Below are 458,047 nucleotides of genomic sequence, written 5' to 3'. Positions count from 1 at the left end.
TATCTTGTAGTCTGGTGAGAATGAAGTGTATCCCTTTATTTTATATTGTTAAAGAGATGTTGTATCCCTGTTTTTTCTCCATAATGGATAAAATTAGTGTTCTAAAGTTTTTATTCTAATACTGTAGAATTGGCTCCCCCACCCCATCTCTAAGTCACAGAACTTGAATTACAAGAAACTTCAGCAGGATCCTAGCCTTTTTTAGTGGCCTAAATTCCCAATTCTTTGAGAATTTCTGGTAAAAAAAAAAAAAAAAAGTTTTTAAAGGATAAATCGTTGTATTTTGTTAGTGCTTATTCTTGAATTTTCCTTACCATTTATCATTAACTTGGATTGTTGGATTTGCAACTCAAATTCTGCATGCCAAAATATCCATATTCACCTTTCAGTCCAAGAGGTATTTGGTATATTCCACCGTGAAGTGTCTCAACTTTGTCCAGGAAGTAGGAGGGTGGGTATCCTATATTTTCCTAATACTTGGTGGCCTTAAACAGATTATTGGGTTTCTTTTATCGAGACTGTATGAACCAAGGAATCTCTATACCTCCATGGAGCTCTCAGTCTTAACCGATAAAGGTCATCCCTAGAAAGACTTCCTTATAACAGGAAGGAGGGACTGGGCCTGGAAGGGAGAGCCAGAGATGATCAGGCTGTGGAGATGGGCTATGACCAGATGGTCGGTTCTCCTGAAGAATAACTTCCAACTCAATGTTCCTGGTTCTTCAAACTCAAAAGAGGCTAAAGGGAAATAAAAAACACTGATTTCCATCTTGACTGCAAAACCCAGAGAATGCCTAGGGAAGAAGAAAGGTAAACCCAAGATTGGATTTAAAAATAGGTTTAAGTAAACTTTCAGTTATTCTTAACTTACTCTTTTACGAAAAATTTTTTAAGGTTTTGGGTTCATATAATGTTAAATTGCCATGATTAGAACATGGAATTTGATTTGAGATATTTTATGGGCTAAGTGATGGTTTTCTATTGAATTATCTAGTGGCAGCTTTTGCTGCTGATCAGAATTTAGGGTTGTGCACCTGTGTCTGTTAAATAATGTCAATGTTGCTCATAAACACTATTAAGCCAACTTGAGTCAACACTTAATTTTATTAACTTTAATCATGGATCCTCTTCTTAAATACTTAAAATTTAGATTAACCCAATAAGAAAGCAATGCATTAAATGTTATCAAAATATTTGAAGATATTTTAGAACTATTATTTTACACACAGCCTATTTCCTTTCTATGGAAAGTGTGGTACAAAAAAGTTTTACTTTTTTACTTTCTTTCCAAAAGCCCATGTCTGATGTTTTCAGATACCTAGAGCTTAGAAATGATAGAGTTGGACTTTGGCCCTAAGTCAGCAATTCCTCATTTTAGGTTTTCAGGCAATAGCAACTTGAAGACATGGGTCGTGACCCCAACTGAACTTATATGTAATCAATTAACACAAACTTTAAATTAATGAAACTCTTGCAGAGTCTCATATTTGGTTTCCCCTTTGTTGCATAAGGAGATAGATCTGGGCTGGGAAGGACCTGAAAATTTGTTCTTTGATAATAAACTACTGGTTGAAGGACAAGTTCTTATTAATTCATAAAATTCATAGAATCCGTGAAAGATCTCAAGTACATGACTAGTGAAACTCTAGAAATTAAAAACCTTTCTCTTAGCCATAAGTGCTATGACCTGTTTTTTTAAAGCCCATCTTAATCCTGTGACTCATTGCATCACACCTTAAAACTTGCACCAGCACCAGGAGAAATCAGAATGGAAGAAATGACCTTGTGCTGGTCTTGTTCACTCTAAAATCTTTGTGCACATAGGCCTTAGCACTTTGACAGATGAAACTCTGCCTTTTAGCTCCCTCTCACTATCGTCTTTATTCCTCTCACTTTTAGACTGTTCCTTGTACTGGTTGTATAAAACTACCTTCCTCAGAATTGAATGTATAATGTTTCTGCACATGGGCAAATTGTATTTTAATGACTCATTTAAGTTGAATAAAGGCATACAGTTTTACTCTAGCGACTGTGCCTTCTCTTTTCCAAAGAAACCAGATACCATGTTGAATGACTTACCTGTTTGTTGCTCCTTTTCTTGCACCTGATTACACAATTATCCCTGGGTCCTGGCTAAATTTGGGCACTACAGAAAGTGCCAGTCTCTAAGCAACACTCGAAGGGGCTTAAAGAATTGAACAAGAGCCAAAAAGCATGTGTTGTGCATTTCAAGAATAACAAGGAAACCTATACTACAAAGCCGCAGTAATCAAAGCAGTGTGGTAATGGCATGAGGACAGACCTACAGACCAAGAAAGTAGAACAGAGAGCCCAGAAATAAACCTTCACATATATGATCAAATGATTCTTGACAAGGGTTCCAAGACTAGTCAATGAAAAAAGGGCAGTCTTCAATAAATGTTGTTGGCAAAACTTGATATCCACATGCAAGAGAATGAAATTGGACCCTTACCCTACACCATACACAAAAATTAACTCAAAATTGATCTAAGACCTAAACATTGACAGCTAAAAATATAAAACCCTTCTTAGAAGAAAATTAGGAAAGCTTCATAATTTGATTTGACAGTGATTTCTGGGATTTGCCAAAAGCACAGGCAACAAAAGAAAAAAATAGATAAATTGGATTTCATTAAGAACTAAAAACTTGGTAAAAACAAACAAACCTAAAACTGAAAACTTCTACATCAGAGGACATTATTCATAGTGAGAAGGCAGCCCACAGAATGGAGAAAATATTTGCAAATCATGTATCTACAAGAAATATTGAGAATATATAAGGAACTACAGCTCGACAACAAAAGAACAACCAATTAAAAAAATGAGTGAAGGACTAGAATAGATATTTCTATAGAGTAGATATACACAGACGGACAATAAGCATGTGAAAAGCTGCTAAAGATCCCTAACCACCGGGAAAATGCAAACCAAACCACAATGAGACAACTTCATACCCATTAGGATAGCTATCAAAACAAAATAAAACAAAACATGGGGCACCTGGCTGGCTCAGTCAGTAGAGCATGCGACTCTTGATCTCAGGGTCGTGAGTTCAAGCCCCATGTTGGGAGTGGAGTTTACTTTAAAAAAAAAATATATATATATATATATGATCGAGTGATTTTTTTTTTTTAAGATTTTATTTATTTATCTGACAGAGAGACAGCGAGAGAGGGAACACAAGCAGGGGGAGTGGGAGAGGGAGAAGCAGGCTTCCCGCTGAGCGGGGAGCCGGATGTGGGGCTCGAACCCAGGACCCTGGGATCATGACCTGAGCTGAAGGCAGATGCTTAATGACTGAGCCACCCAGGTGCCCCTGATCAAGTGATTTTTGACAAGGGTTTCAAGACTAGTCAAGTCCAAGTAAACTAGAGTTTATTTTTAAAAAATTTATATATATATGATATATATATAGTTTATATAATATATATATAAATGTGTTTATTTTAAAAAATTTATATATATATATGATCAAGTGATTCTTGACAAGGGTTCCAAGACTAGTCAATATATATATGTGTGTATATATATATATATACACATACACACACACACACAAGAAAATAACAGTGTTGGCAAGGATGTAGAGAAATTAGAACCCGTGTGCATCGCTGGTGGAAATGTGAAATGGCTCTACTGCTGTGGAAAACAGTAGGGCAATTTCTCAAAACAGAAGTACCATATGATCCAGCAATCTCACCTCTGGCTATATACCCCAAAGAAATGAAAACAGGGACTTGAACAGATATTTGTTCCTCAATGGTCATAGCAACATTATTTATAATAGCTAAAAGGTGAAACCACCCAAATGTCCATCAACGAATGGCTAAACAAAATGTGATATACTTGGAATATTATTCAGCCTTAAAAAGAAATGAAATTCTGACACACACTACAACATGCATGAACCTTGAAGGCATTGTGCTAAGTAAAATAGCCAGACACAAAAGGATAAATATCGTATGATTCCACTATACAGTATACCTAAAGTAGTCAAATTCATAGAGAAATTAGAATGGTGGTTGACAGTGACTTGGGAGTAGAGAAGATTGGGAGTTTGTGTTTCAAGTTCAGGAGATGGATGGTAGTGTGGTTGCAACATTTGGAATGTACTTAATGCTACAGCACTGCACACTTAAAAATGTTTAAAATGGTAAATGTTATGTATATTTTACCACAAATTTTAAAAAAATATTTCAGGGCACCTGGGTGGCTCAGTTGCTTAAGTGACTGCCTTCAACTCAGGTCATGATCCTGGAGTCCCAGGACCGAGTCCTGTGTCGGTCTCCCTGCTCAGCAGGGAGCCTGCTTCTCCCTCTGACTCTCCCCCGTCTCGTGCTCTCTCTCTCTTTCTCTCTCTCAAATAAATAAATGAAATCTTAAATATATATATATTTATTTCAGAGAGAGAGAGAGGCGTGTGTGCCCATGTGCGTGAGCAGAGAGGGGCAGAGGGAGAGGGAGAAAGAATCCTTGAGCAGGCTCCCCACTGAGCATGGAGCCTGAATCGGGCCCCATCCCAGGACCCTGAGATCATGACCTGAGCCAAATCAAGAACCTGTTGCTTAACTGATTGAGCCACCCAGGTGCCCTGTTTTACCACAATTTTTTTTTTAAAGATTTTATTTATTTGAGAGAGAGCACGAACAGGGGGCGGGGGGTGGGGAAGGGCAGAGGCAGAGGGAGAAGCAAACTCCCTGCTGAGCAGGGGGCCAGACTTCGGGGCTGGATCCCAGGACCCCGGGATCATGACCTGAGCCAAAGGCAGACACTCAACTGACTGAGCCACCCAGGCGCCCCTTACCACAAATTTTTAAAAAGGAGCCTCAAAAGTGGATTAAAAAAATAAGACTTGCCTAACATTTTCTTTTCTGAGCAACCTGAGAAGATTAATTTAAAAGTAGTGGTTTTTTTGCAGGGGTGGGGGTGGGCACCAGGGTGGCTTAGTGGGTTAAGCCACTGACTCTTGATCTTGGCTCAGGTCATGATCTCAGGGTCACAGGATCAAGCCCCACCTTGGGCTCCACTCTCAGCACAGCATATGCTTGAGATTCTCCTCTCTCTCTCCTCTGCCCCCCCCCCCTTACCCCTTCTCCCTGCTCCTGCTTGCACTCTCTCTCTAAAATAAATAAATAAAAATCTTTAAAAAGTAGTTTTTGGGGTGCCTGGTCGGTGAAGCATGCAACTCTTGTCCTTGGGGTTGTGAGTTCAAGCCCCATTTTGAATGTAGAGCCCACTTATAAAAATTAATTTAAATAAATAAAGTTTTGTTTAAGAAAATGCAGAACCTAAAGTCCACCAGTGGAATTAAGAAAAACCCCGTAGCACTAAAGAAACTGGTAATGTTGGATGGTTAGAAGAAGCCATGTGTCTTTGAGGGAAGCAGAGCTCTTATTAGAGTCCTCGCCGTGCAATGACTCAGCAAATTGTCCTTGATCTAAGAAATTACAGCTGAGAGTGGAACCAAATTCAACATTTTAGTATAGCCAGGAACCCAGGCCGTAGCATCAGAGTTGAAGATTACCAGAACGTTCCAGGAACCGATGGCAACGAGGAGTGAGTACCTTTTGAAAGTAGCAAACCATTAACCATCCTTCTCCCTCATATTAAGCAATTCTAGTGAAGAGTAGAGTTCTTGGAGTGGATATCTTTGCTGATCTGCGAGGTAAAAACGTATTTCATTTTAAAGTTTGCCTTTAAAAAAATTTTAGTCCAACATCTCTTTATATGAGCTATTTGTTTCTTGTGAATTTTCTGATCAGGACTTTTGTCAGGTTTTCTACTGGCATGTTCCTTTTTTTTTTTTTTTTTTTTTTAATGACTTCTAAATGTTCTTCCTACAGTAAAGATATTAGTCTTTTGCAATGTGTGTTGCATGTATTTTTCCTAATTTTTCCATGTCTCCCATTCTTGTTTATAATCTGTTTTGCCACACAGAAACTCTTAAATTGAAATTCAATTGTTTTCCTCTAAGATTTTTGTTTTCGAGATGCCTGGGAGGCTCAGTCCTTAAGCCTCTGCCTTTGGCTCAGGTCATGAGCCCAGGGTCCTGGGATCAAGCCCCCCGTCGGGCTCCCTGCTCAGTGGGAAGCCTGCTTCTCCCTCTCCCACTCCCCCTGCTTGTGTTCCCTCTCTCGCTGTGTCTCTCTCTGTCAAATAAATAAATAAAGTCTTTAAAAAAATAATAAAAAATTAAAAATCGTTAAAAAAAAAGATTTTTGTTTTCATGATATACTTAAGAAGCCCTTATACATTGATTATAAAAACATTTAACAACCCCCCTTTTTTAATTCTTCTATAGTTAAAATTTTTTAAATTATATATATATCCTCTCTCTCTTAAGTAAGGTCTATGCGCAACGTGGGGCTTGAACTCATGTCCCCAAGATCAAGAGTCCCATGCTCTATTGACTGAGCCACCCAGGCACCCCCAACATGGGGCTTGAACTCAAGACCCTAAGATCAAGCGTCGCACATTGCGCTGACTGAGCCAGTCAGGTGCCCGATTTTGTATTAATTTTTGTATATAGTGAGAGGAACAAATCAAAGTTCTTTTCTTTCCTTGTTGATATCCAATTGTTCTCACATTAAAAGACACACTGAATGACTTTCATATCTCTGTTGAAAATCAATTGTCCATATATGTGTGAGTCTATTTTTAGACTATTCTGTTCCATTAATATGTTTGTATTATCTTTGCATCAATATCACATTGTCTTAATTACTGTAGCTTTATAAATGGTTTAAAGTCAGGTAATGTTAATCCTCCAACTTTGTTTTTTACCTTCAAATTCAGTTAGGCTATTTGTTTGTCCTTTGATTTCCATATGAATTATAGAACCAGTTGTCAGTTTCTGTAAAAACAGGATTTGAGCTGGGATTGTGTTTAAGGTATACATCAATCTGGAAGGAATTGAGATCTTAGTATTTTGCCATTGATCCATCTTTTCATTTATTTACATATTATTTAATTTCTCTTAGCAATGTTGTATAGGTTCCAGTGAATAGAGCTTTCATATATCTTTTGTCAGATTTAACCCTACGTTTCAATTTTTTTACATTAACAATTTTTTAAATGATACTGTGACAATTTTTAAAAAGTTCACTTTTAAAATTCAACATTCAATTTCTGAGTGTTAATTGGTGGATATGAACATTCACATTATAATTTTATACAGATTTTGCTAAAATCAATTGCTAACCTCACTTACTAGTTTTAGCAGCTTCTTTGTACATTCTGTTGGATTTTCTATATAGATGGACAGTGTTATCTCCAAAGACAGAAAGCTTTATTCTAGATAACTTTTCTTTTTCTCACCTACACCGGTTAGAACCTGTAATACAATGTTGAATACAAGTGGTGAGAGTAGACTTCCTTGTTCCTGATCTTACAAAGCAAGCATTTAATATTTCATATTAAGTATGATGTTAGCTAAAGATTTCTCCTAGATAGCCCTTCATCAGGGTGAGGAAGCTCCCTTCCATCATCTATTTGTTTTTGTTTTTTTAAATCAGGAATGGATGTTGAATTTCGTCAAATGCTTTTTCTGCGTCTATTGATTTGATATGGGTTTCTTTTTCAGTTTGTTAATATGATGAAGTTTGTTGATTGACTTCAGAATATTAATCCAGCTTTGGATTCATTGGTTTTCTCTATTGGTTTTTTGCTTTCTAATTTCATTGATTTAGTGTCTCTCTCTCTCTCTCTTAAGTAAGGTCTACGTGCAACGTGGGGCTTGAACTCATGTCCCCAAGATCAAGAGTCCCATGCTCTACTGACTGAGTCACCCCCATTGATTTCTGCTCTTACTATGTTTTGTGTCTTTTGCTAATTTCAGGTTTAATATGTTATTCTTTGTCTAATGTCTTAATACGGAGGCTGTTGTCAATAATTTGAGAACTTCATTATTTCTTAATATAAATGTTCAGTACTATGAATTTCCCCTAAGTACTGCTTTAGTAGCATCCCAACAATTCTGATATGTTGCTTCATTTCTCTTCAGTTCAAACTACTTTCTAATTTTGACTTTGATTTCTTCTTCAACCCATGTATAATTGAGAGATGTGCTACCTGGTTTCAAATATTTGAAGACTTTTCAGACATCTTTCTCTTATACATTTCTATTTTAATTCCATTGTAGTCAAAGAACATACTTTGTGTGACTTGAATCATTCTACCTGTACTGAGGCTTTTTTTTTTTTTTTTTTAAGATTTATTTATTTATTTCAGAGACAGGCTGGAAGCAGTTGGGATTGGGTAGGGGCAGAGGGAGAGGGGAAGCAGACTCCCAGCTGAGGGTGGAGTCTGATGTGAGGCTCCCCATCTGGAGATCATGACATGAGCCAAAACCAAGAGTCGGATGCTTAACCGACTGAGCCACCCAGACGCACCCCCCCTTTTTAAGATTTTATTTATTTATTTATTTATTTATTTAGAGAACAAGAGAGCCCATAAGCACAGGGAGGGGCAGAAGGAGAAGGAGAAAGAGAATCCCAAGCAGATTCCTCACTGAGCACAGAGCCTGATGCGGGGCTCAATCCCACAACCCCGAAATCATGACCTGAGCCGAAGTCAAGACTCAGACACTTAACCAACTGAGCCACCCAGGCACCCATAAATATAGCCCATATTCTCTGTGCTTTTGAAAAGAAAGATGTGTATTCTGCTGCTGTTGAGGTAGTATACCATAAATGTCAATTAGGTCAAATTGGTTGATGAAGCTGTTTGTGTCTTCCATATTTTTACTGACCTTTCTGTATACTTGCTCTATCAATTATTGAGAGAGGAATATTGAAATCTTTAACTACAATGGTAGATTTCTCTCTCTCTTTGTAGTTCTATTAGTTTTCATTTCATATATTTTTATTTATTTATTTATTAAAAGATTTTATTTATTTATTTGACAGAGAGAGACACAGAGAGAGGGAACACAAGCAGGGGGAGTGGGAGAGGGAGAAGCAGGCTTCCCGCGGAGCAGGGAGCCCGATGCGGGGCTCGATCCCAGGACCCTGGGACCATGACCTGACCTGAAGGCAGATGCTCAATGACTGAGCCACCCAGGAGCCCCTCATATATTTTTAAATAGACTTTTAAGAGCAGTTTTAGGTTCACAGCAAAACTGAAGGGAAAGGACAGAGAGTTAACATACACCCTCTGCCCCCACACATCCCGCATTATTAACATCCTATACCAGAGTGGTATATTTTTTAAAATCAGTGAATCTACACTGACACACAGTCCAGAGTGTACATTAGTGTTGTAACTTCTATGGGTTTTGACAAATGTGTAAGGATGTGTATCTACCATTATAATATCATACAGAATGGCTTCAGTGTGGTAAAATCCTCTGTGCTCCACCTATTCATCCCTCTCTCTCCTCAACCACCAATCTTTTTACTGTCTCCATTGTTTTGACTTTTCCAGAGTGTTCTGTAGTTGGAATCATACAGTATGTAACCTTTTCAGACTGGCTTCTTTCAGCTATATACATTGAAGTTTCCTCATGTATTTTCATGGCTTCATAGCTCCTTTCTTTATAGCTCTGAGTAATATTCCACAGTCTGGATATATTGCAGTTTATTTTGTCCATTCACCTACTGAAGGACATCTTGGTTGCTCCTAAGTTTTGGCAATTATGAATAAAGCTGCTATAAACATCAGTGTGCAGGTTTTTGTGTGGACATTAGCTTTCAACTCATTTGGGTAAACAGCAAGAAGCATGACTGCTGGATTGTATGGTAACAGTATGTTTAGTTTTGTAGAAACTGTCAAACTGTCTTCCAAAGTGGCTATACGATTCTGCATTATCATCAGCAGTAAATGAGAGTTCCTGTTGCTTTGCATCTTTGCCAGGATTTAGTGTTGTTAGTGTTTTGGGATTTTAACTATTCTAATAAATGTGTAGTAGTGTCTCGTTGTTGTTTTAATTTGCAAGTCCTTTATGACATTTGATGTTGAACATCTTTTCATATGTTTATTTTACATTTGCATATCTTCTTTGTTGAGGTGTCTGTAAAGTTCTTTGCCCGTTTTTTAATCAGGTTATCCATTTTCTAATTGTTAAGAGTTCCTTGTATATTTTAGGTAACAATCCTTTATCAAATATGTCTTTTGCAAATATTTTCTCCCAGTTTGTGGCTTGTCTCATCATTCTCTTGACAGTCTTTCAAAGCTTTTAATTTTAAAGAAGTCTGTCTAACCAATTATTTCTTTCATGGATTGTGTCTTTGGTGTTGTATCGAAAAAGTCATTGTTGTATCCAAAGTCACCTAGATTTTCTCCTATGTCATTGTCAGTTTTATATTTGTGTTTTACATTTAAGCCTTTATTTCATTTTAAATCTTGATCCCTGAGTACCTGTCATTTCAGTATGTGTGACAAAATGGGGAGTTTACACATAAAACACATCTGCATACTGAAGTATAGTAATTTTGAGAAAATGCATTGGTGTAGTTATTTGGGTGATGAGCAGATCTAGCTGCTTTTTTCATGTTTAAAAAATGGGTGAAAAAAAATTAAAAAAATTAAAAAAAATAAAAAATGGGTGAAGGAGCGCCTGGGTGGCTGAGCAACCAATGCTTGATTTTAGCTCAGGTCATGATCTCAGGGTTGTGAGATGAGCCCTGCCTCAGGCTCCGTGTTCAGCGGGGAGTCTGCTTGAGATTCTCTCCTTCTCCCTCTGCCCCTCCCCCTGCTCCTTCTCTCGCTCTTTAAAATAAATAAATAAATAAAATCTTAAAAAAAAAAAGAGGGGCACCTGCATGGCTCAGTCAGTTAAGTGTCTGCCTTCGGCTCAGGTCATGATCCCAGGATCCTGGGATCGAGCCCCACCTCAGGCTCCCTGCTCAGCATGGAGCCTGCTTCTCCCTCTGCCTGACGCTCCCCCTGCTTGTGCTCTTTCTCTCTGACAAATAAATAAATAAAAGCTTAAAAAAAAAATGGGTGAAGTTTGTCAAAGGAAAAAATGAAAGAAAGGAAGAAAATCCATATATGAGTATGACTGACAGACAAACTATGGTTATTCAGATTCAGGAATTTTCTTGAAGATGAACAAAGTGAGCCTGTCACTTAAGAAACATAATTGAGGGGCGCCTGAGTGGTCAGTCGTTAAGCGTCTGCCTTCAGCTCAGGTCATGATCCCAGGGTCCTGGGATGGAGCCCCGTCGGGCTCCCTGCTCCGCGGGAAGCCTGCTTCTCCCACTCCCACTCCCCCTGCTTGTGTTCCCTCTTTCGCTGTGTCTCTCTCTGTCAAATAAATAAATAAAATCTTAAAAAAAAAAAAGAAACATAATTGATAGTGGGGCACCTCGGTGGCTCAGCCGGTTAAGTGTCTGACTCTTGATTTCAGCTCAGGTCATGATCTCAGGGTCCTGGGATCGAGCCTCTTCTTGGGCTCCCTGCTCATCAGGGAGTCTGCTTGTCTCCCTCTCCCTCTGCCCCTCCCCCTGCTCACACTCTGTCTCTTTCTCTCTCTCAAATAAATAAATAAAATCTTAAAAAAAACCAATAACAAGACACCCTAGAGAAACACTCAGTATATATTTGATCTGCCAAGAGATCAAAAAGTTTGAGAACCCTGTTCTATAACACTCTCCATTACAGCTGATCCGTGAACAACATGGATTTGAACTGCACAAGTACATTTATATGCTGATTTTTACAGTAATGTAATGGTATTTTCTGTCCTTTATAATTTTCATTACATTTTTTTCTCTAGCTTACTTTAAGAATACGGTGTCTAATACATATAGTATACAAAATATGTGTTAATTGACTGTGATATTGGTAAGGCTTTCGGTCAACTGTAGGCTATTAATTTTGGGGGGAGTAAAAAGTTATGTGTGGATTTTCGATGGGCGGGGGTGGTCAGCGCCCCTAACACTTCCCACTCCCCCCTTCAACGGTCAACTATATATGGTTGGTATCTTAGGAGATGGTGGGCGGTCACCAGGCCCACCTAGCTTAGGCACCTCTCTCAGCCATTGCTACTCCTCCAATCCAAAGCCAAAGTCTGTCTGAGAGACATGATCAGTATCCTCACACTCCCTGGGGAACCAGAACACCAGTCTTGATATTCTTAACGTTACCCATACTTACCTAGTGTTTAGCTACTGCACAGTTCTGACACTCAGGTGAGGCAAGAGACCTGCATTTAAACCCCGCATTTTGGGGCGCTTGAGGGGCGTGGTCGGTGGAGCCTCTCGGTAAGGTCATGGCTGTGGGATCGAGCCCTTGGTTGGGCTCTGTGCTCAGCGCAGAGTCGGCTTGAGATTCTCTCTCCCTGTCCCTCTGCCCTCCAGCATGTGTTCTCTCTCTCTCTGAAATAAATAAGTAAATACATATTTTTTAAAAATAATAAAAAATAGGGGCGCCTGGGTGGCTCAGTTGGTTAAGCGACTGCCTTCGGCTCAGGTCATGATCCTGGAGTCCCGGGATCGAGTCCCACATCAGGCTCCCTGCTCAGCGGGGAGTCTGCTTCTCCCTCTCCCGCTCCCCCCTCTTGTGCTCTCTCTCTCTCTCACTCTCTCTCTCAAATAAATAAAAAAATCTTAAAAAAAAAAAAATAATAATAAAAAATAAACCCTGCCTTTCTCCTTCTCATCCTGAGCTCATTCCCACTCTGGTGGAAGGGCTTTCTCCCCCATGTATGGCAGGAATCTATGCTTCCTACTCTCTATGGCTTATTCTATCGTCCGTCTCTAAAAGGCATTGTAGAGGGGCGCCTGGGTGGCTCAGATGGTTAAGCCTCTGCCTTCGGCTCAGGTCACGATCCCAGAGTCCTGGGATCGAGTCCCGCATCGGGCTCCCTGCTAGGCGGGGAGCCTGCTTCTCCCTCTGCCGCTGCCTCTCTCTATCTCTCTCTCTGACTCTCATGAATAAATAAAACATTTAAAAAATAAATAACTAAATAAAAGGCATTGTAGAAACCCAACGTTAGCATTTCTGAGAAATCCCTCTTTATTTCTTAAAAGAACCCTGGCTCTCAAGACTATTTCTCACGGTGAACTTTTAAAAAAGTCTCATTCGAAGCGCAAAGCTGAGCCACAACTTCTTTGTTTTAGCCCGTGTTCATCTTTCTCTTCCCTCAGGCAATAAACTCTAGTCGGAGGGAAAGGGTGACGGGGAGGATGGGGGGCGAGTGGGGAGGAGCTACCGGGAAGGGAAAGTACATTATTGCCCAATAATTATGGATTGCAGGTGCTAATTAGGTTGAAGAAAAAGTTCAAAACACTGAGATCCAGGGTATTGAGTGGCAAGTCCACATGTAGATGGGAACAGCAGGTTTACAGCGGGGTGATTTGGAGAAAAAAACCCCACAGATTTCAGAAGTCTTTCTCAGTTCTTTCTCATATATGTAAATGTATGTTGAATCAAGTAGAACTCTTCATTTGCAATTTTAAAATTCTTTCCTTTTACTTTCCAGAATTGGGGGACTAGGACAAAGGGAAAGCAAGGGGAAGGAAGTTGGTTTTTTTTGTTTTTTTTTTTGACGCACCGTCAGAAAGAGGGAAGAGTTCATTAGACTCTCTAATTTCAAATTACATTTAATTGGATGTCAAATGATATGAAAATTATTAAGTTAAGGCGCCTGGGTGGCTCAGTTGGTTAAGCGACTGCCTTCGGCTCAGGTCATGATCCTGGAGTCCTGGGATCGAGTCCCACATCGGGCTTCCGGCTCAGGGGGAAGTCTGCTTCTCCCTCTGACCCTCTCCCCTCTCATGCTGTTTCTCTCTCTCTCTCTCATTCTCAAATAAATAAATAAATAAAATCTTAAAAAAAAAGAAAATTATTAAGTTAAAAAATGTACAGCTGACAGGATAAACAAAGGCATATCGATGTTATGTACCGCTTTAAGTGTACTTGGGAATGAAAAAATGCTCACCTCTCCTCAATTTATTTGTAAAATGTATATTTAGACAAATATACGGTTATCTCTTCTGTTTGCTGAGTCGGTATTTCTCTAGTTTAATACTTTAATTGCAAATAGTAATATTAGCCATCAAATATTTATTGAGCACTAACCATGCGCATGAGGATTGGGACACTGTGGTCCCAGAGAGGAGGAAGGGCGAGAAGATGATGACACACTTCACAAGTAGGCGAGAGCCTCACACATCAATGTTCAGTGGCCACTGGCCTTTGGTGAACGGGGAAATCTGGGCACCTCTATTATTTATGGCCACGTGCCTACATTTGTATCACACATCTACAATTTATATAAAGTGCTTTACAAAATGTATCCCATTTCATCCTCTCATCACTCTCCTGTTAGGTCGAGATTATCATGCTTATTTAACATGCAAACCTCTGAGGCTTCGAGGGGATAAAGGGTCCCCCGTTGCACAGCTAGTCAGTGGCAGAATTAGGAGTGGAACCCAATGTCCTGAATCCTGGGCCCAAGCACACGTCTGCCTCCCTTCTGGGAATGGGAGAGCATGCCCTGCTGTGGTGAAGGCCGGCCTGCTTGATTGTATTCCTCTTCTGGCCTTACCATTTACTGGGGAGGAATCCCAGGCTCCTCCAGGGGAAAGAAGCTCTGCAATTAGACTAAATATAGTCTGCGAGAGGCTGCATCTCATTTGGACTAATTATACTGTCACCCATCAGAAGAACAAAGAGTGAAGAATTTTCAGGCCTCATCATTTCCATTCCTCTTGCTAGCTTGGGCTTCCATGGGATCAGCCTGGAGACAAATGTTAACAGAAGAGACCTGCCCGTGGACTGAGGAAGGTCTGGGCTTCCCCGGCCAGCACAATGACTGCATTTAGAACTGGAAGGAGGCTGGCCTGGGGAGAGATCCCTCCGTCCTGGAGACTTCTGGATGAGAGACCGTGGACAGTGCAGCCTACCGGGCAGTCGCATGACACATCGACCACCCGTTTCGCAAAGCCCACTGTGTCCTTCCCTCTAGCAAACCCTTGGCGAGCACAGGTGCGAGCCACGTGGGGAGTTTATGAAATATCGCCCTGTAAGGAAAGCAGAAGAAACCCGCCCTGAATCCCTAAGTGTTGAATTCAAAACCAAAGTTAGAAAAATTCAAGAGGAGAAAGATACTTTGGTCAAGACATGTGCTTGTGGGGCGCCTGGGTGGCTCAGTCGTTAAGGGTCTGCCTTCGGCTCGGGTCATGATCCCAGGGTCCTGGGATCGAGCCCCACATCAGGCTCCCTGCTCTGCGGGAAGCCTGCTTCTCCCTCTCCCACTCCCCCTGCTTGTGTTCTCTCTCTCGCTATGTCTCTCTCTGTCAAATAAATAAATAAAATCTTTAAAAAAAAAAAAAAAAAGACATGTGCTTGTACCAGTAAGTCTGGGGGTTGAGTTTCATTACTGAAGGCTAATATGTCAGGGGCAAGTTTAAGCAAGGAAATATTGTCTTAGGAAGTTTTTACTAAGTTCTGTTTATATTAAGGAAGTGCCATCGAACACCTGGCATCAGCCAGTAACAAAAAAGTTTTTTAAAGATTTTATTTATTTGAGAGCGCGCGTGGGAGTGAGCGCACAAGCAGGGGGAGGGGCAGAGGGAGAGGGGGAAGCAGACTCCCCACTGAGCAGGGAGCCCAACATGGGGCTCAATCCCAGGACCCCGGGATCACGACCCAAGCCGAAGGCAGACAGTCAACCGACTGAGCCACCCAGATGCCCCAGATAAATTGTTTTATCAAAGAATCAGTAAGCACATCTCTGACAGGTTCCAGGTAAAATGCTGCATTGGAAAAGACGGATGGCACATTTCAGATCACATGTTTGCACATTTTTTTTTAAAAAGATTTTATTTATTTATTTGAGAGAGAGAGAGAGAATGAGAGACAGAGAGCACGAGAGGGAAGAGGGTCAGAGGGAGAAGCAGACTCCCCGCTGAGCAGGGAGCCTGATGTGGGACTCGATCCCGGGACTCCAGGATCATGACCCGAGCCGAAGGCAGTCGCCCAACCAACTGAGCCACCCAGATGCCCCAGATAAATTGTTTTATCAAAGAATCAGTAAGCACATCTCTGACAGGTTCCAAGTAAAATGCTGCATTGGAAAAGACGGATGGCACATTTCAGATCACGTGTTTGCACATTTTAAAATCAAATCTCATTTCTTAGAAAAGGTATGTAGCTTGTTCAGCCGATGGGATGTGAAATACAGAGTTCAAAGCATTCACACCCTAGTTTGAATCATCATCTAACCCAGATGAGTAGGGACATGACTCACACATCCTGTGTCTGGTACTCATTTGTGGCTATTCAGGCTTCGTCAATAAAGTACCGATAATCCACTAGGATAAAATGAATGGAAATGGTGAGTAGTCTTGCATTTCAGGTGCACATCCTAGCTTCCCTTCGGATCCATATGCTGCTTCAACACAGGATTCTGCTGCAGATCCACTATGAGACAGGAGCTCCCACCTCTACCCAGAAGCTAGAGGAGAGGGAAGGAAGCCAGAGCACAACACTGCTTCTGGAAAGCACTACAGAAGGCAAAGGAGTAAGCTGATGAGAGGATCCAGGGCTCTTCATGCCGAGAAGGTTAAGACTGGCCATTTCCATTCTTTCTGGGCGTGGTAGCCCCTCCGTCCCCCCAGTCCTTTGGTTCTCTCCTCTCTCTCTCTTTCTCTCTCTCTCTCACTGTCCTGAGCTCTTGCTCTCTCTCCCTCCTTCTTCCCTCCCTCTCCTTCTGGCTTCATGTTATTTTGCCTCACTATTCCTCATCCTCTGCTTTGTCCAAAATTTCTATTGCCTTGCTGCACAGATGTGAGAAAACTATCAGATCAAAAGCCAGCCACTCTGGAAGTCTGGGCTGCCCTAAAAACCAAACCGGATTAATTACGCCCAGACAAGCTTTTAAAACACTTGAAAAAGAAAAAAAATCAAATGAACTGAAAACTTGGATTCAGTGGCCTTGAGATAATTTGGATCATTTGCATATCTTGGTAGGGTTTTCAAAGGGTAAAAAAGATAAGGCCTTTTCCAAGAACTTTTTTTTTTTTAAAGTAGGCTTCATGCCCAGCATGGAGCCCAACATGGGGCTTGAACTCACGACCCTGAGATCAGCACCTGAGCTGAGATCAAGAGTCAGACACTTAACCGACTGAGCCACCCAGACGCCCAGGAACTTCTTGTCTGAAAACTTATTTCTGTAAGAGAATCAGTCAAATATAACACTCCAGGAATGCAGTTGTCGTGCTGAGTTACTCTGAAGACAGACTCCCAGGTCCATTCTCTCTGTCCCCGAGAGGAATACGTTTCTGGTTCGAGAAACTGGAAGAGCCTCCGCTAACATGGGCAAGTGTCATAGAGCCTAGAACAGAAGGGCTGGCTTTTCTAAGACTCGTAAGGGTGGAATGTGTTTCTCCCCCTTTGTGGCCCAAAATAACCGATTGTGGGATAAGCAGGCCCCCTCTAGACCATGGTTTCTCAGCCTCGGCGTATTGAAATTTGGGGCCAGGGGAGTCTGTGCCAGGGGGGCTGTCCTGTGCCCTGTAGTGTGTTTAGCAGAAGCCCTGACCGCCACCATCACATGCCAGGAGCACGCCCCCCCCCCCCCAGGTTATGACAACAATATCAAAAAATGTCTTCAGGGCAGCAAAACTGACCCCTGTTGAGAACCACTGCTTTAGAGAAGAGGATGGAATATTCTGTTCCAAAATATACATATAAGATATTAAGTTTTTGAAAGTATTTGGGAAAAGAGGATGTTTTAGAAGAAATATGATGATAATCCCTTCATCGCTTGCAAGGCATTGCTCCAAGCCGTTATTTCTGCTAAATTATAAGCTTTCAAGGGTGGGAACAACATGCATCTTTCTTATTTACTGCCGTAGTCCTAGGATCCAGTATAGTGCTGGTGACGTACTAGGTGTTTAATAAACAGTTGTGGGATGAAGGCATGATTTATTGAGCAAATACTACATGCCAAGCACTATGCCATGTTCATGTACTAACCCTAATCGTCATGATGACACTAATAAAATAGGCATTAAAGTAAAACTCTTCAACAAAGCAAATTCAGATATTGCATAATTGTTATTTGCCTCCCGGTTCCTGTCCTTCCCCCAGGCTCTGCTCTCAAATGGATGAGCTAAAGTTCTTACCCTTACCGACCAGAGTGGGGAGGGCTGCAACTCCCTCTGGGGAAGTGGGGGGGCAAGAGAGCGAGTCCCTGTGTCCTCAGCGTTCTTCCAGCCAAATTTCCCTGGGTCCAAAAGACACTGTGGGTGCCAGGTGACTCGGAGATTCCTGGAATTATTGCTCCTGTCCTGGGAACTATAGCCAGCCGCGGGACCCATCCTTGTCCCCATCAATATTTAAACCAGAGTAAACGTACTCAGGTGCCACCAAACCACAGCTGAGACTGGAAAGGGCTTAGCTCACATCGTCAGAACCTTGGGAATCCAATCTTTTCATTAACTTCTTGAAATGGTGCCCTTGCGTTTTACACAGTTGACCTCTCTTCGGTCTACCCATCACCTGATGGTGGGGTTTTACTGTATCATCCCTATGGTACGAATGGGGAAACGGAGGCCCTAAGAGATCGCCTGACTTGTTCACCTCACAAAGCGGCTCATGGTAACCCAAGATCCGAACCACGCAAGGCTGGGCTGACTCCTTACTCTGCCAGACGCTGCGAAGCCGGACACACGAGCTCTCCCAGCGCTGAGCTGCGGACTGCCACTCCTGCGTTCCCTGTGCTACAATTCCCTGAACGGTGCGGGGTGGGGGGTCACAGTCTCTATTGCGTGGGCTGGGGAAGGGCAGATGAACAAGACCTGGCTTCGGGCCAATAGCCCCTAAGCTACGCCAAGCCGGGGTGCAGCAGACATACCGGGATGCGCAGCAGGCAGGACCGGACTGGCCCGGTAAGAACAGGCAGAGGCAAAAATGCAGCATCGATGGAGGAGGGGATCAGGGTGAGGCTGCACCCCGATGGGGAGCTTGCTCAGCACTTCTGCCGTAGAGCGGACCGCGGGCTGGGTGGTGGCCTCCGAGAATGCCGCCGACGGGAGGCCGGCCATCAGAGAAGCAGGACTCTCGCAGCTGCCACGGTGTTGAATGACATGCATCTACAGTTGCTTGCGGGGAAGAAAGCGAGCTGGGTGCAGGAGGAAGCCCATGGTCTTTACACGTACCCTTTTTAATTTTTTCGAGCTCTCTCATTCGTTAAAAAGTGTTCTGCTTTGGGCAGTTGTGTGGTCACCAGTGTGGTTGTGGATCTGCATCAGTGAGTGGCGCAGACAGGACAGACCAGGGGACCAGCTGGTCAGAGAAGTCAAGCACACAACCGTGTCTAGCACAGCCGGTGGAAGCCAACATGCTTTCATTTAGGGAGGAGCCGCGGGACACCTGACCCCATCTTCCTGATCTGGGAATCCCATTGCAGGAAGGCAGCCAGGTGTGCTCTGGGAGCTGGAAACGGAAAAGGAAATAGACCCCGAACACAGTCCGCGTGAGCAGGTGGTCCCAGAGGTGAGCCGAGGGGGAGGTGCTTCCAGGAAAGGAGAGCAGGCCTGCTCGGTGTGACGAGCCCAGGGTGGCAGAGGGGGCTCTGGGGCATGGGACAGGACGGAGCTCGCTGCCTCTCCCCCGCCCCCCGGGGGCTCGCTCTGTCTACTCCCGGCCCTCACCTCCCAGGGTACTCTCTTCCCTCTGCAAGGAAGACGATCTGTGAGCAATTGTACTTACGACATCCCTCTCCTTCATAGTGTGAGCCCATGTCATATATTACCATGAAAATGATTTCCTGTTATTTCATTAATCAAATTCCGTCCACGCAGGGCAACTCAAGTGCTAGGTCTTTCATTCTCATTTATTTTTTCGTGTGTGGAAAGTTAGTAGTATATATTTTTAAAAAATGTATCCAGACGTTTATTGATATTTACTAGGTTCTAAATTTTGTTGCAGATCCTAGGAACATAAGACACAGAAGATTCCTGCTCTCTCATGGCAGTGGTAATGCTAGGGAAGCAAGGTGGGAAAGAAACGTGTGTAAACAGATAATATAATCCAGATAGCGATCATCATATCTCTGAAGTTAACGCCATGCATTACAGTTTCCTGAATCACTACGTTTATTGTTCTAGATAATATTCTGATGCTCATCACACGTGATAGTTTCCCTGCTCCTCAGTGTCCCGGAGAAAGCATGAACCCTAAATGCAGGTAGGCTTCTTTTCGGCAGAGCCACTTAGCTCTGAAGCTGTTATGTTTCCAGGGGGCTAGTTTGGGTCATCCCATTTCTTCCCAGCAATGTTAAGTTCCATCTGCGATCAGTGAGTCAGCCATGTCATTGATTTGCTGCCATGGTTAAGGAGGTGAGAAGTATCAGGGAAGAGCTTTTCGGGTAGGCAGGATTTTGGAATGGTGAAGAGTTTCACCTTTTTTGGCAGGTTGGAACAGGCTGAATAATGAGCCCCTGAGATGTCCACACCCTAATTCATAGAAGTGGCGTTGCTTTATACAACAGACAAAAAAGGGCAACCGTTTGCAGGTGTGATGAAGTTCAAGACCTTGAGTTGGGGAAATGCTCCTGGATCTTCTGGGTGGGCCCAATGTAATCCCAAGAGTTCTTACAAAAGGGAGGCAGGGGATCTGAATGGGCAGAAGTCGATGGGATGATGGAAACAGAGGGGGGAAGGCAATGTGATGTGGGCCAAGGAATGAGGAGCGCCTCTAAGAGCTGGAGAGGCAGTGAATTCTCTCCCAGAGCCTCCAGAAGGAAAGAGCCCTGCAGACCTTGATCTTAGTCCTGTAAAACTAATTTTGGACATCTAACCCCTTGAACTATTAAAAAAATCATTTTGGTGTTGTTTTAAGCCACTAAGTTGTTATAATTACAACAAGAGCCAGAAATCAGTGCATGTGTGATTTTCATCCAGACCCCACAAGAGGAAAATGTATGACTCCTTCTCCTTCTGGCTCCATCTCTTCCATCTGGTTGCAGAGCAGGACTCAGTTTGGGAAGCCAGAAGGAATGATAGAGTTGTCTAGGGAAGGAAGGTCACGCAAGGGCAGGCATCTGATCTCCTTTTTCTCTAGCTGCTAACATTACATCCCCTGCCTCCTGCCTTCTTTTGTAGTCTCTCTTCCCGAAACATAAAAGGGAGGCTTCCATGCCTCTCTGCCTCTCTCTCTGCTCCCAGTGGAGAGGGGCCGCATCGATCTGGGAAGACCAGACTGATGGGGAAAGACCAATCTGAACTAGTTGTGATGTTGATTCCCTGGCAGCCAGTTGAGGAATCTGTAAGGAATAAACGAGCGAAGGAATACATGAGGAATTCAGTTCGTTACCAAGCATCTTTTGAGAGCCTCCAGTTTGCCAAGAACTGCATTGATATTGGAGAGCCAAAGATAATGAAGCAGAGTCCCCGACCTTGAGGAAAGGCAGATGTGCACACAATGGATTATAAAACCATACGTCACATTCCGTAACAGACGGATCGAATGTGCCTTAGGAACACAAGACACAGGCAGTAATTCTGGCCAGAGATTAGCCGTAGCTCCGTTCAGGAAATATCATCCGATCTGGGCTTTGAAGGATGCACAGGAATTTCACAGAGAAGAAGAAATCCGTGTTCCAGGCAGAGGAGAAGAGACATGAAAATGCATGATTTAGCAGCCCGCAGACCTGCATCGCCCATCCCTCTTCTTTACCTTAACGGGCCCCTTGTGTGGCTTCATTACCAAGCTGACGCTAAGTTTCATGCAGAAGAGTGTGGGTAGGAGTCACGCACCAAGGACCATGGAGACCAGAAACTAGCAATGTGTGGGGGGACAGTTTCCTTCCAAACGCAGAACTACTGGCCTCGTATTAGCTGCCACCCAGCCTTCTCTTCACTCTTTGGCTGTTCCAAATCCGCCATCATGTCTTACTGCCTATTCATATACAACCCACGGGCCGTGGAACATTTCTCCCTTTCACCTATGTGGAGACCACTACATAACTGTTCAGAAATGCATTTTTAAAACTATGAGCACAAGACATTATAGAAAAAAAAGAGGGCAACCCTCTCGGGACTCCTCCTTCTTTGGGGGCTTTGTACTGTCACTCACTGAACTTTGCTTTACTACATAACTCAATAAACTTTGCTTTGCTGCCCGCCACTCTGTCTGGTCTACCTCTTCGTTCGTTGAAGAAGAGGCGTGACCAAGAACCGTGGGCACTAAAGGAGAAGAAATCTGTAACAATTCCTCCGTAACTATTAACCATAGCAACGAGTCAACTCTAAGGCAAAACTTCCAGATCAGCCCCAGAAAAGTAGGGAGGCTGGCCACCTGTGGCTTTTCTTTCCCTCACCCCATCCAGTCCCTCCCCTTTCCAATTCTTTTTTTTTTAAGATTTTTTAAAAAAATTTATTTATTTGACAGTGAGAGAGGGAACACAAGCAGGGGGAGTGGGAGAGGGAGAAGCAGGCTTCCCGCCGAGCTTCCCGATGTGGGGGCTCGATGCGGGGGCTCGATGCGGGGGCTCGATCCCAGGACCCTGGGATCATGACCTGAGCCGAAGGCAGATGCTTAACGACTGAGCCACCCAGGCGCCCCCTCCTTTCCAATTCTTATCCACCCCCCAGTTAACCATTCTCCCAGAGCCCCTTCTTAAGGCCAGCCCACTGGCCCTGGAACCTGCTCCACCCCCCTGCTGTGTCCCCGGTGCCTTGGGGCCTGTGCTCTGTCACTTCCAGGGACAGCGGAGACGTCCTCCCCAACCAGCCCTTTCCCTCCCTCTCCCCGCAAGTAGAATGTGTGCGTCTTCCTCTTCACAGTGACCTTGGTGACATCAGCCTTCCCATTTGCTTCCCAATGGAAAGGAGGGAGGGCGCGGCGAATCCCCTCCCTGCCTTGAAGCCTGGGGTCCAGTCTCGCTCCTGCTTGCCTCTCCTCGGCCCAGCTCAACACTAGGAATCCGCTCCTTTGCCTTCTCTGCCTCAGACCCCGCTCCGGAAAGGAGACCTGCGCAAAAGTCGCAGCGCGGGCGGTGGGGGCAGCGAAGCCGGGAGCCCTCCCAGGGGACAGGCTGGGCGCAGTGCATGGGGTGGTGGCATTTCCAGGGCCGGTGGGGCGCAGGGCCAATGCCACAGCGGCCTGACTCCCCGCGGCCCTGCGCGGTCACCCGTGGAGCGGCCCTGCTGGCAAGCATCTTATCAGACCTGCCCCTGGGCCAGAAACGCAGGTGGCAAAAATAAATAAAAAACGAAGGACAACCCCACCACCACCAGAGAGAGAGAGAGAGAATGCAAACTAAGACTCTTAGCTAGAGACAACGCACGGAGGGCGACCAGAGTGGGGAGATGGGGGGGGGAATGGGTGAAACAGGTGCCGGGGATTAAGGAGTGCACCTGTCGTGAGCGCCAGCTGATGTACGCGAGTGACTCGCTATATGGCACACCTGAAACTAATATTGCACCATGCGTTACCTGGAATTGAAAAAAACCTTTTAAAAAAAGGAATTTGATAAATGTTCATCTTGCATGTACCATTTCAGCTTTCGTCAGGAAACTTAAGTTAAAACTCACGAAGTTATCAAGCTCACTTGTCAAAGTCAGGTCCCTATCCTCGCACAAACACTAAGAGACAGGGGCTCTGTCTTCAGGTGTGGGCTGGGACAAACAGGGCATGCCTTTGGCAGCCTTGAGTTTTCTCAGGCAGGTACTTCAAGTGGGGCCTACGGTCATCCCAAGGATGTGGCCTTGAGCTGTTGGCAACTATGTTAGTGTTCATTCACGTGTTTCTAGGCTGGGCACCCGGGTGGCTCAGTCGGTTAAGCGTCTGCCTTCGGCTCAGGTCATGATCCCAGGGTCTTGGGATCGAGCCCCGCATCGGGCTCCCTGCTCGGCAGGAAGCCTGCTTCTCCCTCTCCCTCTGCCCCTCCCTGCTGCTTGTGTGTGCTCTCTCTCTCTCTCTCTCAAATAAATAGATAAAATCTTAAAAAAAAAAAGTCTTTCTAGGAGGTCAAGGAGAGAATGGTCATCACCACTCAGATGGCTGGCCTTGTCCCTGATGACTTTCCAGGACATGTTCCTGTCTTTGAGATACCTTGTTCTATTTGTTGCTCTTGGGACCCCAAAGATATCTCTCAATAAGTTCTCCTAGTCTCCCAATAAATGTTTCTTTCTTTTTTTTTTTTTTAAGATTTTATTTATTTATTTGACAGAGAGCGAGAGAGGGAACACAAGCAGGGGGAGTGGGAGAGGGAAAAGCAGGCTTCCCGCAGAGCAGGGAGCCCGATGTGGGGCTCGATGCAGGGGCTTGATCCCAGGATCCCGGGATCATGACCCGAGCCAAAGGCAGACGCTTAACGACTGAGCCACCCAGGCGCCCCATAAATGTTCCTTTCTTTAAGCTACTTGGCTGGAGTCTGGGCTCAATAGGAAGCAATCCCTAACCAAGACAGATCATATTGTCAACACAGCCCACATACTTGTCATTTTTAAAGGTTAAATGGCCGTTCCTTCTTGTTAATGCATCTTAGCTTGTTTTACAATGACTGAGGTCATTTCTAGTTTCTTTAATTCTATTGCTAGAGCTCCGGAGAACATATGTAAGAGTTACTCGTTCCTCCCTCCTGTAAGGTCAACAGGTGCCCTGACTTCAGAGCTCCTCTCCAGCTGGAGAGCAGGGGCGTCTCTACTCCCACAGCCCCATCTCAACAGGGTTTCATTTTTATGTATTTTGGTTTGTGTAATGGTACCTTGGAATTGTTTCACTGATATTTTTAATTTGCTAATGAGGTTCTGTGAGGATTAAATTAGATACTATGCGGATAGAACAGAGCACAGAGCCGGGTATATAGGAAGCTATCGTCATTAGTATTGACAGTTGCTGAGTAAAAAAAAATTAAATATTGACCTTATATATTTGTATTTTTTCTTTTTTTTTTTTTAAGATTTATTTATTTCAGAGAGAAAGAGCTCGCCTGCATGCAAGCGGTGGGGAGGGGCAGAGGGAGAGGGAAAGGGGGAAGCAGGCTCCCTCTGAGCTCAAAGCCCGATCACCTGGGGCTTGATCCCACCCCCCACCCCCCACCCCTCCCACACCCTCGACTCCCCCCCCCACCCCGTGACCTGAGCCTAAACCAAGAGTCGGAAGTCCAACTGACTGAGCCACCCAGGTGCTCCTGTTTGTGTTTTTTCTTATGTATTTGTGTTGAGGGTTGTTTCTCTCTCTTTTTTTAAAAGATTTTATTTATTTGGCAGAGAGAGAGAGAACGCAAGCAGGGAGAGGGAGAAGGAGGCTCCCCCCCGAGCAAGGAGCCCGATGCAGGCGCCCCGGCTGTTTCTTTTTATCTCCCTGGTAGCACCTTCTCAGTCTGTGTGCTGCCTCCTGGCTCAGGCCTCAGGCCGCTTCACTTTACTCACCAGTTAGTGGTTTCATTCCATCCCGTGTCCTTACTACTCTCCGTATGCCGGCAAAGCGCACTCCTGCCTCTAGCCTGGATCTCTCTCCTGTTCTCCAAGCACATCTAAGTGCCTCCTCAACATCTCTGCTGGGATGTGGCATCTCACACTTAATAGCCTCCAAAGCGGAGCCCTGCTCCCCACTAAAGCTGCTCCTCCCGCGGCCCTTCTCCATCTCAGCCAATGCCAACCATCCTTCCAGGTGCTCAAGTTAAAGACTCTTGAGTCTTCCTTGACTCATTTTTTCCCTCTCCCTCTTTATATCCCTGGCCTCCCAAATCCTTTGGGCACTATCTTCAAAATATATCCAGAATCCAGTCACTTGTCACCACCCTGGCCAAGACACCACCATCTCTCACCTGGCTCTCTCACCTGCAGAAACCAGTCTTCCCACTTGTACACTCGAGCACCCTCAGCATTTCAGCTCTTACCTTGGCCCTCCTCATGCTCATGTCCCACGTCTGGCAATGGGCCTGCCTTCATGGTGAAGGTGCAGTGGGAGAAGAGGACACCTCTTATTTACGGCGAGAGACCATTTGCAGAAGCTCGCCAGCAGAGCTCCCTTCACCTGCCCATCCCTAAACCAGTCACCCACAAGAGGGACGGATCACCGGACTGACCTGGACCGATCGGGATCACCCCTGAGCAGTGCTGGGGACAGGGTTATCTTTTCTGACGAGTAGACCTCCGAGCAGCAGTGAGGTTTTGTTTGTTGAGGAAGAAATGGGGGACAGATGTTGGGTGAATACCCAAACAGAGTCTATCACAACGTGGGAGGTCAGAGAGTCAGTAACAGAGTTTCTGAGCTGCTCCCAGTGTGGGTGGCCCCGGATGCACAGGCCTTGGCAATATACCAGGGACAGGGATGTGGCAGGGAACTTGGGTGTATTTCTGCCAAGGGGAGGTTCCCACCTTTCTTGGGGGGCCCTTTATTTCAGGTTAATGGAAGAAGGCACTTAACAGTGTTAGTATCCTCGGGCTAGGTAACAGATGACCACAAACTGGGGCTTAAAATAATAGAAATTTATCCTCTCTGAGTTCTAGAGCCTACCAGTCAGAAATCAAGTTGTTGGCACGGCCACGCTCTCCCAAGGCGCTAGGGGAAAATGGATTCCATGTCTTTTTCTTACCTTCTGGTGCCACCAGTGAGCCTTGGCGTTCCATGGCTCATGACTGCATCACTCCTGTCCTGACCTCTGTTGTCACTTGGTCTTCTCCCTGTGTGTCCCTGCATTCTCTTTGTGTAAGGACATAGCCATATTGAGTTTAGGACCCACCCTATTCCAGTATGACCTTATCTTAACTGATTACATCTACAACTACCCTATTTCCAAATAAGGTCACCTTTTAAGGCCTGGGAGTTAGGACTTCAACAAATTTTGGGTGGGGGGGGGCATGAAGGAACCCGTAACACATATTTACAGTATTAAAGAGAACCTAATTTTTCTTCACTTCTTCCTTTCTGATCTGAACGCCTTTTTTCATTTTTCTTGCCTAACTGACTGATTTAGAACCTCCAGGCATTTATAAGTTTCCCTCTATGTACTGCACTCACTAGCTGCATCCCATACATTTTGGTATGTTGTACTAAATTTTCTTTAGAAACTATTGTGTGTTGAGGCTTGACTTGAGTTTGCTATGTCAGTATTAGTAACTGAAATTTTGAAGATGAATATGTATAAAATATGTTTCTTTCTTTCTTTCTTTTCTTTCTTTCTCTTTCTTTCTTTCTTTCTTCTTTTCCTCACTTTTAAAGAGTAAGGGTCATTTACTGGAATAGTAGCCACGGATTGAGAATTATAGTGCTTAAAGAGAGAGCATAAAGACATTGTGCATTAACGTCCTCTGTTTTCTCATAGTTGTTCACACCTGGGTTATGTCTTTCCCATTGGTGCTAATGGGGCCAAAGCTTGATCCCACTGCACACATCCCGGTCAGTCCACAAATTACAGACGCCGTGCTTAGGAGGAAGCTGCCGTGACAGACTGTATAATCTTAAGACTATATATGAAATTCGCATTTTTCATTTCAGTGCACTACTGCTTTAAGTTTTATCTGTAAGCCAGCAACTTTTTGTCTAGTTAATCACCTTCATTTTACAGAACCATTTTTAAGACCCGTGGATGGAATTAACTCAATGATGAAGTGTTTGTATCCTTCAGCTTCCTAGGGATTGGAAGAGCCAAAGGCCCAAAAGGGAAGCATCACAATGGGACCGGATCTTCTATTGTCTCCCTCTGAAAAAGATGCTTTTCTTCCTCTCCCCCCTGCTGCTCCCCCACAGCTCCCAGCATCGCTGTGGCACCTAAATGCTCTTCCAGTTCACCAGCGTTCCCCTGTGAACCCCGCCTTGGCCCCCTCTCTCCAGCAAAGTCCTCCCAGTCTCTAATTACATCTCAGGAACTGGCATTCTCCTCCTGCCCTCTGTCCCCAGGGAAAGAAGCGTCTGCCTCTCATTGCGTTCACAGAAGGCAAACCTGACACCGAGGCGAGGATTTCTCCGGCTGCCTCTCCTTGCGCGGCAACCCCGCTTCGCGCACACTCGCCCGGGGTGAGCAGCCCCAGGCGTTTCCCCTGCAGCCCGTACACGGCACTGCCGCGGCCCCGGCGGTGAAGGCAGGTGGGCCCTTTCGAGCTCGCCCCTCCTTCTAGACCCGGCCCCTGCGGAGGCTCGAAATCTGCCACTGGGCGGGGGGTGGAGAGCGTGGCTCGGGCATGAATCTACTCAGCGTAGAGATCGAGCAGAATTAGGCGAGATAAAAAGTCAGACTGTCAGCTCTTCCCGCCGCCTTGCCCAGACCTCATCCTCCGGCCGTCGGCAGAGCACCCCCCCCCCCCCCGTCCCCGCAGCCTGCGGCTTGAGCACCTGCTAAGGGGCTGCCCCCCCCTCACCTGCCTCTGCAGGGGACCATTAGCTGCCGGGAGCGGAGGCTCCGGTTGCCGAGAACACGCTGGGCTCAGAGCTGCCAGCCGGAGCAGCGACCGTGGAATTCACCGGGATGCTTTTTGACCTTGGAGTTCACCGGGATGCTTTTTGACCTTGGAGTTCACCGGGATGCTTTTTGACCTTTCAAGGTTGGTGAAGCTCCGCAGTTGCATACAGTTCTGTTATTAAACGTTTCCGTCCTGAGTATGGTTTCTCATCTTGTAATTCGGAGGAGAAAAGGGACAGTAGCAAGGTCGTTTTTTTAGTGACTGTAACACTGTGACAGTTTTAAAAGTTTTAGAAAAACAAAGATGGTTACAACTCTCACGTTTTGTTTTTTGCATATTGTTTTGTTTTTTATTTTTGTGTAGCTATAATGATATTTTCTGCACTTAAAAATGCATATTTTTTATTGAAATATAGTTGAAGTATAGGGTTACATTCGTTTCGGGTATAAACACAGTGATTTGACATCTCTATACGTTCCGCAGGCTCATACAGGGTGGCTGTCTTCTGTCACCATGCAACCCCATTACAGTATGGTTGGCTGTATTCCCTACGCTCTAGTTTTCATCCTCGTGACCTCCTCATTACATGACTGGAAGCCTGTTCCTCCCACTCCCCTTCACCCATTTTGCCCATCCTCCACCCCCACCCCCTTGGCAATCACCAGTTTGTTCTATTTATGGGTCTGTTTCTGCTCCACCCCCCCCACTGCCATTTGTTTGTTTAGTTGTTTCATTTTTTAGAGTACACATAGAAGTGAAATCATGTGGCATTTGTCTTTCTCTGACTTATTTCACTTAGCATAATACCCTTTAGGCCCATCTATGTTGGCAAGATCTCATTCTTTTTTATGGCTGAGTAGTACTCCATTGTATGTGTATACCGCATCTTCTTTGTTCATCTATCGATAGACACTTAAGTTGCTACCATATTTTGGCTAATGTAAGTAATGCTGCAAATAGGGTGCATATATCTTTTCAAATTAGTGTTTTTCTTTCCTTTTGGCATTATTGGATCATATGATATTTCTATTTTTAACTTTTTGAGGAACCTCTGCACTGTTTTCCACAGTGGCTGCACCACTTTATATTCCCACCGACAGTGCACGAGGGTTCCTTTTAAAAATCAGATTTTTTTTTTAGTGTTGAGCTGTGTAAATTCTTTATATATTTTGGATATTAATCCCTTATTGGACATATCATTGCAAATATCTTCTCCCATTCAGTAGGTTGTCATTTTGTTTTGTTGATGGTTTCCTTTGCTGTGCAAAAGCATTTTACTTTGGTGTAGTCCCAATAGTTTGTTTTTGCTTTTGTTTCCCTTGCCCGAGGAGACATATCTAGAAAAATGTTGCTAAGGCAGCTATCAGAGAGATTAGTGCCTATGTTTTATTAATAACGTATATTATTTAATAAGTATTACCCTAAGTTTCTTTTTTTTAAGATTTTATTTATTTATTTGACAGAAAGAGCGAGAGCACCAGCAGGGGGAGGGGCAGAGGGAGAAGGAGAAGCAGACTTCCCAATGAGCAGGGAGCCCAATGTGGGGCTCAATCCGAGGACCCTGAGATCATGACCTGGGCTGAAGGCAGATGCTTAACTGACTGAGCCACCCAGGCACTCCTTGCCCTAAGTTTCTATACAATCCTTATGGTAGGTTTTTTTTTTTTTAAGATTTTATTTGTTTATTTATCTATTTGAGAGAGAGCATGTATGTGTGTGTAGGGGGGGGAGTGAGGAGCAGAGGGGGAGAGAGAGGAAGAGGGAAAGAACCCCAAGTGGACTCTGAGCTGAGCACGGAGCCCCATGTGGGGCTTGATTTAAGGACTCTGAGATCATGACCTGAACCAAAACCGAGAGTCAAAGGTTTAACTGGCTGAACCACCCAGGGACCCCTCTTTATAGTAGCTTGAAAGGCTGCCTAATCCACTGAGTTGATGTGTATCACAGATGACATATCACTTCCTTACTTGTTGCATATCTAGGTTTTTGCAGAAGTCATTTAGTTGAAGAAGGTGCCAGAGAATGCAGTACTCGCCAGGGGGTTGGTAAGGGGGGCCACAGTGAAGGTTCTGGTATCCACTGCCATGTGAAGCCATTGGGTACCATGGGATGGGGTTGTAATAGGACAGAAACAAACCACTCACCTACTTTGTCAGAGACTAGCCCTGGTTCTGTGTACGTCAACTCATGCTTCATCTTAAAAAGAAAAAGAAAAAAACCCAAACCCAAAAAACTCATGTTAGAAAAAAATGTTGAGGTCTGTGTCATTTTTAGTACTGCAGGAACCCCATGGTGTCCTATCAGGGTCCAAAAGCCAGAGCCCACTGGTCAGCACACGGTAGAACTTCTATTAGGTTCCAGGACTAGCATGGCTGCAGCTGGGGTTTGTGAAGTGGGTAGTATACACACTTAGGAATAGAAACAGGACTCACCTTGGGGAGGGGAACCACAAGTAGAGATTCTTAGCACACACACACACACCCCCATACCATGAAGAACCGGAGGTCTGGGCTGAGGCCCAGGAATTAGCATTTCGACAAGTATGCTGATTATCCTGATACGATGATCAACGGGATGGGAGACATACAACCTCTGGACATAGCTTAGGACTTGTGGTCAACACTGCTTTCCTGACGCAGTAGCTGGGCCCTACCACGTACTCTGCCCACTTCTCAGGGAACGGGGCGTCTGCTTGGCTCCTCCACCCTCCCAGGTTCTGGCTGGGCCCAACTCCTGGCTCATGGGCTTCCACGACACCGGCCGCTTGAATGTGGGGCGCAACCGTCCTCATCCTGCCTGGCTGTCGGACACTCCCGGGTGACTCCTTGAAGAGACACTCACCAGTCCTCATGCTCTCCTATCCCCTCCACACCTCCTGCCCGGTACCGACAGGCCTTCTCCTCCCGTCTGCTGCCAGGCCCGCGCCACCTCCTCCCCACCCTGGTCCTCCTCCCCTCAGCCGGCACATCCACCTGCCTCGGAAAGAATCACCCTCCGGTCAGAAAGCCAGACTTCCCAGGAGCTACTATGAATGCTGTGCTTGGCAGCCGCCGAGGCTCCAGCTCCCGTTTCTCAGCTTTTCTGAAAAAACAGCAGGGTGTCTCACCCTTCAACCTGTGGGTCTTTCATGATCACCTCCAAAATGACGCCTTCTCACGCCTCCTGGCGCCCTGGTCAGTGCTCTGATCTGGGACCTTATGATGTCTACCCGGTGGCCTCCTGCTCGCCGCAGCCATCAGCTCGTTACCATTTACAAGCAGATGAACATGAGGCCAAATAGGTACAGTTAGTGTTGGAGTCAGTCAGTCAAACCAAATAAATGTGATATATTTAATGGCGCCTTCTAATTATTCTGCTATATGGTACTTCATCATGAGTAACAGCCGTAAACGGGAGTCACACTGCTGTATGGCTGATGACTCAGACATGGGTTTGTAAATTCGCCCTGACCTCTGCTCATAAACCAACCAAGTAGGAACGGCCATGCAACTGCAATGGGCCGGCCTCACCACCAGAAGGCAAAGGTGCGGGGTTTCTGCCTCTCTTTCTGGTAGCTTGAAGCTTCTGGGCGAAGGTGCTAGAGAACAGTGGGTTTCTAGGCTCCTGGAGTCCCAAAGTGGGTGGGGGCGGTGAAGGAAGCTACCAAGGTGGGAAAAGAAGGAAGGCGACATTAACTGATAGTTTCGGGCGCGCTGGGTTCTGTGTTAGTCACTTCCACACACCTATCTTACTTAATCCTTTTAGCCGCCGATTGACAGAGGAGCAAACAGAATCAGGGGGACAGAACACCCTGCCCCAGACAACGGAGCTAACTCCAGTGGAGCGCAGATCGAAGCAGAGGCTGTCTTGACGCCCAAGCCTGGGCTTTAGGGCACAAATCAGACCAGCAAGGGAAGGCTAGCGTGCCTCATCACAACCGGGCTTCGTTTGTAGGAATGACCAGCTCTGTTCTTACCACCTGGGCTCCGACCACAGCCGTCTGTGAGCTTCAGGCTTCTGCCTCCAGAAACGGTGCTTCGGAAGCCTGGCAGGCTCCTTCCTTCCCGAAATTCAAATACTCAAGTGTCCTTCTAGGGTCAGGCCTCGAATCCTAAAAGATGGACCAGACACCCTAGTCTAGGGCTCTAGAAATGGGGGTGTGAGCAACTGCCAAACCAGCGACTCTGCCCAGGCCAGGCTGGTCGGCTTGTACCGAGCTCGCACATGTCCAGCACCACCCATTTTGTCAAAGTTGCACTGGTCTATTTTTATGCAGTTATGTATCTCGTTTTGAAGAACACACCGTGGACAATTCCACTTCTGGGTACATGCACAGAAGAACTGAAAACAGGGACTGAAGAGGTATTTGTCCACCAAAGTTCCCAGCAGCATTATTCACAGTAGCCCATTGTTGGAATCGACCCACGTGTCCACTCACTGAGGAATGAATAAACAAAACGCGTATCCATACAATGCAATATTTTTTTAAAGGTTTTATTTATTTACTTAGAGAGCACAGAGGCAGAGCGAGAAGCAGACTCCCCGCTGAGCAGGGAGCCCGATGCAGAGCTCGATCCCAGGACCCTGGGATCATGACCTGAGCCGAAGGCAGACGCCTAACCGACTGAGCCACCCAGGTGCCCCCATACAATATAATATTATTCAGCCTTAAAAAGGACAGAAGTCCTGGCACATGCTATAACGTAGATGAACCTTGAAAACATTATGCTAAGTGAAATAGGCCAGTCACAAAAAGACAAATACTGTATGGTTTCCCCAATAGGAGATACCTAGAGTAATCAAATTCCTAGAGACAGAAAGTAGAACAGTGGTTACCAGGCACGGGGGTGGAGGGAAAAATGGAAAATTGGTGTCTAATGGGGACAGTTTCAGTTGGGGATGTTGGAAAGGTTCTGGAAATGGATGGTGACGATGACTGCACAACAATGTAAATTATTGAATGCCACAGAACTGTACTCTTTACAATGGCTAAAATGGCAAATTTAATGTTATGTACAATTTACCATAATTTTAAAAATTGTGTTAAACACCTCCCTGAAAATCTCAGCCCTAATTTGCCGGTGACCTGTCCCTGAAAGGAGCCTCGTCTCCCACCGATCACAGCCAACGGAGCGCCGCTCTGGGCACCCGGGAAATCTCTGCTGTCTGGCATGGCAGCAAGGGGACCCCAGGAAAGGCTGGCTCTCTCGACCATGTCCTTGAAAGCTCCTGAGATCCCCTCACGCCCCAGCCTCCCATCAGACTGTGTCAGCCCTGAGCCTGGATAATCAGCGTGAGGGGCTGCTTCTGCCGAGGCAGCCAGCCTTGTGGGAGGAAAGCAAGTGCCAGCTAGCTGCACTTCTCATTCAAGCTCCAACTCAGCAGGGACCTTCGTGTTGCTTGGAAATCCCATGCTTTCCAGCTCAAGTGCCGTCAGCAGCTCGTTTTTTTCCACCATGACTCTTCCAAATTCTTTTTTTTGTTAAGCTTTCCATTTTTCAACATCCCCATCACGCTGGCAGCAAAATCTCTCCGTTTCTCCTTCACTCACTTCATTATGTTCTCCTCCCTTTCTGTTTTGCTTGGAGCTGATGCCCCAGGAGAACGAGGGCCTTCCACGGCCCCCCTGGTTCCCTATTTCAACTCAACAGCAATGATTTTAGATATTGCGGTTCTGAATAAGGTTTGCCTGAAAGAAGTTGCTGTCATTTAAAAAAAGTTTCTTCTTCTTCATCATCTTCGTCTTCTCTTTCTCCTTTTTTTTTTTTTTAAAGATTTTATTTATTTATTTGAGAGAGAGAGAGTGAGAGAGAGCATGAGAGGGGAGAGGGTCAGAGGGAAAAGCAGACTCCCCGCTCAGTGGGGAGCCCGATGTGGGACTCGATCCTGGGACTCGATCCTGGGACTCCAGGATCACGACCTGAGCTGAAGGCAGTTGCTTAACCAACTGAGCCACCCAGGTGCCCATTCTCTTTCTCCTTCTTTTTTAAGTTTCTTTCGACAGCATTGCCTTGGAGGCTCAGGTATCTCTCTTCTGCTGCAGCTGACTCCACTACGGCCCCATCCATCCTCTCTTCTCCAGGGCAGTGATGCTCATGGTCCTTTTATCACCATCTTCTTACCTACAAGCATGCTCAAAGGTGTACACCCCCAAAAAACACATTCCCTTGACCCTGCACCCTATTCAGGGGGTCACCTAACCCTCTTCTCCTTACCACCAAACTTAATGAAAAAGTTGTCAGAGTCTGTCCCCACTTTGTGATGGTGCTTTCAGCTTCTTACAGCCTGGCTTCCGGCGCCCCCCCCAATGCTTACCTGGGACCCTCCCCCCCGCCCCCGCCCCCGGGCTGGCCTTGCCTGCTCATCACAGTCGCCACTTTCCATCCCAGCCCGGGGACCCTGCTCTCCTCTGCGCCCTCTGTCCCACCACTTTCTCCGTCATTTGCCTCTTCTCCTCTGCCGCCTACAGATGGGGTCATGAGGTCCTGCCATCAGCCCTGACATCTCGCCCTCCCCCGCTGCAGCCTTTGAAGGGCTAGCTCTCAAATGCAGCCCTGACTTGCTCTAGCAAGCCTCTTGTTGGACTCACTGCATCCTGAGCGAAGCCCCTCCCTTTCACCTCCTGCTCCAGCCCATTCTTCCCAGTTTCCTGTCCCCATTGTCAGCATCCCCAGCGCTCTGTCTCCTGGGCTTGAAGCCCTGGACTTATCTAGGGCTCCTTCCTCCTGCCGGACACCAGTCAGTCACCAAGCCCCATCGGTTCTGCCTCTGCAGCCCTCCTCACGTCTTCTCCTTTCTGTTCGGCTGCTGACACCCCATCCCCATCCAGCTCTCTTTGCCCCTCCCTGGTACGGCTGCTCCTTCCTGTCTTCCCAGCTCTGACTGTCCCCAAGGTCCTGTTGCTGTGCACTCTGCGTTATTCTAAAGCATGACCCCCCCTCCTGGCTCCAATCCCCCTTCGCACCAAATCTCTGGCTGCCCTCACTCCGTGGGCTCGGGCCCAGCCTCACTGGACCGCTCACAGCTGCCCAGGTGCCCCAGGGCCTTCCCCCACCTCTGCCTTTTCGGCTTCCACCGGCTCCTCAGCCTGAACACCTCCCCAGGGGTCATCTCCACCAAAACCCATCCTTTAAGGCCCGGAGCAAGGGACCCTTCTGGCTGGACATGATCTCTTCCTCCTCCTGACTTTGGTAGCAGTGGTTTGCCCCACTGTTAAATATTCTGCCTTGCAGCCCACACCTCCCTGTCTCTCTGTCTCTCCATCTCTGTGTCTCTCTCCCTTCTCCCCCCCCCCCCCCCGCCACACCCCAGGCTGGGACGCAAGCTCCTTGCAGTAACAACCCTGTCTTAGTCATCTTTGTATCCTCTTGGGTGTCTTATGCAAAGTAGATGCTCAAAAATGGGGTTACTTTAACAAGAAGATGATCTTAACTTCAGATGGGGGGCTGGTGAGGTGATGTCACTTCCGTCAGTGTCTCTCTGGTTTCCAGCAGCAAAACGCCTTGGTCAGGTCACCCCTCGGGCCATGTGGTTCCCTTTTCAGGGCTCCTGCCAGAACCCTCTTGGCAAAAAGTGGGGCACCTCAGGGTCTCTCACGATTGCCTTGTTATACTTCCTTCCTGAGTCACCCTCTTGGATGGAGCTACAGAGGGCCTGAATAACCCTCTCCTAGCTTAGGGACTCAGGGTCGGCCCCTCTGGGTCACCGGCGGGTCTTCTGGATGCTTCCAGGACAGGCCTGGGCCTGTGTCAGGGCTCCTACAGCTTGGAGGGCCTCAGGGCACCCCCAGAGCGTGTGTGGTGGGCTTTCCTGTTCTCTTGCTCCCATAGGAACACCCGAGTAGTCACCAGAGTGAAGAGCAGAGATAATTTCTTTTTTTTAAGATTTTATTTATTTGGGGCACCTGGGTGGCTCAGCCCTTAAACGTCTGCCTTCGGCTCAGGTCATGATCTCAGGGCCCTGGGATCGAGCCCCGCATCGGGCTCCCTGCTCCTCGGGAAGCCTGCTTCTCCCTCTCCCACTCCCCCTGCTTGTGTTCCCTCTCTCGCTGTGTCTCTCTCTGTCAAATAAATAAATAAAATCTTTAAAAAAAAAGATTTGATTTATTTATTTGAGAGAGAGGGGGAGGGTCAGAGGGAGAAGCAGACTCCCTGCTGAGCAGGGAGCCTGATGCAGGACTTCATCCTGGGACTCCAGGATCATGACCTGAGTGGAAGGCAGTTGCTTAACCAACTGAGCCACCCAAGCTCCAATAACGGCGTTTTTTTTTTTTTTTTTATAGATTTTTTAAAAGATTTTATTTATTTATTTGACAGAGACACAGTGAGAGAGGGAACACAAGCAGGGGGAGTGGGAGAGGGAGAAGCAGGCTTCCCGCTGAGCAGGGAGCCTGATGCGGGGCTCCATCCCAGGACCCTGGGATCATGACCTGAGCTGAAGGCAGACGCTTAACGACTGAGCCACCCAGACGCCCGATAACAGCATTTTAAAACACTTTACTATAAAGGCAACCTATAAGAAATAAGAAAAACTTTCACCATGATCTCAGCTCTTTTATACAACTATTTTCATATTTGCATGTTTCTTTCTAGCTGTGTCCATGTGCAGTCTATTTTTATACAGTTGCTGTAATACGTTATATATATATATGTAGCCTTTTCCACTAATTGTGAAATCACAAACACTCTCCTGTGATTTTACACCTTTCATAATAGTTCTTGTAATGGCTATAGAATATTGCCCACCCAATAATTTATTTATCCTTTTTATTAGATATTTAGATTGTTTTTTATTTTTTTTCCATTGGAGTTGATGCATATAGCTTTTATAGTATGTTTAATTATTTCCTTGGGATAAATTCCCAAGAATGGGATGACAAAAGTCAAAGTCAAACATTTTTATGACTCTCGATTCTTATTCCTGTATTGGATTCCAAAAGCACTGTACCGACCTACAGATCATAGTATTTTAGTGCTACCACAGTCCATGTTACTGCTAATTCAGATTCAACAATATTTGACTGCTTATTTTTTTTAAAAATGTACTTATTAGACAGAGAGATCGTGTGCCTGTGAGCCGGGGGAGGGGCAGAGGGAGACAGAGAGGATCCCAAGCGGACTCCCAACTGAGTGCAGAGCCCGACGCAGGGGCTCGATCCCAGGACCCTGAGATCACTACCTGAGCGGAAATCAAGAGTCGGTTGCTCAACTGACTGAGCCACCCAGGTGCCCCTTGACTGCTTATTATATGGGAGTACTTACATATTTATATATACATTAAAATATCTTCCTAGGGGCTCCTGGGTGGCTCAGTTGTTAAGCGTCTGCCTTCTGCTCAGGTCATGATCCCAGGGTCCTGGGATCGAGTCCCACATCGGGCTCCCTGCTCAGCGGGAAGCCTGCTTCTCCCTCTCCCACTTCCTCTGCTTGTGTTCCTGCTCTCGCTATCTCTCTCTCTGTCAAATAAATAAATAAAATCTTAAAAAAAAAGAAAAAAGAAAATATCTTCCTAGAACCTTGGGCTTTCAGAGTTGGAGGACACCTGCTCATTTTACAAAGGAAGCACGAAACCCAGAGAAATTACGTTCAGCGTTCAGCGTTGCATGGTTGGAAAACAATAGCACATGTATGGTAACCCTTGATTCTCTGATCCTGGAGCCCTCCGCACTCTCTGCCACGCCCAACTGGTACAGTCTGGGTGTTTGTTTCTTTCCTGTTAATGCACAGCAGAGAAGTGACAGTACGTGTTTGCCCTCTGGCCATGGCCACCCACAGAATCTCTTGCACCGCGTATGTTTGGATAGTAAAAGCGGGAAAGCTCCAGACCTTTAAGGCCCCACAGCCAAGCCAAGACCTCTGATGCATAATGAAAGACTAACTGGGGCTGCTTCTAAAAGAGGGCTTCTTTGGGGCGCCTGGGTGGCTCAGTTGGTTAAGCGACTGCCTTCGGCTCAGGTCGTGATCTCAGGGTCCTGGGATCGAGCCCCGCATCGGGTTCCCTGCTCGGCGGGAAGCCTGTTTCTCTCTTTCCCACTCCCCCTGCTTGTGTTCCCTCTCTTGCCGTCTCTCTCTGTCAAATAAATAAATAAAATCTTTAAAAAAAATAAAAAATAAAAAATAAAAGAGGGCTTCTTTACTCCTTCTGGGGGTGGTTCTGGCCGACTGGCGTATTAAGCAAGAAGTAGCCTGTAACTCCCTGTCCTTCCCCTTCCCCTTTGCCCCCGCTTATACTCCTACCTTGCCTTGCCAGGAATAACCTTTTTCCAGCCTTCTATGTGCTCACCCTCTCTGATCTTTAAGTACTAGCTCCTCCAAGAAGGCTTTTAAAAATCTTCCTGTGTATCAGTTATCTATTACTGCCTAAAAAAAACCATCCTGAAACTTTTTACTCAAACTATTTTTTTTTAAAGATTTTATTTATTTGACAGAGAGAGGCACAGCGAGAGAGGGAATACAAGCAGGGGGAGTGGGTGAGGGAGAAGCAGGCTGCCTGCTGAGCGGGGAGCCCGATGCGGGGCTCGATCCCAGGACCCTGGGATCATGACCTGAGCCGAAGGCAGACGCTTAACTGACTGAGCCACCCGGGTGCCCCACAAACTAACAAGTATTTATAATTTCCCATCATTCTGTGGATTGACTGAGTGGTTTCAATGGTGGTTTCGCCTGAAAACACTCATTCAACAAGGGTGGGAGGGCTGATGGTCAAGATCTCTGGCAGTTGTTGGCTCACCCGCGGGGCACCTCAATTCCCCTTCCTGTGGCCTCTCCTCCACCAGTGGGCCCAATAGGCTTACATGGCAGGTGCGGGCGATGTTCTAAGGTGCACGTGCTTGTCAAGCCTCTGGTCTGGCATTGTCCCATTGGCCAAAGCAAGTCACAAGGACCACACTCAGAGTCTATGGGAGAGGGAGACACACACGGTGGGTATACTGGGACGGTTCCTCGAACAAATGGCTCACATCCCTCCCATGTGCAACATCTCCTCATTGCTCCTGGTGCCCTCACGCCTCATCTAATCACACCCCAGGCTCACAGTGCAGGGCCTCCTGATCAGATCAGACCCTGGTGCACGCAAGCCTCCTCAGGGGCAGTGCCTCTGTCCTTCCTCTTGGTCCAAGGACTGTGAGTTTAAAAGAAACCATCTCCTCTTCTCCAAACACCCAACACACAATGGTGAGAGGGGGCAGGATGACTTCCGTAAATACTCACATTCAAAGCGGGAGCAGCGGGAGCCGCGGGAGACACACAGCCACTGGGCAATTCTAAAAAGAGCAGGATCTGGGTTGTCAGGGCTCTCTACTTTGGAGGTAAGCGTGCTTCTGCCCTAGGGCCCTGCGAGCTCCCTGGGACTGACTCCTCTGTCCATTGTTCTCTGTGCCTCTTAGCTTTGCCCTCTGGGCTTTTGTTCCACCTTCTGAGATACTCTTCCCGGTCAGGAAGAATTGTGTCTGCTCCTGAGGACCTCTCAGCCTGCTTTCTGCACTTAGAACTCTCCCTGTCCAACGACCCCCCCTGAAAGAGTGTCAGAAAAGAGTCTACTTGGTTAGACAAAAGCCATTCCTGCAATTAATTTAGAGATGGTTCTCCCTTCGTTTTGGGCAGCATGTTGGAGAGCTACGGGGCTATGACCTTATGATTCTTGGGAGCTCCTTTTCTGGAGAGGGCTAATGGCCACCACCTTGTATCTTTCTGAGGTCTTTTTTTTTTTTTAAAGATTTTATTTATTTGACAGAGAGAGACAGTGAGAGAGGGAACACAAGCAGGGGGAGTGGGAGAGGGAGAAGCAGGCTTCCCTCGGAGCAGGGAGCCCAATGAGGGGCTCGATCCCAGGACCCTGGGATCATGACCTGAGCCGAAGGCAGACGCTTAATGACTGAGCCACCCAGGCGCCCCGTCTTTCTGAGGTCTTAACAAAGAGTCACAGCCTCAAACTTAAATTTGATCTTTACCCTGAAGCCATGTCTTACTTGGAGACTCTTGTGGGTTAGAGAGACCAGAAATACAAAACACTTTATTTTGTTTTGTTTTTTATTTATTATTATTATTGTTATTATTTGAGAGAGAGAGAGCATGCAAGTGCGAGCAGGGGGAGTGGCAGAGGGAGAAGGAAGAGAGTGAATCTCAAGCTGACTCCCCGCTGAGCGGGGAGCTCTTGATCCAGGACTCGATCTCACAACTCTGAGATCATGACCTGAGCTGAAATCAGGAGTCAGACGCTTAACCGACTGAGGCACCCAGGCGCCCCTGAACTTCTGGTTTCTTGCTGCCAGTGGCCTTGGTGATCTTCTGCACACTGAAGAGCACGGTCTCGCTCGAGGGCTGGCACTCGCCCACGGTGACAATGTTGTCAATATGGATGTCCCTGAAACAGGGGGGCAGGTGCATGGATATGTTCTTGTGGTGTTTCTCGAAGTAGCTGTACTTTAGGATGTGGTGGAGGTAGTCTCGGCAGGTGAAAAAGGTCCTTTGCATCTTCATCTTGGTCAACACACCAGATGGGATCTGCCTTCAGATGGAGACACTACCAGTAAAAGGGCATTTCTTGTCAGTACAGGTGTCCTCAGTGGCCTCCGTGGACATCTCAAAGCCCAGACTGACGTTTCTTTAGTGTCACAGAGGCTTCTCATTGCCACTGTCTCCAAACAGGCCCCTCTTCTTATTTTGAAAGCTGGTCAGCTGCTTTTGGTAGGCATGCTCACTCTGAATGTCCGCCATCTTCCTGCCCCGCTGAGGAAAGGTCTGTAAGCTTCTCTAAGCAGAAATTTCCAGGTCTGTTTTTTATCCCACCTTTTATTTCATAGCCTAGTACGCAGTAAGTATTCATTAAATAGTAGCTGTTAGTGAGAAAGTCCTAGAAACACAGCGCAGGGCATGGTAGTTTGTGTGGGGTTGGCATGGAGTTCCTCCTTGCTGTTTCTCACCAAACACCCAAGTACTGCACAGGTTCTCAATCTCCTCAGGTCCATGACTTTTTCAGAGTTCTGAAGAGCCATGAAAGAATGCTGACTGGTGGGAATGTGGTTTAAGCTGTTAGTCTACGTATAGCATAGTCTCCTCCTTCATAATCACACTTAACACCTGCATCCCAGCCAGGTGCAGACCCTCTGAGGCCCAACCCAAGCCCAAGGTCTCCCTCTCATCTCTTAAGGACACAGCTCTCATCACGTGTTCTGACCATGAGTCCTGGGTTTTGAGGAACTTGAAATCTAGTTGAGGAAGCAGAATGGGCACATACGAAAAAAACCCCAAACTACTTACTAATCAACATGTCAACAAAGGCAAAAATCAGTACACTACCACTGGGCCTGGCAGTGTAGGGGATACAACACCGAAGTGGTCAGGATACAGTGAGGCTAGTTCTAATACACCGTCTCCTGGAGAAGGCGAAGTTTGTGTTGGATCTAGAAACGGTATGGTGCAGACAATAGAGGGTGATCTAGTATGAGTGTCTGTGAAGGTCTGGGGTCAAATGAATGAGGTAGGAAATTAGCACTCGATGTGTGGCCGAGAGTAAGCAGATCCGGAGGCAGGAAACAAAAAAGGTTGGGAAGATAAGTGGAGTGACAGATACGCGTTTAAAAGCCTCAGCAAAGCAAACTGTACCCAGCGGGTGTCGTCTGAGTAGCTGAGGTTGCCTCTGTGGGTGCAGTTTGTTTCTGGAATTTTCCTCACCCTCCAGTGGTTTTGCATTCGGGGCCATTAAAGAAGGGAGAAATAGCGGAGGTGGGAGGCTGCTTGGCTCTCCCTGTGTTCCCCAGTTCCAACGGGTAACTTCTTTCCTCTCTGCAATTTGGGCTCTTTGCTCCTGCATCTTTGCAAGAAGTGGAAACATCCCAATGACAGAAAAAGGAGGAACTTTTCTGGGCACCCATGGTTCTAACCCATACTGGAAGCACCCTTAATAGGACATGAAATTAAGGCCCAGGGGCCCCTGGTGAGGCCCAGAGAGGCGCTCAGCAGCGGTGGACCCAGGCCCTAGAAGAATTCATGGTGGGGAACGAGAAGAGGCCGCCATGGGCTGAGATCTGAAATGCTGAGATGAGGAACATAAATGTGCGGAGGCACGGAGCAGGAGAGGTTAACCGCTAAACAAGGAGACCCGAGACCGGTGAGGGCGAGAAAAGACAGCACAGCTCAGTACAGGTGACGAGGAAGCGCGTTCTTGTCCTGGGGCTCGCTGGGCTCACGCGTCCTTCTTTCTAGTTCTAGAGAGTTCTAGAGAGGGGCCCAGAAGTGGGGCGCAGAAGAGGAATGGGCATGCGTAGCTCTCTTCTCTTCCTTCCCTCCCATGGTCACAGGGACCCGAAAAACGTTCCAATGTCCAAGGCGACATTCTGGCATAGAAAGCAGCTCAGCACACCTGCCCCAGTCACCCACGCGGGAACAGCCGGGGGCGCACTCGGGCCCGTGTGGGCACTGGAGACCTGGTGGAGTTGTCTTCCTCCTTCCGCTGAGCTGGTCCACAGAGGCCTTTTGCCCTCTTCCTATAATCAGAACCTCTTCAGATAATTAACTTTAACAAATGGAGAAGCTCGGTGCTTCTCCATTTTGGCTACACATGGTATCACTTGCAGGCACTTTAAAAAAATTCAGTTCATCTAGGGTGGGCCTGAGACGGAGGGATTTCCTTTTTAATAATTAACTAATTAATTAATTTTAATTTAAATTCAATTAACATATAAGGTATTATTTGTTTCAGGGGTATAGGTCTGTGATTCATCAGTCTTATATAATACCCAGTGCTCATTACAACACATACAATACCCAGTGCTCATTATAACACATAGACGGAGGGATTTTTTTAAAAGCATACCAGGTGATTGGTATGCAGCCAGATTGAAAACAGCTGGATTTACTAATCTTGAGCCACTTTAGAAAGTTTAGTCAACACAGAATTTGTTGATCTTTTGAGGTGTCTGAAAATACCACATAAATAATTAGCCTTTGGGGATGTCTGGGTGGCTCAGTTGGTTGAGCGTCTGCCTTCGGCTCAGGTCATGATTCCGGGGTCTGGGATCGAGCCCCACATCAGGCTCCTTGCTTGGCAAGGAACCTGCTTCTCCCTCTGCCTGCCGCTCACTCCTGCTTGTGTTCTCTCTCTCTCTCTGGCAAATAAATAAATAAAATCTTAAAAAAAAATTAGCCTTTGGTATACCAGCAAAACCTAGGAGATACCTTCCCTTGGATTCTGTGGCCTCTGGGTTGCCTTCCTGGGGGAATTCTTTTTTTTCCCTATAGATTTTATTTATTTATGAGAGAGAGGGAGGGAGAGAGCAGGGGGAGGAGTGGAGGGAGAGAGACAAGCAGACTCCATGCTGAGTGTGGAGCCCGATGTGGGGCTCGATCTCAGGACCCTGAGACCATGACCTGAGCTGAAACCAAGAGTCGGATGCTTAACCGACTGAGCCACCCAGGCGCCCCTCCTGGGGGAATTCTCGAGGATCTTTAGTGTATCTTTTAGGCTCTGGCCTCCTGAGCTTTCCACAGTATGGCAGAATAGGAGATCCTCCTGTGACCATGAGCACGCAGAAAATACCCTAGTGGCTCAGTGTAGCTGTCTGTTTGGTCCAGTACAATCTTGAGCTTGACACCCAAGGACAGTTTTGTTGAGGAGCACAACTGCTGTCCATAATGTAAATCTCAGAAAGTTTCATTCGTAAGGTTTTCCACGCAATTTGTCACAGACTCTCAGACCTCACAAGACATTACGGAGGGTGAGACTACCCCTGTCTCAGTACTGTCTCTCTTCCTGGCAGTCCTGTCCCCATCCAGCCTCCCAGTCGGTCTCCTGGGCCATCTTCATTTCATGTTTGGACAAGACTGAGAACCAATGATTTTTGGGCAAGACTGAGAACCAATGATTCAGCCTCTGGGTGTGTGTGTGGGGGAAGGATTTCCACATTGCTACCCACAGGGCAAAATAGCAGTTCCTATTTATCTCTTCCAAATTTGCCTCTTTCAACCACCATCAGCCCCCTCCGACTGCTGGTATAGAAGATTCGGTGACCGCATCCTTCCGACTCTGTACGCCTTTGGCATATCACCTTTAAGCCCTGGTCTTCCTCTGAAGGCCAGTGTTTGGTTTTTGTCATCATGTAAAGAACGCTCTTTCTGCTTGTCATTTTAATTACCCTCTATCAAACCCTTTCCAGTCCTGTTATATCCTCTGTAAGTGCCAGAGAATAGAATGACACACAGTATAGTGTCCATTTACTATAATTCCATACAAGGATGGGATTGTGATATTTTGTGTCCAGGATTCTTATTTGCATGTCATCGGGGACTTTTGGTGGGAGGGGTGAAGGGCAGGGCAGTGGATTCATAACTTTAAGAAATGGTTTTCAGGTTCATTAAATTATTTCCCTTGAGCTGCTATTACCTTCTTGTTGCCCACAGATGCTCAGCAGGCAGGTGTCTGCCCTCCCACGCAGCTCGCTAACGTCCTTCTGCCGCTTTATTTCTACCACTGTAAGCTCACTACCTGGCCAGACTTGGTGTCACAGACGACCTTGGTGACTCCACTGTGTACCTCTTCCTCGGATCATTTATAACCATGGAAATTAAGACTTGGATGTTCAGACTGCAGAATGCAAATGGGACAGGTTCTAATAACAGATTTTGAAAAATATTCTTTCTTGTTTTCAAAAAAGTGCATATTCATTTAAGACTGTTGGAAAATATAAACAACTACAAAGAAAATTAAAAGCACTCCTAATCCTACCTCCCAGAGATAATCTCTGCTAATATTTTGGTTTCCATTCTTCCAGTCTTTTCTTCAGGAAGCACAACACACACACACACACACACACCCCTATAAAACTCTTTCCCTCTATCTTTTTTAACACAAACACCAAGAAGCAAAACGGTATGAATAATTGGCAATAATTGTCATTTGCCTAAGTGCTCTCCCAGCTTTCCTCCCACGGGGTAACTATTTTCTCAGAGTCTGTGTTTATTATTCCCTTGCTTTATAAAAGTGATTTTATAAATTGTTTGGGTTTACTTGATTTTAAGCTTTATAAAAATGGTATCATGCTTTAATCATACGTCTCTTGCTTTTCTTCACTCAAAAAACACATTGGTTCACTTTATCCATGCTGTGTTGTGTAGATAGAGTTCATTCGTTGTGACAGCTATTCAGTATTTCCGTTGTAGAGATGCACACGGTTTGTGTTCATTCGTCTCTTGCTGGTCACGTGGATTGTTCTTAGTATTTTGTCATTGTAAACATTGCTTGTACATGCGTCGAGAGTGTCTTTGGGGTGAAATCTTTGGCTATAAGTATGTTTCCAACTGATCAGCCTCCTGTCCGCCATTTGGAATTGTCAGACTTTAAAACTTTTGCCTTTCTAGTAGGTTTATAATATTGTAGTATTAATTTGCATTTTCCTGAATACTAATGAACTTGAGGATCTTTTCGTGCATTTACTTGCCATATGTGTTTACCCTCCTATAAAATGTCTGCTTATATTTTTGAAACTTTTCCGCTAGTGGTTGTTTGTCTCTCACAAATACTTTTTTTTTAAAGATTTTATTTATTTATTTGACAGAGAGAGACACAGTGAGAGAGGGAACACAAGGGGGGGAGTGGGAGAGGGAGAAGCAGGCTTCCCGTGGAGCCGGACCTTGGAATCATGACCCGAGCCGAAGGCAGACACTTAACCAACTGAGCCACCCAGGCGCCTATCTCAGAAATATTTTTAAGCAAAATTTGAATTGTACTCACATATCATTTTATACTCTTCTATGACATAAAACATTCTTTTAGGGGTGCGTGGGTGGCTCAGTCGTTAAGCGTCTGCCTTCGGCTCAGGTCATGATCCCGGGGCCCTGGGATCGAGCCCCGCATCGGGCTCCCTGCTCCGCGGGAAGCCTGCTTCTCCCTCTCCCACTCCCCCTGCTTGTGTTCCCTAACTGTGTCTCTCTCTGTCAAATAAATAAAATCTTAAAAAAAAATTCTTTTATACTATCATTTTCATGGCAGTGACATCTTCTATCTCATGGATATCTTGTAATTTAATCGAAGATTTATACCTGTTTTTTTTTTTCAATTTTAGTTTTCAGAAGTAATTCTGGTAAGATATCCTAATGCATAAATATAATTACACATCACTAAATGTTTTTGTCAAAGAAGCTTCAAGAATTTGGATTTCTGGGTCAAAGGATATCAACATTAAAAAATATTGATATATATTTCCAAATCATTTTAAAGGTTCTATAATTTATATTTCTTCAAAAAACTCTTTAACACTGGATATTAAATATCAAATATTTTGCTAATTTGTAAATATTAGCAATAAAGATAATATTTTAAATTGTTTATTGGCCACTATGTTTCATCTTTTCCTGGTATTCTTTTTTTTCCAGCTTATAGTTTGCATTCAGCTGAAGGTATATCTAAGTACTATACATAAAATTTCTTGGTTTACTTCTTTCTCCCTCTTCATGTGGTTATGTCATTCATTTGACACACAATTGGGTTTATTTGTTTCTGTTTGCATCTAGTTACAGGTTTTTAATTTTTTCTTATGCTTGTTGGTTTAATTTTATTATGATTTTTAGTAGTTTTATTTATTTAAATAATCTCTACACTCCACATGGGGCTCAAACTCATGACCCCGAGATCAAGAGTTGCATGCTCCTCCGACTGAGCCAGCCAGGTGCCCCTTAATTTTATTTTTGAATGTATATAACATTAACATGTTTCCAAAGCCAAAACTACCCCAAAAGATATCCTCAAAATTGTCTCTCCCTCTCTTATCCTTTCTGCCTGTTCCCTCACCCAACATCTTATAGGCAACCAATTTCATTGTTTTCCGGTTTATTTTTCTTGTGATGATCTTTTACTAAAAGAAGCAAATCCATTTTATTTTCTTATTTCTTATCTTTATTATACAAAAGGTAACATACTATACATTTGCTTTTGTACTTTGCTTTTCAAACTTAATAATATACTCGGGAAATTACTATGAATCAGTTCATAAAGATATTCCTCATTCCTTTTTATTGCTTCCTAGGAGTCAATTATAAGTTTATTCAACCAGTCTTCTCCGTTTGGACATTTAGGTAGCTTCCAATATTCTGCAAATACAAGTAATGGTACAAAGAAGAAGCGTACATATGTAGGTGTACATGTTATTTCTGGAGATATCTTTAGGACAAGTTCCTAGAAGTTGGAGAGCTAGGTTGAAAGGTAAATACACAGAGGCACCTGGGTGGCGCAGTCAGTTAAGATCTGACTCTTGGTTTTGGCTCAGGTTGTGATCTCAGAGTTGTGGTCTCAGGGTCATGATCTCAAGGTCATGAGATTGAGCCCTGCATCTGGCCCCGCACTCAGCATGGAGTCTGCTTAAAACTCTCTTTCCCTCTCCCTCTGCCCCTCCCTCCTCTCCCTGCCATTTCTCTCTCTCTCTCTCTCTCTCATAAATAATCTCAGAGGGGCGCCTGGGTGGCTCAGTCATTAAGCGTCTGCCTTCGGCTCAGGTCATGATCCCAGTGTCCTGGGATCAAGCCCCGCATCGGGCTCCCTGCTCCGCGGGAAGCCTGCTTCTCCATCTCCCACTCCCCCTGCTTGTGTTCCCTCTCTCGCTGTGTCTCTCTCTGTCAAATAAATAAATAAAATCTTTAAAAAAAAAATCTTATAAAAAAAAAAGAAAGGTAAATGCAAATTGTTCATTAGATATTGGTAAGTGCCACTCCAAAGGGGTTGTACTATTTCCCATTCTCTCTAGTAATATTTGTCTCCCCATAACCTCAGCAACAGAGTGAGGCTGTGTATGGCTGGACAGTCGTCCCAACACCATAATAAAAAGTCCTTCTTTGTCTCAGCTGTTTGACTGCTTCTCATATACTAGAATTCATATGCAGTTGGACTGATTTCTGTACCTTCTACTTGGTTACCTTGGCTGCCTATTCATGTGCCAGAATCACACTGTTTTCAGTCAAGAGGCTCTATAGTGAGTTTTGATATTTATTAGAGCTAGCCTTCTCTCATATCTCTTTTCAGTGTTCCATTAGCTGTTCCTGAGTGTTTATTTTTCCACAAGAACTTTGGTATCAATTTGTCTAGTTCCAGAAAACAAGAAAAAAACTTGTTTCTATTTTGGGAGAATCATATTAAATTTATAAATTAACATAAGGAAAACCGTCATCTTAATGATGTTGAGCTCTTTTAACCAAAACCAAAGGATGTCTCCTTCAAGTATACTTTTGTGTCTTTCAGGATCGTCTTATAGTTTTCTTTTTTCAAAGAACCAGATTTATTGAGACATAATTCATATACCTTTCAATTCATCCATTTAAAGCATACCATTCAGTGGTTTTAGTATAATCACAGACTTGTGAACTCATCACCACAATCATTTTAGAACATTTTCATCAACTCAAAAAGTAATCCCATACCTGTCAGGAGTTCTTTCCTAATCCCTCCAACCCCTCCAGCCAACTACCAACCACCAACCTACTTTCCGTCTCTGTCGATTTGTCTATTCTGTATATCCCATATAAATAGAATCACATAATATTTGGTCTTATGTGGCTGGCTTCTTTCACTTGGCATGTTTTCAAGTTTCTTCCATGTTATAGCATGTGCTGCATTCTGTCTTGTTTTTGTTTTTTAAGAGAAAGAGAGTGTGCATGTATGCGCCGGGTTGGGTGGGTGGGAGAGGGAGTGGGAGAGGGAGAGGAAGAGAGAATCCTAAGCAGGCTCCACGCCCAGCACAGAGCCCAAGGTGGGGCTCAATTTCACGAGCCTGAGATCACGACCTGAGCAGAAATCAAGAGCTGGCCGCTTAGCTGACTGAGCCACCCAGGTGCCCCTGCTCTGTTCTTTTTTATTGCTAAATACTATTCCATCATATGGGTGGGTGTACCACATTTTGTTTATCCATTCATCAGGTGATGGAGTTTGGGGTCTTTTTCACTTTTTGGCTGTTATGAATAAGACTGTGAACATTTGTGTATAGGTTGTTGTGTGGGCATATATTTTCAAGTTTCTTGGGGTATATACCTAGAAATAGAATTGTTAGGGCATATGATAATGTTATTTTAATATTCCAAGGACTGCCAAGCTGTTTTCTGAAACAGTTGCACATTTTTACATTCCCACCAGCTATGTATCAAGGTTCCAGTTTTTTCACATCCTCACCAACACTTGCTATTGTCTGTGATTTTGTTGGGAGCCATCCTAGTGGGAGTGAAGTGGTATCTCATGTTTTTGATCTACATTCCACTAAGAGCTCATTATGTTGAACATCTTTACACGTGCTTATTGGCCAGATATATATATCTTCTTGGAAGAAAAGTCTGTTCAAATCCTTTTCTTATTTTTCAGCTGAGTTATCTGTATTATAATTGTGTTGTTCATATATTCCCAATATAAGTCCCTTAGCATATATATTATTTGGAAATATTTAATCCCATCCTGTAGGCTGTCTTTGCATTGTTTATGGTGTCATTTGATGCACAAAGGTATTTAATTTTGATAAAGTCAAATTTATCTACTTTTTCTTTTGTCATTTGTGCTTATGTGTGTATCTAAAGAGGCTTTGCCAAGGTAACAAAGATTTACACTATGTTTTCTTCTAAGAGTTGTACAGTTTTAGCCTTTATACTTAGGTTGTTGAAGTTCTACTCAGTACTGAATGTGACTATATTTGAAGATAGGGTCTTGAAAGAGATAATTATATTAAAATGAGGTCATTAGGGGGCACCTGGCTGGCTCAGTTGGAGGAGCATGCGACTCTTGATCTTGGGTTCATGAGTTCGAGTCCCACATTGGGTGTAGAGATTACTAATAAATACATAAGTAAGTAAATAAATAATAAAAAAAATAAAATGAGGTCATTACGGTGGGCCCTACCTCACTATGACTAGTATCCCTAGGACAGACACTCACAGTATACAGTGAAGACCATGTGAAGACACAGGGAGGAGAAGGCTATCTAAAAGCCAAGGAGAGAGGCCTCAGAAGAAACCAATCCTTCTGGCACTTTCATATTGGACTTTTAGCCTCCAGAACTGTGAGGAAATAAATTTCTATTCTTTATTTTTTTTTTAAAGATTTTATTTATTTATTTGTCAGAGAGAGAGAGAGAGCAAGTACACAAGCAGGGGGAGCAGCAGGGCAGAGGGAGAAGCAGGCTTCCTGCTGAGCAGGGAGCCCTATGCGGGGCTTGATCCAAGGACCCTGGGATCATGACCTGAGTCAAAGGCAGATGCTTAACCGACTAAGCCACCCAGGTGTCCCATAAATTTCTATTCTTTAGGTCAGTCTGCGGTACTTTGTTATGGTAGGTCTAGCAGACTAATATAAAACCCTACTTGGTAACTGAATGTTATTTTCTTCTTTTATTTTATTTTATTTTAATTTAATTTTATTTATTTGACAGAAAGAGACACAGCGAGAGAGGGAACACAAGCAGGGGGAATGGGAGAGGGAGAAGCAGGCTTCCCGCGGAGCCGGGAGCCCGATGCGGGGCTTGATCCAGGACCCTGGGATCATAATCTGAGCCGAAGGCAGACGCCCAATGACTGAGCCACCCGGGTGCCCCAGTATGTTATTTTCTTAAATCATATGGGTCTTGTGCTTTTTTGGGAGAAATAACTTTCTCTATTTCTTTTCCTCTAGTATTGGAGTGACAAACTGCAACTCATGGGTCAAATCAATTTGGCTGCCTATTTTTTTTTTTTTGAAGATTTTATTTATTTGTTTTAGAGAGAGAAGGGGCAGAGGGTGAGGGAGAAAAGCAGACTCCCTGCTGTGCAGGGAGCCCAATGTGGGGCTTGATCTCTCCACCCTGAAATCAGAACCTGAGCCAAAACCAAGAGTCAGACGCTTAACCAACTGAGCCACCCCGGCGACCCTGGCTGCCTGTTTTTGTAAATGCAGTTTATTTGGGACAAAGCCACACTCACTTCTTTGTATATATCTATGGAGGCTTTTTGCTTCAATGGCAGAGTTGAATATTAGATCTGCAAACCCCAAACATTCGCTATCTGGTGCTTTAGAAAAAAATGTGCTGACCCCTGCTTTAGTAAATACTTAGGATGGGCTTATATGCATTTTATTCTTTGAGTTCTTGCATTTTAAAAAGAGGGTTTGTTTTTATTTTTCTTCTATAGAGTTCAATGCTTGAAAAACAGTGTGGATGGGTGGATACAAAATCCCTTAGCTTGCATTTTCTTTGCTTGAGTTTTTAGAAAATGCTGCATCACTATTGCCTTGCTTTGCTCTTGAGAAGTCTGATGCCAGATATTTTGGTTACCAGATTCCATAACAATCTACCTTGAAAAGTAACGGTTTAAGGTGAGAACTATTTTGATTATAATTTCACAATTTTGGGGGTCAGGAATTTGGGTGGGGTTTGGCTGGATTATTCTTCTGTTCCACATAGCTTCAACTGGGGTCACTCAGTGGTACCCAGCTGATGGATGAACTGATATAGAGCATTCATGATGACTTCACTCACATTGGCTAAGGCCAGCTAGCCTCTCTTCCTCTCTATGCCATCTCAGAGCCTCTCCACAGGGAGTTAGATTTTTTTAAAAAGATTTACTTATTTTATTTTAGAGAGACAGAGAGACACTGCATGAGTGGGAGGGGTGAAGGGAGGGGGAGAGAGAATCACAAGCAGACTCCACGCTGAGCGCAGAACCAGATGCGGGGCTCCATCCCAGGACCCTGAGATCAAGACCTGAGCCGAAACAAAGAGTCGGACGCTTAACCAACTGTATCACCCAGGTGCCCATGGGAGTTAGATATTTCATATTGTGGCTCAGGGCTTCAAGAGCAAGTGTTCTCAAAGACCCAGGTGGATTCTTAAGACTTTTATGACCCAGGCTTGGACGTCCCGTATACATCACACATTCTGTTGGTCAAGCAATTCACTTGGGCCAGCCTGGATCAAAGGGAGGGACAAAGAATTTGCAGACATCTTTAATGTACTGCAGCCCCATGTCCTTACCTTTTTAAGTAATTTGAACTTTTTGCACTGAGGCTTTGAAAAATTCTTATTTTTGTCTAATAGTTTTAAGAGGTTGGCTCTTAGAATTGATCATTTTGTGATGATTTCCCCAAGTACACTGGGGCTCTTTCATTATATAGGTTTACATTTTCTTATTTCCAGAAAGTTTCATTATATGTGGAACTTCAGCTGCACCTATGTTGGACGTTCTTTGCTTGTACTCAAATGACATTCCAAACTGAGACAGAAATAAGCACAAAGGTATTGAAGCAAGGGAAAGTAGGAATATTGCAGGAGTTTGGTTGGGATGTGTGTGGGAAGTGACAAAAGAGGGAGTGGGGAGATGGACAAGGGCTAGATAAATGGAAGGTCTTGTGTGCTATGCTGAGCAGTGACATACACAGGCAGCATATTCTGGAAAGTTTTTTCTGACATGCAGTATGGAATATGGAATGGAAGGAATGAGACCATCAACAGGATTGTTAAGTGAGGTGGGGATGGGAAGGAAGGAGTCAAGGATGACTCCCAGGTTTCTGAACTGGGCAACTGAGTGGACAGTGGTGCTAAAGACTTTTAGACACGTAGAGCTTTGTAGTGTCTGTAGGGCATCCAGGTGGAGAAGTCCAGCAGGCTTTGTGTCTGTGGAGCTCAGATGAGTGGTCTGAGCCAGATAACACACTTGGGAGATGCTGGTATATGTGGCAGACGAAAACAGGGAGTGGATGGAATGGCTTCGGGAGATGGTGTGGGGTGAAATGAAAGCTGAGAACAGAACCCGGGAGACTCAGGAGAGGTCAAGAGGGGTGAGGAGGTGAAGGCCAAGGGAGTTTCAAAAAGAGTAGGGTGCTTTGTGTCCTCAAATGCCACCAGGAGCTCAGTAATACAAGGACTCAAAAACAGCCTGTGGCATTTAGCATTAAGCAAGCCCTTAATGACTGAGCGGTGCAGTGACGTGGTGGGGACAGAAGTTACAGAACCATGGGTTGATGAGGGAGAAGCTGCTGAGTTGGCAGAGAGGAGTGCAAACTACTTTCAGGATGTTTGTGAAGGAAAATACAGACAGGGACCAAGCAGTACCTAGAACACAATGCAGAGGGACAGAGGTGTTTCTTTTTCTTGAGGACAAGAAAAGCTCAAACATGGCAGATGGTGAAGGAAAAGGTACAAGTGGTTGATAATTTTGGGAGTGAAAGCTGGGGCATGATCGAAATATGTTTGAAAGGAGTTTTCTGAGGGTGTGGGAAGTGATGAGGTACAGAATGGCGCAGGAGAGATGCTAATACAAGTGTACTTAATTTCCAGAATAGTTTATTCTAGTCTAGCTCACGTACTGAAATTACCTCGGTTTCAATCGATAGGGCAAATATAGCAAACAATATCGACATATTTATTTTATCTCATTTACACATCTTTTCTCCAAAGGGTAGGATCAATGTTTTACCCTTTCAAAGCCTCCCACATAGTTGGTGCTCAGTAAGTGGTAAATGAATAAACAAGATGTCTCTTGCCTGTATTCTGAGTATCTCAGCATATTCAGAACACAGTCAAGACCCTGCATACACGTGAAAAATTCTTCTAAGCATGCAAAAGAGTCCCAAAATTCATGTGTGAAAGGTGATGTCCTTTTTTTGAGGAACCTGTTTACCCTCACTGAACAAAGTTGGTTACCAGCATTTTCTTCACCATAGGAGTTTAAAAATAGGAAAATGAGAGGAGGAGGAAGAGGATGTTCTAAAGGCAGGCAGGCCGACAGACAGCAGGAGGAGGCGCGATCTGCCTTACCATAAGGTGCCAGAAAGCAGTGAAAACCAGACGCAAAGCATACAGGCTTGGGGGCTCTTCGCTTAGGGACTTCCATCCCGCACTCACACAGCAGTTGTCCTTAAAGGACTGCTGATCTGGGCCTTAAGAAATGGCGAGAAAAACGATCCTTTGAACCATCACCAAAAAAAAAAAAAAGCATAGCTGTTCCTAATTTCGAATCATCTCCTATGTTTCACACAGTTTGGAAAGGATTCTATCAGAAATGGATAATATTAAAACAAAAGAGCTGATGCTGAGATGGTGAACCTGGGTCCCCTCAGTTCCCTTGTCCAGGCTGTTTACCTAGCCTGGATGCACTCCTTTTTTTCTCCTAGAACGTCTTTCTTTTTCTTCCTTCCAGGCGCAACACAAATGCCACCTCTTCCAGGAACCCCTCCACACGGTCCAGGCGGAAGTAATCTCTTCCTCCTCTGCCCTCCCATAGCATCTCCTTGTGGCTTGGCTTTGCATGGGTCACCAGGCCGGGTTGTTTACATGGCTGCTTTTGCACTAAATTATGCGCACCTCGAGACCAGGGGCCGTGACCGTGACGGAGTACCTACCCAGCACCTGGTACAGCGCTAGGCGCGGAGTCGGTGCTCCGTAAGCGCTCGCTGAGTTGAATCAATTTGGAAAAATCCCTCAGGGCAAGATCTCTTGCTCGAGGCGCGGATGAATGATTCAAGGGTGGTTTTTTGCATTCTTTACCTTATAGTCACGGCGCGCCGAGTATCCAGCTGCCCGGCACATACCTGTGGAATTGAAACGCACCTCCGGCGCCCGCCGCCAGCGTGCGGGACCAGCCCGAAGGGGGCAGGTTTCCCCCGCGCGTCCGCACGCCGGCCGGGGAGCTGGTGTGGGGGGGGGCCCGGGTCCTGCTCGGCCGCAGGGGGCGGGGTTCAGAGGGAACTCGGCCCGCTTGCCCGCCCCTCCTCCGCGCGGCGGAAGCCCCGCCCCCGGCCGCGCGCTCGCGCAGGCGGCGCGTGCCCGCCCCCCGCCCAGCGCCCTCGCGCCCTCGCGCCCTCGCGCCCTCGCGCCGGGGGCGGGCTTGCTGCGCGTGCCGGGCGGGGAAACTGCGCGAGCCGGGCGCCTGAGAACGTTCCCCGCGGGGGCGGCTCCGGGGCCTGAGCGGGTGCCGCCGCCACCTCAGCCGCCGGGGCCGGGCGGGAGGAGGCGGAGGAGGCTGCGGCCGCCCGAGACCTTCTCGACGTCCCCAGCTCCGGCCGGGAAGTGAGTGAGGTGGGGGTTCGCGGCGGCGGCCGCGGGCTGCAGGAGAGGAGCAGGGTGCTGGAGCCTCGCGCCCGCGAGGAGCGGGAAGGAGCCCGCGCAGCGCCGGGACCTCGGGAGCCTGCGGGGGTGCAGGGTCGGGAGCGGCGGGGACGGGGCTCCGGGAGCCGGGGCCGCTGCACCGCGCGCGCTGCGAGGGGAGACGGTGCCGCGCGCCCGGCCCTGGAGGGGCGAGAGGAGGGGATGGAGCGGAGCCCCGGGCCGGCGCTGCCGGGCTCTGAGTGCCGGGCCGGGGAGGGGGGGGTCTCCGGGGTCCCGAGCGCACCGTGGCCGCAGGGCGCGGGGCCGGGGTGCGGGCGCCGGGCTGATGCTGCTGAAGCCCGGCTCTCTGGGAGGAGGCTGTGCGTTAGGTGCTGTAAGGGGCGAAGGAGGCAGGTCCTGGCAGAGGGCAGGTGAGGCAGTTAGGCCCTGGCAGAGGGAAGGGAATGTATTTCAGATCACCCCCAAACACTGCTTGCCGAGGCTCCTAACAGTGAACCTGTGCACCGAGGTCACCTTTGAAAGGAAGGTGTCCTGCGAGGAGGGAGGATGGAGCTAACAAATGCTTGCTGTTAAATTCCTGTGCCAGGCCTTGGGATTAGGAAGACCTTCCAGCATTTCTAGCAGACGTTTATTGATTAGCTACCTTGGGTTAGAGAACCGCGGTCAGCACTGGGGCCACAAAATAGTGTAAAACACAACCGTAATTTGCTATTTAGGTGCTGACAATTTGGTAGTGAAGGTATGCGTGTAGAATACAAAGTGGCATTGGATTTCGCCTTATACTTCATTCACTTTAGGTCTTTTCCCAGTGTTGGGAAATTGGAGCCATAAATTGCTTGGTTTGGGGATAAAGCAGAAGAGTCAGAGGAGCTTGTGGGGGAGATTTGGGAGAGTTTTGAAGGCAGTTCTGCCTAACATTTAAAGGGGAAGAAGGGAAGAAGAAATTTGGAAAGAGAAAGGAAGTTCCCTTCCTTCCCTCCTCGAATTAAGCTCCGTGACTATCACTGCTAAATCCTCAATGACAAGAACAGTGCCTGGCCCACAGAAGTCAGGCAAAAAATAGTTACTGCATGAATGAATGAACCAAGCAAGGTTTTGCTGTATTTTACACACAGCAGTATTAATTATTTTGGTATTAGGGATGGGTGATGGACTTCCTCTGTTCCTGAAATATTCTTTCTTTTCTTCTCCTTTTTCTTCTTCTTCTTTTTTATTTTCTTGTCTTGTAAGGTAACCCAGGTTTCTAGGTCTGGGAATTTAAAGCAATGGCCAGGGTGATGGAGTGGTGATGTTTTGGGGCCACCCTGCCACTTCTTTATTGCATATTGGCCATCAGGAGCTTACTTCTTGGGACATTGCTTCAAATCATCCAATTCTGGACCTTCTCTTTTCTATCACTCGAGGAAGAAGAGTACTTTTGTCTAGGCAACATTTTTTTTCTCTTTTATCCTGGTTCTTGGATCTTCCATCTGCAGTAAGAGACTATCTGCTCTTTTGTAAGGGCTGCAGTTCTACCTGTTGTCTGCCATGGTTGGATTTCTGGGCTCTCCAGCTCCCAGCTGCTGTTTCAGTGCCCGGGGTTGCAGTGCCTGTTGGATTACTTTGTCTGCCAAATTAAAACTTGACCTTTTACGAGTTCTGTGAGGATTTTTATCATACATAAGTGGAATTACCTTTGGAGAGGGTTACGTAGGTGAAGTTGTGCTAGCAAGGTTTTGAGTGTTCCCTACCCATGAGACAGATTTTCTACTAAAATCAATAGAATGCCAAGTTACCTTTTATTTTATGACTTTTTTTCTTTTTTGTTTTTATTTTATGACTTTAATAGAAATCTTTTAAGGGCCCTTGTGCCCACGTATAAAAAACAAGGGTAATACATTTTTTAAAAAAGATTTTATTTATTTATTTGAGAGAGAGAGTGAGAGAGAGAGAGCACAAGAGGGGGTAAGGTCAGAGGGAGAAGCAGACTCCCCGACAAGCAGGGAGCCCGATGCGGGACTCGATCCCGGAACTCCGGGATCGTGACCTGAGCCGAAGGCAGTCGCTTAACCAACTGAGCCACCCAGGCGCCCAAAAAAACAAGGGTAATATTAATCCAGATTTGGTCTCGTGCTGTAAGCCTTGAAGAACTAAGTTCATTTCTCTTTCGTTTCAGAGTACAACCAGCAGGAGTCCATCAGTTCTTGTTTTGGGGTACCCTAGTCCTGTTATTTTGGGTGCCTTATTCCAGGTTCTCCCAGTGATATTATAATATATCCGTATGTTTATATTTCTTTTAAAATCAACTTTATGGATGTGCAGTTGACATACAATAAAATACCCAAATGCCTGTGTACAGTTGGATGAGTTTTGAAAAATATATATACTTTGTAACCACTATCCCAATCAGGATGTAGAAATTTTGGGGTGCCTGGGTGGCTCAGTTGTTAAGCGTCTGCCTTCGGCTCAGGTCATGGTCCCAGGGTCCTGGGATCGAGCCCCACATTGGGCTACCTGCTCAGCGGGAAGCCTAATTCTCCCTCTCCCACTCCCCCTGCTTGTGTACCCTCTCTCGCTGTGTTTCTCTCTGTCAAATAAATAAATAAAATCTTAAAAAAAAAAAAAAAGAAATTTACATCATCCCCGAAAATTCCCTCATGCTGATTTATACTCCATCCCTTCTCATTTACTTCTAGTTAGACAAGCATCAGGGCTGTGGTGTCTAGTTGTGCAGGATGTATATCGCCCACCTTTAGGGGGTGCCATTCCTAGCAGAATCCCTGCAGATGTACCTCCTGGGGTTGTCTCATGCACAGTCTGTGGGGTTGTGTACTGCAGCTCTGCAAATGGCTCATGAACACACACTTATAAAATACTCAAATAGTACAGACTGAATAAATGCCCCCTTGGTCCACTCCCTTTTCTACTGAAATTGCAGTTATCAGTTTGTTGTTATCCTTCCAGACCTTTGCATTTTCATCTACGTATAGGTAATCCCGAAAAAAAGCAGAATTTCCCTCCACCCCTAAGTTATTGACATGATACTGTACATTGTTCTGCAACATTTTTTTCCCCCCTACCAAAATGTCTGAGATCTTTCCATGTTGGAACATAGGTATCTACCTGATTTTTCTTGACTACTACATGATCTCTTCTGTGGTGTGTGTATTGTACTATAGTTTATTTAACCGTTTCCTCATTAAGGGCCATTTAAGCTCTTTGCTGTTTCAGACATTGCTGCAGTGAATGAAAGAAGTAGAATTGCAAAGGGGGTGCACATTTTAAATTTTAATTCAGGGAGATTAACCATGGAACTTGATCTGGTTCATTTTTTTTTTTTTTAATACTAGGTAATGTTCAATTGTGTAGACTTAAATCACCTTTTTCATTCTTCATTCACTGAGGGACAGACAGTTGTGTTACTTTGGATGCTAATTCTTTGATGGATATATGTGTTGCAGATGCATCCTGCTAGTTGAGGCTTGCCTTTCCCCTTGGTTAGCAGTGTCTTTGTACGCAGGTTTAAAATTTTAATGTGTATTTATGAAAAAATTTCCCTTAAATTAAAAAAAAAGGTTGTGTTGAGTCTAGTTTTTTGCTTTTGTTTCTCTTTTTAAAGATTTATTTGTTTGAGAGAGAGAGAGCAAGCACGAGCTGGGGCAGAGGGAGAGGGAGATGGACAAGGACAAGCCGACTCCCCGCTGAGCAGGTAGCCCGACATGGGACTCAGTGTCAGGATCCCAAGATCATGTCTTGAGCCGAAGTCAGATGCTTAACCAACTGAGCCAACCAGGTGCCCCTGTGTGTGTCTGGTTCAAGTAAATTTTCTCTACCCCAGCGTATGAATGATATATTTCTGTATTTTCTTCCAAAATGAAAAAAGGGGTGCTTGGCTGGCTCAGTTGGAAGAGTGTGCCACTCTTGATCTGGGGTTGTGAGTTTGAGTACCACATTGGGTGTAGAGATGGCTTAAATAAATAAAACTTAAAAAATTTTAAATTAAAAAAAGTTTTGCTTTCTTTTTTTTTTTTTAAAGATTTTATTTATTTGACAGTGAGAGATACAGCGAGAGAGGGAACACAAGCAGGGGGAGTGGGAGAGGAAGAAGCAGGCTTCCCAAGGAGCAGGGAGCCCAGTGTGGGGCTCGATCCCAGGACCCCGGGATCATGACCTGAGCCGAAGGCAGACGCTTAACGACTGAGCCACCCAGGCGCCCCCAAAAAAGTTTTGCTTTCCATGTGGAATTTCTATGTGGTGTAATGAAGAGAGACTTTTTTTTTTCCCCAATTCGATAATGAAGACTTTTTTTTCCACTTCGGATAACCAGTTTTTCAGCACCTTTTCTCATTTTTTTCAATTGTAAAATATACATGAAATATAGTTGACCATTTTAGCCATTTGTAAGTGTACATTTGTGGTATTAAGTACCTTCATATTGTTGTGTAACCATCACCACTGTCTATCTCCAGAACTTTTTCATCTTCCCCCACCTGAAATTCTGTACCCACTAAACACCGATTCCTTATTTTCACCTCCCTTCAGCCCCTGGCAACCACCATTCTGCTTTCTGTCTCTATGAATGTGACTACTCCAGGTACCTCATATAAGTGGAATCATACAATATTTGTCCGTTTGTCTGGCTATTTCACTTAGCATGTCTTTGGAGTTCATTTATATTGTAGCATGTGTCGGGATTTCCTTCCTTTTTTAAGGCTAAATACTCTTCCATTTTATGTATATACACATTTGTTTATTTATTCATCTATCAGTGGACACAGATTATTTCTACCTTTTGCCTATTGTGAATAATGCTGTTATGAACATGGTGTTCAAGTCCCTGTTTTCAGTTCTTTTGTGTATATACACAGAAGTGGAACTATCCATGATATTTTTTTTTTTTAAAGGTTTTTGTTTATTTATTTCAGAGAGAGAGAGAGAGCACAAGCAGGGGGAGCAGGAGAGGGAGAAGCAGACTCCCCACCGAGCAGGGAGCCCGGGATCATGACCCAAGCCGAAGGCAGATGCCCAACCCACTGAACCACCCAGGCGCCCCGTCCATGATATTTAAAAAAAAATTATGTACATGACTGAATATGACCAAAATGGGTAGATAGTAGAGAGTATATACCCCTTCTTCTCCACCTGCAGTTTCTCCTGTTACTAACATCTTGTTTTAGTGTAGTACCTTTGTTATAACTGATGAATCAATGTTGATACATTATTATTAATTTAAGTTCATAGTTAGGCTTCTCTTTGTGTCCTTTGTGTTTTGTGGATTTTGACAAATGCAAAGTGTCATGCATCATTAATGTCAGCACATGACATTTCATGTAATGTTATTGCACTATTGTCAGAATAATTTCATTGCCCTAAAAATCCCGTGTTCCATCTACGCATTCCTTCCTCCCTCCTCCTGAGCTCCTGATAACTACTGATTATTTTACTGTGTCTATAGTTTTGCCTTTTCCAGAATGACATATGGTTGGAAATCATACAGTATTGTAGTCTTTCAGACTGTTCTCTTTCACTTAGCAATATGCATTTAAAGTTCCTCTATGTCTTTTCTTGGCTTGATTGTTTGTTTGTTTGTTTGTTTCTTCTTTTAAATTCTAGTTAACATACAGTTCAATATTGGGTTCAGGAGTAGAGTTCAGTGGTTCATCACTTACATAGAGCACCCAGTGCTCATCATGGCAAGTGCCCTCCCTAATACCCATGCCCCCTCTTTCCCATCCCCCACACACCTCCCTCCATCAACCCTCAGTTTGTTCTCTGTAGTTAAGAGTATCTCATGATTTGTTTCCCTCTCTCTCTTTTCCCTGCCCCCCGTATGTTCATCCATTTTGTTTCTTAAATTCCACATGAGTGAAATCATATGGTACTCGTCTTTCTCTGATTTATTTTGCTTAGCATAATACACTCTTAACTCCATCCATGTCATTGCAAATGGCAAGATTTCATTCTTTTTGATGGCTGAGTGGTATTCCAATATATATACCACATCTTTATCCATTCATCAGTCGATGGACATTTGGGCTCTTTCCATAGTTTGGCTATTATTGATAATGCTGCTGTAAACATCGGGGTAACTTATTTGTTTTTATTGTTAAATAATATTCCAGTACCAGTTTGTTTATCCATTCACCTATTGAAGGACATCTTGGTTACTTCCAGTTTTGGGCAATTATGAGTGAAATGTCTAAATATTCATGTTCAGGTTTTTGTTTGGATACAGGTTTTCAACTCTTTTCAGTAAATACATAGGAGCATTTTTGCTGGATTGCATGTTAAGAGTTTAGCTTTATAAGAAACTGCCTAACTGCCTTCCGAAGTGGCTGTGCAATTTTGCATTCCCATTAATTAAAGAAATGTATATCCTCGCACCCTAAATGTACTTAAAAAATAAGTCTTTGTCAGACTGTTCTCTAAAATTAAACTTCATCTGGAATGAATTCTTATTCTAATTGTTGCTCTTGTTGGCCATCTTTCTTAGCATTATATTTCTTTATGTCTTTTGAAGTTTTGTTTACAGACTCATTCGAGTGTGAGTGCTTTTGATTTTGTTTTCCTTATTTCTGTGCTCACCCTTCTCTGTGAGATATTTCAGGTGTTCCCATTGACTTTTTGGACAATAGTCAAGAAGTCAGGTATAATAATGGTGGGTCAGGGGGTCCTACTCTTTGAGATAATTGGGTCTATTTTAGATCGATTCACAGAGTATGTGAATGTCTTGGTTCAGTTCCTGGTCATGAGGCTGTGTTTTTATCTTCCCACTTTTCTAGGCCTAAAGCATTACATAAACCGTAGCTCTAGGCAGAGACTGGCAGCAGTATTTTGTAGCTTCCTTTCAGCTCCAGCTTCATCCTTGGCTTTAAGCGGTGAGTCTGGTTCGGATGTCTCCTGTTTCTCCACCTCCTTTATTTTGTCGCTGTCACCCTGCAGAAGGTGCGCACCTGCTTCTGGGCTCAGCGTCCAGCAAGCCTGTAGCTTCAGTCCTGCTTACGTTTTTGTGTATCTGTTTTGTTTCTGATCCAAATGGGGTTTTATCTTGTTTTGGAGCCTGCTTAAGTCATTAAAAAGAAAAAAAATATATATATATTTATTTTTAAGATTTTATTTTTAAGTCATCTCTATACCCAACGTGGAGCTTGAACCTAACAACCCTGAGATCAAGAGTCACATGCTCTACCGACTGAGCCAGCCAGGCACCCCAAGTTATTTAAAAATATATTTAAAAAATATTTTATCTATTGCTGTGTATTTGGAGTGGAGGGGATGCATCGAAGTGTTTACTTACTGGGCTACTTTGATTAGAAGACTTCATTGACCAGGCTTCTTTCTAATCTCCACACCACTTATTTTGTTGTTTGTGTTATTGCAATGCCTAGACCCTCCAGTACAAAAGTTGAATAGCAGTGATGATAATGGGCATTTTTATCTTTTTCCTGAATGAGAATGCTTCCGGTGTTTCACTATTAGATATGAATCTTACTGAAGGTTTCTGGTAGATTTCTTTTGTCAGTTTATGGAAGTTTTCATCTGTTCTTGGTTTGTATTATTTTTTTAAGTTTTATTTATTTAAGTAATCTCTGCACCCCCGTGGGGCTTGAACTCACAACCCCAAGATCAAGAGTTGTATGCTCCTCGACCGAGCCAGCCAGGCGTCCTGGCTTGTGTGTGCGTGTTTTTTTTTTTTTAAAGCTTTCATTTATTTATTTGAGAGAGAGAGTGAGCAAGAGAGAGAGAGCACATGAGCAGGGGCAGAAGCAGACTCCCCACTGAGCAGGGAGCCTGATGCGGGGCTCAATCCCAGGACCCTGGGATCATGACCTGAGCCGAAGGCAGACGCTTAACCAACTGAGCCACCCAGGCGCCCCTGGTTTATATTTTTATTGGGTGTTGAATTTTTTTTTTTTTTTGGCATTTGTTGAAATTATCATTGTTTTCTCTTTAATATGTTAAGAGTAGGACAGACAACTTTTTGAGTTGCAGATAACTGAGAAACATATATTGTATATGATTTACTTGATAATGCATTTTTTAACAAAAAATGAATCTTTAGAAAACTCAACTTTGATCTTGAATTTTTGTGTATTAACAACATTATAAATAAGCTAATACAGAACTAAAATGCTATAATAATCAGGTCTGGGCTAAATATTCTTGTAACTAAGCTTCACTATAATGAAATAGTCCTCAGTTAAAACAGCTTTTGAGGGGCACCTGGGTGGCTCAGTTGTTAAGTGTCTGCCTTCGGCTCGGGTCATGATCCCAGGGTCCTGGGATCGAGCCCCATGTCGGGCTCCCTGCCCTGTGGGAAGCCTGCTTCTCCCTCTCCCACTCCCCCCGCTTGTGTTCTCTCTCTCGCTGCGTCTCTCTCTGTCAAATAAATAAATAAAATCTTTTAAAAAATAACAACAACAATTTTTTGGGTAACTTCTGGGACTCTACAAGGATTTGTTCAGCCCCTAACCATTCCCACTTTTTCCTGGCTTCTTTTTGTAGACTCTTTGCTCCCTCCTTTTAACTTTTCTCTCTGCTCTGTCTCCTCTTGCCAGAGAGAGACTTTCTTCTGCAAGTAATAATATTATTTATTGTGAGGCTATAGTGTATCAGGTGCTTTTCATAGATAAGGACTATTCTTTAATCTTTATAAGTTTGGAAGCTAGATATGATATCTCGAGTATATGGGTGAGGAAACTGAGCTCAGAGAAGTTAAAACTTCTTTAGGGCCATACAGGTAATCAGTGACCCTGCTAGTATTTGAACCCCGGGGCAGACTTCAGCGTCCTTTCTACATGCTGTCTTTAAAGAAGACTGTTGTTCCAGTTCAACTTGAGTTTTGTGTTTTGGCTTACCGACGTGATTCCTGAGCATGGTGATAGGACCACTTTGTGTCTCCAGTATGTTTTCCTTAAGAGACTTTTTCTTGTTTTTTTTTCAAGATTTTATTTATTTATTTATTTGACAGAGAGAGAGACACAGCAAGAGAGGGATCACAAGCAGAGGGAGTGGGAGAGGGAGAAGCAGACTCCCCGCTGAGCAGGGAGCCGGACGTGGGGCTCGATCCTAGGACCCTGGGATCATGACCTGAGCTGAAGGCAGACGCTTAACGACTGAGCCACCCAGGTACCCCGAGACTTTTTCTTTTTTTCTTTCTTTTTTTTTTTTTTTTAAAGATTTATTTATTTATTTATTAGAGAGAGAGAGAGAGAGAGAAACAGCATGAGAGGGGGAGGGTCAGAAGGAGAAGCAGGCTACCCGCTGAGCCGGGATTCCCGATGTGGGACTCGATCCCAGGACCCTGGGATCATGACCTGAGCCGAAGGCAGTCGCTTAACCAACTGAGCCACCCAGGCGCCCCCGAGACTTTTTCTTTAGTTAGGTACTGCATTGCTTTTTCCCAGTCTGATGTTTTACATCTTCTTGAGAGATTTCTTATAATGACTAAATCTTTCTTAAAGAAACAGAATGAAAAGTGTCATGGTTAAGCACGTGGGCTCTGGAGTAAACTATTTTGGTTGGACCTTGAGTTTATTTTATTTTAATTTTGTGGACATTATGAAACATTGACTTTCAAAAAGATATGGAGGATAAAAATAGTGATACCTCTGTGCATACTGCTCACGAAACCAGGCTCCTTTTAGGGTTGAACCCTGATGTAACTCCTACCCAATTGTATTCTCTTCCCCTTTCGAGGGAACTACGGTTCTGAATTCAATGCTTTCCATTCCTATACATATTTTCATATTTTTATGACATACGTAAATAGCCCTGAAACGTACATTATTTTGCATTTAAAAAACTTTATATTAACAGTATTAATTATTTTTTTTGTAACTTGTTTTTTTTTTCCCTCTCAGTATCGTGAGACTCATCCATATGGGTATACGTCCTGTACTGCTTTCATCTTGGCAGAGTAGGATTCTGTTTTTTGACTGTGTCACAGTTTACTTTTATATTTTTCTGTGGATTGGCAGTTCGTTTGTTCTGGATTTCTTTCTTTTTTTTTTTTTTTTTGCTATTACAAATAATGCTGCAATGAATAGTCTTGTCGCATATCCTTGTGCACACGTGTGTCTTTTAGAGCATGTACCTGGGACTGAAACACTGGCTTGTGTGCCATGCACATCTTCAACTTCAGCAGGTATTACTCAGTTCTGTTCTGAAGTGGTTTTTACCAGTTAACATTTGCACCAGTGGTCCATTGCTTTCCTGCTTTCTAATTTTTGCCAATCTGCTGGATGAACAATATAATCTTATTTTGGTTTTTAATATAGGTTTTTCTGATTACTAGTGAGATTGAACATTGCTCGATGATTTTATTGGCTCTTTAGATTTCCTCTTCTGTGATTTGCTTGTTTTCATCATTTACCTTTTTTTTTTTTCTGTTGCATTGTCTTTTTCATATTGGTTTATAATTTTTACTACATTTTATACTAATATAGAATGATGGTATAATGGACCAAGAGTTAGGCGTTCTGGGTTTCTATTTCCAGTTCTTTCTTGTGAAGTATAACTGTCACCTGGGACAAGACATTTATTTGGATGCTCAAAATTTGGGGTCTGCGTTAGGTCATTTGTAAGCCCTCCCATTCTGATTCTCCATTGCTTAGTTTTGGCTTTTGTAGCTCATAAGCATTACTACAAATGTGTTAACTGAAATTAAAGGTATGAGAACACAGAGAAGGAATTGTTAACATCTTTCTATGTGAAGGCTGCGCACTGCTATTAATTAATTACTTTAAGATTTTATTTTTAAGTAATCTCCACACCCAGTGTGGGGCTTGAACTCACAACCCCTGAGATCAGGAGTCCCGCATGCTTTACCAACTGAGCCAGGCGGGCACCGTTGCACACTGCTGTTTAATTGGTTTTCTTTTCTTTTCATTAATTCCAAAGTCATTTGAAAAAGTCATTCTTAATATCTGTCTAAAAAAAAGTCTTCAGGGGGGCGCCTGGGTGGCTCAGCCAGTTAAGCATCTGCCTTCGGCTCAGGTCATGATCCCAGGGTCCTGTGATCGAGTCCCGCATCGGGCTCCTTGCTCGGCCGGGCGCCTACTTCTCCCTCTGCCTGTCGCTCTTCCTGCTTTGTGCTCTCTCTGACAAATAAATAAAATCTAAAAAAAAAAAAAAATCTCTAGGAACAAGGTTAACTATAGAAATAACTAGCAAGGATATGTTTTTAGTATTTCCTTATTAGGAAAGTAGTTTAGAATCTTTGTTTAGAGCTAAAATTTCCTCTTATTAACTAAGCAACCCATAGCAGGTTTTAGGAAGAACTAGGAGGTTTGTCTTTAGCACACTAGAGGTACCTGTTTCTTCTTTCAGTGGCTTACTTTCTACTACATTCTTTTTCTGATTCTTTGGGCACATTGCATTTCTACCTCTTTACCTCCTTTCACTTTTGTTAGAACCTTTTCTCTATTCCAAATTTAAAGTATTGCAAGTAATTGATAACAAAGTATTTATTCTTCTTCCAAGTCTATATCTGTATACCATATTTTTTTTTTAAGTCTATTTTATTTTTTAGTAATCTCTACACCCAACATGGGGCTCAAACTCATGACCCCAAAATCAAGAATTGCATGTTCTTCCAGCTGAGCCAGCCAGGCGCCCTGATATTTCTTTTTTTTTTTTTTTTAAAGATTTTATTTATTTATTTGACAGAGAGAGACACAGCGAGAGAGGGAACACAAGCAGGGGGAGGGGGAGAGGGAGAAGCAGGCTTCCCGTGGAGCAGGGAGCCCGATGCGGGGCTTGATCCCAGGACCCTGGGATCATGACCTGAACCGAAGGCAATGCTTAACAACTGAGCCACCCAGGTGCCCCTGGTGCCCTAATATTTCTATACCTTTAAATAAATCAGAAGAATTGTAAGTTAGGAAAGAGTCTTGCCTATAGGATTCTAGTCTATGCATCATCCAAGAGGGTAGTTACACAATAACATCAATAATAATGATAATAATAATAGGAGTTAATATTTATTAGGCTTTTATTTTGTGCCAGGCATTGTGCTAAATGCTTTACATAATTTATTAATAGTTACCACAGCCCTATGAGGTTATTATATTAGCTATTCAGAGCTCTTTGTAGTAGTGGAGTGAAGTTTTGAATATTTTTTTATTGGAACCTAGAGAACTTTTTCAGATTTGTAAAAAAGAAAATCTTAGGGTTTAACAAACATTTACTTTCCCTGGCTTTTTTTTTTTTTTTTTTTTTTTAATCTAAAGGAGAAGAGAAAAGAAGAAGTGGTAGAGGAAGGATAGTTGAGAATTTTCCTGAAATAAGCAAGGAAGTTAGTTCTCTTTCAGGGAAGTTTGACTAGTTACACTAAATACTGATTAGTGACAATCTCTCTTATCTCTGACTTCTTTTTTTTTAATTTTTAAAAAGATTTTATTTATTTATTTGACAGAGAAAGAGACAGGGAGACAGGGAACACAAGCAGGGGAGTGGGAGAGGGAGAAGCAGGCTCCCCACCGAGCAGGGAGCCTGATGCGGGGCTCGATCCCAGGACCCTGGGATCATGACCTGAGTGGAAGGCAAGACGCTTATCGACTGAGCCACCCAGGCACCCCTCTCTTTTTTTTTTTTTAAGATTTTATTTATTTGTTTGACACAGAGAGAGAGACAGCAAGAGAGGGAACACAAGCAGTGGGAGACGGAGAAGCAGGCTTCCTGAGGGGCAGGGAGCCCGACGTGGGGCTCGATCCCAGGACCCTGGGATCATGACCTGGGCCGAAGGCAGACACTCAGTGACTGAGCCACTCAGGCGCCCCTTATCTCTGACTTCTTAAATAAATGGGCATCCAGAGAAAAACTCATAGGAGTTTTGCTGGGAGACAGTGAATTTGCTCAAGAAGTTTTATTACATGGTTGTTTTGAAGTAACTGAGAGCTGGAAGGGTTAAGACATTAATAAAAAGATTCAAGGGAAATGATATTTAACACATAGGTGTAATACAGAGATATTCCGGAAACATTTCTAGAGCCTGCTCTCTTTCCAGTAGTCTTTTCCTTTAGTCTTTCCTGCTTGCAGACTTAGTCCAACTCTGGAGCATTGAAGGCAATGCTCTGAGCCGAAGGCAATGCTTAACAACTGAGCCACCCAGGTGCCCCTGGTGCCCTAATATTGCTATACCTTTAAATAAATCAGAAGAATTGTAAGTTAGGAAAGAGTCTTGCCTATAGGATTCTAGTCTATGCATCATCCAAGAGGGTAGTTACACAATAACTTTTGTTGCACTAGTCTCCAGACTTCATTTAACTGCAACATGAAGTCTAAACCAGCACCACGTCTTGTGGACCTGTATTTTCCTCACTCCTCATGTTTGCCCTGGAGGGGGCGATGTGGTGCAGCAGAAGGAGAGTAGGCTTTAGAGTCAAAGGGGTTGGTTGCCTAACTCCACGAATTACCAACTTTGTAACCTTAGGCCAAGTTAACTAACCACATAGGCTCTAAATTTCCTCATCTAATTCTGCCACCCATGTTACTCATTTGTTCCTCACACCTAGCACAGTCCCATTTTCTCATTCTAGGGTTGTTTTTTTTTTTAATTTTTAATTAAAAACAATTTTTTTTTAAAAAAGCAGTGTTTTCTAGAGTGGGAGATGCATGCAAAATGATCCTGCAGGTAGGGTATAACAAAATATGGGCAATTAACTTTTACTAATATTTTGTCCATAGGTTGACACTTTAGTCCATCTCTATGTCTGGTGATACACGTCGGGTTTGGTAAGCTAAGTAACCTGAGGGGGGGTACTGGGGACACCACAGCCTGGAGGGGCCCGTCATGTGAGCCTCCTTACTTGTTGGCTTACATTCTGGTTGGACTAAAGTTCATCTCTGCCTGGCTTAGTGGTCTTTCAGATCATATTATCTGATTTCAGTTAGATGAACCTTGTTAAATAGACAAAGGCCTTAAAGGATTCCTGCAAAGAAATTGCAGGTTGAAGTTTCAGATTCAGCTGAAGATTGAAGTAATAATGCAAGGACACAGGAACAACAAGAAAAACACAGAGATGATACTTTTATTTATATTATAAGCTTGTCAGTCTAATGCAAAGTATAAAATAATGATCTAAGTGGATTGAAGAGGAATCTGTAAAAAATTGTTAAATATTATTTGATATATGGGTTTATATGCACTGTTGAGTATATTGTATCTTAAGATATTCACTAATGATAGTATGAGGCTACTGTTATCAGTTGAGATATTTTAAAACTAAGCATTTGGTATATGAAGACAAACTTACTGAAAATTTTCAGTGATGATTATAGTCATGAGCTAATTAATCTAGTACATTAAAAATTATTAAGTTAGTGATACATTTTTAGAAGATTCTTTGGAGATTTTTTACTTTAGGGGTAAAAGATAAAAAGCCATAAACCTTTGCTCTCCCTGTTTTGGTAAAAGTGGCTGAAATACCATATAGACAAATTAATAACTTTAGTTTGGTGACTAAAATGTATTCTTTGTTGGGATACTCATAGAAGACATTGCTAAAGATTGAAGTAATAAATATTATATCAAATTTGGAGTTTGCGAGAGTTTGTGTACATTTGGATAAAAGTACAGAGCTTATGGTATTTGATATACTCCATTTCAATAATAAAACATATGGAGTCCTGCCTCCCCAACCCCCCACCCTCTAAGGAAAAGATTTATCAGAGAATATACTCCAAGTAAATGACTTAACATTTTATTATGAGATAGGACCTATAAAGTGTAAAGAATAATCCAGGGTGCCCAGAACCCAGTCTAATAAATAAAACATAGCTAAATAGAGTCGGTGTCCGTCTGCAGCCACAGCATTCTGCTGAACTTGGTGATGCATGCTTCATGTGCACTTGGAAAGAATTTGTATTTTGCCATTATCGGGTGGGACGTTCGATAAGTATCAATTAGATCTAGTTGGCTGATGGTGTTTTTCAGTCCTTCATATTCATCTTGACTTTCTACTTGTATTGATCATAGAGGAGAATTGAAGTCTCCAAGTGGAAGTGTGGATTTGTCCATTTCTTCTTTCAGTTCTATCAATTTTTGCTTAGTGTATTTTGAGGCACTGTGGTTAGGTATGTAGACATTTAGGATTGTTTTGTCTTCTCAGGGAATTCTGTATGTTATAGGCCAACAATACAATGTTACCGATATTGTTTTATGCAGTTGCTTTTTATTTTGAAGATTTTATTAATTTAATTAATTAATTTAATAAATTAGTTTATTTATTAGAGAGAGAGTGCCATGTGAGTGCAAGCCAAGCGAGGGGGTGGGGAGGGTCAAAGAGGGTTGGAGAGGGATAAGCAGACTCCACGGTGAGGGTGGAGCCACATTGGGGGGGGGCCACTCTGTCCTACAACCCTGAGATCATGACCTGACTAAAATCAAGAGTTGGATGCTCGTCGACTGAGCCACCCAGCCTCCCCTAAAGATTTTATTTTTAAGTAATCTCTGTGCCCATCGTGGGGCTTAAACTCACAACCCCGAGATCAAGAGTCGCATGCTCCACTGACTGAGCCAGCCAGCCAGACACCCCTATGCAATTGCTTTTCATTTTTTTTTTTTTTTTTAAGATTTTGTTTATTTATTTGACAGAGAGAGACAGGGAGAGAGGGAACACAAGCAGGGGGAGTGGGAGAGGGAGAAGCAGGCTTCCCACGGAGCAGGGAGCCCGATGCGGGGCTCGATCCCAGGACTCTGGGATCATGACCTGAGCCGAAGGCAGATGCCTAACGACTGAGCCACCCAGGTGCCCCTGCAATTGCTTTTTAAATCAGTTAAGAGAATAGAGGAAAAGAAATATGTAATTGTTCTGTCTTTAAAAAAAAAAACTTTTTAAGAACAGTTTTAGATTTACTGACAAATTAAACAGTAATAGCGAGTACCTGTATGTACCTCTTGCCTGTTCCTTCTCTTATTAACATCTTACATTAGTGTGGTTCATTTGTTACAATTAATGAACCAGTGATGATGTGTTATTATTAACTAAAGTCCATGTTTTATTCAGATTTCTGTAGTGTTTCCTCATGACATTTTTCTGTTCCAGAATCCCGTCCAGGATACCACATTATAATTAGTTGCCACGTCTCCTTAGACTTCTCTCGGCTTTGTCAGTTTCTTAGGCTTTTCTCATCAAGTTTTTGATAAAACTTGACAGATTTGAAGAGTGCTGGTTAGGTATTTTGTATATTTTCCCTCAATTGAGATTTGCCTACTGTTTTTCTCATGGTTAGACTGGGTTTATGGGTTTTGGGGCAGAAGACCCCAGAAGTAAAATGCCATTTTCATCACATCATGTCAGGGGTACATCCTGTCTACATAATTAGTCACTGTTGACCTCAGTCACCTGGCTGGGTTCATGTTTGTCAGATTTCTCCACTGCCAGGGTATTTGTCCCTCTCCCTTTTCCTCTTTGGAAGGAAGCCACTGTGTGCAGCTCACACTTAAGGAGTGGGGAGTTATGCTCCACTTTCTTTAGGGCAAAGTATCTACATAAATAATCTGGAATTCTGCTGCCTAGGATATTTGTCAATTCTTCATTTGTTAATTTATTCACTCATTTATATTAGTACCAACTTAAGGATATTTAATACTATTTAATGTTGTTGCTGAAATTGTTCCAACTTTGGCCATTGAGAGCTTTCAGTTGGCTTCTGTATTCTTTTGATACACTCCTGTCATATGTTTTTTTTCCCCTCCCAGAATTTATTTATTTTCTTTTTTTTAAAGATTTTATTTATTTATTTGACAGAGAGATATAGAGAGAGTGCAAGTAGGCAGAGCGGCAGGCAGAGGGAGAGGGAGAAGCAGGCTCCCCACCAAGCAGGGAGCCCGATGCGGGGCCCGATCCCAGGACCCTGGGATCATGAACTGAGCCGAAGGCAGACGCTTAATGACTGAGCCACCCAGGCGCCCCTAAATTTTCAACTCAACTAGCATCTAGTGGTGCTATTGCTGTATCACATGGTAATAAGACTACGATTAGCTTTGTAGAGACTGCCAACCTGTCTTCCAACGTGACTGTGCATTATCACGCAATGGATGAGAGTTCCTGTTGCTCTACATTCTTGTCAGCATTTGGTATTGTCATTTTTTTTTTTTTAATTTTAGCCATTGTAGCAGGCATATAGTAGTATCTCATCGTGTTTTAATTTGTAATATCCTAATGACAATGATATTGAACATTTTTTCATGTACTTATTTGTCATTTATATGTCTTCTTCGGTGAGGTATCCAGATCTTTTGATCATTTTTTTTTTTTTTTTTTTTATTAAAGATTTTATTTATTTATTTGAGAGAGAGAGAATGAGAGAGAGCACATGAGAGGGGGGAGGGTCAGAGGGAGAAGCAGACTCCCTGCCGAGCAGGGAGCCCGATGTGGGACTCGATCCAGGGACTCCAGGATCATGACCTGAGCTGAAGGCAGTCGCTTAACCAACTGAGCCATCCAGGCGCCCTCTTTTGATCATTTTTTAATTGGGCTCTTTTTTTTTTTTAAAAGGTTTATTTATTTATTTGGATGGGGTTAAGGGCAGAGGGAGAGGAAGAGAGACTCTGCACTGAACATGGAGCCTGATGCAAGGCTTGATCTCACTACACTGAGATCAGGACCTGAGCTGAAACCAAGAGTCAGATGCTTAATGGACTGTGCCACCCAGGCACCCCCTTTTTTTAAAAAAAGATTTATTTATTTATTTTAGGGGGTAGGGGCAGAGAGAGAGGGAGAGGGAGGGAGCTCTTTTCTTATTGTTGAGTTTTAAGAGTTCTTTCATACTTTGAATACAAGTCCTTTATCAGATGTGTTTTGAAAACATTTCTTTCATATTAGGGCTTGTCTTTTCATTATCTTAGCAGGTGTTTTTGTTTTTTGTTTTCCTTTTTCCTTTTTTTAAATCTTAGTTTCTTTTGCACTGTGGTTAATTTTGATAAGATCCAGCTTATAAGTTTTTTCTTTCATGGATTGTGCTTTTGGGGTGTTGTATCTAAAAACTCATTTATTCCATTTGACTTTGGGCTTAAGACATTAAACAGCCTCTTTTAGGGGCTTATGGTTCTAACTCTATTTGATTGAAGAAACTGCTTACATTCTTATAGCTAGGATGCTGTTTTTTTTTTCATATTTTATAGACTAAGGCTGTGCTCTTTTTTTTTAATTTAAATTATTAGGTTTTCTTTAAAGACATTTATTGTTGCATTGTTCAAAGTAGTAGATAATTGGAAATAATTGCCAACAATCAAGGCTTGGATAAGGAATTGTGATAAAATTCTGTTTTGCCATTCAAAATTATGTTTTTGAAGAGTGCTCAATGGCATGGAAAGATGCTCAGATATATTGTTAAATTCCTCCCCCCCAGCTTTATTGAGGTGTAATTGACAAATAAAATTGTATATATATATAAAGTGTACAATGTGATGATTATATATATATATCAAATGTCATAGCTTGGTCCCCAAGCTTTTTTTTTTTAAGAGAGATATATATATATATATATACCTTATGAGATGATTACCACAACTGAGTTAATTAACACATCTATCACTTCATGGTTACCTTTTTTTGTGGTGGTTTAAATTCTCTCTTATCAAATTTCAAGTATACAATACAGTACAGTATTATCAACTGTACTTACCATGGTGTATATTTGATCCCCAGAACTCATTCATCTAATAACTGAAAGTTTGTATCCTTTGATCACTGTCTTCTCATTTCCCCCACCCCCCAGCCCCTGGAAACTACCATTCTACTCCGCTTTTGTAGTGAACTTGCCTTTTTTTTGTATTACTAGATTCCACATATGAATGAGTTCATGGCATTTGGGTATTTTTCTTTCTCTGACTTAGTTGGGTGGAATGAAGCTCCTGAGTAGGGTGATTAGGATCTGTGAAGATGGAATGTGTTGGCATAAACACACCTAGTGGATTTCTTTGTATGTCTACAGGATGAACTACAGGAAGATGTGGGTGCAGAGTCTGAGATCACGGTGTCATAGAATTGTATTTGTGGGGGTGCCTGGGTGGCTCAGCTCAGGTCATGATCCCAGGGTCCTGGGATGGAGTCCTGCATTGGGCTCCCTGCTCAGTGGGGAGCCTGCTTCTCCCTCTGCCTGCTGCTTCCCCTGCTTGTGCTCTCTGTCAAATAAATAAATAAAATCTTTAAAAAAAAAGAATTGTATTTATGCATTCATGTGGACAAAGATTTTGGCAGTCGAAATGGGAAAAAAGGGTGGATACAAGTGATCATGAGGAAGGAAATGGCAGTGTTTGGAATCAGAGTTAGTATGTGAAGGGAATGATGCAGAGGTGTTGGTTACCTCTTGATCATGAGGCTAAGAAAAGGCAAAGTGCCAGGAGTGCGAGTGGAAGGAAGTAAAGAAATGTACTTGGGTTCATGTAAGTGTTGATTTTCAAGGTTATATCAGAAGGACAAGGACATACAATCAGGTATGGCAGTAGGATTAGATATTTGTTGAGTGTGGAACTATTAAAATCATAACTATAAAGCTTTAGTTATTAGGATCCATAGAGCACTGGATGGATTCACCTATCATTAAGGTCTAGGGAAGTCATTTATAGTAATCTTAGTTTATATGTAACCTGTAAATTTGGATTTTATGTAATCTGAATCGTAGACTTGGTTGAAGTGAAAAGACTTAATGTTTTAGTTTGAGTTCCCCCAGAAGCTGACTCAGACATGGATTTGAGTGCAAGTATTTTGTTTTGAAGATTATCCCAGGAAATCCTAGTAGGGGACCATGAAGTGAGATAGGGAAGGGAAGTTTAGCAAATAAAGGATTTGTTTCAAGCAATTTACCACTGTGAGTAACTGGAGCTTATTCCTGCTGGGGAACTCTAGGAGCCAGTATAAAGCATGTCCTCAGAGTTCAACCTCTTGAAGGGGCAAGGTAGGTGGAGTATCTACCAATCATTGGTTAGGACTGTTTCCAGAGGATGGTAAATCTATAGTATTTCAGGCTTGGCATGCAGGGAACAAAATGGACTTCAGAAGTCAGAGAAAGCCATCAGTTTTTGTTTGTGTTTTGTTTCTTTTTTTTTTTAAGATTTTATTTTATTTTATTATTTTCTAAGTTGGCTCCATGCCCAGTGTGAAGTCCAACATGGAGCCTGAACTCATGACCCTGAGATCAAGACCAGAGCTGAGATCAAGAGTCCGACACTCAACCGACTGAGCCACCCAGGTGCCCCTTGAAGATTTTAAGTAATCTCTACACCCAGTGTGGGGCTCAAACCCACAACCCCGAGTTAAAGAGTCATGTGCTCTACTTACTGAGCCAGGCAGGTGCTCCCTGTTTTGTTTTGTTTTTAAAGCAGATGCTGTCTTTCCAGTGGAGACAGAATTGCCGAAGATTAGGAGATATGGGCAGGGGAGCCCTCTTTTGCCTCTTTTCTTTATACTCTGCCATGCGGTTCCAGTATCTTCAATTCATTTTCTATAGGTCATCAATCCTCCTCACCCCGAGGCTTAAATGAGCCAATCCAGCTGCACATTAGCACTGGCTCTAGGTGTCCTCTCTGGAAGATTAAATCCTGGGTCATGGGGGAGTGCCCCTACATCAACAATTCTCCTCACCAACCTTACGCTTGGTCCCCAAGTTCATTCCCAGGTATGTCCTCCCAGGTCCCACCAGTGCATTTCATCAGGTCCAATAGCTGTTTTGGGAATCACCCCTTTCCATCCCAAGTAAGGACAGTACCTCCCTATTTCCATGATGCCGAGACTTGACCTTAGTTATTAGCCTGGAATTAGTGAAAGAGGTAGGGACAGATCCTGAGAAGGGTCAGCATCTTTTGAGGCATGCATCTCAGATGAGGCCTTTTCATGGTCTTTAGGCAGAGGAGATTGCCATCTTGTAGCAAGAGCAAGAGAGCCACTTCTTCTGGCCCAGAGGGTTCAGGAGAATCTTGACTGAACTGTGAATTCAGTCTTTTAAATAATTTACCTACTTTCATAATCAGAATTTGGGCCTGATTTTTAGCACAATCTGCCTTCTAGTTGTAGGGACTCAGAATTCCTTAAAATGCTGCTATGAGGTCTTCCGGCTGTCATACCATGCTTTGCGTTGATACTTAGATGATTTAGGCTTTGACATTTTCTTTCTTCTGTGTATCAATGCTACGTAACAAAAACTCAACCAATTTAATTGTCTTTAAAATTCTTGATGCCCCTCTATCTCTCAAACGCTAAAGCTATCACATAACCCAGTCATCTTTACCTGTATCCCATCCTAGCTCCACCACATCAAGTGTCTTATTAGTAATATTGAAGCAACAGCCCACCAGGGGTTCTCATCAAGCCACTTATTACCACTTATTAGCAGCACTGGGAACCTTGTCATTTGGTTGGTGAGTGATCCACTTAACAGAATCCATCTGGAAGACCTGTTATACCAGGATCAAATCTGTCTTATTCTGGGTTACCCTAGAAGCAAATGCTGGTGTAAAGACAAGTGCAAGTTTGTTTTTGTTTTGTTTTGTGGGGTTTTTTTTTGTTTGTTTGTTTTTAAAGGTGATCCTAGGAGATACCAGTAGAGTGGAGAAGTGAGACAGAGAAGAGAAAGTAGCTAGTAAAGGCTTTCCTATCAGGCACTGTGGGTAAGCAAACTTAATTCCAATGAGGAACTCTGGAAGCCAGTGGAAAACATTGCCTTTTGTTGGGTAAAGGAGCTGCAGTATTTATATATTAACTTCCATCAGTGGGAGGGTTCCTCCAGGGATGTTAATCCCCTGGTGCTTCTAGACTGCCCTGCAAATGTCAAGGCTGCCTTCAGTGGCCAGAAAAAGCCCTCAGGCAAAGAAATGCAGATGCTGGCCACTAGAAGCTGATCAGGGTGATGGAATAAAGGCAGGATATCAACTGGGTCTTCTATACTCTTAAGTCAACAAATAATGTAGGGGCGCCTGGGTGGCTCAGTCGTTGAATGCGTCTGCCGTCGGCTCAGGTCATGATCTCAGGGTCCTGGGATCGAGTCCCGCATCGGGCTCCCTGCTCTGCGGGAAGCATGCTTCTCCCTCTCCCACCCCCTCTGCTTGTATTCCCTCTCTCGCTGTGTCTCTCTCTGTCAAATAAATAAATAAAATCTAAAAAAAAAAGAAAAAAACAATGTCAGTGTTGTAGCTACTGTTGAGTAACAAGCTTTTCTTCCACCTTAGTTTGGTTTTGAGAGTTTTTTTTAAGTATATATGTATTTTAATTATAATCCTGTGTTTAACATGTGATTTGCAAATATTTTTCGTCCGGTGGTTAACTTGTCTTTTCATTTCTTACCAGTTTCTTATATAGAACAAATTGTTTAATTTTGGTGATGTTCAATTTGTCTTTTTTTTTTTTATGGCTTGTACTGTGATGTACCAGACCATGAAGACTTTCTCCTGTGTTTTCTTCTAAAAGTTTTATACTTTTTGTACTTTACATTTATCTTCCATTTCAAATTATTTTTTGTATGTGGTGTGAAGTATAGGTCAAGGTTCATCTTTTTGTCATATAGATAACCAGTTTTTCCAGCACCAAGTCTGTCCTTTTTTCACTGAATTTCTTTTGCACTTAAAAAAAAAAAAAAATCAAATGGCCTCTTCCAGTACTGTGCTGTCTTTATTACTGTGGCTTTATAGTAATTCTTAAAGTTTTCTATAATCCTGCATCTTGATTTTCCCTTATCAAAATTGTCTTGTCTATTCCCTTTGCCTATTTATATGGAATTTAGAATTGTCTATATTTACAAAAATTTCTGCTGGAATTTTGATTAGACTGTCTGATTAGATGGTATGTCTTTCTGTTTGTTTAGGTCTTTTAAAAATTTCATCACTGTTTTGTGATTCTAGTATACAAATCCTATACATATTTTGTTAGTATATACCTAAGCATCTTATTTTTGTTAGAGATATTATAAATGCTATTTTTCAAAGTATTCAATTTCTGGTTGTGCAGTGCTAGTAAACAGAACTGTGGTTGACTTTTGTGTTTTGACCTTGTGTCCTGCAACAGTGTCAGACTCACTTTTTAGTTCTAGGAGCTTTTTTTGGCTCCTAGAATTTGGAATTTCTACAAAGATCATCACGATGTCTGCAAAATAAGGATACTTTTATTTTTTCCTTTCCAGTCTGTTTGCCTTTTATCTTTCATCTTATTTCACTGGCTAAGACATCCCATATAATGTTTAATAGAAGTAGTAAGAATAGACATCCTTGTCTTGGTCCCAGTCTCAGGGGAAAAGCATATAGTTTTCTACCATTAAGTGTGATCTTATATGTAAGTTTTCTGTAGGTGCCCTTTATCATGTGTAGAAAGGTTTTATTTCTAGTTTGCAGAGAGTTTATCATCAGGAATGAACCTTGTATTTTGTCAAATGCTCTTTTTTTTTTTTTTTTTTTAAGATTGTATTTATTTGCGAGAGAGAGAATGAGAAACAGAGAGCATGAGAGGGAGGAGCGGACTCCCTGCTGAGCAGGGAGCCTGATGTGGGACTCGATCCCAGGACTCCAGGATCATGACCTGAGCCGAAGGCAGTCGCTTAACCAACTGAGCCACCCAGGCGCCCTCAAATGCTCTTTTTGCATCTGATATAAACATTTTTTTTTATTAGATTATTAATATGTTGGATTATATTGATTAATTTTCAAATGTTGAATTGGCCTTGCATTCCTGGGATAAACTCCCACTGCTTCCAAGGTTTTTATATATGGCTTGATTCAATTTATAATATTTTGTTGAGGATTTTGCTCATTGTTGAGGGTTTTCATGTCTGTGTTCATGAGAGACATTTGTTTTTGTACTGTCTTTGTCTGTTTTGGGTATCAGGATATTACTGGCTTTTTAAAATGAATTGTAAGATGTTCTTTTGTGTTTTCTGGTAGCAATTGTATGAAATTGGTGTTATTTCTTCTAACATCTTTTCTATTACTGTTCTTCATTTGTAACATTTTGTAATTATTTTCCTTTCTGAAGAACTTTCCCTAGCAATTATTTTAGAGGGTGTCTGCTGACTACAAATTCTCTCAGTTTTCTTTAATTTCTGAAGGTTAGTATTCTCTCAATGTAAAATTAAAAGCATTGCTCCACCGTCTTCTGACTTCCATAGTTTCTTATGAGAAATCTGCAGTAATTCAGGTCACCATGCCTCTCGAACAGGAGCTGGTAGGCTATGTTCTGTGGGTTGACTGACTGTTTTCAAAATAAAATTTCAACAAAGCCATACCCATTTGTCTACATATTGTCTGTCGCTGCTTTCACGCTGCAGTGGCAATGGTGAGTAGTTGTGACAGAAACCACATGGCCTGCAAACCTAAAATATTTACTGTTTGGCCCTTTAAGAAAAAAATTGGCTGATCCCTATCATTTACCTATGGGTAAAATGTTCTTTTACGCTGACTCCTTTCAAGAATTTTTCTTTGTCTTTCAGCAATTTGATTATGATGTGACCATTATAACAAGTTTCTTTGGCTTTAACTTGTTTGCTCAATTTCTTGAATTTGTGGTATGTCTTTCACTGAACTTGGTAAGTCTTCAGCTAGTATGTCTTCACGTGTTGTGTAGCACCACATTGCCACGCTCCTTTTCTCCTTCTGGGATTCTGAGTACATGATGAATGTTGGATCTTTTGTTTTTGTCTACCCAGTCCCTGAGGCTTTATTCCTTTAAAAAAAAAAAAAATCTCTCTCTTGCCTTTTTTTCTCCCCCTGCTGTTCAGATTGGATAATTTCTACTTGATATATCTTAAAGTTGGCTTTCCTCTGTCATCTCCATTCTTCTGTTGAGTCCATCCAGTGAGTCCCTCTTCCCCCCAATGAGTGTATATTTCAGTTCTAACATTTCCATTTGGTTTCTTTCATATCTTTTCTTTCTCTGCTGACACTTAAGATTTTATTTCATTTTATTTTATTTTAAAGATTTTATTTCACAGAGAGAGAGCACAAGCAGGGGGAGTGGCAGAGGGAGAGGGAGAAGGAGGCTTCCCGCTGAGCAGGGAGCCCGATGCAGGGCTCGATCCCAGGACCCTGGGATCATGACCTGAGCCGAAGGCAGATGCTTAACGACTAAGCCACCCAGGCTCCCTGACACTTAAGATTTTAACTCTTGTTTCAAGAGTGTTTGTGATTGCTAATTTGAGCATTTTTATAATCGCTACTTAAAGTCTCTGTCAGGTTACAACAACATCTGTGTCATCTTGTCAGTGGCATCTGATGATTGTCATTTCCCTTGTGAGTTAAGATTTTCTTGGTTGGTTGTTTGCCAAATAATTTTGTATTGTGTCTGGACATACTGAACATGATAAAACTTTGGGTCTTCCTTAAATTTTTAGAGAGTGTTGGTATTTTTGTTTTAGCATTGTAGTTTGGTAGACCTCCCAATGATCCAGAATATAGTTATATTAATTTTTTCAAGATTAATTTGGAAATAAAGGCAAAAGTTAGAAAATTGTCATGAAGAAATTAGAGCTCTCCAGGAATTCTTTTTCTTTGAGAAAAAGTGGTGTAGAGAAATAGCAAAAGTAGAAAAAAGATATAACAAATGAGATATGTTATAAAGGATATTATGATACTATCTTTTAATCTATGGTTAGCATTTAAAATTTGTATTACCTAGCGGTGCCTGGGTGGCTCAGTCGTTAAGCATCTGCCTTCAGCTCAGGTCATGATCCCAGGGTCCTGGGATTGAGCCCCGCATCAGGCTCCCTGCTCAGCGGGGAGCCTGCTTCTCCATCTCATACTCCCCCTCCTGGTGTTCCCTCTCTGACTGTGTCTCTCTCTGTCAAATAAATAAAATCCTTAAAAAAATAAAATAAAATAAAATTTGTATTACCTAGTGAGAGACCAAGATTGGGGAGGAGGCAGTAAACTTTTAAATATCTTCCTTTCTTTGTAATTATAGGCTACTGGTACCAACTCTTGTTTTTTGTTTTTGTTTTTAAAGATTTTATTTTATTTATTTGAGAGAGAGAGGGCAGAAGCAGGGGGGAGGAGCAGAGGGAGAAGAAGAAGCAGACTCCCTGGTGAGCAGGGAGCCCAATGTGGGGCTTGATCCCAGGACCCTGAGATCATGACCTGAGCTGGAGGCAGACGCTTAACCAACTGAGCCACCCAGGCGCCCTGCAAGTCTTGTTTTTTTCTCTAGGACCTAGATTTCATTATATTTTTGCTGTTTCTAGTTGCTTTGTCTTTTGGCTTTCTTCCTGTTTAAAATTTTTTTCTCTTGGGGGTGAATTGTTAAGTAACCATCATGTGTGTTAAGCCTACTTGGTAATACATCAATGATTTAGGAAAGGATTGGTCTTAATTATCAAAATATTAGGTGTAGAATGTTAAGGAATGCATTTACATTTTAAATTTTCTTTAGGATATATTTAAAACTAAACTTTGCCAGGCACCTAGTTTTAATGGATATGTAATTTGTGTAGTTATCATTTAATTTGTGATTCTAATACATTTGAGACTGTGCTATATAAATCACTCCATGATTTACAACAGTTTAATCTCCTTAGGGAAATTGTTTGGCTTATGCTCTTTGTCTAGATATTTTTTCTTCACAGAATAAGGCAAAATTCAGCTGCAATTATCACAGATTTTGCATCAGTAGGGTCTGTGCAATGGGCTTATTTGTTTTTTAGCTTTTTGGGTGTGGAGATTTGGCAGTACGCATCTAAAAGCAATGATTATGTAAGATGTTTAGTGAAAGGGTGGGATTTGACTCTACCACTTCTGAGTTGTGCCCTCACGCAAGTTAGTGTTCTTTTCTAGGCTGTTTCCTAATCTATAGAATGGGGATAATAATAATGATACCAGTATCTAGGGTTGTTGGAAGGATTAAATGAGGTAGCACATGGAAAGAATTTTAACAGAGTGACTGTCAAAGCCTATGTCTGTCAACCTAAACTATTACTGTGTGGTAAAAAATTCATCTCTAGGAGTTCTTTGAGTTTGGGGATGAATACTTGCTTTGTTCAATATTGTTTAATATGAAAATAGAAGATTTTATTTATGTCTTTTATGTATAAGCTAATAACTATTATGTTCTTTAGCCTTTCATTATAATTATTTTCTAAATTATATTTAGTACCATGTTTATCTGGATAAAACAGTAGGGATATGGGAAGCTGTGTCCCAACTAATCCAGGACTCCGCAGAGAAAATAATCATAGTTAGAAATAAGACATAGCCCCATATTTTCAGCACAGGAAGCAAGTGTATGAGCTCATTTAATTATTGACTTTGTAATATTATAGAAGCTATCAAGTAAATAAAGGGACAGTGGTTTGTCTTTTTCTATATCGGGCTTCCACTTTATTTTTACTGATTGTCTCTTAAATGTGCATCAACAGCTTGGTTTCCTGTACCTCTTTCATAACAGAATGATAAGCACTTGGTTGAATTGTCAAATTGCAGTGGTTTATTGTATCTTTCTTTGTTTCTAGGATGATTGAGGAAAGTGGGAACAAGCGGAAGACCATGGCGGAGAAGAGGCAGCTGTTCATAGAAATGCGTGAGTCCTGAGTGCTTCTGGATTCCTTGTCTGTATGTGTGGGGATGCCTTTTTTTTTTCCCTGATGAAGTCACAGCTTTAAGCATTAGCACGTTCCTTTTTTTTTTTTTTTAAGATTTGTTTATTTTAGAAAGAGGCAGAAAGAGAGAGTGTGAGTGGGCCGAGGGGCAGAGAGAGAGGGGCAGGGAGAGAATCTCAAGCAGACTCCCTGCTGAGCACAAAGCCTAACCCGGGGCTCCATCTCATGACCCTGAGATCATGACCGAGGCTGAAGACAAGAGTTGGATGCTTAATCGACTGAGCCACCCAGGTGCCTCACGAATTAGCATGTCCGAATCTTAGGCGGGGAAGAAAGGGAGTTAAAGAATCATGGAGTTGAAGGACCTCAAGCCAGAGCATATATTATAATTGATTTGACTTGAATTGCTTTCTTCAGCAAGATCATTAATACTAAGGCAGAAATGTTACCTAGGATATCTGTGAGTTTAATATTTATTTTTAAGTAGTCTCTACAACCAATGTGGGGCTCAAATTCACAGTCCCGAGATCAAGAGTCGCCTGCTCTGCCGACTCAGCCAGTCAGGTGCCCCAAGGCGCACCAGTCAGTTTAGATCTCTTGCTGTAACTCCCTTGTTACCATGAGCTTGCAGGTGGTGAGAAATAATTAATACATTGTATAAGTTACTTTTTACTAGATACAGATTCTAAGGTGTAGAGGGCCACGTGTTAGGACAACACTTAGAGATATAGGAATAATTAAAAGCACAAATGTAGGGTCACCTGAGTGGCTCAGTCATTAAGCGTCTGCCTTCGGCTCAGGTCATGATCCCAAGGTCCTGGGATCAAGCCCCGCATCGGGCTCCCTGCTCAGCGGGAAGCCTGCTTCTCCCTCTCCCACTCCCCCTGCTTGTGTTCCCTCTCTCGCTGTATCTCTCTCTGTCAAATAAATAAATAAAAAATCTTAAAAAAATAAAAGCACAAATGTATATAGCCTTGGTATATTACTTTATGATACAGTTTTAAATCTTCTGTTAAAAAATTATAGTCTTCTGTGAAACTCGAACAAAGAGAAAGATGGCTGAGAGGAGTGGAGTAGTTCCCAGTATTTGTGTGATTATTTTGGTCTGTGATTTTTTATCTATGTGACTTTGACCAGTGCACTCACACTTGGTGGACCACAAATTCCTTTGCCATGAAATAGGGTTATTGGTCTGTATCAGTCATTATGATATCTTTTAAAAAAGCATTATACTCTTTTTAAAAAGTCGGATCTTACAAGAACCTTCAACATGAGAGTGTCATAAAATTGGTACTGCTTGGTTGAAGAGGGGAGGCAGGAGCCCTGCCTGAGATAGCCCCTGAGGTACTTGTAGGGTGCTAGAATTCTTCATATCAGAGTAAAAATCAGCAGATAAAGTCTCAAAAAATCAGTAGATAGAGATCAAGGTATTTTAAATCTTTAGAGTCTTAGTAATGGGAGGCAGAGTTTGACTCAACTCAGATCTATGCTGTCCTGTCAAGCATAACCTAGATAAGTATTTGTTGAAGATGTCAGAGGAAATTTTTGGCATTGGGTGTGTAGTCAGTCTGGATGATCTTTCAGGAGTTTTGTAGTTCTGAGTCTCTGATTGCTAGTCATCCAAGCCAGAAACCTTGCAGTCCCTTCCCTCTACCTCACCTTCCACCTCCAAAGAAATCACAAAATGCAGCTGAGTTTTACCTCATAAGGGAGTCTTGGATGGTCTGTTCCTCGTACCACAGTGGCTTTGAATCCAAGCTCTACCGTCAGACTGCCTGTGTTTGGATCTTGGCTGTATAACCTTAGGTGACTTGACTTAATCTCTGTGCCACAGTTTCCTTGTCCATAAAATGGGAATAGTATCTACTTCATAGAATGATTGTGAAGATTAAATGGGATAATGTCACTTAGGCACTTAGCACAGTGCTGGACCCCTACCTACCCAGTAGGTATTTAATGTGGTTAGTTTTGTTTAATATTTTATCATTGTTACTTTTCTGAACTAAAGCAATCTGTTTTTGGATCCCTCCTTCCACGGTCAACCCTTTCAAATCTGTGATCGGTGATGCTGTATGCAGTGAACTGTATAAATCGGTTACTTCCTTCTTAAATCCCTTCAGTTGCTCTTCGTCACTCTCCCAGGAAAGCCTGAGCTCCTAGGCATGCCAGGCAAGCCCTCCTGCAGGCAAGCCCTCCTGGTCTCTTTTATCCTCAGTTCTCAGGTTGCCAGTTCCCATCACCCGCCATGTGTGTCATTTCCCAGCAGTACTGAATGGGCTTTGCTCCTGCAGTTGGGCCCACCTTCATCTGCCTTGTGCCCGCTCACCGTTAAGGCTCAGCATAGGGGTCATCTTTTCATTAATTTTTTAACACATTTATTGAAGATCTATTATGTTCCAGGCACTGTTCTAGGTGCTAGGGTTAAGGGGAGAACAGAACATAGTCCCTAACTTCTCGCATATTGCTTACATTTTGGTGAGGAAACAGACAAAATAAGGAAACCAAGTAGATAAACAATAAATCCTGATACTAAGAAGTGCGTGGGGTGCCTTCAGTAAGTAAACATGAGCATGCAAGGGAGCACAACTGGGGTGGATCTTTGGAGTAGAAACTGGGTTTTCTGTGAAGATTTGGGTTTGCTGCTTAGTGAATGTCATCATTCTGACACAGAGAGCTCAAACAAATGGCCTTTCTCTGTAACAGACTCAAGGATATGGACTGTCTTGGAGATGTTTGGTGAGTATGGCTTCTTGTCTCCCCTCTTTCTTCATGGGAAGAATTGCATTGCTGATAGTGGTGTCTGCTGCTAAAAGCCATGCTCTCTCCTTTCCAACATCCCCCCAGATCTCCAGCATTATTACCTTCAATGGATGTAAAAATCATCTTTTGTCAGCCTTATCATAGGGTTCTACCATCTAGGTTTTGGGTTGATTTTATGGCAATTTTGAATCCACTGATGTTTCGGTTTGGATCTTGGCTGTATAACCTTAGGTGACTTGACTTAATTTCTGTGCCACAGTGGGTAATTGATAGATTTTTACTTATTGTAGGTCTATCCATCATTTTTTTTTTTTTAAAGACTTCACTTTTTTAGAGCAGTTTTAGGTTCACAGTAAAACTAAGAGGCAGGTACAGCAAGTTCCCATAGCACACATGCACAACTTCCCCCACTAACAACACCCCCCACCAGAGGGTACATTTGCCACAGCTGATGGGCCTGTGTTGATAAATCGTAACACCCAAAGTTTGTAGTTTACATGAGGGTTCATTCTTGATGTTGTACATTCTTTGGGACTGTTTTTTTTTTTTTAATATTCTTTTTTTTTTTTTTAAAGATCTTACCTATTTATTTGAGAGAGAGAGAATGAGAGAGAGGAGGGTCAGAGGGAGAGGCAGACTCCCTGCCGAGCAGGGAGCCCGATGCGGGACTCGATCCCGGCACTCCAGGATCATGACCTGAGCCGAAGGCAGTCGCTCAACCAACTGAGCCACCCAGGCGCCCTCTTTGGGACTGTTTTTTTTAGGAAGTGGAAACAAAAGTTTATTGAAGATATAGAGAGAGATACAGACAGACCACCCAGGAGACTCAGAAAGGAAAGGAGAATGAGTCTCATCTTTGTTCAGGGCCTGGGGGTTTTTACTAATGGTTGTGCTCGGGTGCACATGTCCTCTCAGGCATCCAGGAACTGGTCAGAATGAGGTCAAGGTCCAGGTGTTGATCTTAGGTCAATTATTCCTTGAAGCCAGGGGTCTTGGTGTTGAAATGTCTAGTGTTGGTGGTCTAGAACACACATATGATAGCTTCATCCAGTCATCCTTCCAGAAAGTGGTCGCTTTTCTGTTCAGAGTTGCTGCTCTTCTTTTCTTTGATTTCCTGTTGAGTTTGTAGGTGTTCAGAATGGTTTGATCATTATCTAGCTGAATTCCTGGGACCAGAGGAAATTTAGGTCTCCTACTCCTCTGCCATCTTGCTCCTCCCCTGGGACTGTATTATTTTTAAAGAAAAATGGTTTTGACTACTATTTTTGCAACTTTTTTTTTTTTTTTAGGATTTTATTTATTTATTTGAGAGAGAGAGAATGAGCCAGAGGGAGGGGCAGAGGGAGAGGGACAAGCAGACTCCCTGCTGAGCACGGAGCCTGATGCAGGGCTCGATCCCAGAACCCTGAGATCATGACCGGAGCCAAAATCAAGAGTTGGACGCTCAACTGACTGAGCCATCCAGGCGCCCTCTCAGATATATTGAAGAATAGGGAGGATAGCAGTCATCCTTGCCTTGTTTTTGACTTGATAGAAGTAATATTTCACTATTAAAATGACATTTGTTGTAGGTTTTGTGTTGTTTATCAAGTTAGGGAACTACTTCTGGGTTCTAATTTACCAAGAGTTATTACTCTTATTTTCTTTAAATCATGAATGAGTATTGAATTTTATCAGATGTTTTCTGTTTCTCTTGAGATGAATATATTTCTCCTTTACTCTGTAAATATAGTGCTAGGGCTGACAATCTTTTCCTTAAGGGTCAGACAGTAAATATTTTAGGATTTGCAGGCTATATGATGAGTTCTCTGTCACAGTGACTCAACTTTGCTGTATAACATGAAAACAGTCATAATAATTTAATAATTTAGTTAGGTTGTATTTTTTCATGTTGTGTGACCTTTACTATTATTCCTTTCTATAATATTCTTTTTTTTTAAAGATTTTTTATTTATTTATTTGAGAGAGAATGAGAGAGAGCACATGAGAGGGGGGAGGGTCAGAGGGAGAAGCAGACTCCCTGCCGAGCAGAGAGCCCGATGCGGGACTCGATCCAGGGACTCCAGGATCATGACCTGAGCCGAAGGCAGTCGCTTAACCAACTGAGCCACCCAGGCGCCCTCCTTTCTATAATATTCTTAAGCCTTTCTGTTTTTAGACAGTATCTTTAAATGCCCTACTATTCTTTCTATGCTTAGTATTTTCTCTTATAGACTCTAAGTGCCATGAGAATAAGGATCACATCTATTTATGTTGGTAGCCCCAGTAGCTTGATAAATGTTTATTGAAAGAAGAGTGGAATAAATTACATACAAGTAATTTGGTAGCTTATGATTCTTACATGGTATAAAATTACTAAGAAAAATGAAAGGTGGTAGTTAGAACAGTAGTTCTTAACTCTGGTGCTAAAGTATAGGTGAATCTACAAAATGCTCGATGCCAGGCCTCCCGGCTCAGAGATTCTGATTTTATTTGTCCTTTTCCAAAATTTTGTCAGTTTTATCGGTCTTTTGAAGGAACTTTGGCTTTGTTGATCCTCTCCAAGTGTCTTTGTTTCTGCCTCATTATTTTGTGCTATTGTGTTTATTACTTTCTTCTTTTCACTTCAGGCGATTCTCTTGTTCTTTTTCCAACTTCTTATGTTGGGTAACTCGAGCCATTTATTTTCAGACTTTTTTCCTCTCTTATGTAAGCACTTAAGAACTTCTTTCCTGTGATTTTCTATTTTTGCATTCCATGTGTTCCGATAGATGCCATTTTCATGATCACTTCTCTGTGGTTTCTAACTTCTCTTAGGAATAATTAGAAGTACCCTTTTAAATTTGCAAATAAATGACTTTTAATTAAAAAAATATTTAGCTTAATTGGGATGTGGGTCAGGGAATGAAGGCTGTTGTAGAATCTTTGAATTTGGTTATATTTTTTGTTATATGTTTTTGTAAATATTCCATGTGTGCTTGAAAATAATGTGTATGATTTCTTCATTATTTAGATTTAACTTGTTACATGTTTTATTCAGACCTTTTTTGTCCTTACTGATTTGACCACTTAATTACTGAAAGTTGTAAAAAATCTCTGCTTTGATCATGGACTTTAATTTTTTACCCCTTAGTTCTGACAGTGATTTGAAGCTTTTGTTCTTAGATGCACATGTATTAAAATATTACATCTACCTAGGAAATTGAATATTTTGTCATTATGTAGGTATACTCTTTTTCTAGTGATGCTTTTTGCTGTAAAGTTTATTTTGTTGTTATTAATATAGCTGTACCAGTTTTCTTTTGGTTAGTATGCCTTGTACAGTATCTTTTCATTCTTTTAAAAAACTTTCCGTATCCTTATGTTTTTTTTTTAAGATTCATTTATTTATTTTGGTGTGGGGGGGTGGAGGGGGAGAGGGAGAGAGAGAATCCTAAGCAGACTTCACACTGGGCATGGAGCCCAACATGGGGCTTGATCCCATGACCCTGAGATCATGACCTGAGCCAAAATCAAGAGTCAGATGCTTAAGTGACTGAGCCACCCAGGTGCCCCTGTATCTTTATGTTTTTTTTTTTTTTTTAAAGATTTTATTTATTTAAAAAAAAATTTTTTTTTTAAGATTTTATTATTTATTTGAGAGAGAGAGAGGGATAGATCACAAGCAGGGGGAGCAGCAGAGAGAGAGGGAGAAGCAGGCTCCCCGCCGAGCAGGGAGCCCGATGCGGGGCTCGATCCCAGGACCCTGGGATCATGACCCGAGCCGAAGGCAGACGCTTAACCAACTGAGCCACCCAGGCGCCCCAAGATTTTATTTATTTATTTGACAGAGAGAGACACAGTGAGAGAGGGAACACAAGCAGGGAGAGTGGGAGAGGGAGAAGCAGGCTTCCCGCTGGGCAGGGAGCCCGATGCAGGGCTCGATCCCAGGACCCTGGGATCATGACCTGAGCCGAAGGCAGACGCCTAACGACTGAGCCCCCCAGGCGCCCCTGTATCTTTATGTTTTATGTGTATGTCCTGTAAGCAGTGTAAGCTAGATTATTTAACAACAACTATTGTGACCGACAGTCTTTGCTTTTTCACTGAAGAATTTATCCTGTTTAATATTTTTTTTTATGAATACAGATATATTTCACTTTTTCTTCCATCTTGTTTTGTGCTTAAACTGTGTCCTTTCTCTGTTGTTTTTTCTTCCTTTCTTGCCTTCCTTAGATGAATTGAGCTTCTTCCTTCCATTCCACTTTTCTGTCTTCTTGGTGGTGGGTTGTATATTCTTTTTCTATTCTTTTTATGGCTACCCTAAAAGTTCTAACATCAATTAAAATGAAGTCCAGAGCTTATCAATATTTATAACTTTATTTGAAGCAATACGGGATTATTAGACAGTTTTAGAGCACCTCCTTCATGAAATATATGCTATTTTTAGTATTACCTTTTTTAACATGACAAATTAGACTTTATAATTCTTTTGTATGGTCAGTTTTTCTTTTGTCTAATTTACTTGATTACCACTTTCTTTGTTTGCTTTAAAAATTTAAGTCTAAATCTAGGTGGAGCCAGTCATGTGTCCCTAACATTTCCTTTTGTGGGATTTTTTTTTCTTCTGTTTCTAGTTCACCCACTGACAGAGTCACCATTCTGTGGTCTGTACCTTCCTCTCTGTTGGGACCTCTGGCTTCATCTCTGATCCCCAGGGTTTCTAATCATACTGCCAAGAAAAAACAAGGAAGTCATTTATGTTTATTTTTGTTACTTATTCAGACTCTTACTCTCTTGAAAAGTTTAGCTTATTAAAAATTGTTGTAGGGGCGCCTGGATGGCTCAGTCGTTAAGCGCCTGCCTTCGGCTCAGGTCGTGATCCCAGTGTCCTGGGATCGAGCCCCGCATCAGGCTCCCTGCTCTGCGGGAAGCCTGCTTCTCCCTCTCCCACTCCCCCTGCTTGTGCTCCCTCTCTCGCTGTATCTCTCTCTGTCAAATAAATAAATAAAAATCTTTATTAAAAAAAATGGTTGTAAGGGTTTCAGACAATTCAGAAATGTTACTATCCTTACATTTACTCGGTTTATTATCTCTTCTCCTCTTTCTCTTTCTCTTCTCTTCATCTCTTTAGTTAAATGCCTTTTTAACAAAATATACTTACTTCCTTACACCTTCTGTGGGTGTGCCGAGCACCTCTACCAAATCCCATGGCTCCCTAGAATGCAGTTTGGAATCCTGTGTTCTATCTGAAGAAGGCTACATGCATCAACATGTTTATACAGGGAAAGGAGTTGCTTTCCCCACTACTTTTATCATCTCCTTTTATTAGCTTTTCCAAAATTGTATAGTTTGTGTAATATTTTGACTTTACTTGGTATATTTTTGGGGGAAAGCAGGTCAGTCTTTTATACCAACAACACAGAACTTTGTAACTTTCAGTTATTTATTCATTCAATAAATACTTCAGGTGCTAGTTTTATTATGTCCTATTGAGCATATAGTAGCAAACAACACAACAATAAAATGGTCTCTGCCTTCATGGAACTTATTTTCCTGAAAATGGAAATAAGGAATGATAGGGCAGTTGGGGCCATGATTGGGGAAGCATGGGGGGCCCAGGAAGGGGTCTGGGAGGAACAATGTCTAGGCTGAGTCAGTTCAGTGATGTGATGAAGAAAGGGCTGGAGTAGTAAGTAGCACTTACGAAGGCTCAGATGAGAGAGCTTGGCATGTTTGGGTAATTATATGTAGCCCGTACTCATTGGAGTTGGGTGTGAGGTAAATTTGAGAGTTGCATGAGCCAGACCTTGTAGCTGAGTGGGGTAGTGATGTGTTTTCCAAACCTAGCTTGATTATAGGACTCCCTGGAACGAAGATTCCAGGTTCCTGTCCAGGAGACTCTGATACAAGCTTCTGATAGAGGCAGATACAATAAAACCCTTCCATTTGGCTCTTTGCTTTTCTTGGGATCTGGTTATACTATAGAAGTTGATATCCTATTCTCATGAATGAGGAGAGTCATAATATGGAAAGAAGGGTTAATCCTTTCTCATCCTTTCGCTGTACCTCTTGGATACTCAGTATTTTTAGATTGTCTCCTGTCCGTCCAGGAGCTTCACTGGGCTCTTCACCTGTGGCTAGAGTTCTGCCTATGTGTTTAGTTAGGACCCTTTGTACCATTTCTTGATAAGCTTGAAATATACTGTATGACATTAGTATTAAAGTGACATTTCAGTGTATTTCTTATAAGGAAATATTCTCAAAATGAATGATAATAGAGTGAAGGGTCATCTTTTCTAGTTCACAGTATCCGAAGGGATAACATAATCATTTTAGTTTCTTCACTGGGGGCTTTCTGTTCTATTTTTTATGTGCCAAACTACCATATTTTCTGATCAGGAAATCAACACGACACTTACATAAGGGAAATTTTTTAAAAGTGAAGGCTATTCTTAGAGAAGTGTATGAGGATTTTCCTTATAGAAACCAGGAAAGATGACTGCTTCAGAAGAAGGTAAATGTATGAGAAAAATGACAAAGAGTAATACTTGATTCTTGAATAGCACCTAGAACTTCAGGGGCTGGAGCTTGTGGGGTTTCCCATTTTCCTCAACTAGTTCCCTTTGGGCTTGTGTGATATTTGCCCTATTTCATTCTTCATCTGAAGAGAGTGAGTTCTATACCATATGCACTGACGTTTTCCTGTCGTTACTTCTCCACTAGCAGACATGGCCCAATATATGTCCTGCAGTCTGACTAATCAGATTACTACTCTTTCTGTTTGGTTAGTTGGGGATGGGACTTCCCTTTCCCAGCTGCTTACCATTGATTTCCTAGTATTTCCCGTAGAAGTGGTATAGAAGGAAAGATTCACTGCGGTTATGAGTGTTCTCCATCAGGGTTTTTGTCAGGCTGGCAGACAGGATAAGGTCGGCAAAACTGCTGACATGGAGTGGTCACGTAGAAAGTGCGCCTAACCCTTCCTGAGCCCTTTTGTTTTCTCAGAAGAAGGCCTGGTTGACATGTGATATATGGCCCGTGCACACGCTGTGGAATAGTCACTTCCCAGCATCGAGAAATTCAGTGGTAAATCCCGTTGAACATCTGTTGTTTGTACTTTTTTCAGGTGCTCAGAATTTTGATGTCATACGACTATCAACTTATAGAACAGCTTGCAAATTACGATTTGTACAAAAACGATGCAACCGTAAGTCATTTCAGCTAATTTCTGTGATATCTGGATAGTGCACTCAGTAATAGAAAATAAAAGGTTTTAGTATCTTTTAGTCATATTGTAATGTTAATTGAATTGTTTTTGTCTTAAGTGTTTATTAAAATGTAAGCTTTGTCATGGAAAGAACTTGTCATTTACTCTGTGTGTCCCTCAAAATGTTTACAAAATTCAATAATGTAACTTGGTTTTGCGGCTGGCATAGTATTAATGTACTTTAAATGAGAGAATTGATTTCTTCTTCTCACCTGTTTTAAATAACTTTTATACAAAATTAATATGATAATCAGCTTCTGGAAGAAAAAAACAGTAATATGCTGATAGAGGTGTAATAAGTTAATTTTCTTGATTAAAATGAATACAACATGAATCAGCCTTTTCTATAAGTAATCACTGTGAGAATTGCTACTTATAAGTAAATAAAATATGTGTGTATGTGTGTGTGTATATATATATAGGTCTATATATATATACACAGACACATAAAATCTTTTTTCTCTTAATTTCCATGAAGATAAACTTATGTCAGAATTATTGTACTTTTCTCGTGTGTGTGTGTGTGTGTGTGTGTGTGTGTGTGTGTATTAATGAAGAACGGTTTTGTACAATGGAAAGAACATTGGCTTTAGAATTGGAAAAACCTGAGTTTTAGTCCTGGTTTTTGGCATTTACTATAAACATGTGATGTTGGGTAAGTCACTTTACATCTGAATACTTCTACCCTACTTTAAGTGTTATTTTCAGAAATCTTAGCATAAAATTCTCTCTAGAGAGTTTACCATGCCATCCTGACTGAAGTCTCTGGTTTCCTAAAGCATTGTTTTTCAAATTATGGGTTGTGACCCAATAATGGTTCATGAAATCATTTTGATGAGCTGTAGCCAGAATTTAAAACATGTAATAAAGAAAAAAAGAGAAAAAAAAATCAGAACACAAATTATGTGGTAAGTCTAAAAGTATTTTGTGAAACTTTTGTTTTTTATATATCTAGGAGTGTGTGTGTGTGTGTGTGTGTGTGTGTGTGTTGGTGTTGATTTAAATATATTTCTGTGGGTTGTAAAAAAGTTTAAAAACCACTGTCAGAGCAACAACCATTTTAATAATTCTTCCTGTAATTATTCTTGGGAAACAGTAGTCTATATGTGGAGGGTTCAGAGTCTGAAACCTGGCTACTGGCATTAGTAATGTACAGTAAAAGATGCATTGTTCTAGAACTTTTATTTTGTCACCTAGGATTCTTTAATCAGACTGAATTTTTTTTTTTTTTTGTGGATGTACAGTTTAGGCAGGAGTAAAATTTCAGTTTTGTCCACATGTATGTTCTATTGTCTCTATACTGTTTATTGAAAAATAACCACCCTTTTTTCTTCACTGCCCCAAAATCTTTCGTCATACTCATTAGGAGAAATATATAAGAATGTTCATAGCAGTTTCTATATATGAGAGGACCTGCTTTTGGACTCTTGTTGCCCACTGGTCTGTTTGTCTATCCTACCAATAACCACTACTGTAACTTTATAATAAGTCTTTTTTTTTTTTTTTTTAAGATTTATTCATTTATTTGAGACAGAGCAAGAGTGTGAGGGGGCTTGGGGCAGAGAGAGAGGGAGAGAGAGATAATCTCAGGCAGACTCTGTGCTAAGCAAGGAGCCCAACTCAGGGCTCAATTCCGACCCTGAGATCATGACCTGAGCCAATATCAAGAGTCAGACGCTTAACCAACTGAGCCACTCAGGTACCCTGCTTTATAATAAGTCTTAATATCAGATAGAGCAAGTCTTCCTACTTTGTTCTGTTTTTCTTTTTAAGATTGGGACATTTTTGGCCTTTTACATTTATTTTCATATACATTTTAGAATCTGATTATCAATTTCTACTAAAAGCAAATAAAATAAAACAAAGAACTCTGCTGGGATTTTTTCCATTTTTATTTCTTTTTTTTAAAGTATAATTTACATATAGTAAAATTTATCCTTTTAATGGAGAGCCCTGTGGCATTTTGTTGGGACTGCACTGAATCTATAGGTTAAGCTGGGGAGAATCACCATATTTCCAATTTCAGATTACCTCCTGTGAACATGGTATATCCCTCCATTTATTTAGGTCTTTAATTTCTGCCAATTATATTTATAGATTTTTTTTTTTTTGTAGAGATGTTGCACTTCCTTCATTGGATTTATTCCTAAATCTTTGATGATTTATGCTACTATTATAAATAGTATTTTAAAATTTCATTTTTGTTAGTAATAGAAATACAGTGACTTTTATATCTTGTATCTAGCAATCATTCTAGACTCAAATATCAATTTTAGTAATTTATCTGGAGAATCTGATTTTCTACGTGTAGAATTTTGTCATTTCTAAATAATGACAGTTAAATTTCGTCATTTCTGAAACTCACATGGTTTATTACTGCTTATTTATATTGGCTAGGACCCAAAGTACAATAGAAATGATGATAGTGGGCATTGCCTTTTTTTTGGTAAAGATTTATTTATTTATTTTAGAGAGAAAGAGCACGATTGTGTGAGCGTGCAGAAGGGCAGAGGGAGGGGGACAGGGAGAGAATCTGAAGCAGACTCCCCGCTGAGCACGGAGCCTGACATGGGTCTTGATCTCACAACCCTGAGATCTTGACCTGAGCTGAAATCAAGAATGGGATGCCTAACTGACTGAGCCACGCAGGCACCCCATTTCTTTTTTTTTTTTATTGTAGTTGATACACAATGTTACATTTGTTTCATGTATACAACATAGTGATTCTGTAACTCTTTGTTATGCCATGCTCACTGCAAGTGTATCTACCATCTGTCACCATACAATGCTGTATTGACTGTATTCCCTATGCTTTTCTTTTTATTCCCATGACTTATTCATTCCCTAACTAGAAGCCTGTATCTCTCATTCCCCTTCACCCATTTTGTCCATCTCCCTCCCTCGGGCAACCATCAGTTTGTTTTCTGTATTTATGGGCCTGTTTCAGGTTTTTTGTTCTTTTGTTTTTTTATATTCCACATATAAGTGAAATCATATGGTGTTTGTCTTTCTCTGACTTACTTCACTTAGTATAATGCCCTCTACATCCATCCATGTTGAAAATGGTAAAAATCTCATTATTTTTTATGCCTGAATAATATTCCATTCTGTATGTATACCACATCCTCTTTATTTATTCATCTATCGATGGACACTTACTTGGATGCTACCATATATTGGCTGATGTAAATAAATGTTGCAGTAAACAGAGGGGTGCATGTATCTTTTCGAATTAGCGTCTACGTTTTCTTTGGGCAAATACCCAATAGTGGAATTACTGGTTCATATGGTAGTTTTATTTTTAATTTTTTGAGGAACCTCCATACTGTTTTCCACAGTTACTGTACCAATTTACATTCGACAGTGGGCATTTCTTACCTCGTTCACAATATCAGAGGAAAGGCTTTCAACATTTTACTATTAAGTAATATGTTTGCTGCAGTTTTCTGTAAATACCCTTAATCAGATTAAGGACATTGCCTAGTACTGTGTTTCTTAATTTCTGAAGTGGTCTTTTTGACAATTTGTAACTTAATCTCATTTTGATCAGAGAGCATGGTTGATATGACTTGAATCCTCTGATATTTGCCAAGATTAGCTTTATGGCTCAGGATAAGGTCAATTTTCATACACATTGTTTGTGTTCTTGAAAACAGAGCATATTCTCTAATCACTGGGGGCGATATTTCATATAGTGCCCATTATGCCTCCTTTGCCAGTTGTAATGTTTGTCTACCTCTGCACTTAGGCTTTGTACCTTTGCTCTATCACTTACTAAGAGAAACGTGTTAATAGCTCCCACTAAGCTTGTGAATTTGTCTCTTTGATGTTTTGTTCAATTTGACAATATATATTTTTGAGGCTATTATAGGGGAGGCAAAACCTTACCTCTACCCTCTTAGGGTCTCTGGTTAGGCCTGAGAGTTAAATTGACATAAGACAGATTAGGAGAAGAGCACACAGATTTTTACATGTACCTGGAGCCCCCATAGGAAAATGAAGACCCGAAGGAAGGATGAGGCCTAAGTGCTGATATACTGGGGAAGAAGGAGTAGCACTTGTGGAAAAATAACTAAAATATATGGGGAGTCTCAAGGAAGATAAGGGTTATTTTAATAAAATCTGTGCAGATTTCTCTTGGCCTCAATTCACTGTCTCTGGGGATAAAAATCTTTCTTTCCCCTTGGAATAGGGAGGGCATCTTTCACTTGGGAGTTTATTTCCTGCTTTCCAGAAGAAAAAAGTTTAGCGTGACCTTCTTGGCACCTGCTGTTTTTCAAGTGTCACAATAGCTCAAAATAATCCTTACGCCAAAGTGGCGTATTTTGGGATCTTACTCTGCCACCCTGCACCATTCTGCTGGATGTAAATAAAAGTTTTTATACCTTTCTGATGAATTAAAACTTTTAAATTGTTGACAGTTCATTTTCTTTGTGTTTTAGTCCATCTTGTTGATATCTGGAACATGATTGAAGCCTTCCGAGACAATGGCCTTAATACACTGGACCATACCACTGAGATCAGTGTGTCCCGCCTCGAAACTGTCATCTCCTCTGTCTACTACCAGCTGAACAAGCGCCTTCCTTCTACTCACCAAATCAGCGTGGAGCAGTCCATCAGCCTCCTCCTCAACTTTATGATTGCTGCATATGACAGGCTAGTACCTTGCATGCTTACTTCATTTTAAGAATGTTTGTCCCTTAGTCATCCTTCTTCCAGATTGCCTTGCTGAGGGTTGTCAACTTAGAATCACAGTGAAAAGGGAAATTATTCCATCTAATTTCCTTCTAAAGACTGGTTAAATGCCAGAGTGACTCACCGTCCTAGGGCACGTCACATAGTAAGTGCTATAAAATTATGGAGAATCACAACACTGAGACATATTGTTTGATCAAATTATAGGTACCTGGAGAATCACAACACTGAGACATATTGTTTGATCAAATTATAGGTACCTTAGTGTAGCTGTTCTCTATCCAGAGAAGTATAGCTAAGTTGTGAATTTGATTATGGACTTTCTATTTGACCTTAAAGCTAACCTTTCTTTACTCTGTGTAATAGTAAATGCCCCTTGACTCTAGTCTTATTTTCTTCTCATTATGTTTAGGATACTATTTTAATTTTTTTCAGTGCAGAACATTGTCTTTACACCTTACAGCACTAGAAGAAAACTATTTAAGTGTACTTCAAATTAAAACAGAAGTGATTTGCTATATTTGTATTCATGGAGAATAAAGTTGGTGTTATAAAAAACAAAAAGAAATCATAAATGATGGAACCACAAAAGTTAATGTTTATATTCCAGGAACCAAGAGTTTAGATTTTTGATTTCTGATATATTGTTGATCATCTGGTTTGGATGCATTAATTCTTTCTGCTTCATTTTTTCTCTCCATAGACCTACTTTGAGTTCATACATTTGTAAAATGTTATTCATTATACTTTATAATATTGAAGACTCTGTGAATTAATGGTAAAAGTCTGCAGGTGTCAAAGCCAAGTCACAATGTAGGCTCTCACTAAATTCACATTTTTATAAGATGTTATCAAATTAGATATTCCATCTTTTAATAAAAAATGATTTTAGGAAATTTTTATTTTTATTTTTATTTTGTTTATTCTTTTAAAGATTTTATTTACTTATTTGAGAGAGAGAGATAGAAAGCATGAGCATCGGGAGAGAGGCAGAGGGAGAGGGAGAGGCAGACTCTCCATTGAGCAAGGAGCCTGATAATGGGGCTCGATCCCAGGACCCTGAGATCATGACCTGAGCTGAAGGCAGATGCTTAACCGACTGAGCCACCCAGGTGCCCCAGGAAATTTGAATTTTTAAAACAAAAGTACACATGAGACATAAGTCCCAGAATTTGAATGCCATTTTTTTTTTTTTAGTAATTTAGATTAGTGAATCCCTAAGGTTCATTTTATACTGTTCAGGGAATGACTCTTTTGATCCAAAGACCTTAGTAAAAATGGTTATTTCTGTGGTGAATAAGCAGCACATGACACCAATTCACTGAGTAAATCAATTCAGGGTTGCACAACACAAGTTAATTCAATAAACAATTTTTTTACAAAATCAGAAATAAAAGTCATCTTACTGTTTAAAAATGATAAGACAGAGATTATAAACTTTGCTTCCATAATCATGTCAAGTAAGTTAAATACTATGACTAAGGAAGGAAGGAGAAGGAAGAGCAAAAAGATAGCAAGAGACAACAGGAAGACCAAACTTAGGAGCAGAGGAGTCCTGGGACATAGTCACAGATAGCTGGACACATCCAGACAGAGACAAAGGAAAAGAATAAGCAAACAGTAAATCAAATGAAGACAGATCAGAAGAACAGCACACTAAAGAACTAGGAAAAACAAAAAAAGTTGAGTGAGTTAAGAAGAGGAAGGACAGTAGTATGTCAGTGGTGAATTTGGTAATTCTCACGTCATATCCTATTGAAAACCTTGGCCATGGGCATCAGAATCAATCCTCACATCATTGCTAACCTTGAACTCTTACATATCTGATATATATGATAACATCTTATTTTGCTCTTCAGTAATTTGAAATTGGCTTTCATGTACTGGTAAAATGAAAGGATGTGGTTATTGGAATTTTATTTTTGAAAATTATAGTATTTTGTTGTGAAATATTTCAAATATTAGTCTCTCTATTGATTGGCCTCTTTATTTACTTAGGCTCGAGAGTCCCTTTGATATGTAGAGTATCTAGTTATTGATTTTAATTAGTCTTTTCAGGATTTTGTTATTTCATAATTCTTGAGTTAAAATTTGAATGCAACAATTATTTAATTATTCTTAAGTCCCCTAACCTCTAAATTCACAGTCAAATTTTTAACCAGGTTGTTTTTTGGTTATAATGGATTATAAGACTATAAAACTACAGCGAGAAACAAATAGGATCTAGACTTTCTCCATCAAGTGTGTATTTTATTAGGAATTAATTTATTTTAATGCCGAGGATTTAAAGTATTTTACATTTGACAACTAAAAACACAAACAACAATACTGTAAGCACCTCTGTAGGACATTAGTAAAAGCTATGAGGAATAGTCAAAACATTTGGATAGCCTCATTTTTTTCCTTGTTGGGTCCTCAGTATGACAGTATCTGTAGTCACGTGGTCTGGTCCGAAGGTGCAACAGGCGATGCTCTGATCAACTATTTCTTCTTTTTTAAAGAACAAGAATATTGAAACTCCCAGCATGAGGAACAGGAAATCTTCCTTACTCTTCTTCATTTGAGCCAATTTCATTATTTAGGGCTTGTGATTTACAAACTCCCTTTCCACCTCTGATGTCTGTATTAGGTCAGTGTCTTTAGTTGCAAGCAGTAGAGAACCTACTCACATGGGCTTTTGCAGTAAAAGGAAGATAGGCGCACATCACTGAGGAGCCCAGAGGCAGGCCAGCCCTCGATCTTGCTCGTGTCAGGGCCCTGGCTTCAGTTCTCTTCGTAGTGGTTGTGGTTTTGCCCTCCTCTTGTATCAGCTTCATCCTTTTGCTACTTCAAAAAATGCCTGCTGTCAGCTACTACGTGCTTCCCCTTTCAAGTCTAGGAAGCAGAGAGAGCTGGTTTCTTTCAACACCAAACTAAGGTGTCTGAGCGTCCCTGCAGAAATGTGCATTTGGGCCACGCATGTGTCGGTGTTATGCTCTTTAGCTCAAACAGATCAGGATTTGTGTCTCTGGAGCAGAGGGTGATTAAATTCTCACCCTCACTGCTTGTTGCCTCACAGTGGGGGGTGGTTGGACTGGCTATGAGGGAGACGGCCACGTGTCCACCACGAAACTCTGCAGCACGTCATAAACGTCTGGCTCCCTTTCCTGTTAAATGGCCCCCGCTCTCCACCCAGCTCCTAAAATCTGAAACCTGTAAGAATCACTTCCACCCTTCCTTCTCCCTCAGCTTCACATCCATGCCGTTACCAGGGTCTGTCATTTCTACACCTTGAATCTCGATTCTGTGTGCGTCTCTCCAGCCCCACTGCTACCACCCAGCCCGCTGCCATCCTCTTCTGCCTGAACTGGTGGCGTGGTCTCTAAGCGCTCTTTTTGCTTGAGCTTTCTTCCCAATCCATTCTTAGAAGTAATAAACATCGCGAGCCCCGCTATCTAACCTGGGAACTTGAACATTAGCAGTAACTTACATTTGTCTCTCTTGTCCCATCCCACCGACCTGCACGTAAATAAGGTGAACCTGATTCTGATTTTGTGTTATCGTGTTTTTGCTTCTTAAAGAACAGTTTTTTCCACATAGAGAGGCATAAGCACAGTGTTGTTTAATTGTAATTATTTTTACTAATTGTAAAAAGAAAGTCATGCTGTCTGTACTATTATCTGACTTACTTCCTTCATGCATAATAGCTTTTCAAGATTCGTTCATGTTGCATGTAGCTGTAGTTCAGTTATTTTCACTGTTGCATAACGTTCTGTTGTGTTACTGTCCATTTTGTTTTCCCTGGGTTCTGGTTCTGAGAAACAACACTGCCTGGAATGTTCTTATATGTGTGTCCTGGTACATGCGTACAAGTGTTCTACACTGCTCTCTTGGTCCTAACCTGAGGAATGGAGTTGCTGATTGGGTGGGGGAGGTACATGAAATTCAGCCTTAGAAGATAGTATCAAATTATTTGAATAAATTGTACCAATGCATGAGAGATCCTCTCGATCCACATTGTTTCTGAAAGCCTTACAGTTGTCAGACTTCACTTTTTGCTAAATAACATCTCAATTGTTGTTTGATTTGCATTTTCTTGATTCTCAAGCATGTCTTTGTGTGTTTCTTGGCCAAATATATTACTTCTGGGAAGTGCCTGTTCATGTCTTTTGCCCACTCTAGTGTGTTGTTTCTTCTTTTTGTGCTGATTATAGGGGCTCTTCAGAGACTCCAGGTAGCAGTCCTTTCTTGCTTATCTGTGTTGCACATATCTTCTATTTGTAGCTTGACTTTTTACTTTCCTTAGGGTATTTTTTTCTTAAAATTTTTTTTTAGTTATTTTAATTTTTAATTTTTATTTTTGGGGGGAGGTGGGGTGGGGCAGAGGGAGAGAGAGAATTGTAAGCAGGCTCCACACTCAGTGCAGAGCCTGATATGGGGCTTGATCTCATGACCGTGAGATTTTGACCTGAGATGAAATCAGGACTCAGAAGCTTAACTGACTGTGCCACCCAGGTACCCCCTCTTAAAGTGTTTTCTTTTTTTTTTTTTTTAAAGATTTTATTTATTTGACAGATAGAGACACAGTGAGAGAGGGAACACAAGCACGGGGAGTGGGAGAGGGAGAAGCAGGCTTCCCGCGGAGCAGGGAGCCCGATGTGGGGCTCGATCCCAGGAGTCTGGGATCATGACCTGAGCCGAAGGCACATGCTTAACGACTGAGCCACCCAGGCGCCCCTTAAAGTGTTTTCTAATGAAAAATTTCAAATATATACAAACATAGAAAGAATATTGTAATAAAACTCAAGGTATCTATCACTCAGCTTCAGTAATTACATCATCGATCTTATTTCATCTGTGTCCCCAGGCTCTTCCCCCCCCACCTTCCTTGGCTTCTTTTGAAGCAAACTCGTGTCATTATTTCATGTGCAAAGATTCCAGTGCACACATTCTGTTGTGTTATAATACTATTTTCCCCCCAGATTTTTGCTCTAAGAAATACTACTGCTTGGAATGTAATGAAATTACATCTTAAATGGAACAAACCTATAAAAAATCATATATCTAATGAAACTAGGTTTGGATAAAATCTTCAAAATACATCAGTGTTGAACCTATCAGTGGAAGGCTCAAGGTTATTGTTTATCATCTAAAATAACAGTATAAAACACTGTTGCTACTTTGAACAATCCAAAGATTTCTTTAGTGTAAAGAGTTTTAGGTGTATAATTTTTGATGGGTAAATATGGAAAAAGTTGCTGTGTAGTTTGGAAATATGGCTAAGAACTATTTTTAAACCTTGCTTTAGCAACTTAATTTGGATATATTTAAAAGTTCCATAGGTTTCTCTTAATACTGAATGCTAAAAACAAAACAATATAAAAAAAGCAAAAACAATTTCATTTTAAGTAAGTAATTGTATTCCTTATATTCAGAATATGCCCAGCTAGCATATTATGGAATGGACGTTGCTAAAGAAAGATAATATTAGGTTACAGTCTTCCTCATTAGTGATTTTTAAACAAAACTATAATATCCTGGGAGGCACAAATACTTCGTGTATTTATGTGTAGTATTTACTCTTATCTCCGCTTGTTCTCGGATGGATTCAGGATGGCAGGAAAAAATACAGCCAAATACAAGTAGGAGAGAAGTAGGGCTGAGTGGGAAGAGTGGGATGCTCACAGTAGCAGCACATTTAGCTCTTACAAGGGTGTAAACATAGCTCTTCTAGGAAATTTCCAGGGGTTGGTGGGGAATGAGGTAGGGGTTTTGGATGTTTTAAAAAGGTGAAGTCCTAAGGGGAAAACTAGTGTAAAATGAAGAGGAACAGCGGCCCTGGTGGAACAGGAGGAGGGCAGCCCACGTGCCTATGCCGCTCCCCTGTGCAGCCACGTGGGTGTCGAGATGTGATGTCACCACAGCCCGTTCACTGAGCCACAGTCTCAGCACTTGGTGGCAGGATTATTCCCGGAGCAAAAATGAGTGAACTTGAAGTTCACTTACCACTCTTCCCATAACTTGCTCTTTATTTTGTAGCTTTTCTTTTCTTTCAAGAGAAGTCATGCATTCATGCTAATTTTCGAAGAATCTTCTTGATTTCAGGATTGCAGACCTGCAAAGGGTTTCACCATTAGTTACTATTTCAGAAAAAAAAATTTTTTTTTTTCTTATTATTTAGGCCTTATCTTACTGTTTCCTTTTTATACTTTTTTTTTTTTTTTTAAAGATTTTATTTATTTATTTGGGCGCCTGGGTGGCTCAGTTGGTTAAGCGACTGCCTTCGGCTCAGGTCATGATCCTGGAGTCCCGGGATCGAGTCCCGCATCGGGCTCCCTGCTCAGCAGGGAGTCTGCTTCTCCCTCTCCCGCTCCCCCCTCTTGTGCTCTCTCTCTCTCTCTCAAATAAATAAATAAAAATAAAAAAAAAAAAAAAAAAAAAAAAAAAAAAAAGATTTTATTTATTTATTTGACAGAGAGAGACACAGCGAGAGAGGGAACACAGCAAGGGGAGTGGGAGAGGGAGAAGCAGGCTTCCCGCTGAGCAGGGAGCCCGATGTGGGGCTCGATCCCAGGACCCTGAGATCATGACCTGAGCCGAAGGCAGACGCCCAACGACTGAGCCACCCAGGCGCCCCTATACTTTTTTTTTAAAGAAAAGGCAGGAAAACACACACTTTTTCTCAGTGTTACTTTTTCCTTGCCTTTGTTTCTCTCTGAAAGTGAGGAGAGAGGTAGTAACAGAGGCTTCTCTAGTCCATTCAGTTCCTCCAAATTAATCTGATTAAGACATTGTTTTCATCGTGTAACTTCCCACCTCAAGAACCTTCCAAAACTCCCTGTGATTTTTGAATGAGATTCCTACTCCTCAGTTCTAATGGCATCAGTCCTTAATTCCCTGCTCATACCAAGCTCTAAGTAAGCTACTTGAGGCACTTTTCTTTTCTTTTTTTAAAATTTTATTATGTTATGTTAGTCACCATACAATACATCATTAGTTTTTGATGTGGTGATCCACGATCCATTGTTTGCATATAACACCCAGTGCTCCATGCAGTACGTGCCCTCCTTAATACCCATCACCGGGCTAACCAATCCCCCCTCCCTGAGGCACTTTTCAGTTTTTCCAACATGACATACTCATTTCTTCCTCCAAGCACACACACACACACACACACACACACACTCCAACCCCCACCCCACTCAAGTTTTTACCTGCTGTGTAACCTTATAATCACCAACCCCATTTTCATTCCTTTGATGACATATAGCATTCGTCTATATCATTATTTTGACCTTAAATTATATAATGCTCAGAGCTGCTTCATGAGTGTACAAATAAGATTGAAGGCCCTTGAGAGCAGAGATTTTACCTTATGTTTCTTTGATTCCTCAATAAACACAGCACTAAATTCTTAATAAATATTTGTAAGGTTGAAATGAAAATTATCAGGCATTCTTATTGTGATAAAATTGAATAATATTCTAAGTTGATTTTACTTGATTAAGCTGTTTGACATTTGCCAAATGGATTCTTGATTTGCAGTTGATTATTGCATAATCCATTCACTGTGAAGCTTTGTAAATTAAGATTAATTGGAAAAATATGAGTTTCTGAAAATCAAAGAGAAATGCTCTTATTACTCTTAGCTACATGTGATAATTGGACTGGTAATAGTGTTTCTAAAGTAGAAGTCTATTTTTGTGTAAGAAGTACTAATTTATGGTTGGCAGCATCCACAATTGTTTGTTGAAGATGTAGAAACAGCTTGTTTTCTTAAGTAACAAATGCTTCCTGTGGTCTTGTTTTCAAAAGTATTAATTTGAATAGCAAGTTCTTACTAGATAGTGCCAAGCTGTAAACACCATCCAGACCAGGTTAATTTAAATATTTTTTAAAAATAGGTAGAATTTGAGACTTTGCTAAACTGAAATGAGCAAACTCTCATCCAAAGGGCGCAGGTGAGGATTGTAGAGGCTTCTGAAGGTACCTGCCTGTTAAAACATAGCCATGTTTATTCAGGGTGACTCACTGTCTGCTTAGCTTGGCACAGAGCTAATCATGGTGTTTTTTCAGTATTGGATAATAAGAACTCTTTTTAGAAGTCATGTGTATGGTTTATTGTCAGACTATAAAATGATAGGTCTATATAAGTGAATCATGCAGGGAAGTCTGAGAAAGAGAAGCATGATGTTTCTTTTTGAGGGAGGGTGCTCCCTGGAGAGACCGTTTGGGTGGGGTTAAAATAACAAGTTTCCTCTCTCCCATCATCCTCAACAAATATTACCTGTTTGTCCTTTCATTTTAGTATCTTTATGTAGGGGTTAATAGTCACTGTTGTGTTACTTATTAAATATTGACCTACTAATCAACTCTGCAGTTATCATAGGCCAGATTTTAAGTTGAGCCACATTTTTTTGGTGATAAAACCTGGTTAGGGGCGCCTGGGTGGCTCAGTCGTTGGGCGTCTGCCTTCAGCTCAGGTCATGATCCCAGGGTCCTGGGATCGAGTCCAGCATCGGGCTCCCTGCTCGGCAGGAAGCCTGCTTCTCCCTCTCCCACTCCCCCTGCTTGTGTACCCTCTGTCCCTGTCTCTCTCTGTCAAATAAATAAATAAAATCTTAAAAAAAAAACAAAACCCGGTTAAGTATCTTTTCTGAATCCTTTTTGCAGAGAACTGATTGTGGGATGAACTTGGACTTTACATTGAAAGGACTGAAAACACAGTTGGTGAGGTTATATATGCCACGGCCAGGGCAGCTAACTCTTTAGTTTTAAATGTAACTTGACTAGTGTATACAGATTAAATTCAGATGTCTGGTGGGAAGGATCAAGAATGAGTTTTTCCAAGAAGAAAGAATCAATTAGATAGAGGACATAATCACAGGGTATTAGGCGGCTAAGCGGCTGCAGTTCTGTATGACCTCTAATTGCAGAGCAAGAATGCAGGAGTGCTAATCCAACACTAGAAAACACAGTAAAAGCGACACTTTCCCTTTGCTTTGTTTGGGGGCAGCTATAGGAAGTTTTAGTTAGGCTTAAAGTTGATGGAGGAGCCTTAGTGCCAAGAAAAGCATTCAGAGCAAAGGAAAAAACGCTGACATGTGGCCTACAAAACAAACAGTTGAAAGGAAGGAGCTAAGGTTCTTTCTATTTGAAGAGAAAAATATAAGTAACGTGATTTCAGGAAGAATTCTGAGAATATCCCTTCACCAATTTTATTAGTTGATTAGATTTTATGTAAGTATCTTTAATAAGTACTTAAGGTTTCTTTAAATATACCATTTATTAATTTGCTTATATCAGTATTTCCTTTTGAAAGGTGAAGAAACCTTTTGATGGTTGAAACTGTGAACCTAAAGTTGTAAATGATGGTCAGCATTTATAAGTGGAGAACGTTAGTTTATCATTTGGACCTGAACCCACTGCCTTATTTGAGGATGCACAGTTATATACTTATAAACAGATTCTTGAACACAAGGGCTCAGTAAACATCATTCCCAGATCTCTCTGTCTACAGGTCCTCATGATCCTTAATCTCAGATGCCTCTCCTTTCTCCTTACTTAAAACACTCTCAACCTTGCCTGTAATATTCTCTTTATCCTGTTGAATTACCCACTGACATGTACATGCATAGCCCCTCACCCTCCATAAGATATGCATTGCGAAGCACACAGATGTTTGCACACCTCAAAAGAGCATGCAGGCAGAGAGAAGATTCATGGTGCAGTGGGTGGGAGATTATGTGTGGAGATCGCCATGTGGCTGTTGTGATTGGAAAAATGGTTGGAAAGTAGATCTGAGAGGTGATGAGTTGAGGAACCACACATTACGGATAAGAATTAGTTGAGGGGTGATGCACTCTTCTTTTAATACATCTGTGGGCTGCTTGATCTGAGACCAGCCATAGAGACTATTAATAATCCTAATGAGTGGAAAAGGATACAAGTGCTGATTCAGGTCAATTGAGAAGGATATTGTTATCCCATATTTGAATATAAGACTTTCTGAATCTAGAACGAATATTTGCATTTGAGCTGAGTTAAAGAATATTTGAATAAGGGATGGGAAGTGTTGTAAATATTAATGTTTCTAAAGCATTTTGAAGATTAGGAAAAAAGTGTTACTATAATAATTTTCAGAAGTAAAGGTGTCATAGTACCCATTGCGCCCTGCCATGTGGCATTTATCGATGGGCATTTATCAATAACAGAGTTGGCTTTGACCTGACTCTCTTGCCAGTATGCTGGGCTGTGCTACACTCTCCCGTTTGCACAAATGGCCTCAGTTTCTCAGTTTCTTCTTTGCAGCAGGAATAGATCTCATTTTTTGTCTTTGAAGGAAGAACGTGAGATTCGGAGATAGAGTTATACAATCACAATATGATTTATTCTCTTTCATCTTTTATTATGTCCTTTGATTTATCATTACCTGCAAAATAAAAGCTAAAGTCTTAGTCCTGCCTTCAAAGTTCTGTGTTGGTAGTTCTCAGCTCTGGGTGCATATCAAAATAACCCGAGAAACTGTTTAAAAATACCAAGCACGGGGTGGGATTTAGGCATCTGGATTTTTGTATCCACATTCATGAGGGATACCAACTTGTTTTCTTTTGTTGTAATGGATTATTGTGTTTTTGGTATCAAAATAATGCAGGTCTCATAAAAGATTTGGGAAGTGTTTCTCCTTTTTTTATGCCCTCAAAGAGTTAGCATAGAAATGCAATTATTTCTTCTTTAAATGTTTAGAATTCACCAGCATCGCTTTCTGCATGAGGAGCTTTCTTTTTTGGAAGGCTTAAAAATACAGATTTAGTTTCTGTGATGGATATGGGCCTATTGAGGAGACCTGTTTGTTCTTGCATGAACTGTAATGGTTGGTGTTTTTCAAGGAGTGGTTTGTGTCTGTGCTGTTCTAATTTAAGTTGTTGAATTTATGGGCTTTATAATATTTCCTTATTTCTGTCATGTTTGTAGAATGCGTGGTTGATAACTGTTCTTTCATTCTTGATATTGGTAATTTGTGTCTTCTTTCTCTTTTTCTTAGTCAGTCTGGCTAGAGATTTATCAATATTATTGATTTATTCAGAGAACCAGCTTTTGGTTTCATTAATTTTTCTCAGTTGTTTTTCTGTTTTTAATTTCACTGGTTTCTGCTCTTAAGCATATTATTTTTTCCCTTTTGCTTGTTTTGGGTTTAATTTGTTGTTCTTTTTCTAGTGTCTTAAGATTATTGAATTGAGAACCATCTTTTCTAGCATAAGCATGTTTAATACTTAAAGTGAAAAGTGTCCACCTTGCCATGCTTTCCTTTGGCTGCCTTCTTTCCACCCTGGATGCAACCAGTGTTCTATTTTTCAACATCCTTTCCCAGAATGCTAGATAGCATTACAGCAGTTATTTTATTCCATGCTTTGCCTTTTTTTTTTAAACTTGGTAATCTATCTTGTATATAATTCTTTATCTTTCATATATTATTTTTCATTCTTTTTTATGATAGCATAAATAGCCAGTCTTCTATTAATGGGCATTTAAGGATAGGGCCTGGGTCTTGGTATTTTTAATATTTTTATTCTTTTTATGCATTTTATTATTAATTTTATGCATGCAGTTTATGTATCTTAAATGTCTTTTAACCTGTGGGTTTCCCTTCATTTTCCACCTTAAACCATTAGCTGGGTCCAGTAATGGTAACCTTCACTTTCCCAGGATTTATTTTTTAAACAGTTTTTATTGAGAATTAGAAAATGCCTACAGAAAGATAGTAAATGAAGTCCAGTGTAATGTGGCACTGGGAAGCAGATGCCCCACGTAGGTTCTCTGGTGGCTGAGGGACAGAGTACTGTCAGCATCTGGGGGCCCCTGGTGTGGTCCTTTCTGTGTCACCCCTTTCCATTCTCCCAGAGGTAATCGATATCCTGATTTTTATGGAAACCTCTTCTAAGATTAATTTTTTACTTTCTTCTGGATATTCTCACATCATGAAATCGGTGTCTGCAAAAAAACGTTTGGGCAAGTTTACCTTAAAAAATGTTGTTTGCTGTGCATCAGGGCTTCATCTATACTGTTGGTGAGCACTTCCTCTTTGTTCTCACTCTGCTGGTCACCAGGCACGACTCCTCGCACTCTGGACTTCAGGAATGTTCTCTCTCGTTGCTTCATCTTTCTGGGCCGCTTTACTTCAGGATAGAAACCGCATCCCTCATGGTTCTTAGCTGTAAGCAATAGAAACCATCTCTGGCTAATCTGTTAAAAGGATATGCGTGACCCACAGACTCTCTGAGAAGGTTGGGAAAGTGGGCTTGATGACCACACTGCCCAGAAAAATATCTCAAAATTTTGTCACAAAACGGGTCTCGTGAAGACACCTCTGCACCTCTCTGGGGCACAGATATTGTTGCCTGTGCTCCGAATGCCACTGCCGCTGGGCTGGGGACCTGCCGGAGGAATCCGTCTCTGCTGCCTCAGGAAGCTGCATGTAACCCCTCTGGGTGCGGCCACCCTTGCAGGTGGACTCTTTGGAGTTCCTGCTTCTAAAAGCTAATCATTTTCTATGTGGGCTCGAGTGGGTGCATCTTATTGGTGGAACTTGGGGCATGTGCCCATGTCTTAGTGTTGAAGAAAAATGGGAAAGCAAACAAGTGAGGTTTTCTTTTTTTCTTTCTTCACACTTTGGTGGTGGGACATGTATTGGTCTCAGAAGATAGGGCATGCTTAAATATACACGTGGCATTTGGATGGTTGGTGACCAAAAAGAAATGTCCACTGTAAAAGTTCTGTATCAGTCTTAGAAATCCATTCCTTTTAATAGTTGATGTTCTTTATAGCTACTCATGTTGCTTATACAGTACGGTAGGTATTTGACATGGGCATGTTGCTTATATTGGCAGGTGCCATAAAAGATATGGAGCAGTGTCTGCATTTCTAAAGAACTACATATTTAAAAACCCGGTCCTGGGGTGCCTGGCTGGCTCAGTCAGTAGGCCATGCAACTCTTGATCTCCGGGTTGTAAGTTTGAGCCCCATGTTGGGTGTAGAGATCACTTACAAATAAAATCTTTAAAAGATAAAATAAAATAAAAACCCCATCCTAATTTTAGCTAATTGCAGGGATTCCTGTTTTATCTTATGAATAAACTTAATGAGTTTAATAGTTGAAAATCAGACTGTAACAAACATTAGTATTTCCTGGAGATCTTTTCACTGTGAACCTTCAGGTTTATAGACCATTTGCCTTTTCCAGGTGTCATCTTACTGTATAAAAGTTTTGGAAAATGGAAGACACTCTATTAGGACCATCAGTAAAGATAAATAGAATGACACTTGCTTTTCAAAACCAAGATGATGTAGTTCTCATTATTGTAAAGCTATTTTACTCTTACTGTGACACTTTGTACGCACAGGCTTTATAAAATGAACACAAAAGCCCATTGTTCATTTGCATGTGATGACTTTAAAAGCTGGCTAATGATGTTTTCACCTGCTGTGAGCAAGGGCGTGGCTGGCTGGCTGGAGCAGTGGACATGTCGGGTCAGGGGGGCTTGCTGACATTGCTTTGGCTCTGCAGATGATGTACAGCACTGTTTTGGATAATTCATGTATGTTCTATATTTCATCTTTCCAGTCACTGAAAAAGAATTCATATTCCTATTCTTTCCCCTTCACTTTTCTCACAGTGGTAGTATGGGAAGATCTGAGACAGATCAAGCTTCTTAGGATAAACACATGGTAACATAAGGTTGTCACAGTAAAAACAAAGATGAATGTAAAATAAAATCTTTAGAGCAGTGTGCACCCTGTGGATTGAGTACATAACAATAAACTGTTGTTATCATGGTGGGAGGACACATTTCTGAATTATTCAGGCCAGGTGGTGCCTCAGTTTTGAATACTAAAAACAACTCAGCTGTGAATTTCATAGGCTAAATTGATAGGAAATTTACTTCTGGTTCATCCATTTGGCCTCTGTGTACAGAGCCAGTAGAAATTTCTTTGCAGAATGTTTGTAAAACTCCTTTCCAAATAACTCAGGTAGTTTTAACCCTGTTTACCTAACATACACGAGGCCTTAATTCTGCAAAGGAAAAAAATCCAAGGTTTCTAAAAATCCAAGGTAATATTGTAGCATATAAAGGTAAGGGCCAGCTTACTAATTGCTTGATATTTAGTGATACCTTTGATTACTTTTGTGGTTCCAGATAGCAATTGTTTCTAATATAATTTATTTTGCAGTGAGGGCCGAGGCAAGCTGACCGTATTTTCAGTTAAAGCTATGTTAGCAACCATGTGTGGTGGAAAAATGCTGGACAAACTGAGATGTAAGTACTTCCATATTATTTGAAAGATTGTATTTTCAAATCAGGACGTTTGAACAGTTTTAAATTAATGTTTTCAGAATTTTGGATGTTGCTGTATTGAACTTTTTTGTTTTTACTACATCCTTCACTTTGTAGCAACTGGCTCGGAGTATTTAAGTTATGCTGCCTACTGTTGAGATGGAAAAATTGGTTCAACTAATTTGTTTAGGTTTTTTTTTGTTTTTTGTTTTTTTTGAAATAAAGCAACGAAACTAAAGAGATTCAGAACAGTAATGTTGACCTTGAAAAAAGTCTTTTAAAAATGTTTTCCATATTATCAAAAATTTTGCTTGGAGATGATTGTTGAGTGCTTTTAGTTAGAAAATAAATGTGACTATTTTTACCAGGTTTGGTCAAGATTAGCCCTCTTTAAAATAAATTTATTCTTCAACAGGTGATATTTGCTGTGATTAAACTTTTCCTTAGTAGCTTAGAGTTAAGCACAGTTATTTAGAAATTTAGAGCCTGTTTTTTTGTTCATTTTTCCTAAATTTTTTTCCTACTATTGGCCATTTTGTCATTTTACTGTTCCTTAGATACTATAAAATTAAATGAAATCAAATGAGGTGAAATTCACAGTTATGAATTTTTTTGCATGTGGTTTTCATTTATTCATTAGTTACTAACTGCCTAAGATATGCCAAGCATTGTTCTAACTGCTTTACATATATTTTCTCACTGAATGCTTAAAATTTCTTTGAGCAGCAGGTGGTATATTCTCCATTTTATAGATGAGTTAACTGAGGGGGTGAAGCTGGGATTTCAACTCAGGCTGTCTAGCTTCATAGCCCTGTCCTGAGCTACTTTGTTGTACTCCGTATACTAATCCTGTAATGGGAGGCACACTCGTGATACAGCACAGTGATCAAAGTGCCATGTTGTAAGGAAGAAACTCTGGCAGGTTTCAGGGAGGTGAGATTGAACCTCTGGGTTTTAATGAAGTGTTGAGATACCCTATGAATTGCTCTGTTGAAGAAACTGGGTCATCTGTCCTATAGCATTTCTCATGGACTAGATTTTGATGATTGCATCCCCATGATGTTCTTCTGTGTCCTACATTTTTTGTGTTAATTGAAAGATATAGAGGCTTGGTCGGATTTAAGCACAGGCTTTTGGGCAAGATGACTTGATAGGTGTATTTATTTTCTGTGCATTTTCTTACATGTTACCATGACATTGGAAGCTGGAAAGCTGGATGGTTCACCGGACATAGATATAAATATTCTAAAGGAAGGTCTTAGATAATCTATGTTTGGTCAGCTGTTATCTGGTTTATCTTCATTTCAAAATCAGCTGCAATGTAAAACAAATTTTTAGTAATAAAACTTCCAGTTTTATTAAATACTCTTCTGAGTATTTTTCACATGGTATCTCAAAATATTACTCTTTTAGGCTAAAATTTTTTAGTATTTTCTTAATTCTAGCATGGTGTTTTTCTGAGGAAGATAATATAATATGGATGAAATTATATTTCATTCAAACACAAAGAAAAAGAAACCTGGAATTTTATCTGTTTTTAATGATGATGACACCAGGTAAAGAATATACATTGCTATCTTTGTTAGTACTGGAGAAGGTGGCTGAAAAATGGAAAACTGATGATATAACCGCATTGTAGGAAACTCTGGAGTCTGTAAGTTTCTATGATTAAATCTGCTACATTTACATCGAGCTGGGACCTGGCACATAGTAAGTGTCAAAATTTTGCCAAATATCAATAGTTGATTGAGTACTAAAATTATTGCAATTCTCTTTTGTAACTGTTGGAGAAAAAGTGCAAATTTTAGTATTGTGTGAAATGTGGAAGGGATCCAGGTGATGGCAGGGTTTTTTGTTTTGTTTTGTTTTGTTTTTTTAACGTGGATTTTTAACTTCTTGGAGGAACACAAGTGACCAGTATTCAAGTGACACAAAGGACACGTGCCCAGGCCAATGTGACATGTCAGTGTGCTCAGAATGCCAGATCATTGCACATCAGATATGGATTGATGAGATACCAGCCATGCTAGCTCACTAATTACCATGTTTATATCATGCAGATAGATTTAAAATCGTCTTTATGTTCAAAATTACAGTTTCTTTACCATCTGTAGCTCTGTTTCATTATTTTTGTTGTACTAATTATCTTGGCTCGAGAATGAGATGTTTAACGTAAGTAAAATTTTCAGGTATTGAAGCCTATCACCACTTCTTAATTTTAGTCATCCAGAGTGGAAACCAGTTTACATGTGGTCTGTCCGTCTTGTTTTATACAGAGCTCACGAGTTATAATTTACATATTTTTCATAGCTCAGGGATGTCATCCTCTGGTGCATTTGGGGCTAATTGTGAGGCTCTGGGTTTCTTGTCCCTTCTGATGTTTTCAGACGACTGCTTTCTCGGTTCTTGAGCTTTTTGTTGGTGGTGGCAGCAGGGGTGATGGTGTGTGTGTCCCCTTTATCACTGGTAAATGTGACAGGATTATCAGAGTATCAGTCTCTAGAAATCTCTCTTTGCTTCTGATTTACATTTAATATGGAGAAAACATAAGCAAACTTCTGCGCATTTTATTTAAGGTATGAGTGTAAGTGACGACTGGAGCTTTTGTAGTGGGATTGGCAGTTTGGCTGTTGTAGGAATCCTTTTCTCCCTGGCTTTCAGGTCACAGCTGTGTCCTGCTTAGTTGAGATGGCTGAATAATAGCGTAGACAGAAGTGAGCCAGAACACTGTACTGTAATATCCAGTACATTTGCTCACTTTCTTCTCTCAGCTTGTTCCACTGACTTTGGTCTCACTTTGTCCATCTTCCTGCCCCTGACCGCACTTTCTGCTGTTACCTCTGTTAACGTTCCTTTTAAATGAGGTTTTCATGTTTATGGAATACAACTTAGTGTTTCTACTTTTCTTCCCTTTATTTTGATCTTTCTGAATTTTACCTCTTATTTTAGATTTCTTTTTCCTGTAATTTTCTCCCCTCCCCCTTTTTTATTTGGTATATTTTTTGTTTGCTTGTTTTGGGGTCAAGATAGCATTTAGAACAACTTAACCACTATTTGTACTGTAAGCTTGAAACATTTCTTGATTAGATTTTTCAGGTCTCTCTTAAGACAATTTCTGTCCCCAGCTAGCACTCATTTATAGAAATAATTCACTTTTGTGGCCATTAGGGACTATATCCTAGATTCACAGTTAACTTAGGGTCAGATTCTAAATACCAATGATTTAAAATCAGAATACAGACTTTAATTATAAGCATGATCAAAGCAGTAATGTCAGAAACCCTAAAAAATAACTCAGAGAACAAAATTTACAGACTGTAAAGCCCATTATTTATGATTTGTCATTTAATTGTCATTTAATTTATGTGATTTATTTATTTTGTCCATTTCTGCTATTCGTTTTCTAGGAAACTTAGTCTCTTATTCAGACCTCATCTATCTTGCATTAAAAGATAGGAGCAGATGATTCATGTAGTTTATTTTTAAATTTTTTAAAAACCTGGTGTAACCATTTTGAAGGACAGTCTAACAGTATGTATCAGGAAGGCTATAAAAATATCCATATCCATTGACTCAGTCTATTTGTTGAGTTTACCCGGGGGAATTAATCAGAGTGCACCCTAAATTTTATGTATATTTGCTATGACATTTTTTATAATACACGAAAACTTGAAAGAGCTTCAGTGTCCAAAACTCAGAGCTCGGTTATAGCTCGGGATACCCCTCATGACTGAATATAATGTCCTCAAAAACGTGTTTCAGATCAAAATGCATAAATGTAATATAGTTTTAGACAAAAATTTGTTATGCATATAGAAAAAGAAATAGTATACCAAAATGATAACAGGTATTTTTTTCTGGATTGTAGCATAAGAATGTTTTTGTAATAATATTTTGCATGTTTTTGATAGACCACACTTTGAATAGCTGGAGAAGAGATGATCTGAGGTGCTGTTTGTGCCCAGAACTGGCAGTTCTCACCGACATTTCGATTGCTTGCTTCCTTGCAGACTGTAGAGGGGCCATCCTTTGCAGCTATAATTAACAGATTCACCTGTTCAAAATTTAGCCTCCTCTGCAATAATAGTCTTTTCACTGGCTGTCACTGCAGAGTTACCCTGGCTGGTTTCTGCTAACCATCCCTTCTCGTCATTAGACAGAAATGACTCTTTCATCTGAATGAGTGATGTCCACATTTGCATTTCTCATATAACCAAAATGTTCTAGAACTGGAAGCAAGTAAGAGATAAGTCCCAAATCAGTATTTTATCAATAAGAAGAAAAAGAAAAACAAAACCAAGGGAGGCCTTGAGACTTGTCTGAAGTAGTTGCTGACTGAGTCAGCTCTACGGAGAGGCCCAAGGCATGCTGACTCCCAGCCTTCAGCCTCACTCTGACTCACTGAAGGATGTAGGAATATTCATGAGTTTGGGAATAAAATATTCACTTGGATTTGGTTACGTATAGGTACTTATAAACATGCAGATTTATATACATGTTTTTGTGGGTTAGATTACTTACTTGGCAGAAAGATGATAGGCGGGAAGAGTCAGTTGCCAGAGAAAGCTAACATATAAAAGGAAATGGTATTCTGTTTATTGACTTGACTCTATTGTAAACAAGCCTATCATCTTGCAAAAACATGTGATTGGTTACGTGGGGAGAAAAAAAGAGTGGATAGATGCAGTGAGTAAAACCAGGATCATTATCACCAGAAAAAGAAAACAAAATTGAAACATATGTGATGATGGTAGAATACTAGCATTGTTTTGCCATTATACAAAGGACAGAATATATTTTAAAGTGTGTATACATAAGCCTTTAGGGACTTGATTGTGGGTATTTCACAAGGGAGAAAGCCTACATTTTTATCTGGAAACAACTAATGGGGAATTAGCATACCTTCTTTCAGAAGTGTATAAATAGAAAGAGAATTACTGGGGAAATTAACCAGCGTTCTGGGGAGTAATTTAGTCCCTTAATGCCAGAGGGGTTGAGGGCTTTAATTAGAGGATTAGTTTAATTTTTTATTAAATTTATTGTCTTTTATTTATTTCTTTGGTAAGATCTTTTTATTTGTGTATAGTAAATCACACTAACTTTCATTGTTATACTTCATTTAAGATAAAAAAAATTAGCAGTAATTTTATACCATTTTTCTTACAGATAAAAGAAGCCTAATCTTTAAAAAAAAATATATATGTACTGTTGTAAACCAGTAACTCAGGAAATAATCAGTTACTTCACTATGCTTTCAATCTGGGGTCTAGCAGTATTTCTCTTATTAAATCAAACAAAGAAACATGTTTCTGCTTGTCTCTTGTAAATGTAATATGGCCATATTATGTTATAGTTTCTTTTTAATGAATTTTTAAAAAATTGATTACTCTAAATATATTTTATGACATGGTAACCAAGTGTAACAGAAAATAATACTTTTTTGAAGGGAGATGTTAGTCATTTTATTATCCAGTCACTCCCTTTTATTACTCTGAATGAGTCAGGTGTAGATTTGTCAGTGCAGTGGATACACAGATGTTTTGTGATTGTGGAACTGTAGATAGCTGTATTTATGTACTTGGTAGCATTAGTTTTCCGTCTTGAATATTTCCACCTTTTAGTTAGTGAGCACAACCTAATCACATGCTAGTTTATCAGTTATTAATACACTGAGTGGCAACAAAAAACTTAACTAACAGTGGCTGAAACACATTGGGATTTATTTTTCTCCTGTAAAAATAAGTCCAAAGGCTGGTAAGTCAGAGTTGGTACCATGACTGAAGGATGTTGTCAGAGACTCAGGTTCCATCCTCTTGTCCTGCTCTGCCATGTAGCTTTCCTCCTTACGATCTTAAGTGATTGCTGGATGGGCCTCACATTCTCTTTCCAGGCAGAAAGAAGAAAGAAATGCCTCTCTCAGGAAAGCAGAAGCATTCCCAGAAATCCACTTTAGGGTTACATTGTGCAAAAGAGACACAGGGTTCACCTGGGAAGCAAGCAGGGGAAAATAGGTATTGAGTAGTTACACACCTCACCACATCCCATACTGACCCTTTGTTTTCATTCAGGTTATTTTCCTCATTATAAGAATAGAACCCAGCTATTTCAAAATGAAGTCACTATGCGCTCCCCTCCTTAAGGGCATCAATTTTTCATATAATTGGCAATATCTTCAAAGCTCTGTATCTTGAGCTGTGGCCCAGTACTCTGGTTCTAACTGCCTGCAGGGTGGTTCTACCTGGACATTTGCTGGTTGGTTCAAATATACTTATGTACAAAGCTAAGTATCTTTGTTTTCATTTTCTTTTTTTCAGTCAGGATTTTCAGCATTTTCCCATACTAGAAACTTAGAATAATCCTAACTTCTTTTTTTTTTTTTTTTTAAGATTTTATTTATTTATTCATGAGAGACAGAGAGAGAGAGAGAGAGACAGAGGCAGAGGGAGAAGCAGGCTCCCCGCGGAGCAGGGAGCCCGATGTGGGACTCGATCCCAGGACCCTGGGATCACGACCTGAGCCGAAGGCAGACGCTTAACCGACTGAGCCACCCAGGCGTCCCTAATCCTAACTTCTTAAATTCCTTTATTCCCTAATCCAATTTGCCATCAGCCGTAGTTTCCTGCATTGAAATATCTTGGAGGTGACCCTGACCCCCCCCCCACACTGTCACTGCTGAAGTTCACACACTCCCTACCTCATTTGTGCATCATTCACAGGGTTTACTAGCTGATTTCTCCAATCCTGTTCTTCCTCTTTTATCCATTCTGCTGGTCACTAATAGTCTAATTTTATTAAAACTTAGTTTTCTTAAATATTTCTCCCCTATGTAAGAGTTTTTAAGCCAAATTCAAAGTGCTTTCTCTTTCAAAGCTTTCTTTCATACCAGATACTTTTCTTATTCTGTCTTTATTTCCCTTTATTTCTCAAACTAAATTATCTTTCTTGTTGAAGAATGCACTCAGTGCACTGTTTCCTGCTTACCTCCCCTAACAAATACTAGTGGCCATAGAAAGTTTCCCCCTCTTCTCTGGTTGTGTCCCCCAGTCCCCACTTCCAACCTGTTTTGATCTCGTCGTTCCAAGCTCTACCTTTCAAGGCCTAGCTTCTAAATTCCTTTCTTTTCGATCTTTCTTGACAGTTGCTGCCTCTGTGTTTTCATAGTTGTTCTAAACTATATTTTGAAGAAGCTGTGTGGTACGATGGGATTGCTTTGAAGTCAGAGAAGTATAACTTTAGATCTTGACTTAGCTACTTACCAACTTTTTAGTCATAAGCAAGTTAACCTTTCTAAGCTAGTTTCTTTATCTGTACAGTTTAAATAATTACATGTACACACATACGCCTTACCTTCTTGTGAGTGTAAAATGAGGTAATGTTTAGTAATGTATAGTAGCACTTAGTATTAGGGATCATAGCTTGAAAACAAAAACCCAGGATAATAGTGTCTTAAACAAAGTTGAAGTTTATTTTTCTTTTATATAAAAGAAGTCTAGGGTTAGGTAGTCCAGGGCTGATATGGTAGTTCATCTGGGACCTAGGCTTTCTCTACCTTAGTTTTCTATCCTTCAAGAGTATCAAAATTGTAATTACCACATAGTCCAAGGCGGCTGCTGGAGCTCCAGCCATCATAACTACATTTCAGATAACAAAAGGAGGAAGAGCATGAGGGGGGAAAAAGGGCCTGCCTTCCAGCTTAGTCAGCTTTCTTTAACCAGCTTTCCTGGAAGTCCTTCACAACCATTCTAATGATAGTCTCATTGGCTAGTACTTAGTCACATGACCACCACTTGCTAAAAGGAGGCTGTACATTTTAGTCTCTTAGTTATTGGGTACATTGTTGCACAAAGCAAAATTAATGTTCTATTACTAAGAAAGAAGGAGATAATATTGGGTGGCTATAGGCAGCCTCAGCCATGGTTACTTGTGGTAACTTTGTGGTGCTTGACAAATAGTGAGGCTTAACAAGTATCTTTATGCCTCTATTCTTTCTGTTCCACTTAGTGTCAATTTAGTGCTTTATTCCTCTTTACTTCAGATGTATCATATTTTCAGCTACATTGAAAGTTTCTTGGGGGATAAAGACTGTATATCATAATTCTTTGTCATGTTTCACAACACCTAACAGAGTGCTTGGCATTTGGACTACACAGGAGGAACTTAGTATGTATTTGTTAAGTGATTGATTTTATTTTTCACTAGGACCACATAGTTCTTTTAGCCTCTCATTGAATCTCCCCACCCGCCATGAGTATTTAGTACTTTTTCTTCAACATCAAAGTAGCAGCTATCTAGAGAGGATGTACTGCAGGTTTTCATTCCTTTGATAATTTCCTGTTTTCTGATGCCTAAGAAGTTACTCTGTGGAGCTGATATTCTAACATTTTATCTTTCTTTGGTTAATGTATTTAAAATGTATTTGTTTTACACCTAGTGCTTCAGGATAAATACTTCAGATTAAACCTAAGGAATAATGCATATTTGTATGTAACATATATCAATTACATATATATTTCTAATACACTTATTCATTATGAATATATAGAATAAGACTTTTCAAAATGCCACTTTTGGCAAAGCCTCAGGAAATGATTTTTCTGTGCATATTTGATTCACTTATTTGTAAGGAAGCTCAATGGTTTGAAAAAAAAGCTTAGGTCACATTTCTTTGTCACATTGATTTTGAGCTGCTAGTGATTTTTCTTTTTCTCCCTGACCATGGATGAGAAGAGAGGAAGAGCTAACTGGAGAGAGGAGACTCTCTCCAAGAAGATAAAGAAGTAGTAAATACTGGTAATTTCTTTCCCATCTGCTTGAGTCAGACTTTATGGTAAAAATAAGATCTTACAGTATCAAAGTATCTTGGGATAGAAGAGTTTATAGGAGTTCTTTTTATTCTACTTTGGAACTCACTGAATGGAATATTTTAAACATGCTTTATGCTTGCTTCAAATTTATTCCTTCACAGGTATTCATTACATTATTAGCATATGAATATATAAATATAATACAATCTCATACCCCATAACCTATGTGCTAATATATTCATACACCCAAATGTGTATGTCTTATATAAACACATATATAAATTTTAAGAGATAAAGGCATGCTGCTACAAATTCTTCTTGGAACAAAGTTAGTTATAAATAAAATAAAAACCTTATCATCCAATTATGCACAGTTAAAAAGAGTAGGTAGGTAGACCTACAGGAATGGTTATTTGGTTTGATGTTTAGGTATATATTAAGTATGTGGGAGAGAGGGGCCTGGTCAGTAAGTAACTATACAGTGTTAATAAGAAGGAGAATACATATTAACTAAAAATCATATTAGCTTTATGGTAATTTTTAATGATACTTTTTGACTTACACAAATGACATAGAGTCATTTATTTATAAAAAGTTGATGTTTCTTTCTAGTTTGACTTTATTTGGTTTTGTTCTCATAGATGTTTTCTCCCAGATGTCAGATTCCAATGGCTTAATGATATTTAGCAAGTTTGACCAGTTTCTGAAGGAAGTTCTGAAGCTCCCAACAGCTGTCTTTGAAGGGCCATCTTTTGGTTACACAGAGCACTCAGTCCGCACCTGTTTTCCACAGCAGGTAAGGACAGTTTTGTAAAATCTAGGACTAGAAGAGCGCTCATTCATCCCTCTACCTTGTGTCAGATTTGACTAGATTGCTTCTGGTCTAGGGACATAAAGTTGGGAGGGGCGTGAAAAAGAGGACATATAAAAAAATTCACCTGAGAATTCTGGTTTGGGGGAAAGGGGAGTCTTTCCTGAAAAATGATAACATATGAAATATTTTAAATTACTAAAATTTTAAAGAAAAGTGTTTAAGATGAAGTGTTTATATTATTGCTACTGGACATATATTACTCTCCTGAATGAGTTCTTTAAACTGTGAAATACAGGAATTTTGGTATAAAACTCTATACAATACCGGACCTTTTTTTCCTGAGCACTGAAGACAAGGAATGCTACACAGCTCCCAGCTGCCAGTTCAGAATCCCTCAACGGTACACTGCCGTTTTCATGTGAAGAAAAGATAGATTGGGTTTCTTCTTTATTTGTGTGTCCTTGTGCGATCCTACCCTTGAGGTTGTATGTGTGAATTCCTGAGATCTTAAAACTGTGCCTCAAATAACTCCAAGCAGGGTGGATGCTGATTGTAACTTCATTTATTCAGGTAGACATGAGATAAAAGGAGCTTCATGCTAAACTCAGAAATTATGGAAAGTGGGGAATTAAGAAAAAGTCTGTGTTAAAACTAATGAGTAAAAGATTAATGGAAGTAGGATATTGGCATAGTCTGAAAGTATCTCCCATAAGATGTTTTTTAATTATAAAAGGAAACATAGTAACCTTAGAAAGTTACGATATTGTAATAGAGAAACCTGTCAGATCCACATTAACCAAGTGATCAAAGTCCCTGTCCCCAGTAAAGGGGACAGACTGGTATCCCTGCCTCCCGATAGGATGCACTGAGAAGTACCCAGTATCCCTGCTGTGGTACTTGGGCCAGAAAAGCACAACCTGAGTCTCATATTCCTTTTTTTTTTCCTTTCCTTTTTTATGTTTGATTTTATTTTTTACAGTTTTATTGAGATGTAATTGACATAACATTGTAAAAGTTTAAGGTGTACAACATAATGATTGGATATTTGTATATATTGCAAAACAGTTATCCACCATAAATTTAATTAACATCTGGTGTGAGTCTCATTTTGAGGAAACATCTGACAAACCCAAATGAAGGGATTTCTACAAAATAACTGGCCTGTGCACTTTATTTTTTTTTTTTAAAGATTTTATTTATTTATCTGACAGAGAGAAAGAACAAGTAGGCAGAGAGACAGGCAGAGGGAGAGGGAGAAGCAGGCTCCCCGCTGAGCAGGGAGCCCGATGTGGGGCTCGATCCCAGGACCCTGGGATCATGACCTGAGCCGAAGGCAGCCGCTTAACCGGCTGAGCCACCCAGGCGCCCCAGGCCTGTGCACTTTAAAAATGTCAATGTCATGAAAGACAAAAAAAGACTGAACTGTTCTATGTTACAGGAGTCTAAAGAGAGAAAAAAATGCAGTTTATGATCCAGGATTTTCTTTTGTTATAAAGGACATTATTGGGACATTTGAAAAAAATCTGAATAAATTTTATAGACTAGATAATAGTATTTTGTCAATAAATGTTAATTTACTGATTTTGATATTTGTATTAAATTAAGAGAATATCCTTGTTTTTAAAAAATGTGATCTGAGGTATTTAAGGGCAAAGGGTCATCCCTTCTGGAGTGTTAACATTTGAGGAATCTGGGTAAATGGGAAGTTTTTGGGTAACCTTCTTACAATCTTACAGTCTAAAATTATTTAAAAATAAGAAGTTAACATATAAAAAGAACAAATCTAAAGGTTTGAGAACTGAAAGTACATTGTAAACTAGATCCTCCTGACCTGTGATACTTTGATTCACAAGAGCCAAAACCAAGCACACACATACTTTTTTTTACATCTGAAGTTAAGAATTCCTATTTATCTGAATTCAGACTTTCAAACAATATTTTACAGTTTGTTTGGAGATTACTTATTAGCTTTAGCACCAAAAGTGGTACCCATAATACTGGTGAGTTATTTTTACCAAGCTCTGAGGAGATGTTCTTCCCAAATTTGTATGCACTTGGGCTGATTGTTTTTGTGGAAATTTGTCTCTATACGTTATTTTTTTTCCTCCGTGTAAATGACAATATCAGCCTTTAGCATATTAAAAATAGCTGTATGCTTCAGTTTATTCTAATAAAGTGTAGTTTGCACTTTCCCTCCCCACCCTGAACATGCATTTTTAAATGATGTGAGGCTGTCCATGCGTACCCTGGTACAGGAGTGTACTGCAGGTATTAAAACGCCTGGAAGCAATGTGAGTGGGGGTGGGTGTGATAAAGAAACTGCAAACACTTTTCATTTAGCACTCATCTCAACTGCTGCTACTTTCGTAGTACCGTTTCATCAAATGGTTGCCCCCACGATACTCGGGTAATCTTGTATAAGACGTACTTGTGGCTTTTCACACAAGATGCTTCCTGGAGGTCAGGCTAAAACTTGATCAAGTTCCGGAATGCTACTATTAAGTGTCAGAATGGGGAAGGCAATTTATATAAAGGCGTGTCCATGAAGAACAACATCTGACCAGTGGATGACAGTTATGTGGGGTGCTAAACCCAAAGTAACCTTTGATCTACTTGTCATCTGAGTACCATGATGAGACTCTAGTGTTGGAGCAGAAGTTTGAAATGTCGAAGAATATACAAAAATTTCCAACTGTTAATCCTAAGAATGCTATCTAGAATTCTCCGGATTACCTTATGACTTTATTATGAAGCTTTTGAACTCACAGCTGACTGTTGCTTCTTATCTGCTTCAGATTCTTAGAAAAAACTCAGTCTTTGTTTTTTGTTTTTTTTTTTAAGATTTAGTTGTGCTGGTAGTAGTGTTGCCGCTGTTTGTTAGTCCTCTGTCACAAGGCTACCTAGGTTCTTAGGTTTGTGCCAACCCTGTTTTTCTCATATACCTTATTATTATTTTTTTTTATTTATTTTTTAAAAGATTTTATTTATTTATTTGACAGAGAGAGACACAGCGAGAGAGGGAACACAAGCAGGGGGAGTGGGAGAGGGAGAAGCAGGCTTCCCGTGGAGCAGGGAGCCCGATGCAGGACTTGATCCCAGGACCCTGGGATCATGGCAGATGCTTCACGACTGAGCCACCCACGTGCCCCATACCTTATTATTTTTAAAATCCACAGTTTTGCAGCATGTGCAATTTCCCAGTAATGTGTGCATTGCATTACAGGAGAAATACTTGAATTTTTTTTAATGATATGAAGAAAATTTACATATTTGTTTATTTTTATATAGCTTGAATTACTTTTTAAAAAAACAATTTTGCAAACTAACCCAAAATAAGAGATGTTGGTCTTACATAGTTTTAAAAACACATCAAAAATTAAAAGCATTTATAAATTAATTCAGCAGAACACATCAACTAGAATAGCTAAAATTCAGACTGACACCAAATGCTGGTGAAGATTTGGAGCAACTAGAACTGTCACACAAACCACTTTGGAAGAGGCTCTGGTGGTTTCCTACAAACCTCAACAGATACCTACCCATGATCTGGCAGTTCTACTCTTAAATTTTTCCCACATGAAATAAAAACTTAGGTCCACAGAAAGATTTACAAGGATGCTTTTATCAGTCTCAGAAGCATATGAGGTGTCCATAATAAACCATTGGAGTAAAGTTAATTCAAGAAATAAGATGTCTGGAATTTGCTTCAAATTAATCCAGAGTGAAGGAAGAGTGAAGGCATAAATTAAAATTAGTCATATGGGGATGCCTGGGGTGGCTCAGTCAGTTAAGCGGCTGCCTTCAGCTCAGGTCATGATCCCAGGATCCTGGGATCGATTCCCACATCGGGCTTCTTGCTCAGCGGGGAGCCTGCTTCCCTCTCTGCCTGCCACTCCCCTCCGCTTGTGCTCTCTTTCTCTCTGACAAATAAATAAAATCTTAAAAAAAAATTAGTCATACGTTGAGAATTGTTGAAGCTGGGTGACAAGCATATTATACTATTGTCTCTATTGTGGTAAATTTAAAAAAATTAATAGAAAAATTAATTCTCATTGTAAATTTGTGATCATGATTATTGTCTGAATAAAGCACAGTGTTAACATAGCACCTCAAGTCTAATATTTTGGTGGGTAGACCAAATATATTGATTCTTCACTGGTTATTTATTGTTAAAGATTTTATTTATTTGAGAGAGAGAGTTTGTGTGGTGGGGGGAGAAACAGAGGGGGAGGGATAGGGAGAGAAGCTCAAGCAGACTCCACTGAGAGTGGAGCCTGATGTGGGGCTCGATCCCACAACCCTGAGATCATGACCTGACCTGAAACCAAGAGTCGGATGCCTAGTGAACTGAGCCACCCAGGCGCTCCTGATTCTTCAATGGTTATCAACTAACAAACTGACTTTAGACACTTAAAAGTTATTAAAAGCAAGCAGTGACTAGCAGTATTTTAAATTTCTCCCCAATTTTTCTAAACTTCAGAGTTTGGCGATGAATTCTGTTTCTCCTTAAAAAGGTGATTGCTATTTGTTGTATTATTTCTTAGGTTTGTATTGACTTTAGTTTGAAGTGTTCAGTCCACCCTGCAGAAGATTTTATTTTATTTTTATTGTTTTTTAAATGTGTGATTTTTTTTTTAAAGGAGGGGGTGGGGCAGAGGGAGAGGGAGAGAGAGAATCTTAAGCAGGCTCTATGCCCAGCATGGAGCTCATCGCGGGGCTTGATCTCGCCAACCTTGAGATCATGACCTGAGCCGAAATCAAGAGTCAGATGCTTAGCCGACTGAGCCACCCAGGCACCCCTCACCCTGCAAAGGATTTTAAATTTGATGTCTGTCTTTATGGAAGACTTAAATAAGTAGAGTAGGGGAGAGAGGGAGGAGAGAGGGAGATGGGGAAGTAGAGGCAATTTTTCACTCAGTGTTGCAGGGCTCTCCTTGATTCAGAGGGCGGTGGGAAATGGGTAGTGATGGGATTACATTATTGCCGGTGGATTTTTCAGAATAGTAACAGTATTTCTCATGCCTGGAGATGTCCTCTGCTTGTACTTCGACCAGCATATCCTCTTCTGCTATATGCCAAAATGACTTTTCTTCCCACTGTATCTTTGAAGTGAGATATTTTCTGGATGTTCCGACCTCGTTTTCCTGGACGTTGAATAAAGTTTGCTAAGAATTACCTGGCACATGCATATGTGTCTTTCACAGGAATTCTAATTAGGCAGGTTTTACTGTCTCCATCAGCAGTCCCTCGTTACCATGATAATCTAGTTGGGTTATTGCCACGTTTCATTGATTTGAAGACATTCTTTCACACCTTAATGTCTCTGATACCGAGATACCGCCTACGGCCAGTGGCATCTTACAGTTGCAGCTGGCCGGGCAGTGGTTAGGATCGGTTGTCTTTTCTTGCACACGTGTGAACTTGGTCAGAGCTGTTCCTGTTGTTACTTCAGATGAATTATGCCCACGTTTGATACTGCATGTGTTGTCATTTCAAATGATACTGGTTCACACTGACATGCCAGTAACCCCTGACCTACCCTCTCTTCAACAGAGGCCCTCATATTTCATATCCCAGCTAAAATGGCCCTTCCTCTTTGATGCTCTGAATCTCTCAATGTAGGATTAATTAATTGTTCCTCTTCTGCATTCCCATGACATGTTTTATCTAGCTCACTTAGGCCCTTCAACTTTATATCCCCATGACTAACAATGTCTGGAAAATGATTGATGCTTACTAGAAATTTGTTGGATTAAATGATTTAAATTAAATATGGCATGAGAAAGTATCTTTGGCTTGAATTCTAATTCAAAGCTTAAACCTCATGGCTGTACCTGCAACGTTGTTGTTTTCATTGATATATATTTTTTTTTTCAAAGGTTTTATTTATTTGACAGAGAGAAAGACAGCCAGAGAGGGAACACAAGCAGGGGGAGTGGGAGAGGGAGAAGCAGGCTTCCCGCGGAGCAAGGAGCCCGATGCGGGGCTCGATCCCAGGATACCCTGGGATCATGACCTGAGCCGAAGGCAGACGCTTAACGACTGAGCCACCCAGGCGCCCCTTCATTGATATTTTTATTCCATGATTTTCTCAAATGAAACGGTCTTTGCAATGAGGAAAATAGAGTATTTCAGGAGTTCTGATGTTTTCGCCATCTTTTAGCTATATTAAATAAAAATATCTCTAATAAATAGCGTAGCAACATTATATTGTTGTGTCATTACAAAGTACTTTAATTTTCTTTTTTTTTTTAAGATTTTTTTTTATTTATTTGACAGAGAGAGACGCAGTGAGAGAGGGAACACAAGCAGGGGGCGTGGGAGAGGGAGAAGCAGGCTTCCCGCCGAGCAGGGAGCCCGATGCCGGGCTTGATCCCAGGACCCTGGGATTGTGACCTGAGCCGAAGGCGGACGCTTAACGACTGAGCCACCCAGGCGCCCCAGTACTTTAATTTTCAAAATAAATCTGTGATATGAACAAATTCGGTGTCTAATAATATCAAAAGTTTGGCCCATAGCACTGGTCCTATAACCAGTTAATGTATATTTGCCTTGGTCAGACAGAAAATTTCTAACTCTGCACAAAAGTTTGTATAAAAATGTTTTTAATCCAGAAGATTTAAAAAAATGTTTTTAAGTTTATTAACTATATGTCATACGTGGTTTAATTGATTATCAAGTAAGTTAAGGCAATGGATAAGAAATACCTGTTGCCCATAAGGAAATAAGATGTTTTAACGGAAATGACGAGTTTGGGAATTGCACCTGTGATGATCCAATGCTAAACTAACTTGTTTTCTCATGTTATTTTAGTGATACTGGATTTCTCATTTTTAAGCGATGGTCCCTGTCCCCCTTTAAAACAGGGAAAATGTAGTCATGGGAGGAGGGAAGGAGGTGAGAATGGCTCTAGGGTAATAATTGTCAGTATTGAGGCTTAGAATAACAAAGGGCCGGGAGGTAGGTGACCAAAAAAACGCTCACTTCCAAGAAAAAAATGAGTACACACAAGGATAGAAACAGCCTGTTTTATAGAGAAAGGCAGAGATAAATCATGGTGTCTCTGCTCAGTGGATCAGGCAGCTGTTAAAATGATTAGAAATGAAGACCTGGTTGCAAAACAATATTTAATAAAAAGTCAAGTGAAAAAACATTATATATTTTTGTCTGCCCTGTGTACATAATTACATAGAAGCATATATACATTTGGAGAGAAATATAGCAAAATGAGAATTGTGGGAAAATGTATTTTTGCAATTTTATTATAGTTTTTGTTATAAATATCATTGTGCTATAAAAATAAGGAGAAATGCAAAGAATGTGTTCAACTCAAGAAAAAAAACCAAAATAAAACAAAAAAGGAGAAAAAAGAGCCAACCTGTCTTCCACATAGTTATTTACCGAGTCATGGAATTTTGAGCTGGGAATTTTATCTCCGCTATTCTCAAACTTTCTGGTCTTAGGACCTCTTTACAATAAAAATTATTGAGGACCCCAGAGAGCTTTTGTTTATGTGGGTTATACCTATTAGTATTTCTATACTAGAAATTAAATTTGAGAAATTAAAGATATTGATTGTCATTTAAAAATAGCAATGATAGGATGCTTGGGGGCTCAGTTGGTTGGGCGTCCAACTCTTGATCTTAACTCAGGTCTTGATTTCAGGGTCGTGAGTTGAAGCCCCGTGTTGGACTCCACGCTGTGTGTGGAGCCTACAGGAAAAAAAAATAATCATAAACCTGTTACATCTTAAATAATATACTTTTATGAAAAATAACTATATATTCCAAAACAAAAATATTTAACAAGTGTGCTATGGTTTTACATTTTTGCAAATTGCTTTAATATTTGGCTCAATTGAAGACAGCTGGATTCTCCTATCTGCCTCTCCATTGATTCTGTTGTGATATTTTGTTTTGGTTAAAATATGGAAAGAAATCTGACCTCACACAGGGAGGAGTTGGAAAAGGGAGGAATGCTTTAGTAGTTTTTTCAGATGATTGTGGATATGCCACCTTGCTTCTCGCACACCCCACTGGACACCTATGAGAGACTGAAATTGAAAAGGGCAAATAATGTCTGGGAATTGTTATGAAAATAGTTCTCGCCTCATGGGCTCCTTGAAAATGTTTTAGGGACCTACAGGGCAGCTTCTGACCACACTTTGAGAATCACTGCTCTACCCTTTCAGAGGTGAGAAAACTGAAACCAGAATGTCAAATGATTTTCCCCAAATTACATGGTTTATGGAAGACAGGTTGCTTGGACAGAGTTCTTCTGGTTGCATTCCTGATGCTTTTGGAGGACTTCAAATTACAAACAGACCTTAGGACAACTTTTGTAAACTGACCCTGAGTGTTTTTTAGTCAGGGTCTTCTGAGCTGTCAAATATAATTGTTCCTTTTCATCTTGAAGATTAAAAAAGAAACCTCCATGATAGGTGAATCAAAAGTAGCACTAGGATTATAGGTAGACTTGTAGAAATGCAATTTTAATATAGAAATATTAATTTAAACGTACATTTAGTTTTTGGTTACTACCTTTTACTAGCTTCCTAGCATCTTCTTTCTCAGTAATTTTATGTAGACACTTTCCATTTATTTGCTTTGTTGCAATTATCCGCATATCCATAATTAGAGGCATTTTCCATATCTGGACCTCCATTTAAATTCTTCGGTGACTTTCTGGTTTTATTTTTAATGTTGTTCACTCATTCCTCTGAGGTTCCACTGAGGTCTCAGAAACATCAGTGACTTGGATACCCGAGATGGAAAACACTTTGGAAAACTTTATTTAGCCTGATTGAGTAGGTAGTTTTCAAACCTCACCACCAGAGCACAGCTTTCTTTAGAGGGCCTTTGTATGGTAACTTCCTTCTTTATCACCCTCAGTCAGCCCTCTTGCTCACCCCTTCCCTCACCCTATTCAGTGTTGGCCTCCAATCTCTGTCCTCGATCAGAGGCTTTCCTTCATATTTCTTCATCTTTTTCAAGTTTTTATTGCAAAAGCCTCTTTCTTGTTCTGCCATATACTTTATCTTCCTTTTTCTGTTCCCTATTTACCAGTTTCTTTTTAAAAAAGATTATTCTTTTTTTTTTAAAGATTTTATTTATTTATTTGAGTGAGAGAGAGTGCACGAGAGGGGGTAGGGTCAGAGGGAGAAGCAGACTCCCCACTGAGCAGGGAGTCCGATGCGGGACTCGATCCCGGGACTCTAGGATCATGACCTGAGCCGAAGGCAGTCGCTTAACCAACTGAGCCACCCAGGCGCCCTTAAAAAGATTATTCTTAATAAGAATTATCTCCTTACATACAATGGAATCAAGATTCTCATAGTTGCCAAAAAGATACACAAAAGTGAGTCTGTAGTCTCCTGTTTGTATGATGGTAACCATCATTGGAAAAGTGTCATGATGGACACTCAAATGCTGGAGGCCACCATCCTCCTGACTTATCACCACAGTGCCTTCACTCCTTGCTTCCAGTTTATGGTGAATAGATCAGTGGTAAAAATCACTTATTTTGTAATACACTGGCAAAATCTTTGGGTCAGCTCTAACTAATTTTATCATTTCTACCCCCACCAAAATAAAGTATTTTAAAGTTTTATGGGGAAACACCCCATTTTGTAGATCCTGTTATCACTTCAGGAAAAGTGGTGGGACTGAGAACACAGTTCTTGGGAGAGACTGAGATGAAATTCTGGGTGCCTTTTGGTGTCCGCTTGTCCCTAGTCCTCAGTCCCTCCCCGTGCCTTGGAATGGTGGGACGAGGACTTGGAAAAGTCCTACTTACTACTGGTCCTGCATCTCCTACCCTCCTGTGTCTGCCCTTTTGTTTCTACCCTTGTTTTGGAATCAAGTCTGAAGTGGGGGCCGAGGTGTCTAAGTTGCAATTACAGAACTCTCACATCTAGTTGTAAGGCACTCCCTTTTCCTCCTTTTTCCTTTCCTTTTGGAGCTGCAAAGGTGTTTTGTGGGTTAGAGGAAATAAAAAGACAATTCATTAATTTGAAAATTGTTGAGAATCTGTTCTATCTACATCACATGACTCTTTTTTCTAGACTGTTTTCTTATTTTCTATGTCCAGTGGGATGTAATTATGCCAGTGTTCCACATGCAGTGGAAGCTTCATATGTATTTGTTTAAAAGAGAGAAATAAAGACAGAACACAAAAATGCAGTCTAGCTGGGGAGATGGTGTAATGGGGGAGTGATGGACATTGGATGTTCAGGCTCTATTTTCATCCCTATTGTTTTTTTTTTTTTTTTTTAAAGATTTATTTATTTATTTATTTGAGACAGAGAGAATGAGAGAGAGAGAGAGAGCACATGAGAGGGGGGAGTGTCAGAGGGAGAAGCAGGCTCCCTGCCGAGCAGGGAGCCCGATGCGGGACTCGATCCAGGGACTCCAGGATCATGACCTGAGCCGAAGGCAGTCGCTTAACCAACTGAGCCACCCAGGCGCCCTATTTTCATCCCTATTGTAACTGTCTTTGTGATTGGGTCAAATTACTTCACTACTCTGTGCTTTAGTTTTCTTTCTGTAAATGAGAAAGTTGTTAAGTGATGTTTAACAATGTTTGCTCCTCACTTTAGTATTTATTCAGTGATTACTTATCAAGTGCCTGTTGTGTGCCTGGCACTGTTATGAAATGCTGGAAATACAGTAAACAACAAGTGGAGTAGTTCCTGCTCTCGCTGATGTTCTGTAATAAGGTGTGGGGTGTCTGTCTTCCCTGTGGGTAATAGAAATAGTAATTTGAAGGGCAGCTGAGTTCCAGTCCTCGCTCTGTGTCTGATTTGGGTAGGGCCTTTACAGGTTATTTATTTATTTATTTCCCCCCTAAAGATTTATTTATTTATTTGAGAGAGAGAGAGAAAGAGAGAGAACAAGTGGGAGAGGGACAGAAGCAGAGGGAGAGGGGGAGAGAGAATCCCAAGCAGACTCCCTGCTGAGTGTGGAGCCTGATGCGGGGCTGGATCCCACAACTTGGAGATCATGATCTGAGCTGAAATGAAGAGTCAGACGCTCAACCCACTGAGCCACCCAGGTGCCCCAGGACCTTTATAAGTCATTTAAATGCTTTGTTCCTTTATTTCTCATCTGTAAGATGAAGATAGTGATACCTCAACTATTTACCTTACACAATTGTTTTAAGACTCAGAATGATGTATGTGGAAATGCATTTGAATATAGCAGTAATGTATAGTGTGTTTCAGTGTCTATAGTAATGTAAAATATTATTGTATTTTGCTATAGAATTTCACATGGAATTCATTACAACTTGGTTGAGAGAATTCTAGATTAACTTAAATTTGGAATTCAGAGATACTTGAATAATATAAAGTATGTTTGTTTTTCTTCTCTTCACAGAAAAAGATAATGCTAAATATGTTTTTAGACACAATGATGGCCGATCCTCCTCCCCAGTGCCTTGTCTGGCTACCTCTCATGCATAGGCTCGCCCATGTTGAGAATGGTAAGCAGAACTTTGATCATTCAGTCCCTTGTGCTACAGGAAATACATGAACTGATGGTATTTGTAGTGTCCTTAGCTATTACCATTGAAAATTATAATTGACATTTGCTGTCACTGTGTCATTTGAATTTGTGATTTTTAGCTTTCGGAAGAGGGATATTTATTTCTCAAAGAAAAGTAGGGGAAGGGGGCTTATTACTTAGGGTACCAAGAAACAGAAATATCAGGTCATAAAACTTTGTGGTTAAAACTCCAGGCTTTCCCCCACTGAGAATCACTTGAACCCACCTGATTTAGCCATGACTTCCTTTTTTCCCCCCCTTTAATTTATAAAAGTCACAGTTCTAAAAAATTGGATATATGCAGTATCAAGCACTAAAACTGTAATGATTTTGGAACAGTTTAAAGGAAAATAGCTACGATAGAATTTGGTACTTCACACATCTTCACTTTCTGCCTTTACTATTTTATCTTGACTTACTCCTGGTATCCTTTCCAGGAATTTGACTTAAATCTTTGTCTTGCTTGGAATTGAAATGGTAGTTATCTCCTGTAACTTCTTAATTCTTTCTTCTATCGCTATCGGTTTATCTCCTTGTTTAGGTTGTGTGAGTTTGTTAAAGGAAAGGCTATAGTTTCTTATGTAACCTCCTCTCAAGGCTCTTGCCTGTTTCTTATTCTGCCAAAGAGAACCAGTAACAGCTGAGAGGCCCGAAAAAGTAGAGCTCTCTTTTTCCCCTTTGTGAGAATGAAATGCACATCCATACTCTGTCTTTTCCCTCTCTCATCCGTACCTTTTGTTTTTAAACCTCTCAGCTTTTTGCCCCACTGTGGCTTTAGTTCACAGGTACCTTAGATTCAGGATTATTTTCTTCAAGGTGTAGAATCTCTTGACTAAACTAAAACGGCTAAATTTTTTAACAGGATTTTTGGATAGAGATTTATACTGTTAAATTATTATATTATTATTGAAGGATTATTGGCTCTTTTGGAGGCAATACTTTTAAAGCCTGAAGTGTTTTAGGACTTTCATATTCAGTTTGTTTTCATAAAGTCATTTCGTATCTGCCATACCATATAGAAAGAATCTCATTTGTCCTGATTTTTGTTATCTATATGAACATTTTACTGTGACTTTGTATATAGTGTATTATTTGTTGATTACATTCTTATGAGGTTAGTGATAGTTTTCTTAGGGACAGAGAAATAGTATGAACTCATTGACATATCTTGAAAATAAAACGTTATCTATCACAATAACATTTATCTACATATCTTAATTTTTATGGTGGGGAAATAAATTCTAAAATTATGGTATTTCTATATTTCTGTATGGTATTTTTATTGTTGTTTGGGCCCTTTCTATGAAATTCATCACTTGAATTATATTGAAGTTACTACTTATAAGGACAGATATCTATTTAGTTACACAAAAGTTGTACTTTTTATATTGTTTTACTAATCCAAGTGTATCGTGTATAAGATTACTAACATGCGTTCTTCCAAAAAGAATGCTTTTACCAAAACCTGATCTTATTTATAATTGACTGAGTACACTTGATGATCCTCTGCACATTCTGGTTCTTTCCATTTCCACCTGGTCAACCCATGATACTGTCTAATGTGTGGCTCTTGACTGGTGTAGAAGAGGAGAGAAATCACACAGTATACATGTTCAACCAAGATAATCAATACACTTGATAATTTAATATTAATGTACATGTATTATTTAATATTAACCAAAAATAATTGTAGAGAATTATAAATGCTGGTATGCTGATATTGCCTATGTTGATGTGAGCTCCAGATTGATTTGGGAGTAGTGTTCTTTGGCGGAACTTTACTAGATTGTAGTTTTATTGTTTTTAATTAAAAAAAATTTTTTTAAGATTTTATTTATTAGAGAAAGAGAGAGAACGAGTGAGCACAAGGTGGGGAGGGTCAGAGGGAGAAGCAGACTCTCCAATGAACAGGGAGCCTGATGTGGGGCTCGATCCCAGGACTCCCAGATCATGACCTGAGCCGAAGACAAACGCTTAACCAACTGAGCCACTCAGGCGCCCCTAGATTGTATAGTTTTAATTTGGAGCACAGATTCTTATTAGCACTTTCATTATTCCTTAGAAATATCTTGATGACAAAAAGCTTGAATTTTTTAGAGGAAGTATGTCCTTTGGAATTCTCATTCCTGATTTTACTTTTCTTACAGTCTTTAATGATTCTGTTATATTGTTTTCCTCACCTAGTGCTCATTTTTGTTTTTTGAGCCTTGATGCCCTAGTTAATGTACATTTTTGGAAACAGGACCAAAAATCCTTATTATTGAGATAAGATTGGATTTGTGTACATAGTATTTGAAAGAGTTATTCAGATGAAGATTTGAATACTATATGCCCCTTTCCCATCGACTTCCATTTCTTGTGTTCAGAATTGAATTGCCAGTGGGAACAACCATGCTACCAACTCTGAAAAGTATAAACAACCACCTGTAATACAGAGTTGTGCATTGCCCACTTACCACTCAGTGAACTTACGTTCAGGCTGTTAAGAGAATCCCAGCAATCTCTCTGAATCCTGACCGCTACCTGGCAGTTTTTCATTAGGCAAGCTGCTGTATGAGTGGAGGAAGGAGGGACAGGTCTGAGTTTCCCTTCCTCCCAGTCACCGCCCCTTCGTTGGCCTAGAGTATTTTATTTTACTGTTCTGCTACTTAGAACTCTTACCTACAGCTAACATGGTAATATGTCTAGCCTTACTTTTTTTTTTTTAAACCAGTTAACCACTTACGCCCAGGTGTGTGATAGCTTTTAATTCAGCCAACATTTGAAGGCTTTCAGTTGAAAGGTACTGTGTAAAATACCATTTTCAGGTAACAGAGACACTTAGTACATCATCTGAGCTCTCACGGATCTCATGTTAGGGAACGAAACAAATGTCTCTACAACTAACAATGATACATCTCTCTAAAAAGCAACAGGTTTGGGAAATAAATTTTAGACTGAGAAGGCTTCTCTCTCTTCTTTCCTTATATATTTATCTGAATTTTGACAAACACGAGTTTCATTAAAAAAAAAAAAAAGAAATTGGTTATTTTCTCAGGTGGATTGGAATATAATGTAATAACTTGAGAAACTCTTCTCATCTTTAGGGTTAGGGTTATTGTCTTTCCCTCTTATTCTAGTAAATGGCAGGTTCCGTTAACTAGGAGACAATTTAGAATTTTCGCTTCTAATTCTGTTTCCACCTTTGCTTGTGTACGTGAGGTTTGGTTTTCCCCTGTATTGACTTGATTTCTCCAAATGAAAATGCCTTCTCTCCCTCCCCGCCCCGCCCGCTGTGTGCTTCCGCAGTCTTCCACCCCGTGGAGTGCTCCTACTGCCGCTGCGAGAGCATGATGGGCTTCCGGTACCGGTGCCAGCAGTGCCACAGCTACCAGCTCTGCCAAAACTGCTTTTGGCGCGGCCATGCCAGTGGCCCTCACAGCAACCAGCACCAGATGAAGGAGCACTCGTCCTGGGTAATTGCTTTATGTCCCCGCCCGGGTCCTCCGCCGTTACTCTGTCTCCGCGGCGGCCCCGGGCCGGCTTCCGGGTAGATGCCTCGCGAGCGAGGACGCCGGGTAATGGTCTTCGCGTGACGGCCGTGACAGCCATGGCGGCCATGGCGGCGCAAACACCTTGTGCCTCATCACCTGGTTTTATTTGTTTGTTTGTTTGTTTGTTTCTTTGTTTATTTATTTATTTTCATCACTTGATTTTAAAAGGAGAATTTTTAAAGTTCCAGGAGATGGGGATATTATTACAGTTGAAGTGGAAAAGTGAGAAGAGTCTTCTTATTTTAGAATTGTGCGGCGGGGTATCCCCCCAGAGCTTGGCTTTAAGTAAGATTTAAAGTTCTTTTTCTCAAGCATATTTGTTTCATGTCTCTAGGGTTTAAATGTTGCACAGAAAGCTGCATGAAATAAAGGAGTTAAATTTTCATCTCTCTGAGGTGGGGGAAATAGTGTATCTTACAGTTGCCACATTGATGTCCTTACGTTCAAAAGTAGTCCTTTAAATAACAATATTTGGGTGCAGGACGTGTGATTTTCCTGCGGTGTTTATAAATCACGTAACAAGCTTAGCATCAGTCATTTTTCTTCCCTTTTCTCAGTTTATTTTCAGAGTTTTTAAAATGCCATCCGTTTATTTCCCAAAAGTCGTTTTAAAAACTTTTCCCTTTAGTTTTCGTTGGTTGGTCGGTTGGTTTGCTAAAGGGTAGAACAATATATAGGGTCATACGTATAATTCAGGATTTAGGTTCTTACCCTTGGTTATCCTACTGGACTTTAAGTATTAGAAAGCTTCAATTACCAGGGGTTTTTTTCTTTCTTTTTTTTTCTAGTTAGCCTTCTTAAAACTCAATCAAGAAAAAAGGCAAGTAAGTTCATATCAGGGATTGGTTTAAAAAAAAAAAACCAAATTTCAACCCACATGTGCACTTTACTTCCTACATCTCTGACATGTTAGAGATAATTTTTTTTTTTTTAAATCAGATAGGTTTTCAGTTACACTTAACCATAAAATTTCGTTAAACTGAACATCCTATCCTAGGTTTTGTTGTGTCGTAAATTCCAGTACTTTTTTGGTTGAGGAGTGATTATTTAAAATTTTTAAACAAGCAATGGGGAAAAAATGCAATGTAGTAGTTTCTTTTCTTTTTCATTGAATAGAGATAATCTGTAGATTTTCAAGTTGTTACTTTTCCCTTTCTTAAAGTGCAAGTGTCCCACTTAATTGATTTGTTAATGTTTTTCCCATTGTTTTTTAGAGTCTAACTCTCAACACTGAGATAACTCTTTGCTCTGTTACCACTTAAAATGATTAGATTCATTGGGATGTTTCTTCTGACAATTCTCATTCTAGATGTTGAGAGGAAGTGAGGAACTTGTTCGTTATAGTTTGAACTTGCTCATTTAGCTAATTTGTAGCCCTTTTAAGAAATGGGAATTTTACATTTTTTTTTAAAGATAAGTGGCTAAATACTGCTTTATGATTTACAAAGCAGCGTTTCATATACTCTTGAATTTTGGCATTGAGTTAAAACACATAAATGAAGGTACAGAAATCACAAATGAATTCTTGTATTTTTGCTTGATCCTCACAACATTCTTGTGAAGTAAGCCATATTCCCATTTGTTATTTTTATTTTAGCTTTGTTGTTGTTGTTTTTTAATTTTATTCATTGTTGTTATAGTGACTGGAGATTTCAAGAAAAATCAAGTATAGGCATGAAGCTGGTATCAGTTCTGAATTTTGATGAGTATATGCATTATGTGTGACTGATGCATACTGGTAAGGTTTTTTAGCAGTGTGTGTGTGTGTGTGTGTGTGTATAACTTGTTTTCAAGATTAGAACTGTATGTGCAGTGCCCTTGTTCTTTGAGGAAGATGTGAGTGAATTTTGGGACTGATGTGGGTAAAGAAGTTTCCACTAACAAAAAGATGTGTAAATCACTTTAATAGTAATTTCTTTGAAGATTGCCCACTGTGTTTATACTAGTATTTGAATGAATATTTTTCTGTGTTCACAAGAGATAAATTTAGTGTGCATTTAACAAGTTTGTATATGAATTTGTATTGTAGATTTGATAGGTGTTATATTGGTGCTTGGAAGTTTACTTTGATTTTTCCAGAAGTTTCTGTTTAATGTTTTACCTAAGTATGCAGTGTAATTCATTTATTCTTTTAGTCATCATTCATTTGACTTTAAAATATTTTAGGAAAAAAATGCCATGTGGTATCATATCTGTGATTCATTCTGTGCATTCATTATTCATTCATATTATTTGAGCTCCTACTGTGTGGTTCCAGGCACTGTTACAGGCATGTAGGGTACATCTATGAACAAATCAGATTCCTGCCCTGTGGGGCTTAAATTTTAAGGGGTATGAAAGAGGTCATTAGGGCTCACTGACATCGCTGTTTTCCTATTTTTGCCGAACATACATCTAGACTACATTTCTCAGCCTTCCCGTATCTAAGAAGGACCATGTAAATAGCACTTATCAGTGGAATGTGATTGGAGTGATAAGTGTCTTCCTAGAATAAGACCGTTAATAGCTGAGTGCCTCTTCTGTTCTCTCTGCCAGCTTAGTGGGGAGAATTTCATTAGGACCCATAGGAGGATAAAACCACAAATGAAAGGAAACTAGGTCCTTGAATGATGGGTAGAGAAGAGTATTCTGCCAACCTACTTGACTTTGATGGGAGCAAGAGAGAAACTTTGTGTTAAGCTACTGAGGTTTTAGTTTTTGCTATAGTAGTTGGTACTGGAAGTAGAGTCCTGTTAAAAAAAAAAACCTTAAAATCTGTGTCATTGACTTAGCAGTCAAATAGCTCTGATGAGGACACTCATATTGGAGTTGGGAAGGACAGAAACTCGTGTTATGCAGTGGTGACCAATTGGGTTAATTTGTCATCCATGATAACTTAGAAGGCACACTTCGTGCCACCTGAGCTCCAGGTCAAAAGTTGGAAAGGATTGGAGTGTGAGTGTGTGTTGTCTGTTTTTTTAGGTATGATGAGAAAGAGATGAGCTTAGGAAAGAATTAGCAAGTTTTCAAGCAAAAAATGAAAGGGACTAGAGAAAGTTCTGACAGTTGGAGCAGTGACAGGAAAAACAGATTGCTTATAGACCCTGGAGCACAATAGGTAAGAGTTGAGAAAGGCTTTGAGCAATAAAGGCCTAGGGAACTTTCTCAGTTGAAGAAAGGTAGCTTAGTCCTATGGCGAAGATCAGATAAGGGCATGAGTTCTCGTTCTTGGCTGTTCCTCAGAATCACCTTGTTCTCACCTATGTAGCTTCTGATTTAATGGGTCAAAGGTATATGAAACCTAGATAAGGCAGTTTTTAAAAGTTCCCCCAAGTGATTCTCTCATGCAGCCCAAGTTGGAAACTGCTGACCTTTTGTTTCATATGGCCTCCAGGTGGCCTCTGTTAGTTCAAAGCAAGAGGAATGGAGGCAAAGACATAAATCAGGCTTGAGAATTATGTCTAGGAAAGGACTTTGTGTGTGGTTACTGGCACTTGGAACTGACTGGAAACAAATAGATCAAAGGCCTACTAAGTTTTTGAGGGAATTGTATATTGGCAAAGGAACCATGAGCCTGCATGTAACAAGCACTTGACTATTTGAGCTGTAAACCTACTTTTTAAGGATCCAGACCTTGCTCTGGGAAGAGATGGGTTATGAAGGTTATACAGCCCCTAGGGAGGGCATGCCAGAGCCCACTTTGCCAAGGAGGAGATTGGATAAGGAAGAACCTCCTGCTTGTGTTCCTTCATTGTGTAGTGGAACTGGGGAGGGTGGGTGCAGATAATTTGCCCTGTTTGTTCCTAGTTTGCATCATAAAGAGCTACACATGGTCTTGTTAAAGAAGACTTCGATGTACCCAGAGGCCCTGGACTTGTCTTTAGATGCACTGACTAAATGGGACCTCGGGTTTTCTCTTGGGAGAGGTTTAAGTGTGTTTTATGTGTAGAAAGAGGAGGAAAAAGGTATTTCATGATTAGAATTACTTACCAATATCCATGTTTTCCTTCTCTTCCTGGACCTACACCTAGATGATATAGCCCATCCTCCTTGCAGCCCGATGGGGCCATATGACTAGTTCTCACCAGCGGAATTTATTTGCAAGTGATCTGTGTTACTTCTGGGTCAAGGCTGTTTTAAGCAGATGTGTCCCTCTCATCTTCTCTTTACCCTTCTCATTCCCAGTAGACACTGGCCACATGGAAGGATCTCCAAAGAAACAAGTAGAGGCAGATGTCCTTAGATGGGTATCTGGTAGATGGATCAGAGCCCCTCAGCCAATTTACACTGGACTCGCACATGAGCAGGAAATCAGAAAGCAGAATCCAGAGTATCGGGTCATAGAGGCTGTGTTGAGAAAGTGAGATTTGAGCGTGTCTTGGGTGTCTGCTAGCAGACATCTGGGGAGGAGGAGGCGTTTTCAGCATGGAGCCTGAGGGCAGGAGTGTGCTTCTGAGTTCAGGGAACAGCAGAGAAGCCTATGTGCCCAGAGTGGAGTCAATAGGAGGAGGAGGACTACAGGAGAGGAGGTCAGATCGCTCACAAGGGCCGTGCTGGCCATTGTAAGGATGTTGGCCTTTGCTCTAGGGAAATGAGGAGTCTTTAGAGAGTTTTGAGTAGAAGAATGGTATGGCTTGATTTATCTTTTAAAATGATCAGGCTGGATAACATGTAAAGGGTAAAGTGGGAGGAAAAGATAGAAGCAGAGAGACCATTTCAGGAGAAATGATTGCAGTCATCAAAACCAGATGCGGTAGGATGGTGGTAGTCAGGTGGTGACAAGGGTGGAACGAGAATGTACTTTAAAAATTGCCTGATGGGTTGGATGTGGCTTGGGAGAGGACAGGAGTTAAGATTTTGTCCTAAACAACTAGAAGGATGGAATTGTCATCAGCTGAGATGGGACAGCTGTGGATAGAGCACACATAGAGGTGAGGATTGAGAGTTCACTGTGGAAATTCAGTTTGAATTTAAGGTGCTTACTAGATATCCATATGGACTTGTTGAATAGGCCCTGGCACATGAGTCTAGACATCAAGAAGGAAGTCTGAGATAGAAATCAGCTTGGGCGTCCTTGGCAAGTGGATGATACTGAAAGCCATGAGACTGGATGGTCCCCCCGAGTGAGTGAGTAGAGAGAGAGCAGAGAAGAAAAAAGAGAAGAGGAATGAGAACTGACGTCAGGGGTCATCATTAAGAGATCTGGGAGAAGAGAAGAACCTGCAAACAGTGACGCAGGGGAAGAAGCTCTCCTGGAAGCGTGTGAAGAGTGTTTGGAGGAGGAGGGAGCGATCATCTGTGTCCAGGGCTGTGACAGACAGTCCAGTGAGAAGATTGAGAAGTGGCCCCTCATCTAACAACGTGGGGTTCGTCTTGCAAGAGCAGTGGGGACAAAACCTGTCCGAAGTGATCCATTCTAACACTGTTTTCTGATAGTTGTTCTTAGTGGGATTTTAGGAGACCCGATTAATCCCGCTTTGCTTTTCCCACTCACCACTGCAGCCTCCCGGGAGTTAGGCAGATGGCAATCTGTTCAGGAAGGTGGTTTTAACTGTGAGGAAGTAATGGCCTTGCCAGTGGCCCCTGAACTGAATACAGCCCAGCCCAGTGCAGGCCCTTCCAGCAGGGAGCAGAGCTGGAAGCTCAAGGCTGAGGGTGCAGAGGAGAACGTGTGCTTTGTGTGGGGCCTGCAGATACCAGGAAACAAGGGAGGGGAAGTGGCTGAGCTGGCATGTTCATGCCTTCCCTCGGACCAGCCAGGCTGGTCAGAAGAATGAGGGGCAGAGAGGGACCCGGGGGGTCCTCCACATGGAAGCAAGGCAGTGGGCCATGTAATCGGTATTGATTTGTACATTCTAGTTTGCAAGGATATATTCAGCATCTTCTCTGAGGTTCCCGGGTCGTATTCCTGGTAACCTTGCCACCGGGAGGCCTGCGGTGTACAGTGTTTTAGTTATTGTTGCTGCAAAATAAGCGTCTACAAAACTAGGGACTGAAAACAACCATTTTGTTAGGCCCACGGCTTTGGTGTCAGGAGTTTGGACAGGGCAGAGGGGCTGGGTTGTTCCTGCTCCATGACTTCTGGAGCCTCTGCTGGATTTCTGAAATACCAGGCGGGGTGGGTGGCTTGAATGACTGGAGGCTTCTTCACTCGTGTGTCTGGCATCTGCCTGGGGAGGGCTAGAAGGCTGGGCTCCACCAGGCGGTGTGCTGGAGCCACCTGGTTTGGCCTGTGGCCTGAATGTGGCCTGTGCATTCCACAGCATGGCGGCTGTGTTTTCAGAGAGAGCGTCCCTGGAGGAAGCATCTGGAAAACCAGTGTTCCAGGAGCGTTAGGGGAAGGCTGCAAGGCCTTTCCTGCCTGAGCTGTGGAAGTCATGCAGTCACGTTCTGCCAAATTGTGCTGGTTACAGCATCGAGGCACTAGGGCCAGTCCAGCTGGCGGAGGGAGAGGATGCTGGGGGTGGTGGTGGCCGTAAAGGCCCATCCGAAGGAGCATGTGTGGTGTGGTGAGTGGTATGGTGCAGTTATGTTTGGGAATAATTCCTGGCATATAGTTAATCTTCAGTAAATATTTGTTAAATAGATGAATGAAAGAACATACAAATGAGTATATCCAACCATGCATCCAGTCTGCCACACTGAGGAGAAAGCCTTATGATCTGCACAAGGCTTTCTGTTTAAATGGTTAATTCACCCAGAGAAACTATCTATCATGTTTTTCTACTAAGTTATACTTTTTAAAAGAGCACTTTGTTAAAACAACTATGCATAATATTTACTGGGATTTTTTTTCTCATATTCCAGTATTCAGATTTGGAGGATGATTCTTTTAAAGTATTTCAAATATAGTGTTGTTGTTTTTAATCACTGTTAAATGATCTTAACCCTGGCCTTCATTTTCCTTGGTCAGGGCATACATGCTTTTCTGATTTATTTTATGCATTTTTCCCTTCTTCCTTCCCTCCCTGTCCTCCTCCTCCTTTTTTTTCCTCCTCCTCCTCCTCTCTCTCTCCCTGTCTCTCATATCCCTCACTTTCTTTCAATTAGCGTGAAATATATATAACATAAAATTTACATTTTACCTCTTTTTAGGTGTCCAGTTCACTGGCATTAAGCACATTCATATTGTTGTGCAATCATCGCCACCATCCATCTGGAGCTTTTCTATTTTCCCAAACAGAAGCTCTTAACCCTTTCTGGCTATGCAAGGCTAGAAAGAAGCCATTTCCTGCCCTCCCCTCTGCCTTACCTTCAGATCTCTGCTTACCCTGGTCTTTGCTTTACCAAGAAAAATTTGGTCTCCACTTGGCAGGAAGGCTGTTTGTGTGTTTATACAAAATGCACTTGTAACACAGCTACTATTTGTTAGTTGAGTGGCTTAGTAGAGCCAGTTATGTAATATGGAATATATGGAAATTTCACCTTTCTTCCCAGCAGAGGGCAGGCTCCATCTCTGAACAAAGTTACTTACCTTGTTCTTCAAAATCTATAAATGAGGAAGTATTTGGATTTGTTTAGCAATCTCTGTTAATATTATTGCTCCTTTTTAAAAAATAAATATTAACAGGCAACACACATATGTCTAGTATACTTATTTGGGCATTAGTGATATTAAATAATTTACCTTAAGGGTTCAGAGCAAATTTTGTTGTCATAGACCTGGACCAATTAAGATTTGTTGTTGACCTGTCCTTGTCAGAAGCAGTATTTAATTCTCATGTGACTAGCACACCTCTCCTCACATCTCTAGAATTTTGAGAGGATATGTATTCAATGAGAAAAAAGTATGCTTCTTGGTCATGCTTCTGCCAGGTTCAAATAGTCACGTCATAATTTAACTACTTTGTACATATAGTGTAAAACTAGGCAGGAGGATTTAAAAATTTTTTTAATTTTTAAAATTCAAGTATAATTAACGTACAGTGTTATATTAGTTTCAGGTGTACAATATAGTGATTCAACAACTTTATACCCTACTCAGTGTTCTTCATTAAGTGTGCTCTTAATCCCCTTCACCTATTTCACCGTTCCCCCACCCACCTCCCCTCTGGTAATCATCAGTTTGTTCTCTATAGTTAAGAGTCTGTATTTGGTTTGTCTCATTTTTTCCCTTTGTTCATTTGTTTCGTTTCTTAAATTCCAAATATGAATGAAATCATATAGTATTTGTCTTTCTCTGATTGACACGTTTTACTTAGCATAATACTCTCTAGGTCCATCCACATTGTTGCAAATGGCAAGATTTCATTCTTTTTTTATGGTTGAGTAACATTCCATCATATGTATACCACACCCTCTTTATCCATTCATCTATTGATGGACACTTGGGTTGCTCCCAAAATTTGACTATTGCAAATAATGTTACAATAAACATAGGGGTGCATATATCTTTTTGAATTAGTGTTTTTGTTTTCTGTGGGTAAATACCTGGTAGTGGAATTATTGGATCATGTGGGAATTTTATTTTTAATTTGTTGTGGAACCTCCATACCATTTTCCACAGTGGCCACACCAGCTCACCTCTCATCAACAGTGCATGAGGGTTCCTTTTTAGGAGGACGTTTTTTAAAGGCATAAGGCAGTATCCACACTTGTGGCAAGTTATAGCACAAGGTAAGACAAATACATGAAGACATTCCACACGGAATCTACAAACTGGACATGTAGCCCAATGCCCCACACTCCTCAGAGAAGCTGCTGAGACTGTGTCCGCTGTGGTTCCCACCTCTGTTTTCATTAATCACGATCCGCTCTCACCATCTTACTGACACCACCATTCCCATCTCCATCTGTCGGTGACTCATTGCTCCCCCCCACCCCCCCATCCTTCTTGCCGTCCTCAGTCCTCCGCATCTCGAGTGCTTTTACAACTGCTGCTCCTTAGGCAGCAAGCTGCCCTCACTTGTCCTGCTTCTTAAGCATTTCTTTTACCCCCGTCTTAATTGAAGTTTGGCTGTCTGTTAGGAGCTCCCCTTCTCCTGTACCCTTTCAGTTGGTAGCTATTTATTCTCCCACATCTATGTGTTTTTGGGGATTGGGAGGTGAAATTATTGTGAGGGTGGCTATATAATTTATCATATACAACAGACTTACTTGAAGTAAAAGAGGCCCTATTCTTTATGCAGGGAGGGACAGCATGCATAAACTGGGATTTCCTGGGTAAACTGTTTATGGACACTGTTTTAGTGTTCTGTTACTGCGTAATAAATTATCACAACGTTAGCAGCTTAAAACAACAGAGATTTGTTATTTCCGTTTCTGTGTGTCAGAGGCCTAGGCAATGGCTTGACTGGATTCTATGCTCTAGGTCTTACTGGGCTGACTTCAGGGTGTCAGTCGAGATTGTAGTTATCATCTGGGTTGGGGGGGTCCTCTTGCCAGCTCACTGGTTGGCTGAATTCATTTTATTGCAGGTATGGTATCGAGGTCCCCATTTTCCTGCTAGCTTCCAGCCAGGGAGGACTCTCAGTTCCCAGAGGTCACCTGCAGTTCCCTACCATGTGGCCCCCAGAGGCAGTTTACAAAATGGACATTTGCTTTCTTCCAAGCCAGGTGGAGCACATTTCTCTGACTTCCTCTTCTGCAACTCGCCAGAAAAAATGCTCCTTTTAAAGGGCTCACCTGATGAGACCAAGCCCATCAGGGTAGTCTCCCTTTTGCCATATAACATAATCAGAGGGGTGATAGAGTTCATCATCTTCACAGGTTCCATCTACATTCAAAGGGGAAAGGATTGTCTGAGGACAAGTGTTACTGAGAGTCAACTTAGAATTCTGCATGTACTACTCATCCTCGTCATTTTCTTCCTTGTTTTCTACCTTGCCGCTTCTAGACCATTACAACCTGAATCTCCTGGATTAAACAACCAACAACAACAACAACAATAAGCAAGACACTTTCTTGAGGCTCATGCCATTTTAGCTCTACCCTCCTTCTTCTTTTCTGATTGCAGTTCTCTTGTCGTTTCCCTTCACTCCAGGATGGATTGGTACCAGAATTGTGGTCACTTCTTGGGTGATTTCAGTATCTAGAGAGTCAATCCTTTCAAGACCCTGGCCACACAGTTTCTTGACTTCCTGGACTCTGACAGTCTTCTCCGCTGAGCCTCAGACATCCACTCCCCCACGTACACCCTGGACCCTCTCAGCACCTCTGACTGCTCTACTTCAGAACCACTGATTTAGACGCCCCATTCTGTGTTGTCATTCCAGCTGACTTGTTCAACTACTCTCTCATTAAGACCATCCCTTATCTTCCTCCAGCCTCTACTCCATTGACTTGTCTGCATTCTCAGTCCTCTCTTTGTCTTTCTTTTCTCTTTATCGTTTTAGATATGGTGCTTCTTTCCTGTACCATAAACTCCATTGTCCTGTGACTTTTTTTTTTTTAATCCATCTCTCTGTCAACTAAATTCATGGATGAATTAATCTGTCTGCTTTCTCTTAAGTATTTCTGGAGAAAGCCATACAAAAGGGCAGACTAGTATTACCATAAACTCATGATCACGAACTTCATAGTGACTCTCAGCACTGCAATCCTGTTCTCTGATCACCTTGCTTTTCCATTTTTTGCAATGGTCAGTTAAAGTTGTATAGGAATAAAATCTCCATTTAAAAATAACCATCTACCCCCACTCTTCCCTCTCTTTCAAAGGCTGACCTCCTTTCTTACTACACAGAGAAAACAAAAGCCATTAGAACGGAACTCCCTTAACTTTCTGCTGCTGAGTTCACTCACTCATTTATATTTATTCAACAAATTCTTATTAGGTACCTGCTACATAGCAGGTGTACAGTGAAAACTATAAAACATCATTGAAAGTAATTAAAGAAAACCTAAGTAAATAGAAAAACCTACACATTTGTAGATTGAAAGACTTAATATTGTTAACATGACAGTACTCCCTAAATTTATCTACAGATTCAATGCAATTTCCCTGAGAATCTCAGCTGCTTTTTTTCATAATCCTATAAGCTGATACTAAAATTCATATGGATATGCAAGGGACTCAGAATAGCCAAAACAATCTTGAAAAAGAAGAACACAGTTGGATAATTCACACTTCCTGACTTTAAAGCTTATCTCAGTAATAAAACACTAATCAAGACAGTGTAGTACTTGCATGAGGTTAAATGTATAGATAGATTAATGGAACAGAATTGAGAGTCCAAAAATAAGCCCTTACATTTGTTGTCGACAGATTTTCAACAAGGGTGACAGGACTGTTCAGGAGGGGAAGAATAGTCTTTTCAAAATATGGTGCTGGGACAATTGGATATTTACATGCAAAAGACTGAAACTGGACTCCTACCTTATACAGTATAAAAAATTAACTCAAAGTGGGTTATAGACCTAAATGTAAGAGCTAAAACTAAGAAACTCTTAGAACAAAACATAGGCATAGATTTTTGTGACCTTGGGGTATGCTGCACCTTCCTAGATGTGATACTAAAAGCACAAGCAACAGACAAATAATAGATAATTGAACTTCATCGAAATTAAAAAGTTGATGCTTCAAAGAACACCATCAAGACAGTAAAAAGGCAATTTACTGAAAAGGAGGAAATACTTGCAAATCATATATCTGATAAGGGACTTGTATCCAGAATTATAAAGAACTCTTATAACTCAACAAAAACCACCAAATAACCCAATTTAAACATGAGCAAAGGGAAAGTAGAGTGGTGGTTACCAGGAGCTGGGGGTGGGGGAAAGAATGAGAGTTGTGTAATCAGTACAGAGTTTCAGATTTGCAAGACGAACAAGTTTGGGAGATCTGTTTCACAACAGTGTGAATATACTTAACACCACTGGAGTTAAGTAATGGTTGAGATGGTCAATTTTCCGTCACGGGGTTTTACAGTGAAAAAAAAAAGTAAGTTGACTTTAGGGGGAAGATGGGTAAAGGATCTGAATAGACATTTCTCCAAAGAAGATATACAAATGGCCAATAAGCATGTTGAAAAGATGCTCAATGCCATTAGTCATTAGGGAAATGTCTAATCAAAGCCACCATGAGATGCCACTTCATACCCACTCCTCTCCTTATTTCTTAAAATAAGAAAAGATTGACAATAACTAGTGGTAACGAGAATGTGAAGAAACAGGAACCCCGGTACACTGCTGGTCGGAATATAAAATTTTTCCACTGTGGAAAAACAGTCTAGTAGTTCCTCAAAATGTTAAACAGAGTTACGATGTGGTCCGGCACTCCCAGGTGAGAATGGAGAATTCTCCTTTGGGAATTGAAAATACATGTGCACACAAAAACTTGTATATGAGTGTTCATAGCAACATTATTCGAAATAGCTAAAAAGTGTAAATAACCCAAGTATTGGTCAACTGACGAATAGATAAGCACAATGTATGTCAATATAGTGGAATATTACTAGACAAGAAAAGGAAATGAAGTTACTGATATATGCTAAAACATGGATGAACCTTGAAACTATGCCAAGTAAAAGAAGCCAGACACAAAATGTCACCTCTTGTATGACTCCATTTATATGAAATGTCCAGAATAGGCAAATGCAAAGAGACAGAGAGCAGATTTGTGGTTGCCAAGGGCTGAGGAGAGGGGAGGAATGGGGTGTGACTGCCAATGAGTATTGGATTTCTTTTCGGGGTGAAAAAAATGTTCTGAAATGAGATAATAGTTATGGTCGTACAACTCTTTCAGTATACTAAAAACCACTGAATTGTAATGTTAAAAGGGTGAATTTAATGGTATGTAAATTATATCTCAATAAAGCTGTTTTTTTTTTTTTAATTTGGTCAGGAAGAGCCTTTTTGAAGAAGCGACATTTAAACTGAGATTGGAATGACTAACTTGAGGTTGGTGGTTCTAAATTCAAAGTCCGACCAGTCAGCATAGTTGGGTATTTACTTCCCCAGTGTGTAGAGGGTAGAGGAGCAGAGCAGATGAAGTTGGGGTTTAGACAGAGAGTATGACAAAGGAAGAGAGCTGGCAGGGTGGTGGGGTTGGAGAGTATGCAAAGAAATGAATACAATAATGGGCCATGGAGTGTAGGTTGATTAAAGGAGAAATGAGGCCTTGAGGGATACAGGGGACCGGGGGAAGGTGGTAGGCTCAGTGGAGAATAGGACCTGCTGGCATTGAAGTATTGCTGGAGGTAGGTCCTTAAAGGAGTGAGCTAGACGAACAGAAGTTTGTATGAGAGTGGGGTGCTTGCAATCGAGATTTTCGGTGATGTACAGTCATTGGCAGTAAAATGTTCCAGGATATGACTGTGAGGCTGGTGGCGGATATCGAGGAGGGGAAAGGTGGTTGAAGGTGAGTTCAAGGAAGACCAGTGTATAAGTAAGTTTCCTAGAGCTGCCAGAACAAATTATTGCAGACTTGGTGACTTAAAGCAGAAGTTTTGGACACCACAGATTTGAAGTCAAGATGTCAGCAGGACCACACTCCCTGTGGAGACTCTAGGGAAAAATCCGTTTGTATTAGAGGTCTCCAGAGAAACAGAACCTCTCTACGTATTATGTGTATTGATACATATATATTTATATATAAGCAGATTTATTATAAGGAATTGGTTCACGCAGTTATGGAGGCTGACAGGTCTCGAGGTGTGCAGGATGAGTCAGTAAGCTGGAGCCCCAGGAGAGCTGATGGTGGAGTGCCAGTTTTGGTCTGACAGCTTGGGAACCTGGAGAACCAACGGTGACATTCTGGTCTGGGCCTCCAGACCCAGGAAGAGCAGATGTTTCCATTCACATCTGAAGGCAGGAACAAGCCAGCATCCTAGTTCAGAGGCAGTCAGGCCAGAGGAATTCTTTCTTATCTGGGCGAGGGTCAGCCTTTGTGTTCTGCTCAGGTCTTCAACTAATTGGATGAAGCCCACTCGCATTAGGGAGGGGAGTGTGCTTTACTTGGTCTACCAATTTATATGTTAATCTCCTCTAACTAAAAACACCCTCACAGGAACACTGAAAATAATGTCTGACCAAATATCTGGGCATCCAGTAGCCCAGCAAGTTGATGTGAAATTAACCGTCACACCATTCTTTGCCTCCTCTCACTTCTGGTGGCTCTTGGCATTTCTTGACTTGTGGCTGCATCCCTACAGGTACCGCCTCCGTGGTCACACCGCCTCTTCCTCTTCTTTCTCTTCTCCTTTGTGTGTCTATTTTATGAGGAGACAGGTAATTGCATCTGGGCCCACCCAGATAATTCAGGATAAACTCTTTGTCTCAAGGTCCTTAACTTAATTGTGTTTTGCCATAGAAGGTAATATTCACCCTTTTTGCCATATAGGCAATATTCTCAGGTTCCAGAGATTAGGATGTGGATATATCTTTGGGGGCCACCATTCAACCCACTATAACTAGTATATGGGAAAGGTCAGCTATGTGGATGTTGGAATCAACAGGAATTATGGCCGGTGTAATGTTGCACTCCACTACGGACAGATACGTAGCATTTTGGTCTGATGATGTGAAATTCAGAACTGGGGTTTTAAGGAAAAGGCAGAATGATGTGAGAGTGGCAGTGAGATTCTAGGAGAAGATCAGTTTGAGAGTATGAGAGAGAAAGCAGCTGCCTCTTGAATGGCTGCAGGGGCAGCTGAGCCGTCGGGGAAAGCCAGGTTTCCTCCGGGGCAAGAAGGTGAGGTAACACTCAGAGAAGAGGCTTCTCTGCCAGAGAAGGGGGATGGGGGTGCAGACTGTGAAGACAAGTAGAATGAGAGTTGAGGATCAGTGAGAGATGGGGCCGTGGGAGGGTATTACAAGGCCTGATGGGAGTGAGCATCCAAGTGGGAGTCTTGGATTTCTGATGAAACAAGCATGGTGTGATAACCTTATGACAGAGGTTGTGCTGGAATGAGTCCCAGGTAGTGTCCAGTGCAGACCATGGTGCTGCTGCTAGCAGTGTGAGTTGGGACAGGTCTTCCCAGGCACGCGCAGAGCCCTGTGCCCGTCTTGCCTCCTGTCCCTGTGGTATGAAGGCCTGGGAGGGAAGGGCCCTGAAGTTCTCCTGACCGACAGACTGGCCGCTTCACTGGCCAAGGTGCTCCGTCTGAAACTGTGGACCTTGTGGTGCCATCTGAGAGAGAGAAGGAACAGGCTGGAGATACCTGATAGCAGTTATCAGCATTTTCAGTAGGTTGATCGGGAGTTTTAAATATTGCTTTTTTCAGCATCTGAACGTTGCCCCCACTCTACTATGGTATTTGGATGTACTATTTATTCTTAAATCCATTTACAGCTGCAAAAGTGCTGAGTTTGAAAGCAGAACATTTGAAATGGACCCAGCTGTTTAAAAAGATGGATGCTTATCAAAGAAAGTATTGGTGTATAGTTTATGAACAATAAGTCATTTTTTCCATCCAGCTTGATTATTCTTAGAGCAAAGAGATGACAGGGAGGTTTTCCATTGCAGAGAAATGTATGACTTAACCCAAACAACGCTTCAGATGAGCAGTTTCCTCCCACAGTCCTGACTCCCCCGCAGCGCTTTCTCCCACTTTAGATCTTTTCTGATTCTTACAGGTGGCCGCCAGAGCTGAGCTGGAGAACGCGTACCCTACTTCCATGTGTGGAGAGGGTTATAGGGATCCATATGACCCTGCGATGTGAATTGCTTGTTTCTATATTAACTCACATATATCAGGAATTGCCTGTATAAACTGGTGCTTTCTGAGGTCTAGTGGTGCAGATTTAGGGTAGAACTGTTTCTCTAAAGAAGTTTAATACATGTGGATTGTATATTCATTACGTTTTCTCTCCATTTAGTGACTACAACATGTGCAGTGATGGAATGTTCATGTGTTAGTGATGAAACCTTTTATTACCTCTGATAAACTGATACTGTGTTCCCTGGCATCTCTCCTGAGCTGTGTTTTCTTCTCTTTCGGTGCCCTCCCACTGAATGTTTTCACACAATTCCAGGTTTTTAAATGATCCCCTGGACATAGATGGATTTCTGCAATTCTTACTTCCAGCCCAGGCTTCTTATCCTGGTTAAGACTCCTCTATTCAGTGGTCTAATGGGCATTTCCATCAGGAAGTCTCACTGGCCTTTCTGTCAATACATAATTCTAATGATTTTTCAGTCAGTTTTCTTGGACGTCTAAGTAGATACCTGTATCACCTATAGGAAACAGTAACTTAGTAATTTCCCGACAGTTACAACTTTTTTTTTTTTTTTAACCTCTTTGTGTTGGTAGGAACTTCTAGAGTAGCATTTCCTAAATTTACCTGAAAAGAATCAACTGGGCAGTTTATTACTATACAAAATACCAAGTCTCTACCCCTGGGAATTTTATCTTTGTAGGTCTGGGTTGAGGCAGATGAATCTGCTTTGTTTTGTTTCATTTTTAAAACAGATACCCCAGGAGTTTTGTTTTTTTTTAATCTTCAGGCAAGTTTAGGAAACTCTGTTTCAGAGCAGTGCTAAGTAATAGTGGTGGTAGTCTTTGTTCCCTGACTTTGTTGTGTTTGTATCATGGGTGGTGTTCATTGACTCCTGGCTCTCCTCCTGCCTTGACCTGTGGCCGTATTTGTGACAACCTTTGCAGATATTGGTTACCCAGGTGTAGTCACACAGTTGGTGATCTAAGCCAGACAAAGAGCTCTCTGCCCTGGTAATCCTCCCCAAAACATTTCTAGTGCCTGTTCCATTCCAGGTGCTGGAAAGTGGGGCTATGCACAGACGCACACAGCAGGTCTTCTTGGTTTTCCCACCCGCAGCCTCTCTTTCTTGGGACTCTGTCTGTCATTCTCTGTCTACAGGACTCCGTGCTCTGCTCCTTTTTGTTTTAGCTGACTAGACCCTTTGTTTGCCAAAACCTGAAGTATTGGTCACACCTCCTTGTTCTGTCCTGCCACACAACCTGTCCTTGCTTTTGAGCCAGAGCTCTGTCTGCTCAATGTAGACTTGTAAACCAGATGATTTATTACACACCGAAGTTCTCTTTTATGGAGTAATGTTTTGAAAGCCTTTACAGTTATGTCTTTGGTCTGGGACTTTTATTTATACCCTTGACTCACAGACAGCCCTCCACATAACCGAACTATTTGTAGGTGCATGTTCCCACCGTGTTTTCTTATCTTTCTGTCGTTGAGCCTGTTGTTCAGGCTGCCTTTTGCTCCCCTACTGCCCATCCTCCCAGCTTTGCCTTGCCACCTCCTGTAGAGCCTCTACAATTCTGCTTAGCTGTTGCCTCTCTCCCTGGTCCCTCAGGCTGATGGAAATGTCTGCCATGCTCTGCGGTGGCACACGGAACGCCCCCTTCAGCTTACCCTGCCATTGTGAGTCTGCTCATTTGTCTGTATATTCCATTACATCCGCAGTCCTCAGTATGTTATTAGCCTTTATACCTCAGTGTTTATTAAAGAACTTTCTAAAAGTTGACATTTCCCACTTGTTCCAGTTTTTAAACCATTTTTAATCACAGACATGTTCATTTTGTGCCCACCCAACACTTAAGAGATTGATAAGATCAAGTTCTGGAAGGAATGTGGAGAAGAGTATTCTAGAAGATTCTTGGCAGGAGTGTGAATGGATACGTTTGAAAAATAAAATTTTAAATGAATATAACCTTTGACCCAACAATTCCCCATCTAGGAATTCTTTCATAAAAACATTTGTACTGAGTGTATTAGGATTTCGGTATGAGGCTATCATATCAGCATTATTTGTCATAGCCTACCCCCCCTAAAAAAGGAAATGGCTAAAATATCCAATAGTAGCAAAATGGTTTTAATTTGTTATGGTATGTACATAACTTTACCTATGGAATTCTGTATATGTATCAGTCAAAATAAGTGAAATCAATTTTTGTGTACAGATACGGAAAGAAGTCTGTAATAGATCCCATTCTCCTTTCTCCTCAGTGAGAACCTCTATTTTGATTTTGGTGTTTAGTATTTCCACTCATATTTTTTGTATTTTTTGTTATACACATGAATGTAACTATTGAAATATATAGCATCGTTTCTTATATTTTTAAACGTTATCAAAATAGCATCATAGTGCATATGTATTTTTTTCTGCAGCTTTCTTTTTACCTGCATTGTTTTTTAAATGATCTCTGTGTTGATGTGGTTATTTTCAATGCCATTTAGAATTCAGTTCTGTTAATATACGACATTTGATTTATTCTCCTATTGATTGACATTCAACTTGTTTCTGATTTTCTACATTTCCAAACAAATTTTTAATGGATTTTCTGTACAGGTCATCTTGTGCAGTGTGAAGCTTTTCTAGGGTATGTTTTTAGGAGTGGAATCCCTGGTTCAAGGGCATTGTGCATCTTCAGTTTTACTAGATATTTCAAATTACTTTCCAAGGTGGCTTTACCTCTGTATACTTCCACCAGCAGTGTATGAGCTTTGCTATTTATCTCTATCTTAGTTTATAAGGAATATATTACTTTTAATTCTCTCATGGAGCAGCAAAACTCTTAACATATTGTTTGAAGAAGATGGGACTATGAACTGCCAGTTAAAGCTACAGAGAAGGAAAGTTCTATCCGTGGGATCAGACTGTTGTCTTACAGGCAATCCACTACTCAGTGCAGCATTTTTCACTGTTGTGTGTACTGTGAAGGGTGCCAACTCCCCAACAAAATTGAAGGCTTCCTTTGCTTAGGCCAGCTCAATAGGACAACTCAGTTAGGAGCAAAGTTTGGCCTTGAACTGTGTTTTTGTCTATATGCATTCACAACTTTTTCAGTTTTTTCTTTTAATTTAAATTCAATTAGCCAACATGTAGTACATTCTTACTTTCAGATGTAGCGTTCAGTAATTCATCAATTGCATATAATACCCAGTGCTCATCACATCATGCACCCTCCTTAATGTCCATCACCCAGTTACCCCATCCCTCCACCCACCTCCCCTCCAGCAACCCTCAGTTTGTTTCCTAGAGTTAAGAGTCTCTCATGGTTTTTCTCCGTCTCTGATGACTTCCCGTTCAGTTCTCCCTCCCTTCCCTTATGATCATCTGCGCTGTTTCTTATGTTCCACATATGAGTGAATCCATAGGATAATTGTCTTTCTCTGATTGACTTATTTCACTCAGCATAATACCCTCCAGTTCCATCCACAGCGATGTAAATGGTAAGATTTCATCCTTTCTGATGGTTGAGTAATATTCCATTGTATATATACACATTTTTATCCATTCATCTGTCGATGGGCATATCGGCTCTTCCCAGTTTGGCTATTGTGGAGACAACTTTTTCAGTTTTAATTTACTTGCATTAATGTAGCAATTGTTTGTGCTTCAAGAATGCCACTGTCACCCCCAGGGTTGGTATGTGGGGAACCATAAATACTCCGTTGACGATCATGGCATACCTAGGAATGTCAGTCTGTCGATGTTGAATTCCTGCAAATCTGTTTTCTTTTTCACCTGAAAGAGGAGCTGAAACTATTTGCTGCTCAGTCCAAGATACTGCTGTTCTTTATGAAGCTCTTACTTCATCTATTGTTGGACCAGTTGGAATAACAATGGTTCCTTTTTTGTGGGTTAAGAGGTTGTTGTAACTTATAAGCATATTTCAGAAGCCATATGTGAACTAATTACATTTTATCCTACCTAACCACATTTTCATAACTGTTAGAGACCTAATACTCTTAAATCTTGGAAGAGTAACAAAAATTACATGGATTACATTTCTCTCGTACATTAATCAATCAAAATTATAGTTTTACAAATTAAGTTAAACTGGAGCTTAGCAATTTGAATTTTTTACTTTATAAAGCAGTTATTCTGAAGGCCAAAAGTAATATATCATAAGAGATACTACAAAATTTTCAAAATAAATTTTTATTAACTTTAATTTAAAAAAAGAAGTGGGAATTCCATTTCAAGGTGGTGGACTGAGGACCTGCTATAGCTTTTCCTTCTTGTCCCAAATATTTAGAAATGATACATTAGAATTTTATTTTTTTTATTTCTTTTAAGATTTTATTTATTTATTTATTTATTTATTTGACACAGAGAGAGAGACAGCTAGAGAGGGAATACAAGCAGGGAGAGCGGGAGAGGGAGAAGCAGGCTCCTGGCTGAGCAGAGGGCCTGATGCGGGGCTCGATCCCAGGACCCTGGGATCATGACCTGAGCCGAAGGCAGATGCTTAACGACTGAGCCACCCAGGTGCCCCGATATATTAGAATTTTAAAAATAATCTGCAAGTATACTAGAGGGGGGAAGAAAGGAAAACCGATGGTAGGCCTTAGATCATGAAGAATCCCCATGAAAAGCACATGGGATCTGTTTGCAAAAGAAAACCTTGGTCCAAAACAAGGTTAAGAAAGTATTGCTGCTCAGGATAAGAATAGCATCTAGAACAGTGTCTACTTCCATTTGGAAGTTGTTGTTATAGGGAGCTGTGAAGGGCTCAGAGCAAGTGAAAGAGTGACTTCGGTACCGTTGCATGGTGATGGAGGTGTCTCGGCAGGTGAAGTGTCCGTAGGAACTGGGTTTGGAGAGACAGGGCTGAGTTCCAGATGCTTAATGAATTCTAGGAGAACAAGAATCTCCCATGCTCAGAAGACTAGGTACTAATCTTTTCCATGAGGTGGTACCTCCTGTCCCTCCTTCACTCTCACTGAAACACTCCTCCCCTCTGAGTAGGCAGTGCACATGGATAGACTGTGTGAACAGTCTTGATGACAAAGATGAGCACTTTTCTTCCCTCCTTCCTTCCTTCCTTCCTTCCTTCCTTCCTTCCTTCCTTCCTTCCTCCCTCCCTCCCTCCCTCCCTCCCTCCCTCCCTCCCTCCCTTCCTCCCTCCCTCCCTCCCTCCCTCCCTTCCTTCCTTCCTTCCTTCCTTCCTTCCTTCCTCACACCCAGTGTGGGGCTTGAACTCACAAACCTGAGATCAAGAGTTGCATGCTCTACTGACTGAGCCAGCCAGATGCCCCAAAGATGAGCACTTCCCTAAACATCACCAAAAGCTAGAGGAACACAAACATGCAGAGGAGATAACAGAATAATTTATTTCAGACATAGAATTAATAGAATAAATAGAACTAGATTTTACAGTATGCATAGTTGAAACCTTGGAGAGAGATTTCAATTATTTTATCTACCAAAAATAATCAAGTGTTGATCCGGGAAATTAAAATTTTGATTATCAAAGTGAGATTCATTAGGTGGGCTAATTGACAGTGTTTCCAGCTGAACAAATTTGTGAGCTGGAAACTAGAGCAGAGAAGTGTCCCTAAGCCCATCATGAAAGGATAAATTAATAGAAAAGAAAATTAAGACATGGAGGATAAATGGAGGATTGCCATCTAATAAGAGTTCCAGAAAGAACCTGAAGAGAATGCGGAGAGATGATAGTTAAAGAAATAAAAGATCCAGTTTTGAGATGGTTGACCAGACACATGCTACCTCTTTCTCCTTCTGCACCAGACCCATAGAAATGATAAAACTTTAAGTTAGATGAATAAATTCCCTTTCAAGATGGAAAAGAAAAGGAATGTTCCAGACCAGAAGCCATAAGACATCTTTAAGCAAAGGAGGTATATATTAAATGAGAAGTTGCAGAAAGAAGCTGCTCACACTGCCTGTGTGAGGTCATCACTACTGCTGCGACCCAGGATCTGCTCTGCCTTCTTCGTCAGAACAGATTCAACATGAGGTGCCCTGGCTAGAAGGCCACTGCTGGCTAAGATGACGACTGAACTGTCCTGTGGGAGATGTTTGCATGGCCAAGAACCATGAAAACCCAGAGGACACCTAGCACAGTGAAATATAAATAGGAGAACTACACTTTAGCAAGTAGAGCAATGAGAAAGACACTTTAAAAATTGGTCAATTTAATTTCCTTAGAGGACCAGGGATAGACTTTCATGCCTTTTTGTTTTTTTGTTTTTTGTTTTTTAAAGATTTTATTTATTTATTTGACAGAGAGAGACACAGCGAGAGAGGGAACACAAGCAGGGGGAGTGGGAGAGGGAGAAGCAGGCTTCCCGTGGAGCAGGGAGCCCAATGTGGGGCTCGATCCCAGGACCCTGGGATCATGACCTGAGCCGAAGGCAGAAGCTTAACGACTGAGCCACCCAGGCGCCCAACTTTCATGCTTAATACAAGAAGCAGAAATTATGAAATGGCCAACAATAATGAAAATGAAGAATGTGGTTGTTGAACAAGCTTATTGGATAGGCTATAGCAAACTGGATATAGCTAAAGAACAAATTAGTGAACTAAAACAAGGTGAGAAATTCTCTTCAAAGCTCAGCATCAAGGGCGCCTGGGTGGCTCAGTTGGTTAAGCGACTGCCTTCGGCTCAGGTCATGATCCTGGAGTCCCGGGATCGAGTTCTGCATCGGGTTCCCTGCTCGGCAGGGAGTCTCCTTCTCCCTCTGACCCTTCCCCCCCCTCATGCTCTCTCTCTCATTTTCTCTCTCAAATAAATAAATAAAATCTTTAAAAAAAAAAAAAGCTCAGCATCAAGAGTCATAAGAGTTTGAAACAAAGGTTGAGGCATTTGGGACCATGTGGAAGTTACAATATTTATTCAATAGGAGTTGCAAGTGAGGAAAATGAGTTGAGAAGTGTGAGCCCTTAGGTAGAAAGAGCCTACTAACTGTCAAGAAGATTAATTTTAAAAAGAAACAATACAAAAACAGCACCTATATATATCACAGTGATAATGATGAAGAGAAATTCCTAGGAGACACCAGATGGAAAAGACTGAGAGTCCAAATGATATTAGACTTAACTGCCAGTGTTAAGAAAACAGTAACACAATGTCTTCAAGATGCTGAGAGAAAATAAATTGGAACCGAAAATTCTCTCCCCCACCAAACTGTCTTTCAACAGTGAGGGCACTATAATAACATTTTCAGACTTGAAGAACTTTGACAGCCTTTTGCTGAAAGAACTAATTCAAAGATACACTGCAGTAGGAAAAAAAAAATGAACCAAGAAGGTAAGAATAGGATACAAGAGAAAAGAGGAAGCAGAGAAAGCAGGAAAACAATGTTATACCTAAATAAATACTGGTTGTAAAATAGAAGATGACTTTTATTAAGTTGTAACTTGAATCAGCCAAGAGAGCAACATGGAATTATCAGACTGGATACTGGATTTAGGCTAGTGGTTGGGGTTTAGTCCCCCCATAGCATAGGAAATCTAACTTGGATCCATTAAGAATGAATAGAACTGATATTTTTGTAAAGGCTGGGACTTTAGAATGGCAGCCTCCTTGAAAAAGAGGAACTAGAAATACTCCACTGGCCCGGAGAGGGTACAAATGGGACTCCCATACAAAAACCAATCCCTGCTGTATATATGGACTACATCTTCTTTATCCATTCATCTGCTGAAGGGCATCTCGGCTCTTTCCATAGTTTGGCTATTGCGGACATATCTGCTATGAACATTGGGGTGCATATGGCCCTTCTTTTCACTACATCTGTGTCTTTGGGGTAAATACCCAGGAGTGCAATTGCTGGGTCATAGCGTAGCTCTATATTTAATTTTCTGAGGCACCTCCACACTGTTTTCCAAAGTGGCTGTACCAACTTGCATTCCCACCAACAGTGTAAGAGGGTTCCCCTTTCTCTACAACCTCTCCAACATTTGTTGTTTCTTGCTGTGTCAATTTTTGCCATTCTAACTGGTTTAAGGTGGTATCTCAGTGTGGTTTTGATTTGAATTTCCCTGATGGCTAATGATGATGAACATTTTTTCATGTGTCTGTTAGCCATTTGTGTGTCTTCTTCAGAGAAGTGTCTGTTCATGTCTTCTGCCCATTTTTTGACTTGATTATTTGTTTTTTGGGTGTTGAGTTTGAGAAGTTCTTTATAGATCTTGGATACCAGCCCTTTATCTGTAGTGTCATTTGCAAATATCTTCTCCCATTCTTTGGGTTGCCTCTTTGTTTTGTTGACTGTTTCCTTTGCTGTGCAGAAGCTTTTTATCTTGATGAAGTCCCAAAAGTTCATATTTGCTTTTGTTTCATTAGCTTTTGGAGATGTATCTTGAAAGAAGTTGCTGTGGCCGATGTCAAAGAGGTTATTGCCTATGTTCTCCTCCAGGATTTTGATGGATTCCTGTCTCACATTGAGGTCTTTCATCCACTTTGAGTTTATCTTTGTGTATGGTGTTAGAGAATGGTTGAGTTTCATTCTTCTGCATGTAGCTGCATATATACAATGGAATATTACTCAGCCATCGGAAAGGATGAATACCCAACTTTTACATCAACATGGATGGGACTGGAGGAGATTATGCTAAGTCAAATAAGTCAAGCAGAGAAAGTTAATTATCATATGGTTTCACTTATTTGTGGAACATAAGGAATAGCATGGAGGACATTAGGAGAAGGAAGGGAAAAATGAAGGGAGGGAAATCGGAGGGAGAGATGAACCATGAGAGAGTACGGACTCTGAGAAACAAACTGAGGGTTTTAGAGGGGAGGGGGGTGGGGGGATGGGTTAGCTGGGTGATGGGTATTAAGGAGGGCACATACTGCATGGAGCACTGGGTGTTATACGAAAACAATGAATCATGGATCACCACATCAAAAACTAATGATGTATTGTATGGTGATTAACATAACATAATAAAATAAAATTTAAAAAAAAAGCACTCCCTGCTAAAAGTGAACTCATTATCAAAAATTGCAAGCTCAGTTATGAAATGATCAGCAAGGGAATCAACAAATAGCAGCTTTAGGGCACCTGGGTGGCTCAGTCAGTTAAGTGACTGCCTTCGGCTCGGGTCATGATCCCGGGGTCCTGGGATCGAGCCCCGCGTCGGGCTCCCTGCTCTGCGGGAAGCCTGCTTCTCCCTTTCCCTCTGCCTGCCGCTCTGCCTACTTGTGCTCTCTATCTCTCTGTCAAATAAATAAATTAAAAAAAAAAAAATCTTAAAAAACCCCAAAAAAACCAAATAGCAGCTTTAGTGTGCCAATAACTTTGGAAAATTCTACATTTAATAAGTTAAAGGGGCGACTGGGTGGTTCAGTTGGTAAAGTGTTGGACTCTTGATTTCGGCTCAGGTCATGATCTCATGGTTATGAGCTCTATGCTCAGAGCGGAGTCTGCTTGTCCCTCTCCCTCTGCACTCCCCCCACCCCCCACGTTCACACACACTCTCTCTCTCAAATAAATAAATTTTTAAAAAGTTAAAGTACATTTAGAGATAGTGACATTTTAGAAGGGAACAAGTCAATATGAAAAAGGACCAAATTGAACTTCTAGAAATAAAAAAACATTAGGTTAAAGAGGGGTAAAGTAGCAAATTAGAGACAGCTACAGCAAAAATTAGGGAAAGGAAAACATCTGAAGAAATTAACCAGGATATAGAATATTGAACACAGATATAGGGAAATGGAAAATGTGAAAGGCAATTAAAGGATAGAACCAAAAGATCAACCTAGAATTCTGTACTTAGCTAATCTATTCAAGAGCAAAGAAGAAAAAAGATCTGTTTTTGGAAAAAGTCTTAGTGGTTTTACCACCCATAGACCATTGCTGAAGGAATAATAAAATACATACTTTGGGGAAAAAAATGAATTGAAGCAACAAGGAAGAAATGGGATACCAAGAAGAAATGGTGCACAGTGGAATTGGTAAACATGGGTGAATGTAAATAAGCATCATGTATAAAATAATAATAATTGACTAATTTCAGTGGGTTTAAAATAACATGCAGCTAGAGAACTAGTCAACTATGACATGAATGTAGTTGAGGCATGAGTAGAGGTAAAGGATTTTAACTTAGAGAATGAGAATACAGATGCTAATTAAGATTGCAGTAAGTATTCATCTTAAAATAGTTAGTGGAGGTTTCTGGCTTGTCTGAGGATTTAGTAGGCTTATGTTTCTGCTTGGATCCCCTCAATGGTGGCTTGGAGCTCAGGATGATGGACTCAGAGAGAGTAATTTGAAGTGAACATGAGAGGAATGGCCTCTGAGGCACCAATCCTGAGCTTTTTCCATTAGGTTGTTGTGCTCCCGAGTGTCAGGGCCTGTCAGCATGTGCCCTGAGCTGAATCCTGTGCTGTGCAGCAGTTAGCTTGAGGCTGATTGAAAATGCCATCATCTGAGCTCAACAAAACATTTTTTCAGAGTATCTTAGTGCCTGGTCCACGGCTGTCTGAGCAAAGCGAGTTTTAGCCCTGGCGGAGGAGCACACAGTGCAGCCATAAAGGCACAAGGCACGTCTTGCTCCCTACCTTGGAGTCTGCCCCTCATTTGGAAACTCTGTGTCCCCATCTCTGACTCAGCCAGGTTTCCCCTCCGTGACCTCCACTGTGGTACTTGGTGTCCCCAGTCTGTCGCTGACTCCGTGCAAGAACGTCTCACCATCCTGCGCTGTCTCTCTTAATCCCTATGTGTTCTTTCTCTGAGTAATTTCACCTGTGGAGGGGCTTGTTGTACTGTGAAGAGTAAGACACACGTAGTTGAAACGAGCTTTAGTTTCTGCACCTATTCAAATTGAGACTAATAGTCTAGTTCATTAGACTACTGCGGGGGCTAAATGAGCCTTTGTGTGCAAAGCCCCTGTCAGGTATGTGACACCACATTCTTAATAACCGTTGCTCCCAGTTCAGGAAAAAAACAACAGAAAGCAACCACTAGAAGAGTAGACTCAAAGAGTATGATTGCCAAAAAAGGGAAACAAAATGAGAAAAATAAAACCTAAAGAAGTATGAAAAGATAAAGATATAGGGAAAGTAATGAAATAAATAATAAAACAATGATACAATAAGCTATAGAAATAAATAAAAGTTTATTAGTAGTCAGTAAATTAAATTTTTTAGATAAAAAGCAGCAGTTGTCAAATGGGTATTTTAAAAAATTGGACTTATGCTGTGTTTATAAGAGACAGAGGGAAAAAAAAGATAGAAAAAGGTTGAACATTAAGGATAAAAAAGGACATACCAGGCAAAGTACCAACCAAAAGAAATTTAGTAAAACTATATTAATCTCAGAAAATAGGTATCAGGGCAAAAATCTTTACCAGAGAGGCTAAAATGATACATTTTACACTATGTATATTTGGTCACAATAAAAATTTTTTTAACAGAGATAGTTTGCCAGAGATAAAAAGATGCAGTTAACAATTCCACAGAAATACACATTTACTAATGTAGCTATAAAATACATAAATAATATTAATAGGGGCACAATAAGTTGAAAAATACATTATTAAAATGATAACTTTAACACACTTCTCTCAACAATTGTTAGAATCATTAGACAAAAACAACCAGACTATATAAAATTTGAATGTACCCAATAATTAATGATTACACATTCTTTTCAAACACACACAAGAAATTGACCACATTAAGGAAGCCTTAATGGAGAATTAGTATCATATAGACTATATTCTGTGACTATAGTGCATCTGGCTTAGGAATCAATTAACAGAAAGATGACAAGAAAAAAACCAGTAGATTGGTTATTGAAAGCTTAGTTGATAATGAACAAATTCCTGGAACAACCTTACTTACCAAAACTGGTTCAAGGTGGAATAGAAAACCCAAATAGTATAATCATTAAAGAATTTGAATTAGTAGCATAAAAGCTTTACAAAGTAATCAGGCCTGAATGACTTGATATGAATTTCAACAAGCATTCAAAGAAAAGATGAATTCCAGTCTTATGTAAAACTTCCCAGATTCCAGAAAAAATAATGAGCAATCCAATTTCGTTTTTGAGGCTAGCTAGCATAACCTTCGTACCAAACCCTTATGAGGACAGCAAGAAAGGAAAATTACAAGCTGTTCTCATGAACAGAAATGAAAACCTAAAGAAAATACTGTGAAACTGAATCTAGCAGTATACACAAAAGATAATACATCAGGGCCACACTCGTTTTATTCCAGCAATTAAAAATAAATTATTATAACTTAACCAAATTCATAGATTGATGGATTAAGTTCATATAATCACCTCAAAAGACTTACATAAAACATTTACTAAAACCCAATATCTGTTGATAAGTACACACACACACCACACACGTAAAAAAAAAACAAAACACCTTCAAAACAAAAACCTTAGCAACCTAATATAAAATATTTATAAAAGCTGATAGTATCCATTATATTTACTGGTGAAATGTTGAAATTATTTAAGATTATAAACTAAACAAAGAAGCTTGATGTCACCACTTCCATTTAACATTTCATTGGTAGTCCTAAGCAGCATAATATGGGAAAGAAAAGGTGCTTGAATTGAAAGGAAATAAAATTGTCATTATTTGAAGATGAGTGTCAGTGTAGGAAGTCTGAAAGAATCTATAGATAAATCAGTAGAGTTAAAAACTTCTCTGCATCAAAGGACACAAACGGAACATAGTGGAAAGGCAGATGATGGAATGGGAGAAAATATTTGCATATTCTGTATCTGATTAAGGGTTCATATCCAGAATATAGAAAGAACTGTAACTCAACAACAAAAAACAAGTAACTCAGTTGAAAAATGGGTTAAGGACTTGAATGGACATTTCTCCAAAGATAATATAAAAATTGCTAACAAGCATATGAAAAGATAAGTGACATCGCTAATCATTAGGGAAATGCAAATAAAAGTTCAGTGAGATATTCTTTACACCTATTAGGATGGTTACTATTTAAAAAAGGAAAAAGTGTTGGCGAGTATGTAGAGAAATTGGAACCCATCTTTGGTAGACTGTAAAATGGTCCAGCTACTATGGGAGACAATATGGAGATTTCTTAAAAAATTAAAGATAGAATTACCAACAATTCTACTTTTGGGCATATACCAAAAGAATTGAAAATATTGTCTTGAGATATTTATACACCCATGTTCATAATATTATTTACAGTAGCTGAAACTTGGAAGCAACTCAAGTGTCCATTGATGGATGAAATGGATAAACGAAATGTGGTATACATATACAACGGAATATTATTCAACCTTAACAAAGGAAAGAAATTCTGACACATGCTCCAACATGGATGAACCTTGAGGACATTATTCTAAGTAATAGAAGCCAGTCACAAAAAGGCAAATACTGTATGATTCTACTTAATGAGGTTATCTAAAGTAGTAAAATTCATAGAACCAAAAGGTGGATCGGTGGTAGCAGGGGCCCAGAGGAAGGGGAAATGAGGAGTTGTTTAATGAATATAGAGTTTCAGATTGGCAAGATGAAAAAATTTTGGAGGTTGGTTGCACAATGTAAATATATTTTACTGAACTGTGTATGTATTTTATGTATGTCTTACTACAATTCTTTTCTTTTTTAAAGATTTTATTTATTAGAATGAGCAGGGGAGGGGCAGAGGGAGAGGGAGAAGCAGACTCCCCTGCTGAGTGGGGAGCCCGACACAGGGCTGATCCCAGGACCCTGAGACCATGGCCTGAGCAGAAGTCAGATGCTTAACCGACTGAGCCACCCAGGCCCCTTACTATAATTCTTAAAAATAAAGTAAAATGAGAGCAGGGTTGCTGGTTACAAAATTTATGTATACAATAACTAGACGTATAGATCCTTTATAGACAAGGGTTTAACTTTATTGAAAAACATTAAAGAAGGCTTAAATATATGAAAAGAACACATTGATGAAAGGAATGTTCAGTATATACAGATGTCATTTCTCTCGAAAATTGATGAGTTCCATTGAAATCGCACAGGATGTTTTGTGGTAAATGATAAACTCATTTTAAAACTTACGAGGAAATTCAGAGGGTCAGAAATAATGAAGATAGTCCTAAAGAAGAATATAAGGTATTACCTGAGAAGATACGAGGAAGCTACAATTAAATCCCTGTTACACTGTACAGAGATAGAAATGAAATATTGAGTAGAAAACAAATGAACTTATTTGTTAAATGATCCTGTGGCAATTGATTATCTATAAAGAATAAAATTGGATTCTTTCCTCATACCTCTAAAAAAAAATCAGTTCTAAGTAGATTCAAATTAAATATAAAAGAGAAAAACTATAAAACTTTAGAAGACAATGTGGGAGACTATCTTTATGACCTCAGGGAAGGAATATTTCTTAAGATATAAAAAACACAATATAAAGGAGAAGATTAATAAATTGGGACTACTGTTATGGTAAAGATTTCTGTTCTTCAAAAACAAGCCGTAAAGTAGGAGTTAATTGTGAGACATAACCTCCGTAGGGTTAAAATACAAAAAATATAAAGAACTCTTACAGGGCGCCTGGGTGGCTCAGTCAGTTAAGTGTCTGCCTTCAGCTCAGGTCATGATCCAGGTCATGATCCGGAGTCCCTGCTCAGTCGGAAGTCTGCTTCTCCCTCTCCCTCTGCCCCACCCCCAGCTCGTGCTCTCTCCTTCTCTCAAATGAATAAATAAAATCTTTAAGGAAAAAAAAAAAAGAACTCTTACAAATCAGTAAGAGAAAGGCAACCCGGTGAAACATTACACCAAAGACAGGAATAGACAGGAATAGGCATTTCACAGAGGAGGAAGAAACCCAAATGGCTCATAAACATTGGAAAAGATGCTCAGTCTTTTTGGCGATCAGGGAATCGCAAATTAAAACCACATTACCATTTATCACCCACTAGATTGGCAAATGTTAAAATATCTGACAATAATAAGGGTTAGCCAGAATGTGGAGATTTAGGAAGTCTCTCACACAGCTGATGGAGTGGAAATTAGTGTAACCACGTAAAAACAAGTTGACAGTGCGTAGTAAGATTGAATGTGCATTTGCACTCTGATGTAACTCCTACACATGGCCACCAGGAGACATGGACAAGAAAGTTTATAGCAACATTGTGAATGAGGGAAAAATGGAAACAACCCAAATGTTCATCAGCAGTGGAATGGATATATAAATTATGATGTAATTAAGCAATGAAATACAATCAGTTGGTGAAAAAATGTATGACTTACAGTTACATATATCAATATGGATGATTTGTAACATAATTTTAAGTGAAAGCAAGTTGCAGAAAAATATATCCGTCTATATAGATTTTAAACATGTATTAAATCATGTATTATTTATACATAATTGCTAAAATATAAAATCAAAGACATGATTAATACAAAATCCAGGATCTAGGTTACCAGGAGAGGAGCAGGTGCAGTGGGGGAGGGGGCTGTTAGCATAAGCTCCCACAGCAAGCTTCAAGCTTCTGAGCGACTGCCATATTTCTGTTTCTCAGGCAGAAGAGTGGGTAGGTGGGTATTTGTTTTATAACTTTTTAAACTGCATATACACATTTTATACCCTCTGACATAGTTTTTAAAAACTGTAACCTGTAGTATTTTTAAGAGATGGTAGGACATGTTTTGAAATTAGGTGATGTGGATTATTAAAAACGCACAAAGTTTGAAAATCATCACCTAAGAGTGTGTTGGGAGGAGATGTCCTTTTTCAGGTTAAGGCCTCTCCGTATGTTTATTAGTTTGAGGGTCCAGGTGACAGGAAAGGTACAGAGACATAAAGTGGTATCTCTGGCAGAGTGACTTAAACGGGGTGTAGAAGGCACCGGTCCCTGCACCTGGGCTGCCTTTCTTACTTCCTCACTTCTGTAAACATTAGTGACTGACTGCCAAGTCCTGGGCATTGTCCTAGGGGCCCAGGAGCCAGAGAGGTAATATCCCTATCTTGGAGCTTCTAGCTGTTTTCGGATTCATGCTTACAGGTTTTGTTAATCTTAGCCTCCTAAAATAACTAGATAGCAAAATTCACTTCAGGTCCATATCCTAATTTACTCTTTGATATCTTTTTAAGGAAGTCATTTATTTACAGATTTAGACAACCTAGTTGAATGCATTATCTTTACAGTTTTCAGAGTAATATATCCTTTTTGGTCTGGTCCTAGCCCAGTTAATATTCTAATTCCTATATATATTTATTCTCAGTGTTTTCCCTTTCTGTGCATATCAGAACTCTTGATAGGTTCTAATTCTTTGGAATTGATTTTAATGTATTAATTTTACCTTTCTATCTTTATTTTTGAGACTCAAAGTTGGATCTGATCTTAAACCTTGACTTTAAAGCAGTATTTTCAAAAGCATTACAAGCATACTGCTAGAGATTATAAGGTGATACAAAAGGAAACATTATTTTAATAGTCATGTAATTATTTTAATTTAATTTATAATTTTATTATAAAATATACACATGAATTCATGGCTGTTTGTGCCCAGGATGTGGCTATAATCCATCTCACATAGACTGCATGAATTAATGGCCCAGCTGGTTCTCAGACACAGCAAAATGTCATGAAATTAATACATGGGTTACAGATGTAGCATTTAGTTGTAAAGGTGAATCAAGGTATTCTCTGATGTCCTTGTCTCCTACTTGTGTTGTAACTCAAAAAATAAGCTTATGTGGTTTGGTCAGGAAAAAGCAATCTAGAAAATTCATCTAGGCAAATTGTACAAATAACATATTCTGTTATAGGACAGATTCTGGGGCTATAAAGATGAGTAAGATGTAGATTCTACCTTTCAGGAACGCCAGTTTCACAGATATAGGCACGTAAATTGAAAAGTGCACCATAACGTAAACGCAACAGTGGAAACATGTCCACTGTAAATGGGTAGCTGGGAAAGGTGGTCTCTGACTCATGGAGCCAGGAGGAAAGTCTGCCCAGGGCAACGCTTGCAAGTAGTCTTGAGAGCTGAGCAGGAAACTTACAGAAAAATAGACTGGCAAAGGGCAACCTCAGAAAGGCCCATGCCAAGGTACAGAGACCTATGAGAACATGGCGTTTGGGCTAATTGAAGCTCGTCATTGATGCTAGTGTGAGGAGAGGTGGGAGCCAGATATGAAGGCTTTTGTATGGACTGTGATGGTGTGCATTTAGATCTTATTCTATAAGCGATTATCAGCCTTTGAAAGGTGTCAGGCAGAAAAGTGTGACATGAGGTCTGGGGGCAGTGTAGAAAACAGAGGGGAGGATCAAGTCACATTTCAGCACATCGTCCTGCAAAAGGAGGATATGGAGAGCACTTAGAGGGAATGTTTAGAGTTTCTGCTTTGTTTAGCTTTATATGATTTTTAGGAAATTAGATTACATTTAGATTTTGCCCAGAATTTAATGTGTTGAAGGTGTTAGTGGTAGGTGATTTGGAGCCAATATATGAAGTTTCTGGAGAAATTGATATTATTCAGGGTGCCTGGGTGGCTCAGTTGGTTAAGCGACTGCCTTTGGCTCAGGTCATGATCCTGGAGTCCAGGATCGAGTCCCGCATTGGGCTCCCTGCTCAGCGGGGAGCCTGCTTTTCCCTTTCACCCCCCACCCCATGTTCTCTCTCTTTTTCTCATTCTCTCTCTCAAATAAATAAATAAAATCTTTAAAAAAAAAAAGAAATTGGTATTATTTAGTCTGTATTATAAACAAGGTATTAACTTTCCCTACGTAGTCTTTTTTTTTTTTTTTTTAAAGATTAATTTTAGGGAGAGCGAGCCAGAGAGAGCAGGGGGAGGAGAGGGAGAAGGAGAGTGTCTTACGCAGGCTCCTTGCTGAGCACAGAGCCCGACATGGGGCCTGATCCCATGACCCTGAGATCATGACCTGAGCCAAAATCAAGAGTCGGATACTTAACTGACTGAGCCACCCAGGTGCCCTGTCTTTCCCTACATAGTCTTTTTTTTTTTTTAAAGATTTTATTTATTTATTTATTTGACAGAAAGAGAGAGACAGCGAGAGAGGGAACACAAGCAGGGGGAGTGGGAGAGGGAGAAGCAGGCTTCCTGCAGAGCAGGGATCCCGATGCAGGGCTTGCTCCTAGGACCCTGGGATCATGACCTGAGCCAAAGACAGACACTTAACGGCTGAGCCACCCAGGCGCCCATCCCTACATAGTCTTAAAGGCAAAGAGAGTTTTGCTTATTTTGTGTTAAATACATGGAAGCATATAAAAGTTAAGTGGAGATGTGGTATTGATAAGGCACACAGCTGCAAACAAGTTCTATTTTTCAGTGGTACGTATGGTAATACACTGCAGAGTGAGTAGAATGAAATATTTACACCTTTTTGCAGTTAATATCCTTCTAAGGAAATCTCAACAACTGTGTTATTTAAAGGAAATTGGGTGGGCAATAATATCAGTATATGAAGAGCCTCCTTTATGTATGGGTTTCCGATGTGAATGTTCTGAATAACTTAATTGTGGCATATTGTTTACTTTTGTGCATATTTACTATTAAATCTTAGACTCACTGGTCTTTGGATTTGGTGTATATTGTTCTACCTTACAGAGAAATGTATTAGTATGCCAACTTATTCTTGTACCTTCAGCATATCTGAATTTATAGTCACGGGTCTGATGCTGCCTATGAATATGAGGGCACTCTTCTGTGTCTGAATACATAGCCAGACCCTTAGCATCAAATGTTCTGCCTCATGTTTATTTTGGGAATATTCTCTTAATGGGCATGTTTTGGGATGTGACTTAGTCAGCTAATTTGCTAACATTCAAAAGCCACGAGCTCTCAGCATTATCTTAGCCTTTTAGTATTTTAGTCCAGCAAAAATTTCTGACTCTGATTGGGAAATTAACTATAACATCTTACCAAAAATGATCCAGAAGCATCAAAAGAGAGAGTTCATGCAAAGGGTACAGAGAGATGTTCAAAAGGAAAGTTAACATTAACTTAAGAGTGCACAGTAGAAATGAGGGAGTAAGCATAGAAATGAAGGACCACAAGTGACCTTGGAATAACTGTAGGTTCCTTTCTATAAGGCTAAATAATGTTGATTATAATGCATCTTAGCTTTTATTTTGAAAGATATTTTCTGCAGTTCTTGTCACCAAGTTTTTTTGAAATTCTTTTTCGTTCTTTTAAGATTGAATTTATTTCCTTATTTTCTACTTTGACACAGAAATCCCCTGCAAAGAAGCTGAGCCATGCAATTAGTAAATCTCTGGGGTGCGTACCCACCAGAGAACCCCCGCATCCTGTTTTTCCTGAGCAACCAGAGAAACCACTTGACCTTGCAAATATAGTGTAAGTATACACCTGAATTTGGATGTGGATTATACTGAATTGGAGACCTTGCTGAGTTCTTTTGGATCAAAGCCAACTTCACCTAACATGAACATTTAACCTTCTGGTTTTTACTTTACTTTTGGGGAACTTAGGACTTCAAGATTTCATTTCTTTAAGTCACCATAAATATTTATATGGAAGCCTAGGTCCTGAGCCCTGAAGTAATATAATGTAATATATTATAATAATACTGTAATAAAAGTAATATAAAGCCTTAGTAATATAATGATCTCAAACAGAAACATTAATTAATATATTGAAGAGTAATTATGAACTGGTTTTAGCAAGGTTGCCTTTTTTTGTTTGTTTGTTCTTCCGTAAATCAGTGGTAGAGATCATTTTTTCTCTGCAGCAGTAATGTCTATAATTATTTTTTTTAAATTAGTTCAGGCAACATAGAAATGAAAATCAACTTCATTTGCTTCTTTGAATTGAGAGAAAATTAGGAAAGATAAGATTGTATTCTATAAATAAAACTAGTGTTTTATTTTTACTTTCTTTGAATATTCATGCTAAATGAGAGAAAGCCAGACAGGAACAAAAAAGAGAAGTAGAGAAAGAGGAAGAGTAAGGAGGAGGAGAAACAACGAAGCGTTAAGATTCAGCCTCTAAACTGGATTCTTAACTCTGAATTAAATGGTGGTGTTACATGTCCTCCTGGATAAAGTAGTAGGATTTTTTGTTTTGTTTTGTTTTGTTTTGGGGAGAGGGGCAAGGGCAGAGGGAGAGAGAGAAAGAGAATCTTAAGCAGGCTTCATGTCCAGCAAGGAGCCTAACACAGGACTCAGTCTCACAACCCTGAGATCATGACCTGAGCTGAAATCAAGAGTCAGATGCTTAACCAACTGAGCCACGCAGGCACCCCAAAGTCAGTAGGTTTTTGATCATTAGTCTTTATTGGGTGTTGACAAGTTTTTCTGTTGGAGCAGACATCTATTTTCTTTTACCTCCGTCTAAAACACTTAGGGTTCTTGATCTTTTATTTTCTTTCTCATTCAATAATTTGAAAGACTTTTATTAAAATAATGCATACACATAAATTAGAAATTTAATAATACAGAAAAATATAATAAAATACAGCACATCCTCCCACATTTCCTTGCCTTGTGCTTTGTCTAGGTTTTCGATCTGTGAGATGTCTTTGCATTTGAGTAGTAACTTGTTTCAGAGCCATTTATTGGATGATCCGTCATTCCCCCACTGACCTACAGTGCCACGGTCGTCATAAATGAAGTGTCCAGATATGCGTGGTCTGGTTCTGGGCTCTCCTGTTCCTGTGGTCAAATTGTCTATCCTTATGCCAACATCATACTATTTTAGTTACTGTAAGGGATTAAGTAATGTTTTTAGTAGGAGTGTCTTGTCTATTCTTTGCCTTTTTGCTCTTTCATATAAATTTTAGAATCAGCTTATTGAGTCTCTCATAAAGTTTTGTTTGGATTTTGATCAGAGATTCATTGGATCTAAAAATCAAATTGGGGAGAATTGACATCTTTACAGTATTAAGTCTTCCATGTCATGAATGAGCTGTGTCTTTCTATTTATTTAAATATCACTTTGTGCCTTTCAGTAAAGCTTTATAATTTTCCCTAGAAAGATATTATATATGTTAGATTAATTCTTCCATACTTTTAAAGATTCTTCTGTACAATTTGTTGTTGCTCTTGCAAATGGTGCCTTTTTTTCCCTACAGTTTTTTTGAGATAAAATTTACATGCGATAAAATGCACCCACTTCAAATGTACAATTTAGTGAGTTTTGGCAAATGTATACTGTCATGCAAATGGTATTTTCATTGAGTTATGTTTTTCAACAGTGTATTGCTGGTATGTGGAAATGCAAATTGTTTCTGTATTTTAATCCACTATCTAGTCATCTTGCCTGATGTGCTCATTAATTCTAGTAATTTGTACTGAGATGTTTTTGGATTTCCTATAAATAATTGTATCACTTGCAAATAATGATAGTTTTGTTTTTTCCCTCCCAGTCCTGTACTTTTAGATATTAATCATACCTTTTTTTTTTTTTTTTGGTCTTCGTACGCTGGCTGAACCTCCAGTGCAATATTGAATAGAAATAGTTTGGTAGGCATTCTTCTGTTATTGCTAATCCCAGAGAGACAGCTTTCAGCGTTCATTTAGTGTGTTATTTGATGTAGGTTTTATAGAAACTGTTGATCAGGTAAAAGAGCTTCCTTTGTATGCCTTGTTTGCTAAGAGTGCTTTTTTTGGGTCATGAATGGATGTGGAATTTTATCAGACTTTTCTCCCTTGACATGATCATGGGAGTTTCTTTATTCTATTAATGTAGTGAATTATATGAATTTTTTTTAAACAGCCATACATTCCTGGAATAAACATAAGTTGACTCTCTTTTTAATACACTGCTAGTTTTCATTTGCTAATGTTTTGCCTAGATTTTGCCTATGTTTAAAAGTTAAATGGTCCTGTAATTTCCCTTGTTTTTTTTTTATTTTGTTTTTAGGACAAAGTCTGCCCAGTTTGCTATCTTCAAAAAGTTGAGGAGAATTCTCTCTTTTTATATTTTTTGGAAAGAATTTATTTAAAATTGGAATTATTTGCTCCTTCAGTTTTTGGTGAAATTCACCAATGACGTTATCTCTGCCAAAAGCCTTCTTTGTGGGAAAATTTTGAACTGTGAATTCTATTTTTAAAAACAATTATAAGACTTCGTTTTTATTTCTTTTTGAGTCACTTTAGAACATTTTATATTTGTCAGAATTTGTCAATTTCATTTGAATTTTCAAAGTTATTGGCACAAAGTTCGTAATGTTTGTCTATGGTATGTGTGCTAATGTCCCTTTTAAATTCCCACTCTCGTGTATTTATCATTTTTCTCTCTCTTTGGTTTTTCCTTGAACACATCTTGCCATAGGTTTGTCCAGTCTATTGGACTTTAAGAGGACCAACTTTTGGTTTTGATGATTCTCCTACTGTATGCATTGTATTTTTGAATATTATTTGTTTCCAACCTTATCTTTATTATTTCTTTTGTTACAGTTTCTTTGGGTTTATCTTGCTACTCTCTTTCTAACTTCTTTAAGGATATGATTAGCTTACTCATTTCAGGTCTTTTCCCCCTAATTAATGCTATGAATTTCTCTAAGTTCTCTCTGAGTAGTGTCCAAGTTTTCTTATGTAATTTTTTTGTTTTTCTAAATATTTTCAAAGTTGTGATATGAATTCTTCTTTACGAATACTATACTTTCTTTTTTCTTCTTGTTTTTTTAATTTTCTTTTCTTTTCTTTTTAAGCAATCTCTACATCAGCATGGAGCTTGAACTCACAACCCTAAGATCAAGAGTTGCATACTCTATCAGCTAAGCCAGCCAGGCACCAAGCAGCATACTTTCTTAATATCCAAACATATGAGGATTGTTTAGTTGCCTTTTTGTTATTAATTTTTAGTTTAATTTCATTTTGGTCTAATAAGTGGTCTATACTATTCAATTCTTTCAAATTTGTTTTGACATGCTTATTATATGTAGTATATGATCCAGTTTTTATTATGTTCCTAGTAAGCATGAAAATAATGTTTATTCTATGATTGTTTGGTTTAGAGTTCATCGTGAATGAATGTATGTCAGCTAGGTCAAGTTTGTTAATCCTGTTGCTCTTATCTTCAAAACTATACATATTTCACTAGGAAATTGAAAATTTGTTCTTATCTAGTGAGTCTCTTTATTCCTAATAATTCTGTTTGTTCTCAAGTCTATTTTATTCGCTAAACATCTTTTAGTGTCTTTTGTTTGTATGTGCCTAGTGGAACTTTCCCCATCCTTATACTTTTAACTTTTCTGTATCCTTAAGTGTTCAGTATGCTTCTTGTAAATTGTAAGCTGGGTTTTAAAAATCTAGTCTGACAGCTTGTCTTAACTGGCGAGTTTTGTCCATTTAAATGTATTATTATAATGTTATTATAATTAGTCATAAGTAAAATTGGCTTTCATTATTACAGTTATAAAAGTATTACTACTGTAATAATTGGACTTTTTTCTACTATCTTATTTTGTGCTATTTATAATATTTTTAAAATTCCCCTTTATTTGCATACCCCACTCTGGTCACCCTTTCCTCAGGGGTAATCATTCTGATATGCTCATTGTATATCTTTTTACCAGTATATATTCCTGAAAACTAGGTTGTGTTTTGTACATTCTTTTAAAAAATTTATGTCAGGTGGCACTATGCAGATTTTACCTGTCCGTTCTCCCTGTGTAGCTGCCTTCAGATCTCTGCCTCCACATAAAATGCTGCAGTAAACACCTCAGATGTTTCCCCGATGGACTGGGTAAGAATTTCTTTAAACTGAGGGTACAGTTGTTGGTCGAAAGTTATGTATATCCCAACCAGAGGAAGTGTGTTGGGGAGTCCAGTATTTTAGTACAGACCTGCAGTTAATCTCTCCCGTCTGAATTCAGGCCTCATTCAGCCGCGTCTCCCTGCTGTGGCTGAATTCAGAGACTTTCTGGTCAGTTTCACTAGCGAGTAACCTCTGGTTTTTCACCAGGCCTAGAAAAGAGGAGCCTTTGGCTGTGTGGTTTTGGGTAGTGGACTGAAAGAGATAGGAGGTGTTCTGCTTTTTTAGGTGGACTTTCAACCAATCCTCTTATTTTTAATGCAGCCCCTCTCCCCTCTTTCCGAGGCACCAGGCAGCTCTAATTACTGAGCATTCTTGATCTTGTGGCTTCATTTCCCTTGTTGCAGGAGGACTTAGACCTCAGGTTTCTTCTTCTCTCTATATTGAACCCTACCCATCTCCAGTTTCTGTTAGAAGTTTGGTATGAATTCAGTCTAGGACTGAGAGCTAAGAATTGGAACCTTGAATTTTTCTTATTGATTCTTATCGTTTTATTATATTTGCCTCGGGTCTTTTTTTTTTTTTTTTTTAATAAGACATTGTAGATAAAGTTGTGGTTTCCTGTGTCTTTCCTAATCCCATTACCCTTTCTCTCCCCATAGAGTAGCCCCTAACATTTATTTGGTATTTATTACTCTATACATGTTCTTTTTTTTTTTTTTTTAAGATTTTTTATTTATTTATTTGACAGAGAGAGACACAGCGAGAGGGGGAACACAAGCAGGGGGAGTGGGAGAGGGAGAAGCACTCCCCGCCAAGCAGGGAGCCCGATGTGGGGCTCAATCCCAGGACCCTGGGACCATGACCTGAGCAGAAGGCAGATGCCCAACGACTGAGCCACCCAGGCGCCCCTCTATACATGTTCTTATACTTTTACCAGATGTTCATGCATCCATAAAATAACATATTTTAAAACTTTATATAAATGGTTATGCTCTACATATACTTCTGTAAGTTTATTACTTTATTAAATAGTATGTTTTTGAGATTTATCCAAATCTCAAATGGCATTCCACTGAATGACTATACAATAAATAATCCATTCTCCTATCGATAGACATTGAGGTTGTTTTTAGTTTTTCACTACAACCTACAATGCAGCTATGAGCATTCATATACAGAGAATTTCTCTAAGGTATGAGTGTAGCTGCTGGGTCCTAAGATATGAATATCACATAATCAAGATAGATTAGGTGATAATGCAGTAGAAAATTAACCCCCAAATCTCATGGTTCAACATACGGATGTTTATTTGTCACTCTTGCAAAGTCCCTTGTGGATGGGAAGGACTCTGGAGCAGCTGAACTATAGACAGTGGCTCAGTGGTTTAGGCTGCTTCAAATTTTGGCTCACCATCTTAATGTGAGGCCTCTTTGATCCCTGCAGCAGGGGAAGAGAGCATGTGGGGAGCTCATACCCATCTTCCTGTATTCAAAAGTGACACATGTCATTTCCTTTACAATTCTACCTAACTTCAAGTGTATATAGTCTTCCATATACCTAGGAAGGAGAGGAGAACTAGATACTGGTCAGCTCTAGTAACATATACTACAAGTGTCTTCATCTTCACTAGGTGTTACCAGACTAGGTATTACCTAGAATTCAGATTTTATATTTCAAGTATTTATTAATCTAAATTATTCCCAAGGCAAGAATATAGTCAGGAGGCCACTCAGAAAACAGAATATAGCTTCCTTTTCAGATTCTGATGAAATTTTGAGCAATTAATCCTATTTGGGTTGACTACACAACTTTTTTTTTTTTTTTTAAAGATATTTATTTATTTATTTGACAGAGAGGGACACAGTGAGAGAGGGAACACAAGCAGTGGGAGTGGGAGAGGGAGAAGCAGGCTTCCCGCTGAGCAGGGAGCCCAACGCGGGGCTCGATCCCAGGACCCTGGGACCATGACCTGAGCCGAGGACAGACACTTAACGACTGAGCCACCCAGGCACCCCGACTAGACAACTTTTAAGGTCCCTTTCAACTTTGAGTTTCTCTGTTTTGTAGATTTTTCTTCTATATTCACAGGTCACTGGGTCCCAGATTTGGCTGATGTCAGGGTCACTCAGCTTTAAAAAGTATAGATTACCAAGTCACTTTCATTCTGGGTTAGGTCAGCTAATCATTATTTTGGGGGTGGCCTGGAAATCTATCTTTTGAAAAAGTTTCCTGGTGAATCTGATCAAATTATGGAACCACTTCATTAGAATATAAATGGTTTTAGCTGTATGAACAACAAGCTAATAATTCAGTATTAAGCATCCAAAATACATATAGAATATAACTAAAATATAAATATATGACTAGCAGTTCTTAATTCTTGCTGAGATTTTTTCTTTTTTTAAGATTTTTTTAATTTATTTGACAGAGAGAGAGAGAGCACAAGCAGGGGGGAGCAACAGGCAGAGGGAAAGGCAGGCTCCCCACTGAGCAGAGAGCCCAATGCGGGACTCGATCCCAGGACCTCGGGATCATGACCCAAGCTGAAGGCAGCCGATTAACCAACTGAGCCACCCAGCCGCCCCTGAGATTCTTAATTATCTATTCATTCAGCAGATATTTATTGAGAACCTTCCAGGTACTATGCAAGGTGCAAATGGTATTCACACAGTGCTTGGCTTCTATGCAAATAGGTTTGAGTGAGTGAGGTAGCCAGTTTTATAAAGGGCAGCGTCTGCTGGCTTCCGTAGGGAAGAGTTATAGGGGGCGCTCTAAAGATGAGAAATTTGTGAGGAGTGGGCTGCTGTGCATTTCTAATCTTGATCAAGAAAAGAAGGTCTCTGTTTTGTAGAGATGAAGATGGGTCCTGCTTAAAGTCAGCAAAATATTTCATTTGAATAGGATCATGATTATTTTAATCAGTTTTATTGTATTAATATTAATTATATTTATTTAAAAGGGTTCTTTTTTAGACAAAGAATAGACAGTCGTCTTGCACTTAGTGAGTCTTTACACATTGTAGGTATTACTTTCAGACACCTAAGTTGTTTATATTTGTTTTACTAAATATCAGTAATCCTGGTTCAGATGAACCCTATTTACTGAAGGGGTTAGGATTGGGGATAAAATCCAAGGGACTGGATGACCAACATAGTTAACCTTCCCCTAGGCCACTAATTAAAATTTTTTCAAGTTGTTGCATGCTTATTTGCTCACAACTTTTAAAAGATGGGACATGCTAGAAAGTCTAACCTTTTCAAGCTGAATCTTTCTCAGAGTAGGGAATAAGGTTTCTTACTAAAGTTTTTAATTTAAAGATCAAATTTGTTAATTTTTTCTTTTTTTCTGGCTTCCATTTCATGTTTAACATTAATGTTCTCATCTCAAAATTATAAGAATACGTCTGTCTATAAAAAATTTCTTATTTCTGGATTTTTTTCTTGTTTTGTTGTTGTCAGATATGAGATAGGAATTTAAGGGTTTTTCTTTCTCAAAATGGATAACCATTTGTCCCAACTCCATTATTTTCCTGCTGATTTGTTGCAGTTTTAATTTTGCTTTCCTTTTAGCAATTGATACTCACCTTGATAGTCTGAGAAATAATATAAATCACATATGTGTCTGTATCTGTAAAATAATTCTATATGTCTTTTTTTTTTAAAAGATTTTATTCATTTGACAGAGAGCACAAAGCAGGGGGAGCGGCAGGCAGAGGGAGAGGGAAAAGCAGGCTTCCTGCTGAGCAGGGAGCCCGACGCGGGGCTCGATCCCAGGACCCTGGGACCATGACCTGAGCTGAAGGCAGACGCTTAGCCGACTGAGCCACCCAGGCGCCCCTGTACAAGATGTCTTTACCTTATGGTTTGTCTTTATCTTATTGGCAGGCTAGAAAGGCTTTTGTGAAGAATAACATTTATAGTGAAGCCTAAAAGATGAATAGGGATTAGCCATGTTGGAGGTCAGTGGAGGAACATTCCCAGCAGAGGGGGAGCAGTAGGACAGAGAGCAGAGGCCACCTGAGATTTTGGACATGATACTGAATTTTGAAGGGTTTTATTTTTATTTTTATTTATTTATTTATTTTTTAAAAGATTTTATTTATTTATTTGAGAGAGAGAGAGAGAGAAACAGCATGAGAGGGGAGAGGGTCAGAGGGAGAAGCAGGCTCCCCGCTGAGCCGGGAGCCCGATGCGGAACTCGATCCCAGGACTCCGGGATCATGACCTGAGCCGAAGGCAGTCGCTCAACCAACTGAGCCACCCAGGCGCCCCTTGAAGGGTTTTAGACGGGAGAGAGAGATGTTGAATTTTGCATTTTAACAAATCACTGCCTGCTGTGTAGAAATAGGGAGTGGGGACAAGAGTGAAAAGAGGCCAGCTAAAAGGTTTTTTTTTCAGAGGCCAAGTGAGAGATGATGGTAGTTTGGATTGTCATGGTGGTAATGAGAAGAGTTTGTGAACACAGAAGGAATTTTAGGTTTTACCATTATTGCACTCCTAGAAATAAAATTAAAACCCCAATGGAAATGTGGGACAGGAATTGAAATTAAGTATGAGATAAAGTATATTTTAATGTTAATTGCTTACGTTTCATGTTGACATAGAGATTTTTCCAGATCGTCATAAATTCAAAATTCAAGTGTTGTTATTTATTAGGCCCCCACAGTGTTCCAAGCCCTTTGCTCACCTCTTCTGTATACATCATTTCATTTAACTCTTATGGCAACCTTTGCAGTATAAATATCATTCACCTAAAATGGGTCAGGAAACGGCATTGGTGAGTTTCAGTGACCTGCCCAAGATCACACAGCTCACAATGATGGAGTTGGGACTGGACTCCACACCCAGCCTCTTTCATTGCACCTCACTTTCCTAACAGGCAGACCCAGTAAGAAATTGTTACCATGGAAACATACAGTAATTGAACCATTGTTTGAGCCCTGTGGTTCGTTTTAGAATCAAGAGAGGACATTGAGTATAGCTGTATGTTGGTTGATTGAAATATAGAAGGGAGACAGTGTGGTATGATAGAAGAGAAACTAGACTAAAAATAGAGACATCTGTTTGCTTTACTGTGAAGTGGTGATTAAAACTTAATTATCTCAGGATATTGTTTAAGGTTAATGTATTTGAAAATATTTTTTTTTAAAAAGATTTTATTTATTTGAGAGAGAGAGCATGCACATAGGGAGGGGCAGAAGGAGAGGGGGAGAATCTCAAGCAGACTCCATGCTGAGTGGGGAGCCCGACACAGGGCTCAATCTCACGACCCCAAGATCACGACCTGAGCTGAAACCAAGAGTCGGATGCTTAACCAGACTGAGCCCCCCAGGCGCCCCTGAAAGTACTTAAGAGGTTAGGACGCTATCATACTGTATTCTAAACTTTTAAAGTCTTTTCCTCAGAATTAAGTAAATCATATCACAAAAATGTAACCTCCACAAAGGCTGGGACTCTGTCTTATTCTTCACTGAGTTCCCAGTGCCCAGAATAGTGCCTGGTGCTTGGTGGGCGTTCAGAATGCTTTGAATGAATGAATGACACTAAACCTGATTTATACAAACAGACATCTACCGCATCGCCTCCTCTGACTTTTTATGTTTGTTCCTTTCAGAAAATAGTACAGGTCACGTACCTACATTAAGTCTCCACTAGGTGTCAGGCATATTTCCTTGATTGGTTCATTGTGTTTTGTTTTGTTTTTCTTTTCTGGTGAGTTGAGAATATTAAGTAAACAGGTTTTTCAAATAAACCTCACACAAAACCAATTCACTTATCTTCAACACTAGGAACTTTTCTTACTTATGAGTCTCTGAGAGAAATTAGTTATTTCTTTTGGTCAAAACATTTTTATAAAACTTTCTGGCTGTAGATGTCTGATAGACTTTCTGCTAGTCTAATTCAAGCAATTTGCTGTTGCTTAAGATCTAATTATCTAACCACACAGTCCTTATACCTAATTTCTTTAATTAGTGGTTAATCACCATTACATTTCAGTTTATGGTTATTTATTTCTGAGAGAGGGCAAAACTTCCTGGTGTTGGCTTAGTGTATTTATTCCTCTGAATTTCGTCAGGGGAGAGAATGACCAGTGTCCCGCTGGACACACCTATGATTGATACGTTCTCCTAAACAGGGCTTGGCAAACTACAGCCTGCAGGTAAAGTCTCGCCTGTTGCCTGTCTTTTATGGCCCATGATGACATTTTTAAATGGTCGAAGAGAAAAAAATATTTCATGAAATAGAAAGAGTAATAATATTTTGTGAAAATTACATGAAATTCAAATTTCAGTGTCCATAAATAAATTTTTGTTTGGACAAGCCACACTTAACTCCTTTATGTATTATCTTTGTTTCAGGCTACAGTGGCAAACTTGAATCTTTGTAACTAAGATTGAATGACCCTAAAAACCTAAAATATTTTACAGCATAGGAAATCTAGTCAGTGGTAATGTAATAGCAATGTCTAGTGGCAGATGGGAGCTAACCTTGTGGTGAGCACAGCATAATGTATAGACTTGTCAGATCACTATGTTGTACACCTGAAGCTAACGTGTATCAACTATACTTCAATTTTAAAAAAACAAATGTAGAATATTTACTATCTGGCTCTTTAGAGAAAACGTTTTGCCGAACCCGACTCTTAAGGAAGGTTGATTGATAAAAACTACAAATTTAGGGAACTTTGTGCTTCTTGATATTTTGTTTTTCTGAATGTTCATCATCATCTTTGATGGTTCAGGTGGTTTTTCAACCCAAGGGTGAAGGTTAATTGGTAACTTCTTCTGTTGAAGCACTTGGATAAAGTTTGTTACCTAGAAACCAGACTGCCTTATTGTTTCTTGCCGCTTATGCATATATAAATATATAGCCTGTTTGAACAGCTGAGCCAACCAGTTTTTTCCACACTTTGTGTCAAAACAGAATTAACCTATATAATAAAAAATTCATTATTTAAATTATAGTTATAATTAAATACTTTAATATGGCTCTTATTTGTTCTCTTTTAACTGCTCTTCTATTGAATGCTTAGACCGTCTATGCATTATTTTGATTTGATCAAAACATATCTGTTCTTTTTTTATTTTATTTATTTGAGAGAGCAAGAGAGTGAGCACGAGTGGGGTGAGGGTCGGAGGAAGAAGCAGACTCCCCGCTGAGCAGGGAGCCCAACGTGGGGCTCGATCCTGGGACTCTGGGATCATGACTTGAGCCGAAGGCAGCCACTTAACCATATCTGTCCTTTTTTTTTTTTTCCTTTTCAGCTTTTATTACAAAAAGAAGAGCATGATCCCAGCCCAGTTTTCCAACAAAAGTCACCAACTCAAAGTCTGACTTGGTCAGGGCCTCTCTGGATGGGGAGTGGGCTGGTAGACGTGCAAGGCCCCACTCAGACCACCCACACTTCACCCTCCCCTGCCCTGGGCTGGACCTGACATATGTAGAAGCAGCTCTTGCAGCTGCTCACTGGGCCTCGTTGAAGCGGGTCACCATTGTCTTGTGCAGTGTCTCCTTGTAGGACTTGGTTGAAGTGACCCCATAGGAGCTGCCTCAGGTACCCAAGCCAGAACCCCACACCCGTGTCTGGGCCTCAGTGGGCGTCACAATGCCCTGCTTCTTGCGGCCCAGGCCACTACCCTCCATATCTGTCCTTTTTTAAATTTCAACTTCATAGATTTTTTTTAACTTTAGACAACCATGCTTGAAACATCTCGTGCTTACAATATTTGTGAACCTTTTTGGGTAAAATATGAAAACTCTGCTTGTTTTATTCTTATTCATAATGATTTTAAGTAAATTGGTAGAAATTTGTGAGACGGGGAATAATGTAAGACCATTTGTAAAAACCCTATGAAATTTGTAAGACTCTGTGAAAAAAACAACTACTTGTTGAACAACTACTCTATGAAAAAATAACTATTTGTTTATGTTGTTTAGATATTAAAGCACATTTTTATGATGCTTCTTTTAAAATGATGGATGAGTCTGGATTTAGAGATGGCTTTTGTGACAAGGATGCTTCTGGCTAATTGTCCTGTGCCAAACTGAATGCCTCATTGTTAGCAACTTTTTTTATAAGCCAAATTTGGGTGTTTTCAAAAAGAGTTATTAACTGACTTGAACTGTATTCCCGAGCAAATTGTGGGTGTTACAGAATTTATAATATTGATATGTTGGTCTGGATGAAATCACTGTCTTCCACAACTGTTTACTGAATATGTATTGTGACTGGGGCTCTGTGCTTGGTGCTGAGGATAGAATCTTATTTGAGAAGACTGACAAGATGATACTTTTCTCTTTGATGACTAGATGAATCTGATATTCTAGTCACTTGAAAGGAGTATCAGATTCGTTTTGGGTATCTTGGTCTTTTGAGATTGAACCTATTTGGAAGGTTATAATTTTGAGCTATTTCCAACAGGTAAGTATTATACTTTGACTCTTAGATCATAGCTCATCTGATACTAATTCTGTCGTGCACTTTGCTGTAGTGATTTTGAAAAACCTAGGCAATGGTGACGTAATCTGCTCACCAGTGGGCCAACAGACACCTTTTATTTCAGGTTTATCTAATTTAATCTTTGGAGAAAAGAAAAGCTGCTTTTTGTTCTCCTATTCATATAGCCTGGAATGTGAAGGTTCTTATGGCTCTTAAGGGTCACGACTCATCTGATACTAATTCTGTCTTAACATTTTGCTGGGATGATTTTGAAAACCTAGCACCTGAGGAATACAAGAGATTCTCTTAGATCTTTGAGCTTCTCTTCATCCTGGTTTGGGTGTCATCTCTTTGGCTCTATTTCAGGCTGAAGGTCCCAGATAATTATTCTCTTCCGGGGTTAGGGCGCTTGCTGGCCCTGGAAGTATATCTCTCCAAAAAAGAAAGATGGAGGACAGAGAGCGCTGATACTAAGGGTCATGTGTCGTGTAAGGTAGTCCTAGAAATAGGATAAGGTTTTTGCCCGAACCTCAGTGTGTGTGGTGGAGGGGGGGGGGGGCGCATGCATTCACGAACCACACATGTGAGTATATATGTACCTGTGTATGTGTGTGTGAGAGAGTGATGGTCAGGTGAACAGCACATGTGGTGATTGATTATGATGCAGTAAGGAGAAACAGTATTATTTAATACAATAAAACTCAGGGTTTAATCCTAGGAGGGTAATTATTTACAAGTGACTGTGACTTTGGTCTGCTGAGTTTCACCTCCCCCCTTGAGATTTTTCTCACTCTGTTTACCACTGTCATCAAGCACTATGTTTCTAAACTCTAAATTTAACATGGTCTAAATACCATCCCTTGGTTTTTTTCTCTCTTCATTGTGGTAAAAATACATAACATAAAATTTACCATCTTAACCATTTTTCAAGTATATAGTTCAGTAGTATTAAGTATATTTATATTGTTGTGAAACAGATCTCCAGAACCTTTTCAGCTTGCAAATCTGAGACAACCTATCTATTAAACATCAACTTTCCTTTTACTACAAGCCCATAGTAACCACCATTCTACTTTCATTTTCTATGAATTTGAGTACTTTAGATACCTCATCTAAGTGGAATCATGTATTTTCTTTTTCTTTTTGTGACTGTCTTATTTCATGTAGCATAATGCCCTTAAGTTTCATCCATGTTGTAGCCTGTTTCAGGACTTATTTCGTTGTATGTATATGCCACGTTTTGTTTGTGCATTCCTTGTTGCTTTCACCTTTTGGGCCAATCTGAATAATCTGCTATGAAGATGGATGTACAGACAACTCTTTGAGACCCCGCTTTCAATTCATTGAGATCTGTGCCCAGAGATGGGATCGCTGGATGTTAATGGTAGTTCCACTTTTAGTATCTGAGGAACTTCTGTAGTGTTTTCCATCCCAGCTATACCAGTTTACATTCCTACTAATGATGTCCAAAGGCTCCAATTTCTCTACATTCCCACTAACACTTGTTATTTTCTCTTTTTTCTTATTACTGTTTTATTTAAAATAGTCACCCTAATGAGTGTGAGGTAATATCTCATTGTGGTTTTGATTTGTCTTTTCTTTTTTAAGTAGTTTTATTGAGATATGATTTACCTACCATAAAATTCACCCACTGTGACAGTTAAATAACTCTTAGTAAATTTATATAATTTTGCATCCATCACCATCATCCAGTTTTAAAACATTTCTACCATCCAAAAGAGTTTCCTGCTACCTATTTTTGGTCAATTCCAGCTCCTACTGGTAGCCCCAAGGCAACCACTGATACACTTCCTATTTCTATGACTTTGCCTTTTCTAGCAATTTCATATAAATAGAATAATATAATATGTAGTCTTTTGTTCTCTTTCGTTTGGCATAATATTTTCAAGGCTTATCCATATGGTATCAAGTATCAATAGTTCATTCCTTCTAAATGCTGAAAATATCCCATTATATGAATATACCACATTTTATTTATCCCTCAGCAGTTGATGGACATATGGTTCATTTCCAGTTTTTACCTATTATGAATAATGCTGCTATGAACATTTGTGTCTCTGTGCAGACATTTTTTTTTTTAAACGAGTTTGTTGTTTTAAAGATTTTATTTATTTGAGAGAGAGAAAGAGCATGAGCAGGGGGAGGGGCAGAAGGAGAGAGAGAATCTTAAGCAGACTCCATCCTTAGGGCAGAGCCTGATGTGGGGCTCAATCTCAGGACCCCGAAATCGAGACCTGAGCCAAAACCAAGAGTCAAACCTGAACCAGCTGAGCCACCAGGCGTCCCATGAGGATGTTTTTATTTCTCTAGGATGGATACTTAGGAGTAGAATTGCTGGGGCATGCAGAAAGTCTATGTTTAACTTTTTAAGAAACCGCCAAACTGTTTTTGAAAGTGACTATACCCTGTTACATTCCTGCCAACAACACGTGAGAGTTCCAATTTCTTCACATTCCCACCAGCACTTCATTTATTGTCATTTTTTGGATTTTTGACATCCTAGTTTGTGAGTAGTGGTATCTAATTGTGGTTTTAGTTTGCATTTCCCCAGTGACTGATGATGTTGAGCACCTTTTCATGTATTTATAAACTGTTCATGTATCTTCTTTGATACAATTTTCTGTTTAAGATCTTCTGCCTGTTTAAGTAGTCTTTTTGTTTTTTAATAGTTTTATATTTACAGAAACGCTGTAAAGATTGGGCAGGGAGTTCCCATATTCCCTGCACTCAGTTTCCCCTGTTGTTAACATCTTACAAATGAACCAGTATTGATATTAGTATTAACTGAACTCCATAGTTTATTGAGGTTTCATTAATTTTTTTCCTGATGTCTTTTTTCAGTTGCAGTTCCCATCCAAGATACCCCATTACATTTATTCCTCATGCCTCCTTGGGCTCCTCTGGACCCTGACAGTTTTTTTGGCCCACTTTATAATTGAGTTATCTTACTGAGTTTTAAGAGTTCTTCATATATTTTGGTCATAAGTTCTTTATCAAATACATGATTTGAAAATAATTTTTACAGTCTGTGTCTTTTCATTTTCTTAATGATCTTTTGAAGAAAAAGTTTTTAATTTTGAGGAAGCCCAATTTGGCAGGTTTTTTTTCTTTTAAGGATTATGCTTTTGATGTCATATATAAGAAATCTTTAACAATGGATCGTGGATCACTGCATCAAAAACCAATTGATGTATTGTATGGTGACTAACATAACATAATAAAATTAAAAAAATAAAAATAAAAAAAAGAAGAAATCTTTGCCTGGGGCGCCTGGGTGGCGCAGTGGGTGAAGCGTCTGCCTTTGGCTCAGGTCATGATTCCAGGGTCCTGGGATTGAGCCCCGCATCGGGCTCCCTGCTTCTCCCTCTCCCTCTGCCTCTCTCCCTGCTCGTGCGCTCTCTTTCTCTTGTCAAATAAATAAGTAAAATCTTTGAACAAAAAAAATCTTTGCCTGACCCAGGGTCACAAAAATTTTCTCCTATGTGTTCCTCAGAAATTTTAGTTTTAACCCTTGCATTTTAGTCTATAATCCATTTTTGTGTTACTTTTGAACTAATTATGATTGCTTTAAAAATCCTTGAAAAGTAATCATTCTTAATAGTGAGAAATCAAGCTCTTCTTTGAGCTTTATTTCTTCCCAAGCCAAACCTAGGTTATACCTATAATGGAATTTCATGCAGACATTGAGCCTCAGAATTATATTTCATTGAGTGGAATTTCTTTTTTTTTTTTTTAAGTTTAATTTTTTTTAGTAATTTCTATACTCAATGTGGGGCTTGAAATCACGACCCTGAGATCAAGAGTCATATGCTCTTCCGACTGAGCCAGCCAGGGTCTCCTTGAGTGGAATTTCTTAATAGATAGAATGTGTATACTGTGATCTGGTTGCAATTTAGAATAATCTGAATATTTCTTAGCATCTTTATAGGTCTTTATATTGCCCACTTTTGATTAGTACCTGAGTTTAGCACCTACTAAATTAGCCCTTTTCATTTTTCTTAAACCTCAAATCTATCTACATATTTCTGACAAATTAATCTTCTTGAATCACTGCCTTTATCATATTACTTCCCTGTTTAAAAGTCTGCAAAACTCCATTGCCTGTGGAATTAAGGAGGCACTCCTCATGTTGGAATTCAAGACCCTGTGTAATCAGGACCCACCCCACTCTTTGAATCTTATCTTCTTCTGCTAAATTTATGTAGTATAAAGCCTGTGCTTCAGCCAAACCTACCTCCTTCCCACCCTTTAAAACTTTGTATCTCTTCCTGCCCCTCTGAGCTGACTCATGAACTTCCCAAGCCAACTACTCCCTTTCCTGAATGCCCTTTTTTGCCTCTTTCAGGTTTTTCCTCTTTTGTATATCCATGAGCCAAGCTTAATTCTATTGTATCCACAAAATCTTTGAACCCTGAAGCAGCTAACTCATATGGATCTCTTCTTTCCTTCCCTAAATTCCTTTAACTCTTGGTTTATCAGTCATCCGGACACCCAAAGTGCTGTTCTCTTCTTTAAGGATTTTTTGAGTACGTATTAGACCTGGATTTCTTTAAGATTGTAAGCACCTCCTTTGCACCTTCAACTTCTTAAGGGATGTCCTTTGTGTATGTCATTTGTGCCTGGTACATTCCAGGTGTTTGTGGGACTAAACTTCACTGACTTGTTACGCTTCTAGAGTATGGAGCACAGTTGTAAATTCTCAGTGAATTAGGTTAAATTTGGTAAGTTACTTGTAGCCCCTCTCTTCAGGGTCGCATCTTGGGAGCTTGCTTATTGATTGTATATGACTTTGCTGATCTTACTGAAGCTTTGGAAGGCAATCAAGGAAAGGCTACTCAGATTATAAAAATCTGTATTTTTTTGTGAGCTTTTGGAGAGAAGATCTTGTTTTAATATTCAAAATAATCCTAGAGGTCAAGATAAGGACAAAATAAGGCATCTTCTCCTTTGGTAAAGTAACCTTTCTCTTTTGTCTTACTTTTTCCCTTTTGGATAATGTTAATGGATCATCTTGAGGTTAAAGCTGGGTACCTTGCCTCCCAAGTGTGAATTTAAGGAAATATTCTATTAAATTGTATTGAATGATTTTCCTCCTTGGTTTTTCACTTTTTTAATGGAATTCTTTTTGGAACTTAAGTGACTTCTTTTTTCTCTTTAGTCATTTCTTTCCAGCTGTCACCACCTCATGTTTAATTCTGTGTAAGTCCAGCTGTTATTTTTCACTTGTTTCCTGTGTCCAGTTTATTACAAGAAAAACATTCTTGTTATGAGCTGCTCCATAGAGTTTCTTGAGATGAATATTTAACATCTTCATTTTAAGAAATTAATTAAACTGCCATTGATATTATCTGTGTGAATTTAGACCTTTGGAGAGCTTAAAAGTCGAGAAGTGGTATAATATAGTGGGATAAAAATCTTGCTGCCAGATTGGACATGGAGTATGAGAGAAAGAGAGGTCAATTTGGCCTAAATAACTGAAAAAATAGAGTTGGAGATACCTACAGGTGAGACACGTTTGGGTAGAATTAGATCTCCATTTTGGACAGGTTCAATTTATTTTGACAGCCAAATAGAGATGTCAGATGGCACCCCAGCTAGCTGATTTTTAAAAATTCTTTTTTTCTAATATGCTGAGTTAAGGCAATTATTTATTTATTTATATATATTTTTAAGTTTATTTATTTATAATCTCTACATCCAATGTGGGGCTCAAACTCATCACCCAGAAATCAAGAGTCGCAAGCTCTTCCGACTAAGCCAGCCAGGCGCCCCTAAGGCAATTTTTAAAATTTCCACACACATGAGACTTTTTGGGAGTATTCCTTGATGCTTTCTGATATTATTGAGTTTTGGTCACAGGTGGTATTCTGTATGATATTGATTCTTTGGTAGAGTTGAGATATCTTTTAGGGTTAAGTATCTGAACAATTTTTCTAAACATCCTGTGTTTGTTTTAAAAGATTCTCAGATTACTGAGTGTAGTGTTCCCAGTATTCCCATTAGATCAAGTTTGTTAATTATATGTGTAAAAAAGATTAAATTTAATTTTAAAAATAAAAATGCATTAAGTGACTATAGATGGAAATGCCAGCTGGCTGAATATTATGGGAGAAGCTTGTGGTAAATTTTCCATTAAGATCATTAGGTACAGAGGAATTCTTTCTTAGCAATTTGGACAGAAATGACCATGATGTAGTCTGGAGAACTGTGTGATGACTCAGAGAACCTTTAGTGATGACAAAGACACTGATGTCAAAGATGCATTCAAAGAGTTTGAATAGGGGCACCTGGGTGGCTCAGTCGGTTAAGCGTCCAACTCTTAATCTCAGCTCAGGTCTTGACCTCAGGGTCATGAGTTTGAGCCCCATGTTGGGCTCCATGCTGGACATGGAACCTACTTAAAAACAAAAACCAAAAAAACCCCAAAGAGTTTGGATGAAATTGATTCATGAAAGTGAAATAAAGTTATATTTCTAAATTAGTGTGATCTTAAATGTTAAGTAGCAATGGAAGGAAGGAGAGAAATAGGATTAAGTCGAAGTACAAGTAGCAACAAACTTTTGATATATTTTTTCTTTTTAAAAAATAGGGGAAATGGGGTGCCTGGGTGGCTCAGTGGGTTAAGCATCTGCCTTCGGCTCCGGTCATGGTCCCAGGGTCCTGGGATCTGGTCCCACATTAGGCTCCCTGCTGAGCAGGGAGCCTCTTTCTCCCTCTCCCTCTGCTGCTGCGTGCTCTCTCTCTCTTTCTCTCTCTCTCTCTCCCTCTGTCAAATAAATAAAATCTTAAAAAAAAAAAAATAGGGGAAGTGACCCCAAATATAAGATGATCTTTCCTAAGAAAGAATCTCCAAAAACTAATTTGAACATGTAAACCTTAAATGAATCAAGTCAAATGCCTTGTTGGTGTGGATACAGTGGAATAAGTTACAAATGAAACAATACTGGTGGATCTAAAAATTTAACATCTTCAAAATGAAAAATGCCCTAGACTCCTTCTAACACACACTCCTGCCTACGGGAGCATTCTTCAACTTCTTGTGATTGTGTCCATTTGTCATTTTCCCCAACCTTTGTAATGGGGGCAGAGGAGAAATTGGGACAGTGAAGACCTTGAGAGAAGAATCTGTAAGAGTATGGTTGTCAGCCGTACTTCTCCTCTAGGCATTTCGACAGACAAAACAGGGGCACCAGGGGTGGTGCTCTTAGCAGTCAGAGAGATCAGATAGATAGTAATTCAAAAGCCTTCATGATCTGTTGCTCAGTCCTTGCAGTAGAAACCTGGCTTAGAAACTTTTTCTCAAAGCCAAATAATTTCATATATGAATTAGGGATTTCTGTGTAATTAGAATAATGGATAATTGATGAATATCTGTGAGCCTTTGAACATACTCATACAGGTTGAAATTGGGAAATACATATCCTGCAACTTGGTTCTTTTGGAAGATTGTTTTGGCAATTTTATTTTTCTCCTATTTCCATATGAACTTAGGATCAGTGTGTTTTATAAAAAAGGCATCTATGATTTTGATAGGGATTGAAATGAATCTGTAGATCCATTTGGGGATTTTTGCCATCTTCACACTATTATGTCTTCCAGTCCATGAACATGAAATGTTTTCCCATTTTTTTTTAGATCTTCTTTAATTTCCTTCAATGATACTTTATAGTTTTCAGTGTACAAGTCTTCCATTTCTTTGATTAAATTTTTTCCTGAGAATTTTATTCTTTTTGATGCTGTTGTAAATGTAATTGTTTTCTTAATTTCATTTTTAGGTTGTCCGTTGCTAGTAGATAGAAATGCAAGTGATTTTTTGTATTGGCCTTTTGCCATGTGACTTTATTGAACTTATTAGCTTTAATAGTTTTGGGGGGATTTGCTTGTGTGTTGGTGGATTTTTTTTTTTTAAGGCTGACCCCTGTTTTTTGGTGGATTCTTTAGGGTTTTCTGTATATGAGATCATGTCATCTACAAATAGAGGTAGTTTTACTTCTTCCTTTATAATTTGGATATATTTTCTTTTTCTTGCCTAATTGTTGTGATATACCTTCACTATGGAATGATAATTTGGCTGGATTTAGAATCTAGCCAAAAGATGTTTTCCCTTCATTCTTTGAAGATATCATTCCTCTTTGATTTTGTAACCTCTATTATCTTGTAATCTGATAACAATCTGATTCTCCTTCCTTTCTATTGACTTTCTCATGTTTTACTAGTAACTTTTAGGGTTTTCTTTGTAACATTGGTAATATAAAGTTTTACTATAATCCATCTGGCTATGAGCTCTTTTCTTTTTAGTTTATTTCTATTTAATTTAATTTGTTTTAATACTCAGAGGATTCTTATTCTCTAAAGGCTCGTATCTTTCATCAGTTCTAAAAAATCGTTCATTCTCTTTGGTCTCTGGAACTCTGAGATACAGACCTTAAGACTGGAATTAGCTCTTACATTTGTTTAAAAAAAAAAAAAAAGTACCATCACTCTTTTGCTGGATTCAGTCTGGTATTCAGCCTGTCTTTGGAGTTGTTTTTTTTTAATCTCAATAATGACGATTTTCATTTTTAAAATCTCATATTTCTTATTTTTGAGGGTGTTATGGATACTATTCTATCCCTTAGGTGGCTAAGGATATTATATATACTGATTTTAAAGACTTTTATAGATGCTCTGTTTTCTCTGATTTTACGGGCAGGGTTGGGGGAGGTTTGGTGTTGATTAAGTTCTTCTAGCTTCCTCAGAGGTGGGCAGCCGTCCTTGGGTGGGGGTCATGGCAGCTTAGCACAGCCCCTGTTCACCACAATGCCACCTTGTTTATTTTCTTCCTTGGGGGGGGGTTCTTCATTTTTCTTTTTTTAGGTTTAAAGAGAGTTTTCCTTTTTTCGTTTTGTTTCTAGCTATGCATGCATCTATTTATTTTTATATCTTTAAATCGTTTTTCTTTGGTGCAGGAGGGTAAGCTCTCAGCATGTGCTCAGTCTGCCACCTTGAACCAGAGGTCTCCCCACTACTTTTTAGCAGATTTATAATTCACTGTCGTAGCACTGTCTTCAAAGGGCTCTGTGTGGCCTTTCCAGCAGAGACTTTGATACACATTTAATGAATGGTGTGTGGTTCTTTATTCCCCTTGCAAACTCCCTAATGTATTAGGACATTTCAAATTACTTTTAGATTCTTTTGGCCCAGAAATTAAATACCAAGACTGCTCTAGCAGGCATCACTGGCCGGATGCATTTAGCCGTTTCTTCATATGAGAAGTGTTGCTGTTTTCGCATGCTCAGGTGAGCTCCTGAGCCCGCTGTTTCATCATCATTACACCTCCCTGTTAGCTACCCTTGGAATTCCTTGTCTGGATATATTTCTCTAGTTAAAATTCATGTGAGCTCTTCATGAATTTGCACTTTTAGGCTTAGTGAACGCATTGTTTCAAGTAGGTTAGAACTGTAAGTAGAATCATAAAATTTCATTCTTGAACTGGTATTTGTTGAGCACCCACTCTGTGCCAGTCATGGTGTTAGGTTGTTAGGTATGCAGTGTGAACTCAGGGGTGCAACAGACGCGGTGGGCCCTGCTCTCCGGAAGTTGACAGCCTCTTAAGTGAGACCAATCAAGAAGTCAATGCTAATTACATGTAACTGCAAACTGGTAAGTCCTATAAAGGAAAAGAACAGGATACTCTGCATGAGTAGAGCAGACACTTCTAATTTAAATTTTGTAATAAGGAAAGGGATTTTCAAACTTTTTGAAAAGCAGCAGCGGAATATTTTGTTTATGACATTTTATATGGAGTGGACGTGGAGCTGCTTTACTGACATGAAGTTCAGGTCTAATCCTCCTCTTGCTCTCCTCCATGGTTACTGAGGCATCTCGTGGAATCCTTTGATGCTCAGGGAGTGCATGTGGAGGCCACTGTTCTAGAACCAACCCCTTCATTTCACAGACCAGTTAGCTGAGGCACAGAGGGCTTCATTGTCCAGCATCATGTAGATCACTCAGTCTGCTGAGTACCAGAATCAGAACAAGAACCCACCTCTCCCAAATGTGTGTTCATTTCACTGCCCACTGCTCTGGTGCCCCTTTGATGTGTTTTATTATAAAATTAAGGTATTTCAGTCTCTGCTATGCTGTAGTTCTTTTTTACCCCTTAAATTATTTTTACCCATTGTTGTTCACATTGCACTTCACATTCTGTGCTCTGCTCCCCTTTGTATATCCTCAGAGTTTGTAGCCTTGGAAGATATCCCACTGCTATTTTGTTTTTATTTTATTTCTGACATGTCATAGAAATCAACTCTTTCATTTTCTGCCAAGAATTCAAACACACACATCCGTTTTATTCTTTAGGCTTTTAAAATTTATTTCAAAGTGTTTATATTAACCCGGTAGCATTCTGATTTGTTGGGTTGTTTTTTCTTGCCTCTTCGTTTATCTTGGCAAACGGAAGAATTCTCTGCCAGGCACTTCAGTTGTTAGTCTAGGTTTCATTTTGACTTCCTCCTGTTTTTAGTGTAATACTTCTGTATCTTGTACTGTTTTTGTTTTGGTTTTGTTTTACTGTGGCAAAAAAGTTCAGGGCCTTGGTAACATTTTTGCCTGGACACTTAGGAAGCATAAGGAAGTGGTGAAAATTAAGACGGCCTAGGACCTGAGGCTTAGAGTCTGGGCAGTGAGTGCAGAAAGGAAGGTGTTTGTCCTGATTTGGGAGCCTGGTAGGGAATCAATGGTTTGGAGCAGAATGGCACGTGAGAGCTGTACTTAGGAAAGTAATTTTAGCTGTGCGAAATCTGATGAGTAACCATCAAAAGTTGTCTGGACCCTGGCGGACTAACAGAAAGCCGTTCCGATGTTATTTACGTTCTGCCTGCCAAGGGCTGCCGTGTGGTGATGCCAGTGGACTTGCAGACCAGGCGCAGGTAGATGGAACGGCTCTGGAGGAAAGGAAAGAGATTAGAGGGCACAGGATGACTCAGAGCGTCCGGGACATTCTCATCCTGTGGATGCCCCGCTGGAGGTGTCCCTGGAAGCCCATTTGGCAGCTCACACTGTACCCCTTCTGTCACAGCTGCCCTCTGACGAGCTGCCCTTAGGAAGCAGGGAGCTCTTGACATCCAAGGAGGAGGTAGACACCGTTGTCTGTTTTTTTCACTCTGTGTTCCCATTAACTCCTTTGACAAAACAAATAACCAAGCCTTTACTAGTTCTCCCTTCCTCCCAATCCTACCTACCTGGACTGCTTGGCAGATACAGTCCAGCAAGCTGCTTTCCTCTCAAGCCTTAGGCAGTTAGGGGAGGAGGTAGGGGGATGCTCCGTAACGGCCCCCTCAGAATGGAATTGCTGACTGCATGAATTGGGTCAGTGATTCGCAGCAGAACTTGGATTCCCCTGCAAGACGTGTGTTTCATGTTTATGCGTCCAAGGAGTGGTACCTCCTCTGTGTGTTACATCTGCCTTTCTGTCATTGGCTGCACTCGACTGCTTGACGGGCTTGCTGCAGAGTGAGGACGCGTGTTTGCCTTCTAGGGAATTGTTCTCTCGTACCTGCTCTCCCCAAAATGCTCCGTGGGATAAACTACCTTGTGGAGAAGATTCTTCGCCATGTGATTATTCTGTTTCCTTAGAGACAACAGCAGTGTAACGCACTAGGTGCCAAGTCCATAGAGAAAGAAGAGGTATTTGCTACAGAACGTAAAGGTTTGATAGCTTTTCCTTGCCTTTATGTTTTTGCTGTTTGAGCTGCTGGGCTGATGATGATGATCATGTTTATTTTTGGCAGGATGCAAGAGCCTCTGGAACTTCCCAGGCATTTATTATAAAAAGGGGAAGCCCACTGCATCTTGTCCTGTCTAGTTCATGGTAAAAATACCTGAGAATCAGCTGTCTTCTCTAAGAATGTATCTGTTTCCATTTTTGAACACAGATTTCATAATGACCATACAAGCAAATCAGGAAATGACATTGTTGCATCATGCAGTGACCTCTCTATGAACAGAAACTTGTTGAAGTATTTAAGTTGCTCTCTTTTCTCATCTTTCTAGAAATACAGGAGTTGACGTCTACATAAAGTATTGACAAGTTCCTCTCTAAGCTTAATGAATAAAGAGAACAAAAAAAGGAGGGATTCGGCATGGAAAGGTTTTTTAAGATAAAATAGTACATTTCTGTCGATTTAGTTATCTGTCTTATAGACCCTTTCCCTGCTTTTTCAATAGAATAATATTAAACTGAGCAATAGTACTAAATAATTTGCTAACTCAGTCATTCATTTTGCACTTCTGCCCTTTTCCAGAGTTAGAGCAAGATATCTGGGTTCCTCAGGGTGTCTCTAGCTGCTGTCTGGTGGTGAAAGTTCTGTATAAGAATGTGTTTGTGGTAAACCTTTCCTTCCTGAGAAATATTTCATTATAAGTATTATACCACAAATGGCTATGGTGAACTGCTAGAAATTGAATTTGAAGCATGTGTGTCTATTGGTAGGTCTTTTTTACGTTGATGAATTAGTTGCAGTGTGTTTAGATTAGTAGTTGGTTTGGAAATTTAAATCTCTCTGTTGGTTCAATAATAGTAAATGACCAATATCATAAATGTACTAAGCTAGAAGTCAGAGAATCTTCATTGTAAATATGTAACATTATATTTATACTACATTTATCATACCATATGTTTGGTTTTTTTTTTCCCTAACCTTATGGTTTTCCAAAAGGCAGTTTTGTTTGTTTGTTTAACTTCTTTGCTTTGGCAGATAACCATAGAACATAGTGGAGTAACGGGGAATGGTTTGTCTGGTATATAGAAATAAAGAGCAAAACATCGTATTCCTCAAGGAGCATAAAAATGATCTGCACTTGTCATAACTGTTGTCAGGCAGGGTGCTTGAGAGAGTAATAGAATCATAGAGATAAAGGGGATCTTAGAATGTGCCCTCCTTCATATTTCACCAGAGTTATAGTCAGTATGCCAGTGTTATAAATCATTGTCACTCCCATAGATTCTCTTCATCATAATGGAATAATTAGATAAACTGTCTTATTAGATCATATATTGTTTTCACGTGGGGGTCCGTGACTAGTATTATAGACTACTAAATTTTGGAGGGTAGTGACAAAGAAGAGAGAAACACATCCTACCTTCATCCTATGCTCAGTGTTCATCTAGGCTGATGACCCCAGCAGAGATCCCAAAGTGCCTGGATCCTGGACACTGCCACTTAACACTTTACTTTTGAAGAAAGTTAATCTTTAAGTAAGTGAATATTTTTCATTGATTTGCTCTGCAGCCTTTTTTCCAGGAACAATAACCTCTTTAGAGAATTGGTCCTCTCAGCCCTGTGTATGCTGTTCTGAGAGTATTACCAATCAAAGTATTGGGCGCTTGTGTACCAGAAGGGGTTTTCTGGGAATTTCCAGTTGGAATGAGAGGAAGAGGTTTTGTTCTCCAGTGTAGAGGCTACAGTTTTAGGCAGAAACTATTTCTTGTTAAGCGGAAAAAGCCACGAGATATGTATAGACTCACACCTAAAGTGAGATCTCAGCAAGGATAAGAGTCAGTGTCCTGATGACGTTCCAGTGTCCTGGAAGCCAGCTGCACCACCGCCCTTCATGAAGTTTACTTATGAATTTAGTGATCATTTAGTGATGACACACAGCAAATTCCTCTTTTTTTTTCCTAAGCTACTTCAAGTTAGATTTGAAGCCAGTGGTCCTAGTCTTCCCTGAGAGTTCTAATCTGAAATTTTCATTTGGATAATACAGGGATGCCTGGTGTAGGATGGTAAGTCTGTGGATTTGAATTATTCGGTGGTTTTAGAACCAGAAAAAAGTGGGTTCTGATACTGGTTCTGCCACTTACTAATTTGTGACTTGGAGCATGTTAATTTGCTTCTTTGATCTTTATTTCCTTATTAGTGAAATAGGAATACCATGATGAGTAGTAACAAGAATTCAAATAATGTATCTGAGGACCTAGCTCAATGCTAATGCAATGGTCATACTCAACAAATGATAGTTCACTGCCCCTTCCCTCCCCAACCCTCTCCAGTGTTCTAAAAGTAAAGAAATAAATGTAGAATATACAGCTAATCTTCTAACTTCCATAGGATTTTTCTAGCTCTTTTGTGGTACTGATCTTTAGTTAATTGTTGGAAATAATTAAGTTGTCGTCTTTCTTTGTTATAAATGATTTTACACATTTTTGGTTGTAAATGATAATTGTCAAGTCACATTTGACCTAAGAATTATAATATGTTAAGCTGGGGGCGCCTGGGTGGCTCAGTGCGTTAAGCGTCTGCCTTCGGCTCAGGTCATGATCCCAGGGTCCTGGGATCGAGCCCCACATCGTGCTCCCTGCTCCGCGGGGAGCCTGCTTCTCCCTCTCCCACTCCCCCTGCTTGTGTTCCCTCTCTCACTGTGTCTCTCTCTGTCAAATAAATAAATAAAATCTTTAAAAAAAAAAAAGTTTATAAACCAGTCAGTCCTCATAATCATCAGTCATCACAACAACAGGCACTTAAGCTTCAGCTTAACTTTTTTTTTTTTTTTTAAAGATTTTATTTGACAGAGAGACACAGTGAGAGAGGGAACACAAGCAGGGGGAGTGGGAGAGGGAGAAGCAGGCTCCCCGCGGAGCAGGGAGCCCGATGTGGGGCTCGATCCCAGGACCCTGGGATCATGACCCGAGCCAAAGGCAGACGCTTAACGCACTGAGCCACCCAGGCGCCCCTGGTTTATAAACTTCTTGTGGGCAGACACAACCTTCCACTTTGTTTTGTTTTTTGCCTTTTCTCAAAGCCCCAGACAGTGCCTGGCATGAATACGGCATGGATTTTACTTCTTTTGTATGCTGATAAGGTCCTTGTTTCTTTAAATGGAGTTCGTAGTAATCAGAAGGGCTTGGTGGAGATACTGAAATTTCAGGAGCCATTTCTCTGATAAGAGAAGTGAGAAAGAATGTAATGGGGCCAAGGATAGGTATCTAGGGGAAGACTTGAGAGCAGGGGCGAAGAACAACTTGCTTGAAGGATATGGAAAACCTAAGTAGTTTGATAGATGAAAGAATAATGTGGTCGACAGGTGAGTTTTGAATTTGTGTTAAAGTATGGTGAAATCTGCTACATGATCTTAAAGATGAGAATGGATGATCAGAGTGAGTAGGGAAGATCACTTCAGAAGCCACGCAGGTGTCTAGAATTGAAGGCAAATAGCTGGCTACAAAAATAATTAACGGAAATGATTAAATACCTCATATGTAAAGCACTGTTTGGGCAATGATCAAGTAAATGAAAGCATAAGGCATGATAAAATCTTTTTCCCTTTCACACTAACAGTAATAAACAGACCCAAAAATCAAGTAAAAAGTCCCCAGGGGCGTGATTCGCAGGTCGCTGTCAAGGTTAAAGGGAATTGCAGGACTGCAGCCTTAACCTCTATAAACAGAAGAATATTCTGGGAGGAAGAGCAAGATAATGAGCAAATACTTTAAGAAGTCTAGGGTAGGGTAAGCATCCACCTATCTGGATGACTTCCCACAGAAGGAGTTCTGTCAAAGGGCCTACAGAAAAGTGACAGCCCTCACAGGTGCCCAGGATCTCACTTGTTCTCTCAGGCTGCGGCTGGCTTTGTTCATGTACTCCTTTATTCATGCACAATTTTTAAGTAGCAATTTTACTTAAATAACGACATCATATTTTCACATCCTTGGTTAGAGAGTTCTACCCAAAAAGTGTTTACCTCTGGAGCTGAGTCAACTTAGAAAACCAGAACAAGTAATTACACTCAATGTTGGTCCTGAGCCCAGTGTTAAACTCCTTTTTTTTTTTTAAATCAGCAGTCTGGCTGATAGATAATTTGCTCATTAAATATATGTAGTTTGTTAGGCTGAGATGAGGAATCCATAAGACCTTTGAAATTAAGATTAGATTTTAAATTCATCTTAATAAATTAGAGATCTGTTTTTGAAGGAAACAATTTATACCAGCTTATCTAGTTTTCCTTGAGGCAGCCTAGAAGTGGCGAAGGATGGGAGCTCTGCAGCCAGGTGGTCTGAGTTCAGATAGGCATTCATAATACAGAGCTCTAATAATGTGATAGGGGAGAGAATAAATCACCCCAAAACTATACTCCAGGGGTATGTAGTTTTACTTTCCTATAAAAACAATTTTTAATTGATCTATAGAAATAGATTATTTCCTATAGAAATAATTTTTAAGAACTATGATCTAACACCATGCCTTTGTTTTTATTTTTTTTTTTTATTTTTTATTTTTTTTTAAGATTTTATTTATTTATTTGACAGAGAGAGACACAGCGAGAGAGGGAACACAAGCAGGGGGAGTGGGAGAGGGAGAAGCAGGCTCCCCGCAGAGCAGGGAGCCCAATGCGGGACTCGATCCCAGGACCCTGGGATCATGACCTGAGCTGAAGGCAGTCGCTTAACCAACTGAGCCACCCAGGCACCCTTGCCTTTGTTTTTAATTTATAGACTAAACAGTCTCAAGTAAGCTTTTCTAAAAGTGTAGTAATCAAAGGTAGTAGAGACACTATACCATAATGATTGATTAAGAACAGAGACACAAGAGCCATACTGCCTTGGTTCAGATCCTACTTCTGCCACAATTTAGCTGTGACCTCCGGTCAATTACTTCTCTCTGTGCCTTGGTGTCTCCCTCTGTAAAATAAAGTTAATAATAGTATCTGTCTCATTGGTGGTTGTGAGGTTTAAATAAGTGAATCCTTGGGAAACGTTTGAGTGTGATACATATTAAGCACACAACAAGTATTGCTGCTTCTGTTATTATTAAAGACACTCCATTCTGGTGATTCCATGATGAAGTCACATATGCGAACTTGCTGTGGATGCGAACAATACAAATATATTTACCAAATACAACCACTAATTATGTTGTTACTCCATGCTCCGAGACTAGTCTTAACAAAGCTGAAGTTAACAGAAAGACAACTTCTCATCCACTCTTCACTCCTCTGTATTCCGCAGCATGGTGCTAACTCATGACCAGCAAATACTCCGTAGAAGCCTGAGCCATGTCTCATACCCTGCCGGGTAGTTGAAATACAATGGTTAAAACACACACACACACACAAATTTCTTACAGTCTGGTAGAGGAAATAAGGTAGCCTGATCTAAGATTTTATTTATTTATTTGAGAGAGAGAGAGAGAATGAGGGAGAGAGAGCACATGAGAGGGGGGAAGGTCAGAGGGAGAAGCAGACTCCCTGCTGAGCAGGGAGCCTGATGCGGGACTCGATCCCGGGACTCCAGGATCATGACCTGAGCCTAAGGCAGTTGCTTAACCAACTGAGCCACCCAGGCGCCCCTAAGGTAGCCTGATCTAATACGTTTTCTTGACTTTCTTTTGGGGGATTGTGGGGTAAAGATGTTGGGGGGTTGTGCAGTTATGTATCTACTTAAATCATTTGAAGGTCTTTTGTCTACTAACAGACTTCAGTTGGTTAAACACTTTCCTACAGTTTGCTTTCTTAAGGATAACAGTACACTTTAGAGAATTTGACTCAGTGGTATTATAGCTTCTATTTTTCCTTTTTGTCTTTTTTTGTGCCCCCTCCCCCGCCCCCGTGGAGGGAAGGGGAGGGACAGAGGGAGAGGAAGGGAGAGAATCTCAAGCAGGCTCCATGCCCAGCAAGAAGCCCGATGTGGAGCTCCATCCTACAACCCCAAGATCTTGACCTGAGCCAAAATCAGGAGTTGGATCCTTAAGTAACTGAGCCACCCAGGCACCCCTTTTGTTTTTGTCTTTTTTTTTTACATTAAGCATCTTTTTCTCTGAAAATCAGGAAAAATTTAACTGGAGAATTTGGGGAAATACAGGAAAGTATAAATAGACAGGAAAAAGTTACCTATAATTACACTTCTCTTAACATTTTGACATATTTCCTTCAGATACTTTGTTTTACACTTATTATACTATAATATATGATTGTTATAATATTATATTATTTAGCTGAGACCATGGTGTGTGTATGTATAATTTTATTTTATTTTACAGGGTTACTGTGAGGATAAAATAAATAATATATTTAAGGCTTTAAACACGGTGTCTGATAGGTATGCATAAAACATTCAGTAATTGTTAGCTATTATTATAGCTATCTTGCCCTTTTTTACTTCTTATGTGCTAAGCATTTGGAAAGTCTTAATAAGCATTATATTTTAATGACAGCATAATATCCTATAATTATGAATGTACTAGGGCTTACTTTTCCTTTCCCTCATATTTGAACAGCTAAGTTTCTTCCAGATATCTTATTGTAAATAATATTTCCATAAATATTTTAAAATACAAACCTATCTTTGCATTTCTGATTAATTCCTTGGAATATAGATTCTTAGGGAATTGCTGAGTCAAAATGAACATTTTTATTTTTTTATTTTATTTATTTATTTTTTAAAGATTTTATTTATTTATTTGACAGAGAGAGAGAGAGACAGTGAGAGAGGGAAAATAAGCAGGGGGAGTGGGAGAGGGAGAAGCAGGCTTCCCGGCAGAGCAGGGAGCCCAATGCGGGGCTCGATCCCAGGACCCTGGGATCATGACCTGAGCCGAAGGCAGACGCTTAATGACTGAGCCACCCAGGTGCCCCCAAATGAACATTTTTAAAGATCTTTGATGGATGTGTTGCCAAATTGCCCTCTAGAAATTTTGCTTAACTTTATACTTTCACTCTTACTTAGTAAAGTAACGAGCTATGTCAGAAAATCCTCTCCAGCACTAAGGATTGCTTTTTTAAAAAACATGATCATTATTTTTATTTATTTATTTATTTATTTATTTATTTATTTATTTATTTTTAAGAATTTTTTTTTTTTAAAGATTTTATTTATTTGACAGAGAGACAGCGAGAGAGGGAACACAAGCAGGGGGAGTGGGAGAGGGAGAAGCAGGCTTCCCGCTGAGCAGGGAGCCCGATTCGGGGCTTGGTCCCAGGACCCTGGGATCCTGACATGAGCCGAAGGCAGCTGCTTAACGACTGAGCCACCCAGGTGCCCCCATGATCATTATTTTTAGAAGGGAAAATGGTCTATAATTTTAATAATTTTTTTCATAATTAAAATGTTTTTGTTATTTATATTTCTTCTTTTTAAAGGTGTATTTTCACTTTGCCCTTTTATTAAATTGAAACCTTAATAATTTTGTTATAAATTTGTGTGACTCCCTTTTATATTAAGGCTATTAATTTTCTTGCTCTGTCACATTTGTTGAAATAGTGTCCTAAATTTACATTTTTCTTTCTTTTCTGATTTTTTAAATTCAAATTAATTGTTCTTTTCCTTCCTAATTTTTCCATTGCTTTTGAGCTTAGGAACTCCTCTCTATCCATAGACCCATATGTTTTTTTCTAATTTATATGATTTAACATTTACATTTAGCTCTTTAACACCCTGGAAATACATTTTTCTTTATGTGGTAAGGTGATCTCAATATTTTCCCATGGCATGTTGCAGTTTTTCTTACTTCTATTAAATACTTATTGCATTATATTGTAATTATTTTTTCTATAAATTATTTTTATTATAAATAATTTTTCTTCCTCATGGGACTTAAGTTTTTATCTTTTTCATTTTTATCCCCAGCAGCTAGCACCATACCACCCACTTTGTAGAGAACAAATAGTTGATAAATGAAAAAAGAAATATACAGTTATATATAATTTGTCCTGTAAGATTTTAAATGCATGATGAATTATTCATCATCTATTCCTAGCTTTCAAAACCTTCAGAGAGATTCTGTAGCAATTTTAATTTCAAGTTAGTGCACATTCCAGAGCATCTGCCAGAATGGAGTGGTCTGGTCATAAGAGAAGTAATGTGAAAATGACTTGTACCCGTAAATGAAATTTTTACTTTATAGTACGAGGTGTATCTGACCAGTAACTGGAAGCTCTTTACCTGTTATCTAAGCCACCCTCTTACTGGATATTTCTGCAAACCTATCCTGCTCTATTTGAAAACAGTAAATAAAAATATACCTTTATAGTGATCGGAATACTCAAATGAATAGCTACAATTTAAATGATGATGCTCAATTATTTTCAAACTTGATATCTCACCTGGGTTCCTATTCTCCTTCTTCCAACTGCTTTCTAGATATCACGTACCTGACTCAGTTCTTCTACCTTATCTTTTTTAAGATTTTATTTATTTATTTATTTGACAGAGAGAGAGTGCGATAGAGACAGCAGGAACACAAGCAGGGGGAGTGGGAGAGGGAGAAGCAGGCTTCCTGCGGAGCAGGGAGCCCGATGCAGGGCTCGATCCCAGGACCCTGGGATCATGACCTGAGCCAAAGGCAGACGCTTAACGACTGAGCCACCCAGGCGCCTCTACCTTATCTTTTTTACCTGAGCAGTATTTTTTCTTTTCTCTCCTTCCCACTTGTAATCCACCCTTGTAATCCCTGACCTGGACAATTGTCATAACCTCTTAATTGGTCTCCCAGCTTCCATTCCATCCTTCTTCCCAATCCATTGTACATAAATGATTTTTAAATGGGGTAAGCATTAGAAAAAGTCCTCTTTCCCCTCAAGATTCAGGTTCACTAAATTGAGGGTAGACCTTGGGTACTTGTTTTACAAAAAGCTTCCGAGATGATTCCTATGCACACCTTTGATTAAAACCAATGATTTACAAGCTTCTCAGGTGATCTTTTCAAAGCCCAACCATAGGTACATCATCCTTTGACTTGAAAGTGTTCTGTGCTTCCCCCACTGCCTCTAGATAAAGTCCAAACTTCTTAGCTTGTGGTAGAACAGGCTTCATTCACATCCTGGCCCTAATCTACTTTTCCAGAGGCATTTTCAGCTACTCCCCTTCAAGTGCCTCTGAGTCCCGCCAACTAAGTAAGTCCCAAATATGCCATGTACTTTTGGGTTTCAGTCCCTTTTTCCATATCACTTTGTCCATCTGGGGTGCCCTTAACTTTTTTTCTGTAGCTGGGAATCTCTCTCCCTCAATGTTAGCTCGCCCTGACTACTCTTGCCCCTCCTTTCTCCAGGCAGGAGTCACTGCTCTTCACTGGACTCAACACTTTGTACTTGTGTTGCTGCTCTCACTACTTTGCATAGTGATAATTTGTTTATATATCTGTCTTCATCAATATATGATTAGGTTATTGAGGTAAAAATAGTCTTACTTATCTTTTATGAGTAGGCACCCAGTAAGAATGCTTCTTTCCTTTTGATTAAGATTTTAAAAATTCTCTCCAAGTCTGCTTTTTATACCTACCTCTTCTGCCTAGCAGATTACTTCTATTTGTATCATCCATTTGCTTCTATCTTCTCATCAAAAAATTGGCATGTCTTATGAACAAAGAAGGAACCTTCCGAATTTGTACCAAGTGATGGTTGGTGGTCATTTGGGTATCACAGAACTCATTAGTGTCTAAAGATACCTTGCTGAGATCTTCAACAAAGGAAGATGTAGAACATCTGGTGACCTGTTCAATGTATTCAACAGGTTTTGAATGTTAAGGAAGACTACCAAAACTGATCTGATAACTTGGATCAATTCTGCTTTGTAAGTTTCTGTAACTGGTACCATTAATGTCTACTTCACACCTGGAAGCATTCTTTCAGCTGTCTTATAGGAACTATGAAACAGAAGTCATTTAAGCCAGAAGTCATTTATGGTATATTACATCTTCTAAGACCACGTCTGAATTGTTGGCTTTCACAGTGAATTGTGGGTCTTTGGTAGATCCTACAGTAAAGACCCCCTTTATGTTTTCAAATACCTCTTTCATTTTGGACCTCAAACACATAGTACCTATTTTTCTAGCAAAACGTGCTAGAAGTTCACAAAGGCTATGAAGTTTGGGGGGAGTTATGATTAGCTTCCAACTTACAGTGTAATCATTACTGTCTGGTTCTGAATATTAGAGAAGAGGCTTTGATATGTGTGCTCTAAGATAATAATTGTGCATGATATCTGCCAAGAGATAGAGATGATTATTAATGACTTTTGTGGCATCAGACCAAACAAAATACTACAAATCATGAAATTTTATTGCATGGATCCATGTGTAAGAAATTTTTAAGAAGTTTTTTTTTTTTCTATTGTCATTTTTCCTCTGAGAATATCAGACAGGAAATTGAATGTAGTAGTATCTTCAATATTGAAAAATACTAGGTAACTGCATTAGTTCTGAAAGCAACATGAGCATGTCCTTATCTTATTTGGGAAATGGGTTACGAATAACAATATATTAAAGAGGGAAAGCCCATTCTATTTTCAGGAGCAGAATGTTTCTGGTGCCCTCAAGCATGAAAAGCTATGGTGTTGGATTTGTCTCTCTCATAGGAATTGTCTCCTTGTTCCATTTGGACAATTGATTTAAAAGGACTAGAGGCAAAAATATAAATTTAGGATGAAAATTAAGTTAATCTCTGTATTCAGTTTAATTAGTCAGCCTAAAACAATTGATTGATTATAACGCAGCACAGCCATGGGCATTAATAGGCTTGAAAGTTTGGGGGCAATATTGGATACCTGCCTGGAAGATGGGTAGGGAGATGAATAGTGGGGAATTAAATTCTCGTCTAGAAAGGCATATTTCAATTCTGAATGTCTTACTTTGTGACTTGTCACATAAAGGGAGGAATGTGTAACAGTAAACATAGTGCTGTGGCTTAAAAATCAGGAGACCTAAATCTGTTCCCTGCAAATTACATTCCATCTTTGATCCTCTCCATTAAATGGAAAATCATTTAAAATATTTCCTTACCCAGAAATGAAATTGAGTTAAAAGAAAGGGAGGAGTGTATATAGACAGATACAGAGATAGGTAGGTAGGTAGGTAGGTACACAGGTAGGTTGATAGATTGATCCATCCCTCTTAACCTTTCCTTTAGATTCCTTGGCTTTACCTGAAAATTTTCCCTTGAGTCTCTGTTTGAGTGTACTATAAAACCTGCAAAATAGCAAAGACTCTGGTCCCTTAATATTCACCAAGACTTGCTAAGTGTAACCTCTACAAAAACACTTTATATAATTAACTCAGCACTTAAATATAAGGAGAAACCAGGAGCTAGTTCCCAGCATCTAAATATGAGAGAAGGACTTTTCTACTTCACTTTTTGGCTTTGATGGACAAATTTCTCTGAAAAGTACTTCTTTCAATTTAGAAGAGGAAGTGAGAGATTTCCCAGGAGTAATATTTAGCAATAGTCATGTGGCTCCAAATGCAAGGCAGAAACCCTATGTAGCTGAACTTGGTCAGGAGGGAGAGGAGCTGAAGATGGCTGAAAGGCAAAATCATAGATCCCTTTTGGTAAGTTTGGATTCATTCATTTAAGACTCTCCAAGAGGAAGCAATAGACCTTGACTCCAGAAAACCAGTGCTAAAGACAAGTTGTTAAAAATACTTACCTTCAAATTTAAATTTGGATTAGGTTATAAAAGGAAGCATTCTAATTAGAGGATCAGTATAAAATTGTTAAGGTTCTAGTAAAGGACTAATAAAAGAATTTAGTATTTAACAGTCTGTTTTGGAAAAAATATGGAAACTAAGTCCGAGGGAAGACAGTGATCTCTAACCAAATCAGGAAAAACATGCATGTTGCCATTGTGACCTGTATACCACAAACATCAAAGGTCTCAGAACCCTGGAAAGCACCTACAATGCAGAGAAATTAAGTAGCAGCTCAGACTTGTGTCCTAAACTACAAAACAAAAGCCAGCGGAGTTACTCCGTGTTGCGGTGTGTGTGTAATTGGTCACTCCTCCTGGTACAGCACAGCTCTGTGGCCCGTTGGCTTTGAGCTCGAGAACCCTTCCTGTGGAGTTTGCTTGGGCTGCACGTATCGATTCCCACCTGGCTCCCACTGTGCTTATCAGGAGGAATGATAGTTGGTTCCTTTGCTCTTATCACTCTTTCATTTGTTTCCCCTGGTCATGTTGGTAATTATTAATATAATGTAAATGTCTTTGCTTTCAGTCCACCTCGGCCGCTGGCTAATATGAACGACACCATGGTGAGCCACACGTCCTCCGGAGCGCCCACACCCACCAAGAGGTATGTAGGGTTCATGCCTCAGTCACTGCTCAGAGTTGGCCTGGCCTGGGAAGCAGAGCATTCCACGGGACGTAAAGGACTGGCTTTCTTTTTCCTCCTTTAACTGTCTTTTAATATTATTTTCTAATTTTTTTCTTCCTTTTTTTCCTACTAACTCGTAAACATAGCAACCGAAGGAGTCCGCTTGTGAGTGGTGCCTGGGGTGGAAGCTCTTCATTTGTGATAAGCAGTGAATAGAGAGAGTGTCAAAGCAGATTAGGCACTTTTGAGATCTTTTTTTTTTTTTTTTTTTAACATTAAACAGTATTTTGATGATCATGAATTGCAACAATTTTGCATTTGTGTTCTTTAAATGTCAAAGATCGTTTCTGCTTCCTGATTAGACTGTGTGAATTGAATTAATCTCTGATACTCTCCTAAATCATTCTGTATATGATTCATGAACATTTAAGTTGAAAGCCTGAGTCTCTCTCTTAGTTATACAAGGAGTTTCCTGTAGGGTCCTACAAGGAGCTAGAACTGTGTACTCCTTTCTCTTCTTTATTTAATTTACTCTTCTCCAAAATTCTCTTAGGCAGGACTTAAAAGAACTCTATAAAATGGCTTACTTTCTGTTTGATTTGAGCTGTTCCATAATCAGAGCATTGCAGGAACTCCCTCAAGGGCACAGCCATTAAAGAATTCTTTCTAACAGTCATCACCCAAAGAGAAGAAAAAAAAACAACAAAGACATTCCAGCTGACTCCCCAAGTTCTTCCTGAAGAAAACTACTTTGTGCCATATGTACTGATTGCTTTGGATAATTCAGCTGTAGAAATGTCATCTTCTTAATGATACTTTGACTTAACATATAATATATAATACTTAAGATCAACTGTATTTGTTCCCATTGGCTAAAACTCCTGGAGCACTGTTTCCCAAACTTGACTGATGAGAAGAATCGGAAGAATCATCTAGGTCAGTTGTTAAAAATATAGTCTTCTGGGACCACATCAAACCCAGTGGATCCTGAGATCCTGAGAAGCTACACCTTCAACAATAAGTATTCCAGGTGATTCTTACCATCAAGCAAGTTTGGGAAAGAGCCTTGGAAGGAAGCTAAGGAGTGCACTGTAAGGCTACCCTGGAATAGAGGAGTTAGGGACTTAATAAATTAGAGTGATCTGATAATGCAGTGTTATCCACTAGGAGACTCGACCAACCAGGTAAGAGCGCTCGCCCTCCACCTTCCTGAGACACTACCAGCAGGTAACAGCCACACCGCTTCCTTTGGGCAGAGCTGAGGGGTATCGATGCCTAGAGCATAGGCTTGAGCCAGACTATCGGCATTTGGATCCTGACCCTCCCCTGACCTTGAACAAGATTCGTATCTTCATTTTTTAAATTTATAGAATGGGGACAATAAGAGTATCTACCTTGTGGGGTTATGTGAGAATTTAAGATACTGTTTTCATTATTTAAGAAGTAAACTAATGAGAGAACAAGTGGGTGGGTATGAAGAGGTAACTTACAAATAATACCCTTTCAAGGAAGAACAGAGAACTTCTGGAAGGATACAGAACAATTAAACTTCTCCCACCAACTGAGATATTGCAACAACCCTCGCTGGCCTTAGTCCTTAATTTTTTATGTTAAAACACCCTTAGCGTTCAAATCCAGACCCAGAATCTAAATATCAACTCCAGGGATGTTTCCATTTCAAAACCAAGAAGCCAAGGTGGATTATTGAAACAAGTCAGCTTGCACGTGGTAGATTAGTCTTAGCAAGGCCAGCTATTAGGGTTTTACTTCATCTGAGTTGTTCTCTTCATTTACTAGTTTTGTCACTCTGAGTCACTTGAGTCCCTGAGGGCCCTAAGTGCCCGGTGACCAAGGCCCCAGACATTCAGGGACCGCAGCTAAACGTAGCTGCCAGAGGCTATTAGAGGGGGGGCCTCTTTCTGAACAATGTTTTTTGCTTGAGAAGACTGACAGAGGGGGCTCAGGAACAGTGATAATCACTGCTGCTTCTGTGAAAGGACCAGCCTTTATGCTGGGTGTTGCAGTATTGAGCCCCAGGTTTAGGATTAAGTGGCCTGCGGCAGTTGTCAGTCACTTTTGAAAGTTGTTTCAGGTGGTATACTATAGCCTGGATTAAGATTTTATTTTAAAGTCAACAGTTTAGCTAGTACCTCTTTCTAGCTGAGCTAAGTCTAGTAGAGTTGGTCAATCCTCAAGGTGGTTGTCACACTGTATAGGGGTTGAGCAGCAAAAAAAGGCAGCCGAGCCCTTAGCGGGCCAGAACGGAAGACGGGGCGCTTTCATTTATCAAGAAGAGTAGCTGCTGGAGTAGAGGCCATATGGGAACAAGACGGTCCCACCCTAACAGTTTAGTCCTTAGAATTTTGGAGATTTTATTTATATTTGGGATGAGATTGTGATGTAACATGTGGACATTAATTGCATAATTCATAGATTTGGCTTTTCATGGCCCAAGTTACCAAACCTGGTAAATTTCCAGCTAGTATTCTATATACTTCCTTAAGGACTCATCAGTTTTTCTTTCCTCCTCTGAATGTCGTCAGACCTGTGTCTCCAGAGTCTGATGAAAGCTAGGAACCCAGCACATCAGCGCAATCACAGAACTTCCTCTGCTGGGGCAGAGAATCCTCAAGGGGATTAAAGTTCCTTTAGAGCTCAGTGTAAGACATAAATCACTGAATCAGACAAAACATGCACAGTAATAAAAATGCAGGAAAAATTTAAGAGCTACAGTTTCTACCTTTTCAGTAGGCAGTGGGTATAAAAATAGTGACAGCCACAAGGGTCAAAAATACTGTATTAGTCCAAATAGAAGATTGTCACAAATGTAAGAGTTAACTTTTTATTTTTATTTATTTACTTTTTAAAGATTTATTTATTTTAGAAAGAGAGTGGGTGCATGTGCATGAGCGGGCCTCGGGGCAGCAGAAGAGGGAGAGAGAGAATCCTTAAGCCCACTCCCTGATGAATGCAGAGACTGACACAGGGCTTGATCCCAGGACTCTGAGATCATGATCTGAGCCACAATCAAGAGTCAGACACGTAACCAACTGAGCCATCCAGGCACCCCAAGAGTTACTTTTTTTTTTTTTTACGATTTTATTTATTTATTTGACAGAGAGAGACACAGCGAGAGAGGGAACCCAAGCAGGGGGAGTGGGAGAGGGAGAAGCAGGCTTCCCGCAAAGCAGGGAGCCCGATGTGGGGCTCGATCCCAGAACCCCGGGATCATCACCCGAGCTGAAGGCAGATGCTTAAGGACTGAGCCACCTAGGCGCCCCAAGAGTTACTTTTTAAAGAAGAAAACCTTATCAATTGCAGAGATGCTGGCTGTCATGTGAGATACAATGAATTATGTTCCTGCGAGGGTCCACTGTGGGGGTTTGCTCTGTATAATATTCTTTTAGTATGCCTGTATTGAAATTGCTATAATTGAGTAGAAATTTCATTTTTTGCTTCAGTATAATTAGTTTCTGGAAATTTGCTTTCTTTCAAAAGAACCAAAACAATACACTTAAAAACAAACAAAAAACTTTCAAAACTTTAAAACAGAGACTTAAAATCCCCCCCTTCTACCTCATTCCTCCAAGGCTTGCTTCGGTCCGTCTCCTTCCACAGGGTTCAGAATGTGGATGGTGATATTATTCTTTGGACTATTGTACTGTTTCTAATCATAATGTACTTTCAGACCAGTATGGTAAATGATGCCAATATTTTTAATTTTTTTAATATCTCCTAAAGCCTTAGCTTTATGAATTTTTATGAATATTTAAACTTTCACAATTCTCTGGGCATTTCATAGAACTATGGCAGTAACAAAGACTTCCAATATCAAACTTCCGCTTTGTGCATTTGGTTGGTATATTAGTATCAACTCTTTTTAACTTCAGGTATTAAAATTTAACGTCAAAAAGCACAAACCCCGTTAAGCAAGATGAAAAAGTTTAAGTTTTAATGATCTCTATAACATTGTGTTCATAATGGATACTACACTGTACACTTAAAAATGTGTTAAGTGGGTAGATCTCATGTTACCTGTTCTTAGTTAAAAAAAGCAAGAAAGAAAAAAAGGGACAACCCCACAAAGACAAAGGCAAAAGCAGGAAGCAAAGGGCAGAAGCGTTCATGGATCACAAAAGCAATGGAAAAGCTGCTGGGATGCCCACCTGTACCTTCTCCATCTCTTGGTTACTCTCAGAATGCCATCTCCATTCCCTGCTGCTGTGAACCACCCTCTCCTCATACTGCTGACGGCCTCAGGTGCACAGCCACGGAGTCGCCACTCAAGAGGTTGTGTTTTCCTACCTTGGATTAGAAAACTCCAAGGAAGGATTCCTGCTGTCCTGGGCTGTATTACTGCCGGTCCGTGTGTCTGTGATGGGCCACACCCATTAGACCTGCATCATCAAGACGGAGGGAGGAGCATTTCCCCAAAAGAAGGTTATACTGTCAGGAACAGAAGAGAGAGGCCATGGGAAAGACATATAACAAGGTTGTTGGCAGACCACTGTTTTGCTACCCAGTACACCAGTGTGTGCAAAAGTGTGTACATACACACATCCATACACACCTTCTCATACCGTTTCCACTAACAGGGCTTTCCTTCACATAATGCACATAATGAATTCCATGTAAAACTGCAAACGCGTGCATGTCTCTCCCAGGAGTCTGTCCGCCTCCTGTAACAGCCCTGGGCGCTGGATACCTAGGCTATGTCCACTCATCCAGATCAGGTCTCTGTATGTCTTTTTGTGACTCATCAACCCATCCTACCCTGAAGCAGATAATAAGTTGTGAGCACTATGCACCCAGTATAGAAGGTATAGATCGGGAAGGAGGAGACTTGTAATTTGGATGGTGGGGAAAGGGAAGTGACAGACAGCATGGCATATTGAGCCACATTTGCCTATGTTTCCTTTTGAAACACTACCAAAATGACAGCCAAGAGATCATCTTGAGTAAAAACTCACAAGAAGAAAGAAAAACGGAAGAGGAGACAATAGCAATGAGAATTTGGAAGCAGCAGAGCAGATGGGTGACTGGAAACTGATTTATGGATTGGAGAAGACCAGAGCCTCAGCTGACAGCAAGAGGGGCCCAGAAGAAAGCCCGCCCCAGGAATGAGAAGGCTCTGAAAAGGAGGATGCAGGACAGTTGGCTGGTAGTCTGTACAGGAAGCACTTAGAGCCACAGATTGTCTACATACTGGGTAACTGCCCCTACCCCACTCTGCCAAAGAGTTGAGGTTTATGTTTGGGTTTTCTGGAACAATACAACCCCCATAAGACCTTAGTTGTCTTAATTATCTCACCTTCAGTGGGCTGAGACAACTGCTTTCAGACAACCTATCTCCCAGTTTAACCAGTTGCTTTTCTCAGTAGCCATGTAGCAAAGATTGATGTATTCCCTCCTTGGGATGGAGTGTTGCTACCATCCACACCTCAACTTGACTCAGCTAGTTCTTCTCAGTATTACTCTCCACTTCTAGTATCAGTTTCTCTTTTAGTGGGAACCCTTGGCTGTAAGTGACAGAAGCTCAGTTTGAATTAGCTTAGGGAAAACAAGAAGGTTTTGGGGTTTTTTTAAAATTTATTTTAGAGAGAGTGTGCGTGCAAGCAGGGGGAGGGGCAGAGGGAGACGGAGAGGGAGAGAAGCAGACTCTGCCCTGAGAGTGGAGCCCGACAAGGTGCTCAGTCTCAGGACCCTGAGATCATGACCTGAGCCAGAACCAAGAGGCGGACGCTCAACGCATGAGCCACCCAGGTGCCCCTGAAGGTTTTTGTTTTTGTAGCCGAACTGTGGGAAGAGCAGAGTGGTATGTGGCTGGTCCTCAGGGATGACCAGAGCCAGGGGAGCTCTAACTCACTTAGGTGTTTCCCTACCTCCCTCAGCTATGCTCATGCTCATTGTTCCTCCCTGTTGTATGTCAGCTGCTTCTTCCCTAACATAGCTACCTTTCACATGACAGGGAATATATCCATGACACCTGTGTGTTCATATTTCATAACCTCACTACCCTGTGGTGATTGACCTTCTCTTTGTTCCAACTTGAAAACTCCCAATGAAAGTTCTTTTTGGTCCATTGTGGATTGTGTTACTCACCCACTGGTTTTCTGTTTGCTGGCCCCACCTAAAATAACATGGTTGAATGGGTAGGGGTCGATCTCCAAAGAAGGTGTTCTGCTGTCTGTGGAGAAGGTAGGAAGCTGAAGAGATGCATAGCTATAGGCTTCTTTTTTGGGTGGTTTCTGAAAAATATTGCATGTGTAAGTATATTATATCACCCTTCCATTAGCATAGATTTGTTTCAGGAGACCCTTTTTTCCCCTACCACCTCATTTTTATTTCTCTCAAGGGTTAAATAGTGCTTTCTATTCTGTTCAGATTATTAAGATGTATTGTGTTGGGACATAACACTGTCTTTGGGAGATAACAGGTAAATATTAGAGCCACTAATTCTAAGTAGTCACCAATTGCTAGGAATCTTAAGTAAAGTCAAGATTTTATCAGTCAGAAGTTTTTAACTTTAACACGTTACTTCGGAAGAAGGAGAAGCGTTTTGGGGTAGGGGCAGAGGGAGAGCGAGAATCCCAAGCAGGCTCCATGCCCGACACAGGGCTCTATCTCACCACCCTGAGATCATGATCTGAGACAAAATCAAGAGTCAGACATTTAACTGACTGAGCCATCCAGGCGCCCCGGAAAAGCATTTTTTAAAGACCAGAGGAGGCCATAGTATAAATATTATTTCTGAGCTGAAGACACAGAGATGAGTTGCACTATAATAGTATTAAAATGGCTTTATGAATGGGTGCCAACGTAAAGGTTTTATCTTGTTACCTACAGAATACTGCAGAATGACAAAAGCCACAGTCTGCTGTGTTATAGACTGAAAATAACAGAGATATTGGCGCAACTAAGAAAGGAGGCAGACTGAAATTGGTCAAGCCAGAAAACTATCCATTTGGGAACTCAGGCTACTGATGCTCTTCCCTCCTGTGAAATGAGAATACGAAGAGTTTGGTTGAGGGGCGCCTCGGTGGCTCACTTGGTTTCATGTTTTACTCTTTATCTTAGTTCAGGTCTTAATCTCAGGGTCATGAGTTCCATGCCCAGCATGGAGCCTACTTAAAAATTTTTAAAAAGAAATAAAGAAGAGTTTGGTTGAAAAGCAAGAATTAATGAGGATTTAAGCATGATCATGAAACAAGTAGCTTGCATGAATTCTTCATGAAGATCTCTGCAAGACAACACAAGAATTACTTTTTTCTCCAATCTATTTTTGAAAGACAGAAAAGCAGAGTAATTGAAAATTAACACATAATCTTATGGGCTTGCAGGGTCCTCAGTGTTGGCAGATTTCCAAAGTCCATCTGATGGCCCAGGCAGACAGCCAGGTTTCAACTGTTTCTGGGTTGGGATTAAATTCCATTTCCATTCAAGCATTTAAGGTAAACGCTTCAGCAATTCTAACTCAGGTTAGTACAAACAAAAAGGTTGAGTATTTCCAAGTCCATACTTTAAAGCTTAAGTTTGAGAAATTGAAGCCTGCAGAAGCATAGTAACTAATAGTTTCCACCTTTCATTGGACTAAGGCTAGAGGGTCTCAACATGAGCAAGAATTATATCCATTATGGACTGTCAGCTGAACAGAGGGGAAGAAGGAACAGGTCTGGGGAGGAAAACTGAGTTCAGTGTTGCCATGTTCAGACTGAGATGCCTGAGAGATCCTGAGATGAAGACAGGTTCTGTGGATTTTGGATGTGGGGGGCCAAGGAAGGGGATGGATGATTCTCCTCCAGGTTCCTTTCTGGCTTAAGTTAAGGTACTTGTGGTTGAAACACAGGAGGAAAATTTGGGCAAAAAGATAACAAGATTATGTTGAGTTAGAAGTACCTATGGGACACAGAGGAGCCAGACCTTAGCATGAGTTCTTGTCATCCAGATTCTTCCAGCTACCTCAGATTCACACTAGCAAAGGACAGACAGGTAGTCAGATCCAACAAATGACCAGTAGAACCTACATACACCCACACACTCACACCCACCCACCCCCCCGCCCCACACACACAATTTTACCCATTTTTCACATCTGCCTTGGAGACTATTAACTTGAATACCTCTTGACCATATGTCCAGTTAAGAAGCTGACTCAGGGGCATCTGGGTGGCTAAGTCGGTTAAGTGTTTGCCTTCAGCTCAGGTCATGGTCCCAGGGTCCTGGATTGAGTCTCGCATCGGGCTCCCTGCTCATCGGGGAACCTGCTTCTCCCTCTGCCCCCCCCCAACTCGTGGATTCTCTCGCTCATAAATAAATAAATAAAATCTAAAAAAAAAAGGGGGGGGGCGCCTGGGTGGCTCAGATGGTTAAGCGTCTGCCTTTGGCTCAGGTCATGATCCCAGGGTCCTGGGATCAAGCCCCGCATCAGGTTCCCTGCTCGGCGGGAAGCCTGCTTCTCCCTCTCCCTCTCCCACTCCCCCTGCTTGTGTTCCCTCTCTTGCTGTGTCTCTCTCTGTCAAATAAATAAAATCTTTAAAAAAAAAAAAAAGCTGTCTACAAAGCAGGGCACTGCTTTGTAGTGACATGCCAAGGGTTTGCACATTTAATGGAAATCCCTATAGCAATGCTGAAACTCCTATGGTGATTCAATTTAACCATGGTTTTTCATTCCTTTTAACATCAAACTATTAAAATATTTCAACTTACTATAGTAAAGCAGATATTTGAAACAAATCAGTGCTGTGGTTAAAAAAAAAATCTTACTTTTTTTCGTGGATCTTATTAGGAAATCTCTAGTCTCCTCCCTACCTCACCCCCAAAACATTCTTTCCTTTTTCACCAGATGGCTTTTTCTGAAATACAAATCTAATGACGTTACTCTCCTGGTCAGAACTTTCCAATGACTCTTTCGTTCTACAGCACTGTCCAATAGCATGGAAACCAGCATGGTAGCCACCAGCCATGTGAGGCTGTTGAGCACCTGAACTGTGACAGAGGAAGTGAATTTTTAATTTTATTTAATTTGAATTAGTTTGAATTGAAACAGGTACATGTGACTAATGGCAGCACAGTTCTACAGGATTAGGCCGCCGTGTCTGGGTCCTGCTTACTGTGGTGTCCTCGTCTTCTGACTCAGTGCCTGACACCTCGTAGGTGCTCCAGACATACTCAGATGCCCAATTTCCACCAGAAGTGCTACCAGAACTGTCGTATATTTGACAATGAAAATCACCTACTTTTATGGATGGAATTGACATTTGTCAGCTTGGCATCTGTAGCTTATGAAGCTATTCCAAGGGGACTGTTGCCAGCCTCCCCAGCCCTGCCTTATTTTACTCTTTCTACTCAGCTTCTACACACAGAATTACTCAAATCACTTACAGTTTCCCAAGCACGTTTCTGCACATGCTGCTTCTGCCTTTAATGCCTTCCCACCCTTTTTCCCCTTTATTCCCCTTTGTCATCTAATTCTTCCTTCTTAACTTCAACTGCTCCCGGAAGCCTTCCCTGATACCCTAAGCTAGATTAAGTGTTCTTCCTCTGTGATCTGTAGCCTCTTGTTTATATCAGTGTATTGTAATTACCTGTTTGTTCGATGCCTTTCTAGATAGACTATAAGCTCATTGAAGGTGGGGACTCACCAGCCTTTATCCAGAAACTTACTTCTTTTCTCCAAATCTTGCTGTTGCTTGCCTCTTAATCAGTACTTCCTCTGTTAAGAAAAGGATTTTCTTCTTCAGTTACTTCAAGCACATGGCATCTTATAACATTGCCTGCTTAGTCCATTCAGAGCAGAGAAATAAAAAACATGAGTTATAATGACATATCTGGTTCTACTCCAGTACTGCATCGTTCACTCTAGCTACGCCCGCCCCTGGTTATCTGTCCCTTTCCTCTGCAAGAGTGAGAAACTGGCTCCTGTTGCCCACCAGCCATGTACCTGGTAGCATGGATAGCGGTTTCAATATTGCTGATTTATTTCTTCAATAGATTATTTTTTTTTTTAATTTTATTTATTTATTTATTTATTTATTTATTAGAGAGTGAGCAGGAGAGAAACAGCATGAGAGGGGAGAGGGTCAGAGGGAGAAGCAGGCTCCCCGCTGAGCCGGGAGCCCGATGTGGGACTCGATCCCAGGACCCTGGGATCATGACCTGAGCTGAAGGCAGTTGCTTAACCAACTGAGCCACCCAGGCGCCCTCTTCAATAGATTATTGAGATATAATTCATTCACCATACCATCCATCCACTTAAAGTGTATGATTCAGTGGTTTTTGGTGTATTCACAGAGTTGTGCGGCCATCACCACAATCAATTTTAGAACATTTTCATCACCCCCCAGATTGATTTACTACTATAAGATCACTCCCTGCAGTGTGGAGAATTGACTATAGTGGGCAAGAGTGGAAGAGGAAAGCAAGCAAGGGCTGTTGGGTAGTCTGAGTGGCACTTGGTGAGACTTTCCAGATGAGAAAGGGTGGGGACAGGGGGAGCAGTGAAAGGGGCTGGTTTGAGGGTCTTGTTTCAGAGAAGAGCCAGCAGGACTGATTAATAGTTTGGATGTGAGGCATCAGGAAATGAGAGAAAACCAGAGGCCTTCCACTTTGAGCTTGATGGTTGGGTGAGTGGTGATGCTATCCATTTAAACTGGTCAGTTTTGGGGTGCAGCAGGTGAGGAAGTGGGTGGAGAGAGTCAGGGGTTTTAGTTTGAACATGTTAGGTTTGGGATGCCTTTTAGGCAGCCATGGGGAGATGCTGAATAGGCCCTCAAATACACAATCCTGGAGCTCCAGGGAGAGGTCAGGGCTGGAGATGCAAAGTTGTGAGGATTACAGTAATACCTTTTTGGTAAGATTATCCTGAGAATAAGCAAAAGAGCATATGTGAAATTCTCTGATAAGGTCACAGGTACTTTCTTGGTAATGACTACTACATTATCTTCTTTAATCCTTCCTGTACTCTCTAAAGTACATAATACATGAAGTAGATTTTATATTATTATTATTATTATTTTACAGATGAGGGGACTAAAGCAGAGAGATTAATGTCCAGGCTCACACAGCAAGCAGGTGTGTGTGGATTAAACCCAAGACAGCCTCACTCCAAAGCCCAGGCTCTGGTTGCTATGCTCTCCTGCCTCCTGCTGAGTAATGAGTCCTGCTCCTGGGGCTGCAGACTGCCACTCTGGACGGATGCAGCCTTTGCTTCGGACCTTGTCCCCGCCACAACTTACCCATCGTCCCCTCCCTCATCGCTCACATCCCTTTCCCACAGGGGGGGCCTCTTCACTTCTGTCAAAGGCACCCTCTCGTGCTGCCTATAGAGCTTCTGCTGAAGCCATGAGACTTAAACACCCCCATCCTCTTGGAGAGCAGGTCTCACACTGGAGTGTGCCTCAGAAGCACCTGGAAGCTTGTTTCAAATGCATGGAGTGGGGAGGGTGCCTCGTGAGGGAAAGAATGCTGCTCTGGATTACCCCCCCTCACGCTTCCCCCTCCCCGGGAGAAATGTGCTCATATCATCATCACTCCTCTTTTAACTCTGGTTTATTCTCCTCACCCTTGCTTTTACTGATCTCCCTAATTGGATAAAATTCTATTATGTCTTTTTTTTTCTTCTTAAGTAATCTCTACAGATAATGTGGGGCTTGAACTCATGATCCCAAGATCAAGAGTCGCATGCTCTACTGGCTGAGCCAGTCAGGCGCCTCCTGTTATGTCTTCTTAGAGGAGGACAGTGTCCCTCCCATCATAACACATACTACATTTGCCATTTTACATTTATTTGTTTGATCATCTCTTTTTCTACTAAACCGTTAGCACCAAGAGAGCAGCCGCCATGTCTGGGTCCCGCTTACTGTGGTGTCCTCGTCTCCTGACTCAGTGCCCGACACCTTGTAGGTGCTCCAGACATGGACTCAGATGCCCAACTTCCACCAGAAGTGCTACTAGAACTATCGTATATTCGGCCATGAAAATCACCTACTTTTATGGTTTGAATTGACATTTGTCAGCTTAGAATAGAACAATTATTATTATTATTATTTTATATATTTATTACTTGTATGGGATTCTAAACTATTCCAAATTACTGACTTTGCTTTAGAAAAACAGATTTCTAAAGCAAAACCTATTTGTAAGTTGGGGATTGTATAGAGATATTTTATCAAAAGGAAAGTGTTTAAATTCAAAAAAGTAAATCTGGAAAAACAGGTACACCTTTGAACGAGTGTATGTATCACTTATATATCTAACATAATACCCACACCCCAACACAGGATTGTCAGAAAATTTGTGGGCCTTTAAGTTCCTTATTTACTATAGACAGCAACTGATAACGCTTTTCATTTTGGTTTAGATCCCTAGTTATCTGGCAAATGACACTAGTTCTGAATAGCAGTCTTTGTAGAAAATTAAAATGGAGTTTAATAAACTGTTGCTTCTATAGTAAATGCTTCCAATTTCGTTGCTGCCATTCCCTTTTGAATGCGCCCTGGTCAGATTTCCACTTCCTGTTCACTGCCAAAACCAGTTCTGTCGAGGAGACCAGTGCCGTCCTCAGTGTTAAATCCAGTGATGAATTCTCAGGACTTACCCAGGTTGATCTGTCAGTGTCCGTTGACATAGATGATTGCTCCCTTCTACTTGAAACACTTTCCGTACTTGCCTCCAGGTGTCCTGCTCTTCCAGTTTTCCTCCTCTTCCTCCGTGGCCCCCTTCGCTAGTTTTCCATACCTCCTTGAACTCTAAATGTTAGTATGCCAGAGGGACCACCTCTTTTTTCTGTATGTCCTCCCTGTAGGTGATCCCATCCAGACTGTGAGCTTTTAATACTGTCTACATACCAGTGACTTCCAAACTTCTTTTTCTGGCCCAGACCTTTTCTCTGAGCTCTGACCTCGTAGATCTTCCTCTGAATCAGTACCTTCACCTGGATATCTAATACACATCTCACAATTAGCATGTTCCAAACTGAGTTCCGTGCCTCGCCCTACCAAACTTGCCTCTCTTTCAGTCTTCCCCATCTCAGTTAGTGGCAATCTCGTTCAGAGTTTGCCTAGTCATTAGTTGCTTAGTCAGAACTCCTGATGCTTCTCCATCTAAGGTGTCAGATTATTAGATCAGCTTTATCCAAAAACACTGTCAAAATAGGCCCAGGATCTTGCCATTTCTTATCACTTCGACAGCTACTACTATTCTCCTAGCCACTCTTGTCTCTCATCTGGAATGTTGCAGGAGGCTTCTAATTAGCTGCTTCTTCCCAACTCTCTGACACTTCATCTTCCATAGTGCAGATGATCTTATTAAAATATAAGTTAGAGAATACCTGCCTGTGCTCAAAACCCACCAGCAACTTCTCATATCAGAGTAAAAGCTGAAGCCCTTATGCTGGCCTCTATAACATTGCTACTTGTCAGTCTGCTAAAGAAGCAATTTTGTTTTCTTTTAATTTCTAGTTTGAAGTAGATCAATACTTTACAAAAGTATAAAAATGAGTTACTACCGAGGCGCCTGAGTGGCTCAGTTGGTTAAGCGACCAACTCTTGATTTCGGCTCAGGTCATGATCTCAGCGTCATGAGATTGAACCCTTCCACCCCCACCATCCCACGTGGGCTCCACGCTCAGCACCAGCTCTGCTGTCCCTCTCCCTCCGCCTCTCCCACACCCTGCTTGCACTAACACGCACTCGCGCACACTCTCTCTCTCTCAAATAAATAAATAAAATCTTTTTTAAAGTGAGTTACTACAGAGAGAAATTCCTCTGGTCATGATGAAGTAACTGATGTCAGATTAGTTCTCCCGCTATAAACTTCTAGAAAACTATTCTAACTAAAGCAACTGTTTTCAGAAATTAGTAAGTAGGGCAGGACTGTTTTCTGAGGGAAAGGAAATAGATGAGGAGAGCCCTGTGATTGCCCAGGCTTTCTACTGGGAGGCATTTACTAAAGTCTAGTGCTGGAGACAAAGCAGGGTAAGCCCTATTTGCTGAGAATAAGGAGAGAGAGATTGGAGTTTGGGGAGGCTGGAATTTGCCAAGAGGAATACCAGAGGGGAGGAAGCATGCAGAGAAAGAGCTCCCTAAACCTGCATACAGGTCCCTTGCATCTTTGGCTGAAAACTAAGCTGCGTTTGCATAGAATGAGATTTCACAAGACCACCAAAGAACAACTACCTGGGAAAGAACAAGTCCCGGGGATTTGAAAGTGGAACAGCTACTCAAGCCCAGCCTGTTTTGGGGTTCCAACCAACCAGAGTAGAGACATCATCCAACACTGGGGGCATTCAATAAAGACCCCAGGAAGGCCATACTTTAGGAGCAGGGTGAAAATAGCCCTAGATAAAAGTTACCCTAGATCTGCACTAATGAAACTTTAACACAGGCCACAAAAGGACCAGCCTGTCCAAAAGTAAGTTAACTACCAGATTCTTTAGAAGAAGACAACAAAATCCAGACACTCAACAACATAATCCTCACAATTTCCATCATCCAGTGAAAATTTAGAGGACATAGGAAGCAACTGGAAAGTATGTTCTGTGACCAGAATAAAATTAGTCAGTATAAACAGATCCAGAAATAACAGGCATGATGCAATGAACAGAGATGGACTTTAAAACAGCCACAATAGGGGCACCGGGGTGCTCAGTCAGTTAAGTGTCTGCTTTTGGCTCAGGTCATGATCTCCAGGTCCTAGAATTGACTCAGCAGGGAGTCTGCTTCTCTCTCTCTCCCTATGCCTGCCCTCCCTGCTCATTCTCTCTCTCTCTTTCAAATAAATAAAAATCTTTTTGTTTTGTTTTGTTTTTTATTTTATTATGTCACGTTAGTCACCATATAATACATCATTAGCTTTTGATGTAGTGATCCATGATTCATCGTTCTTGTATAACACCCAGTGCTCCATGCAGTACGTGCCCTCCTTAATGCCCATCACCTGGCTAACCCATCCCCCCACCCCCCTCCCCTCTAAAACCCTCAATTTGTTTCCTGGAGTCCATAGTCTCTCATGGTTCATCTTCCCCTCTGATTCCCCCCTTCATTTTCCCCTTCCTTCTAATGTCCTCCATGCTATTCCTTATGTTCCACAAATAAGTGAAACCATATGATAATTGACTTTCTCTGCTTGACTTATTTCACATAGCATAATCTCCAGTCCCCCCCGTGTTGATGTAAAAGTTGGGTATTCATCTTTTCTGATGGCTGAGTAATATTCCATTGTATATATGGACCACATCTTCTTTATCCATTCATCTGTTGAAGGGCATCTCGGTTCTTTCCACAGTTTGGCTACCGCAATAACCAAACTGCGCAATAGTCAAATAAATAAAAATCTTAAAAAAAAAAAACAAAACCAGCCACACCAAATACCAAAAATGTAAAGGAAAATATTAGCATAATGAGGAAAAAAATGGAAATAAAAAAGAACCAACTATAAACATAACTGGAGGTTTCTGCATATATATTCTACTTCAATGACAAAAAGTTTTAAATTAAAAAATAGAACTTCTAGAGTTGAAAGAGATAATACCCAAAATGAAAGTCAGTGGATGGACTTAACAGTATATCAGAAATTATAGAAGAAAAAGTCCACTGAACTTAAAGACAGCAATACAAACTATCCAAAATGCAATACTGAAAAATGAACAGAGCCTCCAAGACTTATGGGACAATGGCAAACAGCCTAACAGAGGGAGGAGAGAAAAATTATTTCAGGAAATATTTTTTCTCAAATTTCCAAATAAATTTTTACAAATTTGATGAAAACTATAAACCCATAGCTACAAGAAGCTCAACAAACTATAATCAGGATAAACAGAAAACCATACCAAGGCACATCACAATCAAATTGCTGAAAGCCAGTGATGAAGAAAAAGTATTAAAAGCAGCTAGAGGAAAAAATATGTTATATACAGGGGGAAAAAGATAAGATTTTTGAAGTGATTTCTCATTAAAAACAATGCACTTGGGGTGCCTGGGTGGCTCAGTCTGGTAAGCATCTGCCTTCACTGAGGTCATGATCCCAGGGTCCCTGCTCAGTGGGGAGTCTGCTTCTCCCTCTGCCTGCCGCTCCCCCTGCTTGTGCTTGTGCTCTCTCTCTCTCAAATAAATAATAAAATCTTTTTAAAAAAATGCACGCTAGCAGAAAATTGAATGGCATTTGAAAGGAGTACTGTTTTTACTCCTTCTAAAATATATAGATATCCTAGCTTTATCCACTGAAAAGTTCTAGAAGCAGTGATCATCCAGGAACAAGGAGCACCCTAGAACCCTAACTGTGGTCTCTAAACACTCTTTCCTAGTAAAGGGAACCTGCAATCCTTGAAGGAATTAGTTGATTCCAAGTGTGGGGCAGGACATACACAAGATAGGACTGGGGCATCTTACCAACCAAGTGGGTCATCTGTGCCAACCAAGGAAGCTAATGATATCTAATGGATATATTAGATTAACACAGGAGCCTACTTATAGGAGCTCCCACTGGCCAAAGATAGGACAATTTGAACATCAAAATGATGATTGTAATGGATTGAAGTAATCAGATACATAAAAATCTATGAGTTCCTAATGATACTAAAAAAGAAAACTCCTTGGTAACCATTGGAGGTTGCTAGGGCACTAATTCATTGTTCTGAAATTTGTTAAATAGTAAGAAATGCCAAACATTTGTTTTACCTTTTCTGAATGATCAATATTTCAAGATAAACAAATAGAGAAAACTAATAAATGCAGAAAAGATGATAAAATTGGAAACTGGATCTTGAATCTAGGCAAATCATTAGTAAATGCTAAAGCCATTAGGTGAAAAGTTGATGGGGGACTTTATAATGGAGAGATGTAACCAATAACATCTGAATCCACTGATTAATATTTATATTCCATTATGTGCCCCCTATTTGATTTTTAAGTGCACCATATTACCTACAACAGATTCTAGCCCCTTCTCAAAAAATGAAACGAAAGCAAAAACTTTAATCAAATCTCTAGCTCTAGCCACAGGGGATAGAGAAACAAATTAAATGGCACCAAGGAAATAATCAGTCAAATCCAGAATCTAGGGTATGCCACTAGATAACTTGCTTTCTTCACAAATAAATGACATGACAGAAACAAGGAAAAGGAAGAACTGTTACAGATTAAAAACAGAAACATATCAACCAAATGCAGTGTGTATGGACCTTGTTGGAATCTTGATTCTAAATGTAGATGGATATTTTTGAAGATCTGAGGAATTTTTTTGGATGGACTGAGTTAAAATTTTCTTTATTTTTTTTTTTAGGTGTGATGATGGCATTGTGGTTATGTAAATTAAGTATTCTCAAATGAAATAATAAATTGTCTGGGATTTGCTCCAGCCACCTCATTCTAGACAAAAAGTTGAGCGAAGGAAGAATAGATTCAATAAGTTGGCAAATTTTGGTTTTTGTTGAAGTTTGGTGATGGGTACATGAAAAGTAGTCATTAGTTCACTCCCCATTTTGTGCATGTTTTAACATTTTTGGAATAAAACACTTTTAGAAACTCTTGCTTAAGGACCGTCTGAATGTCTATAAAAGAGTCTCATTCAGAATGTATACAGTGTTGTCTTACAATAAGGAACAATTCTAACAAGTTTGGTTTAAGTATCAGTTTTATGGGAGAAAATAGAATGATGCTAAAGGCAGTACGTATCCTTATAGAAATAAAAGGGTTTAACTGGTGTCATGAGGTAACACTGAAAATTCTTTACATGTAGACAAAAGCTATAAAAGCAGTAGGGGGCATTTGGTGATGTTAAATAGACCCACTCTGCCTGTTTTCCTGCCATTGGGCATTCCCTAAAAGGTGCATCCATCTCAGAGCCCAGAACGTGGATAAGACTGATGGGCAAGGCTTCTTGGTGACCCCTCCTTGGTTTCCCCTGCTCAGATGCTGAAGTGTCAGTCACCCAAGGCTGTTTCCTAAGAGACTGCTTTTGTTTAAAGGATTGGTGAAATGTATTTTCTAAGGTCTAACACCATATTCCATTATGTATTGTGGTTTTTTATTGTTTTCCTTATCATGATTTATTATTTTTTTCTATTTTTCTTTGAAGTTTGCCCATTTTAATCCATGTTCATTTTTCGCTCTGTATGTGTTTGTGTTGTGCTTGGTGTCTTTGCGTCCGTTGTTCCTAGGTTACAGTATAGCCAGGATATACGCAGTCACTTGGCCGATGAGCATGCGCTGATAGCCTCCTATGTGGCCCGTCTGCAACACTGTGCACGGTCAGTGGTAGAGCAGCGGCAGCAGGCCGGTCGCCAAGGGCTGATCAGAGGGAGGGAGAGCTGTGTTACCTGGGCTTGCCAGCTGGAAAAAGCTCTGCATGTGGGGTTTTTCTTGAGAAGCTACCAGCTATGTTTGGCAGAGTTTAAATAATTGCTAAAGCATTAACTTCTAAAAGAGAAGGAGCCTTGCCAAGCCTGGGCACTTACCTAAACATATAGTCAGAAATGCTGTTTTAAAGTGGAATTCACTTCCTTCAGCTTACACTTAAAGGCTCTGTAAATCTCAAACATATGCAGTCCCAAAGATGTACATTCACAGAGCTCTTTGATGCAACCTCTTACTGCTCATTCTTGTCTAAACAATGAAACCTTTCTACCGGCATTCAGAGCATAGGGTTAATCAACCCACAGATATCTCACTTTGTCTAATCTTTGATACCATCACCCTGTAACATCTTTGCATGTTACAACTTCATCTCTTCCCCCAAATCTGTCATTGTTGATTATTTAAACCAGTGGTTTGCAATAGTGGTATTGGATCATTGTCACCTGAGGGAGACTTTACCCAAACAATATGTACGTCCACATGTGATAATTATACGTAATATAATAACTCCATATTCCCCTTTCTCTGAAAACTACTGGTAGTGACTCACTGTTAATATGGGAATATGCCTGGTTCCTCAGTGGGTTAGGATAGAAAAACGTTTGATAACCACTAACTACAGCAAAGTTAACCCTTTAAAACAAAGTGCCATTGCATTCAGGTAGACCCAGAGCTACCTGTCCACTCTGTGTCCATACCCATTCTGCAAGGAGAATAGCAGGTAAAGTTTAAATAATCTAAAGCCATCCCTCCACTCTACGTAGCAGCAGATAGATTCTTACTCTTAGAGAGGAAGCGTAATTTATTAACTAAGCACATAAGAGAGTCTGGAGCCTTACATTTTGATCTTAGTTTTGCCCAGAACATGCCGTGGCTCCGTGAGAAGGTGTTGACCTTGGTTTTATTTCCTGTGATAACAAGAATAAATAATGTGAAAAAATATATATTTGGAAAGGACTGTTTTCTATATTATACTTCATACCATTTCCCATAGTTTTGCCAGTGTGACTAAATAGCTTTGATATTTTTTGGCATTTATTTAATTCTAAAGTCTACTTTCCTACTTTCCAAGTATGTTTAATAGGCTTTTCCTATGGGAGGGAAGGAAAGGCCTGATAATTGTGCATCATATCAACCAAGAGTGCCTCTTCAGCCAACAGATGATTTCTGTGCAGTCTGTCCCAGCTCCTTGGGTCTCTAGGAATAGAGTTGTCTCATCCCTGGCAGGACAGCTTACTTATTATCAGTAAGGGCAGTTGTCCAGGTGATTAAAAGTTTCCATGGTGAAAATAGAAGCAGAGTGTTGGCAGAGGCTGCAACCTGATATTTCAGCCCCAGAAGATTTATGGGAGGTTTAGCTAAGGTCCTCAAGCGTCCTGGCTTAGGGATTAGGCTTCCTGAGCAAGAACTGGTGGCTGGGAGCCCTGGGAGAACATGAGGATTGGGTGAGTACTGCATTTCTTCTTGATTTATAGTCTAAGGAACTGAGCTTCATGCTCCTCAAAGAAGTCAGAAATTTCCTGGCTAATTCTGAAAATGAAAGTCAGCTCAAGCAGAAAAATAAGGAACCTTTCTAATTTTCCTCTTAATTTTCATTGACCTTAAAACCTCTCATCAACATAAAGTTCTAGTTTCTGGTTGGAAAGCATAGCCAATTAAAGCAACCATGTCGTCCACACTTGGGTGTAAATGACAAGTAGAATTAACCTTCCTAGGGAGATGGAACACGATGGAGGAGAGGGAGCTTTTTTGCACAGAGGAAAAAATTAAGTTTTTGTTATATCCCTTGCCAAAACAAAGGGCAGTAACTTTAAGTCCCATTTCTTAGGTTGCCAGTCCCTCTATAATATTATCCACTTGTATAATGTTCATTTTTGTTGTTTTTTTAAAAGATAGAGGTAGTTCTCTTATTTCCAACAAACAACTTTAAGGCACAAATATTACAGTTCAGCCTTGACCTTGGGGCCTTGACCCTAATGTATTAAAGCCAATTGATGGTAGCATGTTGTTATTACAAAATCATCTCATGAGAGGATGATGATACAGACTGACATTTGCATACCTAAAATTATAAAGTATTCAGAAGTGGCACAGGCAGAAGAAGTACATTAAAAAGAAAATCCATCCTAGAGGAAAGACCAAGTTAAGCTTAAAGAATTAGCCACAATGATAGAAATACAGAAAGGTGAAAAAAATCTAGGAAAAATACAGTTGATTCTATACATGAAAAGGTCAGATACATTTCTATCAATTTAACTTCACCCTTCCCAGATCCCCCCCCCAATCAGTAATTATTACAAGATTTGACCAGTATTGAACTCATGTCTTTAAATTTTTCCTTATTACTCATCGTGTTGCTAAATTCCATTCAGAGGTTTTTGGAACACCAAGAACCAAGGGCCAACATAGAAGCAGGCCACGACAGCCATCTTGGGTCAGTTGTCATCACCACTGTTACCTTAAAGCATCTGCCAGACTTAAACAAACAGAATTCTATAGCCACAGTCCTTATTAATCTAGGAGTGCCCTGCTATGGATAAATGACAGTTGATGTAACATGCTAAACTAAAGGAGTCCATTATTTCATAATCCAGTCAAAAGGTCATTGCATCACATATACACAGAGCTAGCCTACTACTCAAGAATGCTTCCTTCATCCAGGTGCAGCAGTATCTGATATCCCACGTAGGTCTTAAAGACCTTAAAGTTAAGGTGCTGGTACTTTTGTGAAAGAGTAATGGACTAAATTAATTCACTCTAAGATGGGGCTCTAATTGTGGAACAAACATGGTGAAAGAAGAGAAAGACACATCGAAAGGGAATGTTTGATACCATGGATTCTTCTCCAGCTTTACCATATGTTGGACCTGCCCTTGCCTGGGCTCCTCAGTTTTCCTCAGTTGTTCAGCCAGTGTTAAGTGTACTTTTCTTTAGCCCTCTGTTTTTCATGATGCTTTAGTTTTCTCTTGATCTTTTTAAATTCAAGACCTATGTCTAAAAGTTATGAGTTTTTCTAAAACATTTGATTAGAAATCCCCCCTCAGACTTTGCAGATGCTCTGTCTTTTCTCGGACCTTGCATTCAAAAAGAAGTGCCCCTTCTTACGGCGTAGGAGCCGGGGGGATGCTGCTGAAAAGAAAGGGCATGTGTGGTCTCATCATTTCTCTATAAACCACTTTTCAGAAGACCATTATTATCTATGACCCAGGCCTCTTGTTTCTTTTGCTACCATACTTTTTTATAAGCTTTCTCCCATCTGTTCTTTCTAAGAGAAAAGCAAGGGTAGGGAATGTTTAATAGACACCTGTTGAATTTTTTGTCTCTTTGGCAGTGTCCTGGATAGTCCAAGCCGACTGGATGAGGAACACCGACTTATAGCTCGCTATGCTGCCCGGCTGGCTGCAGAAGCAGGAAACATGGTGAGTAAATGAAAGGTCCTAGTAGAGTAGCAGAAATTAGCATTATTTTAATATACAAATGGTAGGTGATAGTAAACATGAAACTTAGAAGAATAGGTACCTCAGGAACAGAAGGAGAGGAGTGGGCTGTTTAGGGAAGGGATTATAGTGGCCTTTAATTTTATCTACAGTATCCTCTATAAAAAATGAATCAAGAAAATCAAAGAGGGGGCGCCTGGGTGGCTCAGTCATTAAGCGTCTGCCTTCGGCTCAGGTCATGATCCCAAGGTCCTGGGATCAAGCCCTGCATCGGGCTCCCTGCTCAGCGGGAAGCCTGCTTCTCCCTCTCCTACTCCACCTGCTTGTGTTCCCTCTCTCGCTGTGTCTGTCTATAAAATTAATTAATTAATTAATTAAAATCTTAAAAAAAAGAAAATCAAAGAGCTAGAATTTGGTTCTTTAAAAAGCAATAAAATTAATTACCCCCTAGAAATCCTGATCAAGAAAAAAGGAAAGAAAATACAAATTACTAATATCACAAATGAAAGAAGGGACATTGCTACAGACCCTATAGTTATTATAAGGATGATAAGGGAATATTGTGAGCAACTTTTTGCCAATAAATTTGGCAACCTAGATGAAATAAGCAAATTCCTTGGAAGATACAAATTAGGGTTGTCTGGCTGGTTCAGTCAGTAGAGTATACAACTCTTGATCTTGAAGTTGTGGGTTCAAGCCACATGTGGGGTATAGAATCTTTTTTAAAAAACGACACAAATTAACAAAACTGACTTAAGAATAAATAGAAAATCTAAATAGTCCTAAATCTGTTAAGGAAATTGAATTTGTAATTAACTTCCCACAAAGAAAACTCTAAGCTCAGAGGGCTGAACTGTTGAATACTATCATATATTTAAGGAAGAAATAATAACAATCTGACATAAATTCTCAATAAACAGGGGAAGAAGGTACACTTTCCAAGTCATTTTATCAGGCTACTCTAAACCTGAAAAAAGAGCCATTACAAGAAAATAAAATCCATAATCAAATTCTCTCATGAACATGGATGAAAAAATCTTTAACAAAATATTACCAAATTGAATGTGGCAATATGTAAAAAGGATAATACTCCATGATCAAGTGAGATTTATCCTAGGAGTACAGATTCATTTAATACATAAAAATCAGCCAACGTATTTCACCATATTAGCAGTTTAAAAAAGAAAATTATAAGATCATTTCAATAGGTGCAGAAAAAATATTTGACAATAATGCCCATTTATGATAACATTTCTCAATATACCAGGAGTCAAAGAAGCTTCTTCAATCTGATAAAGAACACCTACAAAAAAACCTACAGCTAATATTATACCAAAAGGTTAAATTTTGGAGTATTTCCTACCTAATATTGAGAACAAGCAAAGGTGTCCACTTTTTACCACCTCTATTCAAAATTGTACTGGAGGTCTTAGCCAGTGAAGAAAAGGGCATAAATGTTGGAAAGGAAGAAGTAAAGCTGTCCTATTTGCAGACGACATGATTATGTAGAGACAGTCCTAAGGAATCTACAAAAACATTCCTAGAACAGATACATGACTTTAGAGCAGTGTTGCAGGATACAAAGTCAGTGTACAAAAATTGATTATATTTCCATCTATAGCAGTGAATAATTAGAAAACTAAATTTAGGAAAAACACCATTTACTATAAGATTAAAAAAACATCAAATACTTATGGATAAATTTAATGAAAGATGTTAAGACTGAAAACTAAAATATTGCTGAGAAGAATTAAAGAAAACCTAAATAAGTGGAGAGGTTTGCCATGGAATATTCACATTCAATATAGTTAGGATGGCAAATTTTTCCAAATTTATCTGTAGATTCAATACCAATCCAAATCCCAATAAACTTTGAAGAAACTGGCCAACTGATTTTAAAATATATTTGGAAACCAGAGGACTTAGAAAAACCAAGTCTTTAAAAAGAGCAAAGTTGAAGGACTTAACAACTCTACTTGACATCAAAACTTACAAAAAGCCACAGTAATCAAGAAAGTGTGATATTGGCAAAAGAATACACAAGTGGGACGCCTGGGTGGCTCAGTCGGTTAAGCGTCTGCCTTCGGCTCAGGTCATGATCCCAGGGTTCTGGGATCGAGTGCCACATCAGGCTCCTTGCTTCTCCCTCTGCCTACCTCTGTCTCTCTCTCTCTCTGATAAATAAATAAAATCTTAAAAAAAAAAAAAAGAATACACAAGTCATCCATACAGTAAACTCACATGTATAAGGTCAGATGACTTTTTTTTTTTTAACAAGGCACAAAAGAAATTCAGTTGGGAAAGGAAAATGTTTTTAACAAGTGCTTCTGAAACAACTATATATTTATATGAAATAAAGAACCTCAACCTCTTCCTCATACTTTACATAGAAACCAGTTTGAAATGTATCATAAATTTAAACATAAAAGCTAAAACCATAAAGCTACTAAAAGAAGGCTTAGAAAAATATCTTCATGTCTTTGGAGCAGGCAAAGAATTCTTAGAGGAATCATGAACTGATAAGTTGGACCTTATTGAAAATAAATTCTTTCCTCATTAAAGGATACTATTAAAAAGACAAAGCACAACCTGAAAGAAAATATTTGCAACACGTGTCTGACAAAGGACAAACTATGTAACGAATTCCTGCACCTCAAATTCCTGCCCAAATTTTAAATGGTCTAAAGACTTGGACAGACACTTCACAGAAGAAGATATACAAATGGGCAATAAGCACATAAAAAGGTGCTTGATGGGCGCCTGGGTGGCTCAGTCGTTAAGCGTCTGCCTTCGGCTCAGGTCATGATCTCAAGGTCCTGGGATCGAGCCTCACATCGGGCTCCCTGCTCGGCAGGAAGCCTGCTTCTCCCTCTCCCACTCCCCCTGCTTGTGTTCCCTCTCTCGCTGTGTCTCTCTCTGTCAAGGAAATAAATAAAATCTTTAAAAAAAAAAAAAAAAAAAAGGTGCTTGATATCATTAATCATCAGGAAAATGCCAATTAAAACCATAATGACCCACTAGAATGACTACAGTGAAAAATATTGACAACATCAATTGTTGGAGATGAGGTGGAGCACATGGAATTCTCATACACTGCATACCAAAAGTACATACAATTTGATTACGTGTACATGAAATTCTAGAATGGGTAAAATTGATTTATAGTGATGGAAATCGCACCAGGGACTGTTTCTGGGAATGGGGATATTGAATAAAGGTAAGGAAACCTTCTGGATTGATGGAAACGTTCTGCATTTTTATAGAGGTGTGTGTTACGAGAGTTGTATGTATTTGTCAAGACCGATTGGATGGCATACTTAGGATATGAGCATTATATCTCAATTAAAAGAAAAAGGAACCAAGAATGGTGAATATGTAAGTTTGATTGCATTGAGAAATGGCTACCCCAGGATTTGCCATGGGTTTACTGCAATTTTGAAATAATTTATAATAAAATGTTCTCTTTTTTCTTTCATTTCAGCCCTTTACTTTCCTTGAAGAGTTATGTGCATATTAATATCCATTTCTCCTTCCCTCCCTCATGTATGTATTCATTTGGCAAATATTTATTTTGTTCCTATGATGTGCCAGATTGGATACTATGATGAACAAATGATTCCTGCTCTCATGGAACTAACAGTCTAGTGAGAGAGACAAACAGTAAACAAATACGCTATTAAACTTAACTATAGGGGCGCCTGGTGGCTCAGTCGGTTAAGCATCTGACTCTTGGTTTCAGCTCAGGTCGTGATCTCGGGGTCCTGGGACCGAGCCCCGCATCAGGCTCCCCACTCAGCGGGGGAGTCTCTTTCTCTCTCTCTCCTTCTGTCCCTCCTCCCACTAGTGCTCTCTCTCTCTTTCTGAAATAAATAAAATCTTAAAAAAAATAAACAATTACAAATAATTAGGTGCACTGGAGGAAAAATGGAAGGAACTATGAAAATGGATAGCAGGTCCCTGACATACACTGTATGGCCTCTGTGAGGAAGTGTTACTTGTGTTGAGATCTGAAGATAAGAGAATTCATTTTCCTGAGAACTAAAAAGGACTGAAACCCAAAACAGCCCCTGGGCCACTGTTGCTGCCACTCCTGCCCTATGCTTAGGTTTTAATTGTCTTGAGGTGCAGTGGGCAAAACCTTGTATGTATGCAAAGTGGAGAGTTGGAAATGAGGCTTTCACATTAAGCTAGGCCCCTGAAAGCATTATAACCCGGTGAAGGTACAGTGTAGAAGACCATCCGCCAACACAAAGGTAGGACAAGAAAGCTTTAGGTTCTCCTCCTGTTGGAGTGGAAGAGGTCTCCCCTGGGGATTCACAACCTTAGTCCTGTGTGTACTTGTGTTGGGTGCATTTACATTACTTCATAGATTGAGAAACACCAAAGTAAAATTTTAATATAAAATTAATCCTACGGCATTGAGGAGAAGCAAAATATAAATCCTCTCCCGAGGTTAACATTCTCAATTGAGGCCAAGCAGTGATTCCCACAGAAAGAGTCCAACTAAACACGAACTCCTGAGCATCTCTGTCAGTGACTTTAGATACTAGAATCATTGGCTATAGAATAACTATGTTTAAAATTTCTTCAGACCTGAGGGGCGCCTGGGTGGCTCAGTCATTAAGCGTCTGCCTTCGGCTCAGGTAATGATCCCAGGGTCCTGGAATCGAGCCCCACGGGGGGCTCTCTGCTCAGCGGGGAGCCTGCTTCTCCCTCTCTCACTGTGTCTCTCTCTGTCAAATAAATAAAATCTTTTAAAAAAAAAAAAAATTTCTTCAGACCTGAAAGAAGGAATTAAAAACATGATAAAAGAAAAGACTATCTAAAGAGACTGGTGATGAAAACAAACCAAATAGAACATAAACATTTTAAAAACAAAAGTTGCTGAAATTTAAAGCTCAGTGGATGGGTTAAATGTTAGGTCAGACACAGCTGCACAGAGAATTAGTCTGCTGGAAAATACATGTAAGAAGGTTCCCCAAATGGGGGGCGCCTGGGTGGCTCAGATGGTTAAGCATCTGCCTTCAGCTCAGGTCATGATCCCAGGGCCCTGGGATTGAGCCCCACGTTGGGCTCCCTGCTCAGTGGAGAGCCTGCTTCTCCCTCTCCCTCTGCTGCTCTCCCTGCTTGTGTTTGCTCTCTCTTCCTCTCTCTCTGTCAAATAAATAAAAATAAAATCTTTTTAAAAAAGAGGAAGTTTCCCAAATACAACACAAAAAGGTGAAAAATTTGAAACAAGGTTTTCAGACATGGAAGATGGAGAACCAACAGTCAACTCATTGGAATCCCCCCACCTCCCCCCCCCAAAAAAGGAAAGTAAATTTATTTTCTATTAGGTGAGAAAGTATTTGAGGGATTAATGGCTGAAAAAATTTACAAAATTGATTCATGACATGAATCCTCAGACTGAAATATCACAATGAGTCCCAAACTGGATAAATAAAAGTTCACACCTACGTGTATCCTAGTGAAACTGCAGAATACAAAGACAAGATACTCAAAAAGCAACCAGAGAGGATAGATACCTACAAAGAATTGATAATTAGATTTCTCAACACCAAGAACAATATAACAATTGTTTCATTAACAAAAAAAAACCCTTTATTTAAAAATAAATAACACATCCAATTATATCCAGTCCCACTAATGTTTATGTTGAAACTTTAAGAATTTTCTTTATGAAAAAAGATAGTCGAATATCATTAATATACTGAAAGTAACTAAACCTGTCAAAGGAAAAGGAAAAAGACTTTTTCTGGCCAGGATTGAGAAGGGTCCCGGTGAGACTCATGCTAAAAGAATAATACTGATGGCTAACTTTTATTGACTGTTTACTATGTGCCAGTCATTATTCTAAGTGCATATTTTAGCTCATTTATTCATAAAAACAATCTCATGAGAAAACTAATCTTCCAAAAGGTAAGGAAACTAATCAAGGTGACAGTTTGTAAGTGGTCCAGCTGGGACTGGGGTACTAGTCTGCCAACTACTGAGATTTAGCTACAGAAGGTTGTAGTTCAGGAAGAGCATTAAATCTGGAAGAAAAGAGGAAGACAAAAGGAGGAAGGATCTGAGGCTGAAACAACAGACTATGTGAGCATGAAGGGAACACCCAGTGTGGGACAGGGGGCTGTTTCAACTTCTGTGAAGGCCCTGAGCTCGGAGGTTGCAGCGCCTATAAGATGCTTGTGTGGCTAGAGCCCCGAGAACAATATTTGGAGTGAAATTGGACTAGACAGGCAGCCAGGTGTCTCAGGACCGTCTTCCATAAACATAGTATATTACTTTTAGGAATTGTACCAATTTATCGTTACTTCTTCATAGAGAAATAGAGTAACGAAAGCTTCCAATGGAGAGTTCTTGCTTTGTTTCTCCTCAAAAAAGTAATTTATTCCTTTGGGTTTGTTTAGACTTCAAACTTTTCCTTGAGAATCTAGTATTAGGTCACACATCTGACTCCTAACATTACAACTCTAAAGGTTAGTGGAAAAGAACAAAATGGAGGGGGCGGGGGAAGTCAGGGAAAAAGAAAAGTTCCATTTAATCAGTTACACCTTACATGTGTCCTCAGTCAGTCACAACTGTTTAGGTCATTGTAGAAATTAGAATTTATAAAATTAAATTTGTTGAGATAGACAGCATTGTGGTTGAATTTTTAAAATGAAGTGTATTTAATGCCATGATGTAGTCTTAACTGACTTTACCTCATGCTTTTAAAATATTGTAAATAAAAGCTCCAAAGCCATTTGACCCTGGAAAGGAGGTCACAGTTCTCCTTTCCTGCAAACAAGATAAGTCTGTTTACACCTGATAGTTTCTGATGCCATTTCTCTAATTTGTGTGAAAATGATCATTGTTAGAGTGGTCTTAAGACGAAATACTGATACGGTCCCTTTCATCTTCAGTTTGTTTTCCAGAGTGTAGTTATCTTATTAAATATTGGGCCTCTCAGGAAGGATTCTTCTTGACTAGATTTCTGTTAAACAGAAGACTACTAATCCGCTAATCTCTCGCTCATACAAGTGCTTTGCATAAAGTGGGTGTAGTGCTCAAAAGAATTTATTTATAACCTGCTAGGTAGGCTTTGTATTGATTTTTCTTTTTTTTTTTCAAAAACCTTCTTTCACAAAGAAAGACCATTAAATTACTTGAGCAGCCAGCATTGCACCCCATGGAGCGCCTCCGTAGCAGATCCGTCCTGTCTCCGTAGGTGACAGTATGGCCACTGAAACCTCTTCAGGCTCACCCTTGAACAAAGAAATTCGAGGTTGCTTAGATGAGCTAGGAAAGCTCATTTGTTTTCCTGGAGTGCCTAAATTCCTTTAAAAACAAAACAAAACAAAATTACAGTGTGTGGTAATCATAGTAATAACAGCAAATTCTTAAAATTTCATCACCAACATCAGCAACATTGGATGTAATCTGAGGAGGGTTTGGGGTGGTTTGTTGTTGTTGTTTTTTTTTTTTAATTTTTTTTTTCTTTATGAGAACTTCATTATGGAAAACATGGAAGAAATGTGAAAGGGGAAATAGTGTGTTGTCATCCCACCTCACATGTTTCCCCGAGAAGCTTTTTTTCAGATAGCTCAGCCCAGCCTTCACAGCCTTATCGCTTTGCCTCCTCCAGGCATGCACCATTCCAGAAATATCCTTATGGCTTCTTACAAGTAAAGATCAACAGTATCCATGTGGTATTTCGCACACAGTTAATGACTCAAAGCCCCTGTAAAATAGTAATTGTCAAACATGGATACATATTATAATCACATGTGAAACGTTTAAAAAATAGATCCTTGGCTTTGCTTCCAACCTACTAAATCAGAATCTCTGTGTTTAGAGTCCATTGATTTTTATTTAAAAAGGAAAAGCAAAACTTCAGTCTTCTGATTTACAGCTAGCTAGGGACCCACTACCCTAAAAAACATTGGGTTTTTGAGAGAGATTAATAATCCACAGCCCTCCATTTGGTCTAAACGAGATGGGAGGGTGCGGCGTGCCCCTGGGATACAAAGAAAGCCTAGCTGGTATCAGGCATATCTCTGGAACTCATCCTGCCAAGTTCGTACAAATGGGAAGCCTCCAGTCCTTTTTTAGGAGGTTTCAGAAATGCGTGCTACCAGATTATAGTTTGCTGACTACGTCGGCTTTCCTTGGTTTTGTAACATTTGCCCAGTTTTACCCGAAGGGGTCTTGTTTTCTACCCTGAGCCACCCAGGCGCCCCTACTCTGTATTTTTCACATGTATCTCCATCTCATTAAAGATGATAGAGCTCTGTGAGATTACCTAAACCTAAGAGAATGCTCATGTAACAGAGGAGTTGATCCTCTTCACATCTCTTTCTGTAAATATTCCCATTTTACAGCTAAGAAAATAAAAATATAGGGAAATAAAATAACTCAAGGTTTGCAGTGAGTAGATAGCAAAACCTAGGACTCCTCGCTAGCCTATCTACTTCCATTCTTCGCTCACTACGGTAAATTATATAGGAGCCAAAACAGGGTTCACTTTCTATAAACTTTTTATTATAGAACAGTTTTAGATTTACAGAGAAATTGCAAAGCTACTAGAGTTTCCAAATAACCCATGCTCAGTTTCTCCTATTATTAACATATTAGCATGGCACACATATTACAATTAATGAGCCAATACTGATGCATTATTATTAACTAAAGTCCATACTTTGTTCAGATTTTGTTAGTTTTTATCTAATGTCCCTTTTCCACTGCAGGATTCCATCCAGGATAGCACATTACATTTAGTTGTCATGTCTGTTAGTCTCCTCTGGGCTGTGACAGTTTCTCTAACTCTCCTTGTTTTTGATGACCTTGACAGCTTTGAGGAGTACTAGTCGAATACATTGTAGAATGTCCCTTAAATGGGATTAGTCTGATGTTTTCCTCATGATTAGACTTGAGTTACAGCTTTTGAGGAGGAGGTAAGCGCCATTTTTCTTCCATTGTATCGAGGGTACATAGTACCAACATCATTTATCACTGTTGATGTTGACCTTGATCACCTGGCCAAGGTAGTGTTTGTCAGGTTTCTCCAACATAAAGTTACTTTTTCCCCGCGTTCCACACTGTCCTCTTTGGAAAGAAGTCACTACGGACAGCCTGTACTGAAGGACTGAGAGATAAGCTCCATCTCCTTGAAGGCAGAGTATGTACCTACAGTATTTGGACTTGAGTCCATATTTCCTTGTTCAGAATCCTACAGTGGCTTCATACCACTTTCAGAATGAAATGGAAACTCTCCAACGCTAAAAGGCCCTTGGTGGTCGGGGCCCAGGGTCATCTCCTAGAGTCTGCTACCAATTTCACCAGAGCCTGCTCTGTTCCATCATACTGACCCGAACACACCCAGATGGAGCAGCTGCAGGCCTTGGCCTCTGCCCAGCACACCCATCCCTTAGCCCAGCACCTGGTTTGCTTCCCCACTTGACTGAGTCTCTGAGAGCCTTTTCATTATCACCTCATTCAAAAAGAGTCAGTCTTCTGTCTCAGTTTACTCTGTTTTGTTACCCTATATTTCATCATTGAATTTATCACCTCTGATGGTCTGTACTTAGATCTTTGGTTCCTTAGCTTTCTCTCCCAGCATCATGTAGCTACACGAGGGTGGGGCTGTATCTTACTCATTCATGCATCCTACTTCCTAGAACAGTATCTAGCACATAGTAGGTGCTCAGGAAATATTTGCTAAATAAAGGAATGAACTAGTTAATTTTTTAAAGAAATCATTCTTAGGTCTCTTGTGGTCGAAGTATTCTATGTCTTTATGAACTAATAATTCCCTTTCTGTCTTTTTCTCTTCAGTATCCTCGAGGCATTTTAGGAAGAGAGACCTGGCCTGCCTTTCTTTTTTTCTTTTTTTTTTTTTTATAAAAGAAGCAGTGTGGAGTTTAAGATAGTAAATAAATAAAATCCTAAGTTTCTCTGTTACTTAATGTACACTTGACTGTGTTCAGAATTTGATTGGGTGAAATAAGCCATCATAAACACTTACCCCTGGGGGCTCTCCCTGTTGTCAGCCCAGTGGAACTGCTGCCTCAGGATAGAAATCTTCTTCCACCCACGCTTCTTTGTACTTGAGTAGCAATACTTCTTGGTGCCAAAGAATCTCACCTGGTTAGGAATTCCTGCCGATAATAACTCTTGATCCCTGTTTTAACCTCTTCTTTGAAAGAAGCCTCAGCCTTGCAGTAACTGAAAACTGAAAAAATTCTTTAGAAATATCCAATGAAGGGGCACCTGGGTGGCTAAGTCGGTTAAGCGTCTACCCAAAGGTCATGATCCCGGGGTCCTGGGATCATCAGAGAACCCACATCGGGCTCTCTGCTTAGTAGGAAGTCTGCTTCCACCTCTCTCTTTGCCGCTCCCCCTCCACTTGTGCCCTCTCTCTGTCAAATAAATAAATAAAATCTTTTTAAAAAAGAAAAGAAATTTCCAGTAAAATACTGTGAGGTTTTTGTTTGCCATCACGAAGCCAATTCGTTTTAGAGCCCATTTCCTCATCCATAATTTTCCCTGATCCCATGCTAATAAGGAGCCATTTGCTTTAACTCCAGTTTTCAGGAATTGGAAATCTGTTATTCACAGCAGATTCAGTCTCAGGCAAGCCATTTTTCTGAGGCTCAGCTCTGGCTCTCATAAGATTCTGGAAAGAATATAGGAAATTTGCTCAATTGGCTGTTGGTCCACTCTAAAAGAAGAAACATCACCTTTTTTTTTCTTTTAAGAAAAAAGTATTTGGTAAAAAAAAAAAAAAAGCCTCCCACCCACATTTGCTATGCTGTTTTACCCCTGTTTATTTAGGAAATGCCACATGAAAAGAATTACTTATTGCATCTTTAAGCTCTAGATAGGAAACAAGGTTTCTGCTTCATGGTAGGTCGTGCTTTGGGTAGAACCAAGTATGTGCAGAGTGTAAAGCATAGCCATTGCAGAGCCTTCCTTTTGAGCTTCCATTCTGGTTAATGAAAAAAAAAGGGAACCATCACCTATGCATCCTTTTTCCTAGTTTGTGTTGATTGGCTTCCATATTCTTAAAGGAGGTAATAAGGGTCAGGAATGTCAGTGGATATGCAAATCAAAATGATTTCTCCAGAGAAGATATGCAAATGCCCAATAAGCACATGAACGCATGCTCCACAGATTAGTCTATAGGGAAAATGCAAGTTGAATTCACAAGGAGATACCACTTCACACCTACTAGGAAGACTACGATCAAAAAGATGTACAATAACAAGTGTTGACAAGGATATGGAAAAAATGGAACCTTCATAAATTGCTGGTGAGCATGTAAAATGGTGCAGCCACTTAGGAAAATAATTTGGCAGTTCCTCAAAAGGCAGTTACTGTATGACCCAGCAATTCCACTCCTAGATGTATACCCAAGAGAAATGAAAACCTATCTGTACACAAAAACGTGTCCACAGATGTTCATAGCAACATAATCAAAATAGCCAACAAATGGGAAGAACCCAAATGCCCATCAACTGTTGAATGCATAAACAAAATGTGGTATATCCATGTAACAATATTGTTCAGCCCCCCAAAAAATGAAGTATTGATACATGCTACAACACAGATGAACCCTGAAAACATTTTGCTGAAAGAAGCCAGACATAAAAGATCACGTATTGTATGATTCCATTTATATGAAATATCCAGAATAGGTAAATCCATAGATGGAAAAAATAGGTTAGCAGTTGTCAGGATGTGGGTGTAGGGGGAATGGGGAATGACTGCTAATGGGTATGGGGTTTCTTTTGGGGCTGATGAAAATGTTCTGGAGTTAGTGGCAGTAAGTAATCTTGTAAATATACTAAAAACCACTGAATTGGACACTTCAGTGGATTTTATGGTATGCAAATGATATCTCAATTAAAAAATAACGGGGGGTGGGCACCTGGGTGGCGCAATCGGTTAGGTGTCCAGCTCTTGATTTCAGCTCAGGTCATGATCGCAGAATCCCAGGATCAAGCCCCATGTTGGGCTCTGCGCTCAGCACAGAGTCTGCTTGGGATTCTCTCTCCCCCTCTCCTTCTGCCCCTCCCCCTCCTTGTGCTCTCTCTCTCAAAAAATAAAATCTTTAAAAAACCCCACAAATTAAATATTTCACATGCACTAGAATCTGGTTAAAACAAAAGACAATGACAAGTGTTGAAGATGTGGAGAAATCGGAACTGTCCCTCGGTGGGATTCTAAAATGGTACAGCTACTTTGGAAAACAGTTGGATAGTTCCTCAAAATATTAAATACAGAGTTAACATATAACTCGGGAATTCCACTCCTAGGTATTTACCCAAGAGAAATAAAAACATATCAACACAAAGACTTGTAAATGAAAATTTACAGCAGCTTCATTTGTAACAGTCAAAAACTGGAAACAGTGGAATACTATTCAGCAATAAAAGGGAAGGAGCTCCTGATTCATGGAGCAACAGTGACAAACCTCAGAAACATCATGCTTAGTGAAAGCCAGAAACCAAAGACTGCATATTGTATGAGTCCATATATATGAAACTTCTAGAAAAGGCAAAACTATAGACAGAAAGTTATCAGTGGTTGCCTGTGGTTGGGGATGAGAGTGGCAATTGACGACAAACCAGCATGAGGGAATTTTTTGTGGTGACGGAAAATGTTCTAAAACTGGACTGTGGTGATTGGTTGCACAACAGTTTAAATTTACTAAGACTCCGTGAATGGTATACTTAAAATAGGTGGATTTTATGGTATGTAAATTATACCTAAAAAATCTGTTTTAAAAAACCAGTAGTCTAGGACTCAGGATATAGTTTAATCACACACACACACCAAAAAAACAAAAAGAAAAACAACCCTTTCTTTCTCCTCACTGTAGACCCGTCCTCCCACTGACTTGAGCTTTAACTTTGATGCCAACAAACAACAAAGACAGCTTATTGCAGAACTAGAAAACAAAAACAGGTAAGAATGCAGAGGTTGAGCCAGCTTCTAAAGTCCAAGATCATCATGTGAGTATCTGTTTCTCATTTTCCTTGTAGATTAGCTGGCTTTTGACTGTAAAGGAAGACCCCACCTCAGTGAATATAGGCCAGACCAACTCATGGGAATGCCCCTACTCTAATCTGTAGATCTCTGCACGCTATACATTCTGGTAGCTCACAGCCCTGCTTACGTGCCCTCAGGTGGATTCTTTACTCCAGTGCCTTCTCCCACCCACCAGTTCCCCTTCCATGATTCCGTTTTCCACTCCAACCCCCTTTTGCTCTGTCTAGTCATCTTATCCTGGCCCACTGTGTTGTGTGTGACTGGTCTCTCACCACAAAGCCATTTAAAGACACAGAGAGGGATGCCTGGGTGGCTCAGTCAGTTAAGCGTCTGCCTTCGGCTCAGGTCATGATCCCAGGGTCCCGGGATCGAGTCCCACATCAGGCTCCTTGCTCAGCAGGGAGCCTCCTTCTCCCTCTGCCTGCCGCTCCTGCAGCTTGTGCTCTCTCAAATAGATAAATAAAATCTTAAAAATAAATAAATAAATAGATAAATAGATTAATTAATTAATTAAAGGCATGGAGACCAGACAGCACACCAGTATGCCCTGAGAGGCAGAAACGGGGACAAGGAGTTGGATGTAACGTAACAGGCACAGGAAGAAGAAATGGCAGCTCTCATCATTCAGCGGCTCAACAGGAAGAAGAGAGACAAAGACGGGAGAAGTTAGCATAGGACCCACATTAGGAGGTTGCAGGGAGTTCTTTTTTCCTTTCCCTAGAAAGGAACAGAGCTTTCTAGTGGTGGTTTTCCTTTTGTGGAGATTTTTCAAGTTCTTGAAAAGAGTATTTATATCACTTTTTCTACCACAAAGGATTGTTTCATTGAGGAAATATGAAGTGCAGCAGTGTTAAGAAGGTGGCTCTTTGACATCTTGGTCATTCGGAAACAGAACAAGATTGGGAGAGGCCACTGTACTACAGTTAGAAGTCCTGACAGGAAAGAGCGAGCTGTGCAGCCATCTTTCTTTCATCTGTCCTCTCTAGGGAGATCCTGCAAGAGATCCAGCGTCTCCGTCTGGAGCATGAGCAGGCTTCCCAGCCCACCCCCGAGAAGGCGCAGCAGAACCCCACATTGCTGGCAGAGCTGCGGCTGCTGAGGTAAGTATCTGCTACAGTAGGAATTTATGTGTCAGGGAACCAAACTAGTGGGATAGAATCTGTTTATCACTATAACTAGTCCTGTCAGAACAAATGCATTCCACTCATTCTGTTACCGCTTCAGGTGTTTGGCTTCCATTATTCATGACTCTGAGAACTTCAGCCATCGTTACAGAACCAGGTCAACACCATTCTCCAGCTCCATGACAAGCAGAGCAGTGTTTATACTTTTGTGATTGCTTTAAGACCATTGTGCTACAATCTTCTTATCTTGTTAATTAGTCTGACTTTAAAGACTCTTGGCAGGAATAATGCTCTTCTGTCCTATGAGTATATTCTCCTGGTGCCTCATGGAGCAGGACTCTGTTGAAGGAGAAGGGTGCTTGCTACCTATGCACATGCTCAGACACAAAACCAAGTGGGAGTCCCTTGCACCATGGCTGTGGAATCTTCCCACTTCAGCATAAATACAAACTGTCTCAGGACTGGGAGACTAAAGGGCACAGGATCTGACTAGGGGTAGAGAGCAGCTTCAGCCCCCATTCGGATGCTATTTTGGAGGAAATGGAGAAATCTTCTAGAAGACCATAACATGAAAGTGAACCAGTCAAAGCTATTAGGGTCTTATATCCTATCAGTCTTAGAAAGATGTGTGTGTACTCTTTGGTAAGTGAAGACATTTTGGACACTAAGTGACTTGATTTTCACCAGACCTCTAAATTTCCAGAGTGGGTTCTTTCTGTGTAGGTTGTAACATTTGACATTCCACAGTTGATTTTTAATGTGCTATCACCTGGGATTCTGCATAGCTATCCTTTTTTTTTAATTAACATATAATGTATTATTAGTTTCAGAGGCAGAGTTCAGTGACTCATCAGTCTTATATAATACCCAGTGCTCATTACATCGTGTGCCCTCTTTAATGTCCATCACCCAGTTATCCCATCCTCCCCCAGCCCCCCAGCAACCCTCAGTTTGTTTCCTATGATTAAGAGTCTCTTATGGTTTGTCTCCCTTTCTGGTTTTATCTTGTTTTATCTTTCCCTCTCTTCCCCTATGATCCTCTGTTTTGTTTTTAAAGTCCACATGTGAATTAGATCATATAATTGTCTTTCTCTGATTGACTTATTCCACTTATAGCTGTCCTTTTTTAATTCTTCTTTGGCTTAGTCATTTAGCTTCTCAACCATGATTTCTTTTCCTAGAGAATGGAGATTATTGTTTTTCTGTAACTATCTGTCTAGATTTATATCATCAATAAATAAGTCATAAAGAATTTAAACTGTGCAGATGAAAATCATTAGAGATATAGAGATTTCCATTCTTCTGAAAATTCATTTTAGTTTCTATATTTAATTGGGCTTGAGGATTTGGTTGCTCTGCGGTCCTCTGTTGCATGCCTGGGATGTTGGCAGGTTGGTGCTACACTAGGAAGTCTGGGAGAACATGTCCTGCTGCCTCAAACCCAGTGTAATTCTAAACTCTCAGCATAAGATACAACTGTTCTGTTTCCCCACCACGGCTCAGGCACAAGTAACTATTTTGTATTTAGCAAAGCAAAAATGGTTCTACTCCAGTTTTAACTGCTGCTGGAACTGGGATTGCTAGAAGTCCTTTATTAAGCTGGAGGGATCTGAAAAATATCATAGATTTAGTAGGCAAAGGGCTAAGTCCAGTGGTGTCATGTCATGTAGGCAGCAAGAAGCAAGAATTTAACCTAAATCCAAGGAGGGTCTAACTCTTGAGAAGTCAGGAAGTATTTAAATAATCTCAAAAGCAGCTTCCATTATCATTGAAGAAAGAGGGACTATTTCATAATTGTGCAGGATCGATTGGTTATGCATACAGACAAAACATACTGGCTCTTTGCTTCATACTGTAGAGAGAAAATACCACCAGATGGATTAAACATGAAGACAAAACTTTAAAACTTTAGAAGAAAATGTAGGGAATGTCTTTTTTTTTTTTTTTTACGATTTTATTTATTTATTAGAGAAAGAGAGCATGATCAGGGTGTGGGCGGAGGAGCAGAGAGAAAGGAAAAAGCAGACTCCCCGCTGAGCAGGGAGCCCAACATGGGGCTCATTCCCAGAACCCTGGGATCATGACCTGAGCCGAAGGCAGGCACTCAACTAACCATGAAAGAAGTTGGTAATTCATCTATATTCATATTAAGAACTGTTGTTTATCAAAAGACATATAAAGGGCAAGATTCATTCCTAGGTATCTGACATCCTTCTGGTTTTGACCAATATATAGGAATCCAGGAACTGCCAATACCCAGCTAGTATAATAAAAGAAGATGGAGAATTTCATTCTTAGGATTAGTTGTCATGAATTCTGACAACCAGGGTTGTCTTTTCCCCTTGATTATTATTTTTAATGGCATATTCGTTACAACAGCATGTATATGACAAATGTGTAAGATACAAAGTATAATGATAAAATGAATACGCATGAACCCACATCTACTCATATATTGTTAAAACCGCGTCGTGTAAAAGTGCCCCCGATCCCATTTCCTTGCTTCCACCTTCTCCACAGAGCTCACCTCTATCCAGAATTTGGTTTATCATTCCTTTGCCTTTTAAATAGTATTATCAAATATATGTGTATTCCCACATATTGAAGTGTTTAGTTTTGTGTTTTGTTTTTTGGGCTTTCGAGAAATGTTATTATATGCATATAGTGGAACCTCCCCCCCCCCCCCCCGCCCCAGTATTATGCTTCAGGATCCTTCCATGTAGCTGGAGTTCATTCATTTTCACCACATATTATAATTACTTGGTTATGCACAGCACAGGGAAAGAGTACTGCATCCAGTCTTAAAAGTTCAGGGAAGAAAGGCTTTCTAGAAAACTGAATGAGTCAGTTTCTCTTTATTGCATTTATAGCTGCACTGTACTGGAAATTTAGAGAGTATGAAGACTAGAAAACAATGGTTCCATCTTAAAAATTTATAATACAGTTTTGAAAATAAATGTAAAATAATTTTCTAGTCAGTTAACTAATATTATATAGTGTTAATAAATAGTATGGGCACTATGTCATAAGAAATCTAAGTAGGTGGGGTGCCTGGGTGGCTCAGTCAGTTAAGCATCAGCCTTTGGCTCAGGTCATGATCTCAGAGTCCTGAGATCGAGCCCTGCATTGGGCTCCCTGCTCAGCAGGGAGTCAGCTTCTTCCTCTCTCTCTGCCCTACACCCTGCTCACTATCTCTCTTTCTTTGTCTCAAATAAAAAATAAAATCTTAAAAAAAAAATATAAGTAGGAAAATATATACACACACATATATACATATATGTGTATATGTATGTGTGTATATATATATGTATGTGTGTGTGTGTATATATATATATATATATATATAGGCTGGAAGCAGTTAGACCCATGGAGGTGGTGGAAATTGAGCTAGACCATGAAAGGTAGGGATGATGTGGATAAAACCTGGGAGAAAACATTTCAGATTAGAAGTGGAGTTGGGGTTCAGCATGATTCCCCAAATAACTATATGATACATTTCAGAGGAGGGAAGGAGTCTTGGAGCTAAGAATTTGTTTCAGGCATCCATTGCATTAATCTTTAAAGTGCCAGTGATATGAGATAAAATTAGTTGAATAATTGAGACCGGATTCTAGGGAGCCTTAAGTGATAGGTGATTGGAAGTCCTTGGAGGATTTCAAACAATGATTGTGTAACTTCACCAGATGTTAACTGAGTACATACTGGAGGCGTGATATTCTCTTAACCATTCAGTACATGCAAAGACTCATCCCTGACCTCAAGGATTTTGCATCATGGTAGGAATGACAGCAATGCAAGATAAAATAAATTAAGTACCACAGAGAAGCACCAGTTGCTATGGTGATTAATTAAGCAGAACTTGATACCTGCTGAAGTAATCAGGAGAAGCTTCCTGGGAAGAGTGACATTTGGGTTGGACACTAAGGAGTGAATAACATTTGGAAGAAGTGGGGGAATGGCTGTGAGTTGTGAAATGATAGGATCTGTTTAGGGAAAAAGGAACCATCAACTAGACATCCAGACATGGAAGGGAATAGAAGGTGAGGCACTAGGGATAGGAATGTTGGTGGGGTCTGGAGCAGCATTCTCTGATAGAAATATAATGTGAGCCACATATGTAATTAAAACTTTCCTAACAACCACAATGAAAAACTAAAAGGAAATAGGTGCCATTAATTTTAACACTATCTTTTACTTAACCTGATTTACCCAAAATATTACCATTTCAACATATAATCAACATTAAAAAATATTGAGATATTTTACTTTCTTTTTTTTTTTTCACAGTAAGGTTTTGAAATCCAGTGCATCTCAATTCAGAATACCCATGTTTCAAGTGTTCAGTAGTCACGTGTGGCTAGTGGCTACTAGAGTGGACAGCTGAGGCATGGATCATGCAAGGCAAGAGTTAGTGATGCTAGAAATTCTACTAAGATTGTTACATAAGATGATGAAATGAACAGTCTTTGAGCAGCATTGTAAAGTTCATAGAACACTTTCATACCTAGTATCTTATTTGATCCTCAAAACATTGCCATTGCTGTTTGTAGTTAGTCCCATTTTAGCAAAGAGAAAATTGAGGCTCTTACAGGGTGAGTGACTTGGCCAAGTTTGTAGTAGTTAGTAAATGGTGGCCCTAAGTCTCCTGATTTCTATTCCACCTCAGCATACCAGGTGAAATCAGGATTAATCAGGATGGGAGACCGTTGCACATGTGAGGTAAGGTGTGCCTGGACAAAGTAAGAGACGTGGGGAGAGAAAGACACGTAAAGTTCTAGGAAAGAATCATGTGAATTGGGTGATGGAGAATAGGATATAAGCAGAAAAGTATTAAAGAGGACTGAAGTTTTCAGCCATGACAACTGGAAGAAATCAGGAAAGAGAACTATTTGTGGACCACGGTCTTAAGTTTGGTTTTGGACATATTGAGCTAGAATTGACATGAAATCTGTCCTCAGGAAAAAGTGAATTCTCTTAGACACAGAGTCACCCTAATGTCAGTCACGCTCTTGAGGCTGGTGTCTGGTGCTGGAAGCAATAACAACGGAACCCTATTCTCCCTGAGCAGTTTTCATACATTTTCTCACTACCAATTTAAATTTGGACTAGTTTTATATATCTTTCTAAATGAGGTTTTTGACTTCCTGAGGAATTTTTTAAATTGCTTTATTAATAATATTAATAATACTTTTTCTCTATATTGCCATATCTATACTGTGTGTTTTCCAAAGCATTTTTACGTACTATTCTCACAACAGTAAAGGAAAGAGAGCAAAACAAATATTATGCCCACTTTCTAACATAATTAGCAGAGGTTAAATGACTTGCTCAGCTTATCAGACCCTGGTAAGTAGCAGAATTCGGGTCTAAAATCAATTTCACCTACACTTGGACCCTTCTTTGAAGATCCCTTTATCTTCAGAGTTTTCTTGCTGATGGGCTTTTCCCCTCGGACAGGCAGAGGAAAGATGAGCTGGAGCAGAGAATGTCGGCACTGCAGGAGAGCAGGCGTGAGCTGATGGTTCAGCTGGAAGGGCTGATGAAGCTGCTGAAGGTGAGAGAGCCCTGGCGCCGCCCCGCTCCCCGCCACCCCGCCTCCCCACCCTCCGCTCAGCTGTCCTTCGCCTTCACCACCGGCTCCACTGCCTCCCCTGTGGTGTCAGGACAGGACTCAGCTAAAGGATGAAATGCCGCTGCCCATAAAGTTAGCTGTGACTCCAGAAATTCCTCGAAACTAGCGTGAAGCCTGATGATAAAAAATGAGTAATTGGAACTAGAGTTCTGTCCTTGAGTAGTTGCTTATATGAATAAATATAAAGGTTTGTCAACAGGATATTAACTATATGTAAATGAAAATTTCTCAACGATTTAAAGTTTCTCTTAAGACAAGTTTTCAAATAGTCCACCTAAATACGTAACAATTATTAACTATTTTAGTAAGTATTACAGCAGCAAACCAAGCTAATCAGACAAATTCTAATGAATAACTTTATTAGGAGGAACAAAATAGCATATTAGCTCTAGGTTTGTTATATTGGAGCTTAAATAACTTTGGGATGATTCAGGTCTCACTATCTTTTTTTTTTTTTTGAATTTATTACAAGCCCTGTACCCCAGAGGAGAGAGAGGCACTCTTGGCATTTAAATGTCCTCACCTAGACAGTTTTACTGGCATTCAACAGGATGTTTACCCAGATACGGAGCAGCAACACCAGAGCACATTTGTTCCTGCTGCTAATTCCTTGGTTCTCTGTGTCTGTGCTGTAAACCACTGTATTTTGTGGTGGGACACAGAGTTAGCAGCCAGAGTGGAAATCACACAGTGTGGATTACCTCAAAAGCCAGGCTGAGGGGAGTGGATTTAATCCTGTGGTAGGGGAGTCATTGAAGTTTTTGGAAATAATGGTTTGGGAAAATGTGTAGAGCAGATTAGAGAGGGGAGAAACTAAAGGAGAAATGGAGACAAATATAATCATCTAGCCTGAAGTGAGTGACAAGGGTCTAGACTAGGAGTGGTGGCTCAAGAAAACATCCACTTGGAGACTTTTTTCTACTTCTCTATTCCAGACGGGTCCCTTCATAATGAAGCTAGAGGTATTAGCAGCTTGGGTAAATGCAGTGTTTGTGTTTTAAACTGACTTGGGACTTGCTCAAGACAATCACTTCTTTTAGTCTTGAGCTTTGGTCCCGGGTATTTGGGTGTTTTGCATGGACGTGTTTCTACATTAACCCTTTTAACAGAATTTCTCCTGAGAAATACTTCATGTCTAAGTGGGTCTTGTTTAAAGAAAATCTTTTTTATTTTTTTTTAAAGATTTTATTTATTTATTTGACAGAGAGAGCGAGAGAGCACAAGCAGGGAGAACAGCAGAGGGAGAGGGAGAAGCAGGCTCCCTGCCAAGCAGGGAGCCCGATGCGGGGTTCGATCCCAGGACCCTGAGATCATGACCTGAGCCGAAGGCAGACGCTCAACCATCTGAGTGTTTAAAGAAAATCTTATGCATAAAACCTGGCCCACATCCCTCTAATGGTTGTCAAGAATCCAGCTACTCCAGCCCCATCACCCACTCAAGACAGCAGAGATGTACTTAAATGCATTTGGCTGTTGTAACATCTGGAGCCGTGTGGGGCTTTGAAAGCCCTGCCATGTGGGGTAGTCCCCTGTCAGGAGATAAATGGATCCACCCACCCCTTGCCTGGGTCAGACTCCTTTTTTAGTAAGATGCCCTCAGACATTCCCCAAACATAGGTGGGAAGGTACCCTAGGGTAATTTTTGTAAAAGGCAAAAGGTTTATGCAAACTGAAGGGAGGTCAGAATATATTTCCCCAAAGTACCGCGGTGTGCTTTCTCGTCAGCTGGGTGACCCTCATGTTTCTTAGAGTTCCTGGTTCAGAGCCCCATGTATATTACTTAACTTTGTAGTTCACTTCCAATGCTGGTGTTCAAGGGCAAAGCAGAATGGGCTGATGCCTAGAACTCTGATACCAACCCCTGAGTTTCTTTGTATTTCTAGCTATTGTCTTACAGTAAAGTAAGCAGGATCCTGGTGCCCTAGTTTGTAGAATCCCCTGCCAGCTTCTTAAATGTCTTAGAGTTTACTCATCTGATAGGCTGAGGCCATTCATACTGGGAGGAGGGATTTGCAACACAGACCAGGAATGTTGTCTTTTTATCCATTGATTAGAACTTACAGTTGAAAATCTCATGCCTCTAGTGTCCAGCTACCTATAAGGATGATAGCACAATCCTAATTTGTATATTATATGCACTCCTAAAAGGTCATCCATAGGAATCATTGACTTCCATGAAAATTTCAAAGATGTTTTCCTACTGTTAAAAAAAATATTCACCAACCCATAATAAAAGTACACTTTAGAATCCTAGTTTTAATTTCAAAGGACTGTCCTGCCTTCATTGATGTTCAGTCTGCTAGCATTTAATTCTCTCATAAAACAGCTGTAAGCACTTAGTCAAATGGACAATCAAACCACATGGTCTGGGATACTCATAATTAAAATATGCCACACAGTAAATTTCCATTTCACAGCAAGTTCTTTCTACTGCTTCAGTGAAATATAATGTACATTGTCTGTTTATCTGAAAAATGATAATTTAAGGAAGCATACATATGAAGTGTCACCATTGCTTATTAATTCATTCAACAATAATCTTAAGTCCTTTTTTGGGAATAAGGCAGGGTGAAAAGTAATCATACATTTATTTAACAAGAAAATATTGGTTCCTGAATATCACATTTAGCTATTTGGCGATGAGTAAGATTTAGTCCCCGTCACCAAGGAGTATGAGGGACCTTCTTAATAGTTTTTTTGTTTGTTTGTTTTCTTAATAATATAATGTAGACTGACACCCAGGTACCCGTGGTCAGAGTGTATCTTTTCCTTACATTTTTCCCCTGATTAATGTGTATAGGTAACCTCTGTCTCAAACTTATTTCATCTGGAAGTGGTTGTATGTTGGTGTTTCACTTTCTAAATCATGTCCCCGGTATTTTTCTGCCTCATTTTCCATTTTTCTAATATTGCTTTTGAAACATAGTCACCAGGTGAATTCTGTAGTTTTGGATTTCAACCTTATTTGCGAACAAGGTTTAGAATATAAATTTTCATATAAATAACTGCAATGTTTATGGCAGGACTGTGGCCACCTAGCCAGACATCCCCCACGTGATGTGGAAGAGTCTCACATGTTTTTAGGTGACATCAGCACTTCTAGATTTGCACTTTTTAGTTAAAGTATTATGACTTCCTTTAAATCAGCTAGGCTCCTATGCCAGTTGCCATCAGTGTTTACTGACCACAGCTGACGATAACAAAACGTCCCAAGACCTTCTCTCTGACCTGTTTACTGTGTTGACGGAGCCTTCAAGCCTTTATCTGAGTAACTTCCAGTGAGTTTAAATACTGTAACACCGTCCTGAGTTAACACTGTCAAAGCCCGCCCCTTTTTAATCCCAGTGTGCAGCGAAGGCCTCTGACTCCGGAACACGCTGCCCTGTCCACCCCTCCCGTGCTAACCTGACACATGGCTACTGCAGATTATAATGATGTCATGTCTTTGAACAGACTATCCATAGCAGTCACCAGATGTGCAAACATGAAGCATTGCCTTCTGAAATTTCCTTATTCTGTTGAGCCAAAGCAATGTTACCTCCAATACTAAACCCGGAAAAAACAGTGAAAGTAGGGAGGTGTCTTAGAAACAGTTCTGAGAACTTTCATCCTGGTCTTCTGACCTCAGCTGCCATTTCAGCCTGTCAGGATTGCGTCCTCCCTCCCCCACCATTTCAGTGTCCATGTCAACACTTAGTGCCAGGAATAAAAACACATTTTAAATTGTTTAATAACTCTTCCTTTGGCTCTCTGCCTTGGCTAGTGAATGGAAGAAAAGTGTTCTGCCTTACAGGGAAGCCTGGCCAGGAAGGGAGATCTCCTCCCAACTGCAGAGTTAGAATCCCTTCTAATCAGAGCCGTACATGCCAGATACATAAGCTTAAAGGTGCTAACTTCGTAAGGCTAACTCAGCTCATGCTCAGGGCCCCTCTTTGCTTGGGCTCCTGTGAGTATACGTATGGTCAGGCATGTAGCAGCTGGGTTTGATTATGAAGAACATCTTCTTGTGCTGACTTGGAGTCTCCTTAAGAGAGTTCTTGGTGCCCATTTAATTCCTAGTCCATGTCTCTCCCTTGCAGGAACAAAATTATTTTTTTCCAAATTTTTTACCTCCTCTTTCCTTTTTGTAATTGGTGGGACTTTCTGAAGTCATTCTCGCCATGGCCCCCAGATCTGCAGACTCTGTGAAAGCAGAAGCTCTCGTCCATCCCTAAGACTTCCCACACACATGTTCAATGAAGACGGCCTGCACGGATGGATCCGATTTAAATAGAACCATTGCAACCGCTTTTAGATTTGCCCACTTGAGGCAAAGAGCAAAGGCTCCCTGACCACAGTTACACATGATGAGGCACAGAAAGAAGAAGCAAAAAGACCCGTGAAAAGACAGAGGGAAGGACTGAGGGAGAGAGAAACTCAGAAGTGTTTATTTCGTCTTCCTAGTGGTGCATGCTGATAGCTAAGAGCTGGCGAGTACCCACGCTGCCCACAGTCACTGGAAGGCTCTGGAAGACAGAGGCTACGCCTTAGCTTCATGTTTCCAGTGCCTTATGCATAAGTACTAAAGGAACCTGTGTTGAGTTAGTGAAAAACTGAGGTCAAGAGTTCTTTTTCAAAAGGCTCTCAGGGCCCTGGAGCAGTTTCCAATTTATTGGAGGAATGGGCATGCATGTGCGTCCTTGGGGAAAAAAAAAAACCACAAAGCAGCCCAAAAGCAAGTGGAGAGGAGGGGACTAAGTAAGGGAATCTGTGGTCAGGTGAAATTGCTAGTTTGGGGGAAGTTTTTAGAGCAGTGTCTCTCAATCTAACAGGCATCAGAATCAGCTGCCAGGCTCTAACATGCGTGGCTGTGCCCCACCCACCCTGAGTTTGGATTCAGGTGGTCTTGGCTGGTGCCCCAAATTTGCATCTCTGACAAGTTCCCCAGTGCGGCTGCTGCTTTGAGGACTGCTGGTCTAGAGAAATATAGCTAACACACATGAATATGGGGGATGGCGAGATTGACTGATTATTGGGCTTTTGAGGCTTCGTGGAGCTACGTCTTTGAGTTTACCCTAAACAGCTGGGTGACCTCGGGCAAGTCAGGCTCTCTAGGCCTTTTCAGTCTGTAAATGAGGAAGTTGGATTAGATGGTTTCCCAGCTCTAGAAGCTAGCACTGAATGAACCGGGTGGGGAAGAGGCCTGCCATTCACTCTGTCCAGCTGATGGTGCTCTGATGGCAGTCAGGGCCTTTGGTCTCTGAACCTGGGGGCCTGGCCTGGCTTGCCAGATTCTTCTGTCATTTCTTCCAGATGTTTGTGGTGATGGGCATTAATCTCTCTCCTTTTTCCCTCTGCCTTTTCTTCATCTGCAACATCTCTAGGAGGAAGAGCAAAAGCAGGCAGTAAGTGAACTTGGGGATTCTCGCTCCTTTTGCATGGTCTTCTTTTCCTCATGTAACTGTTATATACGTTTTCCTCCCCTCCCTGTGCAAGTTCATCTCTGCAGAGTTGGTTATGTGTAAAACCCTCACCAACTCTCTCCGTGGTGGTGTAAAATGGCCTGAAAGTCCATGTCATGTTTACCTAGTAGAGCATGTTCTTACTTGAAACCAGAGCTTGTTGAATTTTTTTTTTTTTAAGTACACATCTGTTGTGTTTAGTTAAATATGCATGATTAGCAGGCCACGATTGCATTTTCCTGCTTTTGCATTCTCTGGTGCTTCATGTCTAGGGTGACTTTAATTGCTCGAAACAGCTTTTGGGGTTGTGGGGTGACCTCAGGTCTAAATGCTATGTCATGAATGATTGTGCATGAAAATGTGTAGTTTTTGTGATGACTTGAAATGTCCTTTAGTCTTGATCAGGTTTCTGGATGCTCCAGCTCCAGTAGCCTTTGTAACAAAGTTACCAGTGAAAACTAAGTGGTTATGTTGCTCTGGTTTTTGAGCTAAAATGGCTGTTGCATGGTGTTTAGGGAAGTTTTACGTTTGTTTCTATTTTTCCGGGTAGCCCTTAACCCACACAAGAAAATCAATTGAGGGCCTATCCACAATAGTACCCCATATGTGTATATAACATTGTAAGGTTTTCAAAGCATACGTTTTTTTACACAAGCTAAACCTGATTTTTAATTCACGTCGGGGCTTTAATTTTAAAAGCGAGAAATATGAATTGTTTAATTCAAAAAATTTACTCATTTCTTTTTCAAAAAACAAACTGATCCATGTTTTAAATTAAGAATAGGAATCTACATTATATTTTTTATTTTCAGTTAGGACAATGAAATAATAAAGGGGAGAAGAAAGGAAGGAAGAGATCAAATGAGGGGATGAGGCAAGAAAGGAGCGAGGGAGAGACAGACCGTCAGAAAGAGGGAACAGGGGCACCTGGGTGGCTCAGTTGTTAAGTGTCTTCTGCCTTCGGCTCAGGTCATGATCCAAGGGTCCTGGGATCGAGCCCCACATCGGGTTCCCTACTTGGCGGGAAGCCTGCTTCTCCCTCTCCCACTCCCCCTGCTTGTGTTCCCTCTCTCTCTGAGTCTCTCTCTGTCAAATAAATAAATAAAATCTTTAAAAAAAAAAAAGAGGGAACAAAGATAGAATATGGGATTAAGATACGCGAACAACCCAGAAATCTCAGTGGCTTTACTGTAACAAAAGTTTGTTTGGTTTTGGTTTTTTCCTCATTAATACATAGTTTATTGCTTTGATCTTATGGCGTGTCCTCAGTAGGTACATTCACATGGGCAAAAGCAGGAGAAGATGAGGATGGAAAGTCAAGCCCAGTCATTAAATGCTTCTTCCAGGAACTGACACACATCACTTCCACTGCATTTCATTGGCCAAAGCAAGTTACATGACCACCCTTGACTTCTGGGGGACATGGAAGTATAATCCTCCAGTTTGCTTGGAAGCCGCAGAGAAGCAGATGCTGGTAATGCCTACCACGAGTAGGAGGATGGGTGAGCTTGTGATTAGAGAAGGAAAGAGAACATCTTTCCTTCCTTCTCCCTGCTCCCCCCTTTCCCTGATAGCCTCATCTCCTTCCTGCCGACCTAGGGCATCACCTCACCTGTTGCTGCTGACAACCAGTGTTCCCCTTCTTCTCTTCTCTCCCCTACACCCCAAAGATGCATGTCACAGCTAAAACCACCTGCTGGGAACTTATTCCAGCAGTCTGCGCAGACTAGCATCTCCTGATCCCTCTCTGAATGTGCCAGCTCAGACTGAAATACCTTGCACCTTACCTGAGAACTCTCTCTCAGAAGAGGGCAGACATTATGAGTATCTATTTTTAATGGTAGCAGTAGAGCTTCCAATAGACATTTCGTTTTTTAAAAATATTATGGATTGCCATGTAATCTAAGAACCAGAAATTGCCACTTCTGGTATTTTGTTTCTCAGGTCAATTTAAAGCTGACCTTGGGGCATCTGGCTGGTTCAGTCAGTAGAGCATGTGACTCTTGATCTCAGGGTTTGAGCCCCATGAGTTCGAGCCCCATGTTGGGGGTAGAGATTACTTAAAAAAATAAAAATATTTAAAAAGCTGACTTGAGCAGATAAGGGATTAAATAACATGCTCACTTCAGTGACTGTGCTTCTGTGTGAGATCATCATCCCCTTGAAGTTGGCAAAATAAGCTAGACCTGGACCACTGAAGCTTGCCCCTAATGAATTGCTTGTTTGTATGTCTTGGGCATTCTCCATGGCCATGGTCCTGAGTTCATGACCTTGTCCTCACACTCTTATAGGACCACCCGTGGCATGAATTGGTACAAACTGTTTTTTTCCTCATCTTTCTCCACAACGGTGTAGGTAAGACATTCTGTTCTGTGGATATAGGTTTAAATATCCTCTGTTTACATCACAGGTTTAAACTGGACCCACCCAAGGCTCAGCTCTGAGGCTCAAATTTGAACTGAATGGCTTTATATAATTGAACAACATTTTTAACACCTAGACATATAAAGCTTTAGAACTAGCACCTCTGTTTTAGTCTCTCTCATTACTGAGTGAGGCACAAAAAGGTATTTAGCACAGAGCTAAGTTGTAACTTTCTTCCTTCCTGGGTTCTGACTGGTATAGTTTAATTTTTTCCCTATCAAAATGTATTACCCTATATGGGTAATAAAATAATCGTGAGAGACTTGTACAATGAAGGATTTACTAGACAGGCTTCTCCAAATTGGCTCTATAAATCCATTATAGAGAACTTTTCATGTAGTCCGCCTTCTTGCTTCTTTCCTCTTTAGGGATTATTCTGGCTTTGGGGGGATCTGAGAGGAATGGGTAATGACTATGACTTAGCCACTCTCGTGCTATGGGCCTGCCTTCAGCCTCAGCCACTTCCCCACTACTGTGAATGACATCAGTACCTCAGCTGATAATTCTTGTGTCTTTCCTCTTTCCCTCCCTCCCTCCTTCCCTTCTCTTTTCTCAGATCCAAGGGTTATAATTAAGGGCAGAACTGCCTGGCTATTTCAGATAAGACTTCACTGAGTGACTCTTCAACCCACAATATACCCTACAGTTTAACAGGCTCAGGAATTAGATTGTATCAGTTGAGTCAGGGTTAATCAGGCCCACGATAATCATCAGACTGTAATTAAAGGACTTTGCCTTTCTTACTACTCCATCCTCAGTCACTAGCCTGGTGCCTGCCACACAGCAGATACTCAATAAATAGTTGCTGAATGAAAACCAGTATTAACCAGATCGACAAGATTTTGAGTAAAAATGGGCAGTGTGAATTCATAAGTTTATTAATTATAAGGGACATAACTGCTTCGACTACCTATAGCAGTCACTTTGCTCAAGGTACTACTGTATAATAGGTCTGCACATTCAGGAGACTAAATCATGGCTCAGAAAAGCCCTTTATAAAAAGGTATCAGAAAAAGGAATCTCAGGGTTGCCAAAAGAATAGGAACACCAAGCTAATGTATTAGTTATTAACTCTATTTTTTTTCTGTCTAAAGAACAGATACTGATTATGTAGAATAAAATCATCCTCTTTTTTTAAATACAGATAATCTATAAGATGGGGGATATCTATAGTTATTTGTATCACTTGGAAATATTCTGAGCTTTGCTTAGTAAAAACCCAGTGCCTGCAGCCTGGCTATGGGATTCACCAGCATGTTACAAAGGAGCTCACTGAGGTAACAACAGACTGCTGAGTAATGTGTAATGCTGGTCACGGTGTTTACTACCATTCGTGCCCTTGAGCTGTAGGCTCCTCCAGTCCTAGTCTGGAGAGATTTCAGATGTATGAATTCATTCTAGTTATATCTCAGTGTTCCATTTTCCCCAGGGACTCCATTTACCATAAAATTTTACTGCTGGATTGCTAACACCAAATAAAATGAGCTATCCAAGGCAAGGGGTAAAGTTTTTTCATGAAAGATGTTTCCTTGAACATTTCTCTGAATTCTCCTATTAGAAGTCATTACCTTTTATATGTAGATCAACATCAGGCTTAAGGACTCTAACTTTAGATAGTAACATATAAGGATAGGGGGCTCCCATGGAGGTGGCCCAGATCCAAATTAGTAGTATGGTAATGGTCCAGAGAATTATAGGTGGGACTCTGAAAATTATGTAATTAGAGGAATCTTGGGGATTCCGCTAAGAGAGAATTGTCATACTTGGAACCTTTCTTTTTACTTCAGTAAGTTGGGATATCAAATGGGATCCTGCCCCATGCCCTTTCTGATTTCCAGAATCAGACGGATAACCCATTACAACTGCACTAAAGAAAGAACGGTGTGGGCTGGCTCCTTAGAAGCCTACATCTCTGATCTGGCTCCCCCAAATATGCCTCAGAGGAAGACCACTCAATATTTAGTTAGCCATGGTTGATCCATGAGGACTCTAACAAACCTCATGAATATTAACTTTGTAAGTTTAAGAGAAAGTACTTAAAAAAAAAAAACTCTATACAACAACAAATAAAAACTCCTTTGTCCATTAAAGAGATTATTGGTCAACCCCCGGATGTGCTCATGGACCATTTCCCCTCTTGCCTCACTTAACCTTTGGACACAATCTCACTGGGAGGTGATTCAGATTCACATGCCTCTAAATCTTCTGGACTCTTGGACACCACCATACTCTGAAATAGAAGCCTGAGTCTACTTCTACCTGAAGGCAAAGAATTGCCATTCATTTATTTATTCAGCAGTGTCTTACTATATATGTTCAAGGCGGTGAACTTGGCCTTTTGGAGGCTAACAAGAGAAATCCTACACAAATACCACAAATAGTACGAACGTTATTTCATTGTTGGCATGATACCTTAAATACAGAAACACAAGCCAGGTCAGTGATATCCTGAGCCAGGTACCACTGCTGTCCCCCTAAGTTTGCAAACTCCACAGATGTCTTTTGGTAAATAAAGATCAGTGTGGTGTAGTATATGACTTTGCCACAAACCTTTAGCCTGGGTCCCAGTCCTGGTCTGTCTAGACTATCTGATGTGCTCACTGCACAGAGATGGCCTTGTGAGAGTCTGCCAAGTGGGCTCATTCATCAGTCTTGGCTCCTGTACTCACTATGGGAATCTGGTACTTTGTTGTTTAATTTTTATTCAGTTTTTTCCCAAGAAGAGGAAATATCATTACAATATTAAAAATAAGTATTTGTATTTCACTCCCCAAAACTCCTTGAACACCTGCCAGGAGTTTACAGTCTGAGGATATAGGGGAGAAATCACTTTGAGTCTTTGCAGCATCCCCAGGATTTTTCATCCCCCTCATCAATGACAGACTGAGAGATTTCCTGCTTTTTTATTTCCCTTCTGTACTATATTTCTGTCTTTTCCTTTCTTGGCCAGAATGCATACAACATATGAAAACTATCCTCCAAGGTCTCCAGGAAAATTCTCTACACACCAAGCTAGAGAAATTGTCCTGCTGGAAGACTGTTGAATCCCTGGGACACACTGTCTCACCTAGAATATTACAGTCTGAGTCTCAGCAAAGCATCAACAGAAAAGAATAAGTAAAAGATGACTTTTCTAGGTTCTGAGCCTGAGGACCTGGGAAAATGATGGGTACACTGAAGAAGTGAAAAGGGGAGATGATCTGGGGCAAGAAAGGGACTTTGACCTGATTTTGAACATAGCGAATTCCAAAGATTAGGCAGACAGTCAAGCTTTTTCTCTGGTCTGCTATATATTTGGGGATATGCAACTGGAATTTCAGTGGAAGTACATGGCTAGCATTGTAGATTTGGAAGTCTTCAACATAAAATTAGGGTTGAAACCATAAACATGAGCCTTAGGGAAAAACCATAGTAGAGAAAAGGAAGAAAGAGGAGGTGGGAGGGGTAGGATTGTGGGTTCTTGTGAAAGCTCAGAAAGTTTCAAGAGGGAGAAAGTTAGTAAGACAATAAAATAAGGAAATCCTTGGATTTGACAATCAGTAAGTTATCAGCAACGCTGGAAAGAAAATTTTCAGTAGAGTAGTAGAGTATTGACAGCTCTGAAAAATAGGCTTTGTTTTGTCCAACCCCCATCCCCCTTTGGTTTCAACCAATGAAGGAGAAGGAACTAAATCTTCTATCTGCCTTATTGAATTATCTGTGAGTGGATTGCTCTTCTGATTCATAGAAACTTCTTGACAAAACCTCACTTCTTTAATATCTGAAGATGTGTGTTGTCTTTACAGACATGTTTCCTCATCTGTAAACTTCAGCCCTTTGATCCTTCCATCCCCGATACCAGTCGGTATATTGCGGAAAGACTATAAACCAAGAAGGGTCTACCGAAAACCAACTGGATTCATTAGACTGGTGTCTCCTTTTGTGACTTTGAAACCCTCTGCCTTCCCTTCATTGTCTGGGCTTTCTTTCAATAACCAGCTCCTCCCTCAGTGTTGCCTCATGCCAACCTTCTACCTCCCACTTTTCCAGACAAAAGAAAGCATCCTAAGAAAACATCAGCTGCTCCCATGAAGGCCTCTCCTTCAGCTTACCTCTGGGATTCTTGGGCTTCCATAGAAGGAGAGGAATCCCTAGTGCTCTCTTTCTGTTAGACCTCACCCCAGCATCCTCTCTCAGCTTGGGATTGGATCTATGACTCTTCACTTTGAGAGCATCTGTAGGCATGTCATCAAATCCTGATGCTATACCAGTCTCTGGGGTTGTCTAGCTGATCTCAGGCTGGTTCTGATGTTCCCATATTAACCATAATGCCAAGGTAGGGAGCTTTCTGGCTCAGAGTCCTTAACTGAAATGAACATCTGCTTAGTTTCAGCTAAAAGAAGCATGTTATAAAGGGTACAGTAGACTTTTGCACTCTTCTCCATTTGCTGCCAATCATAATCTGGCAAGTGGAATTACTGTCATTTGGCACTGGAGTACAAATGCCCTGTGCTTTAAAAGAAAGGTGGTGGGGTGGGGAGAAGGGAGGAGGGAGGGAGCTGGAAGGAGGAAGAGAGAGAAAGAGAAGAAAAGAAGAAGTGTGTTTTATAAAGTTAACTGCAGCTAATATGGTACCTTTAATAAGGTTTCGTGCCAGCTCACCACTGCTGTACGAGCTGGCTAACTATAAATCCTTCAGTACTTTTATCTATTTTTTTTTTATAAATCCTTCAGTACTTTTATTATTATGTGTGTTTATTAACTTAAATATACATATCATTCACTATCTATTCATTGCTTTCACATTTCAAATTTCAACTCCTGTATTTAACCAGCTCAGACCTCAGAAAACCAAGAGAGAATCTAGGAGACTCTGAGGCCTATAGGTGCCACCACCCTGGGACATTTTCCAAATGTGCAGAAGATGTGAGAGTTTATTCTTGGGCCCCTTGAAGGTCCCAAGCTAAACTGAGGCTCTGGGTGACCTGCCCTTCCTTCCACAGCAGCCCACCACCTGGGAGAAGAAGACTGTCTCACCCTCAGCCAGGTTCCTCATCCTTAGCACCATGGAATTGTGGGCCAGATAACTCTTTAGGGGGGGCCGTTGGGGGGTTGACCTATGCATTGTAGGGTGTTCAGCAGCATCCTTGACCTCCACCTACTAAATTCTAGTGGTAGCCCCTGCCTGCCCAGCAGGTCCTAGCAGATGAAATTATCCCCGGTTAAGAAGCACTGCCCTGAGCCCAGAGAGCCTTGCTCCATGACACCAGCCCAAGCCCCAAGGCATTCTCAGAATCCCTGAGTCTGAGGCTTAGATATGGACTGGATGGTGGACGCTTTCCAGGCGTGTTCCCCGAAAATCACTCCTCTGTCCGCGAACCCTCTCCAGGCTTCTGCTCCTCTGTGTGCTTGCTTTTTTTCTCTGAAAGCTTGCTTGTGTCTCTCCTTCCCATTCGTACCACCTTTCTTCATTCCAGCCTCCATCATCTGTCCCCTGGTCTGTCGGAAGAGCCTCCACATGGGTCCTGTCTCTGGCTGCTTAGTCCTCTTTCACGTTGCCCCAGAGCCAGGTTCCTAGACACACATGGCACTGGCCATGCCGTGGTCTCTTCAGGAACCTTCCCTAGCTCCCTAGCTCCCTGTGCCGCAGCTCCCAGCAGGGCTCAACAAGCATTTTATTAAAGGCTTAGACAATAAATATTTTAGGCTTGGTAAACCAAATCAGAAATATTATGTAGGTACTTATATAACCACTTAAAATGTAACCGTTTCAAAATGTGAAAACCATTCTTAGCTCATGGACTGTAAAAAACAGGCAGTGGTGAGCTGGATTTGGCCATGGGCTGCAGTTTGCCCATCTCTGGCCTAGTAAATAAACTAGGTGACTATTTAAGGCCCTGGATGATGGTGGCCCACACTTCTCCTTCCTACCACCTGTCTTCGTGCTTCCTACATCCTAGCCACCCCCCTCCTTACCCTCACGTGCAGCCACCTCTCCCAGGCCAGCGCCCTGTGTGTATGCCCTTTCCTCACCTGGATTGCCCTTCCCAAGCCTTTTCTGCCGATTGAAATTATACCCCTCAAGATACTCTCAGATGCCACCTCTTCTGTGAAACCTTACCCGTTCCAGAAGGTCAGAGTTACACTCTGTGTAAAGAGTTACATTCCGTGCTTTCCCTTTGGGCCTCCACTAAGGCACGGCTTTCACCCTCCCTTGTATGCTAATTGCACACATGCCTCACCACCCCAGGGGACTGTGAGCCTGCTGGGAGTGGAGACTTTGCCCCTTTGTAACCCCCCAGCACCTTTCAAAGTAGAATAATGGCAGGTAGGATTCTATTGAGCCGGTGTGAAGCATTTCATGTTTATCCACACCAGCCTGTAAAGATATTACCCATTTTGCATATGAAGAATCCGAGATGTGGAACGGTTAAGTAAGTTACCCAAGATCACGCTGCTAGTAAATGGCAAAGCTGGCATCCAAACTAGGTCTAACTAACTGCAAAGCCTGGACTCTAACCACTGTATTGTATACAGCAGGGACTCAGCAAAGAGTGGTGGTGTTGAATGGGGTGCCATACCTCACCTACAAGTTTGACATTCTGTAAGTAGCATTTAAATTTGACTCATTGAATTTTAAAATATCACGGATAGGTTCTGGCTGCCTGCCTGATCACTGATTTAGTTGTCTGAATAAGGACCATGCTCTCCTGGCAGTCTGTTCTCTATTTGTTTCTAAGAACGCAATCTGAGTGTTTGGTATTCATTTTATAGGGATTTTCCCCTCAATGGGGTCCCCGATCATTTCACCGAGAAATGACTTTAAAATCCTGCAATGAGAGCTAATGGAATACCATTTTCAAGTAGAGCTGGACAAACTAGGAGAAACAAACAGAAAGAGGGTAATCTGGTCTTAGAATTTATGAGCTTCCCTATCTGAAAGTTTAAATTTCAACTTCTATTGATCTTTGGGTTTATGATGAGTTTTAGTAGGTTGTTCTTTGTCTCTGGAACTTAGTATGTGTTCCTCCTTCTACTAAGAAAGATAGCTAGACACTTGCCTCCCACCCCCCGAAGCCTCGAGGGAAGCTTCATCTTCTGCATAATCATGAAGATTGAGAACCATAACCTGCTTCTGCCCATTGCCAATCCTGTGATCATAAACCCCCAGCAGTGCTCTGGTCACTGTTTCCCATCTAGCAGCGGACCCCACAGGCCACCCCAGCGAGGGACAGGCTCTGTGTAAGCCTCAGTTTCCCGGAGTGATGTGGGAACAAACGGGTGCCAGCCCTCTGTGGAGGGACCTCATGGCAGACTTTTTGGTGGTGCCATCCTATCCTTCCAGCGGACCCACACATGTGTATGTTCGTGGTATTCGTAGCGGAAAGAAAAAAGATCATAAAACCGCTCAGCTCTTCTTTCTGGTGTTGAGAAGCAAAATGTACCTTTAAAACCTATCAGCTTGCAGATAGCACCTTTGCTGAGCTAGGAAGGTCTCTGGGCGTGTTCTGTAGCTCTTTTGAACTCATCCCAAAGGGAAGCACGGCCCCTTCTTTGCTCACTGCCAGGGGGATGTCTTTCTGGTCTCCTCCACCTCACTCTCTCCTGTCTGCTCACTTCCATCCCTGGTGCCCTGTGAGGCAGTTCTTTCCAAGCCTGCAGCAGGACGGGCGGCACGGCCTCCTCTCTCCTCTCACTTCCACATTTGATGAGGTGGCTGCATTTTCCTAGCGGAGCTGCCACCAACACCAGTTGGAAATAGGATGTGGGCTCTGGTTTACCTTTTCTTGAAGGAAAAAAATCCATGCAAAGTCCGTTCTTTATACATCCCATTTCTCTCTGAGGTCAGAGCTGCCTCACCTAAATTTCAGACTTAACAACTCCTTTCCCTCAGTGTTGTTTTTTTGTGTGTTTTGTTGTTGTTGTTTTTCTGAGAGGGCCTCTGAAAATCGGCAGCAAAGAGGCCAGTTTGTTTAATTTAAATACGCTGCAGCAAAATGAAGGTAATTGTCCACAAAGGCCATCTGCTACCTGGCAGGTATCCATGAGTCAGAGAGAGAGAGAGATGGAGACTGAAGTGTCTCCCTCTGTTACCGTGATAACAGTGTAGTTCAGAGTTTCAGGTGGGGCTGTGTGTGTGTGTGTGCGTGTGTGTGCGTGTGTGTGCGCGTGCGTGTGTGTGTGCGTGTGCGTGTGTGTGTGTGTGTGCACGCAGAGGGTACAGTTATCAATGCTCCACAGAGGGCAATAACTCCAAATCAGGCTTTTTGCCACGAACCACTCTGGGCTTGATTACCTGACTGTAATGTGTACTAAGGAGATAGGACTAAATTCATACCTGTTCCATGAAGAAAAAGAAGGGAGGGAGATAGTATTTAGGGAGCCCCTACTGTGTGCCAGGCACCATGCTGGGGATGTTTAAACACAGCTGAGCATGGTGCCAATCATTCGGCTAAAGACCGTGGCTTCTCCCTTTGTAGCCGGCTCTCTCTGCCGCAGCCTGTGGGCTCCTGTCTCTGCTCACGGTGTCCTCACGTCACCTCTCTGGCATTCTCTGTACCTGCTTTGGCTCCAGTATTAGATTTGTGTCATAGACAAGAGACTAAGTCATAATCACTGTACTCTCCTTTCTCACATTTCTCACCTTTATTGGAAATTAATTGTCCTGTTGAAGATCATGGTTGGCTTCAGTTCTGAGAGGTCTCAAACTAATCCATGTTCCTTCTAGCCTATTAACACTATGCTATGCCTTGGATTCTCCTAGCAGTTTGAGGCAAATAGAAGACCCAGGTACTAGTCTTAGCCTTTCTGCTCATTTATTTGGAACCCCCTGACCTCTCTAGGCCTCAGTCTCTTCAAATATGAAATGAGTGTTGGACTAAAAAAAGAGGCTATTTTCTTGGGGTCATGAACATTCTGAAATTATAAGCCTAATTTCTGAGTCCCTTTCTTAGAATGTGATACCTCGTTTTCTCAGGTTCTCAGAGTCCTTGCCAATTTAGAAGTGAAGAGCCAGCCGACCAAAGAGCTTCTCAGATTGTAACATTTTTCCAGCTCTGTATTTCCAGCAGAATTGTTTCTAACTACAAGGGACCTCAGTATTCAGAGAACCTGAGTTACAGGGCATTTATTGTGTTGAGTTATTGGTGACTGGCCCGTGCTGCATTCAAGCCTTTGTTATAGGTTGTATTACAACAAGGTCCCACTGTCCTTGTATCAGGAAGCCTTCAAACACCAAGTAGCATTTTGTAGACCTTCCCTAGCTTCCCCAGGCTAATTGACCCATCCTGGCAGCTCCAACCAGTGGCGCAAGAGTGTTTTATACCCTCATTGGACAGCTTATCCCCATCCCCAGGAGCCACCTGACTAGTTCTTCCACCTTTACTGATTTCTGTGTGATTCTCAGGTTCCCCATAACCTCAAGGTTCCAACCGTGATGTGGCCCCCAGCCTCCTCCTCTGCCATTTATTCTAGATTTGGTTTTGTGGTGGGTGGAGTGTTTGGCATTCTTCACAGGGAGGTCCTGCCTGGCTGAATGTAAAACCCAATCTGTGCTTTTGAGACAAGGTAAAATTTCACAGTGTAGTGCTCCAGCTTGATTTTGAGTGTATCTGTCTGGCCCAGACCTACTGAGGGCAGAGAATGAACAGACCCTAACCAGGATCATCGGTGACTGTCAGCATGCCCAGAGTGCTGCTCAAGCTCTGTGTGCTCTCTACACTCCAGCCTGTGGTCATATAACTGGAAGGACCCTATTGAAACTCTGTCTGTCTTGAGCTAGCCCCTTCCTTGTTCCAGTCACCTGCTCCCTGCAGCTCCTCACAGGCTTCGTTTGCATGAGCCTAAATGGGCAGCATCTCTGGTACTGACTCCACTCGTGAGAAGGGTAGGTTAGATAGAGAACACGCCATGCTGAGAACCCTCAGAGCATCCTTCACTGACAGCGTGATTGTGACCAAAGCAAAGCCATGATGACTTGACATTTTCGAGATGAGGTAACTTGGCAAAAGTTACAGAATCATAGAATTTTAAACCTGAAAAGTACTTCAGAGATCATCTACTTGATGCCACTCAGTTATAAATGAGAAGACTGCACCTCAGAAAAATTAAAATGCATGTGCTGTACAGTCCCAAGAAAATCCCAGGTCTCCCGACACCTAGGCCGTGCCCTTCCCGCTGAGCCACACCACATGTGTGTCCACCCCAAAGCAGTGAGAGAGCTAGGATTCCATCTCTGAGCCTGCAGCTTTCCCTCCTCTTCCCAGTCATGGAATTTGCGGCAGAGAATCGTCTCCAGGGCCTGTGATTATTGACAAAGCTGTTACTATTGTCCAGCATCAGGACAAGCTCATTTACTCAGGAACTGAGGCACGTTCCCAAGCAGGTAAAATGGTTTTTGATTATATATCTTTGCCTCTATTCTCATCCATAGTCCTCTTTCCCTGGGTCTCTGACCTTTCACGAGGGCCTCTGGGCTTGGTCTCTCATATTCCAAAAGCCTCCCTCCCATTCCTTCTCAATCAGATGTCCTTCAGATGGGACTGCCCCAGTAATGTATGAAGAAGAAAATCAGCCTGAGCATGTGAGTTACCTATTGCTGTGCAACAACTTACCCCAAAACCTACTGGCTTCTTAGAACAAATGTTTATTACCTCACAGCTTCTCTGGGCCTAGAGTCCAGGTGAGGGCAAGCTGAGGGTCAGGGTCTCTTACAAGGCTACAGGCATCTCAAGGCTCAACAACCCACATGGTTGTTGGCAGGATTCTTCGTCAGCTGCTGGACTGAGGGCCTCCATTCAATGCCAGCTGGTGGCTGGAGGCTGCCTCAGTTCCCTGTCACATGGGCCTCTCCACAGGGCAGCTCACAAGATGGCAGCTGGCTTCATTAGACTGAACAAACAGGAGGGAGAAAGAGAGTATATGGGCAAGACATAAGTCACAGTCGTTTCTAAGCTAATCTCAGAAGTGACATCCCATTCACCTGACTCAGGAGCCACCGTCCCTGCGCCCAGCCCGTATTCTGGGGGAGGGGATTACACAGGAGTGTGACAGTGAGGGCAAGGGCATTGGAGGCCGTCTCAGAGCTCTGCCCGCCACATTTACTCATCCAGTTAAGCATCTCACACAAAGCTTTATCGATGACTGATAGATTTAGTGCTCCCTGGAGATTATTGCCTGCTCTGGCTACGTTCCCACTTTCCATTACTGAAGAAAAGGGGTCAGAAATGTGATATACCTCATTGTCATTTAACAAACGTTTATTAAGCATTTACATGTGCTAAGCACAATGGTAAGGAGATAAAATTTGAGAGGTGAGGTTAATGCTGTTCAGAGTTCTGGGGAGCATAGCAGGAAGACCTGATCTGACCCTAGAGGACGGAACACTGAAGCAAACACCTAGAGGAGCAGCAGGAGCTAGTCTGACCACGCTGGGGGGCTTGGAGCTTCTGGCAGAGAGGCCTCCAGGCAAGGGCAAGCCAAGTCTTTCTATAGATTGGAGCAACTGTCACCCGTCCTTTCACTTTCTGAGCCAGCCAGTGGCGGTCAGCGGACGTCCCTGCGCGCTAACATTTACCTCCTCCGAGACCCACCCTAGTCTCTAGGCCTTCCTGAAGCCACAGCCTCGGGCCTGGATGAAGTGTGTGCATATCAATTGGCTGTGGTTTGTGCCTCTCCCAGGCCAGTTGTGATTTATTGACCTACCTACCAGGATGCCAAACTGGTGTTGCTCTGCTGGAGCCAGAATTCACAGAGGGCTCTGGACAGTTCATCCTACAATTGTTGTAATCCAGTGTGGCCCTAAAGCCAAGGGCTGGTGCTTGACATCTTTTGGGAAAATGGTGCCTTCCCAGCAGTCTTCACCTTTCTCTTTCTGCTGCTCTGAACAAAGACAGCTTCTGGAGTCTGTTCTTCGTCTTCCTCAGAAAGCACGTCCTGGGCACTGATCCCAGGAAGAGGGCCTGATTATTTTGAAGCCAATGGTGGGCAGTAGTTTCATTTCCTGATCTAGAGCTTCAGCCCCGGGCATCCCTTCAGCCTCATCTCCTGTCATCATTTTCCTATTAAAATACTTGCAGAGGTTCAGTTTCATGTTCTTAAAAAGCAACCTAGTCATTCATCTCGGGTCTTACGACTCTAACATTCAGACCTCGGGCAGTGGTGCCTGGCCCAGATCTCACTGAGGGAGCTTTATTGAATAGTTGCCACATGCTTGATGCTGGGTCGGTCCTCTGCGGGGATGACAGACAACTGTCACACAGTGAAATGAGTGTGACTTTCACAGGCCACATACCCAGATAAGCAAAAAAGAAATCTTTAACAGGACTTCATTTCCCTCTTGAGTGCTCACTGTGTGAGCTGGGCACAGTCTGGACATTTCCAGGCAAACTCTGAAGAGACTCAGCCCAGATTCTTACCCCCTTCCTGCACCTGAGATGGGTGCTATGCCTTGGGGGACTAGTGCTGGGTGCTGTGGCACCAGGGGAGGGGTGTCCATGGCTCCAACTTGATCTGTGCTGAAGCAGTCATGTCCTTTGCTTGTGGCCTGGCCTGGTTCACACAGGCAGCGCTCCTCGCCCTGCAACCGAGGCAGCTGAATTCATAGGCTCCCCGAGCAGCCAAGGTGCACACATGGTCTCAGTGAGACTCTCGCTCCTCCGTGACTGAGAGACAACTGTAGGCTCGTTGCCTTTGCAGCTGGAAAACCATCGGCTCCTGGGGTGCACGAGGTCCTTCCTTGATCCTGTCCAAGCAACCGAGGCAATGATCTTGACTCTGTGCTCCTCAGCTCTTGGAGGCCCAAGAAAGACCCTGGCTTTGCCAGTGTCCACTCCTTGTGATCTCCTGTGTCCCAGATTTTGCTGGCTCATAGGACTTTCCTGCAAAGCCAGGCCACTGCATAGACTTTCTTGCTTTTCTACAGATTCTCCTACCTCTCTCCCACCTTCATTATCTTGTTTGGATTGGGGCTGGAACTGCCGGATCTGGCTGTTCAAAAGCACTTTCCAAGCCAGAGTGAATTTTATACTTTATTATTTGCCCCCCCTCCCCAAAAAATGGCCAGAAAAGCAGGGCATGAAAAAAAGAAGAAAAGAAAAGCAGGGCATGATGGCAATTATAGGCTAAAAGGTGGAGGTAGTTCCCCAAAATACAATGGTTAATATGTGATAATGTTACCTAACCAAAACAGGATTCCTGAGATGTTGGGAAGAAAAATATATACCCTGAAAAGATAAATAATAATAAATGTTTTATAAGCACTGAGAAAAATAAAATATTTCACAAGATAGAACATGTTTGTCAATGGAAAATTATTATAAAATTAAACAATAGCAAAAATAGCAAAAAGAGACTTCTTAGTATTCCATTGTATGGATAAACCACATTCTGTCAGTTCATTCACCAGTCAACTTTTGGTTATTTCCACTTTTGTCCTATTAAACTGTAGCTAATGAACATTTGTATGTAAGTTTTGGGTGGGCATGTTTCATTTCTCTTGGGCACATACTCAAGAGTCAGGTTGCTGGGTGATATGGTAAGTTTATGTTTACCATTTTAAAAAGCTACCAAACTGTTTTCCAGTGTGGTTGTAGCATTTTACAGTCCCATCAGCAATGGACACGAGTTTCGGTTTTCCCACGTCTGTTAGTCTTTTTGAGTGTAGCTATTTCAGTAGATAAGTGGTATCTTATTGTAATTTCAATTTTCACTTCCCTATTGGCTCCTCATGTTGAGCATTTGTCCTGTGATTATTAGCCCATCTGTACGTCATCTTCAGTGAACTATCTATTCAGATCTTTGCCTGTTCTGTAGTTGGGTTATCTTATTATTCAGCTGTAAGAGTTCTTTTCATGTTCTGGACACAAGTTTGTTTTTTGTTTGTTTGTTTAATTCTTTTTTTTCATTTCCGCTTTCTTGACATATAAACTTGTAAGATATTTAAAGCATATATTGGGGTGACTTGGTACACACATATATGGTGAAAGGATTCTATCTAGGTAGCTAATATATGCATCACCTCACATATTTATCTTTATGTATGAAAACTTTGAAGTTTTACTCTCTCAGCCAATTTCAGCCATACAGTGGTGTTATCAACTATAGTCAACATGTTTTGCATTACATCCTCACACCTTATTTATCTTATAGCTGAAAGTTTGAACCTCTCCCTGTTTCCCCCAACCCTCAGCCCCAACTACTTTTCTACTCGATTTTGACCCTTTCGTTTCCACATATAAGTGAGACCATGCAGTATCTTTCTCTTTCTGGCTTATTTCACTTAACATAATGCCCTCAAGGTCCATCCATATTGTTGCAAACAGCGGGACATTCTTTCTAATGGTTGAATGATATTCCATTGTACATATATACCACCTCTTGTTTGGCCATTTATCTGTGATGGACACTTAGGTTGTTTCCATATCTTAGCTACTGTGAATAATGCTGCAGTGAACATGGTAGTGTAGATATTTCTTCTAGATCCTGTTTTCATTTTCTTTCAATGTTTTGAAGAACTTCTCTACTGTTTTCTGTAGTGACTGCACCAGTTTACCTTCCCACCAGTAGTACACAGGGGTTTCCTTTTCTCCATGTTTTCACCAATATGTATCTCTTATCTTTTTGATAACCATCCTCACAGGTGTGAAGTGATATCTCATTGTGGTTTTGATTTGCGTTTCCCTGATGATTCATGATTTTGAGCACCTTTTCATATACATGTTGGCCATTTGTCTATCTTCTTTGGAAAAATGCCTGGTTCCTCTGTCCTTTTTTTTTTTTTTTTAAGATTTTATTTATTTGAGAGAGAAAGAGCACAAGCAGGGAGAGCGGCAGGCAGAGTGAAAGGGAGAAGCAGGTTCCCCACCGAGCAGGGAACCCGACGTGGGGCTCGATCCCAGGACCCCGGGATTACAACCTGAGCTGAAGGCAGACGCTTAACTGACTGAGCCACCCAGGCACCCCTGGATGCCCCCCTTTTTTTTAAGGTTTTATTTATTTATTTGACAGAGAGAGCACAAGCAGGGGGAACGGGAAAGGGAGAACTCCCTGCTGAGCAAGGAGCCTGATGCAGGACTTGATCCTGGGACCCTGGGGTCATTACCTGAGCCGAAGGCAGACACTTAACCGACTGAGCCACCCAGGCACCCCTCTTCCGTCCATTTTTAAATTAGATTGTTTTTGTTTCTGCTACTGGGTTGTATTAATTCATTATATATTTCATTTTTTAAAGGTTTTTTTTTTTTTATTTGACAGAGATAGAGACAGCAAGAGAGGGAACACAAGCAGGGGGAGTGAGAGAGGGAGAAGCAGGCCTCCTGCCGAGCAGGGAGCCCGATGTGGGGCTCGATCCCAGGACCCTGAGAATATGACCTGAGCCGAAGGCAGTCGCTTAACCAACTGAGCCCCCCAGGTGCCCCGAATTCATTATATATTTTAGATGTTAACTCCTTATCATATGTACGATTTTGTCCCATTTGGTAGGTTGCTTTTCATTTTGTTGATGGTTTCCTCACTGTACAGAAGCTTTTTACTTCTGATGTAATCCCACTAGTTTATTTTTGTTGCCTTTGCTTTTAGTGTCAAATTCAAAAATTCATTACAAAGACCCACAATTTTATATCAGATGTAATTTACAAATATGTTTTCCCAGTCTGTGACTTATCTTTTTATTTTTCTTAGTGGTATCTTTTTAATAATAGTTTTTTTTTTTTTTTTTGATTTTATTTATTTATTTGAGACAGAATGAGAGAGAGACAGCACATGAGAGGGGGGAGGGTCAGAGGGAGAGGCAGACTCCCTGCCGAGCAGGGAGCCTGCTGCGGGATTCGATCCAGGGACTCCAGGATCATGACCTGAGCCGAAGGCAGTCACTTAACCAACTGAGCCACCCAGGCGCCCGTTTTTTATAATAGTTTTATTGAGATATAATTCACATACTAAATACAATTCACCATTTTAAAGCCTAAAATACAGTTGTTTTTACTATATTCAGAGAATTGTGCAACAATCACCACAGTCAACTTTAGAACATTTCATCACCTTCTGAAAGAATCCCACACTCATTAGCACTCACTCCTGATCTCTCCAAGGCCCCTACCCCCAGGCAACCACTAATCTACTTTCTGTCTCTATGGATTTGCCTATTGTGGACATTTCATATAAATGTAATCAAACAATATTTGGTCTTTTGTAACTGGCTTATTTCATTTAGTATATCTTCAGGGTTTGTCCGTGTTGTAGCATGTATCCGTACTTCATTTCTTTATTTGCCAAATCCTATTCGTGGACCGTTGAATAATGGTGGGTATGTTAGGGGTACTGACCTCCTACACAGTCAGAAGTCTGTGTATAACTTTTGACTCCCCCAAAACTTAACTACTAATAGCCTACTGTTGATCAGAAGCCTTACCCATAAAATAGTCAGTTAACACATATTTTGTGATATATGTATTATATGTATTCTTACAATAAAGTGAGCCAGAGAAAAGAAAATGCTGAAGAAAATCATAAAGAAAATACATTTACAGTGCTGAGCTATTCATAAGTTATTGTGAGGGTCAAATGCGATAATGTACATAACTGTGTTTGCAGACAAAAATGAAAGATGTTTGTGTATCATTTCCCAACTGCGTGGCCCCAACCCCACGCAGATCCTGGACCCCGCTACTCTGCTCAGTCTACCTGCAAGGCCCCCCCTCTCCATACTAGCCTCTACTTTCCCTCCCACTTTTAGTCCAGTCTAATGGTATTCTCTCTCCTCCTCCCTCCCCCCTCTTCCTTTCTTTTTTTCCTTTTCTTCTTCTCTGCAGTCCTGGAGGCAGCCTGACTCCTTCCTTTCAAATGTGATCGTGCAGTGCACTGCCCCAATGAACTGCAGCTGCCTCGGCGGGCTTAGGTTGACTGAGAAAAAGGACTTTCTGCTTCCTCCAAGAGGTAAGATACCTGAGATAACATGTTTTATCTCTTTGATTCTCCCAGGCTCAGGCCACAGGGTCACCACATACATCGCCCACTCACGGAGGCGGCCGCCCAATGCCCATGCCTGTCCGCTCCACGTCTGCTGGCTCCACCCCCACCCACTGCCCACAGGACCCACTGAGTGGAGTCGGGGGAGACATGCAGGAGGCGTTTGCACAAGGTGAGATTCGGAGCAAAATGTAATGGAGAGCTAGAGGGGTTTGGCAACATGAACAAGATTCCTACTGAGATTTTTCCAGTTTCTTTTCTTTTGTGTGCTTACTTTCAATGATCAGATTTTCGTATACAGTATAAATAAGTCAAGTGGTTGGTCCTTTCTCATTAGATGGGCTGGGCTCCCAACGGGAGGTCAACAGGCTTTGTATGTTTGTGAAGACCAGGCCTCCGGGGCTTCTGTGGCTCTTTTTTCTGGGTTTGGGGAAGTGACTTGTCCTTTGGGCTTTGCCTCCTCCTCCTCAGGAGGAATTGGACAGAACAATTCCTGAAGTTGTGCTTTGCCTGGAAAATCTTTAGAGCAAGTAAGAGGAGGAAGAGTGGAACTCTAAATAGGACCTTGCTGGAGGCCCACTGGGCACAGGATTGCCACGACTGTCTGAGGAGCTAGCGGCCAGCTGCGTGGTAGAGGTGGGGGCAGACGCCGCGGCCAAGGAGTCTCGTTAGGGGGAGACAGAACAGGATGGTGGACCTGCTGTAGAGCAACGTCCTGCCTCCAGCCATCTGGGAGCCGTGTTGGTTCTGGAATCCAGCTCTCTCGAATGCGGCTAAGAAGCGTGCAGCTGACAGGGTCCTACTCCGCAGGTAGAGAAGAAGAGGGGGGAGAACGAGGCCTTGGGTGCCTCGTGGCCCCGACGTGCCGAGGAGCGGGTGGAGGTGCCCGGCGCTGTGCGCTCGCTCGCTTCTCCACGCCCACCCACCTGGCATCGCCGTCTGCTCTGACTGTCCTCAGGTACGAGGAGAAACCTCCACAATGACCTGCTGGTGGCCGCTGACTCCATCACCAACACCATGTCATCCCTGGTGAAGGAGCTCCACTCAGGTGAAGCCCAGAGCTCCCGCCCGGCCCCACGCCCTGCTCCCTCGCCCACCGCCGTCAAACGTGCGGCCGCAGCCCGCGCTGCTTCAGCTCCGCGCTCCGTCTTCCCGCCGTCTAGGAACGCCCCGGACAGCATCCCCCAGGGAGCCTCTGTCCCGCACGTGTTCACTCACACGTGTTCACACACACACGCCCACGCGTTCTGTTTCTCTGAAGGCCGGCCCTGTAGAACAAGTGCAGTCCAGCATCTCCACGCGCATGCAGTCAGCCCCTGTCCCCCAACTCCCCGGGCTGCCCCCCCCCCATCCACAGCCGCTCTTTCCCCAGGGCTGCTCGGCCGCCTCACTCGGAAGCTTTCCTGGATGACTGGAACCGAATCAGCCACAAAAGCTTCTGGACTTTCTCCCAGCTGTCTTTCTGCTCTCTCCTATTTGATTTGGTCTTGAAACCCTATTCTCTCCTTTTGTCCGTGACCAGGCTCTGATCTCACGTGAAGTTCGTGACCTGCATCTGTCGCTCTTGACCCCTCTGTTCAGTAGTACGTGTGGCTCCTTCTTCAGTCTCTCCTGCACCTAGCTCTTTCAGTGACTTCCCGGAGACTCTTACCTTATTGTTCCCCTTATATAAAACCCAGGAAAGAGAGAAGTAACAAAAGGCCGTTCCCATATTGTCATATTTTCAAGAATCCCCATGACTCCCTTGGTTTTGTAACTGCCAGGTATTTACTAATTTGTTTACAGTGGTCAGATTCCCATGTTCCATATTAGACAGACGGGTTCCCTTCCTAAGTGCTACGGATGGCCCTCTGTTGTTTCTTTCCAGCTAATGGAGGACTTTTAAATACCTTGGAGTAGCTTAACAAGGTTATTAAAAACGTAAAGCAGGTTTTCCGTGGGCTGTTCAAACACATCCACTGAAATCATCAGTCCCCGCCCTGAGGACAGGGAAGCCTCGGGTATGTCCTCAGACCTTTGAAGGAGAAAGCATACGCCTATGGCTGGCCCGTGGTTCCCTCTCAAATCTGCTGATTTCCACTTGGAAGAGAATAAATGCGTGGCCCAGGTTGGTTTTTCCGTGGCAGTTAAGATGCTGGTTGTCCTCGCAGGGAGTGTGAAGGTGACGCTGCCTCCATTCTGGTACCATTTCTCAGTCCTTGTCAGAAGCACTGTCCTTCCTCTCCATAAACACACATAGAACAGGTGACTGCCTTTGAGATGACTTCACAGGTGATTAGCAAGTCCCTTCCCTGATACAGTTTCCCACAGAAGCCAGAAATCCCACTTTTAGAGGGAATTTCAGGCCATGGAGATTAATCACACTGGGCCTCCCGACCACTTACTAGGATTTGGGCAAGACCAGTAGCTCGTGAGCTCATCACACTAGGAGGAGAGGTAACTGGACACTGTTAAACACACAGCACCCAGAGACCAAATAGCTTCACAAAACGTAAAAGGTTATAAGCAATCTCTCATGGCAGGAAAGGATGGTTTTAACACAATTCTGTGATGTATTTGGAAGGTACCTCAGAGATCCCATTGTCAAGTCCCCTTTAGAAAGGCAGTGAGTGATTATCAGAAAAGCGATTGCCTGAAGTTGTGCATCTTGAAGGGGCAAAGGCCAGTCCTAGAACTCAGGTGCCGAGGACACACAGCCAGTGTTCCGCTGCCACAGTGCCCTTCTGTCTGCACAGGACCAGAGGTCAGGTTTGCGGGCCCACAAGGGCCCCTTTCACTGATGGTCTGCTCTCAGGCCCTGAAGTCCACGGGTAGGTGTGGACTAAGTCCGCACGTGACACTGCATCCTTACAAAGTGCAGAACTAGACACCCTTCACATGTGAGGCTGCCAGTTTCCCAGTGAATGGAAGAGGCTCACCCAGCACCCACGCATGTTTACTCTCACTGTTGGGGTTTGTGTTAGGATGAGGTGAGATATTCAGATCGTCTTTAAATATTTCCCATGCCATGTGCACATACTATTTATAGCCATAGCTTCTCCTCCTCATCTTTTTAAAAATATTTTCACAAATAATAGAATCTTAGGGTTGGAAAAGATCCTAGAAGTCATTTAATCCAGCTTGCTGCCCAATATAAAAGTCCTCTGTTTGAATATTTCCAGTGAGCTCATTCATGACCAGCTCCCATCACAGTGAAGTTCTTCCTTATCAGGGAGCCAAAATTTGCCTTTCTGTAAGCAGTTTATCCTCATCCCATCCTCTGAAGCTACCCAGAGTAAGTTCAGGCCCTCCCATTTCTATTAATTTAGCCTTTCAAGTATTTGATGGCAGGTAACACGGCTGTCCCCAAGCCTTCTCCTCTTGAAGGCGACCGTTCACTGTTCCTTCAGCCACTCTTAATGTGACATGATTTCCACTTCACCATTTTGCTTGCCCACACTAGGATGTGGCCAAGAGCTTCAAGGCCCCAGTTCAAAGTGAGTTCCCAGAGTTGAGCACACTTCTCCCTATCACAGGGGACCTGCTCCCTGCAGAGCACAGTGAACTGTGACCTCCCTGAGCGAGGGCCCTGGGAAGGCAACCTGAGAGGGCATTAGCTTTTTCCATGCAGCCACTTTGCTGTTCAGTCATTTTAAGTTTGTTGTCAGCTAAAACTTCTAGTTTTTGGTTGTTTTCTCTTAACAGAAGCTGGTGTTAATCTAGGTATTCCCCACCATGTACTTTGACGGTTGCTTTCTTGAACCTGAATGCCAGATATTCGGTGTAGATGTGGTTACCTTAGGGAAAGCAGGCATTGAGAAAAAGCAGTGACCCCCACCCCAGTCACCAGGGAAGCCAGCCACAGAGCCCGTAGCAGGATGGGTGACCTCAGCCTGCACTGGCCCTAGGGGCTCAGAGCTCATGGGTAAAGAGTGGTAGCATGTGCACCGTGCATGGGGCAGGCTAGGTGGGTGTCAGCACCCTTGGAGGCCTATGACCGTAAGCCTTTAGCTAGGGCTTCATCCCAAGCCTGCTAAGTCATTCCCTTCACCCTCATCCTATGCTTGTGCCATGCTGAAGGGTCACTGGCCGCCTTGGACTTGTTTTCACAGCAGAGGAAGGTGCAGAGGAAGAAGAAGAGAAGCAGCAGAATGGGAAAGACAGAGGTAAAGGCAGCTCGCAGGACCCCTAGTTTGAGTGGGAGGCAGAGCTACACAGCCCCTGAGGGAACCCTCCCCCATTTCGTTTCTGGTTTTCTTCCTGCTGCCAGTTTCCCCAAAGCTTTCAGATCCCCACAGTGCCTTCGGCCTGCTTTTCCCAACTGACCATCAAAGAGGTGGTGGCGTCTGGCGATCAACAAAAGCCTCCTGATTTCCTAATACTATGATAGATGGTTCGGACATAGGAAGTAGATACCAGGAAAGCACACAACATGACCCTTTGCCTCCAGGAGTTTATAATATAGTTAGGGAGGCAAGACAGAGATATGCAAAATAAATAGGAGATAAAATGAAGTGGCAGGAAAAGTTAATCATCAAACTTTGTGTGATTACAAATACAAGAAGGGTTTCTGGAAAGGAAGAGATTATTGTGGGCAGAATAGCTAAATGGTTTTGTGACCTCAACAGAGGAATTAAAAGCAATAAAGAAAGGTATCGGTAGAGGAGAGTAATGCCTTCCTAGTTTTATTGTATATAAAACCTGCTTAATAACTTGTTATGTACAAAGAGCTGTGCTAAATGATGTCCATGTATTAGCTAATTAATACTTAACAACCCTGGGAGATATATAATGATGTCCCGATTTTACCAGTGAGAAAATAAGCTCTTTGAACTGGGTCTTTCTGACTCTACACTCCACACTCTTCATCTTCATGTGTCTGTGTTATGCTGAACGCATAACATTTGAGAGTTAGCTGTTATTTCTGTCCTGTATTAATATGTCTATTTCTGGATTCCTCCAAAACATAAGCTCCACAAGGTGGAGATTTGGGTCTCTTTTGTTCAGGATGTATCCCCAGTGTCCAGAACAGTGCCCGGCACAGAGTGGGGTATCAGTAAATGAACAAATACAGGGAAAGAAGCCAGGGGATGTGCTAAAGTGCTTTGTCAGGCAGAGAGTGGGAGCGGCCCCGAGGAGGCTGGGCTGTGGAAGGTGCGCCCACTCTCGCCACCTCTGCTGGATGCTCTGCACTGAGCACACCCTTTTGGTCTGAATTCATCGCCCACGAGGCAGGATTCAAGACAGGGCTCCGAGTGGTGAAATAACCTGCACGGGAAGTAGCTGTTAGAGCGGGATTCCGCCCGGGCCGCTAACGCCAGCGCCCGTGCTTTCTTCTGAGTGGCAGGTAGACTAGGCAAGGGGAGAAGAGCTGTAAGGAAGGGTGGGAAGAAGTTGAGTGGGAGCCGCAGGCAAAGAAGGTGCGATGGGAAAGGAGAAGCACCTGGGGATGAGGGTCTGCAGCACTGCTTGCCCGCAGGGGCTGGCGTGGGTAAGAGAGGCAGGCCCCACCAGGACTCCGAGACTGCCAAGGAGGAGACTGAGAGGAGAGGAGAAACATATTCCAGGTGCCACAGTTGTCTGCGAGGCCGTGGACGGTAACTGTGAGGAATTGAGGAGGACAACATATTTGGCATGGCCCCCAAAATGTCACGAGTAGAGGTCAGCCATGTTGGAGACATCTAGCAGTACTGTAGGGCATGGTAGAGACGACCGACTTTCTGGGCTGAGAGCGGACCAGGAAGAAGGCAGGAGGGTTGTCGTGCAAGAGGCAAAGAGGGGAGGAGATGCACAGAGATACGTTTACACTCCACAAACACGTGCTCTGGTCACACACGCACACACACACACCCAACCAGATCCCGGCGTTCATGTGGAATGTTCTTGGCTGAAGACGTAACAGCTGCTGCTTTGGCCTCTCTTCCCTTTGACCCTTCCTCCTCCGTAGCTTTTCCCTTGGCTTCTCCTCAGCCTCCCTGCATTCCTTGCAGCACACGGACGGTGGCGCTGACCACGTGGGCCTTGCCCTGACTGTGGACTGCGGCCCTGGTCCTGCTTCAGGTCTGGGTGCGGGCTGCGTCTCACATGTGGATGGGCATGGCTTCCCTTGCCTGGTGCCTCCTGGTCTTGGGGTCCTCTCTCTGCACCCATGTTCCCTGCCAGCCTCTCTCCTTTCTGCCCCTCCTGCTCTCAGTGTCTCCCCATCTCTCTTCCAGTGCACACACCAGCGTTTCTGTCTGTCCCTGAGAGACCTCGTGAGAGCACCTGAGTTTCTGTTTCTGTGGCTTTAGGTGCCATCCCAAGGGAAAGAGTGTTAAGAGTCGGGGTGAGACGTGGGTAGGGTCTTAAACAAATGTTTGACTCTCAGGTCCCAGGATGTGTTTTTGTAGCTGCACCGTAGGGGGTATGTGGGTAGGGGTATAAGCCAGGTGTTTTTACGGATGGACCTTACTGTCTGCCGTGGTCTGGGCATGAGATTTTACTGTAGACCGACCAACATGGCGGTAACTGGTGTCACCAAGGCATTAGAGAGCAGTAACTACCAACCAGGGAGACAGGAGGTTTGCTTCTTTGGGGTTGAAATCATGCTGACCTCACATAAACACAACTTGGTCAGCACCCTGTCAGGCAGACAGTCTGCTCATTGCAAAAACCATAAGAACCAAATGGGTACTTTCGAAGAATTCATGACCAAGCTGGACTTCCTGACCACATTCACCCCTCCCTCAGCCCCCTCTCTGCCCTCCCCTGGGGAATGCTTCTGCTCCACTGGGGTGCCCTTCTGACTTTGCAGCCCCTCACTGCTCACCTGGAGTGCTGAGTACTTGTAACCAAGACTACATAGATGAGACAGACTAATATATTACTTCAGAGCCCGAAATTCATCTCAGCCCCTCCAGAGCCTCATCTTGTGCTCCTTTGTCCTTCAGAATTGCCTCTCCAGAACCTGCCACCCACGGTGTTGGGAGCTGTAAATCCAGTTTGCATGCTCTGAGAACGCTGGTGCATGTCTGGTAGACTGACAGCAGGGGCCCTGTGTGAATTCTCAGGCTTTTGAGGGTGCAGGCAGTGTTCGAGATTTCAGGGTGAGCGGGAGTGATTCAGTATTCCCAAGCGATACGCCTGCAGGCAGGAAATACTGCCTATATCAAAATTGAATTACTTCTCACCTTGGTCACTTTCAGAACCAAGGGATGGGCCTTGCCCCATGATGTAACTGCTCCCCAGATTTAGGGTGGCTTCATTTCCATGTTAGTACTATTATTCTCCTTCTCCTAAGAGATGTCTGTCTCCAAGGCTGTTTTATGTTCGTGGCAGCTGCTGGTTGTAGGTAGCGTGACTCTCCCGGGCCTTTTCATACCTGGTTGGGACAAGTCAGCATACGGGGCAGAAAGGGGAGAGGCGAGTCTAGAAGCCCTTGCGTCCGTGTGGCGGCTGGTGAGGAGACCCCGGCCGTGACCTCTCTGTGTTGTTTGTGTTCGTGTTGTACAGGTTAGCAGAGGAGCTGGGACAGAGGGAGCGCAGGTGAGTACAGTGTTCTCTGCCCTCCCCACGGCCCCTTTCCCTTTGTAGCCAAGGTCTTTGTCCCCCTCCTCCCTCACCCTGGTCACACTTTCCAAGCCAGAGCTGTCCTAAAGGGTGGAGATTCGAGTTAAGGGTTTCCTTTAAAGAGCCCAGCCGCACCTGTTCCCTTTGGCGCAGCCCCACTATCGTACCCTCTTGGCCCCCTTCCCGGCTCTGACCCATCTTGCACCACACTGGGCCTGGCCTGGGCTTCAGGCATGGCTTGGTGGCCCGTGTGCCTGGATGTAGCCGGCAGGCTGAGAGCTGCTGGCTGAACCAGGCTCTGAGAGCAGGCGGCAGAGGCCGTCTGGCCACCTCTGCCACCTTGCTCCTGATGGCCCACGGCCACTGTCATTTCTTTCCAGGCGTCCAAACCACTGCCAGTGCCCCTGGGGTTCCGACACCCAGAGCTGTGACCTGCCCACACACTGAATTTCCATCATGCATGATCACCCTCACTGCGTAACGCCGCCCGAGCCCCTTCCCGTGGTGCCTGTCAGCCTGCACTCTCTCGCGTCCTAAAACGGTTAATGAAAGCACAGATTCCCCCAGAGGACAGTGCTCATTGCCTTAGGAATTAGTCTTCCGCACCTTTCCATCTAAGGACCTTAACTCCTCTCCCCCCCAGTTCTGAGATACTGCGGCTTTGGGGCCTGCTCACTAGAAAGAAGGGATGAAAATAATAGGACAACCAAGTCTGTTCAGGAGAAGAGTTCTTTCAAGGATAGATGTCTTTGGTTTGGCCATGAGATGTCTCTTTGTCGATCTTGCCTTCCCTCCCCTCCCGCACTACTTGTGTGTAAGTCAGGCCGCAGTCCTCCGTTACAGATCTTCCAGGCAAAAGAGCCAGGGCTGCAGCCCCATAATCCCAAAAAAGGAACTTTCCCAGGCCCTTCCGAGGAGTCCCATCCTGGAGCAGCCTCCCAGCCTTTTCCCGATCGCCCGGCCCCCATCGGCACCAGGCCTGGAGGGGTTCTGTTCTGCTCCCGCTGCGGGGCCAGCTGTCTCTGAGCCCGCACTGACTCAGGGATGGTGCGAGCACACGAGCTGCAGAAATTCTCCCGCTGCCCTGGAAAGCTCAGGGCCTCCGGGGCTTGGGCTGGGCTCTACCTAATCTCACTGCACATTCAGGCAAGGCCCTTCCCAACAGCAGGCCTAGGCTGCCCCAGCCAAGGAGGCTGTCAGGATCTGACTTGCCCCTCAGGAGCCAGCCAGAGCCCCTCTCCCCGGGGCACAGAGGAACTGGGGGATAAGGAAAAGGCACGCTGGAGCCATCCGGCCCCCCCTCTTCATGCAGATGAGGAAATGAAAGCCCACGGCCTGGGAGCTTGGTGCCAGAAGTGGACCGAGAGTGGCGTCTCCTGATGCTGTCCTCTGACCCTGGCGGGAGTTCCAGGAAACTCACTAGTAGTAGAGAGTCAGATGAAAAGCGTAAAAACTCAGGTGGCTCAGTTTCACAGACCCTTACATTTCTGCCCTCCTCCGGCCTGAGGCTAAGGCTGTCTTCCCTTCCACCCAGTATTTATAGGCACCTCTCCAAGCTCGGTGCCCTCCTCAGTCACAATCCTTCTTCCCAAAAAAACACCACATTCCAAACCTTGCACTGTGAACCCAGTTCTTTCTTCCTGGAAACATTTCCTGACCCTGTGACCTCAGCAACGACTGCAAAAACTCCAGGTGCCCCAGAAAAGAGAATACCCCTTTCCCTAAAAGGGGGCATGAGTGTTCTCAGTTCTTTGCATCTCCCGAGTTGAAAGGTAAGCATCCCAACAGCCCCATCCCAGGACACTGTCTCGTCCCCAGCAGATGTTAGCATTGGCTCGCAGGCCCTCAGTAGTGCCCGTGAGTAACAGCGCGTCTGTCCTGCACAGGGGACATGCAGCAAGCTGGCGTTGACATGAGGAAGGCGAGGCCCTCCCCCAGAGGCGCATTCCAGTCCATCTTTCCGCTGCACACCTGGACCAGGCTTGTGGGCTGCCAGACGTCACTACCTGGCAGGGAGAGGGGAGCCCGAGCCGGTGGGAAGTGGGAGGGGCCGCCCGCTGCCGCCGCCGGTGGGCCTCCCCCTTGCACAGTCCTGCATGAACTAGCATCTTCATCACTCCCCTCGGGCCACGGTCTCATCTCTGCAACAGGAATTTACCGGGAGGTTGAAAAGAGAAAAGAAACAGCACGAATCTCCTGTGTGTGTGACCTGATGGAGTTCTTGCCGGCACATGGGGTGCTCCCCAGGGTGGGGGCCCAAGGTTCCTTCCTACCTTTGACCTTTAAAAACCGACAAATTTTCTTCCCTGTATCGTGCAAAGACAGCTTCAGGCCTTGCTCAGTCTTACAGACATTCACACCCTGGCCACAGTGCTAAAAATAGCCTCCTTCCTTTCTCTCACACTGGTTAGGCTTCCGCCCGCCCCGTTTGATGCCGCTGCTCTGCAGCCTAGGCGGGAAGGGGGAGCAGAGCGCTCTGCCCTGCAGCCCCGGACGTTCCTCCCCCGGCAGCCCGAGGGTTCTCTGCAGCCAAGCCCGCGGCCGGCCAGGCAGGGAGCGCTGACCCGGGACCACCAGAGGGAGCGCTGACCCCCGCCGGGCGCTGTGCTCGCGCCGCCTCTCCCCTGCTCAGGGTTCCATTCTGCTCTGGCACACATGATAATCAATCCCAATTCCCGGTGATTTTCATTTATTTTTTTCTGCTCCCTGGGCTCCAGAATGTTATTTTTAGTAGGAGAACTGCTATAAATATTTATAAAGGGCAGTGACTGGAATGAAGTGAGAGGCCCCACAGCTGGCTCTCTCGTCGCCCCCCCCAACACACACACCTCTGCAGACCCCTGCCCGCTGCCTGAGGAGGCTGGGGCAGGGCCAGTGGGCTCAGCCTGTAGCCACACACGGAGAGAGTCACATGGAAACCTCGTGAGGGGGCAGTCAGGGTGACACAGGTGGGCGTAGCTCTGCATCTTCCCTCTCTCAGTCCATAACTCCCACTCCTGAAGGAGGTGAAGGTTCGTGTGAGGGCGTGCTGTGCCCCGCGAGGCCAAGTGCCTCGATGTCATGAATACTAGGTGTGAGGGGCAGGTGCAACTTGCATCGTTCCAGCTTGTGAGAGCAAAAAGGAAATGGGAGCCTGAGGAGAAGCCCCCATGCCAGTGGAGGCCTTCCCTCCCACAGCAGCTTCTGAGCGCTGCCTAGGCCCCACTGTGACCAGCAGGGAGCCGAGGCCCTCCACGGCCAGCAGGGGCCTGGTAAAATAAAAGCACTGGCGAAAATGTTCTCCCACACACCGAGGAAACGGGGATCCAGCCTTGCCTAGAGGGCCAGATGGGGCAAGAATGAAAGTGACCATATGGAAAGTTCTAGGGGACACACCGTACCCACCAATGGTGAGATTAGGTATGCGGGGGTGCTGCAACAAGGCCTCAGGGATGACCCTGTGGGGTGACTATATGCCTCCCCCACAATCCGGACTTCCCACACTTTGTACCCTGCCCCTGAGGACAGGGCAGAATCCCACCTCCCAGCTGCTCACATGAACTGCTTGCTTCTTCTGGAGCAGAAAGAGCCAAAGAACAGTCAGATTAAAAGCACCAGTGGCTCCAAAAGAGCCAAGTGCTCAGGCCAGCTAAGGTGCACGTGGTGCGTGGCAGTGTCCTCTGGGCCCCGGGCGTGACCCTCCACATCTGGGAGGCTGCCCAACTCCACCGCTCAGCAGGTCCTCGCCCCAAGGAGGAGCCTCAATGTCTTCAACCACCGGAGAGGCTCTGGACTCTCAGCCTCTCACCTGCACCTGGGGGGTGGGAAGGGTGACCAGAGAGCCACAGGGATGAGCTCAGATGGCAGGAGGACGGTGCATGGGGTGTTAGGTTTTATACAAATTCTTGTTGACAGCTGCGTTCTTTTACAGCTAGAATATCCACCATTATCCAAGGCCCCGAGGTGCCTCCTGACTTCTCGGCATCTGCTGTAGAATGCAGATCCGTATCAGAAGTTTGAAGCGGGTCCCTTGCTCAACTCTGACCTAGAGCACAGGTGTCACCCTGTGGGGAGGGGCACTTCCTTCTTAATTGCTCTGTGACCATTTAGGAGTCTAATCTAACCTGAGTAGAGGATCTTTTTTTTTTTTTTTGAAGATTTTTTATTTATTTGTCAGAGAGAGAGAGCACAAGCAGGGAGAGCAGCAGACAGAGGGAGAAGCAGGCTCCCCGCTGAGCAGGGAGCCCGATGTGGGACTCGATCCCAGGACCCTGGGATCATGACCTGAGCCGAAGGCAGCCGCTTAACCGACTGAGCCACCCAGGCATCCCTAGTAGAGGATCTTTTAACAGAAGTGCAGATATTGTCCGCACCATCAGCCCCCTGGGCTGGTGTTTCGTAGCTGTGAAGAGCCCCCTGGAGAGGTGCTGAATGTGTCCTGGGTCTCAAGGAAGTGGCGGCTCCACGCAGCTCAGGCCCAGAAATGCCAGCCGTGCCCAGGTTCCATGTACTCTCACAGCCCCCTCCTCTGCTGCTTGTGCTTTATCCCCTGGCAGACCCCCCCCTTCTGCAGTGCTTACTCCCTGCTCCCGTGGTCCGTGACAGCTTCAGAAAGGTACAGTTGCTATGGCAATGCCTGGAGCCATCTGAATTCCTGCTGCACCTTCTGGAAGAAAAGGGCTGATGAAGAAACCAGTGGATTCCAAATCTAGCCTCCCCTGGCCTCTCCTAAGCCAGGGGCTAGATGACTGTTACGAACTGGAAGTGTGAGAGGTAGGTAGCCCGTCTTCCTTGGGAAGATACCCCCATAGCTGCAAGCCATGTGTACCGGAGCGGGTTCTCCTTGTGTGGATCAGAGAACTAAGGCTTCCTACCTGCGGCTCTTAGGTAAGACATGGTCCCAGTGGTTCCTCAAACTCAGAATCCCAGTACCCTGGAAGGCTCATTAAGACATGGAGAGCCAGGTCCCACCCCCAGTTTCGGGTTCAGTAGCAGTTCTCACAAGCTCCTGGGGGGTATTGGCACTGCTGGTCCAAAGCCTACACCGTGAGGACCGCTGTGCACACCCACAGTACGAGAGAAGGCTCAGGAGCCGCGGCCGGTCAGGCGGAGAGGCCAGAATCAGTGGTCTGTTCTAAAGGAAGAAAAAGAGGGGAGCCTCAGCAATCATTTTTCTTGGTTAGGTGCCCTGGGGAACCCCAACACAGGGGTTCTACACTTTTTTTTTTTTGTCTCCAGCAATCCATAAACAAAGACCTTCCCCCCAGATGTGTAAGAGGGGGCAGCGTTACAAGACAGGCCATGAATGTACAGAAGACCAGTATCCCAGATGCCCAGTGACAGCGGGTCTTGCATGGGGGAGGCTGAGGGCCTGCCTGGCTCCAGAGGGAGATGGGGAGAAGTGGTACAACAGTCACCGGGCCCCCACAGTTGGAGCTTTTACACCAGAATGCGAATACCATACTCTACTCCAAACCCCGTGTTTGGGCCCCAGCTGGGCTGCTGACTTTGAGCCTACCTGAAGCTCTGACCCCCGTGAGTATAATTCTAAGAGGAAATGATTACTGCAGCGCCCAGGATCAGGGTTGCAGGCCTTCCCAGTTATGAAGAGCAGATCCCACGGGTTCTGACACCTCTGCACACTTAACCCTGCCTGCAAAACCAGGCCTGCGGGTGGTAGGCGTGCTTATGAGCAGGGGGAGCGTGCTGGCACCAGCAGCCCTCTGCCTCCTACTCCAAGGGGGCACAGCTAAGGTAGGGCCACGGTGTAAAAGAAGTGGGCATCAAATCAGTTTACAGATTCCCAGAAAACAATACTAGTTTCCCTGTTGTGTGAAAGTTTGGATGGGTGGTGAGTGCTTTCACTTGGGAATGTATAATTCCTAAGGGACACCATGAGGCGAACTGGACTTGCTGGGGGTGGGAGGGTGCTCGGAAAAGCAGGCACCAGATGGCCATCTTGGTATTTCTGAAGTGAAGGGAGCCTGGCACTGCTAAAGGTAGACATTAAGAAGGGACAAGTAGGGGCACCTGGCTGGCTCAGTCAGTAGAGCATGTGACTCTTGATCTCGGGATCATGAGTTCAAGCCCCAGATTGGGCATAGAGTTTACTTAAAAAAAAAGGGGGGGGGGAACAAGTAGTTTGGAGTGGGACCGTCATTCAATCGAGAAGATACTTAGAAGCTCTGTGTGCTGAGCACCAGGCCCCTTCCTCAGGGTTAAGGTTGGTCTGAGTTCATAACTAGGGAGTGGGGATGGGCTTGGAGGGCCTGCACTGCCCTCTGGAGCCTATCGGACCGGGGACAGTGGGCACAAATGGGACAGGTCACAGGGGAGGGGAAATGGTCACTGCTCAGAGTGGTTCTGGTCACGTGGAAGTGTTGGTCTTCAGGCCCGTGAACGGGAGAGGAGACTAGGAAGGGTGTGTCCTGTGAGTTTAAAGGTCTACAGCCCCTGCGGCCCAGGCACACTGCCGAGTAGTAACAGTTCATTATAATTCATAGTTAGAGCCTGAGTCCCCTCAGCCCCTGCAGAGTCCTCAACCAGAGAAACCTGTTAGGGTGCAGGCCGTTGACCCACCTCCGAGCCGGAGTCTGTAGGCCTGTGGCCTGCAGGGGGATGGCTGGGCAGACACACAACACCCCCCGTCCCCCCACTTTTGGCAGGGGGCATGGTGAGTCCTCAGCACACAGCACACACACAGGGGGGCCCTCTGGCCACAGCTGTAGGCCACGGATGCTGTGGTGTTCCCCTCTCAGCAGAGTGAATCCTTAGACTCAGCACAGCACCTGGGGCGGGGCACGTCTACACCAGCAGGCCTCAAGATCACCTGTAAGCCAGTGGGCTTTTCATTCAGGTCCCCGCTCAGGGGACATGCCTGCTCCACCAGGGCCGGGTCCCGAGACCTCTGTCAGTCTACCTACGGCTGGCATCCTTGCACACCAGCCACCATCCCCTAACAGGAAGAACTCGGTCCGGGGTCCAGAGTTTCTGGGAGTCCTCCCCACCCACAGCTGCTCAGAATCCCAGGCCTCCTGGTCAGGGCCCCCATCTTCCTGCTCCCCCAGAAAGCAGGCCCTGGGGCTTCTCTTCCACAAAGCCGATGGCCACCAGCGGCGATGGGTGGCCTGGGTGAGGCCCTGCCTGCCGAGGCCCCTTAGCCTGTGAGGTGTTGCCTCTGTGGGGCTCCCTGACGGGGTCGGCCCTTTGGAAGGAGGATGGCATGCAGAGGGGAAGTGGGGAGCAGCTCCGGGACAGGGCAGGAGTGTGGGGGGTTGCAGCTGTCGGCGGCCGAGGGGGTCAGCCTGAGCTTCCTTCCTGCTGGACGCGCTTCCAGCTGGACTAGCTCCTCAGAACCAGATTCAGGAGTGCGAGGAACGAGGCCTCCCCGCTTGGGGACCTCAGGGGGTTCCCCTCTTGCCCTGATGGCTGGTCGGCATTTGTCCCACTTTCATCATTGCCTAGGCAACCACTTGGGGTCACCGTTTGTCACCCACCTACCTGGGAGCCCACACAGAGGAGGGGGACTAAGGACGAGAATACAGAGCGGCTGGATGGAGTGAGGGAGGCATGAAGGACCAGAGAGAGGGGAGAGAAGAGGAAGGAGAGGGTGGGAAGAGGGGCAGAGCTCAGGTGAGGAGGGGAGCTTTCCTCTCTGGGGTGCGGTGGGCCGGACAGGACGGGGAGCAGATTATCCCCCAGGCTTAGGGGATCTCATTCCTGTCCTGTTGTTGCCACAGCTTCCCCCACATTTTACCCTGATTAGCCCCCACTGGAAAGTGGTGCTGTGTACGCCTTCCTCTGGGATTCCCACCCCTGGCGCGGCCCTTGGCCCAGAAGGCAGAGGCCTTATCGCGCCGCCCCCCCCCCCCCCCCCCCTCCCCCCCCGCCCCCAGCAGTTGAGAGAGCTGAGCTGCAGCCTCAAAAGGGGTGATGGAATTTCCCTGGGGGTTGTCTTGTTTGAGGAGTCTCTTATCTTGCTGCCTTCGGCCATCACTGGAGAGTGGAGGGGAGTTAGATCGGGGTCATTGGGAGGCCTCTGGAGCCAGACCTCGCAAACTGGGGGGTTTAAAGCTAGGGTGGAGTTGGGGAGGCCCTGTTTGACATTTCTGTTTACTGAGGCCCCTACCCTGACCTGCCACAGCCCACCTCACTTAGCTCGCAACTGGTCTTTGCCTGCCCCCATTTTATGACGGAGATTGGGTCTTTCCTCACCCGCATATTCTTTCGGGGGGAGGGGACAGCGCCCTGGACAAGGTCACTCTCCAGGTGTATTGTACACCCAGAACTACCTTCAGAAAGGCTCAGCACACCCAGGCACACCCAAGACAGGAACTCCCTTCGGGCAGGGACCGAGCAACTCCGAAACCACAGCCCCGAGGCCCTGTGTCTGGAGAGGACTGTCCGGGCGCTGTGAAAAGAGAGAGGAGCTCTGCCTCGGGCAACCGGCCACCGGAGCCGCTTGAAGACTTCTAGGAGGGAGTTAAGGAAGGAAAATACTAGAACAGAAAAAATAGCAAGATAATTACACGCGTTATCAGTCGTAGCTGTTCCGTGAGAGGCAGGAAACGTCAGGCTCACCGAGGTCACTGCGTGATGAGAACCAGGTGGGCTTCTTAGAGCTTTGCTCTAAAGGGAAGCCAACGAGACTTACCAATGCCTGCCGTGCGCCAGGTGCGTTCACATCTGTGGGTCTTATTTAGCATCGTCCACTCAACAAAGCGGTGATGTAGGGACCGTCAGTTCGGAGAACAAGGCTCAGAGAGGTCAAGTAACCTGCCCAAGAGCACACAGTCGGCTTGACTGGGCCGCAGCTCTACTTCCCGCTCTGTCAGACTGCTGAAGTGGCAGAATTCCGGCAGGAAGAGGAAGAATATTCCAAGCTTGGGGAAGGAGGAGCAGGGAGACGGCTCAGGGAAGGAAGTGAAGTGTTGAATCAGTTGACTTAACTAGAGCCTGGTTTGCCTACTTTGAAAAATCACACGGGAGAAAATAGTCGCCCAGATTTGCCGATATATATGTATATATATATTTAATCTTAACCGAGATAGTGTCTCTAATTCCTAAGTTCACCTCTCCTCTGGGCGTGCCTCAGCCAGCGCAAACCCAGCCTGTGCGTGCCACGGACACTTGAGTCTGTTTTCCCCCCGATGAGGGCCCGTGAGCCCCAGCCCAGCAAGAAGAGAAGGTGGAGACGTGAGCGCAGATCCGCACAGATGTGGTGTGCATGTGGGCCGGCCCGTCCTAAGCACAGGGCCTTGATCCCCACAACTCCCCCCGAGAGCCACTAGCTCTGTCGCCCCCCCCGCCCCCCCATCCACAGATGAGGGAGCTGGAACGAGGAAAGCGTTTCGCCCAGGGACACGGGGGTACCATAGTGGCAGGGACTTGGATCCAGGCAAGCTATCTCCGGAGGCATCTGCCAACCACAATGCTCTGCCTCTCCGGCTGGCAGTGACTGAGCCAGACGTCTGTGCCTGGCACTGTGATGTTCTTTCCACGTATTCTCTCACGCAGGGAAGGAGGTAAAGACTCGGGCTCCTGTTAAGCTGAGTGGTCTTCCCCTAGGGCCCACTCTGCCTTGTGGACGCGGCACGCACAGGGGCCCATGCCAACGTCTGGGGCTCCTTGGCCTCCACCTGACTTTGCAGGGCAGGATTGGAAGGTCCTCCATCCACCTGTCACATCCAGCCCTCACACTGAAAGGACTTGCGGGTTCCATCAACAGCCCCTGGGGATGGGAGGAGGAGGAAAAGGGGGCCAAATCCCTGATAGACCCGGTGGGGGGGGGGGGGGGGGGTAGGAATCAACAGGAATTTAATCGTTAGCCCCATGGAGGGATGTGCTGGCCTTCCAGGCTTCCTTCTGTTGATACGCATCCAGGCAACTGGCCCTGCTGCTCAGGATCATCCTGAACCTTAGGGCAGGGTGTTGAAGGACATCCCGTGAGAACATACTAACCACTCTACGCCTCACTTTGTAGCCTGGTCTTGGGCTAAGTGAGCATTCCCCCCACCCCCACCCCGCTGGCCTGAGCCACATTACAAAGCATTCTCATTAACTGACAGGGCTGGCCAAGCACAGGGGATCCCCCTCCTCTCTACTGCTTTTTATTAAAAAAATTTTTTATTAATTTAATTTTTATTTTATTTTTAAGTAGGCTCTATGCCCAACGTGGGGCTTGAACTCATGACTGTGAGATCCACCGACTGAGCCAGCCAGGCGCCCCTCTCTGCTTCTTTTAAGTTGCTGGCAAAATCAGAGGGGTCAATGGGTACATACTGCATTAAAAATAGAGTTCTTAATTTGCCATCCACACTTGGTTGTGGTGTACAGTGTTGTCTCTTTCCCCAAGGTGGGAGAGCGTATATTGTTAAGAGGCGATAATAGTACAGGGGATGCTTGTTAATCACCACACGCTGGGGTGCAGGAAAGTTCCCCGGGGAATCAGGGAAGGAGGAAGAGTTCAACCACAGGTAAATCAAATGATAGGAAAAGATGAAAAAACAGAAAACCTAGTGTCTCTTCTTACATGAACTCATTCCTTCACGTGCTCACTCAGCCTGTCCAAGGATGCTTTTAGATAGAGTTCCAGTGAGTTCTTCTACTGTTTCCTCTGCATGTTAGGTCTTAAATATGCCTGGTCAGCTCCTTCAGCATCTTCAGTTTTGAAAAACACATATTAAAAGCTATTTTTGAAGCAAACCCTTCCTCTTGGGATAAAACTTCCCTGCACTGGCTCTTGCCTTTGAAGCCACGCGTCCCCTGCTCCGAGCCAGCGCGCCTCCTCTGCGGTCCCTCTCAGTCCGGAGGCCTGTGGGGTGGCGGGTGGTGTGCTTCAGCTGTTTCCAATTAAACCCCTCAAGCTGAATCCGAGCGGATGGCTTTAGCAAGTTGAGTTTCCAAAGGGTCAATCTTATTCTGAACCAGCATGTCAAAACAAAATCAACTCAACCCAAAACACAGACAAAGCAAATAAATACATCTGTTTGCAGATTTACCTTAAAAATACAAGGGCAAGGCGAGTTGCAAAGGGCCCGTGGAGCTTCCAGGGAGGGGAGGGGCATCTGTTTCAGCTTCCCCAACGGAGGCGGTGAAGACATGGCACCCCAAACCAGGGTCCTGGCCCTGGGGCGGTTAAGACTGGGCTCAGGCCTGGAATGACCCGTGTCTCCTCCCCTCCTTGGGCCCAGGATTGGGGCAGGTGACCCAGAGAGCACGCACTTCACCTGCTGAGGCCTCCGCAGCCTCGCCCGCGACAGATGCCAGGCCGGGCGCAGGGCATCACAGGCCGTGGGCATCGGAGGAAAGGGCAACCCCACACTGGGCTGACTCCCCGCGGGCACTGCCCCCTGCCCTCGCCCCAGTCTCGTTCGCCCACTGGGCCCTCTGGGGAACGAGCTCTTTGAGGAGCGTGACGCCACAGGGGGCGGGGCCTCATCATCTGGGCTAAAGAGGTAGATGCTCTGCTTGCTGTTTGGGGTCTAAACTGGAGGGTGCAACAGAGAATGGCCTTAAGTCATTTTCTCTGGCCCAAGAGGTGTTTTTAAAAACAATTCAATGGGTTGCAAACAGTGAAACATCAGAAGATTTCACAGAAAAATCCAGATTTACAGCTTCTCTGGAAAAGTGAGAATATCTGGCTACTCTGGTCCCACAAGTCCCCCATGGCAACGGTTCTGCCGAAAACCCTCAGCCACCCTTCCTCCCCACTGACCATGCCTGCGCGTCCTGGGCAGCTGCTCTGGGGGCTGCCGGGGCCTGGAACTAGCAGGCGCTTTCCTGCTGTGTGGGGTGTCCTTGCGTCCTCTGAAGCCCCAGCCACAGAGCACCCACCCGTCCACTCCCACCTCCCCGCCATTCCCAGGCTGCAGCCCAGAGGGAGCCTCCCTCTGGCCTCAAGGAGAAGAAGGAACCCTTTTATTTTTTTATTTTATTTTATTCATTTATTTATTTTTTAATATTTTATTTATTTATTTGACAGAGAGAGAGAGTGAGAGAGCACAAGCAGGGGGGAGCGGCACGCAGAGAGAGAGGGAGAAGCAGGCTTCCCACTGAGCAAGGAGCCCGATGCGGGACTCGATCCCAGGACCCTGGGATCATGACCTGAGCCGAAGGCAGTCGCTCAACTGACTGAGCCACTCAGGCGCCCCGGAACCCTTTTAATAAGAGCCGAGACAACTGAATTTCTGGGGAGCTCGGACTTGTGGGAAAGCATCCACACCCACAGTCATCCCACCCCCCTTTGCCATGCAGACCCAGAGTGCTGGGCCAGAAAGGCCAGAGAGGGGCCTCCCCGCTGAGTCACAAACAGTCCCCTTTGCCCCGGTCAGCTGCTGCCACCGCGCCTCCAGCTGCCATCACACTGGGGGACTCCACTGGCAAAAGCCCCACACCCCCAATCTATATGTGGACCACGCTGTTTTGCTCATCAGAGGCCGATGTAAAATTTGCATAGGTAAATGCCAAACTGTGGTGTTCCTGGCAGACATGACTTTGGGCCACCCCACGGTGACAGTGGCCCGGTAGTGACTGTCCAGGATGGCCCTGGGCTATAAGCAGGAAGGGAGAGGTGGTTTTAGAGAAACAAGCAACTGAGGAAGACTATGAGGAGAGACGCTTCAATGTTGTCGCACTCAGGAAGTCAGCAACCACCCAGCCCAGAAGCTCACCTCCCTGGAAGCGTTTATGCTTTGTGTCTCCATTCATTCAACACATACAACCTTGAACTTTGGAGCTTTTTATTTTATTTATTTTTTTAAAGATTTTATTTATCTATTTGACAGAGAGAGAGTGAGAGAGGGAACACAAGCAGGGGGAGTGGGAGAGGGAGAAGCAGGCTTCCCGCTGAGCAAGGAGCCCGATGCGGGGCTCGATCCCAGGACCCCGGGACCATGACCTGAGCCGAAGGCAGACGCTTAACGACTGAGCCACCCAGGCGCCCCCCTTCGAGCTTTTTAACATGGACTCCTCTTGCCTTCCTGAATGGACTGCAAGCTCCCCGAGGGCGGGGATGGTGACCTCTTTCTTCAAGTCTTCTCACAACAGGAAATACTGTTCTCCAACATTCCTAGTGACTAAAATGAGTGCTTATGGACAAATACCTAAAGTGCAAATGATTTAATAAATATAGATGGATATAATGTAACTAAATTTCTGCCCATCAGTCAACACCCATGAAATGCTCTGATAGTATCTGAACAAAGTTTACAAATAGTATTGCTATTTTGTTGCTTTTTTTTTTTTTTAAGATTTTATTTATTTATTTGACAGAGAGAGAGATAGCGAGAGCAGGAACACAAGCAGGGGGAGTGGGAGAGGGAGAAGCAGGCTTCCTGCTGAGAAGGGAGCCCGATGTGGGACTTGATCCCGGGACCCCAGGATCATGACCTGAGCCGAAGGCAGACGCTTAATGACTGAGCCACCCAGGTGCCCTTGTTGCCTTTTTAAAAAAAAGATTTTATTTATTCATTTGACAGAGAGAGAGCACAAGCAGGGGGAGCAGCAGAGGCAGAGGGAGAAGCAGGCTCTCCGCTGAGCAGGGAGCCCGATGCGGGGCTCGATCCCAGGGATGCGGGGCTCGATCCCAGGACCCTGGGATCATGATCTAAGCCGAAGGCAGATGCTTAACCATCTGAGCCACCCAGGAGCCCTTATTTTGTTGCTTTTTAAAAAAAGATTTATTTAGGGCGCCTGGGTGGCTCAGTTGGTTGAGCATCAGCCTTCGGCTCAGGTCATGATCCCGGAGTCCTGGGATCGTGTCCCGCATCGGGCTCCCGGCTCAGCGGGGAGCCTGCTTCTCCCTCTGACCCTCTCCCCTCTCATGCTGTTTCTCTCTTGCTTGCTCTCTAATAAATAAATAAATAAAATCTTAAAAAAAAAAAAAAAGATTTATTTATTTATTTTAGAGAGAGCATAAGCAAGAGGGGCAGTGGGAGTGGGAGCGAGAATCTCAAGCAGACTCCCCACTGAGAGTGGAGCCCAGCGTGGGGCTCGATCTCACAACCCTGAGATCCTGACCTGAGCCAAAATCAAGAGTCAGACACCTAACCGACTGTGCCACTCAGGCTCCCCTTTTGTTGCTTTTTATTTAAAAAAAAAAAAAAAATCCACCTCCCATCACCTGTCTTTCTGAATGACCTCCTCCAGCCCACTGCCGCTCCGGCCCAAAGCTGGAGCGGTGAGGCTAGGTGTGCTCTCCTAAAGCCGGGGGCCGTCCTCGGGCCCCACGGGAGCCGGCGCCTGCCTACAGGTGCTTCCTGGGGAGGCGGCAGGCAGTCCAATTACCCTGGCCCACAGGAAGCAATGTTTTGTTCTGTGGCAGCGACCACACCGGGTATTCCCACTTGGGAACACCCAGAAGGGGTATAGACCTCCCCAGACATACCAATCAACCTGAAGCACGGGAGAAGGAGCTAGAAGTGAGTGCTAAGGGCAGATTGGGTGCTGATTCTGAGCAAGCAAATGGCCGGTGTATGGGGACCCAGAGAGTGCATTGGCCTGGAAATGAAACCTAAATTAGAACCAAATTGTTGTGTAGACTGTTCCTAACTAATATGGGTAAAAGAGTGCTTTTCAGTGCAGTTAATGACTATGTGGTTTAGGATGATGCAGAGACGCATCCATCTGTAGAAAAAACTCGGAGAGGCGAACGGGGACAGTAAGGACCGCCTGAAGAGGCAGAGGGGAGCCAATGCTCGAGCGTCTGGTGTCCTCTTACTGCCTAGGAAAGACAGTGTGGTCCCCGGCTGACCCCTGGTCACCGGGGAGCTCCCGGACCCTTGCTCTAACTCCCTCAGTCCCGGCAGCCCGTGTGCGCCTGCTTCCACTGGGTCTGTTCGTGCCCCCAGCTCACCTGCCCGTGGACGTGACCAGCCCAGCTCCTGGAGGTCTTCAAGTGCCAAGTCAGCCAGGCCTGTTGGGCCACCTCAGGCTGCCCTGCTCTTCTTCCCCCACGACCTCCCCAGACTTGGCCTCACTTTTCCTTTTGAATCTTCTCTCTTTTCTCTCCCTGTGAGCCTGCCCCCTGCATGCCCCTGACTAAGGCTCCTCCTTCTGCCCCATCTTTCCTCCCAAGTGCCTTCACTGGCAAGGGCCCTGCCCTCTTCTCTGAGCCTGTCCCCTCCTCTCTCGGAGGCCCAGGTGAGGTCCTATTCCTGGGGAAACCTTCCTTGGGCTCCCTGCCCCGACCTTGTTTTCTTGGGCAGCCGTAGGGTAGAGTGGAACAAACGTGGGCTTTGGGGGGGCAGACACGCCTGTGTCCGAACCCTCATGCCGCTTCTTTCTGGAGTGTGACCTCAGTCACGCCTTATTCTCCGCATCTATAAAATGAGGATCATTTCAAGCTACATGGTTGTTATAACGATTATATTAAAAGTCTGGGAGAGCGCTCAGCACGTAGCAAATGACCAATAGCCTTTCCTTTCCTTCCTTCCTCCGACACTAAGTACCCCCCCGCTTGACATGCAGGCCTTGCCCTTCCAGAGCCTCAGCCTTGGGGAGGGCTCCGGAGCTGTGCCTGGCACCAGGGGGCTCAAAGTCACCCCGGTGGTGTCTCCCAGGGCCAGCGAGGGCCGCAAGGGCTTGGGGCACCAGCTCATCTCCCCTGAACAGACACATGAGGGGCCACCTTCAGGTCGAAGGGTGGGATTTGGAGTGTGACCAGCTCACAGACCCCACCCCACCCCCAAGTACCTGCACACCCCTCTCTGGTGACCAGCGGCCCCCTCAGTGGGTGAGGCAGACTTTTCAAGCCTCTGAAACACCAGAGTCTTGCACCAGCCTTCTCTCAGGGCAGAGGCCTCTCAGAACAATTTATCCTTCGATGGTGATCCCGGCTCGGCACATGCCACATTACACGGAAGGAGGCTTCTCTACAGACCAGGAAGAATCTACTTCATTCATTTAACAAATATTCATAGAGTGCCTACTAGGGACCAGACATATTCCAGGCCCTGGGGATACAGCAAAGAACAACCAGGTGTCTACCCTCCACAAGCCAGACAACAAACGATTGCGTGATGCCAGGAGGTGGAAGATGCTTGGGTGGGGGCCGGGGGGGGCGGGAAGGTATGGTGAAAGTTTAGAGAGGATATGGTGGGGAGGGCAGCATGTGAACCTTCCGGTGTTCTCAGCCTCTGCCCCTATGTGCAGGAATTGGCCACTTTTTAGGGGAACAAAGAGAAAACACAATTACACTTGGCAGGAAATTGCTCTGGTAGGTATCCAGTTGAGGACAAACTCTTTTGCCCTCGCAGCTTATGACCCTCTGGGTCATGTCTCACCATTGCTGGCCACCCAGGCCAGACACTCCCAGCAACCTATCCAGTCTCAGACTAAAACCTTCCTGCCTCCTTTTCCCCTCCTTCTTCCCTCTGAAGTCCACCCTCTGTTTCACAGCCAGATGTTGCTTATTTGCATGCTTGCTTTGCCAGTCCTTCATTGGCTACCTTTTCCAGTGACAAAGTTTGTAGTCCCCCTATCATATCCAATCCCAGAATACAGCTTTCTACCTGGAGCAAGAAAAGAATATTCTGGAAGTTACACACTTTCCAGGGCTTTCCCCCACACCAACCAGACAGAAGGCCAGGTAGCCAACCCTGGCTGCCTGAAGGTATCTCCCGAACCACCTCAAATCTCCTTCTACACCTCCCTGCCTTCCTCATCTTCACAAGGGAGCCCACCGGTCTTCTAGAATGAGATCAGTTACCCTTCAGTATCCTACTCTTTGGGGGAGTGGCTCTGTTACTTGTCCTCAGTACTACACTTCCTCAAATCTCCACACTTCTCTCTCAAAGCACCAGCCACTTCTCATTTATTGCCACAAGGAGTTTTTTGTTTTGTTTTGTTATAATTTGACATGGATGTGATTGCTAAATCGTGTCTGTGAGCTCCTTGAGGGCAGGGTCCAGGTCTGTTTTGCTCACGTTGACTCCACAAAACCTCACCCAATGCCTGGAAGATAGTAGAAGCGTAACAGTTGTCAAACATGCAAATAAAATATACCCAAGATACAATTATATTGGTAATACACATACAACAAAGACCAAGGAAACATGAAAAAGGAAGGTCTGCGTGGTAAACCCTAAATCTTAGCTCCCTTGTAAATAAACCATGTATTTGTTATAAACAGGTCTGACCAAGGATTTTCCCTGATGTGTAAATTTATGAGGTGTCTTATAAGGGTATGAAAAATGGAAACTCAGTTTTAGCTGTAAAGAAAAAAATAATAACATGAAATACACACACACACACACACACACACACACACTTCCTCTCGCCCCTCCCTAAAACCTGCTCTGGACACGAAAAGAAAGCGAGACTGAGCCCAACCAATCAGAAGTCAGCTTTTCCAAGGCCCCGCCCGCCACATGGGTGACAGACAGCATGTTCCGCACCAGCGCAGCGCCACCTGGAGGTCGAGAAGTGCAAGTGCGGCGCCTGCCGAGGGGTTCTTTGCCCAGACCCGGCTGGGTCTCTGGGGCCCATCGAGACGCTGGCCTCCGGTCCCCACGGCCACTCTGTCACACCCACCCCACGTCAGACCGCATAGGGGGCCGCTGAGGGGTCCACCAAGCGGGAACCTCTGAGGAGCTGTCGCTGGCGGTGTTTATCTTGTTTACTCAAGTGGCTTTTCCCACAACTTTCCCTACTTCGTTGTAAATTACCCTGCTTGACCAGAAGAATGGATTTAATGAGTGTCTGAGAAAAGTGACACAATAGTGGTTTTAAATGCTTTAGTGGCATCTGTTTGGGGCCCAACCTCCATTAAGCAGATGGATGCGGAGAAGGGGTGGCAGTCTTTCTCTGGTCCCCAGTCAGTGGGGGACGTGGGGGGGGGCGGTTTCCAGCTAGTGGCCCAGAGAGCCCAGGCCGCTGGCACTGCACCCAGACCTGCAGGTCCCCCTCTCTGAATGGGCCTGACTGGGTGACTGTCAGCCCTGCTCTCCCTCACCTGGTCGGAGCTAAAATAATCACCATTCATTTCATATTCCTTATTCCTGATTTTTTAAAATTTTATTTATTTATTATTTATTTATTTATTCATTCAGTCATTCATTCATTTGCAAAGTTTATTTATGTAAGTAATCTCTACACCCAACGTGGGGCTCGAACTTACCACCCAAGATCAAGAGTTGCATGCTCTTCCGACTGGAGCCAACCAGGCGCGCCCTTATTCCTAATTTGAAAGAAGGTCTGAGGCGTCTACCTGCAGGACACTGAAGATTGCTTGGCTCAAGGTGGATTTTTCCTTTGTGTCACTCAGTGGCCCTCAGGATAACCCCTTGGTGCTGCCTGCCCTCCTCTACAGAAGGGGTTTGTTCTGGAAGGAGGGCAGCCCGACATCCGGGAAGTCCAGATGCTCTCAGGACCCCCCAGTATGGGGAAGGTCGGGGAGGGTAAAAGTGTGGGGAAGAGGACCTTTTATTGAGCACCTGTTACGTGTCATGTTAGATTTCTGACCAGAACAGCGACATCCTCACAAAAGCCCAAGAAATTTGGTTTAAAAAACATTTTTATGATTTGAATATCACATATTAATTTTATACAAACAAGAATATCCCTTTAGGCTCTTCTTCTACCACCTGGCCCTGCTTTTCTTACCTGTGGCCAAAAAAAAAGTGGGAGTCTATAGGCATAGAATGGACAGGCTAAGGTATGCCACCAAAATCACCTGAGAAGGGAGATGAGATCCTGGTCTGATTAGTACCAGAGGAATTGAGAGAGCTGGAAAATAAGGATCCAGGCCTTTCCCAGGCGGGCAAGGAAGAAGCTTGAGGTTTCTGAAGAAACTGGCTCTGGAAACTCCAAGGTGATGTGTCTGGTCTAGGGGGAGGGGAGGGGAGAGGGCAACTCCATAAGCCCTGCTCACTGCTGGCTGCTGGGAAGGGAGGGTCTAGGCCGGTTACCGAATCTGGGAAATCTGCTGAGTCAGGGCTCCATGGGGGTTGGCAGGGGAACCACTCTGTCCAAGACCACCATAGTGGTGAGGGAAGACTTGCTTCCTGGGGACCCAAGTTTGCCCTAGCAGAACCAACAGCCAACCCAGGACCTAAGACAGGCTATTCCTGTCAATCCCTAGGCCAATCTCTAGGCATCACGTAAAGTAGCCTGTGCTGGGGGCGGGGGGGGGGGGGGGGGGGGTGGAGGCAGGCAATGCTGGGACCCCTGAGAAGAACCAAAGCTTAGCTTTTCCCTCTTTGGGGTAGCCTAACCTCTGACCTCTATTTCTCCTCCTCGTTCCAATTTCCTCCTGGCTACTTTGTCCCCAGGAACATGCTAATCCCAGTTTTGGTCAGAAAAATCGGCTCCCATGCCCAGCTTCTCCTTTCCCCCTCTCCCAAGCCCCTGTCCCCCTCTCCACTCCTCTCCTGCCTGCCCGGGGACTCTGAAAGCAGCAGGGCCACAGCTCACATTCAGCGCCTGGGAATTCATTAATTGTGGAATAAAAGGAGTGGCTGGTCTCCAAGTAAAGAAATTTCAAGATGTCTAGGGGTAGGAAGGTTTTCTGAACACTCCTTGGATGCTGGGAACCCGGGCCCCTTTGGGGAGGGGGTGCGGGGTACTGCAGGGGCAGGGCTAGGGTGAGGCCTGCCCGGGGACAGAGCTGTGAGCCCGAAGCCCCACACGTGGCATGGCCACAGTGAGCCGGCGAGCTGTGTCCACTACCTCGGCCACGCTCCCGGGCTCAGAGCGGCCCGGGGCCCTCTGGGACCCTCCACGTGGGCACCGAGTGTGGCGAGGAGTCTAGTTCTGGTCCTGCTGGCCGCTGACTTGCCAGGAGACCTCTCTGGGCCTCGTGGCCCCAGCCTTCACACCAGCTAACAGTCTCTGGCCCAGTGCCTTCAGGTTTGTGATTAGGATCTAAGGAGAGCCCCGTTGTAAACATTAGGTCCTGTTGAGGGCATTTTCCGTATTCCTCTCTCACCTCCTGCGACAGGGGACAGAGAGAAGTGGAAAGGCAATTAATAAAGGTACTGTTAGGGCACCTGAAACTAATATCACACTGCATGCTCATTAGACTGCGATGGAAACATACTAGACTTGCTTTAGAAATAAACAAATCAAAGTGCTGTCTGCTGACGTTTGTGGAGTGCTTGCTGGGTGCCCGTCCTGGGACTAGAGCTCCGGGGAGTGAGACCCCCGGCCTGGGGAAACGCCTTCCGAGGAGTCCGACCTGAGTTCCGTGCTCTCCGCAGCTCCCTGCGTGGGCCTGGGAAATATGGACTTTTCTGGGCCACCACCCCCTCCTTTGTTTACAAGGGGTTTTGCTCTCCATGTCCCCTGCCGGGTGTTCCAGGGTCATTTCTCTCCTCCCGGCGCTAGTCCTCTGTTTGGTTAGAAAAGGAATAGACGTGCAGAAGAGGGGCAGACCTAGGGGGCTGGGGGGGTGGTCCTGAGTCCTAAAGTGGATTCTTGCAGCCCTTGAGCATCCCCACGTGCGGTCTGGACTCAACCACCCCAGGTGTGGGAGAGGAGAGTAGGGGGACATTGGAGCCTGTTGCCAAAGCCCATGTTTCAGAAAACTAATGTCTTCTCAGGTCGAAGAGCAAGTTAGAGGCAGAGCTAGGGTTGATGCAGATCTCTCAAGCCCTAGACCAGGCTGCTCTGGCTCCCTGGGCTCAGGCCCCAGCCTGGAGCAGAGGAGGAAGAACAAGGAAGGGGGTGTCTGCAGGGCTGGGGTCCGTTCTGAAAGCCTAAGGGAGAACCCATGTCCTTGCCTTCGCCAGCTTCCAGAGGCTGCCCATAGCCCTTGACTTGGGGCCCCTTCCTCCTCCTTCAAAGCCAGCAGCGGTGGGTCATGTCCTTCTCAGGCCTTGTCCCTTTGAAGCTTCCTCTTCTGTCTCCTCCCCTACTTCGAAGGCCCCCTGTGATTACACCGAACCCCCTCACCCGGGATAATCCAGGTGATCTCCCCATCTCCAGCTGGGCTGATCAGCAACCTTAACTCCCCTTGCCATGTGACCTAACATATTCACAGGTTCCAGGGATTAGGGTGTGGACATCTTTGGGGGTCATTATTCTGGCTGCCATATGCCCCTTGTCCCAAAGGCAGCTCCCCCAAATAGTCACATTTCCTGCACATCTGGCCCAGGGACTGTGATTTGCATCCGCGGCTCTCCCCTCTGCACCTCTTGGAAAAGACTGTCCAGCCCCAGCCTCATCCCTGGAGGATTTTCCCTCCATTCCATTTCCGGCTTCCTATGTTCCCCTGCAAGTGTTCCCAGGGGTGCCAGCTCCTGGGGGGAAGGCCCTGGTTCCCACCTTCCCAGCACTTCCCTGTCTTTCTGTGTGTCCCTCCCACAAGTGGACCCTTGGCATCTGGGCTGGAGGAGGGACAGGCAGACAGGCCCAGGTTGCTGGCCAGGCTCAGCAGGGGAAGGGGGAACGCGTCTGCTGATGGGACAGGTGGTCACTCCTGGTGCGTCAGCTGGCTGGCCGCCAGTCCTGGAGTGTGCAAAGGGCTATGGAATCCGTTCCTGTCCTCCCAGGCCCTGAGGAGGATCCTGTCTCTCACTGGAGAAATGGAGTTGGTTTCAGCTGGTGAAATGGAGATGGGGGGCCAAGCCCTGTCTGCTTGTGTGGCCCTGCTCTGCTTGCGGGGGGAAGAGGGGGTGGAGGAAGCAGACTGGGCAGACAGCTGCGCTGGGATCTTCTGGGAACTGGGGTGGAGGCCGTGAGTTTGTCCGTGTCCCCCGACGTGCTGGGGGCAGCTGGGAATTGGGCATCACCGCTGGTCTCCCTCCATTCTGTCCCCTGACCCTTACACTCTCCTGACACTGTCCTCTCAGGGGCCACCTGGGTCAGTCTTGGGTCAAATGCAGCCCCCTTGTCTTTGCTTCCTGTAGTAGGCAGCTAAAATGGTTTCCTGGGATTCAGACCCTTGTATATTCCTTTCCCCTTGAGTGTGGGCTGGTCCTGGTGACTTGCTGTTTACAAAGAGAGTAGGACAAAAGCTTCTAAGATGATACAGAAGTCTGTGACTTCTCTCCTGCCTGAATACTGTCTCCCTCTCTCAGGCTTGCCACTCTGACGAAGGTGGCTGCCATCTTGTGAGCTGCCCTGTGGAGAGGCCACATGGCAGGGAACTGAGGGCCGCTTTCAGCCTTCAGCCAGCATTGAATAGAAGGCCTCAGTCTGACAACCCACAAGGAACTGAATCCTGTTAAGAACTAGCACACGAGTAACCTTGGAAATGGATCCTTCCCCATCAAATCTGGAGATGGCTGGAGCCACCCCCAGATTCCCGACACACAGAATCTGTGAGATAGTGAATGTTGTTGTTTAAGCCACCAAGGTTTGGGTTAGTTTGTTACGCAGTGATAGATAACAGATATACCCCTTTGTCCTTGACCCTGTTGCCCCACCAGCCCTATGTCCTTGGCCTTTGTTTACTTATCTGGTTCTCCCCTTGCCTTCCTGAGCCTCCTTCTCTCTCCTTCACTGTCATCTCTTCCACCCCAGGCTGAGGTCTACCCCAGTGTCTCTGGTCTCCACACACCTCAGGGAGAGCCCATCTACTCATGGCTTCAGTAACGTCTACGTACCGTATCTATAACGATGTTCTTCCAGTCATTCCATCAGCTCATCTGCATTCAGTTCCATTTCTCCTCCGGCCCCTGAATATATATTTTATCTGGATGTTACTATAACAACCCAAACCAGTGAATATGTCCCTTCCCGTCATCTCTGTTTCCAGTCAGCAATAGATGTTCCTTTTGGAAGGAGGCTGATGGCTTGCCCATACCCCTGCTGGAGCTGAGCACAGATCTCGTCTCTGAGCTGCCTCCCTCCAAAGCAGACTCGCCTTCCTTAAACATGATCCCCAAGACATCAGATCATCACTCGCTCCCAAGTCTCCACACTCTTTCCCGTTGAACCTGCCTGATGTTTCCCACCCATAGCCCCACGTGACTCTAGTGGCTGGACCAGAGTCTGCATGCTGGTTCTATCATATTCTGCATGTGTGCAGTTGGGTTCGTCTCCCCGGCCCCCTGTTTCTAACCTGAAGCTAAAAACTGGAAAGGCCCCAGATGTCCTTCACCAGGTGCGTGGTGAAACTGCAGCACGTCTGTACTGTGGAGCCCCCCCAGCAATAAAAAAAAAGGTGCTATGGACACATGCAGCAACCTGGATGAATCTCCGGAGACTTACGCTGGGTGAAAAAAAGCCAATCCCGAAGGTCTGACTCCATTTATATAACATCATCGAAATGAGAAAACTGTAGAAATGGAGAACGGATTCGTATTGCCCAGGGCTGGGGAGAGGCTCAGGGCAGGTGGGTGAGACTGTAAAAGGGGACGGCGTCAATGTCAATATCCTGATCGGGATACGACGTTTAAGTGTTGAGAGAATTTATCACGGGGTTGGGGGGGGTACTGGTCAAGGGTACAGAGGATTTCTCTGTAGTTCTTACAACTGCACATGAATCTAAAATTATCTCCGAAAAGGGGCGCCTGGCTGGCTCAGTCCAGTAGGGTCGGTAGATACTGTTGTGTCAACGTGACTCTTGATCTCAGAGCAGTGAGTTTAAGCCAAGCCCATGTTGGGCATAGCGCTGACTTAAAAAAAAAAAAGATCTCCGAAAAAGTTTAATTAAAAAAAGATACCCCTAGGGGCGCCTGGGTGGCTCAGTCGTTGGGCGTCTGCCTTCGGCTCAGGTCATGATCCCAGGGTCCTGGGATCGAGCCCCGCATCGGGCTCCCTGCTCGGCAGGAAGCCTGCTTCTCCCTCTCCCACTCCCCCTGCTTGTGTTCCTGCTCTCGCTATCTCTCTCTCTTTCTGTCAAATAAATAAATAAAATCTTAAAAAAATAAAAATAAATTTAAAAAGATACCCCTTTTATTGAGTTGCATGGAACTGAAAGCCTGGAAGTTACATTACTAATAAAAGAATATGACTGAAAAAACATCACTGCTTTTTACTCACGAAAATGTTTGTATCTGACACAAACCACAGGCTTCCAGTCTTTTATCTTGACATTGAATTACATGCCCCACAAAGAGCCAGGTGGGCTGTGGGGTTGTTCAGCAGCTTCCCTGAGCCCATGAGGCCCGATTCAGCAGGTGGTAGCTCCTTCCCTCTTCCCTCCAGAGAAGCAATGAAAGGAAGGGGTGGGGAGGACTTGGGTGAGGGGAGGCTGCAGCAGAGTCAGGAAAGTTCCATAAGGCAGGGTCACTGAGTCTGAGGGTGCAGGCCAGCAGCAGAGGGAGAGAGACTGAGGGGGAGTGACCCTGGGCATCAAGTTCTTGCCCTCCCTGTGCCTCCCCAAATATTTCCCTCTCAGCCCTGATGCCCTCACCTACCAAATCCCAACCAAGCTTTCAGCTCTGGCTTAGGTCTGTTTCCTGAGACGCTCATGCCAGCCTCAATCCCTTCTTGTTTGAGCTCCACAATTTACATTTTATTTTTATTATTTTTTTTTAGAGAGAGAGAGGGAAAGGAGGGGGGACAGGCAGAGGGAGAGAATCCTCAAGCAGATTCCTCATTGAGCAGGGAGCCCGACATGGGGCTCCATCCCACTACCCTGAGATCATGACCGGAGCCGAAATCAAGAGTTGGACGCTCAGTTGGGGCGCCTGGGTGGCTCAAAAGCAACTGCCTTCGGCTCAGGTCATGATCCCAGGGTCCTGGGATCGAGCCCCGCATCGGGCTCCCTGCTCAACGGGGAGCCTGCTTCTCCCTCTGACCCTCTCCCCTCTTACGCTGTTTCTCTCCCTCTCTCTCTCAAATAAATAAATAAAATCTTTAAAAAAAAAAGAGTTGGCTGCTCAACTGACCGAGCCCCCCAGACCCCCTGAGCTCCACAGTTGAGCTCATGATTCACTGGCTGACACTGGGCTGCGTTATGTCACATGATAACGCCTCACAGACAGAGAGCGTCGCACCAGGCTCCTTGGCACAGTGCTAGGCATAGAATACACAGTACAAAAGTCATTGTTGGCTTATATCACAGTCAAAGGGATGACCCCCTTGATTTATGGAGAGGTCATAAAAATCAAGAAGAAAGAGATCCATGGCCTGATAGAAATAGGGTCAAAAATAAACAGATCGTTTTCAGTTTATAAATGCAAATGGCCCTTAAACCTATGAAAAGATGGTCAACCTCCTCAAAATGAAAGAAAGAAATGCAAGACAAAACGTGTGGTGAGAGAGCACTGCTCACCTATCAGATGGGCAAACATCCAAGAGTTTAACAACATACTCAACTGGCAACACACCCTTTCATACATAGTCCTGCGGGGAAGGCAAAATGCTACCACCCCTGGGGGTAATTTTTAAAAACTTACTTAAAAGCAATCTTAAACTTACAGAAAAGATGCAAATACAGTAAAAGAACTTCGTTTTCTCTAAACTTTTTTAAAAAAGATTTTATGTATTTACGTATGTATGTATGTATTTATTTAGAGAGCATGAGCGGGGGAAGGAAGAGAGAGAGAGGGAGAGAGAATCCCAAGCAGATGCATGTGGGGCTCAAGCTCATGATCTTGAGATCATGACCAAGGATCATGTCCTGAGCCAAAATCAAGAGTCGGACATTTAACTGACTGAACCACCCAGGCGCCCCTTCTCTAAACTTTTTACAACTGTGTCGACATGATGCCCAATCACTTCCAGGAAACTTTAGTGTTGTGTATATTTCTTTTCCAATAAGGACATTGTCTTTCACAATTACAGCATAAACATCAAAATCAGGAGAGTAACACTGACCCATTACTACCATCTACCCTCAGACCCCATTCAAGTTTCTCCTATTGTTCCAGAAACGTCCTTTAGAGCAAAAAGATTTGATCCGGAATCACATATTTATTTTTTTTATTTTTTTTACGATTTTATTTATTTATTTGAGAGAGCGAGAGAGCCCTTGAGAGAGGGGAGGGTCAGAGGGAGAAGCAGACCCCCAGCTGAGCAGGGAGCCCGATGTGGGACTCGATCCCAGGACCCCAGGATCATGACCTGAGCTGAAGGCAGTCGCTTAACCAACTGAGCCACCCAGGCGCCCCTGGAATCACATATTTAATTGTCATGTGTTAAGTTTCCTTTGATCTGGAACAGTTCCTCAATCTGTCATTGACTTTCATGACCTTGATATTCTTGAAAAATACAAGTCAGTTATTTTGTAGAATATCCCTTGTTTTGGGTTTGCTGTGGTCTGGTGTTTGTGTCCTCTCAAAATTCTTATGTTGAAACCTAATGCCCAAGGTGATGGCATTAGGAGGTAGGGCTTTGGAAGGCTCTGCCCTCATGATTGGGATTAAAGCCCATATAAAAGAGACCCCAGGGTGCTGGCTTGTCCCTCCCACCATGTGAGGACACAGAGAAAAGATGGCTGTCCATGAACCAGGAAATCCTCATCAAACATCAGATCTGCTGGTGTGATGATCTTGGACTTTTCAGACCCCAGAACTGTGAGAAGTGAATGTTTGTTGTTTTGTTTGTTTGTTTGTTTGTTTGTTAAAGATTTTATTTATTTGACAGAGAGAGAGACACAGCGAGAGAGGGAACACAAGCAGGGGGAGTGAGAGAGGGAGAAACAGGCTTCCCACTGAGCAAGGAGCCTGACGTGGGGCTCGATCCCAGGACCCTGGGATCATGACCTGAGCCGAAGGCAGACGCTTAAAGGCTGAGCCACCCAGGCACCCATGAATTTTGTTGTTTATAAACCACCAGCCTCTGGTACTTTGTCATAGCAGCCCAATGGATTAAGATAGGGTTTGTCTGATGTCTCCTCAAGATTAGATTCAGGTGATGCATCTTGGGCTGGAATATCATAGAAATGATGCCATGTGGTTGTCACGGCTTCCTGTTAGGTGGCATACCATTTCAATTTGGCTCATTACTGATGATGTTAACTTTAATCACTTGATGAAAGGGATGTGTTTCAGGTTTTTCCATTGTAAAGTCACTCTTTTTCCCTTTGTAATTAGTATTTTGTTGGGAAGTATTTTGAGACTATGTAAATATCCTGTTCCTCATTAAGCTTGCAATTTATTCATTTATTTCTAGCAGTGTGGACTCCTAGATTCCTATTTTATTTGGTGGGTTGTAATCTGTTGGTATCATCGTGATTCTGATGCTCAAATTTTCCCATATTTTGCCAGTGGGAGCCCCTCCCCTGTACCCCATTATTCTTTGAGCACTTCCTTACTTTTCAGTGTGACATGTTCTGGGCTCATCTTGTTCCTTGCTTGGCCTCACTCTGGAATCTGCCATTCCTCCAGAAAGGCACAGTTATTTTTAGTAAAGAATGGTGTTTAGAAACTAAGATCTGGGCATGAGGTGTGCTCATTGCTGGGGAGGTTTCATTGCTCGTAGGCGCTCTCCGTGGACAGAAAAAAGAATCCATCTATAGAGACACAGACAGACATGCATATATACACACATATATTTTACATCTATATTTTTATGTCTGTCAAAGCACAGTGTGAGGCTCATGTTGGAGTGAGAGGTAGAGGCTGAGGTGTCTCCTGGGAGAAGGGGCCAAACCAACATCTAGAAATGGGGGAGGTTCATGACAGTTGCTGTGGGAGTGGGGCCTTCGGGGGGGCTGGTTGCTGGTCCACGGAGTTCCCAGAGAATGAGCTGACAGGCAGCTGGCTAAGGCTTTATGGAAGTGATATCAAATCCCCAGACCTAGGGATGGCTCAAGCTCTGAAGGAATCCCCAGGAAGATGCAACCGCGCCACCAGGAAGTTGGCGCTCCCCGAAGGAGACTTCTTCCCTGTGGGCCCTCAGGCACGGCCACGGAGGACAGTGAACCGGGGAGACTCTCTCAGGACCAGGCCCGGGCTCCCCCGTGGAGAAGTGAGCCCTGGCAGCCCAGCCAGCAGGGTGTGGTGTAGGCCGTGGGCTGGCAACCCCCGAAGGATCTTCCCCTTCTCCTCTTTTGCGAAGTCAGTCCTTACGGTGGATCATCTGTTTTCTCTCTGCCGTCACGGACTTGGTGTTTTGGGGTAGTTATATTTATAATTTAGCCACCGTGATAGATAAGAAGCCACATCCACCTCATTGAGAGAAATGCACATTACTCAGAGATCCTGATTTTAGAGCTGGTCATACTTGGATCATCTTCCTTTGGGAAGGAGATCAAGTGCATTTTTAGTTGTAGATGGCGTGGGTTCTTCATTTTAGTAAGAACATCTTAAAAATATCTCTTTTATTGAGGTGAAATTCCCATAACATTAATCATGTAAAAATGTACATTTCAGTGGTGGGTAGCACATTTGCAATGTTGTGCAACCACCATCTCCATCAGATAGCCAGAGCGTTTCGAAAGCGCGTACACGAGGAAAGAAGGTCCGCGTGGATGCTGGGCAGCCATGGGGGGACGTGCAGAGTGTCTGCCCAGCACCCCTTGCTTTGGGGGACAACTCTGCTCCTACTCCCTGGGGCGCTGGCTGGATCTGTCCATGCGAGGGCCACCTCCTGCACTCACTTATGGGCGTGGGCATGTGACTCATGCTGTCCTACTGTTTGTAGAACCTGGGTCACGGTGGGCTTGTGACCAAGGCCAGAACAACTGAAGTGACCCTTGGAACTTTTCTGCTGGGGATGGCCCCTTGAGTGAGGGTAACAACAAAAAACAAAACAGAACAGTTACGTGTCTCAGACCTTGAGGCTCGAGGTGGGGGAGGGGTTGTTGCTAACAGACGTGGAGCTTCATGTCCTAGAAGAATTGGGGTGCTTCCGGAGGGGAAAGAAAACATTGTTCTTCCACTGGGATTCTGAACTGGGAGAAGGTATGCCTGAGACTGCTGGCCACCATCTTGGAATCTGATGCAAGGAGGAGAGAAAGTGCCAACACAATGGGGAGCAGACAAGCGTGATGGAGACAGCGAGCTCAGGAGGTGGCATTTGAGTCCCCGGATTTACCTATTCCTGACTCTCCAACCCTGGGCTTCCCAATTGTCTAAACTCTAAACTACTGAATCCCTTTGTTTAAAATCTAGTTTAGGCTGGGATTCTGTCCCATGTGACTGAGAGTCTTGACGAATATAACAAGCCACATGGAAGGTAGGTGGAAGTGTCACCATTTGCTATCGATGAAGAACCTACGTGGATAGTGGCCTGTGATGCAGCTCTTCTGGTGGGTGTGACAAGCAGTGGGTATGAAGATGACCCAAGTGGTGAGTCACTGTGGGGTTGAAATCACCCAGCAGGATGGTAGGTGAGCCAAGTCCGGACATCAGGGAGGGGGTGCAGCAAAGGCAGGTGGAATAGTTTCAGAAGCCGACTGATGGAGAGGACATAAGGTCTAGCAGAGTGTGGGGGGCCAAGGGTAGAGTCTCATCTGAGTCAGAAGTGTGGGAATGGAGCCTTCCGCTGGAGTCGCCGGGTGGAAGATGTTAGAGGAACATGTTGTGGGTGAAGGAGTTGCTGCTGCTTTTGCTAAATGTGGCTGGTTCTCCCTGCTTTGAGATCCGTGGTAGTGTTTACTTCCTGGATCCCGATAGCTGAATGGAGCTGTGGGACTGGTTCTGGCCAATGAGGGACGAACAGCTCTGTCAGTGTGATACCCTCCTGTGCTCTCCTGGCGATGGTGGCTCTTCTGTCAGCCAGGGTCCCAGAATATTCCGTGAGCTCTACCCCTCTGCAGACTCGCCTCAGACATGTAACGGGAGCAGGAAAAGTTACGGTTTTTTATATTTAACTTAATTTACAGTTGTGCCATGCTCAATTTTTTTTATTGTGGTAAAATATGTGTAACATAAAATTGCCATCTTAGCCATTTTTAAGTGTAGAGTTCAGAGGCAGTAAGTACACTCACATATTGTGCAAGCATCACCACCATCCACCTCCAGAACTCTTTTCCATCTTTCCAAACTGAAGCTCTGTACCCACTAAACATGACCTTCCCACTCCTCACACCCACCCCCCAGAGCCCAGTCCCTGGCAGCTACTATTCTACTTTGTCTCTATGAATTTGACTATTCTCCGTACCTCATGTACGTGGAATCACACAATATTTGTCCTTTCGTGTCTGACTTATTTCACTTAGCAGAATGTCTTCAAGGTTTATCCATGTTGCAGCAGCTTTCAGAATTTCCTTCCCTTTTTTTTTTTTTTTAAAGATTTTATTTATTTATTTGCCAGAGAGAGACACAGCGAGAGAGGGAACACAAGCAGGGGGAGTGGGAGAGGGAGAAGCAGGCTTCCCACAGAACAGGGAGCCCGATGCGGGGCTCGATCCCAGGACCCTGAGATCACGAACTGAGCCGAAGGCAGACACTTAACAACTGAGCCACCCAGGCGCCCCAGTATTTCCTTCCCTTTTAAGGCTGAATAATATTCCACTGTATGTATACGCCACATTTTATTTATCTGTTCATCTATTCATGAACATCTGAGTTGTCTTCACCTTTTGGCTATTGCAAATAATACTGCTATGAACGTTGGTGTACAAATAGCAGAGACTGTGAGAGTCTCTGCTTTCAGTTTCTTTGGGTCTATACGCGGAAATGGGATTGCTAGATCATATGGTAATTCCACGTTTAATTTTTGTGAGGAACCACCATGCTGTTTTCCACAGAACCTCTGTGATTTTAAGTCACGAAAATTTGGGGTTGTTTGCTATTGCAGGATAACCTAGCATATCCTGACTGATACTGCCCCTCGATCCAGATAATCTAGGATCAACCAGGATTCTGGTCAGACCACAGTGGAATGGACAGAAGTGAGGGGGTCTAGGAGCCCAAAGGGCTAAACCAATCGGAGCCAGACCCAGTGTGATGTGTGGTACGGAGCCCACATTATGGGCTCCCAGGGACTTCATCATAGATAGTTCTACTTAATAGAAACTTACATTTGCCCTTCTTGATCCTGAGAATTTCAGCTTGTGGAGAGCAACTATAATGTTTCAAAAGTGTGATGTGGTGATTTCAGGGTCAGATGAACCAGGCTTTGAATCCTGGTTCTGTGACTTCCCCAACTGTGTGGTTTGACTAAGCCTCAGTTTCTTCATCTGTAGAGTGAGGATAATATAAACCACCACACAGGTTTGGCAGAGAAATGCGCCAAGCCCGGTGCCTAGCACGCAGGGGCACTCAGGAAACAGTCGCTGCTATTTGGGGGCAGTATTATATAAGCCCTTGAGGAAGGGAGAGGTATGGCACCATCCTTCTAAACATGGTCTTCCCCTTAGCCCCGCTTTACAGTACTTGCGGATGCCTAGCTTGGTGTGGAAAGCAGAGCGGCAAGGAACCTGCGATGCACGCATTCATTCAACAAATGTTTATTGAGAACCTACTGGGTGCCAAGTGCCAAGCTACAGATGTGGTTCTTGTCCTCATGGGAGAAACAGCACGAGTCTCTGGAACTGGACAGGTGGAATCCACGGACAGCAGGGCCTGTCATCAGTGGCATGGGGTGACCACTCGAGTGAGGGTGACACTGAAAAACGCCAGGACGATTGTGTGGAGAGTGGCCTCTGACCTTGAGGCTGGCGAGTGGGGAAGACTGGAGGATCTGGGAGCATTAGGGAGCTTCCAGAAGGAAAACCTCCTGGACGAAAGTTGGGCTCCATGTCTCAAAGAGTTCGGTAACTGTGTACCTATGCCCTCAAAGGGGTGAAGCTGGTGGGGGAGAAGGGAAAAGCAGGACTGGTTTCAGCAGTGAGGGCCTGAGTGCCCATCTCCGGGAGCCCCCGCCCACAAGTGGGATGGTGGGTGCCTGGGGAAGGCAGCACAACATGTCCTGGGTCAGAGAGCTGAGGGCACCGCCATGCAGCTGAAGTGCTCGGTGCACTGGGGGTGCACAGTAGGAGAGGCTGGGGGAGGTACAGGCAGAAGTGGAGCCAGGCTGAGGGGATCAGGGGGCCCAGCACCAAGCCCTAGAGATAGCAGTTGGGGAAGTGATGAGCAGAGGGTGGCTGTGCTGACAGAAGTAGAGAGAGATGCCCCAAGTCAGAAACCTGGAGCCCGAAGTCTCTGGGAAATGAGAACAACCCCCGCGGGAAAGGGGTGAGTAAGTGTGAGGGTGGAGTGTAGGTGTGCACAGAATCTTAGAGCTGGAAGGGATCTTCAATGTCATTTAGTTCAACCTCCCACCCCATGAGGTCTTTCAGTCTTCCACTGTCCAACTGAGGGCACTCAACTCTACTTGGACACTTCAAGGTATGGGGAGCTCACTCCCCCTAAGGGGACTCATCCTATAGAGGTGCCCGAGCCTCCAGGACGGCCTGGATGGACCTGGCGCCTCGACCTTGGCCCTGTCGAGTGGGCTGGCCTCCATTCGGCGGCGGCACCTGGCGGGGGTGGCGGGTCGGGTGGGGATTGCGGTGCGGATGGGCCGGCGCTGCTGTCCCCAGCCCCAGTGCTGAGGCAGGCAGAGTGCAGTGGGCTCTGGTGGAGGTCGGGAGAACTGCAGGGTGAAGGCCGCCGGGGGCTCCGCGGGCTGCTGGGGGGAGGCACTTGACACCGGCCCGGGGAGAGGAGGGGCCGCTGTCCCTGCGGCCAGTGCTGGATGCGGGGACCCAGCGCAGAGGCAGCGCCAGGTAGCGGGGTGCCCCGCGGGGGGGGGGGGGGGCGGAGGAGGGCTGCAGCAAGGCCCCCGGCGGAGTGGCCCGGAGCGCGGCCGCGGCGGGGTGCCCAGGCCCAGCGCAGGGTCGGGGCACTGTGGGGTCCGGCCCTCCGTCTCGCAGCGTGCGGAGACCCCCGGCGGGGCCGCAGAGGCCGGGAAGTCGGGCCGAGGGCGCTAGGACCGGCCGCGCGCCCAGGCCGCTACCGCCGCGGCGCCCCGGGGCCCCCCAGTCGGCGCTGCCTCCCGGGCCGGCTCCGCAGCGCCGGGGCCGGGGCCAGCGCGGCCGCGGGGGGCGAGCAGCGGGCGGAGGCCTGGGCCCGCGGGCGGCCGGAGGGAGGGAAGGAGGAAGGCGGAGAGAAGGGGTGGGAGGGGGGGACCCGGCAGAGGAGGCGGAGAGAGGGAGCGCGACAGCGAGCGGAGGGAGGGAGCGAGCGAGGCAGGCAGGCGGGCCGGGAGGGAGGGAGGGCGCGCGGGCGGCGGCGGCGGCGGCGAGAGCAGAGGACGAGCCGGGACGCGGCGCCGCGGCACCAGGGCGCGCAGCCGGGCCGGCCCGACCCCACCGGCCACACGGTAATGAGCGCCGCTGCTGGCGGCCCGGGAGGCCGGCCCGGAGGCGGGCAGGGAGGAGGGGAGGCCGGGCGGGGGGCACAGCGGCGGGCAGTGCCCAGCTCGGGGCACGCTCCCGGACCCCTGCAACTCGGCGCCGGGCGCTCGCGGGGCCAGGGCTGCGGGCGGGGACGGCGGGCCGGGCTGGCCAGGGCGGCGCGGGGGATTTGAGGGTTTGTTTATGTCCCCGCGGGCTCGGCAGGCGCCCCCTCCCGTCCCGCCCGCTCCCGGCGCGGAGCCCCCTCCCCGCCCCCGCCCGGCTCCGGGCTCAAGTTCAAGTCTATACAATGCCGCGGGGGGCCCCCCTCCACCGCCGGCCTCAGCCGTGGTGCCCGGCTCGGCGCTGCCGCAGGGGCCCCGGCCTGGCCGCCCCCGCCTTCCGGGCCCTGCCCCCGCCCCGGGGCCCCGCCTGGGGCCTGCGGCCGGGGCGCTGGAGGGCGCGGACCCCGACCCGGAATGATCGGCTCCCGCCGCGGCCCGCAGGGAGCGGGGGAGGGGGCGGGGGCCGGGCCCCGCGCAGGCTCCGCGGCGGCGGCAGAAAATGGCAGCCTGGCACGACCCGGCCCCCCGCCCCTCCCCCCGGCTCCCGGCCCTCCTCGGCCCGGCGGGGCGGGGGACCCGGGAGGCCCCCGGGGGCGGGCCGAGGGGTGATCCGGGGGCCGGGCCGGGGAGCGCTGCGCAGCGATCCTCCTCCGGCCACCTGTGGCTGGGGGTGCGGGGTGCCAGCGGATCTGGGAGGGGCGGCGGGGGTGGGGAGAGTGCCACTTGGGGGGCACACCTCCCCGCGGAGGGCCGGGCGGCGCGCGGGGGGGGGACGTCGTGCCTGGCTCCTCCCTGCCCCCGCCGCGGGCCGTGGGAGCCGGGGCGGCGGCGGCGGCGGCGGTGGCGGCGGTGGCGGCGGCGCCGCAGTGTGGGGGCGGGGCGGGGGCGGGCGAAGATCCCGGGCCGGGGCTCCGGGGGCCGGAAAACGCGGGGATGGGAGCTGCGGGCCAGGGCCAGGGCCAGGGCCGGGAGCGGCGCGGGTGGGAGCGCCCGGGGTCGCCCCCCGCAGCAGCACCCCCCGTCGTACACACGCACGCGGACACACTCACGCACACGCACCCCCGCTGGGCCGGTGCAGACGTGTCCTTGAAAGCTTCGCATCTGTACAGTGAAGGACGAGGCCTCGCAGAGGCTGCAGATCGGGGTCTTCGGCCCCGCGGCCCCGCGCCCCAGGAGACCCCGAGCTTCGGAGCCGTAGGCGGCCGCGGTCCGTGTCCCGCCCTCACCCCGGCTCCCCTCCCCCTGGCCGCCCTGCCCTCCCTCCCCCTCGGCGCGGACCAAGCTGGCGTGGGTCCAGGGCCCGCCCCCGGCCTCCCCCAGCCCCCCATCGCTGGGGCCCGCGGCCCTCCGGCTGCCAAACTGCGTTTCGCTTTCCTGGAACCTCCCTTCTTGGGGGCACCCACTCCCCTCCCACCCCCTCTCTGTTATTTCCCACTTTTCTCTCCATCCCCACGTCCTTCCACCTCTCTCTACTGCAAAGCCAGTTGAGTAGGTGTTGCTGCCCTGGTTGGGGAATGGGGGGCTTGCTGAGTCTCGGGGGCTTTCTTCCCCTGCTCCTGAGGGGAGCCCCCTGTGGCTGCACCTTGACCCAAGATGGCGTCCAGCACCCAGCTGGGCAGCTCCGGCCTCAGGGCGGGGGAGGAAGGGCGGCGGGGGGCGGGGAGGGGGCGCCCAGAGCCACTCCACGCGGCCCCTCTCAAACCAGCAGGGACAGGAGCCTGGACGAGAAGCGCCCTCTGCCCTGTGACCCAGCTTGCCCCTCGCCGCCATGCCCAGAGACTGCCATCAGCATCCCTGGGGGACTGTTCGGTCTTCATGTTTCACCCTGGGCTGCCAGCGGCCGGACCGGCCTCCAGCCTCCTGGGCCGGCGGGCTGTGAAGGGATCCTGGGATCAGGTGCTGCTCGCCTGTGCCTCCTCCCTTCCAGGCAGATGGGACAGCTGCAGCCAGGGAAGCTTTTCTCCCTAGGCGTTGCTGGAGTGTGGGGACTGGCCTGTGGGATCTGGGGAGCCCAGCTGTCAGGCGGAGGGACCCTCTTTGGGCTTGTCCTCTCTGCTGGCAGGGGCTATCTTCTGGTGGTTTCCTGAGCTGCCTGGCTTTGAGAGGCTGCGGTTGTCAGGAGTTGCTGCTAGGTTTCTGGGGCAAGGGGGTCCCCCTCCGCCTCCAGGTCCCGTTGAGGAGAGCCTGGTTGGGCTGTTTGACAGGCCACTCTGTGCAAGCGTGAGTGTGCGTGCATGTGTGTGCATGTGCTGCTCCCGGGCAGGGGCCGGCCGACTGTGCTTCAGCTCTGCCACCTGCCTGCCTCCCTTCCCCGGCCCCACTTCTCTGGGCCCTGGCTCTCTCTCTGCACTCTTGTCCAGCTGCTTGGTTCTTGTCTGCAGCCACTCCTCCGATGCAGAGCCCCCAGCTCAGGCTGACCCAGGCTCTCTCCTTGTTTTCCAGCCCAGGCACAGGGCGCCTGCAACAGGAGGCTGGCCTTAGAAAGGTGAATTCCTTCTAGAATCGAGGAGTGCCGGGTGCACAGTGCGAGGGCTGCCCCCCGAGCCCTGGAGAGGACACCGGACCGCACTGTGGCCATCTGACAGGGTGTCCGCGGACAGGATTCCTCTGTGGGGTGGGGGTTGGACTGGAGCTTGGAGGTCCGTTCCAACTTTGAAATTCTATGGCTCTGATTCTAGTGGTGGAATTTCAGACCCAGGAATGGGGGTGGGGTGGTCTGTTTTCACCACACAGCGGTAATCCGGAAGGGCTTCCAAGGAGAGGAGGTCTGAGAGAGCAAGGCCTCCTGGGGGATGGGGCTTTGAAAGGAAAAGGTGGCGTGAGGGGTGGGGGCCCTGCAGGGAGAGAGGTTTGTCTCAGGTGTCTCCACAGAGAGTGTAAAAATACAGCCTCCCCGGTAGACCTTCACACGCGTGTGTCCTTCTGTAGGCTTCCATGTGTAAATCCGTGTGTGTATATAATTTCTGAGGTTCCCCCCCCCCAGTCCAATTCACAATATGCTCTCGAGTCCCTTGTGGATATTTGCCTATCACAGTCACACATCACTGCCAATGGTCCTCTGAAAAAGGCTGCAAGAAATGCAGGACAAGCTATAAAATACTTGCCCAGGGTGACTTGGCCCTTGGGGAATTTACATTCTCCCCTGCTCCCGCTCTCTCCCATAAGCCTGTGGTCTCCACAGGACAAGGCCCTTGACTTGGCTGCCTCTGGGTCCCCCATCAGACATTTAGCGGGACCTCCATGGGTGTCTGCTGAATGGTGGGGGAGCTTGCTACACATCTGTGGTTTTGGTCCCTGTCCTCTCCCTAGCTGTGGCCAGGCGAGGCTTCTTTTGTTGGGAAGCATGTAGGGAACTTGGAGCAGTCTTAGCTGCTCCCCATCCCCAATGGGTAAGTTAAGAATAGACCACTCACTCCCCATCACTGGGCCTGAAATTTTTTTTTTTTTTTTAAGATTTTATTTATTTATTTGAGAGGGAGAATGAGAGAGAGAGAGAGAGCATGAGGGGGTGGAGGGTCAGAGGGAGAAGCAGACTCCCCGCTGAGCAAGGAGCCCGAAGCGGGACTCGATCCTGGGACTCCAGGATCATGACCTGAGCCGAAGGCAGTCGCTTAACCAACTGAGCCCCCCAGGCGCCCCTGGGCCTGAAATGTTACCATTAGTATCCAAGCCTTACAATGTAGGGTTGAAAGAGAACTTTAAGTGCTAAGAGCACTTGGAGCTGGGTTGGGGGCTGTTTGGGGGTGGGGCCAGGCTGGGGTTGGGAATTCTACCCAGAGCCTGAGGCCAGAAGAGCCGATCCTGCGCCTTTCGCTGTTCCCTTCCTGCTGCTTGTGCGGGCCTGGGGTCCCTGACTCTGAGTGTGGTGTGTGGCGCGGCCCTTGGGAATTGGAGCCCCCACCTGCCCTTTGAGGCTGGCATCTCCGTGGGCCTACGTTTTGCTGCTCCTGAGGGCTTTCATGGTAAACTAAGGTGCTAGATTCCTTTCCCCCCAAATCTTGAGGGCTTGTTTTCAGTCAGGTCTCTGACTATTTTTCCCTAAAAAAAAAAAAAGAAAAGAAAAACCAAAACCAAAACCAAATCTGAGACCCATGAAGTGTCAGAGATGTGTGTGTGTGTGTGAAGCCTGCCTCCCCTTGGCTGAGTGTTGTGGGCAGGACAGGGTGGGGTGCACGTGTGTCTGTGCGGACTTCTCTGTGCAGCCGCGTGGGGAGGGAGGTGACTTGCTTAGACATGAGCCCGTTTCGAGGCAGCCGAGGTGAGGGCCCTGGAGTCCGCCACTTCCCTGCCTCGAGATCCGGGGCAGCTAACTTAGTGGCTCTGTGCCTCAGTTTCCTCACCTGTCCCGTGGAAATGCGACGTGGCTGTACTTAAGGTCGTGGTGAGAATTCCAGAGCACGGTGTGTGTCCCTCCCTTAGCGAAGTGGCGGTCTGAGGGGTTTGGGCAGCGTGGGGGGACCAATGCTGCAGGAAATGCGCTCAGAAGCCTGGTCCACCGGCCTGCCTCTTTTGCACAATCTTGGACAGCAGAGGAAAGGGCTGATTCTGATTGACAGAGCTTCAGAGGGGAGGGCTCCTCAGTGCCATTTGGCAGTCGGTTCCCCGGTGTAACGGATCACACCGCGAACAGGTTGTCTGTGTGCTCACCTTAAATCCCTCACGCTGTAGTTCCAGCTCTTTCTTCGGTCCCGTGTTTGCTTGCTGAGCATTTCCTGTGGGCAAGGCCCTGTGCTAGGATTTGAGGGGCCACAGAGTGAGTTAGGATGAGCCCAGCTAATTAATGACCACAGACCAAAGTCACAGGAGAGGGAGAAATAAAGCGCTCGAAGGCCAGTGAGGTCACAAAGAACTGAGGGGATCAGGGAAGGCTTCTTGGAAGAGGTGATACCTAAGATGGGCCTTAAAGCACTGAGGTGGGGCTTCCAGGCTGAGGGGAGGAAGCCAGGCTGTGGGGGATGGGGTGGCTGGAGTGTGGAGGAGATGCTGGGTGGGGGTCGGGGGGTGGGAGGTGGAGTGGGGCCCTGGGTGTGCTGGGGGCCAGGCTGAGGCCCCACATCGATTTGGGGAGAGCGGCCCCTGTGCTGTGTAACTCCTGCTTGTCCTGTGGACAGTCGTTTTGAACTGCCCTGTTTGTAGTGGTATTGTGGGGTGGAGTGGGGTGGGGAGAAGCCAGAAGGACGAAAGGGAGGGCAGGGAAGGGGCCAGCTGAGCTCATTTGGTGTAGGCTCTTGATGATCCCTTTATATTCCATAGACTACTAGCGCTTAAGAGCTCAGACTTGGAGGGAAAGAGAGCATATTTAAATCACACCAACCCCAGGGGGCTGTGGAGGTTAAGGGGAACGGCAGCCAGGGTAAGATCGGCATGCCCATGGTTGAATGGGGAGGAGGAGTGTCCCTGGCTTGGCCTCCCATTGCTTCCCCTCACCCAGGCTGAGGTGCTCCAGCCTCCAGAACATTCTTGCAAGGGGCTACGAGTAGGAGGGAAATGGGGGCCACAGAAGCTGACTCTGCCCTTCCCTCCAGTCTCTCTCCGCCACACGCAGCTGAACTGAGCCCCCGGCTCCGAGGGGATGTGACCCGGGCATGGCTGCAGGTGCCTGGCAGCCCCCAGCAAGGACAGCTAGTGGTCAGGGCCCTCCAGACCACATCTCCCTTGCTGATCACATCCAGGCCAGGCCTGTCTGGAGGACAGCGACAGGGGGAGGAGGTGCAGACGTCTGGGGCTTTCCTAACTGAATCCCAGTAGGGAGTGGAATTTTTTCTTTCAACCATAGCTCAGCATGGTCCACTCCTGTCCTGCTGAGGTCCCCTCTGACCCCTAAGGCTTCCCAGCCTTATTTACTTCTATACCCAGGTTCCTATTTTCTCTTTCCTGCGGTCATGGCCCTGCTCACTGTCATCCCTATTGATTTTCCCTCTCTGTTTCTGTTTCAAATGTCAAGGTCATTTTTATTCTGAGCCAGTTGTTAGTCACCCTGTCTGGGTACACCGAGGGGACAGAGGACCATCTCTGCCAGCTAGTAAGAGGAGGGTCAGAACTTGGGTGTTCTGACTTCTACTCTAGTTCTCTGCTGCTGTGGTGTGTGGATAGATCTGGGGCTTGGTGCAGATGTTCTGGAACTAATAGCTCACCTAGATCCCTGTGCTCCAGTGGTCCTTACTTGAACAGGTTCAAAGATGCTGATAGGGGACGTTATGGGACGGTGGGGTCAGATCTGTGGTTTACTGAGCACCGAATTGGCCCGGGCCGTGTCGCGGTGAATGTCGGGGAATGCTTGGGCTGGGAGGCTGGGGCCTCTGGAAGTGTTCCTCCCCTCAGAGGTTCCCCAGAGGACCCTGAGAGGGCCCTGTGCCTGGCAGGAGGGATCCTCCAACACTCCAGCAAACGGAACCTGTTGGGAAGGGGCTTCTTGAGGGAACGGTCCTGTGTGATTAATTTTAGAGATTCTGAAAGGATAAATACGTTTATGGATAAAGGGGAATCTATTTAGATTCCCCTGAGCCAAGCCTTTGAAATGTGGTAGTAAGCATGTCTATTCTGATGTGTGAAATGTCCACGATATGGTGTTGGGTAACCCACAAAAGCAGTGTGCAGAGTGTAATCTTGTTTTTGTAAAATCCTTTAAAATAAATACAAATATACATGGACAGAAAAAGTTGTTCTGGGAGGATACACAGCAGACCTGTCAACAACGACTTTGCCTTTTTACTTTATATACTTTATACATCTTTGTAATCTTTGAAAAAATGTAAACGCACATGTGTTACTTTCTTAATGACAACAACAAAAATAAATAAAACCACACTTTTTAAATATTTTTTTTTAAAGATTTTTTTAAATTTATTTATTTGACAGAGAGATAGCACAAGTAGGCAGAGCGGCAGGCAGAGGGAGAGGGAGAAGCAGGCTCTCTGCTGAGCAGGGAGCCCGATGCGGGGCTCGATCCCAGGACCCTGGGATCATGACCTGAGCCGAAGGCAGCTGCTTAACCGACTGAGCCACCCAGGTGCCCCCAAACCACACTTTTTAAAGCTTCTGGGTAAGGACATGAAAAAGATTTGAGTCATGCTAGGGTTGGAAGGACGACTCTTTTTTATAATGGATAAGAGGTGAGCTTGGAGACTGACAGCAGAGGGTGGGGCCACTCAAGTACCTGTCCTTCCTGGAAGGGTTGCAGGGAGAAATAGTACAGCTGCTGGGAGGCCTCTAAGCAAAGGCTGGGGCTAAGTGGGCGAGTGGAAAATAGGCAGCTGGCTGAATCCCCGTCTGTGCCAGGGCCAGTGGGCCAAGTTAGCTTGATAGGATGGCGACTTGAACTCTCAGTTCACCCAGGATGGGAAGCAGATCGTTGAAGGCTTCGCTCTGGTGGCTCTTGTGGCCCAAATGGGTCCCTGGGAACCGGAGGTATAACCAGGGCCGGGTCCCAGGGTGGAGCTCAGGCGACCCAGCCCTGGCACAGAATGGCCAGCATGGGGAGCCGCACACAGGGAGGACAGAATTGGGCTTCAGGAGGCCCCAGAAAGGGATGGAAAGGGTTCTGGGGAACTCATCTGGCATGTGGGCTCAAGCTGCACCCAGCTCTGTGATCGGGAGGCCCATGAGTGGGTGGCAGTGACCCAGGGGACAGGGTGGAGAGGTGAGAAAAAGCAGCTACAAATTCCTCTGTCTGTTGCTTGGCAACAGCCCCCACCTTCCCCTTCCACAGCCCCCCGCTCCCAGCGCCAGCCCCCACACATGGGTGCTCTCTGGGAGTTTGCTTTCCCCTCTGAGGCTGCCCATTTAACATGATACGAGAAAGGGTATGCGTCCTTGTCTGTCTCTGCCCCACCCCTGGATTAAGGCAGGAAGATAAATATGGTACCATGCAAGCAAGCGCGGAGCAGGTCCCTCTGCCCCACTCCCCTTCCCGCGCCCTGAGCCCCCTGCCACTAGGGGACAGAGATGCTGGGCCCAGAGGAGACTTGGCAGGCCGGGCGGCGGGCAGACCTGGATGCGCATCTCAGCGCTCAGAGCCCGCAGTTCCTGTCCTCGGGTCCTCGGGCCGGTCCTCGTGCCGCAGGCTCGGCATCTGTGCATCAGGCAGGGAGAAGAGCCTCCGCCTCTCTCCCGCATTGCCCGAATCAAATGCACACTGTCTGAAACACAGCGAGCGCTGGTCCTGGCACGCAGTAGGTGGCCAGGAGATACGAGTTCCTTTTCTTTACGTGGGGTCACGAGAGGGCTGCATGAGGGTTTCTGTGGGGACCGGGCAAGATGACCCCCCGCGAAGGCCCTGTTGCTCCCTCAGACCCCACCAATGTTGTCTGTCATCCTCCCTGTAGGGGTCTCAGGGCTGGTGGATCTCAGGCCCTGGCCGCCTGGTCTCTGGGCCTTTCATCTGGATGCATGAACTTCAGTCTTGTTAGAGTCCATGCCCACTGGGGCCCTCGCTGGTCCCCTAAGCCCTGGGCCTCTTCTCTCGCTCCCCTCTCGTCTCTTTGGGCCCAGAACAGGCAGTGACTCTCTGCTAGGTTCTGGGCCTGCTGGCTCTGCCCCCCGGCCTGGAGGCATGGAAGGGTCTAGACCACAGCGGGCCTGGCAGATGGCACGCGGATGGATCCTAGTGGGGTTATGACCAGCGACAACGTGGTGCCTATTGCCATCCCCTCATGCCCGGCTCCCTTCCCATCTGGTGGTGGCCTGAGGGCCCACCTGGTACTGGAGGCTCAGCTGGGAAGCCCACTGGGGCCGGGCAGTTGCTTCTCTGTTTTCTTCGGTCAACACCCTCTACGCAGCCTGGACTCCAGGAGAGCTGGGTTTCCGTGGGAGCGAGTGGCCAGGACCCCACCTTGGCAGGCCTGGCAGCTCTCGGGTTTCTGTCCAGAGGTCCCCTGCTTCAGATCCTCAAATAATGTTCATCTGTTCCTTTACTCAAGACCTACTATGCACCGGGCACTGGCCACAAAGATGAAAGGGACTGAGGCGGTCTCTAAGTGCCCAGTGAAATGCGTCTGACCAGGGCGACTATTAGGATCCAGGCTGGTGGAGAGAGCTCTGGACACCACGGGGGCTCAGAGAAGGGACATCTCATTCAGAGGGGAGAGAAAATCAGGAAGGGCTTTTTTTTTTTTAATTGAAATTTAGTTGACCTATACTATTAAATGAGCTTCAGATATACAACATAGTGATTCAACAATGACATGATGACGTGCTCCTCACGACACCGTTCTAAAGCGGTGATGCTTGAGCAGAGCGTCAAAGGGCAGAGAGCAGTGAGCCAGGGGGTCAAGGGCACTTTCTGACCTGGTGGGATATGAGGGGTGGTGGGCTGTGGGGCCGGAGGGCGGGGCTGGAGCTGGGCCGTGGAAGGCTGGGATGTAGCCCGCTGGGATGTCGGGCTTGGAGTAACGTGCCCGCATTTATACCTGAGAGAGCCCCCAGGGGCCTCCGGGCGAGAGGCTGGGGGCAGAGGGAGCCTGGGCAGAAGGGGAGAGCAGTGTGGGCATGGAGGCGGGGCACTTTGTGAGGCATTTCGGGAGCAGAGCTGAGCAGAGCTGCCAGGAACGGCTGGGCCATGTCACCTGGCCAGCTGCGTGGGTGCAGGTGGCAGCCGCGGAGAGGCACAGGTGGGGGTAGGCTGGGAGAGCCCTGGGGGTGCTTCACGTGGGGGAAGGGACTGCAGTTGGGGGGCCCAGCGTGGGGCCCGGTCCAGCATGACGGATTAGAAGGGCGGGCACATTTTCTTCCATAACTGTGGCCACCCCTGTCTTTTTGAGGAGGGAAGTAACTGGGGGATCCTGATGTCTAGGGCCCTGAGCAGGGGCTTGTACTTCTCAGGAGCCCCCTCAGAAGATGAGCCTCGGGGCGCTTGGGTAGCTCAGTAGTTAAGGTTAAGTGCCTGCCTGCCTTAGGCTCAGGTCATGATCCTGGGCTCCCTGCTCAGCGGGGAGTCTGCTTCTGCCTCTGCCCCTCCCCCTGCTCATGCTCTCTCTTGCTCGCTCTCTCAAATAAATAAATAAAATACTTAAAGAAAAAAAAAAAAAAGATGAGCCTCAAGGCCTAGACTCGGTCCCTGGGCTCCCTGGCTGCAGGACCCCGGGTGAGTCCTGTCACCCTTTGAGAACAGTATGTGAATTGCAAAGTTGGCATCCACCCTCCCTTCAGAGGCAGGCCTGCCGAGATAGTTGGGGATTAGCTGGGGACAGGAGTTTTGGGAAGCAAGTAAAAGAAACAAACAAAAACTTTCTCTAAAATAGAAGTGAGTCTTCTGTATGTCACGGGAAAGGCCATTTCCAGAGAACTTCTAGAAAAATGACATGAGCCAGGTTAACACCACTGAGAGAAGAGGCAGAGTGTAGCATCGTGCCAGGGCCACCAGACCCAGTGCCGGACAGCCAGGGGTCTCACCTTGGCCCTGCCACCTCCTAGCTGCACCCTTGGGCAAATCATGCCATGCTCCTTAGCCTCAGTTTTGCCATCTGCAAATAACCTCACAGGCTTGTGTGAGCTTGTTTGAAACACTGCTTCTTGCACTAAACCTGAGTATTTTATGTCACTCGTCACACTTTTCATGTCCCCCATCTTTTAGAAGAATCCTTATGCGGTTGGCCTCACGGGTGTTCGAGAATTAACCTTCAGCCGCGCGGGTTCCCGGTCTGGTGCTGCGGACGCGCCCGCGTGCGTGCCCCTGCTTTCCCGCTCTCGCTGGCTGAGCTGCTTCTTGCTCTTTGCTCTGGGAGGCCTGTCCCACCTCAGTCAGTTGTCTCCTCAGTCAGTTGTGAGGAGTTCCCTGTCCTGGGCAGGTCCATTTATCACGCTCCATGGACTCTCAGGCCTGGGTCACCCTAGTGTATTTGAAGAGCATCTAGTGGGTGACATGGGAATTAGGGGAGTCGGTTCCTTTTCTCCTTAATAAAGGGGGGACAGAACTGCCCACGGCTGTGTGGAGAGCAGAGGGCGAGGGAGGGAGAGGCTCTGCACTGTGCACGGCCCGGGCGGAGCATGGCTGGGACCTTGCCCAGGAGCTGCCTCGGAGGGCCAGGGAAAGGGCTGCAGGGCCCTGGTGGGGTCTGGGAGATGAGCTTGGGGTGACCCTGTCTGGACAGTGAGGCCAGCTTCCTCGTGAGCGGCACACATGGTGACCATCGGCTGTATCCTGGCCCCCGGGGCATGCGGCCACGCCCAGGGGGAGACCTTTGAAGCATCTCTGCCTTCTGGAGGAGGCTCTGCTGGGAAGATGGCTTCCCGGCCCGGGGCTCCCATGGTGGTGATGTCAGCAGGAAGGCCTGGGCCGGAGTCAGGCCGTCTCTGACCGAGCAAGGGGTTGGGGTGGGGACCACGCTCGATTTGAGTGTGGAACCCAGTGCTTCTCTGGGTTTGTACGGACCTGCGCGTGTGCCCCGTCGGAGGGGCAGGCCTCTGGAAGCTGGGCAGATATGGACTGAGGGTGTGGGGGTGTAATCAGATGAAACGTAGAGCGTAATTAATCTGGCATGCCCTTAATGGTATGCATAATTGTGCTGCATGGTAATTAGGTGTCAATGGTAAGCAGTTCACATAAATGTTTTTGTAATTGGTATTAATTTTGCAGAGGCAAACTAAGTTTATGCGGTTTTTCTCTTCTTGCTCTGTTAGTTTTCTAGCACAGGCAATTCCTAGCTCTTGGAGGAATTCTATTGCAAATGTTTGTTTATCGGGCGATGTTTTGTGTTTTCTCTCGGAACAATGTTATGAATGGTTATGAGGTTCCCAAGCTGGTTTCCAAATGCCTCTTTGGCCCAGACCGTAGGTGAAATGTATGACGCATGTGCAGGGGGTGCCTGGAGTGGGAGAAGAGTGTGTGTGTGTGTGTGTGTGTGTGTGTGTGTGTTTGTGTGTGTGTGTGTACCTACGTGTCTGTCTACATATGTGTGTCTCTGTGTGTCTCTGTGTGTCTGTAACTGGCTGTGTGTTTGCGGGGGGAGTGTCTGTATGTGTGTCTGTGTGCGCACACGCATGTGTGTCTGTGTGTGCACGTGCATCTGTCTGTGTGTATCTGTGTGTGCATGTGTGTATGGCCACGAGGACAGATTCTGGGCTCTGGTGTAGACGTCACCTGTCCCTGTGGCCAGGGCCCTTGGACTGGTTGTTTCGCGGCAGACTCGGGCTTGAGCCCCCAAGGGGGGCCTCTGGGTCAGGCCACAGCGAGCGAGAACCACTTGTGGGTGTGGTCTGAAGCCAGAGTCTAGGTTCTAGGTTTTCTAAGGACATGTCACTGGCCTTTTGGCCTGATTGATCACATAATACTTTTTTAAAGACTTAACATTTATTTAGTGCCCACTGTGTACCAGGCATTGTGCTAAATGGTTGACTGGGATTCTCGCATACCTTAAAATGGGTTTATAAAGTAGGGGCTCCTGTTTACTGCACTGTACAGATTGGGAAACCCAAGCCCACGTCTGTGAGGGGCAGAGCCGGGGTTTGAGGTAGGGACCGGCTGAGCCTCCCTAGGGCCGAAGTGGGGGATGAATGGCACCAGGGCTGCTGGGCCAGGGGCTAGTGATTCTGAGGGGTGCTGCCCAGAATCTGGCGCTCTTCTTCCTCCCCTTGGCCCCCTCCACAAGAGGTTTGGTTTTGGGTGGGGCAGAGGGTGAGGAGAAAGCAAACCAGGGACCAGTAGGTAGTTCATTTAGCAGTGGGTGGAGAGGACAGCAGCTCCGAGGCCCTGAGGACCCTTTGGGGGACATCTTAGTTTTGGCCTGGGAGGGGGTCAGGTGGGTGGTCGCTTGGTGTCACTTGATCTGGGAGGAGTGAAAGAAGCATGTGCAGAGATGGTGCGGAGAGAGTGGTCCCAGGCAAGCCGGGGACTCAGCCTCCAAGCGCCTGGAGGGGTGTGGGAGACCAGCCCCCCTTGCTCCCTGTGGTTCACTGACACCCTGACCTGGGACCCTCACAAACCCCTTCTCCCTGGGCATCTGGGGGCTGGTGGAGCAGGTGTACGTCCTGGCCTGAGAAAGGTGATGCAGGAGCCCAGAGCCCCTGAAAGTGGCCCTTTCCATTGGCACAGTGCCTCGGGGAACTCTGCTAAACGACCCCTAGAATGGGGCTTGTGGGGGGTCACTCTGGGCACCGCAGCACTGTGCTAGGGATGTTGCAGCTGCCTGGGAGTGACTTCACACAGTCCTCTCTGCCTCAAGGGTCACCTGGAATAGGCAGGAGGGGGAAGGCGGGAGGGGAAGACAGCTGTTGGCCGTTCAGGGGGCCCTGCAAGGTGCGAGGTGTGAACTCTGACCTCATCTGTTTGGGAAAGCAGACATGTGCATATACACATGGAAAGCAAAATGACCACACAACAGAAACTGATTAAAGACCCCTGGTTGGGTGGTCGAGGAGAAGCAGTGGGAGTGGGGGGTGCTGAGGGATGGGGGAGAGGGGGCCCTGTCAGAGGAGAGAATGGTGTGAGTGTAGTCACAAGTGTGGGGACGGAGGATGTAAGCTGGGGGACAGTGACTGGTCCTGGAACGATGGGGTCAGCTGGGAAGCGGGGGCGGGGCGGGGGGGGGGGTTCTGCAGTGAGCCATGGGCATAGACCAGGCCAGAGTTTAGATTTTACTGTGCGTGAAGATCACTGGCATCATGGGCTTTTTTAAATATCAGCTTTACTGAAATATAATTCACATACCATACAATTCACCCATTTAAAGTGTGCAGTTCGATGGTTTTTAGTACATCCACAGAGTTGTACCACTGTCGCTACCATCGATTTTAGACCATTTTCATCAGGCATCATAGGTTTTGACTGAGGAAGCCATGTGTGGAAAATCTTCACTGAGTGGCTGGGGTGGGAGGTCGAGGTACGAGAGGCAGGGAGCCCCGTTGCACAATAACCACCAAGGCCGAGGCCTGTGGTGGTGAGGGCCAGGGCGGAGGTGGGGATGGAGGCCTGAGGATCAGGTGGGGGAAGGGGGATCTCAGTTCTCTTCGGGGTTTGGGACTTCAGCAGCTGAGGGGAGGGTGCTGCCACTTCCACAGACGGAGAGAAGCCAGAGGAAACAGGAGGCATCTGGTTCTAGAAGAGTAGGATTTTAGTTGACTGCCAATCAGCCAGGTGGAGATGTTCGGAAAGTGGACTCCGAAGCCTGAGTGTTTCAGCAGGGGGAAGTTAGAGGGCAGCTGAAGGTCCAGCGGGACCCCAGAGGGTGCCCACTAGTAGAGACAGAGCAGAGGGGCCCGCGGGGTGGGAGAGTCAAGGGCGTGGAGCCGGGTGGAGGCATGGACGGGGGAGAGAGCCAGAGAATCCCCCACCCTGTGAACTTGCAGAAGCAGGGGTGTCTCGGGGCTCAGCAGTGGCGCTCAGTAGATGATTGACGTGCTGGAAGCGGGGTAATGGTTGGCTGGCACGGATGCTGAATTGAACTCAAGGACTGAGAGGTTGGAAAATGGCCCTTTGAGGCTGTGGGTGACCGTATCAGTCAGAGTCCATTCAGAAGACAGAAACCACATAGTGATTTGAACAGGAAAAGTTCACCATCGAGACTTATTAACTACAACAGGGGATGGGAGTAATGAGAGATTGGCTAGTGAGCAGTAAAACGAATGGCAGAGAATCTAGAAATAGCACATTTGAGACCAGCCACTAAGGGGAAGAGGCCCCCCAGGGCTGAGACCTTTGCTGGAAACCTGCCCCCTAGAACCCACTGGAAGCCCATCCTCTGGGTCCCAAGGAAAGCTGTGCATGAGGAAACATCTTGCTGGGGGCACAATTGCCACTAAAGCCCCCTCAAGGGGGAGTGTTGGGTGAAGCTGCTGCCGGTCACACACGGCAGAGGCCAGGCCCTGCAGGAGCCCCCTCCCTGCAGGAGCCCCTTCCCTGCAGGAGCCCGGTGCTGGCCGGGGCAGGACTGGGGGCAGGACTGGGTGTAGGGGAGCCACAGGGGCAGCGGGATCTGGCTGCTGGAGGAGTTGTGTACAGTGCTGGAAACCTCAGAGAGAGCACACTGGGTCTAGGGAAGACGGCTCCCTTTTCTTCCGTGTCTCTCCATCGCCCTCTGCTGGCGGAGTCTGACGCCGGGCCCTCTGGCCAAGGAGAAATATTTCAAGGGCCTAGCTCCATTTTCACTGAGCAGGACATGAAGGATGAATAAATCGATAACTGGCACCGTCTACTCCTTCGGCTGCACAGTTCATTTGCACCTTTCACGCACATTTGGGCCCCCCGACAACTACCAAATAAGCTATATTTCTACCTAGCAAGACACAGCTATTTTTCTCACTGAGGTTCTCACCCTTTTCCCCAGATGAAGAGTCCCACCAATCCTTGTATCAGCCACTGTCAACATGAATAACTTCTCAAATTCAATCACAGTCCCATTGACTATTCTCTTACCTAAAGACTAAATTATAGGGGCGCCTGGCTGGCTCAGTTGGTGGAGCGTGTGACTCTTTTTTTTTTTTTTAAGATTTATTTATTTATTTGAGAGAGAGAGAGCATGAGCAGGAGGGGCAGAGGGAGAGGGAGAAGGAGAGAGAATCCCAAGCAGACTCTGTGCTGAGCACAGAGCCTGATGCGGGGCCTGATCCCCAACCCTGAGATCACAACCTGATCCAAAACCAAGAGTTGTATGCTTAACCAATTACACCACCCAGGCCCTCTGCGCCTGCAACTCTTGATCTCGGGGTCGTGAGTTTGAGCCCTTAAAAAAAAAAAAAAAAAAGACTAAATTATAAAGTTAACTTCCAACAACTGGTGTATGAAATAATGGGAAGAAGGAGGGAAAACAAGAAAACAGTTACCATGTACAAATAAACATGTATATATATCAAGTAAATAGAAAATATGCAAAACTACTACAGTTCTCATTTCTATATTTGTTTGCAAGGCCACATCTGCTGTCTGGCTCCTTTTTCCCATTGCCCACCCTACATTTCCTCTGCGCTCAGCTGGACACTCAGCAGGCCAGCCTTCTTTTACCTGGTGCAGTGACCTAAACCTAGATTCTCGAAGGATCCGAATCCCTGGTTGTCCTGTCTTCTTTGTTGTTGTCACTGTTACTGAAGTTTTCCCTTAACCTTAACTTTGGGGCATGGAAATTCTAAGAGGTAACTGAGAGAATCCTCTGGATTTCAGACATGGTCTTCCTTGCTTCTGTTGTGAACCAGCAACTCAGTTTCTCTTTGGTAACCAGCATCGATCACCCAAGCCAGTGGGGTAACTCCTTTTTTTTTTTTTTTTTTTAAAGATTTTATTTATTTATTTGAGAGAGAGAGAATGAGAGAGAGCACATGAGAAGGGGGAGGGTCAGAGGGAGAAGCAGACTCCCTGCCAAGCAGGGAGCCCGATGCGGGACTCGATCCAGGGACTCCAGGATCATGACCTGAGCCGAAGGCAGTCGCTTAACCAACTGAGCCACCCAGGCGCCCCGTAACTCCTTTTTCTGTCTGTTGGTTCAGTGGCATAGGGATCCAAAAAAGCCAGGCTGTTGACTTGCCTTCCAGGGGAACCATGGTGGTGGGGATCATGACGTTCAGCACTCCTAGAGGGTTTCAGAGACATGGGGTGGGGGACTGGATGCAGGGGCCAACGGTCTGGAGCTGACAGGTGTGGATCACGGGCCACCTCCAGGGGAGGGGAGGACAGAATCTGACCCATGCTCACGGCCACCCTAAATAGGGGGTTCACAGGGCTGATTCTCACATGGACCCTCAGCCTGGCCCCTGACCCCGAGGGCGTGGGACACCCATCTGGCTGCGGCAGCATGCATGGCTCCCGACAGGGCATCTCCTGACTTATCACGCTCAGAATTGCATGCTCCTTTCTGGAAGTCTGTACTGGCTCTTTTCAATGCCCAAGGACAACTTCAGCTCCTTACCAGCATCTATTTTGGGTATAAATCTTTTTTTTTTTTTTTTTTTTTGCCTCCTTGCTTTTGGGGCTGTGTCATGGTAACCATTAGTTTGAGCAGAGGAGTCTGATTCAGCTCATCTCCGCTAGTGTGGCCGATAACATGGCAGCAGGTTTGGGGTGATCATAAATGCTCACACTGGTGCTCTGGCCTTGAGGGTGGTGTGAGAACCACAAGTCATCTTGTTGTGACTCCAGAGCCAGACAGATGGGCTTTGAAGTGGCAACAGGATGGCAGGACTGTTGGCCTGTTGCCAGCGGCTTTGGGTATTCTATGTGCAGCTGGTGGTTTGGATGGGAGAGACGTTTCTGGAAGCCAGAGTAATGGTATGATGATATGCATCTCACTCATGTTAAGAGAGAATGAGCAGTCCAAAGGAGAGATACTCATCCCTCCCCACACACATCCAGCCCAGTCTTGTGACCGAGAGAGGCTGTGGTAGGGGGGAAAAGACTTGGCAGATAGACATCTCTGTCTAGGAAGCCCTGATCGCTCCCCTCAGCCTTCTACTGGCCCCCAGCTTACCAGCCCTGGAGCTTATCACCACCCTGGGTGGCGTGGGGCACAAGATTACTCTCCTGCCTTCTGTCATCTACAGGAGTCATTTGCTCCTCCTCCCAAGCTCAAGTGGGAAATTCAGCTATGCAGCTGTTATCTGTGGGCTGGTGTCACAGCAGGGGCATAGACAGCTGATCTGGGGTCTATGCTTAGCGTGCACATCCATGACAGAGTGCTGCCATGTTTGTAAGGCCTCTGGAGTTAGATGGACCTGGATTCACAATCCTGCTCTGGAACTTTCCACCTGCGCTACCTCGGAGAGGGAATAAACCTCTTTTGGCTTCAGGTTCTCCTCCTATAAGATGGAAATAACAAGAGAACGTGCTTCATAAACTTCACAGGATTGTTGTGAGGCTGAAATGGGACAGGGCATGTCTCTTAGCGAGGGCCTGACACATGGTGGGTACTCAGCAAATAGCCGAATGAATGATGGCCACACTGGGCCGGGCACCGAATACCATGATTAGAAGATTGCATTGCTTACCACCATCCCTACCCCTGCCCCCTCTGCAGACAGACCTGACCAGGAATGGGAGGCTAACCGGAAACTTTGCTTTTGGACCAATCTGTGCCCAAAGTTAATACGTCTGTAACAGTCACATGTTAATTGTAAGAGGACATGATGGCGTGGAAAACTCTGGACTTCAGGGTAGGACAGACCTGGATTTGAATCTGGCTCCACCGTTTAATCATGACCTTGGGCAGCTTTGTTAACCTCTCTATACTTCACTTTTCTCATCTGGAAAATGGGGAAAAAATGACCCCCGCTTCAAAAGGTCGGAGTGAGGCGTAAGGATGAACGAGATGTTGAAATTGTAAAGCTTTATTCACAGAGGCTGGAACATCGTGGGAGCTTCCTAAGTAAAGCTCCTGTTTGAGCGATGTACGCTCACAGGCACTCGGGGGATTTCAAGAAAAGGAGAGAAAACTGTGGGCTGGATTAGTCAGGGACTAACAGTTGTTAAAATGTATTGCGTATTTTCTTCGTGCCAGGCACCCTTGTAAGCGCGTTCAATGCATTTCATTTAGATTCTCACAACAGCCCCGTGAAGTGGCTCCTGTCATTCCCCCCGTTTTACAGCTGAGTAAACTGAGGCTGTGGGCCACGGTTCTGCCCCAGGTCACACAGCTGTTAGAGTAACCAGGTCAGGATTTGAACCCCCGCAGGAAGAAGCCCTTTAGGAGGCTGAGATTAGCATATGAGTCAGGACTGTCAGCCGCAGGGCGGGCGCAGACTCACTCATATCACTCATACCCAAGAACGGAAAGGCTCCCATGACGGGGAGGTTTAGAGATGCCCTGCCTCCAGGTGCAGCGAGATTCGGGGACCCAGACAATGACCACAGTTTGCCATCCGTCTATCTTCAGCCCTTTGTTGTCGGGCAAGCCCTCCCCCGCAGGCAGCCGCTCCTGACTCACATCCTACCCCGTAGCATCTTTCCATTGCACCACCTCGGGCCCAGGAGGCGTGTGATTGGCCCTGCCTGGTCACGTGCCCACTCTCCGCCCGGGGTGAGGGGCGGGGTCAGCGCAGAGGCACCCTACTCGGGCTGGTGGGGAGGGGAAGGCCGCTAGATGGCTGGAAACAAGCAAAGTCCACGAGGAGAAAAGCAGACTTCAGGTGGAGGGGGGAAGGAGGGCCTGCTACAGAGATGGTCAGACGTTTTTCAGCAGTGCAGATCCAGGGCTTGAGACGGAGTCCAAGGGGCTCTTATGGCGATGGCATTAGGATTGTTCTTGATGGAGCAAGGATTTAGGTTTGGGGCAAGGCTGGTTTTGCTTCTGGAAGAGAAAATACTTCTGTGCGGGCCCCTGTTGAGGTGACACCGTGGGGTGACGGTGTCAGTGCTGGTTGGGGCAGACGTGGAGGGGAGATTTGGGATGATCCGCGCGGGAGGGGCTGATGAGGTTGGGCTTCGGGAGGAAGGCGGGAATGGCGCGGGGTGGGGTGGGGAGGACCGTGTGGTGGGGGCGGGGCGGGGGCGAGAGGTGACGTGGCGGGTTTGGCTGCACCGTGGGTCTCCGGCTGAGGTGGGCTGTTGAGTGAGCCAGCGCCGTGATTAGGGATGCAGGCACCCGTGGCAGGCACAGATGCAGTTTGGGAGGTGCAGCAGGCCCCGGGTGCCTGGGCCGCGCCGGGTGCGAGTGATGTACTGGGAGATATTAAACGTGTGGGAAGGGGTGGGGTGGGGGGGCGGGGAAGGAGGTACCACGTCTGTAGCTGGTGATGGAACTCTGTGTGGGTGTGAGCAGCTAGCTGGTCGTGGTTATGCTGTGGGATGTGATGGTTTCATAGAGCAACAGAGGTGGAAGGGCTGAGCTGCGCTCAGAGAGGAGGATGGAAGCCAAACCCAACCAATGGTTGCAGTGGGGAGGTAAGATCTCCTTCCCATCCCCGTTCTGTCTCTGTAAAATTCCTTTTTTAATTTCCTCACAGTAGTACATGCATATCATTTAAGAAGGCAATACCAGCATCTCCTCACCAGAGACAGGCTCCCACCCTCTTCCTCTTCGCAGAGGCCACCCCTTCGAGCTGTTTCTTCTAGCAACTTTACATCTCACGTTTCTGAGGAATGTGCCTATTTTTGACTCTTCCATTTTAGACATTTCCCATTGATTTCTTATTTAGTAAATAAAAACGTAGCTCTCCTACGTGGCCACCCTTTCCACTCCTAAAGAGTTCTTGGGGTGGGCACGCTATGAACGGCACCCTACCAGTGTTCTTTCAAAAATGTTTTATGCGCATGTGGATATATGCGTGTAGACGAGTGTTGTAGGCCCTATAATGCCCCGGCCCCCAAGACGACACATCCTCGGCCCCCGAACCTGTCAATATGTTACCCTTATGTGGCAAGAGGGACTTTGCAGTTGGAGATCTTGAGGTGGGGAGGTTATCCTGCACTCTGTGGGTGGGCCCACTGTCATCACAAGGGGCCTTAGAAATGGATGGCAGAAGCAAGAGAAGCAGGGGAGCGAGGGTGGGAGCAGAGGCAGAGTCATGGCCATTGCTGGCTCCGCGGACGGGAGGGGCCAGGAGCCAGGGCATGTGAGCAGCCTTAGGAGCTGAAAGAGTCAAGGGAATGGATTCTCCCTAGAGCCTCCAGAAAAGAATGCAGCCCTGCCAGCACCTTGATGGGTAGCCCGGTGACACGAACCATTTGGAACCTCTGACTCCCAGAACTGCAACAGAGCAAATATGTGGTGTTTTAAGCCCTTAATTTTGTGGTAATTTATAACAGCAGTAGCAGGACGTTTCTATGTACATATGTGTATACATACACACATCCACACGCATTACATATGTGTGTGTGCAGACACACACGTATTTGTTAAATCAGTGAATGCAACCGTGTTCACAACCAGGCCTTACAGTATCCTGCGAGAGTTTCCTTTCTTTTTTTTCCCCGGAAGTTAATAACGACCTTGTTTCGTCATCTGCCTTATTTTCTCTGTACCTTCTGCTGATGGCTACCTCACCTTCTCACAGCTGGTGGCGGGGCTCTCTGCAAGGGCAGTCACATCAAGTATGACATGTTTCAGTTCCAGTTCTCCAGTTTCTGCCGTCTGGGTGTGTGACACGTCGGAGCGGCCATTCTGGGACTTCCTTTTGTGGGCCTCCCTGGCATTCCCTTTGCCTTCTTTCTGGTTGGAGTTCCTGTTTTCTGGATCTCGTGTCTTTCTCTTGTTTGGCTTACTCCCGCTCCGGGACAAGGTACCTGTCAATATCCGAGTCCGTTCAGTTCCTGAGTCTGGATGGCGGAGTACAGACAGGGAGGGACACCTGTGGTTTCGTCAGATTGAGAAGACGGTTCGGTGGTCATGGGCATGGTGACCACAGCACTCAGCAGGCCCGAGTCTTGAGTCACACTGCTTAGATCTGAACACTGGCCCCCTACGGCTTCATCTGACCTCTTTTCACCTTAATCCTGGAGAATCCCTTCCTGTGTCTCGGGTGTCTTAGAGGACATCTGCTCGCGGTCCCTGAGAAAGGAGACCTGAAAATATCTTTATTCTACCATCGCACCTAAATGATGATTAGGCTGTGTAAAGAACTCTAGTGGGAGAATTATTTTAAGAATTCCGAAGGTATTGGTTCTTTGTCTTCTTGCTTTCCACATTAACGTTGAGCAGTTTGAAGCCATTCTGATTCCTGAACCTCAGTAGGTCACTTTTTCCTCCCTCTGTGCAGGTCTGTAGGATCTGCCGTTTGTGCCAGTGTTCTGAAATTTCACAGTGATGTGCCTTGTTGTGGGTCTGCTTTCCTCCATTGTGCTGACATGCAGTGGGCCTTTTCAACTGGGCCACTCATGTCTTTCAGTTCTGGGAAATTCTCTTGTACTCTTTCATCAGTAATGTTCTCCCCTGTTTTTTTTTATTTTCTGTAACTCCTGCTTTTCAGGTGTGGAAACTTCTGGACCAGTTCTCTCTCTTTTCCATCCTGTCCAATTTTCATTTTTCTTTTTAAGGTACCCTTTGCATTGAATTTTGCGTCTTTACTAGCATGGTTTGTATTTCTACAGATCTTTTTTGTTCTCTGAATGCTCTTTTTAAATAGCACCACGTGCCCTTGTTTCATGAACGTAGTATCTTCTCTGTGCATGAAGTGTGTCTTTTCCAAGTTATGTTTTGGTTTGGTTTGGCTTATTTATTCTCCTTTCTATTTTCCAAGTCGGAGACCTCCCTCAGACGTCTACTGGTCCATGCTTGTCCTGTACGGGATTCAGAAGAGGGGACTGGGAGTTCTGTGCATGCTGGTGGGGCTTGTTTCCTGGCAGATCCATACTGGTTAGCCCCCACAAGCCATTTGGACACCGTTTGGGTTCTGGGGGCAGCATCTCTATCCGTAGGCCTTTCCTCTCGGACTGGTAAGATTCTCCAGAGAAGAAGGTAAGGGTCTGGCTGCCAGGGTTCGAGGAGCCAGTGGGGGAAGAGCTGGGGGCACTCAACATCAGCATTTAAAATAACCTTCATCTCCTTGATTTTGCTATATTACCGTTGCTCTCAACTGCGCCAGTCAACTCTGTGCAGAGACCCTGTGTTTTGTGCTCCCCAGAGGGTAAACCTTCAGACTTCTGGGGGAGGGGGTCTAGGGCTTTTCCTTCTTTCATTCAGTCCGCTTTATTTTCCCACATGGGTCCTCTCCACCCCTGGCCCGGGAGGTACTGGCTGCTGATGCCTCTAGTGTCTTTCAAGGATTCTTGTTATAAATTAGGTTTGTTTTGATTTGATTTTGATTTGAAAGCAGTTTTGTCTGAAATCTGGCCATCACAAGTCTGCTTTCCAGACCCCAAAATTGTGTTGGTGGTGTGTCCTCTTTGTTCGGCCCACTCGTGTGACTATACGTCTTTAAAAAAGCTTTCTACTAAGTTGGATTTAGAAGGTAGTGAAACTGGGTGTGCGTATTCAAAATCCCAGTGCTTTTTCCACAACAGTTTTGTAACTGGAGTGGTAATAATGGTGAGCGTGTCAGTTGTGATACCAAGACTTTTTTATGATGGGATTCCTTAAACATTTGTGGAAGTTATTGTCAGAAACATTATTTATGGCCCCTGTGGCCATTAGAAGTATAAAGGAGGAAATAAAGGCTGCCTGTCATGGTGGTAGGGTTCTTGGCATGGGTTTTTCTTTGGTGGTGGTTCTTGTGGTACAGCCCTTGGCGTGGGTGAGGAAGATGCTTCAGTGCCAGGAGCAGTAGAACCATGCTTGGCGAAGGACCATCATGGTGGACACAGGCTGCTGGTGTTGGGACCGTGGGCCTCGGGGCAGGTCCCTCCCCTCAGGAGGGCTGCTTGAGAGAAGGAAGCTTCTAAGGCCAGGTGGGAAGCGCTGTGTCAAGTCCTGGACCGTGGCCACCACAGGGGGCCCCCTGGCGTTGTGCAGCACATGGCCTGCCTGGCCATATGCTGGGTGAATTTAGATGATGCCGGGGGACTCTGAGGAACACTTTCTGACAGGTCTGTTCCACTGAGGAACACAAAGGAACCTACAGACTGACCCAGGTCAGCTGAGTTTGCTGTGAGGCTAGCGCACCAGCTCAGATATCGGGGGGATGTGTGGAGGAAGGGGAGAAGGAAAGAGCATTTCCCTTCCTTTCCGGGGTGTCTGCCCTCAGGGTCAATGCCTTGTGATGTTCTGCTTTTCCCTCCTACTTCCTTCCTCTTCTCGCTGGCAATCAGAGAGAGGTTCTCTGAAAGTGTGTTTTTTTTTTGTTTTGTTTTGCTTTTTTTCTCACAGAAGCTCCCTGGATATTTCTAGGCCTCAGGGCAGTGCTGAGACAAACATCTGGCAGAATCTGCCTCTACTTTGTGCCTGGGTCTTCATGGACTCCATGCTGGGGCTCTGGGGCTCCTGAAAGTGTCCCAGCCTTGTCTGCTTCTCCCCTTTGCCCTTGGCACCTCCAACAGCTTGGCAGGGCAGGGCTAGAAGACGCCTTGTAGATCATGTAGTCCAACTTTCCCATTTCATGGATGAGGAAGCTGAGGGTGGGAAGCCCTGGTCAGGACTACAACCCACATCTGCTGACTCCAGGTTCAATGTTCTTTCCAACCAGACTCTGCCTCTCTTAGCTTCCGCATCCTTTTGAAGGTTTTGATGTGTGTGTGGGGGGTCATTGGATATGTTTGTGCTAACAAACGGTGTGTGGGTTTGAAGCGGGAATCTCTGGCTGATAATGGAGGGGAAGCCTCATGGAGTTCTGGGTTGGACCAGTTCTGTAATGGGCTCTCGGGAGTTGTTTCTGGGCGGTGGTGGAAGCTGGGGGACACAGCTTCACAGAGACCGCCCTCAGAGCTTTAGTGGGAGAGATCTGGATTCAAGCCTCTGCTTTGACTCTGGAATATGGACAAATCCTAATCTCTTTGAGCCTGAGGTTCCACTGTAAACGAGGGATAGTAATAGTACTGGTAGCTGCCCGAAGGCAGGCGGGCAGGCCGGCCTGTCACGTGCTTAGCACCGCGTCTGACACATGAAGCAACACTCTCTATTGCTGTCTACGCACGCCTGTATTGGGGCAGCAACCGTGCCCGGAGCCCAGCCCGGTGCTGAGCTTAGCAGTGCGCATTGCACCTGGAGTTTCCTTAGGGCTCACCTGTGGGGCTTGGAGCACCTTCAGCCCGGTGCTGAGGTTTTAACTTAGAGCCCCTCCTGTCCTGGCCCTAAGGAGGCTGCTCCCAGCTCCAGCCTCCCCCTCCACACCCGCGGCAGAGCCCACGTCCCAGCGAAGCGCGCGTCCCTGGGGAAGGGGCTGCGCCCGTGGGAGACCCAAGCCTGTGCTTTCTCCAGTGCCTGGTTTTCCAGGGAGCCTTGGCTGGAGGGGGATGGGAGAAGAAGCCCAAGAGGGAGGGGAAGCCGGGGAAGCAGAACGGGAACTGGAAGGGGAAGGGTGTGGGTGGGCCCAGATCCAGCTGCCTCCCACTTTCCTTCTCCTGCCAATCCCCTCCCTGCAGGCGGGCGCACTGGGGGCGGGGGCTTGGCCCGTGTTTCCTCCTGGGGGGTGGGGAGCCAGAGAACTCAGTGTCTCTGAGCGGAGGGGGTTGAATCTGCAACACCCCCACCCCTAGCTGAGGCCTGCGGCAGGGGCTTTGTTATTTTACTGGCTTGAGGCCCACACCTGAAGCAGGGAAGATGAAAAGCCCCTAAAATTAAGCCGTGTGGGTGCAGAGGGCCCCCTCAAGCCCCCCAGTTTCCCGAGGCAAATGGGGCCGATTCGCGGGGTGGCGGGGAGAGCAGCCCCCGGTCCGCCCTCAGCGTGGCCTTGGCTGTGGCCTCTGCCCACCAGGACGTCCTCCCAACAGCACGGCGGACCTAGGCCTTCAGCCTGGCCGCAGCCCGAGTTCAACCTCAGCTTTCTCGGGGCCCGGGCGCTGGTCCTAAAGTGAGGTGACATTCATTTCACTACATCCTGTGACTGCAGCTCACTTCCTCCACGTGGTGGGAGCGGGGTGGGGGTGGGGGCGTGAGGGGAGGACAGGTTAGGAGGAAAATGTAGCAGGGCTGGGGACCTCTGGGATTTCCCAGGGGGTGGCTGGGTGGGAGGGAGGGTGCGGGAAGCTTTCAAAGGAGAGAACAGAAGTGAATGAAGAGAAGGGAGGAGGCAGGAGGCAGTTGGAAGGCCCAGAAGAGGCGCCCACGGTGCCACGGCAACCCGGAGGCCCGGGGAGACTGTTGCCGCCTCGGAGGCAGGAGGCGGCCCTGAGTCGGCCTCGGTTTCCCCCGCTCTCTGGCGGGCTAGGCTGGCCCGAGCTGCCGGTGAGCCTGGGAAGAGGTGTGAGGTCAGAGGAACAGGCCTCACAGGGCGGCGTGGGGGGGCTGAGGGGAGGGGGGTGTCAGGTGGGGCCTGGGCTGGGGGTGCCCTGCCCTGCTGACCCCTCTTGTCTTCCCCCCGCAGGTGGAGGCACTGGAAGCCCACACCGCAGGCAGCCGGAGTCCGAGCTTCACCGGGATCTATGTCTAAGTTCTAACTCTTGCTTACAAAGACCACGATAATTCCTTCCCCAAAGCCCAGCAGCCCCCCAGCCCCACGCAGCCCCAGCCTGCCTCCCACCGCCCAGCTGCCCGCAATGCCCTCCAGCGGCCCCGGGGACACCAGCAGCTCCGCTCCGGAGCGGGAGGAGGACCGCAAGGTGAGCGGCTGGCTCTGCCCGGGACCCCCGGGACCCCCGGCCCCAGCCCGGGGAGGGGAAGGGGGAGGGCCCGTCCCCGAGTAATGACAGTTCTGGTGTGCTGAGCGCTGGACCGCGCAGCTCAGTCTTCACGCTGGGCGGTGGGGAGGGCTGATGTCCCTGTTGGGGCCATGGCTTGTAGAGGTTCGGTCTTGGGGGTACGGCGGGAATTTGAAGCACATAATCAGGCTCCAGGACCCACGCTTTTTAACTTCCCTGGTGTTTGAGCAGAGGTTCAAGCCCCGGGTCTGTAGACAGTGTTGGGGGGCAGCCTGGCAGAGTGTCCCCAAACCCAGATTCCTTCCTGGATTCGCCTGTACCAGCGCTGTGTCCTCAGCTGGGTCACTTGACCTGTCTTAGCTATTCCCCAGGCTGTTCAGTAGCTTCTGGGAGGCCAAAGACCAGTTCGGGGAGGCTCAGGAGATAGGAGGCCGCGTGAGGGCTCCCCCTCTCAGAGTGCCAGGCACACGGTGACACCAGTCATCCTGGAGATGGTGATTTCCTGCCCCTCACCCCCACCCCGGGCTCTGAGTGTCACTTCTGACCATGGAGCCAATGACATCCTTGTTCTCAGAGCCCCCTGCGGGGTGACCTCATCACCCTCTGCTGAACTCCAGGGTGGGCCTGAATCAAAGGAGATCCCAGCAGCCCCGCAGGGATCCCTGCTCGGTCCCAACAGGCTGCCTTGGGACCTCACCAAGCTGTGTCCACCCACAGGAAAGCCGCCCTGAACCCCTAACAATTGGGCTCTATTTTCGCTCTCTGGCAGTGAGATGGTAAACCCCACCACCACCTTTCTGGGGAAGCTATACCAGCCATGGGCCTTTCTGGGGTATCCGGTCTGCTGTGCCCTGGTCCCCACGTTTCCCTCTGCCTGTTCCCCTTTTCCTGAGCAGGAGGGAGGGGTGGTGATGCTCGGTGGGAGGTATAGTTTGTCCTTCTGGAACCAGAGTGGACACCTGGCACCAGGTATGGGCCCCTGGGCACTGCGAGGAGTGTCCCATCTGCTCGCCCACCGTTGGGGACAGCTCTGAGACCCGCTTATGCTCCCTGATGCGTCCCCACATGTGCTCAGCTCCTTCCTGGGCTCCTTCAGCCTTTCAGCCTTTTTCTGTTCTCTGGGTGGTTTCCAGCCAGTTGGTTCTTGGGAACAATCCTTCAAATAAGTGGGGGCAAGGACTGATGGCCCTAGTTTACAGATGAGGAAGCTGAGCCCAGCTACTCCGTGGGGGGTCCAGATGAGAGCCTGGTGGATCAGAACCTTTCCCGCCGCCGCACCTGTGTCGGTCCTTGTGCGGACACGCACGCAGGTGTGCACACGAAGCCCAGTCACCTGCCTCCCCAGCCTGGAATCATGCGGAATGCCCTACTGGGGGGTGTATACCCAGCAAGCCGGGGAGAGAGTGCTTGCTGTGGCCCGCTGAGCCAGGCTCCTAGGGGCTACAGGTCCCCTTCTTTCTGACCCCACAGAGAAAGAACAGGTAGTCCAGGTTATCCTATGGGCCTTCTGAGCTACTCCTGTCCCAGGCAGCAGTCGACCCACACAGAGTCAGGGCCACCTGTGCTCTCGAGTGGAGGCTCGGGATAATTCCCTTCCCCCCATCGGGTCTGTTTTGCTCCTCTGTTGGATTAGGTGACCCTGACCTCCCTACCCGGTCTGATGCCCTGACTGGTGCTGACAGGGCTCTGTGTCCATACACTTGCAGGTGGGGGTCAGCTGCCCCCCGCAGGTGGGGAAGGTAGGGACAGTCAGGCCAAGCTTCTCTTGTTACCCTAGATAGCAGAGGCCGTGGCTCCCTCGCATGGAGAGCAGCAGAGCAGGCTCTCTGTTCTGACAGTTCAGGATAGAGAAAATGCCCTGGACAGAGTCAGAAGCCCAAGGCCCTGGTCCCAGGCCCGAGTCTGCCACTTCCTGGAGATGTGACTTCAGGCCATCTGGGCTCGCGTTTGCTCAGCTGTAAAGTGGGGATAGTAACTCTAGCTGTGCCTGTTTTACAGGGTGGTTGTGGAAGTCAGATGAGGTCATGGGCATGGAAATGCCCTGCAAACAGCAAAGTCTGGTCCAATTATGAGGGATTACGATTGCTATTATTATCTACCCATAGTAACTGTTCTGGCTCATGCGGCAACAAACACACCCAGCCCCAGATTCTGGTGTTGATAGAGCGGGCTGATAGACGGGGGCCGGGGCTCAGTGGGTGCTCCTCCCCAGCTGCCCACACCCACGGGGCGCATGCTGGCTCACCTGGCACACCTCCCTGGCATCTCTGGGCTGGCTCCCACAGCTCCGGGGAGCTGCCCGGGGAGGGGGGGGGCGGGTAGACTGACAGCCACCCACGGCAGCCGGAGAAAGCCAGGCCTGGGGCAGAGGTGCCATGTCACTGCAGAGGGGTAAGATGGGCTTGGGCTGCAGCCCAAGGAGCCTGGCAGAGTCGCCAGAGGCACCTGGCACTAAGGAACTGTTCGGTGAGCCAGAGGGAAGGGGTGTGGCCACCCCCCTGGCCTTGGGCCCCACGTGCCCTTCCAGCCTCCTTCCCGGCCACGCCTCCACGCACCTTCCACTCTGGTACTTCCTGGAGCCGCCAGCCCTTTGTTTATGCTCCTTCCTCCGCCTGGTGGGCCCTTTCCCTAACTTTCACCGCTCCTCTCTGATCAAAGCCTTTGCTTCCTTCAGTCTGCCTTGAATTACAGTTTGTAGGGGACCCGCGGTGCTTTTGAGAACACCAGTGGCACCTGGAAAGGTTAGAAATGCCAGTCAGAGCATCTGGGGCTGGGGCCCAGCAGTCCTTGTTTTAGCTAGGCCTCTAGGGCATCTGAGAAGTACTGGTGTGGGTAACATCCAGCCCCACTGCCACCCCTGGAGGGCAGGGCCTGACTAGCACGGAGTAGGTGCTCAGGAAGTACCCGGTGGCTAGGGTAAGAAGGAAAATGAGAGTGGTAAGACCCCTCCACAAGGGAATAGCCCGGGGCCTGGATCTGGCAGGCTGGATGCGGAGCCAGGGGTGAGAGCTGAGGAGCTGGGAGTGCATAGAGAGGGGTCTGCCCAGCGCTCCTTCTCCCTGCGGCCTCCCCTACCCTGCCGCCCATGTGTCGGATGGGGAGGGAGCTGGTGGGGAGGCTGGGACCATGCAGGTTTGGGGGAGCTGAGCGCTGGGGTTCTGGCCAGGCTACGTCAGCTGGGGAAATGTGGCCACAGTGGAGGGAGGGGGAGCTGGCCTTATGGGATATGGGTGGGGAGGTGAACAGCAGGGAGGCCAGGAGCTGGGGTGGGGTGTCAGGCCCTGCATGGAGGGGAGGGGAGGGACAGAGGCAGCAGCAAAGGGGACCAAGAGCATTCCAATCTTGGGGCTAGAAGGGCCTCCTCAGATCCCCAAATATGAATCAGCGCCTGGCCAAGAGTCCAAGCCCCAGGCTGGGCCCCCGATCCTGCGGCTCCCCTCTTTCCTCTGGCCTCAGAAACACAACAGCCAAGATGCACTGAGTGCTGACTCTCTGCCAGGTGCTGTTTTAAGCTCTGCGCTCGCGGGATCTCTTCCGTCTGCCTTGAATTACAGTTTGTAGGGGACCCGCGGTGCTTTTGAGAACACCAGTGGCACCTGGAAAGGTTAGAAATGCCAGTCAGAGCATCTGGGGCTGGGGCCCAGCAGTCCTTGTTTTAGCCAGGCCTCTAGGGCATCTGAGAAGTACTGGTGTGGATAACATCCACTCTTCACTCTTAGGGCTGCTCCATAAGGTATTTTTCAGCACTCTAGCTTATTAACCACTAAATGGATGCTTAGACACGTGAGGTCACTTGCCTAAGGTCACACAGCCAGTGAGTGGCTAGTCCAGGGGCGTGGCACTCAGCCGACGGTCCCCTGCGTGAAGCGGTGCCTCCCGGCCGGGATGCCCCACAGCCCTGCCCATGGTGCTTCTGCTACAGGTTCAAGGCTGTTTATCTAGACTGGAAGTCGGGATGGTCAGAGAATGCTTTACTCGGTGTGGCAGCGCTTTTGCCCTGGGGTGGAGGTTGGGGGCGTTCATGTCCAGTAAGAATTCACGTACGAGGCTAGTGTGCACGCACGCACACATACACCCCGGACTTCACTCTTCTGTGAAGACAGTGCCGTGGCCACACTGCTGCTCGTCGTTCCTCCCTTCCTGCCTGTGTGCCCATCTCCCTCCCTCCTGCATTGTTTCCCTTTTTTCCTCTTCTTCTCTTTCCTTCCAGGTACCTTCCCAGGTACCCAGCACGTAGTAGGGCTCTGCAGTTCTGTCAGATGAACTGAATAAACCTTCCTGGAGGACCTGGTAAAGGAAAGGGGATAGGAAGATACAAGTCCTGCCTACCATCCAGGGCGGGGAGGCCCTTCCTGGACAGCTGGGGAGAAGTAGAAGCAACAGCAGGGGATGTGGATCCGTGCTGGGCGAGCACAGCATGTGGGCCTGAGTGCATGTGCGTGTATGGACACATGTGTGGCCAGTGCTGTGGCCGGGCTTCTCCCTTCTCACCCGAGGCCCACCCGGAGGCCCGGCAAGTGCCGACTTCCCTTGGGCACTCACCACTTCCTGCGGTCGGTCCACAGGCTCGAGGGCACCCTGGGTGGGCTTCTCCCAGCTCCACTCTCCGTTGTTCTTGCTGGTCCGTAGGTCTGTTGCCTGCTCGGGCACGCTCTGCCTTCATTACACTCAGATGCCCACACACTATCGCTGAGGGCCGGCTCTTTGCTTTGTAATAGTCACTATAGGGGTTGTTGAAATAGCATCCCTCTTAGGACATTCAAGCAGTTACAGAAAAGGCAGCTGTCCCCTTCCCTCTTCAGGAACCCAGCTAAGAAGAAGGGTGCATCCATTTTTAGCTCAGTGGAGTCGATTAGATGCTTGGGCACGTGGAGCAGGTGTTTAATGCACACGGTGCCCACCCCTGCACTGACGGGGACCTGTGTTTCCGTGTTCAGATTCTCTAAAGTTCTCTAAGTTAGATAGGACAGGCATACCTCAGAGAGATCTCAGGCTCATTTCCAGATCACCACCGTAAAGCGAGTATCACAATAAAGCAAGCCAGAGGAACTTTTTTTGACTTCCCAATACATAAACGTGTTTGTACTCTACTGGAGTCTATCAAGTGTGCAATGACACACCTAAAAAATTTACATACCTTAACTTAAAAATAGTGCTAAAAAATGCTAACCCTCTGAGCTGTCAGCAAGTTGAAATCACTGGTCACTATAACAAATCTAGTAATAATAATAATAAGGAAACAATTTGGAATATTGCAAGAGTTACCAGAATGTGACACAGAGACACGAAGCGAGCAACATGCTGTTGGAAACACTTGCTGGACGCAGGGTTGCCACACACATTCGGTTCACAAAACGTGCGATACCCGTGCGGCTCGGTGAGAGGGGGTTTGACTGCACGTCCGGTTCAGGTCAATACAGTTGTGAGCAGGCGTCACTGGGACTCTGGAGACAGACCTGTGTTCGAATCTGGCCTCTGCTGTGTGACTTGGCGATGTGGCCTCTGAGCGGGGAAATGAGAGGTTTACGTGGTGTGTGTTTTAACACGGGGGCCTGACACGTGTTCCGTTAGTCTTGGGACTTACTTTGGATAACCAGCTAGCTTGCTATCTACCTACCTAGCGATCTCTTTATCTACCTGCCTACCTGCACATTCATGCTGTAGATCCACTGCAGCCCCCAGGACCTCAGGGGCACAGGGTAAGAGTGTGGAAAATACAGGTGGGGTGTGAATGGTGTGGGTCGAAAGTCCATGGAGAACCTGGCATGTGGAAGGAAGGTTATTTCTGGGTCCTTGAGAGCAGGTGGGCCTGAGGTCCCTCTTCCCTTCACACATTGAATAGAAGCAGCACTGAGGCAAGAGACAGGGAGCCCTGACTCTTGTGGGAGAGGCCGTGACTACCTTCAGAAGCTTGGGTGAGGGTCCCTCAGGCCTTTAGTGGTCAGGCTGGGGATGGAGCCCCTCCCTACCAAGAAGCGTGTCCCCCAAGGCCTTGGTGGGAAAAGCTGAGCTCAGCTCTGCAGAGTAGAAAAGGGCAGGCTGCACTGGGTGTCCCAGGAAGCTGGAGAATGGGGGGCGTCGATGCCCTTCCTTTCTGGCACCTTGGCCTGGCCCTGCCCTGTGGAGAGCCACAGGGCAATTAGGGATATTCCTTATAACCGTCCCACGCAACGTTTGCACAGTATGGAAGGGCATATAAAGGAGTTTCCTTGGCTTGGCAATTAACTCACTTAATCCTCACGATTGCCCTGGGGGCATCGCCTCTCATAATCCCCATTTTATAGATGCGGAATTGAGGCCTAGGGAGGTTAAGAAAGTTCGCAAAGGTCACATGGCTCTGAAGCAGTTTCATCTGGATTCTTTCCCTCTTTAAATCGAGAAGAATCAAGCCCTATGTAGTGTTGTAGTGCATCCAGAAAGGGGTTCCCTGGTGGGATTGGGGTGAGCTGGTGGACTGTGCAGGGCTGGGGCGGGCTCGGGTCCACAAAGGGGGACACTCTACTCAGGTTCTTCTTTGTTTATGTGTTGCCTCTCTCCCTAAATTGAGTGTTGTGTTTGCTTATCTCTGTATCCAGTACATAGTAGGTGCTGGATAAATATTTTTGAGCACGCCCATTGGCCTGGCCTCACGTCGGCCTTGAGGCCACAGAGGTTGACATGGCTGGGCTGCAGTGCACTGGGTATGTGCCTAGTGGAGTCTCCATTCTGGAAGGCAGTGAGGCCCCAGCATGGTGCACAGGTTGTGGGGGAGGGCTGCAGCCCTGGCCGGAGGGCTTGGGAAAACCCACAAGCACCGCCATTTTCAACCATTTGGCACTTACGGAACACCCGCTGTGTGCGGGTCCCCGGGAGCTGTGGGGACATGGAGGGCCAAACAGGACATGGCGGTACCCTCCAAGAGCATGGCCTTTTGGGAGGGATGGAGGCTTTCATCAATATGTATAGTATGAAGCAGACTAAACAGTCGATGACTACTTGTTGAATACTGTTGAATAATTGAAACAGAGGGCTGATAGCTTTGGGAGGCGACTGAAACAGCGGGGGGCTTTGGGGGTTTCTGCGGAAGTATGAGCATGTGCGACCATTCCCGGGGCCACTGTGTGGTCACTCACACAGCAGCCTCATCCTCCCCCCACCCCCTGTTCTCCAGCAGCTTGCCCTGCCGCCCACCTGCATGTAGGCCCAGCCTGGGCGTGCAGCACCTGTTAGCATGTGTGCACGGTGTGGTATGAGGGGTCCTGTGGCCGTTGCTCCGCAGACCTGGGCCTCGGGCAGCCCATAATGGGGGCTGGGCCTGGCGGAGAGGCCAGTTGGTTTCACTGAATTCCACGATCATGGACGGACCCATGGAGGCCAGCGAGCCAGCTGGCCAAAGCTGTACGTGCTTCTTGTCCCAAAGGGTCTGGGCAAGTGGCTGGCTAGATCCGGCAAGTTCATCCCCTCCACTCAAACACCAACTTGAGACATCTGCTCAACGGATGCTGGGTCAGTAGCATCCGGTGTGTGTTCTGGAGGGAGCACGTACATCTGGCTGGCTGGCTCCGGGTGAGACATAGATCTCTTAAGGGGAGGGGTCCTATGTCCAGGCAGGAGCCTCCTGAGACAGCTGCGTGGATGTGTACATGTGAATGCTAATGTGTGCCCCTGCCTTGGATTGCCTGCCTGCTCATGGTTTCCCGGTGATGCACACGGTGACACATGTCAGGAGCACGGAGCCTAGTAGGGCATAGTGGCAGAAAGACCCATGAGTTGGGAATCAAAAGATTTAAATGTTGGTTCTAAAGCCTTTTTTCCTGGCTCTCTGATCTCTGCAAGTTAGGTAACCCCTCTGAGCTTCAGATTTCCCGCCTGTGTGATAGAAGAAAATAATATGGGCTCTGCTTTCTGTAAAGCAGAAGAACAAAATGAAACAATGTATGTGAAAATGCTTTGTTAATTACCGTGTACTGTACAACTGCGAGAGATTATTATCGTCACAGCCCAGCTCATCAGAATGAGAAGTTGTATGTGGCTTAAAATAATCCATCCAGTGAGCTGTGCTGAAATCTAGGTCAAATCATAGCCTCAGAAGTTTAGAGAGGCTGATGGTAACTACCTAATCTAACAGGCCACCAAATGTGAAGGTGCTTGGAAAGCTGTAAAGAGTTACATAAATGTAAAGTGACATGATTGTGTTTAAGCTAGAAAGTACATTTTAGTCATCCTGTTTCCTGATTTCAAATCCTAGAGATCAGAGCCGCACTAGAGCCTCACGCACAGTTATATTCATGCCGGTTTGTGGATTTGCATGTGCCCCAATGTGTGTGTGTACCTACGATGTGACAGTCACTCATCAAGGGTTTTTGAGTGCCTGCCTCACACTAGGTGCCTCGGTCTAGGCACTGGGGGTGCCGAGGTAAGACAAAGCCCCTTCCCCCAAGGGGCTCGTGGCCTGTCTAGGACACTAGTTAGCAATCGCAGTGCTGGGGAGTGGGTTCTATGGGGAAGGGAGGACCTATGACTCAGTCAGAGGATCAGAGGAGGGAGCCTAGGGGAAGGAAATCTGGGAAATGAGGTTGGAAAAGTAAGGGTTTGCTGGTCCACCTGAGGGGGAGGTAGTTGGGGCAGCGGGAACGGTCTATGCCAAGGTGCTGGGGAGGGAAGCAGCCTGCTTTTGCACCTGGTGCAGTCTGTTGGCGATGGGTGGGAGGAAGGCAGTGGGGAGAAGAGACCAAGGTGGCCCGCCAGATCTTGGGGGCCTTCCTTCACACTGGCTAAGGAGCTTGGCTTGATCCTGCAGGCCCCCGGGAGCCCCCTCAGCAAGGGCTTAAGCTCTGCAGAGTGACATAATCAGCTTTGCATTTTGGAAAGATCAGAGAGCCCCGTGTTCCTGAGTATCTCACTGCAGCAGGACCAGCCAGATGCTGGGGTTTGTCTGTGGTAGTGAGTGATGGCTGCAAATGCAGGGCGCTGGGATTCGCATGCGGATGGGGAGGGAGGGCGGGATGCACTTTTGTGAATAGTTCTGGTCAGGATGTGTGGAGCAGAAGTTAGCGGTTCTTGAGGGACTATATCATGTGTCAGCTTTGGATAGACTATTACCTCATTGAATTGTCACAGCATCGCTGTAAAGGAGATGTTATCATCCCCGTTTTATAGCTGAGGAAAGCAAGACTCAGGGTAACTAGCCTGAAGTTACTAGTGAGTCAAGAGCAGGGCAGGAAGTCCAGCTCACCGCCCCCCCCCCCGCCCTCTCCAAATCCCACCCAACTAGAATTTCTGCCCCCCTCCTGCCACTTCCCACTGTAGGGATTGACTAATTCAGTCCCCTTAGTGGACGGATGAGGAAACCAACCTGGGCTCATGTCTGTTCCTGCTCAATTTGTTTTCCAGCTGCCCAAGTCCCCATGGATCAGACTCTTCCCTTTCAGAGTATTAGTGATGCCGCCTAATTCAGTGCTGCTTACAGATTTGATAAGCATATTTTACATTCCTTTGCTCAGCCCATCAGCAAAGATATTGAATGAACCCGGCCCCATGACAGATGCAAGAATGGACCACTTGATACGCCTCCTTGAGGGGCCTGGCCCCGAGCCATCTGCTCACCCTCCTCTGTGTGTTATCTCTCTAACTCTGTGTGAACTCAGGCAGGCCTGGAGCAGGAGGTCCCGCCACCCTCTCTTTGCCCTCATGACATTGCTACATGGTGAAAGAGTGTATGTTGGCCCCAAACAACATGCTTTTCACAGAGCCGTACTCTAGGGCCTGATGGAAACGGCATGGGTCAGGAGTTGCGTAGACCTAGGTTTGAGCCCCCACCCAGGCTCTTGGGGAGATTTGGTTTCTTCGGGCACAAACCAGGGGAGCCTGAGGCCTGAATGCCAGACGGGGCATATCGCACCTTGCGCTGGGCTCAGCACGGGACGGCCTGCCCTGGTGATGTCCACACTCTCAACACGGCGGGGCCTGGCTAGGTGGCATGGCATCCGGGCATTCCTTCCTCCCTGGGTGTATTGCGGCTGCGTTGAATACAACGGGGGAGGATGTGTCGAGCATCTCCTGCTCATCCCACATAGCCCGTGTCACCAACGTGCAGAATCACAGAAGTCTCCAGGTGGCGCGGGAGTTGCCTGCCAGGCGCCCCTGGGCCTTTCTCCACGTACTGATGGGAGCCAGGGCTTAGGGGTCCCGAAATACCAAGTGTCTTTGTTGTTAGGTCGTTGCAGTGGGGTAACTGTGGTTCCTTAGTGCTGAGCAGGGGCACAGAATGGCTTTTGCATCTCAGGTCAGTTCAGAATAAAACAAACTCAGATGAATCCCTCTGTCGGAGGGATCTTCCATGCAGTCCGTTAAAGAAATAGTTCATAGCCCAGAATTTCTGGGCGGTAGGAGTCTTTCCAGACCCTGTGGCCACCCAGACTGATCCTGATCCACATTGGTGCCCCCCTCTTGCCTATTGCCTTGTGCATTCCAGTCCCAGGGGCCCTGCTGTGAGGAATGGTCAGCAGCTTGGCGAGGTCTGGCCTAGTGCTTTCCAGGCAAACACAGGGGCTGAGCGGGCCTCCTGCCCCTAGGGAATATGTAAGCCCCCCCCCCCCCCTTTCCCGGCGGTGGCGGGGGGGCGGGCATGTGGAATACTCACTCACTAAGTGCATGGCCGGGTCTAGGCTCTGGAAACTCAGCAGTGCACAAAACAGACAAGGGGACAGAACATTTGTTCATTCCTCTTAAAAACTTGAGAAGCAGGCAGAATGGGCCCCTTCATGCTCCCCTTTTACGAATGAGGAGAGTGAGGCTCGGAGAAAGTGATATACTGTAACTAGCTAATGGACAAGCGGGGCCCAAACCCATGCTGGTCTGCTCTAAATCCCAGTGCTGTTGCATGACCTCACATGACCTCACATTGACTCTGTTTTGTAAACGCTGAGTTACTTAGTCAGGATGATCAAGACAGTGCCCATTTAGCAGCGGTAGAGTCAGACCCAAAGCACCGTTTCGCCCTGAAATTCACCGCCATGCGTAGATGCAGCTGAAACCATCACCAGGATTAGGGTGCCTTGGTAATACTTCCTCTCTCTGCGATCCAAGTGATCATTTCTTCTACAGGGCTGTCTGCAGGGGTCTCAAGGACAGCCCAGCACCAGAGGCCTGGCCTACCGTGGGGTATGTGCCCCCTGTGGCCATCCTGCCCTCACAGCTTCTCTGCCATGTTTTCCTGAAAAGAGCCTGTCAGGGGTCTCTGGTCCTGGTGCACACTCTCTCTCCACCCTGGACCCTCCCCTCCCACCCACAGACGGGCAAACCACAAGCTATTTTGAAATCACAGAAAATGAAAGTTGAGTGGGATGTTGAGGGACATCTTGATTAAATCCACTGGGAACCTGGGCACCCTCCCTTTCTCTCCTGGGGCACCGGGGCTGCTCTGGGGTGGCACCCTCCCCAGGGAGGACCATGAAGCCATCTTTGGCTCCTGACGTCCTGCAGGGGCTTGGAGAGCTGCCCACGGTCCCTCCGCTGGGTCAGGGTCCTTCCCCAGCGTTGTTTCTGTTTGTGATTAGTCATGCTGGAGCCGGCTGAGTCAGAAGCGACCTGTGGGTGGTTTGTGGCCGGGCTGCTGGAGCAGTGAGGCAGGAGGGCTTTCTAGGTTTCTTACTCCATGCTCCATGAGACAACGTAGCAGGGCCCGGCCCTGGCAGGTGTCGGGTGAGGTGGGTCCGTAAACCAGACTTCGGGTCCAGAACTCCATGAGTGCAGGGAGGGCATCCAGATGAACCAAGACACTGTCCCTGAGATGCTCCTGGGGGGTGACAGGCATACGGGGCAAGCGCTCCCCAGCAGGTGTATTCACAGGGGCCATGAAAGTTCTCCATCGTTGGCCATGGTCCTCATTCCAAGTGTTGCTCCTGTTTCCAATTGCTCAATTTAATATTTCTTTTCAGGGGATCTTATTTTCAAGAAAGGTGATCCATTAAATATGAGACTCATTTAATTTTTGTACCCGTGTAAGATGTGTTTCACAGAAACAAACTCCTATCCAGAAACACACTTTTTGTCGGAGCACGCATTGTGATTCCGGGGTTAAGAAAACGTGTCCACCAGGAGGGAGGGCGACATAGCGTTGGGCCAGCAACGTCTACCCTGAAGTCCCCCGAGGTTCTGTTTACACGGGGTCCGAAGGGTGGGTTCTGGCTTTGCCAGGCCAGAGACGGGCGAAGGCCGCCCCTGCCAGGGGGAACAGCCTGGCGTGGCCCTGGAAGTGTGGCCGTCGTGGGGGTCGGGGGACAGGGGAGGGGCCTCTTGGATCCAGCCCCGGCTTCACAGGCTGTCTGTACCCACAGGAGGGAGAGGAGCAGGACGGAGCTCGTGGCAAGGAGGAGCGGCAGGAACCCGGCACCACCGCTCGGAAGGTGGGGCGGCCTGGGCGGAAGCGCAAGCACCCCCCGGTGAGTGTTACGGCACCTCCCCCCCAGCACGCACGCACGCACGTGAGCACGCACACATGCTCTAAACAGCAGTCAGTCATGTGTGTCCTGCAGGCACCTGAGGCCATTAGGGCCGGGCCATGGGGTGCAGCCCTCCAGCTGCAGAGCTCCCTGACCTTCCCCGTGCTCGGAACCCTACCATCATCCTCACAACTTTCCTGCTCTCTGCCTTGAACCGGAAGCCCCTAGGGACCAGAGGACTTGCACTGTGAGTTGGAGCAGAGCTGGGACTTCCTTCTGGAAGGGGCAGTAAGAGAGCCTGACAGTGACCCCCGGACAACCTGCACAGGCCCCTTCCTCCCCGTCCACACACCCACCCTGGGCCTCAGCCCCACCTGAGAACCTGGAGGAAGGGAGCCCAGGCCTGGGAGTCTGATCAAAGTGAGGGGAGATGCAGGCCGATGGGTCCCTTCAGAATAAAGAAGGAGGACCGGACGCTGTCTAAGTGTGGGCTTCAGGGCCGGCCCCAAGCCCAGGTTCTGGCGGCCAGAACCTCTCTGAGTCTGGGGGGGAGCCCCGGGGTTGCCCAAGATGAACAGTGCTCCAGGGGGCACGACCCATGGGCTCTAGGAGCCTGCGTGCCTATGCGCTCGACTCAGAGGCAGAAGTTATTTGCAAGTGCCGAAGACAGCTGGTTCCTTTCCTTCAGCCCCTTCCAGCTGAGAATGGGAGCTCAGATTTGTAACTCAGCCCGTCAAGGAAATGTTCTCAGCAGGGCAGGATTTTCTCCCGTGGGGTGGAGAGTCAGGGTGCATGGTGGCCTTAGCGAAAGGGACAGCGGAGGGTGGGAGGGCTGCAGCGGCGGGAGGTGAGGGGGCCCAGAGCCAGAGGCCGGGCACCTGCGCGTACCAAAGTGCACCGCTGCTAAATCTGCTTAAAGACTGGGAGGGGCAGGGGGGGAGAAGTTAAGTCGTTTAATTGGTAAGTAATTTTAAGCATTTTAATATTAAAGCAAACATGGATATTTTATGGCCTGTAATGAAAAATTCACGTGAAGTTGAAAGATAAAATGGGACTTCAAAGGAATTTCCAGCTTGCTTCAGACTCCGGCTGTACTCCCAGATTCCCAGGGTGCCCCTCTCCTCTCCTCCTTGTGGGAGAAGGTGGAGGGCCCCAGTGCAGGCTGAAGGGGGAGCCAGGCTGAGTCAGAGCCCACTGGTAATTCCCCATCTGCCCGTGTGACTACGATCTGTGGGCGAGAACTCCGCCTCCCACCTCCCATCCAGGTGCATTGGGGACAAGAGTCACCACCTATAGCAAATAAAGACCTGGCAACCCTTTGGCTCATCCTTGTGAGTCTCCAGGACCAGAGGGAGGGCACATCAGCGGGAGTGGAGTGAGGCCCTGGGGACAGAAAGTGCAAGGAAGTCAGGGGCAGGTGTGTGGAAATGTGTCCAGAGAGGGACCAGTGAGAGGGAGGAGGGGCAGGGCCGAGTCGGGGAAGGGTCAGTGGGTCCTCCAGCCTTCCCACCCCTGGCCCCAGGACAGGGACTTAGTGTAGAGGGAAAAGCACCATCTTCAGGATACAACAGACCTATGTTTAAGTCCTAGCTCCACCACTCACCATCCATGTGATCTTGAAGAAGTCACTGTCTGAACCTTGGCTTCCCCCCCTGAAAAACAGAGATGATAAGGATGCATTCCTCTTAGATGCCTGGGGGAATTAAATGTGTGCAAGCACCAGAGAGAGCCAGTGCTTAGCAGAGGCCCGTCGTGCCCTTGCCCCGACAAACCTTTCCTCTTTAGGAGGCCACGGCAACCTCAGTTTGATAGAAGAAACCGCACTGGAGTTACTGCTTCCCAGCTGTGTGACCTTGAGCAAGTTACTGAGCTTCTCGGAACTTCTTCATTGGGAAAATATGGCTACCAGTAATACCTGTCCTGTTCACCCCCAGGGGTGCTTTGCAAATTGCAAAGTGGATCCAACTGTGCAGGGCGGATCCCCTGAGCCAGTGGGGCCAGGGTCTACCAGACCTTTCAGGTGGGAGCCCAGCCTTGGCCTCGCAGCAGCCCTGGTGGGAGGTGCTGTACATCCTGTGTGGGTCATAGTCTGCGTGTGGTCCGGCCCATGCCCTAGCTGACACCTGCAGCCTCCTGGACTCTCAACAGAGGCCCCAGGATGGGAGAGAGAGCATGGGGAAGGCAACGCTGATGGGGGAGGCAGCTCTTGTGAAAGGGACCCCTTGCACCCTAGGGGAGCAGGGAAAGACTGACCCCAGAGAAAAGAGCTCGCAGGCCTTCCCAGACAGCAGGCCCCCGGGCCCCCAAGGGAGCCCACGTGGGGGACGTTGGCGCTGCTGCTAGAGGTTGGCTCCTGGTCCCCTGGCTCCTAGGCCGTCTGGCTTGCTTGTGGAGCAGGTGCTTGCCCTGGCCTCCCCTCCCTCCCCAGCAGAGAAGTGTAGCCGGAGGGCTTCTTGGGGACCTGGTGCAGCTGTGGCCCTGGGAATAGATTGACCAGGGAGCTTTAAAGCAGCTGAGTGTGTGTCATCCAGCTAAGGCTGGAAAGAGGAGGGAGCTTGGCTCAGATCCCGACAGGTGGCACGGAGCGGGGAGTGCTGGGAAGCGAGAGTCAGAGAGGGCTGTGGGCTGGGGTCTTTATTTGTGCATATCCCGTGCCGGACGGGGGGAATGAGGCACACCACCACCGTCCTCACCATCCCCTGGCCTCCGAGGCTAAGGAATCATCGTCTCTCTCCTTGTTTTGTCCCCACGGCCCGTCTGTTCCTGGATATCTCCCACTCATCCCTGCTCCGGTCTCAGCCTCCTGGCTGCCCCCCAGTATACTTTATAACCCCTCAGCGACGGACACTTGACACCCGCTGAGCACGTACCAGGCTGAGGAGGCCACACTGATAAATAAGACTTACGTTTCACCTTGATGTGCTAGAGAGGAGGGCCACATTCAGTTACACTAAATACTGTCCACGGTACGTTTCTGTTCAAGACTCTCCAGGGAGCCCCCCCCTTTTTTTTTTTTAAGATTTTACTTATTTATTTGAAAGAGCATGAGCAGGGGAGAGGGAGGGGCAGAGGGAGAAGGAGAAGCAGACTCCCCACTGAGCAGGGAGCCCAACATGGGAGCTCCCAGGACCCCGAGATCATGACCTGAGCTGAAGGCAGGTGCCTGACTGAGCCACCCAGGCGTCCCCAGGGACCCCATTTCTTATGGGACAAGGTCTGGAATACTCCAGATGGCTCATCACCACATGATCTCTCCTGCCCCTGCTCTGGGACTCAGTATCCATGGCTTTTATCATAGAAACCCCGACTTCTCGCTGCCCCCAGAACACACCAGGCATGTTTCTCCTGCTGCCTCGCGTGCTGGTCCACGGTCTGCTCTTCTCTCTCCCTGCCCCACCGTCCAGACCATCCAAGCCCGTCCTGCAAGTGAAGCCCACTTCAGCCACTGTGACCCTCTCTCCTGAGCTGCTTGTAAAATTAATCAAAATGAACACTAAAGAATAAAAGAGGAGATACAAAGCCCACTGATCGTGTGCTTGGACGGCACTGGTCTTTGACCTGCTACAGGTCTTTATAGGACGGGAGAATAAGTAATTTGAACCCTTTCCGTCAATGTGATACTGTCACCACATTTTGTATTTTACCAAAGTATCATTTCTTGATGGATTGAGAATGAAGAAAACTACAGCAAAAACCTGGCCTTTCAGCCCGGATAGTTGGAAAAGCACACAGAGAGAGCTTGTCCCTTCCACTAGATTTGACGCTTACTACCACCCGACCTTGCACTGTCTACCCACCTCCCTGAGGCCAGAGACCACGAATAAAGGCTCAGAGTCATGTAGCACTTTATGGCCTACAGAGGCTTCCGGCAAGGATGACCTCTCTGTGTGGGAAGTAGGTGGGGCCCCTGTCATTACCATGCCCACATTCAGATGAAGAGACCGAGGTTCAGAGAGGCTGACTGGGCCTGGGGCTCCACGCGTCCCGCCCTGCAGAGGCCACAGTGCTCATTCCTCCTCACCACTGCAGTCACGTGCTCTGGAAGCCTGGGTGTCCAAAATGCCCCTTAAGTTAACATGTGAATAATGCAGGGCTGTTAGAAGTGTAGACCCGGTCCAAGGAGCATACAGAGAAACAGAACTCATATATATAATAGGAGGAGGGTGATTGACCCAAGTACCGGGGAGCCTGTGGGTCAGCGGGGAAGGCGGCGGCGGTCTGAGGAGTGAGAGCCGGGCCGTCCAGACCAGGCAGCGCGGTGCTCTGCGGTGCTGCCTCAGAGCCGGGATGCCTGAGCGGAGCCGGCAACAGGAAACAGGAAGCCAGGGCAGGGCTGGGCGGGGCTTAGGAAGGGAGCTGGCACCTGGGCTCAGGGCCTGGGGCTGGCCGGTGCCCACGATGGGGAGGAGGGACAGCAGAGCGCAGGGCTGATTTCTGCTGGCCGGAGAGTGTGAGCCTGTGTGTGGGTGTGAGCGTCAGGGTGAGAGACAGAGGCATCTTCCTGTTCACCAACTCCTGAGGACGTCACAAGTGAGGGCGTCCGAAGCTGGGTCCTGACTGGTCACAAGCCCAGGCAGCCCCGCCACCACTTTGTCTTTCATGCTGGTTACAGCTGGGGCATCAGGAGGGACAGTTTCTGCCTTGCCCACCAGACCCTGGGTGACCAGCCCTTTGGGGTTCCATACCCTATTTACTAGCTATCTGTATTTATTCATTGAAGATTTATACCCACCAACTTCCTCCAGGGTTATTTTTGCTCAGTGGGAGCATTCTGAGGTCACCTCTTGCTAAGAATAACCCAGAAAAGGAGGGGTAGGGGGAAGGGGCTGGGGCTGGGAGCAGGGGCTGAGCTCAGCCAGGCCAGCCCAAAGCCAGCATTACTCACTCCACATTGGAGGCTAAGCCTCTGTCACAATGCCCAAATGAGTTCAAGAGGGCAAAGCTGCCCCTCTTCAGGAGCAGAAGACTTGGGGTATAAACTGGGAAGTTAGGGAGCCATTCAGCTACAGCTTAAGCCAGCTGGGGACAGTTTAACTCAGCTGTTGGGAGTTTGCAGTGTGGGCTCATTTGCCAGTCTAATAGGAACTTTTGATTTGTCTCCAAGTTAACACGGAGCTCAAATCCCCTCTTTGTGTCCAGGTCAGAATCGTTCCTTCACCAATCCCTGGAACCTTGATTCAGTGACTTGGTGCCCCCCTTGTTTTTATGCACAAAACTTCCAGAAAGAGTATCTCCCCATCCTAGCCGCCAGCCCCTCCGAGGTCTGCCCTACCCATGAGCCTGCATGGACACTGCTGGCCCCCCTCTGCTCACGTGTTTGAAGGTGTGAGGAAAACAGGTCTGTCACACGTCTTACGAGGTTAGAGACCTCTCTTGTAACTGTGCCCTGCAGATTCATCTGCCCATTCCTGCACCTGACTGGTCAGCAGCACTCACCAATGGCATCCAGTACCGAGAGGCCGGCTGCTGGGCTGGTCTTCAAGTGCCAAAGACATGTTGTGTGTGTGTGTTGGGGGGAGGGGGGCGGGAGGTCATGTTTCGAAGTCCAGGGCAAAGTGGGAGACTTTCCTACCTGGGACCTTCCTGAACGAAGGTGTGGAGGGAGGAATGTGCACCGGGGGAGGGACACATTAGTCCTGGGTTGGAGAGGTCATTTGCAGGCGGCCTGAGGGGTTTATGCTTTATCATCTCAGAAATGTGTTTATCTGGAAGGTTTCTGAGGGGATGGGGGGCGTGAAGTGATGGGAGTCCTGTTTTGGGAAGCTGGGCCTGGCATCCGTGAGCATGGTGGGTCGAGCACGAGAGGATGCAGGGAGGTAGGGCAGGGTGGGGTGGGGTGGGGTGGTGCCAGAAAACACCCCCCAGAGCCTGCTGGGGGGAGGCAGCGGGGGACAGAATTGGCAGGGCCCCCGCCGCTGGCTGCCGCGGACCGGGGAGAGCAAGGGGAGGAAGGAGATGTTTCAGGCCCCAGGGATGGCATCAGTGTTACTGTCAGAGACGGAGGGAGACTTCTGGAAGAGAGCAGATTTGGCAACAGCCCTTGCAGAGGCCACTCTAGATAGCTGGTCTTACTTAGTAGGGGAGCATCTCAGTGAAATCCCAGCATCTCCATTTTGTTTTTCCAAAAACTCCCCCTTGCTTTTCATCCCTCCCTGTTCCCTTCCTTGGGGTCACACATTCCAGGGCCACCTCCAGGGAAGTCACTCACTCCCCCGGGTCTGGCCTCCCTGGGCTTCCTAGGAGCCTGCAGCCTTCTCTAGAGCCCAAGCTGCGCCGGCGCCACTCCTGTGCGGAGGGACTCGCTGGCAGGTGCATCTGGACAGAGCTGGTGTCGCTGCTTTCCTTTCATCATCCTCGCCTAGAGAATTGGGTGCCTTTTGGTTCTGCCACCTCGAGAAAGATAGACCTGAATTGGAAAAGCTCCAGAGCCGGGCAGCTAGCTTGATCAAGGGGAAGGCCGTGGTGCCAAGTGAGGACAGACGAAAGAGATTATGGCTCTCCAGTCCGGAGAGACAGGAGCTAGAGGGGACATGATTAAAGCTATGAAATCACGTTGTGGGGTGGGGCAGGGGGAGTGCACCCCAGTGGGGGCGCGGCGGGGTGGGGAGATACCCATTTGAAGCTTTAGAAAGGTACGTGAAGCATAGAAAAAAAAGCCCCATTTCCCATGGTGGGTTTCCTTCTTACCACACCCCAGGCATGGATGGTAGAGGTTGAAAATAGAAATCACTTCAAAAGAGATTTACTTAAATGTATGGATCTCCTGTACATAATGGTTTTTTAGAGGGAGCCTCCAGCTCATCCTGAAATCCTTTGAGGTTGACTTCAAAGAGCACAGCCAGGCCCTCTTCCAGGTGGACAGGTGTCCCAGCTGGAAGCGGAACCCCGAGCGGCTTGGCCACCACCAGGCATGCTCGTTCTTGCGTCCCTGCCATGGCCAGCAGCGGCACGGACTGCGTGACCTCTGAGGCTCTGCCGGGCCCCGAAGTTCTCTCCTAGAATCAGTGTCTGTCTGTCTGTCTCTCTCTGGCACACACACACGTGGTAGAGAGATCTCTGGGAGGAGGGAGGGAAGGCAGCTCCCCGCCCAAGTGGCGAGGGAAATGGTGAGACCCAGAGAGCATGCCCAGGCTTTCCAAAGTTGGCCCTCTTTGGCTTCTGATCCTACTGTCCCTTCATCCCCCTGGTGGCCCTTTTAGCTGCTCCACCAGGGAAAAGGAAATCAGAGGTCCTAGTTCCAAAGTCTTGGAGCCTGACTCCATTCACCCCAGGAAGGCTGAGCAGGGAGGCTTTGAGGACCTCTCTTGGGAGCTGGCACGGGGTGGACCTCTCCTACTCTCCCTGCCTCAAGGCCACTTCCGGCCAGTCGGATGCCGGGCTGCCAGCAGAAGGGGCTGCAGGAAGGCCTGGAGCAGAGGGGATGGGGGAGGCGTGGGCCCAGCGCCAGTGCTTGTGGGACAGGCTGTTTCCTGAAGCTGGAGTCAACCTGGGAAAATCCAGGCCTCGGTCGGGGGCTGATGGGCCTGCAGTTGCAAGGAGGGGGACTGTTGACATGGCTCCGCCGCATCCCTGCACCTCTCCCGGACTGTGTCTCCAGGAGGTGGCGCACCCCTGTGTGTCTGTGCGTGCGACTGGGTGTCTTTAATCAAGAGGCCAAGGCTGGCCGGATGCCAGGGTTCCCGGCTGGCACGGAGCTGAGTGCTGCCACGGGCCTTAAAGGCACAATGGTGGTACCGTGGGGGGGGGGGGGGGCTGCCCCACATCTGCCGGCCTCTGGGCCTCCCTCCCCAGCGCTGCGCTGGGGTGCAGCAGAGAAGGCCGCTTCCAGCCGCAGCCCCTGGCCTCCAGCACCGCAGGGGAGAGCGAGGCAGGTGCCCAGAGCCAGCCTGGGACCCTGGCTCTGACCTCCAGGGGCTGCCAGTGAGCGAGGCCGGGCGCTGGGCCTGCCCCCTCCACACCTGGGCCCAGGGGAGCCTGCACGCAGCTGGTCCCGGACAGCTGGTCCCTGTGCCCTGGCCGCCCCCAGCCGATGGGCTCCTCTGACCACACATGGCTGGGCCTTGTCTCCTTTGTATCGTTTCCCTCATCTCTTATTTGCCAGGTTTTAATTTTTTATGTGTAAATATTATTATTATTATTATAATAAAGGGCCTCTCAAAAATCACTTCCTTATTTGGAGCTTCAGCACTCTGCCCCACTTTGGGAGACCAGGCCTCACCTGGAGAGGGAGGGGTGGGAGTTCTGGGGTCTGGTCCAGACTTCCAGCAAAGGGGGAGGAGGACAGGGGCTGGGGCCTGGACAGGTTCACTGCCGAGGGTTGCTCCTCGCTTTGCCTCCGGCTTGTCCCTGCAGTGGCTGCTGCCAGGGAAACAGCCTGGCCCTGCTTAGGCACATCAAAGCCTCCTTTTCCTCCTTGGAACCCTTGGGATTTGAGGTTGGGTTTTTCCAGAGACTCAACCCAAAGAGGGAGCCAGCTTTCAAATGACTCTTTTGTACCTGGGTCATTCTGGAAGCTTTACCACTTAGAAGGTGTGTAACTTGAGGCAAGCCTTGGAGCCTTTTCCCTCAGAAAAGTGAGGGTAGCACTACACATCAGGACAAACGTGATAATTACATTTATTAATTGTAGACGCATATTTATGCCGGGTGCTGTGCTTTGTGCTGGGGAGCTGTAGGTGGAGTGGTTGGAAGGGAGATAAATAAAAAAAAAAATAAGTAAGGCAAAGCTCACAAGTCTAGGAGGGAGACACGCAGTGAATAATGAGGTGCAGCCTAAGAGCAGGAGTGCTGTAATGAGATAGGGTGTGAAAAGCTCTGTGAACAAGCCATGCCTGCAGTGGGCTGGGGGTTCGGTGACCACTGGAGCGGACTTTACCCCCACTCCTTTGCTGGGGGGCTGAGGGGCGGGGCCTAGCACAAATGCCTCCCTCCCAGGGGTGAGTGTGTGTGTAAGAGACAGGCAGACTTTCAGACGTTCCCGAGAAGACAGAAAGCAGAGTAGTGGTGACCAGGGACCAGGGGCCGGGGGGAATGGGGAGTTACTATTTAGTGGGCACAGAGTTTCAGTCTGAGGTGCCAAAAAATTCTGAAGATGGATGGTGGTGACGGTTGTACAATATGGATGTACTTAATGCCACTCAATTGTACACTTGGAAATGGTTAAAATGGTAAATATTATGTTATGTATATTTTACCACAATATTTTTTTTTAATTTAAAAAAAAATTTTTTTTGAAAAAGGTTCTTAGAGAAAGGCAGTCTCTGGTCAGTGCGCCGACCTTCAGCCCGGGGTTTTTCAACAACAGCACTATTGACATCTTGGGCCGAATAATTCTTCGTTGTGGTCACCGCCCTGTTCTAGCGTGGGTTTCAGCAGCATCCCCGACCCCTACCCACTGGAAGCCAGCAGTCTCCCCACCCCAGCGTGACCACCAGAAGTGTCTCAGACACACAGTCAAAGCAAAACTGCCTCCAGGGGAGAAGCACTGCCTTCACCAGCTTGGAAGAAGCCGCTCCCAGGGGGGAAGCCCGAGGTTGGGGTGGCAGGCAACAGAGAAGCAGGAAGCAGCTGTCCTGGGATGGAGGGCCTTGCCTGGACAGAAGGCAAAGGGCAACGAATTCTGAGGGACCCCAGGAGGTGGTGGGCAGGGTCTGAAGATCCAGAATGGGGCAAATCGGACATGGGTAGGCGCACAGAGGGCAATAGGATCAGACTTTACCCAAATCTGTTGCCCCCCCAGCCCCCCACTTCCAGGGGAGACCTCTGCTGCCCGCACCCCCCCCCCCCCCCCGCCAGCCTCACAGGTGAGAAGCAGAGGAAGTTGGAATTGTCAACTTCAGCTGCTGGTGGTGCTTCTAGAAGGACTAGGGGCTTCTGCTGCTCCCCCTCCCCCCACAGGGAAAAATGAGTATCTCAGGGTATATTGTCTCTCCTTTGAAGGCAACTGTAAAATACAAGCAAACAAAAACAGAATTTTAAACAGTTACTTTTGATGTGCAACTAAGTTGAAACTCCCTCTACTCACACTAGCAGGATGTTCTGAGTCTTAAGCGAGGCTTGGCATTCAGGAATCAGTTACGGATACTGAGCGCCCTGAGTCTAGCCTGAGAAAGCAAAGTCCCTGACTCCAGGAGTGGACAAGCCAAGGGTGATGGGGGACAGGAGGTGGCTGAGAGGTGGGGGCAGAAGGGTGCAGGCCTGGCTCTCCTAGTGGCTTCCAGGTGTGAATTAGGCTGTTCTTCTCATCAAAGATGCCCCTTTCAGGGTGCACCCAGCCCCTCTAAGAGATTTGGACAGTTGCTTCAGTCCGTTTACCTGTGGACCTCCTTCTTCCCTCTCAGTGGTTTCTTATACGTGGATTCAACCTGCTCAGTTGCCTGGGCCCCAGAGAGGGAGCCAGTGAAGGTCCACTCCTAGCTGGGGTGGGGCAGAGGGGGTGTGTGGGTCTTTTCTTTCTTTCTTCTTCTTCTTTTTTTTTTTTTTTAAGATTTTTTATTTATTTATTTGACAGAGCGAGAGAGGGAACACAAGCAGGGGGAGTGGGAGAGGGAGAAGCAGGCTTCCCGCCAATCAGGGAGCCCGGTGCGGGGCTCGATCCCAGGACCCTGGGATCACGACCTGAGCTGAAGGCAGATGCTTAATGACTGAACCACCCAGGCGCCCCTTAAGATTTCATTTTTAAGTAATCTCTATACCCAATGTGGGGCTCAAACTTACAAGCTGGAGATCATGGTCACATGCTCCACCGACTGAGCCAGCCAGTCACCCCAGGGTGGGGGGGTTCTTGAGGGGTAAGTTGGATCAAAGGCTGGCCTGGGTGGGAGTCAGCAGCTTCTCCGATCCCAGAACTTTGTCTAATACAGGGTCATCTAGAACCAGAGAGGGTGGCTCAGTTGGGAGGAGAGGAGGTGAGGCCTGGGGGGATCAGGGGGGATTTCGGCATGCTGAGCTAACCCTGGCGGGGCCTGTGCAGAGCGCTTCCCTTCCCCTCATTCGCCCACCTCTGGAAGGGGTGTGGGCCTCACGCTGCTGCAGCCTGGGGTCCTCCAGGGCCGGCCTGGGAGGGATGCTTGATGAGAGCACGTGGGGGGTCAGAGCAGGTACTCCTGGCTCTCTCTGCTATGGAGATTGCTATGGCAATCAACAGGAAGTGAGTCCCAGGGTGAGAGGAGGCCATGTGGTCCCCAGGCAGGAAGTTAGTGACAGCAGAGTTGTCTCAAGCAGCTTTGTGGGCTGGGAGCCTGCTCCAACTTGAGGTGTCTGTGGGGCAGCAAGTGGCCAGAAGGTAAAAGGACACGGCCGTGGTAAGAGCTTGACTCTGACCTGAATTCCCCAGCCCACCTCCCTGGCAGAGGCACGATCAGAGCTCTGTGATGCCCAGCACAGCTGGACATCGGGGTGGCTGTGGGGGCCTGGGCATGCCCCACTCTGCTTGGGCTGTCTAGAGGTGAGAGGATTTCTACCAGGGAGGGGCGTTCTAGGCCAGGGAACCCTGTTGGCTTGACCTGGGAGGTGGGAAAGGCCATCTCAGTCCTGGACAGAGTGTGTCCCAACACTCAGGGATGGAAGCTAAGGAGAAAGACAGGGCCTACTTGCTCACTCGCATTCCTGTGTCTGACCTCCTGGCCCTGCTGCCTTCAGCCCTCTGTGCCCAAGGCTAGGCCAACAGAGGACTTCTTGCCTCCTTCTCTTGCTCCAGCCCCCACCCCCACCCGCCGAGGACTGCACACCTTTGCAGCTTTCCCTGGGAGCTTCCCTTCCTGGAAGCAGGCCTGCTCCAGGCTGCCCCACTCAGCCAGGAAAACAGCTTAGCAAGTCCCTCTGCTCGCCCTTAGGCTGCTCTGTGTGCCTGGAACCTTGTCCAGGGAAGACTCTGGTTTTTATTTCGTTTTTTATTTATTTATTTTTGTCCCCAAGGCCCTTGTCCCTATTTGCCACCCTGGGGGTTCCTCAGCAGACAGCAGTGGGCTCAGAGTTGAGGACATAGACCTTAGAGCAGAAGCAGCCTTGGAGATTGCCGGGCTGTGTGGGAGGGAGCCCAGCGCGCTCTGAGGCTGTCAGGGTGTGCCCGAGGGGTACACCTCTTTGGAGGGAATTTGGCCTGTCTACTCACACCTAGGCAGGCCCTCCACCAGCCAGCCCATCTCTGGGACCCCGATCTATAGACATATGCAGGCGCACGGAACTGTAAGTGCACGGGGTTCATTGCAGCAAAAAGCAAATCGGCCCAAAGGCCCACTATTAGGGAACTGTTTGAATAAATTATGGAGCATCCATTCAATAGAATGTTGAGCAGCTGTGAAATAGGAGACAGATCCATATGCACGGGTATGGAGTGATGCCCACTATGCTTGTTAAGTGAAAAAGCAAGTTATAGAACACTGAGTAGCAAGACACCCTATTAGAAAAAAAAATTCTGGATCTGGCTGTGCGTGTGAATCCATGTGTGTAAACATGTAACTCACACATGATTGTAGACACGTAGAAACAAAGTCTAGAAAGGATCCTCACCAAACTGTTAATAAGGGTTTACCTATGATTTCAGAGGTGGGGGATTGAAAAAGGAGCTTTAACTTTTCACCACGACTCATTTTTGTGTCGTTTGAGGTTTTATATGTGTCTGACTTTTATAAACAGAAAAAAAAAAAAAAGACTTAGATGGAAAAAACCTCAGGGGACTAGCCTAGGGATCTCCCCTTATAGGTGGAGCAGCCGAGCGCCCTCCTGAGCAGCGCCTTGCTGGGGTGGCAGGCTAGCCACGTGTCTGCCCTTCCCAGAGGCATTCCACGGATGGAGCCGGGTGGGATTGCTGAGGGCAGCCCTGTGCCCATGGGCGTGAGCACAGGGGACGCTTGCCTCTTCCTCCGCAAGAGAGCACCTCCATTCCTCTGAGATGCTCTAGCCTACTTGCCCCCCGCAGGGCCGAGGACAGAGTGTTCCCCAGGCTCTCATGCCCTCACTCTGTCCTTACAGAGTGTGTGACCTTGAGCAATTCTCTGAGAGCCTCCTCAGGGAGGTTGAGCGGCTCTAAAGGGTGGTCATGGTGAGAAGGAGCCTTGCCCACCAGGCAGTGGCATTTACAGAGGACAGTTAGAGGATTACCCTTGATGTGAGTCTTATTACCTGGAACTGTAGCAAGTTCTGTTCTTAGACTCTTGGGGATGAAGGGATACATTTCCTTCTGGAAGGGGAACGTGAGACCACATGCCAGGGGGCGCTTACTGTGGACGCTGCAAACTGCTTGTGGGGGCTGCGGATCTCCAGGGTCAAGGTGCCGGAGAGACGGGGGGTCCAGAGCTGAAGGAAAGAACTGTGCTGGGCTTTGGGGCCCAACAGAATGCTTATTTGGGAGGCCTCCTTTGACCCTTTTGCTCCAATGCGCAGCTAGTCCCTGTTTGGGTCTGGGCCTTTAGAGGCCAAAAGGAAAGCCGGAGGGATCTGGCAAAAGTCAGATCAGCCCAAGGTTACCAGAATTGATTGGTGGCACTAGAGTTTTCGGAGGAGGGGTCCTGATTTGAAGTAGGGATAGTGTGAAGAATGTTTGTTTTTTATTTTTTTATTTTTATTTTTTTTGAAGATTTTATTTATTTATTTGAGACAGAGAGAATGAGAGAGAGAGAGAGAGCACATGAGAGGGGGGAGGGTCAGAGGGAGAAGCAGGCTCCCTGCCAAGCAGGGAGCCCGATGTGGGACTCGATCCAGGGACTCCAGGATCATGACCTGAGCCGAAGGCAGTCGCTTAACCAACTGAGCCACCCAGGCGCCCAAGAATGTTTGTTTTTTTTTTAAAAAAATCATTTATTTATTTATTTTTTTTAAGTAAGCCCAGCGTGAGGCTTGAACTCATAACCCTGAGATCAAGAGTTGCATGCTCTACCGACTGAGCCAGGCAGGCACCCCAGAATGTTTGTTTTCACTTATACATATATGTATTTCTTTCCCCACTTACGTATAGAGGAACGTTTGTTTTTAATAGGGGCTTCAGAGTAGGCTCGGAGGCCCTATGTCACCTCAGGGAGTGGGGGTGCTAGCTGCCGTGGGTCACAGCTTGGGCATTGAAACCAGGCTGGCAGACCTGCCTGCATTCTTCTGCTTCTTATGCTCGAGTCCACAAACCTGTTGACTTCAGGGAGTCAGGCCCAGAGATCCCTTAAAACTGAGAGCAGAATTGTGTGTGTATTTGCTTGCGCGGACACTTATGTGAACAAGGTTTTCTGGACAACGGGTGCATAACTTTCACCGGAACTTCAGAGGGGTTAGTGATCCAAAAGAGGCAAGGCCACTGATCTAATTGTCCCCTCCTGTTTCTTCATCTTTCCAGGTGGAAAGCAGTGACACGCCAAAGGACCCCGCAGTGACCTCCAAGTCCCCGTCCATGGCCCAGGACTCAGGCCCCTCAGAGCTGTTACCCAACGGGGACTTGGAGAAGCGGAGTGAGCCCCAGCCAGAGGAGGGGAGCCCCGCTGGAGGGCAGAAGGGCGGGGCCCCAGCAGAGGGAGAGGGTGCGGCTGAGACCCCGCCCGAAGCCTCCAGAGCCGTGGAGAATGGCTGCTGCACCCCCAAGGATGGCCGAGGAGCCCCTGCAGAAGAGAGTGAGTCCTGGGCGCAAGGGGCAGCCTCTTCTGGGATCCCCAGGATTCTCCCAAGGGTTAGAGACTGGGGGCCAGCAGGCCCCAGGAGGCACGGGAGCTGGAGGTCTACTTGCCAAGGCTGTACCCCGGAGTCTGCTGGCTGGCTGCAGCCTGCACACATGTTTTATTTGGCCCATATAGTGTTTTAAACATTTTCAAAAATTAGTTGCCAGTATTTAAAAATCAAGAAATTTCACATAAAAATCTGGAGTTTGGGCTTCTCGTGGAAAAAAAAAAAAAAGCTAGATCTGGCAACAGTGGATTTATAGGACGCCAACAGTTGCAGGACTGGGGTGATGGCTGTCCCCCTGCCCGACCCCCCCCACCCCTTCATAGGCTGGTTGTGAGCCTCAGTTTCCTTCAGCCCTCACGTGGCCTGCTTCCTCTTCTACAAGACCTGCAGCTCCCAGGGACTGCGTGTGTAGCCCCTGGCCTGGGTGCTCCAGGCAGTGGATGCCCTCGGAGCCCTGAAACCCCAGTTAGCTGCCCCAGCACAGATGTCTCGAACGCACCACAGTTCAGCTGACTCAATTCAAGTGTGGTTGTGACTGAGCAGGGTGGGGGTGGGGCGGCGAGGGGTGGCCAGTTCGCCGCCCCGGCCCAGACCCCTTCCTCCCCACACTTTCTGGTCTTGCCCTGGAGTCCTGGAAAATTGCCTACTTTTCTCTTTCAGGTTAAGCCAGTGATTTCAGGGCCAACCGAGCTGTAAACATGTTAGTAATGAGGACAACTAGCATTTGTACGGGGCTTCACAGTTTACAGAGCGCTTCCTCATATATTATCACATTTGATCCTCCCGGGGCCCTGCCAGGTTGTTTTGCATATGTGCATTTTAATTCAAAAAGTCTTCCAAGTGCGTCTGATGGAATGAGTAAATCGATTAATTGGCATAACTTATTTTGCATGGATCTAAACCCAATATTCATGCAGGATTGAGAGCATTTCCAGAAAGGAGATTTCCAAATTAAAAAATATATATATTTCATTCATTTATTATTCAACTAATATTTATGATGTTCCCATTATGTGCAAAGCGCTTTTTAAGGTACTCCGTATTCGCTGTTTTAGTTCTCCAAACAATCTTCTTCAAGAGGTATTGTTATCCTCATTTTAAGGGAGGAAAAACCTGCCGCTTAGCGAGATGAAGTGACTTGGTCAGGGCCTCCGAGCCTGTAAGTGGTAGATCCAGGATGCATTCCGTCTTGGCTTCAAAGTTGGTGTGCCCTTCTGCTGTCTCCTTTTATTCTGCAGTGGGGCTCGGGGCAGGCTAGCCCGGAACTGCCCAGGGCGTCTGGCCTCACCTGAGTGCCTTGTGGGTAGGTCCTGACACTGGGCGGGAGTGTTCAAGGGGCCGGAGTGGAGGGAAACTGAGGAGGAAAGGGAGAAGAGACCCCATCCCTCCTGCTAAGAAGACCAGGTATTCCAGAGCGGAAACTGGGAGCCCATACGTTCCACCCCCCACCATGTGCTGATTCCTGGGACCCCACCACGACTGGCAGTAAGCTGCAGTCCTTCCCGCCTGGTGGGATGGAGCCATAGTTCTAAGGCCGCTCTTAACCCTTGAGGGTTTGCTTTCACTTTGGTGTTTCCCTGTCTCCACTTCCGTTTGTTCTCCAGAGTTCCTTCTTCAGTCATTCAGTAGGTGTATATGAAACATCCATTGTGTGTGTGTGTCAGGATCCGGGCAAACCGTCATGAACAAAATCCTGGTTCTTGCCTTCAAGGACCTCAAAGTCCGCTGGAGAGACAGACGTTAATGAGAAATTCACACTGAAAGGCGTGTGATTATACAGGGAGATAGGTTCTCTAAGAGAAAATAAACACGGTTCTCTGAGGAACTGTGACCAGGGAAACCCCAGGCAGCCCGGCCTGTTCCACGGAAGTGGAAGGATGACTGGGGGTTCACCAGGTGAGGGGTGGTGTGGGAGGGAGTGAAAACAGGTACAGAGGCTCCTGGGTGGGAGGGAGCAGGGCACCCAGAGACCTGACAGAAACCAGTAAGGCTGCAGTGAGAGAGCAAGGAAGAAGGGTGTGAGAGCTGACGGGACCAGGGCAGGCCTTTGAGGACACCCTCCGGCGGGGGGGAGGGCGGGGGGCAGGTGACATGATCTGCTTTATGTTTTGAAAAAATCACTTTGCTCTCTGGTTCCCAGAGTGGAACCGAGGGGCTGGGAAGCCGGGTTAGGGGCTGCTGCAGGTGTGGTGGAGAGGAGGGCGGCTGTAATGAGGTGGCAGCAGAGGTGGAGAAGCGGACAAGCGCCAGGAACCCAAGGGGAAAGGGGAGAGATGGTGTTGAGGTGACTCCTGGGTTTGGGATTTTCCCACATCAGGGGACCTTCCTCAGAATCTTAGTGCTGAGTGTGGCAGGCCAATGCTCCAAGCCTCCCTGACCCCCCAGTAGCCTCGGAGCACTCCTGTGTTGTGTGCTGGCAGCCTCAGAGCTGGGGGGGACCCCTGAAGGCCACCATGCATTGCCTGGATGCTGAGACCGGCGAGGTGCTGCCCGGGGGCGTAGGCAGCGGTCTGCTGGAGGCTCGGCCACCTGGCCCGCAGGCAGCCACACAGAACGCGTACGCAGCTGCTTAGTTCCAAGGTGGAAGGAGACTGAGGCCCCAGGGAGGAAATGCGTTGGCCATGGTCTCCCATCCGTTCCCCTCACTCCAGGTCTCCTCTCAGGGGGCCCGATCCATCTCCCCTGAACCCCTCCCATTAGTTCCTATACAGGAAAAACGGAGGACTTTAAGGCAACATTCCTGTGCACACAGGCGCCCCAGATCCTGATAGTACAGCCAGGAGAAAGAAGGAGGAATGGGGGAGATGATGAGTCATCAGGCCAAGAGCCACCTGGATGGGCAGGTGGCGGCCTCGGGACTGCTTCTGCACTCCTAGCATTAATGCTGCCATGATCCTCATAGAAACGATGGTAATATGGCTTTCTTTTACTGAATATTGACTACGTGTTGACTGTCCTATATCCTCACTACTCAAAGTGGCCCATGGACCAACAGCGTTGCCTGGTATCACCTCTGAAGTTAGCAATGCCGAATCTCAGGCCCCACCCTAGACCTGTGGAGTCAAAATCTACATTTTAAAGAGATCCTGATTTCGATGCATATTGAAGTTTAAGAAGCCCGGCTCTTTAGTTACACGTTCTCTTGTTTAATCTTTGTGATCATGTCAGGAAGACTCTTATTGTCCCCATTTTTCAGATGGGGAGACTGAGGGTTCAGAAAGGTTAAGTTACTTACCCAAGATTATCCAACTAGTAAAGGACCCTTTTCTGCTCAGATGGAACACCCAGTATTGGGTTAGTGACTGTCCTCTGAGGCAAGCCTGGCCTTAGCCTTGTCATGGAGATTTGGGTTCCTTTTAAAGGAAATTTGGGGCGGGTCCCCTGGCTGAGTATAGGCTTAGACCGATGGGTAAGTGTTGGAAGCACCCTGGCCTCTCCTGCCCCCTGGACCTGAGATACTCTAGGGTCATGTCTGAGCCTGCCAGGGCCACCCTGGGAGGCATGCAGCCACCTGGCCCGCCTGTGACCCTGGGTCTGGGCCAGGAGCAGATGGACTGCAGAGGGAGTGTTGAGAGAGCAGCTGACCCTCCTTGACTCAGGACAAGTGCTGCATTCGGAGGCAGCCCAGTTTGTTGTTTTGCTGGGCCAGGCTGGAAAGTGTGTGTGTGTGTGTGTGTGTGTGTGTGTGTTTATGTGTGAGATATCACTCAGTGGGCATGTGCAGAATCTGTCAGGGAGAAAATTCCAGAAAGAAGCCAGTTGGAAACTGCACGAGGAAAAGCAATTCTCTGGAGGAGCATGGGGGCCAGGGAATGGGGAAGGGGAGAACAGGAAGGTAGTGGAGGGTAACGTGAACAGGCTTGGCATTCAGGAGCCCTGAAATCTGATTTCAGCTCTGTCAGTAAGTCACTTCACCCCCACCCCCAGCCTCAGTTTCCCCATTGGCAAAATCTAGGGGCTGGACAGGTGCTCCATCATCTCTATAGTTCCCTTCAACCCTGATTTTCTTTCATCCGAATGAATAGATGATTCCCCATAATGAGATGCCACGGAGGGACCCCCATAGGAAACGTTCGAGAGGTCCGAGGGACCCCTGGCCGCGGCCTGGTCCAAGGGCGGGCGCCCCCTTCTGGCAGCCCAAAGCCTCGCCGGGAGAACGAGCAGGTCTGAGAAAAGGGGTGGGGGACCCCCGGGGGCGGGAGGGGGACCCGGCTCCAGGAAGCCTGAGAAAAAGTCGGGGGAGCTGGCTGTGCTGAGCGGAAGCACGGAGGAAGAGACAGCGAGCCCGGGTGAGACATACCTTAAAAAGCCTGTCGTGTAAAGTGTTGGCGGCACCCCCGTTCCCACCGCGCGCGCGCCCACGACAGACACTGGCACGTCCGTGTCCCGTTGTTCCCCCCCCCCCCCCCCCCCGTGGCACCGGCTCGGTGCCCATGCTGGCTGCCGGGGGAGGGCGGGGCCTGCGAGCGCCGGCCCTGCCTCCCCTCCCCCGGGCTCCGGGGGCGCTGTAACCCCGGGACTGCCCCTCCCCCGGGGGCACACACGGAGAGCCCCAGGGCTTCTCTAGTGAGAGAGAGGGAAAGAAACTTCCTGTCCGGGGCCTTCAATGCTGTGTCTGGTTTCCGCCTCAGAGCCGGGAGATGAAGTAGGGGCTGTTTTTTCCGTTTGGGGCTCCCCCACCCCAACTACCATGAGCCAGCCTCAGCGACCTTCCTGCTCTGGGCCCAAGCTCAGTCCTCTTGGCTTCAGAGAAAGGAGTTCAGGGGCCCAGATGAGAGGGGGGGCTCCCCTCCCTCCCCCCCCCCCCGAAGTTCTGGAAGGCATAATTTCGCCAGCCCCACAGCCAGGGGCAGCTGGACTGCAAGGCGCGTGCTGGGCCTGGGAAGGGCATCCGGGTGAGGACCTGAGACGCCCAGGGTAGGAGCACAAGGATATTCTGGAGGTGTGTGGCTGCCCTCCTGTGTGGGGCTGGGACAGGGAGAGGACGAGACTGTCCTATAGACAGAACTTCTGGGGCCTCCTGCCCCCAGGGAAGCCTCTCCTTCTAGGAACTGGAATCCGGGCCCAGTTGAAGAGCTGCAGGGAAGAGGAGCAGGGAGATGCCTTAGGGAAAGGGATCCAAAGTAATATTTATTGAGCACCTACTATATGCCAAGTCCTGCTCCAGGCACTCGATGTTCCCAGTAACCTAAAGATTTTAGAACAGTTGGCTATATCTTGATTCAGTGACAAAACAGGCTAAGAGAGGTTACAGAGGTCACACGGAAACACCTGGAATCTTTTAGATTTTAGAATCTTTTAGTCTTTTAGAATAAAGGTTCAGAGACCTGAGACTGGGGTGGGGAATGGGGGCACAGAGGCAGGTATCAATAACAGAACCACAGTATTGAGAACTGCAGAAGGACCCTAGAAATCATCTCCAGCATCATTATTTTCCAGATAAGGATGCTGAGCCTCAGAGACAAAGTTGCTTTATCAGAGTCTTGCTGCAGTGGCCGTGTACCCCATTGCCCCCCAGGACATCTCTGCCTCACTCCATAGCAGCATGCAGCTCCCTTCCAGGGCAGGGGGAGACTGTGCCATCTAGGCCCCTCCTCTGGGAAGGGAGCTGTTCCTAGACGACCCCATTTGTGTGCCTGAGACAGAGTCAGTGGGCCAGAAACCGTGGCCCTGGCTTTCCTATCGTTCCTTCGGATTTGGGCCTCCGAACCTGCCCCAGTCCCTTCTCTGCTCTAGGCCATGCTCTGAGTCCTTGGGGCCAGCATGGTGCCTAGCACATGGTGGGCCATCAGGTTTGACACATGAACAACTGAATGGTTGGAGGACCCCTGTCCCTGTGGCAGGGACCCCAGGCACAAGGTGGGGCCTCTGAGCCACTCCCGTAACTCTGCCGACAGTCCCTTTGTTCTTCCCTCTCCACAGGCAAAGAACAGAAGGAGACCAACATCGAATCCATGAAAATGGAGGCAAGTGTTTTGCTCAACCCCCAGGGGCTCTGTGGATCCTGATTCTAGAAGAAAGCCACCTCTCTGACCAACTGTGGCGAATGTGTGTGAGGGGATTCCTGAGGTGGTCCCGTCCCCTTCTTTATATGTCCCCGTGTAAGGAGGAAAGGAGATGGGTGTGGAGGTTAGAAGCCCCCCAACAAGGCAGCCAGCTGGTCCCCGTCTGAGACCAAGCGCCTCCCCTCATGGTTCACGTCCATGTGCCCCCCTCAGCCCGTGGCTCACTTCTCCAGCCCAAATAGGGCCTTGCCCAGCACTTGCAGGGTTGACATCTCTGGCCAGGAGTCAAAGCTCCTGTGTTCTGTTCGAGGTGAGTGCCTCCTCAGTTTCCCCTCAGGAGGAGCAAACCTTGCAGTGGGACTGTCAGTGCCCATCTTAATGCCAGTCTGTCTCTCTGTCGTCTCTCTGTCCTAGGGCTCCCGGGGCCGGCTGCGGGGTGGCTTGGGCTGGGAGTCCAGCCTCCGCCAGCGGCCCATGCCGCGCCTCACCTTCCAGGCGGGGGACCCCTACTACATCAGCAAGCGCAAGCGGGACGAGTGGCTGGCACGCTGGAAAAGGGAGGTGAGGTGCCTTCTGGCCTGGGCCCCAGCCTGTCCCACAGAATTGGAAAACCAGAAGTTAGCTTCAGCCACCCTCTGGAGCTGTTGTCAGGCCCCGGCTGAGCCTCAGTTTCCCCTTCAGGTTAACCTCTTGCACTTACAGGGAACTGCTTAACTGCTAGGCAGTGACTGGTTTCTTTTTTTGTTCAACAAACGTTTATTGAGCACTTAACCGTGTACCGAGTAGCGTACTAGGCTCTGTGCATATGTAATTCCCGGCCTCGTGGAGCTGACATTCTGATGGAGGAGATAGAACAAGACAGAAAGTAAAGGAGGGGCTGAAATAGAGGATAACAGAGGCCTGCTTTAGGTGGGGGTGGTCAGGGGAGGCTTCTTGGAGGAGGTGGCATTTAAGTTAAGACCTAAAGGAACAGGAGAGCTGGCTCTGATCTGGTCGCTCCTTGGTCCTTCAGTTCTCCACTGCCTCAATGCCTCTTGCTGCTAAATCCCTCTACTAGCTAGCTTCCACCCCCCGACCCTTGCTGCTCACGGCCCCCATGGAAGGTATCTGGTGAGGAGCGGGATGGGGTAGAATGTTCTAGGCAGAGGAAACACCACAAGCAAGACCCCAGCTTGTTTGGCAAAATGAGAGACCAGTATGCCCAGTGTGAAACGAGTGAGGGAGAAAGTGGGGTCAGACAAGGCTGGGAGGTAGGCAGTGGTCCAATCACGTGGGGCTCTGCAGGTCTTGGCCAGAAGCTGGTATAATTCTGAGTACATGGAAGGTTTCTGTGCAGAGGAATGATTTGTTGTGGATTAAAGGGGCAGCAATGGAGACAGGGCAGATTCAGGACGTATTTTGGAGATAGAATCAGTAGGGCTTGCTGATGGATGGGAGGGGTGAAGGAGGGGAGGAAATGGAAGGACCCAAGGACAACTCGGAGGGGTCTCACTTGAACACCCAGTGATGGTTGTGCCATGTCCTCAGATGGGGAAGGCAGGTGGAGAAGCGGGTTTGGGACTGGTGGGAATTGCCAGTTCAGTCTGAGAGGCCGAGGTGCCTGGAGCTCGGGGGGGTAGGGAAGTCTGCGCTGCAGATGCAAAGGTGGGAGGATGTCAAGAGCAGAAGCTGGTGTTTAAGTCCAGGGAAACTGATAAGCTCATCTAGAGACAGGGAGAGAGAAGAGGCCAAGTCCCAGGATCGCATCCACAGAAACCCCACCATTTATGGGCTGTGTAGAGAGGCCTACAGGGGCTGAGAGGCATGCCCATCGCCTCTGACAACCTGGAGGTAGCCGGTGACTGTTCTAAGAGAAGCTTCCATGGGGGTGGAAGCCAGCCCATGGCAGGCTGCAGCAGGGACAGGAGGTGAGGCCGTGGAGACTGAAAGACCAAGGAGCCAGCAGCCTATCAAGCCCGATGTGAGGGGCTGCTCTCCTGTCTGATCCTCAGAGACAAGGCGGTTGACCTCTGGCACCAGGAAGTAAGCGGAAATGTTGCTGAGCTGCCGCCATCTGGGGCGTTTACCCCAGGCCTACAAAGGAAGGCGTTACATTGTGTGAGAGCTTGCTCTAGAAAAAGGTCAGAACAAGGTAGGGGTTTGGCTACTTGACTGTTTCCAGTTCCTTCGGGATCCAGGAAGGCAGAAATTTCTCTCCTGGAAGAGCCTGGAAAAGGAGCAGCCTGTCGAAGTTCCCGGAGAAGAGAGGCACTTGACCCTGAGCACAAAGTGTGGTCTTTAGGACGAAATTCAGGAGCTGGGGCTGTTCTTGCCATCTGGTCAGTTGCCCACTAATCAGTCCCTGGTGGCCAGCAGGGGGGGGGTTGCTTTTTCCTGCTCTCCCTGAGCCCGGGGGCCAGAAGCGTAGGCATGGTGACTTTTAGACCTGGAACATTTATAAGTTCTGTGGTTCTCAAACTATGCTCCCCTAAAGAAGCAGTATGGGAGCCTGCTTTCAGCTGCCATAGCAAAGGGGATCTTCTCTCAACTCGCAGGAAAAATTAAGAGAGTCGATGCATTTTATCGATGTTAAGATTCCTACTAAAATTTAAAAAGACTTTATCATGCACCTCTTGTAGTATACGCAGAAGTACAGACAGTAATGTGCTGAACAAACCCCCATGTACCTTTCACCCAGCTTCAACAATCATCAAAAGCTTTTCTAGTAAACTTTAAGTGTTTGGCATCTGCTTCCTCAGCCCCAGCCAAGAAAGGTAATCAATGAACATTATCAGAAAAACTTAAAAAGTTGATTTAATTGAAAGTGTTTGAGGTATATGTGACTTGAGATGTAGAGACCTGCCCCTGCCCCCAAAATATATTTTCTGGGGCGCCTGGCTGGCTCGGTCAGTCAAGCATGAGACTCTTGATCTCTGGGTCATGAGTTCAAGCCCCATGCTGGGTGTAGAGCTTACTTAAAAAAAAAAAAAAAGTATACTTTTTGCCAAACTGTTCCTTCCTTATTTATATTCTACGACTAAAGATGTCCGTAGAGAATTCTGTGACTGCCGGCACAGGTGTCAGAACTGCTGGTCCCCTCCCTCTCAGGCTTGGGGGGCAGGGGCCGCACTTGGGCGCTGGCCACGGGCCCGGGCTCCATTCAGGCTTCCTGCTGCCCGCCGAGGCCTGGCCCCAGTGCTGTACCCGCCCGCCTTGGGCTGGGCCAGCGGTCTCGAGGAGAGCTAGCTACAGGTAACAGCAATGTTGGGGAAACACGGGTAGCTCTCAAGACTGCCAGGTTCCCTTCAGACTAAAGAGTAGTTAACTGTCATCAGCAGAGTGGCTTACCAGAGGTAAAGAAACCCTTCCTCCTCTCGTAACCTCACCCCGTTCCCTGGCATCGACCCTTTCTTCTAACACCGCCTCCCTCGGCCTTCCTGACCTTGGCCCTGAAATTCTTTTTTTTTTTTTTTTTAAAGATTTTATTTATTTATTTGACAGAGACACAGTGAGAGAAGGAACACAAGCAGGGGGAGTGGGAGAGGGAGAAACAGGTTTCCCGCTGAGCAGAGAGCCTGATGCGGGGCTCCATCCCAGGACCCTGGGATCATGATTTGAGCTGAAGGCAGACACTTAACAACTGAGCCACCCAGGTGCCCCTTGGCCCTGAAATTCTTCCCCATTTCCTCCAACTGCATCTGCTCAGCCTCCTCCTCTGTCCCATGACAATGGCATCCCCAGATCTCTGCCTGCCACTCTTGATCCCCTTACCACTTATGTGCTCTCATAGATCCTACTACCTGCCTTCCTCCCAAAAAGACACCTCCCCTCCCAGAAGCATGGTTCCAGCTGTTTCCTAGGCAGTGTCACTTGAAGGCCCAGCCAGCACGTCCTAACCTCAGAATGCAACACCTGCTCTTTAAAACTTCCTCCAGGGCACTGTTACTGGGCGACCAGAACCCTCCATGTCTGAGCGCTGGGGGGTACTGGCAGTACCGGAAGCCTGGAGAATTCCTAGTTATCACAAGATGGGATGAGGTTTCAGGGCACCTCGGGAAGAGCATCACCCCAAGGGGCTTAGATCTCAATTCTGCCCGGATCATCCATGCATCAGCAAGAGGTGGCTTTTGGCTTTTGGCTTTTAAGGGATGAACTAGAATTTCGGGAAGAGGGAAGAAGGGCATTGCAGAAAGGTGTACAGCCTGTGCAAAGGTCCTGGGGCACAAGGCAGCATGGCCTTTTCAGCATCAGGAAGGGAAGTTGGTGGTGGGGCATAGGATGTGGGGCCTGAGGACTGTGTTGTCCTGTCTTGGGGTTTCCACCAGACCCCAGTCTGCACCTGCCCCTTTCCTGGTCCACATGCCCCACCTGTGGGGCCTGCTTCCCTCAAAATACTCCGTCAGCTAAATTTCTTTTTGCCATGACACCCTTGTCAGTCCAGTTATTGAGTGAGGTTTACTTTTGACTTTTACATCTGAGATTACCGACCTCCCCAGGCTTTCCTCCCCCAGAAAAAAATGTTTAAGAAGGTTTAGAATATCACAAAAGGAATGAAATTTAAAATAACCAGGTGAGGAAAATGAGACATTTGCTCCTTCCCTGGGGCTGAGGTGGGAACTCCGGCTGGAGGTGGGGAGGTGTTATCTTCTGTCTCTCCCATCACGGATTCCCTTCACTTCCTCACTAATCCTTTTAAGGACTAAGCTCTGCTTGAATCATGACCAGGCCCTGCTCTATAATGTACAGCGGCTCCCCATTGTCTCCCTCATGGTGCCAGAAATCCTCCGGCTGTTTCTCAAGGTGTCAACTCTTGCTGTGACTTCATCCCACCCCGCTTCACTATCATTCTCTAAGAGAAAGGTCCTCTAAGAGGGACCAGTCCCCGCTTTATATTTGACTCTTCTTTCCTCCCTGCCTCTGTTCCCACTGGGCTTTCCTTGATCTGTTCTTTGGGAGTGAGTCCACGGAGGCTCTCCGGCTCACAGGGACCTCCTTCTCTCCACCCCGTAGCCCTTACTGTCAGTATTTTTGGATTTAGCACTCCGTGATATCTCATAGGGTATTTTTCACTATTTCTTACGTGTTAATCGTGTCTTCCCCCATCATGCCCAGTCGGAGGTTGGGCAGGGGAAATAGGCTCAACAAATGGCTGTGGGTTGGCCATGCAGTTGACAGGTTGGTGAATGTGGGACACCCCCTCAGAGAGCTCAGGCCGGGGATTTCTGCCTTGAGGCCCCAAGCCCTTGGTTTCCATATGGTTTTTTCCAGAGGCGCTGACAGTGTACCTGGAGAACAGCACGGAGCCAGGGGACCTGTGTGGTTAGGTTCTCATGGATAAGGTGGGGCCTTGAGTCTTGTCCACCCTGTGCTCCTGCTGTTTCTGCTGGGCCTCTGCTGTGCTTGAGCCCAGGAGAACCTGCCCCACCCTGGTGGGCAGAGGGGCCTGGGCCCCGGCAGCAGGGAGGACAGGTGTGAGGCAATTCCTCCTTCCAGGGGAGGGCAAGGCCTAGGCTCCTCTTTCTGACAGTTAACGGAACAGAAGGACCCAAGGACTCTGGGCTTAGGAAGGGCTTCTCACATGTGGTACTTCCTTGGTTCTCGCCACTGTGAGGAAGAGGGGGTGAGGAGGGCTAGTCATCCAGCCAGAGGGGCTGTGGACTCCCCGCTGCTTATGGTTTCAGGACTCACTTGCAGCTGGGGGATGTCATGGCTCTGTCAGTAGTCTCTTCCCCCCAGCCTGATCCTAAGTTCTGTCGAGGCAAGGATACCACGTCCTGTGGATCTAGGATCTGGTCTCTTTCCTGGCTCTCCCTCTGAAGGGAGGGACTTAGGCATCCTTACACTTACGGGATGCTTCGTACACATTCAGCAGTGATGATGACAAATAATATGTGGCTCAAGGCTAGTCTCTTGTCCCCTTCCATCCCCCTCCTACATCGGGCAGCTCCCCCATCCCCTGCCTCTAGGCTGCCCTACAGGTAGCAAAACTTTCATATTCCTGAAGGGAAGGGTGCCTTTGGAGGCTAGTTCAGATGCCGCTTGGCGACTTACCAGAGGTGGGACCTTCAGCATCGCTTTTAATCTCACCGAGCCCAGGTCCCTCAGCTGTCTCTGGCCTTGGGCTATGCTGGGCGCTCCCAGGCGTGTCGCATGTCCCCGCAAGCAGCACTTGCCCGTGCTTGCTTTCTGCCTCTCCCCAACCCGAGCCTGGTAGATGCAGGCACTCTAGGCACCTCTGTCCCCAGGGCTGGCATTCAGAAGGAGCTGGGTAAAGGTGTGCTGAATGAATCAATAATTCTAATCTCAGAATTGTGTGGGTTGATAAAGTAATCCTTAATATCTAAAGCTCCTAGGGCAGGACTAGCATATAACAGGAGCCGGGTGATTTTTGAAATGATTCTAAATGACACAAGTATTACCCAAATACGTTCTTCTTGTAAGAAAAACTCATCCCTCCCCCGTGGTTTTAATTCCTCCAGCAGAGGTGCCTGATGTTAGTTTGGCGCATATACGACGTGATTTTTTTCTATCCATCTATCCAAAAAAATGTATAATTTTGCTTCACAGTTGCTTTTGTTTCTTTTCCTTTTTTACATAAATGGAACCACATTGTAGTTTCATTTTACAGCTTGGTTCTTCACTTACGATAAGTATCAATAATCTAGCCATGTAATTACGGTTCTGTCCCACCGTATGGATTACCATGATTTTACTTAACCGCCCTGAGTGGGGAGCGTTCGTGTTGGTTATAGTATTTGGCTGCTTGACTACCTGCAGCGGTGAGCATCCTTGGTCATGCCTCTTTGTGCGTCTGTGTTTCTCTAAGACAGACACCCAGGAAGAGAAATGCTAGGTCGAAGGGAATGTGTATTTTGCTTTTTGTCGGATCTGCCAAATTGCCCTCCAAAAAGGGCAACTGCCAGTTTATGCTCCCATAAACAGGGTATGAGAAGACTTCCACCTTTGCCAACATCAATGTTTTGCTAATCTAACGGGTGGGGAAAAAACGGTATCTTGTTATGATTTTAATTGGCATTTCCCAGATACTAAGTGAGGCTGGACATCTTTTCATATGGTTATGGGCCATTTGTGCTATGGCTTCTGAGCAGAGCAAATGTTGCTTCCTCTTGCTTTATAACCCTGCAGTCTCAACGGACTGCTTCCTGTCTGTCCGGGAAGAACAGCCTGTGAATGTCCAGAGGGTCATCTCCTGCTGCGCTATATTCCATTTAATAAGCAATCACTAAGCACCTACTAAGTAGGGGGCCATTGTGCTGGGGGCTTTGGGATGAATTAGGTGTGATCCCCTGGGCTTTAGTACAGGAGACATGAGAAATGGTGGCAACACAAAGTAGATCATTAAGCACTAAAACCAAATTATTAGCAAAGTATGTGGCTAGTAGTTTTAGGGTGTTCTGGCCAGTAGGCATTCCTCACTTATCCACCATATATAAATGAATGACAACCTGAATTTTTGCAGGATGGCCTCAAAAATAACATCTCCCTTCAAGGAGGTGAGGCCATTTGGGGGCAGGCATGACAAGAATACTTCACCAAAAGGCTGAGCACGTTTTTAAAGGCATGCCTGTGACAGCCTGTAATCAGAGTGACTTTCAGGGCTGGCCTTTAGCATGGGCTGTGAAATTGTCATCCTAGCGGCTCCCATGGTCTCCCAAGTGGGTGGGCCGTTTGCACACTGGAGGGTTCACTTCATCCCCGGGACACAGAGAAGAGCTCTGAGAACAACCCCAACTTTTTAGGGATGAGAAAGCAAGCAGCGGGGCTGGCCATAGTAGTGGGCGGGGTCTAGCGGGGGGGGGGGGAGGGGGCCCGCACCAACCCTGGAACCAGGCTAAAGGGGTCGGACTTGACTGAGCACCTATTTCATGCCAGACACTGTGCCAAGAGCGTTCACTTTCACCCCAGAGCTAAGTGAATTTGTGTATCGGGACCCACAAAATTGAGTCTGCTCCAGGGGCCCAGCCCAGGGCAGAAATCTAAACCTCGGTCCCTCTGTGCTTATGGGAAACACCTGTCCCCGAAACCTCACAGGCACCAATCACAGTTGTCCAGCTCAGCTTTCACGCTAGCTCACCTTACCCTAGAAATCAGGACCTGCCAGCCTTTTAAGGAAATTCCCGACGTCCTAGCCAATCGTGCCCTGCTTCCGAGTTGCCTCTCCTAATATTCCGTCAAGCTCGATCCTATCCAGAATCCCTCAGGAAGAGTGCTCCATTTCTTGTTAGGCTCTGTACTCCCCAAACCGTGGATTGTTCTCCCTTGAACAAAGGACATCAAACTCATTACTAAATTGTATTATTTTTGTCATTTGACAGATATATTGTCTGCAATTACTATAAGAACTATTTTTATCCCTGTTTTACTCGTAGGAAACCAAGATTTCCCCTAGATAAGGAGGTAAGAGCCACATGGATATGCTTGTAGAGCATTCCCAGGGGCAAAACTGATCTCAGGCTGCTTCTGTTTTGCACCCAAATGACTCACCTAGAACAGGATCTTCCTGGTTTGCAGTCGTGACTTCTCCTCCAACTAAAGTATGGGGCTAAAAGAGGGATAGAGCTAGCTGGCCCAGCAGCCCCCAGCTGCCTCCACTCCCCACCTCCTGGGCCGCCCACGTGCATGCAGGCCACTCCATCTTTCCAGGTTTGGGTCCTTTTCAGCCCTCGGGACTGGTCCCCTGCTCCACTCCTTTGGTCCTGAGCCCTTCCTTCCCTTGAGTTGCTGTTTTCTTGTGACTGTCCATTTGACATTGTGAGATTGGATTAAAACAATGTTGGAATGCGATTCAGGAGGCCTGGTTTCTGGACTCAGCCTCTGCCCGTGATGCATTTGAGAAGGTCTTTCCCCTCTCTGCACTTTAGCTTCCTTATTTGTAACGTGACGGAAATAGACATAGCTGATCCCAGAGATTCTAAAATTTTATAATTTGCGGGGAGGAGGGCTGGAGTCATGCTCCGTAGCGCCTTTGTCTCCCATACTACCTTGTACGTGAATTCCAAATTAAATATCGGAGTGCATTCTCAGACCTTACATACATGCCTCTTTAAGAATCGCCCATGTAAAGTATCCTGATAAGGATTTTTATAAAGACTTCCGTAACATTTACGTGTTTGGTGCTAGAGTCTAGCTTTCCTTTCCTCTTCACCACTATCCCTCTTTCCTCCTCTGCTGTTATATACCCGGATCAGAAATGTTGACCGTGGTGCTCATCTTCAGGCACTAGGCCCAGGCCGGGGAGGGGCTAAAAAGGCCATGTTGCAAAGCGGGCCCTCCTCTCCCCAGCGGTTGACACTCATGTCTTCCTGGGGCATTTCCTCAGCTCGGGAATTCACGTTCCAGCTTCTGGCTTTGGTGGCCATCTACTTAGATCTGCCCCTTATTGTTAGTTTTCTTTTCGTGAATCACATAATCATTCATTCGTTATGTTAAAGACTTGTCGAACCTTAACTGAGCAAGGTTCAGTTAAGGCGTGCTCAGGCTTTAAGATAAGACCACATGTGTTTGGGTGTCTCCTGCATGTCAACATTTTCTAGACACTAAGGAAACGAATGCGAAGGAAAGCCAGAATCCCACCCTGGGATTCCCCTTCCCCCCAGAGAGGTAGGCAGGTAAGGGAGTACTTCATGCTGTAACCCAGTAGGACCATTTTAGAAAAATGAGCAAATGGGCCATGGGAGCAACTAACTAGCCCTGCCTGAGGACCTTGGGGCCGGCTTGCCAAAGAGAAGAGACAGCCTGCAGGCCTTCCACGGGAACCAGGAGTCTCCCTGGCAGGGATGGTGGGGGAAGGGCATTGAGGGGGGATCCTAAGGTAGGTGCCGAGAAATCTCTGGGCGTCTGGAGCCTAGAGCACCTCAAGATAGCTTGCATCGTTAGTTCAACTTTGAGAAGAATTCTCGTAGTACTTTCTATGAGGCAAAGGAGAAGATACAATGGTGATGTTCTCTCTGCTTTGCTTTAAAGACCAGCCCATTTGTCCAGGAGGCCCCAGGGATGTTCAAGCATGGGGAGGGCGGCTGAACTGTGTGATGCTAGTAAGGAGCCAATATGCTAGACAAAGGGGGTAATGGGCTTGAATTCGGTTGTTACTGAACACACAGCACTGTGCTGTGTGTTGGAGGATTGCACATCCCAGAGGCGCAGGTGGCTGGTGGAAGAGCCTGGAATGTTCACCGTGAACCTCGGTGTCAGGTAGAGCGTGGGGCTTGTTCTGTGCTTCTGGCACCAAGAGTCTGGTGAGCTACCAAGGAGGGGGAGGGCGCTTCCTGGTGGAGGCATCCTTTGAGAGTTGTAGTAGGGATACACACGGAAGGTATTTCAGGGAAAGGATCACTGAGGGCAAAGAGAAGGAGGCATGAAGCTTCTGGGTTATTTAGAGAACAGCAAGAGATCTGGTAACTAGGGTGTGAGAGTCAGGGAGGAAGCGTAAGAAGAGATAAGACTACAAACGAAGATGGTCAGATCGGCAAAGGCCTTCCTGTCACGGTGAGAAATTTAGGCTTCATTGTGCAGGGGAGAGCAGGAATGTGAGAGAAGTGAACGTGGATTTTAGGAAGATAGCCCTGGCAGCACTGCAAGGGAGTCCAGAGTGGAAAAGTTGAGAAGGAAGATGAGTTAGGAGGGCATTCCATTTGGCTTTGACCGAGGGTCCAGGTAACAGGAGGCAGACATGATAGAATTGTCTCCAGTTGGAGGGCAGGGAGAAACCTGCTTCCTATCCAGGGGCTGGGGGTGATGGTCATTATCTGAGCTAGAGAATCCTGGAGGAAGAGCAGGTTTGGGACCAGAAGGTGGTGTGGGGCTTTTCATTTCCTTAAGGATGTATTCTGATCAGCAAGAGCTTTTAATTTTAATAAGGTCCAGTTTATCCATTTTGCTTTACTTTTATTAGTTCGTGTGCGTATCTCTAAGAATTCTCTGCCTACCCCAAGGTCAAGAAAATACTCTCTTGGGAGGGGCTGGACCTTTGAGTCAGGCGTTAGACAAGCTGCTTCTTGGCAGGGTGGCTGTGCACGGGGAGAGGTGTAGCAGGCAGCTCAAAAGGTGGTTCGGGAACCAGAGTCACCGTTGTGGAGGGCAAGTGCATGCTGCAGAGCGGGGAGGGGAGGGCCCGGAGCATGGAGAGCAGCCCGCACTGACAGGACCCGGGTAGGGAGGGGCAGGGACACGGAGCGGACGTCCGGGACCTGAAGGAGTTCTGGAACCCATTAGAGGACCATTCAAGCCCCCCTTTTCCGCCAATCTGTGGAGCCCTTTCTAATATCCTTGTAGTGTCTGGCCATCCTGGCCTTTCACCTCTCCGTTTATACTCTCCCATGGCCACCAGGTCGTGTGTGTGTGTGTGCGTGTGTGTGTGTGCGTGTGTGAGTGTGTGTAATTTTCCCAGTTTTTGGACTTGCCATTTTTTAATTACAACTCTTTGCAGATGCCTTATGACTCTTCCCCTATTCCTCTTTAGTCAGTAGAGGGTGGGCAGTATAAATAATTTTTCATTTCCAACTCAGATGGGTTGAACAAAAATAGGGATGAAACAGCTCAGTCTCCTGTGTATTTGCATCTAGATGCTGTTTAAAGGGCAACTTTGTGGGGGTAAACAAACCAAAAATTGAGTTGGACTTGCTTTATACGTAACAAAAATGCGATCAGAATTCAGTGTGTTTTGAAGGGCGAGTTGGTGTAATAATACTGCATCAGAATCACCTGTGCAGTGCATTCAAAAGGCACATTCCCAGGCCCCTTTTAGAACCTATGGAGGCAGAATCTTTAGGGCCGTTCCTGAGAAAGCTGGTTTTCTAGCCAGCTCCCCAGATGATTCTGTGGCTTACAGAAGTTTGAGAACCACCAAGCTTTGGATGATTCCAAGTAAACTAAACTCGGCAGAGAAGTGATTCCCTGAAAGATGCATTTATTGTAGCACCCACATTGCGGGCGGGGGGGTCTCTGTGCACATTAGGATCACTTGGGAGTTTTGTTTTGCTTTAACCACCACGGCCTGGGCCCCTCCTCTGGATTCATTCATTACATTTAGAATTTAGTGATGGGCCCTGGCCCACGTAGTTTCTGAAGCTCTCCAGGTGATCCTAATGTACAGCCCGGGGTGAGACTCTGATCTGGGACCACTGAGCTGGGAAAGAAGTGCGGCCTCTAAGCAGGCAGAGCTAGGGAACTGTTTCCAAACATGGGTGGGGGAGAGAAGACCGGAAAGGACTTGGTACAGGAATTCAAATTTTCCCTTTGGGATGGAGATGGTAGGCGTTCCTGCTGTTTTCAGCAATAGTTTACCGCAATGCTGGTCTGCCGGGCTCCTCCTGGGGCTTCTCTTAGGACTCTGAAACTTGAGAGGGTCTGCATGCCTGAATCTGAATGGTGGTCCCCAAGGCCCCTCCCTTTGACCCCCAGGCCTGGAGCAGGGGTGGGGGGAGGGGAGAGCAGCCCAAGCAGTTTGGGTTTACCAGGTTCCTTTTGACCCGTACCCCCCAGGTATGAAATTCACACTTCTCTCTAGGGTCAGGTTTCTAAAGCAAAGGGACAACATCGACAGGTCCTCAGGCCAACTTGTCATAGGGTTCTTTCCACCTCTCCAGTGCTGTGCCCCCCGACTTCCTTCCGTCCTCCCTGCAACATTCAGCAGATATTCGTGGTCCCATCAGACTGATTAGGGAACCAGGATCCAGAGAAGCTAGGCATTTACTGAAGGTCCTGGCATCCGCTGTGATCCCCTGCTCAGTCCAAGACCTCATATCCCGCTCCTTGTGCGGACGTGGTGAGGTATGGGGACCAGCCACACGGCCACCCGCACCCCTGCTCCCGGCCCAGACCCCGCCCCCCACTCACTGGCGGATCCCTGCACACCCAGCAGCTCTGGGCTAGGGGATGAAAGTGATCCAGAGGGGAGAGCTGGCTTTGCAGGGAAGCCTTCCCCTTACGGAGCAGACCTGGAGCTGGAGGGAAGGAGAAGGCAGATGGGGGCAGTGAGGAAGGAGGTAGCAGCTGCGGCTCCGGGAGCCTCAGGGATGCTCTGGCGAGCTGGGGCTTCCAGGCACACGGCATTAGCGAACGTGCAGCAGTGACTGAAGAGAATGACGGGCACTGGGGAGGAGTGAAGGCTGCGGGGAGAGGTGAGGCGAGGTGTCAGCCAGGAGGTGCCACCCCACCCTTTCTGTGGCTCTCTGGGTCCGAAGAATGCATGTGAGTGATCGGAGTGCGTGGATTGTGCAGCAGGTGCCCCGGGGCGCCTCCTCTCTCACAGCTAGGCAGACGCTGTGCTTGCGCCTCGCACCCCTGCCTCCATCTGCTGGGGGGCCGATGCAACTGCACACACCCCTAAGGATGGGGCCGCTCCTGTCTGAAAAACCTGGGAGGTCGTGCCCACTCCTCGTTCACCCTCTGCCATGCTCCCACTGCTGCCCTTACGGATCTCGGTCTCCTCCGATTTCCTTCAGCACATGGAGACAGCATCCCTACCACATAATTTACCATCTAATTGCATGCTGCCTTGGATGAGGGCTGTGGTTCCATGTGCGGTGGGTCTCGGGCATACGATTAGGCTGTGAGTAACAGAAGGGTGGAGGCCCGTCTCCCCCACCTCCACAGTGCCCTCCCCTGGCCCAGCTACTGCAGGTGCTCGGGACGGCCGTGCTCCCAGATTCTGGGGTCCCGCTGAGTTTCAGACAGGCTCAGGTCGTCGGTTCCAGAGCACAGCACAGCCCCCCTGGGGGTTCTTAGACTGGTGGGGGGGTGGGGTGCCCCTGGCCCCCAGCGTTTGCCTGAACGCTGCACCTCTCCTGGGCCCAAGTTTGGGAGGATGGCATGGAGCCCAACCAGGCCAGCACAGTGCAGGTTGCCATGGTGACCCTTTTGGTTTCCTTTCCGAAGGAGGATAGTTTCTTTCAGCCCAGATCATCTGCCTGGGCTGCCACCATTCTCTGCACTCTGGGAACCAGGCTGCCCAGCCCCATTACCTCTGCTTTGTGCCACGGGGGACGGCTTGTCGAGAGAGGCTCGGTTCTAAGTCACGATCCAGTATCAGCTGGTAGCGTGTTCTGGCTTGAAGGGGAGCAGGAGGGAAAGGCCCCGGAGATGCGGCCTCAGTTCAGACACGGGCACTGGGGGAGCTTACCTCTGCATCTCCTTCTACCTCCAGACCTCTACCCCCTCCTCTCTCCAGACCGCTTCCTCTTCAGTTAGTGGCTCTGACCCTTTGGGTGGGCTTAGTTCCTGCAGGGTTTCAGTTTCCTCATTTGTAACAAGGATAGCCGGGGCCTTTAGTGGTTTCCACACCTGGCAAGAATCAGAATTACCTAGGGAGGTTTCTGAATAGATTCCTGGGCCCTGCTCCAAGCCTGCTGATCTCCATAGGAGGGCCCAAGAATCTGTATTTTAAAAAACCTCCTTGGGTGATCCTAATACAATTAAACCCAACCGACTTTGGGATTCTTCTGGCAAGATGATCTGTGGGGCCCTTGCGGGAAGAAAGGGAAGCTCTGCCCTGTGCTGAGGACTGACCGGCCTTTCTGGGTTCTCAGGAGCTTCTGAAGAGCCTCTCGCAGGTTACTCTTGTCAGGAAGCGGGTGTTTCCTGGTCATGCTGGCTAAGCCAAGACCAGGCCCCCACCTTTCCCCCACAGGAGAAGCCCGGAGAGAGAGAGAATGACAGGAAGGGGGGGGGAGATGTTGCCATAACAACCAGCTCTAGGCAGAGGCCTCCCTTCCAGGGGCTGGTACTTCACCCCAGTAATGGTGGTTTCCATGGAGATGGGTTACTGAGGGACAGGGGGAACATTTGCCCCACTTAGAGCATTAGTCAGGAGCTGCCAGAAGGCAGAACATCTCTAGGTGGGAGCCTTGGACCCCTGTCAACTTCAAGCCGCACCCCCCCCCCCCCAACTATGGCCTCTGCTCTCCAGGTGCAGGTCTGACACTCTCCTGCTTAGTTGCTCTCTCTGCGATTGGTCTCCCTAGCAACAAGTCCTGCCAACTCCTTGCTGTTGGCTCCGTGGCTATTTTTAGCTTCACCGCCAGCAGCCCAGTCCTGGTCATTTGCTTGCAACCTCCATGTGGATTGCAGGGGAACAGGCAAAGATTCCTGGCCTCTTTGGGGGGCCCTAGGCCTGCACCTCTTAGCACCTATTAGAAATTTGCTCTGGAAAGTATCTGTCCCCCACTGGGAACTCGGGCAGTGGATTCTGGAAGAGGCTCCCAAGACAATGTTGAATTCAGTTCAGCAAACGCTGTTTAAATCCTCTACAATGTGCAAGGAGCGCTAGTCCTCACCGCTTCCATAGGAAGCTGAATAAGGTCCAGGCCCTGCCCTCTAGGAATTTTTAATCTTGTGGAGGAGAAAGATGAGTACACAATCGCCTTAGTGGGCAAATATGGGCAGGTGCTGAAAGAAGATTACAAGGTGCTATGGGAGTAAGGTGGAGGAGGGGTAGGGTAATTTTTCAGTGAGGGGAAGGTAAGGGGGAGGGGCCACAGCAGCGCTGTCCCCACAGAACTTTCCGCAGCGATAAAAATGTTTTAAAATCTGTGCTGTCCAGGACAGTAGCCCCAGCCACGTGTGGCTCTTGGACACTTGGAAGGTGGGCCAGTGCAACTGAGGAACTGAACTTTTCATTTTATTTCATTTTAATTAATTGAAATAGCACATGCAGTGAGTGGCGACCCTGTTGGACAGTTTGGGTCTAAAGAAACTTCCCTGGTGGAGGTAACTGGTGAACTGGGCCTGGGAGGACAGATAGGATTTGGGCTGGTGGGAGTTGAAGGGGAGGAGCAAGGAACAGCATGAGCAAAGGCACAGAGGCAGGGAAAAGGGCATATTTTGGGAATAGCAAGTGGGTGGGCAGAGTGTGGGCTGTGTGATGTAAGCGCTCTACAGATTGTGGGGGCCTTGAATGCCACGCAGAGTGTTGACTGTAACCAGCAGGTAGTGAGAGTCTCCTGCACGGCACAGAGGCTTTTGAGCTTGTAGGTAAGAGAAGGGCAGGATCAGAATAGACATCCATTTTGATCTCATGGCCTTTTGTCTGGATAAAGCCTCCCTGGCCTTGGGATGGCTGGGAATGCTCGTGTGGCAAAAAAAATACGAGGTGCCTCCTCGATACGTGCCTTTGCAGATGGCTTCAGAGGGATCCTGGCTTCTCTGGTTTTGAGTAAAGGGACTCCGGTGGTTAAATATACTGTTTCATGGAAGCCACATAACCTCCCCCCTCATTCCAGCACTGGATTTCATGTCAAAGCAGACCACAGAACACCCAGCCCAGCTGACATGGCATTCCCACCTTGACATGTGGGAATTCCTGCTTGGGGTCGGGGGGGCTCTCAGTTCTGTGAGCTGGAAAGTCAGATTAACCACACTTACTGCGATCGTGTTCTTCAGAAACACAGGAGCACGACATATACCAGAATGTTAAATTTACCAATTTCTAACAGGACATGACCTCCTTGCCACACAGATCCTACTGCTTGTCCTGCTGCATTTGGCAACTTAGTGGTATCAGAGTCACTGGGAAATGTCATTAAGATTAGAAGTTTGCTTGATGAATCCAGGATCAGGGCAAAGAGTCAGGTGTCCTGAAAAGAGGTAATTCATCAGGCCTGCTCTCTGCCTGTCAAACAGAAGTGTGCCCTCTCTTTCAGGTCACCCTCTCTTTGAGGCCATCCTGGATACTTCCTCTCCAACACTTCTTTTAGGCTCTTGACATCCACCAGATCTTCTTTTCATCCAGGAGTTCCCCCTTTCAGCATACTTTTATCACGTTGCCAAGACCCTGCCTGGATTTGCATGACCCTCCTACTTCAGGCTGACTATCTTTATCACAAAGGCCTGTCTGCGGGCACCTGGCTGGCCTGGTTGGAATTGATCTCGGGGTCGTGAGTTCAAGCCCCACGTTGGGTGTAGAGATTACTTAAATAAATAAACAAACTTAGAAAAAAGATCTATCTCAGGAACCAGCCCCAAAGGGTTACTTTGGACGGTCGAGGACATACATGACCTGAGGATCCTTGAAGCCCGCCCTATTTTGTTCCTGACCTTTTGCTAAAGTCACCTCTTGTAACTCTGAGGTCTTTTCTGTTTTGGGGCCTGTCTCTGCCCGCTGAGCATGAAGAAGACACGAATCTCTGAGTGACTCATGCATTGTACAGAAGAGGGGGACCCTTCCTGTCCACATAGCTACAGGAGAGGGACGCTATCCGAGGTTGGCGAGGGGACAACCTTGAGTTTGGGCTTTCTTTTGCTTAAGCTGGGAGCTGCATGTAAGACATAAGATTTGAGCTTAATTTTAAAGGATGAGAATAAGGAAGTTTGGCAGCTGGAGGGAAAGGCTACTTTATAAGTGCGGCAAGAGAAAGTGAAACTGATGATGGCCCTGGTCCATTCTGACACCTTGAGTCCTGGCTGCGTGCATAGACATCATTACTTACTGTCTGAAGAAGTCCCAAGACCAAAGAGTTGTAGAGTCTAAGGTGTTATAGCCACGTAGTAATGGAAAAGGAGATGTCAGAGAGGAGACAGAGTATCTTTAAAAAGAGCCAGCCAAGCCAGATTAGAAACTTCATTTTGAGAAGAGGCTGGGGGGGGGGGGGTCTACAGTGGCCTTGTTTACCAGCCCTGGATGCTGAGCAGACATCAGGGAGAGAAGCAGCAAAGCAAGTCCTATTGCATTCCTTAAAGGAGAGCAGGTGAGAGGTACAAATTCAGGGCTTCCCGTCTCTGCTTGGGGCTCTCCTGAAAAATTGTACCAGATACCTTAATAGGGTTGAAAGATGGGTTGGAGCAGAAGAGCCTGTGTTTTGCAGAACGGCTCCTTCTCCTGGCTGTATGGATTCTGGGCCTCCATCGGGGTTGGGAGAGGGAAGTTTGAACTCCCCAAGTATTATCTGGAGAAAGCCCTCTCTCTGATTTGGCGTCCTCCTCCCTCTTCAGGGCTTGCTTGCGCTGATGGCCCTCAGAAGGATGCTCAGCCCCAGGAGGGAGGGTGGGCTGTCCTTCACAGCACATCTCTTGACCTCATTCCCCGGGCATGGGTTCCAGCTGGTATGTTCCCAGCTGACTGTGGCTGGACGCCAGGCACCTGGGGCATTATCTCTTTTAAGAGATGCTGGTATTCCAGGGCCTGGGAGGGCAGATGTTATCACTTCTGTTTTGCAAATGAGAAAACAGACCTCTTGGGGTTAAGTGACTCGTTCAAGGTCATGGTGGTGGAACCAGAACCCAAGTCCAGCTCTTCCAACAAGTGCTGCTGGCTAAACCGCCCTCTGCTGCCGAGAGTGATGGCCTTCAGTTCCTCTGCTCTTCCTTCCAATTCATCTTGCAAACTGTCTATGGCCATACCAGCCTGAAGGCGCCGGATCTCGTCTGATCTCATCTTGCAAACTGAAACCAGGCTGATCTTTCCAAAATACCCGTTCATCTGGTCTTCTCAGAAAGTCTGCCGTTATCCTTCGCTGCTATAGGATGTATCCATTGACCTCTTTGCACCCTTTAGCCTTAGTTGTATTGGGAGGTGGCAGGTGGAGGTGGGCAAGATTTTACTCCCATTCCAGCCTTACCTCTCTTTATTTCCTTCCTGTCTGACCTCATTCCAAATTTGATTCATCTCTGCTCCGCACTGCCCTCCTTAACCTCATTTATCATTCCTACTAGCCATTTGGTTTTTGTTGGCTTTGAAGCCAACCAGGTCGGTGGGGCTTGGTATTTGTGGTATAGTTATCTTTACAGATGTTTTTCAATGACCTTTTCCTACCTCTCCAGGTGTAGTTGAATCTGTCAACTCATTGAAGGCAGGGCCAAGAGGGTCTGCTTCTTTATTTGATGTGGGTGGAGACTGTGAGAGTGTGTGTGTGTGTGTGTGTGTGTGTCTCCGTGGGGGGAGGGGCCTCTGCTAGGGAGGAGGGAGCTTGAATCGGTTGAGGCTGCACCTGGGGGCTGCACCTGGAGGCTCCAGGAGATGAATGAAGTCTCCTTGAGCTGCAGATGGTTGTGTCCAGGAATGAGAAATTGCAGAACTTTTAGAGTGTGCCCTCCCCACCACCACCTTGCACGAGGAAAATGGGACGTTCAGTGCAGATCCTGAGTGACCTAGGGGACCCAGGGACTTGGCCAGGAAGAGGTTTTCAGAGCCTGAACTCAAGCCACGCTTTTAAGGGACCCCTCTCTATCCACCTGTAGCATGAAGAGGAGAACCCTCTCCCCAGCAGTTCTTGCTCTGGAGCGCTCCCAATTTCCGCAGGCGCCTTCTGTCCGCCTCTGTGTGCTTTGAGTTTTCCCTACAGCTTCCTGGGCCTCTACGCTCATCTGTAAGCTTTTTCTTGTTTTCTTTCCTTTTTTTTTTTTTTTTGGTTGTGCTGCCGAGAGACTGACTTTTAACAACTTTCTCCTGGCTCTCCCAGGCTGTCCGCAACCTCCTCTCTTCTTTTGCCGGCGCTCCTGGCTCTCTCCGCGCTCCCGGCTTACCTCCGCCGCTGCACAGCAGCCCCTTCCCTCCCGGTCCCCTTCCCTGCCTCCGCGGGCTCCCCGCCTCGCCCCCACGGCGCCCCTCGGAGCTCTGGCAGAGTCGGGGGGAGAGGGGGCGGGAGGGCCAGCCCGGAGGAGGGGGCGGCGCCGCCTCCAGCCCGGCCTGGGCGGGGTCCTGGGAACGGGCGGAGGCCCAGCCGCGCCCCCAGGCCCCAGCGGCGGCCCGCGCCCCTCGGACGGGAGGAGAGGGGCTGGCCCACTGCCAGCGTCTGAGAGCCGGCCCCCTCCCCCGGCCCGCTTGCAGCCAACCAGGCACTCCAGCGGGGCCCACGTGACCTGGAGTTCTAGACAAAGAAAATGTTCAAGCCCTCCCCCCCACCTCCCCCCTCCCCCTCTCTCTGGCCCCCTCCGCCCCCAGCCCCATCGCCCCCTTCCCCTCCCCCCAGACGGGCAGCTACTTACAGAGCTTCAGGGCCGGGGCTCACACCTGAGCCGGACCACAGAGGGGCTGCACCTGGCCTTATGGGTAGGTTCCTGGACGGAGCCCTGGGGAGACTGGGGGCGGGGAGGCGGCAGGGGCCGGTGGGAGGATCTCTGGGCCGCTGCAGCCCTCTGGATTTGCGAAGAGTCAAAGTATGCCTCCCTGGCCCGCAGGAGCTGGTTGCTCTGCCTGGCCCGAGTTCTGGAGATGCTGAGTTAGTGCTGTCCCACCCACTCCCTCCTCAGGAGCCCCAAGCCCCGCTCCTCCCAGCGCTCAGGTGGGACCTGGCGGTGCAGAGGCCAGAAGAGCAGCCCCAGCGTGTGAGCCTGGGGCAGTAGTGAATGAAGGCTGGGGGGCAGGCCCTGGCCCAGGGGGAGCTGGGAGACCAGGAGTTGGGCTGCAAGGAGCGCCCCTGCTGAGCTGGCCGGCTGATGGGCTGTTGGCATTTCCTTGCGGACCTGTGCTCCTGGCTGGTGGACCATGCTGTCCTTGGGCCATGCCCACCTTGCGGCCTCTTGGGAGGGACAGTTCCTCTCGTGCGTGTCCCTGGGAGCCAGCGGGCAAGCCCGCAGAGAGAAGTGGTGCTGGGTGGGAGGGAGCAGTGTGACCCTGACAGGGGCTGTGGCACATCAGCGGGGGCCATGGGGGGTGGGGGCAGCCTGACGACGCTGGCCTGTGATGGGAGAGGTGCCTGGGACAGCCTGGGATCCACTGCACCAGCGGGGAGTCCGCATGGGCACCCAGACCTCTGACCTTTGGAACGGGAAGCAGCCTGCGTCGCAGAGGAAGGCGGAGGCGGGACAGCCGCCCAGGAAGATGGGACTGGTCGGGGAGGCCTTGCCTCTACTCGAGTGGAGTTACCAGTGGCTTTCCAGGCTGGACAAACTCCAGACGAAGTGGCTTCCTTGAGCCACGGTAGTGGGGGCTGGGGTGGTGTCTCCCTGGGCCTGCCCCATCTCTGGGCCGCTGTGGAGTAGGACCTCGAGAACTGGGGATAGGAGCCTTCAGCCCAAATGCCAAAGCCCTGAGTTAACCCTTCTTTCTCCCATTGTTTGCCTGGGGAGGAGGGTCGGAGTGAGCGTGGAAAAAAGGCATTCCCACACTGCCCTAGGCAGACTATTCTAATGAGGCCCCTCCCCCACCCAGCCACCATCTCTGCCACTTCTTCCCCTTTCCTCCTGCCTCCCGCTGCTAACCCACCCCCTTCCTCCTTCCCCCACCCCTGCTGGCCTCGTCCCGACGGAGGCCCCCTTCTTCCTCCTCCTCCGCCTGCCAAAACCCTGCTGGGTGCGTGTTCTCCTGCACCTAGTGGGCTGGGGGCGCTTAACAGCCGTCAGCAGCAGCGTCTGACAAGCTGGGGGAAGTTGTGGGGGAAGAATAATGTTTAGGAACTCGCTGTGGAGAGGTTGAGAAGAGAGACAAAGGGGCTGTGGGGGAGTGAGGAGGGTGGCATCAGGCACGACTCCCTTCTAGACCTGGGGAGCCCGGCACCCGCTTGCTGTGCGGGGGACTTCACCTTTCCTCAGAAGGCCCCTCCCGCCCTCTGCCACCTGCACCTTGTTCTGGCCGAGGGGCCTCATCACCCCTGAAGCGGGGTCTTGGGGTCACCCATGGCAGCACCCTGGTCTAGGTCAGTCAGCCATGCCTGAATTTCAAGGAGGTGTGGAGTTTCTCTGTGAGCGGATCTGGGGCTTTAATAGTGCATCCCTAGAAGAGGATGGGCTTGAGTGCACACCTAGGTGCATCTTCTTATGGGGGAGGGGGTGGTAGATAAATTGATAGTGGGAAGGGGAGGGCAAAGTCCCAGCAGGTGAGAGAAGGGGCTTGGGAGGGAAGAGCAGTTGCTCTGTATTCTCCCACCACCGGCTTCCTGCTCCTTTGCCCAGCTGTTTGTGGGCTGGGGGCAAAGGATGCATTATCCCATCTTAGAATTTGTTGAATCACGGAAAGAACTAGGATTTCCATCCTCAGTATTCAAGGACTCTACCGGAAGCAGGTTTGGTTGGTGGCCTGGAGGCAAAGACATGAGACTGAAACAAAAATGACTCTACAACACAGTAGACCTTGAGCACAACACAAAGGTTCTTAACCTGGGGCCCTGGGATCTGGGAGTCCATTGGCAACTTGGGAGAGTCCTTGGCATTCTTGATACTTATATACATCAGATTCTTAAACCAGTCAGAAAAGTGTAACGGAAATCCTTTAGATGAAAGGCTTTTTTAGGTTGAAGCAACTTGGAAGAGCAAGGACTGCTCCAGAATCTGCTGTTCAGTGAGTTGCAAAGCGAAGACAGGAATGCAGATCCTCTGCCTTCTAGCTTAGAGTTCTTATACTCCCAGTTACTTTCTGATGTTCTTGTTTAGTCTTGAGGGTGGGCTTTGCATTCCCAGCTCTAAACTCTCTGGGAAAGCTTCATGTTGAAAGCCATGTTGAAGATGGGAGGTTTTTCACTGAATGTGGTGGAAACAGGTGCAGAGCCTTAAAGTTTGAGTTCACGGGTCCCTCGCATTCAGTCGCTGGGGTGAGATTAGGTTGAATGGTTCTCAGGGCTAAGGAGCAAGGATTTCATTCTCTTCTGTAGGGTGATGGGAATCCTGGAGCAGGCTTTGGGAAGGATGAGCGTGAGACAGTGAATGGATGGAGGCTGCCCAAATGGGAGCACGATTGGGTGTGGATTGTTAACTTATCAGGATAGCAGAGAGGATGCGTGACCTGTAGTGTGTTCTCAGTAAACTGTTGTTGAAAGAATAAATGTATTGATGGATCGGAAAGGTGTGTGTAGAAAGAATGGGTGAATCTGATAACATACATTTGATAGAATCCTAAGATTCCAGAATGGCGTGGGAGCAGGCAAGCTCTTTAGGGGCTTGCGGTGGTGTTTGAGCAGAGGGGGACACGGAGCAGTGATTTCATCACTGTAGACATCACGACCAAACTGGATTTGTGGTCTGGAAGCCAAGACCAGGAATAGAAGGGGTTGATTGCCCGGGAAAATTGTGAAAAGGACGAGAGGATCCAATTCGTGATTGGGAAGTAAGATAGGAGAGGACGGAGCCAAGATCTGTGCCTAAGCTAAGACGCACGATTACTCTTTGAATAGAATTACTCTTTCCATGTCAGAGGGTGGGCAACTGAGGGAGGCTGACCTATGGAGGAAGATTTCGGGAGAGGCGCAAGAGAAGGTTGGAAACCAGCCAAATGATTTGCGTTCACCGACCAACTTCAGATTTTCCCATTTTCCATGGCAAGTCAATTGAGTTGATGACCAAAGAACTCAGTCCTTTACCTCCTGTCACTGTCTCCAGAGCACAAAGAGATTGAGAAGAGCAGACCCCCCCCTCCCCCCAGTATCAAGTGGCCTTGCTTGCTAATACCTGGAGAGGTCAAGGTAACTTCTGTTCCTTGTTCCTCCAGGCTGAGAAGAAAGCCAAGGTGATTGCAGGAATGAATGCTGTGGAGGAAAACCAGGGGTCTGGCGAGTCTCAGAAGGTGGAGGAGGCCAGCCCTCCTGCAGTGCAGCAGCCCACCGACCCTGCATCCCCCACCGTGGCCACCACACCTGAGCCCGTGGGGGCGGACGCTGGGGACAAGAACACCACCAAAGCAGCCGACGATGAGCCGGAGTACGAGGTGAGCGGCTCGCTTCTTCAACTGCCTCGTCCAGCTCTTTCCTGGGTCCTTCCACTACCAGCTCTTCCCGTCCTGCTCTCCTCTCTCCACCTGACCCCAGGCCTCTTCGTCTGCCCAGTCTTGCTCTGTCTCGGGCGGTTCAGATGCAGCTCCCTCCTGGCTGTCCCGACCCTCAGATGCCCAGGGCTGGGGTTGCCATGGGGGGGTCAGGGTGGCAGGGCCTCGTGACCACCACGTAATGACTTCTGCTCCTTGGGGCTCCAGGACGGCCGGGGCTTTGGCATTGGGGAGCTGGTGTGGGGGAAACTTCGGGGCTTCTCCTGGTGGCCAGGCCGCATTGTGTCTTGGTGGATGACGGGCCGGAGCCGAGCAGCTGAAGGCACCCGCTGGGTCATGTGGTTTGGAGACGGCAAGTTCTCGGTGGTAAGTCCTGGGGTCTGGTGGTAGCCTCGGGGAGGGATGGGTCTTGGTCCCAGGGCCTGTGGTTTGGGGCTGGGGGCTTGGTCCAGAACTGCAGTGGAAGAAGTGGGCTCTTCTCGCCCCCACTCTCCACGTGGGACCAAAAGAAGCCCTAGAGAAAAGTGGGCTGCCCTGGGGGGGCTCCGGGAGCTGGGGCGCCCGCCAAGCTCTTGCCTTCCAGGACCCTTTCTCCAGAACTCCTTTCCTGCTTGCGTTCAGGTCCTCCCCCACGTTTGGGTTGGACTCCTCCTTTGAGCATCATAGAATTATTTATCAATCCATCTGGTCCTCTCAAGGGCAGAGGCTGGGTCTCAGTGCCCCAGTCCCTGCCCTTTGCCAGGCACGTGGTGGGGACTTGATGGGTGTGGCAGAAGGAGAAAGCGAGGGCGTTGGTCGTTCCTCCAGGTGTGCGTTGAGAAGCTGATGCCGCTGAGCTCCTTCTGCAGTGCTTTCCACCAGGCCACCTACAACAAGCAGCCCATGTACCGCAAAGCCATCTACGAAGTCCTGCAGGTGAGTGCCTCTCCGGGTAGAGGGGGCTTGGACAGCAGGGACTCCTAGTTGGTCTAGAAGCTGGAGTGCAGAGGTCCACCTGCAAGGCCCCCAGGACTCCCTTTTGTCCCCCGTGTCCCCCCCATTACTCACCCCTTTTCTGCACTCCCTTCCTCCGACACTCTTCTGTGACCCTCCCCTGCCCCTTTCCCCAGCGCTCGCCTCAGGCCGCCCTCGCTGTCCTCCAGCCTGTCCTGACACCCTCCCCCATACGTGCTGCCCTCCAGGTGGCCAGTAGTCGCGCGGGGAAGCTGTTCCCGGCATGCCATGACAGCGACGAGAGCGACACAGCCAAGGCCGTGGAGGTGCAGAACAAACAGATGATCGAGTGGGCTCTCGGAGGGTTCCAGCCCTCTGGCCCCAAGGGCCTGGAGCCACCCGAAGGTAAATGCAGGTGCCCAGGCCAGCCTTCTGGGAGAGCTGCCAGCTCTTTGGTTGAGAGGCCCAGGGGGCGTGGCCACAGTCTCCCTTTCCCTGGGGTCAGGATAGGGGCAGGGCCGCTTGGGGACTCAGGATAAGCTCCTCCCATTGGTTTGCTGGCACTGGAGAGCTGGGAGCTAGAACAAGTTGGGGACCAGGCTGCACCCCTTCGTAGGCAGAGTAGAGGAGGGGAGGAAGCCGGCACTGCGTGTTGGTGGTGACCGTGATCTCGTCACCTGCTTTCCCCATCAGAAGAGAAGAATCCCTACAAAGAAGTTTACACAGACATGTGGGTCGAACCCGAGGCAGCTGCCTATGCACCACCCCCACCCGCCAAAAAGCCCCGAAAGAGCACAACGGAGAAGCCTAAGGTCAAGGAGATAATTGACGAACGCACAAGAGGTAGTTGGCCTGGCTTTGGAGAGAGTGGCGCGGCGAGGCTGGCGTTCAGAGGCGCGGCCGTGGCCCTCACGGCCCCCTCTGATGCTGGGCTCTCCTCCCCCCCGCAGAGCGGCTGGTGTACGAGGTGCGGCAGAAGTGCCGGAACATCGAGGGTGAGTCCCGACAGCCGTTGACTCCCTGGCAAGTCCGTAGTCTGTTGCCCCCCGGGACTGGCTGGAGGGCTTGGCTCCTGGCGCGGGGCCTGGTGCGGAGTAGCCTAGGCCCTTAGGGAGGTTGAACGTCATGGGACGTCCGTACCCAGTGAAGGCCTCTGTCCTGCCCGTCCCACCACCCCCACCCCGCTTCACCCACATAGCTGTCTTCCTGGTGCCACCATCTTACTTTCCTATCAATGGCAGGCGCTGGTCATTAGGGTTTGGGACACTCCATTGGGTCCGAGAAGGGTGGCCTCTCTTGGATTTGCTTGAACTTGTGACCTTTGGCCTTTTACCTTCCTCATCTGTTCTCATCCAGTGGTCATTAGAGCATCGCAGGGCTGGCAAAGATGGGGGCAGGAGCATAAGATTTAAGGACTGCCCAGGGACTGTCTCCAGAGTCCCCCAGGGCCCCGGCCCTCTTCTCAGACGTTCCCGTCCTCGAATTATGCCTTTCCTGGGTGGGTGGCATTGCCACTCTGAGAGCTGAATGGGCATTGAGATTGGGGCCACAATGCCCCCCTGCTCCATGGGGCACCCTCCCAGACTCGTCTCCTTTTTGGGCTGCTGCTCCCACACGCCCTTTTCCTGTAACCCTTCTTGGAGCTGGGCTTAGGCGCCGAGGTGGGAAGGGGCCCTTTGGAGACATTCACTCTGCTTTCTCCACGCTCCCTGCTTTCCAGACATTTGCATCTCTTGTGGGAGCCTCAACGTCACCCTGGAACACCCTCTCTTCATTGGAGGAATGTGCCAAAACTGTAAGGTAGGAGCACAGCCCCCGGCGGTCTATACCTTCTCCCGTCTTGGGGCTCACTGTCGCCTGGAGTAGCTGCTGTGGTGACCCCGCGGTTTGCTCTGGACGCAGAGTCCTGATCAAACAGGCCCGTGGGCTTCGAAGTGTTCGACTTGCTGTTATTTGTCCTCCCCGCAAAGATTGTCCCCCTCGAAAGCCCATTCTGGTCCGCAGATGTGGGCTCACCGTGTCACAGTCCCTGGTGTGGGGCAGGGGGCTGACAGATGGGTGGGTGGGTTGCCGCGTCCTTGGGGTCCTGGGAGGAGAGCCCAGGGCTGTGGCGAGGGACAAGGGGGTGCAGTTGCCTCTCTGGCCTCGCTCTGGGGCTTCCCGATTCTGTGCACTGCTCTGGGTCGGGACACCTGCTGGCCCCTTCCCACGCGTGTGGCTCAGTAGGCGGCAGGCTCACGCCCGCAAGGACGGATTACGGTTCCTGGGTCAGGGCCCAGAGGCCGGGCGCAAAGCCTGCCGTCGCGCTGGCCGCGCCGGGTGCTGCTCGGTGGTCTCTGACGCCCCCCCCTGCCCTCTAGAATTGCTTCCTGGAGTGCGCATACCAGTACGATGACGATGGCTACCAGTCGTACTGCACCATCTGCTGCGGGGGGCGCGAGGTGCTCATGTGCGGGAACAACAACTGTTGCAGGTGAGGCTCCCCGGCCCGCCCCCCCCCCCCCCCCCCCGCCCAGGCCCCCCCTGGGCCCGGGAAGCCCCCCTCTCCCCCCCGCTACACTGGGCTTCCTTCCAGGTGCTTCTGTGTGGAGTGTGTGGACCTCTTGGTGGGGCCAGGGGCTGCGCAGGCAGCCATCAAGGAGGACCCCTGGAACTGCTATATGTGTGGGCACAAGGGCACCTATGGGCTGCTGCGGCGGCGGGACGACTGGCCCTCGCGGCTCCAGATGTTCTTCGCCAATAACCACGACCAGGAATTTGTGAGTGCTGGGCCTGGGCCGTCCGCGGGGGTGGGTTCCGAAGCCAGCGCGGTCCTAGCGGGGCTGGGGGGGCCAGCCCTGGGTGCCCGCCTGCAGAATCCTCCCGGGCGCTTACCTGGCCCGTTGTGCTCGCCACCTAGGACCCTCCGAAGGTGTACCCACCTGTCCCAGCCGAGAAGAGGAAGCCCATCCGGGTGCTGTCTCTATTTGACGGAATTGCTACAGGTGAGCGTGTGGCCCCCGAGCCCCACGAGGTGCTGCCGTCCCTGTCCCGGGGCAGGGGAGCTCCGCGTGAGGGACCGCGTGTGCTTCTCACACGATAAACAGTAGTTAACATGACAGCCGTTGAATTGGTACCCCGCCGAGGAAAATTTGTGTTGAGTGAGAAGTAAAATCGTGGTCAGCTGCTGTGTCCGGGAGGCCCGTGTCTTTGTTGGGGGGGTGGTGAGCTCCAGCATTGGACAGGGTGATCATTAGAGATTATTGAAGATTTTCACAAAGCCTCAAAGGACAGACTCGGCGACCAGAACGAAAACATAGGCAGTGTTCTGTCGTACGATGACTGTAAGTCACAGTAAAAAAAAAAAAAACAAAACCCAAAAAACGATAAACAAGAGAGTAAAGAATAATATATAATTCTATAATTAGCATTTTGGTGAATATCCTTTGATGTTTTTTTTTCCGTGCATATATGTATGTGTGTTTCTAGAATCCTACGTAGCTAGAAAAATAAAACGAGAGTATAGTAAAACGCACACTGTGTTGTAACTCGCCTTTTCATTTGCTGTCATGACTGCTTTTTCATGTTAACATGGAACTGCATCCTTTATTTGTAAATGCTGCATAGGATTCCATTGGGTGGAAAGTACCATGATTTATGTAACTAACCCTCTGTTGGGTTGTTGACTATTTTTCTCTGTTATGAGCAGCGCTGTGACAAGCATCCTTACACACACATCATTATATACGTAAACTACTCTCTTGTAGGGAGAGCTGGGGCACAGCCTAGGAAGTTTGTTTCATACGGTTCTTGACCTTGCCCGAGAGCCCTCCCGCAAGGTGCTACGGACACATACCCACCCCCCTGCCATAGCCCCAGGCCGACGGCTTCTCAGTTCTTAAGAAAGGAATAACCTCCTCAGAACGGGTGTCTTCACGTGACCGGAGGGAGACGGGCTGTCAGAGGGCCCGGGCGGGGTGGCATCCCAGGCCAGATGTTTATATTCTGTTCTCGGCTTAGTGTTGAGATTCTATAAACCTAGGGAAATTAATTTACAGCCTTGGTTTCCCAGGCCAGAACCTGGAGGCCCTCTTAAACCACGCCACGCCCCGAGAGGCTGGAAAAACTCCTCGGTGGGGAGGTCTCTGGGAGCAGGAAATGGTGCTGCTGAACCCTATTTCTCCAGAGGCTCTCAGGGTCTGTTCTCATTGTTTCCTTGCCCTCAATCCAGCAAACATTTGTGAAGGGGTCATGGTAAGGAAGTGAGTGTAGTTTGCTCGGGAGGAAACCTGGGTGAGCTCCTCTGTTCTGAAGAGCATTTGCAACCTAAGAGGAGGGCTGAATGAGGAATACACAGGGTTCTGAGGAGTTGGAGAGAGATGCAAAGCGCGGGGGGCTTACAGCGGAGGGGGGTGCTTCCAGGGGGCTGCAGGGTGCGGTGTGGGGGTGTTGATGAAACCTTCTGGGAGCAGGTGGCATTTATGTTGAGTCTTGGAGGATGAAGTGCAGCAGGAGGCCATGGGTGGGGGGTGAGGAAGGAGCAGTCTATGCAGGATGTAGGAACAGCAAAGAAAAGGCCACCCAAAAAGTCACCTGCTGTTCTCTCTGGTCCTGGAAACCACCTATTGTCTGGTCTTGACGGCCTTCTGAGTAGATCAGAGTAGGTATGAAATGGGATCCAGAAGGATCCTGCAGCTCACTGGGCAGGGTAGGGCTCAGGCCTGTTGTTGACCCATGTGTCCGGCTGGCCGGAGAGCCCCCTGCGAAGACCAGGGTGCTGGGGAGGAGCCCCAGTGACCGTGCCTTTCGCTGGCTGGCACAGGGCTTCTGGTGCTGAAGGACTTGGGAATTCAGGTGGACCGCTACATCGCCTCAGAGGTGTGTGAGGACTCCATCACGGTGGGCATGGTGCGGCACCAGGGGAAGATCATGTACGTCGGGGACGTCCGCAGCGTCACGCAGAAGCATGTACGTCAGTGTCGTGGGTCCCGTCCCACTTCTCTGTGTCCCTTGCACTTTGCTCCTGGGGGCGGCGGCGGCCCCCTGGCATTTTGCTCATTTGCTCTTTTCCTTTCTCCTTTTTCCCAGTCTCTTCTCTGCCGTGTGGAATATGGGCAGATTCCAGTGGGAACCGGGAGCTGGCCTTTTGAGGCTCCGGCTGCCCCCTGACTAGCTTCAGGGCCTTTGTAGCAGAGCGCTTTGGTTCCCATTTTCCCAGTACTTTTGGCAACAGCTTTACCAGCCTCCGTTTCAGGGGGGGGACTCTGGCAGGGTCTTGCCCAGGTGACCCTTTGCCTTTCCAGTTAACTGTGTCTACGACCCTGAAACTGCAGACCCTCAGGGATCCCCAAGGGCGTTTGGAGGGCATTCAGATGGCCCGGACACCCTGCCCAAAGTGCACAGAGCACAAAATGCCTTCATGGTCAGCTGCCCGGCCTGGACCGCCTTCCCCCTAAGTGGCTGCTTTTCGTGTTGGGAGCACAGCGTCTCCCTGCTGGCCTCAGAGATGATCCAACTGGATCCCTTCCCTTTGTTTAGGAAACTGAGCTCAGAGAGCCTCAGTGACTCGCCCGTGGCGCTGTGTGTGTGTGTGAAGTATGTACTTACGAAGGTATATAGTGAGCATACCGAGCAGCTGGGTCTCCTCGTCTCCGGTGCCAAAGTACTTTTTTTAGCCAAGTCCACAGATAACTTCCTTCTTCCTTTCTGCCTCTGTCCCCGGACATCAGGCCATCCCATTACCTTTATCCTCCCAGATCCAGGAGTGGGGCCCGTTCGATCTGGTGATTGGGGGCAGTCCTTGCAATGATCTCTCCATCGTCAACCCTGCCCGTAAAGGACTCTACGGTAGGTGCCGTGCTCACCCCTCCACCTTCTGAGCTGGTGCTTCCGCACGTAGGTTTCCTACTTGGACATTTCTGCCCTGGGACAGCTACTCCCGATGACCCTGTCCTCCCTTGCCCTCCCTGTGCCCGAGCCACACCACTGTCTCGTGCAGACAGCCCCAGCTGATGGCTTTCTCTTCCGACCTCTCAGAGGGCACTGGCCGGCTCTTCTTTGAGTTCTACCGCCTCCTGCATGATGCGCGGCCCAAGGAGGGAGATGACCGCCCCTTCTTCTGGCTCTTTGAGAATGTGGTGGCCATGGGCGTTAGTGACAAGAGGGACATCTCGCGATTTCTCGAGGTATAGCCAGCAACCTTGGTTTGGCCAGCTCACTAATGGCTTCTACCTTGGACTGCTGCTTTATCCCTGTCTCATCTGCATTGTGGAGCTGGGGACTGGTGACTTCTGCTTTGCAAGGGGCCTGTTCGGGAAGCTCGAGGGCTTCCCAATTAGACAGGGAGGAAACACTGGTAGAGGCCTGCTCTGGACAGAACCTGTGGTCTGACTCTAAGAGGTAGTGTGTGGGTGTGGGCCTCAGGGCTTGAAGGACTTGACTGTTCCTAACAGGGTGGGGTGCCAGGCTCCTAGAGTTTGGGGTTCTGAGTGGTGTTTCCCTAGGGGCGCCCTTTGAGGTGGCCACGCCAATCTTCCCCGACCAGAATGGCTTGCCCTCACTCCCTGGCACCATGACAGATGCGCTGTGGTGCCTGGGAAGTAAAAGACACGGCTTACCTGTTTTTATTCCCCATAATGTGGGTCCCATGTCCGTGCTGAGCCGGGTTGGAGGCATGCACAGAGGGTCTCTGTGGCCAGAGGCATTCTCGGGGTGGGCGGTCTGGGAGCTCGAGCCCATGCTCCAGAGTCTTGGGGTCAGTAACACCTCGAGCTGGTGTTCTGAAGTGTGAGCAAGTGTCTATTTGGCTCATGATCTGGACATACAGTGAACACGTCTGCACTCATTGGAACTTTCTTCCTCAGAGCCTCTGGGTGAGCTAGAGCTACGTAGTCCAGTTAGGGTAGCCCTCAGGCACGTGTGGTATTTAAATTAACATTAAAATTCCTCTGTCGCTCGAGCCTCATTTCAAGTACTCATTAGCCACCTGCAGCCACTCCATTGAACAGTGCAGACAGAAAACCTGTCCATCATCACAGAATGTTCAGTTAGACTGCAGTGGTCTAGAATGTTCTAACGAGAGCATGTGGAATGTGGCTGGGTTCCATTCTGGCTTTTCCTGGAGGCTTCAGGCTGTCCCACTGCGTGGCTTCCTGAGAGAGGAGTAAGCAAGAGCCTCTGAGGCTGTAAGGCTCCAAACTAGCGTAATTTCCTGGCACCGTCTGCTGTTCCTCTCTTGCTCATCTTTAATCTTTCTCCTGTTTTATAGTCCAACCCTGTGATGATTGATGCCAAAGAAGTGTCAGCTGCACACAGGGCCCGCTACTTCTGGGGGAACCTTCCTGGTATGAACAGGTTGGTGAGAGTGCTCGGGCCTGGGGAGGCAGTGGGTTGGTGTCTGCAGGCAGATCGGCCCGAGGAGGACGCGGTCGCTGAGTGGGCGCTCTTGGGCACCCTCCCCCGCTGACTAGCTTGCTGCTCTACCATGTTCTTCTGTTTCCTTCTCCTTGAGGGAGCAGGGGAGTGAGGGTATAGAAAATATTTGCCTGAGAAACCAATGGCTAGTGGTTGAAATAGGAGAATCACCATGCTGCTGAGTTACATCGTTGGTTCTCGTGCATTGGTGACGTATCTGGAGTCAGCTTGTCCTCGGTCTCCAGAGGTGAAGCTGTGGAGGGTGGGGTGGAGTTGGGATGGGGAAGAGTGGTGCCCACAGCTGGGCCACACCTGCTGGGTGCAGCTTACAGAGTTCTGCTTTGCTTATTAGCCAAACACTTTGTGGCTTCGGGTCCATCGTTGGGAGGAGGTTCTTTATTTAGGTTACACAGAGAGAGATGTTAATGTCTAGGAACGGAGATAACCTCATTTCTTCAGTGTCATAGTTGGATTATAAAAAGGCCTGTGAGGAGAAAGGAATTCTGATCGAGAGTCAGCAGTTCAAGAGCAGAGTGAGATCCACCCCAGCTGGATATCTGTTATGCAGGGAAATATTTTCCAGAATGTTCTAAGAGTGGATTGTCAACTTTGTTGTATCTATAAATTGTTCACATCATCTAATCTGGCTTCAGTCTTCTCTCCCTCTCCGCCATTAGCATGAAGTTGTAGGAACATCCCAGTCTCATACCCGCTTTACAAAGCTGCTGTCTTTTGTGAAGGTTTATTGATGGGAAGGAGACCTGTCCGTGGGATAGCTGACCTACAGACCGTTGAGTGCCCCCTCCTAGGTTCCCCAGCCGTACCTGTGTCCTGGAAGAGTAGACTGGGTTATGTGGTCCAGTATTCCGTGGAGCCACGAGCTCAGTGTCTCCTCACAGACCTTGGTCCTATGGCATTGTTCTCACCTGCTTCTTCCAACTCTAAAATTCTAGAACTCTGAGCTTCGAGGTGGAGCAGAGGTACTGTGTGGGGCCGTGTAGGGGGTGTGTGTGTGCATAAATAGGGCGGAGGCTGGAGGCGTGCACTTTGGCCATGGGTCCCTATGGGTCCCATGCTGAGATGGTAGACTGCTGTGTGAAATATCAGAAAAGGTCAGCCCTAAAGGTGACGTTCAGTGATCTGCTCCGCTCTCCGAGAAGTGACACATTCAGTGTCACAGAACTGTGGTCTTCTGGGCACTGTGCAGAAGTTAAAGCCTTTTAAACTGTACAGTTAAGGTGCACGCTTCGATGAATTTCATCCAGCGTACACCCACGCAGCCATCACCATATTCAAAGATACAGAACATTTGGTCACCCCCAAAGCTTGCTTTGTGACGGGTACTTTTTTTTTAAAAGATTTTATTTATTAGAGAGCCCATGGGGGGGGGGGAGGGGCAGAGGGAGAAGGACAAGCAGCCGGCCTCACTCAGTGCCGATTGCCGAAGCGGGGCTCAATGCCAGGACCCTGAGATCATCACCTGAGCCCAGGTCAGACGCTTAACCGACTGAGCCACACAGGTGACCCTGTGACAGATACTTTTAGAACTCAGTATGTTTTACGATGACTGGCATAAAAGTCATTGGGTTTTCCTTCCTTTTTTTTTTTTTTTTAAGATTTTTTTAATTTATTTGACAGAGAGAGAGTGAGAGAGGGAACACAAGCAGGGGGAGTGGGAGAGGGAGAAGCAGGCTTCCTGCCGAGCAGGGAGCCCGATGCGGGGCTCGATCCCAGGACCCTGGGATCATGATCTGAGCCGAAGGCAGAGGCTTAAGGACTGAGCCACCCAGGCGCCCTGGGTTTTCCTTCTTGTGGACAGGTGGTATCTGCTTATTTGTAGATTGAGACCACTGTGGAATTTAGGTTTAAGGGTTAACGCTTGGTGTGCTGTCCGTGGATGGCTGCAGTGTGTGTGCGAATGTTCTGGGGGAGTTTGAAGGGGGTTTCAGTGTGTGCGGGTGACGACAGTCCCCGTTTACCTCTCCGTGTGAGTCCTGGCTGCCGGCTGCATCCCTGCTGGTCTCCTGGTCTCTGTCATTACCTCTCTTTCTGCTTCCTAGGCCGTTGGCATCCACTGTGAATGATAAGCTGGAGCTGCAAGAGTGTCTGGAGCACGGCAGAATAGCCAAGGTCAGCCCCGGTGCCAAAGCCCTCGCTCTGCTGGGGGGGAGGGAGAAGGGCAGAGAGGGCAGGATGAGCCCGAGCGCTGTCCAGGCCAGTGACCGCTGCTGGTGCGGAGAACGCAGTTTAGGAGGTGGCTCGGGGTCGTACGCCTAGCCGGCCATAGGGGAGGGCCCAGGGGAGAGCCTGGAGGGCAAGGAGAGAGATCGGAAATCCTTCCCGGTCTTCAGTCCCTCGTTGAGCATCGCCTGCTGGTCCTGTGAGAAGCAGACACTTAAGAAGTCTTTGCCAAAGCCCCTGGATCTGCTAGGGCGCTTAAACGTTTTGGCCAGGACCTATTGCACAAGCCTTCAGGACGGCGCATTCTCCTGTGATGTGGAAGCTGCATTTCTCTCTGGAGAAATCTCCCGGATTGAGTGTATCGGGCGTCAGGTTCCACGAGTGGGGGCGCCAGCATCCAGCCCTGCGGGCGCCCCTCAGTAATTTGGGATCCTTTTGCCTGCAAGTCACTACACGTGTGCAAGAACCCATTCTTAGAAGACTGAGGAAATTCAGTGGTGCGAGCTGCTCCCTCTCAAGTCCTTGGCCAGCGAGCCTGGACTAAGGATGGCCGGGTGACCTCCAAGTGAGAAGAAGAGCAGGGCAGTGGGGTCTGTGGAGGCCCGCGCTGGAGCCTTACCCCGGCCACCTGTGCGGACCAGGCCTTGTCCGTGTTTGATTCACCTGTCCCGGCCCGTGCCTGGCACACGTGTTAGATGCATGGCCAGCGAACGAGTGCTCATTCCTCTTTTCCTCTCCTCATCTTCTAGTTCAGCAAAGTGCGGACCATTACTACTAGGTCGAACTCCATAAAGCAAGGCAAAGACCAGCATTTCCCCGTCTTCATGAATGAGAAAGAGGACATCTTATGGTGCACTGAAATGGAAAGGTAGTACCAGAGGCCATGTGCTGGTGTCGTGGGATGCGTGGCGCATGGCGGTTGCGGCCTCTGAGGGAGGGATCGCTGCCCCTTCCGGCCGGGCTCGTAGCTTCCCCAGATACCACGTGAGCAGTGGGTCTCCCCGAGCATTTCCCAACAGGGCAGGTTCCTGGAGGTAGGGGGACACTCCTGTGCATTGTAAGGCCGGGCCCAGGGTCAGAGGGATCTAGGAGTGGGTTCCGGGGGCCGTGGCTCCCAGGGGTCCGGCTAAACTCCCAGAAAACAGTGCTGCTCATTTCGGGAACTGTGCAAACCAGGACAGCACAGGACCGGGCGGGCCGCGCACCCTCATGCCCTGACTGGGTGCAAACCAGACTCACGGGCTAGACGGCCTCCTGGTCCCCAGTGTAACTGCAGTTTAGCCAAAGCGACCCTTGACATACTCGACGCGAGCAGACAGAAGCTTGGAGCTCCTGCAGTCGGGCAAGAGTTCGGCTCCTTTGTCGAGTTCTTGCGCTTGTGGGCGAGGTCCCAGGGATGCGTGTTTATTACGGATAGACTTCAGGTACCTGCTGCGGCTGCGGCTCCGGCGGAGCACGCCCCGGGGGTGTCTTTCACCGATGCTAACTTTGTTTCTGTCATGTGGCCACTCCGGGCGGCGGTTGGCTTCCTTCCCTTCAGGCCCACGGCAGGTGGCAGGGTGCCTGAGTCGTGGTTGGCGACACAGGACGGAAGATGCAGCCGGATCGCACCCGCCCGCGCTCACCGCCGCCCTCTCTGCCTTTTCTCCCCAGGGTGTTTGGCTTCCCTGTCCACTATACGGACGTCTCCAACATGAGCCGCTTGGCGAGGCAGAGACTGCTGGGCCGGTCGTGGAGCGTGCCGGTCATCCGCCACCTCTTCGCTCCGCTGAAGGAATATTTTGCTTGTGTGTAAGGGACATGAGGGCAAACTGAGGTAGTGACACAAAGTTAAACAAACAAAAAAACACAAAACACAAAACACCAACAACATGAGGATCGAGAGGAGTATCAGCACCCAGAAGAGAAAAAGGAATTTAAAACAAAAACCACAGAGTCGGAAGTTCCGGAGGCTTTGCCTTGCACAAAGGGTTGGACATCATCTCCTGATTTTTCAATGTTAATCTTCAGTCCTATTTAAAAACAAAACCAAGCTCCCTCCCCACCCCCACCCCCCACCCCCTTTTTTTTTTGTTTTGGTCAAACCTTTTGTTTTCTACTCTTTTCAGAGGGGTTTTCTGTTTGTTTGGGTTTTTGTTTCTTGCTGTGACTGAAACAAGAGGGTTTATTGCAGCAAAAATCCGTAACAAGAAATCGTAACAATACCTTGCAGAAGAAGGGTGGGAGAAAAGGAAAAAAGGAAATTCTATAGAAATCTATATATTGAATTTTTTTTTTTTTACTATATATCTTTTTTTTTTTTTTTTCGTTGTTGTCTCTAGCCTGATCAGATAGGAGCACAAGCAAGGGACAGAAAATAGTGACACTCAGCGGCAGAATTCCCTCCCAGCCACTGAGCTGTCTTGCCAGCACCATTCCTGGTCATGCAGAACAGAGCCCAACTAGCAGCAGGAAGACAGAACACACAAGACCCTTTTATACAGTATTTCAGGTGCCTACCACACAGGAAACCTTGAAGAAAATCAGTTTCTAGAAGCCGCTGTTACCTCTTGTTTACAGTTTATATATATATGATAGATATGAGATCTATATATAAAAGGTACTGTTAACTACTGTACAACCCGACTTCATACTGGTGCTTTAAACAGCGAGATGAGTAAAAACATCAGCTTCCACGTTGCCTTACGTGCAAAGGGTTAAACCGAGGATGGAGAAGGGAGGCAGCTTGAAGGTGAATCGTGGCCGTGGTGGGCTTTCCCCCCGGTATTGAACAAGGTGAAGGGGGAGAATCCGGGACCCGCGTTCTCCTGCTTCTCCCTGCCAAAAAACGGGGGTGAGGGGAGGTGGGTCGGACCGTGGAGAGCTGAGAGTGGGATTCATCCAGGCTCACGCAATAACCTTTTGATTTTTTTTCAAAAAGGAGACTCCCTCGGCAAGATGACAGGATAAGGGGTCTTCCTTCCCAATTTCTCACATTAGCCGATTCGAGGGCTCCTTGTGGTGGGATCAGAAATAATCCAGAGTGTGGGCAAGTGACCGTTAAAACCCCACCTGGAGCAAATAAAAAAACATACAAAACGTACTGGTGCTTTCCTGTCTAAGTCGCCTTTTGTGTGTTCTTTTATGAGGCCCTCACCATCCACCCTCTGTGCACAAGGCGGCTTCCGGCCCCTGGAATGTGATGTTTTTGGTCATCTCCAAAGGCTGCAGTTTTATACTGGGAGGCTGATGACACCTTTTGTTAATAATTATTCTTATGGTTCTGGTTATAATTATGTTTGTTTTCAGATTTTTTCTTTAAGAAAACAAAAACCCAACCCCCCCTCCCTTGCGGTTTCAAACCGAGGTGCGGGGAGCAGGGTGCTTCTAAGTTAGCGGTGGCCCTGGTGCCCTGGCTCCCCACCCCTCGGGCCAGGTGGGCCACCGGGCGCAGCGAAAGCTGGGCGGCCAGGGGAGTCCCCGAGGCCGGCCTTCCGGGCGCGTCCCTCCTCTCTTCTACTTCCCCTCCTCTGAGTCGTGCGTGTCAGGGCTGGAGGGAGGACCAGGCCATCTCTCTCCTCGTGTGTATGATTGGAGTGGTGTGTATTTCTTTTCTAGTACTTGGTCTGATGATAGCTGTGCTCTTACCCGGAGCCGGCAGCACCTGGAGCCCCAAGGGCACGGACACTTGGTTCCACCTCCTACCGAGGCGGGCATCGGCGGTAGGCAGGGCCAGCATCGGTGGCTCCAGGGTGAGGGCCCGACGGGCAGATGCTTGCCTGAATAGATGGGGTGTAGATATGTGGCATATAGAGATATATATTTTATAATGGGAGGGGGGATGGCACCTCCTGGGACGGGCAGGGCTGGGAGGTGTGCTGGCAAGCACATGGTCCCAAGTTCGCATCCCTAGAAGATAGGGCCTACGGTGATAGGCGCTATATAAATACATAGATAGGGTCATGTATAAGAAATATTATGTAGTGGGGAGCGGGGCGAGGGGGCTCAGAGTGCTGAGCCTCGGGTCCCACTGCAGACATAAGCCCCACACCAATCAGTCAATCCCACACGCATACACAGGAACCGATCTCTACCGATGCGGAATGGGCGCACACACACACACACACACACACACACACACACACACACAGCCGGGGGCTCCCAGCGCTCTTCTCCCCAGGATTCAGGACTTTGTGGCGTCGACCCTGCAGCTCTTTACCTCTGTTGCCCTGATTGCAGGTAGCCTCTCAATCCCAGAAGTTGCTAGGTGCTGAAGGCCGGAAAAGGAGGAGGTTTTATCCCCGCAGGTGCTCTCCTCTAGCAGGTAGCATTCTCTCTCTTTTGCCCCTGGTGATGTCAAAAGATTCTTCTGTTAGCAACCTGTGATACTGACCTGCAACTCTAGGCACCAGTCAAGTCAGCCCTCGACTCCCCCTACCTATTCTCCCCCAACCAAAAGAAAATTGACGTCCAGGTCTGTCTTGGCCAGGGGGCTTCCATTGGGAAAAAAAAAAAAAAAAAGAAAAATGGGACAGTGAAACTCATCTTTTGAATAAAGTAAATTAGTAATTGGTGACAAAACTAAAACCAAGGCTTTGAATCCCTCGCTCATTGCTCAGGAGTAAGCTCACAGCTGGTGGCCACGGTCTCCCACTCCTTTTAGAGGTGCTTGGTCCTGGGCTTCAAGCTACGTGTTTCCTTGTCAGGTTGGTTTTTAAGATCACACCCAGTTTGCTCCCTGCCAACTCTGTGACATGGCGGCAGGTGGCCACGGTGGGCCCCCTTGGGGCTGGAGCAGCTAGGAGGGGGAATACCTCTGCCCCTCCCTCGTTGAAATCCCTGTACCTAACCCGTGGTGCTCACCCTCGTCCCCTCCTTCTCCAGCCGGGCTCCATCTTCCTGGCCTGGGTCCACCAGCACCACTCCAGGAGGGCTGCGGGGAGGAGGGGCTGCCTCAGGCAGTCCAAGGTGCTCCCTCCCCCACTGGCCAAGGCTAAGGTCTTCGCAGCCCCCAGTGTCAGGACCGGCTCTTCACGGGCCTGCCTCTGCAAACAGACTTTCCAGCTCTCCTGGCCCTCCTAGGCCTTTCGTCCACTGCTTACGTGAAGGAGTTGGCCTTTCCCGATGGCCCAAGCTTCACCGGGGGCTTGGTGTGGTAGCCGTGGAGGCAGCAAGCCTGGGGGCTTAGTGTGGGCTGGCCAGCTTGCTGGGGGGACGCCTGCTTGTTGTGACTGAGCCTGAGGAGTACTTGTTTCTCCTGGTCCGGCAACCTGACTAGGCCCCAGAATGGGCCAGATGACCGTTAGCAATCACCAGCTTTTCTTCCAGCCCGCCCCACGGGCTTGGTCCCCCCAGTAGAACTTGGGAACGTACCAGCCTGGCCGTGCCCGACGCTCGAACAGTCTGCTTCTAGCCCTGGTTGGGGTGCTTCTGGGGACGCGGATCTGGTCGCCTTCTAAAGGAGGGCTGTGCTTTGGCCGAGGCAGGGTTGTGTGAGGATGAAGGAGGGGATCATTACACTCGCTGTGGGTGAAGCCAAGGGCAGAGGCGTGGAGTAGGAGAAACCAAGAAGGCCCAGGGAAAATTCTGGAGTATGTCCCCAGTGGGATTTTTCTTATGAAATTTACCCCTGGAAACCAGGGCTTCTGGGGACTGAGGATGACGCCTCCCCATTTGTGGCAGGCGCCAGGTAGAAGGTGGCGCCAGAGAGATGGGTGGCTTTTGTCTGGGGGAGGTCGCCGGGGGCTTGTGCCAGGGTCACAGTGCCGACGGTCGCCTGCCTGGGGAGGAAGTGAGTCTCCCGCAGGCAGCTGCTGAGCCCTGTGGGCCGGGCCTCAAGCTGGCCGGTGCTAAGCCCCTTCCCCGTGGGATTGGCTGGAGAGCAGTTGGCTGGGGGAGCCGCAGGTGAGGACTGGGGCGGGGAGAGGGTTCTTGCAGTCAGCAGATCACGCCATGAGTGTGTTACTATCTGTTTTTCTCTCTAGACCTCAGAACCTTCCTGCTATTGAACATTCTTCTAGAAAGCAAACTTCCCCAAAGAGCGTCCAGGACCTCTTAGCTTTTGAGACAGGCCTGGGAGTGGTTGGCTGGTGGAGATGCCCGTGGGAGTCTTGGTGAGTCGCTAGGGTGTGGATTGGGACAGGCAGACCGGGCAGCAGGGAAGGCTGCTGGACAATGAACTGGTCTCTTGAGGGTCGGCTCCCCCTCCTCCCCGCCTCGCCGGTGGTTCTGGGAAAACCTAGATGAGAATACCTACCATCTCCAGCACAGGAAGGTCTGTCGCAGGAGCAAGGGAAGGAGCCATCTGGGAAGCGTGTGCTCCAGGAAAACTGCAATCCAGAGTCCTCCTGTGTTTGACGATCTAGGTATACATAAAGTTGATCTCGGAGGAGGTTTTGAATTCCTGTCGCCGTTCTGCTTGGCCAGAGGTTGCTGTGGCTTTCGGAGCAGTCATTTTTAGGAAACTTGCAGGAGTCCCCTCAAACTGTGGATTAGGGCCTTGGGGCCTCCCCTGGCGCTGTGATCTAGAGAGGGCTGGTTGTTCCCTTTGGTCAGGGGAACAGCCGACCCAAGATTCTGGCGAGAACAGAATTTCTAGCCAGGCCCCATTCTGATCCCAGGAGGTGAGGGATCTGAGTTTGTCTTCGGGCATTGTCTAGTCTGGTTGCTCCCAGTGCTTGTGATTAGAGGTGACATCGGAGTTGTCCTTGGCAGGAGAGCTGAAGGCTTTCCTCCAGCACAGGATGGGGGGCTGTTGTGGAGGCCTGGCCCGGAGCTAGCACGGCCTCCCGGCCTGACCCTGCTGAGGCAGGGATTCACGACACTTGTTTGCAGGATCTGGGAGGAAAGAGGGGGAGATTGATGGCAAGGATAGACTCTGAGGTTCTAGCAGAAGCTCTCGAATCTTTACATTTTGGTAAAGGAAAGCCTGGGTGTCTTTGGGAAGCGAGGGCAGCCCCTCCTGTCCCCGTGTGTCTCAGAGACCTGGCTGAGGGGGGCCTTTGCTTGGTGACCTCTTGCCCGTCACGGACCCTAGGCAGTGGAGCTTCTGGGGCGGGAGAAACAGGCAGGTCTAAAGCAGCGAGGACAAGGACACAAGGTCCCTTTGCTATTTGTGACTGTGGCTGAATTGCCTGAACGGAGGCCCATGGACTCCTGGAACTCTGGTAACTGGAAACCCCCCCCCAGTCTGCTCCACCCGAGGGCTGCAGGAGGGCAGGCGGCTCCCCGCTCCCCGCTCCCCACCCCTGTCCCGCAGCCTCCAGCCCCTGCACCTGAGGAGATGAGCAGGGATCAAAAGCCTCACACCAGTCCCATTTCACTTCCCAGACTGATTCGGTCGCACAGCTCTAGAATTCAACATCCAACCAAAATGCCGAAATTTCTTAGAATACGCAGAGGGAGGAGGTGACTCAACAAGGTGCTAAAAACATTTTATTAAAAATATATATTGTTAAATTAAGTCTGCTGTCTGGACAATGACTGTTTGTTTTGTTTTCTTGTAGTGGAGTTTAAAAGAGACTATTATTTTACTCTGATATATTATTATTAAAAAGGCATTTTAACTTTGTACTTGAAAACTAAATGAGCGATTTCATGTGTTTTAGCTGAGGCATTGAAGTAGCGGGTGCTTACTTATTTGTGGGAAATCATGTATTCATACTGAAGAATAAACTCTGTAGCTGATTTGGTAATACCTTTTACTGTTACAGACGATTTCGCTTTGACCCCCCGCGGCAGAGCACTTTTACTCCACATTCCACGCAGCTAAATGCAGGACTTCCTCCCCCGCCCCTCCCCCACCCCAGCCTTTCTCTTCAGTTCCTCTTTTTTTTTTCTTTGGGTTTTTTTTTTTGTTTGTTTGTTTGTTTTCCTGGTTCCAGCATCCTTTCACCACTGTATTTTTTTTTTTTTTTTAGGGTTGCTTCTCTATTTATTGACAATAATAATGTACATTTCACAGTCTGGTTCTGGGACATCCAAGGAGGGGCGCGGGAGAGGGGGGCCCCCCCACCCCGAGTGGGTCCCCAGCCCCGTCCCCCGGTGTTCTGTTGTATCTCTGTGTAAGTGATGCTCGTGACATAGCTGTTTATGAAATAATTAAAGAGGTCAATGCGTACAGCAGATGTAGAAAGTCTGTCAGTTCCGCCTTCATCACATTTTTTTTGTGCCCAGAAGAATATAATAAAGCTCCTTTCTAATGTACTTGTGCTGGAGAACACTTGAATAAATGGACTGTTTTTGTGCAAAAAGAAAAACGGAAAAAGCACCGTAATAATGTCCTTTTGTCTTGCGTCTCCTTCCCCCCCCCCCCACATGACTGTTCACAGCCTTCCCGGAGGGGTCAAGTGCCCAAGTGGGGAGGGACTGGCATTGGGTCCAGACAATGCAGTTTCTCCCTTGAAAATATCACCTGCGTGAGCATTAAATAGGGGCTGTAGACTGGACGGAAAAAGGGACAGTTTTGTCAACTCGAAGCTCCAACATAAGTTACGGAGTGAGACGAGGTCGCTGAAGGAGCAAAATCTGTCCTGGGCTGAGGGGTAGGAGTTTTCAGGCTGCCGTGAGACGGGGGGCCTTGCGCCAGTGCCTGGGTCAGACGAGCGGAGGGCTTTTGGTTACGGGCACTGTTCCCCTCCCTAGGGGGTTTCTGGGAGGTAGACAGTCTGGACAGTGCAGGGGACCCTGGAACAGACTGAGGCATTTGGCCTAAAAAAGAGAGAATCGAGAGATGTTTGCAAACACTGACAGGGCAAGGCCGAGGGGCTGGGATTGTTCTGGGTAGTTCCAAAAAGCAGGCAAAAGTGGGGCCAGTTTGCGGGAAGTCAGCCCATTTCAGCTCAGCTGAAGATAGATCCTTCTTGGCCCCTGGCCAGCAGTGCATGGGGCCTCCGGGAATGGCAGTGAAGAGGTACTGGGCAGCCGTTTGGGGATACTACTGGGCTTCCTTGAAACCCCGAGTCTGGGCTCCTCTCGCTGCCCAGCCCCTTCTCAGAACTGTCTTGCAAGCGGATAGTGCCTTACGGCTTGAAGAGTTCGTTCGTATGCAATGTCCCCTTCATCCTCACAATTCTTTGTCTATGAGTCACTCAGTGACTCCCAGTCTCCACCATCTAAAAACCGGAATCTGAACACACATAGGAACGGGATCTTCCTGCCATATCTCAGCTCTAAGACCCTGGCGTTCCGTGTGGTGTTTCTATCTCCCAAGTGCCAAGCAAGTCCCTGCCAACGGCTGCTTCCCTTAAGGGTGGATTATTCAAGGTTTCTTTCCTGCCTTAGACTTTGGGAGGGGTTTAGGACTGCACCACTTTGTTGGCTGCTTTGAAAGAAATCCTAAAGGGGAAATTTGAGAAAAAGGAGAAAATTAACTTTTCTCATGGGCACTTTTCTTTACAAAATTGTAAATGTACGTTTAACTTTTGTCCTACTTTTTTCTCTATTTTTCAGTGTTGATGTAGAATGCTTTTTTTTTTTTTCTCAAATGGCTGCATGGTATTTTCTTGTTGGATATCTGTTTCTATATATATGCATTTTATTTTAGCTATAAATAGAGCTGTAATAAATATCTTTATGTGTTGGGTTTTTTTTCCCCCCTATATTTTGTGTTTTTTCTCCTTAAACTAGATTCCCAGAAGTGAGATGTACTGGGACAAAGAGGGAAAGATTTTGGCTGGCTCCTGACACATTTACCTGATTTCCTCCAAGTGGTCAGCAGACCTGTAGTAGATCTTAAGCTCTGAGGCTCTCAGTCCAGAAAAAAAAACAAACATAGTCCTTAGTTGGACCAACTCAGAAAAGTGTTAATCGCAGTGGGGAAGTGAAGGCTCAAACATTCCCCCCCCCGAGAAGTTAGAAATCCGTACCAAGAAGCTGGAGGTAGAAACATTGGTCACTAAGTTGTGCCCACGTGGAGGAAGCCTGTGGGGGATGGAATGCACGCTGAGTCTTTGAGACTCGGGTTCCAAGGCTAAGGAGGAATGGGAGGATGTCATCAGTATGGAGCACGCCAGTGTCATCTGAGCTGGATGGAGATGGGTGGTATGGCCAGAGCAGACAGGAAGGAGCTGCGGGGGTCGTTCCATTAGTAAAAACCATCTCGTGAAGTTCCTGCATTTAAATGAGGTACCATTTAATGGCGGAGGAGTAGGGAGAGAGAGGGAAGGGTCAGGGCTGGGCAGGAGTGAGGTGACAGGGCCCACAGCCCAACGGGACTGCCCAGGTTGGTCTTCCCTGGGGTGGGGTGGAGACCGTGCACACCACCAGGCCCAGGCTTGCTGGTTCGGGAGAAACTTCCCCGGACTCAGCAAGATTGACGTGGTGAATGTGGGGGTGGAAGAGAGGAGGGAGGGAGACAGGCTGTCTGGGAGGTGGCTGGTTGTGGGGGCCAAACGCATAGGCCAGAGGTGGCAGGCACGGGCAGTGGGGGTCCTTCCTGGGGGAGGTGGGTGTTAGGTGGGGGGCTTCCCTGAAGGAAGAGAGTATATGTTGAATATGGGGGCATAAGGAGGTCACATCCGAGGGGAACGGGGCTCCCCTGTGATGGGCTCCTGGCATCACCCCCAAAGCTCCCTTTCTCTTTGCTTCCAATACACTTTAAAAGAACAAGGCCCATTCACCTCAGTTGGCATATTTTGCTCCTCTCTGCTGGAATCCTAGGGGGGTGCAGCTGGGTTGGGAGGAAAGGGCCTGGAGGTTTGGGGGTTATGAAGTCGCAAGTGCCCTAAACTGCCTCAGAAGGAAGACAACAGCATTTAGAATGCTGGGATCTGAATGCTGTGTGACCTTGGGTGAGTTAGCTACCGGCCTTGAGCTCAGTCTTCTGGCTGGAAACCTGGGTCTCGTCTTTTTGTCTGTCAAGCTTGTGGCTTCTGGCAGGTGTGGGAGGAAGTTTCGGGGCCTGGGGAGGCAAGGAGCCGGGCCTGTGGAGACATGCTGCCACTCGGCCCTCGCTGAGCCCAGGGCTTCGGCCAAAGAGGGTATGTGTGGGTTAAGCGAGGGAACCTAAAGCCTCTCGGAAGCTTTCACTCTGAGGGAAACACAAGGCCCCCGCCTCTCGCTGCATGACCATCCCTGGCCTGGCCCCAGCTTGGCTCATGTAACAGTGCCAGGAGCTGTGTAGATCACCTGGGTTCTGCCTGGCCCGGTGTGAGGACTTCTGTGATCTCCCTGTCCCTTCCTGCCCCAACCCATCCCTGCTCCTGGTTCAGGGATCTCCCTCCACTAGGACCACCCTTGTCTGGCTCTGAATCCCACTCTGTCCTCCTGCTTGGCCATGGCTCCTAAGTCTGGCACCATTAATCTCTGTTTTTCCCTGAGCATTTCCTTAATGGCACCATCGATCTTAAACACACGTGCACACTGTCCCTTGACCTCCTCCAGATGCCCTATTTCTCTGCTCCACTTTACATCAAAACTTGAAAGCACTCCTGAGATTTGAGGACTTTGCTTTTGTGCTCCCATTCTCGTCCACCTGCCCCAGCGGGGCCCACACACCCCCACCCCATGTCCCTTCTCAGGAGCTGGGGCCCGGGGGGCCTCTTTCCTCCCTGAAACATCTTCTTCCCTGGGCTCCTGACATCATACCCCCCTTCTTACCCCCTGGCTTCCTTGGCTCTTTCCTGTTCTCTACATGTTGGAGGGCTTGGGGATCCCTCGTCTGCTTTCACCCCGATGTCCCCCGAGGCCCAGGTTCTCCTGTCCAGCTGCCTGCTTGGCCTCTCCACTTGGGTGTGCAATGGGCACTTCAAACATGACCTGTCAAAAACTGAACTCTTGGGGCGTCTGGGTGGCTCCATCGGTGAAGCATCTGACTCTTGATTTCGGCTCAGGTCATGATCCCAGGGTCATGAGATTGAGCCCTGTGTCGAGCTCTGCACAGGGAGTGGAGGCTGCTTCAGATTCTCTCTCCCTCTGTCCCTCCCCTGCTCTCTCTCTCTCTCTCAAAAACAAAACCAAACCAAAAAACCCCCCTAAAATCCCAGAACTCTTGGTCTCCTCCCAGCTTGCTCCCATACTTCTATGTCTTAGTAACTGGCGCTTAGTTGGTGTCAAGGACCCTGGGGCTCATCCTCGATTCCCCTTTCTGTCACATCCCACTTCCAGCTCGCCAGCTTGCTCTGACACACTTACCTCTAAACATACCCTCATTTGGGCCATTTTGCACTATCTTACTTTTGCAGCTTTTCCCCAAGTCCTCATCATCTGTCCCTGACTGGTCTCTGTCCCCATCATACCACAACAGATCTCTTTGCTCTGTTCCTGTCCCTTCCAGGCCATCCAACACACACAATAATCTTATTAAAAAATCAAACCCTTTAGGGCGCCTGGGTGGCTCAGTCGTTGAGCGTCTGCCTTCGGCTCAGGTCATGATCCCAGGGTCCTGGGATCGAGTCCCACATTGGGCTCCCTGCTCTGCGGGAGGCCTGCTTCTCCCTCTCCCACTCCCCCTGCTTGTGTTCCTGCTCTCGCTATGTCTCTCTCTGTCAAATAAATAAATAAAATCTTTAAAAAAAAAAAAAAATCAAACCCTTTAAAAACCCATCAGCTGTGTGCCCCTGCAAGCAGGACAAGCCCTTCTTGCCCATCTTGCCCTGGCCTGCGTAGCCCGACCTCCTCAGACGCTCCAGCCGCCGGCCTCCCTTCCCGGGAACACGCCAAGCTCTTTCCCGTCACAGAGCCTTTGCACGTGCTGTACCCGCCACCTGGAAACCTTGCTTGCCTTTCTCCTCAGCCTCTTTCCCCTCATTCAGGTCTCAGCTCGGAGAAACCCTGGCTGACCACTGTTTCTCCAGTACTTCTGTGCCCGCCCCTTTCAATTGTATGTATTCTCTTCGTAGCTCTCACCCTCTGGACTTCTTACTCAGGATTTGGCCTACCTGTGTATGGAGGAAGCCAGGGCATAGGGGAACCTCAGTAGATTTATTTTATAGCTCTTCTGTGCGCAGACATTCCTACTGGTACCACTTCCCCAAGAGAGGCTACCCTGGGCTCAGATTAGGATCTCCTCTCCCCTAATTTTCTGTTCCAGCCTTTTACCTCCTTTGCAGTTCTTACCGTAATTAGTAATCATTTTGTTTACTCATTTATTGGGTCTCCCTCACTAAAATGGAAATGCAGGAGAGCGGGAACAGAATCTGTCTTGTCCTTTACTGTATCCCCAGAAGCACATTACGTGTTTGTGGAATGAATGGGGAACCACACCCAGCCCCACACCTGTGGGGATCTCCAGGACGCGGCTCTCAAGAAGCCTCCTGCTGGCCTGAGCAGGGTTTCAGGAATTTTTTTATAACGTCTGGGCCTTTGTTAGTTCCAGGTCGGCTGCATGAATGTTGGCCGTGCCCTCGGTGCTCTCAGGGCCGGGAGAAGGGAAGCAAAGTTCATTATTGAGTGTCTAGCAGATCCAGGAATCCTGCCCCCGCCGCCGCTGCCAACAGTGACCGAGCTTCCCATGGGTCCAGACTTGTGCCAAGTTCTTTACGTGCATTAGCTCACTTAATTCCTATGCAAAGACCTCGTGATTGTGCGCATTTTATGGAAGGGAAAATTGAGGCTCATCAAGGGTACGCAACTTGCCAGGTGGAAGCTGGATGGGGGTGCGTCTGACATCCCAGCCCAGCGGGCTGCTTCCACTGTCCCGGCTCCCTCAGAGAGGGCGTCTGCCCAACGGGAGGGGTGCCCGTGCTCTCCAGGCAGCCTCCACATCGAAGAGAATGAACCAAGGGTTTTTAAAGAAATCAATATGACTCCCCAGCCTAAAATCATGTGAATCGCACCTTTAAAATAATGAAAAAGGGATAAGTGAAAACTCATTCATTACCCCACCTCCCAGAGATAACTGCTTTTGGAATCTGTTTCTTCCCTTTGCATGAGACACATCTACAACTTTACTAATTTCAGACCACATTATTTGTCAATATACTGTTTTGAAATAATTATTACTAACATTTTTTTGAGAATTCACTGTGTGCCAGATATTATTTTCCTGTTAACATTTTCCTGTGAGCATTTTCCCACATCACTGTTCTTTGAAAACATTATTTTCAATGGCTGCATGTTATTCTGTCTCATAGATGTAGCATAATTTATTTGATCCAGCTTTTCCTCCAGAGGGTGGGCCCCCCCCCCCACCCGTGTGGGCCCTGTGCAAGCGCCTGGCGCCCTCATCTGCTACAGTGACCCTGCTTCCCCTGTGACTCAGATGCACCCTGCCTGTAAGGAGGGGTCTAACGGGATCCTTTGTTCAGCCTGGTGTCCGTATGTGATCATTTTCTAGCATAAATGTTTGAGATGTAATTTCTGGTAGAAGGACTCAGAACCCGTATGAGTAAATTGGTCCCAGAGAGATTGTGTGCTCCCGTCGGCGGCAAGTGAGGACCCCCGAGCCCCCCGCTCCACTTTTTGGCAGGTGGAACAGCGAATGGAGAAAGGGCAGGGGCATTAGGGGCTTACCTTTACCACGCAGTTCTCAGCGGCCACGTGTGGGGGTGGGCACGGGGGTCGTCGGTGGTGGTCAGTGGCAGGAGTGTAATGGCTGGGGGTCCTGCACAGTTAGGTTGCAGCCTCCCAACCTAGGAAGGTTATTTTGCTGCTCTGAGCCTCAGTTTCCTCACTTAAGGAAATGGGGGCAATAATGGGGTTATTGTGGGAATTACAGTGATACTCGTGTAAATGGTCAGCACCAAGGGCTGGGCTGGCCTACATGGAAGCACAATAAATGCTGTGTATACGTGTGTGTGTGTGTGTGTGTGTGTGTGTGTGTGTGTGTGGGGTAGGTCCAGGAAAGGGCACAGGTTTAGGATGTGCACAGGGTCACCCTGGCCCACAGCCTTCTCCTTTGCTGCCCTGAGGCTGTGAAGTCCCACTGTTTACTGTGCAATTTTCTCCATATTAGTCCTCCACACCTGGGCTTCTAGGTGAACTGAGTCAGAGGAGGGGCCGTGGGAATGTCTGGGTTTGCAGCCCCAGGGGACTCCACTGTGGTGGGAGTCCTTCTTGGAGGCGGAGAGGAAGTGTGTGTGTTGTGGGGGATAAGGGGTGCAGCTCTCCCTGTCCTAGCTTGCCATAGAGGGGAGTTGGGGGGACAAGGGCAAAAAGTGGGTCCTGCTGGCAGGTGTTCACCCCTTTGGAATTTGGGTGCTGTGTCCAGAGATCTGTGGAGGGAGCAGGGCTCCTGGTCTGGGCCAGATTCACCCTTTACCCCCTGAATCCGATGTGTGGCCAGTGGGAGGGGGCTGCTAGAGCTGAACAGGCTGCTGGCTCCATTCCCTGCAGCTATGTGGAGCCAGGGATCCCCAGAGGCCTGGAGAAAGTTTAGTCGGGCTCTCCACGCCTGGTGGTGTGGTCCCTGTTGAGTATGCATATGGAAAAAGCACTGGACCCGGGGTCCAAGAATGTCCCCTATTGGTTCTTACTGTACACTTTGTGGGCAGGGTACTTGACCTCTCTAAGCTGCAGTTCATTCACCTACAAAATTCGCTAACTTTCTGCTTTAACCAGGTCAATAGGGCATGACTGTGGGAAGCCACATGAGGCGACGGCTATTGAAACCCCTGGTCAACCTGCACTAGAGTGCAAGGTCAGAGACATAGGAACCCCCCACCCCTCGGTCCAGGTTTTATCCAATTACTCAAGTCACACTTGTCTGCTGAATTAAAAAAAATTCGAAATTACAGAAAGGCACAAAGTAAAAAAAATATCACACACTGGTTACCTGGGTGCGTATTTTTGTCAACACGATTGAACTGTACTCTTAAAATAGGTACAGCTTATTGTATGTACATTATGCCTCAATAAAGTCTTTATTTTTAAAACATTTATTTTTAAAATTCCCACCATCATTGGCATTTTAGTATATTTGCTTCTAGATTTTTACTTAGACATAACATATATTCTGTCATATGTATGTGTATATAAATGTGTGCGTTTCTCTATATAAATATTATGTACACAAATGCTAAACAACTCTCAGACTCTAAATGTATGTGTGTGTGTGTGTATATATATATTTATTTGTTTTTTAAATAAAAATGGACGAGGACATGTGTGCTGTTTGTGAGGGGAGGCGTGCTGGAGCCGAGGCCGCTGGCTGGCCCCGTCTACCTTGGGGCGGCCTCACCCCGCCTTCATAAGGGAACCGGGCTGTGCTCACGGGCCCCCATCCACACCGCGTGCTGTCTGACCCCAAGGCGCTCAGGGTGGGGAGCCAGCCCGCCTGGCGAGAGTAACACTCCCTGCACTCAGCAAGGCCTGTCTCGGGCCCTCGGAGCCCCGGGCAGAGGAGGTGCAAGGCCTGTGGACGAGGCTGGGGAAGGAGGTAACACTGGTCGAGCGAAGTCGAAGTGAGAATGTCTAGAAACTCGGGGATGGCGTAGGTAGAGAGGAAGTCCCACTTGGAGGGGGAGGGATGGGAGTGGTATGGGCTCGGTCACAAGAGGTGCCGGAGGGAACCCAGGACCCTGTCTGGCTGATAGAAGGGGGCTCGGCAGAGCTTGGAGTAGGAGTAGGTGTGGAGGGTGGAGGGATGGGAGGCAAAGATGCTTGGATTGATGTGGGGGTTTACCAGAGAGACAGGGTCCCAAGAACTGCCATAGGGATTTCTGTATGGCTGGAGCCCATACTGGGAAGATCTGATATGATAGGTGTTCTGAGCCTCGGAGTCGGCTGGTGTAGAACATACTATCTACGTCCGAAGGGCAGAGTGGACAGATGAAACAGGTGCTAGGGGCGGACTTTACGGGGCCGGCTGTCTTCTCACCATGAGAGAAACTTCCTGGTCAGTTCAGCTTCTATCCCTCGAGCCCCTGGAGCAAGTTTTCATGGTGACATATTACAGAACCACATGCTTAACAAAAAGGAAACGGTCCCGCTCAGAGTTAGGAAGGACGTGGGACTGGTCGCAGAATTGAACAGACGTCAGGACCTGGCCTGGAGAGGCTTTGCCGCCTCTCTTTTGCTTTCTCTCTCCTTCTTAATTTCTGTCTCTCGTGTTCTTTCCACTTCTCTCTTTTGTTTGGCTCTGCCTGGCTTCCTTCTGTAAACAGACCTATTCCAGATGGGGGAATGACAGCCACGGACATCTCGTAGCTCACAGCCTCGGTGGAATTCTGCCGATCGCCTTTTAGCTCACTCCTTACACGGACAGTGTCTGTCCAAGGAAGCTGGGTACTCTGATTGGCCAAGCCAGAGTGATATGGTTGAAGGGGATGGGGTAGAATCTGCTTCCAGAAGGAAACGGGGTTGACAGGGACTAGCCAACCAAAAGCCGTCACACACAGTTTTCAGGATAAAGTTAACAACGAGGAAGGCAGAGGGTCTACATGGAAGAGCACAGTCTATTCAGGATGATGGAAACACAACAGAGGTCCGTAGAACATACTAGTGGCTGGCTATCCTCAGCCCACTATGAGACTGCTTGGCTCTTGGAAAAATTAGAGTACAGAACTGTTACCCCTACTCTCAACCGATTGACTCACATTGCAAGGCCATAGCAGTTGGGGGAATCAAGCCTAGAAATATGGGTCTTAATTATGGTAACAATACAGTGTGGCAAAGCAGAAAAAGCACACAGACCAGAGAAGGAATACTTGCTCTTTACTAGCTGCGTGATAATCAATGTCTTCAAAGACTCAGTTTCCTCACCTGTAAAATGGGAACAATGAATGGCCTCCTTCCCAGGGTTGTTGTGAGGATGAAGACATGCACCTCAGGTGTTCGAGAGAGCACGTACACAAGCGCTCAATAAATGAGATCCAACATTACAGTACTAGTCTTTGACCCACTGCAGCTACCAATGAAATGATTGGAATCCCAACCCTAGCTCCCTCCCTCTATTCTGGGGGGATCCTTACTTCCCAGAACCCCAGATGCCTTCCTTGGGCAGAAGTAAGGCATCCCAGCCCTGGAAGGCGGGTGGAACCTCCTCGGATGGAGGAAGATGCCTTGAGTAGCTGCCTTGGGCTGGGCCCACCCTGCCTTCCTTGTGAACTTGCCCCGAGGCAGCTGGTGTGGCTGCAAGGTCCAGAAGCCCACCTCAGCTACTTACATCAGGGGGACCTGGAAGAAGCAATCAGGCATTCGGGCACCCAGCTGCAGGAAGCAGAGCAGGCGTCCCAGCAAGGAAGGACACCAGGCAGCCACACTCTCTGGGGCCCTGTGCTCTCTGCCTGCTGCCTTCTTGCTTCTCTGTTCCCTTTCCTGGCCTCCGGCCGCTCACTTAAGCGTGCCTCTCAAGGCCCCTCTAAAGGGCCTGTGGCCCCACGTTTCCAACCTCCCAATCCAGGCACCAGTCCTGGCTGACTCAGTCTCTCCCTCCACACCAGGTTTCTGGGACAGGATCTGGTTGCCCAGCTTGGAAGGGGGGTCACCTCAGGCCAGTGAGCTCTGACCGGGGAGTGGCTCATGGGGGGCTGAAGCCCTTCTTTCCCCGGGGAAGGGGACGGCCGGCTCTCTAAGGTGGACCAGTGGCCGGGAGATGCCGTCCGTCCCTGGAGGAACTACCTGCCGTGCCCGTGCTGAGCCCCGAGGCTGCCTTGTGTTCTCTACAAATGACACCAAGAAGTATTTGGTGACCTGTGAACACCATATAAAATTCCAGTTCAGGGTTGTATTCGTTTCCTGGGGCTGCCGTAAGAAAGCACCGCAAACCGAGTGGCTTAAGACGGCGATTTCTTGCCCCAGAGTTCGGGAGGCTTGGAAGTCCCAGACCAAGGCACTGGCTGTGCCGTGCTCCCCCTGACGCCTCGAGGGAGGATCCTTCCTTGCCTCTTCCCGCTGCTGGTGCCCCCCGCATTCCTTGGCTTGTGGCAGCCTAGCTTCTGTCTGCTCCGTCCCCACATGGCTGCTTCCCTCTGTGTCTGTGTCCCCACGCGGCATTCTGTGTGCTTGTGTCCACATGCCCCACTTCTCAGAAGGACACCGGTCGTACTGGCTTAGGGGACACCCCGAGGACCTCGTCTTGACTTGATGACGCCTGCAAAGACCTTATCTCCAAATCAGCTCCCATGCACAGGGACTGGAGGTGAGCACTTCCAACGATCTTTCTGGGGGAACACAATTCCATCCACAGCAAGGAACTGTGAGTAAAATGTAATGTAAAACCCTCGTAAGTAAAGCCTCCATGCTAGCTGGGACGGAGACGGTAGACAAAGCTTGAACTATTTCCCATTTGGCCTTTACAGGAAATGTCTGCAGTCCCCTGCCCTAGGGGAGCGGGGTGGGGTTCACAGGAGGAGAAGGTGAGGGGCGTCCTGGGCCCAGTGGCCAGTCAGGGAGGCCTCCAGGGAATTGTGACCCCGGAGCGCTCACCAGCAAGACCTCTCATGAGCTAGAGTTAAAATACAAAGTGTCTTGCGTGGAAACCTGTTCAGAAACAGGCCTGCAGTTTTTTCTTCCCCACGGGGAGGGCAGTGTGGGAACCAGAACCTTCTGTCTGTGTGCACCCCCTGCCCCGCCCCCAGCTTCGGGGATCCCACTGGAGGGACAGTGTCTGTCTGTCCGGGTGGGTGCGTTGATTGTGCTCAGGGCCTGGATGAGGGTGTCTGTGTTCGGCAAAAAACAACCTCACAGTAGCCTTTTATTTATTTATTTTTTAAAAGATTTTATTTATTTATTTGACAGAGAGAGAGACACAGCGAGAGAGGGAACACAAGCAGGGGGAGTGGGAGAGGGAGAAGCAGGCTTCCCGCAGAGCAGGGAGCCCGATGCGGGGCTCGATCCCAGGACCCCAGGATCATGACCTGAGCCGAAGGCAGACGTTTAATGACTGAGCCACCCAGGTGCCCCCATAGTAGCCTTTTAGATAGACAGGGCAAAGGAACGATCCCCATCTGACTGCTGGAAACTGCAGCTCCAGGCATGTTCCTTGAGTCACCAAAGGTCACGCAGCTAGGTGAGGTCTGGCGGGACAGGCACCTCGGCCTTGTGCCACCCCCGGCGGGCCTCCCTCCGCTCTCTACCTGCCTTGTCCTGCCCAACCTTTCCTCCTCTGTTCCTGGATCACGTAACACGGCCTCATTAAAGGGCGACATTTAAAGAAAATCTCTCAAATCCCAGCACCTTAACTCACTGCTACATGTGCACGTGTTCTTTAAAAAAACCATTCCTGCATGATAAAATTGCATATTACTAAACACACACACACACACGACTGTAAGTAAAACTGGGTAACTCTGAACGAGGTCAGTGGATTCTATCACTGTCAATATCCTGGTTTTGCAAGATGTTACCATGAGGGGAACTGTAAAACCTGTATTTTATCTAGCAATCTTGATTGCAAAATTATATTAATAAAATGGAAAAATAAAATGATAAAACATGGCGATAAAAGATAAAAAAGAGTAAAATAAAGTTTAAAACGAATACAAAATATAAAATTTAGAGAAAGAAAAGAAATTAGATATACTATAAAAATTAGAAAATTAAAGATTCAAAAATATAATGAAATGTGTTTGTTTATTTAACAGGTGGGTGAAGGCCTGCGCCGGCCCTCGCTCCTTCACCGTCCAGCAGTTTGGCAGGGGTCCTCAGCCACCTGGTGGGGAGGATTCTGGGTGCCAGGTGCCTATTTCTCAGGGGTGATCACTGCCCAGGAGGCACAGTGGGGCCAGCCAGGGGGACCCGCCGGGGGGCGCTTGAAATACAGAACGCCCAGCTTAATTTGAATTTTAGATAAACAATAGATAATTTTTTAGCATATGTATATCCTATTTAGTGCATCCAATTTAGTATAAATATGTCCCTAGTATTCTGTCCTGTATTTTTATTTATTTAAATCTGGCAACCCTATCTGCAGAGGAACACCTTCTTTGGAGGAAATCTGACCGAGAATCCTAATACCTACCACAGGGAAATCGAGGCAGTTTGTGTGAACTGAGGGCAGGGTGGGAGGATGAGTGTCATCCAGCGTCTCCCAGGCCGACCTCAGGAGCCCCGCTGCACAGAACCCATTAACCCGACCTCTCCCGCAGGGGTTAAGCTTCCCGGAGGGCAAGATAGCAAGAGTCATAGCCGGAACCAGATAGAGCCTGCTGTCGCTGTTCCTGTCCCTCCGGATTTTAGAAGGGGACCCACTGGCCCCCGCAGAGGGAGCCACGACCTCTGCACGTCAAACTGTCGCAACCACGACTAGCCCACATCCTCTGAAAATGTCCCTCAGGCCCATATCCTGTGAGCAACAAGCTCTGAGGGTGGGGCCCAGGTTGGTCACTGTGGGAGACGGGCAAGCCACTGACACCTCAGTTTCTCCATCTGTGAAATGGGGCTATTGCTGGGGTTACGCAAGACGAGCGCAGTGAAAGTGGTGAACTGCAAAGCACAGATACTCCGGGACGCTCTATGCTGTAATTCACAAGCAATGACATCCACCAATTAGCATAACATTCATGGAACTCTGACCTGTTTACAATTGTGTGCTTACCACAATTACATATATCCCCCTTTTTCAGATCGGTGAACATCTGTTGAGCACTCTGTCCTCGGCTCTGCCAGGCACTCCGGGCACAGAGATGAAAGCCGGGCATGGGGGTAGTGAGCGGTGTACCCGCTGGGAAGGGGCTCTGCTTGCACAGCCTTCTGGATCGGGACGAGGTGTACCCGTTCAAATACTCACTCGACAGGTGCCAAGTGCTGAGGCCTGTACGCGTGAGTGTGTGTGTGAGAGTCGGTGGGGTCAGCGGGCAGAATCGGCTCAAACCCTCTCCCTGCTTTAGCCCAGGCTCTGTTCCAAGTAGAGAGCGTAACAGCTGAGGTCTCTGTCCTCACAGAGCTTCTAGTATAGTGGCCTGGGGGATACTTGTCGTAGGGCAGAAAGGTGGGGTGGGCGAGGGTCTGTGGGAGCCCGGAGCAGTTCCAATCTCGTCTGCCTGTCCGTGTTGCCTTTTAGGTAAAGCTGGAATCCCCCGACTTCTCAGCACCGCCGCTCTCCCAGGCACCGTCACGCCCCCTCTGGATGGCCGAACGTCTCTCCAGAAGCTGCCTATGGCCCTGTGGTCAGCTCGCTCCATGTTAGCCCGAGTGATCTTAAAATAGCTGCAGCGACAACTTTGGTGCTATTACAGAAGTGGTACATGCTCAGGATAAAAATTCAGATAGAGAAGGAGGACATAAGGTGAAAAGTGAAAGCTAGACCCCTGGCTCCCCCAACCCCAAACTCCAGGCTTACTTCCCAGAAGCCATCAGGTTCTTCTGTATCCTTTCAAATTTTTTCAAAGCATACAAATGCTTTCATCTATGTGTGTATACATAGATATGTATATCTATTTATACACGTACAGTGTATGCATGCAGCCTTGAAACACAAACGATTCAGATTTCCGCACCTTGCATTTTTCCCTTGAAAGTGCACGCCGGGGCGCCTGGGTGGCTCAGTCGTGAAGCAGCTGCCTTCAGCTCAGGTCACGATCCCAGGGTCCTGGGATCGAGCCCCACATCGGGCTCCCTGCTCAGGGGTGAGTCTGCTTCTCCCTCTGCCTCTGTGCTTCCCCCTGCTCGTGTTTGCATGTGCTCTCTCTCTCTCGCTCTCAAATAAATATATAAAATCTTAAAAAAAAAGAAAAAAAAAGAAAGTGCGTGCTGGAGCTCTTTTCCTACGGCTGTATCTGAGGACTGTCACCCTGTCTCCAGTGATTTGCTTTTACCAGTGAATTCCGTTCCTAAAAGTGGAGTTGCTGGTGTAATGGGGATGGACAATTAAAATGTCTGTAACCACTGCCCAGCGGCCTTTCCTAGTGGCCCTACTGATTTCCATTTGTGTGGTCTGACGTTTCTCTTCTCCCCTACCAACTTATTTTTGTCACCCTGATAAGGTTAAAAATAGCATTTATTTTAATTTATATTTTTAAAATTATGAGTTAGGCTGAGCTTCTAATGTGTCTGTTATCCACACGTGTCTCTTTTTCTGCGATGTGTTGTCTTGCTTGTTCTTTTTATTGGGTTCAATAGAAATATATTCATGCTTTCTTCTCACGCCTTCATGATCCACCCGCAGTTTATTTGGATGTGGAGAAAGGTATGGATCCACATTTAATTGTTTTCTAAATGGCAAGCCTTTTTCCCATTGCTGTTTCTTGAATAATCCATTCCCCCACTGACATAGTGCCACCTTGGCATATTCTAAATTTCCATGTAGAGTTGGGGTCTATTTCTGGTCTCTCTATTGTGTTCTCTTGATCCTTCCACCTATTTTTGTATGGGTGCCAAATTGTTTTATTTACTCCAGCTTTATAATATATTTTTATTACCTGGTAAGATTATTATTATTATTTTTTAAGAAATGTACTGGCTAATTTTACTTGTGTATTTTCCAGATGAATTTTAGTGTTCTTTACCAAGGTAGCGTGTAGGCACTCCAAACACATAACCACAAAAATAATCACATGGTCGTACATGTTACGGAGGCAAAGTCCCGGAATTTGGGAAAGTGTTAAAACAGGGGCCCGAGGATCCATATATATGCGTGTGAGAACTCATCCTGTTTTCACAATACTGTCTTTTATTCGAGACCAAATGTGTCTTTCCATTCATTCGGGTCTCTTTTCTGTCCCTCAGGAAAGTTTACAGCTTTTCTTTAGATACGTATTACATATTTCTTGATAAATGACTTTCTAAATAGCTTGGTCTTTGTGTTACTCTTATGAATGGATTCTTTTCTTCCCGTGTACTTTCTAACTGGTTATGTTTCTTACAGGGGATCTTTCTAAAAGGCCAGTCTCATTCAGAAATGCTCAAAACCCTGCGGTGACTTCCTGTTGCCCCGGGATAGACCCCCCTTGCCGGCCCCGCCCCGCCCCCCTTCTTCTCTCTTGCTCTCTGGGGGTCAGCTGTTGCACCTGCCCGCCCCCTGCCTGGGCCCCGCCCTCATTACCCCTGCAGAGCCCCGAGTTCTGAGCTTAGTGGAGACCTCCTCAGGGGAAGGGGATCCCTCAGATGAAGTCGGATTAAGTGGGGACCCTCTTTTATACTTTGGCGCATGACAGTGGCATGAGGATGGTCTTGGTGATGATGGGCTCCCCACCACCATCCCACAGAGCTCTTCCCGGGGGGCAGGCGCCCAGCCCCTAGTGTCCTGCGGGCAGGTATCTAGACAGCGGGTGTGTGTCCCCCACTTCAGGTCTGGAGCACGTGGACATTCGGGACTGAGGAGCTGGAGGCAGTAAAACCCCACGCGGGTGGGATGTGAAGCCCCTCAGCCAGCCGCAGCTCACTCACGTGAAGGAAGACACCGGAAGCTTCTCATCTGCCCAATGGCCGAGGACAGGAACTCCATGGGCTGTCATCCGGCCATCGGCAGTGATTTGTATGAAGACAACGCAGGTGACGACAGAGGCGAAGATCTCAGGAGACAAGAATACAGAATGTAAATGCAGAGGGCATGAACTGCGTCTAGATACCAGGTAGAAAGCAGACACGATGGGAAGCTCCAGTAGCAGCAAGCGTGTCCAGGTGACGTGATTATGTTTTACTCCCTCACCTTCTGTCTTCTCTGCTGTCTACAATGGAGTCAGGCAACTTGGATGATGACAAAAAAATTCCCTAAAATCGCTGTCAAAGCTTTTCCGCGATGGCACTGCACTCGGTGGCCACCAGAGGGCAGGGCCGCCCTACTGTGGGGGACTGTAACCACCAGACCGAGGTCTTCCTGAAGACTTTAATGCGGAGGTTTAGTTACTTGCCTGCGGACCTTCGTGCTGACAGCAATCGACCCCATTTCCCCCTCACCTAGATCTCAGCTCCCCAGATGGGAGACAAAAGTCTTTTTTTTTTTTTTTTTTTTTGCTCTCGTGTGAGGAACACAACCTGTCCCACTGGGCCCCGCACCTACTCGGAACCAACCATTTATTGAGGGCTGAGCCCCTCTGAGAATCTTCTCTGAGAACAGGACTCAGTCCCTACCTTCACGGAGCTTGTCCCAGGCTTCAGATTCACGCAGGAAAACTCAGGCCTGGAGAGGTTCTAAGCCTTGCAAAAGAAGTCAAGACCTTACTTTAGGAACCTGTGTTATTTTTTGCGTGTGTCCTTTCAGAACAGTGTGTGGTACTCACTTGTGTGGCTGGGGCTTGTGGGCAGGTTCGTTCATTCTCCCGCAGGGTGCACCCAGTACCGCTCCTGCGCAGGCGCTGCTCCAGGCCCTGGGGAAGCCACAGACCCTTTGCTCAGGAAACTCACAAGTTTGGTGGTGGGTGGGAGCCCAGGTGAAGCTGGGGATAAGTGCTCCGAAGGAAAACAAGCAAGATGAGGGGATTGACAGCGATAGGCCCGGGTACTGTTTCGTACAAGGGGATCAGGGAAATCTCCGATGAGGTTCATTTCGAGCAGAGACCTTAATAAAAGGAGGGAGCTAGACGAGTGGCCATCTGGGAGAGGGCAGAGCAAAGGCCCTGAGGCAGGAGTGTGTTTGGGTGGGAATTCGTTTGCTCAGGTTGGAGTGTGTGTGTGAGGTGCTGGTCTCGCAGGGGGTGTGAGAGCCCATGGATCCTGTGGACTATTGTAGATTCTGCCTTTTGCTCGGGCCGAGTTGCTGCATTGAGAATAGTCTGTCGAGGCACAAGGTGGCAGCAGGGAGACTGGTCATCCAGGCAAAATGATGGTGGTGGCTTTGCACCTGGGACACTCAGTAAATGCTTCCTGAATGGAACTGAGCTGTTCCACACAGAGCTGGCTGGAAATCATGACTTCCTGATCCCCTACAGAGAATGGAAAAATCACAGCAGGAACAAAGCCTCCAAAGGAAAAATTGCCCTGATTTTGGTGGTTGGGGTTAAAAGGAAGATTTCTTTCTATTCTCCAACAGGAATCTCAGAGTTCTAAAGGGGAAAGGCTCCTGGTCAGAAATCCCTGGGCACATCTCACATTTGACAGATGAGTTCTCTGAAGCCCTGGGTGGTCACGTGACCGATCCACTGATCCAGTCTGATTCCAGATTCTTGCCCTGCGCGGCGCCTTTCTGCTTTGTTCCTTTTCTCAGGCTCTCAGATGGGCCCGTCTCCATTCCCTGAGTACAAATCACCCCACCGCCAAGGTTCCTAAGGTCTGCTAGTGAGTGAATGTGGTACTTGTTGGCTTGGCCAGGTCATGGCCAGCAACCCAAACCCTTGCCTTGTTCCCCCAGGACCCTGAGCCGGCTCTGGTCCTCTCTCCACTTAGCAGGCAATCTGGTTCTCTCACTCCCCATCCAGAACAGAAATAGGTTTTGTCCATTACTGATGTTTTCACGCAATGTGGATGAGAGGGAGAGTTTGCGGCCTCTTTCAGAATTACAAGTGCCCATGTCTTTGACCTAGAAGTTCTGCCTCTAGGACGTATTCTAGAGAAATAGGTGGAGACTCATGCCCGGGGATCACTGCTCAGCATACCGAATTTTGAAATGGCCCCATGTGAAATGCGGCCTGTGACTCCACGCCCTTCTGATCTACCCCCTCTCTGGCCTTCCCTTCTGGGTCTCTCTCGTGGGCCCCTCCTCTGCCACCCAAGCTCTAAATGGGGCTCTTTCTCCAGGCACTAGGCTTCAGCCACTTCTCCCCTCTGCGTGCTATCTTGGTGTGACTCTCAGTTCCCTTGGTTTTAAATGTCATCTCTATGCGGACTCTCCCTCTGTTAGGTCTTCAGTCCTGACCTCTCGATGGCCCCAGTCCTGTTCAGCCAACTGCCTTTTATTTTTTTTGAAATATAATTTACATACCATAAAATTCATCATTTTAAAGTACGTGTTTCGGTGGTTTTTAGTATATTCACAAGGTTGTGCAACTATAATCACTGTATAATTCCGGAACATTTTTTTTTTTTTAAGATTTTATTTATTTTTCGACAGAGAGAGAGACAGCGAGAGAACACAAGCAGGGGGAGTGGGAGAGGGAGAAGCAGGCTTCCTGCTGAGCAGGGAGCCCGATGTGGGGCTCGATCCCAGGACCCTGGGATCATGACCGGAGCTGAAGGCAGATGCTTAACCGACTGAGCCACCCAGGCGCCCCCGGAATATTTTTTTAAAGATTTTTATTCATTTATTTATTTATTCATCAGAGAGAGAGAGCACAAGCAGGGGGAAGGGCAGAGGCAGAGGGAGAAGCAGGCTTCCCTCTGAGCAGAGAGCCCGGTGCAGGGCTCGATCCCAAGACCCTGGGATCATGACCTGAGCCAAAGGCAGACGCTTAACTAACTGAGCCACCCAGGTGTCCCAATTCCAGAACATTTTTATCACCCCAAAAAGAAACCAGTCACTACCATTCCCCTCTGTCCCCAGCCCCTAGGCAAGCACTTGTTTACTTTCTGTCTCTATGGATTTGCCTATTCTGGACATTTCCTATAAATGGAATCAGACAATACAAAGCCTTTTGTGTCTGACTGCTTTCACTTAGCATCCTGTTTTTGAGGTTCATCCATGTTGTCGCATGTCCCAGTACTTCATTCCTTTTTGTGTCCAAGTACAATTTCATGTTATACCACCATATTTTGTATATCCGTTCATCGGTGGATGGACATTTGGGTTCTTTCCATTTTTTGGCTATTATGAATCATGTTGCTATGGATATTTGTGTACAAGTTTTGTGTGAACATGTGTTCAGTTCTCCTGGATGTACACCCAGGAATGGAGTTACGTTTCACTTTTTGAGGAACTGCCAAACTGTTTCCCAAAGCAGCTGCACCATTTTACATTCCCACCCGTGGTGTAGGAGTTCCAGCCTCCAGCCTCTAGAGGCTCCCCCCGGAGGGGCCTTAGGGTGCTCTCACATGCAATGAGTCAACATGTGAACACTCTCTCTCTTTCGTCTTGGTCCGTGGCACACAGCTAACTGTTAAAGCCAGACACTTGGGGACCACTCTTCAAACTGCTGAGATTCTTGACCCCTTCAGTCAATTCATCAACAAGTCTTCTCAGTGCTGCCCCCCAAATAGATCCCCAAACTTTCCATCTGCCCATCTCCACTGCTAACACCCTAGCCACTCACTTGAATGACCTTTGTGGTCTCCTGTTGGGATCCCCACCTCCAGGCTTGCTCCCTCCAATCTGCTCTCTAGCAGAGAAATTTTTTTTTTTTTAAAGATTTTATTTATTTGACAGAGAGAGACACAGCGAGAGAGGGAACACAAGCAGGGGGAGTGGGAGAGGGAGAAGCAGGCTTCCCACGGAGCAGGGAGCCCGATGCGGGGCTCGATCCCAGGACCCCGGGATTATGACCTGATCTGAAGGCAGACGCTTAACTACTGAGCCACCCAGGCGCCCTAAAAGAAATTTTTAAAAATTAAATCAAAACTATACACATACACACACACACATACCTGGTGAGGAAAATCAACCATTAACCAGAAGGTACTATGGCCCACAGGCCATCCCTGATCTGGTTGCCTGTTACCTCCCTGACCTTATCTCCTACCTCTCTGCCTTAGCTCACTCCAGTCCAGCCTCACAGGTCTCCTTACTGTTCCTCAAACCCACCAGGACCTCTTAAACCACAGGGCCTTTGCACTTGCTATTCTCTCGGCTGGTATGCTCTTCTCCATGTGGCTCTCTCCTTTGCACTCCTTCACACATCACTCAGTGACGCCCTCTCTGGCCCAGCCATCTGAAGTTGTAACCCCCTCCCCCACCCCACCCTTCTCTCCTGCTTTTCTCCCCCATAGCCCTTACCATTCTGTAACATAGTGCAGATTTTATTTCTTGTCTCCCCTTCTGGAATATAAACTCCATTTTTTGACTGCTTAGTTGACTTCTGTATCCTTCGTGTCTAGAACAAGGCCTTGAACCAAAGTAGCTCAGCAAGTATGTGTTGAATGGGTAAATGAATGAATGAAACACAACTGTTCCACCACTCAACTCTTTCCCAACCCCTAGTCCTCTGCCTCAGAAGTCACCACTTTTCACTCTTCGTTCTGGTTGTTCACTCCATTTCCCTACATAACGTGCTACTGCGGCTGGTTCTGATTTACCCACTGACACCCTCCACTGACTTCCTCTGACCCTGCTACCACCTCCTTCCTATCGTCTCCAAACTTACATTTTACATTTCGTTAAATCATCAGGACTATGTAAATATTATTCTCTGCAAAGACAAATTCACACCCTGGTTTTATTCCCTTCCTTACGCAGTATTTTGCTCCCCAAGTGCTCATGGCTTGTGTCATTCCCTGCAATGTTTATTACAGTTATCACAATCCTGATCATTTTCACATGTTGCACCATATTAGAGATTCTTAGGGCTTCTTCCTCTGTAGTCTATTTCACAATTTGTAATTATATGTCTATTTGAACGTTTACTTTCTTAAATGTCTGTCTGTCACTGGAGCATAAGCTTCTAGGAGCCTCTTTGTTTACCAGACCATTTCCAACACCTGGCATCTCACTCCGTGCCTGGCACATAATAGATCCTCAATACGTATTTAGTGACTAAATGAACGGTAAAAACTGGCGACGTATGTGGCTGTCAGTGGCTGGTTGGTTGGACAAATTGTAGAGTTTTCTCTGGACTGGGAGAGTATTCATTTAGAAACAATAAGCTTGAAAGGCTGAATACTCTTCCATATCATCATTGTTTTGATTCTTTTTTTTTAAGTGTATTTATTTTTTAATAATCTCTACACCCATCAGGGGGCTCAAACTTATGACCCCGAGATCAAGAGTTGCATGTTCTTCCAACTGAGCCAAACAGGCGCCCCTGTTTTCATTCTTATCACTGCTAAACCCCCCCAAATTTAACGGCTTCAACGTAATCATTTTATTACGGTCGAGGATTCTGTGGGTCAGGAATTCAGCTCCACATTATTGTTTTTGAAACTTAACATTGTGGGCGCCTGGCTGGCTCAGTTGGAAGAGCATGCGACTCTTGATCTGGGGGGCCGTGAGTTCGAGCCCCATGTTGGGTGTAGAGATTACTTAAAGAAATAAATAAACTCAAAAAAATAAAACTTAACATTGTGTTTTTTCCTATGAGACTGAAACGTGGTTATTATGGAAAAGTCAGAAAATATAAACAAAAAGAATAAATAAACCTCATCATCTAACTCCTCTAGAAATAAGCACTGTTAACACCTCTAGCGCGTGCTTTTCAAGCCCTTTGCGTTTTGTTTTCATGGAAATTCTTCCAGGCTTCAACAAATGTAGATGCAAATCTGCCCTGTTGGCTTGCAACAAAGATGTGCACTTAGCAGCACACTGTGGCCATCCTCCCCACCAGGAGTACCAGACCTCAGGGGCACCTGGGCGGCGTAAGTGTCAGGGTCCTGATCTCAGAGTCATGATCCCAGGGTCGTGAGTTCAAGCCCCGCTGGGCGTGTAGCCTACTCAAAAAAAAAGGGGGGGGCGCACCTGGGTGGCTCAGTCGTTGAGCGTCTGTCTTCAGCTCGGGTCATGATCCCAGCATCCTGGGATCGAGCCCCGCATCAGGCTCCCTGCTCAGCCGGAAGCCTGCTTCTCCCTCTCCCACTCCCCCTGCTTGTGTTCCCTCTCTCGCTGTGTCTCTCTGTCAAATAAATAAAATATTAAAAAAAAAAAAAGAAAGAAAGGAGTACCAGACCTCAGCGTCACTCTTCGAAGTGCTTTATCACATAGCTTTTGTGTGCTTGCTCCTTTTGCCTTCCTCCTTGAGCGGAGACCTACTATGTGCCACACACCGTCTTATGTGGTGTTGATGATGCAGACTCCGCTCTGCCCTCGGGGGCTTGCAGTCACTTTAGCGTATGAAAGCACCATGATGTATTAAACCAGTCCCCAGCTGATGGATATTCACGTTGTTTCCCTCTTTTCCTCTTACAAACACCCCTCTCCATGTATCTTCAGGCACCTCTTCCTCCACTTTCTTAGGATACAAATCCTAGAAATAGGATTGCTGTGGTATGCTGACAAGATGGATACATAAATCCAGATTTGCTATCCAGCAAAGTTGTTTCAGTTTACGTTCCCAGAGCCACAAGTGAGAGTCAGCTTTTGTTTCTGATACCCATCTTGTGGGTGCCCACCAGCGCTTCGGTCTCTCTGGGCATGCCCGCCATCTGGCCCATTAGGGAACACACTCTCTTCCCAAACCCTTTCCTGGTCTCAAAAGAGAGCTGACCCACGATAAACACACAGCCTCCCCCTTTGCCTCACGACCCCTTTCAGACCCTCCCTCTGTCCCTCTGCCCTCCCTGCTCTGTGTCCGTCCCCAGCAGCTCAGCATTTCACTCTCCTGTAACCTTGATATCATTTGGCATCTTCTCTTCAAGGTCGTGTATTAACGTCTTTCAAAAGACCAGTCCTTGCACAGAGCCCTGAGTTGCTGAGCCCTTCCCTCTCGCTGTCACGCCAGATTCCTGTTCATGACGACATTCCCTCTCATGCACGGACACATTTTCATTAAGATGCTTTTGGTGGAGAAGCTACCTGTCGAAATCCGAGAGTATATGTGACGTGGGAGACTCAGCTGCATGCACACGTTTCCTTCAAAGCCTCATCTTTTATTCCTTAAGACGAAGCCTCAGCCAAAGGGATTATTTTGGGATGTGGGGGTTTTTGATACGGTAGCAGGATGTGGGAGAGGGAGCTTTGTATTGATTTATTGGTCATTAAAAGTTTTTTTAATTAATTAGTTTTTTAAAAGTCATCTCTAGGGGCATCTGGGTGGCTCAAGTCATTGAGCGTCTGCCTTCGGCTCAGGTCATGATCCCAGAGTCCTGGGATCGAGCCCCGCATCGGGCTCCCTGCTCCACGGGAAGCCTGCTTCTCCCTCTCCCACTCCCCCTGCTTGTGTTCCCTCTCTCGCTGTGTCTCTATCAAATAAATAAATAAAATCTTAAAAAAAAAATAAAAATAAAAGTCATCTCTACACCCAACGTGGGGCTCAAATTCATGACCCCGAGATGAAGAGTCAGATACTCTATGGACTGAGCCAGTCAGGTGCCCCTTAATTTTATTAATAAAAATTTTGTCTTGCAAAAGGACTATGTGTTTATTTGAGAAAGTTTGGCAAATAGAGACAAGCAAAACGTAGAGAAAAATCCCAATATTCCCCAGATAAGCATCGCTAACGTACAGTACACTTCCTCCAGAATTTTACATTTTCTTGTATACACTCTTTGAAAATAGCAAAGATCAGATCACACCACAGATATTGACTTATAACCTGCTATTTGTCAAGTAATAAGAGTATGAACATCTTTTTTTTACTATAATATAGAGGTACTTAATTCCACCAATCTGAGGGAGAGACTTCTGGATGCTCATGTAGGCAGCAACCCACTCATGCCTGTGTGCGTGAGCCCTGCTTGCCTCAGGGGGCGGTAGGGGAGAGAACCCCTCTTGGCTCTGCACCCGCCCACCCCGACTCCCCTGAGCCACATGCTCTGGCCCACCTCAGGATTGCTGGACAGTGTGCATCCTCGTCCCTGCCCTGACCACGAGGGGCACAACCCGGACCACCACACGTGAGCCTTGGGGTTTGAGCCTGTCATTCCCGATGCCAAGCAGGCCCCTGGGTGGGCAGCAGAGGAGGCTGGTTGTAGAGCAGAGACCCCAGGCCCCCTGAGAACTTCTGAGAGGCTCCCCACCCCAGCTTCCCTCCTGCCTTTCTCCATTCTCCCGTGCGCTTCGCATCCCATTACCGGGGTCTGGCCATCATTAGCGTTTAAAACATACGCCAGCAGAGTCATGGGGGCCCGTGGCCTTTGTCTTCCAGCCACTTCACCGCGGGTGCTGTGGGCTGAAGGCCGTGGGCACAAAGGCCAGCGGCCCCCTGTCTGCGCTGATGCAACCGGGCCCATGCTCTTCTGAAAGCCTCTCCCCTCCCCAAGTTCATCTCAGCAGCTCCATCTAGGAAATCTGCCTCTTCAGTAGCTCGCACACCGCCTCCCCTCTCCGCATCTCAAGCTTTTTAAAAGCAGAAGGAAGAGATGGAGATGTGACTACCCCCTTTTATCCCGACCTCCCTCCCCTTTTATGCCGACTTCCCTCCCCTTCCCCTCCGCATTCAGGCCTTCGCAGTGGACGCTGCAGCTGCCTAAGAGGAGGTCCTGGCTTTGTGAGGGAAAGACAGCGCCTGGCGGACCTTCTTTCTCCCCCCTGGCTTCAGCGAAAAGGCGGGGGCCCTTGACAACATTTGTTTTCTTTCAATGACTGTGTCAGGGCTAGTGTTCTCAAGGCCAGGCCACCGGCAGCCCTGGGGACTAGTCACGGCAGATCCGAGGTGGGGGTGGGCCATCCGTGCTGCTCCCGTGGCTGGATGTGCGGGCAAGGCTGCCCCACTCAGAGACCCTTCGAGGGCACACATGGCCACCACTCCCTTCTCTTACAAACTGGGGTGTAATTTCCCTACAGTGAGTTGCACACGTGGTAAGTATACCTTTTGTGAACCTCTGATAAATACATACACCTGTGTAACCCACACCCCCCATTAGGACATAGAATATTTTGGACACCTGGGTGGCTCAGTTGGTGAAGTGTCTGCCTTCGGCTCAGGTCACGATCCTCGGGTCCTGGGATCGAGCCCCGCATCGGGCTCCCTGCTCAGTGGGGAGCCTGCTTCTCCCTCTCCCTCTGCCTGCCACTCCCCCTGCTTGTGCTCTCTCTCTGCCCCTGACAAATAAATAAAATCATAAAAAAAAAAAAAAAGGACATAGAATATTTTCCTGACTCCAGAAAGTTCCCTCAAATCTCTTCTCTGCCAACCCTCCTCGCCATCGCCAGGGGCAACACTCACGGGACTTCTTTCACCCTAGATGAATTTTGCCTGTTGGAGAACTTGATAGAAACAGAACCATACAGTATGAATGCTTCCAACTTCTTTCATCCAGTGTCATGTTTTTTAGATTCATCCATGTTGTTGTATGCATCAGTAGTTTGTTCCTTTTTCAACTAGTGTTCCCTTCTATGAATACACCATAATTTTTTTATAAGTTTTCCTCCACAATCATCCCCTCCCCATTTTTTGTTGTTTCGTCTTTTCTTTCTTTCTTTCTTTCTTTCTTTCTTTCTTTCTTTCTTTCTTTCTTTCTTTCTTTCTTTCTTTCTCTTCTTTCCTTTCTTTCTTTCTCTTCTTTCCTTTCTTTCTTTCCTTTTTTTCTTTCTTCTTTCTTCCTTCCTTCCTTCCTTCCTTTCTTTCGTAGGCTCTGAGCCCAGCTTGGAGCCCAATGAGGGCTTGAACTCATGACCCTGAGATCAAGACCTGAGCTGAGATCAAGAGTCAGATGCTTAAACGACTGAGCCCCTCCAGGCGCCCCAACGTATGTTTATTTATACAGCACTGAACTGGATTTTTAAAACCTATCTAAACATATTTTTTCTTTATAGATGATTCAAGTCTATTTACATATATGAATATGCTTTATTGGGTCCCAGTTTGTCCTATTGCTTTACACTTCACATGTTACTTTTGTACATACCACAGGTTATACATACCGAGTAAGTTTTTCACTAGATGGACTACGTTTTCTTTCTCATTCTGTGGTGTTTAGGAAGGTATATATTATTGTCCCAGGGATGATCACTAATGAATACTTTTATTATGTAATACCTTTAGTTATCTCTTTAGAGATTTAGATATTGTCTTTTGGTTTCCCAGTAGGAGCCATATGGACATTAGCCACAAACTACTTCTCTCCCTCTCTTGCCCACTACTTTGCTGCTCAGGATTTTATCTCTGTAAATGGAAATAAACCCCTGTTACTTGATTTTTCGGTTTCAAGGGTGTTGTTTTATTTCACCTAATGCCCAGAGGCAGTCCGAGACCTTATTCTATGTTATGCTTATTGCCTTCCTTCCTCTCACATTTGTAGTTAGTTGAATTATTTCTACATGGTCAGAGCATATGACCGGTTCTTACAGCTTTGCCTCCCTTTGCCCATCTTTCGGTTTTCGTGCTTGGGTTATTTACATTTAATGTGAACCCTTCCAGAGTTATGCTGAAGCTGCAGAACCATCTTGTAGTTACCTGAAATTTGGTCTGTGTTCGATCCCTGCAGCTCTTCATTGGTTGTCTGTGGTCTTTACACTTGAAGAAGAGTTTAGGGCAAGACTAGATCCTTGGCTCACATTTTTTCATGAGAATGTTGCTTCAATTAAATATTAATTGATATTAACTGTTATTAATTGATAATTAATTGATTAATTAACTGATAATAAGTCCGATTTTCTTTACTTTATACAGATTTGGACTTTCTGCATAATGCTGAAAGCATGTTTTCCTTGTAATAAAAGCCCAATGATTGTATTGAAGTATGTGTCGGCATTGAACATTTTGAGTCAACTTTTCAAGTTATGGAGCATCCTTTCAATATAAATATTAAAACGTGTTATCTATATATATTTTAAAGTTTTTCACATTATTATTTTTTAGTAATCTCTACGTCCAACATGGGGCTCGAACTCATGACCCTGGGATCAAGAGTCCCCATGCTCTTCTGAGTCAGCTGGGCACCTCATGTATGCCTATATTTTAAAGTCTTTTATTACAGTGATGTTTCCTTGAGTTATAGTTTTAAATATTTATTCTGTTGCTTTGGTTTTCTTTTCTGGAGACTTCAATTAAATAAGAGCCAGATCGGGGCGCCTGGGTGGCTCAGTCGGTTAAGCGTCTGCCTTCGGCTCGGGTCATGATCGCAGGATCCTGGGATTGAGCCCCATGTCGGGCTCCATGCTCTGCAGGAAGCCTGTTTTTCCTTCTCCTGCTCCCTTTACTTGTGCGCGGCGCGCGCGCTCTCTCTCTCTCTCTGTCTCAAATAAACAAAATCTTAAAAAAAAAATCAGTCAGATCATGGTTGCCTTGCTTCTTTATCATTTTCTCTAGAAACTTTTCTTTTTTTTTTTCCTATGTGATTTTTCTTTTACCTATGTCTTTTTATAGCTGTTTTCCTTTCTGTGCTTTTAATTATGTGTATTTTCTCTCATGTTTGTTTTTGTGTTTCTTCTAATCTAGTCTTTATCTCTGAAACATCATTTTCTCCTAATATTTTTTTTTTTAAGGATTATTTATTTGACAGAGAGAGACACAGCGAGAGAGGGAACACAAACAGGGGGGTGGGGGAGGGAGAAGCAGGCTTCCCGTGGAGCAGGGAGCCCGATGTGGGGCTCGATCCCAGGACCCTGGGACCAGGACCTGAGCTGAAGGCAGACGCTTAACGACTGGGGCAGACACTTAACAACTGAGCCACCCAGGCACCCCTCCTAATATGTTTTTATTTCAGTAAGCATTCTCTTGCCTCATTCTGCCTACCCCCGAATAACTCCTTAAGGTGTTAGCTCACAGCCCTGCTTCCTTTTGCATGTTTAGATTGGATGGGTTTTCTGAGGTTCCTATAGGAGGTTCTCATGGAATGGCATGAGATAATAGGAAATAGATATTATTGAGATAATAGGAAATATATAACAACATCTCTGCCCCTCGTTCCTGGCACTGTTCCTAAGACCCTAGCCATTTCCTAAGTGATAAGAGTACTAGGAGCATTTTTTTTTTCTATTGAGGTGACTCTGAGTGGGCTCCTGGATGGACACCAGTCACCAGATAGACCAAGGCATGATTAAAAGCTTGAAATTTTCAGCACCCCACTCCTGTCCTCTAGAGAGGGGAGAGGGGCTGGAAATGGACTTAATAATGAATCATGTTTCCATGAGGAAGTCTCTATAAAATCCTAATAGTGTGGGGTTCAGGAAGCTTCCAGGTGGGTAAACACTGGGAGGGTGACACACCTCAACTCCACGGGGACAGAAGCTCCCGCTCAGGACTCTCCCAGACCTCACCCTGGGTGTCTCCTCATTGGGCTGTCCACCTGTATCCGTTATCATATCATTGAATAAACTGGTAAATGTGTTTCTCTGAGTTCTGTGAGACTTGCCAGCCAATTAATCCAACCTGGAGAAAGATCATGAGAACCTCCGATTTATAGCCAAATCAGACAGAAGTCGTGGGTGATCCGGGTACCTGCCATGTGCGGTGGGCATCTGAAGTGGGGTGGGGGGTGGTCTTGTGGGACTGAGCCCTTAACCTGGGGGAACAGACTCTATCTCAAGGTAAATAGTGTGAGAATCGAGTTAAATTGTAGGACACCCACCCGGTGTTGTGGAGAATTCCTTGATGTGGGGGAAAACCCCAGACATATGGTGACCAGAAATGTCAGAAGTGAAGTGTTCTGTGTGAGCAGACGTACAGGAAAGACACAGGAGGAAAAACTGGGTGCTTTTTCTTATGCAAGGGGGTAGTAGGTCTGGGTGGGTTTCACAGCTTCACATCTGCAGGATCCCCTCCTCTTTTCTTAAGTCGAAAGATTCAACACAAGCCTTTCTCTGTGGCCAATGTCTTTGTCTCTCAAAAAATTACCCCCCTTTAAATAAAGTATTATCGAGATATAATTTACATACTATACAATTCATTCATTTAAAGTGTACAGTAAAATGGCTTTTATTATCTTCACAGAGACTGTGTCACCATCGCCACAGTTTTATTTTAATTTTTTTAAAGATTTTATTTATTTATTTGAGAGAGAGAGGGAACACAAGCAGGGGGAGCGGGAGAGGGAGAAGCAGGCTTCCCACTGAGCAGGGAGCCCGATGCGGGGCTCGATCCCAGGACCCTGGGACCATGACCTGAGCCGAAGGCAGACGCTTAACGACTGAGCCACCCAGGCGCCCCACTGATGCATTTTTAAAAATGTGACTTTGGAGTCCAAAGACGGGCCTTTTTGGGTGACTTAGAAACTGGCCCTGGAGGCAGCTCCCCCCAGAGGGCTCTGCAGCCGGTCCCACTGCAGGCATCACGAACGATGCTTTAAAGGGCATCACTTCCAGCTGGACTTAAAGATGTTAGTCAGTTTGCTAAAAACCAAATCAAACTACCTGCCAGAAGTCCTTGCACCGCTCGCATCACTTCCGCCCCCCTCCCTCCCCCCGCCCCGGGTGCAGGCCCGGGCTCCCGCGCATGTGCGGAGTACGGGGCTCTCAGCGCTGTGGCAGATCAGGTCACCGTGCACTCGCACTGCCCAAGCCTGGCGTCACTCTCCCAGGGCAACAGGACTTGAGGGCATGGCGTGGGCTCTCTGGGCCTCCATTCCTTTGAGCAGGGCACGAAATACAAGATGAGCCCCAACGGGTGGGGCTCAGACATAGGGACTGAGCTGAGTGCCTGTAAAAAGGCCTCTCCAAGCCCCCTCCACAGTAGCCATTGTTGCATCTGGAGAAAGGAGGACAATTCCAGAGCTTCTGAATGCCTCTTCTGTGATGCACTAATGGATGTACATTATCAGTGTCCTTCCTGGCCACCAAGTCACCCTCCTGCCTTCAACTCCTGGCTAGAGAACTCTGCATTCTTCTGGAAAAGCATCTGTCCTGTGGGAGGCCTCACAAAGGCATTTCCCCACAAAAGGACCATTATGACCATCCCTGCTTCAGAATGGTGGCTGCTGACATCTGGGCTCTGTCTGGAGCTAGTGGCAGCAGGGACATCACGTAGGAGAGCTTCGTGTGTCCTTAATTTCTGTGACATCTCCAGCAAGACCCCCACCTCCAGGAAGTCCACTTTGATTGCACAGGAACAAGCCCTCAGTTTGAAGAAAGGGATTAGGATAAGGGAGTGGATGAAAGAACACACACATGATTCTGTGTGGCCATATACCTACGTACAGAGTAGGTGACATTCCTTTTTTTTTTAATTTTAATTTAATTTTTTTTTTTTTAAAGCAAGCTCCACACTGGGTGGAGCTTGAACTCAACGTGGGGCTTAAACTCACGACCCTGAGATCAAGACCTGAGCTGAGATCAAGAGTCAGATGCTTAACTGACTGAGCCACGCAGGTGCCCCAGAGTGGGTGACATTTCTAACGTGGGACTGTAAACGAATATGAATTCACAGGCCTCTGTGTCCCCATTCTAGGCCACATTCTATAAAACTAGCTATTTTTACCACCTAGTTTGACTTTAGATATGAGCTTAAAACCATAGAACCTCAGGCCTGGGTAGGACCGAGGGGCCATCATTCCACAGACCCCCTCCCTGCCACCGTTCAGAGGAGACAGCCCCCGAGGGGTGGTGCCGGCCCAGGTTTCAAGGCCCTCCCACAGCAGAGCTGGGGCCCGGAACCCTGCCCCTGCTTCTTCCCCACTCTGGACGCTGCCTTGGACCCTGAGGGGGCTGCAAACCAATTCCTGGGAGGGGGCTGGACTCCGGCTCCTGGGCCTCCTTCTGCCCCTCCTCCCCCCTCCCGCCGTCCGGACGGAGGCCCAGGCTGCCGCACTAATGGCCGCTTTAGTGGATAAAGGCGGTCTCAAGGGTCTCTTCAGGAGGCCCCTTCGGCTGTAATAAAGCAAATTAAAACCCCATTCAAAGGTCAATTGAAATCGCTTTCATTCCAATTCTCTGCACAAATTGATTCCTCTTTGCCCTTGGGGTCAAACTGAAGGCCAGCGAAGTGGCCCAGCTGCAAGGGGCTGTGGCTGGGAGTGTGGTGGGGGGGCCGGGCATAAAGGGGGGGCGTGGGACACCCCCCCACTCTGGGCCATCGGGGCACCAGGGACCTTCTCCTTTACTGTACTCCAGGCTTCAGGGTCCCTTTTTGGAGGTTAGCTCTACGTCTGCCCCCCAACCCCCATCAAGCTCCCCTTGGAGAAATTCTTGTGTTTTTTTTTTCCCCTCTTAGAGGAGTTCTTAATTAGTGTTTCCATTGACAAGAATCTACTGATAGCATTTCTCACACCACCTCAGGAGTCTTGCAAGAATCCTCCTCAGCTCTGTGAGATGGGGCTTTGAATGTCCCCAGGGAAGCTGAGAGAAGTAACTTGCCCAAGGTCACAGAGCTCCGGGCTTCCTCCTCCAAACGTATGAGCCCTTCAGTCTTCCCTGGTGTCTGAACGGTCCCACAGACTCACTCTCCAGCTGCTTAAACCAGAATCTGGAACCTTCTTTAAACCCTCCCTTTGAAAAATAAATAACTAAATAAATACCCTCCCTCTGTTTTACTCCCACATCTGCTCCAAGTCCCGTTGATTCTGACTCCAAAAAGAAGCAGTTGGTTGTTTGCCCTCAGACTGGTTCTGCAGACAACAGCCAGAGACATCTCTTAAAGGAATTCTAGTGGATTCCGCTGCTCCCTTGCTCAGAACCCAGCACTGGCTTCCCTCTGTTTTTGGCATAAAATCTGAGTCACCATCTAATGACCTTCACAGCCCTCAAGATCTGTCCCTTCATGTTCCTCCATTCCCAGGGTTGCCCCCCTCCCCTTGCTCCCATTCCAGCGGCTCCTGGAACTCTCTTATCTTCTCTGCCCCAGGACCTTTGCACTGTCTGTTGCTTCTGCTAAGAAGTTTTCCCCTCCCCTCTCCCACTCAGTTTCCTTCATTGTATTTACCACAGTTTGTAATTATTTATTAATGTGAAAATTAGTAATGGGAAGCCTCACTAAAATGGAGTCGGGAGGTTTCGGCAGGAGGAGCTGCACGCCCTACCACTTGTGGTCAATTGCAGACCCAACAGGAAGCAATGGACTTGACCTTACCTAGACTTGACCTTGCACATGGATACTCCTCTACTACTTCAGCTGGAGGAAGAGAAGCTTTCCTCACCGCCCAGGGCCACAGCTCCACCGATGAAAAGCAGCACATTTCAAACTCCCAGTTGACTCCAGTGTACTTTTAGTTCATAACAGCTTTCCCAACTTACTACCCCTTTTCTCCTTAAAAAGCATGCCTCTCCTATGTTCCCCAGACTTGCCTATGGTTCTGCTGCAGCTTCTGTGTCCCGGATTGTGATTCTTTTTTTAAATTCCTGAATAAGCCTATCTTTTGCTGGTGAAATCACTGGCAGTGTGTTTTTAAGGTTAACATTGTCGAGTTCATTTTCAGTTTCCCTAGAGCTGAATTCCCCACGGGGGAGGGTCTGTCCAGGCACATGCAGGGGTCAGTAGCCGTTTGTTGAGTGCAGGAGTGATAGAAGCAAACCTGGGCCCTCCAAGCCGGCACTTTCCCCACCGCACCTGGCGGCCTACTCCGCACCGTGTGAGCACCCACTCGGGGCCCGGTTTTGGGCAGAGAGCAGATTGGACAAGAGCTGCTTCAGAGTCAGCATGTCTCAGCTCCTCCCCACCCCCAACCCCCTCCCTTCCTTGTCCTCCCAGTCCACCCCCCAGCTAAATCCTGCCCAAATTCTCTCCCCCCAAAACTTGCATCCAGGCAGAGCCTAAGGCCTGACCATAGCCTGACCATGGTCCGTTAATGACCCTTCCTCCTGATCTCTCTCCCTACTTTGCCCTCCCTTCCCTCCTCCACTCCTGAGGCAGTGTGTGCCCAAAGCCCCGGTCACCCCATCCACCTTGCTGTATCCCTCTCACGCACCCTCCTTTCTGCTCCTCTCTGCAGCATAGGGCAGGTCTGCCTGGGGCCTCGCAGTGTCCTGCTCCCTGGCCTCCCCCTGGAGGCTCCTCTTCTCCCAGAGAAATGCCCCCCCCTTGCCCGGCCCCAGTGCCTGGAGGCTGAGGGCAAGGCCACCCTCTTTGTGTGTCCTTCCCACGTTGGGCTCCCAGCCACCCATCCTTGTCGCTGTCCTCCCCGCTCTTCCCTCTCCCCTGGAGGCCACCTCTGCACCTGGCTTTGTAACGCACTCACACCCTGGTGACATTGCTTTTCCAATTAAACCCTCAAAGGTGAAAAGCTGGGATGACGAAAGCAGCCCTGGCCCTGTGCCTGCAGCCAGGTGTGGGCGCATCACGTCGCCCAGGGTCCTCACATTCAGAGTCTCTAAAGGAACCCTCACTTAACCTGTCCAAAGACCGCATTATCTGCTCCTTCCTTCTTTCCCTTCCTTCTTGCCTTTTTCCCTTCATCCCTCCCACTCTTCCTTCCACTCCAGGCTGGGCTCTCCTGGGCCAGCACTTCTATAATAATAAGGGTAAGGGCTAGCATCTACAGGCTCTGCTCTAAGATCTTTACATGTATTACCTTATTTCATCCATATGACAGCCACATGGGTTAGTGCAACCCCTCCCCTCATCTCACGGATGCGACAACTAAGTACAGAGAAGTTGGGAGTTTGCTCAGAGTCACACAGCTCAGCATGGTCGAGTGGAGTTCAGACCAGGGAGTCTGGCTTCAGAGCTGTGCTCTTAACCATGGCACCGTATTGTGCCATCCATGCGGCCACATCCACCTTAGACAGGCGGGCGTCCATGACTCCTTCCCTGACACTGATGTTACCTCTTTAATATTTCATGAACTTGCCTTTGCCTCCTCTCCCCCCTCCCTGCTTCCACTCCTGGCTGGACTGCTTTCCGGGCCCTGGAGCAGAGCACAGGACTTCTGATCATCCCTTGCTGTCTCTGGGCTCCTTCCCCTCTGATTATCCTCCTCACTGCCACAGACATCTGGGCCTAGTGTTCTTCTCACTCAATCCCTAAAAGTTCCTCTACTTCCTCCCTTCCAGTATTCTCTCCCTCTTTCCAACACATGCACCCAGCATTCCAGGAACATAACCGGATTTCTCCTGCCTTGAGCTCTTTGCACATGCTCTTCCCTCTGCCTGGATGACTTTTCCTTTCTCCATCCTGGTGCCCTATTTTATCAAGGCTCAGCCCAACTCAGCTTTCGCTTCTCTGGGAAGCCCTTACTGACCACCACTGCCTCTGCTTGGCAGAGCAAACTGCCTCCAGACGCGTGCTTGAGCTTTGTGTAAGAAGTCCAGCTCCCCCAAAGCTGCCACAGACAAGAGGTCATGCGGCAAGGCTACAGAGAGCCAGAAAGGGGTGTCTGAGGAACCCCAACTCTTCTTGCCCCCAGCTGTTTGAGTCTTTCCAGCCCAGGAACCAGTCATGTGAACGAGTGGTTTTGATAATTACGGATGCCAGCCTTTAAGCTGCCCAAGTTTAAAGGGTTGGGACATGCTGGCCCGGCCCAACCCTGATCATACTGCAGATTTACGAGCAACATAAGTGTTGCTTTAAACCACTAAGTTTTGGGAGTGGTTTGTAGTATAGCATTAGACAACCAGAACAACTACTACAGACACTTTGATATCTTTTAAACTTTATCTCAGTTCCTATCTCTAGCTCTATTTATATCTATATCTTATTATACTTCCTCCACTTAACACATAGTGGCCATTTTTAATGTCTAGAAATGAATATCTACATTATTATTTTGAATGGCTTCAAAGTATTCCATTATATGGCTTTATAATTATACCCTATTATAGATGTTGAGCTTATTTCATTTTATTGCTACCATAAACAGTGTTGTATAAATAGTCTTGAACAGTATTTAGTGTAAGTGTTAAGATAACGTCCTCAGGATAATTCCCAGGAAATGCAGGGTTAAAAGGTAAAGGCTTTGGTTCAGACAGAAGTCCACTCCGAATCTCCTTGTCTTCCTTCACCACTGTTGCAGAAGAGGAAGACCCTCCACTGATCAAAGTTCAGGTTCTTCCTCTGGATCCCATCTTCCTAATACCAAAGACTTGGATTACTTGGTTTCCCCCCTCCCCTCTGTAGCATCAATTTCCCCCTCTCCACTAGATTATTCCCATCAGCATGTAATGATGATCTAGTATCTTCCTTCTACCTTTATCTTGATCCTATATTACTCTCCACCACTGCTCCACATTCACCATTAGATTTATAGAAAGAGTTGTTCTTATGCCAGGACTAAAGGGCGAAGTAGATAAATCTACAAAAATAATGGGGAGATTTTAAAACCATACATCTATCAATAACTTATAAGATAGATGACAAATAATCAGAAAGGATATAGAATATTTAAGAAACCATAAAATACATAATGTTTTGAAGTGCATATGAAACATTAATCAAAATGGGCCACATGCTCATCTGTTAAGCAGCCTTACACATACACACTAATTTCAAAGCACTGAAATAAAATAGAGCATGGTCTTTGACCACAGGGGAATCAGTCTAAACATTAGCTTCAGAACATAACTAGAAAATGCCCAGTGTTTGGAAGTTAAGCGGCACACTTTTTGATAACCCATAGGTCAGTCCAGATTTCTTAAAGAAAGGAAGAAGATATTTTAAATTAAATGGCAATAGAAATACAACACAGCAAAACTTGTGAAGTGAAACCAAAGCCATACTTTAAAATAAATTTATAGGAGCACCTGGGTGGCTCAGTTGTTAAGCGTCTGCCTTCAGCTCAGGTCAAGATCCCAGGGTCCTGGGATTGAGCCCTGCATCGGCCTCCCTGCTTGGGTAAGCCTGCTTCTCCCTCTCCCACTCCCCCTGCTTGTGTTCCCTTTCTCGCTGTATCTCTCTCTGTCAAATAAATAAAATCTTTAAAAATAAAATAAAATAAATTTATAGGGGCACCTGGGTGGCTCAGTTGGTTAGGAGACCAACTCTTGATTTCAGCTCAGGTCATGATCTCAGGATGGTGAGATTGAGCCCTGTGTAGGGCTCTGTACTCAGTGTAGAATCTGCTTGTCCCTCCCACCTCCCCCTGCTTATGCATACTCTCTCTCAAATAAATAAATAAAATCTTTTTTAAAAAATAAAAAAATAAAAGAAATTTATAGCCATAAATACATATATCAAAAAGAATAACGGTTGAGGGGCGGAGCAAGATGGCGGAGGAGTAGGAGACCTGGATTTCGTCTCCTCTCAGGAATTCAGCTGGATAGGGATCAAACCATTCTGAACACCTACAAACTCAACAGGAGATCGAAGAAAAGAAGAGCAACAACTCTCTGAACAGAAAAGCGACCACTTTCTGGAAGGTAGGATACGCAGAGAAGTGAATCCGAGGCGATATTCGGGAGGATAGACGGCGGGGGATGGGGCCTCCATCCGTCACTTCTGGCAAGTGATAGAGCAGCAGAGCACAAAATCGGAACTTTTAGAAGTCTGCTCCGCTGAGGGACGTCACTCCGGTGGCGAAGTGGGGGGTGGAACCCCCGTGGGACAGTGTGGTCTCAGGACCCTCGGGGTCACAGAAAGACCGGGGGTGCCTGAGTGTGGCAGAGCTCCCAGGTATCGGAGCAGGGAAGCCGGCTGCAGAGACGGAGCCCAGGCGCGGGCTCTCAGCTCGGCGTTGCCATAAACCGTGATCCGCGGCACAGTCGGGCCACTGCTCCTCCAGCAGGGACCCAACAAGCGGCAGATCCGGGGAGACTCACCTTCTTCCCCCGGGAGGAGAGGTGCGGGAGCGCACCGCGGGGATCTGCTGGGTTTGGAGACTCCACATGGGATCGGGTGCCAGATAGAAACGCTCGGTCACAGGCCGGGTGAGCACCGAGTGCGGCCGGAGACCGGGGAGATGGGAGTGACTGACTGCTTTTCTCTGGGGGCGCACTGAGGAGCGGGACCCCGAGTTCTCGGCTCCTCCGGGGCGGAGACTGGGAGGCCGCCATTTTCACTCTCCGCCTCCAAAGCTGTACGGAAAGCTTGCAGGGAACAAAAGCTCCCGAGAGCAAACCCGAGCAGGTTACTTAGCCCGGACCGGCAAGGGCGGGGCAATTCCCCCTCCGGCAGAGACATTTGGGAACCACGGCAACAGGCCCCTCCCCCAGAAGATCAGCAAGAACAGCCAGCCAAGACCAAGTTTACCAATCAATGAGAACAGCAGAACGCCAGCGCTAGGGGAACACTGCACATAGAATCCATGGCTTTTTTACCGTGATTCTTTAGTCTTTCAAAGTAAATTATTCTTTTTAACTGTCTTTTTTTCTTTTTTCTTTTTTTCTTTTTTTTTTTGAATTTTTCTTTTTCCCTTTTTCAACCAACATCTTATCAATCCCTTTTTTAAAAAAACATTTTTATTTTTCATTTTTAGAGTCATATTCTATCCCTTCATCGTAGTTACCCGTATTTTTGGCATATATATATAAGTTGTTCTCTCTTTAAAATTTTGAGATAGTTTCTTCTAACAGATCAAAATATACTCTAAATCTCTAGTGTATGGTATTTTTCTACTCCCCTGCCTGATCACATTCTCTCCCTTTTTTCTTTTTTTCTTTTTTTTAAATCCTCTTCTTTCTTTTTTCAAACAACTTATCAATTCCTTTTATAAAATTTTTTATAATTTCCATCTTTACAGTCATATTCTATCCCTTCATCATATCAACCCTTATTTTTGTACATATATAAGTTTTTCTTTCTTTAAAATTTTGGGAGGCACTTTCTTTTAACAGACCAAAATACACCCAAAATCTAGTGTGTGGCACTGATCTATAAACCAGCCTGATCATATTTGATCACATTCTGTTTTTGTTTTGTTTTGTTTTGTTCTGTTTTTGTTTGTTTTTATCTTTATCTTTTTCTTTTTCTTTTTTCCTTTTTTCTTTCTTTTTTTTTTTCTCTCTTTCCCTTTCTTTTCCCACTGCTTCAGGTCTTTTCTGATTTGTTTAGAGTATATTTTCTGGGGACGTTGTTACCCTGCTAGCATTTTGTTCTCTCATTAATCTATTCTCCTCTGCACAAAATGACAAGATGGAAAAAATCACCTCAACAAAAAGAACAAGAGGTAGTACCGACTGCCGGGGACCTACTCAATACGGACATTAGTACGATGTCAGATCTAGAGTTCAGAATCATCACTTTAAAGATACTAGCTGGGCTTGAAAAAAGCATGGAAATTATTAGAGAAACCCCTTCTGGAGAAGTAAAAGAACTAAAATCTAACCAAGTAGAAATCAAAAAGGCTATTAATGAGGTGCAATCAAATATGGGGGTGCTAACTGCTAGGATAAATGAGGCAGAAGAAAGAATCAGTGAGATAGAAGACCAAGTGATGGAAAATAAAGAAGCTGAGAAAAAGAGAGATAAACAACTACTGGATCATGAGGGCAGAATTCGAGAGATAAACGATACCATAAGATGAAACAACATTAGAATAATTGGGATCCCAGAAGAAGAAGAAAGAGAGAGAGGGGCAGAAGGTATAATGGAGCAAATTATAGCAGAGAACTTCCCTAATTTGGGGAAGGAAACAGGCATCAAAATCCAGGAAGCACAGAGAACCCCTCTCAAAATCAATAAAAATAGGTCAACACCCCGACATCTAATAGTAAAACTTACGAGTCTCAGAGACAAAGAGAAAATCCTGAAAGCAGCTCGGGAGAAGAGATATGTAACCTACAATGGTAGAAACATTAGATTGGCAACAGACTTATCCACAGAGACCTGGCAGGCCAGAAAGGACTGGCAGGACATATTCAGAGCACTAAATGAGAAAAATATGCAGCCAAGAATACTATATCCAGCTAGGCTGTCATTGAAAATAGAAGGAGAGAGAAAAAGCTTCCAGGACACACAAAAACTAAAGGAATTTGCAAACACGAAACCAGCCCTACAAGAAATATTGAAAGGGGTCCTCTAAGCAAAGAGAGAGCCTAAAAGCAACATAGACCAGAAAGGAACACAAACAATATACAGTAACAGTCACTTTACAGGCAATACAATGGCACTAAATTCCTATCTTTCAATAGTTACCCTGAATGTAAATGGGCTAAATGCCCCAATCAAAAGACACAGGCTATCAGATTGGATTAAAAACCAAGACCCATCGATATGCTGTCTGCAAGAGACTCATTTTAGACCCAAAGACACCCCCAGATTTAAAGTGAGGGGGTGGAAAACCATTTACCATGCTAATGGACACCAAAAGAAAGCTGGGGTGGCAATCCTTATATCAGACAAATTAGATTTTAAACCAAAGACTGTAATAAGAGATGAGGAAGGACACTATATCCTACTTAAAGGATCTATCCAACAAGAAGATCTAACAATTGTAAATATCTATGCCCCTAACATGGGAGCAGCCAATTATATAAGGCAACTAATAACAAAAGCAAAGAAACACATCGACAACAATACAATAATAGTGGGGGACTTTAACACCCCCCTCACTGAAATGGACAGATCGTCTAAGCAAAAGATCAACAAGGAAATAAAGACTTTAAATGACACACTGGACCAAATGGACTTCACAGACATATTCAGAACATTCCATCCCAAAGCAACGGAATACACATTCTTCTCTAGTGCCCATGGAACATTCTCCAGAATAGATCACATCCTAGGTCATAAATCAGGTCTCAACCGGTACCAAAAGATTGGGATCATTCCCTGCCTATTTTCAGACCACAATGCTTTGAAACTAGAACTCAATCACAAGAGGAAAGTTGGAATGAACTCAAATACATGGAGGCTAAAGAGCATCCTACTGAAGAATGAATGGGTCAACCAGGAAATTAAAGAAGAATTAAAAAAATTCATGGAAACCAATGAAAATGAAAACACAACTATTCAAAATCTTTGGGATACAGCAAAGGCAGTCCTAAGAGGAAAGTATATAGCAATACAAGCCTTTCTCAAGAAACAAGAAAGGTCTCAAGTACACAACCTAACCCTACACCTAAAGGAGCTGGAGAAAGAACAGCAAATAAAGCCTAAACCCAGCAGGAGAAGAGAAATAATAAAGATCAGAGCAGAAATCAATGAAATAGAAACCAAAAGAACAGTAGAACAGATCAACGAAACTAGGAGCTGGTTCTTTGAAAGAATTAACAAGATTGATAAACCCCTGGCCAGACTTATCAAAAAGAAAAGAGAAATGACCCAAATCAACAAAATCATGAATGAAAGAGGAGAAATCACAACCAACACCAAAGAAATACAAACAATTATAAGAACATATTATGAGCAGGGCGCCTGGGTGGCTCAGTCATTAAGCGTCTGCCTTCGGCTCAGGTCATGATCCCAGGGTCCTGGGATCAAGTCCCACATCGGGCTCCCTGCTCGGCGGGAAGCCTGCTTCTCCCTCTCCCACTCCCCCTGCTTGTGTTCCTGCTCTTGCTATCTCTCTCTCTGTCAAATAAATAAATAAAATCTTTAAAAAAAAAAAAAAAAAAAGAACATATTATGTGCAACTCTGTGCCAGCAAATTAGATAACCTGGAAGAAATGGATGCATTCCTAGAGATGTATCAACTACCAAAACTGAGCCAGGAAGAAATAGAAAACCTGAACAGACCTATAACCACTAAGGAAATTGAAGCAGTCATCAAAAATCTCCCAAAACACAAAAGCCCAGGGCCAGATGGCTTCCCAGGGGAATTCTACCAAACATTTCAAGAAGAATTAATACCTATCCTTCTGAAACTGTTCCAAAAAATAGAAATGGAAGGAAAACTTCCAAACTCATTTTATGAGGCCAGCATTACCTTGATCCCAAAACCAGACAAAGACCCCATCCAAAAGGAGAATTACAGACCAATATCCCTGATGAACATGGATGCAAAAATTCTCACCAAAATACTAGCCAATAGGATCCAACAGTACATTAAAAGGATTATTCACCACGACCAAGTCGGATTTATCCCTGGGCTGCAAGGTTGGTTCAACATCCGCAAATCAATCAACGTGATACAATACATTAACAAAAGAAAGAACAAGAATCATATGATCCTCTCAATAGATGCAGAAAAAGCATTTGACAAAGTACAGCATCCTTTCTTGATCAAAACTCTTCAGAGTATAGGGATAGAGGGTACAT

The 458,047-nt window shown here is 45.8% G+C and overlaps 2 protein-coding genes and 1 pseudogene across 12 annotated transcripts; 2 read left to right on the top strand and 1 right to left on the bottom strand.

Moving 5' to 3' along the window:
* Positions 1-27,878: 27,878 nt before the first annotated feature.
* On the top strand, positions 27,879-284,404 carry DTNB (dystrobrevin beta). Of its 6 annotated transcripts, none has more exons than XM_032391613.1 (21): positions 27,879-28,466; positions 82,744-82,811; positions 92,678-92,758; positions 97,261-97,474; positions 111,722-111,807; positions 121,271-121,425; positions 132,819-132,924; positions 136,275-136,441; positions 171,293-171,417; positions 208,203-208,280; positions 226,456-226,545; positions 229,983-230,070; positions 242,954-243,039; positions 244,110-244,223; positions 249,705-249,801; positions 255,243-255,263; positions 274,701-274,860; positions 275,647-275,736; positions 278,780-278,833; positions 282,159-282,191; positions 284,102-284,316. In XM_032391613.1, exons 1-20 carry the CDS (start codon positions 28,447-28,449, stop codon positions 282,161-282,163), a joined length of 1,905 nt encoding a protein of 634 aa, XP_032247504.1. In that variant the 5' UTR covers positions 27,879-28,446; the 3' UTR covers positions 282,164-282,191; positions 284,102-284,316. The 6 variants fall into 6 exon arrangements, with proteins under 6 accessions (XP_032247504.1, XP_032247506.1, XP_032247507.1 ...); XM_032391615.1 differs by lacking the exon at positions 27,879-28,466 and adding an exon at positions 55,093-55,299; XM_032391616.1 differs by lacking the exon at positions 27,879-28,466 and adding an exon at positions 71,051-71,069.
* LOC116624060 lies at positions 30,511-42,053 on the bottom strand (annotated as a pseudogene).
* A 29,838-nt stretch (positions 284,405-314,242) lies between the features above and the next one.
* Positions 314,243-410,707, top strand: DNMT3A (DNA methyltransferase 3 alpha). Of its 6 annotated transcripts, none has more exons than XM_032391451.1 (23): positions 314,243-314,305; positions 341,166-341,400; positions 353,757-353,861; positions 368,182-368,452; positions 374,427-374,470; positions 374,924-375,070; positions 397,860-398,075; positions 398,340-398,498; positions 398,940-399,047; positions 399,314-399,470; positions 399,759-399,908; positions 400,016-400,060; positions 400,786-400,865; positions 401,426-401,538; positions 401,641-401,824; positions 401,965-402,049; positions 403,867-404,012; positions 404,801-404,891; positions 405,081-405,229; positions 406,312-406,397; positions 408,518-408,587; positions 409,388-409,506; positions 410,292-410,707. In XM_032391451.1, exons 2-23 carry the CDS (start codon positions 341,338-341,340, stop codon positions 410,431-410,433), a joined length of 2,730 nt encoding a protein of 909 aa, XP_032247342.1. In that variant the 5' UTR covers positions 314,243-314,305; positions 341,166-341,337; the 3' UTR covers positions 410,434-410,707. The 6 variants fall into 6 exon arrangements, with proteins under 6 accessions (XP_032247342.1, XP_032247341.1, XP_032247340.1 ...); XM_032391450.1 differs by lacking the exon at positions 314,243-314,305 and adding an exon at positions 314,519-314,685; XM_032391449.1 differs by lacking the exon at positions 314,243-314,305 and adding an exon at positions 315,199-315,281.
* The last annotated feature ends 47,340 nt before the right edge of the window (positions 410,708-458,047 follow it).

This window comes from Phoca vitulina, unplaced genomic scaffold (genome assembly GCF_004348235.1).
Source record: "Phoca vitulina isolate PV1807 unplaced genomic scaffold, GSC_HSeal_1.0 scaffold63, whole genome shotgun sequence".
In the NCBI taxonomy this organism is placed as follows: domain Eukaryota; kingdom Metazoa; phylum Chordata; class Mammalia; order Carnivora; family Phocidae; genus Phoca; species Phoca vitulina.
This window is presented reverse-complemented; position numbering and strand designations above follow the sequence as displayed.

What these genes read in the sequence shown, in the direction of transcription:
- DNMT3A (XM_032391451.1), top strand. Translation starts at nt 341,338, where the DNA reads ATGCCCTCCAGCGGCCCCGGGGACACCAGCAGCTCCGCTCCGGAGCGG. An exon ending in TGGCACGCTGGAAAAGGGAG is followed by an intron (nt 375,071 to 397,859) that starts GTGAGGTGCCTT and finishes TTGTTCCTCCAG; the next exon opens with GCTGAGAAGAAAGCCAAGGT. An exon ending in ATTTGACGGAATTGCTACAG is followed by an intron (nt 402,050 to 403,866) that starts GTGAGCGTGTGG and finishes TGGCTGGCACAG; the next exon opens with GGCTTCTGGTGCTGAAGGAC.
- DTNB (XM_032391613.1), top strand. Translation starts at nt 28,447, where the DNA reads ATGCTTTTTGACCTTTCAAG. An exon ending in ATGCTTTTTGACCTTTCAAG is followed by an intron (nt 28,467 to 82,743) that starts GTTGGTGAAGCT and finishes CTTTGTTTCTAG; the next exon opens with GATGATTGAGGAAAGTGGGA. An exon ending in TGAAGGAGCACTCGTCCTGG is followed by an intron (nt 136,442 to 171,292) that starts GTAATTGCTTTA and finishes ACTTTGACACAG; the next exon opens with AAATCCCCTGCAAAGAAGCT.